This window comes from Panthera leo, chromosome D1 (genome assembly GCF_018350215.1).
Source record: "Panthera leo isolate Ple1 chromosome D1, P.leo_Ple1_pat1.1, whole genome shotgun sequence".
NCBI classification, from domain to species: Eukaryota; Metazoa; Chordata; class Mammalia; order Carnivora; family Felidae; genus Panthera; species Panthera leo.
Genome location: NC_056688.1, coordinates 97,700,264 through 98,271,143, shown reverse-complemented (window position 1 = coordinate 98,271,143; position 570,880 = coordinate 97,700,264). Strand labels below are relative to the sequence as shown.

At 45.8% G+C, this 570,880-nt stretch overlaps 9 protein-coding genes and 4 long non-coding RNA genes across 48 annotated transcripts in view; 6 read left to right on the top strand and 7 right to left on the bottom strand.

Annotated features, from left to right (window-relative positions):
• Positions 1-70,384, top strand: part of LOC122200157 — a 73,918-nt gene extending 3,534 nt beyond the window's left edge. Inside the window, exons 2-7 of one of the 2 annotated variants that reach the window (XR_006193739.1) lie at positions 17,853-17,903; positions 21,025-21,271; positions 21,469-21,593; positions 67,633-67,781; positions 68,571-68,685; positions 70,232-70,384. This is a non-coding gene — a long non-coding RNA (uncharacterized LOC122200157). Of the gene's footprint in view, positions 1-17,852; positions 17,904-21,024; positions 21,272-21,468; positions 21,594-40,016; positions 40,387-67,632; positions 67,782-68,570; positions 68,686-70,231 lie in introns of those variants that run through there. The other variant, XR_006193740.1, reaches the window with a different exon arrangement.
• A 34,089-nt stretch (positions 70,385-104,473) lies between these two features.
• Positions 104,474-299,511, top strand: PHF21A (PHD finger protein 21A). 22 transcript variants are annotated; one of them, XM_042904271.1, is made up of 21 exons: positions 105,815-105,955; positions 106,898-106,956; positions 107,544-107,767; positions 132,252-132,292; positions 133,700-133,811; positions 139,426-139,569; positions 144,680-144,712; positions 147,013-147,099; positions 245,943-246,146; positions 252,613-252,864; positions 254,095-254,184; positions 257,968-258,261; positions 277,646-277,744; positions 280,289-280,340; positions 281,128-281,207; positions 281,646-281,733; positions 284,325-284,488; positions 290,834-290,989; positions 292,461-292,536; positions 293,145-293,248; positions 294,640-299,511. In XM_042904271.1, the coding sequence occupies exons 6-21, from the start codon at positions 139,516-139,518 to the stop codon at positions 294,895-294,897; spliced, it is 2,091 nt and encodes a 696-aa protein (XP_042760205.1). In that variant the 5' UTR covers positions 105,815-105,955; positions 106,898-106,956; positions 107,544-107,767; positions 132,252-132,292; positions 133,700-133,811; positions 139,426-139,515; the 3' UTR covers positions 294,898-299,511. The 22 variants fall into 22 exon arrangements, with proteins under 22 accessions (XP_042760220.1, XP_042760219.1, XP_042760218.1 ...); XM_042904273.1 differs by lacking the exon at positions 106,898-106,956 and having other exon boundaries at positions 107,552-107,767; XM_042904272.1 differs by lacking the exon at positions 106,898-106,956.
• On the bottom strand, positions 244,591-256,819 carry LOC122199338. The gene is made up of 3 exons (XR_006193469.1): positions 256,325-256,819; positions 247,415-247,510; positions 244,591-244,896 (listed from the first exon to the last, which is right to left on the bottom strand). It is a non-coding gene; the product is annotated as an uncharacterized LOC122199338 (long non-coding RNA).
• Positions 299,512-299,651: 140 nt separating the features above from the next.
• Positions 299,652-305,714, bottom strand: LARGE2 (LARGE xylosyl- and glucuronyltransferase 2). 2 transcript variants are annotated; one of them, XM_042904955.1, is made up of 16 exons: positions 305,626-305,714; positions 305,183-305,229; positions 304,930-305,088; positions 304,725-304,834; positions 304,317-304,399; positions 303,925-304,048; positions 303,506-303,677; positions 303,274-303,378; positions 302,675-302,787; positions 302,474-302,599; positions 302,241-302,396; positions 301,951-302,111; positions 301,239-301,517; positions 300,736-300,885; positions 300,420-300,615; positions 299,652-300,163 (listed from the first exon to the last, which is right to left on the bottom strand). In XM_042904955.1, exons 3-16 carry the CDS (start codon positions 305,024-305,026, stop codon positions 299,954-299,956), a joined length of 2,082 nt encoding a protein of 693 aa, XP_042760889.1. In that variant the 5' UTR covers positions 305,027-305,088; positions 305,183-305,229; positions 305,626-305,714; the 3' UTR covers positions 299,652-299,953. The 2 variants fall into 2 exon arrangements, with proteins under 2 accessions (XP_042760889.1, XP_042760890.1); XM_042904956.1 differs by having other exon boundaries at positions 303,955-304,048.
• A 2,610-nt stretch (positions 305,715-308,324) lies between these two features.
• PEX16 (peroxisomal biogenesis factor 16) lies at positions 308,325-316,581 on the top strand. Of its 2 annotated transcripts, XR_006193872.1 has the most exons (12): positions 308,325-309,397; positions 309,597-309,632; positions 310,409-310,485; positions 310,802-310,935; positions 311,072-311,172; positions 312,188-312,268; positions 312,355-312,507; positions 312,609-312,681; positions 312,802-312,921; positions 314,795-314,859; positions 315,457-316,169; positions 316,393-316,580. XR_006193872.1 is itself a non-coding variant. In XM_042906329.1 (11 exons), the coding sequence occupies exons 1-11, from the start codon at positions 309,286-309,288 to the stop codon at positions 315,513-315,515; spliced, it is 1,011 nt and encodes a 336-aa protein (XP_042762263.1). In that variant the 5' UTR covers positions 308,325-309,285; the 3' UTR covers positions 315,516-316,581. The 2 variants fall into 2 exon arrangements, 1 of the variants encoding a protein (XP_042762263.1); XM_042906329.1 differs by having other exon boundaries at positions 315,457-316,581.
• Positions 316,582-318,727: 2,146 nt separating this feature from the next.
• Positions 318,728-319,641, top strand: CD1H11orf94 (chromosome D1 C11orf94 homolog). The gene is made up of 3 exons (XM_042903950.1): positions 318,728-319,009; positions 319,226-319,299; positions 319,485-319,641. Exons 1-3 carry the CDS (start codon positions 318,906-318,908, stop codon positions 319,604-319,606), a joined length of 300 nt encoding a protein of 99 aa, XP_042759884.1. The 5' UTR covers positions 318,728-318,905; the 3' UTR covers positions 319,607-319,641.
• Positions 319,642-320,324: 683 nt separating this feature from the next.
• On the bottom strand, positions 320,325-340,314 carry MAPK8IP1 (mitogen-activated protein kinase 8 interacting protein 1). Of its 2 annotated transcripts, none has more exons than XM_042903944.1 (12): positions 338,416-338,578; positions 327,843-327,948; positions 325,608-325,898; positions 323,941-324,022; positions 322,814-323,626; positions 322,559-322,634; positions 321,786-321,958; positions 321,473-321,582; positions 321,249-321,365; positions 321,085-321,155; positions 320,866-320,964; positions 320,325-320,538 (listed from the first exon to the last, which is right to left on the bottom strand). In XM_042903944.1, exons 1-12 carry the CDS (start codon positions 338,514-338,516, stop codon positions 320,466-320,468), a joined length of 2,112 nt encoding a protein of 703 aa, XP_042759878.1. In that variant the 5' UTR covers positions 338,517-338,578; the 3' UTR covers positions 320,325-320,465. The 2 variants fall into 2 exon arrangements, with proteins under 2 accessions (XP_042759878.1, XP_042759879.1); XM_042903945.1 differs by lacking the exon at positions 338,416-338,578 and adding an exon at positions 340,261-340,314 and having other exon boundaries at positions 320,326-320,538.
• LOC122199172 lies at positions 339,922-341,394 on the top strand. Its single transcript, XR_006193392.1, has 2 exons — positions 339,922-340,480; positions 341,167-341,394. It is a non-coding gene; the product is annotated as an uncharacterized LOC122199172 (long non-coding RNA).
• On the bottom strand, positions 341,293-375,901 carry CRY2 (cryptochrome circadian regulator 2). 4 transcript variants are annotated; one of them, XM_042903947.1, is made up of 13 exons: positions 375,315-375,901; positions 372,580-372,711; positions 367,673-367,781; positions 364,755-364,897; positions 362,956-363,140; positions 362,129-362,217; positions 356,954-357,094; positions 355,464-355,775; positions 355,068-355,219; positions 354,743-354,945; positions 354,316-354,408; positions 352,933-353,109; positions 341,293-343,549 (listed from the first exon to the last, which is right to left on the bottom strand). In XM_042903947.1, the coding sequence occupies exons 1-12, from the start codon at positions 375,527-375,529 to the stop codon at positions 352,970-352,972; spliced, it is 1,914 nt and encodes a 637-aa protein (XP_042759881.1). In that variant the 5' UTR covers positions 375,530-375,901; the 3' UTR covers positions 341,293-343,549; positions 352,933-352,969. The 4 variants fall into 4 exon arrangements, with proteins under 4 accessions (XP_042759881.1, XP_042759880.1, XP_042759883.1 ...); XM_042903946.1 differs by having other exon boundaries at positions 352,968-353,109; positions 375,315-375,900; XM_042903948.1 differs by lacking the exon at positions 341,293-343,549 and adding an exon at positions 352,250-352,672 and having other exon boundaries at positions 352,968-353,109.
• Positions 375,902-406,223: 30,322 nt separating this feature from the next.
• On the bottom strand, positions 406,224-412,204 carry SLC35C1 (solute carrier family 35 member C1). 3 transcript variants are annotated; one of them, XM_042906163.1, is made up of 3 exons: positions 412,082-412,204; positions 410,224-410,750; positions 406,224-406,928 (listed from the first exon to the last, which is right to left on the bottom strand). In XM_042906163.1, exons 2-3 carry the CDS (start codon positions 410,717-410,719, stop codon positions 406,369-406,371), a joined length of 1,056 nt encoding a protein of 351 aa, XP_042762097.1. In that variant the 5' UTR covers positions 410,720-410,750; positions 412,082-412,204; the 3' UTR covers positions 406,224-406,368. The 3 variants fall into 3 exon arrangements, with proteins under 3 accessions (XP_042762097.1, XP_042762096.1, XP_042762094.1); XM_042906162.1 differs by lacking the exon at positions 412,082-412,204 and adding an exon at positions 411,985-412,056; XM_042906160.1 differs by lacking the exon at positions 412,082-412,204 and having other exon boundaries at positions 410,224-411,367.
• Positions 412,205-414,487: 2,283 nt separating this feature from the next.
• Positions 414,488-415,537, bottom strand: LOC122201286 (ubiquitin thioesterase OTUB1-like). Its single transcript, XM_042907174.1, has 2 exons — positions 415,515-415,537; positions 414,488-415,447 (listed from the first exon to the last, which is right to left on the bottom strand). The coding sequence occupies exons 1-2, from the start codon at positions 415,535-415,537 to the stop codon at positions 414,640-414,642; spliced, it is 831 nt and encodes a 276-aa protein (XP_042763108.1). The 3' UTR covers positions 414,488-414,639.
• A 56,242-nt stretch (positions 415,538-471,779) lies between these two features.
• On the bottom strand, positions 471,780-473,899 carry LOC122200501. 2 transcript variants are annotated; one of them, XR_006193822.1, is made up of 3 exons: positions 473,803-473,899; positions 472,934-473,127; positions 471,780-472,324 (listed from the first exon to the last, which is right to left on the bottom strand). It is a non-coding gene; the product is annotated as an uncharacterized LOC122200501 (long non-coding RNA). The 2 variants fall into 2 exon arrangements; XR_006193823.1 differs by having other exon boundaries at positions 473,759-473,812.
• Positions 473,900-520,629: 46,730 nt separating this feature from the next.
• CHST1 (carbohydrate sulfotransferase 1) lies at positions 520,630-547,084 on the top strand. 5 transcript variants are annotated; one of them, XM_042906158.1, is made up of 8 exons: positions 520,630-522,278; positions 524,234-524,475; positions 524,905-525,120; positions 525,790-525,895; positions 526,286-526,455; positions 542,678-542,799; positions 543,658-543,784; positions 544,924-547,084. In XM_042906158.1, exon 8 carries the CDS (start codon positions 544,966-544,968, stop codon positions 546,199-546,201), a length of 1,236 nt encoding a protein of 411 aa, XP_042762092.1. In that variant the 5' UTR covers positions 520,630-522,278; positions 524,234-524,475; positions 524,905-525,120; positions 525,790-525,895; positions 526,286-526,455; positions 542,678-542,799; positions 543,658-543,784; positions 544,924-544,965; the 3' UTR covers positions 546,202-547,084. The 5 variants fall into 5 exon arrangements, with proteins under 5 accessions (XP_042762092.1, XP_042762089.1, XP_042762091.1 ...); XM_042906155.1 differs by having other exon boundaries at positions 524,905-525,313; XM_042906157.1 differs by having other exon boundaries at positions 524,905-525,313; positions 526,272-526,455.
• The last annotated feature ends 23,796 nt before the right edge of the window (positions 547,085-570,880 follow it).

The following is a 570,880-nucleotide window of genomic DNA, read 5'->3' as shown; positions in this document are numbered from 1 at the left end:
CTGGTGACCGTGGGACCCGAGGCGCGTGCGACAGCGCCCTCTGCCGGCCGCGCAGAGCAAGCCGCCAGCCCCGCCGCTCTGCAGGTGGGACCAGGGATCCCTCCCGCTGCCTCCGCCCCCGCTCCATCCCTTCTGAGGACCGCGCGGCCAGGTCCCGACCGGATTCCGGGAGACGCGTCCCTATCTGACGCCTGCGGGCTGAGCAGAGACGATGCTCCGAAACATCCGATTCACCCGGGGATCGGAGGCCGCGGGAACCCACCCATACCCCGCAGAGGCTGCGCCTCTTGGGACCCGGGGCCAAAGCCTGCTGGGCTGTCGGAGGTGGTTTGGAAGTGGCATCGCCTATGGCCAAGACCGCGGGTTCTGCGAACAGAGAGGAGCCCTGGGTTCGCTTTCTGCCGCATCCATTTTCCAGCTAGGTGACCTTGGGCAAGGTACTTAAATTTCCATGTGCCTTAATTTCCTCATCTTTAAGATGGAGAGATTGATCCCGACCTTATGGGTTGACATGAGGATTACATGGGATCAGACAGCCTGGGTTGGAATTTTGGCACTGACATCAGCTAGCTGTGTGCCTGGGGCAAATGACTTAACCTCTCTGTGCCCCAGTTTCCTTAAAATAGGGATAATAACGGTACTTACCTCCGAGGGTTGTTGCCTGCAAAGCGCTTAACACAGTGCCTGGCACAGAGTAAGCGCTCAATAAATGGTGGCTCTTATGGTTGTTGTCGTTATTACTGTTCTTAAGAGCGCTGAGCACAAGAGCAGAACTCTAGCGGGCTGCTATTATTAGTCTCTTTCTTGGGTCCGGCTATTTCTTTCCGGGCATTGTTAAAATCTTTTACCATGAGCTCGCGTCCTTATCAGTAGCCGAAGGACAGCCGGCCTTCCTGAGATTGGAAAATTGAGGTTCCCCTGGAGGAGGGCCAAGGACGCGACCGCGGGCTGCAAGGACCGGGACCTCCCCGGGGGACACCCGCGCCAAGCCGCCTCCGCCCGTGCCTCCATTAGCGCGCGTCAGAGCCGCAGTGACGTCGCCAGGTCCCGGCGGTGGGGAGGCGCGGCGCGGGGAGGCGCGGCCTGGGCACGCGGGGAGCCTGGGATGCCGGGGGTGGCCGGGGTGCAGGAGACGTCCGGGGCCGCGCGGTGCCCTGCTGTCCTCGGCCGCTGCGGCCGAGGCAGCTCTAGGAGCTGTGGGAAGTCCGCGGCTCTGGTCGCCTGTCCCCCCGCCCGCCCGCGCGTCCGCGCCTTGCGCTCTCGGGCTCCGCCTGCACCCCGCGGGGGAGGCCGGCGAGGCCAACTCCGGGCCCGCCCAGCCCGCGCGGGGCTGGTCTCCCCGCGGCCGCTCAGCGTCTGCGCGGTCCTCCCCCCTCCCCCTCTTCTCTTCCCCCAGCCCGCCCCAGTCCCATTCCTTGTCGTCCCCCCCCCCCCCCCCCCCCCCCCCCCCCCCCCCCCCCCGCCCAGACCTGCTCACTTTCGTCTTCCTCTGCCCTCCTTCTGGACCAACTCATTGGCTGTGAGTGGTCAGTAAACGCCCGCAGGAGGCGCCTCCTGCTCCCAGCTGGCGGGAGCCCTTGGCGCACCCTTTCTGCTGCTCATAGGACAGTTCCACTTGGTGTGCCCTGCACGCACTTGCCCCTATTATTGTCCATGTTGGCGGTGGCCATCCAACCATCGTCCTAGATGTCTCGCCTTCCCTCCTAAATACTTCTTCGGGCACCCCTCACTTCTTCCAGGATGGATGGCTTTCTAGTTCCAGCCATCCTGGTTTAGGCTATTAGCATATTTCTCTCAAAGATCTCCTTGTCTGCACCCCAGCCTCCTTCAGATCCATCCTTCACACACTGTTAGAGCAAGCCACCTACACCCATGTCTGGCCATGCCTCTCTTGGCTTGAGGCTGCCCAGCCTGGGACCTCAAGCCTCTGTGTTCATGGCCATTTCCTAACACCTCTGGAGCTAGTCCTGAGTGTATGACCTAGGCGCGACCATGCTGTGGAAGGTCCTCGGGGTCTTTTTATTGCTGTTTGGCCCTCTTCAGGGAATTTGCACCTCACTCCCTCCTCCTCCTCTTTCTCCAATTGGCTTCCTCTTACTCATTCTCCACAACTCAAGATATGAGTCATCTCTGACATGAATGCTTTCCCTGTTCTGCTATCTAGCTAAGAGAAGTCTCTCTGGGCCCCAATGCTTTCCGTCCTTGCTGCTTTCCTCATAGGGTAAAAACCTGATCTTCAAGATATCCTATGAGGCTCTGCATGGTCTGTGCACCACCCCCCCGCCCCAACTGCAGCCCCCTTTCCCCTCTGCTCTGGCCACAGAACTGGGGGTCTCAGTTCCCAGTCTCTGTGCTCACCCTCCCACCCCAGGGTCTTTGCACAGCTTGTTTTCTCCGCCTGGTACACCTTTCTGCCCTTCCTCATATTCAGTTTTGGACTGTCATCCTAAGTAAGCATCATGTCAGTTGAGACCCCTCCCCCAACCCAACCTCCAATTCAATTCTCTGATAGATCAAAGCACATAAAAAACTACAGAGAGTAATATCATTAACACCTGTTTATTCTGCACCCATCCCATGCCCCTCCAGTCTTTGCCAAAGCTTAACATTTGCCATGATTTCTTCAAATCTTTTTTTTAAGAACATAAAACATCTTTCAATATAGAGCCCTCTGAACCCATGTCTGTCTCTCTCCTAAGGTAACCACTCTCCTGCACTGGGATGTGTCATATTCCTATACATGCTTTTGTATCTTTACTATATATGTTTGTGCCTATAAACACTTTATAGAATTGTCTGGCATGTTTGCAAACTTTGGAGAAGTGGCATTATACTGACTATATCATTGTGCAACTTGCTTTTTTCACTCAGCTTAGGATTTCAAAATGCATTCACATTGATTCATGGAGTTCTAGATCATACATTTTCACTGCTCGTCAGGGTCCCATTGTATGAGTTCACCGCACTTTATTCACCCATCTTTTTCTGAAGGACGTTTAGCTCATTGTCGCTTTTGTGTTGTTAGAAACAGTGCTACAATGAATGTTTGTTATACCTATCCCCTTGAGAGAAAGGGAGCCATCGGGTAGATACTTGTGTGTGAAATTGCTGGACTTGGGTCACGTGAATTGGCAGCTTTACTCAGCCTGGCTGAATGGTTTTTCAAAGTGGTTGTACCAATTTACACTTTGATAGCAATATGTAACTTGGAGTTCCCGTGCTTGGCATCCTCAACAACACTTGGTAATGTCAGACTTTAAAAATTTTGCCAAGCTGATGGGTATAAAATGGTATTTCAGTGTTTTAATTTGCAACTCCCTGTTTACAAGAGAGACGAAGCATACTTTCCTTTGTTTATTGTTCATTTGCCGTTCATCTTTTAAAAATTGCCCTTGGTTTGACAATGCTTCTATTGCATTATCTCTTATTACATGTGGGAACTCTTTATATGTTCTGGATACTAATCCTTTGTCAGGTTGTCGTCCATCTGGTGTCTTCTACTCCACTCAAGTACAGTTTAAATCTGTGTGATTATTTGATTAATGTCTGACTTTCCCACTAGACTATAAGCTCCATGAGAAGAGGGACTATCCCCTGTGACTAGTGCAGTGTTTAAGACATAGCAGCAACTCAATAAATACTTCTGGACTGAATTGCATTGACATTATTTGTCTTTTTATGTGCTTCTGCTCTGCCCTCACCCTCAACCATTCACGAGGCTATAAATTCCTTGAGAGCAGGAGTCTGGCGCTATTTTCTTCATCTTCGTATCTCCATCTTTGTATCTATCAGAACCCAACACCTCTAGCACAAAGTATATATCCTGTCATTTTTGCTTAATTAATTTTATTTGAGCTTTGTCTTTCCTTTTTCCTCAACCTTTTATCTCCAAGCCCAGTCATATATTATCTATAAAATGAATGATTAATAAAAACTTCCTCAGGTGTTTGTGAAAATCCCATGGTATAATGTATGCCGGTAAGAAGAACAATGCTTCGCATACAGTTGGTGCTCAATCAGTGGTGACGTCTGTTGTTCCCACAACAATCATTTGGGCGAATAAAGATACACTCTGTTTAATTTTAACAGACAGAATTCTTTCAGAGAGAGAATAAAAGTGAACTTCCTGAAGATCTGGTGAGCGTTTTTTTTTTTTCCTTTATTGGCATTTGACCCATTATATAAGGCTCAGTCCCAACATGATCTCTGAAAAGCATCAAATATCATTCTTCTCCTTCTCTTTTATAAATTCCAGACATATCAAAGGCATATGAACCATACATAGAATTCAAACCTTTAAGTGGAAACATATAAAGGCCAATTTCACGTCTTTGGCCAGAAGTCAGAGAGCAGAAAGGAGGTCTGTCAATGATACCAGGGGTGGGATTTAGTGGCTGCAGTCAGGGACAAAAGGAGAATTCTTACATCTGTTTCCTACATCTGCCATTGATTGTGTGACCTTTGATCTATTTATAAAATGAAGACAATAATTCTTGCTTTTTCTGGACGTTGAACTTCATTAATTACTCATTTAAAAATGCTTTGAGATCCTCAACATGAAAGGCAGTTTGGCTATATTTAAATCGTGCTCCCAAGAGGTAAATGACCCAGCAACATCTGTCCGTGCAACACAGGAATATGATCTCTATTTTACCAGAAAGTGAGGCCCGGGAAGGTGGATTTGTGTGCCTGAAGTTGTAAGCTGCCGACAGACGGAGGGTGGGGGGGACCCCCCTCCATCTCCGGCCCCAAGCTTGAAGGAACGAGAAATCTCAGGGCAGCCTTATTTGATCAAGATGTCATACTCCGCCGAGGCCCGTCATCTCTAGGGTTTCATCTCTGCCTGAGGAAAGCAGGTGTCTGCACTGGGCCGACTGCAACGTGAGCTCACCAGAGAGAACAATTAGAGCCACGGTGACCGCTGGCGGCGGCCTCTCCCCAGAAGGCCCCAAAGGAACTTTGCTGAGGGATGTAACAGAAGAAGGTGGGCTGAATCCAGAAGGCAGTGTAGGCAGGGCCCCTGTGGAGCCTGACCTTCTCCTCAACTCTGAGGTCTGGGAGAGGGACCTGAAGGCCCGGAGAGGGCTGAGATCCCTGTCTGACAACTCCGTGTGGTAGCATCTGGGGGTTACGTGGCTGTTGCAACTGGCAGCGACACGTTGCAATTGTCTGAAGAGAGAGCCCTGGAACCAGAACACCGGGCTTTAAAATCCAGCTGCAAAACTTACTCGCTGTGCGACTTGGCCACTAAACCTCTCGGAGCCTCAGCGCCTCACCCGTGGGTAGGAACTGATGACCGCACCCACAAACACCAACCTGTCGGAATTGGTGGGAAGATCAAGAAAGAAAAAGCATGGGACACCACACCACTAAGGAATGGGTTAAGTCAATCCTTGTTAAGAAGATTAAAACACTAAAAACCCACTCTCTTAAAAGATTTTTTTCTCTCTATTCTTAAGGTCATACGCGTACATGATTTAAAAAACAAACAAACAAACAAAAGCAACCCCAAACCAAAACAGCCTGAGAGAGAGTACAGTGAAAAATGAGCATCTCTGCCATTGGAACTTCTTGTCACCCATTTCCCCTCCCGTGGTGGCAATAAGTATTCAATAATGTTACCAGATTCTGGTGTATCTTTCCAGAGGTAGCCTGTGCACATATGAAGATCTATGTGGATTTGAAACTGTGCCTCCTTTTGACACAGATAACATGCTATCTACACTCTTCGTGTACTTTGCATTTTATTCCCCACTAAACAATGTTCCTTGAAATGAATTCCATATGAGTATGTAAAGAGGCACCTGTCTTTTTTCTTTTTTTACAGGTTTTGTTTTTAAGGAATCTCTATACCCTACATGGGACTCAAACTCACAACCTCGAGATCAAGAGTCGCATGCTCCACCGACTGGGCCAGCCAGGCACCCCTGAGGCCCCTTTCTTTTAAGCCTGCACAGTATTACACTGCATTTATTTAGCTAGTTCTCTGCAGACAGACGTTTCGGTCTGTATTAGTTTCCTCTTGCTGCTGTAACAAGTCACCACAAATTCGGTGGCTTAAAACAACAGAACTCTGTTATCTTCCAGTTCTGTAGATCAGAAGCCTGAAATGGTTCTTGCTGGGCTAAGTTCAAGGTGTTGGTAGGATTACCTTCCCTCTGGAGACTTTGGGGAAGCATCAGTTTCCTTGCTCTTTCTAGCTTCTAGAGACCACTTGGATTCCTTGACTTGTGTCTCCTTCCTCCATGTTCAAAGCTAGCAACCGTAGGTTGGGTTTTTTCTCAAATCACCCGATTCTCACTCTCCTTTTCTGCTACGCTCCTTTGTTTCTGAGGACCCTTGTTATGATATTGAGCTAACTCAGGTAATCTCCCTATTTTAAGGTCAGCTGTTTAGTAATCTTAATTCCATCTGTAACTTTAATTCCCTTTGCCATGAGTATTCACAGGTTCTGGGGATTGGAATATGGAATTTTGAGGGGCTGTTAGTCTGTCTGCCACAAGGCTATTTCCTGTCTTTTGCCATTACAAACAGAACAGATGAATGTCTTGTATAAATGTCATTTCCTACCTGTGAGTATGTGTGTGAGATAAAGTCTAGAAGTGGACTATCTGTGTAAAAGGACATGTGTTTTAAAATTTTTTGGAAAGTATTGTCAAATTTCATTCCAAAGGGATTGTACCAACTTACATACCTACCACCAATGTATTTGTACAAGTTAAAAAAAAAATTAGTAGCTTTTTTTTTTTTTTTTTTTTTTTTTTAGAGAAGTTTTAGGTTTACAGAAAAAATGGACGGGAAAGTAATGAGTTCCCACATTCCTCCCTCCCTCTCCCATAGTTTCCCCTCTTATTTACATGCTGTATTAATGTGGCGTATTTGTTATAATTGATGAACCAATGCTGATACTTATTATCACACAAAGTCCATACTTTATTTACATTAGGGTTCACTCTGTCCTACAGTCTATGGGTTTGGATAAATGTATAATACAGGTATCCACACTGTAGTATCATACAAAGTAGTTTCACTGACCTAAAAACCCTCTGTGCTCCATCTGGTCGTCCTTCCCTCTCTTTTGCCCTCAACCCCTAGCAAACAGTGATATTTTGACTGTCTCCATAGTTTTGCCTTTTCTAGGATGTCATATAATTGGAATCATAATCCTTTTCAGGTGGGCTTCTCTCACCTAGCAATATGCATTTAAGATTCCTTCGTGTCTTTTTGTGACTTGATGGTTCATTTCTTTTTATTGCTAAATAATATTCCATTGTATGGATATACCACAGGTTGTTTATCCATTCACTTATTGAAAGACATCTTGGTTGCTTCTGAGATTTGGCAATTATGAATAAAGTTGCTATACTTGAAGAACGCAGGGGTTAGGGGAGCAGATCCCTGCACAGCTGAAAATCTGAGTATAACTTTTGACTCCCTCAAAATTTAACTACTAATAGCCTGCTATTGATCTTACCGATAACAGTCAGATTAACACATATTTTGTGTATGTATGATATGTGTATTTTTACAGTAAAGTAAGCTAGAGAAAAGAAAATGTTATTAAGAAAATGATATGGGGGCACCTGGGTGGCTCAGTCGGTTGAGCATCTGACTTCAGCTCAGGTCATGATCTCGCGGTCCGTGAGTTCGAGCCCCGCATCGGGCTCTGTGCTGATGGCTCGGAGCCTGGAGCCTGCTTCAGATTCTGTGTTTCTCTCTGACCTTCCCACACTGTCTCTGTGGGAAGAGAAACCTTCCCACTCTGTCTCTGTCTCTGTCTCTTTCCCTCTTTCAAAAGTAAATTAAAAAAAATTAAAAACACTTTTAAATAAAGAAAAAAGAAAAAGAAAATCATATGGGGGCACCTGGCTAGCATGGCCGGTGGAGCATGTGGCTTTTGATCTGGGGGTTGTGAGTTAGAGCCCCACACTGGGTGTGGAAATTACTTAAAACTAAAGTCTTTTTATTTATTTATTTATTTTTTTTAAATTTTTTTTTTTTTAACATTTATTTATTTTTGAGACAGAGAGAGACAGAGCATGAACGGGGGAGGGGCAGAGAGAGAGGGAGACACAGAATCGGAAGCAGGCTCCAGGCTCTGAGCCATCGGCCCGACGTGGGGCTCGAACTCACGGACCGTGAGATCGTGACCTGAGCTGAAGTCAGACGCTTAACCGACTGAGCCACCCAGGCGCCCCAAAACTAAAGTCTTTAAAAAAAAAGAAAAAAAATCATATGGAAGAGCAAATACATTTACAGTACTGTACTATATTTATATTTAAACAATCCACATCTAAGTGGACCCACGCAGTTCAAACCTGTATTGTCCAAGGGTCAACTGTAAACATCTATGTGCAGATTTTTTTAAGTTTATTTTGCTATTTTGTGAGGGGGACGGGAGGGACAGAGAGAGGGAGAGAGAGAGAATCCTAAGCAGGCTACACACTGTCAGCCCAGAGCCTGACACAGGGCTCAAACTCACGGACCATGAGACTAGGACCTCAGCCAGAATCAAGAGTCGGATGCTTAACGGACTGAGCCACCCAGGCTCCCCTGTGCGCGGATTTTTGTATGGTTATAAATTTTCAATGGCACCACTTTTTACACATCTTTGAACATACAGTATTTTAGAAACCCTTTTCACCTTGGCTAATCTGATAGATGAAAAATGGCATCTAGTTGTTTTAATGTACATTCCTTTAATTAAGAGTGAAATTTGACATCGTTTCGTATTTACCCTTTTATTTCTGGAAATGGTCTGTTCATGTTTGTTTTCCTATTGGGTTGTTTTTTCTTAGTGATACAAACAAATTTTTTATATAAAAAGGAAAATTGGAAACGTGTTATATTTTTACAAATATTATGTCCAGCTTATTGTTTTGTCTTTTGGGTTTTTTTTCCATGTAGAAATTTAGAACTTGTTTAAGTCAATGTATACCTTTTCTTTCTTAAGGGCCTTTGTGTTTGTGTCTTACCTTTCCTACTCTCAGATTAAAGAAGAAATCCTCAGTTTACTTCTAATGTTTATTTATTTTTTAAAATTTTTATATTTTATTTTATATTTGAGAGAGAGAGAGAGAGAGAGAGAGAGAGAGCATGAGCAGGGGAGGGGCAGAGAGATGGAGACAGAAGCTGAAGCAGGCTCCAGGCTCTGAGCTGTCAGCACAGAGCGCGATGCGGGGCTTGAACTAACGAGCAGTGAGATCGTAACCTGAGCCGAAGTTGGACACTTAACCGACTGAGTCACCCAGGCACCCCTACTTATGTTTTTATGGATTTCCTTTTGACGTTTAAGTCTTTGATACATCAGGATATATTTAGGTGAAAGGAACAAGGTGGGGTTCCAAATGCTGCTCTTCCCCCATTGTTAACCTATCCAGGAATGTTGGTCCAGTATCATTTTCCAGATAATCCATCTTTCCTCTTTTTGGAAGTGCCACCTTGATTATATACTAAATTCTAGTGGGTAATTGTGTTTATTCTGGTCTTTTGAGCTGTTTTGCTTACCAAAGTTTTACATTGTGTTTTTATTTTATTTTAAAATATTTTTAATGTTTATTTTTGAGAGAGAGAGAGAGATAGGGAAGGGGCAGAGAGAGAGAGAGGAAGACACAGAATCTGAAGCAGGCTCCAGGCTCCGAGCTCTCAGCACAGAGCCCAATGTGGGGCTCGAACTCATGAACTGTGAGATCATGACCTGAGCCGAAGTCAGATGCTTAACCAACTGAGCCACCCAGGTGACCCTTACATCATGGTTTTTAAAACAACAGCTTTATTGCGATATAATTCACATGTGATAAAATTCACCCTTTTAGTGAATTCGGTTTTTTGCTAGCTTCAGAGTTGTGTAACCATCACTGCTATCTAATTCCACAACATTTTCATCACCCCATAGAGAAACCCGGTATCTGTTAGCAGTCATTCTCCACCCTTTCCTGCCCCCAGCTCCTGGCAATCACTAATCTACTTTTGGTTTTGATGGATTTGACTATTTTAGACATGTCACATAAATAGAATCATACGGTTTGTGGCATTTTATGGCTGACTTCTTTATTAGCATGATTCTCAGGGTTCATCCATGTTGTAGCATGTGTTAGTATTTCTTTCTTTTTTTTTTTTAGTGTTTCTTTCCTTTGTATTGCTGTATAGTATTCCATTGTGTGTCTAATACCACATTTTATTTATCCATTCATCTATTGACGTACATTTGGATTGTTTCCATTTTTTGGCTATTATGAATAATGCTGGTATAAACATTTGTGTTCAGATTATTGACTATTATGAATAATGCTGGTATAAACATTTGTGTTCAGATTTTTGCGTAGACGTATGTTTTCAATTCTCTTGAGTACGTATATGTAGCAGTGGAGTTCCTGGGTCATATGATAACTCTATGTTGACCTTTTTGAAGAGCTGTCAGACTGTTTTCCACAGTGGCTGCAGCATTTTACATTCTTTCCTAACAGCAGTGTATGTGGATTCCAATTTTGGCACATCCTCACCTTGTTAACGTTTACCTTTTTGATTAGAGCCGTCGTCCTCGTGGGTATAAACTGGTATCTGATTGTGGTTTTGATTTTCATTTCCCTAATGACTAATGACGTAGGGCATCTTTTACTGTGCTTATTAACCATTTGTATAGCTTGTTTAGATAAATGTCCATTCAAATTCTTTGCCCATTTAAAATCAGATTATTTATCCTTTTTGTTTTTTGTTTTTTGCAGTCGTAAGAGCTCTTTATATGTCCTGGATACTAGTCCCTTATGAGATATATGATCTGTAAATATTTTCTCCCATTCTCTGAGCTGTATTTTCACTTTTTTAAAGTTTTAAAATTATTTAATTAATTATTTATTTTTTTGAGAGTGCCTGAGCAGGAGAGGGGCAGGGAAAGAGGGAGACAGAGAATCCATGCAGGCTCTGTGCTGTCAGTACAGAGCCCAGCTCAGTGCTCAGACGCATGAACAGTGAGATCATGACCTGAGCTGAAACCAAGAGTTGGATGCTTAACCGACTGAGCCACCCAGGTGCTCCTATATTTTTCACTTTTTTAATGGTGTCCTGTGAAACACAAACTTTCTGAACTTTGTGGGTTTTTTAATGTCTTTAATTCTGATGAAGTCAAATTTATCTATTTTTTTCCTTTTCTTTGTGGTTTCTGTGTCGTATCTAAGAAACTATGTTACGTTTTAGTATCTGGTAACAGAGTCTACCCTCACTGCCCTCCCCCACACACTCCCCAGGCTGGTCAGGCTGTTCTTGCATGTTTATGTTTCCACGTGAACTTTAGAATCGGCTCATCTTATTCCAAAAGCAATTCTTTTTTGTGTATTTTAAAAATTGGAATCACTGTAAATATAATGACTTGTGAGAACTGACATCTTTACAATAGCACATCTTCCTATTCAAAAGCCGGATATATGTTTACATTTATTCAGACGATTAAGTCTAGTATTCTAAAGCTTTCTTATAGATTTAGCACATTTGTAATAGTTGTGTTTTTGTTGTGGCCCATGTGAATGGAATCTCGTTTTATTTTATTTATTTATTTATTTATTTATTTATTTATTTATTTATTTATTTAATATTTATTTATTAGAGAGAGAGAGAGCACAAGCTGGGGAGGGGCACAGAGAGAAAGAGGGGGACAGAGGATCCAAAGTGGGCTCCTTGCTCACAGCAGAGAGCCCGATGCCGGGCTTGAACTCAGGAACTGTGATATCGTGACCTGAGCCAAAGTCATAGGCTCTTTTTTATTTTTAAATTAGTTGATGATTGCATCCTTGCTCACAGCAGAGAGCCTGATGTGGGACTTGAACTCAGGAACTGTGATATCGTGACCTGAGCCAAAGTCACCCCTCTTTTTGTATTTTTTAATTAGTTGATGATTGCATATAAGAAAGCTACTCACAGGGTGCCTGGGTGGCTCAGTCAGTTAAGTGTCAGACTCTTGATTTCTGCTCAGGTTGTGATCTCACTGTTAGGGAGTTCAAGCCCCACATCAGGCTCTTTGCTGGTAGTGTATACAGCCTGCTTGGAATTCTCTCTCTCTCTGCCCTTCCCCAGCTTGTGTGCGCGCTCTCTCTCTCTCTCTCTCTCTCTCTCTCTCTCAAAAATAAACTTTAAAAAAAAAGCTACTCACTTTTGTTTATCATATAATCAGTTTACCTTATTGTATTGATATGAAATAATTTTATTGATAATTCTTGAGGGAGTTATCTTGCATTTTCTAGATTTACAGCCATATCATCTAAAAATAATGATAATTTTACTTTGTTCTTTCCTGTTTTTATACTTCTTGGGTTTTTTTTCCCTTGTTGTATAATTGCACAGGCCAGTACTTCCAGAACAATGTTAAATAATGATGGTGTTAGTGGAAATCTTTCTTTTGCTCCTGACTCTTAGGGAGATGTTTGCACTGTTTACAGATTTGCAGAGGCAGCTTTCCAACATCTTTCTTTTCTTTTATTGTGTCCTTTTTGTCAGGTTTCATGCACTGTTATGTTGGCTTCATAAAAAGAATTTGGAAGTTTTCCTGCTTTCTCTTTGCTCTGGAACAATTTAAATAGCAGGTAGAATTCACCCATGAAACCATCTGGACCTGACACTTTTTTGGGGTATAGCTCTTTGAAAACATTCTCAATGTCTTCTGCGGTATTTAATAGGTTTCAGGTTTTCTTTCTTTCTTTCTTTCTTTCTTTCTTTCTTTCTTTCTTTCTTTCTTTCTTTCTTTCTTTCTTTCTTTCTTGACTGTATCTTTAAAAGTTCTCTGGAATTGGCTGTAATATTTTCTATTTTCCTAGAAAATCTGGGGCACCTGGGTGGCTTAGGGGCGCCTGGGTGGCTCAGTTGGTTGAGCGGCCGACTTCGGCTCAGGTCATGATCTCGCGGTCCATGAGTTCGAGCCCTGCGTCGGGCTCTGTGCTGACAGCTCGGAGCCTGGAGCCTGTTTCAGATTCTGTGTCTCCTTCTCTCTCTGACCCTCCCCCATTCATGCTCTGTCTCTCTCTGTTCCAAAAATAAATAAACTTAAAAAAAAAAAAAAGAAAATCATCTATTCTATGCAGGGTTTAACCATTTTTGCTTTAGGTTCACCCAGGTGAGTGCTTAGGATTCTTTTAGTTCATTTAGTGTCTATGGTGATTTCTCAATTCTCATTTCTTATTTTGTGTATTTGATCTTGAAAAAGTGGGTGGGAGGTCTTTTCCTGCAGGACTGTCTGTTTCTATGGCCAGTCTGAGGCTGAGGGTTCCCAATTATGAAATCCCCCGCCCTCCAGCTGGTGTGATTCTGTTCAAAATGGCATAAGACCAATATTTCTTCCTTTACCTGGCTTTAGCTGTGATGGATTGTTTGCCAGGTGCCAGGCACCATGCTAAGCTTTTTACTTTTGTTTTCTTGTTGAATTCTCACACCATCTCAAGAGATCGGCAGAACTGCGTTTTTCCTATTTTACCAACAAGGAAAAAGAGACTGAGTGAGAGTCAGTAACTTACCCAAGGTCCCACAGCTAGTAGTTGGCAAAGCTGGGATTCTGATCAGGTCTGTCTGTGTCAGGATGCATCGGAAGTCCTGGGCTCCTGCCCCACCCCACTGCCATTCTGCACTTGCCTTTCCCCTTGCCTGGGATATCAGCAGCATAGGACTGCCCCAAGGTAGTGGACTTCTAACTTAGGCCCATGTTTTCTGCACTTCTGGTGTGCCTCATAGTGTGAACCCTTTCCATGTCTTAGATATGTATATTTTTAAGTTTATGTGTTTATTTCGAGAGAGACAGAGTGTGAGTAGGGGAGGGGCGCAGAGAGAGAGAGAGAGAGAGAGGGAGGGAGAAACCTAGGCAGGCTCTGCATGGCAAGGGCAGTGCACAGAATCTGACTCAGGGCTTGAACCCACGAAACCATGAAATCATGACCTGAGCGGAAGTCAAGAGTCAGACGCTTAACCGACTGGGCCACCCTGGTGCCCCAATATGTTTTGAGGGCTTGCTCTGTGCTAGCCACAGTGCTAGGTGCTGGGAAAACAGCTGTCAGGTGTCATGCTTATAATCTAGTGGGGAAGGAGCCATGTCACCAGTTGAATGAAGATGCTCATTTAAATAGCTTTTCCACCCTCCTGCCCCCCAAAACCCAGTCATCAAATCATAGTGCCTTGAGGGACAATTGTAGAGAGAGCCCTGGACTGGTTTGGATCACAGATGTCTGGCCCTTAGTAGGTTTGTGACCAAGACTTGCCACTTTGTTCCTCTGAGCCTCCGTTCCACATCTCTGAAACGTGGATAACATCACACATTTTTCACATGGTAGGCATACATCTTTTGGTTGATGGGTGTCTCTCAAGGATGCTTGACAGTGTTGTTCCATTTTTTTCTCTCTTATTGTAACATAAAATAATAGCGTGTCCTACGGATGGTCTTAGATTTGATCACATACGACACATATGACACATGGTTGTTGTAAGAAGGACGTGGCATAAAAGAAAGAGGAAAGTCCTGTGTAAATTTCGGTTAAATAGTGCAGAAAGCACGGGTTGGGATTCTCATCCAGAGTCGGCCACCACTGCCTTGCTGAGTCACTGTGAGTGGGTTTTACCTGGACTGTGTGGTCCCTCAGATTTCCTTCTCTGGTCTTCCTTCTCAACAAAATGAGAGACTTATTTAATTTATTAATTCAGCCAACATCTCCTGAGCACATTTTCTAGGCCAGGCACAGTGCCCCTGGGCCACGGGAGTGCCTGGCTCAGCAGCATGCCGACAGGGAGCAAGATTTTCCTTGGGAGCAGTGCTATGACAAAAGTAGAGACAAGAAGGGTGAGCTGGTCTCATGGGGTTTTTCCAGCTTTAAATTCTGTTCTTCTGGAAGTAGGAGGGCCGGATAGGGCAGGTGCGTTTGGAGAGGCCATATGGTATAGGGGCTAATACACAGGCTTTGGGGTCGGACAGTCTTGGGCCAGCACTTTCTAGCTGTGTGACCTTGGGGCAATGAGTTAGCCAGGCTCAGCCTTAGGAACCTTACCGTAAAATGAGAGTGAGAATAGTCTTCATCTCATAGGATTGTCATGAGTATTGAATGAAATACGTAAGTCACTTAGCTCAGCACGGAGTAATAATAAACAACTAATGAATGGTAGCCTTCCTTTCTTCCTCCCTCCCTCCCTCATTCTTCCTTTTCTGCCTCACCCTCCTTCTCTTCTCCTTCCCCAGTTTACTTTCTGTACTTGAGAAGCAAAAATCTATTTGTGCAGGAATCCTTTGTCCAAAATTTCCTACTTTCTGTCTGGAGGTTGGCACAGAAAAAAACGACTCTGGTGGATAAATTGGCCTTTCCTGCTGCTGGTCTTTGCAGTGGCTCCTGTCCTTGCTGACAGTTTCTAACATCTGTCTGTCTTGACTGCCCACTGGCCGAGGGGACTCAGCCAGGGCATTTTCCTCAGCGAGGCAGGAGAGACACAGAACTCAAGGCCTAGGTACTTTTTCAGGGCCTAGGAAAAAGTTTGAAATCCAAAAAAAGTTATTGGCTCCAAAATGTGAAAAGGAAACTGTAAAATCAAGAAATGTTTAATTAAAAACCTATTAAATGTAACACCATGTTAACATTATTAATTGTTGAAATTTACTGTTTCTTTGTGTTTGAAAACAATTTGCAGGTTGGATTTTTCTCACTTTGCAAGAGTTCCCAAATATGTACAATAGTTACTGAGAAATTATAGCCAATTATAAATTAAGTGAGTTGTTCACCAGTTGTAATTAAATGAGTATGTTTAGCCAGTTTCAATAGCAAAAGTTATAAAAGGCCCCTTCAAAAATTTTGTAGTTAAAATTGTTCTTATGGAATATGTTAAAGTGTTTTAAACAATGTAAGGCCTCTCTAGGGCCTAGGAAAGTCTTTAAAATGCTTATGCTGTACTTGGGAGGCCATTAACCCTCTTTTTAGTTGTTTCCCTCCTAGGATAGCTGATTTCTCTAGCCCTTTGCCAGACATCTAGTATTTAGAATTTGTAATAATTTTTGAAAATATTCATAGTAATAATAAAAAATTTCAGGACATTAAACTGTAGATCAGTTTGATCTCAAGTAGTTTAAAAAATTCATACGTACATTAACAAAAAACACTAGAAAGAAATATACTAGAATGTTAATAGACTCTCTTGGTAGAACAACATGCGTAATTATCTTTTCTTTTTTATAGTTTTCAGACTTTCCAAATTTTCTACAATGAAAATGCATTACAATCAGAAAAACAATTTTGGTAGTTAAAAAATTTTTTTCTTACTACAAAAGTAATTTATGCTCATTATAGAAAAATCACAAAATACATATAAGCATAAGGAAGGAAAAGAAACATGCAAATTCCACCCACCCAGAGACAACCACTGGGTCCTTCCAGACCTTTTTTATGCATACATAAACATTTATATTTTTGTCACAAAATGGGATCATTCTGTACATAGTACTGTTTTGAAACCTGCTTCTTTCCCTCACAATGTATATTGAGAACATTTTTTTTAATGTCAACAGTACATTTCTGTAAGATGATTTTAATGGCAGCAAACCACATTTTGAGGATTAACCATAATTTACATAACCTCTAATTATTAGACATGTATATTGCTTCCAAATTTTCTCTGTTACAAAGAATACTGTAAAGAAAATATTTTAAGGCATCTAAGAAGTCTTTATTTTCATAAGGAAATCATGGAACACTACCCCACAGACATTTATTTTTGAATGATGCCAGGCTAAGGATCCAAAGGAGTTTGAGCAGTGATTCATGTTCTGGAGGAGTCCCCAGTTCAGGGGGAGACAGTGGCGGGAGTCATGAACTCTGCCTGAGAAGACCAGGGAGGATGACTTCTCTGGAAGGATGGCATTGAGCCTGGGACTTGAGGATTGGGTAGGAGTTCACCAGGCACCCACCAGGGTGGGGTGAACAGGGAGACCTTTACAGGCACGGACAACAGTTCAGGAGAAAATGGGAAGGTAGCCTTTAATTTAGAGCCCGCGTGATGTACTGGGTACTTTTACATACGTTTTCTCATGGAATCCTCACATCAACTTTGCAAAGGAACCATTATCATTCTTATTTCCCAGCCAAAGAAAGTGAGGGTACGTGTTTGTTTCCAGAGGGAGAGCCAGGATTTAGACGTGGGCTCACTTTAAAGTCCAAGCTCTTTCTTTCTTCCTTTCTTCTCTTTTTCCTGATGGTAGCCGAGGCAGTTCTGTGCTCCCAGGGAAGGTAGGAAAAGGCCTACTTCGTTTTCTTTTCATGTGACTTTTCTTGGTAGCAAACATCCCAGCTATTTTAAGGCCTGCGCTATCCCTGCCACATAGAAGGACTTAAGTCCCAGTGCTCTTCGGTCTCTAATCCTTACAGAGTTTGAAAGAGAGGTGGGAGCATCCAGCCGCCATCTTGGGTGCTGTCCTTTGCCACCCCTTGAGTGAGCCTATCTCTTCACTGTACCTCATTTGTCTTGGCGGGGAGACACAAAGTTAAGTTCAGAGGGGCATGTTTTAGGAATGGTGAGACATTAAGTGGGGAATGAGCATGGGGAAGGGGGTGGGGAGAAGTAGAAGCTGAGGGCCAGGGAGGTGAGCTAGACAGCTGGACCATGCTAAGGCCTATGTCCCTGACGTTCCATGCTAAGGGACTGACATGGTCAAATGGCTCCTTAGAAGAAGAATCAGACTGCTCTGGAAAGGATAGTTTGTCCTAGAGAGATACAGGTGTTGGAGAAAACATGATATGGACCCAAAATAATAATAGCTAACATTTTTTGACTGCCAGGCACTGTTCTATGCATTTAAAATATTCTTAATCCTTATGGGGTAAGTGCTACTATTTATCCTTGTTTTCCAGGTGAGAAAATTGAAGCACAGAGAAGTTAAGGAACTTGTCCAAAGGCACTGAGTAAGTGGAAAAGCTGAGATTTAGACTAAGGCAGCCTATTCTTAACCTTCCATCTTGCATAGCTGTTGCGGAGCTGAATGAAGCAACCTGTTAGCTCCGCTTACAGGGGGCCTATAAGTCTCATCATCAGCTCAGAGTTGAACTTGTGAAACATAGTGCACTGTCAATAAATGGGATTTGTTAATATTTATTATGATATTATAGTTATGTGTAATATATTTCATGTATACTATTAGAATTACAATATTAATTGCATTAATGGTTCACTGTGGAAGAGATGAATATGAACTAAAATGGCAGCACAGGAGTGGAGAGGAAGAAATGTTTCTGAAGTAGAATTGGTGATACGATGTGGGGTGAGGAGTGGAAGGGGAGGATTTTGGGTAGGTGACTGGGTTTCCAGGTTGGACAGCAGGAAGAGTTTGGGGTCAGTAATGAGGGCTGGCCTGGGGGGGTTGTGGAAGAGAGTTATGCTTGGGCCATATTCATTTGAGGGGGTCCATGGGCCTTAACCTTGGCCCTGAAGAGCTCCTCTTGTGAGAATCTTATAAAGTTTATTCTTCGGATTTAGATAGCAAAACTAACAGGTTTACAAACTTCTCACATGCTAATTAAAAAACTAATTAAAACCCATCAGTTCTAAAAGGCATATGGTTTATTTAAGGTTGATCCAAGCTCGATGTTTGGTTAAACAGTGTTTTAATAAATCATAAAACGAATTGGCTCTAATGATACGAGTATGGTTTTCCAATTTACTGGATATGCTTCACATGTGTTTTTTTTTCCCATTTGAAAGACATTAAATGATACTTTTGAATGTTCTTCTCTATCTTTAAACCTGATAGATAGAGAGATAGATAGACCAGATCGAAGATTTTATTTTTTGTGTGCTGTTTATAAAACAAACAAACACACTTAAGAAAGACATTAAATGAGATAGTGTAGATAAAAATTCCTACTATCTCACAATCATTTTAAAATTAGTTTCCTTGGGGTGCCAGCGTGGCCTGGTTGGTTAAGCTTCTGACTTCGCCTCAGGTCATGATCTCATGGATTGTGGGTTCGGGTCAGGCTCTGTGCTGACAGCTCAGAGCCTGGAGCCTGCTTCAGAATCTGTGTCTCCCTCTTTCTGTGCCCCACCCCTGCTCACTCTCTGCTTCTCTCTGTCTCTCAAAAATAAATAAACGTTGAAAAAAACTTAAAAAAATATTAAAATTAGTCTTCTTTTCCTTGAACCCCTCAGCAACTCCGTGGGGTAGGTGTGGTCTGTACCCCCATTTCACAGAAGAGGTAACAGGCATAATCAAGAGAAGTGAAGGGACACATACAAGATGGCTTTGCAAAGAAGTTGAAAAGTCAGAACCCATACCTAGGTCTCCTCCACTGTTGTGTATAATAAATTATCCCCAAATGTAGCAGCTTAGAACAGTAAATATGTATTATCGCCCAAAGCTGGTAAAGGTCGGAGTCTGTGAATGGCTTAGCTCGGGGGGTCTGGCTCAGGGTTTCTCAGGAGGTTGCTCTCAGGCCCCTGCCAGGGACTGCAGTCTCCAGGGCAGGAGGTGCCATCTCCAAGCTCACTCAAGGGGCTTTTGGCCAGAGGCTTTGGCTCCTTGGCAAGTGGGCCTTTCTGTGGGGTTGCTCAGGACACAGTTTTATCCAGAGTCAGTGACCTGGGAAAGAAAAAGAAAGGTCAAGGGAGGGGGAGGGACGAGGGTGGGGAGGGGTAACAACTAAGTTGGAAGTCATAACCTTATCTCCGTAGTAACATCCCATCAGTTCTGCCACGTTCTACTCCTTAAGAGTGAGTCACCAGGCCAGCCTACACTCCAGGGCAGGGGAGTGCACAAGAGTGTGGGCGCCAGGAGGCAGGGAACCCCAGGGGCCACGTTGGAGGCTGCCTACCACAGGCACATTTCCCACTCCATGATATCATATCTTGTCATCTTCGCAGCTACTCCCAAAAGGAGTACTTTATGAACTTCCTGAAGTTGCAATGTGGCCAGTTTGGGGGGATTTATATTTTCTGTAGACAGACAATAGCATTGAACTACTTAGCAAACCAGGAAGTGGAAAGTGGTTATAAAGGAATCCAATTACTTTCATTGCCAAGGCAGTGTAAAATGCAACATGTAAAAATGGACTTAATTGGTGAAAAATTAATTAGACGATTAAACTTATTTCTGCTTAAATACATTTAGGTGTTAATTGGTAATTTGACTTGAGGTTTATTTTAAGGTGGATTTGTTATCCTGACTCTGTCCTTTAAGAAATGATCTCAGTTTAATATGCCAGGAGCACTCCCGGTCTTGCTAAGAAACAATGTCTAGTTCATTGTCATGGTTCTTCTCCAGATGGGACCGATCAGGGTCAGATTGGCCCAGAGAGCAAAAAGGCATTTGCTTTGGAAGCCCCATCAAGAGGAAAATCTTTCTGTTGCCTGAGGGGCTTTTCTGGGAAGGCTGAATGGTAGTGGGAATGGCGTAGGATTACAAGTGGAAAATAGAGGGACTCCTTAGATTTCTCTACTCTGTGACTTTGGGTGAGTTACTTATGCTGTCTGGGTTTCGTTTTCTACATCTGTAAAATGAGGTGGTGAGAGTACATAATGTCTGAGGTCACTTCACCCATAAAATTCTATGATTGTCAAGTACAGTGCTCTCACTACAGGAGGGAAACTCTGCAAGGGTTTTCTTTTTCTTAAAAAAAAAAAAAGAAGAAGAAGAAGAAGAATTCTTAGCCTTATCAGTTTGCAAGAATTTGTTTCACAGGGTATCTTATGCTCTGGTTAAACACACTGGGTTGAATACACGTTTACTTGCAAGTTCTCTTAAAATCCCGTTTAAATGGACAAGGAGAATGGGCAAAGAGACATCAGTGGACAAGAAAAAGGACGGTAGGAGCAGGTACTCAAACCCTGCAGGGAAAAATGCCCACAAGAAGTCAAAAAGCTTGCCTAACAGAATCCCAGAAAGGCCCAGGCATTTCAGGGAGTCACAGAAGGAGGAGTGAGGGTGAAACTTCATGATGAATTAAATTCGGTAGGAATGGGTGAATGAGCGGTGACATCCCCTTCGCTCCACCCCCTACCCCCACCTCTTCCCTCTCTCACCACCTCCAGGCAGGAGACTGGAAGATTCTTCTCTGGAAAAACTAAGCAATCCCAGAGGAAGGAGCTGCCCCGTGAAAAAGCTAGTGTGCCACCAGAGCACCTAACAGTGAACTCCACCAGTTGACAAGCCCCAAGTCACACACAGAGCCCTCCATCAGCCTGTAGTGCCTCCCTCTCAGTGTAGGTCCTCAGCCGAAGATCACCAGGCATGTGAACAAAGCTTCCTGACAAGGAAGATGTCAGGAACTTTCTTCCGGTAAATGAGGCAATGCTCATTCAGATTTCTGCTCAGATGTCACTTCATCAGAGAGACTTCCCCTGGACAGAAACTTCCACTGCTCTCTACCCCTCACTCTGCCTAATATCAGAGAGAACAGAAAAATGGAAGGGAGAACATTATGAAAATAAGTAATAGGAACATTTTCCCCAGAACTGAAGGTTATGAATTTCTAGTTTGACAGGGTCCACTGGGTGCCAAGCACGATGACAGAAAAAGACCCCACTGAGGCATATCGCTGTGAAATTTTAGAGCCCTAGAGATGAAGAAAAAAAATCCTAAAAACTTCCCAAGACACAAGGTAGGTTTCTTGTTTTGTTTTTGTTTTTGTTTTTGTTTTTGTTTTTACAAAGGATCAGCAATCAGAATGGCCTCATAATGCTCAATGAAAACATCAGAAGCTGGAAGAAAATAGAGCAAGCTATCAAAATCCTGAGGATTTTGAAAATGATCCCAACCTGTAATTCTGTGTTCAGTTCAATTATCAATGAAAAGTTGAAGGGAGGTAAAGACATTTTTAGATAACGCAGCATTATTTTTCTCGGAATAAACCAAGCTAGAAGGTGACATGGGATTCAGAGGGTCTAAATCAGGAGAGTGGCGAAGGAAGCTTCTAGGATTCGAGGTGCTGGTCAATGGAAACAACCAGTACAGTGGAAGGAAAAAGCAGTTAGGGAGGTCTGTGAGAAAAAACAGAATGAGTAGAGATGATCTGAATTGCTTGGTTTGAGGAAATGTCAAAGTGCTGTTAGAAGGCCTGAGAAAAATAATTGCTTGGTATCCAGAATACTAAGCAAGTGGGAAAAAAAAAAAAAAGAGGTAATTATTAACTTCGGGGTAAACAAAAAGTTGTCCAAGAAGAGAAGCATATCTTGGTACACTAGCTCAAGTGAGGAAAAATGATATAATCATAATAAGGTCAACATTAAGTGTTAACGTAAGCAAGAATTATAACCACCTTGAGCATGAGAGGGGAACAGGTACTACTTTAGAAAAGCAAACTCCTCCTTCATCAGGCTGGCCAATAGTTGATGGGGAACTCGACAGATGGAGACATAGCATCTAAGTTTGTCCTTTAGAGTTATGAAGGTAAACACCAGAAAAAATATGCAAATGAGTGATCATGGTGGCCTCTGGGGTGAAGAGGAGCTGATTTTCATTAAAGGTGTATTTAGCAAAATTTAACTCCTTAAACTAAGAGCAATCGTTACTTTGAGAAAGATAAAAGTGAAGTTTTGAAGCTTTGCAACTCTTGTATGCACCCCTCCTTCATCAGCCCGTGTGAACAGAATAAAATCTCCACTCGAGGTTAAGACCTGGCTCAGGCTTAGCCTTCTCCCTGAGTTTGATGTGAGGAGGTCTGGAGAGGTCGTCTTGCTCACAGACCTCACCCCTGCTGGTGATGGATGTCTACCATGTGGCAATGGTGGGGAAGAGAGAGCAGTGGACTGGGGTTAAACGATTTGGGTTCAAATTTAGTTTCTGCCGCATGTTAGCCACTTGGTGTTAGAAAAAAACTCATCTCAAATATTCCCTGTGCACCCACAAGACAGCTGTTAGACACTGGGGGTACACATCCCTGTCTTTGGGGAGATTAAGGAAGGGGATAAGTTAGCTTCCTCATGGATAGGGGCTGCTGGCTGGCTCAATCAGTAGAGCACATGACTCGCTCTCTCTCTCTTTTTAAAATTTCAATCCAAGTTAGTTAACATACAGTGTAATAGTGATTTCAGGAATGGAATTTATTGATTCATCACTTATATATAACACCCAGTGCTCATTCCAACAAGTGTCTTCCTTAATGCCCATCACTCCCTCTTAGCCCATCCCCCCACCCAACACCCCAACAGCAACCCTCAGTTTATTCTTTATGTTTAAGAGTCTCTTATGGTTTGTCTCTCTCTCTGTTTTTTATATTATCTTTGCTTCCCTTCCCTATGTTCATCTGTTTTGCATCTTAAATTCCACATATGAGTGAAATCATATATTTGTCTTTCTCTGATTGACTTATTTCACTTAGCATAATACACTCTAGTTCCATCCACATTGTTGCAAATGGCAAGATTTCATTCTTTTTGATTGCTGAGTAATATTCCACTGTGTATATATACCTCATCTTTTTTATCCATTCATCACTTGAGGGGCACATGGGCTCTTTCCGTACTTGGACTATTGTCGATAGTGCTGCTATAAACATTGGGGTGCATGTGCCCCTTTGAATCAGCACTTCTGTATCCTTTGAGTAAGTACCTAGTAGTGCAATTTCTGGGTCATAGGGTAGTTCTATTTTTAATTTTTTGAGGAAACTCCATACTGTTTTCCAGAGTGGCTGCACCAGCTTGCATTCCCACCAGCAGTGCAAAAAGGGTTCCCCTTTCTCTGCATCCTTGCCAACATCTGTTGTTGCCAGAGTTGTTAATTTTAGCATCCTGACAGGTGTGAGGTGGTATCTCATTGTGGTTTTGATTTGTATTTCCCTGATGATGAGTGATGTTGAGCATTTTTTCATGTGTCTGTTAGCCATCTGGATGTCTTCTTTGGAGAAGTGTCTGTTCATGCCTTTTGCCCATTTCTTTACTGGATTATTTGTTTTTTGGGTGTTGAGTTTGATATGTTCTTTATAGATTTTGGATACTAACCCATTATCTGATATGTCATTTGCAAATAGCTTCTCCCATTCCATCAGTTGCCTTTTAGTTTTGTTGATTGTTTCCTTTGCTGTGCAGAAGCTTTTTATCTTGGTGAGGTCCCAATAGTTCAGTTTTGCTTTTGTTCGCTTGCCTCTGGAGACATGTCAAGTAAGAAGTTGCTGCAGCTGAGGTCAAAGAGGTTGTTGCCTGTTTTCTCCTCTAGGATTTTGATTTTTTCCTGTCTTATATTTAGGTCTTTCATACATTTTGAGTTTATTTTTGTGTATGGTGTAAGAAAGTGATCCAGGTTCATTCTTCTGCATGTCGCTGTCCAGTTTGCCCAGCACCATTTGAAGAGACTGTTTTTTCCATTGGGTATTCTTTCTTGCTTTGTCAAAGATTAGCTGGCCATACGTTTGTGGGTCCATTCTGTATTCTCTATTCTGTTCCATTAATCTATGAGAGCACATGACTCTCATAGTTATGTGGGTCATGAGTTCAAGCCCCATGCTGGGCATGGAGCCTCCTTAAAGAAAAAAAGACATATGGGGCGCCTGGGTGGCTCAGTCGGTTAAGCATCCAACTTCAGCTCAGGTCATGATCTCAGGGTCCGTGAGTTTGAGCCCCGTGTCGGACTCTGTGCTGTCAGTTCAGAGCCTGCAGTCTGCTTCGGATTCTGTGTCTCCCTCTCTCTCTGCCCCTCCCCTGCTCGTACTCTCTCTCTATCGAAAAATAAATAAATGTTAAAAAAAAGAAAAAAAGTAATAATTTCTTCATAGATAAAATAGGAACTCATTTTTTCACTTATTCAACAACTACTTACTGAACATCTTTGTGCAGGAGCCTGGCTCTGAGCTGGGATAAAACACCAGGAGAACCTGGCTGCTGGGGAAGGAGTAGCAGTGACTATGGCTGGGGCTCTGGGTTACCAGACTTGCAGAGCACACGAAGACTGCAGGATAAAGAGGGACCAGAAACACAGCATCTCAGGGCCAAGGCCCAGACTCAAAGCCCTTTTACTGGAAGGTGGGGTTACATTAGTGGTAGCTAGCTCCACCCTACATTATACCATTATATTTTCCTTCTTAGGACTATCTCCAGAGGGCTAGGATTTCAGGGTTTTATAGATGAGAGCCTTAAAAAATGTCTAGGGGGTACCTGGCTGGCTCAGTTGGTTAAGTACCTGACTCTAGATTTTAGCTCAGGTCATGACCTCACAGTTTGTGAGTTTGAGCCCCACATTTGGCTCTGTGCTGACCGTGCAGAGCCTGCATGGGATTCTCTCTCTCTTTCCCTCTCTCTGCCCCTCCCTGCTCTCAATTAAATAAATAAATAAATAAATAAATAAATAAATAAATAATCTAGGCCACTAATTCCTACACTTTTCCAATTCATAAGTTAGTAACATCACCAAACTGATTTGGTGGGCCAACAGAGAGTTACCAACTTCTTACTTGCTAAATGAAGACATGGGAAAGAAACATCCAGGAGAAAAACCCAGCTACCATCTACCATAATTTCACAAAAGAAATGACAGCTTACTATAAAAGGTAGGAAAGACATAATCTCAGAATAAAGGACAGACTTTTATACTTCATGAAGTTAACTCCCTTCATGAAAACATACTATGTTGGCTTTATTTTCCTCATTTCACCGTAGACCTGCACTGAACCAAGGCCAGCTTCAGGCACCCTTTTACTCACCAATCCCTTCGTGTTATGGGTAAAGAGATCACGGGTCAAGCCTGGATCAGATGTCCGGGATTAAGAGCCAGGACTCAGAGCCCTGTCTCCCACCCTCTTTCTCAGCTTCCATTTGTACTACAAATCCACTCTGGTGGGCAGGAAAGAGTGGAATCACTGACCAGCTCCTGCCCTGATGAAAGGAGAGAGAAAAATTTAAGGAGAATGACTTCCCAGTGAGTCTACTGTCCTCTCTCACACCTTCCTGACACCTCCACCCCCCAACTGCCCACTCTCCAGGCCCCCTCTTCGGCCTTCCTCTGTGACTCGTGACTCTTGTAGGATTGGACGCATCTGACACTGTTGACGATTCTCTCTCCTTGAACCTCTCCCTCTCCTGGCATTTTGCACCAGTGTCTGTGGGTTCCCCTTCTGCTTCCTAAGTAACCCTTCCTCCTTCACTCATTCCTCTTTCTGTCTTAGAAATGTAGGTATTCCCTGGCATTCCCTCATTGATCTCATTCATTACCATTTACATGCGGACAGTTCCCAAACTTTTACTAACCCCAGTGCTGTCCTTTCTTCCGAGCTTCAGACTCATGTTGTTAATGGATATGTTGATATCCACCTGTAACTCTGGAAGTCACCCAAAATAACATGTTGCAGTCAGAAAGCTTCCTTTTCCTTCTAAATCTGCTCCTCCTTCCCTTTTTCCCTGCCTCAGCTACAGCTATCGCCCTCCACTCTACCTCCAAAGGTAGAGATTTTGGAGTCAAACTTGACACCTCTTCCTTCCTTCCTGCCACTTTTGGATCTGGCACGCATCCAACCTATCCTTTCTTAGAAATGTCTTGGGGCGCCTGGGTGGCTCAAGTGGGCATCCGACTTCGGCTCAGGTCACGATCTCACGGTCCATGAGTTCGAGCCCCACGTTGGGCTCTGTGCTGACAGCTCAGAGCCTGGAGCCTGCTTCAGATTCTGTGTCTCCCTGTCTCTCTGACCCTCCGCCGCTCATGCTCTCTCTCTCAAAAATAAATGTTTAAAAAAAATTAAAAAGAACTGTCCTTCTAATCTTAAATGTCTTTAAGCCTATCCTCACTGCCTGACAGTGTCGTTTTATTTCCTTTGCTAGTGCGACTAGTGCAGCATTTCCCTAATTGGCTGCCACACCAGCACTCACCCACTTCTTTCATGCCCAACTGCTCTATTATCTAAAATTCAAACCTGAGCATGCCACTGTCTTTCTTATGAAACCTCTATTAGAATGAAAAAATTTTTTAAAAAGGAGAATTTTAAAAAGTATGATCCTCAATGCTGATGAGGATGCTGTGAAACCGGCAATCTCATTTATTGCTAATAGAAATGCAATTTGTTGAATCATTTTAGAATGCAATTTAAGGATACATCATAAAAGCTTAAACATATTCAGTCTTTGACTAGTAATTCTACTTTTGAGAAGCTGAGGAAATAACCCCATCTATGAAAAAGCTTCATGAACAAAGATATTTATTACATCATTATTTATATGGAGAGAAACTGGAAAGAGCCTAACTATATTACAATAAAAGTAATCTATGATACTGGATGGCCTATTATACAGCTATTAAAAATGACATTTACTCATAGAAAAAAGACAAAATAAAATACACTAAAATGTCTGTAATGATTATTTCTAACTGGTGGGATTATGGATGACTTTAATTTTCTTTTTTTTTATAATTTTCTATATTTTCCGAAGTTTCTACCATAAATAACTATTATAATTAGGTAAGAAAATTTAGTTTTAAATACTGCTTAGAATAAGTTTATGATAACTGAAAAAAAGAGCAGCATATCAAATTGTACATAAAACATGATCTCACTACAACCACAAATGAGAGTATAAGGAAATACAGCAAACCATTCATACTGATTGCCCCGTGGTGATAGCACTGTAGGAATTTTTTTGTTGATTTCACCTTCCTGCTTTTCCAACTACAGTGGAAGAAGAGTAGACACACACACACACACACACACACACACACACACACACACACACATCCCCCATTGCCTGCAGGATTTAACCCACATACCTTACTATGGCCTAATTGACACAGGGACCCTGGATGACATTTAAAAAAAATTGAGCTATAATTCGCATACCATAAAATTCACCTTTTAATTTGTACACCGCAGTGGTTTTTAGTATATTCACTAAGTTGTACGACCTAATTCCAGAACATTTTTATCAACCCCAAAAGAAAGCCTGTACCAATTAGCAGTCATTCCCCATTCCCCCCTTTTCCCATCATTAATCTACTTTGGATTTCTATTAATTTGTCTATTCTGGACATTTCATACAAATAGAAGCATAGAGGATGTGGTCTTTTGCATCTGGTTCTTTCATTTAGCATAATGCTTCGGAGTTCATCTGTGTTGTAGCCCATGTCAATACTTCATTCCTCTTAATTGCCAAATAACATTTCATTGTATGGACATACCACATTTTGTTTATTCATTTATCAATTGATGGGCATTTTAGTTGTTCTCACATTTTGGCTATTGTAATTCTTGCTGCTGTGAACATTCATGTACAGGTATTTGTGTGATTATGTTTTCAGTTCTCTTGGGTATATGTATAGGAGTGGAATTGATGGGTCATGTGGTAAGTCTATGTTTAACTTTTTGAGGGACTGTTTTCAAAGCAGCTACCGTATTTTACATTCCTACCAACACTGTATGAGGGTTTCAATTTCTCCACATCCCCACCGACACTTGATAATGTCTGTCTTTATTATTGTAGCCATTTTAGTGGGCATAAAGTGGCATCTCATTGTGGTTTTGATTTGTATTTCCGTAATGAGTAGTGATATGAAATTTTTCATGTACTTATTTGGTCATTTCTTTGGGGAAATATCTATTTAAGTCTTTTGCCCATTTTAAAATGTAAGGTTGTTTGTCTTTTCACTGTTGAGTTGTAACTGATCTTTGTATATTCCAGTCTCTTATCAGATATTAATTTGCAAATATTTTCTCCCATTCTGTGGGTTGTCTTTTTAGTTTGATGGTCTCCTTTAAAACACAAAAGTTTAAAAGTTTTTTTTAATGTTTATTTATTTTTGAGAGAGAGAGAGAGAGCGTGAGTGGGGGGACCGAGAGAGAGGGAGACATAGAATCTGAAGCAGGCTCCAGGCCCGTCAGCATAGAGCCCGAAGCAGGGCTCAAACTCACAAACTGCGACATCATGACCTAAGCCGAAGTCGGATGCTTACCCGGCTGAGCCACCCAGGTGCCCCAAAACACAAAAGTTTAAATTTGAAATTCAATTTATCTATCTTTTCTTTTCTGCTTTTGGTGTCACAGCTAATAAACAAACCATTGCCTGATCCAAGATGATGAAGATGTGCACCTAGGTTTTCTTCTTTTTTTTTTTTAAGTTTATTTATTTATTTTGAGGTGGGGGGGGGGTGGAGAGAGAGCAAGGGATGGGCAGAGAGAAAGAGAATCCCAAGCAGGCTCCATGCTGTCAGCTCGGAGCCCAACACGGGGCTCAATGCCCCTAAACACAAGATCATGACCTGAGCCAAAACCAAGAGTCAGACACTTAACTGACTGAGACACTTAACTGACTGAGACACCCAGGTGCCCTGCACCTGGGTTTTCTTCTAAGAGTTTTCGTTTTAATGCTTGCATTCAGGTCTTTGATCCATGTTGAATTTCCTTTCGTATGTGGTGTGAGGTGGGAGTCTAACTTCATTCATTTCCATGTGGATGTCCGGTTGTCCCTGCACCATTTGTTAAAAAGACTATTCTTTCTCGGGAGATCGAGCCCTGCAGAGCCTGCTTGGGATTCTCTCCCTCTCTCTCGGCCCCTCCCTTGCTCTTGCGTGCACATGCTTATGCGTGCTCTCGCTCACTCTCTCAAAAACAAATAAGTACATTTTTAAAAATTAAAAACAATACTATTCTTTCTCCACTGAATTAGTTAGCATGCTGGTTGCAACGAGCTGACCTTAAATATCAGGGCCAGATGACATTTTAGCTTATCTGCTAGTCTTCATCAGACTTCTGTTTGCTAAGCTTTTCTCATCCTTGATACCTGTGGACAGGCTGGTCCTTCACCTAACATCCACTTGTGTTGGTAGCTGACCATCTTCATTCTCCAGATATTATCTGTACCCACAGCCTTCCCTTCTCCCCCCAAGGCAGTCAGCTTCTGTGTCCCTGGAGCATTTTGCTCATATCTCTCTCTATCATTGCTCTATTCACCTTGTATTAACGTGATTTATTCATGAATTCACCTGGATATACTTTGAGATTTCTGAGAGCTGCACCCATGTCTTAATTCTCTTTGAAGCATGCAGCACGGCACCTGGCACTTAACAGGTATTTCACGAATGTCAGTTGAGTGACCATTGACTGAAATTTCTGAAAATAAGCACTATGCTGAGGACTTTAATGGGAAGAGAAAGGAGCAAATTATTGGATCAATGCCTCTCACCCTCTCCCCTTCAATTCCAGAGACTAGTATTTGTTCATTCATTCATTTGTTCAACAAGTTTTTATTAAGTACCTGTTCTGTGCTAGGCATTGAGCTAGGAGCTCAATGTGATAATGTGGTGAATGCAAGCAGACGTGGTCCCTACCCTTAGTGGTGCGTACAGGGTAGTGCGTAAATCAACATTAATAAAATAATCATATAAACACAAAAAATGCAAGCACCTGTCATCAGACCATCTCTTGTGCTCTCTACCTACCTCCTGCTCATGTGTTCATTGGTAATTTGACCACCGGGCTCACTGACTTTCTCTGTACCTCCACTCGTGCCATTGTCTGTGGTGACCCTAAGACCCATGTAGATGACCATCTGTTACCCTGCCTCTTGTTTCTTGATGTTTCAATACCATCATCCTCTCCTCCTCTGCACCGCAGCCATAGTCACACACAGACCTTGCCACAAGTACAGAACCTCTAAAGTTTCCATTCCAACCATCCCATTCAGATCATCACCATGGATCTTCCCAGCTCAGTGATCCTAGGACTACCGTTCCAACGATTCTCCCACCTATTGAGGTCTTCAATCCCCTGACCCTCTACCATATTTTCCTGTCCTTCACCACATAGGTCCTCCTTTCCTCCTCACCCAACCTAGACTCTATGGCCTAGTATTGTGATTGTTCCATAATGCCCATGCTCCCTGTGTCCACCTACCCAAACCCCAACCCTGGTTAAACCCTGTGGAGCACCTCTTTTGTACTTGCCCCTGGTCACAGGAACATGGCTGGAGAAAACAGTAGCAACTGCACAGACAGGTCTTGTTTTACATTTAAGTCCTCAAATAAGTGGATTGCCTCAGCACTGCCCAGCGATCCTACTACCGTCCCCAGTCAGTCTGCCACCCTCCAAGGTGGCTATTTGTACCTTCTCCTCTTTTCTCCAGCCTCAGTGCCCTTCTCCTGCCTAGTTCTCAGCTGATGATCTCATCTTCCTATTCACTGAGAAAACAGAGGCCATCAGAATGCTCATTATCCACCACTAAACTGACCAGCCTCCAGCATCAATATGTATGTGCTGTGCCCTCTCCTGTCGCAGATTACAAATTGTCCCCGTGCATGTGGAGCGCCAAGCTCTCCACCTGGACCCTGGACCCCATTCCTCCTCATTTATTGGAGGACTGGTTGCAGTGATCTCTCTCTTGTGAATCACCAATGTCATCCTTCCTACTGGAACATTCCTTTTAGCACACAACTATATGGCAATGCTTCCCATCTTAAAACAGAGTAAAAACCCAAACAGAAACACCCTCCAGAATGCTCATGTGTTTCCCTGCTCCTTGTTGTAGCAAAATTCCTCAAAAGACTTGTCTAAATATCCTCCAGCCTCATGTCGTACCTTCCCAATTTGCTCTCTCAATTGTAGCCACATTGGCTTTCTGCTGTTCTTTGGACTTACTAAGTTCATTCCCGCCCCAGGACTTTTGTCCTTGCTGTTCCTTTTGTCTGAACTCGTCTTTCCATTCACCTCTTCATGGTTTGTTCCCTCATTTCACTGAAGCCTCATTTTAAGTGTCATCTGTTCAGAAAGTGTCATCTTCTCCACTGCCCTTATCTGAAGTGCTTACCTCTGCTCCTGCCACCACATTAATCCTTACCCAGCCTTCTCTTCCTCACAGCACTTACCACGGCCTGATGTTCTAGTAGGTGTGTATGTGTTTGTTTGCTTATTGCCTCTTCTTCTGTTAGAGTGGAAGCTCCCTTGGGACTTCTTTGTTCACCATTATATTCCTCACCTCCAGAATGCTGTCTGGCACATAGTAGACACTCAATAACTATGAATTAATAAATAGATGGATGGCTGAACATGATTCTGTGAGGATGTAGAAGGGAAGGATTTACCCAGTCAGGAAAGGTAGAGAAAGCTTCCTTGAGGATGTATGATATTGGGACAAAAAGAGAGGGCTAACCAAGTGAGCTAGGGAGGGACAAATATTCCAGACATCAGGAGTGTGCAAAGGTCCTGGGGCTGGAAGGAGTGCAGCAAATTCAAGCTGAGAGAAGGCCTGCATGGGGCACAGGGAATGAGAGGGAGCCGGTATGAGGTGGGCAAGAGCCAGGCCCTGCCATTCTTCCTACAAAAATGCCATGAAGGGCCTGGAGGCCTGGGGTATGCTCTGGCTTCTGTCCTAACAGCAGTGGGAGGCCTTGGATGAAAGGCACAATGTGATTAGATTTGCATTTGAAAAGCTCCCCCTGATGCACTTATTATTGCTAATAATGATGATATGATGATGATGATAAATGCTTGCATCTGGATAGTGAAAGGTCTTTTCAAAGTATTTTCACACTCTCCACCCGAGCCTCAGCCTCTTGAATCCACCAGCAAAGCTGCTGAACCTGAGGATGTAGTGTTCTACTGTTACAGGGATCAGGTTTTCTGAATCCCAAATCAGGGCCCATGGTCTGAGAAAGGACATTCTACCCCCACCCCTCCTTATTTTTTTTTTTAAGTATATAAAAGCTATACATTCCAATCACATTTAATTACACACTTAACAAACTGTCTCCATTAAAAAAATGCCCAGATATTGAGACCGTTCCAGAAAGTTAGGGGGAAGTTATTACTGTAAGCAGCCTCGCATCGTCAACAAGACATAGTCACACTTTTAAAGTGATATGTGTCCTAACATGGTTGGGCTATAAGTTCAATATATTAGGACAATGATTTAAAAGTCAGCCAAAGTTCTTCTCCCTCCTCCCCTCAGTAAAAGGGGAGTCGCTCCTGTGAGTTTGGAGGTCCTGTTCTGATTTTGGGGGGGTGGGCAGGAGAGTGGAGAGAATGCTGAGGCCTTGACCTTTTGGGAGCTGGGGGCTCAGGGGGTCATGAGCACAATGTCCCTTCAGGGAGATAACCCAGCTAACATATGCTGCTGTTGCTGTTGTGTATTTTGAGTGATGGTGAACCTGCTGAGTTTATGAATGGGAAACAAACTCCAGGGAAGGCAGGAGAGGATGGTGGGTAGGAACAGAGGCAGATGAGGGTAGACAAAGATTCTCTGATTCTAGAAATAAGTGTGCCTGTATACACACAAATACACGGGAAGATGCTAAAATCAAGTCTTCCCCTGAGTCTGTTTGGGAGATGGGCAGAGGGACTCAGTGTGATCTTACAAATGGAATGATGGGCCTTAAGATGTCTTTCTAGAAGTCTCCTGGAGGAAACCAAGAGGAAAGGGTGACTTTCTGGGCGATGACTGTGGAGAATGGTCACAAAAGAGAGGCGCGGTGAGCCCTAGGGACCAGGGAATTTATGGCAATCAGCCATCAGAACTAGAACGTGAATGAGTCACGTTCTTTCCTTCTGCTATTAGTAACTGGCATCACTTGGCTGGGAAATAAAAGGCCGAGATGTGATTTTATAACTGCTTTCAAGTAGGGAGAAGGTTTTCCTTTGGAAGATGGTCATGAGCTGTTTTCAGCCCTTAGGAGGGGGAAACCAGCTTATTCCCATGCTGGGTGTAGATTTCAAGAGCTTTTCAGTTTAAGAACTGCCAGACGCTGGGGCTGGCTCTGGATGAAGACTCAGGAAGTCCCCAGAGGGTCCTGAGGTCTCAGCATGAGGCTTTAGAGTTGGGGGTTCCATGGGGTGTGCTGTCTTGTTCCCTAAAGCCTCCTTCTCCAGGTGTGGGGCAGTGGTATGTGGGCTCCATCAGCACCTGCCCACAGCTCTCCACACTCTGGAACGATCCTCAGATGGTGAACCTGACCACATCCTGGGAAGGCCAGTCTCCTCACCTCTCGGGGAAGATGGTTGGGTTCACCATCTGAATCATGAATGCAAGAGGCCCATGTCCTTTCCAATGCCATCTGACGTGAGAAGTATGACAGAAGGGAAGTCAAAGTGGAAAGAGACAGTTGTCTTAACCAATTGTTGTTAACATATTTTACAAAAACACATGATCATGTAAACTCATTACCAGGCCCCTCTAAGGGCGTTGCAAGGGGCTCATGCAAGTGTGTGTATATGTGGGGGGGGGGGGGGAGGGGTGGGTAAACCCCTGAAGTTTCATTACCTTCAAGGCAAATCCATCTTTGATGCCCAGCACTGTACATTCATGACTTTATTGAATCCTTACAATATTCCTGTGAGATAAATACTGTTCTGTCTCCATTTCCCAGGAGACCGAGACTTGGGGAAGTTAGGAACTTGTCACACAACTGGGGTGAGTGAACAGGGGTTTGAGCCCATTGATCTAACTCAAGGGTTAGCATTTATTTCGTTTTCTTTTAAAAAGAATCTTTTTAATGTTTATTTTTGAGAAACAGAGAGACAGTACGAGTGGTGAAGGGCAGGGAGAGAGAGGGAGACATAGAATCCGAAGCAGTTTCCAGGCTCTGAGCTGTCAGCACAGGGCCCGATGTGGAGCTCGAACCCACGAACTGTGAGATCATGACCTGAGCTGAAGTTGGAAGCTCAACCGACTGAGCCACCCAGGCACCCCAGGAGTTAGCATTTCTTTTTTTTTCCTTTTTTTTTTTTAATTTTTTTAAGGTTGATTCATTTTTCAGAGACAGAGACAGAGCGTGAGTGGGGGAGGGGCAGAGAGAGAGGGAGACACAGAATCTGAAACAGGCTCCAGGCTCTGAGCTGTCAGCACAGAGCCTGACCCGAACCCACAGTCCATGAGATCATGACCTGAGGCGAAGTCAGAAGCTTAACCGACTGAGCCACCCTGGCACCCCAAGAAAACTAATTTTAAAATGATCGTGAGATAGTAGGCATTTTTATCTACACTATCTCATTTAATGTCTTTCTTTAAGTGTGTTTGTTTGTTTTATAAAAAGCACACAAAAAGGCTCCGATGTGGGGGCCGAACTCATGGACGGCGAGATCATGACCTGAGCCAAAGTTGGACGCTTAACCGACTGAGCCACCCAGGTGCCCCAGGAGTTAACATTTCTAACCACTACTCCCCGCTGCCTTCTTTTACCCTCCAGGAGCATATATTCCTAGAGAAACCAAGCACATGTATGTAGTGTCCTACCTTCCTTCCAGTCTCTGCTCAAATATCACCTCATCAAAAAGAGCTAACCGGGTGAGGTAGGGAGGGACAAGCATTCCAGACAAGAGGAGTGTGCAAAGGTCCTGGGGCTCGAAGGAATGTGGCGAACTGGGGAAGCCTGCCTAGGGGCACAGGGAATGAGAGGGAGTTAGTATGAGGTGGGCCTGCCATTCCTTTTTACAAAGAATGGTCACCCATCCTCAACCCTGTTCTAATTTCCTCCAGTGCGCTTTTGATCAACTGACATACTCCTTACTTAATTTCTTTTTTTTTTTTTTTTTTTTTAATTTTTTTTAACATTTATTTATTTTTGAGACAGAGAGAGACAGAGCATGAGCGGGGGAGGATCAGAGGGAGGGAGACACAGAATCCGAAACAGGCTCGAGGCTCTGAGCTGTCAGCACAGAGCCCGACGCGGGGCTCGAACTCACGGGCTGTGAGATCATGACCTGAGCTGAAGTCGGCCGCTTAACCGACTGAGCCACCCAGGCGCCCCACTCCTTACTTAATTTCTATCAACTTCCTTCTTGCTAGAATGTGAATTTCATGAAGGCAGGGACCTCATCTGTTTTATTCATTGCTGTATGCCCAGTGCCTAGGATGTTATCTGGCAATTCAGGTGGGCATTTGATATATATTTATTGAATTAACCAATTACACGATTAAATAGTTACAGTACCAGCCCTGTTCTTCATAAATGGCTGGAGCATGTTACAGCCAACAGGTGTTATAGTGGTTAGAAGACCGAAAACATTTCAAACCAGGAGATTATCAGACAGGGTTTCCAAAAGGAGGTTGGCCCGTGAAGGATGGCTAAGCTAATATATATATTTAGGAGGCAATGGCGGGGGAAGGGATAGGATTGGGTAGCGGTCCAGCAAGCTGCTTGGCATGCCTCCCAGCCTCTGCCAGGCTCCTTGGATGTGGGCCTCTGTGCTATATTCACACATCATCTAAGTGGGTTGTGAAACACTGGCACTAGCTACCAAGGGATGCTATGGTTTCTCCTTCCTTGGAGATCTTTAAAAATAGGAATAAGCAATCAACTGTCCTAAATTCTTTAGGAAGGGAAGCACTGGCATTGTTGGCTCCTACAGTGTATGAGGTAGTTTAACTTTTTCATCTTCTACAAGCATCTCAAGAACTTGTGAGGTTGGTACTATTATTATCCCCATTTTATAGATGAGGAAACCATCTAGGAAGGAAGCTCATACACCAGTTATGAGATGTGTCTCTGTGACTGCAGAGCCTGTGGGCTCCCCGCTACCCCCGAGGCTCTGACGCTCTGTGCTCCAGCCTGTCCTTTTAGGATGTGTGCATCCTGTATTAGAATAGCACAGGGTGCTTCCTAAGGCTGACAGTAACCAGTAGACGTCTCATAATGGTGGGGGCAAAAGTGACTCCTGTCATGTGACTGAATTTTATTTGATCTTAGGGCAGGATTTCTTTGAGGCAGGAGGGTGGACCAGACGACCTGTTCTTGCCTCCGCTGCAGTGTTGTTTTAAAACGTTGTAAAGAGGTGGGATGAGTAGCAGCGATAGCTTGCTAGTTCAGGGGACTTCGGATTAAAGCACTCACTGAATTAACGCCGGGTGCCCAATGTGGAGGGGTAGTTACATCAGTCCAGTGATGTATTGTTCCAGCCCTGCAGGTAGACAGGGCATGGAGTAGGTATGCAAGAATTTTATAGGGAAGAGGCAGATGGCGGAGAAGGGGAAAGTCAGGACTTGGAAGGCACATGAACTTAACCCTTTATGCACATCCTTTGAGAAGTGGCCTGGGGCTGTGACATTAGCCTTGGGTTCAAAATTCTCGCTTGGCCATTTACTGAGCTGGGCAGTCTGGGGTGAATCAGATAACATTTCTCTGCCGGGCCAGCATTCTTTGGTTGCATGCAATGGAACCCAACTGTGGCTGCCTTGAGCGGGGGAAGGTCACAGAATGGGCAGAAAAGCCCCAGCCTCTGGCCTCAGGAAGGGCTGAGGGATGAACTCTTCAGAGTGGTGTTCAGGGCTTTTCATCACTGGGTTGAGAATTCCTCTGTGCAGGGTGAGGGCTGCAGGAGAGGCCTGGGTCCCACACCACCCTCTGGGCAGGAGGGCAGGATGCTTTGACTGTCGGTTTCATCATTACAGTATCCAGTGATGGGGGGAGCGTTCCCTGATGCAGAATCAGGGCAGAAACATTACCTTCCCTGCAGAGGTTTCTTGTGAGGATTTGCGTTAATATATCTAAACTGGTTTGCACAAACAACTTCCAGGAAACTGTAGTTATTTCCGTAATATGGCCAAATCTTTGTTATCCCTTTTGCAGACTGTCCATAGTGACTTTTATTTATTGATTTGTTTGTTTGTTTGTTTATTTATTTATTTATGAACTCCAGTGTGCACCTTTAGAAAAGGAAGAACATATCCCTCTATAACTAAAATAATATCACAGTTAACACAATTAATAACGATTCTTTTATATCACCTAATATGTCCATATTGAGATTTCTTTGCGGACTGTTAAATCTAGCCCGATGGCTGCCTTGCACAGTCTCTCTCTGTGGGCTCAGGGAGATAAGCTCATTGTAATATTCGCCTAAGCCAACCAGAATTGGAAAGGTACATCTGTTACAGGAAAAAAAAAATCATGGACTGTATTTCAAGTCTAAATAGAGTTGATCTGGGATTTCCCTCTGTTTTGGTGTTATTCGGGTCACCACTCCCCCTCATTAGTATCGACTGTATTTAACACTGCCACAGTTAATGAAAGCTTTAGCAGTTAAGCACGTACACGAAATCCCCTATTACTCCAGGGTGCGTGTCCAAGTCTTCCAGTGCAATTCAACAAACATTTATTGAGTGCCTACTATATGCAAAAGATTTCTCCTTATAACCAGCCTCATGGGCCAAACTTCATTTTTTTTCCCCCAGCAAATTTTATACATCAGGACAGATTTGGCTGTCTAAAGTGGGAGAGAAGGAGCAGTCACACTACAGAATTACTTATCTATGAATTTTAAGATCTACTAAAAGGAATCCTCCTGGTTCCTTTGGGGACAAACATTTCATAATAGAAATGTTTAAAAATCATTTTTAAAAAGATTTTTTTTTTTAAAAGGTTAGCCTGTTCGTTTCTTCTCGCCTAGTGACACTTTTCCTACCAAAGACAAGGGCAAAGAGATTTGCAAAGGAGTGTCTTCTGCAGAATCTAGGAAACCACAGCCTTTGGGGCTTTATTGTAGCAGGGAAAGACAGCAATTCTCAACCTGGAGTCTTCCCCAAAGGCTGCTGTTTCCAGTTCCTTGAGTCAGAAATCACTGTCTCCAAGACAGCAAAAAGAAAAAGAGAAGTTGTGAGGCAGGGTTAAAAAGGTACAAAATATAGTGTTTTATAAGACCGGATGTGAGCAGTAATGTGGGGAAATGGCCCTCTTCGACTCTGCTGGCGGGAGCGTAAGTAGATACAACCTTAATGGAGGGCAATTTGGAAATACTATCAAAAGCCCTAAAAATTATTGTGCTCTTGGAATTGATCCCAAGGAAATAGATAGGGCCATACTCAAAGATTTATCTATTGGAGTAGTCATTGCAACATTGTTTATAATAGTGGAAAATTGGAAATAACCTAAATGTCCAACCATAGGGGACTGCCTTGGGTTGGCTCAGCAACTTACAGGGCATCCTTCCATGATGGAATATTATTTGGGCATTTGAAATGATGGGGCTCTCAGGGTCCATGGTTCAGGGAATCTCTGTAATTAAATGCCAAATCATGCATGTGTATGTGTATGCAGGCATGTTCTGGTGAAAGGGGAGGATTCTATGGATTTTCAAATTGATACATGACCCAAGAGAGTAACAAATCACCATTGTGGGAAACACTTCAAGCAGAAGGATGTTGACAACAAATTATTACATTAGAGAGTGAAGGGTGGGTTAAAAGCACATATAATATAATCTTATTTTTGTAATACATGTGTATGCACGTATGTGTAGGAAAAAGATGAAAAAATTATCCACCAAAATGATAATCATGGTTATCTCAGAACAGTGAGATTATAGGTGATACTTATTTTTTCTTTGTTGTATTTTCTAAAAGTTACCATTAGCATATATCACTATTACCTTAAAAAAATTTTTTTTTAACATATGAGTATCGACTCTGCAACCTTGAACCACACTGCCTTGTCCCAACTGGCCAGCTGAAGTGTGTGTGTGTGGGGGGGGGGAGGGGGGTCTCTGGCGAGTTTCTTAACTTCTCTAGGCCTTAATTTCCTCATCTGTAAGGTGGGGATGGTCATAGTTCATATTAATATATGCCAGGGCCTGGCACAAGGTAGGTGCTCAGGGAAGGTTGGCTACTGTTAGCAAAACAGAAGTGAGGCAGGGTGGTATGTGCATGAGCTTTGGAGACACACAGGCTTGGGTTTGAACCCAGGTTTGCAACTCCTTAGCTAGTGATCCCCTTGTGTAAGCCTTACTTTTCCCATCTGTAAAATGGACACAAAATACTGATCTTGCTGGGCTAATTTCAGCACTGGAGAAATACATTGTGCCTAATCCATAGTGGTGGCCTGAAAGATAGGAAATTTCCAACTAAAGTAGAATTGTATTCTTTGGGAACTGACAGTCAATGTTTAGAGAACTAACCCTTTGGCTTTCTTTCACACCTTAACACAGATCTTCACCTCAAGCTTCAGGCTGTGACACTACAGTGAAGATGCTGGCCTAGCACATGGCTTCCTCCATAGCACATGGCATTCTGCCCATCTAGCTAGTATTGCCACTGTGATTAGTAATAAGTGTTACTTGTGGCGTTATTATCATGTACTGGTCCTGGGATGAATCATACTTTTTCTCTGTTCGTACTTTATCTCCTCTCTCCAGAACTGAGCTGCTGACCACAAGAAAATACTGCATACAAAAGAGGGCTTACTGGAGTTGACTAGAGCTTAGCCACCCTCTACTTTCGAGTGTTTTGGTTGTCTTGAGCCCTACCCCCACAAGTTACCTAATGAAGACATTGCCTTGTGGAGGACCATCGTCTCTTCTGAGATTTTAGGGGATTTTGATATTTGCCTGATGTCTAGTATGTGCTTGTCATCATACGACGTCATTGTCTCATGGCGTCTTGCAGAGGCCGCGTACTGATTCTTCTCTTGTCTTCATGTTGCACAACCAATCCGTTGGCGATTCTCTTGGCTCTTCTGGGGGGTGCCTGGGTGGCTCAGTCGATTGAGCAATTGAGCATCAGACTTCAGCTGGGGTTATGATCTCGCGGTCCCATGAGTTCAGGATCTCAAGGTCTGTGAGTTCGTCGGGTTCTGTGCTGACAGCTCGGAGCCTGGAGCCTGCTTCGGATTCTGTGTGTCCCTCTCTCTGCCCCTCCCCCACTCGTCCTCTGTTTCTCTCCGTCTCTCAAAAATAAATACATGTTAAAAAAAAAATTCTGTTGGCTCTTCTTTGAAAATATACCCAGAATCTAACCCCTTCTCCCCACTTCCAGAGGTACCACTTTTGCCCCAGCTGCCATCAACAGGATTTTTAAAACACAGACTTGATTCTTTAGAGCAGTTTTTGATTCATAGCAAAATTGAGTGGAAAGTTCAGAGAGTTTCCCTATACCTCCTGCCTCTGCCTCCACAGGCTCCCCCATTTATCAACATCCCTCAGCAGAGTGGTATGTTTGTTACCATTAATGAAGCTACATTGACACATCACTGTCACCCCAAATCCACAGTTTACATTAAGGTTCACTCTTGGTGATTCAAATTCTGTGGGTCTCGACAAGTGTGTAATGACATATATCCCATTAGAATATCATACAGAATAATTTTACTGCCCTAAAATCCTGTCTGCGCTGCCTATCCATCCCTCCCTCCTACCTCCCCCAGCTCCTGGAAACCACTGATCATTAAAAAAAAATTTTTTTTTTTAAATTTTAGAGAAAGAGAGGGGGAGAGAGAGAGGAGGGGGGAGAGGGGCAGAAGGAGGGAGAGAGAGAATCCCAAGCAGATTCCACGCTCAGCATGGAACCTGATGGAGGGCTTGATCCCATGACCTGGGATCATGACCTGAGCTGAAATCAAGATTGGGACACTCAACCGACTGAACCACCCAGGTGCCCCAAGCATTGATTCATCATTTTACTGCCTCCATAGTTTTGCCTTTTCCAGAACATCATATAGTTGGGATCATACAGTATGTTGCCTTTTTAAAGTGGCTTCTTTTACTTAGTGATATACAGCTCAAATTCCTCTGTGTCTTTTCATGGCTTGATAATTTTTTACTGCTAAATAATATCCCATTGTCTGGATGTATCACGATTTATCCCTACTGAAAAGCATCTTGGTTGCTTCCAAGTTTTGGTAATTATGAATAAAGTTGCTCTAAACAGGTTTTTGTATGGACATAAGTTTTCAGTTCCTTTAGGTAAATACCAAGGAGTGTGATTGCTGGATCGTATGGTAAGAGTATGTTTAGTTTGGGGGCACCTGGGTGGCTCAGTTGGTTGAGTGTCTGACTCTTGATTTTGGCTCAGGTCATGATCCCAGGGTGTGGGATTGAGCCTCATGTCAGACTCCAAGCTGAATGTGAAGCCTGCTTAAGTTTCTCTGTCTCTCTCTCTCTCCCTCTGCCCCTCTATCCTGCATATACTCTCTCTCTCTCTCTCTCTCTAAAATAAAAATAAAAAGAAAAGAAAAAAGTATGTTTAGTTTTGTAAGAAACCGCCAAACTGTCTTCCAAAGTGGCTGTACCACTTTGCACCCCCATCAGTAGTGATGAGAGTTCTTGTTGCACTTCCTTAGCTGTGTTTGATATTGTCAGTATTCTGGATTTTGGCCATTTTAATAGATGAGCAGTGGTACCTCATTATTATAATTTCCCTAATGGCATACGATGTGGAGCACCTTTTCGTGTGCTGATTGCCATCTGTATATCTTCTTTGGGGAGATGTCTGTTAAGGTCTTTGGCCCATTTTTAATCAGGTTGTTTGTTTTCTTATTGTTGAGTTTTAAAAGCTCTTTGTATATTTTGGATAATAGTCTTTATCAGACATGTGTTTTGCAAATATTATATCCCAGACAGTGGCTTCTCTTCACAGTGTCTGTCACAGAGCAGAGGTTTTTAATTTTAATGAAGTCCAGCTTGTCAGTTATTCTTTCATGGAGTGTGCCTTTGGTGTTGTATCTAAAAAGCCATCGTTAAACCAAAGATTATCTAGAATTTCTCCCATGTTATCCTCTGGGAATTTTATAGCTTTGTGTTTTCTATTTAGGTCTCTAGTCTTTTTAAAAATATTTTTAAATGTTTTTAATTTATTTTTGAGAGAAAGAGACAGACAGAGCATGAGCAGGGGAGGGGCAGAGAGAGAGGGAGACACGGAATTTGAAGCAGACTCCAGGTGCTGAGCTGTCAGCACAGAGCCTGATGCTGTGCTGCACCCCATGAACTGCGGGATCATGACATGAGCTGAAGTCAGACACTTAACCAACTGAGCCACTTAAGCGCCCCTATAATCTTTTTTTTTTTTTTTTTTTTTTTTTTTTAATGTGCCTTCAGCTACTTTATGAGCCGTTTCCAGTTTCTTTTTGAGAGGGGTGTGGGGTCTGTGTCTAGATTCAATTTTTTGTCATGTGATGTCCTGTTGTTTCAGCACCATTTGTTGAAAAGACTATCTTCTCTCCATTTGTATTGCCTTTTCTAATTTGTCAAAGATCAGTTGACTATATATTTTTTTTAATTTTTTTTTAACGTTTTATTTATTTTTGAGACAGGGAGAGACAGAGCATGAACAGGGGAGGGTCAGAGAGAGGGAGACACAGAATCTGAAACAGGCTCCAGGCTCTGAGCTGTCAGCACAGAGCCCGACGCGGGGCTCGAACTCACGGACCGCGAGATCATGACCTGAGCCGAAGTCGGCCGCTTAACCGACTGAGCCACCCAGGCGCCCCGATCAGTTGACTATATTTATGCAGGTATACTTTTTGGCTCCCTGTTTTGTTCCTCCTATATGTACTTCATATAAAACTTGTACACATTTTGGTAAGATTTACACCTAAGTATTTCATTTTTGAAGAGTACTCATATAAAAAGTATCTTGTTTTAGGGGCGCCTGGGTGGCTTGGTCAGTTAAGCGTCCGACTTCGGCTCAGGTCATGATCCCACGGTCCGTGAGTTCGAGCCCCGCGTCGGGCTCTGTGCTGACAGCTCAGAGCCTGGAGCCTATTTCAGATTCTGTGTCTCCCTCTCTCTCTGACCCTCCCCCGTTCATGCTCTGTCTCTCTCTGTCTCAAAAATAAATAAATGTTAAAAAAAAAAATTAAAAAAAAAAAGTATCTTGTTTTAAGTTTCAAATTCTACTTGTTCATTGCTGGTACATAGGAAAGTGATTAATTTAGTATATTAACATCATATCCTGAAAACTTGCTGTAATGGATGATAAGTTCCAGGAGTTTTTTGTTGCTGTTGAATATTTCACATTCTCTACATAGACAATCATGTCATATGTAAACAAAGAGAGTTTCGTTTCTTCCCTCCTAATTTCCTTTTCTTGTCTTATTACACTAGTTAGGACTTCTAGTATGATATTGAAAAGGAATGGCAAGAGGGGACATCCTTGCTTTATTCCGGATTTTACTGGGAAATCTTCCAGTTTCTTACCATTAAGTATGATATTAGCTGTAGGTTTTTTGAAGATATGTTTAATCAAGTTGAGAAGATTCCCCTCTATTCCTGGTTTGCTGAGAGTTTTTATCATGAATGAGTGTTTGATTTTGTCAAATACTTTTCCTTTGTTTACCAATATGATCATGTGACTTTTCTTCTTTAGCCTATTGATGTAATAGGTTACATTAATTGATTTTTGATTGTTGAACAAGCCTTGTGTACCTGGGATAAATCTCACTTGGTCTTGGTGTATAATTCTTTTTATACATTGTTGGACTAGACTTGCTAATACTGTGTTGAGGACTTTTGCATCTGTGTTCATGAGAGATACTGATCTGTAGTTTTCTTTTTTGTAATGTCTTTGTCTGGTGTTAGTATTGGGGTAAGGCTAGCCTCACAGAATGGGTTAGGGGGTATTCCCTTTGCTTCTATTTTCTGAAAGAAATTGTACAGAATTAGTATAATTTCTTTCTTAAATGTTTACTAGAATTCACCAGTAAATCCATAGGAGCCTACTTTCTGTTTTGGAGGGTTGTCACTTACTGATGTGATTTCCTTAATATTCATAAGCCTGTTTGTATTGTCTATTTTTTCTTGTGTGAGTTTTGGCAGATTCTTTCAAATAATTAGCCTGTTTCATCTAGGTTATCAAATTTGTGGGCATAGAGTTATTCAGAATATCCTTTGCTTATCTTCTCACTGTCCATGGGATCTGTAGTGATGTCCTCTCTTTCATTTCTGATTTGTATCCTCTCTCTCTTTTTTTTATGTAGCCTGGCTAGAGACTTATCAGTTTTATTTATCTTTTCAAAGAACCAGATTTTGTCAATTTCTCTATTGATTTCCTATTTTCAACTGCATTAATTTCTGCTCTAATTATTATTATTTCTTTCTTTCTTTCTGTTTACTTGGGATTTCATTTGCTCTTCTTTTTCTAGGTTTTTAAAAAGTGGAAGCTTAGATGACTGATTTTGGATCTTTTCTTTTTTTTCTAATACATGCATTCAATGCTATCAATTTCTCTCGAAGTTCTGTTTTTCCTGCATGCCACAAATTTTAATATGTTGTACTTTAACTTTTATTTAGTTCAAAATTTCTCTCAACAGTTCTTCTTTAGCCTATGTGTTACTTAGAAGTATGTTGTTTAATCTCTAAGTATTTGAGGATTTTCCAGTTATCTTTCCATAATTGATTTCTAGTTTAATTTCACTGTGGTCTCAGAGCAGATACTGTATGATTTCTGTTCTTTTAAATTTGTTAATGTGTGTTTTATGTTCCAGAATGTGGTCTATATTGGTGAATGTTCCGTGTCAACTTGAGAAGAATGTGAATTCTGCTGTTGCTAGATGAAGTAGTCTATAGATGTCAATTATATACAGTTGATTGATGGTGCTGTTGAGTTCAACAGTAGTGACTTTTAGCCTGTTGGATCTGTCCATTTCTGATAAAGGAGTGTTGAAATCTCCAACCATAATAGTGGATTCATCTATTTCTTTTTGCAGTTCTATCGCTTTTTGCCTCACATATTTTGACACTCTACTGTTAAGCATGTATACACTAAGGACTGATATGTCTTCCTGGAGAATTGACCCTTTTACTATTATATAATGCTCCTCTTTTCCCTGATAACTTTCTTTCTCTGAAGTCTATTCTGTCTGAAATTAATATAGCTATGTCTGCTTTATTTTGATTAGTGTTAGTATGGTATATCTTTCCCCATCTGTTTATTTTTAATCTATATATGTGTTTATATTAATGTTGGTTTCTTGTAGACAACATATTGTTGAGTCTTATTTTTTGATCCACTCTGACAATCCCTGCCTTTTAATTCATTTATTTAAACCATTGATTTTTTAAACATTTTTAAAAATATTTATTTATTTTTGAGAGAGAGAGAGAGAGATAGAGAGCGAGCACAAGCAGGGGAGAGGCAGAGAAAGAGGGAGACACAGAATCCAAAGCAGTCTCCAGGCTCCGAGCTGCCAGCACAGAGCCCAACATGGGGCTCAAACCCACGAGCCATGAGATTGTGACCTGAGCCAAAGTCAGATGCTCCACTGACTGAGCCACCCAGGTGCCCCTAAACCATTGATGTCTAAAGTGATGATTGACATAGTTGAATTAATCGCTACCATATTTGTTACTGTTTGTTATTTACTATTCTTTTTCTTTGTTCCTATTTTTGTCTTTTACTTCTTTTCTTCCTTTTGTGGTTTTAACTGAGTATATTATATGATTCCATTTTCTCTTCATTCTTAGCATATCAGTTATACTTGTTTTTTTTAACCCCTTTTAGTGGCCTAGAGTTTGCAATATATATTTACAACTAATCCAATTCCGCTTTCAAATAACACTGTAACACTTCATTGGTAGTGCAGGTATTTTATAATAACAAAATAGTTCTAATTCCCTCCTCTCATCCCTTGTATCATTGCTGTCATCCCTTTACTTACACATAAGCATGTGAGCACACATACACACCTACACAATTGAAAACATTGTTGCTATTATTATTTTGAGCAAACTGTTGTGTAAGATCAATTAAGATAAGAAAATTAAACATTCTTATTTTTACCTTTACTTTTCCTTTATTTTTACCTTACTTTTACCTTTATTTTTCCTTCTCCCATGCTCTTCCTTTATTTTTGTAGGTGTAAGGTGTTTTAAAAAACATTTATTTATTCATTTTTGAGAGAGAGAGAGAGAGAATGAGCAGAGGGAAGGGACGGAGAGAAAGGTAGAGAATCCCAAGGAAGCTCCACACTGTCAGCAAGGAGCCCAACAAGTGGCCCATCCCATGAACCATGAGATCATGACCTGAGCTGAAACCAAGAGTCAGATACTTAACTGACTGAGCCACTCAGGCACCCTGTAGATATAAATTTTTGACCCATTTTATTTTTCTTTTCTTTAATAACTTCTTTTAATATTTCTTGCAAGGCAAATGTACTAGCAACAAATATAAACCCCTTTAGTTTTGAAGGATAATTTCATAGGGTACTGAATTCTAGGTTGGTGAGGGTTTTTTTTCCTCCCTGTATTTTAAATATTGCATTCTACTCTTTTCTTTTCTTTTTTAAAATTTTTTTTAACATTCATTTGTTTTTGAGGGAGAAAGCGACAGAGCATGATCAGGGGTAGGGGCAGAGAGAGAGAGGGAGACACAGAATCCGAAGCAGGCTCCAGGCTCTGAGCTGTCAGCACAGAGCCCGATGCAGGGCTTGAACTCATGAACCATGAGATCATGACCTGAGCTGAAGTCGGACGCTTAACCGACTGAGCCACTCAGGCACCCCATTCTACTCTTTGCTTACTTGCATTGCTCTGAAGAGATGTTGGATGTATTTCTTACCTTTGCATCTCTATAGGTAAGGTGTTTTTTTCTTCTTCTAAGTTTTTTTCTTTACCTTTGATGGTCTGAATTTTTAGAAGTTTTATTTATTTTGAGAGAGAGAGAGAGAGAGAGAGAAAGAGAGAGAGAGAGAGAGAACAAATGGAGGAGGGGCAGAAAGAGGTGGGGATAGAGGATCCAAAGCAGGCTCTGCGTTGACAGCAAAGAGCCTGATGTGGGGCTTGAACTCCCAAACTGTGAGATCGTGACCTTAGCTGAGTCAGATGCTTAACTGACTAAACCAGCCAGATGCTCCAATTTTCTGCATTTAGTATAACATGCCGTAAGTACAGCGTTTTGGTTTTGTTTTGGGGTGGGTTTTTTTGGGGGGGGCATTTATCCTTCTTGATGCCTTCTGAGCTTCCTGGATCTGTGGTTTGGTTTCTGATATTAATTTGAGGAAATTCTCAGTCATTATTGCTTCAAGTATTTCTCCTTTTTCCTTTCTCTCTTGTTTTTCCCCTTCTGCTATTCCCATTACATGTATGTTATATTTTTTGTAGTTGTCACACAATTCTTGGATATTCTGTCCTGTTTTTTTCCCAGTCTTTTTTCCTTATTTTTTTAAGTGTTTATTTATTTTTGAGAGAGAGAGAGTGAGAGAGAAACAGAGCACAAGCAGGGGAGGGACAGAAAGAGGGAGACACAGAATTCAAGCAGGCTCCAGCCTCTGAGCTGTCAGTGCAGAGCCCAACATGGGGCTCCAACCCATGAACTGTGAGATCATGACCTGAGCCCAAAGTTGGATGCTCAACCCACTGAGTCACCCTGGCGCCCCCCCCCCCCCACCCCGCAGTCTTCTTTTTTCTTTACTTTTCTTTTTTTTTCCTTTTTTATTTTTTAAAATATATTTTTTGAAATGTTTATTTACTTATTTTGAGAGAGCGAGCGAGCAGGGGAGGGACAGAGAGAGAGAGGGAGAGAGAGAATCCCAAGCAGGCTGCATGCTGCTGGTGCAGAGCCCCATGTAGGGCTCCATTTCATGAACCATGAAATCATGACCTGAGCTGAAATCAAGAATCAGCACTTAACTGAGCCACCCAGGCACCCCTCCTTACTTTTCAATCTCAAAAGTGTCTATGGAGATCCCTCAAGCTCAGTGATTCCTTCCTCAGCTGTGTCGATCTACTGGTGGGTCCATTGAAGACAGTCTTCATTTCTGTTACAGTTTAAAAAAAAAAAAATCTCTAGAGCATTTCTTTTTGATTCATTCTTAGAACTTCCATCTCTCTGCTTGCATTTCCCATCTGTTCTTGCATGCTGTCTATTTCATCCACTAGAGCTCTTAGCATATTAATCGTAGTTGTTTTAAATTCCCAGTCTGATAATTCCAGCATCCCTACCACCATTGAGTCTGGTTCATGTTCTATCTGATGCATGTTCTATCTCTTCAAGCTGTGTTTTTTGCTTTTTAGTATGCCTTGTAATTTTTTTTCTCGATGGCTGGACATAATGTAAGAGGTAAAAGGAACTGTAGTATGTAGCTGTAGGAGGAGGAAAGTGTTCTAAAGTTCTGTGATTAGCTCTTAGTCTTTTATTGAGCTTGTACCTTTAGACTGAATTTTACAAGTGCTTCTTAGCCCCTCACTGCCTTAAGTAGGACAGGATGGCTAGAGAGGCTGGAGTTGAGTATTTCCCTTCCTATGTGTTGGTTAGGCTCTTGGAAAATCTCCCATAGTTTAGGCTCTAGTAAAACAGTTTCTCTTGAGGGAAAGCCTCGTTCAGAAGAACACAATACTCTGGCATATATCAGATGTTTTTTTCCTTAACCCATGCCAGAAGCCGGAGGGAATTTTTCTCCAACATTTACTATGAGAACCTGGTTGAATTCCTGGAGGTAAAACTCACAAAAGTGTGGGTACCCCTCAGAGACATGGTCCCCCTGGAGTTTTTAACTTTCAGACTTGTCCACACAGAGCCTCCAGCAGTTTGTCAAAGTATAGGTTTTCCTACCTGAGCACTGGTTCCCATAAGGTTTCTGCTGGTGATCTCTGCTCTGATGAGTTGTGATTATATTTTTTTCACCTGTATGTCTCCCCAAATTTTGGCAGCGGTGGTTTGTCCTGAGACCTTATTTCTCTGACAGATCTAAGAAGGATCATTGCTTTTTCAATTTATTCAGCTTTTTACTGATTGTTAAGACAGAGTGGCAACTTCCAAGCTCTTTACATGCTGGGCCAGAAACTAGAAGATTCACATGGATTTATGCTATAGTTCCCTAACCAGTTTTCTTCTTCTGCTCTTGTCCACCACACAGCAGCTCAAATTAGCTTTCAAAATTTAAATTAGATTGTTACTTTCCTGCTCAGAACCTTCCAGTGGCTCCCCATCTCACTCAGAGTAAAAGCCGAAGTATCAGGCCCTATGTATTGGCCCCATCTCCGATACTCTGTTCTGACGTCCATCTTCTCTCCAGCTACAGACTCACCTCCTACTGTCCTGGCCACCTTGGACTATCCAGTTGTTCTCTCATGACCAGGCCTTTGCACTTGCTATCCCCTCTGTCTGGAATAGTCTTCCCTCAGACATCTGGCTAGTCCAGTTCTTCCCTTCTTTTATCTCTTGGTTCAAATGTTTCCATCAGAGCGAGGCTTTCCCTGATCATCCTATAGATTACAATGGCTCTTCCCCAATCACCTACTGGCCTCCTGCCATGCTTTATTTTCTCCATAGCATTTATCACTATGTGATATGCCATACATTTTACTTTTGTGTTGTTGTTTATAAAATGTAAAGTCCATGAGGGCAAGGTTTTTAAATCTATATTGGTCACTATTATATGACCAGTGCCTAAAATAATACCTGGCATTTAATAAGTCCTCAATAAATATTTGTTGAATGGATTATTACCATGCTTGTAAAGATGAAGCAAGGGACGTGGCTAGAGTTCAAACTCAGGTCTTCATGACTCAACGCTCGTGTTCTGAGTGACTATGCTACATTGCCACTCAATTCTGTGTTGAATATTGAATATCTGATGTGTTCTTCCAAATGGCTATTTCCTACACCCTGGCAGTTTTCTATTTCTTGGCTCTCACTGGAGTTGATTTTTCTGAGTTAGTAAGAACTCTCTATGAACTGCATCCTAATATTTCCTCAAGATCATTGCATTGCAAAGTAGGTTGAAATAAGACTGCCCACTGCATTACCTGCAGGGCTATCTCTCCTTCATCTGGCTTCACTGCAGCGCATCTGCCAGCTAAGGTCAGAACCGCACTGCTTCTGGCCAAACACAATCTCAGGTTAAGTAGTTGATATGATGCAATCTGTAAAATAAATTATAAAAACCCAGACAGACCAGTAACAGTCCTTCAAGTTTGCATGTTTAACAACCTTCAAAGTGCCTTGAAGTACATTATCTGTTTTGATGTTTATAATGACCTGCTGGATAGATCACTGCTTATCTCATTGCTTAGATGGAGAAACAAAGGTCACAATTAGTAGCAGTGCTGGAACAAGACCTTGGGTCTTCTGACCCCAAAAGCCCAATTTCTTCTCCAACCGAGTTTCCTTCAGCTGGTTTATGCCCAGCTTCGGTTTACAGTTCTGCCAACTTTTATTCATACATAGCACCTGGAATCTAAGTGAATTATGTAAGTGGGGGAGAAAATGGGGGTGTTTTAGACACGTGTAAGTTTTGGCTACACTATCCAACTTTTCGGTCTACTATTCTGCTTCCTTCTTTTGGTAACAAAGCCATTTTCAGTTTGGTACAATTACTTGTGTCCCATTGGTTGCAGTCTCAGTTGGGCTATCAATCAAGTTGGCAAAGGAGACGGCATTTTGCTCAAGCCAAGCCAATCAGATTCAAGGACTTGGGATCTTCACCAGAATGGCAGAAAGATAAAATAATGTTGTGAAAGAAGCAGGTAACAGTGTTCTAACAAGATGGTTGATTGGCTCCTACTCCAGGATGTCATGGCTGTCATTGTTCCCAGCTCCACCAGCCTCATTGTTAGCTGTCTCTTGATTATGTGAGCTGGTCTCATCCTCCCAATACACCCCCTTGCCGAAGTTAGCCAAGGTTTATTTCTGTTGCTTGCAACCAAATAATCCTGCCTAGAGTAGGGAGGAATTGTGGGAAGGCTGGCCTCCTCCAGCAAGACTGGGACCCTCCTCCTCAAGATGAACTAGGGTTAGTCAGTAAGTGCACTGTGGTTCTTTTCTTGGTCAATGGATTAGTGAGTGCCTTCTCACCTGGGACCTCACAGCCTGGCAAGGCCCTGAAGCAAATGAAAGGGCAGGTTGGGGAGAGATGTGAGTGGAGCTTTGGGGTATTCCTCAAGGACTTGGGGAGAGAGAGCAAGGAGGCTCAGGGTGTCTTAATGCAGCTACAGGAGTTGTCCAGGCAGGAAGAATGACACCCAAACTTGGAGAACAACTTTTGCTTTGCTGAGAAACTTTTGTGATACCCAGGGCTTCAGTAGCATGTTCTCATGTGCCTGTTTCCATATTTTAGATAAATGGCAAAATTATTAGACAATTATCATGGAGTAGAGAGTGGCACTGGTAGATTAAAGGAGGATTCATTGCGGCTACCTCCAACACACAGAGAGCAGAGATATTTCTCTAGGCACCCCCTGGCCACTTGCTGCTTCTCTACCTTTCGGCCCTCCCACTGGTTCTTTTTTTTTTTTAATTTTTTAATGTTTATTTATTTTTGAGAGAGAAAGAGAGAGACAGAGCACAAGCAGGGGAGGAGCAGAGAGAGAGGGAAACACAAAATCCGAAGCAGGCTCCAGGCTCTGAGCTGTCAGCATAGAGCCTGATGCGGCACTCGAACCCACGAACTGCAAGATCATGACCTGGGCCAAAGCTGGACACTTAACCGACTGAGCCACCCAGGCGCCTCTTTCCCCACTGGTTCTGATGCCCACCACACATCTTCTCTGCTATGGACAGAGTATGTTGAATTTCCCTTTGCTCATTCTTATGAGTCAGATTTAAAGCACTAAATTGTCTCTTCCAGGCACTCCTTGCTATTTGTTGGAAAGACACTGTACTCTGAGAGCCCACTGCATGCCAGGCATGGTGGTCAGTGTTTTTACATAAAATATATGAAGTTATTTAACTCTCACAGCAGCTTTGTGAGGTAAAAATATTACCCCTGTTGGGGTGCCTGGCTGGCTCAGTCAGGAGAGTGTGCAGCTCTTGATCTCAGGGTATGAGTTTAAGCCCCACTCTGGGTGTAGAGATTACTTAAGTAAATAAACTTAAAAAACATAAGGAGCTCTCCAGTGCTCAACACTTAAAAGATATATTATCTCTGTTTATAGATGAGGAAATCAAAGCAATGAGAAGTTAACTAACTTGTCTAAGATAGATCACATAAGTAAAAAGTGTCAGAGCCTGGCCTTAAACCCAGACGTGACCAATTTCAAAGCTCTTCAGGAGTCTGGACGTTTAGTCCTACCTTTGCTACTTTTCAGCTCTATGACTAGATCCACAAATAAATCTCTTAGGTCCTAGAATCATTTATGAGTAAAATAATGGTAGGCGTTGGAGATGGAGATTGGTTTTACATACTGTGCCAACTCTGGTTAATTGCTTAGTGGCGGTCAGGAGGATGTGCTGAGAGAGATCCAGAGACTATGCTAAGTTCCTGGGGAGAGAGTTCTGTGATCACTTGGTGATGTCTGCCATGGGCCTGGAAATGGAGAGAGAAGGTATTCAGGTTGCTTATTAGCCATTCCTGGCCTAAGTGATCATGAGGAAATTTAGGCTGTTAAATGTTATAGCTCCTTGATTTAAACATCCTGAACTTTAAAGTTTATTTATTTATTTTTTGCAATTGCTGCACCCATCATGGGGCTCAAACTCAAGACCACAAGATCAAGAGTTGCATGCTTTTCCAACTGAGCCAGCCAGGCGCTCCTAAAATCCTGAACTTTAAAAATAAGCCCATCCTGACTAGGTTCTTTCCTGTCCTCTTTTGGTCTTTCCTCTCTTGTGTCTTCTCAGTTATCTACAACTGTCCAAAACCCATTGTCATCGATTCACTGCCAGTTGTGAAAGTATCTCCTTCCCCTAGCCTGGGCAGCATAAGTATATCTGTTATCTATTGCTATATAATCAACCATGCCAAAGATTAATGGCTTACAACAGAAGTGATATATTTCTCATGATTCAGTGGCCTGATTGGGTAGCTCTGCCCCACATGTTGCTAGTGAGGGTCACTTGTGTGGTTGACCACCGAATGTGGTTGAGAACTTGACTGGGCACCTCGCTTCTCCATATGTGGCCTTATGCATTTCCATGTGGTCTCTCTGTCTCCAGCAGGATAGTTTGCTGGACTATCTTCCCACATGGCAGCTGCATTCCAGGAAGGAGCATTCCAAGAGGACAAGCCCTGACATGCAAGCACTTATCAAGCCTCTGCTTGTGTCACACTTGCTAATGTCAAAGGCTCTGGATAAGTATAGAGTCAGTGTGGTATTACTGTGAAGGTATTACTCAAGGGCTCAACTACCAAGAGGCATGGCTCATTGGGGGCTGCCAATGTAACAATCTGTCATAATAAAGCAATTTCAATATTCCTAGGAATTCTTACCATGCATTTAAGTAATCACGAAGCACTTATTGATATATTAAGTGCTAATTTATAAGGTAGAAGACATAATCCTTGTCTTTGTGGAGTTTCCCATTCAGTAGATAATATGGAACATACTCTGAAAAAATGAAGCAATGTAAGTTAGAGGGAATGGATTCCAACATACTGTTGTGTGTTCCAAAATTTTACTGTGGATCAGTTATTTGGAATATTTTGTATATACACAAAATGGCTGGGCCACAAAAAGTCTATTTAACCCATAATGCAGATAAATCCTGGTAGAGCTTCCTGAACTTCACATGTTTATGCACCAAGTTCATGATTTTTGCTATCAACATATACACTGGAACTGTTACTTCATATTTTCCTTTGATACAACTTACTTTTTAAGACCTAATTTTATTTTATTTATTATTTAATTTTAATTTTAAATTTATTTTTGAAAGAGAGAGAGAGTGAGAGCACAAATGGGGGACTGGCAGAGAGAGGGGGAGAGGGGAGAGAGAGAGAGAGAGAGGGAGAGAGAGAGAGAGAGAGAGAGAGAATCCCAAGCAAGCTCCACATTGTCAGCACAGAGTCCTACTCAGGGATTGAACTTACAGACCTTGAAATCATGATCTGAGCCAAAATCAAGAGTTGGACGCTTAGTTGACTAAGCCACCCAGGTGCCCCCCCCCCCAATTTCCTTTTTAAATAAAATTTTATATCACCGCTATAAAAGCAAAACGAATACTATTTTCCATAAATATAAGAACATTATAAATAAATAAAATGGTAATATACATAAAAGTAAATTCAGTTAAAATGAAAAATAGTGATAACACCAAATGCTTTTGAGATCAGTCATACATTGCTGGTACAAATATAAAATGGTAAAGTCACTCTGGAAGATAGTTTGCCAGTTCCTTTCAAAACCGAAAATCCACTGTATAACCTAGCAATTATACTTGTGGGCATTTAACTTGTGGGCATTTAAGGAAGACTTATTTTCATGCAGGAATTTGTACATGAACATTCATATGTTCATGTATTGGTAATAGCTGTATTTGTAATAGCCAAAAAGCTGGAAACTACCCAAATGTCCTTCAGTAAGTGAATGATCAAACCAGTTGTGGTACATCCATACAATGGAATACTACTCAGTAGTAAAAAGAATGAACTGATAAATACAACTTGGAGGAACCCGAAAGAAATCATACTGAGAGAAAAAAGCCAATCCCAAAGGTTACATACTGTATGATTCCATCGATATAATGGTTTTTGAAATGACAAAATTTTAGAAATGAAAAACAGAGTTTAGGGATGGGAAAAAGAGCCTGTTTGTGCCCATAAAGGGTTAACATAAAGGATTCTTGAGGTGATGGTTCAGTTGAGTATCTTGATTGTGGTGGTGGTTATGCAAGGCTGCATAATGGTAAAATTATCATTTTTATAATAAAATCATGGCTTTATCATATCTCACACACACATGAGTGCGTATAAAGCTGATGAAATCTGAATAAGCTCTATGGATTTTACTAAAACCAATTTCTTGGTTTTGCTATGGTACTATTTGTATGTAAGATGTTAATGTTGGTGAAGATTTGGAGTAGGATCCATGGGGCTTTCCTGTCCATTTCCTTGCAACCTCCTGTGAATCTGAAGTGATTTCAAAATAAAGAGTAAAATAGGGGCACCTAAGTGGCTCAGTGGGTTGAGCATCCAACTCTTGATTTTGGCTGGGGTCATGATCTCACACTTTGTGAGATGGAGCCCTGCTCCCGGCTCTGCGCTGACAGCAGGGAGCCTGTTTGGGATTCTCTCTCTCTTTCTCTCTCTCTCTGCCCCTCCAAATCTCTCATGCTCTCTCTCTCTCTCAAAATAAACAAACATTTATTTAAAAAAATTATTTCAATGTTTATTTTTGAGAGAGAGACAGAGACAGAGCATGAGCAGGGGAGGGGCAGAGAGAGAGAGAGGGAGACACAGAATCTGTAGCAGGCTCCAGGATCTGAGCTGTCAGCACAGACCTGACTTGGGGCTTGAACCCACGAACCATGAGATCATGGCCTGAGTTGAAGTTGGACACTTAACTGACTGAACCACGCAGGAGCCCCAAATAAATAAACATTTTAAAAAAATAAATAAAAAGTAAAACAAAAGTTAATTCACAACAAATAAAAGGTGTTTGTCAGGATACTTCCTAAAATACCTAAAGTCACTTCAAACATCACCAGTGGTACATGGATCCCACAGTGGAAGATTCTGATCTGAGGAAATAATAGAACTAACCTAGGTTTAAGGAATGAGGGCAGGACGCTACACAATATTGGTGACAGTAGCAACAATAAGCACTTAAACAGTGCTTACTCTGTGTCAGGCACTATTCTAAACCCTTTCCAGATACTAATTCATTTAATTCCTACAGTGAATCTGGGTAGAAGTGTTAGGTTCCATGGGAGACAGACATTGAAGCAGAGATTTGCTTGCAGGAAATGGGAGTGCTCTCAGGAGCACCTGTGAAGGGTGTCGGACACCCTTAAACAGAGGGAGTGGAACTATTACAACAGAGGTGTCGGCAGATTGTGGGGGTGGTGCTGGAGCTGGGATGGCCCTGCAGAGTTGTCACAGTTAAGAAAAGGGAGCTGAATTATTTTACCTCCCATTAGCAAGTCACTAGATGCAGGCTGCCTGTAGGGAGAGGACATAAATTTGAGCAAAGCAGCTTCCTTTGATGGAGGACAGTGCCTGGAGAGGAACTGAACTGTGAGTGGTCAGCAACCAACACTCAGCCCTGAACGGGAAAGGGTCATATGTCTCATACAGTCCACCCCTTGTGCTCAGATCTACTTGCTTAATATAGTAGGTTTGCCTCCTCAGAAGCTTTCCAGGAGTCTCTTTCTGGGAAAACATAGGTGAGAAAGTTTGTAGGACAAAAAACTGCTCTGACTCTCCAGACTGCTACTTATATTCCTTGCTGCCTCCTTTCTATGCATTCCAGATTCCCCTCACTCTTAGCACCTCTGCTGGTTTAGGCAGCTTATTTTGCCTCAGGCTGTGGTTGCTGCATTTGTCCATTTACTATTGATGTTGGACATAGAGTTTGAAGAGACATAGAGTGTGTCCCAGTGATCATCTGGTGTCAAATATCTTCTTTGCTTTCATTCTACAGTAGCAGTCCCTTTTGTTGGTAACCTCCTTTTGATGGTAAGTGTCAATTGCCCCTTCCAATATGATGATCCCTTTCTTGCCCCCTGGTCTGTTGGCACAAGAAACTTAAAGTGATAGGGTAGCCTAACATTTAATTGGATTACTGCATCCTTGATAGAAGGGACCTTCTAAGAACCAAGACCCCTAGGCTCCTAGAGTTGAGGTCACTGGGACTAATGATAAGCAGAGCCACTCCTACTTCTTGCTCCCCAGACCCACATATTCTACCTACTTGGGACATAGCACCATATAATGGTCATTGATTTAGGGTCTAAATTATATCCTGGAAGATGGTATGCCATCTTCACAGGGCATTTTCTCCAAGCTGTACCTTAGCTGTGCTTTCAAAAGGCCACTCCATTACTCCGTGAGGCCAGAAGCTTCTGGGTGGTGCAGTATATCATGGACCAGGGGATCCTGTGATCATACATCTACAGCCATACCTCCTTCATGGGCTCTTTGGTGTCATACAACATTATGTGAGATGCTGTTCCAGTGTAGCAAACATTCTGTAAACTCTCAGAAAGTGGTGTTCCTTGAGGCCTTGTAGTCAGACAAATTCATGCATGGAATATTTGTTAATTCCAGTCAGCTTCCCCTATCAGAGTGGAAGGGTTATAAAGTAATCAGTTTTCCATCAAGTTCTGGTTGCTTTCCTGGAAGGATGGGGCCACGTAAGGTGCCCAGTGTTGGTCTCTATTGATGGTAGGTTGATGTTTGGCAGTAGCCGTAGTGAGGTTGGCCTGGCTGTGGGCTCATGCACAGCTTCTGTCCCTGCCATTATGGCTACTCTGTTCATGCCAGTATTGGGGTGGCTAGTGGTAGAGGCTAGCTGACATCAACTACCTGTGAAATTCTGCCTACTTGATTGTTTGGTGTCCTTTACATGGTGGATGACCTGTGATGGCTGTTAACATGCAGCAAGGTCTTCATACTTCATGCAGTCTCACAGGTTCATCTACCTACCACTTTCCTAGATCAGTTTGTTCCTAATCTTCCAATCTTTTTCCTTCCAGACCCTTGACCAACTAATCAAGCCAGTCACATCTGCCTATGAGTCACTATGTAGTCTAAATCTAAGGCCATTTTTCTTTGTACACGGTGAAGGACTGGGTGCACCATCCAAAGTCTGTACCTGGGCACCTGGCTGGCTCAGTTGGTGGAGCATGCAACTCTCGATCTCAGGGTTGTAAGGTCAAACCCCACGTTGGATGTAGAGATTACTTAAAAATAACGTCTTAAAAAATAATAAAGCTCTGCATTGAAGGATTTCCCTTTCACTGTTACCTTTCAGTACCACCACCTTCCCCCACCCCTCACTGAGTGGGGCTATATGCAGCCATGGTCCATTTCACTTCGCACCCACATACTGAACTGACTCATCTGTGACCCATGCTCAGCCTTTTCCCTTTGTCATCTGCTGACCATAAATGATTCCCCATGTGGCCATTGGTGTGAACTGAGGGAGAGGTACTGGTGCAAAAGTGGGAAGTGACATGGGAGACCGAGCCACCTACTCATGCAGCTTACTTATTCTCTCATGCTCTGCCCAGGCTTGATCCTGGATACCACCTCCATCTAATGACGGAGAGCTCTGAACCCAAATGACTTTATGATTTGGTGAGTCTGATACACCCAGCTTGTGATGGAGATCTCTGGCTTCACGGTCACTTAATGTCCCATAATCAAGTGCTCTGTGTCTACCAGGGCTCAGTAGAACACAGGTTGCTGTTTTCTGAATAGGATATACAATCCTCTGTTATAGATGGCTTGACCTTGATCCAGAATATTAGGGATCTACTTTGTGACTCTTTTTGGGACATGCCATACACTCCATGCAGTGTCTTTTCCCATCATAGATGCCTGTGATGGGTCACTTGCACCATAGCCTGCACCTGCTGAAGAGCCCTTTCTTGGTCTGGGCTCTGCTAAGAGCTGACAGTCTTCTTTGTCACTAAGTAAACGGGTTGCCACAATGTCTTCAAGTATGGAAAATGTTATCTCCAGAACCTGACAATGTCTATGTCAGATTGTGGCAGGCAGCCTCTAAGGTGGTCCCCAATGACCCCTGCCTCTGGCACTACACCCACTCATGTATTCTCTCCTTGAGTGTGGACTGGACCTAGTGGTTTGCTGCTAATGCATAGAAAATGGCAGATGGGATGGGATGGCACATCCGAGATTAGGGCACAGAAAGGCTATGACTTCTGTCTTGGGAGACTCCCTGGTGCCCTCCCACTCTCATTCCCTGCCTTCCTCCTTCCCTTCTATCACCAGCTGCTATGTTGAGAGGATAATCAGGACACAGGGAGAGAGGTACAAAGGCCTACCAGCAATTGCAGGGATGAGCTTGGAAAAGGATCTTCTAAGGCCTGCAAAAGTCATGAGAATGAGCTTGGACAGATGCTCCAATCTTAGCTAAACCTCGAGATGACTACAGTCCTGACCAGTCTTGCCTGCAGCCTCATGAGAATCTCAGGGTCCCATTCTTTCTAATCAGACTATCCACCTTGGCATAGCAGAGTTTCTGGAGTTGAGAATTCAATCTTCTTTGGAGTCCTGTTCTTCTTATAATTAAGTACTGGGCTTGATCTTCCATTTTCTCTGCCCTCCAGTGCAGGAGATGAGAGTCTTTCTATATGCTGTCAAAGATGGCTTCAAGCTCTTACTCTCTGCCTTATATTGGTGATTAATCATTCTGGACCTTTTAGCGTCTTTCTTCAATGAATCAATCCCCTGCCACCCCTAGCAACAGCCATCTCATTCTACAGTCTTTACCAATAGTACTTACCAGAACCTCTGAAATGGTTGATATGCTGCATCCCACGGCATCGGTGTCCACCTGTGTCCCATCCCAGGTCACTGCCAGTGAAAGTTCTAGCAATTGCACTCTAGCCACCTGCCAGGTTTCTCAGTGTTCCACTTGCCATCAGTAATGGGGTCCTCAGAGCCAGTCAGCTAGCAAGCAATTCTGCTCCAAAATCCCAGTTTTGAGACTGCTTTCCTAGACCAACCACCTGTTGTAGGTCAGGTTTCCTGGGAAACAGACTCTGAAGCGGAGATCTGCATGCAGGCAGTTTATTGAGGGGTAGTCTGGGGAACAGCACCTGTGAGGGAAAGGAAAGGGAGCTGGAGTGGGCAGAGAGAGAAGCTGGCCTCTCATGCAGTCACAGCAGGGACATCAGTGGATTTTATAGGGAGGTCAGAAGCGGGGATGCCCCTTTGGAGTTGCCTAGTCAAGGCAAGGAGACCAGGCTTTTATAACCTCTATTGCCCCATCACTGGAAGCAGACTGCACAAGGGAGGGGACATAATCTTTCACAGTGCAGCTTCTTTTGGTTGAGGTCGGTTCCTGGGAGGGACTCAGTGTGAGCAGTCAACGGCTATCATTCCTGTAGCTGGGGAGTAAATGTCTCAGTCTTGAAGGGGGATTACTGTGGCACACCACCATATCCATTCCAGAAGGTACTAGGTCAAAGGTAAAGGGTTGCTACCTCCCTTTTACAGATGAGTAAAATTGAGGCACGGAGCAGATAAGTAACTTGCCCAGCCAGGAATTAACAGAGCCAGAGCCCATGCTCTTAAACACCATGCTCTATGCCTTTCTAGGAGGAGGGGGAGGGAGAGAATCCTTCCCCCATTCCTGGGATCATGGCCAAGCCAAGTTAGAAATGCAAAATCTGCTTTCGATATTCCCCAATCTCCATTTTGGTGGCTTTCTCTCACTTCTCAGAGTGTCTTTCCCAGACCTTGAAGTCAAGGGAAGAACATTCCAGGCTTGGGAGTGGAGGAAATGGTATTGTCTGGGTGGGTGTAGGTATGACCAATATGGAGGCAATGAATAGGTTGATTTGGCTATTGGAAAAAAAATATTTATTTGTACAGGCAAGTAGGGAGAGATAAAGGACTAAAGGCCACCACAGAGGCCTTAACAGTCAAGCTGAGGAATTTGAACATCACTTTGTGAAGTGGCAAGGGAGGGGAGGGTCTGAACAGAGGCGGGTGGGTGGGAATGACGTGCAAAGGGTTGTTTGAGGAAGATTTAATGTGTCCCCAGGGCCAAGGATGAACTGGCAGAAACAGAGACTGGAGGGAAATCTGCTAGGAGGCTGTGAAGAGGCCAGAGGAAGCAGAGACAGGGAGGATGGAAAAGAAAGGCAGCGGGATAGGCTTCACGAAGGAAGCATGTCAGGATTCTGAGTATGTTAGAGGTGATTGTCTTAGAAGGTACCAGCAAGGACAGCGGGACTTCAGGTGTGCTAAGCAAAGGGTCCTAGAGCAAAGCTCCAGAAATCTGAAAGCTCTCTGGGTTTTCCATGGTAAAGGCCATAGAAAGTGCTTTCCCACAGTGGAAGTCTGAATATCCACATGACAGCTAACATCAAGAGAACATGAGGCATGCGGGCAGAGGAGAGAGTATTTGTCAGTCTGAGTAAAGATTTTATTTGACAACCGATGGGATGCTCGCTTTATGCCAGGCACTGTTCTTTTCAAGAAGAGCAGCTCATTGGGGCGCCTGGGTGGCGCAGTCGGTTAAGCGTCCGACTTCAGCCAGGTCACGATCTCACGGTCCATGAGTTCGAGCCCCGCGTCAGGCTCTGGGCTGATGGCTCGGAGCCTGGAGCCTGTTTCCGATTCTGTGTCTCCCTCTCTCTCTGCCCCTCCCCCGTTCATGCTATGTCTCTCTCTGTCCCAAAAATAAATAAAAAATGTTGAAAAAAAAAATTTAAAAAAAGAATAGCAGCTCACTTGGAGCCCCTGGGTGGCTCAGTCGGTTAAGCATCCGACTTTAGCTCAGGTCATGATCTCACGGCTTGTGGGTTCGAGCCCCGCGTCAGGCTCTGCGCGGACAGCTCAGAGTCTGGAGCCTGCTTCGGATTCTGTGTCTCCCTCTCTCTCCCTGCCCCTCTCCCGCTTGTGCTCGTTCGCCTCCCCCCTTCAAAATAAATAAATAAACATTAAAAAAAAAGAATAACATCTCACTTAATCACTTTTGACCATTACAACCCTATGAGGTAGGTGCTATCATTATCTCCATTTTACAGATGAGAAAACTGAGGCATGGAGAGGTTAAGTCATTAGTCCAGGCTTATCCAGGAAATGGAGGATCTGGGATTCAAACCCAGACAATGCCTCCGTATTCCATGCTCTTAGCCACTGTGTTCTCCTCATGGCACTTCATGATTAATCATGATAAATCTTAAAGTGGGAATAAAAAAGATAATCACCAGTTTACTGGTATGTGCAGTGAGACTCTTAAAATCCCCGGGATTTCTCATTTTTGTTTTAGAGCTGACTACTTCCCCACTTTGACCTCATCTTACCTTCTCTATCAGATCCTCAATTCATAAATATGTCTTGGGAAGCCATGCCCATTACTAGATCATAGGTAGACAGTGAGTCAGGACAGCCCGAAGTGATCTCATACATTGGCAATGACAGAAGGGGTTTGGCATCCTTTGTTTATTTGCGATGGTCATTTATTCTTCACCAGGTGCTTCTTTCATATATACGGCAAACGACTACCCGGTATCTACTCTGCACATACAGTGGGGTTGAAAGTTAGAGATATGGGCATGCATTAAGACATGGCCCCTGACTCTGAGGGACGTGTATCTTCTGTTGCCTCCCTCAGCTCTCCAACCCAGAATTCTAAGAGCAACTAATAGTCAGGGATGCAGAAGAACATTCCATGGCTGTAGGAAGCAGTGAGGGGTGGAGGTTGGCTGGATGGGTGTAAGGCGACTTGAAGCAGTTACTCTGCAAGGGCAAGTGATGCATGCCAGAGTCTTGTCCTGATCCCCTTCTTTCCGACCTGACCCTCAGATGCTTGTCAGCTATATTCTCACAGTCTTGGAAGAAGCTCAGGGGGCCCATTTTATTGATGTTTTGCTGCATCAATGAAAGAGGCGGCTTGCTCCATGTAGGTGGAATTCTCGGTCCTCCAATTCCATCAATTTCATTTCTACAAAAGATGTTTGATAGATAAAAGAATACATACAGTGTATACCTAAGATACAAAGCATAAGAATAAAATGAACGTTTGTAAACTGCCCAATGTAATAACATTTCCAATTCTGTTAGCTACCTGTGCACTTCTCGGTCCCACCCTCTGCCCCTGCCCTCAGAGGTACCCACTGTCCTGAATTTTGTGTTTATCATTCCCTTTCTTTTTTAGGATAGTTTCATCACATGCGTGCACCCCTGAACAAATTAGTGTTTAGTTTTGCTTGATTTATTTAGCTTTTAAAAAATGGTTTCATTCAATCTAGAGTTGACTGTGATTTGCTTTGTCCACTCCACATTGTATTTCTAAGATTCATCCAAATGGCTCATTTTCACAGCTGTTTATTAATTCATTCAATAAATATTGATTGGGCCCCTGTAATATTCTATTAGGTGAATATATCACTATTTGTTTAGCTTCCTGTTGATGGATGTTTGGGTTGTATTCTTTTTTTTTTTTTTTTTTTTTTTTTTTTGGTTTCTATGAATAATACTACTGGGAATATTCTTTCACATAGCTCTGGATACATATATGCAAGGATTTCTCAAGAGCACTGGTTTTCCAACTGAGATTCATGATCTTTAGTAGGCTGTGAAATCAATTTAATAGACTCAACCAGGATTTTTTTTTTAAGTGAAAGAGAGCTATAACTACTTTAGTGCATTTCATGTGAGGTATTGGTTCATGAAGCTTCCATTTCAGTTATGTTTGTGTGTCCCAGGCTGTGATGTGAAGAATTTTCTTACTGTGGGCTTTTAGAAAAGTTTGGAAGCCTTTACTCCAGGGTGGTGTCTCTTGAACCGTCTATGGGTAAACTGAAATTTTTTTCCCCTGTCTGTTACAGACTGGCACTTATGTACAATACCATAACAATACCGTAAACGTGATTACTTGGAAAATGAAATTTTATTATATTGAACAGACATTTTTCAATAAACATGGTGTGGCAATTATTCACAATAGACAAAAGGTGGAAACAATCCCAAGTGTTCATTGATGGCTGAGTGGATAAATGAAAGGTGCATACATTCAGTGGACTATGGTTCAACCTTAAAAAGGAAGGAAATCCTAACACGTGCTCAAGGATGAACCTTGAAGACATTATGTTAAGTGAAATAATCCAGTCACAAAAGGACAAATACTCTCTGATTCCACTCGGGTGAGGTGCCTAGAGTAGTCAAATTCATAGAGACCATAGTAGGAATGGTCGCTAGGAGCTGAGGAGGCGGGGAGAATGAGGAATTCTTGTTTAATGGGCATCGAATTGCAGTTCGGGAAGATCAAAAAAGTTTTAGAGATGGATGGTGGTGATGGTTGGACAACACTGTAAATGTGCTTAATGCCACTGAACTATATGTAGCATAAAAATGGTTTCAATGGTCAGTTTTTATGTTATGTATATTTTACCGTGATAAAAAAATGTCTGAAAAATCAATATAAGGTGGCAGCATCAGGTTGCTATTAAATCTTCTAAGTGCTTACTTCCAGTTTTGGTACGTGTCTCGTGATGGCTTATAACAGATCTTTTGACACCGGTTTGTGGACTGCACTTTGAGTGGCAGTGTTCCGGGGTATAAACCTAAGAACGGAGAAACTGAGATGTAGGCTAGGCACATGTTCACCTTTACAAGACAACCACCTTTACAAATTGTTTTCGAAAGAGGGAAATAATTTACACTTCCATCAGCAGGTGTATTAAGAGTTTCCTGTACTCCTCATCCTTACTGATACTTGGTATTGTCAGAATTTTTTTTTTTCTTTTCAAATTTCTATTGAAATTCTTGTTAGTTAACATGCAGTGCAGCATTGGTTTCAGGAGTAGAATTCAGTGACGCATCACTTACAGACAACACCCAGTGCTCATCACAAGTGCCCTCCTTAATCCCCATCCCCCATCTAGCCCATCCCCCACCCACCTCCCTCCCTAAACCCTCAGTTTTTTTCTCTATCCTTAAGAGTCTCCCATGGTTTGTTTCCCCCTCTTTTTTTTCTCCAGTATTGTTAGAATTCTTAATGTTTGCCAATCTGGTGAGTGCAAAATAGTATCTCATTTTGGTCTTATTTTGCATTTCCCTGATTATTCATAAATTCAAGCATTTTTTTGTATGTTTATTGACAAGTTGTGTTTTTTTCTTTTCTTTCTGAAATGCCTTGTGCCTTTTGCTGATTTTTATATTGGGTTGTTGGTATTTTTATTATTGAGTTGTAAGCGTTTGTTTAGTCAACACATATTTATCGAGCACCTGCTATGTGCTCTCTTCTATATGCTGGGAACACAACAGTGAACAAAATAGACCAAAATTCCTGGTCTCATTTCAGAGTTTATAGTCTGCTGGGGAGAAGGGGAGATAGGCAATCAAATTATTTAGTCACATATATAGTATGTATGGTAATGATAAGTGTTATGGCTAAAAATAAGACAGGAAAGGACAATAGGCAGGGCCAGGGCGGGTGGTGAGCTTGCAATTTTTTAAACAGTGGTCAGGGAAGGTTTTATTAAGAACATGACATTTGAGTAAAGGTTCTGAAAGAGACAAGGAAATGAGCATGCAGACAGCTATAGGAAAAGTTTCTTATAGATTCATTGGTCAGTTATATGCATTACAGACATCCTCTCCCAGTTTGTGGCTTGCCTTCTCACTTTCTTTAAGCTATATTTTGATGAAAGAAGGTCTTATTTTTAATATGGTCTAAGATATCCGTCTTTTATTTTATGGTTAGTGTATTTTATACCTTGTTATACCTTGTATAAGAAATCCTTCTCTTTCTTGATCTCATAAAGAAACTCTATGTTTTCTTCTAAAAATTTAAAAGTGTTGGAGCACCTGGGTGGCTCAGTTGGTTAAGCGTCTGACTCTTGGTTTCGGCTCAGGTCATGATCTCCCGCATGAACTCTTCGTGAGTTCAAGCCCTGTGTCAGACTCCGCGCTGGCAGCATGGAGCCTGCTTTGGATTCTCTCTCTCTCTTTCTCTCTCTCTCTCTCTCTCTCTGTCCCTCCCCCACTCACACTGTCTCTGTCTCTTTCAAGATAGATAAATTAAAAAATTTTTAGAAGTGTTGCCTTGTATGTTTTGCTTTTAATTTACACAGGATTCATTTTTGGATATGGTGTGAGATAGGATCCATTCCCCACCCATGCACCCACGAACAATAAATTGTGGGCACCATTTAATGGATAATTTATCCTTTCTCTGGTGGTCTGCTGTGCCCTCTCTGTCATAAATCAAGCTTCCATATACCTGTAGGTCTGCTTTGGAGTATTTTGTTTAATTCCCTTGAAAAATTTGTCTGTCTTTGTATCTATACCACACTATATTACTTACTATGGCTTTATATTATGTTTTTATATGTAGTAGAAAAGATCCCTCCCTCTTATTCTTTGTTCCAGGATATCTTGACTACTCTTAGCACTCGACCCTTCTATGTAAATTTTAGAATTAGCTTGTCAGGTTACTTGCAAACTTCCTCTTGAGATAAGGACTTGAGATGACTCAATAGATCACTTGAAAGAGAATCGATGTCATTTTCATATTATGACTTTTATCCATGAATATGGCTCATCTCTCCATTCACTTAAGTCTTATCCAATGTCTTTCAATGAAGTTAATTTTTTTTATTTTTGTTTAAAAATTTTTTTTTTACCATTTCATTTAATTTATTTTTTAAATTTATGTCCAAGTTAGTTAGCATATAGTGCAACAGTGATTTCAGGAGTAGATTCCTTAGTGCCTCTTACCCATTTAGCCCATACCCCTCCCACAATCCCTCCAGTAACTCTCTGTTGTTCTCCATACTTAAGAGTCTCTTATGTTTTGTCCCTCTCCCTGTCTTTATATTATTTTTGCTTCCCTTCCCTTATGTTTATCTGTTTTGTATCTTAAAGTTCTCATATGAGTGAAGTCATATGATATTTGTCTTTCTCTGACTGACTAATTTTGCTTAGCATAATACCCTCTAGTTATATCCATGTAGTTGCAAATGGCAAGATTTCATTCTTTTTGATTGCCGAGTAATACTCCATTGTATATATGTACCATATCTTCTTTATCCATTCATCCATCGATGGACATTTGGGCTCTTTCCATACTTTGGCTATTGTTGATCGTGCCACTATAAACATTGGGGTGCATGTGCCCTGAAGTTAATTTTTTTTATAAAGGTCTTCCATACCTTACATCATGTTTATTTCTAAGTACCTTAATTTTGGTTGCTGTTATAATTAGTATGTTTAAATTTTTTTTAAGTTTATTTATTTATTTTGAGAGAGGCAGAGACAGTGAAGTGGGGGAGGGGAAGAGAAAGAGGGAGACAAAGAATCCCTAGCAGGCTCCGTACTGCTAGCACAGAAGCTGACATGGGGCTTGAACTCATAAAGCCATGAGATCATGACCTGAGCTGAAACCAAGAGTCAGATACCCAACTGATTGAACAAACCAGGCACCCCTATAGTTAGCATCTTTTGAAACTATGCTTTCTAACTGTTTATTGCTGGCGTTTAGAAATGCAATTGATTTCTGTTATCCACCCACCTTGTTAAACTTTTAAGAATTAATTCCAGCAATTTATCTATAAAGTCTTCTGTGTTTTCTAGTGAAATAGTAAACTTGTAACTATATTATCTATAATAATGTCAGTCTTGTTTTTTCTTTTCTGAAACTTATACATTTTTTTTTCTTTTCTTATTGCACTGGATAGGGCCTCAAGTACAATGCTGGAAAGAAGAATTGATGCAGACATTTTTGTCTTGTTCCTGATTTTTAAAGGCCTTCTAACATTTCACCTTGAAGAATGATGTTTGAAGAATGACGTTTGCTGTAATTATTTGGTTAAAAAAACTCTATCAGGTAGGAAGTTTCATTATGAATTGATGCTGTATTTTAGCAAATGTTTTTTTTTCTACACTTGTTTAGATAATAATAAAGTTTCATTCATTATCCATTAATGTGGTGAATTACATTATAGCTTTTCCAATGTGAAATCACTCTTGCATTCTTAGGATCAACCCAGCTTGATCATGATGTATTATATTTTTTACACATTGCTGAACTCAATTTGTAGGATTTTTGCATCTATGTGAATGAATGAAATTGGTCTCTAATTTTCTTGACCAGTTTAATTTTTTTTTTTATATTCCTCCAACAGATCTGTCACTGTAGCTAAGTATATCCAAATTAGAAGGTCACCTCATGGCTTTTCTATCCCTAACACCAATGCACTGATGCCTGAGTACCAACCACAGTAAAGGCCAAACACAGGCTCTGGAGGTCAACGGTAGGCTGGAAGAAGGCCTGGCTGGTTGTCAATCCACATCCCCTTTCTCCCATCTTGATTACCAGCCTGTGATCTACCTTGAGGGTGCGGACCACATCTCTTCATCTCTCTATCCCAAGGGTCCAGCACAATGCCTGCAGAGTAGCTGCTCATAAACACTTGTGAAACAGAGTTTACCCAACCCAGTAGTGAGCTCTTCTTGGTTCATTTGACCTGATCTTAAAAACTGTTTCTTCATTGTGGTCTTGAGCCTTTTGGTGCACACATTGCATGCATATTCTCTGTGTCCCAGGACAGACAGTGGTTGGTTTGCAGATAAGAATTGTGTCTACAAGGAATTTCTTTTGACTTCCCAATTTCAGAGCCTGCCCTACCCAGAGCCCCGAGTCCCCTGAGTCTTGTCCCATCTGAGTGTTCATCCACATTCTTCCTCACACGTTGGAACTCTAAATAGGCCTCATTCTTTAAAGTTTCCAGGTGAGCCATGCTTCTGACCCATACCTTTGCCTGGCATGCCCTCTCTCCAGCCCTTCTTCTCATGAGCCCCTTCTCTGTTTTTCACACTGTACTCAATTGTCAAATCCTTGCTGAAGCCTCTTTCCACTCTCCTCTTCCTCAACCCCTTGCGGTCAGTCTTCCATCCTCTGTTCTCTTCAGATGTTGTATATACACCTTAAAAAATTTTTTTAGGGGTGCCTGGGTGGCTGAGTTGGTTAAGGGTCTGACTCTTGGTTTTGGCTCAGATCATGATCTTGCAATTGTGAGATTGAGCCCTGTGTGGGGCTTGGTGCTGATAGCATGGAGCCTGCTTGGGATTCTCTCTCTCCTTCTCTCTCTGCCCCTCCCCACTGGGGCTCATTTGCCCCTCCTTCAAAATAAATAAATAAACATTAAAAATATTTACAAAAATTTTAATGTTTATTTTATTTTATTTTTTTTATTTATTTTTTTCAACGTTTTTTATTTATTTTTGGGACAGAGAGAGACAGACAGAGCATGAACGGGGGAGGGGCAGAGAGAGGGAGACACAGAATTGGAAACAGGCTCCAGGCTCTGAGCCATCAGCCCAGAGCCCGACGCGGGGCTCGAACTCACGGACCGCGAGATCGTGACCTGGCTGAAGTCGGACGCTTAACCGACTGCGCCACCCAGGCGCCCCTTAATGTTTATTTTATTTTTGAGAGAGAGAGAGACAGAGCGTGAGCAGGGGAGGGGCAGAGAGAGAGAGGGAGACACAGAATCCGAAGCAGGTTCCAGGCTCTGAGCTGTCAGCACAGAACCCGACACGGGGCTCCAACTCACGACCTGGGAGTTCATGACCTGAGCCAAAGTTGGACGCTTAACTGACTGAGTCACCCAGGTGCCCCTGAAAAAATATTTTTTTAACCCTGAAATACTGAAGTGTATATTTCTTGAGATCAGGACATTTATCTTACAGGGTTGCAATACAATTGTCAAAGTCAGGATATTTCACTTGGCTACAAATACATTATCTAATCCACAGTTTATTTAGAAATTGCATCCATTATCCCTTTCTTTAACTTGATTATAACAATTGTCACATAGTTTTACAGATATTTGTTCACGTTTGTCTGCCTCCTGTGCACTCACACGCATACAATAACCCTGTGAGTTTGGGCTTCTATCTTTTATCCCAGCTCTAGTAAGGTGCCTTGTAAGTTTTGTTTTCTGTGTGTGTGTGTGTGCGCGCGCACGCATGGGTATACATGTTTAATTAGTTAACCAAGTTATTTGGCTTGTCTTCAGTTCCTCTGGTCTTCCCAGGATGGCCCTCCCTCCTACAGACCTGTGTCTTCTTGTTCTCTCTCCTTTTTCTCTAAACCCTTCCACTAGCCTTATTTCTGAGCCTTCATTTATACTAACTAGTAAATGACTCATAGTGGCTTGCAGTGTCCCTCTTCCTAGGGGTAAATACTGAGGGATAAAAAAACAATCACTACACCCCTCCTGTCTTCAAGGACCTCCATTTCTTATGTCCTGTGTATTTTTGTTTCTCCTGCAGAGGCCAGTTTGGTCAGTCTGTGCTTGGTGACTGCTGGTTTGATGAATGAGTGCAAGCATGAGAGATGGCCCCTGAGAGCCCAGGTGAACCACTCTCCAGTCAGGCCACTGGGTCACATAATCAATGGCTGGACACAATGTTTCAAACCAGGGTATTCTATTACTTTCCTTTAGCTCATTTAAATTAAAAAAATTTTTTTTAAATGTTTATTTATTTTTGAGAGACAGAGTGAGCCGGTGGGGGGGCGGGGGGGGGGGGGCGGGGGGAGGAGAGGGAGAGACAGAGACAGAGAGAGCACAAGTTGAGGAGGGGCAGAGAGAGAGGGAGACAGAATCCAAAGCAGGCTCCAGGCCCTGAGTTGTCAGCACAGAATCCAACGAGGGGCTCGAACTCAAGAAACCCAAGATCATGACCTAAGCCGAAGTTGGACACTTAACCGACTGAGCCACCCAGGCGCCCCCGCTTTGGCTCATTTAAAGTCAACAGGCTGTTCTGAGAAGCATGTCAGACTAAAAATTTGGACTGCCCATTTTACGAGGGAAAAAAAATCACTAAGAGGCCAAGGAGAGAAATTGAAAAAACACTGAAATGCTCCTCATGAGGGTTGTCACTATTTTAAAATGCTCAACGTCTTAGCTGGCCTCGTTTGTCCTTTAAGTGCTTGGAGCTCCATGGGGAGAAAATTCACCCAGAATCTGTAGTCAGATTCCCTGCCCTCAGTATGCTCATCACTTATACCAAGTGGCTTGCCCTAGGCCTCTCATTATTCTTTGAGTCTTTCTATCTTCCCATTGTTTTTATATTTATTTAGTTGCGCTATGATGATAAACCTTTGTGGCACACCAATGATATGCATGACGATGCAAGAAACTTGAAATTAGGTCCCAGAAGACTTGTAACACAACCTCCACTGGGTTTCTCTGTTTTTCCACCTCTATTGCTTTTTGTCCATCTCCCCTCCCACCCTGGGCTCAGTGCATTCACAAGGAGCTACCCTTCACCTGCTCTCTTCACATCGCCAAGTTCTAGACTCTCCCCCAAATCCACATTTCAGCCTTTGACCTCCTATACCACCTGTCCTGTTTTCCTCATTTAGGGATTTCAGGACAAGGACCTGCTCTTCAAAGGTTGGGGCAAATGGTTTGATCCCAGTGGAAAGCAGACAAAGACCTTGGTCTTCTATCCTCTTCTGGGTATCAGGGCCCAGGCATTTCTAAGGCAATTTTAGGGGTTTCTAAAAAAAACACACACACACACACAAAACAAAAACAAAAACAAAAAAAAAAAACCACACATAGGCAGAAGTTTCCAGAGGCTGCGTGAGGCCAAAAGTCTGCCCGAATCTCACCTTTCTCTGCCTGCAGAGATGGGGAACCCCTTGAGCTGGCCGTTAATCTTGGGACAGCTGGTTTTGGATAAATAAGCCTGGGTCATCTGATCCCCCACAGGTCTCACGGGGAAAGGCTGTGAGGGCCTGCTCTGTCCCCAAGATCCTTCTGCAGTGGGACTGGTTTCTTGGGGATAATTAGTGCTCCTCTGTCACGGCCCAAATCAAACTGAGCCGGGCTTGTGTTATGACACCTTGTGATATTTGTTGACACTGTTTTCCTCCTCAGATTGTCATCCTATCTTCCTGAGGAGAAGGAGGAGGGAGAGAACGTGTGGAAGAGGCAGGGAAAAGACTCGGGTCACAGATCATCTTCCCACGGGGCCCAGAATGGGGCTGCTCCCCACTGTGGCTCTTCTGGGCTCTTCTGACATTTTTGCCCAATCTCCTCTGTGTCTCTACCCCCCCTGGGGTTCTGGCCGCTTCCCCTTGGGAAGTGATTTTTCACAGTGAGTCCGCTTGTCCCTGACTTTGGGCTTTTAACACACTCTTCGTTCCAGCCATTGTTTCGTCTTTAAATGTACATTCAATAGCCTATCTTTCGCTTTGGTTCTTTTCACCTTTCTGGTGTTTGTAGATGGCATGATCGTCCTTGATTTATGAGTTAGCTAAGCTGTATAATTATTTCTTCATCTTTACTCATGGATTCTTCCATCCCTTAATCACTCTTGTTTTTCCCTAGACTGTCACTGTCTTTACATTTGTCTGGTAATGAGGCAGCCTCTGCCGTGTCCAGATCCTGTCCTGAGGACTCGGCGTCTGAAGAGGGCAGTTAATGTGCTCAGGACCCGCCCCTGCCCCTTCGCATTATGAATCAGCTTGTCCCTGACTGTTCAGCACTTAACACTTTCATCATTTCAGCCAGTCGTGTTTATTGAAAGTGCATCGACCACAGAGTACCGTAGTACATTTCTCTCTCTCTCTCTCTCTGTTTGTAGACGGAAGGATTGTTTCTGATCTCTGAATGTGTTTGTTTACAGAGGCTTCTGAACAAGGCTGTACCCCTACGTCAATTTTAGATGCTTTTCTGAATCTGCCATTGCATGAGGGAATGCGGGAACAGACATTGTAAGGTGAAGGAACCACTCTGGACGGAGTTTCAGGCAGCCTGAGTTCACATCCCAGCTTTTCCCCCTCCCCCTTCCTAGCTGTGTGGTCTTGGGCAAGTCACTTCACCTGCAAGAAACCTCACTTCCCTGAATCATCACATGAAAATACCATCACTCTCACCACAGCGTTGTCACAAGGGGGGAATGAATGGCTTGTGTGAGCCCAGCAAGGAGGAGGTACCCAGTTCACATACATCTCCTTCGGTTCATGCACCAGGCTGCCTCCTTTTCTAGGAGATTCCCAGACTTTTGTAGCTTGGAGACTAGGAAAATCTCAAAATATATTTTGATGAGCCTAAGTTTGCCAACTTTTTATTTTGCCAAGTATAACAGTATATATAAAAAAAAAAGACACAACTAACCTCCATCTATTTTCACTAAGTTTTGTAAAAGAATATTTGAAAACAAAAAGTAAAGAGGACATGATTTAAGAGTTAAACATGGAATACATTTAGCGTTACAAAAACCTCTCTGTATTGTTCTTGTTTATCTTACCTCACCAGGGATGCATGAAAACTTGGTTCACAGATCAGTATTTGAGAACTGTTGCGTTCATTCGACAGCTCAGAAGGGTTTTCCAGATTAGGGTTTCCTGCCGTGGACACCTCACCCTGAGGTGGGGAAGAGTAGGGGGGAGGATGAGGGAGAAGTGCATTTTTCCATATTAAGTTTAAGGAACCGCTGAGGTGTGGCTGCTGAGTCCAGGGACCTTGGGACAATTAGAGATGCGAGCAGGTGTGAGAAGTTGATGTCACGATATAAAGTTTGTGAGGAGAGCAGAGGCATGGCATTTCATATCTGAGTTCCACGTAAAATAATGGCCGTATCTGCATTTGGTGTTAAAAAAAAAAACAGATGCAAGTCAACAATGAAAACTTGCCACGTCTGGTGGCTGAAATGTGTTCGTTTGGGCCCATGATGATTTCACTCTGACCTGTTCTAAATCACTTGTGGGTTTTCAGAGACACATCCCCTCAAGTATACTTTAGGGCTGAAACATTCTGTATCTGGTCTAAGTGCAGAGGTGAAATGTTTTTGAGAAGTTTGAGTTAACTCTGCTCAGCTGGTTTTGCTTAGGGGAGTGTGGAAAAATCCTTGTTCCTTTCTAGGAGAAAACACACACACACACACACACACACACACACACACACACACAGATAGACACCTCATGTGGGGGTCTTTTAAGGTTGGGCTAGCTCATAGCTGGGTGAGAAACCTCAGTCAGACAGAAAACCTTAGCGGGCAACATTTGAACTTCAGTGATGGATCTGATGTCTGGAAGCAGGCATAGAGCAGGCCCACATCATCTCTGTATCCACAAGGGAGCACGCTGCCCTGTGTTAGGGGCTACTCCTGACCCCTGTGTACTGCTGACTTTGCAGAATGAAAATCATAGCAACTTACCATGTGTTGGGTGCTCTGCAAAGTTCCTTGTGTGGATCATCTTGTTTAACCGTCACTCAACCCTCTAAGCTAAGCATTTTAGAGGACCATTTTACAAGTGAGAAAACTGAGGCTCACAGTGCTGTAGGCAAAGTTGTCCAAAGGTGCACCAGAGCTGATGAGTGGCAGAGCTGGGATAGAAACGCGGGTCTTTGTGACTGGTGTTTCAACCACTAGGATGTTTAGCTCCTAAAATCTTAGGTCTGACGTGAGTGGAAAATGGACTTGAACTGTCCCTTCTGAGATGGCATTTGAGAAAGGAGACATTGCCCCACCACGTACACACATACTGTTTAAACTCTCTGAAGCACTCCTAAAACATCTAGCATTTCCCCTCTTTCTTTAGAAAGAGGTGCCTGGGGGGCACCTGGGGGGCTCAGTCGGTTGAGTGTCTGACTTCAGCTCAGGTCATGATCTCACGGTTTGTGAGTTCGAGTCCCACATCGGGCTCTGTGCTGATGGCTCGGAGCCTGGAGCCTGCTTCAGATTCTGTGTCTCTCTCTCTCTGCCCCTCTGCTGCTCACGCTCTGACTCTCTCTCTCAAAAATAAATCAACATTAAAAAAAAAAAATTAAAAAAAAAAAAAAAAGAAAGAGGCGCCTGGGTGGCTCAGTCAGTTAAGCATCGGACTCTTGATTTCAGCTCAGGTCGTGATCCCAGGGTCTTGGGATCAAGCCCCACGTCAGGCTCTGAGGTGAGTGTGAAGCCGCCTTAAGATTCCCTCCCTCCGTCTTCCCTCTCCATCTGTTCCTTCCCCACTTGTGCTGTCTCTCTCTCTCCCTCTCTCTCTCTGCCCCTCCCCCAGTTGTGCTCACTCGCTCTCTCTCTCTCAAAATAAATAAACGTTAAAAAATTATTTAAACAAATTTAAAAAAAAAAGGCAATCTAGGAAACTTTCTGGAGAATAATTTAGCAGTATTATCAAAAGCCTTGAAATGATTATGCTCTTTGACCCAGAAATTGCCCTGCTGGGAACTTATCCAGTCACCAGTATGCTCTGGGCTCTCAGGCCCATGCGTACAAAGCCGCAGTGCTCAAGGTCACTTCCTCCAAGGGATCAGACCAGCCCCACTGGTGTGGCTTTCCTGTTCCCCTCACCCTTCCCTGTCATCTTCCAGAGAACCCACCTTCGGGTGAAATGACAGCATGGAGCTGTCATGGAAGAGGAGTCCCATGACAACAGGGATTTTTCTGTTTTACCCCTGCTTTATCCCCAGTGACTAACAGCATCTGACTCATGGAAGGCCCTCAACGGAGGTTCACGCAGGAATGAGTGAGCTTGGTTGCATAAAAAACCTCAAGTCTCAAAAACTCTGCTTGTCTGGCAGCAGATCTGGTATTTTATAAATGTCCCACTCTCCCACACTAAATAAGTTGGTCCTGGTCATCCCTTATCACCCTTGCCCTTAGGTGGAGGGGGACACTCAGTCGTGTCCCGGAGACCACAGTCCTCCAACCCAAGTCGTCCGGCAGCCTCCAAGAGCTCCTCCTGCCATGTAACCTGTGCCTGTTGTCCTCCCTCTCCCCCAGTGCTGCCTCCTCTTTGAGGTATCACGTTACTGCTGGTCCTGCCAGGACTTGAGGCTCACCCCTTGGCCAGCAGCCCACCTTAAGTTGCCTTGTGTAAACCTCTGTCCATTTGCATGCACAGCGAGGCAGCCACGCTTTTGCCAAGTTCTGTCAGGGAGTGTTCTGTGCCAAAGGTGCCCGGGCCCCAACACTTTATAGCCCTCTCCCCGCACCCCCACAAGAGACATGTGGCAAAGCATCTCCATCCAGCCTCAGGGCATGCTGGGTACGGGGGTATCCTTTGTGCCTGCAACCTCCTTTTCTCCAAGCCCAGGCCCTGCCGCTGGACCGATTCGGCCTGAGAGATCCCCTCTGTCCTCCAGCAGTAAGTTGAGGAGTGGGGAGGGCACATAGCGGAATCTGAATTAGCATCTGTGGATGGTGAAAGGGGGGAGTGAGAGAGGCAGCAGAGGCCCCACCCCCTTCCCTGAGGAGGCCCGCCCACAGTGGGCGGATCCCTCCCTGCCTACTCCCTTCTCAGGGTTTTTCCTGCATACTGGACTGAGTTTTGTTGGTTTCTTCTTCTCCTTCTTCTTTTAATGTTTATTTAAAATGTTTATTTTGAGAGAAAGAGAGAGAGAGACAGAGACAGAGAGAGACAGAGAGAGACAGAGAGGGAGAGCATGAGAGTAGGGGGTGGGAGGGGCCGAGGGAGGGAGAAAGAATTCCAAGCAGGCTCTGCCTGTCAGCTCAGAGCCCGATGTTGGGCTTGAACCCATAAACGGTGAGATCCTGACCTGAGCGGAAATCAAGAGTGGGACACTTAACCAACTGAGCCACTCAGGTGCCCCAGTTTTCTTTAAATCGACTTTATTGAGGTGTACTTTATATACAATAAAATGCACCCATTTCAAGTGCATAGTTCAAAGAGTTCTGACAGATGTATAAACCTGGGTAATCACTGCTACATTCAGGATATAGAACATTTCCATCACCCCAAAAAGTTCCCTTGAGCCCCTTTGCAGCCAGTCTCCCCTACCCATCTAACCCTTCCTGGGGACTAGTTAGTTTTCTATTCCTATTTGTTAGTTTTAATGGTTGTAGAATTTTATATATATGGAAACTGTGTTGGATATGCTCTTTTGTATCTGGCTTCTTTTACTTAGCCTATTTCTGAGATGCTTCTATATTGTTACACACATCAGTAGTTCATTTCTTTCCATTGCTGAGTAATATTTCATGATCTGGATTTACCACAATTTGTTTATACATTCATCTGTTGATGGGCACTGAGACTGTCCCAGTTTTTGGCTTTGATAAATAAAGCTATTATGAATCTTTGGTGCTAGTGTTTTTGGTGGACATATTTTTTTACATCTCTTGGATAAGTATCTGAAAGTAAAATCTCCAGTCATAGGAAAAATGTCCATTTAACTTTATAGCAGGTGCCAGACTACTCTCCAGTAGTGGCTACACAGAAGGAGGTTTGGTCAAGATCCTTTCCCTGGCTTTATAGAAGTTCCACTTCTGGGGTACCTGGGTGGCTCAGTTGGTTGAGCATCCAGCTCTTGATTTCGGCTGAGGTTGTGATCTCATGGTGTGTGGGATCGAGCCCCATGTGGAGATCTGTGCTGTCAGTGCAGAGCCCCCTTGGGCTTCTCTCCCTCTCTCTCTGCCCCCCCCCCATGCATGCATGCATGTGTGCTCCCTCCCTCTCAAAAATAAACTTAAAAAATATATATCAGTTCTAGTTCTGCCTTTTTCTAATTCAAACGAAATCATCAGCTAAATATACTCATCTGTATATTTTCAAGGATGTTCATGGCAGTCTTGTTTAGAAATTGTTAAAAAAGAAATCCTGGAAATGATCTAAGAGTCAAAAATGAGTACACAGCTAATTCTGGGACCAGGGCAGGAAATATACAAGGTAAGCTAGGAGCATCTAATGAGGCCAGAAAGTAAGGAAGTGCTCAAGGAAAGAAACAAACAAAGACTATACTCACAGTGCTAGCGGTCTGTCAAAGAGTCACAGGGGCCAAATGAAAGAGCTGCCAATGGCTAAAAGTGGAACAGTTTGAGGAACAAAATAAAGTAGTATTGGATTATAACATAAAGTATAAAATAAATAGCCACCAGTCCATACTGGTATTAATGATTGAATAAAGAAGTGGAAGAGAAGACACCGATCTCTCATGAGGAAGAATGTCAAATAATTCATGTAGATCCTTTGTCCTCAACGAGGGGAAGCAAGCTCCTTACTCCAGAAGCATGGGCTTCACATAGTGACTTTCTTCCAAAGAGTACAGCACGGAAACGGGAAAAAAGGGAGTAGCTTTACAGTGGAAAAACATGACAAACACGACCCGAGCCAGATGATCAAGCTCAACATCAGTAGTGATGAGTCATATGGATAGTAGGTACCCTTGATATGAGGTGATGAGAGTGGCAGTTTACTTCCATGATCTTCCTCCCCAAAATGTAACCCCAGTCTAATCATGAGAAAAATGTCACACAGGGGCGCCCGGGCAGCTCAGTTGGTTAAGCATCCGACTTCAGCTCGTGACATCATGGTTTGTGCGTTCCAGCCCCTCATCGGGCTCTGTGCTGACAGCTCAGGGCCTCCTGGAGCTGTGTCTCCTTCGGATTCTGTGTCTCCCTCTCTCTCTGCCCCTCTCTGCTCACACTCTGTCTCTCTCAAAAATAAATTAAAAAAAATTTTTTTTTCCAAAATAAATTTAAAAAAAGAAAGAAAAACATCACATAAATCCCAGTTGAGAGGCATTCTACAAAAGACCCGATTAGGACTCCTCAAAACTGTCAAGATCATCAAAAACAAGTCAAGTCTGAGAACTGTCAAGCCAAGAGGAGCCTAAGGAGACGTGGCAAGTAAATGTAATATGATGTCCTGAATGGGATCCTGAAATAGAAAAAGGATATTATGTAAAAACCAAGGAAATTTGAATAGTGTGGACTTTAGTTAATAATGATGTATCAATAGGCGTTAATTAATTATAAAAAATGCACCATACTAAGGTAAGATGTTAATAATAGGGGAAACTGTTATTTAGTTGGCATGAGGAATATGGAACTGTCCGTACTATAAACTATATACTCTGTATATTCACAGTTGTCTTGTAAATCTAAAACTGTTTAAAAATAAAAAGTTTTGGGGCACCTGGATGGCTCAGTCGGTTGAGCATCCGACTTCAGCTCAGGTCACAATCTCACGGTTCGTGAGTTCAAGTCCCACATCGGGCTCTGTGCTGACAGCTCAGAGCGTGGGGCCTGCTTCGGACTCTGTGTCTCCCTCTCTGCCCCTCCCCTGCGTGTGCTCTGTCTCTCTCTCAAAAATAATAAATAAAACATTTAAAAATAAATAAATAAATAAAAATAAAAATAAAAAGTTTATTTAACTTACCTTGCCCCAAATAGTGGACTACTTAAATAAATTATAATAGTTTCATAAATTGGAGTATACTACTACAGCCTTTAACGTGGACACAATAGATAGTTATGTGTGGATATAGAAAGATTTTTTCAAAACGTGTCAGAGGGGAAAAAAGTCAGGAACAGAATAGTATGTATGCCATAATCCCATTCACAAAACTACATACTCATATGGGAACAGTGTAGAGGGCTAAATCAACACATTAAGAGAAGTTATCCCTGGATGGTAGCATTTCAAGTTATTTTTTATTTTCGCTTACTTGTATTTTCTCATTTATCTATGATGGCTCAATGTAAAATTATGATGTGATAGGCAGAGTTCTAAGATGGCCTCTAATGACCCTCGTATAATTTCTTCCCCTCCAGTGTGGGTGGGACATGTGACTATGATGGCCACCACTCCTTTGAAAGGTTACATTATATGGCAAAGGTGAGGGGATTTTTGCAGCTGTAATTCAAATCCCTAATCAGGTGGCTTCGAGTTAATCAAAGAGAAGCTCATCCTGGGTGGGCCTGACCTAATCAGCTGAGACCTAGACTGTGCGAGATCAGAGAAGATCCTACTGGTCTTCAAGAAGCAGCTTCAAGGAACTGAATTCTTCCAACGATCACATAAGCTTGGGAGAAGACGCCGAGTTTCAGATAAGACCCCAGCCCCGGCTGCTTTGCAGCCTTTTGAGCCCCTGAGCAAAGAACCCAGCGAAGCCATGGCCAGGCTCCTGACCCACAGAAACTTTGAGATCATAAATGGGTGTTGTTCAAGCCACTAAATTTGTGATAAGTTATCATGCAGCAATAGAAAACCAATAGAGATGCTAACAAGCAACAAAACATGAAGGCAAAGGGCAACTTAGGACAAATAGGATGAGATCGTTTTACTTCCAAACAACCAAAAAATGCCATTCTTATCCAGCTTTTTGGGGCCCATTTGTTGCCCTCTTGCTACTCAGTTTTCATGGCTCCTGACTCCAAAGTCTTTCAAACAATGTAGGCAAAGTTGTTTGCATTTTATGCCAATGGATTAATCAAACCAAATGTGATGGATGAGAGGACAAATACTCTTAAACTTTATCTAGCTGTCATCCAGTAAACTCAAGTGAACAGGAAATAACTCCGCTGTGAAAGATGAAGGCAAAGATGGCCGTTAGAAGGTCTGCTCCTTTCCCCCCAAAATGAAAAAAAAAAAAAAACCTCTATTTTTTTTAAATAATATATAATCATTATTTTAAAAATCTAACAATACAGGGGCGCCTGGGTGGCTCAGTCAGTTGGGCATCCGACTTCGGCTCAGGTCACGATCTCGCAGTCCGTGAGTTCGAGCCCCGCGTCAGGCTCTGGGCTGATGGCTCAGAGCCTGGAGCCTGCTTCCGATTCTGTGTCTCCCTCTCTCTCTGCCCCTCCCCCGTTCATGCTCTGTCTCTCTCTGTCTCAAAAATAAATAAAAACATTAAAAAAAAAAATTTTTTTAAAAAAAAAAAAAAAAAAAAATCTAACAATACAGACAAAATGGAAGGACATCCTTCCAGGAAAGTCAGTTTTAAGATTAAGAGATAATTTCGAGAAGGACGGTGTGTAAGGAGGATTATTTTACGTATGTGAGTCAAGAGAAATGTCTCAAGTCCCTCACGGGTGCTGGGCCCTGCGTCCCAGGTGGCCCCCATAACAGCTGACATCTCTGTCATCATCATTAAACATGCATGCAAGCCCTTTTACGTCCCAGACGCTGTCTTGTTTGTTAAGCAGGGAAGAGATGGAAGTTTGAGAAAAATGAGGTGAGAAGCCGGCAGCCCCAGAAGGTTTCTCTCATCAGGGTCGACATCCATCTGGGTTTTCCCACCTTCAGGGCAGGCTTGCCCTGTGACCTAAGCAGGATGGGGGCCAGGCCAGGCTGGGGGGATGCTCACTGACTTCTAGGAGTCATCAACTGCTCAAGTGTCCTTTTGACTTTAGAAGGAGCAGAAAAGGAAGCTACCTCTGAGGTGTGATTTAGAAGTTAGGGATAGGGGCGCCTGGGTGGCTCAATTAGTTAAGTATCCCAGTCTTGATTTCAGCTTGATATGATCTCACGGTTCGTGGGTTTGAGCCCCACGTTGGGCTCTACACTGGGAGCATGGGGTCGCTTGGGATTCTTGCTCTTTCCCTCTCTCTCTGCCCCTTCTCTGCTGTCTCTCTCAAAATAAATAAACATTAAAAAAAGGTTAGGGATAAAACTCTGGCCCCCAAATTATTTCAATGATTACCTTTCACTGTGCTCTAATTCACCATTAAAGATTCATCTTTGGGGGATTTTGAAGGCCTTTCTCTTTTCAAGAAGCCTTTCATACACACAAATATCCTTGGGGGATAACGCTTGAGAAAAGATTAAATAGTGGTGCCTGGGTGGCTCAGTCGGTTAAGCATCTGACTCTTGTTTTCAGCTCAGGTTACAATATCGTGGTTTGTGAGTTTGACCCCTGCATCAGGCTCTGCACGGTCAGTGGGATTCTCTGTCTCCCTCTCTCTGCACCTCTCCCCCTCTTGTTCTCTCTCTCTCTCTCTCTCTCTCTCTCTCTCTCATAAATAGACATTTAAAAATGTTTATTTATTTATTTTTGAGAGAGAGAGAGACAGAGCATGAGCAGGGAGGGACACACAGAGAGGGAGACAGAATCCAAAGCAGGCTCCAGGCTCTGAGCTGTCAGCACAGAGCCTGATGGAGGGCTTGAACCCACAGACTGGACCGTGAGATAATGACCTGAGCTGAAGTCAGATGCTTAACCGACTGAGCCACCCAGCCACCCCAATAAATAAACACTTAAAAAAAAAAGATTAAATAGAACCAGCCGATAGTAAAAAGAAAGGTGGAGAGGTGAAAAGAAACAGAAATAACTGATGGAATTTCTGGAAAAGGTGGACAGGCTTTGCCTCTTCTGCCTGGTAGATCTAAGAGGCACATGTGCAGTCAGCCTGTGTTCCTTCCACCTCAGACGTCGCTAATGGATTGTGATGCACTTGCCTGCTGGCCTTGAACATCCTTCCCAGCACAGCTATTCAAAGTGTCAATACCAGTCAGCTGAGGCAGGCTGCTGAAGTGAAGCCTCCCTGTGGTGAAACCAGGTCCTGAGCCCGCCATGGCTGCTTGGGATGAGCACTTGGAGAGGTCATTTCAAGATGCAGGACAATAAGTGAGCTATCGGGCCCCGGGACCTAGTGTTAAGATAACATTAGTGACCACCTGAGTGGCATTTGTGATACAATATCATCTCATTTAATCCTTACAAAACTCAGTGAATAGACAGGTAAGAAAAGGCTTCAGCTAGTACATGGTGGTACCCGGATCGCCATCTGAGTCTTCTGATACCTCAAGCTCATATTCTTTCCATCCCTTTCCACCCTACCCCACCCCCCCCCACCCCACCCAAGAGCCTGGCTCAGACACAGCTGTCATAGATCTAATGGGGATAGTGATAGAATAACAGTACATAAGTTAAACAGGAAAACCTCTCCAATAGGGTTTCCATCACTATCAGCTCATCCCTGGATACGACCTACATAAAACTCATCACCAATAAGCCATGTTTCTGAATGCCATGAGCATGAAAACACAGAAGCTTAAACAATTCGCGACTAGTTTTTTGTTTTAAAAATGCAAACCATTCCAAAGTAAAAGTAAGTCTTCCTTCACCCTTCCTTACTAACCCTAGAACACTTTCTAGGTCAATCATTGTTAACAGTTTGCCAAACATCCTTCCAGATCTTTTTCTATGCATTTATACACATATAAATCTAAATGTGCAATGTAAAGGTTTTTAAACATATACTGATTGTATTTTATTATATATGTTTTTCTATGACTTTTTTTTTTCCATTTCCCAGTGTCTTGGGGAGCTTTCCATTTAAGTATATATAAATTTATGTTATTCTTGGGGTGCCTGGGTGGTTCAGTTGGTTAAGTGTCTGACTTCGGCTCAGGTCATGATCCCATGGTTTGGGAGTTCGAGCCCCATGTCGGGCCCTCTGCTGTCAGCGCAGAGCCTGCTTTGGATCCTCTGTCCCCCCACTCTCTCTGCTCCTCCCCAGCTCGCGTTCTCTCTGTCTCTCAAAAATAAATAAACATTAAAAAAAATAAACTTACATTATTCTTTTAAACTGCTGCCTGGTATTTAATAGTATGTGTGCCATTGTTTTCTTTCCACCAAAGGACATTTACGTTGTTAACAGTTTTTCAGTTTTACACACAGTGCTGCAGTGAACAGTATTGTCATCAGAACCTCTTGCGCGTGAGTTGAGTATCTCCCTGGGATAGACCTAGAATCGAAGTTACTGGGTTAAAGAGTATAGATAGCTTATATTTTGATAGATACTGCCAAGACAACTCAAAAAGTTTGTACCTTTACATTTCTACCAACAGGATGTGAGATTAACCCTCCCCCCCGCATCTTTGCCCACACTGGATATTATTAATCCTGAAAATCTTAACCATCTGGTGGGTAAACAGCGATATCTTATTGTTTTAATTTGTATTTCCTGATTATTAGTGAGATTCGGTGGGTTTTTTGTTTTGTTTTGTTTTGTTTTAGTTCATTGTTGGTAATCTCTCCCTAAAATTCTCTCTTTCTTTGGCTTCTGTAACGGTCCATAGCACACGATCTTGCCTTTGTTTCTACACCTCTGGCCACTCTCAGTTTCCATCTCTAACTCCTCTATCTGGCTTTAAATACTGATGTTCCTCAAGGCTTGCTCATAGTCACCTCTCCCCTAACCTCCTCCCAACACACAGATCTCCCAATCTACATTCTCTCCCCAGAAAATATTCAGGCCCATTCAGGCCTCAAATACTGCCTGTATACCAATGACCCCCCAATTTTATCTCCACCTTCTCTGGTCCTCTTGCTCTAGACCTGTCTATTTCATATCTCTACTTGGATGCCTAAGGGCACGTTAAATCACCGTTCCAAAACCGAACTCAAGATTTTATTCCCCCAAACTTACCCTTCTTTAGAATTCCCAACTCAGTGACTGTCTACCAACATCTGGTTGAACAAAAAGAACCCTAGAATTCCTCCTTGATGATTTCCTTCCTGTGATTCTGGTATCCAATATGTTCCAAGTCCTATTGGCTCTATGTCCTAAATATCTCTGGAAAGTGTCCATTTCTTTCCATTTCCACTGGCTACATCTCCCTCAGAATTTTCAATGGCTTCCTAACTGTCTGCATCCATGTCTGGCCTTGGCCAACCTGTGCTCTACAATATGACCAAAGTGATTTCCAAAAAGTAAATCTGATCATGTCATTCTCGTATACAAAGATACAGCCGCAACTTGTTAAACACAAAATTGTTTACAATTGTTGAAAGGAAGAAAGGTAGAAAAAAGAAAGGAAAAAATAACCTAAAATATTGGTTAAACACATTTAGTTCATCCGTTTGATGGGACAATAAGCAGTTGTAGAAAAACAAGTGTAGTTCTAGCAAGTGTTAATTGCTGTTCTGTAAAAATGTAGGGGTGCCTGTGTGGCCTGGCTGGTTAAGTTTCTGACTCTTGATTTCGGCTCAGGTCATGATCTCACGGTCTCGTGAGACTGAGCCCCATGTCAGGCTCAGTGTGGAATTCAGAGCCTGCTTGGGATTCTCTCCCTCCCTCTGTCTCTCTACGCCTCCCCCACTGGTGCTCACTGTCTCCCTCTGTCTCTCAAAATAAATTAATAAATGAAAACAAACTGAGGGTTGATGGGGGGTGGGAGGGAGAGGAGGGTGGGTGATGGGTATTGAGGAGGGCACCTGTTGGAATGAGCACTGGGTGTTGTATGGAAACCAATTTGACAATAAATTTCATATTTAAAAAAAAAAAAAGTAAAAATCTAGAGCAGTGTAGTCCAATAGAAATATAATGTGAACCTCATATAGAATTTAAAATTTTCTAGTAACCACATTAAAAAGTAAAAAGAAAAGAGGCAATTAATTGTAATAGTATAATTTAACCCAGTATATAAAAAATATCATTTCAAAATATGTTTAATAAAAATTATTAATGGGATATTTTACACTATTTTTTCACACTCCTTGAACTCAGAGTGTATTTTACACTTAGAGCACATCTCAATTCAGGCACTAAATTTTCATCAGAAATATCCATCTCTAAAGATTTAGATTTCATGAAATTTAGAGTTGAAAAGTAGATTCACATACCTACATTATTCCAAACATACTAAAAGTTTTTCCAGTAGCTGAATCGAAGATTGGCTTTAAAAATTTTTTTTTAATGTTTATTTTTGCCAGAGAGTGGGAGCTGGGGAGGGGTAGAGAGGGGGGGACAGAGGATCCAAAGTGGGCTCTGTGCTCAGAGGGGAAAACCTCATGTGGGGCTCAAACCCATGAACCGGGAGATCATGACCTGATCCAAAGTTGGTGTTCAACTGACTGAGCCACCCAGGCGCCCCAAAGATTGGTTTTAAAATTTAAATGTAAGTTAAGTTAAATTAAATTAGAAATTTAGTTCCTCAGTTGCAGTAACCAAGTTTCTCTCTCTCTTTTTTTTTATGTTTATTTATTTATTTTGAGAGACAGCATGAGTGAGAGCAAGGGAGGGGCAGAGAGTGAGGGAGAGAGAGAATCCATGCTGTTAGTGCAGAGCCTGATGCAGGGCTTGATTCCACAAACCATGAGATCATAACATGAGCTGCAATCAAGAGTCAGATACTTAACTAACTAAGCCACCCAGGCACCCCAGCAGTGACCACATTTTTAGTGCTCAATTGCCACACATGGTTGGTGGCTACTATATTGGATAACAGGATTTAGAGTAAGGTAAAGATTGCAAATTCCCTAATTCACTTATAAACTTTGCAAATTTTATTATAAAAATCCTTCAAAGGCTATGGGGCACCTGCGTGTTTCAGTTGGTTAAGCATCTGGCTCGTGATGTTGGCTGGGGTCATGATCTCCCAGTGCGTGGGCTCGAGCCCTACCTGGGGCTCTGCACAACAGTGCAAAGCCTGCTTGAGATTCTCTCTCTCCCTCTGTCCCTGCCCCTTCCCTGCTTGCTTGCTCGCACGCGCACACGTGCGCTCTCTTTCGAATAAATAAACGTAAAAAAAATCCTTCAAAGGATAAAAGATACAATAGCCTAACCTCTCTTGGGAACAAATGCTAAATAAAATATTAGCAAATTGAGTCGAACAATGTTTTAAAATAATCATAACCAAATAGGGCATATTTAAGGAATGCAAGAATGGTCCCTCCTTGGCTTTTCTTTTGGCGTGAAAGATCCATTCACAATTGCGTAAAAAAATAAAATACTGGCAAATAAACAACAAAAATGGATATTTCTGAAGAAACTATAAAACCTTGCTAAAAGGACATGAAAGGAGACTTGAAAAATGGAGAGGCATACTCCACGGGCGACTATTGGTAAAGACGTGAAGCCTTCTAAAATGAATCTGTAATTTTATTTTATTTATTTATTTTTTAAATCTAGCGTAATTCTAATGTAATTCCAACCAAAATGCCAAGAGATAACATTTGTGGGAGTGCGGAGATGACCAGTTAAACTTATTCTAAAGTTTATCTCGAAGAATAAGCAAATGGAGAATAGCCAAGAAAATAATGAAAAAAGGTTAACTTGTTCTGCCTAACATGAAAATGACCCATAAAACTATAGTGATTAAAAACTGTGGTACGATGGAAGAGGTAAGTAATGGAGATAGGCCCATGAATATAGGGAAGTTTGATATATAATAAAGACAGTATTTCAGTGCAGTGGGGGGAAAGTATTGATTATTATTATTTTTTTAAATTTTTTAAAGTTTTATTATTTATTTTTGAGAGAGAGACAGAGAGAGTGAGTGGAGGAGGGGCAGGGAGAGAGGGAGAGAGAGAGAATCCCAAGCAGGCTCTGCGCTGTCAGCACGGACCCCGATGCGGGGTGCGGGGCCGGAACCCACACACCGTGAGACCATGACCCCAGCCTAAACCAAGAGTCCGACTCTCCACCGACTGAGCCACCCAGGCGCCCCGGAAAGTATTGATTATTTAATAAAAGTTATTGGTATCACTGAATATCCTTAGGGAAAGAAGTAATCTCAACCACGCCCAAAAATGAATTCCAGAGAGTTCAAAGATTTGGAAATTAACAAAATGAAACCAACAAAGAACCCAAAAGTTCAAGAAGATAATACTGGAGTTCTTTTAAAAGAACCATTTGGGGGGCGCCTGGGTGGCGCAGTCGGTTAAGCGTCCGACTTCAGCCAGGTCACGATCTCACGGTCCGTGAGTTCGAGCCCCGCGTCAGGCTCTGGGCTGATGGCTCGGAGCCTGGAGCCTGTTTCCGATTCTGTGTCTCCCTCTCTCTCTGTCCCTCCCCCGTTCATGCTCTGTCTCTCTCTGTCCCAAAAATAAATAAACGTTGAAAAAAAAAAAAAAAAAAAAAAAAAAAAAAAAAAAAAAAAAAGAACCATTTGGGTGGGAGGGGCCTTTGGCAACGTGGTAGTAAGCCACAAGTCATGGAGGAAATGATTGACAGGTTTGACTATTTTGGCAGACATTACCGGTTACCAGTGAGATGTGAGTAAAAATCTGCTGGGGACTACTGGGAAAGATTTTCCTTCCTGATGAGATCACAGATCTCTGAGATGGAAAAAAAAAAAAAATGTTTTGTCCTCATCCTCTGCCTTCCCAATTGGACTATGGGAGGATGTAAGATTTGGAGGTATAGTGGAGGCATCTCATCCTACAAGGGGAGACCCTGCCAGCACGGTCTGGGTGGACTGCAAGTCTGAGAGATGTATGTAACAAGATGGACGATACCACTGAACCCCCACACCGATTCTGGGGCCAAGTACTTCTGGATTTCAGGTGAATTAAAAAATTAATATTTTCTGGTGTAAGCCCCTGTTACTTGACTTTCCGTTACCTAGGGCTGGTACAGATATATACAAACAAAAACTGTCTATGGCAAAAAACACAAAGAACTAAGGGAGAGAAAATAATTTCAACATAGATATTCTGGTTAACGGCCTTTAATATATGAAGGACGTTCACTAAGCAATAAGAAAACAAGGGGGAAAAAAGGGAATACTTCAATAAAATAGAATGGGCAAAGAACATAAGTAGATAATTCATACGTTAAATTCAATGACAAATAAAGATATAAAAACATGCTTAGCCTCACTAATAATCAAAGACTTACAAATTGAAACCACAACGAAATGTGATTTTCGGCCATCCATACCGGCAAAGGTAAAAGGAAGGACAAGGGCCAGTGCTGGAGAAGGTGTGGAGAATCATCCTAATTCACACATCTTGGTGAGATATAAATTGGTACAACTTTCTACAGTACATTTTATTCGTATGAATCGGATTTTAAAAGACACATCCTATTTTCCTTTTAGGAATTTTTCAAAGGGAACAAATCAGCCACATGACAAAGATGTGTCTACAGCGATGTTTAGCGATAATAGTAAATAATAGTAAAAAAAATTGGTAATGACGCACATGTTTCCAGCCATAGGTGATTAACTTACGAACATTCGTTCAATGGAATGGGATTCTAGGTAAACACGAAGAAAGGTGATGCATTATATATATTGGCATAGAACAGTGCTCATGCCCTGATGATAAGTAGTAAAAAGCAGGTTACGAAACACTATGTGTTATGATTCTCTTTGTGGAAATGTGTGTTTATATATGCACAAAAACTTGGAGGATTTATTTTTAATAACAGTGGTTATCTTTGGGAAGTGGGATTATGAGGGAAACTTTATTTTTCTGTACTGCTTGAATATTATAAACATCGGAAAAACAAATTTGATTCCAGTTTAGGAAATAAAATGTTTCCAGAATAATATGCAGTGATGTGCAAAGACACATATGATATATTGCTAAGTTTACTTTTTTTTTTTTTTTTATTTTTGGGGGGAGAGAGAGAGAGAGCACGCGTGTATGCAAGCAGGGGAGGGGCAGAGGGATGGGGAGAGAGAATCTATGGCAGTCTCCCCGCCCAGCTTAGAGCCCGGCTGAGCTACCCACACGCTCCTGATATATTGCTAAGTTGAAAAAGAGGATACAAGTCAATGTTATAGTAGGGTTATTTTAAGAGTGGGGCTAATGTAATTGAAAATTACCTAGAAAGCTGTACATCACAATGTTAACAGTAATTATCTCTTTGAGTACAGTGGAAATTGCAATGATTTTTATTTTATTGGTCATGAAAATTTTTTTAATCTTTATTTTTGTGAGAGAGAGAGAGAGAGAGCAGGGAAGGAACAGAGAGAGAGGGAGACACAGAATCCCAAGCAGGCTACAGGCTGTGAACTGTCAGCACAAAGCCCGATGCAAGGCTCGAACTCACAAACCATGAGTTCGTGACCTGAGCCAAAGTCAGACACTTACTTAACCGGCTGAGCCACCCAGGCGCGCCCCCACCCCCATTTAAAAATATTTTTTAAAAGACATTTGTATTGCTTCTAAAGAAAAATGTTACTCTTGAACAACGAAAGAAAGAAAGAAAGAGAAAGAAAGAAAGAAAGAAAGAAAGAAAGAAAGAAAGAAAGAAAAAGAAGGAGAGAGGGAAGGAGGGATGGACAAACCAAGGCTAACTTGGACCAAGCCCTCTTGGAGGACAGCTAGGATCCTGAGAAGCCTACAAGACGTGTGTTGATCTGATGACATTAAATACAAACCCTGACATTTCTTTAATTTTTTTCTTTTGTCGTGCCACAAAAACTGAGGCAACTCAAAAGAAAGATATGATAAATCAAAAAATTACAAATAAAAAAAATTACAAATAAAAAGATATCAGGCTCGAGGAAAAGAGCAATACACGAGAACGACAGGATCGGAGGAAAGCACACTTTGGGTTCATACGCGCTTATGAAAGGTGAGCTCCCTCCTGGACTACACAGTTTTGGGGCCCTCTGCTCGCCAGACTTGCAGCAGCTGGACATCTACACAGAGTGAGCCCCCAAAGAGGATAGTACAGCAGACGCACTGTGGGGTATCCGTCTGTGCAGCCCATAACGACCCCTTTTCTTCTGCATCCGTCAGGGGGCTTGCAGTATTGCAGTCAACTGTGCTGGGGTGAACCTCTGGCCCGAAGGGAGCAGGGCAGAATCTCTCTCCCAGACATTCAGAACTGGGCCCGAGAGCCGGCTTCTCAGAGCAGAGTGCACTCCTTAGTTGGGGCCTTTAGAGCTCACTTGTATTTTGTAAGGCTCCTGGTGCCTTAAGAAATAAAGAAACAAGGTTACAAAAATGATGGTATATTTTTTAATGTTTATATTGAACAAATTAATGCTTTTAACCCAAAAACTAGAGTGCCACAAAAATGTTCTGTTCACAAGATAATTACAGGATTTATTAAAAATATTAATTCAGGGTGCACTACAGGCGGTGTGGTCCAGAGCCAAAAGGCCTGTGCCAACCTCCTGCTCCCCTCCCACCACATGCCCCTGAGGCTGTGAACTCTGGGATGAGCTGGGAGCAGGAGGAAACTCAAGTGTGGCTGGCAGCAGGCAGACAAGGGGAGCTCCTACTCCTGCCTCTCCACCCTTTCCAGGGCTCAGTTCCGGGTCCTTCTGCGGCCCACTGACCTGGCCCCACGAGACACCTTCATTTCCTTCCAGTGAGGTCCTCGTCCCTCCTTCACTAACTCCGCTTGATGTGGATTTCCACCATCGGCACCCAAAAGAACTTTGCCAGAGACAACTTGCAGATAGCCCAGGTTCTTACTTTTCACGGGAGGTGTGTTTTTTCACTTGCGATGAAATCCCCTCCCAGGGAGAAAGGGAATTTTCAGCCTCCGCGGCCCTAGCCTGCAGAGAGTTCATGCGTATTCTCCCAAGGTGGAGGAGGATTGTTTAAAAGATGCTGAGTGGCAGGGAGAATGTCACCTCAACATCCCTCCGCCAAAGCCGGGAGAGGTTTGGCTGCGTCTCAAGGACGCCGGTTCAGACAAGGGCAGGCCTGGCTGCCTTACTGAGAGCCAGAGTCATTTTCCTGGTGCTGGGGAATGTTGGGGAGCCTTGGGGTCCTGTTTCAAGGCCTCTCCCCGAGCGGGATGGTCCTAAAACCGGCTTCAGCGGGGAAGATAGCGAGGTGAGGTATCTGGCCTCTAAGAGGCTGCTTGGCTAACTTTCCTCCGTGGAAAGATAGAACAGTGGAAGCTGGTTACACTTATGGATCGTATTTCTCCATGGTTCCCACGGTGCCTACCAGTGAGCCTTAAATAACACAGACACGCAGTAGCTCTTTGTGGTCCCCACTGCTGTGGCAACATAAAGTCTTTTTCCTGTGCTCTCTGCTTAGGCAGCTGTGGGAGAATGTTCCAGGGCTCTCCTCCTCCCCTCCTAGTGCAAGTGGGAATTCATTCATTTAGTCAACAAATATTTCCTGAGCACCTATTTTGTGCTAGGCTCTGTCTAGGTGCTGGGAACACCGGGGTGATGAATAAGATAGCCATGGCCCTTTCTGTATCAGAACACACGACTTTTCAAGCCACCTTTTACCACTCACCTCCCATATACATAAACAGAAAAACACACAAACAAGAGCAAATTTTGTCGTATTTCTCTTGACCCACCAAAGAATACCAACCAACTCATTTCAGAGAGAGAGAGAGAGAGAGAGAGAGCATAAGAGAAAAAGAGGGAGAAGGAGAGAAGCAGTCGCTAGAGAGGAAACTCCCAGTTTTGTGGTAGTCTCCCAGAACAAGGGGCCCATTTTTGTCATCCCTTGTTCAAAAATCCCATGTCCCCCACTCAACGCACGCACACACATACATATGTTCCCCGCACAGTTTACATTCATAACATGTACAGCTGGAGAGCAGTGAAGTCTGCCTCCCACATTATACAGAACGGATTGGCAGCTGGGACTGAAGGCGATAGAAATAAGCTATTGATCAAGGGTTATAAAAGTACTGCCACTGGGAGCCCGTGATGCTTGCAAGCTGAGGGCAGCAGTAAAGTGCTACACAAATGCAATAACATTTATAACCCCAGGGCAAGTGCTTTTTACATGAAAATAAAAAGCTGATCCTCTGTTTAATTCTTCCCCCCTCCTTGGGCCGGGCTGGCCAAGCGCTTGGACAGGAGCTAAGCAGGGCCACTCAGGATGGCCTGGCCTCTTGCTCTCTGGGTGAGTGATGGGGTCTCTTTTCCCCCCATGCTGGTGCCTTCTGGGGGGTTGGTGGTGGTGATGTAGGGAGCACCTGCACTTTTTAAGCTTCTCTGGCAGGAGGGAAGCAGCAGCAGCCGTGTCCTGCCATCCTGAGGGGCCCAGTCATGACTTGGCCCCATGGGTCTTCCTTGGTCAGCTTTGTGGGTGTTGCCTTGTCCTGTTGGGAGCTGAACTTTTCACTTGAATGGATGTCAGAAATTGCTCTTTAGAGCTTCATTCTGTGACATTTGTGAAGAGGAGTCCTACTTTCGGGAGAAATAAACGGAGAGGAGAGACAGCTCTGGAGGTACGATGAAACAGTGAGCGCGTCATGATGACCGAACCTGAGGAACCCAGCTCTTTCTTCCAAAACTCACCGGATCAGTGCTGTTTTATTATTATTTTTATTACTTTTTAAAGTTTATTTGTTTTGAGAGAGAAAGAGACAGAGCATGTGAGTGGGGGAGGGGCAGAAAGAGAAGGAGAGAGAATCCCAAGCAGGATCCACACTGCCAGCGCAGAGCCTGATGCAGGGTGTGAAACCATGAACCGTGAGATCATGACCGGAGCCAAAGTCAAGAGCACGCTTAACTGACTGAGCCCCCCTGGACCAATGCTTCTTAACATGTGTTCACAGGAACGTCAGTCTATAAGATGCTCCATAAAAATGGGACTGTATGGCCAATAATTGGGAAACGCTTCCTCTTAGGGATTCCTATTGCATCTTTGCAATTTTAAAGGCTCTGAAAAGTCCTGTAGTAAATTTTAGGAACAGTTTGATTTTGTTCTAACAGCATCTCCCAGGTTTACTTGACTGCCAAACTGTCCTCTCACTTAGAACTTCTTTCGTCTTTTCCCCCCATTACCTAATGCCTCCTAACAGCACATTTTGGAAAAACGCTGCCAAGGTACTTCTGGAAAGATATGATATATTGCCTGCCATGTATTGTATGCCTACTGTGTGCAGGGTGCTTGACGTGAATTATTTCTAACCACGAAAACAACTTGGCAAGCGTTATTACCCCTATTTCACAGATGAGAAAAATGAGGCTAAATCACCTGTCCAAGGCCCCTCAGCTAAGTAGTAGGTGAGCCAGGATGCTCGTGTAGGCCATTCCGATTCCAAACTCCACATTTTCTGTTATACCCTGTGTCTCCCTAGGTGGACTAGAGACTGACTTCTCTTCTGGCCACAGTGAAGATAAGTCTCTTCTTTGGAGACCCTTGTCTTGGAATCCATTCATTCTTCTGTAAGCCTTGCCTGATTCATCGCTCAGCCTGGCTCTAGCCCATCCTGCCTTCCTTGTGGCTCATGGGAATTCCCATTAGAAAGCAGAACCTGAATCTAAGTAGCCATGGGCAGGAGTCCCAGTTTTGCCATTTACTATTTATGTGACTTCAGGCAATTTACCCAACCCCTCTATACCTCAGTTTTCTTATCTATAAAATTTTAAGTGTGCACAAAACATCTGGCCTGGAATGCTTAGTAAATGGCAGCTGTTAAGTTTACTGTTAATAATCAACAGTAAGTCTTCGTTGGGGGGAAAACAAGCACATGAGGAAGATTTTAGGGATCCCTCCTTTAAATATGGTAAGATAAGATGCAGACATTTTTGTGTTGAAGACGAAAAAATTGAAACCCATTAAGCCAGTGACTTTTTTTTTAAATTTTTTTTTTTAACGTTTATTTATTTTTGAGACAGAGAGAGACAGAGCATGAATGGGGGAGGGTCAGAGAGAGAGGGAGACACAGAATCTGAAGCAGGCTCCAGGCTCTGAGCTGTCAGCACAGAGCCCGACGTGGGGCTTGAACTCACGGACCGCGAGATCGTGACCTGAGCCGAAGTCGGACGCTTAACCGACCGAGCCACCCAGGCGCCCTAGCCAGTGACTTTTTTAAGTGTATGGGCAGCGACTTGCAGAACTGGGACCCGGGCTCCCAGTTTCCAGAAACCTAAGACACCTGGTGTGTCAAAGAGCTAAATGCACCTGAGAAGGCGGAGACATTTAGACTGAAAATCTTGGGAGCTATTTCCAATTGAAGGCCAATCAGCCCTGAGGATAAAATGTCTCTGAAATTGTAAGTTCGGTAAAATTAAATATGGGAAACTTTAGTTTTAAAGATTAGATTCAAAATTAGATTTGGAAGTGGGGCCCACTTGTCTTAATTACTATCATCTTTTGTTTGTTTGCTTGTTTTCTTCTGGCTATATACAATTACTCATCCCAAAACATTTTTCTTTAAAGTCATTTTTGTAAATTGACTTAGGTTCTAATAACAGATGAGCACGAGACCTCTGTGCTAATGTTGTCATACTCTCAGTTGGTTTTGCTCTGTGATCTTTTTAGTTTTGTCTAGGCTGCTGAGGCAGGGACACTCCAGGATGAAATGAGCTGTCTTTAGGCACAGTTAGTCACAAAGCTTAGGTTGGAGCATTTCAGCTTGGGATGGGTCTGTTCCCATCAACCCACTGACGTTTATCAAAGGAAATGTAATATTCATCCAGATTGGAATTGGAATGAGTTTTTCTTTTCTATTAGATGAATTGTGACAACACAATGTACTTGGAAAAATAATAAGTTTGAGCTTCTTCTAATTGAGGAAGGCATTAAAATAAAGTGTTCATGGCCCTGAGACTCATGCCCTGCACCCTCGGGGAGTCAAAAGTCCCCAAGTGGCTATTGGAAAATGCTTCTTGTTTTCTTTTGTTGTTGTTGTTGTTGTTGTTGTTGTTTTTAATTCTCACTCTCAATACACTAGGAGAACATAATGTTTCAGGTCCCTACTTCTCAGTGTTAGCTGCATATCCACCAATGCAATTCTTAGCCCAAAGTCCCTAACCCCCTACTTGTATTCACTCACTCAGATGCTGGGATGATAGAGGTGGAGTTATTTTAAATTTAATTAATTCCTCTTTCTTTCACTTACAGCACCAGTCTTCAGTAAACTCGGCCTTTTGCAACTATTATCTGACTGGTTCTCTGCAGGCAGAGAGCGAAAGGAGTAGTATGGCGTGCTCCATACTCCAAGGAAAGTGAATGGGCTGGACTTAAAAGGAGGGAATCATATCTAGGCCTTCTGCCTTTTCGTTCCCGCCACTTTGGGGTGTGGTTCTCTGAGTGTTCTAGCTTGGATGCACACAGTTGATTAGTTTAACACTAATGGGTGTCAAGTTCATCCAGAGAGCATGACCTCAGTATGTAAATTATTCAGCAACGAGGTTGATGTGACTATTTATAGGTCATAAATCAGTTATAAACTCAGAAATATGAGAATAGGTCCCTAAATAGAGAAGCAGTTGTTACCTATCCAAGGCTTAATTTCAATATTCAGGGTTGAAGCCAGACAAATTTCATATCTGATACCCTTTGAATTGGGCTTTGGGAGGCGTGGATAAGGCAGGTGTATTACTTACAACAAGAAATGAGGGGTAAGTTCAGGTATGACAAAATGGATTCAGGTCATGGCTGCCTAGTGCACTGGGTTGAGAAGGTTTCTGAGGCCAAGTTCAGGCTCTGGGAGTTGGTTATTCCTAGCTCGGTCGTTTCATACCCTTTATTCATTAGTGACAGATGTTTCATGAAAGTGACGACACGGGGTCACGCACGGGTTCACCAAAATTGTCCTGCTGAACCTTATATATCGATGCATCCCCTGCTATACCAGTCAAGGAAAAAGAAACCAGACTCTTAGAGCACTGCTACGCCATTTTCAAGATTGGGATGATAAAGAAGAAATAGGGACACTCGAAGGTCCAGCTGCGACCTGTCAGGTTGCTGGCTGGATTCGGGGCAGTTCCTTGCTGTCATCATCCAGAGGGGAGGTTTCCCTGCCATGTCTAGGTTTTCTGAGACTCAGCCTGCCTCCATTCTGCTTTAGTAGTGCCTGTTTCCCTCACTCAGGATCCAAGTCGATTCAAGTGCACAATTCCACCTTATTTCAGTGTGAAGGAATGCCAGCCTGACAATATACACTTGAGGTCATTCCTAAAGCTATAAGTAGCTCCAGCCTCGTAACCTTGGATAAAGCCCTAAAGGAGTCCCCTTCCTTCAATGCACAGGCCTTTCAAGGCTCTGACCCCCAGGATTATGATTCCCATGGCTGCTGCTTCTCTCGTTCCTCTCTCTAGGCCCACATCAAACAAACAATCACTCCTAGACCTTACTCTGGTCTCTGAAAAATCAGGTCATGTCCTGTTTGGATGCCAGGCACACCCCTGTGGCTTTCTGTTCAGAAGTGCACTATCTTTACAGCCCCTTGGTTCATCACCCTGCCTGCCACCTGCAGGTACCCTGCTTCTCGCAGGCTTCATTTTCTAGCCTTTGCTGGTCCCGGGGCTCAGTGATAGCACCCCTTAGCTGTTCTGATTCAGCTCCTCTTCTGTGCAAAATTTCCCTCTTTTCTAAAAGAATTCTTGTGATCTCCATAACTTCCCTATTGTCCCTTGGGAAATCACCCTAAACAGGAAATCATTTACATGTATGAAGAGCTTATGTGCCGGAACTCATCCAAACTTTTACAAGCCATTATTTCATTTATTCCCAGTAACAATTCTGTTACTATCCCCGTTTAACAGATGAGAAGACCGACGCATGTGCAGTTGTCCAGAATCATATATCAAGTGGTAGATGGCGATATGATTTTGGCAATCTGATTCCAACTTATCATTTTGCAATATTGCTGTTCGACGATTCAGAATCACATTTGCACCACAAAGGCAGTTATTGTCTTGTCTGGGATATCTCCACTGTTTGTTTTTTTTTTCAAATTCATAATAACCTTTTTTTAACCCCCTAATGATAAAACACACGTTTATTACAGGATTCTCTAACCTTAAAAAAACAAAACAAAACAATGATTACATAATTGTGTTTGCCTTGTGAAAATTTACTGCTTTGTACAACCTGTGATCTGTGCACTTCTCTGTATGAATGCTATACTTTAATTAAAAAGTTTATATAAAAGATTCCTCCAGATCCCTTTATATTTTAACTTAGGAAACACCTCCCTGCGCCCCATTGTAGAACTGCAGTGCAATTTGCCAATGCTTTTGGGGAAGGTGAATTTCGCAACAGCACCTAGTCAGGTTTAAATGTTTGGGACTGGACACATATTATGCTAGCTGGGCATGCTATCTATGCCTGACCCCATGTGTTTTATGGGATACAGAGGTTGTAAAAACCTTATTAGAACATCATTTCAATAAGGGGAAGAGAACCTTATGCTATTGCAACAAACCTGTGCCCTAACTGATTTAACATGCAAGATGGAAGGTTTCACACTGAAGTTTAATGCTGCTTTCACTTGGTTGGAATTTGGGAAGCTCCATATTTATAACAGGGTTTCACTCATGTAGGTGTATTAATTGTCCTTCCCAGGTTTCAATGCTCACAGAAGAGGAGGAGCAATAAAATGGTATGTATTTGTACAACTTGATACAATTTACCAAAGACCAATAATAATATTTACCCAGCGCATATGACACATTATCTCATTTAACCTCCGTAACAACTCTAGGAAGTGTCGAATGGTTATTTCTGCATTTTGCACATAAGGAAAGCATGACTTGCAATAGTGCATCGTTTGCTCAAAGTCAACCCAGGACTCTATGATTCCAACGTACCTAATTCCTCAAGAATAAGCCCTGCTACTTCTCACTAACAGCTTGGACCCTCACAACAATCCAGTGGATTAAGTATTATTGTTTCCCCCATTTTGGACAAGGAAATAGACCTGGAGAGATAAGGTGATTAACTACACATTTGCAGAACTCAGACCCAAGCTCCGGTTCTCAGACTCCAAATCTGGGAACGTCTTCCACTAGATAACGTCATTGCTTAGGCCCACAATGCAATTTATTTATGTTGATAATGGATAATCTAAAGGTGGAAATAATAAGATGATAAAATTCTCTTAACATCTCCAGTCTTGGAGATTCTTCTTGTGATATTTTTAGCAGCTCGGCAGCTTTAAGGCAGACGTTGCTACAGTTCTAATTGCAACCATTTTTGTTTTTAACAACAGGTCCAGCTTAGGCCCCCTGATCTATATCAGTTACTTTTGGAAAAGGAATTGGGATCTGCTTCTGCGTGGAAGGCAGAGTCACGTACATGCAAATACGCATCTAAATTTGTTCCTGGTGTTTGGTCTAGTTCAGTGGTTTTCGTCCCGCCTCCCAAGCCCCCTGCCACCCCTGGTGCAATTTTACCTTCCTTCCCCCTGCTTCACCCCACCCCCCTCCCCCCAACACGCACATACGGGACATTTGGCAACGTCTGGCGATATCTTTAGTTGTCATCCCTGTGGGGGGAGATGCTATTGGCATCTAGTGGGTGGAGGCCAGGAATGCTGCTAAACATCCTACAGTGCTGCCCACAACAAAAATTATCTGGCCCCCAAATGTCAATAGTGCTAAGGTTCAGGAGCTCTGGTTTGGTTAATTCTTTTAAACACACACACACACACACACACACCTGATGTTGCTTAGGATTCAATTGACCTTGGAGATTATGGCGAAAGTAATGAAATTGAAGGTATTCTCGAGAGAGCCAACTGCTTATCCACCAATATTTATTTATTTACAAGTTATACCTGATCCATCTCCAATTATGATTTTGGCTTTCCGTAAATGCACACACAAGGTAGTTAAAGTGAAGATTTTTAAAGGATCAGAAACCATTGAGACGGTAGGGAGAAAGAACATACATTCAACTTTGGCTAGTCACTGGGGATTTTGTCTTAATTCTTTAAAAATCACATTGCTAGGCTTCCTCTACTTATCTAAGCACTTTGTTGGTACAAGCCAGGTTTCCATTTATTCTAGCCCAATAAGAATTAGAAAAGAAGAGCTGGTGAACTCCCATAGTTACTGCTCTGCCTCAGTGAAGGAGGACCCTCAGGTCTTAAGACAGTTCAAATCTCCTTTAGGGTGACCTTTTAAGAGACAATGGGCTTACTTTTCAGTCTAACAAAAAGGATAGTAGTTGAGTGAAGGACGGGTGAGGGGAGTTGGATAAGAAAGCTTGTTCAGGGGCCCCTGGGTAGCTCAGTCGATTAAGTATCTAGCTTCAGCTCAGGTCATGAGGTCCTGATTCTTGAGTTGGAGCCCCTCTTCGGGCTCTGTGCTGTCATCTAGAAGCCTGCTTCTGATTCTCTGTCCCCTTCTCTCTGTCCCTCCCCTGTTCATTCTCTCTCTCTCTCTCTCTCTCTCTCTCAAATAAATAAACATTAAAAAAAAAAAAAAAAAAGAAAGCTTGTTCAATTAGTCCTTTGGGGGGAGGTTTCCTTACCTGGTTTGAAATATTCTCAAATACTGTCAGAATATCAGAAACAATCACATACAAATACAAAACAGCTTACTATCTATGGGTACAGTGTGTACTAGACTATTACAAAAACTGTAAAATAAGAAAATTTATAAGAGACTTTGTTTTGTATTATAACACATAATGCCTCCATATAATATTAGAATATATAAGCTTCTGTAATATTTTTCCTACATTTACAGTATCTCTGCATTAGACCGATAGTCCTCATAGGGGGCTGTTTTATCATTTTGAATGACATTTTATATTACCCAATAGAATCCCAATATTAAATATTTTCTATCAAACAAAAGTTATTTAGATTCCTACCTCCTTTCTCTTATACCAAAATATATCTATATCTATATCTACATCTATATCTATATCTATCTATATCATCTATATCTATGTCTATCTACATGGTAACAAGGCAAATGTAAAACATAGAAGCCATAAAAATACAAGAAGAAAATTACACGTATTTTTCTAATCTAGGACTTTGGGTGGCCTCTGGAAGCATGGAACGAAAGGCAGGATATATATAGACATCACAGGTAGATTTGACCATTTTTAGAAAAATGTAAAAACTGTACTCCAATATTTAAAAGCATTCAAAATTTGAGTTTACTGTTTATTCAACAGGGTTTTGATGGTTATTGGGGGAGTAAACAGGTTTAGGAAAGCAAATTCTAAGTTACTGTGCACCTGCTATTATGTCATTTATGTCTAAAAGTTGAATGGTTTACTTCAAAGGAGCTTCTGATGTAAACTTTCAATTTTTAGTTTATTTCTGGGATTTCCACTAACATACTAATTGTTAGCTTTTTTTTTCTTTAGAATTTATGCTATGTAACCCTTTCAAAAATCCAACGAGGATTATCTTTAATTTGTGCATGAGAAACACCAAGGTTCAGATGGTTTAAGTGCTGTTTAAGGCCATATAGCTAGTGTGTGTTTACTAAGTGCCCATGACTGGCATGCTTAGAAATTGAGAAAGACCCATCAAAATGTATCATAATACCAGCCTCACAACCTTGACTCACCCAAGAATCCTTGGACCTCATATGCCACATCTGTGCTGACAAGAAATTGGGACGTGTTCACCCTCTCCAGAGTTATGTTAACTCAGGAAATGAATTTGAGGGCACCGGGAAAACATGTATTATATAGTCCCATGTACCAGGCACTGTACCAAACATTTCACATGAATTATTTTATTCAATCTTCTCAACAACCCTACAAAACAACAACAGCTTCATTTTACAAGGTAGGAAAACTGAGGATTTGAAAGGTTAAGGAACTTGCCCAAGGTGTCTTAGTTGAAAAGGAGTGGTACTGTCCAGTTGTCTGAATCTGGGTCGGCTTGGTTCCACTCCTCCACACCATGTTAGAGAGGGAAAGAGTATGTAAATGGAATCATCATCTATTCGTGAATCACAGCTCTTCTTTTCCATAGAGTTTGATAGTTATAGGAGTGTTAATACAATTAGTTAAAATATTTTATTTTATTAAAAATTTTTCTTTAATGTTTATTTATGTTTGAGAGAGAGAGAGAGAGAGAGAGAGAGAGCAAGCTGGGGAGGGGCAGAGAGAGAGGGAGACACAGAATCCGAAGCAGGCTCCAGGCTCTGAGCTGTCAGCACAGACTCGGGGCTCGAACCCACAGACCGCGAGATCATGATATGAGTCAAAGTCGAACACCACCGACTGAGCCACCCAGGCATCCCTGAAATATTTTAATTAGATATAAATATCTAAAACTCGATTTTGCATGACATTGGGGTTTGATTGATAAACAAACATCTTAATGTTTGTCAACTTTAGTCTTCTAAAGCCAGGGTCGGTAAACCACAGCCCATGGGCCGTCCTGCTCACCCCCTTGGTTTAGCCCGCAAGATAAACATGCCTTAACATTTTTCTTTAATGGTCGAAAAAATTAAAAGAATATTTTGTGACACAAGAAAAGTACATGAAATTCCAATGTCAAGGCCCATAAATAAAAGCTTTATTAGAACATAGCCAGGCTCATATGTTTACATATTTTCTATGGCTGCTTTTGTGCTACAACTACATAGAGTTGAGAAGTTGTGACCAAGGCTCCATGGTCTGCAAAGTCTTAGATATTTATTATTTGGGCTTTTACAGAGAAAAGTTGACTGGCTCCTCTTCTATAGCATTTACACATTCAGGCACCATTTGAGTTTCTAAATTTTTTTTTATGAAATTCGGAAACATTTTTAACTTTTTTTCCAGAAAGCACACTAAAGCAGTCTTGCTCTGAAAAAATTTTTGACAGCCTGGGCTGATTGGAAATGACCCCATTAGGTTGTGGTTCTAGTGCCTGGTTGGTCCAGTTTGAGAGGCCCTGCCTTAATTCATCTTTTAAATACATTAGAGTTATCTCTAGGTGGCAAAGCTGGGTCTTACTACCCAACCTGTCCTTCCGTTATTCATCTTGACTGTGTTATGGGTTCGGTTTCACAACATTATGAGTTCATCCAGGCTTCTTGAATCATTTATAGGGATTTTCATTTTTGCTCTCAAACTCTTACACACTTTCTCTGCTGTGAATTTTTTTGAATATAAAGCTCAGAGTACTAAATGGCTTACACATGTAAAAGAAAGCCCATACTTTTTCTAAGCTTTAAGAAATCAGAATTAAACAATTTTTTTTCTTGAGAAAGTCAACTTAATTTTGCAGGTCACAGAAGTAAGAAAACACCTTCATATCCAAGGATCTCAAAGCACCTCTGGTGGAAACACATAGCAAGGTAAAGGACGTCTGTTTATTTTTAAATACTGTTTATTTCTTGGAGGAAATACTATTTAATGGGAAAGATGTGACTAGTAACAAATAGAGTCTAAGGCTATTTCTGGTTCTGTCAATGACTCACTTTGACTTTGGGCAAATCATCTCACCACTGTTGCTCTTTATCTGCAAAAACTGGACTTCATGCCTATGGGAGTTGCATGGCTAATCAATGCCTGGAAAATGCGTAGTGGCAGATGCTACAAAAGTGCTGAGCCTTAAAAACAAAACCACCCCCACCCCCCATTTGTATTCAGTTGAGGCTGGGGTTTATTGTTATTTAACATTCGAAGGCCAACACTACGTTAAGTCCATCGTGCTGCACAGACCAGATAATATCACTGTCCAGTAGGGATTTTTTCCTTTAATGTAGGATTCTGGACTTTTCTTTTTCTTTATTGTGGTTGAGTGTTATTTTAGAATCTAGTAGTATATCCACACAAAAACATTAAGCTTTAAGTTGAAAACTATCGATTTGAAAATCTAAATAACCCCCCACCAAAAATTAGGGGGGCCCCTCCCCTCCCCGCCAAGAAATCTCTCAAAACAAGAATTCCTCTGATGTTTTTTTTTTTTTCCTCCCTGCAGTTCTCCATGTTACAGTCCTTGGAGGTAGAATAGGCATAAAATACTTTCACTAATAAAATATGACAAACCGCCGGATTATACGTGGCCGATTCCCAGTGATTGCCCTGCTACACAAAGCAGAAAAGTAAATGCCATCATCCCCCTTAGAACAAAAGAACTTAGGAATAAAAAACATGGAGAGGGGGGAGAAAGCAGCAATAAATAAAGGTGAGGGAAGGACCCCGTCCCCCGCCCCTCCCCGACGCGAGTGTGGGACTAAGTGTGGCTAATAAAGTGGTTCAAGGGTAGTTATTTGGAAAGGGGGCGGGGTGGCGAGGGGAGGGAGCGGGCGAGCGGCGGCCGGGGATTGCATGTTGCATTCGACTTGAGGTTGCATCTTTCTCCTGTTGCCTGGACCACGCTCCCCCATTGCAGTGCTTCCCCATTGCTTCCCTTCGCTCTTGCCCTCGCGGCTTTTTTCCCCCCTTAAAACTGCTGTTGCACGGGAGGGAGTTGGGGCCGCTCCGGAGCCCCTTTGCAGCTCCTGCCGGCGGGAGGGGGGGAGTTGGGCTCGGGCCGCGGAGTTGGGGGGGCCGCAGCGGGCTCCGGCCTCGCCTCGGCTGCAGCTACATGGGAGCCGAGCTGCGGCGCTGCACGGGCCCATCATTGCGGCGGCCCCGGAGTTTGGCCGCCGCCGCTCCGTGCTCAGCCCCATCACCGCCGCCGCCGCCGCCGCTGCACTGGAGTTTGGCTGCTGCTGCCCTACTTCACTCTAGTTTAGTTTCACTCACTTTACATCCGGGTTTTTTCCCTAGGCAATGGGGGCCGCAGCACACCCCGTTCCTTAGGCAAAGTGAAATAAATTCGCCGCACCGACACGTCAAGTAGTCCGCCCGCCCGAGCGCCGCCGCGGGCCCCCGCCGCCCCTCCCGCCGCCGCCCCGTCGTCCCCGGGGGGGCCCGTGCGGCCCAGGAGCCGCCGGCGGAGACGCGGGGGCCCGGGCCGGCCGCCGTACAACTCCGCCCGGCGGCCCCCTCCCTCCCCGCCGTGCCCCTCTACCCCGGCGTCTCCTCTCCCCCCCCCGCCCTCGTCCCCGCTTTCCCAGCCCCAGTCCCTCTCGCCCGGCTCTCGGGAGCGGCGGGGGCGCGCACGGCGGCGGCGGCGGCGGGCCGGCGGGGCCGCGCGGCGGGCTCCCGCGCGGGCGAGTGTGTCTGGGCCTGGGCGGAGGGATCCCCGGGCTGAGGCGGCGGAGGTGCTGCGGCCCGGGGCCGGGTGGTGAATGGGCTGGTGGTGCTCGCTGCTGCTGCTGAGAGGAGGAGGAGGAGGATGAAGAGTTGGGCTTGTTTGTCTCCCACAGTTTCTCTCCTGCTGCTCTGATTCCCCCCCACCCCTATTCCGGCCCGGGGCCTGTGTGTGTCTCTCCTGGAGGAGGAGGAGGATCCAGTTCCTCCCCCCACCCCCTCCTCCCCACCCCCCCTTGCCTGGGGAAGAGGAGGAAAGAAACAGCCCAGAGAGAGAGAGAGGGAGAGAGAGAGAGTGAGTGAGAGAGAGAGAGAGGGAGAGGAGAGGAGGAGGAGGAGGAGGGAGAAGGGAACAACCTACCATCTTAACACACTAATATCTAAAAAGTGCGAGAGGCCCAGAGCAGCAGCAGAAGCAGCAGCAGCAGCTCCAGCTTCTTCCCTCCCTCCCCATGAAGAAGAGTTCCCTCCTCCTCCTCCTCCTGCTTCTCCTGCTCAGAGTTCCTGCCTCCAGCTGCCAGGGGGGACAACCAGCCAGCAGCAGGAGGGTGCAGTATCCCAGCTTTTCCATTCTCTCTTCTCCTCACTCTCCTCTTTTTTTCTTGAGTAGCTCTCTTTCCCCTCCCTCCCCCCTTCCCCCTCTCCCCCTCTCCCTGTCTCTGTCTTGTCTCTGGTGTTTGTCTCTGGGAGGAACTGGGGCTGCCTGCTTGGAGTTTGTTGTGGGGGGGAGGTAGGGGGAGGGGAGGGGTGTGTGGGAGGGAGGAGGGAAAGGGGGGTGTTCTCGTCAGGACCCCTCAGTCAACTTGAGATTTGAGCAATAACTTCCCCTTCGGGGCGCCCCCCTGCGTGCCCTTCCTATTCCTCCCCCCCTAAAAAAAAGACAATGGAAAAACCTTGTCTCCCCCTTCCTTTCCTCTGCCCTCCACCCCTCCCCAGGATAAATTGGAAGTAAGTTTATGAGCAGCCTCGGGAGCCTGGGCGCTGAGTGCTGGGCCGAAGCGGGTGACAGAGGCGGCGCGCCGGGGGTGGCGGGGAGGGGGCGTCACATTGTCCCGGCGGGGGGCCGGGGAGGGGGCCGCCGGCGGGGGCGGGGGGCGCGGAGCCTCGTCCGCCCCCTCGGCTGTCCCTCGGCCCGGGGATGGTCGCCTTGGCTCCTTCATCACCCTGCCCCCCCCCCCCCGGGATGCTGTCGGGGGGAAGTTTTTATTATGATTATTTAATTAATTAATTAATTTTTTTTTTTTTTTTTTTTTTTTTTTTTTGGAAAACCATCTTGTTTGGTGACTGAGGGATCTGGTTAAAAAAAAAAAAGCTGCGGCTGCTGACGCTGCCGGGCCCGACTGTGTGTGTGTGTGTGTGTGTGTGTGTGTGTGTGTGTGTGTTGGTGCATTTGTCTTGGGTGGCCGGAGCAGCGTTGGGGAAATTCCGCTTATTCTTCTTCTTCTGCAACTTGTTATTCCGGAGAGTCTGCCTGCACCCCTCACCCCGGGGCCGGCCCTCCCGCACTCGCCCCCGCCGCCTGCGGCCGCGGGGCGCCCCCGGGACCCCGCGCGGGCCGGGGCCGGCAGGCCGCTCCGAGAGGGGCCGCGGCCGCCCCTCCCCCGCCCGCGCCCCCGCCGGGGGGAGGGGCGCGCGGAGTGGGACTCTTTCCGTTTGGTCCAGCCCCGTCGTGCACGCAGTTCCCAACACTTCTCGTCATCCTCTCTTTGGTCTCTTTATTCTGCTGAGCGGTGCTGTTAGGATTTCTTTTTTTCCCCTGACCACGTTCGCTATGGTGGGTAGCAGCAAGGTGGCCCTGGTAGGGGAGGGGTTGATACCGAGATTGGGCACCAGGGGAAGAATGTCTCGGTTCAACTTTGTCTGTGGCTTGCACCCCCGGAGAAGGCCACACGCCGGTTGTAGGGTGCAGATGTGCTGAGAGTGATTTCTAAGTAGTTGAGTTGTTGAGATGAGGGTAGGACTGCTAATGGTAGGCAGGTTTTGTTTTCATTGGTGAATCCGGTGTCATCATATTCAGGGCATATGTTGAAATATTCTTTGTTTAGGTCTTGAAGTAGAGGATCTCACTCTGCACGTCCACATTGTGTTGTTTTTAAATGATGTCTGCAAGTGTGGCTTTCTAGAATTTCAAATGTGAGTTAAGGTCCGGGCGTGTGTGGGCCTCAGCATTGGCCTTGACAGTGAACTTTGTGGCTGTGTTTTGGATTTCAGAGATTTGCCCCATAGCCGGGATGTAAGCTGTACGTTTTTTGTTAATGGTAGGTGTCAGGAATGTAGATGCTTAAGCTGGGGACGTTAAAGGGAGAACATTCCTGTATTAATAATTGATAGCTGAATATTAGAATCAGATTAATTTGGGTTGTGAAAGTTTTTTTTTTTTTTCTCTCTCTTTTTGAAGCAGCTGTGCACTCTAGGAAGGAAGCCTTTTCATAGGCACACTTTATAGGAGTTCTTTAGGGCAGGGAGCTAGAATATCTCCTTTTGGAGAGGATACTCATGAACGTCTCTGGCTTCATCGAGGGCCTGGTAAGGGGACTGAAACTGGGACTAAGACATCTAAGTGTACTTTTCAGTGTTTATGTTGTTTGTTTACATCTGGTGTTGTCTCACATTTGGGCACTAGAAATAAATAGGTCAGTTTTGCTTTTGGTTTTTGAAGAGTAGCCCCCCCCCTCCCTTTTTTTTCTTAAGTTTCACAATTTACTTGGTTTCACAGCATTGTAGGAAACTGTTACTACATTTTTACTGGAAATACTATTATTCATTTTGATTTTGGTAAGTTCCTTTCTATTCTTTTTTTCCTGTCTTCACTTGTAAATGGACTCTACGTTGTGGGCTTAACACTAGCTTATTAGGGGCTATTAAAAATGTCTGAAGAATACATTTTAAAATATCAAGACATACTTCTTGATGGAAGGAGGAAATTTTTGTGTGCAGTTATACTCCTGTTTCAAAAAATTTCTGTACTTAAAACTTAAGTAGATAGACAACTATCCTTAAAGGGAGCATAGTAATAGTGCAGAAAATTCTCAAAACACAAACTTCTGGCTAATATGTTAAAAATATTCCAGGTGCTTTTTTTTTTTTTTTATATCAGACTTTTGCTTTTGTTAACATAATGGTATTTGAATATGACTGGCATTGCTTGACTGGCCGTAATAAAGTCTTTTGCTTGAGTGCTTTTGAAGGCTTTTAAAGGTAGTTTGGAGATAATTTTGCAAGCTTTATTTAAGCATGTTGCACTTTGGACTCAGGCAGGTCTTTATGGAACCAGAATAGTGATAGATTAAAAAGAGTCGTACCAATGCCAGATTTTTCTCTTTAAGAGATATAAGTGATGGACAGGGCCCTCTTTCTTTTAGCTTTGAAGGGTTCATCCTTTTCCCCATTCAGTCATCTGGGAGAAGCTGCCTCAGAAATACTCTTCTTCTGCTTACATGAAGAACTCTAAATGCTATCCAGCAGGAGGTGCTACAGCAAGATAGAGCCAATCTCTGAATTCTGAGGGTCTTGCTACTTACTATAGCTCTATTAGCTTCAACTAAGCAGCAGGATTAACACTTTAAAGTTCCAGAAAGAACTTTGAGTAAGTCCATTTAAAAAAGTCCATTAATAAACTGTTTGTTATTTGATACTGAAATGTTTGATTGCTTTTTACCTGCTTACAATATTATGCAAAGTAGCTTTGTTATTGTGGACACACTTACGTACAGAGTGCTCTTAGAATTATTTTGATGATCAGTTAGTTTTGTATTGGTGAGTGGGGTGTTGAACACTTATGTGAAAAAATTACCGTGCACTGGCTATAAACAAAAGAAGTTGGTCTGACTTGGGGCTTTAGGTTTTTGTGTCATCCCTGTAATATTAATACATTTAGGATATTGGGTACTTGAAATTCTGGAAAGGGAGATACTGTATGGAAAAATTTTAATTTCTGTGTTTATGTCTCACATCTATGGACAGTAATCCTAATGGATAAATTCTTAGGCACTCACCTTCATAAATACATGTATGTGGTTGATGTCTTTGAGTTGGTCTCCAAAGAGATTCTTGAACTGTAAGTAAAGTTATATCTGTGAGTATAGGTCATTGCTGATATGTACATTAGTAACAATAACTGCATAAAGGTGAAAGTAGTTTCATAGCATCTACAGCACATGCTCCTTTGAAACCCTATTAGTGTTAGGCGAGTTGATTTATCCCTGGAAATATGCGACGGTGGTAGCTTGCAAAGTTTTATATCAAAGTTTTAGAAAGTTAGAAATGGGTAGAAAATCTGATGAACCTGCTTTGCATTTCGTCGGTTTTCTAGGCATAATACTGTACTTTTTTTCTCAGTAAGATCAAATGAGATAATACATTGTAAAAGTTCTTTGTAAATTATCAGAAGCCATGCAGATGTTGAGATGGGTAACTAATTAATACGTGGACAGAAACTTCTGTCTTTAAAATGTTAACTTTATCCCCATGATTTGGGAAATGAGCACGTTAAAAGTGTACCCCCCAACACTTTCTGATTTTTTTTTTTTAATGCTACTGTGGTTACCAAAAAGCTCTTTGTTAACAGTCTTGAAGCTTTGTTTAAAAACTGCTGTGGAGGCAGTTTCTCATAATTAAAAAATAAAGATCATTTTTCTTTTTGTAGATCCTGTGAGATGTGTATCCTCCATTAAAATTTTCCTTCATTTTTTCATTGATGTGATAGTAGTTGATTTTAGTGAATATTTAAATTCCTGGATTCTTCTATAGACTCTCATTAACACACAGAGTAACAGATGTCACAGTTAAGGTTTTGATTGTTTTGAGGGATTCTGTTAACTTTCTGAAAAATTCGTACTAACTAAAGCCTTCAAGCTTGTTTCAAAGTGAAAAAGAAGTATATCTGTATGTATTAGTATTAGGTACATGTGTATATCATTTTGCCTCTTTTAGAGGGATGCTTGAGGAAATGACTACTCAAATCTAGAGGAGTGCACTGAAATGTTTTTTGCGCAAAAATAACCCCAAAGTTTAAAACTCAGAGCCTTGATTTGTAGCTTTTTTAATAGACTCTGCTCACAAATTTGTACTAAAATAAAATAAAATAGAGATAATTGGGAGTCCTGGTGTTTATGAGCATTTCAAAAGGTTTAGTATCTTAAATTTTAGAAGTGACTGCTCTTTATGAAATAGCCCCTTTAATTAGAAATTAAATATAGAAACTTGTTTCTGTGTGAAGTGAGAAAAACATTTGACTGTTTAGATAAAAATGAAACCTCCCAGGGTAGTATTAACTTTTTTATCCTACGGACAGTGAATGCTTAAATTTGGTTTTTTGTTTTTTTGTTTTTTGTTAAGGAAATACTGAAGTTAGGGTTATGGTAATATGCTTTTAAATTTTGTATTCTTAGTATTTTATTGCCGAAGTCTTTTGTATTTAATTGCTATTCGAAGGGAGAAAAGGAAGGGATTAAAGTTTTAGGTCTCTAACCTTTGACAGAATTCCTTCATATCTATATTCAGACTTGATTTCTTGAAGTATGTTTGAATCTTCATGTTAATTTGTCCTGGGAAATAATCGTGATTTTTGTTGACTTCTCAGGAACTTTTTGTACATAGGCTTTTCAGTAGGCTCTAAGTATTCTTTAGGAGCATAGCAGTATATTTTGATCACTTTAACTTTAGCAGGTGTGTATTTTTGCTGCTTTGAGATTTTTTTTTTTAAGGAGGTAATATGCTAACGCTGTTTTAAATTTATTGTAGATAATTACTTCTTAAATAGCATATGTTTTCTTGTTGTGTGTATATGTGGCTTGCTCTTTTTTAGGCTTTCATATAATTCTTATTTGTGTATTAAATTTTTGGAGTTATCTTTTGTGAGAATGCTGAAATAGATGTTTAAGAATAACTTTTGATTTACTTGTCTATCAGTTCAGTGTTAAACTGGGGGTGGTGGTGAACTCTTCCCTTTTCGAGATAATATATGAGGTTCAGTCAACCTTTGGGTTTTCTATAGCAACTTTCTTACACTAGACACTTGTGTGGCAGTTTGAATACCCCTCCATTTCTCTTCCTCCAATACATTGCAAGGCCTCCCCCTGTTTTAAGAAATAAAAAATAGCAGGTCTCTGTTGAAGGAAACTGTTCTTTCCTATATTTTGGAATCATCAATGGAAATGTTTTCAGTTTTTTTAAATAGACAAGTGAATCGGTAATAGGGTGATAGGAAGGGAATGGGGCCTAACAGGTTGGTGATCTAGGCTTTATTTTGACTCTGTGGGCCTAGGGGACAAAAAAGAACTTAAACACAGAAGCCAAAAAGATGGGTTTTGTTTTATTGTTTTGGCTGCATTGAGAATACAAACTGTCAGTACTTGAGGAGAAGGAGCAGCAGAAAGGAATTGATTTTTTTCTGCTGCAGATCCAAGTATTGTTAACCATGTGCATCTCTAAAGCAGCATACTTGCAAATCAGACAGTAGTTGATTCATTCATTCAATTAACAGTCAAACCCTAGACTGTTTTTTTTTTTTTTTTTTAGATTTTTAAATAAGTACCAAAAACTTCAGAATAATGACAATAATTTCCTGATAAAAGTGGGTGATAGTAACCATGGCAACTGCTATCTCTGGCCTTATGGACAGTATGTTGTATTGATGAAGCTTCAGATCCTGTAGTAGCCTGTCACTTTTATGGTGAAATGTAGTAACATGTGTTGCAGGTGATTTTTAGCTGGATTGTGTTAAATTTGTGTGCCAGCTTATCTTTCCTTGTTAGGAATTTCTTGGACTGTATTCCACAGCATGTTTGTGAAGGTGCTGTTGCCTGAAAATAACCCACCACCTGTGTTAGGCCTCCTGATGCAGATTGCACTTAGTTTTTTCCCAGCCTCCTTCCTCAGTCTTGCAGAAAATAAGGATGTGTGTAGAAACTGTAAATACATAAATAATGGCTCAAAGTTACCTGTTTGGGTTTGGACATGTTATTGATAGGCAAAAAAAAATCTTTTGTGTTGTCAGAAGAGGTCAGTGGATGAGAGAAATGAGTCTGTACTTGGAATATTTTTTTCCTAAGTGTTCTTTCTGGAAACGTGTATGTGTGTGAAATGAGGGGCTAGGAGTGGAGGGCAAAAATAATTGAGTAAGGACTTGACAAAAGAGAAACTTAAGTATTATTGTTTTTGTGTGTGTGATGGTGTTATGTGTATGTATTACTTTAAGAATATATTTCCTAATGTGCATTATTAGAGTATGGTAAATGTTTTTGTATGAGAATTTTCTGTGAGAAAAATTACATATAAAATATAACTTGAAAAACTGTTAAGAGAAAACCTGATAAAACAATTAAAACTTTTTTGGGGAGGGGGATAGAGAGCTTCCGTACTGATCCAACCAAACTTAAAAAAATGGCTTTGAGTATCATGGTTTAAAAATTTTTTTAATTGTATAAAACCTTTTTTTTCTTTTTAAGCATTTCTTTTATATGCTTATCCTGTATGAGGTTTTTCTAATGTGAAAATGTTGTTCTAAATATTGATACTTTTCCAATATGTACTAAAGAAACTGCCGGAGCAGAGAGCAAACAAGTTAGATCTGAGTTTGACTAGGCCCTGATAATAAGATCTCGTCAAATTGTGCTGGAGATAGTTCAGACTTTCTTGAAACTTACAGTGATAGAATGAAGTGGTTTACTTACTACAAGTCCCAGGATGCATTTCGGGTTTTTGCTTAACTTCGGATTAGAGCATTGCATGCTGGGACCTGTAGTTGATTTAAACAGCACAGAGAACCCTTCCCTCTTGTCTACTCCATTTTATACAAACAGCTTTCCAAGCCTCTAAGAACTTTCTGCTAAGTAAAATTTGATTGCTAATATTGTAATTATCATGGTGCTGTTATTCTAAAGTGAGTCTTCAGAAACACTCTGCTGTTTTAGTTTATCTTGGATTAGTTTGTTGTTGTTTTATCGGCTGCTGTAAGATTTACATGTACAATAACTGATACATGTGTATATGTGTGTGTTTATATATTTAAAACTTAGCAGTTGTAAATTTTTTTGTTGTCTGTGGTGGTGCTAGATCACTTTACAATTACAGCATATAGATTGCTCTTATGGGCATCAGGAGCTTATAATCGTAGGGCCTGATATATGCTGTTCTCTTTTCTTTGAATGGGGCCAGTTATTCAGTGCCCGTATTTAAGCTCAGAGGTTTTTTATTATTATTATTCTGTCGTAATTGTCAACATCTTGCATCTTAGTATTTATTATTTTTTTTATTTAAAATTGTTTTATATTTATTTCCGTGCACATACAAGTGGGGGAGGGGCAGAGAGAAGGAAAGACAGACTCCCAAGCAGGCTCCACACCATCAGCGCAGAGCCCCACGTGGGGCTCAAACCCACAAACTGCGAGATGAGATCATGACCGGAGCTGAGATCAAGAGCCTGACCCTTAACCGGCTACGCCACCCAGGCACCCCTTGAATCTTAGTATTTTTAAAATGGAAGACAGATTCCTGAAACTTAATGTAGTTTTAGTGTAAATTTACCACTCAAAGATGTAGTCTGAAAGAGAAAAAGGTAAGGTTTCTTTAACAATTTGTTTATATTTTCAGTTGTGAGTTTAAATTCCTATTCTTTTTGTTCTTTAAAGTTCTGATTCTTTTATTAATGAATATCAGTATGTTGTTGCAGGGAGTAAATGTTAAGGTCTGTGAAAGCACGTGGCACAGTGCCTGGCACATAATAAAGCCTCAGTAAATGTTCAGAAGTAGCAGTAGCAGCAGTAGTAGTGGTGGTTCTTGTTACTAAATAAACATCGTGCTTCCCATTTTCCCCTCTCTTTTGACGTTATTATCTGATTAGAAGCCTAGCCTGTTTCTGATAAGACCTTGAGATTTTTGTCCTATGGTGATGATGTGGCAATTCCTTAGAAGTTTTTGCTGTACGTAAAATGTCTTTGCACCTCAGTTTCTCCCTAAGTGATACGTGCCTCAAGTCAGACAACCAGCCAGTAGCAGAATTTTGACCAGGATTCAGCTCTTGGTCACTGTACCGCAGCCCTTGGTTGACTTTGGAAAGTTCAAAAAAATAATGAAAATTTCTTCATTCATAATGCGTGCACTGGTAAAATATCCAAAGTAGTTTGATTAAAAGAAAGTAAGACGCTGCAAAAATGTTCCTCACGTCACAGTGTAAGTAACCTTGGAAAAATTCTGTTGTGTTTAGAAACACGAACCAATCCATCACCACAGTTCACGGTGTTACAGGATTGATGTATTGGAGGCCAGTGAGCAGCCCCGGAAAGAAAATGTAGTTTCAGGTCTGTGGGTTGTACTTAAAATGTTAGGTTCAAAAAAATCATAAGTCTTTACATTCTTTTTCTCTTTTAGGACACTAACTTCTTTTAGGCTCTTGAACTTGTAGGATATTTTTATCTCCATGGCTAGTCTCTTTTAGCTTTTGAGAAGGGAAAGAGACATCTGGGAATATTGTAAAATGTAAGCATAAGTTGTGATGTATGTGCTTTAGTTTGAGGGTATACGGAATCAAGATCGTGTCTTTCTTACCTGCCTGGCCAGAATCTATTCCAGCTTTTTCCAGCTTGAATGTAGTTCATGGGATATTATTGCTGAGCGCTGCTGTGTTTTTAAGGAAGATTCTGCCTTTAATAGTAATTATTTAAGTACTCGTTTACACAACAAACCAACGCACTATAATAATACTAACCTTTTTTCTCTCATAAATATGAACTGAAATTTGTTAATATTTTGATTCTTTAGATGTGTCAAAAATTTGTGGGATCTGATCGGATATGCTTCCACATTATGAGTGGTTTTATTTATCTTATATTAACTTTTTAAGACCCAACATTAAAATGAAATAAATTTCAGTGGTTACAAAGAAGGGAAATACAAAAGGCTAAGTTTTATAAGGGGTAAAATAATCTCTAGTATTAATTGGCCAATGCAGGAAAGATCAGATTTGGATGAATTCTCCTTATCTACATTTTCTAATTACACACGTGTAATTTTTGAAATACCAAAGTCGGAAATAAGGAGAGTAAAACTGGGCAGCCGTGAGTAATCCCTGTAGAGTCCTCTGACACACCTACAATATTGAGCACAGTTTTCTGTCTTTTTTTAATGAAATGTCCCAGGCCAGTGGAAGTGAAACAACTGTGATGATGTCAGAGGACTTGGCTTTTGAGACCAGTCCTGTCACTAGCAGTGTGCTCTTGGGAAATTCAGCCTTGCTGGGCTTTAGTTTTCTCTGTGGTACAATGGGGATAATGGTAAAAGCCTGTTTCACTATGCTGTTCAAAGGACCGGGTGAGATAATACTTATGAATGTACTTTATAGACTAAAGTGGTATGTATAAATCGAGTTTTTAATCACTAGTAGGTGCCTGGATTTTAAGATGTTTGTCTATGTTGTGTTAACAATGTTAATATTTTTAAAAAATTTTTCGTATATGAGTTAGAGTCATCTGAGTACCCCCCTGTCCATGGCCAACAGACAAGTTCTTAACTTGTTCTAGCATAGTTCTTGACAGTGTGCCACTGATACATTTTGTGTGTGTGTGTGTGTGTGTAATATATATAAATATCATAAATGTACTGGTGTGTTGTTATGGTAATAAAAACTTTCAATTATGGGCTTTTATATTTAAAAGTATTTTTATACGTTAATATACAAACTTACACAGATATATGTATTTGTTCTTGGAAAAGTGGCATAAATATAAGACTATTTGGCAGGTTGTGAACGGCTCTCGTACCGTAGGGTTATTTGTTGTCTTAATAACAACAATAATAATAAGGGTTTAACATTTACCGAGTACTTATTATGTATAGTGCTAAGCCTTTTTACATATAGGATCTCATTTAATTGTAATTCTCATAGCAGTATTCTGAGGATTTACTGTTCTTACCCTACCCCCATTTTATAGATGAGGAAATGAAGGCCTCCCTGGGATCACATAGGTGTAGCAAATGCTACCACCTGAATTCAAGCCCAGGTTTGAGTCCAGAACCTTTCCTCTTAAGTGTCCGTAATATTGTGTTAAACTATGTAATAATTCCTGTTAAAAACCTAGAAAATGAATTACTAAAGAAGTTTTTAATTTAGTGAAATGGCCACAGCTATGCTATATCATTTTGAGAATGTTTCATGTTGATTTTGGTTGGGTTAGATTATTTTGGGAATAGTGAGCTTTGGAATGGAATGGAAATGAAGGCTTTTGAGATAGTGCCTGTCTTGTTCATCACTGTATGCCAGTTGTGAAGCACAGTGCCTAGCATGGAGTGGGGACGAAGATCTATTTCTTAAGGTTTGAATTTGAGCACTTTGGCATGGTAGGTTATTTCATACATTTTCTGAATAAGTGCAAATATTTTACACTGGCGATTTTAATTAGTCCTTAGGTAACTGTCAGAGTTTTAGAGGGTTTGACGAGAAATGGCCTTTCTTTTAAGACATATTATAAAGGCAGTGCATCTGAGTTAGTCTAACCATATAGTTATTATAAAGTAGAAAATTAAAGTCATCCCATTCTACTTCTAAATTTTCTTGTGTTTTAAATATGTACTATATATATCCATTTCAAAAATAAATAGAATTACACCATGATACCGTCCTGAAGTTTACTCTTTTTCAAGTGGCTATTTAAAAAACTTGTTCTTGAAAATACTGCTCATTAGGAAGTGGGAGTGAGGTAGAAAGGAGAGAGGTAAGGTTTATACATTAAGGTTATAAACCTGCACTCTAGATTGATGGTTACCTGTGGGGCAAAAAGCATTTTAAGTTCTTTTTACTTGGGCCTAATGCCTTAGAGATGGTCATTGTTATTTTTAAAACTTTCAAAAACGTTAACCAATTTAAAATGACAACACCATTTTCTGTCCCGTGCAAGTAATTTAGGAGACATCATTTCAGAATTAAGTTCTGCTAGTTTATTCTGGTAGCTACTATTTATAAAGAGATCAATTATGGTTTCACATAACTTTTTTTTTAAACTGGTGGGCTCTCTTCTTGGTTGTTAGGAGACATTCATTCAACATTTACAAATCAGAATAGTGTTTTAAAGCTGAGGAAATAATTTTAATATTTTAATTAATGGAACCTCAAACCAGTACCGCTTAATCGGCACGTAGATAGGTATCCTGCATGGGAATTAGTTATGGTACTCTCATCTTTATGTGAAGAGTGTTGGCTGACCTTACTCCCATTCCCATCCCTACTCACTTAACCACTACCAAATGTTACACTGAAAACCCCCCATTTTAAAAAAAAATTTTTTTTTAATGTTTATTTATTTTTGAGACAGAGACAGAGCATGAACAGGGGAGGGCAGAGAGAGAGGGAGACACAGAATCTGAAACAGGCTCCAGGCTCTGAGCTGTCAGCACAATGCCCGACGCGGGGCTCGAACTCACGGACCGTGAGATCATGACCTGAGCTGAAGTCGGACGCTTAACCGATCAAGCCACCCAGGCGCCCCTAAAACCCCCCCATTTTTTAAAGCAACAAAAGAAGGAAAAGAAAAATTATCCGAGTGCCATTTGTTTTTCCGGCATTGTGTAAAGTAAGACATAGGCAAGGCCTTATAATCTACATTAAGGCTTTGAGAGTTTTATCTTGGTGCTAAGGTTATTAGTCATAATTCACCTTTGTAATTTTTAAATTAAAAAAATTTTCTTTCATAGGTAATAAACTTTTCCTTATTTAAAAAAAAAAGGCCTTCCTAGTTCTAGAATGCACTCCTTGTGTCTGAGGTGCCTTCATGCTTCTTTAGACTCATATTTAGTAGTGCTGAAGCTTGGCTTTAAAATCCAAGAATTGGATCTGCTAGGACATAGCCGTTTACTTTATTTATTTTTAATTTGTTTTTAAGTTTTATTTTATTTGAGAGAGACCGAGACGGTGCAAGTGGGGGGGGGGGGGGCAGAGAGAGGGACAGAGAGAATCTTAAGCAGGCTCCTCACTGTCAGCTCAGAGCCTGATGTGGCCCTCGAACCCACAAAACTATGAGATCATGACCTGAGCCCATACCAAGAGCTGGATGATAAACCGACTGAGCCACCCAGGTGTCCTGGGCAGTTTATTTAAACTACAGTATAGTCAGTTTTAGCAAGCTAGTTCAAGAGTTTTCTCATCGGTAGCATTCATATGTGCTTTTCACTTTGTGTGGCTCGGAGCATGCCCTCGAAAGTATTTTATTATTTCTCAAAATAGTCTTATCACTGTACAGAAGGCTCAGTTCATGTCATGGATGGTCAAACTGAGGCAGAGACAAGAATGTGAGTAAGTTAATGGCAGAGCCTAATTTTCCTCTCTTACTTCTGGCCTTTGTAGCCTCTTGTCTCCAAACTTTAAAAAATTATGACTACCAGTACATGTATATTTGTATGTAATTTTCTGAATTACTGTTTTATGTATGTTATAAAACATACGGGAAAGCTGCAATTTAAAAAAGGCTGATACTGGGGCGCCTGGGTGGCTCTGTCAGTTGAGCATTCGGCTCAGGTCATGATCCCAGGGTGGTGGGATTGAGCCCAGTGTCGGGCTCTGCTATGATCTGAGCAGGGAGCCTGTTTAGGGATACCTCTCTCTCTCTCTCTCTCTCTCTCTCTCTCTCTCTCTCACCCTCTACCCCCTCCTTCCCTCCCTCTGCCCCCTCTCCCCATGCTGGAGTATGCTTTCTCTCTGTCTCAAAGAAAAAAAGTTAAAAAAAATATATATAAATATAAGTTGTAATAATTCCTTCCATGGCCCCCTTCCATGTGCAGGGTGTGGGTGCACCCACTTGGTGACTAGTGCTCCATTCTTCCGCAGAAGAGGCAGCCATGGGGACACCTGGAGGACAGTTGGCACAAGGTGTGGGGCTTTTAAGTTGGAGTGATCTTTTGCAGCTTTTTAATTTTAAAGAAACAGCCTTTCTTTCTGAGAAAGGCCGAAAGATTGAGAGTAAAGGCCTTGGGAGAGGTGAGCTTAAGAGACAGAAATATAAGCCTTATTTGTTTTCTTCTAGTTGACCAAAGGGAAGAGGCTGCCCACCCTGACAGCTCTTACTCCCACTATAGAGATGGCAGTGCCTTTTTCTGTTGTTGTTAGGCAGTTTATAGAACGCAGGATAGCTTGGTAAGCGTCTTCTCTGTGCCTGATATGACGTAACATTGTGGAGTATGCAGCATGCATGTTAAGTACAAGTGGTTGTATTTGGCTTGTTGCTGCAGCATTTTTGAGGATGTCATAAAAAGCAGTTCTCGTTCGGTGGAGTTGGATACGTGCAAATTATTGAAATCCTCATTTCATGAAGACCAAACTTTGTCACTTGGATTATTCTATTTAGTATTTGTTTATTTCTCTCCTCTCCTTCCCCCCACCCCCCTACCAGTACTTCAGAGCAGAAATCTTTTTCTGAAAGGAACAGATGCTGTTAACTTATCAGGACCTGATACTAAAAAGCCTACAAAAATCTTTGTGCTGCTTATTTTCTTTATTTAATCTATATGCAAAGCATATTGTAATTATTGCTGTTAGAGGGTTTTAAACTGATGGTTCCCCACCCTTTTTGTGCACAGGGGAGATAGATTAGGAATGCCAAATGGACAAGTTGGTATAAAGAAATAATGACCACTGAAATAAAACAGGAGTTCAAATAAAAAGCAAACCACATACAAATGTAGAATGAAAATATCTTTTAGTAAAATGTTAGCATGCTGTACTTGGAACAGATGCCACATTAATTCAAAAGAGAGCCCAGAAAATGTGGCAACTTTACGATGTCAATGGAGGGAGCTGCATAGTTCCTTTTCTCATTGTGTCAAGTTCTCAGCACCTCTAGGTCCAGTCCTGTTCTTCTGTATTTATTTGTTTTTACCCATAACTTGTTAGTATACCAATATTAAATCCATGCTCATTTTTACTTATGTAATTAAACACATTGTCATAGTAGTAGATATTAGGGTGAAAAGCCCAGTAACTTGTAATGCAACAGCAGTGATTTTTGTTTTAAATATGTGTATGAAAATATTCAGAATCTGAGGTAAAAATGGATTTTTCGCTCACCTTTCAAGGCACATTTATGATAATAAGATAGTCTTAAGAATTGAGACTTTCAAAGAGGGCTAGGCTTTTTTTTTTTTTTTTTTTGAGGCCCATCCTTTTTTGAATGTAGAATTTGGACAAGTTACAAAACTATGAGAATTTTGCATTTTTTTTCTCATTTAAATTTGTAGTTATCATTGGACATTTGTTATGATTTTTAAGTAGCTTAGATTCATTCATTCCTTTTGTGGTGTTTTTTATGGTGTTTGGGAAGAAGAAGAAAGGGTATTGGAAGGGTACTACTATACACACTTGGATACTTCCAGAGTGACATTCATTTTATAGGAGATTGCACTGGGACATCTCTGAATTGCCTGTTCCTTGCAGTGCATGGTTAGCGTGGGTCTGAGTGTGGAGAGAGATGGGCTAGGGGCTCTTAACCAGATTTACAGTGTGCCACTTCCTGAGCAGTGCAATGATCTAATCACTAGGGGCGTATCCTTTGTGCCTATTAAGAGGTCTGGTGTGCATGCTTAGAAGAGTACTGCTACTTTTCTCTTAATTAGTCAAAGCACGAAGGCTTACAATTTAGTAATTTTGTTGGAAAGGTTAGAAGTTTTGTTTTCATGCCATTCGGGTGAAGGGACGTTTTTAGCATGGAAGTAAATGAAGATCACTGGTCAAGTATGAGGTAGACACAGTTTGCATGGGTTCAAATCCTGGCTTTGCCACTTTACAGTAGCTCTGTGATAATGGTCAAATCACTTCACCCTCTGTGCCTCTGCCTCTCTTTCTTCATAAGTAAAACATGAATAATTAATAGTGCCCATAGCTCGAGAGGCCGTTAGGAGGAATTGGTAAGTTAATGTACAAACTACGATAAGTTCTTGACACATAGTGGTACTAAATAAATGGTAACTGTTGTTAGGTATTAGAACTTAACCTTAATTCCCAACTCCTTTCTTCGCTTCTCAAGGCCTCAGACAAATGTTGCATAGTGGGAAAAGAGCCTGAGCTTTGTGGTCTGACCCCTGGGTTGGAATCTCTGTACAACCGCTTAAAGTTGAGTGTGTGACCTTAGACTGATTATTTATGTTCCCTTCAACAAAGATGTCTCTTATACGAGCACTGTGCTGTTCATTTGGACTTCAGTTTCTTCATCTGCAATGTGGGAATGATAGTACCAACCTTCTAGGATTGATGTGAAGATAAAATGAGGAAATCTTAAGACACTTGATAAGCAATAGCTGCTGTTAGCAGTGTTATGGTTATAGTCCCACTAGAAGATTATGGGGAAAGAGTAAATATGGAGGGCTTAGCTGGAAAGGAGGGTTTTTTTTTCCCTGAAATGTCATGGTGAGAAGAGGTATGGATGGGAAAAGTGTATCTAATGAGTTCTTGTCTGTGAAAGTTCCGGTAGAAATAGAAAATATGTGGGAATATGTCAGTTTTAACAGACTTTAAAAAAATATCTCAGGGCACTTTATGCTTACTAAAAGACTTAGTGATATAAGCCTTTTTTTTTTTTGCATCAACATAGTAATGTGGTTTACAATATGTCACTTAGCATGGAGTCAGTAGTAGACTAGGCATTATAACTCAAAAGTCTAAAGTCCTAATCAGCTGGTAAGTCCACTGGGTCGGCTGCTCAGGATAAATTATGTGTTTAACCCTTGAGAACACAGGCTTGGGTGGGATAACTAAGGGAAACAATTGTAGAGGCACACACACGCTTTCTAGTAACGACGGACATCATTTATTTGCCTTCTGATTTTGGGCATTTTGCCTTTGTGAAATTTCCTCTCATCTGGTGCCTGGTCTTTTCTTATGGTAATTGTTATTTTCTTTCTATATTTAATTGTCATATGTTACCTATATTGAGCCTAGAAACTGGGCCTAAGAATAAGCTGATCATAAGAAAAGCAACTCTTTAAGTTTCTTCCTTACAGTGATCTTAGAATTAAGATGTTTTTTGGTAAAGTAGTTGAGTTTTTAATATGTCCATTAGTGTGTGTGTGTGTGTGTGTGTGTGTGTGTGTGTGTGTATCTGTCTGGTAAGTGAAATTAGTAATTGAGGGAGGGGGAATGATCATTAGTGTGAAATAGAATTAATTTTATTCATTCACTACGAATTCGGATCTGAAACTTTTTGATCTTTGATCTGTAGAGTTTTTTCCCTAGGATTCAACAAATGTATTTTTAACAGCTTATCACAACACACTGAATATGGCATGTGTTACCACCGATGAGCATTTGAGTTAAAGTAGAATAATAGCTTCCATTAACTTTTTGTTCTTATTTACTCAACTGTACCAGTTCATAAAGGCCTAGTAGGTGGGTAGAAGCATTTACTAGATTTTATTTTGTCTGTGTTCCTAAAACAATGTTTCTGCTTTCTGAGCAGAAATTCCAACAAGTTTGTTTTGATAAAGCGCGGTACTTACCGTATGGTTTTCTTTCAATTAAAAAAAAAATGTAATGTTACTTTACAGTTGCTAGAGTGGTCAGTAAGTGAAGCCTTGTAGTTCTAGAATTAGCATAGTATATGCACAGTATTACATTTTATTCATGTAGGGCTTATAAAAGTTGGCTTCTCTTGGGTGAATGGAATTTTAGAAAGTTTAGAAGTGTATTTCATCTTAATGAATGCAGGAGTTAGAAGTAGACCCTATGAGGTCTTTGGGGTTGATTTAAAGAATTGCACAGTTTTGAAAATCAGTCTGTCTCTACCCGATTTGTAAAAGGTGGGCCACTGCTGCCCGGGCTGAACTGTTAGACTTACGTGGAAACCTGCCTGGTTCAGGGGTGCGTTAACTGTGTTATAGAGAGGTGCACATCTATTACGCATACTCCCTCTGTTGCCTTTCGTTTCCCCTTTTCTTTACTGTCTCTTTGCCATCTCTTCTCTGTGTACGCTATCCCGTCTGCTGTTGATCAGTCCCTCCAAAGCCACCACCATCTTATTCTGTCTCTCTTAAAAACAAAACGAAATGCTATCGTAATGATTAGTTTTTAAATGTTTTTATTAAATTTTTAAAAAATATTTATTTTTGAGAGAGAGACAGAGACAGAGCGTAAGCAGGGGTGGGTGTCAAGAGGGAGAAACAGAATCTGAAGCAGGCTCCAGGCTCTGAGAGCAGTCAGCACAGAGCTCGACAAGGGGCTCGAACCCATGGACCACGAGATGATGACCTGAGCCGAAGTCGGACGCTTAACCGTCTGAGCCACCCAGCTGTCCCTAGAATTTCTTTCTTTAGTCTGTAAAGTACAAAATGTGGCTGTGATGCCTTGTTTTTAGGCATTGTTGGCATTTCATTAGTTGGTAGTTGCAAATAGACCTTTTCCAGATTTCTCCTAGTGGTTTTGAACTGTTAACTGGATTGTTTTGGTAAGAAAAGTAAAACTTGGAAATTAGCTGTGGTTAAATGTTAATGGCTATATTGGATTTAAATTCAGTAGCTTCTAAGATCTATCCAAGGCATTTCATCCGTTGCATAGTTATACATACTGAAAAACATATTTGAGAAAAGAGTTTTCACTTTGTAGGATTTTTAAAAACCTCTTTTCATGGAAATTTAAAAACATATGCAAAAGCATAGTGAATAATATTAGCAAACCCCACATACCTCTTAACCCAACTTCAACAGTTATCATTTTGCCAATGTTTACAGTGTGTGAAACATAACAAGGAAAGTAATTTTATGTTTTTAAAACATGCAGTACAAGTAGATCTGTTGGTATACTGGAAAAAAATGTGTGTGAGAATGTTAACTCTTTTCATACATTGTAAATTTAATACTGGTAACCACACTTTAGGATAATACTGCTTTCATAATTTGTCTTTGAACTTATTAAAGACATCAGCCACTACTGCTAGAAAGATTTTAGTTTTCTTACCCCTTCTGTCTTTAGAAACTCTGGATTATTAGTTTTGAATTTACTATCCTTGTTAGTTTCATTTTATTTTATGTATACTTGCCTGTTGGCAACTTTTGTATGGGCTACCAGTAATGGTCTTTTCTAGAATATGTAGGGCAACTTAAAGTTGGAAATTACAAAATCTTGTTCTCAGCATTTTATCCTTTGAACGTTCTATTTCTGTGTCACCTGGTTCTATTTCATCTGCGTGTATGTATCAATTGACTAAGGAATACATGTTATTACTTGTTAAAATAGTTTGTTGAAGAGGGAATTTTGATTATCTGCTATCCCTGGACCTGATAACAGTGATTAGGAACTTAAGTTATTTGCTCCCTCGTTCGCTTCTCTTTGGAGTAGTAAGTTGTGCCTGTGCCTGCAGTTGTGGGGCCTGCTCATTTCTAGTCACTGCAAGGTGATGGTAGCCTTATTTCTGAATTTCCTTGCTTTTATTAGTTTAAATTAGACCCATAGGAGTAATTATTCTACCCCAATGCATGAGGAAGCATAGTCATTGGGTGTTGTGCATCTAAACCCGCATGCAGTGCATTGAAAAGGTATCTTCAATGTTATGATGCTGTCTGGCATATTTAGTTTAGTGCAAGGAGTGTACGTATTTAATAGGACCTGTAATAAGCTTCCTTTATACCAAAGATATATTTTTAAAAATTATACCTAAAGACGACTTTATAGTATTCCCCAGTAGAGTTCATCTAGAGCAGCAAAATCTTTCTAAAATAAAACTTATTCCTTTAACCGGTATTCATTTAAGTGGGTTTCTCTGTACTTGGTTTCCATGGAAATAGCGAATAGCTAACGTTATTTATAAGGTGAAAGTAAAATAGGGTGCCTAATGGGACCCCATGCTGCTCTGATGAAGAGACTTAGGAAAAAAATCCATGCTCATGGGATTTTTTTTTTTTAACAAGGTTAATGGAAGCCCTGATTTCAGTCTTCTGTAACAGAACATATTTTTGGTTTTAAAGGCTAGCATTAATATCAAGCAAACTTCTTTTTTTTCTTTTGGTGTATATTGCTTTCACTTTCAACTTTTAGGACCACTTACTTATCAGCATGATTGAGGCTTTATGCTTCAGACTCGTGCTTCTTTGTGGTTTTTGTTTCAAAAGTTAAAATCTCCAGCATATTGTAGCTTTTTCAGTTTCTCATTGACATTTCAAAACGCAGATAAAAAGCTAAATGTTCATTAATGATAGCAGTGATGATAAAGAATCAATATGTTGGACTACATAGGTTTTTTTTCTTTTTTCTTTTTTTACTATGAGTGTTTGGAACCATTTTTAGTTTTCAGGCCTTAAGTCAGGGTTCTCTTTTATTTGTGTTGTGGAGCTAAACCTGTGTAGAGAGAAAAGATTCTCATTTTCTTTTGGGGTTAAAAACGGGGCAAATCTTAATTTCTCTCTCTCTTTTTTTTTTTTTTTTAAAAAAGGATTGTTGCCAAAGCATTTTAATTGAAATGAATGTTAATTCTTTCAGTCTTTGAATGTGGATTTGGAGTAAACCTTTCCTTTTTCCTCATTTCTTCGGTGAGGCCTACTCTTAGTTTTCTAGGCCTACAGCAAAGCCTTGCATCTCTTAAACCCCTTCAAGTGAAAGAATATCATTCTCTTTGTGTTTGTGTTTGTGATTGGGGTGTGTGTGTGTGTGTGTATGTGTGTATGTGTGTATGTGTGTGCGTGTGTGTGTGTGCGTGTCACTAATTTTTCTATAGCCTGAAAGGCACCTGCTCATTTTCCAGCCTGGTGAGTACAGCACTGCTATATTGAGAAGTGAGGCAGTATGGAACACAATAAGGTGCAATAATTTTTATTTAGTTAGTTTTGGTCGTCCTTGGCAGCTTGTGATTGTTATCCGTTTGTCTGGAAGTACTCTGTGATTATTCCTGGCTAACAGTGCAGCAGGAGTTTTCTTCTGTGTTTCAAAAGCAAGGGTTGTAGTGTACTTAGGGCTCCATCAGGGGAGGAGTTTTTGTTTTGTTTGTGTGTGTGTGTTTCTGGCTATAGTTGGATTTACTGTGCTCTAATTTTTAAAAATTTGGCTGTTGAATTTTTGCAAGAGGTATTTTGTCCCCAGCAATTCACTAGTTTCTTCTGTGCATGTTGGTTGGTGCTATTTTATAAAATTTCCTCAGTGTGTCAGTTGTTTTAGTTTAGCCTTTTCCTGTATATTTTTAAAGTCGGGTGTTTACTGGTGACCTTCCTTAATGACTTCTGTCTGAATTATCTTTGTGCTTTCGAGACATAGGAATTTGGGTCTATTATCCCATTTCTGGGAGAACAAGTCCCAGTAGTTGCAGTTAGTGCAGTAGGAAGGGTTTTCACAGATGCAGTGCTGGGCATTGATCCTCCTCCTTGGTGCTTATGGTTTACACCCAGAACTCCCATTAGTGTTAATAGGAGACACTTGCTTAAATCCCTGTACACCAGCATAAACCCAAACTCCTTCGTAACGCCTTATAGATAGCTGAGTTGTTTTTTTGTTGTCGATGGCAAGAGTTTTGGTCCTGGGGTTAACTGATTATTAAGATAAGAGTTTGAGTTATCTTGGGATATGGGTGATTTACTAAGTCTGATCTGTAATTAAGAAGTTTATGTTATGATTAGACTCCAAAAACATTTACAGCTTTGTGAGCTGTGGAAGCTTGTGAATAAGGATTTTTGTACTTTATAGCATGATGAAGCAAGATTTCTTCTTCCCATTTATTTCTTCTAGTACTTCTCAGCTACAAAATAAATGATTCTACAGGTTTTTATACAAATTGCAAGAGGACTTGGTAAAAGTTGTGTTTTTATTTGTGAGCCTTCCCACAATTACTCTCTGACCTCTTAAGTCTTTTGTCAGCTAATGTTGCTCACATTTTCAAGCATATAGAAGCTAATAACGTGCACTTTCTTAGAGGTTGGACATTGCAATCACTGGTCAAGTATTAGGAAATCACTGTTTACTGTGCCTATATGTGAACTGTGGATTTTTATTACTTTCATTTATTTATGCACGGTATAATGGAAGGATTCCTAGATTGAGAGCAGTAAATCTGGGTTTTAGGCTGGGATTTGCCTCCTGCTATCTTTGTAGCTTTTGGCTAGTCATCTAGACTTCTTGGATTGCTGTTCCCCTGTGGAATGAAGGAATGGTTTTGGTACTCTGGGGTGTCCATTCTAGCTGTAGGCTATTTGAAGGCCTACTTTCCTAGGTACTAAAGGAAATAGAGGACTAGAAGGCAACGATACCTAATCCTGGCTGCCCATCAGACTCTTCTGGGGGAAGTTAAAAAAAATACAGCTATCTGAGCTCTAAGTCAGACTACATGAATTCAGAATCATTAAGGGTAGAGCCTGTGAATTTATGTATTTTTTGAAATTTTAGAGTTATCCTGATCAAGGTTTGAGAATGACTTATACAAGGCATTAATTCTAGTCTGCTTTGTGTGTGTGTGTGTGTGTGTGTGTGTGTGTGTGTGTGTGTATAGTCAGGGAAATAAGACCTGTAAGTTACAATGTGAGACCATATGTGGTTAAATTTTAAGATGAATGTGAGTGATGATAAACTATCTGGGAATTCAAAGAGAGGAATCGCTGGGATTTGGGATGGTTATAGGGAAGGTCTCCATTTATCACTGAGTCTTTATCTGGACCTGAATGACTGCCTGAGATTTGGCTAGGTGGAGAGAAGGTGAAAAGGGTGTTGTTGGTAGAAGAAAGAACATCCTCACAGAAGTTTGGGGAGAGGAACAATTCTGATGACAGTTGTAGTGTTTATTTTATTATTCTACTCCTGGAACTGCTGTATATTTCCTAAACATTTTGAAAGAGTATACCATGAAGATATTTGATAGAAGAGAGTGTTCCAGTCACAGGAAAAAGCAAGTGGAAGAGCCTTGAGAAGGGAACTTGTTTGGAGTTTCTGAAGTACAAAAAAGAGGTCAGAATGGCTGGAGCAGATTAAGCAGTGGGGAGAGGGGAAGAGATGGGGTCTGAGAGTAGCAGAGGCCCAAATCACTTTGAGTCTTGTGGGCCATTACAAAATTTTTTAAAATGTTTTTTTAAAATTTATTTTTGAAAGAGAGAGAGCATGCACGTGTGCAAATGGGGGAGGAGCAGAGAGAGAAGGGGACAGAGGATCTCAAGCAGGCTCTGTGCTGACAGCAGAGAGCCTGATGCGGGGCTTGAACTCCTGAACCATGAGATCATGACCTGTGCTGAAGTTCGATGCTTAACCTACTGAGCCACCCAGGTGCCCCTCTTGTGGGCTATTTTAAAGGACTTACGCTTTTTTTTCTGAGTATGATGGGAAGCCACTGGAGGAATTTGAATAGAGGAGTGACCAAATCTGTCTTGGATTTTGAAGAGGCACTCTGGGGGCGCCTGGGTGGCTCAGTCGGTTGAGCGGCCGACTTCGGCTCAGGTCATGATCTCGCGGTCCGTGAGTTCGAGCCCCGCGTCGGGCTCTGTGCTGACAGCTCGGAGCCTGGAGCCTGTTTCGGATTCTGTGTCTCCTTCTGTCTCTGACCCTCCCCATTCATGCTCTGTCTCTCTCTGTCCCAAAAATAAATAAAACTTGAAGAGGCACTCTGGCTGCTGAGAGAATAGACTGTGGCAAGACAAAGATGGAATTGGAGAAGGAGGTTAGGAGGCTATTGTAATAATCTAGGTTAAAGGTGATGGTGGCTTGGACCAATGAAGTTGTAGTGGAGGTGACACAAGTGGTCAAAGTCTGTGTATTGTTCAGGTAGAGGCAAGATGTTTGGCTGTTAGATTGGATATAGGATGTGGAAAAAAGAGAAGTCAACCATGACTTTAAGGTTTTGACCTGAACGGATAGGTAGTCCAGAATTTAGTTTTGAACTTGCTGAGCTTGAGAAACCTATTTGACAAGTGTTGAGTGGGCATTCGGGTGTATGAGTTTGGAATTCAGGGGAAAGGTCTGAGCTGGAGATAAAAATTTGGGAGTCGCCAGTGTACAGGTCCTTTTATAGCCATGAGAGTGGGTGAGATTACCTAACAGGAAGAGTTCCAAAAACTGAGCCCTGGGGCAGTTCAACATTTTGAGGTCTTGAGAGATGAGAACGAACCAGCATGAGAAATCTAGAAGAGTGGCCAGAGAGATTAGGAGGAAATCAAGATCAAGTGGTGTGAACATAGAAGTGAGGGATGAGACTTTTCTGTTGGCTGTAGCAATGGGGAGGTCATTGGTGATCTTAACGAGAATGGAGGGCAAAGCCCTAATGGAGTGAGTTCAATGGAGGATGAGAGGGGAGGAACTAGAGACAATGAGTATGGTTAAGTCTTTCTGGGAGTTTTGCTATAAATGGGCGCATAGACATGGGGCGGTAACTAGAGAAGGATATGGAGTCAAGGGAGACTTTTTTTTTTTTTTTTTTTTTTTTAAGATGGACGAAACAGAATGATCCTAATGAGGGGGAAATTGATGCTTCTTGAGACTGAGGGGAGAAGTGCTAGAGACATGTCCATGAGAGTAAGATTAAGAGGGATGGGGGGACACAGGGATGATTATGACATCGAGACCTAACGGACTAAATCTCATTAAGCAGGATTCTGTTTTTCCTTTTGAGTACTTACTTGCATTTTAATTTATTTCAAACTTACTATGCTTTCTGTTGGAAGTTAGGAAGGGCAGATAAAAAGCAGTAAAACTTATTGTATATAAAATCAGTGTATCAGCTTGGTGTAGTAGAGGAGAAGAGATTGAATCTTCTGCGTAAGGTGACATTTTAAAGTGTCTTTGAATGACAATTATCTGTGCTATTCTAGTCCCTTATCAAAATTTATGATTGAGCACAGACTATAAACTTAATTGTTCAAACTTGTAGTGGGGTGAATTTTAGCCTAATTTAAAACGATCTAATGTTAAACCTTTTTTCTGTAGAATTTGTTTATATTTTTCATATACAAAGGTTTTAGATATTTTTACAAAAGGTACTTAAGTTGTTATTAATCATCTCTGATTTATTGATGATATTTTAAATTTTACAACCATATTAGAAATCTGAATGATTCATTTCTTTACCAGCTCTAATTAAAGCAGCTACCTGTGAAGTTCTGGAGAGGTGAACCATCTCCAGTTTGCAAAAAATCATGGGAAGTTACGTTAGCAAGATAAAATTCATCTGTAAAAGCAAAGATAATTTCATTTAGTTCCACTTGTATGTTTTGAGTGTATTTTTTAAGAAAAAAATCTATATTTGAACATTTTCAGCAGATACGGTTCAAATTTGTAACTACCTTAGCTATGAGTGTCAAGAGTATGTGAGAAACAAATTAAGTGGACTTTAAATCAGCTTAACATGAGGAAATCAAACTTGCATTTCAGACTTAAATACATTTTACATACAGATAGTGTTAAAATACACATTTACATACACATCTTTTTTGCTCACTCTTACTAAATTATAGAAATAAAATCTTTTCTTTTTCATCAGTTTCCAAAGGGTAGTTGATTAATAATCAGTCTTCAGAAGAAACACTTTGGTAGTTGTGATGCGTAGTGTTTAAGAATCACTAGTCTAAAAATAATTGACTTTTTTTTTTTTTTTTTTTGGTATCTGAGCCTCTTTGTAAACCTTATTAAAGCTGTGGGTCCTCTTCCCAGAATTCTTACACATACAGAACTTAACATATAGTATTGTAGGGTTGGTAGACCACTCTGAAACCCATTCATGAGGATCCCTTAGGCTTAACGGAGCTCAAATTTTAAGACCTGCCCTACATAGCTTACTAATATGATTTTTCCTTAAAAATTTATATGGAGACTTTTCCAAAGATATTTTGCCAGGGTTTACTATAGTTTGTTTCTTAGAAGTGTTACTGCTGTGCCTGGTTAAGAGGCGGTGAGGTCTAGTGGAAAGGCCAGCTCAGTCAAAGGAATCTCCAGGTCTGTAAGCTTTTCTCCAGCTTTACAACCAATTGGTGTGTGACCTTCGGGGAAGTCACTTAACCTCTTAGGCTTTGATTTCCTATGTGCTATCTGCAGTCCCTGCAAGCAGTTTTATGAGTAGTTTTATGATACATTGGTTTCATGATGTCATGGTAAAATTCTTTATCAATTTGGGATTAACTCTGAGATTGATTTTTGGAGAAAATGCCCTAGAGATAAAGTGTACATCCATTGTGTCTTTTTACTAAATATGACTGTTTAGAAGAGTTGATGTGACTCTACTTTCTCAAATGCCACATAAGTAAAAGTAAAAATCCTAATTCTATCCTGATCACTTTGAGTTTCAGCATATTTTATATGTTCTGGTTATAAACCATTGTTATATGTGTTGGAATTGTCATTTCCAATTCTATGGCTTGTTTTTTCATTCTCTTAATGGTGTTTTTTTTTTGATGAACAGAAGTTCTTAATTTAGTACAATATATCAATCTTTTCCCTTTCATTATGCTTTTAAATGGTAACATCTCTACTGTTTTTATCCAAAGTCATTCACTTAACAAATAATGCTGTGGGAGATTGATGCATAAGAAATTATCACCAGCATGAAAGAGCTAACAAGAAATGTTTAATAGGGAAAATAAGTGAAGAGTTAAGGGTCCACTCAATTCGCTCGTTTAACAGATATTAATTGAGAATTTACTACATGCCTGGTACTGTTCTGAGTAGTACAGAATCCTGTAGGTACCATCTGTAATGTTAATAAATCCCTTTTTTTAAGTGGAGATATTATTGACTCATATAACATTATGTCAGTTTTAGTTGTACAGCATAATGATTTGGTATGTGTACGTATTATGAAATGATTACCACAGTAAATTTAGTTAACATCTAAACTTTTAGTTAACATTTAGTTACCACACAGTTACAATTTTTCTTTTCCTTGTGAAAATCTGCTTTTTAATAACCACATCATTCTACAGACCTTTGCATGATTTTTTTTTTCATTGAAGTCATTCTAATCTTGGTGATTAAAATAGCCATTTATGTGGACTTGAGAACTTTCAGAAATACTGCTGCTAAAGAAAAGGCAGGATAAAACGGCAAATTGAATTTCTTTTGGAAATGTTAACTGCATGAATTGGGGCCCTTTTAAATTATCTCACTGTATGTTTGGTGTGACTATACATGATTGAATAAAAATTTATAATCTGGGTAACAAGATTTTTTGAAATATCCCTTGAAATGAGAACACTATTGGAGTAACATCAGTCAACAAACATACTGTGTTTAAAGCATAAGGAAGTTTCAGAGCATGTCATGTGGAATTTATATAACTTAATACTAAAATATTAGGAGAAAAGTTTTAATTTTTGTTTCCTAATTTTTTTTTTTAACAAAAAAGAAGTTTGGGGTGGGGGTGAGTTAAAAATAAACAATATAGCCTGACTTGACTTTTCTAACTTTGAAGTCAGCTTAATGGAGTTTAGTTAATCTTAAAAAAAAAAAAAAACAAAAAAACACAGTTGATAAAAGCGTCATTGAGCATTAGATTGAGATCCCAAAACCTTAATTTTCTTTCTGGCTCTATCACTGATTAAACGTGGCATAGAGAAAGGCACGTTTGTGTTGTGTGGTTTACAGTCTGAAGTGGTGAGACTTGAAGGATGTGAATGAAAAGTGTAATTGAAATTACGATATGGGTAAAATGCTGTCAGTTTTAAAGGCTTATATAAGACAAGTCCATTTTGAGATTAATTGAAAAAAAGCCTTTTAAATAGACCAAACTAAGGGCCAGTGATGTTAGCTTCGTTTGCTGGTATAAAGCCATGAACAGTGAAGGCCATTTGTTGGAGATGAGCCTGTATTTGTGTGTTATTTAGATGAGGTACCTTTTATTTCTGTGTGTCTCTTAGGAAAGGGAAACCGTCAACTACTTTTCCTTGTCTTGAAAAAACTGTGGAAAAATGAAAAATGGAAAATTAGAGATTTAACTGCCTTTGAATTTTTTCCTTGCTGTGAAAACTATGTCTCTTCCGTTTTGGGGGATTGGGGGGGGGGGGTGGGATTGGTTAAAGCTTTGGGGATTTTTGTGTGTTTTGTTTTTTTCTTCTTAAAATCTGATAGAAATCTTTTAAGTCTTCAGCTTTTGATGACATGTCCTAAATCTGTGTTTATAGTCTAATTCCATTTTCCCCTTCTTCTGCTGTAGGGAGCAAGAGAGCTGAAGGACAGCCAGTTTCCCCAAAATTGGTAAGTACTTTCTTGAGGCAGGCCTAGTGTGCCTGATGCTAGTTGGGTAATAATTCAAATGTTCAGTGATTTTTTTTTTTTTTTTTTTTTTTTGCAAAAAAGCTTTCTCCCAGAAATGAGGCTTTACTGTTTGCACTGAGTGAAAGTGAATTTTTGTCTAATTTCACATAGCTATATCGCAAATGCATTTGTGTTTCTAATAATACTGCTAGGCTTGCATGTTCCTACATTCGATAACCTGTTAAAATGTAAAGGTCCCCTTTGCCAAAAATGTCCTTAATGCAGTGGTTAGAGCTGAAAATTCTGAAGTCAGGAATTTCAAAAGTTGAGGTTCCTATTGTGTTTTGTATTACTTAATATGCTGTTAAATTTGATGGCCTTCGTATATATGTGAAATGGCTAGGTTAATGTAACTATGGGAACCTTGACTTTGAAATTTGGGACTCCTAAGCATTTATATCCTTAAATTTAATGTTGGATTGGCTTCATGTCTGACAGTACATTTTCAGTGTGTGTTGTTTGTATAATTCCAAATGAGGAAAGAATAAAAAGAGAGAGAGAGTGAAACGTAGCAGTGTGAGGGCATAGAGGCAAACACATTTTTTCCTTAATATCTGCTTTAATATCTATTCTAACAGCTTATAAGTTGTCACACTTCAGTCATTTTTTTGAATGTCTCATTCAGGATTGCACATTGCGCAGGGCAGTCTAGTGACTAAGAATCAAACAAATATCAACCTTATTTGGAGAGCATGTATTATGATAAAAAAAAAATAAACAAGAGAGCTGGAATAGGATAGTTCCCTGATGCAAGGCTACTTCTTTTTGTTTTTGTTTTTGTTTTTTAAATTCTCTCTCTCAATTCATAATTAACTTAGTGGCTGGAGTAGATATTTGGTTAAGGCTTCGTTTTGATAATTTACTGTCCTTGAGGTGTTTCTCTTATCTTTTAGGGATTGGGCTTTGAACATGAAAGGGAGGCATTTGAACCAGTTAACCTTACATCTGACTACCTTTTTATTCTACTTGCCTTTCCCTCATGGAACATTTTTAAATAAATAATCACGAACCTATAGCCCTTTTCTTTGAGATGTGATAGAATCACAGAATCTTAGAGAAGGGACCTTAAGGGCTTTCTCTTCCAGCCTTTTACCAGTGTGGCAATTTCTTCTCCTGTGTCCCTGTCAGATTGTTATTCGGGTACATATTGAATACTACATTTTAAAAAATACTACATTAAAAAAAAAGTGTAGCTCATTATTTTCTGTAATGTATTCTGAGCAATTCTAGTTCCACAGAAATGAGTAAATATTATTGAGGTGGGGTGGGGGTGGGAAAAATGTTCTGTGGTCAAATAATTTGGGAAATGCTGCGTTAAACAAAGTTAAACAGGTTTCTTTACTGCAGGACTTCTCAGAACCTTTAATATGCTAATGTGCATTGTGAATCTCCAAGAGGGGGATATGATATGCAGCATTCTTGAATACTTCTAATGACAGGGAGCCCACTACCTCATAAGGTAACCCATTCCTTTTTTGTACAGCTCTAATCCTTAGCTCTTCCTTAAATTGATCTGAAATCTATCCTCCCATAACTTCCACTTCTATTAAATTCTTACTGGTTATGCCGAGACCACCACATACTCTTGTGTTACCCTTTGTGTAGTAAATATGTATATGATTCTGGCCAGGACTGTTTTTAATCATTAAATAGCATTCTAGTAAATGTGTCAACCAACTCTAAAATCTCGGCCTCATTGTCACTATGTTCTTAGACACTCCTCTCCAGCCTCCTTCATTCTGAATTTCTTTGAGTTTTTAAATTTACTCCCAGTGTTCTTGTTGTTGGGTATAGTTGGGATGATTTTAGTGGATGTGCTTGATTTCTGTAAAGGGTAAGAAATAGAAGAATGTGTGTGTGTTGGCTAGGCCTGGGCCTGGGAGGCTGAGGTAGAAACTACATATCAGAATGAACGTCGGTGGTAGGGAGAGATACAGACCCTGCAGTGGACCTGGGAAAGAGAGGGTGCTGTTGGGAAACCTGACTTCACCCTGTGTTGCAGTGGTAGGACCTGTGTAGGTATTCCTTTTCTTTTTCTAAATGAGGATCTAGCCTCTCCCCCAAAAAACCAAAGCACGGAGAGGAGAGATATATATATTCAAACACATTCAGACATTGTCATAAATCTAATTGTGTGTGTATGCATGTATAACTCTCATCCCGTGGTTAGGAAACATCAGTCTCACTAGCTGAGGTGATTTTTGTCAACAGCTATTAATACCAGGATTTGAGCAGAGGAACTTTGGCAGCTTCAGAAGGTAGCCTCTGAAATCAGGATTGCCAGGCTCTTTGTGCAGTAGCCTTTACTGTTGACATGTGGAGTGTCAGCAAAGAAATGCCACCATGAAAATAAGAAACAAGCATTGCATTGTTTTCTTAATGTAATTTTTATTCATATTAATAAGTGTTAGGTTTTTTTAATTAATTTTTTTTTTTTTTTGAGAGAGAGTGAGAGCAGGGGAGGGGCAGAGAGAGAGAGGGAGACACAGAATCCGAAGCAGGCTCCAGCCTCTGAGCAGTCAGCACAGAGCCCGACACAGGGCTCGATTTCACGAACTGCCAGATCATGACCTGAGCCAAAGTTGGATGCCCAACTGACTGAGCCACCTAGGTGCCCCAGATGTTAGTTTTCAATAAATGTTTCTAAAGAGTTTATTATTTTTAGTATCTGTAATAACTTTTAGCACTATTAGTTAAAAGTTAAAGATATTGTATCTCTTAGCATTCTAGATACACAGTAAGAAATGACTATTTTGTACAAATTGAAACTTAATATTTTAGTATTAGACATATGATGAGTAAGGACACATAAATCTGTCAAGACTTTCTACTTTTTTTTTTTCTTAAAGTAATCTCTACACCCAACATGGGGCTCGAACCTAACAACCCTGAGAGTCGCATGTACTGATTGAGCCAGCCAGGCACCCCAAGACTCCACTTTTGATCTATGTATTACTCAGAATACTCTTTAGAGTAGGTTTAGTTAATTTTTTAAAAAAAGAAGTAGAGGGGCGCCTGGCTGGCTCTGTCAGTAGAGCATGCGACTCTGGATTTCAGGGTCATGAGTTTGAGCCCCATGTTGGGTGTGGAGTTTACTTTTAATCAAAAAAAAAAAAAAGTGGAACCTTACACCAAGTAAATATTTGGTATAGAGAACATTGAGCTGTCCATTTTTAGGGAATGCAGTCTGAGGGCACAGTGATTTATAGTCTTAATGTTAAAGAAAACTTGATAGATGACTTGAGTTTTGATTGGAAAAAAGGTTTATTCCAATTCAGGAGCAGAGCATTGTTTCTTAGTAGTCAGTTCAGAGGTACAGCATCACTACATCATTAGATTGCTAATGAAAGACCTAGAGGTCACATATCTCTAAGCAGGACTATACCTGGTAAAATAGTTGGAAGTCCCTTTCTTAGAGAACTGGATAACAGGAAACCCTACATACAGTCTTCTCAGCAATATACTGTTTTGAGAAGTTTATTACAAAGTTTGTGTGTATGAACAAGAGTTAAGTATGTTAAGAATAGTGTAGAACTTTGTAGTTTACAAAGGGCTTTTCATAGAAGTTCATCCCTTTTGAAACTTCTAATGCTTTGATGAAGTAGATGATAACTGTTCCCATTTTTCTGAGAACCCTGAAGGCTGAGAGTGGTTACACAGCAAGTAAATGAAATTTGTTTGTTTGTTTATTTGTTTTTTGGGGGATAGTGAGTGTTCTTTCCAGATAGCACAGCTCCTTTTTTAGCGGGATTTGGTTACTACTTTTATTTTGTTGGTTTGTGGAGTTTTTATTTGTTCATGTTTTTGTTTTTTTTGTTACTTGAAGGTGAGAGGCCGCTAGGTGTCCCAGTAGTTTGACATGTACCGTTTTGAAGGTAACAGATGTTGGTATATTGTGCTAGGCAATTGCCCTCTGTGATGGTAGCATTTAGAGCTTCTGGGTATCTCCATAGAGTGTGTCGATTACTGCTTTGTGAGTTTGTTTATATTTACCTTGTAGCAACTGGTTTGTTAGTTTTAACTTACTGGAATTGGTCAAAATATGATAAATCATCTTTTTACAAATTTAGTAAATAAAACCTTTTTTTATGATCCCATTAACTGCCCCCAAATAGTCTTCATATGACAGCACATAAGTTGTCTATGCCCCCAAAATATTTTTTAAAAGGATTTAACACATTCTTGCCTTGTTTTTGTAAGCTATAAATATATGTATATAATTTATTCCTAGAGGTTGAGACCAGTCTCTTAAAACTGCTATCCAGAAAGAGAACTTTTTGAAGAAGTAGGATATAAAATGAATCTTCTAATCCCTTTGTAAGTTTTTCTATAACAGGCCACTCACTTTTTTAACCCTTCAGTGTTATTTTGAAAGAAAAGAAATAATTGGCATTTAGTCATTGCCAAATAAAATTTTGTGCCTCTTTGTGTCTCTAATAAGCAGACAACAATCTGATGAAGGAATAAAAGCTGTCAGCTCCTCATTAACTTGAGTTACAGGCTTCATATCCTGCGAGGCACTTTTTGACATTTAGAGCCTTCAGGTTAAATCCTGGTTTTACTTTTTCTTTTCCTGAACACTTTGTTTCATCACTACCAAATTTTCTGAGGCTTTAGCTATCCTCAGTTAATTTTTTTTTAATTTAAAAAGAACTGCATATTTTCTGTGGAAAAATTTTAAAACATCAATACTCTGAAAAATTGAAAGTAAATAACCTTTAGTGCTACCACCCAGAGAAAACCAGGAGCAAATTATGAAAGTGCCACCTGACCTGTCCTCTTGACAGCTCAGAGTATTCTTATTTCTACAAGTCTTTGTCAGTTTGATAGACAAAACTTACCTTCTTGAAATTTACATTTCTGTGACTATTGAAGATGGATGTTTTTCATGTTTGTTGGCCCTTCTTATTCTTCTGAGTTGCTTTTTCATATTTTTAAAGTTAATTTGTGAGCACTCCCAATATATAATTTATGTTAACCCTTTGTTATGTATAAGTTTCTATATTGTAAATTTTCCATGTTTTTAACCTGCCCTTTGTTTCCAGAGTTTTTATCTTGACTCGAAGTGTGATGTTTTATGTTACTACCAGTAAAAGTAAATATGGCCTTTCTATTGTTGAAAATATCCCATTAACTTCAAAGTGATTCTTAATTTGACAAAAATTATAAGGAATCAATTTTGGACATATTTTCTGATAGTACCTTGCAAAAGTTAAAACTAACTCAACTAAATCAGGTACTGTTTTCAGGAATAACTCTAATACATATAAGTTACAAGTTTGAGTAGGGAGATGGTTTTTAGCATTTAAAATGAAACTGGGGGCACCTGGCTGGCTCAGTTGGTAGAGCGTGTGATTCTTGATCTTGGGGTTTTAAGATCGAACTGCACATTGGGTGTAGAGATAACTTACAAATAAAATCTTTATAAAAAAAGCAAAATTAGAGTGATAGTATAGTCTTAGCATTTGCTTTTGTATGTAAACTTACATGACAGCAAAAACAGTTATTAGTCTTGGTAACTTTATGATTCGGATATTTATTACAGCTCCTTAGATTTTCTAAGATAATAAGTAGCTAAAAAACTGCTTTTGTAGTTTGTTCATCAAAATATGTCTCCTTTTCCAAATTATCTCCCCTAAACATAATGCTTTTTTTGGTTGATAAGTTTTTTGGTCGATAGTTTCATTGTACAGTGGTCCTTTCCTAGTCTCCATATATGTAAGTTTGAAGGAATTTTACATTTTTGAAACTTACTGTTTTTTAAGTTGGAGTATTTTGAGATTACATAACATAGCACATAAATCCTAGGGGAGAGATTGCCAGTGATGTTTTAAGTCTAGTGAGATTAAGCAAATGTAATGAAAATTAATGTTCACAGGAATATATTGTACAGTTAATGATTCTACTATAACTGTTAAGTCAGGGAAAACTTAGGTTGAATACGGACTTGATTCATAGATAAATAATTTTTGGAAAGTGCACAGATTATGAATCTTATTGAATTGGTTTAAGGAGTAGTGGTTCTTCTAAGTTCCCGATTGTTCCCTTCCTCAGTTTGTAAGAATGCTGAAAAGCTGCTCTCACTACTACAGGTTTTATAGTTACAAAGAAGAAAAGAGAAAGAAGTCAAGTTTAAATTTATTCCGGCAAAAGCAAACTTTTGCTTTGGGAGGGTACCTAAAATCACGTCTAAGGCCACATTCAAGAAAAAAAACGAAAAGAGAAATTAGCCGTTGAGTTCATATAAATTGTAACAGTGATGAGCAGAGCAGAACGGGAGGGTTCACATTCACAAATCTAGACTTTTGACATTATCCCACTTGCAGTTACACACACAGCCACAAGAGATGCGCTGACGGGTTTGAAGAAGATGGTGTTCGTTGTCAAGCTGAAGCGTCTAATCTACTGCTAGACCACCACCTCTATAGATTTATTTTTTAACATGCCTGTCTTAACTTTGTGGAAAGCACAGTTACATTGCATTGTGCCTGTGTAAAGTATTAATTTGGTAAATGTAAACCTTTAAGGGACACCAGAATTTTCCTGTTTTCAGTTTTATTTTTAAAATAGTATTGAGAACCCATCCAGATGAAAGTACCCTGGCCTTCTTTAACCTCTGAGAGACCCTGAACTTCCCAGTTCACTCTGTGTGATGAAAAATCTAGAACCCTGTTGTTATGTGTCTCTAAGACCGTGTGTCCTGGGTGGTTGTAGTCTCGCCCTCTAGGTTCCCAGCTCCTCTAGGGCAGAAGTGGTCTTGTTCAGCTCTGTATCCTCAGAATGTGTATGTACCACAGTGCTGAGCATCTAAGCATGCTTAGGTGCCTTCATGACCAGAGTACACACTTTTCCCCCCATTTCTTACTTATTTGAAGTGTTCTGTAGAGGAATGTTCAAAGAATAAAATCCAGAAAGTTTTGATACTAGTTCAGTATAAAACTATTCATTTTGGGAAGCAATCTGTTTAGGAAGTGTCATGCCCTGTGTTAGAACATCAAATAATTTTCAACTAATATAACTTATTTAATATGAATATTTCCTTTGTTACCAAAAACATCTTATGATCTCTACAGCTGCAGTAAGAAGAGGAGTTTGTTATTTTAAACGGAGGCTGAAGAAACTGTAGACTTAGCAGACATAAGAGAAAGTGGAGAAGGTGGAGGATGGAGTTGCAGACTCTACAGGAGGCTCTTAAAGTGGAAATTCAGGTTCACCAGGTATGTTCCATTATTGGCTTCTCCCATGTTGTGTTATTAAGTAATGGCTAAGATTAGTAAACTGGCCCATCTCTGAATTTCAGTAGTTTTTAACCGCATTTCAGACAGTTGTCCAAGAGCCATGTCGTTGGCTTTCTATCACTGTGTAACAAACTCACTGATAATACTTTTAAGAACTTTACTTTAGGGGAACGTGAGGGGCTCAGTCAGTTAAGCATCTGACTTCGGTTCAGGTCATGATCTCGTGGTTCATGAGTTCAAGCTCTGCGTCGGGCTCTGTGCTCACAGCTTGCAGCCTGGGGCCTGCTTTGGATTCTGTGTCTTCCTTTCGCTTTGCCCCTCCACCTCTGTCTCTGTCTCTCTCAAAAATAAATAAACATTTGCAAAAAAATTAAAAAGAAAAAAGAACGTTAATAAAATATTCCTGACTTCCTTTCTAGAGAAAACAACGGCATGTTTTTTTCATATGCCAAAGGTGTTAAAAAAAAAAAAAAAAAGATATTTTTATCCTGTGTTTGGTTCATCTGAAGACTTTGTTCATGTGCCTTGACTTGTATGTTTTAAGTAATGAGACATGTTTGACTGTCATTTATACCAAAGTTTTTATGCATAACTCAGCTTTATGCCTTGATTCCAATCTCTAGTAAACAAAACATCCCATGTTTAAATTTCAAATTTCACAATTCTTACAATTTACCTCAGGTATACATAGGCTAAACAAATCTTAAAAGTATATAAGTAAAATTACATTAATAATTACTTTTATATAATATCAATAAAAATATTAAATATGTATATTTTATATGTATATACATCTTATTTAATATAACTGTAACCCAGACATAAAGCTATCCTTAAATAACAGCATCATTAATATTTATTTTTGTAAGCAGAATATCACTGTCTATATCCCTTTTCTAGACATTAGCTGAATGTGGTCCTAGGTTCAAGATAAATGCATACACACACACACAATTAAAAGTGGTAAATGATGATGAATTGACTACTTTTGAATGTTTGGGGCGTGGGAGTAGAAAGGAGAAGGGGACTAATTTTCTAAAGGTGTTTTTCCTAGGTATAGTTTCTCTTGTTTTACCTGAATAGTTTAAGGTTAACTTCTGAAATTGTTGGTAACATACCTTGGGGGTTTGATAACTACTAAATTTGCACATTGCTTAGATTAAGGTGGATGAGAATTTACAGGAAAGCTTCAAAGGCATACACACACACACACACACACACACGCACACACACAAAGTCTCTGTGTATTCAGAATCCCTGCTGCTGCTTTGGATCTGTTAAACTCTTGCTCAGCAGTAGTCTTACGGTTTGCTATGTACAGGTGGGCTTTTCTGTGTGAAGAGTGTTTTGTTTTATGGTAATTGTAAGAAATTTAGTATATAATAAGTTATGCACATTTTATTTCATTTGGCCTTGCTTCTGTTAGTAATTGGGAATAAAAATCTGTTTATAAAAATAAGTTTGTCTTTTTCCCAGGTTGTAAGTATTTTAACCAAGAGGTGTGTGGAATACTTAATTTGGCTGAATGGAAAATGACAACAGTTAAATTCACAATTTGTTCAAAGCTTACATCATCACAGAGGAAATTGCTGGAGAACAATAATCAATCTGAAATTTGTATGGATCAAAGATATTTAATAAAGTTGTACATGATTTTAGGAGATAGTCCTCCTCTCAAGAAACAAATTGAACTAAATTACTAAAAATGAGAATTCTTAAATATTATTGGGGCACCTGGGGGGTGCCTCAGTGGCTCAGTTGGTTAAGCATCCTACTTTGGCTCAGGTCATGATCTCACGGTTCATGGGTTCAAGCCACATGTCAGGCTGTGTGCTGACAACCTGGAACCTGGAGCCTGTTTCGGATTCTGTGTCTTCCTCTCTCCCTGCCCCTCCCCTGCTTGTGCTCTGTCTCTCTCTCTCTCAAAAAAAATAAACATTAATTAAAAAATTACATATTATTTTGTTTTATATTTTCCATTCAAGCATAGCATTTTATGAAAATTACAATTATGAAAAAATTTAATGTTTTTTCTTTTAAAATCTAATTTAATTTGTTGGCTCAAAAGGGATATATATAATATTCTTCTGAGAGTTATCCCAGTGTCCTAATATTTACATCGCCTGTTTCCCCTTATATTTAACTATTTTTTAGCATAAATCGGAGCTTTTATAGTCATCCTTAATTATTACATATTTTGTTTGTACAATAATAATCATTTATATGTTGATGGATAATATTTTTAACTTATATACTTACAAAACATATTTTCACTGTAATTACATTTGGAATATTATTTTGGGAAAAAATTAAGTATTAACAGTAAATACAAGTGACCTGTCTTGTTTGTAAATCTGATGTTGTTATTCTGGTTAGGCATGTGTTAAGCTCCATGATCACTGATCATGACGAGTTCGGGAATGCCAGAAATGACATCAAAGTAGGCACTGGCTATTAGGCTGAGGCCAGAGCCAGGTCATATATTTGACTAAATGCCGGAGCAAAAACCACCCCTTTTGTATTTCCAGTAAGGGATGGAATTAGGGCTGAAACGGAGTTTACTGGATAGACGCATGTTAGGAAAATATTGCTGTGGTAGACGTATATTTTTGTTCTTTATGGACAGGGAGATGGCTAAGAAACTAGCAATGTACACATGGTTGATGGGGAGTAAATGTTTAAATCATAATGGTTTGTGATGGGCATCTCATCTCTTTTGAGAAATTGCCTTTTGATTATTCTCACACAGATTTGATAGAAGCCGTATTTGAACTTTTGGAGTATTTACTTTACATGAAACGGAGAATAGTATAAAGCAGAGGTTAGCAAACTTTTTCTGTAAAGGGCCACATGGTAAAATTTTTTATACTTTGCGAGTCATTTATGGTCTCTGTCACTACTCTGCTGCTGTACAGACAATGCAGTGTCCCAATAAACTTTATTTATAAAAACAGGTGGTAGGCAGAATTTGCCTATGGGCTGTAGTTTATGCCCACCTTTGGCATAAAGTATGTCCTCATAAAAATTGCTGCATTCTTGCAAAAGAAAGTAGCTTAACGTTGATAACACGGTGTCGGCTTAAAGTCACTAGGGATTTGGATGGTCTAGTTAAGTTGCCCAGCTTGTCCTGACCTGCCTCTGATTATCTCAAATGCAGCTTGACTACTTATAGATAGAAAAATTGGTTTATTTATTTCCTCCAAGAATGAGGGCCTAATGTGGTTATCAGTCGGTTTTTAAGTTCCAGTGTCATGGAAGAAAACCTTTTTTTGGCTTTAAAAAGGCAACTTTAGTGTAGTAGCCAACTCTCTAGTAATTAAGGTAAAAAAAAACAAAAAACAAAACCAAGGACCTTTTTCATTGAAGAGTGTGGCTACCCTTGAGGCTGCACTGGCAAAAATGTGTATGTATAAGGCATGTTTGAGTTTCACTGAACTCTTAGAATGTGTGTTATTACTGTTTTGTAGATTAAGGCCAGGATGTAGAAGAGTTACTACTGTCACATATGATATAGAATATAGTAACATATACCTTCTGTTGCCAACCTCGGCTATCCAGAATGTATCTTAGTACCTGAAGTAAGACTCTTGACCGTCTACAGTAAATATTAGAAGTCACTCACGAGAGAGTATACATTTTACTCAAGGGGCATTTCTTAAGCTATTACAACCTATTCGATCATCTTAGAATTAGTTCATTGAGCATATCACACAGCAGATCATAAGTAGCAAATTTGAGTTGGGGTTCAAGGGCTCTTGGAGGAGACATAATAATATTAGCAAGATTTGCTAGCTAACTCCTTGGCATTACAGAGTAGACTGAAAGGGGTGCCTGGCTGGCTCAGTCAGTAGAGCATACAACTCTTGATCTCAGGGTTGTGAGTCCAAGCCCCAGGTTGGGAGTGGAGCCTATTTAAAAAAAAAAAAAAAAGTAGACTAAAAAACTAAAATGCAGACATGAGAACTCCTTAAATCATAGCAGTGAGGGGCCTTTATTGTAAGGACCTATTGTGTTGTTTATGGAATAGTATACTAATTGATATAATCATGCCTGTATCAATAAAAGCTGACTTTTGTTTCTATTTAAGAAGGCAGATTAAGTATATATTTTAGAAATATTTTATGACTAAAAAATGTAAAAGTACCTTGTCACGCAAAGAGAGGGACAGATTTTTTAGTTACATGAAAAATTCACTTAGGGAACAGCTTATTCCCAGATACTTTTAGGAATCAGCCTGGTATTTTTTTATCCTTCAAATTCTTCTCTCCCTGGGTATTGTTACCTTTGGGCAGTGATGCTTTTAGAGGTTGGATTAGGTCAACAGACATCCATTTTTCTTTCCTTTTCATTTATTTGGACTTCTCCTTTCCTAAGTAAAGGTCTTTCTCGTTAAGTATTCTGGTAGCACTCTCCTTTCCGGAGGAACCCAGGTAGGTACAGTTTTGTCTTGTTCCTTCACTTCCTTACTTTTAAATAAATACTGAGCATCACTGCTCCACTTAGTACACCCCCCCCCCCCCCCCCCCCCCAGAGGATAGTGGCAAAGTCGAATCTGACACTAGGCTCCTTTTGTGGTTAAGAACCAAACCAACAGACTTGCCAAATCTGTACTTTGCTGTATACAAACAGGCCTGTTTTGTTATGGAAGCAGCTTCTTTCCAGGCCTTTTGGGACTCTAAACAATGACAACATTTTAAAGGGATGTTTGGCTTTTGGAACATCCAGCTTGCTTAAATTGCTTTTTTAAAGCCCCCATCCCCCACTACATCTCCAGTTTTGTTAAAAGCAGGAGGTTTTCACTTCAGAGTGGTAGTTTTATATATGTATAATATAATATAATATATTAATATGTTATTAATATATAGCAATATAATATGTTAATATAACATAATATATTAATATTATATATATGAGGAAGAGTATCTCATTAACCTTTTATATGGATCATAGACGCTTTTGGTCTATTCTGATTGCATGTTTTTCATTTTTTTGTGTGGACTTAAAACTTTAGATTTTGGGGGCCAAGTCTGATTAGCCATAGTGGGTTAATATGTAAGACTAATGGCTCTTTTTCTCTCTTTATCACCAGAAACTGGTTGCTCAAATGAAGCAGGATCCACAGGTAAAATACTACTTTTATTTTTTTAATTTTTAAATTAAAATAATTTAAAATAAAGTAGCCATAACATACTAAAATACAGACCAGCACTTAAGTTTTAAAAACGATCTCATCTCTGACAGCAATTATTTTTAGCATATTGGTTTTCATGTCATAAGGGTTGAGAAAAATCCAGTCATTCTATTATAGTGTAGCTATTATCATTTCATCTTTGTTTCACCATCACTTTATATTAATTGCTTTGAGTATTTGGGAGAAAAATTGAGAGTTAATACTCTTCATGTAGCTTAAATTCTATTTCCATAAGCACACTTATTTAGATTCAGAGTTTATGGGGCTTTCTGTAGTCTCCGAATTATTGTATATGGTCCAGAACCATTCTCATCTTGTCATAGTTTATAGTACAGAACACTTAAATACTTAACTCTATGGCTAAATAACTTCAGAATAATTTTTAAAAATCTTAAAAAAAATTTTTATCTTTGAAAGAGCCCTTAAAGAGGGTTTTAAAAGTACCTTATGTAACAATCCAGCAGATCTTACCTTCTTTCTAAATTCTCTTAGGAGTTTTTGACTTAGGCATTTTATTCTCTGTCCCTGAAGAGAAATCTTCCTCAAATGTTATCTGGTCTTTAGGGTGCCCGAGTGGCTCAGTTGGTTAAGCACCCAACTCTTGATCTCACCTTAGGTCTTGATCTCAGCTCAGGTCTTGATCTCAGGGTCAAGAGTTCAAGCCCCATGTTGGGCTCCGTGCTGGGTGTGAAGCCTACTTTAAAATAAAAAAGTTATCTTGTCTTTGATGATTATATTTATTGTTCAGGAAGTGTCTCCTTTGCAGCCGTTGTTAGTGGGTCATAAGTTTGGAGAGTATCAGACCCTCAGGATTTGTTTACCCATAATCTGTTTACAGAACACTTAGATCCATTATATATATACATAAATATATCTATATATATATGTAGATATTTTTAACTTGTTAAACATGCCATACACACCTTATTGTAAAATTAAGAAAATAAGTTCTTGGTTGAAGAATGGTACTGAAACAGATTGATTTTTGGAAGTGGGAAATATATCCATTTCTACAAAAATTTAGCAGCCGGTGGCCTGTCGTGTTTTAACATAATCCATTGACTTTGAGAGCTAGCGTTGATAGCCCATACTTAACTCCTGTTTGACAGTCCAACTTCTTTGAGAAGCTTTTCCATCTTTATTTATTGTTTAAAGTATATAAAAATTTAAATTAGATTTAGAGAATTAAGAGGCAGTAGACCTTAGATAAATAGTCTCTTTTATATTTAATATGGTAACCTACATTGTCAGCAACTGAAATATTATTAGAAAATATTAGCATTTCTGATATAGCTGGTGGTCCTGTAACAGAGCAGTCTTAGAGCATCTGAGGTGGGCAGAAAGTTGTTGAACAATCTTATGAGTGATCTCGTTAGAGAAGCTTTATATCAAATACACTTATAAAAAAGACAACATAGAGTAAACATAAGGGGGGGGGGGAGGATGTATGCCCTTACCCTGGCAGAAGACCAAGCAGGGGTGAATTGAAAGAAAGCGTACAAAACAATGAAGAAAAATTAGTCTTTTATTGGAGTGATATTTAGTCTGTTAGTAGGCTGTCCTTCTACATTAAGCATTTGAAAATTTTGATTTTGGATTTTTTCCCCCACTTGAATAGAAAGCAAGCATGTGCAGTGTGTATCTCATCTAAAATAGTATTCCTTTTTGATTCCTAGAATTTTAGAACTGAGAAAATACCCTTGTAGTCAGTGTGTTAATTTGAATGATGTAGTGTTAAGGCAGGTGCAGCACTGACAGCTTTTCAAACCTAGGCTAAAATAACAAATGTGCTCTATGAAATAAGAGAGAGGGCAAGTGGAGGAAAAACTCTTATCTTTATTGATAATACCATTAAGCATGCGGTGTATGCATACTTACAACTTCCATTTTCCTGCTTTTGTCTGATTAGCAAAGCTTTAGGTTTTTTGTCAACTGATACTTTCTATAAAGAATAACAATATTTCAATAGAAAGGAGTACTATTACTTTGCAAGATGCTAAAGTATAAAACTTCTTGTAGTTTGAAACAATTGCAAAGAAACTGCCCCTGTTCTAGTGCTAGGAGCTACATTTAGGATTTGTCCATTAGGATTTCGGTGGTAGTATGACTGCAGTTTAATGCATGGCAAAGTTGATTGGCTAAATGCTTAAGATTGCTTCTTCATTTGTAATACAGTGTGCATAAGTCTTCTTGCTACTATTCTGTTAACAAATGAAATATCTTTCTCACAGATATTTTTTCTTTCCAATCAGAATGCTGATTTAAAGAAACAGCTTCATGAACTCCAAGCCAAAATCACAGCTTTGAGTGAGAAACAGGTAGGGGAAAAAGGAGGGGGGGCATATTTTTAACATTGTGTTCTAAAGATATGTCTGCTCGAGGCTTCTAGGAGAACTGCTATTTTTCCTCATGTGTGAAAATAAGTGTGGGCAGCCAGACTCAGTTTTAATTTTGTTTGAGCTCTGTTTATCTATTTTTATTTTTGGTTGAAATCAGCGTCTAGAGTATCCCATGGGTATATGTTACTGGCAAATATCTAAAAGCAATGTGCAGGCTGCTGTTAACTGTGTTAATTAAACTCTATAGCTTACCCATAGGGGACAGAGGTAAAGAAAGTTAGTGGGAGTACGTGATAGAGAATCTTGTAGTTACTGGATGTGTCTTGTTAACCCATTTTAAAGGCTTGAAATGACATTTAACTTACTGTGGAGAAAATGGTTGTAAATAAATTACTCTAATTGTAGGTCTCCTATTCTCGTTATCATCATACCTTTATATTCTTCTTTATTAGATAGTGACCTATTATGTAAAAAAAACTTCGGCGGAACCTTGTTAGATTTATTTATATAAAAAGCAAGAGAAGAGCATCTTGCTTTTTTTCCCCAGGACATCTGGAAAGTGTTCTTTGGGATTTCTTGTGTAATGACCTCTCCTTCACCAATTCAGGCAGCTCCTGCCACCAGGTGGAGTGTGACAATTGATAGAGCTCTAAGTAAACGTCCGTGGTATTCCGACAAAGCATTTGTGTTCTTATTCCTTCTCCACCACCCTCCCTCTGGTGAAAAGGAGCAGTTTTCTGTCTTGGAGTAGGTGACTGTGTGTGAACCAAAAGGATGAGGTGATTTGCAATCCATAGTTCCTGCTAGTGACATGTTACTGAAGATTTTTGACTGAATAGTTCTCAATAATTGATTTTTGTGTGGTTTTTTAAACTTTTATTTCGTGAAATAATAGTAATAAGAGTAATTTATTCTTGGAGATTTCTGATTGTGTTTGTATTGTGTGTTATAAGGGGCGAAAGAAATTTTGAGAACTATGTGGAACAGATACGAGTCACTAATGGTTCAGAATAGAATCTTTACCCAGGCTGCGTGAACGATGGCTTTTTTTCTCCCCACTCCTGTTCTTCTGCTTCTGCGTTTCCCCATCTTGTCTTCTCCAGAGACAGGAGGTATTTTAGATTAGGGAATTGCCAAGCTAAAATTGGGAGGAGGTAGCATGGTAGAGAACAATTTGTAAGGAAAAAATATAAACAGAGTTCGTTAGTATGTATTTGGCTCTGAAAGCGGTTCAGTTCTCTAAAGTCAAAATGATGTGTGTTAGTGAAAGTGTTCTAGCTTTGGAATTCTGTTAGCACTGAGCCTCCTTATAGTTTCAGGGTTAGTTTGACAAGATGCCAATGAATGACTCACTTTTGCTGAAAAATGCACGTGTTCCAGCAGGGAAAGAAGGTGAGAACTGATTAGTGGAGTAGGGAGTGGGGGATGTTGTCACAAAGTTAAGACAACCTAAGGCTACATTTGGGGAAAATGGGGCAATTGAAAAATTGTATTTATTTGAAATTTTTGTTTGTCAGAATTGATGTAAAGATTTGGTTTATTTTTGTATCTTTTTATTCTTTAATTTCTTTTTCCTACTAGGGGCCTCACTTAATAGAAAATTGCAACCATTTATGTTTATGTTCAGTAAGACATTTCGTCAAATGGCAGACTCTGTCATCTGAACGAAGCTTGAGTTTTAGAAATTAGAATTTTAAAAAACGGGCCTGGCATCAGGAAAATCTTAGGTATAAAAGTAAAGAGAACAGAGTCAGAAGCTAAAATGCAATCTTGGCAATTTTTAAAAATTTGCTTAACTCTTAAAACAACCTTTTTGATAGAACAGAAAATATAACATTTTTAGGTAAGCTAGTTCTTGAAGGAAGCACAGCAATAAAGTTCAAAAGCTGGTCCTTCTTCAGACTTATATCCGACACGAAACATTGATAATTAGTTTCAGATAGTTTTATTTTACAGCAGATGCCTAATGTTGAATGCCTAGCATTTTTCTTTTCCTTCTTAAAAGATCTACTTAAGCCTCTGGCAAAACACTGATTTGCCTTTTACTTTAATAACTAAAATCTGAATTACCTTACTCACATAACAACTATTTTAATTTAATATTAATTTTTTTTGGTTGTGAGAGAAATGCTAAATATAGCAAAGTTCAAAGAGTGCTATATTCCAGAATTAACAACTATTAATCCTTTGTCATTATTTCTTCTTATTTTTTTATCTGCATGCACTTCTCTGCAGTCATTTTTTCTATATCCACTTGAAAACTTAATTTACACAAGAAATAGATGCATACATTCTTTTTTTTTTTTTTTTTTTTTGCTGTATTAAAAAAAAACCAAAACATTGCAGATAGTCATTAATTCTTATGCTGGGCACTTACTAGTTCTTATTTGTTATTGCTGCCTCAATCTTTGGTACTCTTTCAGTTTCCTCCTCAAGACTAATTGTGAAATGTTATGCTCCATTTGGGAAAATATGCTTTTTAGTGAGCATCTTTCATGACGAAAACTCAGTGAACTTCATTGAGTTCTTGGTTAGAAAGTTCCAGTGTTTTCAAACTGCAACTTGAGATTTCTGAAGAAACTCTCCATTGCAGATTTTGAAGTCAGCCCCTTGACCCGCAGGGCTTTAATTTGCGGTTGATAGTTTTAACTCAGGAAATCTCCTGACTTGATTGGCTAAACAAATTATATGTTATGGAACCATTAAAAGTCGTGGTTTCAAGAATATGTTAATGATCCAGAGAGTGCTCGTGATAAAGCAAGTGAAAAACACATCAGCTTCCTGTGCATCACGGTCCTGCTTTTTAGTGTGTTGTATGTATATATATGTATGGAGGCATGTAAAATACATGGAAAACAGTGTCATAAAACGTTGGGAGGTGATGAATTTACGGGTAGTTTATTTTTTCTTTATAGTCTTAGTATATTTGCTTTATTCTCCACAATAAATATGTTTTCTTTTTATAACCAGAAATAGACAAGAAACATTATTTTAAAAAATTTTAACACCAAACTTTTGTCTGTTTCAGGGAGAGTTAGCATTTAAATACCTAATGACATTCTCCTCATGGTATATGAACCACTCTAATCAGGGAATCCAGCTATGTCAAACACTAGTAATACTGAAGTGTGGAAGCAACTATTAATTTCCTTAACAGAGTTCATCCTCGTTCGGCACCCCTCCCTCCTCAGTTTGGCACGATGTGTGGTCGGTCTTTTGCTTGTCAGAATAGAGGTTCTGATATTGGAGTCCATCCATCTAGCTCCTTTACTCCTCACTCTGCTTTTATTCCGTTTCACTGTAGAAGCAGTCTTAACATCCCCAAATTTGTTGCTTGTCCCGGTGGTGACTCAGGCTTAAGTCATAGAAGTTGCGTCTTTGATTTCCCCTGCCTTGGACAGTTTGTCACCCAACCTCTCTTCACCTGGTGCTCTCCTGGCCGAGTGTTAGGTCACAGCTTAAATGTTACTGCTTCAGAGGACCTGTCCCTTAGACGCCTTCCTCCTGTCAAAATCAACTGTTTCTATTATGATCTCTTATTGAACCCTTCATTTTTCTTTCATAGCTGTGCCAGTTAGGATTAGGTTCAGCTGTGAATGACAGAAAACTAAAAATGAAAATGGCTTAAACAAGGTAGAATTTTCTTTCTCTCTTATGTAAAAGCGCTGTAGGTGTACGAGGACTGATGATAGTGGTTCCACAGTGTCAGGGAACCCAGGCTCCTCCTATTCTGTTGCTCTGCCACTCTCAGCGTGAAGCTTCCACATCATAGTCCAAAATATCAGCTCCATCTGGTGAGAAGGGGGAAAAACAACAAAAGCAAGCCCTTTATTTTTAAGGATGCTTACTGGAAGTTGTATATACCACTTCCAATTAGATCCCATTGGTCAGGGCTTAGTCATGCGGGCCCTGCTAGGAGCAAGGAAGGCTGGAAAGTGTAGTCTATTCCAGGCGGCCATAGGCAGATGAAATTCAGGAACTCTGGTACCGAGTAAGAAGGGGGAAAGAAACAATATTCTGTCACAGTAGCTTATCACCATTTGTAACTACACGTGTATAATAATTTCTTTTTTAAATATAGATCTTCTTCAATAGACTGTTAGTTTCGAGAGGTTTTAAGGAACAGGGGCGCCTGGGTGCCTCAGTTGGTTAAGTGTCCAACTTCGGCTCAGGTCATGATCTCACGTGAGTTCAAGCCTTGCATTGGGCTCACTGCTGTCAGCTCAGAGCCTGCTTGGGATTCTCACTCTCTCCTCTCTCTCTCTGCCCCTCCTCTGCTCGTGCACGCTCTCTCTCTCTCTCTCTCTCTCTCTCTCTCTCTCAATAAGTAAATAAAGTTAAAAATAATTAAAAAAAAAAAGAAACCGTTTTAGGGAACATGTTTGTCTTATTTACTTCTTTATTCTGAGTATAGTATTTTGTATAATATTTAGCATAAAATAATATTTAGTACAGAAAAGCATTTGTATTTCTTCAGTGAATTATTTTATCCACTTTATCTTTTTCTCTATTTTTAGATAATTTTTTAATTTTAATTTTTTATTTAAAAAAACTTTTTTTTGAGAGAGCATGTCAGTGGGGGAGAGGGACAGAGGAAGAGGGAGAGAGAGAGAATCTTAAGCAGAATTTATGGGAGCCTGCTTAAGATTCTCTCTCCCTCTTCCTCTGCCCCTCTCTCTCAAAAAAAAAAATAGTCTTGCTTTTTATGCCTTTTAAACTGAAAGTTTTACGAGCATTTTACGTTTTTGAGTGTTTTTTTAACATTATTTTTATGGGTTCAAATATTTAGTGGTCTAGCTAGATTATAATTTAGTTATTCCTCTAATATTTGATGATAGGATGTTTCCAGTTTTTTTGCTATTGTAAATATTGCTGTGATTGACACACTTGTGTGTGAATCTGTTTCTCTCTGACTGCTTTTAGGATAAATTCTTAGGTGTGAGATTACTGGGTGTATTTGTCAGCTATTGCTGTAATAGTTCTGCATAACAAACTGGTGTTTTTTTGAGCGGCTTACAACACACTGGGTCTGTATATCACATGGGGTATCCCTGATCTAGGCTGAGCGTGGCTGGACACATCTACTTCAGTTTGTGGGTTGGCTGGCCCTCCCTCCAGGCTGCAGGTTGGGTTAGATCTGTTCTATATGTGTTCATTCTGAGGCCTACCACAAAGGGGTGGCAGCCACCTGGAGCATCCCTTTTCATGGTTTATCACCGAATACAAGAAGCAGGCCAAACTACCAAAATACATTTTAAGCCTCTCCTGGCCTCAAGACTGTTGACATCTCATTAGCCAAAACAAATCATGTGGCCAAGTCCTGGAAAGCTTCATGACAGAGGGTGTGGATGTATAATTTTGTACGAATATAAAGAATTGAGAACAATAATCCATCTACCATAGTTGGTCAAAGTTAGTATAAAAGAAGTTTAGTATATTTAAAAACAACAACAGACTTTTACTACTTATTTCCAGATAGCCTCCAAAAAATGTTGTGTCGGATTAACAGCATATATGAGAGTACCTTGTTTTTCCCAGGAGATACCCTGTAGGGGGAGAAAACATATTGCTAGGAAGATGGAGTAATAGGTATCTGATACTTCTCTGGAGGTGTGTTTTTCAAGCCATTTGTCCGTGGTATAGATATTCCATAGTATTCCTTACAAACATTGTAGTTTTAGGATTTATTTTTCTTTTACCCTTTCTCTTATTTTTCTTGTTCCTTTTTAAAGAGGTAGACACCTTTATAGTCTTTGGTCTTTGCTACTGGATTGTTTTTCTGCTTCTGTGTTTAAAAATTATAGTCTTTATTCCATACAGATTGCTTAACCTAATACAAGATGAAATACTTTTCTGAGTTTAATAAATAGTTGCCATGAAACCATTCTTATTTTAAATTTGAACATGTTTTACTAAAATGGATTCTGAAGCCTTTGGGAGAGAAGTTTCTGTTCCTGTCATAACTAATTATGTTTCTGATGCATAGAACAACATAATTTAAGCTAAGTAGGTGATTTGAACAATGGACTGTGGGGGGGGGGGGTGAAACTGGGAGTTTGATTCTATTCCTGATTCTGTAACAGACTATTTTGATAGATTTTGAGTTAGTAATTTAATATGTCTCCTTCCTTATTTATGGAATGCTTGGATAGTGCCTTTTAGGAATTAATGAACATGTATATGTTTTGAATGTACTGAATGTTTTTGGAGGTAAGTTCTGTTTAAATGGAAATTGTTAGCTTTAGTCATGGTGGTTAACTTCATCTCATATGGAACACCTTTACCCTTACATGTCAAGTACTCCTTTTGTTTTCAGGTACTACTTTTTTTTAAGGACTTAGAACATTTAATACAGTCATGAGTAAGTACATCAGTGTAATACATAAACTGAGACATGGACTGTGACTTAGCTATGATTATATATATAATTAATCAGTATCTGATTCAAGACTAGAATCCAGATCACTGTATGTATTTTGTTTAGTTTTATTGAGTTAATTATATTCTTAAAGTACTCTGTGGACCCTTATCAAATGTTTTTTCAAAAAGGACGTTACGCACAATAGTTACATTGCCTTTACGTGTCATTGCCTTGGAGTCAAGTAGGTAAATTCGTTCTTGTTGTCTAATAATGGTAACCTGATACATGACTACCTCCAGCCTCTGATGCCAGTGACCGTAGAATGTTACCTGTTCTCATTCATAATCAAACTAGTGGCATATCACATTAAAATTTAGAGTTGTTATTTTCTTAGAGTAGAGATCCTTGAATTATGATGGGAATCTGACCTCATCTTTGTCCAAAGCTTAGGAGTTCCCTAGGGTTCAGTCAAGTTCATCCCTCCTGCACAATTATTTATGGGAAACCATTGGTCCAGTTGTTTGTTGAGTTTCCTGCCTCTTGTGTACATAGGACATCAGCTTCTTCTCCCTGTTGTTTTTTAAACCTTTATCTTGGAGTACAGTTGTCACTGTTGCCAGTATTATACCTAACTAATCAAGATATGATTATCTCTTTAAGATAGAGAAGCTTGATGAAGTTATTCATATTTTAATAATGCGTGCCATGTTATTATAGAACATTTTACCTCAGTGTGATGGAGGAAATAAGTAAGTTGGTGATTTCTACCAAATGCAGCAGTCTGCTTCTCTTAGTAGGTTAGGGCAATCTTCTCAGTTCGTTTAATCATTTACTTTTGATGCTGGCAAATGGAATGACTTTTTTTTTTAAGTTTATTTATTTATTTTGAGAAAGCACATGAGCAGGGTAGAGGCAGAGGCAGAGGAAGAGGGAAAATCCCAAGCAGGCTCTGTGCTGTCAGTGTGGAGCCCAGTGTGGGGCTTGATATCACAAACCACGAGATTGTGACTTAAGCTGAAATCAAGAGTCAGATGCACAACTGACTGAGCCACCCAGGTGCCCCTAGAATGACTCAAAACAATTTTTTTTAAATGTTTATTCATTTTTGAGAGACAGAGAGAGAGTGTGAGTGGGGGAGGGGCAGAGAGAGAGAGACAGAATTCAGAGCAGGCTCCAGGTTCTGAGCTGTCAGCACAGAGCCCAACACAGGGCTCAAACCCACAAACCGTGAGATCGTGACCTGAGCCGAAGTCAGACGCTTAACTGACTGAGGCACCCAGGTGCCCCTGGAATGACTTTTTAAATTCAATTTGAGGGGCGCCTGGGTGGCTCAGTCGGTTTAAGCCTCCAACTTCAGCTCAGGTCATGATCTCACCTTTTGTGAGTTCAAGCCCCGCATTGCGTGGGGCTCTCTGCTGGTAGCTCAGAGTCCACTTCAGATCCTCTGTCTCACTCTCTCTCTCTGCCCCTCCCCTCCTCTAGCTCACTCTCTCTCAAAAATAAAATAAACATCTACAAATAAATAAATTTGAAATTCTTAACGCTTGTCATCAGATGTTACATTAAACTTGACACTAAACTACTAGAATCTATTGTATTTTCCCCCTTCTTTGCTCATTTCTTAATTATCAAAGAGCATTTGCCTCAAGCAGTGAAAGTCTAGTCAAAGTCGAAGTTTGTGGAACTTTTCCCAAACCCTGTATTTAGGGACTCTTTACTTTGACTGTTTGAAGAATATTAAGCTAACTTTTGACTGGTAGGATGTTGTGCACAACAAATGCTTATTTAACAGGGCCTTTGTCAGCATAATTCTGACTTCATTATTCTATATTAGGAAATTAATTTGTGCTTTTAAATATTCTGTTCCTTTCAATTTATTCCCTTCTCCCTAGGATCTGTGTTTTTTGTTTGTTTGTTTGTTTGTTTTTTTCAAAATGTCTCTATCATTCTAAGATTCTGACTCTTCTGTTTATTCTGCACACATTCATTGTGACTTTTCTATAGCGAAAAGCATGGTACCAGGTCCACGGAGGGTACAAAGAATGAAAATCTTGCAAATAACATACCCGATAAAGGGTTAGTATCTGAAACACATAAACAACTTATAAAAACTCAGCACCAAAAAAACAAATAATCCAATTAGAAAATGGACAGAAGACACGGACAGACATTTCTCCAAAGAAGACATCCAGGTGACCAACAGACACATGAGAAGATGCTCAACATCACTCATCAGGGAAAAGCAAATCAAAACCACAGTGAGATAGCACCTCCCATCTGTCAAAATGTCTAAAATCAAAAACTCAAGAAACGACAAATGTTGGTGAGGTTGTGGAGAAAAAAGAACCCTGGTGCACTGTTGGTGGGAATGTGAAGTGGTGCAGCCACTGTGGAAGACCGTATCGAGGTTCCTTAAAAAATTGAAAAGAGGATGACCCTGTGATCCAGTAATCTCACTACTACTTACCCCAAAATATGAAAACAGTAATTCAAAGATATATGCACCCCTGTGTTTACTACAGCATTATTTACAGTAGCCAAGTTATGGAAGCAGCCCAAGTGTCCACCGATAGGTGAACGGATAAATATGTGGTTGATACATGAATGGATAAAGATGTGGTTTAAGCATACAGTGGGATGTTACTCAGCCGTAAAAAAGAACAAAATCCTGGCATTTGCAACAACATGGATGGACCTAGAGAGTATAATGCTAAGTGAAATAAGCCAGTCAGAGAAAGGCAAATACCATATGATTTTACTCATATGTGGAATTTAAGAAACGAGACAAAGGAAAAAAAAAACAACAACAAAACAAGACCAACCAATAAACAGACTCTTAACTATAGAGAACAGGTGGTTATCATACGTGAGGTGGGTAGAGTAATGGGTGAAATAGGTAAAGGGGATTAAGAGTCCCCTTTGATGAGCACTGAGTAATATATGGAACTGTTGAATCATGGTATTGTATACCTGAAACTAATGTAACACTATGTTAACTACCCTGGAATTAAGATTTAAAAAAAAAAATCTTGCAGTGTTACTTCTCTGTGATTGGCTATCACCCATAAGATGTTCAAGCTCATGAGCGGTGATGCCTTTAGCAGCTCATTCTTGATTGATTCTCTTGTATCCTTTCCTGCTTTATATACTCCAGAAATTCCCGGGTGTCACCTGTATTACTGGGCTTACTCAGTTCTCTATGCCTTTATGTATGCTATTCTCTACAGCCGGAATTCTCTTTCCCCTTTACCTGGTAAATTCCTTATCCTTTGAAGACCCAGTGTAAGCAAAGATCCTCTAGAAAGTTTTCCTTGACTTCTTGCCACTCTCCAGGCAAAGCCAGATACCCCTCTTCTGTGTACTCGTGGCGTTTGTGTCCACCTCTCTTATTTGTACCCAGTGCACTGTGTTGTAAGTATTTGTAAGCTCCTTGAGGAGAGAGAATGTGTCCTGCTCATATTTGTACCCCTCAAGGCTAGCGTGGTAGATACGTAGCAGTTGTTTTGGAATGTATTAAATTGTTATGCTTTCAAGAAGCTAGCAGTCTAGTAAGGTGGCCTGTGATGTGATGGCCCAGTGTGATGGCCTGTAATGGCTAATGCATTTTACCATTAAAAGATTTCCCACTCAAATAGTTCAACTTCCTGTCTTTGAGAAAAAATATTCTCAATAGTCTCCTACCTGAATGTTTTAAGAGTATTCAATAACATGTTAAACTGTTTCAATTCAGAGCAGCTTTATCTTGGTTTCAGAAAAGAAAAACTTTTATAAAGTGAAGTAGTATAAACCAGTAAATGAGTCGGGCCATCAGTCTGGAAACCTGATCTATCTAGACAGTCTTCTCTGTGGTGTTGCTACATCAGTTATCTGTCTGTTGTACCTTCTTTGAGTTCTCTTTAGGCTTTTTGTCCTGACCTTCTAAGACATGCTTGCATCTCTTTTATCCTCTTAAATAACAAAAATTCCTCTGTTTCTTAATTTCTTTCTGCAGTTGCCCTCTCTGTCCTTTTATTATTAATGTTCCTAAAAGTTTCATCTCTATTGTCTTTATCTTAGTCTGCATTTGATGTTGCTTTTTCCTAACTTCCAACCCTTTATAACCCACTGCAGTCAGTTTCCGTCCTCATTCTCTTCTAGTGAGCTCACTGAAACTTGCAGTAACAAAATTGCCAGATCTAAAGTACATTTTTTTTCACTTCATTTTACTTGAACTAATTGTAGCGTTTCAGATTAATGACCATTTTCTTCTTCAGAGAACCAAGAACCTTCCTTTCCTGGTTTTCTGACCTCTTTGAGTGCATCTACTCACTTTCCTTATTAGGTACTTCCTCCTCAGCCTACCCTTTAAAAATTTATATCCTGTGGTGTTTCATCCTTGATTTCTTTTTCATCTTGTTCTGTTTTCCCTCTGTGGGTGACATACAGCTTGAAATCACCACTGGATGACACCTCCACATCTTTATTTCTTCTTCCTCTCTCTCCAGATCGATGTGCATTGTCAGCTTCTGCCAATTGGATGTCCCAGAGCTCCATATTCTCCAGATGGAACCCCAAATCCACCCCCTTTAAATTCTGCTTCTCTCGCTTTTTGGTTAATGACACTCCATTTGTCCAGTGGCCACGCGAAACCTGGAAGTCATCATGGGCTTTTTGTCTCTCTCTCAGTCTCTCATCATAATTACAAAGTCCTATTTATTCAGTCTCCTTACCACATTGCCCACGGCATACTCCCTTTCCATGACATTCCCTTGTATCCAGTCCCTTTCTTTTATCATCCAGCTTTTCACTATTATCAGGAAGATATTAAATACAACCCTTGTATGTTGGCTTTTCTGCTTGTGATGCTTCAGTAGCTCCCTTTGCCTTAGGCTCTAGGAAAAAATCCAAACTCCTTATGGTGGCTCTGAAAACCCTTCATTATCTCACCCATAAGCCTCTCCATTGAAGTCATATATACACCTTGTCCTCCAGACTTGACACATACTTAAATTTTCTTGGTTATGTTCTATTGTTTCTTTGACCTAGAATATTCTTTCCTATCTTCTTTGTTTAGTACTAAATCTGGGGTAATCTTCTATCCTTTGACTTGGCAGGCTCCTTTACAGGACAATATAGTACAGAAATGCCCACACATGAAAAATTGGAAACAACTACAAATATATCAGTGTGCATTAGCAAGTAATACATAAGAGTTAACAATATATGCATATTATGAAGTACTTAACTGAATGGAAAGATGAATGGAAGATTAAAAAAAAGCAAATTGTAAAACATGTACAGTATGATTTATTATTTAAAATACAAAATACTAAAAAATCATTTGTGTATATGCATTTGTGGTCATTTATACTTGAAAATATGTGGGAAAAATTCTAGATTATCTAGAATGGTTTGCATTCTAGATAAATGGAGCTGTTAACAGTAATTTCCTCACAGAAGTGTGGGATTCAAGAAAGGTGACCAAGGTAGCTGGCACTTTTTAACTTTCTATACTCTTATTGTTTGTATTTTTTGTAAGGAACATATTAGTTTTTTGAACTGTTGAAGTAATATAAGTGTAGAAAACTACACATATATGTATATATATTTATGTGTATGTATATATGCTCGATACATTTTTATAAGCTAAAACACCTGGATAACTAGCACCCATGTCAGTATCAAATGTTTTACCCATTACTACAGAAACTTTTTTGGGTTTTTTTCAGTTCACTCCAATTCCCTTCCACCAGAGAAACCACTGTCATGACTTCTAAGAGCATAGATCAATTTTGCCTACATATGAAATCACATAGGGTATACTCTTATGTCTTTCTCATTTTGTTAAACATTGTGTTTATGAGATTACATCCGTTTCTTTGGAAGTTTTTAAAAAAATGTTTGCTTTGACATATAAGAATCATATGAAGTTGTCCTTTGAAATTTTAGAGAGAAAAAGTTTAGGGGCGCCTGGGTGGCTCAGTCAGTTGAGTGACCGACTTTAGCTCAGGTCATGATCTCAACGGTTTGTGAGTTCGAGCCCCGCGTCGGGCTCTGTGCTGACAGCTCAGAGCCTGGAGCCTGCTTCAGATTCTGTGTCTCCCTCTCTCTCTGCCCCTCCCGCACTCATGCTCTGTCTCTTTCTGTCTCAGAAACACTTAAAAAAAAAAAAAAAAAAAAAAGTTTTTTTTCTCCTGGATATACCCATCCCTAACATATTTTGGCATAGTTGAATGCTTTCTTTTGTGAATCAATAGCTCCTTGCTCTGTTCCTACATTTAACTGTATGTTTATCTCCCTTCTAGACTGGGAGTCTCTACGAACTGCATTCCTTTCACCCTTAAAACCCAGTGTATACCTAGTGCTTCACGCATAATGGAACTTAAACATTTGTTAGAGAAAAGCAAGCAGTTCTAATCCTGACTGTGCCACTTACTGACTGGCCTTGTGTCTGTTGACTTTTCTCTGAACTGGCTTCCTCATCTGTAATTATGGGCATTATAATTGTGTCAGTTCGGACGCTTTTAGCTGTATGTAACTGAAAGGCTAACTAAAAGTGGCTAAACAATAGCTGGACTTACTAATTCACCTAATAAGTTGCTAGAGTTGTCCAGTTCGGCAGCTTAGGAACACCGTGAGAACCCACGTTCTGGTCCTCTTTCTGCTCTGCCTCCGTCAGCGTGTCAGCAGACATTGCTCATGGTCATTGTTGTTATGTCCAGGCTTTATATACTCACCAGTGAACATTCCAGGGCAAAACAAGGACTAGTTATTCGTAAGTGTCTCTTTTTAAGAGACATTTTTTAAGGCCCTTCAACAGACTTTGCATTTCATTGACCATTTTTGTCACATGCCAGTGACTGATGTATGTTCTAGAGCTGAGGATTCACCTCTCAAGCATTCTGAGGCTAGACACCCAAACAGAATTGGTTTTTGCTAGTAAGGAAGAAGGGATAGAGAATAGTGGATGTTGAAAAAGCAGTCAACAGTGTCTGTCTCCATCTATCACCGTAACAGTTTTCTCTACTAATGTAAATTAATAATAACGTACATCTGAAGATGTATGAATCCTCAAATACTATAAAGTTAAAATTTCCATTAATGCTTCTTACTGGTTTTGTGGATTATTTTTAGAGAAGTCTCCCTTTGTCACCCTAGCTGGCAACCTGCTTTAGGGCAAGGAATACAAAAATAATTTTGCTCTTTGCCAAAGCAATATATTATAAGAAGGTAAATCTGTTATAGAAAATAATGTAATTTATTTCAAATGTGAGCTATACAAATTATTTTTGAAATTGTTTGATATTTAAAATACTTGTTTATAAACTATATCATCACCATTGTTATTAATATTGATATTCCATGCCTTTGAAGCATGGCAGCCTGGATGTCCCTTCGTTAACAATACTTTCACACCTATGTGATTTCGGAAAACCAAAGTTTGTCAAATCCCGATGGTACTTATGGATTTCAGTTTTTTAAAATGTTGAACACTATAAATGAAGGCCAGATCACAGATTCCTGCATTTCTTTTTCCCAGCAGATGAGGGTGAGAGAACCAGACAGAAAAAAGTAGTTTACTCTTACTCTTGGGCTGCTGTTTACTCATGGTAGCTGGTTAGAGAGGTGCCCTGTAAAATTATCTTCACACAAGACATGTTCCCCAAAGTTGATTTACTCTGAACTCAGGAAGCAAATGTTTGTGTGAATCAGCAGGGATTGGCTAACCTCTCTCTGGCTAGCTCTATCTGAAAATGACAGCGATTATTAGTTTCTGTCGGTTAAGCACCAAACATTCCTTTGCTCTGAAAAATGAGGCCTTAGAAATCTTCAACTGATGTGTTTAATTTGTCACCTTTTCTCCTACTCCCATCTCCATCACCTTTTAAAAAACCTTTCTACCTTTTGCCAAAACAAATTACATCATTTTGACTAAGAAGACAACTAAAGGTAGAGATCAATTCTGAACCTAGTTCTTTTAATGAGCAGTGAATGATTATTGCTGATCTCATTTTATCCAGTGCTTCTGTCATCTAATATAGTAATTGGAAAAGAAATTAGTACTCCTTTCCTGTGAAGTCAGGAAGCACAGATAAACTTATCCTGAAAAGTTATAATGCCTGAAGGAAAAGCATTCAGTGAAGTTGGGGAGTGTGTTAATTGACAGAACTTAAGATTTGTTTTCCTGAGCATGTATCTCATTTATTACAGATTGTAGTAATTGGTCATGCATTTGAGACAGATTTGTAGAAGATTGTGAGTTAATCCATCTTTTAATTAGAGGGGCACCTGGGTGGCTCAGTTGGTTAAGCGTCTGACTCTTGATTTCAGCTCAGGTCATGATCTCACGGTTCATGGAATCCAGCCCCACACTGATGGTGACAGCGTGCTAATGGTGTGGAGCTCCCTGCTGACAGTGTGGAGCCTGCTTGGGATTCTCTCCCTCTTTCCCTTTCCCTCTGCCCCTCCCCTGCTCACGCTCTCTCTTTTTCTCTCAAGAATATATAAATTAAGGAAAAATCTGGAGTGACCTCAGGCAAGAGAAACAAAAGCAAAAGTAAACTATTGGGATGACACTGAAATAAAACCTTCTGCATGGCAAAGTAAACCATCAACAGAATGAAAAGGCAGCCTACTGAGTGAGAGAATGTATTTGCAAATGGTATGTCCGATAAGGAGTTAATATCTAAAATACGTAAAGCATTTATACAACTCAACACCAAAAAACCAAAAAATCCCATTTAAATTGGCAGAGAACCTTGAATAGACATTTTCCCAAAGACGTGCAGATGGCCATCAGACACATGAAAGGAGGCTCAACATCACTAACCATCAGGGAAATGCAAATCAAAACCACAATGAGATATCACCTGATATCTGTCAGAATGGCTAGAATCAAAAAGACAAGAAATAAGTGTTGGAAAAGATGTAGAGTGAAAAGAACTGCCTCGTACTGTTGGTGGGAATGTAAATTGGTATAGCCACGGTGGAAAAACACTATCAAGGTTCCTCAAAAAATTAAAAATAGAAATAGCATACAATCCAGTAATTCCACTACTGGGTATTTGCCCAAAGAAAACAAAAACACTAACCCAAAAAGATATGTGCACCTCTGTGATTATTGCAGTATTATTATGATAGGCAAGATACAGAGACAACCCAGATGTCCATCAACAGAGGAGTGGATGATAACACACACACACACACACACACACACACACACACACACACTGGAATATTACTCATCCATAAATAAGAATGAGATCTTGCCATTTGTGACAACATAGATAGACCTAGAGGGTATAATGCTAAGTGAAGCAGAGAAAGACAAATACCGTATGATTTCACTTCATGTGGAATCTAAAGAATGAAACAAATGAACAAACAAAAAGCAGAAACAGACCCATAAATAAAACAAACTGATGGTTGCCAGAGGGGAGAGGAGTGGGAGGCACAGACTTCCAGTTATGGAATGAGTAAGTCACAGGGACAAAACAGAACATAGGGCATCTAGTCAATGGTATTGCAATGAAGTTCTATGGTGACAGATGGTAGGTACACTTGTGGTGGGCATAGCATAACATATAGACTTGTCAAATCACTGTTTTAAATACCTGAAACTAATGTAACATTGTGTGTCAGCTATACTTCAGTTAAACAAATTTGGAGCAAAATCTCCCAGACTAGTACTCATACCTTAAAACCCCCAACTAAAGTCAAGGTAGGCAAAAATAACAGTTGGAAGCCATTTATAAACACCTGTCACAAAAGCTTCTGAAGACCTACTTTTCCTGCTCTGATTTCTGTTTGTCGTAGATGTGAGTTTATCAGACGAGACACTTTTTGCAAGCTGTCAGAAGTGTTGCCCCTGCTGCTAATAGCAGAACGCTTTTTAGGTTTTCGGTATCCCTTTTTCATGGCTCCCCTTTCCCTTTTTATTTGCTTAACTGTCTTCTGTAGGTATAAAGCATTTTATAGCCATCGCTTCTGAAGAGAAATTGATTAGTTCTCCAAAGATGGAAAGACTAGTATGATTCTCTAGAGCAGGGATTGGCAAACTATGGCCTGCACCTGGGCCAAATCTGGCCGCCTGCCTGTTTTTGTAAATAAAGTTATTGGAACACAACCACATCTTTCATTTACATATTGTCTGTGGCTGCCTTTGTGCTACAATGGCAGAATTGAGTAGTTGTGGCAAAGATGTAGCTGTTTATAGAAAAAGTTTGCCAAACATTACTCTAGAGAAATTTAGCCAGAGAGAAACTTGATTCAGAGATACTAGGCACAGTAGAACAGTCTAGGGCAGGAGGGAGTGCGACGCTGAAAATGAGAAGACCCTCTTATGTCAGCCCCACAGTTTTCTTTCTTCTTCTTTTTTTTAAACTGTTTATTTTGAGAAAGAGAGAGAATGTGTGAGCAGGGATGGGGCAGAGAGAGAGAGAGAGAGAAAAAGAATCCCAAGCAAGCTCCACACTCAGCACAGAGACTGACTTGGGGATCAGTCTCACAACTGTGAGATCATGACCTGAGCCAAGATCAAGTTGGACACTTAACCCACTGTGCCACCCAGGTGTCCCCAGCCCCACAGTTTTCAATTCATTTTTAGTGCCTCATTTTTTTAAATACGTCTTTTATTTTGGATACTTTTTCTCTCTCTTATTCCCATTTTCCCTCTCTCTTCTAGATTTATTGAGGTGTAATTAATATGAAACAAACTCACACTTTTAAAAGGGTTTAGTTCTTGACAGGGTGAAACCATCAAATCAAGATAATGAGCATATCTGTCACCTCTAAAAGTTTCCTTGTATCCCTTGGTAATCTCTCCCTCCCTTCTTCTCACCCCCCAGCCACATCCCCAGGTAAACATTAGTTTGCTTTTTGTCACTATAGATTAAGTTTACGTATTTTAGAATTAAAAGAAAATTTTTTTTTAATTTTAGAGAGAGAGAGCAAGAGGGGGAGTGAGGGGCAGAGGGAGAGAGAGAGAATCTTAAGCAGGCTCCATGCTCAGTGCGGACCCTGACATGGGGCTTGATCCTTTGACCCTGGATCATGACCAGAGCTGAAATCAAGAGACAGATGCTCGAGGAGCTGAGCCACCCAGTGCCCCCATATTTTAGAATTTTAATAAATATGCATATACAGTATCTACTCTTTGGACTGTTTCTAGTTTTTAGCTATTAGAAACAAAGCTATTATGAACATACATATATAAATAAGCCTTTGTGTGGAGAGATTCTTTCATTGCTCTAGGTGTGGCTGGGTGGTATGGTAGGTGTATTTTTAACTCTAAAGAAACTGCCAAAATGTGTACCATTTACATTCCCACCAACAGTGTATGATAGAGTTTTAGTTATTCCATCCATATCCTTAGTCCTTCTTAAATACAAACATAACAGCCAAGAATCCCAGGTATATAAGGGAAGCCACTAAAATGAGAATCAAAACACACCCAGAAAATTGGAAGGGACAGTTCAAAATAACTATGATTTTAGATCCTCATATCAGTAAGAGAAGATAATGCATCTTTGAAACAAGAACAGGATGTTAAGAAGAAGGGAACAATTAGCAAACAAAAAGAATTCTTGATGATAAAAACAGGTTTCAAAGATGAAATTGGAGTAATTTCTCAGTAAATGGAAGAGATGAAGGGATCAGTGATGGAAGAGAAAAATTTTAGAGCATCGCACCAGAAGGTCTACTTCCTGACCAAGAGAACAGAAAATGGAGAAGAGAAAATTATCCAATAACTACTACGAGGAAATTTCTCAGAACTGAAGACCATACGTTCCAGATTAATAGAATTTACCCCCATACCGACAGGCGCATCATTGCAAAACTTATGAACAACAAACAGGAATAGGATTTTAAAAGCTTCCTCAGAGGGAAAAAACAGTTGCAAACAAGGATTGGGAATCAGATGACATCAGACTTCTCAGTGGCAACACAGGAAACTGGAATGTGGAATGATGCTTTTGAAATTCTGGAAAACAGTAATTTGCAATGTGGAATTCTGTATCCAGTCCAACTCTTGATCAAGTCTGAGGGCATAATAGAGACATTGTAGACACGCAAGGTCATAAGACTTACCTCCTTACAAGAAAAGGAACCTGTAAAGATGAAGCCGTGGATCCAGAAAACAAAGAATCCAATAAAAAGAGAGATGAAGAAAATCCCGTTTGATGAATGAAAGACCCAGATGACTGTTACACAACAGGTTTAGAGACCCGCCAGTTTAGTTTGGACAGGGTGGAGGTCTCTGGGAAAGATGTAGCCAACGAAAAAAATAGACTGATACATTCTGTGATGTGGGTTTTTTTATATTTTTATTGTTTAGTGTTTATTTATTTATTTATTTTTAACGTTTATTTATTTTTGAGACAGAGAGAGACAGAGCATGAACGGGGGAGGGGCAGAGAGAGAGCAAGACACAGAATCAGAAACAGGCTCCAGGCTCTGAGCCATCAGCCCAGAGCCCCACGCGGAGCTTGAACTCACGGACTGTGAGATGGTGTCCTGAGCCGAAGTCGGACGCTCAACCGACTGAGCCACCCAGGCGCCCCTGTTTGTTTATTGTTAAGAGAGAGCGAGAGGGGGAGGGGCAGAGAGAGAGGGAGACAGAATTCGAAGTAGGCTCCAGGCTCTGAGCTGTCAGCACAGGGCCCAATGCGGGGCTAGAACTCAGGAACCTCAAGATCATGACCTGAACCGAAGTTGGAGACTCAGCTGACTGAGTCATCCATGTGCCCCTCTATGATGTGTTTTGAGCCATCAGTTAGAGAGGTTTTATAGCCTCTTTGGAGAGCATGGGGAAGAATTAATGATGGGAATAGAGAAAACCAAGCAAATAACAAAGCAAAGCATTTTCAGTTCCAGGAACAACACAATGTACAAGAAAAGTATAATCAGTGTATACTAATTGTCTCATTGATTAATGTTATTTACGTAATTCTAATAATACAAACCTTAAATATGGATTTAATTGAAAATTGTAGTATGACTGTAATGGTAGTAGGAATTCAGTAGGTAATGATAAACGTGAAAAATTGGGAAATCACAATGAGTATGTATTTTATTTTATTCATGTATGTATGTATGTATTTATTTATTTATTTAAAGTGAGAGAAAGGAGAGTGCATGCACACAAGTGGGAGAGGGGCGAAGAGAGAGGGAGAGAGAGAGAATCCCAAGCAGGCTCCTCACTGTCAGCCTGGAGCCCAGTGTGGGGCTCGAACTTACAAACCTGCCAGATCATGACCTGAGCCGAAGTCAGATGCTTAACTAACTGACTGAGCCACCCAGGCGCCCCTTATTTATTTGTTTTTAAGGTAATTTTTTTGAAAGTTTATTTATTTATTTTGAGAGTGCGGGAAGGGAAGGGGCAGAGAGAGAGGGAGAGAGGGAGAATCCCAAGCAGGCTCTGCGTTGTCAGCGAACAGCCTGATGTGGGACTTGAACCCACAAACCACGAGATTGTGACCTGAGCTGAAATCAAGAGTCGGACGCTTAACCAGCTGAGCCACCCAGGTGCCCCAATGAGTATGTTTTAAAATAAGAAGATAAATACCTGAAGAAATCTCTTAAAGATTTGCAAGTGGTTTCCTGAAAGGAACAGAAGAACTAGAGATTTGGAGAGAGTTGGTACAAGGGACTGCTATTTGTATTCTAAGTCTTGCATTACGATCTTTTAAAGTTGTGTGTATATATTACTTCAATTAAAAAATTAGAAAAATGGAAGTTGACTTGGCATTAGATAGGATGTTTAGTCTTTGTGGGGTACCCTGGATTCCTGAGGCATATCATCCTGATTAAGTCTTTGGCCTTCCACTCGTCCCCAAACTGCTGGGGTCTCTGCTTGGGCCTAATTCTCCCTTGCCATTTTTCTTAGTACAAGGCACACACAACTCTGCAGTTTGGTTAAAGACAGTCCTTAGGAATTTACCAGAGAGATGAACACGTCCTTGGGTTGCGTTTCTCTTCTGGGTGGCGAATAGATGTCGGCTCTGATAATGATAATAATATAAAACATAATAAATGCCTGTTATTACTCATGAGTTTAGCCTCATGGGATATTCTGTCTCTTCTGCCCTTAAACTGATACCTTCTGGTACCATACTCAGCCCAGAAACTCTAAACTCCATGAGGCCAGGGATTTTTACTTGTTTGTTCATTAATGTATTGACTCTCAGTCAACATTTGTTGAATGAATGAATATTCCCCAAATTATTTAAATTCTGGCAAATGTGTACCTAGAGCCTACTCTTGCTGAGCTTAGGCTTTTTTAGGGAATATGGATCTGTCAGCAATTACAATAAATTTGAAGTCAGAATATGCAGGTACCCAGAGAGAGGAGATTCTTTGGGTGAGAATAACTTCTGGAAGCCTTCACAAATGAGCTGATACTGGAGTTGAGTGTTGAAGGATGAGTAGCAGTTTGCTAGGTGGGCAGATGTCTTCAGGCGGAAAGAAGAGAGCGTGCAAAGGTATGGGAACAGCGAAGCATATTCAGGGACTACAAGTAGTCAGGATTGCTGGAGCAGAGGTTCTTTCAGGTGAGGATTAGAAGGTGAGCTTGTATGGCTTGAAAACAAAGCACTTTGCACTATTGATTTCCTTACTTTTCACGTTTAACACTGTAGTGTTAGTAATAGTACAGTTATATAGCACTTACTATTTGCCAGACGCGTCTCTGTGTGCTTTAAACACGCTAATTTAATCATTGCCGTGACCCTAGGAGGTACAGGTATTGTTAGCTCCATTTTATGGATGGGAGGTTAAGTCACTTGCTCAGGGTCACAGAGCCGGTAAATGGTAGAGCTGTACATGAATCTGGGCCATATGGCCCAGACTGCTTGAATTTCAAATAACATCAAAGAAAAATATGAGGTTACCTTTATTCAGAGGGGTGGATGGATAGATTGTACTGGTTGAGAACATTATTTACAGATTGTGAAGTGAGAGGGAGAACATTGGGAAGTATAAAAATAAGACAAACCTAGATCATAGGGGGGCCTTATGTACCCATTTCTTTGACTTTTATTTGATCTGCTTGTTCAGGGCAGCTTGATTTCTGAAGCTTGCTCTGTCTGAATCTTTACTAAATTATAAATAATGACTGGGAGGTCATCTTTCCTTTCCACCTCAGTGGAATGAAGACCTTCCTCCTCAAATCCATCTACTCAAAAATAGTCTCTGTTGTTTAATATCACTGAGTTAATTGTTAAAGAAAAAAACTAGTTACCACAGTATAGCTGTGTGTGTGTATGTGTGTGTGCACCTGCACATCCCATAGCTGTAAAAGGAGACTAAAATATTGGTGCTGGGGGTTGTAGTCTATCATGTCTTTCAACATTTTATTTCATTTTTAGAAAAGTCATGAATGTTCATTTGGAAAATTCAGCAAGGAGAAAAATCAAATTTAGCTGTGATCTCACTTCCATGTTTTACATCCTTTTTTTCTTTTTTCTCTGCCATACATTTGTATTAAAAATAAAATTGAGGTTGGCATTATGCTTATTATATTTGAAATACCTATTTTTTAATGTGTTTGTGCATTTCCTCACATTTTAAAATATTCTTCAAGAATATTAATTTTTAGTGGCTTGATGTTATCCTATCATATGGATACAGGTTTTTCTCTGCTATTTGAAAATAGAGCTTTCCTGTGAAACCTTTTATAAGCCAAAATGATGGCATAAAGTGAAGCCTATCCCCTACTTTCTGAAAGTTTGCATTATACCCTCTTGATCTCATGAAAAAGACCTACATTAATATGGTAACAGCTTTTTTCTTAAAAGCAAAAATCCTCTTCGGATTTGTCTCAGTTAGTGAAAACAGGTAATAATATAGGTCTTTTGTGAAAACAAAGTGGTGGAACTCAAACTTTCGGAAAGTGGGAGATTATAGGATTTGTTTAGTTTTAGTTCACGATTTTTAGATATTTGGATTGTTCTCCGTTCTCCACTGTTTCACGTCTAGCTCTGCAGTATACATTCTTGGACATAAACACTCGCACATAATTTTGATTATTTCTTGGAAGTAAAAAGTGACAGGACAAGGAGTAAATAAAATGTCTACATGTCTTTGTGAAGCCTTTGTTGTGTGTGAAGGAATCCACCTCAAACTAGCTTAAGCATAAAGGGGAATTTATTGGAACCATGTTAGAACAACTCAGGAATCCAGGAGCAGCTTTTGGGACTAGAACTGGGGAGTTTCTGTCTCTTGTCTCTCTCTGTTCTCCTCTGCATCTGCTGCGTTTCCGCTGTCTACAGACAGGCTTTCTCAGCTTCTCTGTATACTTGGCAGGCAGAGTCTTCCGGGCACTGTATATAGTTCCTAAGGTTGTATCTTTGGTAATGAGCCTGGTTCGACCAGTTATCTAGTCCTCGTCCAATCAGATTTGACCAGGGGACCATGTCCCTAGTACAGCCCTGGCTATATCAGGGAGTGCCTCTCAGAGAAAGGGAGTTGTGAATTAGGCTGGTACCCCGAAAAGTTTCCGAAGCCTTGTATATTACCTGCTTGCTCTCTGGCAAGATCGTGCCCATTTTGGGGGTTAGTTTCTTAAAGGATAAGCTATTTAACATGCTGCATGGAACTCTACCTTGAGTATAATGAAAAGCTTTAACAATTCATTGATTTGGCAAATACTTATTGAGTCTGTTTCTTTATACCAGCTATCCCTCCAGATGCTGAGAATATTTCAGTCCAACAAGACTAAGTTGAGGCCTTTCTTTTAGTCACGTGTGAGAAGTTGGACATGCTTTGAGCTGACCTTCAAAATAGCCTTTTAGAGTCGTAATCAGATTTCATTTTACCAACAGTATAATAAATGAAGCATAGTTTAAAAAGTAAACACGCATAATGTTTTCTTTGTTGGATATATCCATTGATTTTTTCCTGAGTAAGTGATTAGAAGTTGTGAGGTTATGATACTTGACATCTTAGAGTTTTGACGATTTATTTAAAGTTTTTTTCAATATGTATTTTTGAGAGACAGAGCATGAGCAGGGGAGGGGCAGAGAGAGAGACAGAGAGAGACAGAATCCAAAGCAGGCTCCAGGCTCTGAGCTGTCAGCACAGAGCTCAACATGGGTCTCGGACCCAAGAACTGTGAGAACATAACCCAAGCCAAAGTTGGACACTTAACCGACTGAGCCACCCAGGCGCCCCAAGTTTTAACAATTTAACCTTTAACCTCCTCCTTTGCTCATCCCTGTGGGAAGGCAGCAGTAGAGTGCAGCTAGGTGTTCAGGCTCTCTAGTCTCTGTTCTACGCAGATTTGAAATCCTTTCCATTTAACTAGACTTTCTTATAGGTAAGATGCTGCAGGACAAGAGTTCTTCTCCAAGTTGGAAAATTAACTGACAAAAAGCTTTGCAAAGTAGGAAAAAAGGTGTGTTTGGAATTTCCATCAAAAATCGATTAGACTTTTTTCCAGATAGTGCTTTGTACCCATCAGTCAGGTTAGCAATTAAGCCACCCCGTGACAAACTTGAAAATGTGCTGTGCAAGCCTCGAGTTTTAGAGGAAAATTCCCCTAAGAATCCTATTTTTATGCTTTTCTGCTCTGAGTTGGGTTTCACCTGGAAAATCTGTGTTGTGTTTAAGCCAAGTTCGTGGGTAGTGCCTTCTCATAAGACCTGATCTCAGTTTGGATGGGGCAAACCTCCTTAAAGTGAGCTGGGACAAGTTCTAGAACAGGCTACTGATGGTTTGCACTTGTGAGACCCCTCACTGCTATTGGAGTTCGAGTGTTAGTTGGTTTTCCTTATTTCAACTTGAGCCATATTTAACATTTAAAAAAAATGTTTATTTTGAGAGAGAGTGAGAAAGAGAGAGAGCATGCACAAGCAGGGGAGGGGCAGAGAGAGAGGGAGAGAGAATTCCTAGCAGGCTCTGCATTTACAGCATGGAGTTCTGTATCACGAACCATGAGATCATGACCTGAGCTGAAATCAAAAGTCAGAAGCTTAACTGACTGAGCCACCCAGGACCCCCTCCTCAATCTTTGACATTTCTAAAGAGACACCAATTTTTTATTTTTTATTTTTTGGTCTACTTAGAATAAACAAAACATGAAGAACAAAAAGTGTTGTTTTCCTATGTAATTCAATAAATTTCATTCTTTTATACAGTTCCTAAACAAGACTGAGTTTGGTGGGAAAAGTAAGCCCTAATGTGCTTGGTTTCCATTATGTGTATTGAATTAATATTTTGATGGGACTAGAATGATAACAGTTATGTACTGTACTGTGGTAATTGAGAAAATAGTCACTGAAATAAGTTTTTGTGTTCTGTAGTTCAAATGAGGAATCTTGGGTGAGAATGGCTATTCTAAAGATGATAGGATACCCTGTCCTGTAAAACTGGGGAGATGCTCAAAGATTATAGCTGTGGGAATTGTGCAGTGATATGGTAACTGCTTATGTTGTTCTAAGATGGGAAACGAAAAGGCCTCAAGCATTAATAGCCCACTGGACATGATCTAGTGGAAAGAACTATTCTATTTCCTTTAATCAAGCACAATATGAACTCAGGAAAAATCCTCGGTTACAGTTTTTATGTAAACCAAAACAGATTAATACTAATAATAACTTTGTTTATTTTTGGTGCTAATGTTTTGGGGTTTTTTTCCAACACTTTACCCATCTTGATTTTTTTTTACTCTATTTAAAGCAAATAAAATCAGTTATCTTTGTAAGATATGGCACTTGATTAGTTTTTAAAATAGATAAGTAACAAGCCTATTGGCTCAGCAAAAAACTAAACTGTTTACACTTGGCAATAATGTAACTGTTTTATGGAACTGAGCCCTAAGGGTAGGGACAGCACGTGGTTTGTTTACTAACACAAAGTACAAAGATTCTGTAGCTAATCTTAAAGTTCCCCTGTCTAAATTTCTTTAAACAGGAGCATCTATGAAATCCACATTACGTGTTTACAGCTAATTCCTGGTTCATTGACTGGGAGAGCTGTTGTTGGTGAAATAAACAACACAGGTTAAAAAAGGTTTCATGGGCAATAGAAATGACATATCTATCTTGAACAAGTTTAGATTCCTAGAAATTGACAGTTGTTAACAAATTTATCCATTATCTTTAAAAAATATGTTACCAAAGATATATTTTTTAATAGTCTAGGTCCTTGTTTTGAAATCTTGACTATGATACTAGCTGAGACTAATTTGAAAACAATCAAGGTTTACAGATCCTTGAAGTGAAAGTTTTCCTTTTGCCGTTGTCATTGCTTCCATATTTAACCTAGAAATAATTTGAATTAATTTGTTATGGATGCTGGCCCACATAGCCCAAGCCAGTGAAAATGCAAAGTCTATTTTGCTTTTGGAGTTTTCTGCCAGATGTCCCATGGAATAAGGTTGGAGTTACTAGCTTTGTTGGGAAAGGCTAAATTAAAAACAAAATTGCTGCCTAATCTAAAACCATTTTTAATAGTTCTGTTTTATTCTTATAAGATAAAATTCAAAATCTGTGGTTTTATTACCTGGGAGTAGGGAGCAAGAATGCTCTAACTTTATTAGAAACAACTTTCCATGGGAAACTTGTGTTTGAAAAGGTACCCCATTAGCTATAGAGAAACAAGAATATTTTAAATCTTAAGACTTTCAATAAAAGGTACATTGTAGAGCCTCCTGGTGGCAGCGGTTCTTTGTTGCCAGAATGTCCTCATTTGAGACACCTGCCAAATGGGAGCTAATTCTGAATTAGCAAAACAGACCTATTCTACTTGTCTGTATCCTTTTGAGGCTTTTACTACCAAGGCTGTAAGTAAAGTAATGCGTCGAGCATTTAAAACATTCTGATTTTAAGCTCATCTTCTATTATATTTTAAATGGATCCCCTAATAGTTAACTTATAAATGCCTTCTATGTGAATTAGCCTGGATATACCTTGTCATTAAGAGATTCCATGACTCCTGCTTCCTGTGTACCTGATGGTCCACTGTTGATGCAATATACATGCCTGGTGATACTTTTCATTGGTCTCAGTTCAGATGATCTGCTAGTGAAGGGATGAATTGACTGCTCTGGGAATTGGAAAGGTCAGTGGGAAGAAACCTGTGGCTAGCATTTGTATAACAGTAAAAGCTCTATGCAGAGAAAAGTCTTAACTGAGTCACTGGCTTAACTGTCACTTGTCACTCCTGCTGATGCCTGTGGCCAGTAGGTTGCTGTCTAGGGTACTCACATATATTTCCCATCAGTTGTGGAATGCTCATCAAGAGTGAGTTGTGTTTGTTTCTAAACCCGTTTATGCCGTTTGTTCTTGTTACTGTAATTATGTAATTTAACTGTTACATAAACCAATGACTTCTGAAAAGGCAAGTTGTTCCCAAGAAAACAAAGTGAAATGTTTTTGGAAAAGAACAGATAAAGGTGAGTGAGTAAAAAATTGCTGCCCAATCACATTCGGGTAAGACAGCTGTAAAAGAATGGGGTATATAATAATTTAATTATTTAACAATACTTTAATTCTAGAAGGATTCTACATTCAGATTGCTTCAAAGTATTTGAAGTTCTCACCATAATTTAAAAACCACAAGTGGAGTTGGTGGGAATGCAAACTGGTACAGCCACTCTGGAAAACAATATGGAGGTTCCTCAAAAAGTGAAAAATAGAACTACCCTGTGATCCAGCTGTTGCACTACTAATATTCACCGAAAAGGATACAAAAGTACTGATTCAAAGGGACTCGTGCACCCTGATGTTTATAGCAGCATTGTCAACAATAGCCAAATTATGGAAAGAGCCCAAGTGTCTATCATCTGATGAATGGATAAAGATCTGGTGTATATGTATACAATGGAATATTACTTGGCCATAAAAAAGAATGAAATCTTGCCATTTGCCAATGATGTGGATGGAGCCACAGAGTATATTGGCTATGTGAAGTCAGTCAGAGAAAGACAAATGGCATATGATTTCACTCATATGTGGAATTTAAGAAACATAACAAATGAACATATGGAGAAAAAAAGAGAAAGGCAAACCATAAAATAGACTTTTAACTATAAAGTGTATAAAGCGAGGGTTGCTACAGGGGATGTGGGTGGGGGGTGGGCTAAATGAGTGATGGAGGTTGAGGAGGCTACTTGTGATGAGCACTGGGTGTTATATGTAAGTGATGAACCACTGGATTCTATACCTGAAACTAATATTACACTGTATGTTAATTAACTGGAATTTAAATAAAAACTTGAAAGTACAAAAAAAGTCACAACTAAAAATGGTAGAGGATGCATTATGGAATAAGTTTTACAAATTTTTTTAAATTTATTTATTTTGAAAGAGAGAGGGAGAGAAAGCACATGCATGAGCGTGAGCAGGGGGAGGGGCAGAGAGAGAGGAGAGAGCGAGTGAGAGTTCCAAGCAGGCTCTGTGCACCGAGCACCTCAGTGTGGAGTCCTATTTGGGGCTCGAACCCACAAACCATGAGATCATGACCTGAGTCAAAACCAAGAATTAGCTGCTTAACCAACTGAGCTACCTAGGGGTCCCTTGAATATATAGATCCATATAAACAAAAGACCTGGTCCTGTCTTACAACATTAGCAAATGAATGTTCATTTAAGTTAAAATGCTTAGGTATGTGTACAGATTTTTATGTTTACTGATTTAGGTGACCCTTTTTTTAAAAAAAGTTTTTTTAATGTTTATTTTTGAGAGAGAGAGAGAGACAGAGTGCAAGCAGGGGAGGAGGGATAGAGAGAGAGGGAGACACAGAATCTGAAGCAGGCTCCAGGCTCTGAGCTGGGGCTTGAACCCACAAACCACGAGATCATGACCTGAGCCAAAGTCGGATGCTTAACCAACTGAGCCACCCAGGCTCCCTGACCCTTTTTTTTTTTCTAACTGGTCCTGACCATTATCGGTTTAAGAGAGTCTCTACCGTATTACTTCAAACTACTAAAACTGAAGTGTACTTTTTAGCTTTTAATTCATCCATCCACAAATATTTATGGAGCACCTGTTCATGTGCCAGGTATTCTGGCTTCAGTGCTGAGCAAGGCCGACAGGACTTCTCTTCTTAAGGAGCTTACCTTCTAGCAGCACATTGGTGGAAGTACAGAGATTTAAAGAGTAATGGTTTTTCTCAGCCGTTATAGAATAGTTACCAAAATAAAATCTAGTCTATAAATTGAAGGTCAGAGCCACATCTCCTTGTTGACTAGTGGTTTTCAACACTAGTTGGTACCCTAGGATAACCTGAAGAGTATTTGAAAAATACTGCATCTGGGCCCCATCTTAGACCAATTAAGTTAGAGTCTCTGGGAGTGGAGCCCATACACACAAAGATGTGTAGGAAAAGGCAAGTTGAGTTCAGTTAAAGTTTTTTGATGTTGTTCAAACTAAATCTGATAACCCTGAGCCAATTTGACATAGCATTTTTATTCCTGAATAATCTGGGAACAAATCTATATGGTGTTGGCTTGTTAGAGTTAATGATTTGTTTGACTTTTGCTAGAGAATAAACTTTACATAATATGGTTTGTAAGGACAATTATTATATCAATAGTCTGACTTTCAGCTTTCCCCTTTGAAAAAAAATTTTTTTAAATGTTTAGTTTTGAGAGAGAGTGTGCAAGTGTGGGAGAGGCAGAGAGAAGGGGACAGAGGGTCCAAAGCGGGCCCTGCGCCGACAGCAGAGAGCCCGATGTGGGGCTCGAACTCACGAACCATGAGATCGTGACCTGAGCTGAAGTCAGATGCTCAACTGACTGAGCCACCCAGGTGCCCCTGGAAAAAAAAATTTAAAGATGAGTTAACTGAAATTATTTTTTGACTCTTCTCTATAGTTGGAAGTGTACAGTGTTTACGAATGTATTTTAGCTTTCAGAAACATTTTAGTGAGTTAGAAACCTGAAGAAAAGCATCATATATTTTATTTGCTTTAAAATATTAATGTTCAGCTTACATGAAACATTAAGGTTAGAAAATGCTGAGCCTTGGGGTTCTTTTTACCAGGCATAGCATGTAGTTATAATTTTATGTATAATGAAAAAGCTAATTGATGTCAGAGGTATTGAAAATATCCCGAAATAAAACCTCCTCTTCAGAATGATTCCATTCATGCTTAATCTTTAGGCCCAGAAACTTTGAAAGTTGAAAGTGTAGTGCCTTCATTATTTTTATTCCTAGCTCTCGCGAATATAGTCGCAAAGCACAGTTGTGCTTTTCTTGTTTACTTATCTTCCCACTTCCATTACTCAAAAGAGGACTACACGTTAGTACTTTCACTTCTAGGTATTCGTTTCACTAATAATCCTTCTTTCCTATTGATGTTTTGTAGATCAGGTACATTTTTACAGAAGGCTTTTTATTCTTTTTGATATTCATGAGAGATGTGATCTAGTGTTCTGTGAAACCAAGCATTTATCAGACCACTACAACAAATTCCAAAATACACATTATATTTAATTATGAATTTTGACTTGAAAATGTGATCTTAATAGCTCAGTTTTGCTCTTAGAATACAAATGCTTCGGGGGAAGACGTGGCGAGGCACGTTAGTTGAGGCACTTAGATTTTCATCTTGTGTAGTGGTAGCTTCTTTTCATCCCTGATTTGCCTTCCTGTGAGAATTCTTCCTTTACCTCCTCTCCCAGTGCGTGTGTATGCATCGTCACTACACTCACGCGCACACATACACACATGCGCTCTCTCTCTCTCTCTCTCTCTCTCTCTCTCACACACACACACACACCCCTTAAAGATGATACTGTTTATTTTCCCTTTCTGTGATCCCTTTGCTTATCCATTGCGGTAAGCTACCTGTTAGGTAGCTTGGTCAGAGATGTCCAGGAAGGTGGAAAAGTCTTGTCAGTTGAAAGTGAAAGGGAAAATACTTAAAGATTTTACTAGGTGATTAACAGGGTTGATAAAGATTCCACAGGCCCCACCGGGGCAAATGATGAGAAAACTAATAGAAGTAGAATGTTATCTTATCAGCACTAGCAGCTAGGAGCAATTTAGCCCCATGAATATCTTATTTCTTGTATCTCTACTTTCTGTTTTAGTTAAAATATCAATGCCTCCTGTGTAGTACTTAGCAGTTTTCAATTCTATAAGGTAAACATGTTTTTTTGCCTCCTCCTCAGAGTTGAGAAAACTGACATACAATGAGATTGAATGCTTTGTCCAAGGTTATTTGGCTGGCTTAGTAATGTGAGGACTCTTGGTGTCAAGTGATAGAAAGTGAACTCAAAGTTGTTGATGCAAAAAAGAGAATTTATTGGTTTACGTAACTAGTAAATTGAGGGACGTGGCTGGATTTAGGGTCTTCAACTATGTTTTAGAACACTTTCTCCTTCTTTTGGCTCTGTTTGTGTATAGCCTATCTTGTGCTGGCAGTGCTTTTTTCTGGCAGCTCTGGTAGGTTACAGCCTACCATTTTGTCAACCCCAAGGAAGAGAGAACGCTCTTTTTCTTTGGAAGTATCAGCACAAGACATGGGCATGATTTTCAGTCCACAAACAGTAATCCTCCAGTGTGCAGAGAGCTGGAGGTGTCTCATTGATCAAACCTGGGTCCCATGCCACTCCTGAAGCAGGATTGAGATCATTCTTAGATGAACAGGGAAAGAGTAGTTCTCCAAAAAGGTACTAGGCAGGCAAAAAATAATTGGTAAGTTATTGAACCTAGATTTCTCATTCAAAGCTGATGTTATTTTCTGTTTTACGATTAAAAATGGCAAGAAAAGTGCAAGCACAAAAATACAGTTGGCTGAAGATGGGGCATATAATCTTGAATTTTTAAATTGTTTAATATCAAAATCCATTGTCCTTCTTTGTGGCAAATTGAGTATCATCACCTTGTAACATCTTGGAGTCCAGATACTATTAAGTAATCTGATCTCATTTTGCTTATATCATAGGAACAAACTTTAGGAGACCGCCTTAGGTTTTTAATTCTACTACCAATCTGAAATACATACGGGGAAAGGAAGCTTGACAGAAGAGCTGTGGTTGGATTGTTTGAATGTTCTAGCATTGCAAGAGACCCCTGATTTCCAGACAGAAGGATTTTTCTTCCACCCTGTCTTCTCCTGCCTGTTTCCCCATCCCCATCATCCCCCTTTTCTTTTTTGGTTTCTTGGCTTGTGTCCATTCCTTCCTCCAATCCCCCCACCCCTAGAACAAAGACTGAACAGTTTTTCCTCTCCCCCTTGAGTAGAGGCATCATGACCAATCTCTTCCTTTAAGGAAAGTACTACAGAAGGGAATTGTATGTTGACATGGTTAAAGAGAACTCACTTTGTGTGGACAAGAAGTTTTGTGTCTTGAGAACCAAAGTCAGAGTATGCTGTCTCAGATACCCTTGGGCAGCTTCAACATGGGTATCTCTGGAGGCCCTAGAAGCAGCCTAGATGCTGGGGATGTAGGCTTATGGGCTTCTGTCAACTCTTTGGTGCCCAAGATGGCTATGAGAATAGAGGCGGGAGGTAATGTTAAATGCTCTGGTTTTCATTCCTGCTGTCACCAGAATTAAAAATGATCTAACTGTATTTTGGGCCCCCAGGCAGCACAGAAATGACATGCCACCTGCTGACCTAATCCATTTCATTTCTGGTACTAGGATAGCTAAAGCAATTTGCTCAATTTGCAATTGACTATTTACTCTAAAGCAGCAATGATTAAAATCTAGTGTAAGAAATCACATACTCTATTTATCAAGAATTAAAACTTTAAAGATGGAAAGTTATCCTTTTTTGGGGGAAACAGTCATTTAAATATGGTATACTTTACCTCATAGACGAACTATGCTTTTAGAAAACTACTTTTTGCTGTTGTTCCCTAGGAAGAAGTACAATCTGCTGATGAAACTTGAGATAACAGAAGTGTTTCTCAGTAGCAACTGAATGGAGCAGACAACTAGGAGACTGCTATATTTATCTTTAGGTAAATTTTGCAGTTTACTAGGGAAAAAAGTCTGAATAGCACATTAATTTGTGTTAATGCAACAGCTCCTTCTCTGGCACATAGAGGGGTTTGTTGCTGTAGTCCTGCACACACACTCAGGTGCTGGACATCCTTCCTTTGTCTCAGAAACTATGCCAAAAGCTACCTGTGCTGATGAGTTCCTGGTTTTTTCCATTTTAATTAAAAAAAAAAAAATCAATCCCATTTTTTTCTCTTCCCCCGTCAAGACGAAGTGATTAAAACTTTTCACAGTGTTGGTTTCCGGAGCTTGGAGTCTGGTCTTGATCACTGTGTTGAACAGTTATGTACAGTAATGCAGTTGATGAATTAGAGTTTTAGAGGCACCCACTTCAGTCCCCTCCCAGAGATCCTTGTATCGGTGAGTAACATGCTGGCAGAATTAAGGTGTCTGCTTCCAGTTCAGCCCTCTTTTCTTTCTTGTTGCTTTCTGTGATTCGGCAGCTATGGAATTTGCTTCCCTGCATGGGCCTCTCAGAAGCCAGCTCTCCTGCTCTCCCCAACACGCTCACAGTCAGCAGAACAGGGAAATCACACTGATCAGCACATCACTCGGTTGATCAAAGGAAGCCAGCCACTTTCCTTCAACAAGACCCAGCGGTGTTAGTCACTGCGCCTTCTCCTGCCGTGAGCAAGGCCACTGGAACTCTGCTGGCAGCATTAGTCCGTGTGTAAAAAGCTGCTTATATTCCCTCGCCTTGGCTTCTGCTTCGGCCTAGGAAAGTTGAGGAGAAAGAAAAATGCCCCCGAGAACCGGTATCTCTCCTTTCTAAAATTTGGTGCGAAGCATTTCCCTCTATTGGCAATCCCCCATGGCAATCCCTAACTCTGTTGGGAAAAGACTTCCTAATTTTCTTTTAATTGTAAAAGAGCAGAGCCCCACAGCATACTGAACGTGTGGTGAGTGTGTGAAATATATGACACATTACAATACATTGATTGAGTTAATCATAGGTCTGACAAATCTATAAAATTAAAATAAGCCATGTTTTTTTTAGTACTTAATCTTTTGATTCTGTTGCTTTTTAATCTTTTCTGGGTAGTCTTACATTATTTTGTAGGGAACCTGTGGGTCTCAGTGCTAATTTGTTGGCTATAGGCAGCAGTTTACTACCCCTGGCTTTAACGTGTGTGTAATTCCCTTTCTTGTAAGCAGTTGGCATTTCAGTACAGTTTACAGTATGGAACATGGAAGGGACCCCCTGAGTAGGACAGTGGCTGCTCTTTGTCACTTGCAGCTGTGTGTGCAAGGGAGCGTGCTGGCAACCAGCAAGGAGAGTGCTGTGACAGGTGGGAAGAGCAAAACCAGAAAATATGCTTCTCCTTTCTCTTACCCTCTTTCCAGTCCCTTCTTCCCCCCCCTCCCCCTTTTCTACCTGACCTTCTGTTTTTCTTCTCTTCCCCTTTTAGAAGCCATCTGTTTCCCTCTACCAGTTCTGTTTGGCTTGCAGATGCCACAGGAATACACTGTGTTGGAGCTAGCGTGTGCTTGACCTGTGTTGAACGTATGTATTTGGGCTGGCCTCAGCCTGGTGCACTGAAGGGAATGCTGAGGGCCTGGCATACCAGATTTCATAAATTTTGCATACCAGTTCTAGAGACTTAAACGTATTTTATCACCTGGATCTGAGAGGTGATAGAGCGCTTTAAAAAAAATTTTTTTTTAATGTTTGTTTTTGACAGAGAGAGAGAGAGAGAGAGAGAGAGAGAGAGAGAGAGACAGAGCATGAGTGGGGGAGGGGCAGAGAGAGAGGGAGACACAGAATCCGAAGCAGGCTCCAGGCTCTGAGCTGTCAGCACAGAGCCCGACGTGGGGGTTGAACTCACAGACTGCGAGATCATGACCTGAGCTGAAGTTGGACGTACAACCGACTGAGCCACCCAGGTGCCCCAGTAGAGTGCTCTTTAAAGACTGGTTCTGCTTGGGGCCCCTGGGTGGCTCAGTCGGTTAAGCGTCCGACTTCGGCTCAGATCATGATCTCACGGTTTGTGAGTTTGAGCCCCGAGTCGGGCTCTGTGCTGACAGCTCAGAGCCTGGAGCCCGTTCCAGATTCTGTGTCTCCCTCTCTCTCTGCCCCTCCCCTGTTCATGCTCTGTCTCTCTCTGTCTCAAAAATAAATAAACGTTAAAAAAAAAAAATTAAAGACTGGTTCTGCAAGTTCTGTATTACTTTCTATTAGAGATGGGAGCAGCATTAGTCTGTGCTTCAAAAGCTGCTTTATGTACTCTTGGCCTTAGCCTGGGCCTAGGCAAAGAGGGAGAGATGGAGGACAATGCCCCAACAGCCAGTATTCTTCTTTCTAAAACTTGGTGTAAAACATTTTCCTCCTGTCGTCAGTAACACAAATGGTCACTGTGCGGAGCCAGTTTAGTTGCTCCCTGAGTGGGCACCCAGTTCATAGTGTCCCTGCTGTGGTCCTCCTTCAGTTACCTTCTCCTCAGGCCCTGCTGGTGGGGATGTGTGATGGTGCAGCCACTTCGGAAAGCAGTCCGGCAGTTCCTCAGAATCTCAATCTTGAGTTACCGTGTGACTCAGCAATTTCACTCCTACGTGTATATTCAAAAGAAGTGCAAACATACGTCCGAACACAACTTTTACACAAATACTCAGTGCAGCGTTATTCGCGATAGCCAGGAAGTGGAAGTAACCCGCTGCCTGATAGATGGCTAAATAACATGTGGGATACCCATACGATGGATTACTGTTTGGCAGTAAAAGGAATGAAATGCTGATACATGCTAGTACATGGATGAATCTTGAAAACGTTGTGCTAAGTGAAAGAAGCTGGTCATGGAAGGCCACATATTTTATGATTCCACTTATATGAAGTCTCTGGAATATACAAATCTATAGAGACAGAAAGTAGATTAATGGCTTCCTGGGTGGAAAGAAGTGTGTGTGTGTGTGTGTGTGTGTGTGTGTGTGTGTGTGTGTGTGTGAGAGAGAGAGAGAGAGAGAGAGAGAGAGAGAGAGAGGAAAGTGGGAATGGGGAGTGACTGCTAATGTGTTTGGAATTTCTTTTTGGGGTGATAAAATGTTCAAAAATTGATTGTGGTGGTGGTTGCACAAGTCTGTGAATATGCTAAAAGCCATTGAACCATACACTTTAATTTTTTTTTTTTTTTTTTAATTTTTTTTTTTTTTTTTTCAACGTTTTTTATTTATTTTTGGGACAGAGAGAGACAGAGCATGAACGGGGGAGGGGCAGAGAGAGAGGGAGACACAGAATCGGAAACAGGCTCCAGGCTCCGAGCCATCAGCCCAGAGCCTGACGCGGGGCTCGAACTCACGGACCGCGAGATCGTGACCTGGCTGAAGTCGGACGCTTAACCGACTGCGCCACCCAGGCGCCCCTGAACCATACACTTTAAATGGGTGAATTGTATGGTGTGTGAATTATATCTCAATAAAGCTATTTTAAAATTTTCTTTTTTAACGTTTATTTATTTTTTTGAGACAGAGAGAGACAGAGCATGAACCGGGGAGGGTCAGAGAGAGAGGGAGACACAGAATCCGAAATAGGCTCCAGGCTCTGAGCTCTCGGCACAGAGCCCGACATGGGGCTCGAACTCACTGACCGTGAGATCATGACCTGAGCCGAAGTCGGACGCTCAACCGACTGAGCCACGCAGGCGCCCCATCAATAAAGCTATTTTAAAAATTATTACCACATACTTCATTTAGTCCGAGGGCACGGAATTGTCTTTCCTAAAGTTGTAGAGGTTAGGAGAACCCGTATTCTCAAGAATATTGAGATCTCATAAAGGTAATCACTTATTTACACAGTGTGTCATTGTCTTACCTGTAGTCTTCACGCACTTTATCTAATTTGACCTCCACTGAACCCCGGTGTGCAGATGGAAGTGACACACGTGAAGAAAAAGTGACTTCTCTTAAGATTATATAACTAGTAAATGGCAGAGCAAGTATTTAATCTTAGGCTTTCTGATTCCTAGTTCACTGCACTCTTGTCAGAATAATGTCAGAATTTCAGAGAAAGTGATGGTGACCCTTGATGTTTGCCACATTCTTATTATGCTTAACCCTTTCACCTCTTGAATATGGCTGGAAAAGCCACTCACTCTCTCGTCTTGCTTTTCATAGCTGGAAAATGGAGATAAGAATACCTCCCATCTCAAAAACGTCACTGTCTTGGTTTCTTTCTTTAGAAGAGGGAGATAGGAATGTTTCCTATCTCCTGGGCACATAATAAAGACTAATAAAAAATGGTTCTAAAACATCTCAGGCCATAAAAATTCTTCATAATAAACTATCAAAGAGTTGTTTTTATCTTTTTTTTTAATGTTGTACGACCTCAGAACCTCAGTGGGATGTAGTCATAACCACTTGTATCACTTTTCTCTAAGGAGCTCAAAGTACTTTACAGACATTATCAAATTAATCCTCCCTACATCCCTGTGAGTTACATAGGGAACTGGTATCAGAGGAGCTAGAGCACAGAGAGGTGAAGTAACTTGCCTGAAGCCTTTATCTCAGGCCGGGTTTATACTATACCGATTGCTCATTTATTTGCCCCTAGTGATATTTCTTTGGTCAATTACACTTATTCTCTATGAGTTTGTCACTAGTTAAAGATGAAAAAAAAATGCTTGTATAGCCCTCCTGAATCACTGTAGGTCAGCTTAAACTTTATTGGGGGTAAAGCTGTTTATTTTGATCTGTATCATCCTTGATCTGTACTAGAAAAAAACTCAGAATTCCTGAGTATACGCTTTTGACTTCAACATTCACAATGGGGAACAGTGCCAACTGCGTGTCCTGCTGTGTAGACAGGAGACTTCCTTGATGAGTCTTGGGAAAGAACTCTCATTTGTCTGGACACTCTTCACAGAGTGAAGGCAGACTTCCTTCCAAGTCGTTGAGTTTTACAGTGTGTTTACATGTAGAAAAAGCCCATTTACCATCTGGATTGCAACCTAGATCTTTACCACCGCCATCATCATGTAATATTGTTTTGGTCTTATGGCTTAATCCCATTACCAACCCTTCTGACAGAGAATATATATGAAGGGAATGTGTAAGATGATTAAAAGGCCTGCATGAAACTGCCTTAGAGTGGCTTCTAATAACCCAGTAGAAAGCAGAGTAAATCTGATCCATACTGGGGAGACACTGGATTCTGGCTTTTCTCTTGTGTTAACGGAATCTCTGGCTTCTTGCTGAGGCTGTCCTGGCAGGGTTTTGGGTTTGGGTGTGTTTGGTATTTTTGGTTATTTGTTTTTTGTCATCTGGATGTCTCCCTTGATGGGGACATGCTTTTCCCCACCAGAAGGGGATTTTCCTTGCATATGAACCTTGTTGGTGTGCCACCTCAGGGGAGTCGGCCCCCGTACTATTGGCACTGTCCTGTGTACAGTTCGTTAAACCGCCTGCTGTGGACCTGGGTTCCTGCTGCCGCTGTTCACTGATGTGTGTGAATTGGGTGAAGCACATGTATACAAGCTGAGGTACACTCGTGGAAACAAACCCTGAAAATAGCAAACGATAAAGGTGGGGTAAAGCCTTCGGCTTTTAAATGAGCTTGGTAATCTGGCTAAGCTGAATGCCAGAGCTCACAAAGCTGAGAATTGCATTTCTGAAGATAAGACAGCCCCTTTTTGTGTTTTTATCTTTTCTTCCCAAAATATATTGAGTTTTAATATGGTGCTTTATCTCTCTGAGCAAGAAAACAGAGTCCGTGGTGCACTCATGGGCCACTGAGTCCAGCCCAAAGAGGAGTTTCTCCTCACGTCTGTGGTAAGTAACTACATCCCAAGAAGGTAAACCTTGACCAGAGTCGTCTTCCCAAGACGTGTGGCTTCCGTATCCTCACTGCAGCGTAAAGGAATCAGGCAACTCACAGAAGGCGAGAGTAGGACTTTCTGAAAGTCTGGTAGTCTGTACGTTTTAGAGAACAGGTGGTGGTTTCCTTTGAAGTTGGGCCCCTGCCCTTTTTCATTAACTAAATGTACAAAGAGAGAATCTTGATTTCCAACCATTCTTTTTTGAAATGCTTTGTAGTGCTTTGGATCTTTCTTGTGATTCTGTTCACTAGGACCTAAAATGCTTATTTAAGAAGCTCTGAACAAATTTTTTCTAATTCCTAGCTTTCTGACTTAGGTAAAGTATAGCAAGTGATCAAGTCGGGGTCATAGTAGAGTCTTAAGAACATATCAGGCAGTCTCTCTGTTTTTTCCTCCACCCATCCCGACTCCCCCTCAGCAAATTTCAGCTATGTGTATGTATATAGAAATCCATCACCCAGGAAGTGTTTTTTCAGTCTTTCTTTTGTGTTGGTATCTGACGAGTGTGCTAATACAATATGTACGTTCTTTAGTGTGGAGAAGGGAATAAACACACACGGTAGAACAGGACACTGTGTAATAAAAGTCAGTATGTGGTATAGATAATGAGGAGAGAGGGCAGGGAAGGCTTGAGAACCCAGGTGGGATTTGGATCCAGAAAGACAGAGAGAATGGAGGCATTCTAAGTCTGGGAAATCATGTGAACCAAGGCAAAGATATAGCAGTGAGTGATATGTAAGAATGAACCTAAGAACTTTGCTGCATGCTGAGAATTTTTCATAGTAAGTGTTGGGAAACAAACACGCCAAATTAAGATTGAATAGTTACTCTAGGGCCTGGTACTAGAAGGCTTTAATTGACTATGCTGTCCCTTGCCTACAACTAGACTTGCTTAGAAAGCTTTGATCAGTACCTGCCTTCCTGATCTTTGATTACTACCTATAAACGCTTTAGCATTTGAGGGGTATAATAAGTTTGTATTTGGAGGAAGTAAAGATTTCATTGGCCTGTTTGCGTTTGTGTTGCTAAAACACTATAGTCAGGAAACTAAATCAATTAGCTATCTTGTAGAAAGAAGTAACGTCTATAGTTAAGAGAGCAGGCTTTTCTTCCTTAAAAGGAATTTTGTTTCCTAATTGTGAAATCTTGGTTGGCCTGTTTGTTTATAAATGAAAATGTTTGTGAGTGAGAAGGCAGGTTTAATGTTTAAAAGAGTTTGGATAGCTGTTGCAGAAGCAAAATTGATTTATAACATTGCTTCCTCATCTGGGATTGCCTGAAGGAGTAAGAGAAATCCTACATTTACCTATGATAAGTTGCACGGGCTGTTACTTAGAAATGATGCTTGTTTGAAAGAGAAAATATGAGATCCAAATGGGGGTGGTAAGGGTAGGGGAGGTAGGAGTCCAGGAGGCCAGGGCAGTGTAAAGATTGGGAGTTTCTGTTACAATTCCAGATTTGAGTAGGAACAGATGACTCTAAAGTTTTCAATGACATCTTTTGCCTTAATATGAATTTTCTGATAGTTATTTTTCCACTTATTTAAGGTACATTTCGTTTAATAATGTATTTTCAATAAAGCCAAAGAGAACCTATAGCTGTAACGTAGGTAGAATTTTGAATAGCAGTTTGATTTATTTTCCAGTTCCGTTTTGCTGTATCTTGTGTTATATTGATAGTTGCTATTATTTATCTCATTTAAACAGTAGTGCTTAGGTTGAAACTTGATTCTAGTCAATTTTATTATGATGGGTTTACCATCTTCTCAAATGCAGCACTCCTCTAATGCATTGTTACTATATCATGAAGGTAAAAACAAATTTACAGCCGTTATAACCACAAACCTAACCTTTCATCAGTTTGCTTGATTTACTACAAATTAAATTATATTATGCCTGATATAAATCATTAAATATATAATTTAAAGCAGTTGCTGTTATCCGTCTTTTACTCTTTTCTGCCCTCACATCCAAACCTGGAACTTGAAGTCTGAAAGGCAGTAAGATGATTAGAAAGCTGCCCTTCTGGAGTCCTAAGTGAGCATTCATTTCCATGTTGGGATATGACAGCGGGATCCTTTCAGCTCTGAGCTACAGATGCACACATTGCATTCAGGATGGAATGTTTGCTCCTTGACTTGTCTGCCTGATTTAAATATTCATACTTCACCAGAAGGAAAAAGCTGCTGACTTCTAAAAGTGGGTCAGTTTTTTTTTTTTTTTAATGGCCCTTTTGGCACTTTGTAATGTGTTAATACTGCCTTAGAGCTGGGGAATAGTTTGGCAGATCTCATCTTTATCACTTCAGGGGCCAAGGCTTCACTAGGCCACTGGAAGGAGAGAGCATTGCAGATATTAATAGCTAATAGACTATGATATGGGCTTTATTTGCCTTTCTGTTTGCTTTTATGGGTGTGGAATATAATATGTTAACCAGGAAGGATTAATTTGAGAAAAATCTTTTTATGTGTAGACAAATGATAAAGGTGATGATGTAAGTAAACAGCAGTAGCCTGTCTTCAGAAGCATAGTGTTTCGGAATAAATTCCACAATTGCATAAATTTGTTTTATTTGTCTGTTTGAATGTGATAACTTTTGAAAGAGGTCTTTGGATAAAATGAGGTCATTGGTAGGTTTTGAATCTTATTCCTACATCATTTATTTCAGCTTAACGACTATATAAAGTATACTTCATATCGATTTGAGTTTCTTGCATCTAAGGGACCCAGATAGCATTTTAAACATGAATGTCATTTTTTCCTCACAAAATTAAAAATGTAAATATATTTTATGGAAAGGAAGGGCAGGATGTCGGATGACAAAGGGAGGATCAGAATAGTAGGAGAGACCAGAAGGAGAGAGAGCTTCTGGAGGTCCCACCATGTCTTAGTCATGGGACATAGGTGAGATTGAGCGAGTTCAAATTACTTGTCCGGGAGAGATGTTACACATTTCACTGGTTTACTCCTTCACTTCCTCAGGATTTGCAAAACTGACTCCATGGTTTCAGGCCAGTTTTATAATGTATCCGTGGCCTGTCCTCTAGCTTACCCTAGACCAGCTCAAGTTGTAGTGGATTCTCCCAGAATTATGCTTCTCACACAGGCCAACCAATATGGCTTCTTTTAGGATCTTCTTTTTTTTTTTTTTTTTAATTTTTTTTTTAACGTTTATTTATTTTTGAGACAGAGAGAGACAGAGCATGAACGGGGGAGGGGCAGAGAAAGAGGGAGACACAGAATCGGAAGCAGGCTCCAGGCTCTGAGCCATCAGCCCAGAGCCCGATGCGGGGCTCGAACTCACAGACCGCAAGATCGTGACCTGAGCTGAAGTCGGACGCTTAACTGACTGAGCCACCCAGGCGCCCCTCTTTTAGGATCTTCTTGATCGTTGTCAAATTCTAGCTCCCACTTTAAAATGGCCAAAGACTTATTTAGGTCATTCCCTAAAAGTTTGGTTCAGGTGTTTCTAAAAATCTGGAATGTGCCCTGTTGAGGAATATGTTTGGTCATGTGTCTCTCTCCCACAAGTCTGAGATGTGTTTGCTTTTATCAAAATGATATGGACTCCATTTGGTTCCCTGACATCCTGAAAAATTCCAAAATATTATTGAGCTGGTAATGCTGAGGAATTAGTTGTTTACTTTTCTTTGGACATTAATTGTGTTCCTGAAGATTGGTTTGTAAATCTCAAAACGTATTAAATACTGTAGGGGAAATTGATATTTTAATAGTTAAACAGACTTATAGGATTTAAAAAATAAATGAGATGAATCCTGTTCTCAGAGATCGCTTACTGTAGAACTTTAAAGAATTCTGGGGTACATCTTTATTGGTAGGCACAGAATCTGTCTGTAATAGGAATGCCTACTACGGAAGTATATAAAGATTAAACGTCATGTTGTCTGCTTTCAGGTTGTTCATGGGGGGAAAAGGATACGTGATGATTTGGTGGAAGGTGGAAGGATATATAGATACTTGATTTATTGAAGGGATCGTTGTACTGTGCGTTGAACTTTTCTGTGTGTTTGAAATTTTACAAAATAAAAGGTCATAAAAATAAGTGCTTCCTCATTTATTTTAAACCTGGGTCTTCATGGATTAGGCATGTTTATAAAGCAACAAATTGGGCAGAACCTGTACCTTTGGAATCCTGACATGCATGCTTCACTAAGTAGATCACACATCCCCCGAATGAAGCAGGTGATCTTGGCCCGCCTATAATTGGAACCAAGGAAAAGAGACTTCTGACTTTTTAACCCCTTGGTTGACATTTCCAAGATAAATTTGACCCAGGTGATTAAGAAATAATCAATTTTAAGCGTGTTTGGTAGCGTACAGCAAAAATGTTATTGCTAGAACGAAATACCACAAATATTGAAATCACTGTCAACATCATACTTTATCTGTACATCCCAGATGTTTCTAAGATCTCATTTGTTACTGACTTGTCTTTTCCATCCTCCTTTTTTTTTCTTTTTAAGTGACTTTTACCGTGTATTCTTAAAAGCATTTGTGTGTGTTGAGGAAATTCAATTTTTAAACATATGAACGTTCTATTTCTGTGTTTGAAACGATGTTGAGGGTGGGGGCAATGAGGAAAGAGGTGATGGAGAAAAGAGAGAACAGGAGATTGGATTTTTATATGTGTTTTAAAAGAGAGGGAGAGAGAGAGAAATAAGTTCATGTATCTAGTGCTCACTGTATTATCTTCACCATTAAAATTCAGCAGGAATGACCTATTTACTCTGTATAGGCATGTTCAAATCTAGTACACTGATAAAAGATGGGACCAACCTGGGAAATCCTTTCTCTGACTAGATCAAGAACCTTAATGTTGTGTATGGGTGTGTGTGTGTGTGTGCATGTGTATGTGTATATAGTGTCGTATGAGCTCTGTCACTGTAGTTCTAAGGTTGAATAGATTTATATTTAACCAAAGAGGAAAGGGGGGGCTATTCCTGGGTTACTATTTACTTACTTATTTTAAATTTTTTTTAACATTTATTCATTTTTGAGAGACAGAGAGAGACAGAGTGTGAGTAGAGGAGGGGTAGATAGAGAGGGAGACAGAATCTGAAGCAGGCCCAGGCTCCGAGCTGTCAGCACAGAGCCCGACGTGGGGCTTGAACTCACATACCGCAAGATCATGACCTGAGCTGATGTCGGGCACTTAACTGACTGACCACCCAGGCGCCCCTTGGGTTTTTACTATTTAAATAATCAATTCATGAAAGAGAATTGGAGCTAAACAAAACAAAACAAAACAAAACCCTGCAGTGGTGTTTAAGCTTGAACATATACAGAAGCCTCCTCTCCCCAACATCGGATGCAGTTTGATATAAGATACTTCGGGACTGAATTGTAAACAACTATTTGTTACCAGCAGGGCCTCTTAATGAAGTCTTTTAGCATTTATTCTTATTTTCCATACACTAAATTGTATTAATTGCTAAACTCTAATTTTCTACTATGCCACAACGAGTAATCCAGCTATTTTACTCTCAAAGTCATCTAAGATTGTACAAAGCCCCAAGCCCTCACTCCTCCCTCGTTTTAAAAAATCACTATTCAGACATCATCTCTTCTACTTATAGATTGCTAAGTTATTTTGGGATTAAAGAATCCCTAAAAAACTTTATGTAATATGCTGTTTTTCTTTATTTATAACCATAAGTAGTATCATCACTCTGTAGTGTAGGTATTTCCTTCCACCACCACCCCACCCTGCCTCCATCCTTCCTCCGTTCTCCACTGTTGTGGGACCACTGAGTTTAATGAAATTCCATTTCCTATGTGACTAGTATTATGTTCTACCCACTATAATACAAGAGTAGAGTGAAAAGTCACTTGGGATTACTGCCAGAGATTGTTCAGAGGAAACCACATCTAGTAACCCTGTTATATCTGGCTGAGTTCATACTCAGAAGCCAGCACAAAAAGACTTGGAAGGTTAAATTCTCCTACTGGAACATTTTCAGTTACATGTGCTTTAGGCTTATAAAAGACCTAATCTCTTTTCCAAAAAAAAAAAAAATGCTGTTCCTATCAAATAATAGTAAACTTATTTGAGTGGTTTTTTTCATAGATGTGTTGCTTGAAAGTCTTGGGAATCTGCAGAAAAGGAAACAGATTGATAAGCACTCCGTATTTTTCATTCATGCAGATATTTTTAATCGCAGGAAAATTTTAAAATTATTTTCTCTGACTTTAGTCAAGGACTCTAGAAAGCTGCAGATTGTGCAGTTTTGACTGAGATCTTGATAGTGATCGGTAATTTTAGTTTGCTCTTTATAATATTGACCTTTTTGTCTTTACTACTGAGAAGATTGGAATGAAATACAGAACTGAATTCAGTCTTTGTAGATCTATAGTTGAGCCTGTACCTATCCTGATTTTTGAGATAATTGACTCATTTCAAGAGTGTGATGATAAGAGAATAGGTCTCTAGGTTTAAGTTCGAGTTCTCTATGCTGGCTGTGCCTGCTTCCTGAGAATTAATATTGTAATAAAAATTATGGTGAGCTGCTTCAAAACAGGCCTTATACTTGTCTGTTTTCACACTTGCCCACACATTCACTTGCCTGGGACAAAGCCTTCTGGACTTTTCATGGCCAGAAAATATTGATTGTAACTAAAACTTGATTTGAAAGTATAAGCAGATAAGAAAAACTTACCAGTTATATGAAGAAAATCAGCAGCTTGAAGCTGAGCAGTCAAAACAAATTCCCCACCCCACCCCTACTAAAACAGGTTATGCTAGAAATGGGAGATAAGTTTTTAAATTTTTCATCAGTATTTTCAGTGAGGTTTGAGAGGATGTTATTTCATCAGTAAAACAAAAACAGGCTCACCTTCTTACCCCCTGAATAAAACGTCAAGTCCTTACAGTGGCCAGGAAGGCCTGATAGCCTGTCCTCATTTCCTGCTCTGCTCCAGCCACTCAGGGCTCCTTGCTGTTCCTTTAATGTGTTGGGCCGCGCCTAGCCTTCAGGATTTATAATGGCCATTCTCTCTGCCTGGTAAGTTCTTTATATAGTCGCACAGCTAACTCCTTTAACTCCTTCAAGAGCCTAGAATGGTTATCTGGCACATTGGTAGGTACTTGATAAATAGTTTTTGAAAGAATAAAATCAATAGGAATATTAAAAAGTAAACTCAATGGAGATAGTGAATAGCAAAATGGATTCTGCAAGGCATTGAATTAGTAAATGAGAAGAAAATTAAGAAATTGTATAACATAGCGAAGAGTAAAAGAGATGGCAAATATAAAGAAAATAAATATGGAGATTATATCTAAGAGATTTAATATCTATATAATAGGAGTTTCAAAAGAAAAGCAATGATTAAAGAAAGTATAGCAGGAAAAAATTACTGAGCTGGAAGAAGCCTCAGATCTTCAGATAAAGCTCTTAGCATCAAGCAAGATTATTTGGGAGGAAAAAAAGTTATCCTACTGCTAGAAATTTTAAGGGTTTTTAAAAAAATGTTTATTTGGAGAGAGTGAGAGAGAGAGAGCACATGTGAGCAGGGGAGGGGCAGAGACAGAGGGAGAGAGAGAATCCCAAGCAGGCTCCACGCTGTCAGTGCAGAGCCCGATGTGGGGCTCAGTCCCATGAACTGTGAGATCATGACCTGAGCTGAAATAAACAGTCAGACGCTCCACCAACTGAGCCACCGGGTGCCCCTAAAAGTTTTAAGTTCTTAAATAAGGAGAAAAGTCACACAGACTTCTCAGTAGTTAATAACAACAACCAAAAAAGTTACTTATAAAGTAATGAGATAAACATTACAATTTTCATCAACAGCTCTGAATGTTAGAAGATAGTGGAACTTCATAGAATTCTGAGGGAATAGGATTGACACCAGAACTTTATGATAAGGAAAGGAATCATGTGGGTATAAGGATAAAAGAAAGGCATTTTTGGTCTCACAAAGTATACTTATTCATATAGCCTTTCTGAGAGATTTTGTGTCTGAAAACTTTGATTGGATGCGCTCCAACCAAATTAGTCAGAACTAAAGAATCAGTAAACAAAAGTTGATTCTTTGAGAAGATTGACAAAGTTAACAAACCATTAGTGATACTGACAAAGGAAAAAAAGAGAGAAGACTATTCTGGATATTCTAGGTAGTACAACAACACAGGAAAAGGAAATGAAAAACACTACTGGAACAATAGATGTATATTGTCATTATTTGCAGAAGATGTGATTGTCTACCTAGAGAAACCAGGAAAATCAGTGAACATTATTACAAGTAATGACGGTAAGATGGTCATATACAGGTGAAATCAAGAACTTTCCTTTATATCAGCCATATCCTTTGAGAAAATACTAATGGCAAAAATTGTCTAGTCACAAAAGAATTCTTTTAAAACACAGAAATAAATTTAATAAGCAATGTTTAATACCTGTACCTTTTTGTTTTTAGTTTGAGATTTAAAATAAATAAATGAAGACCTACACCTTCTTTATGGCTGGAAAGATTCAACATTTTAAATAAGTTAGGGGCGCCTAGGTGGCTCAGTCTGTTAAGCAGCCAGCTTCGGCTCAGGTCATGATATCACAGTTCGTGGGTTCGAGCCCCGCGTCAAGCTCTGTGCTGACAGATCAGAGCCTGGAGCCTGCTTCAGATCTGTGTCTCCCTCTCTCTCTGCCCCTCCCCTGCTCATGCTCATGCTCTGTCCCAAAAATAAATATTTAAAAAAAAAGTTAATTCTCCTGAAATCTATAAGTGTAATATTACTCCATATAAAAAAATTCCAATGGATATTTTGGGGAATGTGTCAGAACATTTTAAAGTTCATCCACATATAGCCGGGGAAACTTTGGAAAAGACAAGGAATGCTGCATTTCTGGCCCAGACCTGTAATCCAGCTGCTACCAGATAATTTCACTGGAATGTCCCACAGGCTCCTCAAATGCAGTGTATGTCCCAAACTTGAATTCGTTATCTTCTCTTCACTTGTTTGCCACGATGTTCCTTATTGTAAATGTTACCACTGGCTGCTGTAATAATCACGCCTGAAACCTGAAAGTCATTTTTGACTCTGCAAGGCATCCTTGATTGTTCATCTCCAAAATTTAGTCGTTAGGTCCTGCCAGTCTTCCTCTTAAATATCCTCTCTCCAGGGATGCCTTGGTGGCTCAGTAGGTTAAATCGTTTGACTCTTGATCTCAGCTCAGGTCTTGATCTCAGGGTCATGAGTTCAAGCCCTGTGTCGGGCTTTGCGCTGAGCATGAAGTCTACTTAAAAAAAAAGAAGAAGCATACTCACATCATCACTGCTTTGTGTCCACACCGTCATCATCTCTTGTGTGACTTATTAAAAAAAAAAAAAAGCCTGTTTGCTTCTCTTTGCTTCCAGTTTTCATCCCTTCCAATTACTGTAGCTAAAGTGACCCTTCAAAAATGCAAATCAGAACCAGGGCTTAGCATGCCTCAATGTCTTTGCTTTGCTCTTAGGGCCAAGTCCAAAATCCCAAAATGACTTAAAAATCTGTATGATAACTACTTTTTTCACCCTCTCTTCTTTCTACTCTTTTTCTCTTTCACCTCAAACTCCAGCCATTTGGGAGCATCCCTAGGCCTTTGAACTTACTATTCTCCCTTCTGAGGTACTGTTCTCCCCATCTTAGTGAACTCACATCCATCCTGTAGGTCTCAGTTTAAAAACAACATCCTCCTGGGGCGCCCGGGGTGGCTCTGTTGGTTAAGGGTCTGACTTCAGCTCGGGTCATGCATGATCTCACAGTTGACGCTCTTGAGCCTCATGTCAGGCTCTGCTGACAGCTCAGAGTGTGGAGCCTGCTTCAGTTTCTGTGTCTCTCTCACTCTCTGCCCCTCCCCCGCTCTTGTTCTGCGTCTCTCTCAAAAATAAATAAACATTAAGGCAAAAACAAACAGGGGTGCCTGGGTGGCTCAGTCGGTTGAGCGTCCGACTTCGGCTCGGGTCACGATCTCGCAGTTGATGAGTTCGAGCCCCGCGTCGGGCTCTGTGCTGACATCTGAGAGCCTGGAGCCTGCTTTGGATTCTCTCTCTCTCTCTCTCTGTCTCTCTCTCTCTCTGCCTCTCCCCTGCTCATGCTCTGTCTCTGTCTCAAAAATAAAGATAAACATTTAAAAAAAACCCACAAAAACAAACAAAACCCCGCATCCTCCTGGAGGCCTTCCCTGACCTCTAGATCAGGTTAGGTCCAGCTGTTGTATGTCCACCTAGTGCCTCCTATTTTCCTTTTAACCTTATATTCATTATATTTTAAAGTCACTTTGCATCTTTTCTTCTAGGTTTTAAACTCCATGAGAGTCAGGATATCATCTGTTTATTCAAGGCGATATTCTCCACGCCTAGCACAATGTAATATATTTAGTAAATATGTGTAGCGAGCGCATTAGTGGCCAGAGTCCAAACATACTAGCAAGTTACAATCGGTGAAACAGTGTGTGATGCTGGCAGGAACACACAAATCAGCAGAACAAAACCAACTCAAAACTGAAACTTTCATATAAATGGGAATTTAATGAGATAGAGGAAGATGGATTATTTAATAAGTGGTGTTAGAACAGTTGGCTCTCCACTTTAGGAAAAATATCAAGTGAGATTTCTACACCGTCAGAACTGTTTTGATTGCACATTACAAACTCAACTCAAACTAGCTTAAGCCAAAAAGAGGATTTATTGGAAGAATTTAAAAATATCCGTGAAAGGAAGGAGTAGCTGAACAACTAAGCTTCAGGAGTGCAAGAAGCAGCAAACTTCTTCAGTCCTCACAGACTCGAATGCTGCTAAAATATTATTTCTCTTACATCTTCTGTCTGATGTTCTCAGCTTCATTTTCTCCTACTGTAGACTAACTCTGTGTGGCAGGGGATGTAACCTACAGCAGTTTTCAGGACCAGAACTGTCACCTTTTGAAGGAAAGTGCTCTCCACTTTTACCTCCATGTTGAAAATCCCTGAGGAAGTACTTTGATTTGTATGTCTGGGTAACATGTTTGCCCACCAGCCTCATCTGAGGCGTAGAGCAATCACTGTGTCCAAGGAGACAGAGTGGGGTAAGCCCCTGCCTTGACTGGTGTTGGTTTCTCTGGGGGCATGTGAGTGTGTGCATCGTGGAGAAGATCATGGTGACAAGAAAGCCTCCTAAGAAAAGGAGGTGGGTAGCGCAGCCATAGCCACTAGGGACTTGTGATAAGTTGATTAGTCGGTGTTAAGTTTTGTCTGCTCTTATTTCACATCATGCTCAAAAAATACATTAAAAGTGGATTAGAGGGGCGCCTGGGTGGCTCAGTCGGTTAAGCGTCCGACTTCAGCTCAGGTCACGATCTCGCGGTCCGCGAGTTCAAGCCCCGCGTCGGGCTCTGGGCTGACAGCTCAGAGCCTGGAGCCTGCTTCCGATTCTGTGTCTCCCTCTCTCTCTGCCCCTCCCCCGTTCATGCTGTGTCTCTCTCTGTCTCAAAAATAAATAAAACGTTAAAAAAAAAAAATTTAAAAGTGGATTAGAGATGGGCTGGTGGGTGGCTCAGTCGGTTAAGCGTCAGACCTCGGCTCAGGTCATGATCTCCTAGTTCGTGGGTTCGGGCCCTGTGTCAGCCTGTGTGCTGACAGCTCAGAGCCTGGAGCCTGCTTCAGAGTCTATACCTCGCTCTCTCTTTACCCCTCTGCCATTCAAGCTTTCTTTCTTTCTCTCTCTCTTAAAGGTAAGTAAACATTAAAAAAAATTTTTAAAGTAGATTGGAGATAATATATAAAATTATAAAAATACTATAATAGACAGAGTTTTAGTGTTTTTAAAAAGTTTTAGACTTTAAAAGACCTTCTTTAGCATGCTAAGAAGACCAGAACCTACACAGGGAAAGACTTAACATTAAGGGGGAAAAAAAGAAGAAAAACCTTGAGGCAAAAGCAGTAAAAATTGCAAGAACAACAATAAAAAAAACCGAGAAAAATATTTTCAACACATGTCTGACAAAGAGTTTTTAGTCTTCATATAAAGAGTTCTTATGAACCTCTAAGAAAAGGACGAGCATCCCAAGGGAAAAGTAGGCAAGGGACATTAATGGTCAATTCACAAAAGAAGTGAAAATGTTAGTGTATGTCACAGAGAAGGAAACATCAATGAACAAATATGTGAAACTTCATCAGAGTTATTAGTATTTAGGGAAATGAGATTCAAAGGCTAGTGAGATACCATTTAGCGTCTGCCAGATTGGCAAAAATTACAATATCCAACAACAACAACAGTTGGCAAGGATAGATCAGGAAAAAACTGTGTATGTTGATGGATGAAATGTAAAATGGTTCCACTGCTATGGAAAGCAATTTTGGGAGCGCCTGGGTGGCTCAGTTGGTTAAGTGTCCGTCTTTGGCTCAGGTCATGATCTCATGGTTCATAGGTTTGAGCCCCGCATCGGGCTCTGTGCTGACTGCTCAGAGCTTGATGTCTGCTTTGATGCTGACTGCTCAGAGCTTGATGTCTGCTTTGATTGTGTCTCCCTCTCTCTCTGCCCCTCCCCCACTCACGCCGTGTGTGTGTGTGTGTGTGTGTGTGTGTGTGTGTGTGTGTGTGTGTCTCTTTCAAAAATAAACATTTAAAAACAATTTTGTGGGGCGCCTGGGTGGCTCAGTCGGTTAGGCGTCTGACTTCAACTTAGGTCACGATCTCGCGGTCCGTGGGTTCGAGCCCCGCGTCGGGCTCTGGGCTGATGGCTCGGAGCCTGGAGCCTGCTTCCGATTCTGTGTCTCCCTCTCTCTCTGCCCCTCCCCCGTTCATGCTCTGTCTCTCTCTGTCTCAAAAATAAATAAAACGTTAAAAAAAAAATTTTTTTTTAAATAAATAAAAAATAAAAACAATTTTGTATTTTCTACCAAATTAGAAGATAAGCATACATTATGACCCAAAAGTTCTACTCTTAGATGTATACGCTAGAGAAGCACAAACCAATAGAAATAGAGCAGAAGCCACATATATAATTTAAATATTTCTAGTACCTGTATTACAAAAAAGTGAGTAGGTGAAATTAGTTATAATTATAATTAATCTTAATTATATTTTATTAACTATACATTTTATTTAGATATAAATATATCTAAAATATTATCATTTCAACATATAATCAGTATTAAAATGTTTTACCTTCCTTTGAAATCTGGTTTTTATATTTTACGTGGACAACACATCTCAGCTCTGAAAGAGCCACATTTCAAGTGCTCAGTAGCCATATGTGGCTAGTGGGTACTGTATTGGGCAATGCAGCTCTAGAGACACTCTTATACTAGTGTATTTATAGCAGCCTTGTTAGTAATAACACAAATGGAACCTATTTAGATGTCCTTTGACAAGATCGATAAATTACAATAAATTCCCACAGTGAAATAAATGAATGAACTTAAAAAAAAATGAATGAACTACAGATATACATATCAACATATACCTACTGTGGAGGATTTCACAATACTGGGTAAAAAAGAAATACAAGTCGCAGAAGAATACGTAAAAACTAGTAAAACATTATGTATGGATAGATATATAAACGGTAAAGTTATAAAGAAAAAAAAGAATGATTGGGGCGCCTGGGTGGCTCAGCCGGTTAAGCGTCCGACTTCAGCTCAGGTCACGATCTCGCGGTCCGTGAGTTCGAGCCCCGAGTCAGGCTCTGGGCTGATGGCTCAGAGCCTGGAGCCTGCTTCCGATTCTGTGTCTCCCTCTCTCTCTGCCCCTCCCCCGTTCGTGCTCTGTCTCTCTCTGTCTCAAAAATAAATAAACGTTTAAAAAAAAAAAAAGAATGATAAAGTTCAGAATAGTAACTACCTCTTGAGTAGGAGAGGGATACAGTCAGAGAAGGGCTCACAGGGCTGCAACAATGCAGATAACAGCCTGTTTATTAGAGATGTATGTATGCACATATACATACGTGTATGCATGTGTTCATGTAGACACATGCACTCACACTCCTGTAAATCATTGGCCGTATTAGAATCATTAATGGCCAGTAAATATGAAGTGATCCTCAGTTTCACTAATCAAAGAATTACAAGTTAGTACAATAATGAAATATTTTTTTGCTTCTCAAACTGGTAAAAATTTCTAAAGGTGTCAAATCCAAGTGCTTACAAGGGATAGACTAGTAGGCAGTTCACACACGATTGATGATAATACACAGCCCCTCTGGAGAGCAGTTTTGGAATAGGAATACAAGTTCTAAATTGGATTACCCGTTAGCCCAGCAACTTAACTTCTAAGAATTTATTCTTAGGAGAGATTCAGTAATGAATAAAGATATATTTACAAGGATATTCATTAAAGCTTTTTAAAATAATAGAGGAAAATTGAAAACATTTGTTGTAGGGGATTGGTTAAATTAAGTATAGTGTATTCGTGAGTGTATGTTAAGAAAAAGAAGTAGATGATACATGTACTGATGTGGAAACGTGTCCATGACATGTTGTTAAATAAACAAAATAAGGGCAGAACAGTCACTGTTCAGTATATAATCCTAATGCTGTTATATAAAATTGGAAAAATGAAACAACAGTGCTTGTCCCTGAGGCAGTTGGATAATTACACGGTATTTTAAGTTTTTGAAAAATTCCAAGTAAAATTTACTACATTTATAAATAGGAAATCAAAGGATATCTTTATCTTATGAGATTGGCATCATTTTGTGCAGTAGGATGCTAACGATACTGGATATTGCTCTGGACTGATCGGAATCAAACTTTGATGCCTTTCCTTTTGAGAAGTGTATAGATTTAAGGTAATTTTCTTTCTTTTTAAAAAATGTATTTTTATTGAAGTATAGTTGACACGCAGTGTTACATTAGTTTCAGGTGTACAACATAGTGATCGACAGCTGTATATGTTGTGTCACGCTATGCTTACCGCAAGTGCAGTTACCGTCTGTTACCATACATTGCTGTTATGATGACGTTGACTGTATATTCCGTCTACTATACCTTACATCCCTGTGACTTATTCATTGCATAACTGGAAGCCTGTGCCTCCCACTCTCCTTCCCTCATTTTGCACAGCCTTCAGCCCCCCTGCCCTTCGTATTTGAGTCTGATTTTTGTCACTTTTTTTTGTTCATTTATTTTGTTTCTTAAATTCCACATATATGTGAAATCATGGTAGTTGTCTTCCTCGGATTTATTTCACTTAGCATTATATCCTCTAGGTACATCCGTGTTATCAGAAATGGCAAGATCTTATTTTTTATGGTTGAGTAATATTTCATTGTGTGCGTGCGTGTGTGTGTGTGTATACGCATGCCACATCTTTATCCTTTCATCTGTGGATGGACACTTACGTTGCTTCCATATGCTGCCTATTGTAAATAATGCTGCAGTAAACATAAAGGTGCATATATCATTTTGAATTAGTATTTCCATTTTCTTTGGGTAAATATCCAGTAGTGGAATTACTGGATTACATTTCTATTTTTAATTTCTTGAAGAAAGTCCATACTGTTTTCCACAGTGGCTGCACCAATTTATATTCCCACCCACAGTGCATGAGGGTTCCTTTTTCTCCACATCCTCACCAACTTTGCTTATTTCTTGTCCTTTTGATTCTAGCCGTTCTGACATATGTAAGTTAATATCTCACTGTGGTTTTGATTTGCATTTGCCTGATGATTAGTAATGTTGAACATCTTTTCTTGTGTCTTTATGTCTTCTTTGGGAGAATGTTCAGGTGCTCTGACCATTTTTAAATCGGATTTGTTTTGGTATTGAGTTGTATAAGTTCTTTATATATTTTAACTATTAACTTATTGGATATATCATTTGCAAATGTTTTCTCCCATTCACTAGGTTGCCTTGTTGTTTTTGCTGATGGTTTCTTTCACTGTGCAAAAGCTTTTTATTTCAGTGTCGTCCTAATACTTTGTTTTTGCTTTTGTTTCCCTTGCCTGAGGAGACTTATCTAGAAAAATGTTGCTAAGGCTGATGTCAAGGATATTATTGCCTGTGTTTTCTTCTAAGAGTTTAATGGTTTTTCATGTCTTACTTTTAGGTCTTTAATCTCTTTTGAGTTTATTTTTGTGTGTGGTGTAAGACAGTAGTTCAGTTTTACTCTTAAAGCTGTCCAGTTTCCCCAGCACCATTTTTTGAAGAGACCGTCTTTTCTCCACTGTATATGTTTGCCTCCTTTGTTGATTAGTTGACCGTATAAGTATGGGTTTATTTCTCCACTCTCTATTCTGTTCCTTGATCTATGTTTTGTGCTCTTACCATACTGTTTTGATTATTATAGTTTTGTGTAGTATATCTTGAAATCTGGGATTGTGGTACCTCTAGCTTTGTTCTTTCTCAAGATCACTTTGGCTGTTTGGGATCTTTTGTGGTTCTATATAATTTTTAGGATTATTTGTTCTGGTTCTGTGATACTAGTATTTTGGTAGAGAGTGCCTTGAATCTGTAGTTTGCTTTGGGTAGAAGAGCATTTTAACAATATTAAATACTCTAGTCCATGAGCATAGTATACTTTTCCATTTGTGTTGTCTTCAGTTTCTTTCATCAGTGTTTTATAGTTTTCACAGTATATGCCTTTCTAAGTTCATTACTATGTATTTTATTCATTTTGGTACGATTATAAATGGAATTGTTTTCTTAATTTCTCTTTCTGCTACTTCTTTATTAGTGTTTAGAAACTCAACATATTTCTGTATATTAATTTTGTATCCTGCAGCTTTGCTTGAATTCATTTATTACTTCTAATAGTTTTTTTGGTGGAGGAGTGTTTTCTTTTTAAAGCAGCATTTAACATTTGGCTTGTGATTTTGATTTAAGCTATCAGCCAGTAGAACTATGATTTTCATTTTGGTGTGGGAGAAGAGAGAGAAAGATGTGCATTGGCAAAAATTGTGTAACTGTGTCACCCAATCCAATTTGGGACCTTGGACCCATAATGGTGCTGCTAACTTTAATCAAACATTTGTGTCTCACCCCATTTCCACACTCTCTGAGTAAGTGTCACTCCTGAATACTTAAGAATAATTTCAGCTTTTGAGTATAGTGTTAATAAAGTCTCTGGGGAAAAAAATAAAGATTATTGCTTTCTTTTCTGGACACTCTTAGGCCTTGCAGACAAAACCAGAGGAAGAGTCCCAGCCAAATCCTTTTGATTTGACCTGCTTCAGAGGGCCTGATAATCTAAAGAGAAAAGGATCTGCTAACTAAACAATCTAAAATATATGTTGCCTATGTGGATCCTGAGAAACTTAACAGAAGACCATGGGGGAGGGGAAGGAAAAAAAAGAAAAGTTAGGGAGGGCGCCAAACCATAAGAGATTCTTGAAAACTGAGAACAATCTGAGGGTTGATAGGGGGTGGGAGGGAGGGGTGGGTAGGTGATGGGCATTGAGGAGGGCACCTTTTGGGATGAGCACTGGGTGTTGTATGGAAACCAGTTTGACAATAAATTTCATATTAAATAAAATAAAATAAAATAAATATATGTTGCCTTGTTACCATGTTTATCATAAACTTTTTAGAAAGATAATGAATTTGTATAGTCTGCATGAGCAATTACATTAAATCCTACGAGACCTCTGCCTCATTGGGTCCTGAGACTGCCTTTGGGTTCCTGTTTCTAGGCTTCAGTTCCATTATCTTCCTTTTCCCTGTCTCTCAGCAGATGGTTTCAGGGACCACCAGGGCTCCTTCCAACTGTAACAGTCTATATGATTCTTGCTTTATTTTTTAAGCAAGAAGTGATATAATCAATCTGAGTTATGCTTTCATGAAATTAATTTGGCAGCTGTATATGGACAGGGAAAAATGGGGTGCTGAAGTATACTTAGAATTCTGTTCTTGCAGTTTAGGGGTAAGGAGGTTATTTCTGACAAGTGAGTAAGGGGCAGCGGGTATGAAGCGGGAAGCTTAGAATAAACGGTACTGCAGGTACAAGACAAGAACCTACAGGATTAGTAATTGATTGAAACTGGGCCACAAGGCAGAGGGGGAAGGAATGAGATGATTGTGGGACTTTGAGCTTGGAAAGCTAAAAATGTGTGGCGTGTGGCTCAAGAGCACTTGTTTTAGTGCTGCCCCGTGCATAAATTTCTTGGTAGAACTTCTCACTGATACAGTCTCTAGCTCCTAGGGTTCTGCATTATTTGCTATTTAAGACATTTATTTACTTGTGAGCAAATATGGATGGATGCTGCTGTGCTTTTTCTGGTCAGTCCTCCCATTCCACCCCAAAATAGCAGAAATTGCTAACAGAAACACACACACACACACACACACACACACACACACATGCACATGCACGTGCAAAATGTGGCTCAAAAGAAATGATATTCAAAGTCGGAAAATTGCAAGTGTAAGAAATGTAAGCAGAAATAGTTGAATGAGAGCATAAAATATTACTTGAAAGCAAATTTGAGATTTAGTGAAAAAATTGGTTTATTATGTTTATGTTGCAATTGTTTCTTTAGAAGATCTAAGAAGAATGTCTTTGAAGGTTAAAAGATCTTTCCGAGTTTTGAGTCCAAGGTTGTTTAAAAGTTAATTAAAGACATTTTCTTTAGTGTTTACTCATTTTTGAGAGAGAGAGAACAAGCAAGGGAGGGGCAGAGAGAGAGGGAGACACAGAATCTGAAGCAGGCTCCAGGCTCTGAGCTGTCAGCACAGAGCCCGAAGCAGGGCTCAAACTCACCACAAGATCATAACCTAAGCCAAACTTGGACGCTTAGCCACCCCGACACCCTTAAAAGTTAAGTTTTAGTAACATTCAGGGAGTAGACTAACGAGAAAAGTAGCTTATTGATACAAAAAGAGTACTCTCTCCATCGTTTGTTTTTTTGCAGATTCTTATTTTGTTAAGTGCTAGTATTGAAATCAGATTTTAGTTCACACTGGTTGGTTCAGAGAGGAACCTCATGATTGTTAGACAAATGTTTAAAATCTGGGCAAATCATATAATTAGGATAAAAGACTTTGCAGTGTCCTCTTCTAATGAAAGAAGCATTCTTGATTGAAGCAAGAGGTCTTATGGAGAGAAGACTAATTTTTTTTTGGTTGTTTGACACTCAGAGAAGTCAGAGAATAGAAACTAAAATGTAGCTTGGTTGTACTCGCTGGATAGTTCATTTCAGAGGCTGAGATTCTTAACCTGCACTAGCTTTTAATGCATTAGCAAGATGTTCTCCAGATAGAGTCAGCAGTGTGCCCTATTGTTTAGTAGTTGATTCTTTGTCCAGAGCCTGTAATGAACAACAACTGACTGTATTAGTTGTATATGTCAGGGCTTTCTTCTTGCAGCAGAAGGTAGTGTGTTAACATTTCAGTTTTGAGAATAAGTTTCAGTGAGAAGGATAATTACCAGATCAAGTCATAAAACACCATCCAAAGTCTTTTAAAAACGCTTTCATAATTAAGAGTATTTTGTCTGTCTCCCCCTCCCCAATTCAGGGATTCACATTCCTATTTCCTTTTATGCCTTTCTTTTTATTTTTACTGTGTAACTGCAGGATAGGTAAGGTGGACTAAAGTTAAAATACTTTTAACTAAAAAAGCATTTCAGTGGTTGGGGCGCCTGGGTGGCTCAGTTGGTTGAGCTTCCAACTTCAGCTCAGGTCATGATCTCACGGTTTGTGAGTTCAAGCCCCACGTCGGGCTCTGTGCTGACAGCTCAGAGCCTGGAGCCTGCTTCGGATTCTGTCTCCTTCTCTCTCTCTGCCCCTCCCCACTTGTGCTCTGTCTCTCAAAAATAAATAAATGTTAAAAAAAATTTTTTTTAAAAAAGCATTTCAGTGGTGATTTGTTGTTTTTTTTTCCAGGTACACTATTGGAAATGACGTGGAATTTATTGCTAGGTTTTTAGGTTATATTTAAAGAAATACAGTTTAACAGTGAAGACAGTGAAGAACTTTTTGAACCTTAAAGGGACATGTAGGACAAAAACAGTCCGTTTTCAGAACAGTTACTTAGTTGGGTGTCTAAATACAATAGAATATTGTTTTGGGAACCCATTATGTGAGGAAAAATTCAACTCAAGTAATTGTTAGACTTTGCAGAGCTCAGTAAGTATCAAGCGGAAATAATCAGTGAAAGAGAATCTCAGAACATTAAGTGCAAAAAACTTGCTAAAGATTCTGGGACAAGAAGTTAACATTACCTTGTGGGTTAATACTTCGATTTCCCCAAAGTTTCATCCATCGTGGCAGACACCACTTCTTTAGGAGCTCCATTATGTTTTGAAAGGGTAAAGTTCAGATTAATAAACCATGATCACATCAGTTTTGGACTTTGGTTCAGTTTGGAGATCCAATAGGATTGAAAGTGCATCTAACGGTCTGCAGTCATCCTCTGTTTGTGTGTCCTTCGGGGGTGTAGTCATACCCACTTCAAGCTAATGACAAATTTAAAACACCTTTAAAAGACACGCTTTCGGGGTATAAAGAAAATATTTCAGCATATAGACTTTTAACATGAGCATTATAGGAAGTCTTAAAGTATAAGGAGGGAAAAGATTTTCTTTTTTACCAAAAGTAAATAGTGTAATTACTATTCTAATTATGAAAACAACATATTTTTATTGTAAACCTTCAACTAAGTCAGCAAAGCAAAAATTGCCTATAGGCTCAGCACTCAACTGTTAATATTTTATTGGGTATAATATCATTTTTATCAAAATTAATGTGAGATGATTCTGAAAGAACCAAGACTTTACAGTTAAAAGTTCAGAGTCAACTGTGTGTGCATGTACTTGAAAATTGAAATAATCTTGTATCCTGACACCAAACAAATGCTGGAAAGTTGACATTTTCTTGATAATTAAGAAACAAGTATAGTTTTGTACAACTTTTTCAAATCCTTTTTTGTTACAACCCTCAAAGCCCACCCTTCAAAACAAAATTTGTCCCCTGAGATTTCCCATCTCAAGCATTTAGAGAATTAAATACCTGCCCATTAAATACTTCCAGCTATAGTAACTGTTATCCTGTATGTGTCATTAGGCTGAAGTGAACTAAATTCCTTATTGACAAGGAAAATGGTAGTTTAGGCTGCTTTCCTTCAGCATAATATAGGGTCTGTCATGGATAGGGATTGACATTTTTGTGGTAGCCAAATGGGATTTCTTAATGTACTTACTATAAACAAGAAAGTAATATATTGGCCACTTTGCTTATCAAGTATCTTCCCAATGTGAATTATATGCTGAAAGCAGGATAACGAGAGGAACGGAATAATTTTTTAAAAGGTGTCCCCTGCATACTGATTTCTGAGAAGGTAGCTTTTCCATCTGGGAACAAAAGATGTCTCCTCATAGCTTTGGCTGTTAGTCCTTATGTGATGGAAGATGAATTGGGAATGTCTTTAGCACCTGGGTATTTTAAAGATCTTAAGCAGTACATTTAGTTGATTGGTTTGCTTCATTCTCGAAAGAGTTGTATGCATTAAAGACTTCATCAAATTGCATTGTATTTTGTGTGTTTTCTGTACAGGCGTCTGCATTCAGGTGTAGGTAGTACTCTTTCCCAAGCCTAGAAAGGGCAGGGTGCTCAGTTGCCTTTATAAAGGCAATTTCTTGGTTGACTGCGATTGAGTGCCGAATTGTAATACTGAGGGCCTAATTTATAACAGAAAATGCAGGAGCGCAAACCTGTTAAACCTCTTATACATGTATAAATAAGGTAAACAATGGCAGATTAGCATGGAATATTGTTTGATGTGAATAATCTTAAAAACAAATTTCCTTGGCCCGTGCATGTTGTACCTGTTAGCACGGAGAAAACTTGTAGCAATCTGTGCATCATCTTTGAAATATAATAAAATCAAGGAGAAAAAGCAGAGCGATGTGAGGCAGCTGCTGCTTGGATTGGCAGCCTATTTATAATCTGGGAGGCGCGTAGCTAGATTGCTGTGCTGTGTGCTGTGCTCTCACACATCAGATAGGAATGATGATTTGCGTGCATATGTGTGTGTGTTCCTACTCTCAGACTTTTAATTTTTCAGGAAAGGCTTCCTTTTTCTGCATAGAAATGGAGCATGGCTAGCAAAAGCAGATTTTCTGAGTTCCAAACACTCAACAGTCTCTCCCCAAGACCTCTTGGGCATTTATCAGTGCTGGGGGAAAGACCTTTGGTGGGCTAGGCATTTCAAGATATAAGGCCTTCTCAGCATTCTTCATGAGGCTGCCTCTGCTGAGTGAGTCATGTGGGACAGAATGTCGCATTTCAGTACCTTTTGGCTATCTGTGCACGTTAGACAATAACGATTGCCAAGCCAACGTGTCTCAGGTTTTTTAATTACGGATTTAAATGCCCACAGGAGCACTGCTCATATGTTAATTCCACTGTTTGACTCTAAAGGATTTTTTTTTTTTTTTTTGCATTTTCTAATTCAGATTATAAAAGGCAGTCAGCCATTCAGTATGGAGACAGTTTACCACATAAACTTGTTTGAGGGGCAAACAGGGTATAGAAGAGGTAGCTAAAGCTTGTCCCTGTTTTTATTCTGAGAAAGGGATAAACGTTCCTCAGTACTCTTCCTCAGGTCTTATTTTAAAAGGCCAAAAAGAGGTATATTAATAAAAATAACCTCGACAGGTGTTTCTGCAAAGGATCGTGAAGCTTCGGGATGACGTTCTTAAATACACGTAGTGTCAGCTTTCAGGCACCTGTGTGTGCTATAGCTACATCATGGATTGTCTGCAACTGAATTTTCCACCCAGGGCCGTTTTCCCTGAGGCACACTCTACTACAAAAACACATCCGATGCCACAGAGCTTGGGTGTTTCAGAACACTCTAATGGAATTTTAATTTTAAAACTCGGGCAAAACACAATTATGTAGGTACAGCTGACCCCGAAAGCACTGGCCATTTAAAAGCCAAATACAAAAGAATTTTGGATATTCTGATATTGTGGTTTAATAACTTAGTCCAGTTTGCTGACACAATCCTGAATAATCAGAAAGCTGACTTTTTCTGATGCCCTATCAGAGAAATAGAGAAAACAGGATACATTTAAATAACGTACCCGGCATCATCTGGGATTTTCTTTCGCTTAAAGGACATTATTGGGCCATTGGCAAAATCTATTTGAATAAAGTCTGTGGATAATAGTATTGTATCAAGTGTTGATGTTTCTGGTTTTTTCCCTAACATCTTATTATGAAAAAATTCCAAACATAAAGTGGAGAGAAGTTTATAATGAACATCTAAACAGTTGTATGCCCGTTACCTGTCGTTCCATCACACGTGTCTTTGAATCCATCTTATTTATGTATTAGCAAAATAGTAGTAAACACATATCATACCTGCAACTTACTCGCAAAAGGCTCAGGGAAAATAAAAGTGTGTGTGGGTGGTGGGGGAAGAGAGAAGACAATAAAACAAATATGGCAGAGTTAATATTTGGGAAGTCTGGGTGAAAGGTATACAGGATCTCTGTGCCATTCTTATAGGTTTTTCTTCTAAGTAAAAAATTATGTCAAAATGAAAATTTTAAAGAAAAAATAAATTGAGATTATAAGAAAAACATAATCAGGGCTCCTGGGTGGCTCAGTCGGTTAAGTGTCTGACTTCAGCTGAGGTCATGATCTTATGGCTCGTGAGTTCGAGCCCTGCTTTGGGTGAGCCTGCCCCCCTCTCTCTCTCCCTTTCTCTCTCTGCCCCTCATAGGATTCTCTCTCTCTCTTTGCCCCTCGCTCACTTGAGCCCTCTCTCCCTCTCCCTCTCCCTGTCTCTCTCTCTCTCTCTCTCTCTCTCTATATATATATATATATATATATATATATGAAAGAAAAAGAAAAACATAATCAAATCAGAACATTCTCAGGGTACCAGAGAATCACTCCTTCTCAAATAAAAGGATTTTTGTAGTTCAGAATTATGTATAAATGGTGAGGGGTGTATTGTCTTATTAGGAGGATGATATCACTACTAACTTAACCTATTATGGAAGGTGTAAAACTTAGTGCTAAAACAAGAATAAAGCGAATATATCTGTTCCATGAGCAAGAATTTGACTTTTACCTAAAAACCAACTGTAGTGTTCACCTGCCTATCGGTCATGTGTGAAGGGGACACAATGAGTTTGGGCCAAGAAATAAGTCCGTGGTGATAAGCTATACAAACTCCCCCCCCCCCTTTGTTTAATCTATTGGGAGATGGAGAAAAGTTTTAAAAAATAAACTTTATATGTGTGACTGAGAGAAAATTCTTTCCCTTCAGCATACCCATGCCAGTGTTCTCCCTTTCAGAGAAAACTCCTTGTGGGTAGGCAGTGTATCCTTACTTGCGTAAAGTGTCTAGAACCACGACAAAGCTGGTTAGTGCTGTCTGGTGGTGACAGGACTGAGAAGCAGGAAGGGCACACCACATCATCATGCTCCTCTTGAGTAGCTTCTTGTGAGGAATTATTTACTGGAAGGGATGAATGTTCAATAATAAGGGATGGTGGCTTTATAGACCAGCCTGGAGGTAGGGAGTCATGATGGCAGAGAACAGGGAAATTAAAGAGCCATCAGAGCAGTGGGTTCAGTCTTAGAGAAGTCCCCAAGTCTTATACACATAAATTAAAGTGTAGAGTAAAAAAAAAACAGAGGAGAATCTGAACTTAGATGATTACATCAGAGAGAAATTTAATATGAAGTAAAAAGCAATGACAAACATTGTTTAATGGAAGAAAAGTGATGTTGCTTATTCATAAATGGAAAGCACTTTTATGGGAGAAAGAGGACTAATAAGAAAAAGGGGGAGGTGGAAGGAAGAAAGGGATGTGAGGAGAGAGGGGAAGGCTTTGAGAGCCTAGATGAGTAAGTGGGAGAATTAGGAAAATCGGAGAAGATCATAATTTAATGGGAGGTAGATTTATGCCTGGATCAAGGCATAAAAAAGAGAAGAAAGAGAACAAGAAAGCAATCAGCATCTCAGTTGGCCCAATATATATAAAATCATAAAGTTGGGACACATCCCCAGACACCACCTTGTCCTTGTCTTCCTTTCACATTCAGGTGTACCTAAACCAGCATTTCCCAAACTGTGTTCCTTTGGTACATTAGTGTTGTAACGATGTTAACAGGTTTCCACGCAAAAAGCATTCTGTAATTAGAAAACTTTAAGAAATGTTAACATACTCTCTGCCTTTCAGAGATTCTGAACTCACATTATCAATTGAAGACTCTGGAATTCTGTAATAAATTGTTGGGGCACTTGGGTGGGTGGCTTAGTCGGTTAAACATCTGACTCTTGGCTTTAGCTCAGATCATGATCTCACAGTTTGTGAGTTCAAGCCCTGTGTCGGGCTCAGCGCTGCTGGTGGAGAGCCTGTTTAGGATTCTATCTCCCTCTCTCTCTTCCCTTCCCTGCTGTCTGTCTGTCTCTCTCTCTCTCTCTCTCTCAAAATAAATAAATAAACTTTAAAAAATTAAGAAAAATTGTTTAACTGTGTTTAACTTGATATTGGCAAACTTCTTTTTTTTCTTTTTTTTTATGTTTATTTATTTCTGAGACAGAGAGAGACAGAGCATGAGTGGGGGAGGGGCAGAGAGAGAGAGGGAGACACAGAATCCGAAGCAGGTTCCAGGCTCTGAGCTGCCAGCACAGAGCCTGACACAGGGCTCGAACCCACAAACCGTGAGATCGTGACCTGAGCTGAAGTCGGTCTCTCAACCTACTGAGCCACCCAAGCGCCCCTTTTATGTCATTTTCTCATTTGTTTCTCTCCTTACAGCATTTGTGTCTCTCTTAAGAAGATATCATTGACTTACAATTAATCTGTTTCACTAGCACACCCCACATGCACACACGGGTCTTTTTCATCCCATCTTAGTGTGATGCCTGCATTTATTTTCTTTTCTTGTGCTGGTTTTTTTCCCTTGCAAAAGTGAATTATTCTGCCCCTCCTGAGGAATTCTTGAAATGTGAGCTCAAGAAAGATAAAGGTCTCTGTCTTTTGACTGTTTTCTTTGGCACCTTCTGTGATGCATGGCCCCACATGACACCGTTCCCAGATTCATGACACTGATGGAGGTGGTGGTATATACTTGCTCATAGTTAAAAATTTGGTGAAGATGATTTAAAAATCTAGTGGTTCCTTTCGTGTATTTGAAATGCTTTGTTTAGGGATAATCTTTTTAAATTATGACTACCATGAGTTCGGCACATCAACATTCAAATCAGGTTACCTTTGAATTTGGGTGCAGGTCCTAAGACATAACTTAAGATATAGGGAGCTAGGAGTCATAGGAGTCATGTTCATATTAGAAATTTCATAACTTCTGGAGGTAAATAGGACCAAAGAGAGTATGATTTTATATTCTCGGTCATCAGACGGTGTTAGAAACAAGGGGGACAGAAAAAGTGAAAGTGGGAGCCAGTTGTGTTGAGGGCCTGCTTGAAAAGACATGGCAGTAATACACATGCCTCGTGAGACTCTCGCCCCCTGCATATGTACGAGGTACTTCCTTCCTGCTGCTGCATGAAGCCCAATCGAACAATGTCAGAGCCAGCTCTCCTGTTCCTTCGTGGCAGTTCTAATGAAAAATTGGTTTGCTGCAGGATATCAGCAGCCACTTAAGGGAATTCTAGTATTGTCCCCAAACATGTCACAGGATCTTACTCTGCAGATGCAATATGTGTGAATGAAATGCCATGTCTGAGAATGTCAACAGGGAACAAAAGAAGACATTAGGAAATGACTCCACTGATGGCCACAAAATAGAGACCAGATCCAAGAAAAAGTAATCATATTGCTGATCAGAGTATTTTTGAGGGGCAGAGTTGCCCGTTGACTGGTAATAAACAGCCAGGGTAAATAAAATAGAGTAATGGAAAACAGTGCTTTCACTAGAGGATCTTTGCTTTTCAAGAGTTGGCCTAAGTTCCTGTCATTCATGTTAAGCAACGTCTTCAAATTGATGGTCAAAAAAAGGGAGTTAAAACATTGAGAATGCTGGTATGCCTTTGAAGGAAAGGATTTGAGATGCTATGACATGAGAGCTAAGATTATTAGGAACCCTGAAAGTCAGGCATGCTGGGTTTTTTGCTGCTTACGGTTACACGGTCCTTTTCTGCCTGGGAGGTATAACTCTCACTTGCTTCTGTATTTCAGTGTTGTGCTATCATTTCTAGAGCATAGCTGCTGCTTAACTCTCAAGCAGAAATACAAAAACAAAGGAGCCAGTCAAATCCAAACAGACTGATCAGACTCAATTTCATTGCTAAGATTGGAATGCAGTCTAACTGCCTAAGTTAATTCAAGAACGAAGCATTTAAGTCTCTAAAAAGTTTGTTTCAAGTGGATTGAGTGCCATTTATAGCATCAGTAAGAACACAATACTTTGTGATACCAACTCCAGAACTTATTGAGGAGTATGGCAGAGTGTCTTTAAATTCCTCTGATCCCTACTTTAAGCAGACTTTGCCTGGATTGGCCATCTACGGGTGCTGTGTGAGCCTGGGTTAATCCTACTTAGTTTATAAAGGCCATCTAACCTTTTGGCATGACATGAATATTTACCAATAAAAGTTAGCTTCTAGGCTAATCTAGGTCTCAAATGAAAAAAATGAAGATTGATTTGGTGTGATGCTTAATTTTGATATGACTTGATTAGAAACTCAGAGCCCAAATTCATCAAAAAGTGCTTTTACTGCCAAGTTCAAAGCTGACAGTCTTTTCTTCTGTCTCCTGGAAAGCCTTAAAAAGCAGTTCTTTCTTTTCCTCTTCAAAGGAGATAAAGCAAAAACCAGTAACTGAGAAGTTAGCCTCCACAAAAGTTTGAAAATAGAGTATGTGAGTTGCAAAGGCTCCAAATTAAAAACAAAAACAAAAACAAAACGCCAAAGTAGACTAAGTTTCCAGAATGGGAAGGGCTTATTTTATTCTTCTTTTTCTTGCCTTCTTTTTGATCAAATGAGTTTGTCTTTAAATACAATTTTAGCTTCTTACATGATTTGTGTGTTCTTGCTGCTTACAGTGATGATACGTTGATTTTGTCATAAGAAGTCTTGCACCGGGTTGCATCGCTCTGAGATGTTATTTTAGAAATTGGTGATGTGCATCTGTGAGAGTGTGTCGTGGTATGCAGTAAGCAGTGTCATTAAGCGGGTTATTGCCATCTGCTCCTACCTGCAGTCATTCTCAACACAGCAACGTTGTTTTTTTCCTACAAGCATCAATTGTTGTCTTTTCCATTTTCTAATATAATTTGGTGTCCATTTCAGGATCTTGTTCATATTCGCCAAACTGTCTATTTCCAAATCGTGTGATATATACTTGTAATTGTATGGAATCCCTTCCATAAGAAAATGAGTCAAATAGGTTAGTGAGATTTTAAAGGAGTTTGAGTGGACACATAAACTAAATTATGCACAGACAGCTCTTTCAGGATAGGTGTTTTCTCTGAATTGACAAGAGATCAAGTCCTCAGGCAATTTTCTTTCAATTTTAGAAGATTTTTTTTTTTTCATATAGATTGCGCAGCTGGCCCAGTACATCAGAGGCTAAATGGTGATAGTATGTGTTCTTCTGAAGGTGATGATAAGCTTCAGCCCAGACCTTGAGGGTGCCCAACTATCAGGTCATTAGGGCATTCTGGGGAAGTAGATTTTGATACTTTCCTAAGGGAGCTTTTGGAGCATAGGACACACACATTTTTTAACCCCTACAGTTAGAGAAGTGAATTTAACTAACCAAAGTAGAAAATTTTTCTTTTTGCACCAGTTGAGATTACAAAATTGGAAAGGAAAAGTATAATATGCAATTCAGGCAGCTGATTGCATTGCACTTTGCTACTGGGTAGTCTTTTCTGTTGAACCCTGGCTTGTTTTTAAGGAAAGGATTAGTTTTTCCTACCGGTCTGCATATTTATAATTAACAATTTTCAGGGACAAAACTATTGGCATTCTGATTTGTGTGATATTTCTTAATTTTATAGAAATTATGAAAAAAGCGTTATAGTGAGTAAGGATGATAATGCTCCTTTGCTCAGTTTGGTGTTCTTTGTAAGAGCAAATCCTGAAGTGTTACTTATAAATCTAGAGTTCTTCATAGTCAGGAATTTTAGCTTACCAAATAGCTTCATGGAGGCCTGCCTCCATGCAGATAGACAGGCTATCCTATGTCCCACTCACAGGCAAGAAAAGAGCATATCCAGGTACTGTCAGCAAGGAATGGTCTGCATTCCCATTAGCTTTTAGTATCCTCCGACATCTCCTGTATCTTCACTCATTCTGAGTCTTGCTAAAAAAAAAAAAAAAAGGCTCATTTTTCACTGTACTAGAAGTATGAGACGATAGCAGATGTATTCTGCAAAAATTAACAAGTATACATTTTATTGATTGAAATATCAATTTATTTTTCTCTACATATTTCTGTTTGTTTAATTTTATTTTTGCTGATTTTTGTAGGCATCATGGTATTTCCACCCTGAGTAAATACTTCAACATTTATCTCCAACATAACCACAGTATCACACACAGGAAACTTAAGATTGATGCAGTACTATTCTCTAATAGAGTACTTCTCAAACTGCTTGTGGTAAACGATCTGTTTTTAAATTTCCAAACCAGGGGCCCCTGACTGGCTCAGTTGGTGGAACATGCAACTCTTGATCTCAGAGTCATGGGTTCGAGTCCCACATTGGGCATGGAGCCTACTTAAAAAAAAATTTCCCATCCATTGTTTATACTTTTGTAAAATCCGTTAAAATGCAATACTAGAAAAAAGAAACTTAAAAAAATAGCATATGTACAAAGTATCTTATTATTAAGTTTAACAGATATAAAATTACTTTGCCACATTTCTATAAAAGTTTCTAAATGTTTACCCTCAATTTTTGTACTTAACTCACTGCATATCAGTAACAGTTTACAGATCAGCATGTGTTCGTGGAATATACTTTTGAGTAGCTCTAATCTCATATTTACATTTTCCTGGTAGGCGACCATTATGCCTTTTTATTTTTAATCCAGGATCCCATCAAGGATCACACATTGCATTTGGTTGCCATTTCTTGATCTTTAACCTACCACAGTTTCATGGCCTTTTTGGGGGCAGAAGGTGGGGGTGATGGATGAGAATGTTTCATTTGTTGACATTTTTGAAGAGTCCAGGCCAGCTGCAGTACTGAATGCCCTGCAGTTTTATCTGGTTGTTTCTTCATGATTAAATCCACATTCAATGTTTTTTTTGGTGGGAGTACTGCTTAGAGTACATTGTGCCTTCTTCACAGCAGGGCACAACATGTCCATTTACCTTGGTAGTCATTCGTGATCATTGATCATTGGTTGGAATAGTGTCTGTTTACTTAGTTTTTTTAAGTGCTGTGGGTCTGCATTCTAGGTGATAGAATCATGTAACTGCTCTGTTTAGTTTAACAAACATCTGGGAGGGCTACCAAGTTCCAGGCAATGGACTACAAAAATGAGTAAGACCTAGACTCCCTTGTTCTCAAGGCACAGGCAGCATAGAGGAGACAGATGTTTAAACTACAAATTGAGGGGTGCCTAGGTGGCTCAGTCGGTTAAGCATCTGACTTCGGCTCAGGTCATGATCTCACGGTTCGTGGGTTCGAGCCCCTCATCCGGCTCTGTGCTGACAGCTCAGAGCCTGGAGCCTGTTTCAGATTCTGTGTCTCCCTCTCTCTCTGCCCCTTCTCCACTCATGTTCTGTCTCCCTCTGTCTCAAAGATAAATAAACATTAAAAAAAATTTAACTACAAATTGAAGCATAAAATAAATCACGATACATACCATCATAGAGTTATAAGCAGGGTGTTCTGCAGATATGGAGAAAGGAGATATTAATCCTGAGTAGGGGATAAGGGAAGGACTTATGTAAAAAAAAAAAAAAAATCATGTTTGTTCTGGATCTTCAAGAATGGATGGGATTAGGCAGGTAGGAGAGGTGTTGGCTGGGAGGGAGGGAATAATTTAAGCAAAGGTGCAGACTCAAGAAAAGGTATTTCAGGTTCCAGAAATCTTGAATAATTCAGAGTGGTTGAAGGAATGGATATAGTGGGAGATGAAATACAATTGTTAAGGGTCTTTAATGCCTCACCCAGGAGTTTAGGCTTTATTCCATAGTTACTAGGGAGAAGACATGGGAAATTTTAAGCAGAGAAATGACAGATCCCTTTTTTTGAGAAAGACTGTTCTGTCAGCAAAAGGATCTATCTGTTCTTAGATGGGAGAGATGCCATTTAGGAAGATATTATCAATTGTCCTAGTAAGAGGCCTGAATTACAGTAGTGGGACAGAAGTACAAAACCGTGCAGGGACTAATTAGATGTAAAGAGTGAGTGGGAGGATGATGTGAACATGCCTAGGATTCCCAGCTTGAGCTATTAGAGTGTTATTAAGATAGGAAACTGCAAGAGGGGAAGAATGTGCTGTGTGTGGTTTTGAACAGGCCAGGCCAGATTTGAGGTGTTGGTGAGGCATTAAGATAGAAATGTCTGTCTTACACTTAGAAGGGGGTTTTGAGAGAGGCCAGAGCTGGAGATCCAGATTTTTATTGACCTCTGCTATTCCCAGGCACTGCGCTAGGCACTTTATATAGTGTTACGTCTTTTAACCTTCACAGCAGCCCTATGAAGTACATACTGTTATCCCCCTTTAAGAGGTGAGTAAACTGAGACTGAAGTTAATTAACTTACATGAAGCCAGCTGGTCATCCAGGCCAGAATTCTTTCCAAGGTATGTGGTCTTCCATTGTTCCATGGAGATACTTGAAGCATTGAGATTGAACGTAGTTACCCAATGAATAAATATAGAGAAGGAAAGAAAGAGGCCCAGGCTAGAAACTTGAAAAGCATCTGATTATAAGATCTAAATTTAAAGGAGCTTTCAGTGCCACGGGAAAGGGAATCAAGAAAATAATGACAAATGAGAGGGTTCCAGGAAGAGCATGCTGCACAAAGAGGTCCAGAAAGAGATTTGCATCGCGTTTGAGGGAAATTGATAGGTGATCGCATAAGGGCAAGTAGAAGGTAGGGGTAAAGATGGCATGAACGCAGCCTCCAGAAGTAATGAGCAGCTTGGGAGTAGGGATTATCAGGGTCGAAAGGAAGAGGAAGTCTGGTGAAAGGGAGGGCATGATGGAAGTATTTTACCACGGGTCCCAGGATGCATAGGAGGTCCTGAAGCTGCGACTGGCCCATAGTCTGGAAGTCTACATAAGGTGAAGGACCTGGAGTGTGCAGTTTGCTTCTAATTTTTGTGCATAAAGTTTAAAAAGTACTGCTATACTAAAGAAGCTTTTGGTCTTTCTGTTTTGCTGTATTGCATATACAGCTTTAAAATTAAAAGAAGGCAAGTGTTAATAGTAATTCCTTTACTTTTGAAGTCAGTCAGTAAATAAAAACTGTTCTAAAACCCCCCTCTGCCAAACTCATGGACATCCACATTTTTTGCTTTGGGGAAATTTTGTTAGCTAAAGACATTGCCTGAAATAACATCTCTATTCTGCAGAAGTCAGAGAAGAAAAAGGATCTCGGCCAAAACTCTTTCATGAATTTAGGAATGAAAAGCAATGTTTAGTACCAAGTGGGAGATGTCATGAAATACTCGACTTCAAGAGCCAGAAGGTATCTTAGAAATCGCCAGTCTTCTTACTTCAACAATTGGTTCATTGAACGCTTCTTGAACACCCTATCACTAGCCAGGCTGAAAAGTGAAGTTGCCAGTTAAAACAGTTCATTCTTATCCTCAAGGAGCTCAAAGTCCAGGGGAAGGTTCAAAGAGCCCACTAACTCCATTAAGAAATTTCGTGAAGGTACTCAAATATTTGTTAAATGAATGAAAAAAAAATCCATATTTTAATTGATATCCTCAGGCCACATGGTTTTCAACTTCGGTGATTATATAATCCAGTACAGCTATCACATGCTTTTCTAATAAAAACAAAAAAGAAATTTAGCGATGATGGGGAATGAGAAGTATAATTTAGTGGGTGCCCATTTTTTTTTTTTTTAGGCACTCTGCTGATTGCGTATTTCATTTTCACCTCTCTGGAAAGAGGAGAAAGAACAGCAGACAGAGAGAGAAAGAGAGAGGGAGAGTTTTTTATATAAAGGAGATTGAACATGCTTATTTAGAGTTGGAGGGGACGGAGTCAGTGAAGAGATACTGTTCACTGTCTGACTGCCTTGATTGCTCTAGTGCAGCTGGCCTGCTAGCCTTACAGATCAGCTAATCGTTATTACCCCTCTGCCCAGTGGGTTAGTTTAGAGTGGGAGGTTAGTTAGGGGAGGGGACAGTAAACTTCCAAAGTAAAGGGAAAAGAGAGGTGCAAACATAACATTTATTTTGACTTCTTGTTCTCTAATTCTGTAGGCCAAGGCTTTGCACACTAGCTTAGGAAATTTGCTATTTGTTTCTTCCAGAGCCAAGAGTATTTTTATTTTTGTTTTATGATTATTGCTGACTTGCAGTACTATAAATTACCAAAAGATGAGACCCAAAAAAGCATACCCCAAAGTCAAATATAATTTAATTTTGAGTTATCCACACCACTATTCCCAGCACTGTTGTAAAGCAGAAAGGAATGTCGGCATTAGAATCAGAAAACGAAGACTTGGGTCCTGTTTCTGTCATGTAGCAGTGTCATTTTGGACAAATCACTAAATCTCCTTGAGCTTCATTTTAGTCATCTTTAAAATAAGTATCTTCCCAGGATTGTTGTGAGGTACAGATAACATGTATTTAAAAGAAAAGGCTTTGTAAACTGTAGTGTCAGTCATATTTACAGGATGCTGACATTTTTAAAATAGTTGTATATCTTGGACTTGTGCTGTACCTGGTCCCAGAGGACTTAATCATGGAATTATTAAATCTCCATTATTAATTTTCTTTGCAGATACTCAAGAGTTTGCTTTGTGGATATGCATATAAATCTAGAGAGAGCTTTAGTTTCTGTCTTTCAGAGATTATTCGTATTCCTGCAACTAACTCTCAAACCAGGCACATTTTTTTTTGCCATTTTAAAAAGTAATTTATTGTTAAGTGACTACATGAATGTTCCTCGGACATCTCCAAAGTTTTTTATTCTGGACTAGAAGTAGGAATGATCTTTTATTGGAAGCTGACCAAACTAGGATATTTATTTAATGAAAATGCTGGAGTCTGAAATGCACTGTAAAGTTGAACTTCTTTCCCCAGATTATAGTGACTGATGGTCCATCCCGACTTCCAAGGAAACCCTGAGTACCTAATTGTATAGCCCAGAAAAACACAAGGTGGTAAAAGAGTTACGCTAGATGTAATGCCCTTATCCTCAGGGATCACACATTCTGGGTCAAAAGACAAAAGCATGTGTTTAAAACATGTAATGTATGGTAGATAAGAGTGTGGGCTCTGGAACCAGACTGCTTAGAGTTAGAATCCTGCTTTCTGGCTCTGCCACTTACTACCTTTGGAACCTTGGGAAGTTACTTAACTTTTCTGTGCTTCAGTTTCTCTATCTGTAAAATGAGATACTAACATTTTACCTATTTTTTAAGATTCGCTTTACAGATTAAATCTGTAATACATATATGTGTAATATATAGCGTGCTTAGAGAACTGTGCCTTCCAGTAAGCATTATACAGCTGTTTTCAGCTTCTGTTATTGTCATATGCTTAGGTGTCAAATTGTATGGTTCAGATACTTGGTGTCTGATCATTCTAGGCAGGCAGAGTGAAGGAAAGTTTTATGGAGGAGATGGGACTTACAGAGCCCTCAAGGATGGATGGACAAACAGAGGCAGAGGAGTGAAAGAAAGGTACTTCGGGCCCAGGGACCATCATCAACAAAAGCTCCAACGTGGGAGCCAATTTGTGAAGTTCACTTGAGCTGGGAAGAGACAGATCTTATTGAAGGATCTAATTAAGATGGAGGGAGAATATTGGTCATTTCAGTGGTGGAATGAGAGTAGAGAAGGTAGACAAGATTATTACGCTGAAAATCGCATTTTTCAGTTTGCATTTATGTTTATTCACTTAAATTTAACTCTTACTCAGATATATGTAAGAGACATATACATTATGTTATTATTACTGTTCTTATTTTACAACCAGATACACAAATAAATATAGGTATATAGATACGAGAGATACAACCTTGTCCAGCAGCTTAAGATTTTCATACTCCAAACCCAGCCCCATTTCATCATCTCTCCCTTTAGTAGGTATACATGTAGATTTGACAGGCAACCTAGCCAGTCAAGGTCGACACTTTCCCCATCTTCTACCTTTGACCCATGGAGTATCTTTCAGGCCATTGGCATTTTTCTAGTGAAGCAAATCTAGGTCAATATGAGATGTGTTATCACCCTTTTCGTGACTCCATCAGGAAAAGAAGAGAGTTTAGATTAAATTTAGCTAATCTTTTTAGAACCCAGGCAACATAAGGTTCATAGTGGCCCAGATATGCTTTACGGTATGGAATTCACTCTATAACTTTCTTTAATAAGGACACACATGCATCACATATGCGCGCACACACACACACACACAGAGCACACAGAATTTCCATGTCCTTGAAGATCCCACAAATGTTGCCAAATGTAATTGAATTATCATCTAAGCATTATTATATATTATTAGCCTAATATTTGACATGGTAGAGTATATGGGGGAGATGTGTAAACAAATACACAGTGTAGGGGAAGATGCTGAAATCTTAAAAAGTTAACATTTGCACTTGTAAAATGGAGTAGTTTCCTGAACATTACTTTATATTAATTCCTACCTACCAGTGAGTAGGGAAACAATGAATGCACTTTACTTGAAGTCCTTTTATGTGCTTACCTGGAGCATGGTAATCCCCAGAAGTTCAAAACAACTGGCATAAGCAGATACACTATTAGGAGGGTAAGTAACACGTGGTAACACTGATCACTGTGCCAGGGCCTGTGCCTTATGAGAGAGTCTGACATTCCACTGAGGAGCAAAGTGGAGAAGTCCATTTTCCTAAGATTTGCAAACGATAAAAATAAATCATATTTGTGGAAATTGAAGAAAGCATATTTCCATTGTTAGGTTATGAAGGGTACACATCTTTTTTTCTCATCAATTTTTGGTTTAAATTATGTGAATCAAAATTATAATGGATTTAATATTCATGTTAGCAGTTCATTTTTAATGTGAAGAAAATTAACAGTAAAACTGTGATAAAAGGTAGTTGTAAGTATCCTCTGTAAGGTGCTACCAGTTCCTGGCTCCAGAGCTCTCTCTGCCTGGGATCCTTGAAAGGCCAGGTCCCTTCTTCATCTCTTAGAACCTCATCATCACTTGACATGTTTCTGGGCACATGGTAAGTATACAGTGAGTTAGTGTTGGTAGATGAGACATTCACATCATAGTCATATGAAGAAAAATCACTTTTTGGATTAGTCACTTCAGATTTAAGTGTTATCGTAACAGGGAATCATCCGTAGAGCAACATTGCAAGATAGCTTTAAAGATGAAAACTTTGTGAAGTGCCTGGCATATTGCTAAGCACATAATACATAAATAATAGGGTTTTTTTTTAATTTTTATTGACTGGATGTTGTTTTGAACTTGGCTTTGCTTTTTTTCTGAGATCTTTGAGAATATATATCAGTAGTACATATTGATTAACATTTTGTGACTTTGAAGGAAAGAATAGAAATATTACTCCCTTCTAAGTGAGGATTGCTGATCTTAAAATATTTTTTGTGCCATTTGTATTGTAGGCAAGCTTACCACATTCTTGTAGTAGGCATTCAAGATAGTACACTTGTTAATACAAGTGCATATTTTTAAAACAAGATATTTGACCAACTGAGTAGATTGTGGTAACCTGGAGTAAACTAGATTCAGTTGAAATCTCACTGATCCCACTAGATGGCGTTAATTCATTAAGTGATAACTTCATCCTCTGGCTGAGGCAGACAGCCGCCTCTGTGGTTGAACTGATTTTGAGTATTTTTAGAGGCTGAGTGTAGCAGTACATTCTTAGACTTCTTGCTGTTTGTGTAGAGTGATTTGTGGAGGTTATTCGGAAATATTAGGAAGATCGGAAAGCTGAGAGCAGATTTATTCAAACTAAAAAACTGTCATCTACAATATTTTGTTAGATGCTTGTGTTAATTCTAGCTTTGACTTAGCCTTTGCCCTAATTGTATATCCTGCTGAAAGATTCTGAACTTACTGTTCTCTCATAGTTTATTACCCTATTATCATACTTCTAGTTTGAGCTTCTGGAACCATTGGAAAACGATTGAAAACGGGAAGCAGATACTTCTTAAAGCTCATAGTTCATAACAGATTTAATGTTTAAGGTCATTTGATTCTAATTGATAGGAATCGGATCAACAATGACCCATGTGTAGGTTATTCTGGTTCTTTAGTCATAAATGTAAACAAAATGAACATCCCAGTTCTTTTAATTCTTTCTTTCTTGTTTGAATTTGAATTATTTATTATCTATAAAGACCCATTTTCTACTACACATTAGTCCATTTTCAAAGTTTAAAAACTGCTCTACTGCAGGCATTTGTAGGCTCTAAATAATGAAGCTCTTTAAAAAAAATTTTCTTTTAACATTTATTCATTTTTGAGAGGCAGAGACAGAGCGTGAGCAGGGGAGGGGCAGAGAGAGAGAGGGAGACACAGAATCCGAAGCAGGTTCCAGGCTCTGAGCTGTCAGCACAGAGCCCAACGCGGGGCTCAAACTCACAAACTGCGAGATCGTGACCTGAGCCGAAGTGGGACACCCAACCGACTGAGCCTCCCAGGTGCCCCTAATAAAGCTATTTTATTTGTATGTTTTATTTTCTTTCTGTTCTTGAGCGTTTTGAAGTGACATTTTTTAAGGAAATGATGGATATATTTCACATGCAAAAAAGTTGTTCCACATTTCATTAGAAGTTATTTTTTTTCTTTATGCTCAGATTTATACAGCTAGAGTAAAATTGTTTCCAAATTGACAGGATGATCTATTTTGAGCCAGAGGCTTAATTGTGCTGCAGATATTATTATTTTATTCATTGCTCATGGGGAGTAAGTGGTGGCTGCTGATTGTTCCCTTAATGTTTAGTTAAATATTCCGGTGTGAGGCAGTTCAGATTTCTTAGTAAAAAGATTGCCGATAGTTTCATTCACTGGTTGTAATGAAAAGCTGTGAACAATCCGGGCTTTTGCCAATACAGTGAAAATAACCTGTTTTGTAAGTCAGAACAGGAAGGTCTGAATATTTGGTGCCCATTAATGAAATTAATAGCTCAAGTGAGGATTTTGCTTTTTCTTAGGATCTGAGAAGCTTTAACCAAAAAATAGCAACTGCTTAAGGTTATCTTAGGAATGTAGTATATACGTGGCCTATTGTGTGACTGATTTTTTTGTGACTTATAAAAATAAGTTCATTTCCTTCTAATCATACTTTATGCACATATTTGGACTCACAGATGTGGCACAGGCATGTATTAAAATTTAACTGCATAAAAAATTTAACTGCATAATCTCATTTCCCATGTTCAGAGAAGTTTCTCAGGACTGAGGAATACTGTTGTAAAGGGGAAAAGTAAATAAACATTGTTGCGTGGCACTCTACTTGCCTTTGTTTCTCTTTGGGAGTAGACATGAGAAAGAAGAGGAATAAATTTTGTATATGCAGGTGTATGAGAGTAGTGAAAAGAGGGAGCAGTCATCTTTTTAGAAGACATTAACTCTGTTTTACAAACAGATTTCTGGGTGGTAAGTCCCTTAGTCTTGAGGAGACAGTTTAATGGAATGCTCTCCAGCCCTGGCAGGATGTAGCACCAATCCACAGTAGAACTTAAGTACTATAACAAAATACATACTCCTGTGCCCTGCAAACCACTGTGAAGGAAAATGAATTTCTGTTGGGTAAGAGGTCAAATGAACACAATTCTTTAAAACTGTAATGTTTAAGGAAAAGATATAAGATGTTCTGTTATAGCCACTGATCAAATGTTTTAGTTCATGAAATGTCATCACTTACATGTTTTAAGTAGCTTTTAATGTAATCTTAGAACAAGGATTTCCTTCCTTTTCCTCTGCCCCTCGCCCTTAATGTCTCTTTTCTTTTTTTTTTCTTTTTAGTGAAGTACAACTGACAGATAACATTAATTTCTTATTTCTTGCCTATTAAAAGTAAAGTCCTTTTCCTTTAGTTAAAAATACAAATTTTTTGCTGTGTCCAAGGCATCTCAGATTGAATCACTCAGTTGTACAGCACCACCATCCATGAAGCCAGACCATTTCTGAGAATATTGACTGTTGTTACAAGCTCTTTTGCACTGAGTTATTTGATTTTTATGAAGATAAAATCTGATGAAATTTCTTACCGTATGAATAATTTGGTGATTTTAAGATTTTAAGGAAAATACATTTTTAAAATTTTAAGTGAAACAGGGAAGGGAGAACGTTAATCTTTGGTATGTCTTTTTAATTTTCTACTTTGTGACTCCATTAAAAAAAGAAACCAACTCTGTAATTTTGAAGTAGAGATTCTGAAATTACCACTTTTCTAAAAATACCACTTACAGCTGAAACTTAATATATCTAAGCATTTTAGTTCTGGGGATGATACATATTTTCATAAAGATGTATTTCCAAATGGAAATAGCACTGAGGCTTCTGAAATAGGGAACCTTTCCAAAACAGGCTTGTGGTTGCCTGGGTGAAGAATATTAGGTTGCAACACTCAAAAAGGAAATCCTGGCATAGGAAGCAATTGATGAAGGGCAAATATCCAGAGTCTAATGATGCTTTTAGAGGCACTTGTGTGGGCCTGCATGCAAGGCCTCGCCAATACCTCTCAAATTAAATAGCGTATGCCCCGTAGTGTGCTGCGCCATGCGTATGCTTCCATCTTTGTTTCTGTTCTACATAATCTATCATTCTTATTTTTAATCTTCTATAAGTACTAGTCATCGTCCTAGTGAGAATTGCAGCCTTTTCTCGGTCTGCCCTTTGTGAATATGTCATTATAATAAAGCAGCAGGGCAGCTTTATGGTGTTTTCAAAATCAAGTTCATCAGCACTTTTAGACCATCGGTTTATTATTTAGTGTCATTATTAGGACTAGGAATACTGAATATTTTATAACTCTAATTTTATGAAAGATTTTTCTCCTTTTTCTCTAAGTGTGGTCAGGGGTAGAGAGGTGGTATTCTCATTTTGTAACAGGAAGCTAATGCCGAAGAGAGGCTGCGTGAAGACTGGAGTCACATAGATGGGGGGAAAGGAAAACCAACATCCTGGTTTGTAAAGTTTTTTAGCCTTTAGCGCAAGTTCTTTCCTTGTACAACGGTAGAGGTACAATGTGTTCCGGGCTATTCTTGTTTAAATGGAACTCTTTATATACAGATTTTCTTTTCAAAACAAGAAACATCTGAGTTATAAAAAGGTTTGACCGAGGAAATGATTCTGGCCCTGTTTTTACAACTATCTCCGATCTCAGAATCTCTCAAAATAATTTTTAAATTGGTTTATGCCATTTGGGAGGAGAAGAAAAATTCACAGAAACAAACTTACCTGATTGTGCAAGTCCAAAAGAGTTGAAACTCACAGTATTCAAGCTTTAGTAACATTGCTGCAGCAGATACCTACTTATTAAACTATTTTATTTTATTTTAATTAAATTTGACCTCTGTTTTAAGTCAAAAGGTACCATCAGTCTACTTAATGTTGAAAATGTTAAGGTTTTTTTTGTTTGTTTGTTTTTTGGAGACTTCACTTATTACAAGTATGGAATTTTGGCTTTGGGGAAGAGGGGACCTGAACCAGGATGTGAACTAGATGCTACGGAGGGCATTCGGGGGAGGGCTCTAAACTCCCTGAAATATGTGCAAAACATTGGGGGGGAGGGCGGGGCAGGTTCTTTAGTTCTTCATTATGATCTCAAAAGGGTAAGTGAGACATACTCCCTCTCCCTAGTGGTAAGATCCATGAGCTAAATCAGTCCTTATATAAGGTTGGAATATAAAACATTGTATTTTCCCCCTCAAATGAAGAGGGCCACATATGAATCCTTTTCTTCAAAACGGTGCTTTAAAAGCCAGAAGTGTTTGCTGGGGATTGTTCTCAAACAGATCATAATTTATAAATGGAAAGAGATATGGTAGATTACTCTTGCATTCTGTCGGAAAGTTAATAAACTTCACAAGCTGTAGTAAGTACGGGTTACAAATTAGTTCCTTTCTGAAACATTAGCCATTTCACAATTATTTTTGAGGACTAAGTACTCTAGTTATAAAAGCCAAACATAGAAACAAATCTTGAGGCTGGAGCAAAGGGAAAAGTCCCTCAAAGGAGCTCAACTCACCATTAAAACCCAGCCAGTGTGCCAGATTGTAATGATTTAAATCACTAATGAAATTCATGTTATTTGAGACGGGTTTTTTTTTTTTTTTAACATTAAGTGTGGTAGTAATTTTCCAGTAGTCAAATTTAATGAAAACATTTACTCATGTAAATCGGAGCTTTATTTTTATATATTAGCTTTACTGTTTTATTTGTTTTTACTAAAAATAGTCACTCTCTTCTTTATATTTGCTCATGGAATCTTTCAGAACCACTTCTAGAAATGGCATCATTTTGCCATAAGTATTTTGTTTTCTCCCCCATCTAGTTTTTATGAAGTAGTGCTAACTCTGCCTTAATTTGATTTGGCATCCCTGCAATTGAACATTTGTAAGTATCGTGTATTATGGCCCATCTGGGTTGTCATAGAAACCAAAGACCTCCATCCTCTTCCCTCTAGTTAAAAATGGAATGCAAACAGGGCTTCAAAGTGACGTTTTTCTAGTACGAGTGACAGCCCTGTGAAGTGCAGAACAGAAAGGTTTCTTATTGGTTTTATTCTCCCATGGCCTACCGTACCGGTTAACTCTGATGCGCAGCTTTTCTCTTGAAAATCTGGCAAGATACTAATGGAATTTTTAAAATGTAAGCATCAGGGGGGGAACAAGAATGCAGTTAATCCTCTTCCTGCTCTTTTCTTAGACAAAAATGCAGTGTTGGCTGGCAATGTTTTTGTTTTCTTCTCTGTGTTATTAGCTGGTCTGTTGAAGCTGTGGGACACGTGGCGGAAGCACGGATTAGTCACCACAACTGCGGCTTTCATTATCAGGCTTGTTATTTATTTCTCAGGTCAGGTGAATGTGGTTTTCTCTCATTAGAACCTACAGGCCCATTGGTTAACTACATGGCAGTAATTTATTAGAGCAGAAATTTGTTGAAACGGCAGCTGTAATGGCCTGTCATTGGACCTGCTACTAAAATATCGTAGAGCCCCGTTTCCACCACCTGGGTAGTCACAGAATCCTTGCCTTTGATGGTTTTTCAACTTCTGCGTTCCCTTCAGCTTCTGTATCAGAGCAGAACGTGACTTCTGTGATGTTTTGCTCCTAAACAGCTGTGTTAATAAATTCTAGTGTGTGATTTCAGTTGTGTTAGCAAAATATCTGGGTCTGATGGCCAGAGAGACGTTGAACTGTTTGGTGTGGCATTACTCAGAGTTTAGAGTGTCAGATTCTTATTTTGACATAGGTTTTGAATTTAGAAAATGACACAAATAGTGACCTCTGACTGTGAAACAAATAATGAAAAACTGGCATCCAAATGTATATCCTAGTAGGAGTGTTGCAGAAACGTTGGACTAAAATAATTAGTTGCAATGGATAAGTTTTTGGTCCGTTTTAAATCTGCTTGTTTTCAGAAGTAAAACATTGAAGTCCTTAACATACACTTTGACTGTTAGCTAGTTTCTGGTCATTGTGTACTTTCTTATTTTTAGTCCCACATCTCAACTAATGGTAATTTTTAGCAATGAATTCAGAAGTGTTATGAGTATTATCATATATTGATGAAAGACACCCAGCAACTCCTAGTAGAGTATACGTAAGAGGTAGGGGTTTAGTGGCTATTCTGTCTAAAGGTAAGAGGATGTAGGGGCGCCTGAGTGGTTCAGTCATTACGCATCTGACTCTTGATTTTGGCTCAGGTCATGCTCTCACAGTTCATGAGTTCAAGCCCTGTGTTGGCTCTGCACTGATAGTGTGGAGCCTGCTTGAAATGCTTTCTCTCTCTCCCTCCCTGTCTTCTCCTCCCCATTCTCTCTAAGTGAATAAATAAACAAACAAACAAAATGAAAAAAAATAAAGGTAAGAGAATGTAGTTTCCAAATAACGCTGTATTCCTTGGCGTGTAGTGTGGAAGTGAATAATTTGTTTTCATAGCATAGAGTGGGAAATGAAGTAGCAGTTTCTTCTTGTTAAGCATGTTGCTTTCTTCTTTAAAGTTTACAGTCTTTGCTTATGATTTGATGATGCCATTTGTTTTTTGGTTTTGTTTTTGTTTTTTTGCAAGTAGCAAGTGGTTGGAAGTGTTAATATGCTAGCCTCAACTCTCCAGTCAATTTAAAAATTAGAATCTTCCCTCGATCATTATTTCCATTTATCAGGATCTGTTAAAAACAACAACAACAACAACAACAACAACACAAGACTAGGGATGTTGCCGGTTGTTTAGTAAATGTCATATTACCACCAGCCTTGCAGAAGGTTGTGACTTTGCCTTAGCACAAAGGAATGGGACAGGCATTTCTATTTACCGTGACTATGACTCATCCTCAGGAGAAAAGTTAAGATATTTGTGTACATAGGAAACAGTAGGGCCTTGAATGAAATGAAATGTGATGAATTTCTTATTCACTAAGAGGCAGAAATTCTCATGTAGGTATCAGTCTCTCCTCTCTCTCATCCCTCTGCTTTGTCATCACCGGTTACTGGTTGCTAATAAGCAACATAATACTTGCTTTTGTCTGATCTGTGTTTTTAGGTATATTTTTGCGCAGTTCTCCCTTCTCTTAACCACCAATCTAGTAGCTGTTCAGCTCTTTTTACATTACATATTTTTCTTTCGGGTCCTGCACAGATACATTTTTTAATTTCCTTTCTAAAAATAGACATCCATTTTTCAAGTACAAGTATTAGAAACAAGATAGGTTAATTCTATATTTGATTCTTAAAGAGCAGTCTTCTAAAATGTAAAGAATAGGGCCCAATGGAAGTGGATATATATGACTTTCATTGGGTCCATATTTGTTTATCTTCATAATAAGAGGCCTATAATCAGTCACTAGCATCTATGTTTGCCTTAGTCCATTTCTCCAAAGTAATAGTTTTAATTATTATTGATAGCCTATTTTAAAATAAAAAAAAATTTTAACGTTTATTTTTTGAGAGATAGAGACAGAGTGTGAGCAGGGGAGGGGTAGAGAGAGAGGGAGACACAGAATCCGAAGCAGGCTCCAGGCTCCAAGCTGTCAGCACAGAGCCCGACGTGGGGCTCAAACTCATGAACTGCGAGCTCATGACCTGAGCCGAAGTCGGACACTTAACCGACTGAGCCATCCAGGCGCCCCTGGATTTTATTTGTTTTAATTGTTTTTATTTTATTTTATTTTAATGTTTTTGTTTTATTTTATTTTAATTGTTTTTCTTCCCCCAAGATTTCCTTGGAGTTAGCATTGCTCAAAATGTACACTGTCCCGGGTTTGATCTTGTCCTCTGCCCGTGGCTCCACTTCTTCTGTTGCTTGCTCTCTGTTTACATATTTTTAAAAAAATCTTCCAATAATTTTGCTTATTAATATTCCATAAGAAATGTTATAGTTCTTTTGCACATACATCTTCTATTTCCTGAAACACTGTGTAAACTTTTGAAGACTATAACTTTAATATTATACCACATCAGCAGATACAGTCCTGTATACTCTGTAGGTAAGTTCAATAAATCTTGTCCTCAAACCTTATACTCCCCACCATCCCATTCATAGCCCTAACATCCTTTCAGATCTAAGATGAACGAGTGATTAGCAAAGTAAATACAAAACAGCAAGCAAATTGTTAGTTGTGTTTGATTCAAAGGATGTTCTGAGAACCTTTTCTAACACTGCTTTAAATGTGTGTGCTAATCACACAGATGGAAACCCATCTATGAGTAAGTTGCCAATCTTTAAAACAAGGAAGGCTAGAATGGTTTGTATTTGCAGTCCATGCCCTTGTCCTCTGTGATTCAGTCATCTTTTTAGCCTCTCGCCACAGTAGTACATGTATATTCCTGAGCAGCAGCCTGATTGCTGCTGATGGTACTAAAATGTTTTGATAGGAGCAGAAATGCGCTGCCACCTTCCTCACGGGCCCAGCGTTCAGAGATGACCTGTTTGCACGTGGGCCTGCGGTGTATCATTTTTTTGTACGAGAGCAGGAGAATAAGGTGTGACTCTAGTTGATTGAAGTGGTAGTTTTAGATTCCAATAAGAGGGCCTATTGCTGGTGAGGGAGGTTGAAATTGCAGAATGAGTTTGCAGCGTGAGGCAGGTCTGCCCAGCGGCAGGTTGATTTCCACCGGGCAACAAGCAGCACACGTAAACAGATGGCCCAACAATGAGTCAGAGCGACAGATCCTGAGCAGATACATTGGCTTTCACCTGATCCTTAACATGGTTATAGAGAAGGGAACTTTAATTTGTCTGCCACTCTCAAAACTGAAAAAAAGTACTTAGTGAATGAAATTTTATTCACTGGGAAATGGAAAATATGCATTAGTAGGCAGAGAAGAAATCTGATTGTCACTGGATCTGGACATTGAAAAACCAATGTTTTCAGGAGCTGCTTCCTTAGGACTAGGTTTGCTTTATCTTTCGGCATATCTTTTGGCATATTCACCATCATTATGCTGAATGCTTCAGCATGTAATGTGCAGCACGAAAACATTAAAACTGTACCTTAGATATTGGGTTTTAAGGAATTATGAACTTTAGTTGGAAGCACAAATCTGATACCTGTGTTAAGAAAAGCATTTTTAAAAAAAAATTTTAATGGTTATTTATCTTAGAGACAGAGACAGAGTGCAAGTGGGGGAGGGGCAGAGAGAGAGGGAGACACAGAATCGGAAGCAGGCTCCAGGCTCTGAGCTGTCAGCACAGAGCCCGACGCGGGGCTCAAACTCATGAACCATGAATTCATGACCTGAGTCGAAGGTGGGCACTCAACCGACTGAGCCACTCAGGCGCCCCAAGAAAAGCATTTTTAAAAAGAATACTGTAATACTGTAAGTATCTTCAAAAAACATACAGTTATGTAAGTTTGTAATGGTATTAAGCAAAAGGAAAATATTAATGGAAAAAAACGTTTAGTTTCAAACATAAAGCATAGAAAAAAGGAAGAGGTATAGTAGAATTCCCAGATCTAATCATCCATCTTCAAAATGTAAATATAAACAATCATTTCTCTGCCAGACATTTTCAGAAGTACTAAGCATCTGATTAATTTTCAAAAACAAGATTCTGCTGTAGTTTTATAACTCTAGAACAGTGTTTTCAGTATAAGATTTGATGAAGGAAATACTGTACCACTTGAGTTCCTATGCTTTAATTCTCTCGTTATCAGGTTACACTTACCATAAACCAATCTTCAGTTGTATACACTTGCCACAGAAAGCGAGGTAGTAGTGAGTAGCATCGTTGGGATGTGAATAGCATCATTGACCTTCCTTAGGTCACTGTGGCTAGGGATGTACCCAGAAACACAAACTATCATGATGGAAACCTTATTCTGAGATGTGTGAGGACTGTGGATGCCATTAGTTAAGGCAGAGGTATAAATATAGCTACCTTTTGTTTCCCAAATAATTGGGATCCTATTCAAGATTAATTGTGCCAGCACCTACTTCCCCAATTGGCTTTCGGTTTATCTGCTCAAGCATGTAACACGTAGCCTTTGCTCAGCCACTAATCTACCTTTTTGCATATGGAAAGTAGCATTCCGGGTGCTGCATTAAAAACTACAGGAGAATGAATTATTAATGGACTAGGTCTCTTTCTTTCTCTCTCTCAAAAAGGGAAATCATTTATGTGGCCACTGTCAAGAAGGATAGAGATAGACTTAGTGCTAGTTCTTAACCAATTTTTTTTTTTAAATGAGTTAGTGGGGAATATGTAAGGAGAAATACCTTCGCACGTATATTACCTTCACAACGTGCAGCTTTGTAGACACCAGTGTGATCTAATTGTAATATAGATCACCCTGTTAATTGTGTCACCCTGTAAGCTTTATTACACCAAGTACATTTCTTACAGGATCCCACGTTATCAGAGGTTAGAAAAACAACAATAATAAACCTGGAGTTTTCATATTGTAAAGATTACCAGAGGATTTTCAAATCACTTTTGGTTTAAATCAGTTCCCATTATCTGTTTGCTGGTTTCGGGCTTTACATGTTCAGCTTGTTTTTGTCCACACATGTATAATTGAGCTGAGTATGTGTGCCGATAAGTAAAGGAGCCGTGGAGCTGCCTTGAGCTTCTGCTTAAGTCTGCAGCATTAAAGTGTTTCTTTTGTTGCGTGTGCTGGTCTTGCAGACTCTGTAGAGCCTTATCAAATGCAGCCAGTTGGTGCTGCTGGTATGAAAGCACAGGGGAGCTCTCATGTGGAAGGTTAATGGAGTGTAATTATAAAGAAAAATGAACTGCTCAACCACTCTATCTCACTCTACCTGCACCAAGAGTGACAAGTGCTCTGATCTTTTGTAAACCCGGGAGCAGAGGTTTAACTATCTAAAATTATGACAGTATAACTGTCACACAAACAAACACCCTGTGAAGTATAGGCATGCACCCCTGTGTGGGAATGATTCCTTCCTGTTACAGGGTGTCTCACTTAGGAAAGGAGCACCTTCAGCCACCAAGAAAAGCTGCATGTTAAACATTGTACTTTCGTGTCACTTCTTCTTTTCCAGTCAATTTGTTCCATTTTCCTTTCCTAAATATGCCTTCTCCCCTCTGATTAGTGGCAAGGCTGACAGCCTGCACACGAGTAGGTCCATTCCGCTGTATCCATCAGACAACAAATACCCTTGCTTTCTCCAAGAAGGCCCATCTTACCTGCCCTCACAGCCACCCTTAAAACAACTGGGTTCTTTTAAAGGAGATGGGAGCAGTCATCTCTCCTCACTCTCAGCTCCCAAACAGAGTAGGCTATAGGAAGTTCAAGTACCACCTGACAGGTCTTTCTCCCAGGATCTATGTGTGGCAGAGAGATTACACACATTTCTACAGGCTCGAGATGGAGTTAGATCCTTATGTCCTTCCGTTGAAAATATTTCACAGGAAATATTTAGTAAGGAAAATTGCAGCTGGGAGAGACAAGGACAGAGAAGGACCAAGAAGACATTCAAAGGGTGTGATGACTAGACAGATCTCTGTTACTCGTGTGTCACATTGCCAGTGAACGTTGCAAAGTCGTCCTGCTACTGGAACAGCTGAAGGGTAAGCGGAGCGGATTGCAGAGCTGGGTTGATTTAGTGCTTTTGCCAGCTCAGCACAGAGTTGAAATAAGGTGTTGCGGAACGATGCAACAACACAAAACCCCTGACACCTTGTTCTTACCAAGTCTGAAGCACAACCACTCTTGGCGAGGCCGTGCTGCCTACTGAAATAAGCAAATGCAGCATCACGTCCATTAGGCCTGTGGAGACTAAGCAGAAGTGATGGCTGTGTCACTTGCACAGCAGTCTTATTGACTGAGCCCTGGTCTTACATGATGGGTGGGGGAGGAGCATCCGGGATTCCTCGTAGCAGCTCTGAAAGCGGGGAGGCTGATTTTAAAACCTCTCTGTGTGGTTTATAATGCTGTTTCCCCAGTCCCTTTGCATCTGGGTTTTGATCATCTGTGCTCTGTTTTAAAAGCAGAATAGCTGTATGGTTTTTATGGCAGTATGATAAATCTGCTAGTGAACAGAAATTTTAAATCCAGCTTTGTATTAGTGGCTGAGGGGTAAAGTTTGCTGTGATATACTCCTTTAAAAACCCACTGGAACCCAACATTTAACCAGTTTAAATGTGGCCGGTGTCCATTCCGTTTATTAAATTGAAGTCATTGGTCCAGAAGTGAAGCTTTGGCTTGAGGTGGAAAGAAGGTTAGCAATAGAGTCTTAAAATTGTCCATCATACTCCATAGGTGAGGAAGCGTATTATTCTTGTTGGTTTGGCTTCAGCGTGTATCCGGTGTATGCTCCACTGCCAGAGAGAATATCTTTGATGATAGCAATACAATCTCTGACATTTGGGAGCAAGTTATCCAGCACTGCCCAGCTCGTTTAAGAACATTCCCAGCCTTTCCAAGTGCCGCGGGCAGTTTATAGGAAATGTGCCTCAGAGTGGGCACAGTCCGTGTAGTTGGCTCCAGACCGATCTCTTGAGCTGTCCATGCCTCACCTCTGGCGGTCCCATTTCCAACCTTGACTGCATCCTACGGCTTCTCTCCTGCTTGGCGCCTCAGTTTGTTGCACAGCTTACTTCCTTGGCTTTCAACAGCCTGTCATTGTTTCCTGGCGGTTTCCTGTATCTAGAGACTGATGTCCAGCAAAGGACATCTCTCCCCCTTGGCTCATCTCCCCACACCAGTATATACTACATTCAGTCCACTTGGATACCACCCAACCTCCTGTCAGCCCCAGAAGTGTTGGCTCAGACAAATGAGCTCCAGCTCTTTGTTCAGTGAACAGAGCTTCATTCAGACTAGTTTCCAGAGGATAAGGATTCCATATTCTAGTGCCTGTTTTACTATTAGGTAACTGTGTAACTTCTGGTGAGCCATTGCTCACCATATGCCTCAGTTTCTCTGTCTGAGTCCATGACGCTTGCTCAAATCCACCCTACCCTACACAGTTGTGAAAATCTTATTTGGTAAGAGGGTAAGAAGATGTACAAGTGTAAAGTGTTATGTACATGTACGAATGATTACTTCAGCTAAAAATATCACACCATTAGGAAAATTGTGGAAAGCGGTACCATCATTTTTCATCTAGGGTTCACTCAGAAAGTTAAATTCTTGAAAGTTTATTAAATAATCCGTATGTTGATAACGTGAATTCCTCTTTTCTTAATCACATAAATTAAATGATTTTGAAAAGTCTCAGTACTCAAAAACAAGAACCAGTCAATGGAGGAGACGTTTCTAGTGTTCTGGTTGGATTCCAGATACCAAATCCAAGTGATGATGTTTTGCTTACGATAATTCCCTGGACAGCTTCAACAAGGTAGTTTTCATTTTTCTGACCTCTGCAATGTGGCTGTTTTAAGCAGCTGCTTTCTTCAGCCCTGGAGACAGCCCCAGTTGGGTGGTAGAGAAACTGATTCCAGTGCATTCTTAGGTCAGTGTCACATGATGGGGAGAGGCTTAAATTATCTGTAAGGTCCTTTAAGCTGTTGTGATAAAGTTAGCACATTTATGGAACACATTATTACTAAATTTTTCATTCTTTTATATTTTGCAACATCATTTGTCTCTCTTCTGTCTTCAGATATTTTATCTTAACCATATTCTTCTCAGTGCCCATTGATTACTTGCTTCGTATGTCTGCACCTCTCCCCACAGACATCACACCCCAGCCCTTTTAAGGGGTAAGATTTTAATTAACCAGAAAGCCATTTTAATTTTCTGGTTATCTGAAATCCTTTTTGACTCCCCTCCTATTGTTGAACATTTTTCTGAGTAATGGCTGATTTCTCTCCTAGTAACTACAGTTTCAGTGAATGTAATTACTGTTAAGGGATTGAAAACCGGTAGCCCCTGGGCTTAATCTAACCGGCAGAGATACTTTGTTTGCCTGAACAGCATTAAAAGCAGTTCTTACATTAGTGCCTTTACAGGGCTCTCCCTCTCAAGTTGACCTTAGTCCCTGTCACTCCTTATTATCTCATAGCTGGCCTGCTTCGTTCATATACATTTACCTGCCTGTGAGTTTTCAGTCCCAGACTGGAACATTTTTTAATGATTTAGCTTCTTTGTAGTGTGTCGAGATCATCATTATGAGCATTAGTTTTCTGTGTATGGCACTTATAGAAAGTATAGATCAAGAGATTGTATTCTTGCCATTCAGAGATTCGTAGAATTTTAAGCAGAAGAGGATGTTGGAGACTGAGTGGAAAAGCTGAGCCTAAGAATAGGTAAATGTGTGTGTGTGTGTGTGTGTGTGTGTGTGTGTGTGTGTGTGTACACAAAATATTTACGAGGTGCCTTTGTGGCTTGCTATACCAGGTAGTATATAGATGTGAGGGTTCCAAGTCCTTACAAACAAGTGAAATAATTAGGGGGCATGCGGGTTGGGTGTGGAACTAGATATGAGGAACAAGAAGTGTTTATTAAGTCTGACTCTACCCCTGGCTTGAGACTTAGGACAAGTCACATAGATGCTCAGAACCTTAGTGTGTCCTACCTGGCAGGCAATATCTATCTGACAAGATTGTGGTTTTCATTGTAACCATGATAGAACTCGCCAGTGCCACATTAGACTGTACCTAAAAGTCAAGAAACTGCTCTGGTACATCCAGACAATGGAATATTATTCAGTGCTTAAAAGAATGAGCTATCAAGCCACAAAAAGACATGGAGGAAATTTAGATGCATATTAGTAAGTGAAAGAAGCCAATCTGAAAAGGCTGCCTGCTACATGATTTCAACTACATGGCATTCTGGAAAAGGCAAAATTATGGGGACAGTAAAATGATCAGTGGTTGCCAGGGGTTAGCAGGAGGGAGGGATGAATAGACCGAGCTCAGAGTGTTTTTTTAAGGCAGTAAAGCTATTCCATAGGTTGCGATAATGGTGGATAAATGTCATTATACATTGGTCAAAACCCATAGAATGAATATACATTAAGAGTGAATCCGGGGCGCCTGGGTGGCTCAGTCGGCTAAGCGTCCGACTTCGGCTCAGGTCATGATCTCGTGGTCTGTGAGTTCGAGCCCCACGTCGGGCTCTGCGCTGACAGCTCAGAGCCTGGAGCCTGCTTCAGATTCTGTGTCTCCCTCTTTCTCTGACCCTCCCCCATTCATGCTCTGTCTCTCTCTGTCTCAAAAATAAACAAACGTTAAAAAAAAAATTTAAAGAGTGAATCCTAGCATTAACTATGGATTTGGGGTGATAGTGATGCGTCAGTTTAGGTTTATCAGTTTTAACAAATGTACCGTTCTGATGGGGATATTGATAGCGAGGGGGAGGGGGTACAGAGGGTATATGGGAATTATCTGTACTTTCTACTCAATTTCACTATGAATTTAAAACTGCTCTAAAAACTAAAGTGTGTTTTTCTAAAAATCAAGGGACTGATCTTATGTTCAGTACGTGTTCTCCTGTCTTCTGACCCTGCACCTCAGTAACTTTGTTGGATGTGGAAACTGGAGAACAGTAGAGGTAAGAAGGGTGAGCTCCACCTTTCGTACTAAGAAGCATGCTGAAAGAAGATAAGAGCAACAAATCATTTTTACTGCAGCCATTCCATCTTTTCTAAACCTTGGAGAGAGAGAGTGTGTGTGTGTGTGTGTAAAAACTAAATATTCGTATAGAGTTGGATTTAGTGGTTTTCATAGCCTGTGAAAACTGTTTTTCTTCACACTTAGGATTTAATAAAATACTTAAGTTCTTTAACCAAATGCTTTTTATTCATTCAGAGATTACTCATGCTTTTCTCCCATGTTGCTGAATCTCTAGCTCTCTTTAACAAAATTTCTAGTACTGACAAGTCAAAACAAAAAAAAGGCAAACCTGCTTGGAAATTCCGAAAGAGGAGTTCAAGTTTCTTCTGTCCCTGATGCAGAAAAGTCAGACTAAACCCAGAGTAGGGCAACTCCCCCTTTGTCACGAGTCTTGGAAGATCCAGTCCCTTGGAGTTACCGTCTCTCATCTTGGCGGCCTCCGTAGGTCGTGGCGTTGCTCCTCTGCGTTGTTTCGCGTGGGGTCTTGTCAGAAAGCAAATTCATAACGCTGTTCGTTTTTCTCTTCACGTGATTGTAACAAATACTTAGTGATAAGTTAAACTACTGAAATAGCGACTACTTTGTGAAATTAAGAGACACTCAGTAAGTAGCTTTGGAATTTTCTTTTAACCCGTGTGTTTAATGCTGTCATGGCAGATGATAACAGTTGTTTTTTTTTGTTTTTGTTTTTGGTTTTTTTTGTTTTTTTTTTAAATTTTTTTTTTTTTAACGTTTTATTTATTTTTGAGACAGGGAGAGACAGAGCATGAATGGGGGAGGGTCAGAGAGAGGGAGACACAGAATCTGAAACAGGCTCCAGGCTCCGAGCTGTCAGCACAGAGCCCGACGTGGGGCTCGAACTCACGGACCGCGAGATCATGACCTGAGCGGAAGTCGGCCGCCCAACCGACTGAGCCACCCAGGCGCCCCGATAACAGTTGTTTTTAAACATCCAGAGTGTTGTTCAGGATATACTTTTGTTAAGAGATTTCCCAATTCAGAATGTCAGTGTTTAGTGATTGGTAGGACTTCCTTTTATCGCATGTAAGGAGAATATTACATATCCTCAGAAAATATTTTCTACTTGATGTGTCCTGACATAGTGTATTGTTATAATACTGTTGTCTTTTTCTCTCTTTTAAGAAAAAAAAAAACTGCAGAATTAAGGATTGTTAAAAGATCCCCGCCTTTACCTGTGATTGATTTGTGTCCTGGTACATGCATTCTGCATAGAATTTGGTTATCTGTTATATTTACCTCTTCCGGCATCTTATTCTATCTTGTGTTTTTGTGGAAAGACGAATTCCTCTCTCGTTGTACCCGGGGCTTGCACAGAGGCAAAGCCATCTTTTAACTGAGCAGTGTCCCATAAAATGGTAGAGGTTTGGGGTTTTGTTCCTCCTTTTTCCTCCGCCCATGTAAGGATCATTACTGTATTTAAATTGTATTTTCATATCCAACTTGTCAGGGACAGCTACTACACAGCAGCCTCCAATCATAATTCTCCTGTGAGGAAAACCAACCAGAGCAGCTTCAGGACAGACCAAAGAGAATTTCTACAGTGTGTGGAACAACTCTGACACTAACAAGGCAATGCTGCCTTCTAAGTTGGGGGAGAGAGCCAGGGAATGATGAATGACAGTCTGCTGGTGTGTGGAGCTCTGTAACACATAGGTACAGAGGGGCATGCATTTTGATAAACTGGAGCCTAATTTGCAAATTAATAGCCTCCATGTCATATCTCGTTGTGGTACAAACACATAGATTCAGGCTCTTTCTTATATTGGCAAAGCAGCGAAATTGTGCAGATTATAAATGGTTCTCATGTGTTTTGTTTTTCTGCTATTCTCATTACTGCATCTAGGGTGTTTGCTGGGTCAGGTTGCATTTAAATTGGACATCTATTTTATGCATTCAGAATATGGCCCTGAACTGCTGTAGAGGTATAAGAAATCTGGGCTGGTACCTAGATTTCTGTACAGGGGAATATACAGGGAAATATTCCCTAATGTGTTTGATTTTTGAGATAAAAAGGCGACAAGTAGCATTCTGTTTCTTAATCCTGTACTTTTTTGGGTGATTGTCATTAAAAAACTAACAAAAATATTTGATTAGATGTTAAAAATCAAGTGATTGAAATACAATTGACATTGGAAGAGAAAGTCACATTTAGTTAGCTGTTGCTCTGAGTTAAAAATTCATACTAGACAAACTCTGTTATTCACTGGTTACGCATCCCTTATTTTCACATTGCCCTCAATAGTTTTCTAAAGCATTCCCTTCCATTAATTCATTTGATCCTCAGTATTTTTCCGAAGTAGGCAGGACAGTATAGCTTAATGCTTCAAGAAACATGGAGAACTTAAATGTAAACCAAATGGGTTCTGATTTTGGCTTCCTTCGTCTTTTATTGTGGAGAACTATCTTACCGCCACCATTCCCAGCATGCAGGGCTCTTTTTAGTCTGTCTCTGTGTTTATACTATTTTGCCCTCACATCTGGGTGTGTTACATATTGGAGAACCGTAGTGCTCCGGGGGCCACATCTCTCTCGAGTATAGCAACTACATTTTTTCTTATTTGGTGCAAATAAAGGCAGTTCCCAAGTTCTTAGAAGGGTCCCTCGATTTGGGCAAAGTTTGACTACAGCAGTCTTAGTCTTTTATAGTCACGCATGAGAAGGGGTGGAGTTTATCTGTTAGAGCATGAATGGACTAAGTAAGAAAAATGTAAACCGCATTTCAGTCAGGCTCTCAAATAAAGGGTCTAATCCCCTATGGAGATGGAATATAAATCCCATTGATATGAATAAAAGGTCTAATCTCCTCTGGAGATAGGACGTAAAAACCTACTGATGTAAATGTCTGTGTGTGTGTGTGTTGAAGGAAAAGTAAACCCCAAAGAATTTTTTTTAATTAAAAAAGTAAGCCAAAGCCTAATCAGTACCAAGACATGTGTACTCTCCACCATCTGTTAAGCATCCATGTAGAGAATTTTGAACTTTATTGAAAAAACTGGTAATTCCAACAGCTGCTGTTTCTTAATTCACGTATATTGTACTCTCCTAGTTCCGTGACACTTTGCAGAACTATGAAACGAGTATCAGTGTTCGCAACTCTCTAAGACCAAGCAGACCCTCTTTAGTACACAGCATAAACAGTTCGGTGTATAAGATGAGATGGTTGTAGATACTGCTTCTGTCAAACAGGTGGTATGCTTAAAGGGTATATCCCTTTTTAAAAGGTGTTTTAATAGGTTAGAAACTGTTTAATTTTAACCCCGAAACTGAGTATCGGAGAGTTTGGGGAAAACTTTCTAGTGCCTTACAAAAACAAATAAAATGCAGTTATTTTTAGTTGAGTATATTTTTATATCTGCTGCTGCCAATATTCCTCCTCCTCCTCTGTCAAAATCCTGTCCTGCATGTCTCCCCTAAACATTCCCTCTAATAACTTGAGTGCATATTCTTTCCTTGAATTGCACTTAGTGCATTAGAAAAGGGAGTTTATTGTCCTTTCCTTGTGTTCTTGTTCATGAAATGGTAGACCCTTCACTCAGAGTTCTGTGTGTTTTTTTTTCCTATTTTCTTTTATTAAACACACTTTTTACCCTGGATTTGATTTTGTCATTAATTTTATGTCAGTAACACATACACTATTCTTCAGAGCATAATCTGCTTCCTGTGACTTCAGTGTTGATGTATATTGGTGTTACTTATAAATGCAGTGGTTGAATTTCAGACAGTAGAAAACGTGTGTGTGTGTGTGTGTGTGTGTGTGTGTCCGAGTAAATTCTGACTTCAACAGATGTAAGTTTCTCCGTGTTAGTTTTTCTATTCACAAAAATTTAGTAGCCCTTGTTCCCTGAGCAATTGGTACCTGCAAAATTTTTTCACTGCATTTTAGGTAGGAAGATAGGTAAGACTTGTTCTTGACTTTCTGTATTTGTGAAAAGTTTCTGTCTCTGGCATGCTTAAGGGTGCAGGTTCTGTTTTCATATTGTATGACTGATTCGCGCAGGGGACAATGGATGCATTTTTAAGGCAGTACCGTGTAAGATGTCTGAGTGGGTGTGGCCCTCTCATAATTGATATAAAACAGATAATGCAGAATGGAACACAGACAAGTTGAGTGACTGATCACTGACATGCAATTATGGAGGGCAGGGCCCTGCACCTGGAGTTCCTTTTGAGAGAAGCTTTCTAAAATTCGTGTGACAATTTGATGGAAATAAAGTGGTGGCTTGATTGGAGGCGTGGGGGCTGTCCTGCCATCTCTCCATCTCCCTTCTGTATTGACTGGTGCCATGGGACTTGGAATGATTGACTTACGTAGCTGAAACACGAACCCGAGTTTCTGTTGAGTTGGACCTACAGACTTCTGCATTTTTCTTTGGGATCCGTCTTGCTGTTGTGGGAACACGTTGATAGTATCGCTGAATGTCACAATATTGATCACCGTGACTACCTGTCTCAGAAACTGTGACTTGAAGTGTTACAGGCTCTGTGAACTCTTCTGCCTGAACAAGCCTTGATAAAACCTAGTGATGAGAATGTCAAGGGAATCTGAGGCTTGGAATTACATGCTGGGTTTATGGAGCAGTTCTTGACAGATGAATTGATTGGAGGGGGCGGTCCTAGCCATTCTGGACACCGGGCCCACTGGCCTATTGTTACAGAAAATATATTAAGGAAAGAAGATGATAAGTTACTGACTTTTCTCCCTCCCTTCTGCCTTCATTCTTTGCCGTTTTTCCTTCCTCATTGCCTTCTCTCCCTGCTCCCTTTTCTTTTTAACTTTCATTAACTTATTAGTCAGTGACAAATGGCCAGTTTGTGACACTTAGCCTTTTTTCAAAGCTTCAGGTTAATGTTCCAAGATAATTAGCTACATTTCAAGGTCTCCTTTATATGTGAATAGCATTGAAAGTACCAAATTGTTTATTTTGTATAACCTTCACTAATGACCAGCAGAAGTCCTTGCCGAATCAGAAGTCATGATTTCTTTGTTTAAAACACGTAATAATAAAAGTATAGGCTCCTTTCCTGTAGAGATGAGAGGATGCTTAAGAACTTTGTTTGATACAGCATGTAGCTAAAATTTACGAAATTTGGTAGCAGTATGCTCTCACTGCCACCCAGAACTAGTACTCCTCCAGGTCAGGGTCCTGCTGGAGTTAAAGTGACTGGTGTGTTTGCCAGCACTGCAGGACTAAGCTCTAGAACAAGACTGGACTGTGGAACTTAGAGAAGCCAGCTAAAGTGCACGACAACTCTCCCTTTATTAGCTAGTCCTTAAAAGAGTATACAGGGCTTCTGCACACCTGAATGCCTCCACTGCTAGAGCTCACCTAACTTTAGATTGTTGGTTTTCAAAATGCGGCGATAGATGTTTAAGTGACAGAAGGCATCAGTGCTTCCCTCAGACCCTGATTTTTTAAAAAAATTTCATAGGCATACACAACCCCACACTTGGTATTCCTCTAATGTGAACATAGCAAGGAGTGCAGGAGCAATGCATTTTCTGTGTGGCACTCTGAAATATACCAGAATCTTCTTTCAAAGAAAATTTTGCCCGGTTTGTACGACCTGACCTGTGTCCAATCTGCAGGGCTTTCTTCTCTTCCTGGTTTTTTGTTTTTTTGGTTTTTTTTTTCCTTCTCTCAAAGACTAATCTAAGTTTGCAAGTATTTTGATCCCTATGCCTCCCCACTGGTTCTACAGGCTTTGTTTCAAGCCCTGGGGGAGGAACAGTTGTGAATGTACTGTGACTCACTGACTCCCACTTTCGTGATTCTGGTTCTGATTGGTCGTCACCTTGTTCTAGCCATATGGCTGCCTAGTACTCTAGCCTGCATCCCTTTCTCGTTCTTTCCCCTACTGTTCCCTTCTGTTGTACACAACACTGGGAGTGGGTTCCGGGCTTTGTCTCTTGCTTCTGGTTTACCCCAGTTAGGCAGTAAGTAGGAGGGTGCACTGTGTTTCCCAAGGGTGGCCGTAGAGGAAAAAATACCCTTTCCTTTTGTGCCTGGTATAGTAATTACTTCGTTTCCTGTGCTGTTTTTGTTCAAAGTTTATTTTTTGGCAGGTGTCACATTTGTGTTATATTACTTCCTCATGGTTTCTCTCCTTCCCCTGATTTAAGCTATTTTTTCTTTTTCTTTTTCTTTCTTTTCTTTTTTCTCTTTTCTTTTCTTTTCTTTTTTCTTTTCCTCCCCTCCCCTCCCCTCCCCTCCCCTCCCCTCCCCTCCCCCAACTTATTTGTTACTGTGTTTCTTTAATGCTGGTTATATGTTAGGGAGGGGAACTGAAAGCAACTGTAAATAATTATTTAATTGTTACGTGTCTTACTGTTCTGGCGGTCACCGCAAATCTACATGTGATACTCAAAATTATCTGTAGCACCATCTCTACCACTTTTCCTTCTAAACTGTGTCCGTTCAATTACTCTTTCTTTTATACTGGAGAAATAGGATTTTGAAGACCTGAAAGTTAATTTTTTATAAGAATTTGATATTTTTATTAATTTGCATTTCTATTCTGCAGACGGCTTCTGCAAAGACTTTGGACTCTGCATCTTTTTTTTTTTCCTTTGTAATATTTAACTACTCAAAGAGGCAGTGATAGCAGAGTATAAAGTTTAGACTTTCCCCACCAAAAGTGGCCTTTATATGATATTTTCATTGTCTAAAAAGTGTGATAAAGGTATAAAAAAAAAAAGTCTCTCAAGGACGTATTTTGTACTGGGGCTCCTGGGTGTCTCAGTCAGTTGAGTGTCCAAGTTCAGCTTGGGTCATGATCTCCCAGCTCATGAGCTTGAAGCCCCACATCAGGCTCTCTGCTGACAGCCCAACACAGAGCCTGCTTAGGATCCTCTGTCTGCCTCTCTTTCTGCCTCTCCCCTGTTTGTGCGTGCGCCCAAGCACGCACGCACGCGCGCTTTCTCTCTCTCAATAATAAATAAACATTAAAAAAAAAGGATGTATTTTGTACTGACCTAAAGTTTTTAAAAATCCATTTTGTAAATATTTTAATATTCAAATATGTTAAGCAAATAACCTTACAAGTTTGAATTCTTGGGAGAATATGTGCAATGAAATTGGTTAGAATCATAAGCAGGAATTTGAAAATCAACCTGGCCATATGGTTTTACTTAATCCTTTATTTAAAGAGCTTCACTTGCTTATTTTTCTCCGTTCATAATCTGTATTGGAAAATGGCAGTCTCTTTGATCAGAAATAGCAAATCTCAGCTGGTGAGCTCACTTGAACGTGTGAGGAGTGCCGTTTATACCTCCTTCCAGCCATTAGGGCAAGAGAAGCAGTCCAGGTCTGGCCCCAAATGGTTGTGTTTTGGTTTTGGTTTTGGTTTTATATTACATGTTCTCGGAGTCATTTGCTGGTCTCTGGTCCCGTCACTTTATACATCCTGTGAAGAGACATTTACTTAGCCGCATAATCCTAGCCCAGAGCATAGTTGTGAACAAAATGCCCTTGCTTCATGGAGCCTACGTTCTGTTGAAATATATTAGAGTAATGAAAGTATCCAAATACGCATTTTTCTGGGGTTGGAACAGGGTCTAGAAAATTCAAAAAAACCTTAGGTTTAAGTTTTTCATCCCATGTAAGTAAATTGCTCCTCTGCCTAAACAAACGTGTGTTTTCACAGATCCTACCCCAGCAAAGAGGTCCTGCTCACGCGTTACACATTTAAGTAATTTAGAATGACTATTGTTCGTGTTGCATATTTCTGGGATCAAGTTTTCTCTGTTTAAAAGTCTGCTTAATGTTCGAAACTGAGATAGAAACATGTCTGTTTGAATAACGGAAATTAGTATGGCCGGTGTCTGTTTTATCAGATATAAAAAGTAAAATGACCAACAATGTCACAGTTGTGAGTACTTTACACCCAGCACTCACAGTACTCACAGTACTCACAGTACTCACCCAGTACTCACACCCAGTACTTACACCCAGTACTCACAGTTGTGAGTACTTTACACCCAGCAGCTTGTTTGGTACTCAGTAAGAACCCTACGGATATTGTTAATCACCACATTTTACGGAACAGGAAATTGAGACACAGATAGGTTAAGTAACTTGATGAACATAGAACTGGTAAGTAGCAAAACTTGCAAAAGCAAATTTGTATCTCCAGAGTCATGTCTTCAGTGCTGTGCTGTCTTGCCTTTCCAGACTAGCATGCCAAGGTAATAACAGTCAAGGAATCTGAGCTCTGCTCTGTGATCTCCATTATCTTTCCTTCTCATCCGTGTGGCTCAGTTTCCCTCCATACATAAACTGTTTCTCATGGCATCAGTTCCTCGTATGTGGACTCTGTGAATTTTAGATGTAACAAGTTCTAGATTAAGCTGGTTACAGAAAGACGTCAGAGGCGTATAGTTGCTGCACGTTTTTAGAGCTGATAGGACAGTATCCTGATAGATATTGTTTCTTTTTGTCTTCGTTGGGTAGAAAAGAGTAGTTGAACAGCTGCGGAAGAACCTGATAGTAAAGCAAGAACAACCAGACAAGTTCCAAATACAGCCATTGCCACAATCGGAAAACAAACTACAAACAGCACAGCAGCAACCACTGCAGCAGCTACAGCAACAACAGCAGTACCACCACCACCACGCCCAGTCAGCTGCACCCTCTCCCAACCTGACCGCTTCACAGGTAAAAGTGTGGATGGAGTACCGCGGGCTTCCTGTGGTGGGCTCATTTCCTCTTGGTCACGTAGAACTGGGGTCTGTGTAAGACAACACTGAGCCCCACTAGGACTAGACAGAAGTTGTTTTGGTTACTTTTTTTTATACTATGAACCGGGGCCAAAATCACTTGAAATTCATTGGCGGAAGGGAATGGTGTTACTAAGGCGCAGAAGTTACATGATTGCCCACCTGCCTAAAGAAGAAGGGGAGCGTAGCCAGTGGCAAAGGAAAACCACTTCTCTGAATTAGAACAGAACTACGGTCTTACTTTGAATTTCTGGAAGTTTTTTTTTTTTTTTTTTTTGCACTTGTTCTAAAAGTCTGTGTGACTCTGCCTCTTCTGGAATTGTTTTTCTGGAATTCTTAGCAGTGAGATGTGGGAATTCCAGGAGCAGCGCCTTTGGAATCAGGTAGAAAGACATTCAGAAGAAGGGTGATACATTTCCATTATTCAGAGAAACAAAATGAGCATATGAATCTGAAGGAGATCTGAAATGGATGCTGTAGGTCTAAACTAGAACCAAGAACTGGAGGCTTACTCACATTCTAACTTGGTACAGCCCTGCAGATGTTTGTACTGAAAAGGCCATTTAAACTAGCCTATAAGGATAGAAAGGCAATCAAGATACACAGAAGGGACCTATTTGGGAACAATGTTCGGTTAAGAACACTACTCAGGCTTGATCTCCACACACCTACATGTAATGTGGGCATACCTTTTAAAGTGGGATGGTTGAGCAGTGGCCCCTGATTCGTAGGGGTCATGACCCCTTTAAGACTTCGTTGAAACCTGTGGGTCCTCTCTCCAGAATGATACATATTCACACCTAATACACTCATTTTTGCACGTGATTTGGAGGACATTGGGATGTTCTGAAGCCTAAGCATGAGTACCTCTCACCCACCAGTATCAAGTCTTCACTATATCTTTGTATGTGGAGAAAAGATTATAGTTTACCCCGTTATTCACTGTGTACGGACATTGGGCTGGTTCATCTGTAACATTTTGCAAGTGAAGAGTACATTACTTCTAAAAATACTAAAGATTATTAAAGAGAAGTAACATTTAGTGGAGGTTGCTATTTACTGCCATTCTCCTGAATGCTTTACGTAAATAACATACAGAGTCCTTACCTGAACCCTAAAAAGGCTATTATTATTATTATTATTATTATTATTATTATTATATTTTTTAGAAAAGAAAACCAAGGCATAGAGAGATTAAGTAATTACCGAAAGTCATAGAGGTGGTGTATGTGGTAGAGCCAAGGTTTGAACCCAGCTGTTCTGGTGAAAAAGTCTGTCCATCCATTGCTCTTCTGTACTGCCCTATAATACCAAAAAAAGAAATGCCAATGTTATAGAAAATGCCAAAGTAAGAAAAAGAGTAATTCCTTTGTAAATCAGATAGCTGGAGTATAAATCTTACCATCATCTCCACTTCAAGGCTATTTGAAAATGAGGCATTCAGACCCACTTTTAAAACCCCCTGGCCAGGATTTGTATTTCTTCCAAAGGACTGCTTATCAGATTACTTTTGTTGGAGTTGATTAGTTTGTTCTCTTGGAAAAATACAGTTTGATCAGAAAGTGTTTACATGGAAGGAGTGTGGTAGAATTCATTGTTTCCTAGCATGTGGGAGTTTTCTCTCTTAACCCGGGAACTTTCTGTTCAAGTAACATTCCCTGTCCTACAAATCAGAGGAAACACTTATGGAATACTTCCGATAGCTGTTCCCTTCCCTAGTAATCTCAGTTCTGTGCTGCTTGGGGATGGTGAGTGACGGTAAGGGGGCCAGGGGCTATCCTCAAAACTGTTGTATGGCATCTCTCCACCTGGTAGCCCACCTGATATATTTAATAGATTTAGCTAAGCTTGTTTTATATTATTGTTTTGTTAAATGCAGACCTTTAATGTTAAAAGCCAAAAGACTCTCGAGTTTTTGGTTTCTGTCTTTACAGTAAACCGTCAATATTTGTTGGATGCTCTCGGTGTGCTAGATTCTGGTGGTCCTGGTCCCTGCCTAGAATCTAGTCTATTACCATCATTTTCATTCATTCTGTAAATATTTACTGGGTCTCTATTATATGCAAACACCGTACTAGGCAATGTAGAAGGTAGATTCACAAATAAGACAGAATCTCTGTCTTCGAGAATTTTGAAAGTTTAGAGGAGAGGAAAATGTAAACCACTAGCAAAGAAGAATAAAATGAAAGTACCAGTGAGGAACTGTGAAAAGACCACAGGACAGAGTAATTTTAACTAGACGGATCAGAGATGCTTCATAAATGAGGTGGCATTTGAGCACGATGTGGACAGATGAATGCAATTTCAGTGAGGGAGCAGAGGGGGGAGAGCATCACAGATGTAGAGAACAGTGCGGACAAAAGCATGGAGTCACAACAGTAAATGCGTGCCCGAAGAACAGCAAGGAGGCTGATGTGGCTGCAGCATGGACTCTGGGAGAGAAAGGGAGAAAGGGAGAAAGAGGCTAGCTTGTAGAAGCCCTCCAATGCAGACAGAACCTTTGGGGTTTGGGGCAGTCATAGGGAGTCATTAAAGGTTCATGAACTCAAGGACAAATGAATGGGAGGTTGCATATGTCCTATACTAAATATCTAAATTGAGAAAGGAATGGCTATTAAGTAGCAATTAAGGCAGACAAAGAGGAGATGCTGAGAAGAGAAAGTTTTTTATTCTAGCATGGACCAAGGCATGGGGAGTGGGGGGACCAGCTCCCTTTACTCAGTTAACTCAAGCTCATCCTTGTATGTAGATTTTGACATTTTTTCAATCTATAGAAAAAAAAAAAGAAGAAGGAAAATAGAAAAAAATAGGAAGAGTTGAATGCAGGTATACCCTTCACCTTCTATTCAACTTCTCACAACCCTGTCATTTTTTACGATGTAATACAAATGTAAAGAAGCATGCAGTTAAAAAAACCAAATAGAAAATAAACCCTTAGGGACAAAAAGGGGGTTGGGGTGGTTCTATTTGCAGTCGTCTGTGCAACAGTTACCTTCCACTCAGAATTAAACGAAAAGAGTCTAAAATAGGTATGGAAGTTCATTAGAGCCCATAGTAATAATCCCTCTAACTTCTCATTTGTTCATTAGAGCCTGTTTTAAGTCAGTACCTCATGTTCTGCAGGTAAACGACAATAATAACTTGGTAAAAAATAAATAAATAAATAAATAAATAAATAAATAAATAAATAAATAAAAAGGATTTTGCTTTTAGTGCTTCTTGGCCTGTATTTCGGCATTAACTTCCAGTTGGTGCACTTTGGCTTTTGTCAAAAGTAACCTCTTCATGAAACCGTGTGGAAACTGCTATCTTATCTTGAAGCTGATCACAATTGGGTGGCATCAGCCAGCCAGACACTAACCACAGCTTCCGGAAAAATAATTTTATTTGTTGTTGGACACCTTTCCTCTCTGTGTCTTCTCTTCTTCTTGCCAAGAAGGTCAGAGGTTTTCGTTAGGTTTGGATTTCAAAATTCTGGATTCTCTTTGTCATCTAAAGTCGAACACTCCCAAGAGTTGTGTGTATATTTCCAGGTACTTAGAATACAGTAAGCACCAGAATGGGGTAGAGATTTAAGCAATACTTGTGTTAATACCTGGTGTCAATAACTAGTTAGTGAATATATTTTTATTTTTTTTAAGTTTATTTATTTATTTTGAGAGAGAGAGAGACAGAGGGGTGGGGGGAGAGAGAGAATCCCAAGCAGGCCTTGCACTGCCAGCGTAGAGCCCGATGTGGGGCTCGAACTCAGGGGCTGTGAGATCAAGACCTGAGCTGAAATCAAGAGTAAGACGTTTAACCGACTGAGCCACCTAGGCGCGCCCCACAAATACATTTTTCAGAAAGTTTTCACTGGTGAATATAGCACCAGGTCTTGTGCCTGTGTATACAGAGGATTATGTAGATGCTAGAATACATGTTGTGAAATTGGCTACAAATAAATATAAACTAGAATAAAATGCTAACCTAAGATGCGAACAAACAAATTTGTTAGGTTTCAGGGTTTTTTAAGTGTTGCGGTTAATGGTAAGTATTATAATTCAGGTGAGTTTGAGGTTTTGCTCCGTTTTTTAGCATAATCACTTTAGGATTATTCAAAAATATTGGTGATAATTTACGTGAACCAAGGACGCCTCAAACAAAATTACATGACCTCTTTCAAAGCAGCGACAGTATGCACCACCATTTTTTTAAAACCCATGTCAGTGAGTTCTGCTGATTAGAGCTTTTACTTCCATAACCTGTGCTGGGAACAAGATGGAATGCCATCTGTGTGACTTGCTTACCGCTTGAAAAGTTCTTTGTGTTTTAATGTCTTAAACTGAAAGATAGGGCTGATACCACACCGGGTTATGCTCTGTCTCTCTCTGTCTCAAAAATAAATAAACGTTAAAAAAATTTTTTTTGTTTAATAAAATAAAAATAAAAAATAAAAACACTTATTATAAATAGCTGGCAATGTAAAGTCAGTCCTTCCTGCTACACTCCCGTAATACTTCTTTTTTAAAAAAATATTTTAATGTTTATTTATTTTTGAGAGAGAGGGAGAGACAGAGAATGAGCGGAGGAGGGGCAGAGACAGAGGGAGACACGGAATCCAAAGCAGGCTCCAGGCTGTGAGCTGTCGGCACAGAGCCTGACGCGGGGCTTGAGCTCACGAACCACGAGATCATGACCTGAGCTGAAATCTGACACCCAACCAACTGAGCCACCCGGGCACCCCTCCCGTGATATTTCTAATGACATATAGCATTTAGCTTTGGTTTGGTTTTTATCCTGGATAGATAGCAGATGACCCACTACTTCCCAGGATAAATATCAGCATTCCCCTCTTACTCCCATTTCACCTTTGAGGAGGCGGTGGCAAGGACAATGAGATGCGCCTGTGTTGTTGACTACAGAAGAGGAAACAAAGATTTGGGTGATTTTAATTACAAGCATTAATAAGGATTGCTCATAGGCTACGATGGGTTAGATGAGGCGAGGTCATTAATTGTTTTCATTGAAAGAAAATAAAGAGGTTAAAAGATAACGTACGTGTGTGTTTACAGCAGAACATAGAAATCATTACCTAGAAAAAAACAACTTAATACACAAGTTCTGACACAGCCACTGAAATAGAAGTGCACAAGGGGATTTGTCCAGATCTCTTTCGGGGACAGCGGGGTCCTTTTCACTGGTCTGGAGCAGTGCTGTCCAGTAGAACTTTCCGCGGTGTTAGAAATCTTCACTGTCCAGCTTGGTAGCCACTAACCACAAGTGGCTCTTGAACACTGGAAATGTAGACAGTGTGACTGAGGAACTGATGTTTTAATTTTATTTTGTTTTAATTTGAATTTAAATAGCCATGTGTGGCCGGTAGCTACCAAATTGGACAGTGCAAGTGTAGAATAAGAAGAAAAAGGTGGAGTCGTGTCAAAATCAGAACGAGCATATTGGACCAGATAAACTTTCACGTCCCTGAAACGTTTGGATCTGGAGTGAGTAGCGACACGAGAGAGGCGTGTATGCCACGTAGCAAGGTTGTTTGCGTTTTCTTGTTTCATAGCTGGCCCCTTTAATTACTCTAGTCAGAAGTCTGGAAACTGCGGCTGCAGAGCCACAGTGGCACTTCGGGGAGCATCAGTCAGCCCCGCCACCTCTGTTCGTCCTCTGATCTATAAGCCTTTTTGAAACGCAGGTGTTTGTTTCCACCTTGTCATATCTCACTGGATCTTTGATCGCTTCTGCAGCAGTCCTCCAGAGAAGAAATGGTAGTCAGTGACTCACATCCCTTTGATATCGAGAGCTGGTGTTTACAAAACTAGTCGGTCAATAGGTTTTACTATCTAGAGTTTGGGATTTACTGCCTCTGAGGCAACAATTGTGCAAATCCTCACGCGAGTTTCCCTTCCTCCTCTCTAGGGTGACACTCGAATGAAAAGACACTGTCCTTTCATCCCAGCTTTTGTGTCACAGGAGGCAGATAACCAGAATTATATGATGGCTTTCTTCATATTGATGAGGTTGTAGCAATTAAAGATAGACATGGTGTGTACCTCATTGATTTGCAACTTCTACAGAGTTTAAATTAATTGAGAGCAAGAAAAGAATAAAAAACCAGACTAAATAGGTATACTCATATTCTTTATCTGTAAACCCACCCCATTCATTGTTGAAAATCCTGTGCCCATATCTGTCTGTAGTTATTACTATGAACTGGAAGCTAACTTTGAAAACCCTGGCACAAACTAGAGATTATCCTTCCCTATAGTAAGAAGCGTGCTGTGCGTACCCATAAGAAATGTTCTAGTGAGAAACTTGATCATGAGAATCGTTGCATTGTTTTCTTCTGGGGATTAGCAGCATATTGTTTAGCGGGGTCACACTTCAGTGTCCTAATATCTGTTCTCCATGTCTCCTAGAAGACTGTAACTACAGCTTCTATGATTACCACAAAGACACTACCTCTCGTCTTGAAAGCAGCAACTGCGACCATGCCTGCCTCTGTTGTGGGCCAGAGACCTACCATTGCTATGGTGACCGCCATCAACAGTCAGAAGGCTGTGCTCAGCACTGATGTGCAGACCACACCGGTCAACCTCCAGACGTCTAGTAAGGTCACTGGGCCTGGGGCAGAGGCTGTCCAAATTGTGGCAAAAAACACAGTCACTCTGGTAAGCCAGCAGCTGCTACTCATGTGTGCCCACATGAGAGGGTTCAGGATATGCATTTGTAGAGTATATCCATTTTATGCCCCTGCTGGATTTTTTTAGTCTCCGTCATTCAACCATACCAAGTTTTGCCTTTGGGGCTGACAAGGGAGTATGGCATTCCTGCCGGGTGCTCAAACAGCTATAGAAGTGTCCTCGACACCAAGGACCAAAACGCATGCAGTGCGTTACCTGAGGTCAAAGCATGACCTGGCTTGTGGGGGAACGTCCTTCATAGCAGCATGCACACTGTTTCATGTATCTCTCTCCATCCTGTTCGCAAACCTTCCTGTGATACTCGAATGCTTACACTCTCTGGTTCTGTATTACCGATTTGGGGAAAACTCCCTGCTGAATTCCTTTAGCTCAAATTTAGTTTAGTTGAAATGGGCTGCACCCAGGAAGTCCCAGAGCAAGCTGAGGCGCTTTACAAATATTCGAGAAATCCAAAAATTAACAATGTCCGTGTCCAAGGTCCATCAGAAAAAAGATCCCTTGAAGAAGAAGTACTTGAACCAAAATTGTCGATGAGAGTCTAGGGTAAAACCATTTAGAAACTGATGCTCTCTGAAGCTTGGGGGAAATAGAACCAAATTGTGGTTTGGAAAAGTCCTTTCTTAAAATGCCAGCTAAGAGCTCTTGGTGGTTTTTGAATGATGACCAGTGACGAGTGAAACTAGATAGCAGTGAAGTGACGCTTCAGCACTTACCAGGAATCTTGAGAGAAGCAACCAGCTATCTCAGCCAAATGCTGAGAGTTAGAGAGAGTTCTCTACAGGAACAAAGCTATTCACCGCTAGATAAAGCTCTTCTATTAGGAAGAAGCCCATTTGGCCAGGCAGCAAGTTTGATTTTACTTTGGATCCAGTCTTGATTTTTATAATACGTACATGCAAGAGTTCTTGAATGTCAAAGGAAATTGTCTAAGATTGCTGAGCCTGCTGTGTTTTACATGAGGCAGGTAAGGAAAATGAAATGCGGTTGGTTCATTTTGTAGGCTGGAGCATGCAGGTGAGAGAGTAAGACAGTTTTCTCAAGGCAGAGTCAATTCAGATGGGTAATTCTACAATGAAAACTTTTAGAAAGGATTATCTGACCCAGATAATAGCGATGCTAAAATTACTTGAAGAACGCCTAAGCTTTGATATTGAACAATTATTGTCCTCTGGTTCATTTATGTTTCCCATTTTTTAGCAGGTTCAGGCAACACCTCCTCAGCCCATCAAAGTACCACAGTTTATCCCCCCTCCTCGACTCACTCCACGTCCAAACTTTCTTCCACAGGTGAGTAAATTAGTGACAGGCCCAATGATGGGTTAGCCGAGACAGAAGTCCTCATGGGCCCTTTCTAAGCAGCCTGAAGTGTGCTTATCAGCTCAGCTGTGTTCAGATCTGACTTGGCTGAAGATTCTACCTGCTGATTTCTGTACCATGAAGAGGCGTATTTTATCACCAGGGTTTCTAGGCAATGACCAAAGGCAGTAGCAGAGGGATGAGAAGAAAAAGAAAATTTAAGATAGCACCATTATAAACCTTACAATGTTAACTTACTGGAAATTTAACCAAACCTGCCTACCAGTGGGGAAGGAATATAATTACTACTTTTTTTTTCCCCATATGCCAAAGAGAGTAGGGAAGGAAACAATAGCCAAACTAACTCGTAGAAACCATTTAGTTTTACTGTGATAGGTGATGGCATTAAGCATCATACCTAAACACAAAGCCTTGCCTATAGAGGTTTAGACGAGGGGTCTACACAGGGAACTTTCTACCTGGGCTCAAGCAGCTCTGCTTGCCCATATTCTCCTGATAATCGGACTGAACTCACCATTCTCATTACAGAATGTCAGGATTGCCCCAGTCTGGGTTTTGAGGGGACTTGACTTGCCAGGTGGAAAGGCTAGGAGTTCCCATCTGAGGCCCCATGTGGCAGGCAAAGAGAGAAGAGAAAAGAAATTCTGTGTTCAGTGGCCATAAGTGGTTTCTGAATTGCCTGTGTGGTAGGGATGGGCATTGCTAATGTGAGAGAAGGTGATTTCAGTCATTTATCAGGTAGATCCTTAATAAACACCTTGCATATCAAAAAAGGCACTAAGCACTGTGGATATGCCAGTTTTCAAGATAGCCTGTTCTCTGTCCTCAGAGAGCTTCAGACATGTGTTCAGACAATTACAGTGGCCATTATGGAAAGTACAGTTGAGTCTGACCACATGTGGGAGGGACACCCAACTCATTCTTAAGTTTTATAGGAAGTTTCATGGAAGAGTTGGCATTCAGTCTAAGACTTAAAATCCTAGTAAAGTTAGCCTGTCCAAATTTTGGGGGAAGAACAAAAATGTCCCAGGCAGAGGGTAGAGCATATATGCAAATCCAGGATGGAGAGATACATGTAAGCTTAAGGAACCAAAGGAGATTTGGTGTGGCTGGGCATAGTGGGCCATGTGGCTGACTCAGGCTAAGGCAAGAGGTGAAGCTGGAGAGGTCCATTGTGCCAGATCTTGTGGCCTTCTAGGCTGTGTAGGAATTTGGGCACAAGGCCCTGGGATAAACCCAGGAGCAGTGGGGATCCATGAAAGCATTTTTAAACAAATACTTGAAATGATCAGATCTTTGTTTTAGAAAATTCCCTCTTGCCACTGTGTGGAGAATGGATTGAAGATGATCAAGACTGTGGGCAGGAGGTATAGTTAGGACATCATCAACAATAATAGGAGCTAATGTTTAGAGACTCCCGCTATGTGCCACCTACTGTGTTGGGCACTTTTTATGGGTTATCTATTTTAATCTTCACAATAGCCTTGTGAAAGTTAGGTATTACTTTTTTTTAGACAAGGAACGTAGGGCTTAGCCCATGTTTTCCAGACGGTGGGTCATGACCCATTAGTAGGCTGTGTGAAATCAGTATAATGTATTGTAACCAGAGTTTTTAAATAAAATCAGCAAAACAGAATGTGAAATGGTAGAGTACCTAGCACACATGTAATGTTTCGTGAAGTTTTGGTTTTGTAGAGATACAGATATATGTCTATATGTGTGTGCTGGTTACAGTGTGAAATGTATTCCCTACTGTGTGTCTGCAGCAGCCACCACCGGCTCTTCTTTTTTTTCTTTTCTTTAAAGTTTATTTATTTTGAGAGAGAGAGAAGGCGCACGCGGGGGAGGGGCGGAGTGAGGGAGACAGAGAATCCCAAGCAGGCTCTACGTTGTCAGCGCGGAGCCCGACGCGGGGCTCAAACCCACCGACCGCAAAATCGTGGCCTGAGGAGAAATCAAGAGCCCGACACTCAACTGACTGAGCCACCGAGGCGCCCCACACCACCGGGGCATCTTAAGTTCAGCTAAATATTCAGACTCACAAGACTGCCCAGGCCCATACTTGGTACCAGTGTACTTGGAACAATGTGAGACAGAAACCAGGGCTTACCAGCAAGACAGCGTCAAGACATTTTGCTTCAGCCCGTATAGCAGTCTCTGCAGCCGTCTAGTGATTGCTGAGATGCGGGGACATGAGATCCTGAAGAAGACCGTGGTAGAGCCAGCCTGGCACAATAGTCTTATGCTTCACAAGAGCCAGGGCGTCTTGTAACAACTCTGTAGGCATGGCTTTCAGGGTCCTCCCAGTGGACGTGCCCAGTTACAAGAGTCACCCCACTGCATGAAGCCCAAAGCAGAGCGTCCCATCAAGTATTTATAATGCTCCCTGTTCAGATTCAGTTCGGATTCAGTTTAGCAGCGAGGGATCATTTTTACCGTAAGCGATGTTGCCTGGTAACATAGTTGACATTCTTACCCTTAATCAGGTTCCCAGGGGAACAGAGCTGGAGCGTTAACTGAAGGTCAAAATTTCATGCATTGGGGGAAAGGATTTTGCCCATAGGGTCACTGTATAGAAAATTTGAAAAATGCTGGCTTAAATCAGGTATGTTACTGAGGCTACCTGGCTAGTAAGTGGGAGGAACCAGGATTTGAACCCAAGCAAGGCTGACCTCGTGTTTTTCATTGTAATTTTTGTTACTGTTTCAGTAAGCCAAACATAAGTGGCAGTAAGGACCTAGGAAGTAGCCATAATTGAGAAGGATTTAGGAAGTAGAGGTGAAGTAGGAAGCATCAAGAATGGTTCTGAAGTGTATTTAGCAAGAAGGCCACTTACCAAGGTGATGGTAGTAGGAGGAAGAGAGGGTTAGAGGAACAAACAGGTGAGTTTTAGACATGTTGATTTTGTTGTAGATGTTGTTTTGAAAGATTTTATTTTTAAGTAATCTCCACACCCAACATGGATGGGGCTAGGACTTAACAACCCTGAGATCAAGAGTCTCATGCTCCACTGACTGAGCCAGCCAGGTACCCCTAGACATGCTGATTTTTAATCTCTTATGAGATTTCCAAGTAGAGATACATGCCAGGAAGTTGAGTATATTCGGAAATGTCTGGTCCTGAGATGCAAGTGTGGATGGACGTCTTCAGTACATATAGATGGTAACTGAAGCCATGGGATGGGTGAAAAACCCCAGGAAGAGTGAGAAGATTGGGGAAAAAAGAGGTTCCAGAACAAAACTCTGAGAAATACTTAATGTTTAGGATTGGGCAGAGGAAGAGGAAGTCCACAAATGTGACTTAGAGAGGGAGTGGCCGAGACCAGGGAGTTAGAGAGCAAGGAGCTGGGCTGAACTGAATTCATGGACATGAAGAAATTTAGAATGTGAATTAAGATCGATGGCCGCATTATTACCATACTGGGCACAAGTTCTGGGTGAGACCAGTCTCTGGATTAGGCATTTGATCTCAACCTGAGGAAGCAGCATGGTATGGGAGAAGGAGCTAAGGTTTGGATCCAGAAGAACCATGTTGTAGGGTAGCGTTTGGACACCGTTAAGAGCTGACGAGTCTTCTATAAGATTATATATCCTGATATGTATAGGACTAATAACACCAAAATGAATATTAATAAATATTGGTACTCAATACCATTTCACATATATAGTATAAAAGACCTGGCAATGTTTTAGACTTACAAGGCTTATGAAATTTCTTGAAGTAATACAGTAATTGTTCTCTCTTTCCCCATAGGTTCGACCCAAGCCTGTGGCCCAGAATAACATTCCTATTGCCCCAGCACCTCCTCCCATGCTTGCAGCTCCTCAACTTATCCAGAGGCCTGTCATGCTGACCAAGTTCACCCCCACGACCCTCCCTACCTCCCAGAATTCCATCCATCCCGTCCGTGTCGTCAATGGGCAGACTGCAACCATAGCCAAAACGTTCCCTATGGCCCAGCTCACCAGCATTGTGATAGCTACTCCAGGGACCAGACTCGCTGGACCTCAGACTGTACAGCTTAGCAAGCCAAGCCTTGAAAAACAGGTACAGGCAGAGTGTGCATCTGCTTGGGGACAGTGGCCTTGCCATTGAGGCCGGGCTGTCTCTAAATACATTCTCTCAAGAACTCTTCTCTTTATCTCAGCACCACTGTCCGTAACCTGTTGCTTATCATGTGATGGTTTATCCATAATGCAAAAGGGCCAGTCTTACTGAAGAAAGTCGGGTTGTTTTTCCCACCATCCCTGCGCAGAGGGATTCAGATTCCCGTGTGAGTGAGCTCCCCCTGCTGGTTCCGAAGCAGAAATTCACAGATGGGTTCTGCTGGTCTCAGTCAGGAAGCACAGAGATATAATGCAGAGAAAATGCCTTATTAGTTTCGGCCCAATAAGAATCCAGATGAAGATACGGCTGTGAAAGTCAGGAAGAGTAAACAAAACAAGGGAAAGGATTTCATTTGAAAGATTTCCCCTGGTTATTACAGATAATGAAGAGCCAAATGAAAAAATTAAAATTTCTAAAAAGCATTTTTTAACTCTAGAGAATACAGACATTTTATTTTAGCTCAGATGTTGAAGCCTCTCGTTTATATTTCTAAAGTCAGATTTTCTCTTAAGAATTCAAGGCTAGAGAAATACAAGTAACCTCCAAAAATACTTACGAGTTCTGTAACAGAAGACTTCTAAAAACAAGGAAAAGGATTTATAGGCAGTTACCATATTCTATTTAAAGAAAGACCAGTGATGAGAAAAGAATTTTGCAAAGAAAAGCATCGTCTTTTAAGAAAGTTGCTTTAAAAAGTCATTGACCTATTTCTAATTGCTCAGGCTTGAGTTCTCATTCATCTGAAAATAGTCTCTAGTGATCCTGAATCTTCTGCTTCTGGATGGCTGACCATGATTCAGAGAGGCTGGCCAGATGGTGGGGTATGAGAGGCTTCCTGCTGCCTTGGCCTTCTTGAACAGAGGATCCTTATGCATAGAGCACCCGGCTTTCTATCCAGACAGCTCATAAATGCAGCAGACCTTCCACTAAAAAGCTAGGTATTAAAATCTTGTGCTCAGAAAACACAAGGGAAAACACATCTGTTTTCCTGGAAAGCTTACTCAGACCCCAGAAAGTGCTTTGAGGAACATTTCAGAAATAGTTACACCTTTTTAGATACACCGTGTTAGATAATGAGCTTTTAAACTCATTATCGGCAGAACTTCATTATTAAAACATAAAAGTAAAATACTGAAGCTGACAAGTTTGGGTAGGGGCATGTCTGGAGATCATCTCCCCTCGTGTCCCGTGCTGGCTCTCAAAGAACACGAGGGGCCTTAGAGTTCCAAAGAAGGTGGTTTCAAAACACTCCTTTAGATTACTAAATAGTATTTTTCTTTGACCTCTCTTTCGATATAGATACTTTTGGGGGACATTTTTTTTCAGTTTCCTTTTATTTTTGCATTTCTTATTTTTTCTGATCACATCTGAGATAATGCATATTAATTATGAAAGAAAATTCTAACATTCTAGAACTATATAATGTACAAAGTGCATCCACCCCGTAATGTGTGGGAAGAGTAAACTTCCCCATAATTCTAACTCCTGACTCTTGAACAGTATGAACAGTTCAGATTATCTTCCTCCATATTTTCTATAATACATTTTTAAAGCAAAAAAAACAATCTATATTTTGTAACTTGCTTTTTTTCACGTTAGATGTTGAATATCTTTTCATGTTTTGGACTTATATGTTAATAGAGCTTTTAATTTTAATTATAATGCTGTAAAAAGGTTTTCAGGAAATCTTGAAAAAGCTTTTCTAAGCAGTAAATTCCATGGTCTCTCTTTTTGTTCATCTAATAGAGGAATCAGCCGTTGCTATTTTAGTTTAGCAGACCACCTGCCATAACGGGCTTGCAGGTTAGCAAGCTCAGTCAGCAGGGGTGCTCTTTAGACTGGACTCCATTCTCAGAATTTTCTTACTTTAGATCTTTCTGCTATCTTTCTTTTCTCTTCTGTGTTTCATTTCCAGTATCACATTTATAGCCATTAGGGGATCTCAGAGATGGGCTAAAGAGTAAAGCAATGTAAATATGTAGCCACAGAAGTACTACTCAGCGTCTGCTCACAGAGTTACCAGAACCTGCGTCCAGCATTCTCTATGTGACAAGGCTAGATGGGTTCCTTTCTGCTTTCTTCTGTTTCTTTTAGAAGATTCGTTCTTTTAGAACGAATGATAACATTCGTTTAATAAAAATACGTTGATTACGTGCCAGTTGCTATGCCGAGTGTGATGCCTAAATACAAGGGTGGATAAATGAAAGCCTATACCCTCACAGAGCTCAATCTGTAGTGCATTTCGAACAGGTATGGAGGCTGTGCCTCCGGGGGAGGAAGCATGGCAAGTTGTATAGTTTCAAAGGCCTCCCACCTTGGCATAGAAAAGGAAGAAGGGAGTGTCAGTTACAACAATAGTGCCTCACTTCTTCCCCTGTCAGGCGTTGCCAACTTCCTTCAGCCCAGATAAGAGCTCCCTGTCTTACCCTCATTAGAAGCCACATTACACTGCGACTCTGAGAAAATGAGTGCTAGAGTTTGAAGAGCTTTGAGGCTGGAAACATGTTCTAGGCAGAAAAGTAGATGGAACCAGACTTACAGCCCCCATACCGCTGACTTTTATGTCCCTGTCCTCTCTAGCACTCTACAAAATGGGGCTAAACACCTGTTAATGATGGAATGAGCTAAAGCATTTAATTTAAAGTCCATTAGACTGCGCCTGATGCAGTTAGTTCTCAGGAATTATGTTCATTTCTTAATCCACCACGCCCACCCCTGCAACAAAGACCTCTGTGTATGTCCCCAAGGCTAAGCTACTGAGAAAAAAGTGCTGGGTTCCCTGTGTATCTTGGATAGGAACCTACACAAGATCCTCTAAACAGGATCTAAACAGTGCTTCCAAGATGAGAATATCATCCAACGTATTCTCCTCAACTTCCATTCTTCCCTCTTAGTAAACGTGAGCTGGTAACTCTTCACCTTCCATTTTAACACTGGTGCTCTAGCAGGGAAAAGAGGTCCGAGTGACCAGAGATGGATTTTGCTTTGCCTTCTTCAATCCAAATTTATTCAACCTCGATTGGTGAAACTATTTGGGCATGTATTTATTTGCAAGTGACTAACTTTGATTATTCATGCAGCCAAGTCTCAGAAGGTGAATTTGGAATTCAGGGTGTAAATGGTTAACCTAATTCTAATCTTGTTCGGAGCGTTTGATTTCTATCTTTGTAACCAAAAAGAACCAGATTTCTAAATTCAAATAGTCACGAGTGTGAAGCAGTAAATACAAATGAGTAAAGCAGGCTGGAAGTAAACACATGGACTTTTATTTTTCAATTTTCAGTGGGAGCGTGAGTGTAAGAGATATCCCACTTTTATTCTTAGTTTCTGTTTAAAGTAGTGAGGCAAGCATGACAAAATTTAAATTTGGCCTTGGTATCAGGAAGACCATAGAATGTGGAAGAGACTGTAGTCAATGGGAAAGTAATACCGTCTCAGGAGGCAACTACTGCTTGATAATAGCCAGTTTTTATCCTACAGAAATATTTCCAAGAATGGCCAGAGATCCCGATGTTTTGAGAAGTCACCTAGTTTTAAAAATACTGGTAACTGTTTAAACACTATGTAAAGCAAAAAAATATCTGCAGGGCAACTTCATCTCTGGACAATAGTTTGTAATCTCTGATAGAGACCAGACTTTTAGCTTACTCCATTTTTGGTTTTTTGTTTTTTGGTTTTGGTTTTCCCCCATTTTTTTTTTAACTGAGGTGAAATTCATACCACATAAAAATGAACATTGAAATGAACAATTCAGTGGCATTTAGTACATCCACAGTGTTGTGCAACCACCACCTCTGTCTAGCTCCAAAACCTTTTTATTACCCTAAAATAAAAACCAGTATCTAGTCAGTAATTATTCTCCATCCACTCCTCTCCCTCCCACTGGCAGCTGCCAGTCTGCTTGTTTGTCTCTCTAGATTTACCTATTCTGGGTATTTCATTTGGATGGAATCATATAATATGTGACCTTTTGTGTCTGGCTTCTTTCAGTTAGCATAGTGTTTTCCAGATTCATCCACATTATAACAGGTATCAGTACATTTCCTTTTAATGGCTGAATAATAGTCCATAGTATGTATATACCATAACTTGTTTATCTGTTCATCCATTGATGGACATTTGGGTTATTTCTACCTTTTGTCTATTGGGAATGGTGCTCCTGTGAATATTTATGTACAAACATTTGTTTGAATACCTGCTTTCCATTCTTTGGGGGTATATACATACCTAAGAGTACAATTACTGGATCATGTGACGATTCTGTGTTTAACTTTTTGAGGAACTGCCACACTGTTTCCACAGCAGCTGAATCATTTGCCATTCCCACCAGCAATGTGTGAGCCTGCTGTTTGCTCCACATCCTTGGTGATACTTACTGTTTTCCCTTTTTAAAAATTATAGCCATCCTAGTAGGTGTGAAGTGGTATTTCATTGTGAGTTTGATTCGCATTTTGTTAGTGATAAATGTTGTTGTTGGACATCTTTCATGTGCTTTTTGGCCATTTGTATATTTTCTTTAGAGAAATATCCAAGTTCTTTGCCAGTTTCTATATTGGGTTGTTTGTCTTTTTGTTGTTGAGTTGTGAGGGTTCTTTGTATAATCTGGATACTAGACTCTTATCAGATACATGATTTGCAGGTATTTTCTTCCATTCTGTAGGTCGTCTTTTCACTTTTTCTTTTCTGGAAGCCTGTGTTGTCTTCATTTTATGGATAATGTACTTTGATGCCCAAAACGTTTCAGTTTTGATGAAGTCCAGTTTATCTGTTTTTTTCTTTTGTTGCTTGTGTTTTTGGTGTCCTATCTAGGAATCCATGCTGACATCTAAGATAATGAAGATTTACCATAACCTAATTTTTCTTCTAAGAAGTTGTACGGTTTTAGCTCTTAAATTTAAGTTAGTAGTTCATTTTGACTTAATTTTTGTATGTAGTATGAGATAAAGGGTCCAGCTTAATGATTTCACATGTGGATATGCAGTTGTTCCAGCACCATTTGTTGAAGATACTGTTCTCTCCCCATTTGAATGATCATGACACCATTGTTGAAAACCAATTGGCAATTGATGTGTGGATTTATTTCTGGACTCTCAATCCTATTCTTTTGGTCTGTAGCTCTGTCTTTGTGCCAGTACCTACCACACTCTCTTAATTACTGTAATTTTGTAGTAAGTTTTGACATTGGAAAGTGTGAGTCCTCCAACGTTTTTCTTTTTCGATATTGTTTTGGCCATTCAGGGGTCCTTGCAATTCCTGCGTGATTTTGAGAATTGGAAAAGCCGATTCTTCCGACAAGAAAAAGCTGTTGGAATTTTCAATTCTTGAACATGGATGTCTTTCCATTTATTTAGTTTTATGTCTTTCAGCAGTGCTTTATAATTTGCAGTGCACAAGTCTTTTGTCTCCTTAGTTAAATTTATTCCTAGGTATTTTATTCTTTGGGATGCTATTATAAATGTAATTGTTTTCTTAATTTCCTATTGCAATTGTTCATTACTGTTATGTAGAAATACAGCTCATTTATCTTGTACCTTGCAACTTTGCCGAATTTTTTTATTAGCTCTAGTAGTTGTTTTGTGGATTCTTGGAATTTCTATATGTAGGATCCTCTGTAAATAGAGATAGATTTACATCATCCTTTCCAATTTTGATTCCTTTTATGTCTTTTCTTTCCTAATTGTTCTGACTAGAACTACCACCACAATGTTGAATAGTCATGGTGAAAGTGGGCATACTTCTCTTGTTCCCGATCTCGGAGCGAAAGCATTCAGTCTCTCACTGTTAAGTATGATGTTAGCTGTGGTTTCTCATAAATACCCTGTATTTATAAAGTTGAGGACGTTTCCTTCTATTTCTAGGTTTCTGAGTGTTTTATCATGAATGAATGTTGGATTTTGACAAATGCTTTTTTCTACATTTATTGAGATGATCATGTGTTGGGGAAGAGTTGCCCTCATTTACTAATGTGGTATATATTACATTGGTTTTCTTACATCTTTCGTTCCTGGGATAAGTTCTGCTTTGTCATGGTGTATCTTTTGAATATACTGTTAGATTCAGTTTGCTAGTATTTTATTAAAAATTTTTGACTGTAGGGCGGAGCGCCTAGGTAGTTCAGCGGTTAAGCGTCCGACTCTTGATTTCTGCTCAGGTCGTGATCTCACGGTTTGTGGGATCGAGCCCTGTATCTGGCTGTGTGCTGATAGTGTGGAGCCTGCTTGGGATTCTCTCTCTCCCCCTCTCGGCCCCTCCCCTGCTCACATTCTCTCTCTTTCTCAAAATTAGATACATTAAAAAAAATTGAAAGAATGTTTCACTATATTCATAAGGGGCATTGGTCTATAATTTTCTCTTTTTGTGGTGTCTTTGGCGTTAGTATCAAGGTAGGGCTGACTTCATAGAACAAGTTAGGAAATTTTTTTCTCCTATTTTTTGGAAGAGTTTGAGAAGGATCAGTGTTAGTTCTTTAAATGTTTGGTAGAATTCACCAGTGAAGCTGATTCTGAACTTTTCTTTTTGGAGAGGATTTTGATTACTGTTTCAATTTCTTTAGCTGTAACAGGTCTGTTGAGATTTTCCAGTGCTCGAGTCAATTTTGGTAATTTTTATATTTATAGGAATTTGTCCATTGCATCTATATTATTTAATTTGTTGGTAATTCTTCATTGTACTCTCTTCTAATCCTTTTTTTTTTCTTCTGTAAGATAGGTAGAATGTGTATTCTGTGGTTGTTGAGTGGACTGTGCTTTATATGTATGTTAGATCTTGTTGGTTTATAGTGTTGTTCATGTTCTCCATTTCCTTATTGATCTTCTGTCTACATGTTCTTTTCTTTCTTAACTTTTCTTTTTCCTTCCTCCCTCCCTCCCTCCCTCTCTCCTCCCTTCCTTCCTTCCTTCCTTCCTTCCTAAAAGAATTTTAAGTAATCTACACCCAACGTTCCCACTTGTGTTTATGATTTTTGTTATTTGCATTTTCTGTTTTTTTAGTCTGTCCAACTAAAGGTTTCTCAATTTTGTTGATCTCTTCAAAGAATAAACTTTTAGGGCACCTTGGTGGCTCAGTTGGTTGAGCATCCAACTGCGATTCAGGCCATGATCTCAGGATTTGTGAGTTCAGGCCCCGCGTCGGGCTCGCTGCTGTCAGCTAGAGCCTGCTTCGGATCTTCTGTCCCCTCTCTCTCTGTCCCTCCCCCACTCGCTCTCACACATTCTCTCTCTCTCTCAAAAAGAAAAAAAAGAAAAAGGAATAAACTTTTGATTTCATTAATTCTATTGTTTTTCTGTTCTCTATTTCATTTATTTCCGCTGTAACTTTTATTATTTTCTTCCTTCTGCTAGCTTTGGCTTTAGTTGTTTTTTTTCTGGTTTCTTAAGGTTTTTTTAGTTCTTTAACATTTAAAGTTAGGTTATTGGTTTGAGATCTGTTTTTTTGTTTCTTTTGTTTTGTTTTGTTTTTAAGTAAACTGTTAGAGCTATAAATTTCCTCCCGAGCACTGCTTTCACTGTATCACATCAGTTTTGGTATATTATGTTTTCATTTTCATTCCTCTCAAAGTATTTTCTAATTTCCCTGGTGATTCCTTCTTTGACCCATTGGTTATGTAAGAGTGTGTGTTTAATTTCCACACGTTTTTAAGTTTTCTAGTTTTCCTTTATTACTGATTTCCAGCTTCTTTCTCTTGTGGTCAGAGAAGATGAGATACTTTGTATGTTAAGTCTTCTGAAATTTATTAGGATTTGTTTTGTGACCTCAAACATGATCTGTTCCAGAGAATGTGTCATGTATACTTGAGAAGAATGTGTATTCTGTTGTTGTTGAGTGGACTGTGCTTTATATGTATGTTAGATCTAGTTGGTTTATAGTGTTGTTCACGTCCTCCATTTCCTTATTGATCTTCTGTCTACATGTTCTTTTCTTTTTTCTTTTTCCCTCCTCCCTCCCTCCTTCCCTTCCTTCCTTCCTTCCTTCCTTCCTTCTTTCCTAAAAGATTTTTAAGTAATCTACACCCGGCGTGGGGCTCGAACTCATGACCCGGAAATCAAGAGTTTCATGCTCTACCAACTGAGCCAGCCAGGTGCCCCTTCTTTCCATTCTTTAAAGTGAGGTATTAAAGTCTCCAATTATTATTATTATAGAACTATTTTATTTCTTCATTCAGTTCTGTCAATATTTGTTTCATATTTTAAGACTCTGTTGTTTGGTGCATATATATTTAAAATGTATCGTGTCTTCGTAATGAACTGACCCTTTTATCAATATATAATGACCTTCTTTGTCTCCTGTAACAGTTTTTTGACTTAAGGCAAACCATTAGTATAGCTATCCCTGTACTCTTTCGGTTACTGTTTGCATGAAATATCTTTTTTCATCCTTTGCCTTTCAACTTTTTTGTATCTTTGGCTTTGAGATGAGTCTATTATAGATAGCGTATATTTTGGATCATGTTTTGTTAATCCATTCTGCCACTCTCTGTCTTTTAATTTGTGGGTTGAACTCAGTTACATTTAAAGTGCTGATAGGAAAGAACTTATGCCATTTTGCTATTTGTTTTCTATACGTCTTATGTCTTTTCTGTTCCTCAGTTACTCCAATACTGCCTTCTTTTGTGTTTGGTTTTTCTTTCTAGTGCATACTTTTGATGCCCTCATTTTCTTTTCTGTGTACATTTTAGTTATTTTCTCAGTGGTTACCATGGGGATTGCAGTTAACATTCATAAATCTTTAACTGTGTCGTTTGAATTGATACAAGCTTAGCTTTAATAGTATACAAAAACTCTGTTCTATACAGCTCTGCCCCTCCTTTCTGTTGTCACAGATTTACATCTTTTGTACATTGTATGCCCACTAATATAGATTTATAATTATTGCTTTATGCATCTCTTTTCTAACTCATACAGAAAACTAAAAGAGAAGTTACAAATCAAAGATACAAAAATACTGGGTTCTGTTTTTACCTGTGTAGTTTCCTTTACTGGAATTCTTATCTCTTTGTATGACTTGAAGTTACTGTCTAGTGTCTTTATTTCAGCCTGAAGAACTCCTTTAGCATTTCTTTTAGGGCAGATCTACTAGCAATGAACTTCCTTAGGTTTTTGCAGGATATAGCATTCTTGGTTGATAGTGATTTTCTTTCAGCACTTTATGTAATCCCCCTGCTGCTGGCCTCTGGTTTCTGGGGAGAAGTTGGCTGCTAACCACATTGAGGACCTTTTCTGTGTGATGCATCACTTCTGTCTTACTCCTTTCAAGACTCTCTCTTTGCCTTTGTCTTTCAACAGTGTGACTACAATGTGTCTCACTGTGAATCTCTTTTATTTTATTTATTTTTAATCATTTTTATGGGAACACACATTTTATTTTTTTTATCTTTAAAATTTTAATTATTTTATTTTTTAAGCTTTTATTTTAATTCCAGCTAGTTAACATACAGTGTTATATTAGTTTTAGGGGTACAATATAGTGAGCCAACAGTTCCATACATCACCTGTTGCTCACCACAAGTACACTCCTTAACCCCTTTCACCTATTTCACCCATCCCCACCCACCTCCCCTCTAGTATCCATCAATTTGTTCTCTATAATTAAGAGTCTGGTTCTTCATTTGTCTCTTTTTTTCCCTTTGCTCATTTGCTTTGTTTCTTAAATGCCACACATGAGTGAAATCATATGGTATTTGTCTGACTTATTTCGCTTAACATTATATTCTCTAGATCCATACATGTCATTGAAAATGGCAAGATTTCAGGGGCGCCTGGGTGGCGCAGTCGGTTAAGCGTCCGACTTCAGCCAGGTCACGATCTCGCGGTCCGTGAGTTCGAGCCCTGCGTCAGGCTCTGGGCTGATGGCTCGGAGCCTGGAGCCTGTTTCCGATTCTGTGTCTCCCTCTCTCTCTGCCCCTCCCCCGTTCATGCTCTGTCTCTCTCTGTCCCAAAAATAAATAAAAAAAAAAAAAAAAAAGAAAATGGCAAGATTTCATTCTTATGGCGAAATGATATTCCATTCTGTGTGTGTGTGTGTGTGTGTGTGTGTGTGTGTGTGTGTGTACACACACCATATCTTCTTTGTCCACTTATCCAACATAGGGGTGTATGTATCCCTTTGAATTAGTGTTTTTGTGTTCTTTGGGTAAATACCCAGCAGTGTGATCACTGGATTGTAGGGTAATTCTATTTTTAACTTTTTGAGGAACCTCCATACTGTTTTCCAGAGCAACTGCACCAGTTTGCGTTCCCACCAAAAGTGCAAGAGGGTTCCTTTTACTCCACGTCTTCGCCAACACCTGTTGTTTCTTGTGTTATTGATTTTAGCTTTTCTGCTAGGTGTGAGGAGATATCTCATTGTAGTTTTGATTTGCATTTCCCCAATGGTAAGTGATGGTGAATATCTTTTCATGTAATGTGTTGGCCATCTGAAAGTCGTCTTTGGGGAAATGTCTCTTCATATCTTCTGCCCATTTTTAATTGGATTATTTATTTTTTGGATGTTGACTTTTATAAGTTATTTATATATTTTGGATACCAGTCCTTTATCAGATAATCCTTTATCATTTGCAAATAGTGAAAGGTTTACTTCTTCCTTATCAATTTGAATGACTTTTACTGCTTTTTGTTGTCTGATTGCTATGGCTAGGACTACCAGTACTATGTTGAATAGAAGTGGTGAGAGTGCACATCCTTGTCTGGTTCCTGACCTTGGGGAAAAAGCTCTCTTTTTCATATATGGCTTTTATTGTGTTGAGGTATGTTTCCTCTAAACCTACTTTGTTGAGGGTTTTTATCATGAATGGATGTTGTACTTTGTCAAATGCTTTCTCTGCATCTACTGAAATGATCTTATGGTTCTTACCCTTTCTCTTATGATGTGATGCATTACACTGATTAATTTGTGAATATTGCACCACCCTTGCAACCTAGGAGTAAATCCCACTTGGTTGTGGTGAATGATTTTTTTAAAGTATTGTTGAATTCGTTTTGCTATTTCTTTGTTGAGGATTTTTACATCTAGTTTCATCATGGATATTGGCCTGTAGTTTGTTTGTTTGTTTGTTTGCTTGTTTGTTTTTTAGTGGTGTCTTTATCCAGTTTTGGTATCAGGATAATGCTGGCCTCATTTGGAAGTTTTCCTTCCTTTTCTATTTTTTGGAATAGTTTGAGAAGGAGAGGTATTAACTCTTCTTTAAATGTTTGATAGGATTAACCCATGAAGCCCCTCTGGCCCTGGACTTTTGTATATTGGGAGTTTTTTGATTACTAATTCAATTTCTTTGCTGGTTATTAGTCTGTTCAAATTTTCTATTTCTTCTTGTTTCCGTTTTTGTAGCTTATATTTTTCTAGGAATTTATCCATTTCTTCTAGGTTATGCAATTTGTTGGCATATAGCTTTCCACAATATTCTCTTATAACTGTATTTCTGTGGTGTTGGTGGTTATTTATCCTCTCTCATTTGTGATTTTATTTATTTGGGTCCTTTCTCTCTTTTTCTTGGTAAGTCTGGCTAAGGGTTTATCAATTTTACTGATTTTTTTTTCAAAGAACCAGCTCCTGATTTCATTGATCTGTTCTATTGTTTTTTATAGTTTCTATATCATTTATTGCTGCTTAATTAATCTTTATTATTTCCTTCCTTCTACTGGTTTTAGGTTTTGTTTGTTGTTCTTTTTCTGGCTCCTTTAGGTGTAAGGTCGGGTTGTTCATTTGAGATTTTTCTTGCTTCTTGAGGTAGGCCTGTATTGCTGTAAACTTTCCTCTTAGAATCTGTTTTGCTGCATCCCAGAGGTTTTGCACCATTGTTTTCTTTTTCATTTGTTTCCGTGTACTGTTTTGTTTCTTCTTTTATTTCCTAGTTAACCCATTCATTGTTTAGTAGCACGTTATTTAACTTCCATGTATTTGTGATCTTTCCAGGTTTTTTCTTGTTGGTTGACTTCTGGTTTCATAAAGTTGTGGTCAGATAAGATGAGTGGTATATCTTTGATCTTCTTGAATTTGTTGAAGCTTGTTTTGTGGGCTAATATGTGGTCATTCTGGAGAATGTTCTGTGTGCGCTTGAAAAGAGTGTGTATTCTGCTGTTTTAAGATGGAATGTTCTGAATATATCTGTTAAATCCATCTGTTCCAGTGTGTCATTCAAAGCCACTGTTTCCTTGTTGATTTCTGTTTGGATGATCTGTCTGTCAATGTAAGTGAGGTGTTAAAGTCCCCTATTATTATTGTATTATTATTGATTAGTTCCTTTATGTTTGTTACTGTTTTATAGATTTGGGTGCCTCTCTGTTGGGTGCATGAATATTTACAGCTGTTATATCTTCTTGTTAGATAGTACCCTTATTATTATTATTATTATTATTATTATTATTATTATTATATAGTGTCCTTCTTTATCTCTTGTTACAGTCTTTGTTTTATAAATCTATTTTAGGGGTGCCTGGGTGGTTCAGTCAGTTAAGCGTCTGACTCTTGGTTTTGGCTCAGGTCATGATCTTGCAGTTCATGAGTTCGAGCCCCACATCAGGTTCCACTCTGACAGTGCAGAGCCTGCTTGGGATTCTCTTTCTCTCCTTCTCTCTCGCCCCTCCTCTGCTTGCTCTCTCAAAGTACATAAATAAATTTAAAAAAATAAAGTCTATTTTATTTGATATAAGTATTAGTACTCTGGCTTTCTTTTGACCTCCATTTCATTTGCCTGATAGATGTTTCTCCATACCCTCACTTCCAGCCTGTGTCTTTAGGCCTAAAATGAGTCTCTCATAGACAGCATATAGATGGGCCTTGTTTTTTAAATCCACTCTGTCACCCTGTTTCTTTTGATTGGAGTGTTTACTGCATTTATATTCAAAGTAATTATTGATCGATAGATATTTATTGCCATTTTATTACCTGTCTTGTGGTTATTTCTGAAGATTTTCTCTGATCCCCTCTTGTCTTTCTTTTGCTGATTTTCTTTAGTGACATATTTGGATTTCTTTGTCTTTATTCTTTGCATATTTATTAGTGGTATTTGATATATGGTTACCATTAGATTTGTATATAACCTCTTCTGCATATAGCGGTCTGTTTTAAGTTGATGATTGTTTAAGTTTGAACCCATTCTTTTCTACTCTCCTACCCACATTTTAGGTATATGTCATTATATTTCACATCCTTTTTTTGTGAGTTCCTTGACTGATTTTTTTAATAGAAATATTCACTTTTACTTCTTTTGTGTTTCCTACCTCTGTACTGTCACTTTTGGTCTCTCCTTCTACTCAAAGAGTCCCCTTTAATATTTCTTGCAGGGCCGGTTTAGTGGTCATGAACTCCTTTGGTTTTGTTTTTTTAGGAAATTCTTCATCTCTCTATTCTGAATGATAGCCTTGCTGGATAGAGTATTTTGGGCTGTAGAATTTTCCCGTTCAGCACTTTGAGTATATCATGCCACTCCATTCTGTCTTGGAAAGTTTCTTTGGAAAATCTCCTGAAAGCTTTATGGGTTTTCCCTTGGAAGTTACTGACTTCTTTTGTATTGCTGCTTTAAAGTTTTTTTCTTATCACTATTTTTGCCAATTTGAATATAATATGTCTGTGTATGAATCTGCTTTTGTTGATTTTGACGGGAGTTCTCTGTGCCTGCTGGATCTGGATATCGGTTTCTTTCCCCAGATTAGGGATGTTTTCAAATACTTTTTCCTCAAATAAGTTTTCTGCCCCCTTTTCTCTTTCTTCTTTTTCTGGGACTCCTACACTATGACTGTTACTATATTTGATGGAGTCACTGAGTTCTCTAAGTGTATTCTCATTTTGCCTAGTTCTTTTTTCTTTCTTTTGTTCAGCTTGATTATTTTCCATTACTCTGTGTTCTAGGTCATTAATTCATTCTTCTGCTTCTTCCAGCCCTCTCTTCATTCCATCAACCTATTTTTCATTTACTGAGCCCTTTATGTCTGCTGTGTTATTCCTTATCTCCATGTTAAGGGTCTTCCACTCTTTTCTCAAGTTCAGCGCATATCCTAATAATCATTGCTTTAAATTCTTTGTCAGACGTGTTACTTATATCTGTTTTGCTTACATCTCTGACCATGGCCTTGTCCTGTTCTTTCATTTCAGATATATAAATGTCTCTCACTTTGTCTGCCTCTCTTTTTCTGTTTCTGTGTGTAAGAAAGTCAGCTGTGTCTTCTGCTCTTGAAAGTAGTGACTGTATGAAGAAGAGGTCCTAGAATGCCCTCTGCAGTGCAGTGTCCCCTGTTCACCAGAACCTGGCACTTCAGGAGAGTATCCTGTGTGTTGCTTACGCCCTGCTGTTGTGTCTGAGTCACTTTTCCTTTCACCGCAGTCGTCTGTACTGACTCTCCGCCTCTTGTGGGCTGTGCTTGCTGTCTGTGGTGTTTGTGGGACCCAAGCAGACCACATCTGAGAGGTCGTGCCCTCTGGGGAACTTGTGAGGGGGATGGTAGTGTTAGCACAATTTGCGCTGGGCCACTAGTCCTGTCCTATGGGGAATCTCCCAAAGCATTTGGGGACTGCGTGCCAGGCTGGCCAGGGGAGTGAGGTGGGCACAGCTGGGCCTGGTGCACGATGGCAAGGGCATGCTGTGGCAGCTGTGCACTCAGTGGCTGGGCGGGCATGTACACTAACAAAATTTGCCCTGAGCCCAAGGCCAAGGCTAGCAGGCTTAGAGTGGATGAGTCCTCTGGAGAGCTCGTGGGTGTGGTGCCCCTGCCAGCTGGTTAGGTAGCAAGTGTCTATGCAGTGCTGCCTCCCGCAGGTGGCTCTGTTTATGCTGCGGGTTGGCGGCGGTGGGGAGGGGCGTGGAGAGAATGGCATCTGCCAGCTCCCTCGTTTTCAGAGAAGTCCCCCAACACACTTCAAAATCAATGTGAGCGGATCTGTCTCCCATTTGCCCCCAGCGTTGTGTTGTGCAAATTGCCGTTTTTATGTTTTCTTGGCTCAGCCTGCTCTCTTTAAGGGTGGCGACCCAGCTTTCATTCACCCTCACCCTGGCTCACCCAGTGTTGAGTCAGCTGACTTTTAAAGCTTCAGGCTCCAAGTCCCACTGGTTTTAAAACTCATGGAATTCAGCCCTGTTTTTAAAGCCAAATGTTATGGAGATCATTCTTCCACATGTGAGCTCCCTGGTACGAGGGCCCATTTTTCTCTCTCCTGCACACAGCTCTCTCCCTCCTGCCGGCAGCCTCCCTCTGCCTTTCTGACCTTCCTGACCTTTCAGGTGCAGCTTCTTCTCTATATTTAGTTGTAGAATGTGTTGCTCCAGTCTTCAGATTGCATTCCTGTTTATTGACTTGGATGTAGTTAAAATCTGGTTGTAAATGTGGGGACAGGGAGAACTCAGGGGCCTCCTGCTCTGCCATTTTCCCACATACTGTGAATGTCTTTTGAGTTTATTCTACGTGGATGTCACTGAGCTTCTTGGGTGTGTAGATTTCTGTCTTTCATCCCGTGTGGGAAGTTTTGAGCTATTAATCCTTCAGGTATTATCTCTGCTGCTCTCTCTCTCTCTCTCTGCTTGTCCTGTCCCCCTGGGAGTCCATAATGCATAATGCATATGTTGATGATATCCCACAAGTCCCTTAGGCTCCGTTCATTTTTCTTCATGTTTTTCCTTTCTGTTCCTCAGACTGGACAATTTCCGTTGTCCTGTCTTGGACTTCACTGATTCTTTCTTTTGCCTGAACCCTTCTAGAGAATTTTTCATCTCAACTTGTATACTTTTCAGCTCCAGAGTTTCTATTTGGTTCCTTTCCATAATTTCTATCTCTTTATAGGTAGTGTCTTTTTTGGTGAGAAATTGTTCTCCTGGTTTCTTTCAATTCTTTGTCCATAGTTTCCATTAGCTCTGTGAGCATATTTAATTAGTTTTTTTTCTAGAGAGTCCAGGGCTGCACTGGGCTTCCTTAAGGCCAGTTTTTGTTGATTTTGTTTCCCTACAAATGGGCCATACCTTCCTGTTTTCTTTGTATGCCTTCCAATTTTTTGTTGAAAACTCTTCATTTTGAAATTACAATGTGATAACTCGAGATTAGATTCTCCTCCCACCCCAGGGTTTGGTTGAGGACTGCAGTTATCTGTTTAGTGCCTTTACCAAACTGTTTTTGCAAAAACTGTATTTCTTGTCATGTATAGTCACTGAACTCTCTGTTCTGTTGTCTCAGTGGTCAGCTAGTGACCTGACAGATTTTCTTAAACAACTGGAGCCAAAAAAACCAATAATAATAATAATAATAATAATAATAACAACAACTAAATTTTTTTTAAAAAGACACAACACAACTTTCCCAGTCCTTGCACATTGGCTCTGAGCAGGGTTACTTCGTCAGTTCTAAGCCAGGCCACCTGTAACTCTGCCTTAGCCTTCACCTCTTCCTTGGATACAGCTCAAAGATCAGCCAGCAGTGCAAACCTAGAGTTCTCTCACATCTTTTCTAAACATGCATCTAGCCCTGGGAATGTGCAGTACATTCTGGATGCCCCAGTATATGTGATAGCCCTTGAAAGCCACCACTCTTCCAGGAGTCGTCTTCTTCAGCCTCCTCCTTCCCAGGCCTTTGGGTCTGTCTGCTGTATATTCCATCCACCATCTCCCTTACACCAGGTGACTATGGGTAACATATATCTTTAGATGCTTTCATCAGATGTCACCCCGAAAGCCACTTTGGCCTAATAAGGTGGGCAACACAGAGGTCAGCCTCTGTACCAGTCCTCAGGGAACCACCACACAGATCAAAACGCCCAACCACGGGTGTTTTAGAAGGTCCATATTGTTTCCCTTAGCACCAGCAAGCCACGCTGGGAACACAGGTTGCCATCTGCAGAGCCTCTGCCCAAGCTGTGGAATGGGGATTTGTAGATAGGTAAGGAAAAAATGCTTTCTTAGTGAAATTTAGCAGTTTCTTTCTTCAGTCAGTGTCCCCTTGGTTGCTATAAGGTTTTTATTAGATTCCAGAATTCTAAAAAGCGGATTCTGTTTTTGCCAGCTTAATGATTGCTTCAGTGGAAGGACTAATTCTTAGAGCTCCCTGTTCTGCCATTTCTGTCACTCCCCCAGCCCTAATGTTTTTGGTTTGCTTTAAGCAGCTTAAAACAACAAATATTTTATTATTCCCTATAGCTTGTGAGGGTCAGGAATCAGTTTGCCTCTTAGCTGGGTGGTTCTGTCTCAAGGTCCCTCACAAGTTTGCTTTCAAACTTGTACGCCAGGGCTGTAGTCCTCTCAAGGCTCCACTGGGGGCTGGATAATTCACTTCCCAGCTCAGTCCCATGGTTGTTGGCAGGTCTCACTGCCCGCTGGCTGCTGGCTGGAGCTTCGTTCCTTTACCGCACAGGCCTCTGCGCAGTGCTGTTCACAGCATGGCCTGGTTTCTCCCGAGCAGGAGCTCCATGAGAGAAAGATGTCTCCCCAGTGTTTTTTATTGTTTTAATTTTGTTTGGATGCTTTTGGTGTTTTTTATCCAACCCTGAGATAATTGTACTCTTCTTGAATGAGAGAGCAAATTTGAACCCAGATTCAACTGGGTTGAATTCAACTCCCAACTCTTAGTGGAGAGGAATTGGCTTGTCTTTTCCCAGAGGCATTGCCACTGTGTGTGTCACTCAGCCTTAGAGGTGGAACCAAGAGACCCCCCAAAATTTCACACAACCTTGGAGTGGATCAGCAGACCCTTCCAGGTGACCTTCTCTTATCTCCCCTCCCTCAAACTTCCTGCCCTTCCTCACTCAGAAAGCTATGAAAATAAGCTTTCTGGACACCCAGGCCCTTAAAGATGACACTATAACCTACTTCCCCATCGTGTACCCTTATAGATGTATTTGGTGGTTTGTTTTATGGAGGAAATGTGTCCTTTTTGGTTAAAAAAAATGTGAGAGAGAAGTACGTGATTCTTCTGGAAGGCATTGTACTAGGTAGGCACAGAGGACTGCAAATGTGTATAGAACAGTGTCTTCTCTCAAGTAGCTTATCATAGAGAAGGAAATAGAATAGGGCATTGGTAAAATATAAAATATCATGGGGCACCTGGGTAGTTCAGTCAGTTAACCTTCCAGCTCTTGGTTTGGGCTCAGGTCATGATCTCACGGTTTGTGGGTTCGAGCCCTGCATCGGGCTCTGCACTGACAGCACGGAGCCCACTTGGGATTCTCTGTCTCCCTCTCTCTGCCCCTCCCTGCTCACACATGTCCTTGCTCCTTCTCTCTCTCTCAAAAATAAATAAGTAAACATTAAAAAAAAAAATCAGGCAGCATTTGCCCCAGAACAGTGGTTGCCACAGTATTGATAATGGCAGATGCTTACATTCTCCTAAAATAATAAATATGAGAAGCAGAAGGAAAATACAGAAGTGGCTAGGAAAGAAAGTGAAAGATCTTTGTGATTGTATGTGTTCTTCAGATCTAGTAACATATTTCACGACATAATGATTTTTGAGAACTTTTGCTGTCCTGCTCACAGGACAGAATCCTACTCATTAGTAATCACAGTTTTACCCTCATTTAATTTCTTGTTACTATACAAAAAGACCATTAGCATCCACGTGTTTTTTATTTGAAAAAGTAAAGTAGGTTTGTGTTCACAGTTTTTGTATCCACTTTTCTAATATCATTTCAGTATTTCCAGAGGGGTTCGTAAAATGAATTAGCCACTGGATCATAATAAGAATAGTAATGCAAACTGAGCCTACCAGTTTGCTAGGTGCCATTTGTTCTTAAAGATGATAACAATACTGGTGTTCTTTTGTCGGAATGGATGCATCTGGAAGACAAAGTTGGGGGTAATCGGATTGTTAGCCTCTTACAAGATGACCTTTTCTTGGCAAGCACATCTCTCCTCTAATGGATGCTACAGGCAGGTGTTAAATATCCCAAGTGAGGGTAATTCTGCCTCTTCTCTTAGGTGATGATCGGAATTGGAAAGAGAAGAATGTGTATGCAAGATTTTTTTTTTTTTTTACGTTATTCAGATCTTAAGCTTGCAGTGGACTGGAGCTTGACCTATGTGTAATAAGAATGGGCTTGCTCTGGAAAACTGTCCCTACATCCTAAAATACATTGAAATCAGAGCAGCCTATACTCATTTTTATACAGAGGAATTAAAGTGTGGATTTTTCTTTTTGTGTAGTTTAGACTATTACAGTTATAGATTCATATCTATCCTAGTTATACAATTTAATTATTTCAACTAGGGCCTTCCAAAATATAATCCATATTATCTCTTTTATTAATATGTTTCCAATTTGAGTATGTTCTTTTTTCCTTCTTTGTTGTCTACAAACTATGTTTTCATTTTTTTAACGAAAAACGAATTCTGAATTTTCATTTACTTTTCCTTCCTTAGACAATTAAATCCCACACGGAAACCGATGAGAAACAAACAGAGAGCCGTACCATCACTCCACCTGCTGCACCCAAACCAAAACGGGAGGAGAACCCTCAGGTAGGCTTAGCCCTCCAAAGGCATGGCTCAGTCTATGAGATGTGACTTATTCTCATAAACCAGGAGAGACACCTGCCCTCTGAATCACTTGATTTTCCTTTTCTTGTGCTTCCACACGACTCAGTAATGTTATTGCCAAGTCAGTTTGGCCTAAGGTAGATTAAGAGTGGGTCCTGGCATGTCCCTGAGCTGGCATACAGACATTTCATGCACATGTTACAAATTTGAAATGTAAGATTAGTGATCATTTTCCCAGGTATCCCATTGCATTCCTCATGATAGTTATGTGTTGTCTCAGCCAGCATTTCTAAGAGGTCCCTACAGTTCACTCAGCTGAGGTCTGCTTATGTTATTGATTATAGTTGTTACATGTGCACTTTTGTTACTACTGTTAAATTGCACCAGATTCTCAAATCCCAGATAAACCAGTAGCCTAAAAGAAGTTCATTGAAGCATAAAAGTAGGGATGAAAATAGTAACATATGTACCATAACTTAGGATAGAATTACAGAGTCACATAGTAAACAGGACTGGTACAAATACAGAATGTAAATTCACGTGTCCCCTTAGACGAGGGAATTTTTTAGTTTGGCTTTTGCATAAGCAGCTCTAAAAGAAAAATGTGTGCAGGTAATACGATGATGAAGATATAATAGTTGGATTTTATTAGACCAACACTCTATTTCCCTGTATCCTCAGTGCATTCTTTTTAATGAAACCATTCAGATCGTGGCAGGAAGCCATCAAAGCTTCATGTCCTTTTTTTAAAAGCAGTGATTTATTGGGTGCAGGTTTTTCTAAAACAAGTATAAATTATAATTCTTTCTGATATGAAATGGATTAATTTTTAATATATCTTTGAAAAAGAGACCAAAACTTGAGCCAGAAAGAAGGACCAGTGATGCAAATTGCTGAGGACCTTACGAAGTCATCCAGAAAATTATCAAAGGAAACCAAAGGATATCTTACGTTAGTTGCCCAGTGTGGGCAAGCAAGTACCACCATGTGTAGTCTTGTATATTTCACCTTCTGACTGGTGAAATCACTACCATAAAGAGAATAAATTAGTTCCTGGCACACGTGTGATACACAGATGAGGCAAAAGTTCTTGACAACTTTTTATTCTCTTTATCACTGAAAATCTGTTCCAGAGGAGAGGAGATTTTTTTTTTTTCACTTAATAATTTTTTGTGAGCTTGATCTAGACTGGCAAAGATGAGTTGGATGTGACTGGCCAAGACGAGTACTGTTACTTGATCAAAAGAAGCTGCCTCTGAATGTCAGTCCACATACTGTTTTATTAACAGAGAACAGTTGGCAGACAGCCTCCTAATCTTGATTAGGTTGTGAAGAATATTCGTGGAAAGCAGGAATGTAGTTAATTGGCAATCACAAAATGTATGCTATTTCAGCATGGCAGCAAGTCCCAAGAGTGCTTTTCCTTGCTGACGTACCCTGGCTGTCAGGGGGATAGGTGCCCACCTGTTTTTTAAATAAGAAATAAAATAAAAACATTTCTTCAGAACTCTAAGGATACCACTAAAGGACACTTCTGTGTTCTCAAGTGCCTTGTTCAGGGACTGTTTCTTCCTAAAACACTCAGTATCTTAAATAGCTTGAACCTGTCACTTCAGGCCAAAATATCATTTGTATTGAATGTTGAGGGTTGAATAGATCTTGTTGCTGTTGAATAGGTCGGGATTTTTAAAGACCAAACTATGATATAAACAACTCTACAGGAATATGTCTCCTAACAACTGCTGATGTTCTCTGTTATCTGTGAGAGAAATTGATGATGTATTATTGGGCATAGATAGCAACCACAGGCAAAGATGTGCTTTCTAGACCACATGTAACCACAGAGCAAAACAGGAATCAGTATGTTGCTCCCTCCAACTTTAAGCGTCTAATGCTCCAGCTTTGGGGTTCAGTATTCTAATCAATTTAACTTCTGATGGAGCCCTGAGAGTGGTCTCCAAAGAGAGACTGCTCTGTAATTTTTAGGTCCACGTTTCATTTAAAAATCATAGTATGAAGCAGAACCATCTGCTGTTGTTCCTAAAACTCATTTAGCCTGAAGTTAGCACTGTCCAGTCATTGGCAGTAACAATGTTAGAACCCTTGACCTGTCAGGACAAGTGAAGTACTTGGAATTTGGAGCTTGTTGTTTGGGAAGCTCTTTGTAACCCTCTGCATGTTTTTGAGTGTGATATCGTCTTCCTATCTAAGAGGCTTTTTTGGAAAACAACAACTACAACAACAACAACAACAACAAAACTTAGGTCACGCAAAGACACTGATCTCTGTCATTGAGAAAGTGGAACATGCAGGTCCCAGTCCTTCTCTTTTGATCCCCGTAAGACCAGAAAGCCTCCAGAGCGGCTCTAGAAGGTGTTTGTTCTTTGGTCACCTGATCTCGGCCTCCTTCAAGTGACCAGCCAGTCCAAGCCTGTTGGACTGGCTTTGCCTAGGAGTCTAACTAGGAACATGCAGTTGGCTTTGTGAGAACCCAAACTGAAACGCATTCTTGTTTCTCTGGCACAGAAACTTGCCTTCATGGTGTCTCTAGGATTGGTAACACATGACCATCTAGAAGGTAAGAGAAGATATTTGTGGTGCTGCCTTATTTCTGGCCCAGAGCTTTATTCTTGAAAATGGGGTTGACTTAAAAAAAAAAAAAAAAAAAGAAAAGAAAATGGGGTTGACTTTATTGCTAAGATATATAGAACACTGAAACGCCAACAGAGTATGATTCAACTAGTGTGGACTTTATTTCCTTTGGAGTCCAACTTGCCTTTCCTCTATCTAATATTCATCCCTTCCCCTCCCTGTGGTGATCCACGCTGCTGTCCAGGGGAGACTCCCCACTTGCCTGGATTAAAGCGACTTTTTTTTTTTTTTCCTGACCGCATGGAGTATCAAATGCCCCTCTGACAAGTCTCTGTCTGTATTTTTCAGTCACGCTAGGTTATCAGAATCCTAAGAACAGTTACCAGGCTATACCTGTCCTAGTCATTTAATTCAAGAATGGTGAACTATGGTTATTCAGTCCAGGTCTATGGATAAAGTTCATCCACCCCTATATTAAAGTGATCTAAAAATAGATGAGGATAGCTTATTTACACACGCTGTCCACTGTTAAGCTCTTGGTCACAGAGAGCCACATTATAGGACAGCATGGTCTCGCTTTCTGAGAGGTGAGCATAGATGGTCCTACATTATTTGCTCCCAGTGGTATGCTTGCCTCTGCTGAGGCTGCAGTGAAACAAAGAGATTTGCCCCATTTCTGATTTGTCCTGGGAAAGCCAAAAGATAAAAAATGAAGTTAAATTTTTGAGGCTCTCCATATCTCTTTTCTAATTCAGACCTTTTGCTTTCCCAAGAAATCCAAAGCAAGAGGCAAGAGCGAAAAAGAAGAACAACAGCCAATCCAGTATACAGTGGAGCAGTCTTTGAGCCAGAGGTATTCCTGGCCAGAGCTTGGCCCTTCCTGTTCTAGTTTTGTTTATGATTTTTTTCCATCACCTCCCATCTGAAAACCTGCTGAAGAGCAGTACCCTGATTGTACTTGGCCCGCTTTGCGAAATGATGGGTTTTTCTCCAGCTGATCATCCTGTTTCATTTTTATTATTCACTGCTTTCCCTTTAGTTTTTTTCCTAAGTTTGAGCAAATACAGACCCACCTTAAAAATGTAACTCCTCTTGGCTTCAACTCAGCCGTCATCTGAAGCAGAGGCAGACCTCTCTGGAATATTCTCTCAGAGCCAAGTATATATAATAAAGCCCATTTAGCACTGAGACCTTGGGTTGACTAGCACTAACTCGTTGGCATGTTGACAGGCGTGCTACGCCTGGTCTATAGCTTGTGCCAGTATCGGTGGTAACCGTGCTATTCAACCAGTTACCTTTCCTTCTTCAATCCTCAAAGCGTAAGAAGAGTGCAGTCACATACCTGAACAGTACAATGCATCCTGGGACCCGGAAGAGAGGTGAGTACCTTTTTGTAGCTCTCCCTTGCTGTTGCTTCTGCTTTCTGTGTTGTGTTTCTACCCCCCCCCCCCCGCCCCTTCCTCCCCTTTGTCCTAGAGCCTAACTCCTAAATCCCTTGAAAATAGTTTTATTATTGTCATTCTCTGAAAATGGGTGGGGGGAAGACAGTGAGATTTCTTATTAGAGTTCTGTATACTGAATCAAAAGTTGCCTTTCCTTGGATTCTGGCAAGGCTGACTCAAGGAGGTGGCTTAATACAGCATTTCTGCCCCAGGCCCACCAGGCTGTCCTTGAATAGCACAGGGAACAGAACATTGTGCGAAAGGAAGCATTTTAGCATCATTGAGCATAACAGAGCACTGCTGTTGCCAAGGTGCTCTTAGTAGTGTCTAGGTCATCCTGCTGCCAGCGAGACCAGAGCATGACTCGAGTTTCCGTGAGCCGCAGACTTTCCAGGAAGGAGAGAGGTGGCCACACCAAGAACTTAGGATCTAGGAGTTGAGGGCATCTCCAGCTAAGGAAGAGAAGGTCGTTGTCAAAACTGGCTCCCCAAAGCAGAAGTTTCTAAAGAGCTCCATCCCCATATTTCAGACCTCCCAGGGTGGGCATTGCACCTTAACTCGTGGGCAGAGGCCGCAGCACCCTCCATACAGGTCTAAATAGGTCTTAATAGCTCAGAGTTTGAGCTCATAAACAAGGTTCTGAAATTGTACTTTGATGTCAGTAATACATCCCAAGGTCCCTTTCTCCACATGATAATGTGTCCCTGAATTATAGTTCCAGGCTAGAAAGGTTGCAGAGTGAGTGGAGTAGCATACTAATTTTTGCATATGCACACACTGTCTCAGGAGCGGTTGGAAGCTTAGGAGGTCATCCACGCTCTTTTCTTTTGTCTTCCTTAGTCAAGGCTACAGCTGTACCATTACCACGTCCTTACCCGAAAGAGATAGCGTACCCACCCTCAGTGACCCATTCTAACGTTTCATTAGCCCTGTCCTTTAAGTAGCCAAAAATATTTCCAAGGGAAACCCCAAGTCATTGCCTCCTGTCGATTCCTGGGTCACAGTAACCAGTGCCGTGGGTTATTTTTTGTGGTTTTAATTTTGGCAATTTTTAGTGACCTCTGACCCGGTTCTCAGAAAGGAGCCCTCAGTCCGAAGCCTCAGTTAATTGGTCTGCCGGTGGGGAGTATCTGCTAAGAGGACGGGGGTTAAACAAGCCAGAAAGACCTTGGCATTGCTTGCCAAGGTCAGAGGATGAAAGCCTGTATTCACAATGCCTAGGATGTGCTTCTGAGGGTAAACAAAGAACATTCATCTTTTACTTCCCTTTTGGGCAGCCCTGATTCCCTAGGAAAGACAGCCTGTATGATCTGTCTTTGTACTGCAGACATCACCAGTTTAACATAGATAGGTAATATTCGTGTAATGTCTGACAGAACCGTGGCTCTGATGCATAGTCCCGATATAATTTATAACTGTTGGTAAGGTTCTGATCCTCTGCACCATTCACCAGTGCTCGTAGGCAGTTGTGAGCCTCTCTGGCATTTTTTTTTTTCCTCCTCTTTTCCCTTTGGTGTGCTGAGCATATACTTTTGATCACCCAAAGCTTAGAAGCTCTGATCCTGGCCCTTCTGACAAGGATCCTGGCTTGGATGTACCATAAGGCAGGAGTGAGTAGTTGACCAGTCTTGCCATAGCCAGTAGGGTCCGTTTATAGATCCTCTGGAGCCATGAGGCTTGATTCCCAACGCCCTGGCTCAAATCCGTCTTTCAGCAGTGTTGCTGATGGCAGGGCCTTTTCTGAGCTTTGGTAATAGACCCAGGTCCTTAGACACGCAGTTTACCAGAATGTTTGTGATGGAAGCGGGGAGACAGTTTTTGATCAACCGGGGATGGTATCGGACTCCAGACACACTTAAAATCACTGTTAAGCTCAGAACATCTTTTTAGCTTTTAGGTTCCAGCTAGTCCCAGAATATCTTCCCCGCTAGCTCGGCCAGCAAGGGGTGAGAATAGTTAACTTGAATTTTGCCTCCTGTTTGCCTTTCTCCACCCTCACAGGCAGTGAAATGACCAAAATATAGATAGGAGAGAAAAGGAAAAACAGAAATCTTAAATATATCTATGGGAACTGGGAATCACTAATGATTGTGAGAATGATGGTTACAGAGAAACCTTGGAGACCAATATTTAGAAGGTGTGGAAAAACAAATTCTTATTCCTAGCTTTGACCCCCGTTGAACTTTGACATCTTGTTCTCACATCAGAAATCTCAAATTGTAATAGTCCAGGAACGTCACCATGATCTGCCCCAGGCGAGGTCCTTTAACATGACGCAGCCACTCCTGTCATTCTCCAAGGCTCTCTTATCCTCCTTTCTTTTGAGACTCATGCAGTTGTTTCTAATGACATTTAAATCTTTGCTTCCCTTCCTCTCTTTGGGACTGTTGTATTAACCTCTGTCTGCTACCTCACTTCCTTTTCCATGCTAGCCAATGAGGAACACTGGCCAAAGGTATGTAAGATCATTTTTCCCCCTTTCTTTCCCTCCCCCTTTTTCCCTTTTGTTCCCTTCTCTTGGTATATAGGTCGTCCTCCAAAATACAATGCAGTGCTGGGGTTTGGAGCCCTTACCCCAACATCCCCCCCATCCAGTCATCCTGACTCCCCTGAAAATGAAAAGACAGAGACCACATTCACTTTCCCTGCACCTGTTCAGCCTGTGTCCCTGCCCAGCCCCACCTCCACAGACGTAAGTAACTTGGGAAAAGCACGCTGTCTTCCTGAGAGCTTAACTTGGGGAAACCGTTGTCATATGTTGTCTGCTTACCAGCTGCATCTCCTTGACTAACCCTGGAACAGCAGTAATCCCGACAGGACACGGTATATCGTGTAAGGTCCTGCCATGTCCTTGAGAATCATGTACAACATCAGGAGGCTCAATCAGTTTTTAAAAATGTGGATTTGATCTGCTGTGAATGAGCTCTCAGGAAGGGGGATGGGGTGGGAAGTCAGCTCATAAGATTGAAAGGTGCTCAGTTTTCCATCGTCCGTGTTTTGGGATGAGGAAAATGAACAAGGCCTACGTTCCCCTAGCAGTCCTTGTTTCCTGCTTCAGGTAGAATTCAAGAAGTGGAAAACTTTTCTTTCAAGTAACTTTATTCATCAGATTTGATCAAACAGGTTCCTGAAAAAGTGTCGGATATTTAGTAGCTCATCATGCAGATAGTACAGGATTGTAAACGAGTGCCCTAAGATTTTATTTTTTTGTTTATTTTATTTATTTTTAGGTTTTAAATTTCAATTCCAGCATAGTTAACATGCACTGTTATATTAGTTTCAAATGTACAGTATATTCTGTGATTCAACACTTCTATACATTACTCAGTGCTCATCAAGATAAGTGTACCCTTAATCCCCTTCATCTGTTTCACCCATCTCCCCCCACCCCCACATCCCCTCTGGCAACCATTAGTTCTCTATAAAGTGCCCTAAGATTTAAAAAAAAAAAAATTTTTTTTTTAACGTTTATTCATTTTTGAGAGACAGAGACAGAGCGTAAGCAGAGTGGGGCAGAGAGAGAGGGAGACACAGAATCCGAAGCAGGCTCCAGGCTCTGAGCTGTCAGCACAGAGCCCGACCTGGGGCTCAAACTCAAGAGCTGTGAAATCATGACCTGAGCTGAAGTCGGACACTTAACCGACTGAGCCATCCAGGCGCCCCATAAAGTGCCCTAAGATTTTAAATGAACATTTAGAAAGCAGTGCATTCACCCAGCAAATACTGAGCACTTTGCTGCGCAAGTGCTATTATTGAGGCTAGGGATAGAACATCTCCCTGCCCTCAGGGAGCTCGTATTATATTATACATATTATGGGCAGGTGATAAGCAAATGAACATGTCAAAGGTAGTGATAAGTGCTCTAAAGAAAAATGGGACAGAATAAGGGGGATAAGGAGTTGTAGCAGCAGGTTCCTATTTTACGGAGAGTGGGAAGAGAAGGCCTCTCCAAAAGGAAGTGAACTGTGTCTGGGGGAGCATTCCATGCAGAGGGAACAGCCTCGCAGAAGCCCTGAGGTGGGCGTGTACGTGGTGGTGAGCCAAAGCAAGAAGGCCCAAGAGGGCCAGGGTGGCTGGAAAGAGGGAGCGGTGAGATGGCGGGAGAGGAGATCCCAGAGGTGACAGAGTTAAGGGTGCAGGGCCTTGGGGCTTTTGCTCACAGTGAAATGGGGGACCGCTGGAGGCGTTTTGAGGAGAGGAGTGACGTAATTTTTCAAACCTACGAGAAGTTGCAGTAAAATACAAAAGATAAATATATACCTTTCGCGTAGATTCACTGTTACCGTTTTGCCACATATGCGCCCCACACACACACTTTTTGGCTGAGTTAGTTAAGAAGTTGCAGACATCATAAATCTTCGTCTTAAAAACCTTCAGCATGTATCTTCTCAGAACAAAGGTATTCTCTGATATAGTCACAGTTGTCAAATTGAGGACATTTAATATTAAGTAAATATTATTATATAATATATAGTCGATACACAGATTTCTCCGGTTGTTCAATAATTGCTTAAATGGCACTTTGTTTTTTCTGCTCCAGAATCCAGTTTAAGATCCCTCTTGATATTTGTTGTCATGGTATTGTCTCTTTCTTCTCCTTACTCTGGAACAGTTTCTCGGCCTTTCTTTGTCTTTCGTGACACTGACATTTCTTAAAAGGTAGGACAGTTCTGTAGTGTCCCTCCATTAGGATGGGATTGTTTCCTCAGGAGTAGATTCAAGGTTTACATTTTTGTAGGAACACTAAATACGTGGTGGTGAGTCCTCGGTGCATCACAAGCGGCGTGTGTTGTCGGTCAGTCTGTCCCATTGTTGGTGATGTTAGCTTTTATCTCTTAATTAAGATAGATCACATGAAATTTCTCCACTTGTAAAGGTGCTTATTTTCTCTGGCAGAGATAGCTTTGAGTCTCCAAAACATCCAGTTCTCCAACAAACTGTTAACCCGGTGGTTTTACCATCCTTTGATGGTTCTTGCCCGCATCTACTATTTTTAAAGGTGTTTAAAAAACCAGCTTGGGTTTTAAAAGGACCACTGTGTCTGAAACTGGGAGAAGAGACTGTGGAGAGGATAGGATGGGAGCAGGGAGACCAGCGAGGAGGCTGGGGCAGTCATCCAGGCAAGAGCCGAGGACGGCTTGGCCTGATAGGGTGCTAGAAGGAGAGATGGAGACACATGGCCGAGTCTGCATGTAGTTCGAAGAGCCAGCAGGATTAGATGATGGGCATGAGAAGAAGAGAATAGTGAAGGGTGAAGCCAAGGTTTCTGGCCTAAGCACCTAGAACTAAGATGAAACTGTCCTTTACTGGAGATGCCAAGAGGGGCAGGTTCGAGGAGGGAAAGCCAGAGTTTCATTTTGTACATGTCCCATTTCTTGTGTGGATTACAGAGCTTGTCTTTAGGGTCATCTTCAGGTAAAATGTCCCTTGAACTGGAAGGTTCTCAGTGCTTACTAAAGGTCTTCCCTTTGCCAAAGAACAAAAGAATACCATATGCACGTTCTGAGTGAAAATTCCAGAAGCAGCAAAGGAAGAGTCCTCTTTGGAGGACCGGGTCGTACTGGAGTTCTGTTCCCTGGCAGGCTTCCTTCCTTGGACCTAAATGGTGACTACAGGCTCATTCTTGCTCTCGACATTCAGCATTTCATCCAGCCTGTCCGACTTTTTGGATTAGTAATGGATAAAGGTGTTCTGCCTGCCCTGCCTCATGAGTACCAGGAGTCCCTGTCAGAAACCTTGTTTGCTGGCACCAAAGATTGTCCCAACTCTTCTTCAGCTGAAGCGTTGCCAAAGGGATTGCCAGCTCATAAGCTCCTGGCAGGGGTCTCCCACAGGGTGGTGTACAGATGCTGGAGGACAGAGGATTTTGTGGTTCTGCCTGTGAGTCTCTTTCCTAAACGTTGTTTTGGTTTTTGTGCTTTTTGGCTGGTGGGGGTTTATGGCGTTCTTTGAGAGACTGAACCCAAAGGATCTACTCATCAAATCACAAAGGAAAAGCTTCTGCCAGGTTTCGTCTTAAAACGCAAACACTGTTCTTTTGAGAAATCCAAAGGTAAAAGAAAGCTTTTCTTAAACCACTAAATATGTTAGAATTTTCTAAGTTAAACCTAGTGGAATGGATTTTTTTAAAGATAATTGACTCCTACTTTTGTCATATCCCAACAGTGGCAGTGATTAAAATCAACACACTGGACTCTGTATGTTTGCTGCTGGGTAGCACAAGCCCCAACAACATTAATTAAACAATCACAGTTGAGAGGCAAGCATTTCCTGAGGATCAATAACCGTCTAGAAGGACTTGGAGTACAAAACCCAGCCAGGCACTAATCCTCAGGATATACCTTGTTGCCACTATCATTTTAGGAGCAGGGAAGATGTGTTGACTTTGTTGGAAAATTCTTTTAGCAAGTGACGGAGTTGCAATTGATCTAGCCAGGGTGTTTCCAAACACCATACGTCCTCAGCTCCCAGCAGAGTGCCCTGGGTCAGCCAGCTTTCAGTTTAACGTTGGGTTTATGGTAGTAGTTCAGTCACCAGAGCCTGAGCCTTTTTACCTAGGGCAGCACCTCCGTGGGAATCCCCTGCTCTCTTTAAGCTAAGCAGAGAACCAATTCTGGGTAGATAAAGTCTGTACGTTGGCATTTTATTATTCATTTCTATGGGCAGTAGTTCTCGAAGTGTGGTCCCTGAGACTCCTCGGGGGTCAAAACTATTTTCATGATAATATTGAAATACTCTGTGCCATCTTCATTCTCCTTCTCTCAAGAGTAACCGGTGGAATTTTCCAGATAATATATGACATGTAACTATGTCATAACTCTGATGGCTTGTGGAGTGTGCACTTGTGTGTTCTGGGGCTTTATAATTTTTCAGCATCCTAGTTTTGTAATGTGCTGTGATTCTATAATTATTTCAAAATTTGAAAGTTTTAGAATTTCTAATATATTAAATATCAACAAATGCAATTCACATAAACAAAAGCTCTTTGAGGTCCTTAGTAATTTTCAGAGTGTAACGGGGTCCTCACAGCAGACAGACTGAGAAGTGCTGCTCTAGAACATGGAAATGGGATCAGAGGTTCTTTCCTGGAGATTATTTACCTACTCTCTGCTGTCCACTCCTTGACATGCTCCTTGCTCGAGAGCAAAGGGAAGTGAGCAGACTCTTTACCCGACAGAATGAGATGTCCAGTTTGTTTTGCTTACTTCATCACTCATGGTGTATCTAGGATTTACCTAAAACAGTCTCTGAAGCCTTAAAATTTTTATACACTTCATAAAGATGCAGACTGACACAGGACTAAGGTTCAAGAAAGACCGCTTCTCTAGAGAAGAGTGTCCTTCAGCTTGATTTTAAGAATGAGAGAAGAAAGGGGGTGCCTGGGTGGCTCAGTCGGTTGGGTGTCCGACTTCAACTCAGGTCATGATCTCACAGTCTGTGAGTTCGAGCCCCGCGTCGGGCTCTGTGCTGACAGCTCAGAGCCTGGAGCCTGCTTCGGATTCTGTGTCTCCCTCTCTCTCTGACCCTCCCCCATTCATGCTCTGTCTCTCTCTGTCTCAAAAATAAATAAACATAAAGGAAAAATTTTTTTTAAAAAAAAGAAAGAAGAAAGTTACCGTTAATCGAGGGATGGGACTCTTAACCTCTTTTGCTGCCTCAAAGCTGAACTGTGAGGGTGCATTCTCATGCAGTATTTTTGCTCGTATACTGAGGGGTTTTTTTGTTTTTGTTTTTTTGCCCAGAGATAACATTTTTTTTACTAAGAAAAATTTAAAATCTGCCCACACCGATTATCTTCCAATGTATTGCAGCCAGTTTTCTAGGCTATGGATACCCTAGTGAATTATAGAGAAAGTTTTCTTTTCTTGAGAGAGAAATTGTAGGCCTGGGAAGATATGTGCCTTCAACAGTGGTGGTTGAGGGGGTTACACATCATAGAAAAGAAGAAGTGAGCATTGCTGTCTATGTCATTGCTTCCTGTGTGGATTTTCTGTGTTAGGCCTGCTGGCAGAATAGCCTAGAAATCTAAACCAACACACTGGAAGTGAAAAGGGGTCTGCTCCAGGCTATGGCGCTGCTCTGCTGGCTAACCTCCAGCACATCCCTTCTTCAGTGTTCTCTTCCCTCCTGTCTTTATCCATCCCGTTCTCAGAACAGGCCAGGGATTGACCTGCTGAAAAATACTTTTTACCTAAATGCCTTTTTCCCCCCTAGTGTTCTCCTCTCCAATTTAAGTAGATCTGCTTTTTTTCTGATGGTGCCTTCTGTTCAGAGGGCTCTAGCAGACTTACCTGAGTACCAGAACTCTCCATGGTGAGGGAGGGGAGACAGGCAGCGTGCACTGGGGGCTGCTCATCTATTCCCATGTGATGACATATTTTATAGGGAGAAATAAAGCCTCCCAGAATAGAATGGTCCGTTGAACACCAAGTGCAAATACTGGTTTTAAGAGAACATTGTCAGCTGTTGCTTTGGCTTTTTAAATTCATGTTAGAAAGCTCACGCGAGTTTAATTTGTTCCTGACTTAATCTTTTCCCATTGAACTTGCACTGTATTTTTCCTCCCTGAGCAAGCAGAGTTTATTAAAATTCCATATTCCGTTCCTTGTCTGTCCTCTTTCCCAATCCTAAACTCCCCTGAAAAATGGTGGGTAATGAGAATTGTTTGTATCATATCGTGGAACACTTTGATGAATGGATTTCAGTGTCTTCAAACTTTATGATTTGTGGGTCGGATTCTATCAAAACATAATAAATGCTGAACTATCACCTGTAACGTTAATTTGGGCCTAGGTGATTTACACAGCTTTTCTGTAAACTCTACTCTAAGAACCCCGTCTCTGTCAGGGAACCTCAGCTTATATGGAGTAGGTGGGGGCTGAGTCATTAGTAATTCCTACTTTCCTTGAATATTTTGGTAACATGTTGGAGGGGGCACAGCTGATTGTCCTAAAACACATGTATCCAGAATGTGCATGTTAACCTGCAAATTTTTCCTTTTTTGTCCTTTCTCTTACCTTTCCTCTCAATTTCCTAGGGTGATATCCATGAGGATTTTTGCAGCGTTTGCAGAAAAAGTGGCCAGTTGCTTATGTGTGACACGTGTTCCCGTGTGTATCATCTGGACTGCTTAGACCCTCCTCTGAAAACGATTCCCAAGGGCATGTGGATCTGTCCCAGATGTCAGGACCAGGTATGGACTATGGGTGGGTCAGTCAGAGAGACAGGCTGAGGAAGAGACAGTGCGGTCAGGAGGACCTCTGTTCCCCTCGGCTGTGGGGGGAGTGGCAGAGTCTCTTCCCTCTCCCGGTAGTTCCGCAGGCCACCTCTGGCCTGTTCATGGCACCGCACCCACCCACACGGTGTCCATCCTCTCAAGGATCTCTGTCCTGTACTGAGGTGGTGATTCTTGTATGGGTGGAAAGACCCTAACTGCTTCCCTTTGTTCGAAATGACTTATCTTCTCATGACCTTGCCCCGTCAATGCCATAAGACTTTCTGCCCCTTTCTCTAAGAATGTGGTTTTGAGACTCTTCTTTTAGACGTAAAACCCTTACAGGAAAGTCCCCAATTGATTGTTTAATTCAAATAACAACAGTTTCACCTTTAACCTGTGTTGTCACCAGGATAAGAGAACTCACCGTAGAGTGGCTATTGCATGGACTTGAAAGCAAACATTAACTGTCCTAGCCTCTTCCCTTCTTCTCTGTTTAGTTTCCGGTCTCTTTCTCTCAACTATCTACGTACCTTTATGTTTTTATTATAAGCTGTCTCAGCCTGTTTTGGAAGTCGGCAAAGCATAAATAATGAACAGGCCCAAAAGCTCAGCGAGCTTTGGGATGCTTCTTGGTTCTTTGGAATCCTGTTTGGGAGAATCCTGGTTTCCCGCCTTTAATCTTGGTCCTCCTCCTCCTGTCTTCGTGACGTGGTGGAGACCGTTCTCTTTTGTTCTCTTCCCGACACTGCTCTGTGACCCTCTGATAATTTTTTACACAAGATCTAGATTATACTTAACTATTTGGAACTGATATGTAATTTCTTTGGTCATCCTGCCTTTGAGGGAAATATAAAACTAAAATTGAGACAGGAGGGGCACCTGGGTGGCTCAGTCGGTTGAACATCCGACTTCAGCTCAGGTCATGATCTCAGGGTTCGTAAGCTCAAGTCCCATGTCGGGCTCTCTGCTGTCAGCAAGGAGCCTGCTTCAGATGCTCTGTCCACCCCCCCCCCCCCCCGTATCTCTCTCTCTCTCCCTCTCTCCCTCTCAAAAATAAATAAACATTAACAAAAAAATTGAAATTGAGACAGGCGGATCAAGGCCGAAACTGCCAGTGGCTGCTGCCATTGTGCAGGCTTGTAGCTTATATGCTGGTGGTCCTGGTTGTCAGAGCACTTGGGTGTTATGTGGCACATATGAGGAGATAGGAATGCCCAGCCACGTCCCAGCCTCTTTTTAAACTGGGGCTCGGGTGGCTTGACTTCTTCCCACCATTGAACCTCATTCTGTCAGACTGGTATCTGGAACTTCAGGGGTTTTGCAAGCCTGTCACCATAAATCCTTCCTGGATTTTGTCTGCCAATTGCTACAGACATGTTGCTTGTTGCTGCACAGGGGATGTGTGTTTATACCTCCTTTCAAGGTAAAATTCTAAACTTCATTTCAGATGCTGAAGAAGGAAGAAGCAATTCCATGGCCCGGAACTTTAGCAATTGTTCATTCCTATATCGCCTACAAAGCAGGTAAAGAATCATCCACATCCCCTTTTGTGGTAAGCCTCCCCTTGCTTAAAAAAATGTACTAGAAGGCAGCGTTTGTTTTGTTTTCAGAAGGAAATTTGAGGTTAAAAATGAAAAGCTTTTACTGAAAAAACTGAAAAGCTTATATAGTACTTTTCTTGGGGAGGAAAAATGAGAAAGCAACATCTTATTTATGTACAGCCAAGCCCACACCACTGCGATCTGTCTTAGCATACCTGTACGCATAAGAAGGAGGGTCTGGGAGTGCCTGGGTGGCTCAGTCTGTTGAGCATCTGGCTCTTGATTTTGGCTCAGGTCATGATCTTGTGGTTTGTGGGTCTGAGCCCTGTGTCGGGCTCTGTGCTGACAGATGGATCCTGCTTAGGATTCTCTGTCTGCTTCTCCCCAGCTTGTGCACACACTTTCTCTATTTCTCTCAAAATAAATATTTTTTTTTTTTAAAGGCAAGGTCTAGGTGGGCATGTTCTGCACAGTGTCTGTGGAGGTCAGGGGGAGCTTTGGGCAAAATACCTTCTTCGGTCAGCATTTTGAACACAGTGGCCTTTTCAAAGAATGTATTGTTAAAAACAGTTCCTTTTTTTTTTTTCCAGCAAAAGAAGAAGAGAAACAGAAATTACTTAAATGGAGTTCAGACTTAAAACAAGAGCGAGAACAACTAGAGCAGAAGGTGAAACAGCTCAGCAATTCTATAAGTGTAAGTAAAGTAAGCTCATCCCTTTGGTGGTGGGCGCAGATACGGTCCCTTTCACCCGCATGACAGTACTTGGGGCTCCCAAGGGCCCTTTCAAGGCCCTCCAGCTTGTCGCCACAGTTAACTTGGGCAGACACCAAGTTTGCCTCCAGTTACGGTTTTGGCCCTGAGGACAGGTAGCCGGTTGGTAGATGGTGCCCTGGAACCTCCTGTGGGCTTTGACCGGAGAGTGGATTTTCAGTCTCCGGGCTGAAGATGCGAAGCAGCAGCTCCCGCAGTATGGCCATCAGCCCTGTGTGTTCCCGAGCGGAAGGGGTTTGGGAGGGGTATGGAGCCTCTCCCGACGCCGGGCCGACACAGATCCGGCCCCTGCATAGAAGCCTTTCTCACCGTCCTAGTTAGTGGTCTTTCCGCATGGCCCTCCCATCCCGTCCTTTCTTCCACACCCTGCTGATTGCGTCTCCAGGTGTTGCTGACCCGCCTGAGGAAGAGAGGATCCTGGAGACAAGTACTGGAAATAAATATTGCCCAGCCTGGCCTGTCCAGGTGGGAACCAGGGGTGTATTTGCAGCGGAGATTCTGAGGCCCCTCCAAAGCAAGTTTTATTTCTCAATGAGTAGGTCGCCCTCCCCTTGTTGGAGTGAGGTAGCTTCAGCCCTCACGGACACCAGGTAGTACCCTGAACTTGGTGACAGTGGAGCTGTCCCATTCAGCTGCTTTCCCCTCATCACCATACTACCCATGGCATGTAGCTTTCACATCCCTTTCCCTGCCTAGAACAGAAGGCAGCAGCTGTGGGAGACCTTGGGCAAAAGGACAAAAAACCACAAGTCCGTGACCGAGCCGAAGGGTTTCTGTTGGCTGTAGTCTCTGATTCTCCCAAACATCACCGTGCTACCCCAGGCCCTGCCTCTAACTCCTTGCTGACCGGGCCATCCTCAATAGGCCCTCACATTGGATTCAGACACCACCATTGGCTCGTTCCTTCCCTGTCCTGGATAGCTCAGTCCAGTCCTGAACGTATTAGCACCCATTTGCATACCAAACAAAACCTGCCCAAACCAGCTTCAGCGCAGCTCTGGGAATGTTGTTTTGAATGACTTTTATTTTGTAGTCTTAGAGCGGCAATTCACATGGGGTTTGAAGTCCTAGTGTCAAGCAGGGTCGGTTGGCTTTTAAACCACTCACTTGCCCTCTCCCTCCCGCCTGTGGGGCCTCCTCCTCCGTGGGTGTGGGTGGCGGGTGGCGTGGCGGCAGAGGCCCCTCCAGTGCAGCGCAGAGCAAGGGGCAGGGGCTGCGCCCAAGCCAGCAGGTTCTTTTACCCGGAGAGGGCTGCCAGGCCTGTCGGAACAGCCACAGAGGCTCAGCGCCACTGCCCTTCTCATTTGCTGCAGAAATGCATGGAAATGAAGAACACCATCCTGGCCCGGCAGAAGGAGATGCACAGCTCCCTGGAGAAGGTAAAACAGCTGATCCGCCTCATCCACGGCATCGACCTCTCCAAACCCGTAGACTCTGAGGCCACTGTGGGGGCCGTCTCCAACGGCCCGGACTGCACCCCCCCTGCCATTGCCGCCACCTCCACGCCGGCCCACTCCCCCTCCTCCCAGAGCTGCACAGCGAACTGTACCCAGGGGGATGAGACTAAATAACAGAGCCCCGCGAGGAGAAGCCACGGGATCCCGGCGGCAAGGAGAGCAAAAACACTGAAGACTCTAGAAAAGCAAAGCCGGATTTCTTCTGGAAAGTACAGAATTCTTTTGGTTCTTTGGTTCCAGAGAGAGAGAAGATGCTTGTGCCAGGTGGCACCAGAGTTTGCCAATTGATCCTTCTTGTTCTGTGTGTACATGCAAAGATTGGACCATGTTACATGAAATAGTGCCAGCTGGAGGTTCTTTGCCAGCATCATGCCAAGTGAAATAATATATTTACTCTCTCTATTATACACCAGTGTGTGCCTGCAGCAGCCTCCACAGCCACCATGGGTTTGTTTCTGTTTTGTTGGGTGGGGAGCAGGGACGGGCGGAGGGAGGAGAGCAGGTTTCAGACCCTTATTTGCGGAGCCGTTTGTTTAGGTAGAGAAGACGAGTCCAAAGAGTGTGTGGGCTTTCCTGTTTCTAAACTTTCACTACTATAAAACCAAAAAAAAAAAAAAAAAGGAAATCGAGATTTAACCAACCCCAGTGCCCAGAGGAGGGATGGGAGGGAATGGGAGGGAGCCAGGGTGGGAAAAATATATCAAGTAAGCAGTATTTCCTATCGCCTGGGGAGGGGCACGGTACACGGAGAGGTGGACGGCAAGAACAGCCACAAGGTTCTTCTCCCGCGCACTCTGCTTCCTTCCGTGGGCGCCCCCACCGCTCCCCGCGTTCCTTCCCTGCTTTGGCAAATTGGCGCGCATCCCCGTGGATGATCCGGTTACCTTCCCTCTCCAAGAACGAGCAGAGCAGGCCCGGCCTCGGCTGGCCATTGCCCGGGCAGGGAAGAAGGGTGTGTGTGTCGTCGAGGAAGGAAAAAAGGTGGATCAGTGATTTTTACTTGAAAACAAGCTCCATCCCTTTTCTATATTTATAAGAAGAGAAGATTCTGAGCGAAGCAGCACGCGACCCAGGTGTGTGTGAATTGAATGGAGATGTTTCTTTCCTCTTTTTTTAAGTTTTTGTTTTTGTTTTTGTTTTTCTTTAAGAAAAAGTTTTATTTTGTTGTTTACTTTACTTTTTTGGTAACAAAAACTAAAATAAGGAATAGAAAAGCTGTTTTTCAGGCTGACAGTCAATTAAGGGTAGTCGAGGCCGTGCATGGTAGAATAGGAATCATAGTGTCAGTGAGGTCCAGTGAGTCCGTGTGAGTCCTGTGTCATCGTTCGGGGCACTGTTTTTATGCAAGGGCAAAAATCTTTGTATCTGGGGAAAAACAACAACAACTTTTTTTTAAATTAAAAAGGAAAATAAAAGATATTGAGGTCTTCCTAGTGTTACTTAAATTAAGATCAAGGTAAGAAACATTGTAAAAAAAATTACAAAAGTGCTATTTGTTTCCTAAAAACAGTGATTTCTATTAAAAAGGTGTCAGAACTGGAGAAAATGCTGTGTAGTTATAATTTTTTAGCACAGAACCTGCTGATCATGATGACATTTTGCTGTGTTTGTGTCTCAAGACTGGTGGGCTAGTCTCCATGACTTCTGTCCTCTGGACGCTGCGGCCTTGAGGGGCAGCACGAGCCCTCCCACCACTCTCCCCTCCTTGGAAAGGACTGTCCTCCCTTCTTGGAGCAGGGGTCTGGGCTTCTGTTTTCAAAGCTCAAATGGAGTGTGGACGGTATCAGGGCCCTACCCTAGCCGTTTGTCTCCTCGGATTTTGCTAGAGCAAAAGGCTGGTGCCTAAATAAGATCCCTTCCTTTGGTGCTGCTTTCAGTCTTTCAGCCACCAGCATTGTGAGTGCCTGGGGGACAACTCTGAAGGACTTGGCCAGTGACTGCTAGCCTTGGCGAGGGAGGGTGCAGGGGGCAGGCTGGCTGCATCAGCCCTTGGTGCTTAGAATGAACAAAGGAGCGAGGAGTCTTGAGGGTGTGTGGTGTCTCTGAGACAAAGAGCCCCAGGGTGGCCTTTGTGTCTGTCTTGCCTTTGGAGAGGTCTGAATCTCCAGCCGAGTTCTCTGCCTGCTGGCTTCAGGTACAGGAGACGGGTTTACTGCCCTTTGCACATTCACAAGCTTCCTGGGTGACCTGTGGCTGGAATCCCTGTGCTTGCCTTGGCTCGGCCGGTCTCCTTGAGAAAACCAGGGTTCTGAAAGACTTGGATCATGTCTGTCATCTTGCCTCGTGGGAAGTAAATTTGTCACGTGTGTGCTCCCGCCGGAGATCGTGGCCCCGTCGCATGCCTGGGCCAACAGAAGGAAGGCAGGCACTCTGTGCCCCAGCCCTCCCGGGACCTCTTCTCTCAAGCCCGCCCCCTACTCCATAATGGCCAGGGTCTAGGAGGGGCGGACGAGGCCATGTTACTTTCTCCCTCACCCACTTAGGCCCAGAAATCCCAGTTAGAAACCTGAAAGCAAATGCAAGAGAAAGAGACACTTCTTAGGTCAAATATGCCTCATCCCTACTGGCCATTTCATCTTCCCAGGAGTGTTAGGGGGTTAAGGGTGGCTACACAGGCCTCAGAGTCCGACCCTGGCTGCAAAGTTGCCTGAGGGGGACGGAGGAGCTCCCTTTTCTCCTGCAGAAACCAAGGTGCTACGACTAGTCGGGGAGCTTTGGAGATGCCTGGACTAGTTGGAGGAATAGTTGGCGGAGGTTCAGAGCCCCGCAGCAGGCTGTGCGCCCGCTCTTAAGCTCTCGCATTGGACTTGTCTGGGCCACACGATACCTATCCTTTCTTGAAAGAAGTTCGGAAACGATCATCACTAGGGGCCTTTGCTCAGGAAGGAGCCGCCTGAGAATTGTCGGGGTGGCAGGGGGGACAGGGGTGAGGGTAGAGCTAGGAATCGACCAGTATTTTGCCTGTTGTGAGTACTCACACTCTCGCCTCGTCCGGGGTCGGGGTATGGATTCTTCCTAAGTGCAGTGTAGAGTACAAAATGCAACCCTGCCCCCAAACCCACATTCTAGACTCAAATTCCAAAACTCTACTTACTGCCATCAAGAGGCCCCGGTCACCCCATCTCCTTTTCCTTTATTGTCCTGCCAAGAGAAGACCTTCTCTGTGTCCCCCAGACCTGTGGGTGCTTGTGACGACCTGAGACACACGGTCATGACTGCCTCACCTGGGCTGTCTCCACTTCCCTCTTTTCTCCTTCCCTCTGCTGCTCGTTCCCCATGACCGGGTCTAGCTGCTCACAAGACACATCTCAGACCAGCTGGCTTTGCAATCACTTCAGGGGCCAGGGAGTGGCTGGTCTGGGACTGGGAGGAGGCTGCCCTCGAGCCGTTGGCCCTGGCCAGTCCGGTGGCATGGGCACTGCACCCCGGAGGCAGTGAGGTCATGTTGCTGTCATTTCCCACCTCCCAGTCTTGCCAATGCCGCCCGCGGGGCCTTCTTCTTTCATGGGGCCTGCTGGGTCTTGTCTCGCCTCTGCTGAGCTCATCCAGAGTTCTGTTTCTCCCTTCCTTATCAGGCCCTTGGGGGCAGCCAGGCTGGGGGCAGCCCCTGGTGGGGCCATCCCTGTGTGGGGCTGCCACGCGGCGGCCGCAGCCCCCAGCTGGCACCGTCCGAGTGCCCGGTTGCCCTGCAGGGCCTGCCTGTCCCTGCTTCTTCTTGGCTCAGGCTCAACAGGCAGCACGAACAGGCACAACTAACTGCCGCCCCCAGGCCTCTCCCCGTAAAGGAGGGTGACTGTGTCCAGCTCACCCAGTCTGCGTGTACAGCTGCCCCTCCGGCCATCTCTGATACTTCCTCTTGGGACCAGTGGAGCCCCTCTGGGCTCTCGCTCCCAACCTCTATGCGGTTTCCTCCCTTCACTCCCTTTTGGGGTGTGGTCTTTCTTATTTATCCAAAGGGCTTAATTTAGGAGACTTTTACCCCAGGGGTAAAAGGCTCTTCTGGGTAGTAGGATGGACGGTGGGCCCAGGTGTTTTCCAGGCCCTGAGTTCTCCAGATTCCACGGCTTCCGCTGGATGGGGGCAACTCTGCTCTGCGTAAATGACTGTGGGCCTCACCCCCACCCCTCAGCTGGGCACCCTTGGCAGGAAACAGGAGACCCATTTTCACCTTGACTTACAGCCGTCCTCAGTGCCAGCTCCTCTCCAAGGGAGGGGGCGGCCCCTGAGAAGATTCCTCTGGCCCTCTGGCGACAGTGAAGGGGAGGAAGCTGGGGGTCGCCCCCTCCAGAGAGCCAGGGTGGAACTCTTAAAAATAGCCCTCGTAGAGGAAGGGCAGGGCTCACAAATTCCACTTTGCTCCCCCCTCCCAGAAGCCCTTCCTCCCTGAGGACTCCGCCATCCCCCACAGCAGTCTCTGGCCCCTGCACCTCTGTGTCGTTGGGTCCTCAGCCCAGGGTAAGCTGCAGTCAGGCAGGACAGGATGGGCAGCCAGAGGTCAGCAAGCTCCGAGCAGAAAAGAGCCAGCCAGCCCCCAATCCTGTCTCTTGTCCACGCCCTTTGTGATTTCAGTCTTGGTAGAACTTGTATTTGGAGTTTTGTGCTTCAAAGTTTTTGTTTTTGTTTGTTTCATTTTTGTTTTGAGGGGGTGGGGGGGGATCCAGAGCAGCTGATCAATTTGTATTTATTTATTTTAACATTTTACTAAATAAAGCCAAATAAAGTCTCTCAGCCTCATGGTGTTGGGTCTGGGGCAGGGGAGGGTGGGCCTCCGGGGGAGGGTCCGGGCCCCACTGCGACTCCAGGGAGACTCCGCACCTTCCCGGCTGACCCACACCCTCATGCCCCCAAACCAGAAGGAACGTGCAAAAGGGCTTTAAAAACTTTTAATTACGAAAAAGAGATGTACAGATGAAGCTAGGGGAACCAGCCCCCAAACCACTGGGGCAGAGTGAGACTAGACCCCAGCCATAGCAGCACGGGGAGGCCCCCAGGACCCACCCCACAGGTGCTCCAACTGAAGCCCTTTCCACTGAGACCTTCAATAATTTAAATAGCAGGGAGGGTGGGATGGGTGGCAAGGCTGCTCCGGTGTCTGCAGGGAGCATGTGAAAGCCAAGGTCGCGGGGGGGAGGGGGCAGGGGTGAGCCGCTGCAGGCCCAGCCTGGGGGGGTCAGGCGGGGCCTGGGGGTTGCTGCAGGGCAGTGAGGTATTTGAGGGCAGCAGCCCCGTAGTGACGGGACAAGTCCTGGTGGAACTCGTCCTTCAGGGCCTGGAGGCAGTCACGATAGGCGGGGCTGGAGCGGAAGCGAGAGATGTCCAGGCTCGGGGCATGTGGCAGGTGGATGGTGAAGGCCTCGGGCAGCACCAGAAGCTCATATTCCTGCAGGGGTGGGAGGCAGATGGACATTCTGGGCTGAGGGCAAGATTACAGCTCTGGGGGATTGGGGGGGGCAGGCTTATTCAATAGCCCCTTACAGCCAAAGGAAGGGTCGAAGGGCAGACGATTTGAGTTCTACCCAAAGGTGGAATTTCTAACAGTACTGCCTAATGGCGCGCTTGCCGCGCTGAGGCGTAGTGAGCTCCCTGGGCCTGGAGGCATTCAAATTGAAACCAGAGGCAGCAAGGCACGCCCTCACCTGTGCATCCAGCTCCACGATGTGGGCCACCTTGTTCCAGCCGAACCCCACAAATCGGGGGTCGTAGCGGGGACAGTCACGAGGCACCACCACGTAGGGCTCATAGTCAGCTGCCCACTGCACACGGTATGGGGTCTGAGCCTCTCGCCAGCGGGCATAGTCTGTGGGCGCGTGGCCCCGGGGCCACTCGTGGTACCTGCGGAGCAGGAGAGGGCAGAGAACCAAGCTGAAACCTCAGTGAGGGGGTGAGGGGGTAGGGGGAGCGGTGGGGGGGGGGGGGGAGAACGGAGCCGAGCAGAGCAGTGGCCTCTCCCACCTGAAGGTGTAGAGAGAGCCCGAGTCCAGCAAGGCCAGCAGTTCGGCCTTGGAACTGGGGAAGCTGAAGCGGTAGTGCAGGGTCTCGAATGCCGGCACCACCAGGGCCACTTTGCGCTCACTGTCCAGCTTCAGCTGCTCGATGGAGGCCCTGTCGGGGGAGCACCCATGAACAGAGAAGAGGGAAGCCTCTGGGCCCAGCGATTCCCTTCCTTTTCTTAGCCGCAGGCCCCAAAGCTGGCTCGCCCAGACGCCCCGCAGGAGACGGACGGAAATGGAGCTGCCATGGGAAGCGGGCCCCAGCCTCCCGCGCTCTCCTACGGCAGCCCAGAGAAACGAGGTGGCCCCCCTGCCCCAATACAAACCCCATCTTACGGAGGAAACTGAGGCCCAGACGTCTCCCGGGCGACGACATACTTGCCCGGGGTCCTGCGGGTACCCCCCCCCCCCCCGCCATCCACACCCACCCATACACCGTCCCTCTCCCTCCCTCCTCAGGCCCACCTGAGGTAGTCGTAGAGGGAATAAGCAGGCAGAAAGTCAATGTCGCTGAGGAAGACGTAAGGCGTGAGGGCTTGGGCCAAGGCCACGTTACGAAGCTGGTTGACAGGGTAGAGGGGACCCTCACGATACACCACGTGGTAGGCCACGTCCTGCCGGGCGGAGAGCACTGCCGAGGCCTCGACGAAACGCAGGAACTGCTGGGCCTCTGCATCTGTGAGGTACAAGGCCAGGCTCATGGGGCCTGGCCAGTGTCTGCACAGGGCTTCCAGCATCTGCAGCCTGGGACAAGGGGGGTGGTCAGCCCAAGGACGGCTGGAACCACCGCCCCCCCCCCCGCCCAGGTCAGCCGCTGCAAACACCCCCTTCAAGTGACTTATTAAGCACCTTCCCAGTGCTCTTTAAGCTGGTCTTAATCTTCACAACTACCCCACAAGGTGGGTCCTTTCTCACAGAACAAGAACACCAAAGGCCAGAGATACTAAGACTTGCCCGTGGTCCCACAGCTACAGAGGGCATTTCCAGGCATTTCCAGGCACCTACACGATCCCCAAAACCCAAGCTCTTAACCACAGCCAGTGTCTCCAAATCCGGGAACTCCTCAAGCACCAGGCAACGAGAGCTCTCCCCTCCGCCCACTGAAACCGTCCTCTCTGGAGGAGGTTTCTGGAAATTCCCAGGCCTTGCTCCCTGGTGCGGTCCTTGGCACTCTCACCGGTCCATGGAGAGCTGGGCCACCAGGGTGACGTCGTGGGGCCGGGGAGGCAGCGGCTCATGGGGCAGGAAGGAGATGTGCACCCGGTGCACGGTGAGCTGTTGCTGCCGGAACTCAAAGCAGGCATCTTCCTCGTCCAGTTGTGCCAGGGCCCGCTGCAACTGGGGACATTGAGGGGAGAGAAGGACCGGGGCTGGGGCAGGAGGATAGGTCCCCAGGCAAGGCCAGGTCCCCCCAGAGCAGAGAGGGGCAGAGCCTCCCCAAGGCAAGGGAAGGCGGCTCCCTCTCACCTGCTCGGTCCCCGGAGGGGGCGGGCTGGGGCACCCGAAGAGCTCTCTCCGCAGCAGGTTCCCGTCATACTCCAGGAAGGTCAGGTAGAGGTTTCGGAAGTATTCCACGTGCTTGTTCTTCACACGCAGCTTCTTTGGTGAGTTCCAGTGGATCACCTGGAGCCCAAGAGGGTTTTGTTGCGGGGCTAGGAGCAGGGAACAGGAGCCCACCGCTCAGCCCCCACCCCATTCACCTTGAGATCAGATGCCTCCGAGTAGCAGCGCTCAGCCAGCGTGTGGTCTGACAGCTGAACGTTCCAGACACAGGGCAGGGGCTGCACCAAGCCCGGGTGCTCCTTGATTACGGCATTGAAGATGTCCTGGGCGGAGACAGCCATCACATCCCGGCCCAGAGCCTGCCCCACCCACCCCCCCTTTCAAAAGCTCCCACAGACCTGGTCTGCCAGTGAGGTGGCGGGCAGGGTGAGGAGCTCGCGAGTGGCGGTCAGCTTCCACATCTGCCCCCAGCCGGCCTGCCGGAGCCTGTCCAGCCGCAGGAGGATCACACCTGCCCAGGGGAAAGGCTGTCATGCCCACCTGGGCTAATCCAGCTCCTGGCTCCAGGGGTCATGAAGGCGTCTTTTGAATGGTTATTTTTTGACCCATTGGTTTTTTCTGTCTGTTCAGACATAGCGTGGACCACCTCGGTCAATAATCATTCCTCTTGGGGGTAAAGGGGACGCGCTGCACAGCTTACGGAGCACCTCCACAGCCATCTTCTCACGCTCAGTGATCCCAGGGCTGATAAAATCATCCCCATTTAATGGATGAGAAAACTGAGGCCCAGAGGGACCAAGTGGCTTGGCCAAAGTCATCCAACACAAACAGCCATGGTCGGAACTGTTTTCTGGCTCTTCTCCCAATGTTCTTTCCACAGCACTATTCTTCCTGGGGGGGGGGGGGGGGGGTGTTCCTAGCATTCTGTGCCCTGCCCAGTCCCTGGGGCCTGAGGACAAGTGGCCACCCCTCCTGCCTCCCACCACCACTGTCCCACCTGTGTTAAATCCCCGGCCCAAGGCAGGCCAGGGCCTGTGATTCCTCCAGAGGTTGCCCAGGTACCAGTCGCTCTGGTTCTCCACAAGACCGATCACTTGCTTGTCTGGGAGGGGAGGGCACGAGGCAGCTGCCTGAGGCTGCCACAGGACCTCGGCTCAGGGCTAGGCCACAGCGGGGCCTGGACAGGCCAGGGAGGGGGGCTGGCTGGGGCTGGGTCCCAGACCTCTCACCAGAAAAGTGAGCAAAGAGCGCCCAGAGCTCTGCGATATCAGAGGCGAAGGTGACATCTGTGTCCAGCACAATGACACGGGCCAGGTCAGGGGGCAGGGCACCGGGCAGCACTAGCTTCATTAGGCCATACAGGCCAGAGTAGTGCTTGTTGGGGATCCAGGAGACCTGGGGCTGCGGAAGGGGTGGGGAAGGACAGGGCATGAACCTGGCAGAGAAGGGCCTGTGAGTGTCAGAACGCACCCAGGAGGGGTGAGGGATTTGAGCTTCTGTAGGTGTGATGGGACGGGGGCGGGGGGGGGGGGGGGGGGGGGTCCCAGGCAGCTCTAACCTTTCCCCCACACCCTCACCCCGATGCCCTGGGAGGGAGGAAAGGGCTGTGCGCAGCCAGAAAGGAGTGCAGAAGGGCCAGGGCTCCTGCCTTGAGCTCTTCCAAGTCATAGAAGCTGACCCCGACAGCAGGCACCATCCACGTGTGGAAGAGCATCTCCAGAATGTTCCTGGCCACAGCATCAGTCACCAAATGGAAATGCAGTGGATTTTTCCTTGGGGAAGGACAAGTGAGGAAAGCTGATAGGCCCGAGAAGGGAGAACATGGGACAAGACCCACTGGAGGGGCTCAGAAGCGGCAGCACTAACTTCTGCAAAGAGCCGGTCCATACCCGGCTTAGGATATTCTTAGAACCACCTTCAAGGGAGGAAGGGACACTGTCCCTGTGGCGCAGATGGGGGAACTGGAGCTCTGAGATCCTGCCCAAGACTTTGTTCCCCCCACTCCTGCCTCCCCACCCCCACCCTGACAGCTGGTTATACCTGTAGAAGAGCACAGATTTCACCAGGGTGTTGAGGTCTCGGCTGGAGTTATGTCCCGCGCACACGATGGCCACGTGCAAGAGCTGGGGAGGAGGCGCAGAGGTGGGCAGCAGCCCCTCCCCCACTCGAAGGTGAGAGCCCACGACTGGCCTGGCCTGGCCTAGGGTAGTGTAGCCCCACCCGGCAACAAGAGCTAAGGAAGAATGGGGTGGAGGGATGTGGAGTAGGAGTTCACCTCTATTTCACAAATGGAGAAACCGAGGCGGGAGCCCGGGGACGCGTCGTCCCCGGCTGGGTGGTCAGTGTCTGGGCCCACGCCAGGTGTCGTGATTCCCACAGGTGCCCGGGTGGCCCGGCTGGGGCGCGGAGCCCCGGAGATTCCCGCCGCCAGGGGCCGCGCGCGCCTACCTCGCACTTGGGCGGCAGCGGCCGCGGCGGGACGCAGTCCGAGAGGTTGTGGCCCCCGCGGCCCGCCGGCGGGTCTCCGTCGAGGGCAGCAGCTCCCCGCGGTCTCTCGTCTGGAGGGACACGTGGCGTCAGCGGACAGAGGAAGGATCCCGGGGCCCCCCCGCCCCCCCCCTCCCCCGCTCGCCTCCTCGCTCGCCGCGCTTACACTCCAGGTCCCCGCCGAACAGGAAAAATCCGATCAGAAGCAGCAGGAGCAGCAGCGCCGCGGCCCCCAGCGCCCGGGGGCGCCCTCGGGGCAGCATGGCCGCCTGCGGGGGCGCTCAGGGCGGGGAGCGACCCCGGGCTGCGGGCTCCATCGCGGTCCCTGCGGACCCGGGAGGGAGGCAGGAGGATCAGCCTCGGGCGGCGGGGCCCGACGGCTGCCCGATCCTCCCTCCCGCACTGAGTCGCCACCTCACCTGCTCCAGGCGCTCGGGGACCCAGACTTTCCCCTTCCAGAAGCCGGCTGGAGGAAAAGGGGGTGGAGGCGCAGGCCAGCCCCGTGAGGAGCAGGAGCCAGCCCCGCCCCCAACCTAGGTTCAGGTTTCACCTCTGCTCCGCGGAGCCCGTAGGGGCGGGGAGACCCCTGGGGACCTGGCCCCGCCCCTGCCTCGGCATCCAACGGCTCCCCCAGCCCTGGGAACGAGCCGGATGGCTGGAGGGAGCCGGGGCAGCCACCCAGGAAGGCCTAGTCCCCGCTACCTGCCCTGAGCCCATCCCCCTCTTCCCAGCTCTGGGGCCCCATCTCTTCCCCTTAACCTCCCACCGTTGGGAGGGGCCCGTGACCCCCGGCCCCGGATCAAAGGGACGGCGGGGGTGAGGAGGAAGAAGTGGAATGCGGGGCCTCGAGGGTCAGGGACACCTGCTCTGGGGACTAGAGGCCGGGCTGGCGGAGACCTGCCCGGGAGCCGCGGAGCACCTGGAGCTCCAGCTTTTCTTCCTGCTCCCGGGCTTTCCACCCTCCCCCCGCCCTCCCCCCCCCCCCCCCCCCCCCCCGCAGTTCTGGCGGCGCGGCCCAGACAAAGCCACCTCCAGGTCTACTCCTGCCCAGGAGCTGGCAAGGGGCCTCACCGATGCCAGGAACCCCCACCATTGCCTAGACCCGCGCATTGTGAACCGGGGCTGGGGCCGGATTTCTAATTATGCCCCACCTTGCACCACACAGCAGGCCGCAGCCTGGCCCCCTGAACCACCACGGTGGACTGAGCGTTTATTCTGCGCGCCAGGCCCCGTGCTGAGGTTTGACAAGCCTCTTCTCAGTCACCCCTACCCCCAGCCTGTGACACGCACGCATTCTTCTCGTCTGAGAATTGAAGTGACCTGTTAGAACACTCTCCCACCCCTTTCCCAGGTCCCTTCCAGGCTCTTCCCCGAAGGCAAAGTTTCCTGCTACTCTTCTCTAAGGGTTTCCTGCCTGAGGTCTTGCCCTTGATATTCCTTCTGCCTGCATTCTGCCAGATTCGCACAAGGCCGGCTCCTCCTCTACCTCCCTTGGTTTATTTTATTCCTATAAAACTGACCTTGCTGACTTGTGTATAGCCGGTCGCCCCCCTGGAAGAAGGCTGCTCATGGGGATAGTGGATGGGAGGCATCAGGCCTCTCCGTGACACAGGTCCTTTAGCCCAACTTCACCTATAAAAAGTGAGGGCTGAGAGACCCTAACCCCCAAAGAAGCTGTGGAAAGCAGCCCAGGCTGAGACCCCTCAAGTCTCCTCCTCCAAGAGGCCTTTCTCTGAGAGATGAGGGTCTTCCAGGAAGGTCCAGTTTTGGAGGCCAGGGGCGGTGGTTGCCATGGAGACTTATGGTGGCTCCCTGCACATCTGGCAATTAAGAGGAGATGCAGGGATGCAGGGGCCATTCTGGCGTCTGAAGCTTTGAGCCTCCACACGAGCAGGAGTGGGGTTGGGCAAATCCCTCCCCAACACCCTCAGTAGCCACAGGGCGGGCGGCAGGAGGTGGGGGGACGGTATAAATGTGAGGGAGAGGGTAGAGCACGCAGTCAGGGCCTGTCCAGGGAGCTTGTGGGGGACCTGGGGCTGTAGAATTTACTGTGGCTATTCACAGTGCTGGCCGCACCCCTCTCTTAACCTTACCGTTCAGAGAAACCTGTCTGATGAGATGCTTGCCAGGCCTCCAAGAGGTTGTTCTGGGACATCCAGGGGGCATGGGAGACAGGTATGGGCATATGAAAGGTTACTGGTCTTCTAGGCCTGAGACGTAGTTTGGCCCATCTCTGCCCAAGACTTTGCTGTGTGACCTTAGCCTAGTCAGGCTCCCTCTCTGGGCCTCAGTGTCTTCCTCTGTACTTGTTAGACTAGTCTAGCTCTCTTCTCCTGTGGCTCAGGGCAGACTAGAGGGAGGGAGGTTCTGGCCCAACTTGCCCAGAGGCCCTTCCAGCCCAACCAGGTGACCAATTCCAGGCAGGGACCCAGCAGGGAGGGGCTGTCCTGGGTGGCTCCTGCACTCACGGCCACTCTTTGTTTCTGGGATCTAATCGGCAGCGATCTGGAGAGGAAATTCAGGCAGCAACTGGTTGAGCCCATGAGCCCCTCCCAGTCCTGAAGGGAAGGAAGAGAAACAGGCGCCAGCCCCAGTGCCCTTCATTCTGTCCGGGGGAGGCAGTGGCTCTGTTCTCCACACTTTGTTCCTCCCCAGAACCACAGGACCATCAGCCCTGGGAGTATCAAAGGAACCTCACACACTCCACACTCTCTCTCCACAGCTGCTGAGGGAGAGACTGGAGGAGTGCCCACTGGTGAGGTTGGGGGAACAAGTTCATTAAGATGGTGGGGTGCAGGGAGAAAGAGCCCCATACTGAGTAGCCTGAGTCCTAGTTTTAAACCCAGCTGCCAATTTGAGTCAAGACCAAGTGGTCTCGATGCACCACCCTTCCTGGGCTATGGGCAGCAGGGGAGAGGACAGTGCAGTGGGAGGCACACATGGCGGTCCATTTGGCCAATGCCATGCCACGTGACCTGGGACAAAGTCCTTTTCCCTACTTGGGTCTCTAATTCCCCATCTGTGAAAAAGAGCTCATACCGAGCTGGCCAGGTTGCCAGGAGAAGTGGTGTATGAGTGAGCCTGGCTCCCAGGAGGTGGTGAGAAATGTTGAGAATGCCCACGACCCCCTCCGTTCTCCAAGACCTTTAGCCTCTCCTGAGGCCCCTGGACACATCTCCCCGAGTCATCGTTGCTTGGCATGAGTCGGGAGGGCAGCTATGATTCCCCACTTGATATAGAAAAAAACTAAGCTGGGGAGGAGGGGGAAGGAGGGGGTAGCGAAAGGAGGGCAAGTGAGGTGTGTTGCTTAAACCGCCTAGATTCTGTGGTCAGACTAGACCAAGATTCAAATGTGACTCGGCATTCTTAAGTAGATCCTTTCCTCGCCTGCAGATAATAACCGGCAGAGGGAATTGGGTAAAACACTGTATTACTACTCTCAGGGTAAAAGGACTGGCCAGGTCCCCAAGGGCTCAGCAGCGCGACCCCACCCATGCCCCGCCCCCTTCCCCACAGCCAATTAGTGGCGGCCTCCCCAGAGCATCAACCTCTGGCCGCTCCTCTCCCATCACAGCCCCTTTCTGGGAGGCTGCCCCATTTGGGAGGAGATTCCCAGGAGTCTCCCCCATCCCTTGGGGAGCAGCTGAGGACCGGGAGGTGCATCCGAGGGCCGAAAAGAGCTCTGAGATTGCGCCTGAGTTCAAGGACCAAGTCTTTCCTTAAACCATTTTACAGATGGGGAAACTCGAGATCCAGAAAAGGGAAACACTCGATCAGGTCACCCCGAGCCAATAGCAGAAGTCCGAAACAGTTTTCTCTGCGAAGATGGGAGTGAAGGTCCGCACAGTCGATGCGGGAGCTGTGGCCGAAGCCCAGCACTAACAGTGCTGACCAGGGAATCCAGACTGCGTGGAAGGCTGTACTCTTCCTTGCCTCAGTTTCCCCCGCACTACCTCGGGGAGGACGGCAGACGAGGCAACTGGTCAAACGCGCACCTGCCAAGACTCTCCCCGCGCCTCCCAAGTCTGATGGAAGTTCCTTTTGCGAGCTACCTCCCAGCCCTTTAAAATCCGGTCCTCCAGCTCGAGCCTCTCGGCGTTCTATTGGAAAGACTCCAGGGTCCTGGTCCATTCTCTAGAATGAACTGCTAAGACTACCGCGGGAGCCTTCCTGGAACTGCTAACTGCGCAGGCGCGAGGGCAGCCCACCCGGAAGGCGGAAGAACCGGGCCCCAACTTGTTGGGTGGGTCGGGGGCGGAGAGTGTGTTAACCAATGACCTGAAGGATCAGGGAGGGCAGGTTTAGGCCCTCCGTTGCTAAGCGCTATTCTAGTGGGAGGTGATTTAAGAAATGGGGTGAAGGGTAGTCCCAATGGCCCTTCACGTCAACATCCTTCGGGCCCGCGGAAGTTAAGCAACCAAGAGGCGGGCCTAGGACCGGAAGCAGGAAGGAGGGCGCAGGAAGCAGGGCGCTGCAGCCAGTCGTACTGTCGGTGCGTGAGTCTGTCGGTTCCGAGGGCAGGATGGAGAAACTGCGGCTTCTGAGCCTCCGCTACCAGGAGTACGTGACTCGCCACCCGGCCGCCACGGCCCAGCTGGAGACGGCAGTGCGGGGCCTCAGTTACCTGCTGGCAGGTGCCACCCTGACCTATCTATGCCCGATCCCTTCGAGGCTCTGACCCCACTAGCCCCGTCCCTTCGGAGTCAGGGTGGTGGTCGCTGTGCTCGAGAAGTTCCTTTCAGGTTCCCATAGGGCATAGGGAGGGGACGTCCAGGGCCCGAAGCCGCAGGCTGAGTCAAACCCTTACCGTCGCCTCCTGTGCCTTCTCCCCAGGTCGCTTCGCGGATTCGCATGAGCTGTCAGAGCTGGGTGAGCGGGGCTCTGGGGAGGGTGGGGGGCGGCGGGGCTTCCGAGAGAGGTGACCACCCGTAGGTTTTCCATTACATCGTCCTGTGCTGTGACTGAATCGGACAGAGGTCCAGCGTTCACCGTCTTGGGCCCTCCATGTCCCCATAGTCGAGAGACAAATCTGGGGACCTTGACTGGTCAGGCGGCTGGCCCAAGCACTTTTCCTGCCTTTGCCCAGTTAATCCCTCCCCTATAGTCTTATGAGGTGGGTACCGCTACCGCTCTCAGTGTCCAGTTAAGGGAACAGAAAGGCAGTGAGGTTAGGGAACGGCTACCGATGATCCCAGAACCAGGATTCAAACCTGGATTTCCCACATTCTAGGATCCCCAGGCTGTAACTGCCTCAGTAGTGTTTGCCCAGGGAGCACTGGAGGTAGTGAACGGTAGAGGTGGAGCAGACTTTCAGGGACGGGCTGCAGAGAACTAAGGCCAGGAGGTGAGACCACACATCCGTGGCTGCTGAGAGCGATGGGCAGTTCTGGGCGGCTGGATGACCAGTGCTGTCCAGCAGGGTTTGTCACGAGATCAAACTATCCTTTCTTGTGCCAACCGCCCCCACGAGGTCATACTGGGGAGTGTGGAGCTCTGAGGAGGTGGGTGGGGAGGCAGGTTGGTTTCCACAGAGTGTGTGGTTGGTGGAGCCCAGCAGGTGACAGGTGAGCCCTGCGGCTCTGGAGAGAAGGGGAGGGCCTGGAGGCTGCCACACCAGCCCCTCAAGGCTGCGCTCTACCCCTCAGTGTATTCCGCCTCTAACCTGCTTGTGCTGCTCAATGACGGGATCCTGCGGAAGGAGCTGCGGAAAAAGTTGCCTGTGGTGAGGATTCCGTCAGGAGCCGAGGGCGGGAAGCGTCGGGATTTGGGAGTAAAGTGGTAACAACCAGCCCGCGTGGGTGGCAGGTGTTTTGGTCTCAGAGTATGAGCTTTAAGCCGTCTGGTAAGGCGCAGGGTCGAGCTGTTAGCGTCCCCCTCTCTGAGTTCCAGAGACATAGGGTAGCCTGTCTCCCGTGGAGAACGCAGGCCTACGTGTGCAGCCTTAGGGGAAAATCCGTATCTCCTGTCAGAGGAATCCTCTAGGGGGAGGGCCTGGGATTGGGGCCCCTCCCTGACCTCTTGGCCTGGGGTTCCTGCAGTCGCTGACCCAGCAGAAGCTGCTGACGTGGCTGAGTGTGCTCGAGTGCGTGGAGGTGTTCATGGAGATGGGGGCCGCCAAGGTGTGGGGTGAAGTGGGCCGGTGGCTCGTCATTGCCCTCATCCAGCTGGCCAAGTATGTCGGGACTGAGGAGGGCAGGGCCTGGGTGGGGGCATCTCAGGCCAGCGGTTCGTATGGGGTTCAGCAGAGCACCCCTGACCCCCTGCCGGCTAGCCACCTCCCCCGCAGCCCTGCCATACTCCCAACCTAGGGCTGTCCTACGGATGTTCCTGCTGATCTGGTTCAAGGCTGGCCTCCAGACCTCACCCCCCATCATTCCGCTGGACAGGGAGACCCAGGCACATTCCCCGGGTAAGGTGCTTCCATGCTCTGGAGTGGCCTGGGACACGGGATTAATTTGTGGGTTGAGAACCGGCCACCATGAGTGGAGTGTTGTCTGTTTAAAACGAAATTTTTTTAACGTTGGTTTATTATTGAGAGACAGACACAGAGCATCAGAGCATGAGCAGGGGAGGGGTAGAGAGAGGGGGAGACACAGAATCCCAAGGAGGCTCCAGGCTCTGAGCCGTTAGCACAGAGCCCGACGCGGGGCTCGAACTCACAAACTGCGAGATCGTGACCTGAGCCGAAGTCAGTCGCCCAACGAACTGAGCCACCCAGGCACCCCGAGTGTTGTCTGTTTATGGAGCACATCTGTCCCTATCAGCTCAGTTTGCTCTCGTCACCCTGTATTGTACAGAGGAAAAGAAGAAAGGTTAGGCTAGGGGCAGAATCAGAACTTGAACTCAGGGCTTCTGGCGCCAGAGTCCTCCTTCTTTTTGGTGGGCAGCAGGAACAGGGGACGGCTTGAGTAGGAGACAGAGGTCCTGCCAACCATGTCTTTGGGCCTCGTTCTATCTATCAAGAGGCACAGCTTCATGAGGCAGGGTACCTGGCAGATCTGTCCCTTCAGGGCTTTGGACTCCTCACCGGTTGGCCTCCAGGCCTGACTCTCCTGGCCTTGAGTGGGGACAGCTCTTTGCTTCTCCTTGTGGTCCTACTGAAAGCCACGGACTGAGAAGACATGGTCGTTCTGGTGCTGCGGTCCCCACAATTGTGATTGGGCCGCTTTAGTCCCTGGGAAGCCTGGGTTCTTGGCTGGCTCGCCTGCCACGGGTGATGCTGACCTTTCCCCCAGGCCAGGGAGAATGTTGAGCCGCAGTGCCTGGCTACGGTGTCCTTGCCTCAGCCACGGCCTTAGTACACGCTTATCCGCGCTCATCCGTTCTCCCCTTAGCCCGCAAGCCTTCACTGTGCACCTGTTCTTTGCATGCCCTCCTGGAAACACGTCCCTCTGACAGTACGGCCTTCTGTCTGTCCGTGCTAGATTGTGACCCGAGCCCCGGCAGCCAGGAGCAGTCATACGTTGGGAAGCGGTCAAACCGAGTGGTACGAACCCTCCAGAACAGTAAGTGTAGGATGTAGCTGGACTGGGAACCTCAGTGCTCAGGTCAGCCTGGGCCTGACTGCTCATCTGCCCCCCCTGTGTTCTAGCTCCGTCCCTGCACTCGAGGCACTGGGGAGCCCCCCAGCAGCGGGAGGGACGACAGCAGCGGCAGCACGAGGAGCTGAGTGTCCCCCCCACCCCGCTGGGGCTGCAAGAGACCATCGCAGAGTCCTTGTATATCGCCCGGCCCCTGCTGCACCGTATCCTTAGCACGGGGCTGGCCGGCGCTGCGGGGTGGGCTGGATGGGGAGTGGGCGGGCGGGCCACGCGCTGGAGACGTCCTTGACACCTTGGCCGTCAGTGCTCAGCCTGGGCCTGTGGGGTCAGCGGTCGTGGACGCCCTGGCTCCTGTCTGGTGTCGTGGATGTGACCAGGTGAGCCTGGGCCCTCCTGGGGGCCCCGCTCCCTCTGCCGGGCTCTGGGCTGCAGGCCTGTCCTCACCCGAGCCGTCTGCTTCTCTTGCTGCCCCTGACCGTGTCCCCTCCTGCCCCCAGCCTGAGCCTCCTGAGTGACAGGAAGGGCCTGACCCGGAGGGAGCGGCTGGAGCTGCGGCGCCGGACCATCTTGCTGCTCTACTACCTGCTGCGCTCCCCGTTCTATGACCGCTTCTCCGAGTGAGGACCGGCCACCGCAAGTGGCAAGGCCCACCCTCGGCCGCGTGGAGGGGAGGGCAGCAGGGCACTGGTGTCCCAACCCCCGAGCACGTCTTCTCCCCTCCTCCCTCCGTCCTCCATCCAGAGCGAGCACCCGCTCTGTGCCGTCCTGGGTGCGGCCAGTTCCTCATCAGATGCCGGCCCGCCCAGCCCTGCCTCAGAGCCATCAGCCCAAGCGTGCAGGAGTTAAGGGGTGTTAGCACGCCAAGGGCAGGGCCACTGGGATGGTGGCGGGTGTGGGCGCGATGGTTGAGTAGTTTGGATCCCCACTTGTCAGAAGAAGCCTTTGAGATTCAAAGAAGCCGGGCACCTGAAACAGAGCCGCGCAGCTGGCCAGTGGCAGATCCGGGTGCCACCTCCATGCTGTCTCTTAGCCTGCCCCTACCTCGCCCAGCCTCTGTGCCGTCACCTGTGAGCGTCCTCAGCTGGACACAGGGCTCCCTGGCAGCAAGTAGGGGGTGGCTTGGGGCCACGCTCCCCAGGGCCTGCCAGGCGACTGCCCCAGGGTCACACTGAGATCCGAGGCCCCTGTACAACGACTGGGGCCATGAGACGGACCGGAGGCTCCCCAGACCCCCTCTGTCTACATCTTAACAAGGAAGACTGAAATAGTAACTAGAATTACATTTAACATTATGGCCCCACAACCTCCGGCTCTGGTTTGGCTTGGTGTGTTTTTGAGGCAACAGGAAGCAGGTTTGGGCCAAACTTAATACCACCTTGGCGAAAATAGCTTGGCCTGGCAATTGCTGTTTTCAGATAAGTTTGGAAGCTCACGAGGTTCTAAAGCCAAGTCGTATTCCTTGCTCTAGAGAAATATTCCAGAGACTTACGTGGACCGTGTGACCTCCCCCCTCCCCCTCCCCCTCCCCCGCTCCCAGATGGTCTGCACTTTGCAGAGAAAGCATAGCCCCCCAGGAACCGAGGCATTTTGGGGCAACAGTGACGGCAGAGGGGGCTCCCCAGGCTGCGTGCCTCTAGTGTGGCGTGCATTCCTGCAGAGACCAGACCAGCCTCGCACCCTCACAGCAGTGGCCCAGACTGAGAAAGGTCTAGAAACTTATGCCCGGTATATAGTAAGCACTTAGTGAGTGCCGGGAATCTTATCACTTCTTTTTCTTTTCTTTCTTTTTTTTTTTTTAAGTGTTTATTTATTCTTGAAGGAGAGAGAGGCAGAACGCAAGCAGGGGAGGGGCAGAGAGAGAGGGAGACACAGAATCCAAAGCAGGCTCCAGGCTTCGAGCTGTCAGCACAGAGCCCGATGCGGGGCTCGAACTCACAAACCGCGAGATCATGACCTGAGCCGAAGTCGGACGTTTAACCGACTGAGCCACCCAGGCGCCCCTTATCATTTCTTACTATCATCCCCAACACCATCGCCTCACCCCAGGTTCTCCTGTGGGGAAGCCCTGTCTCTTAAAAAATAGGGCTTCGGCCCTTGTCCCTTCCTCTGAGTGTGCCCCCCTCAGACTGCATGCCCCGTTGGGGCCTGGTCACTCTCAGCGTGGGCCTGTGAGGTTTCAGTGTGGCTCAGCTCTTCTGGCTTACTGGGGGCTTCTCGAAGGCAGGGTGGGGCTGTCCTTCCCTCTGGGCCATCTCTGTCCCTGCTTGGGGCTCCATGAGTGTTTGTGGGCTCAGGAGAAGGAAGGGCAAGACGAGGGAGAGAGAGGGGTGGGAGGCGGTGTCTGTGGGGTGCTGGGAATATGCCACCCGTCCGCGGCTGAGCTGTGGGCGGCCCAGGCCTGTGGCCCAGAGCTCTCATCCTTTTGTGTCGGGGTCTGCAGGCACCCAGACCCCCTCCTCAGCCTGCGCCTTGTTTATCTTCTCTTTGCAGGGCAAGGATCCACTTCCTTCTCCAGCTACTGACAGACCATGTCCCGGGCGTTGGCCTGGTCGCGAGTAAGTGTGGGATGGTGGGATGGTGATGACTGGGTATCACAGATCTTGTGAGTGGCCCCGCATCCCTGACTGTTTTCTCTTTATCTCCTTGCAATCTGATTCTTGACAGGAGAGAGAGCCCAGAGGTCGGATTGGGTGGGTGACAGCTCCTGGGCGTGAGCCAGGCTGGCCTGTAGAGCCTCAGGGGTGGCTGGAAGAGGGCGTCCTGTCGTGGGAGGAGCGTCAGGCCACATTGGGCTGTCAGCCTTAGTCCTGCCTCAGCATCCTGGAGCGATGTGACACTGGCTTCTCTGAGTGGGGATTCTATGGCCAGGCTGAAGCCCACTAGACCGGAACTCGTACCTCAGCAGACAGGCTGTCGCCATCCATAGCTGGACAAGCCATATGGCTTCTCTGAGCCTGAGAATCTTTGTTAAGGGGGACGGGGATCACCGCGATGCTGCCTCCTTATGGGCTGACAGGTGGGAGAGTCAGTTGGGCTCCTGGCTGGGCAGCTGTGGGCAGCTGTATTGGGGCAGCAGTGGCCGAGACAGGCCTCAGGTAGAGCAGAGTCAGGCTGGAGTCTGGCTCTCAGCCCCGAACTCTCTCTCATTGCAGGGCCGCTCATGGATTACTTGCCCACCTGGCAGAAAATTTATTTCTACAGTTGGGGCTGACACACCCCGGGAGCGGGTGCAGGGAGGGGCGGGGTGGCGCGCCCTGCTGCTGGGGGCAGGGGGTGCCTCGGCCCTTCAGTCCCCCGGGGCCCCTCTGCTATAATAAAACTGACTCCGGCGGTGTCCGAGCATGTGGCCTCTTCATGCCCACTGCCCAGGGCACCTGGCACTCCCATGTGGCCAGGCCCGGCCCACCGCCCGGCCACCAGGGCACCCCCCTAACATCCTCTCAACCCTTCCCTCTTCGGTGATGGAGCCGCTGCAGCCCGTACCTCGTCACCGGGCCGAGAAGCCTCTGCTGGGACTGGGCCCCGCTCTCCTCCGGCCACAGAAAGCTGGGGTTCAGCCCCATCGCGTATAGGGAGCCGCTTGCTGGCAGCTGCAGAAGTCAACTCCGCTTCCCTGTCACCGGTCCGTGTTGACAACAAACAAGGCCGAACCTGGGCGGTGGATGACATCGGCCCGCGTGTCTGCTGGCCAGAGCCTCTGTGTGTCCCTTCCCTGCAGGACCGTCTTGCTCCCGCTGCCCTTGGCGGTGGCCGCCTGTCAGCCTCTGTGCTGGAGCCTGACAAGTGGTGGGCCCGGCTTGCCGCAGAGGGGCACCTCAAGCCCTGAACCCCCGGTTGGCGGCAGCGGGCTTCTCCCATAGGCCAAGTAGGTCAGCCGCCAGCCGGCACTGGGGCTGATGCTGGGAGCCTGAGAGGCTCTGGGGGAAAGCCGGGTTCGGGTTCAGGGGGTGTGAGCTGGGGTCTCCTCACACTCTCCCTGCCAGCTCCCTCCGGGCCGAGTTTCCCAGGCCCACACTCGCTGCTGGAGAGGGTGCAGGGACCCAGACTGAGCGACTGAAGCCTGGTCTTTGTGCGTGTTCTGTCCCCAGCCTCAGCCTCCGCTCCCGTCCCCTTTGCCCTGTGAACGGACCATACCCTCCTGCCGCTTTCTAGCCAGATGAACGGCCCTTTAAGTTCTGAAGGTTCCATCTGCACAGGTGTCCGCCCTGCCTCACCTCCTCTGACACCCTGGGGGGAGCCACTGTAGGAGGGGCCAGCCTGCCTCTGCTCCCCCCTCCCCCCCCCCCCCCAGATCCTTCTGGGAAAGGCACACCCAGGTCCTGGGCCGGAAAGTGAAGGGACCAGTCTTCAGGTAGTCACAGCTTGAGGCCCTCGACCTCGTGTTGCGTAGAATGACTGTGGCCGGGCACTTGCCCTGTAGCGGCCCTGGGCCTGGTGCTGTGCATTCCGCAGGGAGTAAATACAGGTCTCCTTGTCGGCCGGCTCTCAAGGACCGGCGGAGTCACGTGTAAGTGCATGCGGCGTGCCAGGATAGGTGGGCATGTGGACGTGCGAGTCTAGGTCATGAGAGCTAGGTCGGCGTGGGCGAGTGGGGGATGCTTGCTGCCTAGACTGGCGCCTGCGGAGAGCGCACCGGTCGAGGAGGCCTCCCTTCAAGCAGGCTTTCAAAGCGGTAACGTGTCACAGTCACAACAGTCACGGCCGTGTGAGCTGCTGCTGGGGTGGAAGGGATGGGAGGGCGGGAGCAGAAGGGATGAGCAGGAGGGGAAAGGCAGAGCCAAATCCAGCAAGCCATCGCAGGCCGGGTGAGAAGCTCGGACCTGCCTCCGGAAGGCGGGGGGGGGGGGGGGGGGGGGCGGGGGGGGCCACTCTGAACCTCATCCCGGGGGGCACCTGGGTGGCTCGGTTGAGCGACCAACTTCGGCTCTGGTCATGATCTTGCGGTTTGGGAGTCAAGCCCCGCATCAGGCTCACTACTGTCAGTGTGGGCCCACTTCTGACCCCCCCGTTGCCACCCCCCACCCCGCTCTCTCTCAAAAAGAAACTTTTGTTTTTTTTTAAGTTTACGTATTTGGAGAGAGAGGACCCGTAGGGGAGGGGCAGAGAGAGGGGTACAGAGTCTGAAGCAGGCCCCGCGCTGACAGCAGAGAGACCGACACGGGGCTCGAACTCACGAACCGTGAGATGGTGAACTGGGCCGAAGTCGGACGCTTCACTGACTTGAGCCACCCAGGAGCCCCAAAAAAGAAACATTAAAGAAACCCCGAACAGACCCAGTGGCCTGGTGCAGGGGTGCTGGTGGCAGACCGTGCTGGAGGGGGAGCATGGTGACCCTGGCGGCAGAATGGGGCCGGACTAAGGCCGTGGCAGGGCGATGGCAGGGTGTAGGTGGAACCCAGGCAGGCCTTGGGACCCGTTGTGGATAGAGGGGAAGACTGGCATCTCAGAGGCAAGGAGTGTGCGCGATGAGGGACTGAGTTGGGCAGTGTCCAGAACCCGTGGTTCCCAGCGGTGGCGAACTGTGGTGAGGACGGAGGGTCCCGGCACAGGTTTGTGAGGGACCGTTGTGTGCAAGATGCAGAAAGGGAGATGACCACGGGGAGCTTAGTGTGTGGGCTCAGCACACGAGGACAGTCTGGACTGAGACACCAGGGCTTGTCAGCCTCGGGGCACTGAGGACCAGGAGCCCAGGCCGTCCCTCTCTGGGCCTTGGGCACCTTGGCAGTTACCGGGGTGGGGCTGGACCCCCAGTAGGTCGCCGTCTTAGAAGCGGCCGGGTTTCCAAAGTGCAGAGCCCCACTCGGCCCTCGGGGTCTGATTCCACGGGTCTGGAGTGGGGCCGGGGGTCTCGTGTTTAAAGTCTCTGAGATTGCGAAGTGAGCCGGGTCTGCGTGGCACTAACGGGGCTGAGCGGGAGTCAAAGAAAGGGCCCCACGGCGGGCTCTCAGCCCGAGAAGAGCCTGTCTGCATGCTGTCACGCTGCATTGGTTCATTCAACACATATTTATTGAACGTCCGCCGGTGGTGGTTGGGGGTCCTGCAGTGAACAAAACCAGTTCCTACCCTTGGCAAGCTTCCGCTCCGGGGCGCAGGTGGCAGGCTTTGCCACCAAACTTGGACCCTCCCTGCCCGGCCTCGGGAGCGGTGGCAGGACCCGTGGAGCCCTGGGGCCACGGCGCTGGAAGCTTTGGGGAACAGTGGGGAGGTCCCTCGGAGCGGGCTCACTGCCAGTGGCATCTCTGAGCAGGTCGAGCGGCCCGCTCTGGCTGGCAGGACAGTCCTGGCATCGCTGAGGGAGAGCAGGTGGGGACGGCCGGGGCTCTGCGTGACCTCCCCGTGTGCCACACGTTGGGCACATACGTAGGTACCTCACCTCACAGGTGAGGAAACTGAGGCCCGCAATTGTGACATGTCCACCTAGCAAGAGGCAAGGCTGGGGTTTGAACCGAGATCAGACTCCAAAGGTTTGTGCCCTGAACTCTTGGGCAGTGACACCGAGCCCTGGAACTAATCCCCTTTGTGAGGTGGCCCTGGGAGTTGGCAGTGGTTCCGTCCTGCTGGGGGAGGGGCAGGCAGAAGCCAGGGTCAGGGACCTGAGGAGATGGTTCTCGCCATGCTGGGGGCTCTGTACCCGAGGGCCGGGCTGAGCCTCTTCCTCCTGGACCTCGTCTTGGCAGCCGCACTCCTCGGCCCCCAGCCACCGAGGTATCTCCCGGGGTCAAAGGGTCAGGGGTCCACAGGGCCGGGGGGCCTGGAAGGTGGGTGGCTCTGCCATGCTGCCTCCCTCTCCCCTCCCCTGAGGACAGGCTGGTGCCATTATGCTGGGCGTCGAGGCTCACCCTGTCCCCTACCCTGGGCCTTGACAGGGGAAGTGGTAGTGGCCTTTGGGGCCAGGGCTGAGCACCCCAACATCTCCCACAGGCCTCAGCGATCTGTTCCTGAAGAACTTTCAGGCCCTCTAGAACTCTCGCAGCCATTTTCCGGCCTGGTGGATGGTAGTATCTTTCAGCCCTGCCCTGCCCCGCCCCTCCCCCACCCCATGCGGGACACATGCCCTAGGGGAGGGGCACCCGGGTCCCTCCTCTAGGTCCTCTCATCCGTAACAGCTCTGTTCCGGGGCGGGGGGTTGGGGGGACTTCAGTGGAGTCCTCCTACCACGCACGCCCTCTTCTCTTCTCAGACTATGGGATTCGACCCAAGCACCCCTGGCCACGAGGGCCTCGACCCCTGCTCTCCCAGGCCCAGCAGCGCAAGCGGGACGGGCCAGACATGGCAGAGTATTACTACGACGCACACCTGTGACGGGAGCCCCTTATAAAGCTATTCTGGGCAGCAAAGGCTCGGCCTTTCCTGGGATGGACACCACCTGGGCGAGGGAGGGGGCCCAGGCAGACACACCCACTGCGGTCCAGACAGGAAATGGCACTTTAATAGTTGTGGCCAGGGTGACAGGACCAAGACGGGGCTACAGCTGGGGCAGCCAAGAGGCCCTGGCTGGCCCGGGCCGGTCCAGAAGCCTCCTCTTCCCGCTGGGACGGGGCCCCGCTGCAGCTCTCTCCTTCCCTGGTGAGGTCCCACACGTGCCAGGGGCCAGCATGACAGCCACCCAGAGGCCACACAAGTGACGGAGCTGGGAACAGGGACTGCACCCCCACCTGCTGCCGTTTCCTTACTGTGAAGTCCTCGGGAGGTGGTTGGGCTCAGCCTGAGCTCAGGGCCTTCGGTTGGGGCTGGGAGTTGGGGATGGGACGGGGCGGGCACCAGCAGGTGGCACGTGGGCTTTGTCGAGGCAGGAGTCACGGCCAGAGAGCCAGAGGCCCCGGCAAAGGAAGTGACGCCAAGGACGGGACAGAGCCCTCTGCTCCTACCGTGGGCATCCTTCTTGGCTAGAGGCCTGACACCCCTCCAGCCCCGCCCCTCCCCAACCCCCGGGCAGCCTGCTCCGTCCTCCATAGATGAATCTAGTCCCATATATTACAATAAACTGCGTTCGTCTCTCCCCATAAACCCCGCCCTCCCCCACCCTCCGCCAAAGGCCCCCACTTCCCCACCCTCTGGTGGTGATGGGCCCCCCTCCTCGAGCAGTGCCGAGCCCCGTCAGCAGCCAGCTGGCCCGGTGCTGGCCCGAGGGCCCGGGGATGTAGAGGGCGGGGCAGCGCCGCTACTCCAGGTAGATGTCTTCCGTGGGGCAGGTGTACTCCACGAACTGCTTGTAGAACTGCTGGAACGCTCTCCTGGGAAGCAGGCAGACACACAGGTGACGGGACGAACAGGATCTCCACCCAAGGTTTTCGGGCCGGAGCCTCGGGGTCCCCGGGTAGGGATCCAGTTCCCCCCGGCAGAGCTGCTCTGCTCTGTCGTCTACACACGGAGCTTCCCGGGTGCCGCTTCAATTCAAGGAAGGGTCCAACCGCCAAGAAGTGTGGGAGCCACTCCTCGACACCACCCAGCCCTGACTCCAGGCCACGAGGTGTGCAGGGCAGTGGGGACTGGGGTGGGCCAAGCATGAGGGGCGCGCTCTGGGGCCGGGTGCTTGGCAGGATCCATACACGCGGACGTACCCCACGGATTCCGCCAGGGCTTTGGTGGACTCCTCGGACACAAAGACGTGGCAGGCAAACCGGTGGTCAGCAGGGTGCTTGGTGATGAACCCAAAGTACCTGTGGGAGGACAGGACGTGGGCTCAGCCCCCCTCCCCCCACATACTCGCAGGCCCAAGTCCTACCATGATAGCTCCAGGCCACCCCTTGACATTTCAATCTCTGTCCCTTCCCACTTACTTGTTGTTCTTTGGATGGTATCCACAGAAAGAGATGTTTTTTAACTGGAAAAAGTGGCTACATTTATTCCCCTACAGAAGGGAGAAGAGAAGCAGGGGTCAGTGGCATGCAGGGGCTACAGAGATCTGGTGGGGGGGCCTGGGGGCTGGGACCGGGGAGGTCACCTTGGCCTCCTGGGAGTCATCAGCCTTGACGCCTATCTTCACGCCCCGCACGCTGATCTCCAGGACGCAGCTGGATGGCGGGTTAAAGTGCACGGTGAGCCGGCGGGTGGTGGCGATCTGTGGGCGAGGGATGAAAATCAGGCGCTGGATGTCCCTCTCCCCAGGAGAGGACGGGGACCGGGCTGGGGATGGGCGCCCATCCGAAGGGAGCGGGGAACAGGCACCTTTTGCATAGCAGCACAGAGCACGTCGTTGCCCTTGTGATAGGGGACCTGGACCGAGCCCAGGAACTTCACCCGGAACTGGTCCACCCAGTCGCTGTTTTTGGTCAGGGCTGGAAAGCAAGCGGGAAGTGAGGAGTGGCAGAGCCAGCAGAGGGTGCCACAGTCCGCGGACGTCCCAGCTCAGCTGGGCCTCGCTCTTCTCCCGTTGTGAAAGGGACCGAATGTCACCTCCGCGAGGGCCCTCCCCGGTGGGTCACATGGGGCCAGGGCGGAGGCGGGGCCTGGTGGCACCGAGTAGGGGAAAGGACGCTACCTGCCATGTGTTCAGGCTCCTTGGTGACCTCGATGGCATAGTAGGCGGGAAAGACGCCCCGGGCGCCTGTGCGCATATTGTAGGCCTCATACCAGTAGTCCTCGGCCTGCAGCTCCACCAGCAACGGGTCATCCACCTCCAGCTCAAGTTCGTCTTCGTGTCGAGGCACAAACCTGTCCCCAGCAAGGGCACGTGAGGAATTCACCACCAGGGCCTCCCCAGCCGGGCCAACAGTCTACTCCCCACCCCGCTCTGGGGTCAGGCGCCGCAAGAGCAGCATTAATTCAATAAACACGTGCAAAGTCTCCTGAGCGCCTGTTAACGGTGCTGGTCCCTGCGGAAGAGCGAGGTCACGCAGACACACACCTGCCATCGAGGAACTTGTGGGCTAAGGGAGGAAGTGCCCAGAGCCATTGGTAAAACAGAGGGAACAGGAAGTGAGCACTTCTCTGTGGAGGAGGCTGGGGGGTGCGCCCTGTGTGCGGTCAGGCACGGTCTCTGCCGGGCACCTTCCTGGGCTCCTGCCCCCCCCAGCCAGACTAGGTGCTCCGTCCCCGGGCCTGGCAGCGCAGCACTGCGGAGGGCCATGCCGTGCGAACCCATCGCACCATCACCCTGCTCGGGAGTTCCGACACGGTGGACGCCATCCCCCTGGGGCCGAGCGGAGGGCTGAACGCCAGCTCCAGGGGCTGGGTCTAGGCCACACAGTGACGGCAGAGCAGGGAGGGGGTGTCCCCGCTGCCGCCTGGCCAGCCCGACCCCGCTGCTCTTACCTGAATATGGCCCGGTGTGTCTGCTCCTGCTCCTCCCCGTTGATGACACAGGAGAAGAGCCCGAAGGACTCCGCACCTGCAGGTGAGGGGGATGGGCTGGAGGAGAACGGTCCCACCTCTAGCCGAGGTTTAGGGGGCAGGTGGCAAGCTCTTGGTCCTGACGCCTTGAAGCAGATGGGTGAGGCCACCTCCAGGAACACCCTCGATTCGCCTCTCCCCCTCCCAGGCCCCCCACCGCTCCTGCTGCAGACTCACTGGAGGAGCGAGAGCGGCCACTCATGAAGACGTTCAGGAACTTCTTGGAGAAGTGGACGTCGGGCTCGTCGGGCGTGGAGTCCTCGGAGAGGCAGGCAGCGGGCCGCGGCCGGGGGGCCTCCTCATATTCCTCCCCAATGGCTGACTCATAGGGCGAGGAGGCAGAGGCGCAGTTGTCATAGACGGTGGCCGAGTCGCTCTCGTCGCTGTAGTCTCCGAAGCACGGCCGCAGGCTCACCAGCTCCAGCTGCGCGTGCTCGTCCACCACCAGCGTGTACTTGACCGAGTCGTAGGACAGGGCGCTGGTGTCCGAGCTCAGCGAGGCCCGCGGAGGCGGCGGTGGCTCCCCCAGGCTCCCCCGCCACCCTCCGCCCGGGGGCTCGGCCCGCTCTGGAGACGACAAGCAGTCGAAGCCCTCGTCCTCCTCACTGATGGAGGGGTGCGGCCGCCCTGCAGTGGAGGGGTAGGCGGCAGGGTCTGGATCGGAGCTGACCGACATCCGGCTCTCAGCCGGTGGCAGGAAGGCGGAGGTGGGCTCTGCAGGGTCCGGGGGCCTCTGCACAGGCGTCAGGTAGATCTCCTCGGTGGCCTCTAGCCGCACGTCCGCCTGGTAGTGGATGCGGTCTCGATGCGAGTGGCCGCGGCTGCTCGGTGGGGCAGCGGGGGGGCCACCGGGAGGTGCCATCTGTGTGGCGGCGCTGCGGCGGCAAGGGCTGTCGGTGGAGGTGCCTCGATCCTTGGTGGTGGCGGGGCTGCTGGGGGGCGGCAGCTCATCGCTCAGGCAGATGTGTTCATGTGGCGGCGTCTGCTCCCCTGGAGGGCAGGCGGGTCAGTGTCGGCGGTAAAAGCGGGGAGCTTCGCCCCTGACTCCCAGGCCACCTGCCCCCTCCACTCAGCATGCGGGACACGGAAACCAAGGTGAAGGCTCCCCGGCAGGAGGCCACGGTGGACTCTGGGGCCGGTCCTCTCACTGCCACCCCAGCTGACTTCAGATGGGCCCGCTCAGGGCTACGGGACAGGCAGTTCACCTCAACTCAGCAAGACGGAAACTGCCGGGCTGGCTCTCTAGAGGGGGAAGTGAGACAGGGTAGGTGGCGGTCCAGGTACGGGAAAGGGTCCTGACTTACCTGTCTTCAGGGGTGAGGATGATCGAGACACCCGATCCTGCCAACTGTGCTTCTTGCCCAGAGAATTATTATTCAGTGTGTCCTGTGCAGAAAACAAAAGGCCCTTGTGACAGAAGCAGTCAACAGTGCCCGGCACAGGGAGGCCCCGGCCCTGCCCCCATCAGGCCATCCCTAGGCCATTTGCTGCGCACGCACCCCCAACCCTCCTCGAGCAGGCAGGAGGGGTGGCCAAGTCCCAGCCCTCCCAGCCAGACCTACTGGCTCTAGACGGCTCTCCCTCCTGGCTCAGGGAAGCTGGCCCTCGGGGGAGATGCTCTTATCAGCCTCAACAAAGGTAGTGATGGCCAATATGTGTGGTGGTGAGTGGGGGAGGAGTGGAGGAGAAGCAGGAGCCATCTGGGGACAGAGCCAGACCCCCAGTCCCAGACACTGAGGCTATACATATAGATGCTCACTTCCAGCCAAGTCCTGGAGCTCAGCAAGCTATAGCTTAGGGAAGGGACAGGGACATTCTAGTAGAAGCTGGAAAAAGGATGAGGAAGGGTCTCCCAGCAGCTGGCCTGGGGAACTGGGATGAATCATGCAAATGATGAATCAGTAACATGGTTCCCAGACCCCTCCAGGAGCACATGACTGAGTTATGACAGATGTAGCTGTCAGTGGCCTTCCTTCCTGGATCTCCAGGGCTGCCCATCCCACATCATTGGTGCCCTGGAACCCCTCTCCACAATGCCTGCCAACGAGGCTCCCCACAAACTATTTAGGCCTTCTCCCCTGGGAACACTCTCATAGGCCCTCACATTCATGAGTCTGGCTGCCAAAATCCACCCCAGAGGATTCTGGGAAAGGGACCAATCCTTTCCCTGCAGCCCCTGCACCCTCCACCAACAGCCCCACCTCCCTGGGCCCCTCCTCTACACCTCTCCAGCCGGGGCCTGGAAGACAAAGGGCCACAGCCGGCTCTCCCCCACCCTATTCAACCCTCCTTGGCATCCAGCCACCCAGCCCAGGGGCCCCAGGCCCCCAACTCAGCCAAGCAGCTCCACCTCCCATGTCTCTTCCCTGCCTTCTGGGAATTCCCAGCTGCCCACATCTCAAACTGGCGGCTGCTTCTGAGCTCCCCATCCCCACCTCTTCACGATTCCCCATGACCTTTCCCGGAAACGACCACTTTAGCTGCTCTCTTCTCCAGGCCCTGCTTCTGCCCTTCACCAGGAGCCCCACACCCTAAAAGGGAAACCCTGCTCCAGCCTGAGGTCCAAAGCTCCAAATCCCTGCGACCCCTCAAAGCCCTGTTCTGCCCTCCTAGGCCCCCACTGCTCTCCTTACCCAGATCCTTCCACTGTCCCCCTCGGCTCCTTCACTCCTTCAACCCTCTACGAGGCTCCAAACCCTGTCGGCTCCACCTGGCTCCTCTCCTTTAGGGCAGATCCCACCTGCCCACCGAGACCACCTCCCCTGGGGCCTCCCACTTGGGAAGTCTCACCAGGCCGACTTCTCCCAGTGCCGGCCAGCAGGTCCCTCTCCCGCAGCCTCTCTTCGCGCCTCCAGCCTGCCGGCCTGCCCACCTTCCTCCTCCGCGAGTTGCTCTGCGCCCCCTACGCCTCGCGCGCCCAGTCCCCGGGGCACCACCCCTTCAGCCCCGCCCCACGCTGCTCGCGCCTCACCTGAGACCGCGGCACCTGCGGGAAGAGGTTGAGCGTGGTGGGCCGCTTGGGCCGATATGTGTCCCCACTGCCCTGGCCCTGGCCCTGGCCGCGGGGCGCCGGCTCTTGGCGGGGCTCGGCCTCAGGCGGCCCCGCTCCCGGCCGCCGCGCCGCGCGCTCCTCCTCCTCGTCGTCGTCCTCGGCTCCGGGAGTGTCCCCCGCCGCGTCGATCAGGTCCATCTGCAGCATCTCGGCCTGCAACCGGCTCCCCGCGCTGCCGCCGCCCCCAGACAGCAGCCCGGCGCGCGGGGGCTGCGCCGCACGGACGGAGGGGCGTCAGGGGGCGGGGCCGCGTCGGGGCGGGGCCGAGGCCGCCGCGCACCGCCCCACCGCCCGGGCGAGTCCATTCCGCGGCCGCAAAGGGGGAGGGAAGGGGACAGGGGCAGGTGGCCGGCGAGAGGGGGCCGCGCCCTCCCGCCCCTCGCCCCTCGCCCCTCGCGAGGACTCGCGAGGCCGACTCCTCCCCAAGCTAGTCGGCGCCTTTGGCGGTCTATGCCGCCCCCCTCCCCGCGCTGCCCCCTTTCCTGACTCTCTGCACCCTCCCGTTCCCTTGGCAACGGCCGGTGACCTCACCGGGGTTGTAAGCCGAGCCCAGAGTGAGGTCACCGCTGTTGCCATGGGGACGCAGGGTCGCCAAGGAGTTCGGGCCCCACAAGGGATGGAGGAGGGGGAGGTTAGTATTTGAAGGGGGCAGTGAAGAAAACTGGGAAACCAGTCCCAGCCAGGCGAAGGATGGAGGAAAGGCCGCAGTGCAAACAGAAGAGGGATGCAGGGGGTGGGGGGTGGGGTGGGGGGTGGGGTGGGGAGGGAGGGGGGAAGGGCAGGTGGGGGCACCGCCACGCGGCACCTCTCTACAGTCCGAGGACCCTCTAACCTGGGTTTTCTCTCAGGCCATCCTAACCTTGATCATTCAGAGCCCCAGTCTAGTTTCAGCTTTGCCACTAACTCCTTGGCACCTTGGACAGATCCCCTGACCCTTCAATTCCCTCTCCAGTTAACTGCCTCCCAGCTTCCCAGAGAGGTGAGGGCTTACTGGCAAGAGTGTGTGAAAGCCCCCTAGAACTTGTCTAAGTCCCCACAGGGTACACCTCTAGCTAGTACTGCCTCAGGGCCCTGGCTGGTGGCAGGGACCACCCTCTCCCGAACTCTGCTGGTGCATGTTGGGTGAAAGGGTGGTGTCGGATTCCGGAACAGGTGTATGACCTTAGGGAAGCTATGTCAAGGCCCTGGGACCATTCCTCATCCTTGCTGGCCTGGCCGTGGGGGTACTGGAGGGTTATCCTCATCCCTTGGTTTCCCCTTGCCTGGCAGAGCTTACAGGATCTCTGTAACAGGCAACAGGAGTTCAACCCAGAGACAGGCACCCCACCCAGCTCACACCGCAGCTCTCCTTTGCTAACCATTCTCCTCTAATACCATGTCCACTTTAGCCACCCATCCTCCTGGGTGCTGACAGAAGCTCTGGACTCTGCAACCTAGTCCCGTGCTTTGCCTCCTATTTCCTGGCCAATGGTTCCTTTCTTCCTGTTCTGAAAAGACCTAGGGGGATCCCTATCCGACCCAAATTACCCGCATGCTGAGGACCCCCTGGCAGGATTCAGAACTTAGGGAATGGAGAGAGCCATCTGTCCTATGATAAAGCCAGGAGGCCAAAAGCAGCAGCAATGCTCGGGTAACCCTCCAGAGGATCCTTTAGAACTGCAGTCCAGGGAGGGTCTGTGGGGCTATGTGGTGTGATTTGGTGCAATGGCAGCCGAGGGAGTGCCTTGGCTCTTTTTTCCTGTCCCAAAGCACTGCAGACTCTAACAGACTCCACCCTGCTCTGCCTCAGGCCCTCTGCCAAGGCTGCTCCGGAAACGGTTTAGGGTAGTGCTGATCCTTCCCTTAACTCTAGCCCTAACTGCTACTGCCCTACATCTGAAGACCTCCTGTTCTCTCCCTTCTTGCGGGCAGTGGAAGGAGCTGCCTCTTGCCTTAGCCCCTGGCCCAAAAAAAAAAAAAAAAAAAAAAAAAAAATTCTGATCGAGCACCCAAGATGTGCCACGCATCGTACTGGATGTGTTTCTTGGATGTCATTTCATTTAATGGGATGCCATACAGACCCTGAAAGTCCTTTTGTAGATGTGGGGATGCCTTCACTCCTGTCCCTACCCATCCTACCATCCCACTCAGGGACTCCTGAAAGCCCACTCTTACCCGCAAGGACAGGGTGTCTTTGCACTGCAGGCTGATGCCACACTCCTCGGTGATCTCTGAGAGGTCTTCATCCTCAAACTCCTCCAAGCTGATGTCGTGGGTGAGCCTGGTGAGGACAGGAAGCCAAAGTTACCAACCCAGGAGGACTACTTAGTCCACTGATGTCTCCCTAGTACCTCTTCCAAGGGGCAGTCCCTCGAAGGCAAATCACAGCCCCCAGAGGATGGAACTTATCCACATGAGCCAAGACAAGGGGTAACAGGCAGAGAGAGGGGAGGCTCCAGGCTACTCCAGGTTATTCCATTTGGTTGCCAACCAGGAGGCAGTGCCTAGAAGGCCCAGCTGGTCAGAGCCTCAGTTCTGCCAGAGAAATGCCTCCCAGGGTCAAGGCAGGTGCCAAGGCCAATTCACCCATGGAGAAGGCAGAGGTGAGAAGCGACAAGGGATGCCTGGAGTAGGAGGGCTCCCCGTGCAATCCCTGCAGCGACAAAACCTGAGGTGCTGGCAGAGGCCCCTCCCCAGCCTCAGAGGAGTGCTCCATGCCCCCAGCCCAGGAAGACCGATGCCTCGTGAGCCCCGGGAGCAGGTGAAGGGAGATCTGGTGTCAATGTGGCTAGTTTCAGCCTGTTCCAGGAGAAACTACAACCCCATTCTGTGTTCTTCATCTCATCTCTTCAACCACAAAATCGCCTTGCCCAGCACACAGATCCTGAACAGAAGGCTGCAGAGGGTCAAGGAAGGCCTGGGGCTGGGGCTGGAGGTGTCGTGAGCTCAGGAGACCCACCACAGCACAACTCTTAACTGGCTGTACTAGAACCCTCTACCCCCAGGCCAGCCCCCACCCCACTGTAGTGACTGTCCGCTTGTCCCCTACACTGGCTCACCCCTAGCCCTGGGCACTCTACATGGCTTGGTGTGGGTGGGACATGTGAGAGAATTCTGTTGTGGAAGTTGGGGAGAATTCTGAGCCTTTTCCTAAGTAAGGGAGATTGAGGCACAGAGCAAGGGAGACCCAGGAGTCCAAGGTCAACCAGGAGAGGTGGTGGCCCAGCCCCCAGCCCCAGCCCCAGGCCCACATCCCCTGCCTCTTGCCTCTGTCAGACCAAACAGAAACCCAGAGCTCCACGGAGCTGCCCCCTAAATGTCCCCCGCCCCCACCAACCCCTCTACCCCCTACCAGCGCTCCCACTGGTCCTCCAACCAGCTGTCATTGTCTGGGCTCGAATCCATCTTCGGCACCAGCTTCATGGAGAGCCCTGCCCGGCCGGGGGGCTGCAGGGCCCCAGGGCCACCCTCTCATGCCCAGAAGGGTTGGGGGGCTAGGGCTCAGGGCAGGGCTGGGGCCTCGGGCCTCCACTGCCGGGGCCTGCCTTTCTGCGTCCTGCCCGCAGCAGAAGCCTGGGGAGCTCATTAAAAATAGATGGGCCAGGAGAAGAGGCAGTGGCTGCCGACCCAGGCCCCAGCCCCAGCGCTTCCCAGCCCAGCCCTCAGCTGCGGGCGGCTTCCTTCCCGGCCTGGCCCGGCAGTTGCAGTTGCGCTGAAGCCGCTGCGTTGCCGCCTCCCCCTCAGGATCGGATCAGGTTACTGCAATCGATGCCACCTGCCCTTCCAATGCCCCTGTCGGGGGCTGGGGTGGCCCCCCTCCCTGGACCAGGCTTGTAAGCAGATGGCAGAAATCTGGGATGTCTCCCCCCAAAAGCCAACCCTGATCTGCTTTAAAGGGCCAGCGCCACACTCAGGGCATCTGGTGGTGCGATGGGGTGGGGGTGGGGGGGTGCTTCTGAAATTCTCCATGAATGGATGCCCCCACCCACACAGCAAGGCGCTCAGCCCTCACACCTCATCAGAGAGGCTTCCGTGGGGCCAGGCAGCATCCAGACAGTGCTGCCCGAGGTGGGTCCGGGCCGCCTCTATTGACAACCTGGATGCAGGAGAGAACTCTGTCACCTCCCGGGGGTTTCATCTTTCAGCACTCAGGAAGCGCCTATGGGTACAGGAGGTTCCACGGCCAGGGCTAAAGGCAGACCCTGTATGGACCCCTCCCAGGGGGCTGGAAGGTAATGAGCTTTCCGCCACTGCGGAGTGCCATAAACAGAGGCTGGTAGGCGCTGAGGGGACGGCAGAGAGGGGTTCTGACCAGGACAAGGGAGCTGGACAGACAAGGTGCTCTTTAAGGCTTCTTCTGACCTGGAGCCTGAGGGTGGTAGGCTCTCAGGGCTGGGGGATGGCGTGGTGTGGAGGTGGGGGTAGGCTGCGGACGACGGTCTGGCCCAGAAGCCACGGCAGCCCCGTTGTCTGACCAGTGCGGCGCGACACCTCGGGCCTCGGGACGAGAACCCAGCGGCCGGCGCTAAGTAAGTGGTCAAGACGCATCGGCTGCCTGGAAAGTCACAGAGAAGACCCACTCCTGCGACTCAGCCAGCATCAGAGAGCTGCAGGGCGCCTGGGCACCTGACCCAGAGGTGCCCTCAGGCGCCCTGCTCTGCCAGTAATCCTTACACACATCCGCATCTCCTCCTCGCTGCCGGGTCCCAGCCCAGCTCCTGCCTCTGCAGCTCCAGACCTCCCCACTGGCCTGCTTGCCTCAGTGTCCCCATGCCGGGAGCGCTCCACCCCACCGACCATCAGGCGAAGCTGCCAGAAACACCACCCTTCTGCCCCCTACTCAAAGCCCCCTAAGGTTCCCTGCTAGCGGCAGGCCCCTTGGCTTGGCATTCAAGGTCTCCAGTTCCGCGTGTGACTGCCTGTACCTCCCGCCCTTGCCTCCCCAGGGGTCTAGTCCAGTGCTCGGATGGAGCACCTGGCAGGCAGGCTTCTCAACCTGTGCTTGCTGGGAGAAGGCTCGGTTAAGCCCACTCCTCTGGGAAGCCCTCCCGGTCCCCCGTCACCCCTCACCTGTGCCTGGTGTCGCCACCTGCGTGGATGCAAGGCGGTGTGGCGGGACAGACAGGACCAGGCCTCCCTCAGACAGCCCGCCAGGCTGCTCCAGAGGTGGATGGAGCTCACATCGCCCACCCCTGTGCCGAGCAGGTGATGGCACACGGGTCCCCACCCTCCCCGCTCCATCTGGACTGTATGCTCCTGGAGGGTAGAGCTCGTGAGGTCACCTGGCACACACGAGGCCCTCAGGACACGCCTGCCACGTGTTTGTCGAGGGACATCCTTAGCGTCCACCTGCTTCTCTCAGGCCAGAGTGTTCAGGGCAGGCCCGCAGCTCATCTCTGCACCCCCCGGCGTCCCACTGTATCCCACTTCCGGGGACGGCGGGTCTGGGGGCTGGCAGGCCCAGCCGTGAGGCCAGCTGTGGGACACGGGGGGAAAGAGCACCGGGCCGGGCTCGAAAGTCTGCACTGGTGTCCTGCTGCGGTGGGGTGGGTGAAGGGAGCTGCTTATCTGACCTCTTCCTCCTCACGGGGCAGGATGGCAGAATGGTCACCATAGCAGGCTTGGAGACAGGAGGCGCGAGACCAGGTCCTGACTCCGTCACTGATGAGGCTCGGGGCCGCCAACCCTCTTCGTGCCCTGCATCTCCCCGAATCCTCACTGCAACCTTGGGAGAGGGTTTTATTTTGCCCCTTTTCCAGATGAGGAACCCTGAGGCGCACACAGGGCGCCGAAAATCTAGTTTCCCCACATGTAAAATGAGCACCACCCCCCCCCCCCCGCCCCCGCCCCGACCTCAAAGGTGCTGCTGAGGTTGAACACAGTGGAGCGTGTGGATTGCAGAGCGCTGTGAGGAGGTCACGACCAAGGAACGGTGGACAGACAGGTCAAGCAGGCCCCTTGGTGAGTCACCCCCGGCCCCTGCCCTTAGCTCCCGCTCCTCCGGGCACCCATGTCCCGGGTCTCCAGAGGAGGCCCTTTGTGGAGGGAAAGCTTAACGGACCCTTGGGCCCTCCAGGTTCAAGGAAGGCAATTGTCGGGCGGAAGGGAGATGGAAGGAAAAGCTGGCGGGGAGGAGGGAAGAGGAGAAGGGAGTAGGCCCCCAGATCTGGCGGCCTTGGCGGCTTCCCTCCAGAGGCAGCTGCTCTTGACCAGTCAGGCCTGCTTTGCCCATTCGGGTGAGATGGTTCCTGAGGTCTCATCCACGGTAACATTTGGTGACCCCGTGTCATGGGTTTGCTCTCCGGAGACCTCCCTGACCTTTGGAGTCTATAGATTTGAGGCCCCCCTCTTCCTGTAGTGCGCTCCCCAAACGAACAAGCATGTCTTTGTGCTCTGGTGTTTATTACGTGGCCTTCTCCCTTCCACGTGCCGTCTTGTCTCCTGCTCTCCTCATCCCGCTGATGGCAGCCTAGTCCTCTCCCGTTTGCCGTCGCAGCCGGGCAGCAGGCTGAGTTAGGAGTGTGCGCAAAGTAAGGGTTAAGTGGCAAAGTGCTGAGGCTTTAGCTGAGCAAGGCCAAACCCGAGCCAGGGCCAGGCATGTGGCTGTCCGGAGGCCATTCCTGTCTTCCCCTTCCTGGCTCTCTGGAAGTGAGGGAGGGATGCCAGCGGAGTGACCTTGCGTCCTGGCCATGGTGCCCCACAGGCCCCTCTCACAACAGAGAGCATCTGTGGTTCAAGCGCCCAGCCTGTCTCTCTGCCGCCCTGTGCGTGCTGGGCAACTAGCCGGTTCCCAGTAGTTCTCAGTTAGGCTGGTTTCCCATTTCCCTCTGGCTCCCCTACAGGCCATTCTCCACTGGGCAACCCAAACAAGCACATGACATGCAAATCTGGTCTAGAAACCCCTCCCCAGCTCAGAATCCCTTAATAGCTTCCCCTGGCACTTAGGGAAAGGGGCCAAAATTCCCTGTGGCCTGAGGCTCCTTAGGGCCTCCCCGAACTCTAGGGTATCATTGCCTCCCCTACCCGGGTCCCTCGAGGAAGCCTTCCCTGACCTCCCTGACTAGGCCAAACAGCCCTGCTCCTGGCTTTCTCAGGCTCACTTACTGGTGGTTCTGGATCACTGGGATTAGACCTTTGGTTTCTGCGATCAGTGGGGTGGGGTGGGGGGCTCTACGGGGCGGCGGGGGAGGGCTCCCCTTAGGGGCTGTTGGTCCACAAGGGCAGGACCGTGTCTGTCTTGATCAATGACGTGGTGCCTGATAGGTACCTAATAAACGTTGGCTGAATGAACCACTGGCCTTTCTGGGTTTTCTCCTTAAAATTCTCTAAGTCAGGTGCCCTTTCAACTCAACTTCCTGTGGCCCACCGACGTCAGGATCTGGGGCAGAATGTTCAGGCCCCCAGGGAGGTGCTGGCTGAAACGCTGGGGTGGGGGGAGCCAGCCCAGCACCCTCAGAACTCCCACCCCATGCCACCGCCAGCTCTGGGGGGGGACACTGGGGCCAGCTAGCTTTGTTTCTCTCGTCTCTAATTCCCTCCCTGACCGTGTCCACACTGTGGACACCGGTGAAAAACGGAGTCCAGCCCAGGAAACAAGTCCTATGGGACAGTCCCCAAGTATGGGGTTAGAATGTGTCTGATCTGTTTGAAGCTCTCGGTGCTGATACATAGCCGGGACTCTGGGATCTGGTGATTTGACTTTTGAAAAGCCGCCCTGAGAAAACAACCCCTCATGCGGAAAAGGATGCGTGTACACAAGGATGCGTATTTCTCCGAACAGCAAATGAAAACAATTAATAGCTCAGCACCAGCGGGCTGGTTAAACCGTGGCCACCCAGGGCATGGAATAGTATGCGGTCTTTTTGTCGGATATTACGGAGTCTGTGTGTGAATGCAGAAAATGGCAACTACTCTAATGAGCAAACGGAACATAATGACCTCATGGCTTCACATGAGGAATCACACGCAGGAAGAAACACTAAGACGGATGCAGCCATGAGACATGGGGGCATCTGGGGAGATCTTTTCTCCTCCACTCCCCTGGATAAATTTTCTGTACTAGGTCAGACCAGCCTAGCGCCAGGCTCTTGCTCCTGATTCTGGGGCTGCTGGCCTTGCCATGGAGCGGTTTCCTGAGGGCAGGGGGGTCATCGTGTTCAACTGGCACCAACTCCCTACCCCTGTTCTAATCCATGCACAGAGCCCAAGACCTCGTACACCGTAGGTACTAAATAAACGTCTACTGAAGGAAGTGCCACGGCACCGGCAGCTCTGGGCGCCAGAACGCGGCAGGGCCTACAGTTAATGTTGGTAGAGACTTTTTTGAATGAATACAAGGGTAGGGCCACGGGACAGAGGTGACATCCTGGAATGGGTAAGAACCCCTAAGTGCGGATGGCGGCAGTGACCCCACTTTGTGGGATCCATGGAGGGCTCAAGCCAAGAACTCAGAGACCAACTTTAAGGCTCTGCCATCAAAGAAGTGGGGGTGAAACCCTGTCGTGGCCATTGTCTGCCCCCCACATTGGGGGTTCACTAGGAGCCAGGGTTGGGGGGGGGCTGCCCAGGCCTTAGGGCTGGGGGAGGGTGGCTCCAGCAGCAGCAGCTGTTCCGTTTTCCCTCCTCCCACGGAAACGTCTGCCGGAACAGGCCAGGCTCCGGGGCCCTGGGCCATCTCCCTGCTCTCTGCTGCCCCTCGGGTAGTGATGTTCTCTCTGAGGCTTCAGTGGCCTTCTCTCGAGACTCCCAGGGTCTCTGGCCCCAGCCCAATCCTCTCTAGTGATGCCAGGCCTAAAAACAACTGCCTGTCTGAATGCTCCAGCTGGGTCCCCAGTGGTCACCAACCTCAAGCTCCGTAGGCCTCCTACTAATTTCGCCTCCCTGCCCACCAAGCCTCTCATCTCCCACAGGGCACCCCATCTCCAGGGGGCCCAGCGTCATCCTGGGTTCCTGCCTCCCCCACCCCTTATGCCAGATACCTCACCAAGTGAGCTAACCCGCCCCCGAAATCTTCCTCATGTCCTCTCCAGCCCCTCCTTGTCACACACAGGATGGCCAGTCTCCCAGTGGTCTCCCTGCCTCCCTGTCCGCTCTCTACCCAGCAGCCTGAGTGACCGTCCCAAGACAGCGACCCAACGCCGTGGTTCCTGCTAAACCTTTGCCGCTTCGCACTGACCCGCTGGCCCCGGCAGCCCTGGGCCTCTGACCTCAGCCACCATCACACCAGCCAGCCCGTCTGGTAAGACCTCGTCTGTCTCCCCTCTACACGGTCACCTGCGTGATGGCCAGGCCCGTGTCTGTGCCTCTGGAGCGTCTCCCCAGGGAGCCCGCCAAAGCGCAAATGTTTGTTGAGTGAGAGATAAACGAGGAGGCCTCTGCACCTCTCAGGTGGCCGTATCTGTCATCCCCAAGGCGGCGTGGTGAGGTAAAAACCACGGCATCCAGACAGTCATGAGGCCTGGGTCCTGTCACTCACCTGCTCTTCTCAGGGCAGCCACTCACACTCTCTGGTCTCCTCCTCAGTAAAAGGGAAGGGGGTTTGGATGAGCTGAGTTTTGAGGCCCCTCACCCACAGCTCTGCTCCCACATACCCAGGGTGAGCCGCTCGCTGTACTTTTCATAAGCACCCTTTGTCCCTCCCACATGGACTGCCCCTCTGTCCCTCTCCTCTATCCCACCTACCCAGCTCCGTGTAGCCACTGGGCATTTTTCTAAAGTCTCTTTTCTAGAGTTTCCCCTAGAATGAACATGAGCCACTTTAATTTTAAATTCTCTTTTCTAATGTTGTAAGTTACAGAAGTAACCTAGGCTGCTTGTAGAAATGAGAAGTCCAATAATAACCCAAGTATGTGACATCAGTGACAATTCCTCCTCTGATACCACATCCAGAGGTAACTACTAGTAACTGCTTGGAGCATTTCTATAATCAGAAGGAAAAAAAAAAAACCCACCAAACAGAACACTTATTTAAACCAACTACCAACAAACAAATGCTCTCCACCTCTCCATGTCCACACCATGCTTTCTCCCTGCACATGCTCTCTCCCTCAGGGCTCTCTCTTTTCAGGGTGGCTCTGAAATCAGACGTCCTGAACTCAAACCCCATATCTGCCATTTACCTAGTCTCTTTATGCCTCAGTTTCTTCATCTGCAACGTGGGGATAATACTCTCGTTCTGCTTCTATGGCTCTGGCGAGCATGAAACGCTCTTGCGCAGAAACCAGGTAGAACAGGGCTGGGCAAAGGGAGGGCCTCCCGGGGGGCTCAGCACGTCCCACCGTGATTCTCTGACAACATGTTCTTCTCTGAGCTCCAGGAGGACAGCACACAACTTACCCTTAATAATCAACCAAGAAGGCATTACTGAGCACCTACTCTATGCTGGGCAGCGGGCAAACCAAAGTTCAGATGTTGACTCCTTATGCCTTCTGGAAGCTGACAGTGGTGCTGGGGGCACACGTCTAGTAACAATACCAGCCCTGCATGAAAGCAGCTCCCCGCAGCCCCTGAAACAGTCAACGCGTGTTGTCCCATTCAGGTCGGCCTGAGTGATCCACCTCAGGACCACCCTGAGCAGAAGCCAACACTGGCATCGGGGAGAAGAAGAAACAGAGGCGCTGGGAGTGAAGTGCCCAGTCTTGGGGCACGCAGCTAAAAAGGCTGGGCCACACTGCAAACCCAGACCGGCTGGATCCATGACCCCACCAAAGAGCCATGAGAGAGCGGTGACCATCCAGGGTTAACCCGAGCTGGGCGAAGGGCTATGCAAGGCAGAACAAGGGAAAGGTCAGCAGGGGCTTCTGGAGCAGGCAGGGCAGACCATGTGGGGCCGGAGACACTGCCTTTATTATTCCCACGTGCTGGCCTTGTCCCCACAGCCAGGCCACAGTGTCCTGGAGGGCCAGCCCACGCCTCAGCCTTGGCACACTGCCGTTCTCGCCCACCTGGCCGGGACTGGACACTCGCCGGCTGGCATCCACCTCGTCAGTTCCTCTCACTAAAGCATCCATGCTAACCTGTCTGCCGGGGGCAGGGTGGGGTGGAGGGCACTGTCACCCCGGGATCTGGAAGCAGGTAGAGGGAGGCAAAACTGTTCTCTGGGCCAAAGACAGGGCCTGGAGGCAACGTGGACTGAACACACACAGAAGGCCCCAGGCTCTGACTTCCTCAGGGTCCTCAGGCAAGTCACTGCCTCCCTGAACCTCAATCTTGTTATCTATAAAATGGGCAGACCAATACCCATGCCCGTGAGGGTAAATGAGCCTGCTCTAGGAATGCTTTGAACAGTAAGGAGCCATACGGAGGACGGACAGCATGGAGGGTGGACACTTGTTGAATACCGACTTCATGCACACTAAGGAATCAATATTAATTAGCTCGCCTAATAGATGGGATTGTCAGGTCAGCCAGCTAGAAAGTGGTGGGGGTCAGATTTGAACCCAGGTTCCTCTAAGCTGTTCCACTGTGGAGGGGCCTCCTGGTACGAAGGCAGTATTTGCCCCCTGGCTGGGCGTGTTATACCAGGTGGAATTGGTCTGGGACCTCAGCCGTTACCCAGAGGCACTACCCACGGAAGCCCCCGCCCTGGAGCCCTCACGCTTGGCCTCCTCCATCTGGTCCCCTCCCTCTGGTCTTCCCGGTTTCTGAGTTGAGGGCCTCCGGGGAGGTTTCTAGTGCTGATGATGCCATTAGAGAGCCCCAGGGGTCTCCACACACCTGAGGGCCAGGGAGCCAGCAACCCCTTGGTCAGAGAGAGGCTGGCGCCAGAGCCCAGCTGGGGCCTGGCTGGGGTGGGGTGGGGGGCAGGAGAAGGGAAGGCGCCAGCTCATTAGATAGAGAAACAATGGGGTATATGTAGGCCTCCTCCTAGGCTCTGGAGCAGTTACACCCTCTGCTTCCCCCTCGCCAAATGGGCCCAGGATTATGGTGGAAGGACATCCACCCTTTGCCCATAACACCCGCTGTCCACTTATCTAGAATCCATCTCCCAATTGCCTAACACCAGATAGTGGGCAGAGAGAGGGGTGAAGGGGGACTCAGATCACAGACCTGGGTACTTGCTCCAGCAGGGACACCTTCCACCCAGTGTCCTTGGCTGCTCCAGGTATGCTCAACCCAGACCTCCCCCAACTACAGCTGGGCGTAGTGTCTCTAAGCCTTCTGCACGTGCACACACCTGGCCAGGTCAGTGCTTGCCTAATTCTATAGAGGGTCCTGGCCACGCCAGGCCTGGGAGTCAGGCCCCTCTGACCGGGCAGGGCTGGGGGAAGGGCCCACGGCTTCCTCCTTCCAGCACCAAGGTTGCCAGTTGCCCCAAGAAACTGAGACCCACGGGGCGCCCCAGCCTGCTCCCATCTCTATTCGGAAGCTTTCCGACTGGGCATAGGCAAAGCCCTAGCCTGCCTGCCTCCTCTGGGATCTCAGTCCAGACCCCAGGCCCTGCCGCAGTACCAAAGTGGGGGAGAAGGCGGCCTGAGCGCCCCCTCCTCCAATTCCAGTTCTGAATCTCCTAGCCTAGGGCATGGAATGGCGGAGGGAGCTGCACCACGGCTATGCAGCAGCTATCAGCCTGCACTTGAGGCTGAGGGGTTTTCTGCGGACCCTGTCCAGGGAGGGAACCCCATCATCACGCCGCCCTCCCGTTCCAGGGGTCGGGGTGTCTGTGCTGGGGGATGGGGGTGGGGGTGGGGGAAGCCCGGGCTCCTCAGCCCCGGCTGAAGGGCGGGGCGCGGCGGCCGGGGACTCTCACCTGAAATTGGGCGGCGACGCGATGTGTAGCCCCAGGAACGGGGAGGCGGCAGGCGGGGACGCGGCCCCCCCGCCCAGGCCGCCGCTCTCTCGCTCCGCCATTCTCCGGCACAGCCCTGGCCATCCGGGCGGAGCGCGGCGCAGAGGCGGCGGCGGCGGCGGCGGCGGCGAAGGCGGCGGCGGCGGATGGGAAGGAGGCGGGGGCGCGGCGAGAGGCCGCCGCCGCCGCGGGGCTCCAGCTGGGGCGGGTGCGGCGGACGCACCTGCGCAGGGCAGGGCGCGGCTCTGGACCGCGCGCCGCTCTCGGGACTGGCGCGAGCGCCGCCGCGCGCCCCCGGGCCCTGGCTAGGGTCTCGTGCGCCCCGCCCCCGCCCCGCCCTCGGCCCCGCCCCTCCGGCGCTCTCCGAGGTGCTGAAATCGCGGCCCCCGTGGTCCCTGGGCTCGGCTCAGCCGGGCTGAGTCCCACACTGACTCTTGTGCCCTCTTCCCCCTCGCTCAAAATCTTCGTGCCCGTGGGGGCTCTGCCCCTCGGGTGGCTCTAGCGCTTGGGTATCAGGGAACTAATGGCGGGACCCTGGTCCCCAGGGCCCTAGTTGGTCCCCAGCAGCAGACAAAGAAGGCGGACAGGAAAAGAGGGCCGTGGAGGAAGGCAGAGAACGGTGAGATGCTGTCGGGTGTGGGCTCCTAGAGCAAGGCAGGTTTGGAGTCAGATGGCGTGAAATCACAGCCTGGCTTCCTAAGTGAATAGGTGGTGTGGCCTTGCATCAGTGCTTTTACAGTCCTAAGTTTGGTTTTCTCATCTGTGAAATGGGGACAATAATGGCCCCTCTCATGGTTGTTGTGAGGATGAAAAGTAATACAAATATGTTGTCACCAGAGGCAGGGAACACCCCACCTCCTCACTAGGATCCGGGTCTTACCCAACCCTGTCCCCTTACCTCTCATGGACTCTCCCTAGAGGGTCTTCTCTCCAAAGATTGACCCAAGCCCCACCTTTAGCCCCAAACAGCTATTAATGGTGAACTGAACCTTTCCTCCTGGTTTTTCTGTTTCTCCTCCCTCACATCGGGACTTTCTCAGATTTCTCTCCTTCTCACTTGTCATCCCAATTTCATTTCCTGCAGAACACCTCTCTCTTGCACGCCATAGCTGGCTTCTCACATTCTTTATTTTTAATTTTTTTTTTTTTTTTTTAAAGCAGGCTTGCCCAGCGTGGAGCTCAATGCAGGGTTTGAACTCATGACCCTTGGATCAAGATCTGAACTGAGATCAATAGTCAAAACACTCAACTGACTGAGCCATTCAGGCACCCCTGGTTTCTCACATTCTAAGACTAGGAGCTGGCCTTTCCTCCTGCTGCCATAATTGACTTCTTGGGATTCTTCTAATGGTTCCTCTGTTCCCTCCAGCACCTCTACCCCTGCTAACTTCGGGCCATGGCTCCCTCCCGGTCTCTCCCCTAAGAAGTCTAAGCCTGTGAGTTATTTTACAGAGCATGGACTGCTGGACACTCAAACTGCTGGCCAAGCCTAGGGCCCCAGCTTTGGTAGGTCACAGAGCCTCTGACCAAACCTCACTGGTTTCTCTGGTCTCCTGAGAACTGCAGAGGTCCTGTCCTCTACCCCTGTCCTTACCTCTCTTAGAAAAAGGGGCAAACTATTTCACAACTTGTGGGATCCTATTTGCAAATCTGGACGGCCAACTGGTCAAATTAGCCCCTTTTCCTTTAATGTAGCTCCCAGAAAGCTCTGCAGAAACAACTCCCCCTCCAGCACCGAGAACATCCCGTTACCGAGTGCCAAAGGTCTTTTCCCTGCCTGTGGGCCTAGAGGAGTGGCCACTTTACCTTTTCTGCTATCTTAGCTCAGCCTCCTTTCATAGGACCAAACAGCAACCACCTGCTGCTCAGATGCCTGGCTTTTGCTCCCAGGAAAGCAGTCATGTCATAATGGCTAATAATTGTTGCTTAAGAGTGTGTGCTTGCCTCAACTAAGAGCCTCCTCAGGTCAGGAGTGTGCCTGTGTGAGACAATTCCATCTTCCAGAATCTTTTGCTCAAGAACAAAGGTATCTTAGCTCCTGAGGCCAAGCCAGAGACACATTAGAGAGAAGCTAGGAGACGGGAGAGAGGGAGGGACAGGTCCAGGTCTTGGTGGGAAGGAGTTTCAAAGCAGAGTTAAGAATGAGATGAAACCCAGGGCCAAGTTTCTCCCCTTTTCCACTTTCTCACTCTGTGCGGGACAGCTTGTGTATTCTTGGGCCCTGCCTGAGCCCCTGCCCACGAGAAGCTGGTGTGTGGTGTGGGCTAACAAAACTCTTCCAGTGATCCAAGGCTAGAAGTCATCATAGGAAAGCCCACACACACTGCAGAGAGGGGCCACTCTCTGGCCAGATGGCATGAGGCAAAAAAGCCGGGCAGATGCTGATCACCTGGTTAGAGTCAGAGTTCTCGCTGCCTGCGTCCCCTTCACACCACACAGTGCTTAAGTGGCTGAGTCAAGATAAAGGATGGACTGAGGACCTGGAGAGAGCCCTGCCTGGACGGACTGATCCTCAGCCCTGGGGGGCTTAGGTGGGCCAAGAGGCTGAGTCACTGCAAGATAGAATCCTGGGCCTGGAGTGCTCTGTACCCTTCTAGGTGACTGACCCCCCAACTTGGCCAAGCTGTGAAACTGCCACTAGTCTGCTCTGGCCACTCACCTAGGGACCTCCCACTTCCTCCATCTCTACCCATCCCTCTCCCTCTTGCCAAGTCTCAGGCAGGGTGAGAAGCTCCTGGTTCCAGCACAACCAAGATGGTCTGGCCTAAGGCTTCATTCAGGCTCAGGCTCACTGATTCCTGGTTACCGGACCTCCCACAAGATTGACAACAACACAGCTTTGCTCAGACAGTATCAGACATTTATGAAACAAGTGAATATTCACAAAATGTGGGAGAAACACACCTTCTCAGTAAGAATCAAATCTCTGTATAAAGTGCATTTTGCCTGCAACCATCTCTCCCCCACGCTGGCCCTTGGATCGGGATTTGGGGCAATACGCTGTGGCAGCCCTGCGAACACCTAGGCCAGAAGAGGGAAGGCATGAAGCCATCTCGGAGCTCGGGGCCACCAGACGCACCCTCTCCTCACCCTGACCCTCCCAGCTCCAGGAGTGAACCACTCTATTCCACTGGGGATGGGCCAGCTTGCCAGGGATGGTGAAGTAGGGGGAAGAGAGCCATCATCTAACAGGCAGGAAAAGGGAATCATCCTCATATTTGAATGTGCTGCTAAATAAATACTGACTCCGGCCTTCTCAAGTTCTCAAAACAGCCTTCCAAGGCTCGCTCTACTCCCCTTCTGACAACAACCCCGAATTCTCTTTCCTCCTGGTTGGGGCTGGGGAACAGAGAAGACCCCAACCCAATGCTGTGAATATACACCATCACCTGTGCCTTGCTTCCCCCACAGGATTACGGGACATTTGTAGTGAGGGTGACAGACATACAACAGTTGGACTCTAAAGGCAGCTCTCTGGCTGAGAAAACCTGAGGACATCTCAGGAAGAAGCCTGTCGATGTGCCGGACAGCTGTAGGAGACAGAAGCCTGACTCCAGGGTTCTGGTCCGAGGACAGAGGAGGACAGTGAGGGACAGGGCTAGGGCCAAGGGAGTTAACAGCTATGAGGCTAGGAAAGGTCACAGGGGAGGTAGAGAGGAAAAGGCCCAGAGGCCAGCCTAATGTTACAGGTGAGGACACAAATCCATAGAGGAATTAGCCTCTCAGTTACGCACGCACCTGTACACACACACACACACACACACGCACGCGCACACACACACTCTCACTTTGTGGCTCAAGTGCAGGCCACAGGGTGGAAGGAAGACTTGCTCTAGCTGACCACACAGTCCTTTTCATTATGTCTTTCTCCACAGGCCTTCAACAGTGGGAGGGTTGAGGTGGGAGGCCAGGCCACTTCTGGAATGCAAGGCCTTGGCTTCTCGGGGTCAAACCTCCCACCTGCTGCTTCTGGAAGGGTTGGTGTGCTGGGTGGGGTCTCTACCTGGACATTTCCCAACTGTCCCTGGCAGTTCCCACCTGAGTCTACCTGCCGGGGTCCTTGGCATCCAGCTACTGCGAGAGCTGACACAGCACTTGGATGCTGACCAGCCCCAGGCAGGCCCCAGAAGCCTACAGACCACAGGATAGAATGGCTTTCCTGGCTGTCAGCTGACCTCAGGCAGCACTGTGGTACAGCCAGGGGAGCCAGGGGGCCTTCTATCACCAGGAACCTGGCTTCCTCCTGGTGGAGGCGCTGACTCCACAGTCAGCACTCGGGCTGGCTCTCAGCTTCTGAGGAAGGAAGAGTAAAAGCTGGGATTCCGTTCCGAACCTTAGGTTTTCAGCCCCAGAAAGGCAGATGCTCTTTTTAGGCTACCGTCTCCAGTACTATGTATATGGCACATCAGTCAGGTGGCTGGTTGTACCTCCCCATGGTGACCTCAAGTTTTCAGATCTGTTTACAGCCTCATGCTCAGTCCCAGATGCCCAAGGAGGGGTCTCGAGGAGCCAGTGGCAGGAAATCTTAAAATAAGAAAGAAGCTGGGCCAGGTGACTGTGTCTGGACAGCATCTGTCCCCTCCAGCCTGCCCAGCCTCCAGGGTCATAAAGCAGGAACTCAGCAGGGCTGCTTCTAGGATCCCAGGCTCTGGACCAGAGCCAGCCATGTTGCCCTCCCGCTCGCTCCTCAGTCTGATGTGACGAGAGAGGGAGGGAGGGCTCAGGGTCGGGGTGGGGGCAGAGGCCAGGATCCCAGCTAGGGTCCTTCTACTCTTCTATTCAGACAAGGGAGCTGGCTCACAGGGACAGGTTTGGCTGAAAGTCACTGCCATGACCTCTAGCCTGGTGTCTGGAGGCTGAGGTGAAGCTGCTATATGTATTCCTCCAGCCCCAGCAGCGTTCGGAATCACAAGAGTGTAAACAGAGGCATGCACACGCAAACAGGCACACCACTCCATCCTCCGCGCACGCGTACACACATGCACACTCGCTCTCTCAATCTCTGTCGGTGATCAGCTTTTCTGCAGGTCGCGCTCTGCTGCCATGGTGGCTGCTTGGGCACCCAGGCTTCGCTCGTGGAGCTACAGCGCTGCAGCTGAAAGAGAAAAACAAATGCAAAAAGGAGCATTCAGGAGGCCGCTTAGTTGCCCAGGGACACAAACTCCTCTGTCTGCTTCTCGGGGGACACTCAGGCTGGGAACTGAGAAGAGCCTAGAGTGAACTGCACAGGCCTGGGGACGAGGCTGTTGCTGGGATGCCACCGGGTGCCTGAACACTGCCCCTCTGAGGTGATGACACAGAACCAGCTATCCCCTGTAGACCCTCTGGGCCTCCTTGGCTCAGGGCAGGAAAGAAGGAGGAGAAGGCTCTATGAGACTCAACCGAGGCCTTGGATGACACTTGCTCTGATAGGACAAGGGCAGTTTTCACAGCAAGGCACAATGGCTGCTGCCAGAGATATTCAGAAAAATATGGCTGGAAGAGAAGCCAGCTGGGACCAGTAATTTGAAGATGAAGACAAAGACTGAGTTTAGAATCAGCCAGTGAACAAATTTCCACATATAGATAAAAGAACCCTGGCGAAGTGCTAGAAGATGGGGGGGGGGGGGTGGGGGTGGAGACACCAGGAAGAATCATTTTAAATATTTATGACATTCTGAATCTGGGGCAGAGAGAAGAAACGGACTCATGTCTGCTAACAGAGGACAGGGTAAGCCTGTCTTAGTGCTGGGCTGCCTATTTGAATGGGTCCAGTGAACCTGAGAGTGCACAGAGACATGCAGGGTTCCATTAAGAGTTTGTACAGTTTCGGGGAGCCTGGGTGGGTTGAGCATCCAACTTTGGCTCAGGCCATGATCTCATGGTTTGTGAGTTCAAGCCCCACATTGGGCTCTGTGCCGTCAGGGCCAAAGTCGGACGCTCAACCAACTGAGCCACCCAGGCTCCCCGTGATCCTGTTAATCCTGAAGACATGGCCTCCAGTTTTACAAATGAGAAAACAGAAGGTAGACAGGATAAGTTGCCTAGGACGATAGCATCAAAAGGGGCAGGGCCAAACCATGAAACCCAGGTCTGATGCCGACACCTGTATTTTTGCCATTAAGTAATCTCTATGTTCTAGTATTGCTCATCAAGACTTTTAGGGACTATAAAAAGAAATTCAACATGGGAGCATGGAAACTAATATGCATCCAAGCAATATAAATGGAAGTTTAGAATTTAACGGAAGAGGGAAAATGCTCTGAAGAGTCAAAGATTCAGAATCAGTCTTCTGACACATGCAACTCTTTTAAGACAAATGTTAAATCTGAAGATTTTATCCAGATGATGATACGTTATCCAGAAGCTGGGTGAAATAAAGAGCAAATGTAAGAGTGATACCTGAATGAGTCAGTACTGAGTACTCCACTCTTTTTTTAAGTTTTACTTACTTATTTTTGAGAGAGAGAGAGAGAGAGAGAGAGAGAGAGAGAGAGAGAGAGAACGCGTGCATGAGTGTAAGCAGGGGAGGGGCAGAGAGAGAGAGGGAGAGAGAATCCCAAGCAGGCTCTGTGCTGTCAGCACAGGAGCCTGATGTGGGGCTCGATCTCACGAACTGTGAGATCATGACTTGAGCTGAAATCAAGAGTCAGACACCTAACTGACTGAGCCACCCAGATGCTCTGAGTACCTCATTCTTTAAAATGTACATTATTTTCAATAATTTTTCCTTTAAGCTTGTACCAAAATGACCTAGCCATATTTTTCCTAAAAATAAATGTATTTGTTTCTGAAGTATACATGTTTATTGAAACATGCTGTGATATATATTTTACACACAGGTCTCTCTGTGGCCCCTGTTAAGCCAGAGATGACTTTTCTTCTGAAACTGAAAAACTCGGGATTTTTCCTGAATGGAATGGAGAGTGTACCATACAGGTCCTCTTACCCAATACCTCTTTTTATCTTGTTTTCTCCACCTTTAAGGGATGGGGGAGGATAAAGAGTGCATGAAGATTCCTTAGAATATGGGCTCTAACTCTGGGGTTCTTGGCCCCTTTGTGGTCCAAGGATAGGATTAAGGGGCAGTCCATGAGGACCCTGAAGTTCTGTGCACATTGTTCTGTGTGTATGAATAGCTACAACTTTCTGGGGAGGATCGATCCTTTTTTTTGTTTGTTTTAATTTTTAAATGTTTTTATTGTATTTGGCAGAGAGAGAGGGAGACAGAGTGCGAGTGGGGGAGGGACAGAGAGAGAGGGAGAAACACAGACTCTGAAGCAGGCTCTAGGCTCCAAGCTGTCAGCACAGAGTCCAACGCGGGGCTCGAACTCACAGACCATGAGATCATGACCTGAGCTGAAGTCAGACACTTTACTGACTGAGCCACGCAGGTGCCCCTGGGGAGGATCCATCCTTTATCAGACTCTCCAAAGCATGGGTAACCCAAAAAAGGGTTTACGAACCAATGCCTATATATGGTTGGAAAAAAAAACATTTTTATTAAATTAATTTCACTTTTTCTTTTTACTTTTTAATGTGGTTACTAGAAACTTAAAATTATACTTGTGGCATGCATTGTGTATCTGACAGGACTGTTCTAGAGTTTGAAGCAATGAAATCTTTGTAACGGGGAGAGAGAAACCCCCCCCTTTTCCAGATTCTCTGATCGAACACTAGGCAGCGTAATTGTGTAAGCAAATTGCTTAATTGTAACCAGTGATCGTCACAGCTTCTGGCAAACTTGTCTCTAAGTACTTATGATTGTTGCTTATAGAGCTAGGGCTTAGCAATAGAAGATGAGTGAGTGCCTTAGAGGATTTGGGGTATGTATTAAGGGACTAAGGATTTCCAGGCTCCCTCTCCATCTTGACCATACAGGGAGGAGACATGCCCTTATTTCAACGGGCAATGGCACTCCATAGCGGTTGTCCAGGGTCTCTGGGGCCTTTATGGAAGAGTAGACAAGAGCCCTGCCTTCACTCCTGAGATCACCTGAATAATGAATGGATCCATGTACTTGCTAACAGCATTGACTTGCTTTGGTTAAAAAAGCCCTTTTCAGGTGCCTGGGTGGCTCAGTTGGTTAAGTGTTGATTCTTTTAAAAGAATTTTTTTTTAACATTTATTTATTTTTAAAAGAGAGAGAGACAGAGGCAGAGTGTGACTGGAAGAGGGGCAGAGAGAGCGGGAGACACAGAATCAGAAGCAGGCTCCAGGCTCCAAGCTGTCAGCACAGAGTCCGACGTGGGGCTTGAACCCATGAACTGTGAGATCATGACCTGAGCTGAAGTTGGATGCTTAACTGACTGAGCCACCCAGGCACCCCCAAGTGTCTGACTCTTGATTTCGGCTCAGGTCATGATGTCATAGTTCGTGAGTTCAAGACCAGTCTGCTTGGGATTCTCTCTTCCCCCCTCTCTCTGCCCCTCCCTTGCTTATACTCTCTCTCTCTTAAAATAAATAAATAAAACTTTAAAAAAAAATGCACTTTTCAGTGACAGGTTTAATTCAAATGCTTAAACTGTCTTTTCATTGCAAAGTATCAAAATCCTTTCTCTCTCTTTTTTTTAGCTGCTTATCTTCATTATGTTTTCTCAGGGGATGGCCTAAGACTTCCCAAGTCACCATATGTATAGAAAACATTATTTTGGAATTAATGTGACTTTGCAAGTATCTTTAATCAAATTTATAAGATTATTTTCTAATATGCTTTGCCTGTCAACCTTCTTAATGATTGTTTTACGCCCCACAGCGACAATGACCCATCATACAATCTGTGGATGGCATTCATTGAATTAGAATTAGGCTTATAATAAATCTCACATAAAGTACAGTAATCAAGAGGATATGTTATTTAATGTGCAACATTTCCTGTCTGCATCTGGTGCACACTGGCAGTGAGTGGGTATTCCAGTCTGCTGTGACAGCATAAGATATGTCCTGTTGCCTGCACATCTAAAATCTGAGCAATGTATTTGTCAGCTCCTCAATTATTCTGCATCACAATTAAACACTTTCCAAAGGAAAGCAACAATACAAAGAACCAATGCCTAGAATATAAGCAGTCAGGTGGCTATAATGCTAGCACTTCAGACCTATGTAGACTTGGGCGTGACTTCGCTATGGGGCAGGCTCAGGAAGGGAGATGGCAGCGTGTGGGCCTCAGATAAGCCCCTGTGACCCAAGTCCCTCTGTGATGGGTTCAAAAACACAAATACAGAAAACCAAGGTTTGGAAGAACCAGGATGTGCTTGTCCACGAAATCAGTCAAAGGCCTGGTCAACTAGTTACTCAAGCTCCTTGATCAGCAGGTAACTAGGTAGTTCCTGTGCTCTTGTTCTCAAGCCAGGGCATAAGTCTGCAGAAAAAAACGTGGGCTGGGGAAATCAAAGGAGGCCCTGCAAGAAAATGACGACTGCAGCATTAAAAGAAAGGGAAGAACAGGTAGGGGGAGGCACCAAGGGAAAAATCAACTCATAAAACATGCACTGAAAAATCAATCTCTCAATTGTCCAACTCTTTCAACCTGTCATTAAATGTAAGAAACACAGAAGCAGCAGCTGAACACAAAGTAAGTTAATGACTGCCTCCCTCAGTGCACCCGCTGTTCGAATTACCCCCAGGCTACCTGTGAGCCAGATGCTAACAAGAAATCCAAGTCTGTGAGTCTACCCTTCCCCTGACCCCAGCCCAGAAGGGGCGTGTGGATGATGTGCACGCAGGAGCTTACATCAGCAGAGGATACCCCAACAGCTCAAGGTTGGCGGAAACTTTGGAGCCTGCAACCAGGTCTCGGTGCCCAGGAGCTTGAAAGGGGCAGAGGGTTTGCCACCAGCTCGCAAGTTAGGAAGAAGGAGGAACAGAGGCGCAGCCGGGCTTGGATGGGCTGAGATGGGCTACAAAGCAGGGCTCTCAGCTCCGTCTCATTTCTCATGTCAGTGACACCCTTGCCCTTCCTGCACCATACAAATCCTGCAGCAAGGGGAGGGGATGTCAGCCAGCCAACAGCTACTTGGTTGGGAAAGTGCAAAGGGACACTGAGTCCCAACTTCTCGTTTCCAGGTCAGGAAGTGAGAAGTGGAGAGGTGAGGAGAGGTGAGGCCACTCGGGTGAAGGCTCCCAGGCAGTGAGTGCAGGATGGCAACGCAGACACTGGTCTGAGCGTAAGACCAGAGTACCACAGTCTCCACATCTACTGTGTAGCATTTTAGGTCACCCGCTGCCTTTCCCATACGTTGTTTCACATGAGGGACACACAACAGAAGTGCCAAAACGACAAGGAAGAGATGCCAGACGTCAGGTTTTCTGCAGTGAAGCCCCAGGGCTAACCAAGCTTGGTGACCTGTGGGCAGGGGAGGGGAAGAGGTGACCCTTGGCCAGGAGACTTCTGTATTCAATTGGGGCTTCTCTCAACAACCACTGTGTGCCAGCCGATGGGCAAATGGATCATGTGCGCTGCTCCCCCATGACAAAGCAATTGGACCAATAAGAAAAATCTGTACACAATTCGAGGCTAATGGAATCCCGAGCAGTCAGCAGCTTTAGGGATTATAGGGAAGCCTCTGAAATGATAGCTATTTGGAGACGGGCTTATTTTTCAGTTTAGTGAACATTGTACGATACCACCAAGTGCAGAACAGACACTGGTGTGGGTTTTAGGTGAGCATGAAACCTACTGACATCAAGGCATGTTTTACACTGTAAATTGTTGTCTGCCCTGTGAACTGCCATAGCTCTGAGGCGTTAGAAATAATGGAATCACAAAGCCACGGAGCTCAGAGCTAAATGGGGCCTCAGAAGGTTCAGGATGGAGCCTTCAGGCTGGTGAAGAATGATTAGTCACGGCTTACAGACGCAGTCTCAGAAAGGCCAGGTATCCTGCCCCAAGTCACACAGCTAATGCTGACCAAGAGAAGAGGGGAGAAGGGGAAGTCTCCTGCTTCTCAGTGTCCCGTGTCAACTCTGGCCACGTGGCCACAGCTCTGTGGTTCACTTAGCCCGGAGGGCTGCCTCTGGCTAAAGTAACAATCACACAGTTCAAGACACCCTGAGAAGCATGTACAAGATGGTAATGTGATTTCATCTCCATGGTGCATTTGACCTTGTTCAAAGGCTTTTTTGCACCTACGGGTTTTCATTTTCTTTCCCGAACGTGTGCTCGATTGGCAGGGCAGGTGACAAGATGCTATTATCGCTGTTTTACAGATGAGGATGCTGAATGTCTTGGGGGCCAGGCACTACCACCAGCATCCAGTGAAACCCAAGTATACTCTCTTCTCTCAGGGTTTTCAAAGAACACGTGCATTCTTCCCCAGTCTGTCTTGTCCTCTGACCTCCTAGCCCCCCACTTCCAAGCAATTAGCCACGATTAAGGGCATAGTAAATCTTGAGAATCAGTCCTTAAGATCCCAGTTGGCCAACGGATACTCTCCTGGGTGGCCAGGCCAGAGACAGGCTGACGTCCGCACCCTTGTAACGTTTTTACTTGGAGTCACTGCTATCGCGTCTCAGCTGGCTCCCCCACTGCCACCGTTTCCTCTGCAGACCCCAGCCCAATGCCTTCCAAAAACGCCTGTTTGATCAGTTCACTCTCCTGTTCCAAAATGCTCCTTAGTGTCCAGAGTACAAGGACTCACCTGCCTGACATTTAAGACCCTGCAGGCTCCAACCCAACAGTAGCCTTATGTTCTTCTAAAATAATAGTGATGATATCTATAATAATAGCTACCATTTACTGGATACTTACGAGCCAGGCATTGGGCTAACTGCCTTGCCTATTACCTAGACGCTGTTAGCTGCCTACCAGTACCCACACTTCCTAGCTACCAAAACCCTGATTCTGTTCAGTGGGTCACGGACCGGCACAGACAGTGGCTCACGATTGGTCTAAGTCAGTGAGTCTCAAAGTACAGTCCCAGAACAGCAGCATCATCGGCTGCTGGGAACTTGTTAGAAATGCAAATTCTCGGGGCGCCTGGGTGGCTCAGTCGGTTAAGCGTCCGACTTCAGCTCAGGTCATGATCTCACAGTCTGTGGGTTCGAGCCCCACATCGGGCTCTGTGCTGACAGCTCAGAGCCTGGAGCCTGCTTTGGATTCTCTGTCTCCCTCTCTCTCTGACCCTCCCCTGCTCATGCTCTGTCTCTCTCAGTCTCAAAAATAAAAACATTAAAAAAAAAAAAAAAAAGAAATGCAAATTCTCAGGCCCCAACCCAGACCTACAGGATCAGAAGCTCCGGGGGTGGGGCCCAGCAATCTGTGGTTTCACAAATCCTCCAGGGGATTCTGTTTCTCACTCAAGTTGGAAAACCAATGGTCTAAACCAATCCTGATAACCTGGATCCCTACTTCCCACACTGGAGGTGGCCTTGTGACTCAGTGTGGGCTCATGAGACCAACATGAAAAGCTGGGAGAAGGGTATTCTGGGAAAGCTTTTATTTTCTTGATGAAAAGGGAGAGAGGCATCCCCTCCCAATCTTTTTGTTTGTTTGTTCTTCTCCAATCTTAAAATTGCAACCCCCCACTGTGGGCCAACCTTTACTTTCTATCTTCTTACCAACGTTATTTTTTTCTTCATACCACTTAGAGCCTCTCGACTATATCTACTTGTTTACCGTCTGTCTCCTCCCACCAAGATGCACCCAAGAGGGAAGGGCCTTTGTCAGTCTTGTTCAGCACGTCTCAGTATCCTCATGTGCACAAAAGTGTCTGGCAAACTGCGTTCACTTGGTGTGTGTTTACTGATAAATGAGCACAGTGGTCTCTTCTTTCTTGCTTTGGATGAGAAATTGATGGCTGAGGCTGTGGCAGCCACCTTGAGACCACAGAGCAAGAGAATCTCAGAGAAACTGGCTCTGACATAGTTGAACCAACTCAAAACCAGCAAGGCGCGCATTAGGGCCTCCTGTTAGGTGAGAAAAACAAACCCCTGTCTGCTCGAGCCAGAGCAGACAGCTTTCCTACTCCCAGCAGTGCCCCGTGCTCCTATCAGACACATAAATGTAACCATTTAGCCTTTGTAACAACCTACTTTATAGGTAAGGAAACTAAGTCTCATAACAGTTAACTAACTTGTACAAGATCACATAATCATTAAGCTATTTTTCTTGCCCAAAATGCCCTCCTTGTGGTCTAAATCCAACTTACCTTTCAGCCCCAAGTGTAAACTTCTGTACTGTATTCCCTGATCACTCCAGCCCACCAACCGCTGGCTTATGACAAGCATGTAGAGTCTATATCATCTGTCTAGGAATTAGGAGTTATTTGCCTTCTTTTTCTAAGCAGACTGTTAAATGCTGGTGGGTGGGCATCATCACATATCTTATATGCATATACTCCCCTACCTCACATAGCTCCTGGCAATAATTTCATGCTGAATTGGATGCCATTAGCTTACTGAGCAACCTTGATCCAGACATTTAACCTCTCTATTCTTTGATCTTCTCACCTGAAAGTCGGGAGTGACAGCCTGGCAAGGTCCAGATTTGTAAGGCAGAATGAACTTTGCTTAGTATCAAAGAGCTAAGAGATAACTAAGAGAGTAGTATCTAAGCCTACCAGTGCTTCTGGAACAAGCCAGCACAAATCTATCAGTGACGTCTATGACCAAGAGCCTCACAGGGTAAAGGGCACAAGCATCAAACAATCGTTGTCTCACCCAGCACTCAAGCTTAGCCACTCAAATCAGATGGCCTCACCTGGCCCTGAAATGGAAGGGCGTGGAAAAAAGAATCCATGGGCTCCATAGAGAAAAAGCATCCTCTCCAATCTAATGACGCAGACATGGCACATAAAGAACAGCCTGGGATGATGACTCAAAGAGAAGAGTAATTTATATTTCCCCAAGAAAGGCATAAAAGTCCTTTCCTGCTCTGGGGAGGGAGCCAATTTTTATTTTTTAAATGACATTCAGGGGGCTTCCAAGAAAGCTGAGTGCTGACAGGGAAGTGCAGAGCCAAGGTCAGGAGGAAGGTGAGAACAGAGGAGTGGCTTCAAGAGGCAGAGACCATGGGCAGCCAGACTCTACTGGTCCTCAGGCAGGGCTGGGCCTGGCCAGCAGTGCCCAGCCCTCTGCTTGTCTTCTGAAGGTCAGTGCTGCCCTCCACTGGCCTGCCTACGGAACACAGCCCATCCACGAGGGCAGAAGGTCCAGGAGCATCCTCAGATCCTGCCATGGGGCCATTTCTCCTACAACTTCCTCTCCGGGTCTCTGCTTTCTTTTTGTGGGATTTGCCTCACTTTGATAGGTAGAAAGAGCCAAAGGGGGGGAAAAAAAAAAAAAGAAAGGTTTTTCCTTAGCTGGTAAAGAAAGAAAAACGCTTTACTTTTAAATTTCTTTTTAAAATTTAAGAGGTATAGAAGTCAGAATGGAAGAAATTTAGAGCTGAAATCCTAGAAAAAATCATGCAGTCGCCACCAGGTTTTCATCTGGTTTGCTGGGTTTTAGCCTTCAGCTGGCAGGGCAGTAGTTTTCCAGACCCCTGTCCATCTCTCCCACCTCCTTCCTCCAGCTGAATCTGCGCTGTCACTCACTCTCAGACGTCCCTGCTCGGCAGCTCTGGGGCGGGCAACCCTGCCACCCTCGCCCGTTTGCTGAGTTCTTCGCCCGGTGGCTCCTCGGCTGCTTCCAGCTTGCGTTTCGGGGACGCTGGGCCACTCGGTAGCGGTCTTGGGCCTGTAGAGAAGCAGGTCAAAGTGTCACAAGGACCCTGCATGGAGCCAAGAGGACCCGACACTGTGCAACGGCAGCTCTTCCAGGGGCAGGGAGCCTGCCTCAAAGCCATGCCAACGAGTTGCTCCTCAGGTCCGCCCCTCGGTCTTCTCTCAGCAGCGACCTTGCCTGGAAATGTCTAAGGAGGGCATGACCAGGCCTGCTGGAGGCAGGGCCAGCTTCTGGGCCCCAAATCCCACGGGCTCCAGGCCACAGACTGCTCTGGCGTGTCTGCTGCCCTTGCTCTGAAGGTCAGGCATTCCCTCGGAGACGCTGGATCAGCCTCCTGAAGCAGGAACAAGCAGCACCCTCATCTGTGGAGCTAGCCTGGCTTGGCAAACTAGAAAAACCCCTGGAGCTCTTGCTGGTCTCTTACTGACATTGATCCCAGAGCTGAAGGGAGGAGGTGAAGAATTCGGCAAGACTGCCTGACCTCTCTTTGCTGCCACCACCGGACTGTGCTGCTCCCTCCTGCCTGGACCACCACGGTTGCCTCCTTTCTAGTCTCCCTGTCCTTGGGCCTGCCCGCACCGCACTGTCCCTTCCACACAGCAGGCGGAGGGAGCTTTTGAAAACACAGGTCAGGTCACACACCTTCACCCTGCTGACCACCCCTCAGTGCTTCCTAAGTGCGCTGATGACACAATCCTACTCCTCCTGGGGGGGGGGGGGCATGTGACACCGCTCCTGCCACACCTGGTCCCCATCTCACTCTAGCTCCTCCCTCGGGGTATGCCAAGCAGCACGGGCTTCCCTTCCTCTGTGCCTCGAATGGGCTAAGCTCGTTCGTCTCTGGGTCTTTCCCTGCTATTCCCTTTGCCTGGAATGTTCTTCCCCCAGTTCTTGGAAAGCCTGGTTCTGCTTGTTACCAGGGTCCTGCTCAGAAAGGGGTTTCCTGACTAATTCTGTCTAAAGAGCCTGAAGGAATCCCCCTTCCCCAGCCCCTCTCTTACCAGGTCATTCAATTTTATTTTCCCCCAAAGCACTTGTTATCAAAAATGCTCTTACACAGTTCCTTTACTATTTGTCTCTGCCAAGAGGAATATAAGCTCTCTATAAGGGCACAGATTCATTCCGGCCTCTGTCCTCAGTCCTCAATGACTGAACTGGTGGTAGTTCTGCAGTGTCTTCCGGGTGGACACGGGCCCCAGGAGGCCAGCTGCTACTCACCTGCACTGCTCACATTCCCAGTCTGGCTCGAGCTGGGCTCTGCCACCGGGTTGCTGAGGTCTTCCACACAGGAAGGGACAGAAGCCAGCAGACCTGGGAGAGAGGCGGGGATACGATCAGAATGTAATCTCGCAGGACTCTAGAGGGCCACCAGGCGGTTGAAAACAAGATGCGGTGGTGGGAAAGGGGGTGCTGGGCCATGACACTGGGGCTCCATCGCTTCCCGCTGTGGCCACGACAAAGAGAGGCCCCGTCCAGCCTGGCCTACAGTGCCCTGTGCCCCGGGAAGTCAAGTCAACTTAACAGCTCAAAAGAGAGCACTCAGTCTCCCTTTGCAAGTATCTGGAAATCCCCTCTGAGCCCGCAGGTAGGTGCTGTCCTGCCCCTAGTGAGCTAGGGGATGGTGGTGGGAGTAGCGGCTCCTTACAGAGTCCCCGGTAGCGGGAGAGCTGCTGATAAATCTGCTTCATTCGCTCAATGTTGAGCCGGCTGGTCTCAGCATGGTTGACAATGGGCCGGGGATAGTCCACACCAATGATGCATTTGGCTGCCTTCTGAATGGACTCTGGGGCATTCCAGGGCTCATAGATGTATCGAGAGGGGAATCCTTTCAATATGGGCAGGTATCGCCTGAAACACATACATCGGACAACCGGTCAGCACACTGGCACTCTCCTTCAAAGGGCCAAGGGTGTCTCATCCTAGGAGCGGGCCACAGCAGCCAGAGCAGAGAGCCTGGACCGCATCCTCACCTGATGTAGTCTCCACTGGGGTCCGTGCGGCGGCCAAAGCCTACAGGGCAGTAGCAGTGAAAGAACTGTTGGAAGAAAGCGCTGCAGGACAGCCACATCCAGCTGCCCGCGTTCACACTGAAATCTGCATCCAGGAGCAGCTCATCAAATACCTAGATGGGGACAGTGTGGGACAATCAGCCACCTTGAGGACCTCCTGCCATGATTCTCCCCAAGTTACCACACATCTCCCCATGGAGGAGAGCCAAAGCCCTTCTGCGGAGGGCAAACCAGAGAGGATTTGGAGGGGATGCCCAGGATCCGGGGATCCTACCCCATGCCCCAGCCCAGAAGAGGGTTGCCCCTGCTGGGCCTGACAAGAAGGAACAGGCCAGCTTCCCCCGAGAGAGCACTCACCCGGACCCCGCTCTCCCAGCTGACCCAGAGGTCTCCGCGGGTGAGGAAGCAGGCCACAGCGTGCCGGGCCAGATGGTGGATCCAGCCCTCCTGCCTCAGCTGGGTCATGATGGCGTCAATCCAAGGGAAGCCTGTCTTGCCCTCGGCCCACTTGGCCAGGGCCTCAGGGTTGCGGTCCCAGGGGATCTGGATGCAGATGGGGTTCCCCTCCATGCGGTCAAACCTGGGGTTGTTGGTGGCTGCCGTGTAGAAGAACTCTCGCCACAGGAGTTGCCCAAACAGGGAGAGGGGGGGCGTGCTGTTCCGCTTCACCTGGGGTTGGGGGTAGCATGTGGATGCAAATACCCACCCGGCTCTCAGCACCATGTCGCTCAGGCCTCCCCCACAAGGGAATCTGGAGCTGCCACGAACGTGGTGGCTCCAAATCCCGTAGACGTGTGGCGGGACTGTGCCTTAGCAGTGGTCCAGCGTGCCCACAGGCTGAAAGCCCAGGCCCTGGCTGTGCCGCTGCTCTGCGCGGTGACGATGGCTGCAGAGTCAGGCAGTGGGGAGGGGTATTGCCACAGGGCTCTGCACCGGGAACCAAATTCCCCAGGCCTGGGCCATGATCCTCATCCTCAGGGGTCCCTGTTTGGTTCCACTTTCTAGAGTCAAAGGGAGTTTTCCTATCAGCACACATAAAAAATGCTCCATCTAGATGTTGGTTAAACAAGTTACACACACTGGCCTGGATCTGGGGATGTGAGGGAATGAAAAGATCAGACCTCCCAGCAAATAGTGACCTTCCTGAAATCACAAGATTCCAAACTGACAAAGCCACCCCATGCCACAAAATCCCGCCACTGGCAAGGACACGGAAGCAGTGTGAAAGGACAGACAGAAGGATGATCTGATGAACGCGGATAGTTGGGTGGACAGTCAAATGTATTGCCCTCTTTCCTTCTGGGCGGTGGGGGCATGACCACAGGGTCACGTGCCTACCGTCCACATGGCACAGCCCTGCACTCAGCCCTCCAGCTCATTTCCTCATTACTGGTAGGCAACGGCTGCTCGTGGACCCCCCAGCCCACCCACCGGACACAGCCCCACAGAGCGCTCCCGTGCTCTTCAGCTCAGGACTGGCTCCGGCCCTGCCCTCCCGGGCTCCCAGCCGGAGCGCCTGCCCCTGTCCACCTGCCGGCAGCAGATCTGCCACCTCAAGGGCCACACCCTGAGGTCAGCTTTTCTGCCTGACCTGTTCTACCTGGTAACACAGATTTTATTTAGATCGGCGGTCTGGGTGGCGCTGGGCTCCGCCACCTCCGGCATGTGGACTCTTCCCGACCTCCTCTGGACCGTACACAACCTGAAGCACCTCCAGCATCCACAGCCCAGTCTTCATCCCCAGGGTCAGAGGGAAGGGCCCCTTTTCAGGTGCGTGACTGGCCCGGAAGCCCTGTTCTGCTTGGCCGTGACGGGGCGCAGGGTGCACTGCCCTCCCCGCCCCTCACCTTTTTGTACAGGTCCCACAGGCGGTAGTAGAAGAGGCGGCACGAGAGGCAGCCAAAGCGCAGGTAGGGGCTGAGGCCCGTGGGGCTGGCCAGCAGGGAGTTGGCGTTCATTCGGGGTCTCTCATAGTTGGCAACCCAAGCCTGCAGTGGGAAGAGAAGGCGAAGAAAGGAAAGGCCGGGATGCTAGAGAAAAAAACCCCGAGGCGCCGGCACGGAGCGTGACTTCAGAGCCCGCTGTCATACACGTCCTCCCATCTGATCTGAACCATCCTCTGAGGCGGCATTTCTCAGTGCCTCCTTTTGGAAACGAACAACGAAGCCCAAAGGGTGATGTGCCTCTTCTGGGGTTACAGAGGCGGTAAGAGACAGGGCTGGGGGGCACTTAGCTTCTGACTCCAGACTCCACCGACATCTAGTAACTATTTTCTCTTGCTCCACTCCTAGAACCTCTTTCTCTTCTTGATGACTCTTTCACAAACTTCACACCCTCTTCAGACCCCCTACGCCACACTTCCCCGCCACCCTCCAGCAGACGGCTTTCCTTCCCAACAATAAGGAAACGGAAGCCCTCAGGAGAAAAGCTCCTCAACCTTTAGCCACCGAATCTACAAACTCGCCTGCATCTACGCCTACCCCCTCTTGTGACCCTGCCCAAGGCCAAGGCCTCTGCCTGGCTCTGGAGCCCGCCCCTCTTCCCTCTCTTGCATGTTCCGTATCTTTCTCTCCAGTTTCTACTCTAAGAATATTGGGGAAGTCATCTCACTTTTTCGCAAACCAAAGAAAAAAAAATGAAGGACTCCTAGTAACTTCTAGCAACCCTGCAGACCTCTACTCTTGGGTCCTCTTTCCTCTCTTCACAGCCCATTTCCCCACACCCACCTTCACTTTTCAGCCCACTCGGGTCTGGCTTCTGCCCTCACCCACTCCCACCAAGCTGCCTCCCACCAAAGTCTCTGTGGTTTCCAGGCCACTGAGTCCTGCAGGCACTTCCTGTCATAGTTTTGGACCTCTCGGCACATCTCACCCTGCTCCCGTCTCCATAACCCTCTGTTCTGTTGGCCTTTGGACTCCACACACTCCTGGCTGCCTCCCCTCCCAACCCCTTCAGTGCTGGCATCTCAGGGCTCTGTGCTGGGTCCCCTACTCAACTGTGTTCCTGGGGGAGAGCGTCCAGTCCCGTGGCTCCCAACACCACTTCTTTACGGAGGATCGGCATGTCCGTGGCTCCAGCCCAGGATGCTTAGCTGCTGCTTAGCTGGATTCCCAGATCACTCCATCCACCTCCCTGCCAGGATTTCTACTTGACTGCCCTCCAGGCCCCTGGAAATGTAACAACTCTTTTCTTCAAACCACCCTTCCACGGGCATCCTTATCTCAGAAGATGCACCGTCATCCACCTGGGTGTCCACGCCAAGGCCTGGCCATCACCTGTGACTTCTTTGTGGCCAAGTCCTGTCAATTCTACTGTTCAAAGATTCCTCAAATCTGTCCTTTTCTTCCCATCACTCTTGCCACCAACCTGGGTCAGGCTAAGATGTAGACTCGACGACTGTGACAGGCTCCCAATTGATCTCCCTGCATCTATTCTGGTCGCCCTCTAATCCCCTCTCCACACTGGGGGCAGAGTCACTGTTATTTAAGTTTTTTTTAGTCTACATACTTCCTGTCATTTCCTTCTTTCCCTTTAAGGTTCTCTGCGAAGAACCCAGGCCATTTGACTTGTACTGATTCCCCCAGTCTACATTTTGCTGATTGCACACGCACAGTATATTGCTGCAAACTGGTGGCCGGCACCAGAGACTGGGTTGGACTCAGGTTTGACTTCTCTGGCAAGACTGCGGGGGGACACGATGCCTGACTGTCTCTCTTTATGGGGTTAGTAGTCATTGATGCACAATGAGTCATCACTGAAGGTTGCAAAATGTTCCATCATTCCTTTCTCATTTAAAAATAGGGATACTGAGGGGCACCTGGGTGGCTCAGTCGGTTAAACGTCTGATTTCGGCTCAGGTCGTGATCTCACGGTTCATGGGTTCAAGCCCTGCGTCAGGCTCTGTGCTGATGGCTCAGAGCCTGGAGCTACTTCAGATTCTGTCTCCCTCTCTCTCTGCCCCTCCCCCACCCGCACTCTATTTCTCTCTCTCAAAAATAAACATTAAATAAAATAATAAAATAAAATAAAAATAGGGATACTTTTATAAAGACATGCTTGCCCTCATCTACTATTTTGGGGAACCAGGGATAAAGATCACACACTGTCTCCCCTTTTTGGTGACAGCACCTAGTTTCCTTGCAGTGATCCAACCTGCCCTAATCTCAGTCCAACTGGGTAAAGTGGAGCCGAGCTCACCTTCTGACTCTGGGAGTAGTTTGACAGGGAGACACCCCTTCCTCGGCCGTGGTGATTGAGTCAGGGACTGTCACACGGCCCGATCCAGAGTGAAATGAAAACACTCCTCGGGACTTTTCTCAGAGCTTTTAGAAAAGAGGCACACTACTTCCTCTGGTGTGCTTAGCAGACCGAAAATAAGCTTCTGGTGACCACTTTGCCACTGCTCAAGGAAAGCCTACCTCAGAGCTCAGAGATGGAGAATGTGTTCCTGGTACCATTACTTGGACACCTGGATCCACCTAAAGGCTACACCTTGGACTCCTAGTTAACGGAGTTCAAAAACTCCCTTTTTCAAAAGCCAACTTGCAAATACAAACTGATTAATAAAACTCCCTTCCTCTTTGCTCCCCTAATACTCTGAACTGCTCTTTTCCTAACCCTCAGAGTACCCTGTAATTCCTTGTTTCATGTCTATCATCTACAATAGACTAGTTCTGGAAGCGGACTCTCTGCTTGCCTCATTGGGCAGTCTTTTTAGTAGCTAGGCCATCCTGACACAAGTAGATGTTCACCTCAGATTTGGAGAACTGAAGACTGAAATAAACCTCCTGAGGGGCGCCTGGGTGGCGCAGTCGGTTAAGCGTCCGACTTCAGCCAGGTCACGATCTCGCGGTCCGTGAGTTCGAGCCCCACGTCAGGCTCTGGGCTGATGGCTCGGAGCCTGGAGCCTGTTTCCGATTCTGTGTCTCCCTCTCTCTCTGCCCCTCCCCCGTTCATGCTCTGTCTCTCTCTGTCCCAAAAATAAATTAAAAAACGTTGGAAAAAAAAAAAAAACAAAAAAAACCTCCTGAGACAAGGTCACACTCTGCTCACAGGCACCTTCTCTTCTCCTAGAATGTAGGACACAGTGTTCCCTCTGACCACCACTGAGTCTGAAGGGTCCTGACACAAGGCCCCACGACAGACCACACCCTCCAGGGGCATGTGGAAAAGGACCTTGACTTCATGATCTAAGGGGACAGCCCTCCACAAAATGCTTTTAAGGTGATGATAATCCATGAGATCATTAAGTTAGCTCTTTATGCTTGTCAGTCTTATTCTAGTCCTGCCATCCCATTTGTGATCTCTACCACTCTGCCCCCTGAGCCCAGCCTGTGTTCTTGTGTACCCAAGGATCTTTGGGTAAAGCTCCTTATGTGGACAGGGACAGCTGGTCCTCCCCATAGCCCTTGGACATCAGTCTTATCCTTTTAAGTTGGTGGGGCTGGCTGGGGTGGCTGACGGTAACACGAAGATAGGGCCATCCCAAGGGAGGTGGGTCCTGTGGCACATTTTCACTGCTGGTGAGGCACCTCCAGGGCTGGGAAGCATTCTTCCCTTGTAGGTCTGCCTTAGTCTCCTTGTTCCATTGTTATCACCTGGCTGCTGGGCCAAATGCCCACCCATCTGAGAATACAAAAAGTTGAGAACCAGTCTATCAGTCTATAAAACAGCCGCGGTGGGCAGGAAACCAGGAGCTGACTCAATCATGAGAACCGTCTCTGCTCCTCTAGTCCTAGGGTCATGGAAGCCGTGTGACATTATTAAGGAGTGCCTTTGAGGCCTCCACCTCTTTCCTTCCCCTTGCCAATTCCCACTTTATTGGGAGGTGGACCATTTGTTCTCTGTGTCCAAAAATACAGAAATCAATGCTGAGGGGGCCCAGCAAAAGGTGAAGATGGGACACAGAAACACAAAGTAATTAATCTTCTGGACTTCACTGACCAGACACCCTCTCAGTAAGGGGAGCCTGTACAAAGATGAAAGAAAAGCAACCTAGTATAAGTTTTAGAATCACGTAGAACAAGATCTCACTCCACTACTTGTTAACTGTGTGACCTCAGGCAAGTTACTTATCCTCTCAAAACCTTAATCTCCTAATCTGTAAAATGGAGAGCTTAACACCTACCTTGCAGGGATGTTGAAAAGAAAATAGGAAATAATGCAAGCAGATACTTAACTCAGAAATACTCAGCCCAGTGACCAGCATGTGGTAAACACTCATTAAATGGTAGTTGTTATTATTGTTGTTACTGCCATCAGGAAGATTTTTCTTTTTCTTTTCAAAATTTTTAAAGATTTTTATTAAAAATTTTTTTTACTGTTTATTTTTGGGAGAAGGAGAGACAGAGTGCAAGCAGGGGAGAAGCAGGAAGAAAGGGAGACACAGAATCTGAAGCAGGCTCCAGGCTTCAAGCTGTCAGCGCAGAGCCTGACACAGGGCTCAAACCCACAAAGTGCAGGGTCATGACCTGGGCCGAAGTTGGACGCTTAACCGACTGAACCACCCAGGAGCCCTAAAGATTTTTAGTTTTTAAATTTTTTAAAAATTTATTTATTGAGAGAGAGAGAGAGAGAGAGAGAATGAGAGAGAGAGAGAGAGAGAGAGAGGGAGGGAGGGAGGGAGAGGGAGGGAGAGGGAGGGAGAGGGAGGGAGCGCCCATGCGCACAAGCTGGGGAGACAATCTGAAGCAGGCTCCCCACTGAGCATGGATCTTCAGACCGTGAGATCATGACCTGAGCCGAAATCAAGAGTCTGAGGCTTAACCGACTGAGCTACCCACATGCCCCTAAAGATATATACTTTTAAGTAATCTCTAGGCCCCACGGGGGGCTCATACTCACAACCCCGAGATCACAAGTCACATGGTCCACTGACTGAGCCAGCCAGGTGCCTTGGAATATTTTTCATTTTCAACCACTCTGAGGGAAGAGGCACTAAGGGACATGAAGCTGACTCTCATATCCTCTGCTGCCTGGATCCTGGCATCTGAAGTTGTGTGTCACAGAAACGGGGGCCATACCTTCCGTTCCAAATGCTTATCCAGGCGGGCCAGAGCTTCTGTCTCTCCTCCTTGCCAAACAGCCGGGCCAAGTCCTTCAGTAGGGAACCCTACAAGAGGAGGAGCAGGTCACGGAACCAGAGGTCAGGCCGTTCCAGTGACAGCTCAACAAGTCTCGACACATTGTGTTCTTTGAACCTTGTGGGAACTGAACTATGTGTTCTAGGTGCTGCTGGCGCTGAGATCATCCTAACATTTCAACATGGCCAGGTCATCCTGGTTCTCTTTCCACTGTCACGTTTTTATCTCCTTTCCCTTGCCTTCCCTATCCCGGCCACTCCTCATTCAAGACAGATGAGAACAATCCTGTACAGCTTGCCCTATCAGGTTGGCTGGAAATGACTGTGGTTTTTAGGTGAGAAAGGCTAATTTTGTTCGGATCAAAAAACGCGGGATGGGGAGGAAGGGGAGAAAGGGTACAGTCAGTGACCTGAGGGGCTGACAGACCCCCTTTCAATGGAAACGATACTAGTTATCTTGGTGTCGGGGAGCCCACTGATGCCAGCACTAGACTGTGCCTGTATGTTCTGAGAGAGAAAAGTACAAAAACAGGAGCATAACATAGGATGATGTATATGAGTAAGAACAGAAAAAAAGACTGGAAGGACATGCTCCAAAATCAGTAGTGGTCATCTCTGGGCAGGGGGGTAACAGTGATTGTTATTTCCATTTTTGTTTCACTGTTCCTTCTATAACATCTGTAATAACACGCATCACTTTGACAGAGGAGAAAAAACCCAGTAAGTTATCTTACAAAAAAGAGGAGGTTTGGGTCAGGAAGTACGCACCCAGCTCCTCCAGGGAGGGCACGCCATAGGCTTCATCATGGTTCTCCTGGATCTCGGCCCTGCAGCTCTCCATCTGCTGGCTCGTGACGGAGCCCACGGGCTTCCTGGGCAGCTCCATGCGGCTGATGATGGCCTGAAAGCGCTTGTAGGTAAGGGGTGGCTTCTGCCCGTTCAGGTCGATAATCCTGGGAATCCCAAGGCACACCTGATGTCACGCATGAGGCCTTTCACTTCAGGTCCCTGCCCTCCCAGAAAACGGCCCAGACTTGGAGGGCTTGGAAGGTGGCTTTCCTCATCCACTCACAGGTCCCACCCCTAAGTGGAAAGGAAGGGGCAAGGGAGGCTACATCTCCATTTTACCGAGAGGGAAAATGAAGCCCAGAGAGCTGGAGCAGGTGCCTCAGGTAATGGAGCAAGGCGGGGCCAAAGCTGGGACTCAATTCCAGGTTCCCTGGTGTCGACGTGGAGCCTCCTAAAGACAGAGACTGACCGGATCTCTCTAATCACAGAAAAGTCCCCACTAGCCTTCTTGGTACTCAGCCTGTGTGTCCACGCCATGGGAATCCCCACGGCCCTTCCTGTCTTTCCCGGCATAAGCCTTCAGGAAGTCCTTTGACAAGAACTGCAAGCATGTTCTTCTGTTGAAAAATCATTCCCTTCTTGGTCCCAATTTGTTAGAACAGAGACATGGAGAACAGACTATCTTTCCTAAATCAGAGATCGGGGCTGTGGTCAATAGCAGTAACTATTTAAAGGGCGTTTGGCAGTTCTCAAAGGTTTTTGTTGTTGTTGTTGTTGTTTTCACGAGCAAGGGAAACAGAGACAAACTCAGGTTAAGGAAAGAAGATATAGGACTGAGGAAAACTGAGGCCGTTTATACAGAATGCATTGGGGTGGCCTGGAGCCAGATTCCCAGGGCTCTTCCTGTTGGCCAAGAAGCAGCTTACGCAAGAACTGGCTGGCTGGGTAGGTTCGCTGGGGATGTGAGGTTGGCTGCTGCCCCTGCAGTCACCTCCCCTTCGGCTGGCACGTGGCAGGAGGAGGAGCTCCACACCCAGCCGCTCCTCCTGAGAGCTAGCTCACGTGCAGAGATGTGTGACCTGGCCTCCTGGCAGCCACCACTAGCTTGGGGGGGGGGGGGGGCAGGGAGCAGGGATGGCTGCTGGCTTGGCAGCAAAAGCAGCGGCAGCAGCAGGAGGGTGACAGCTCTGCCAGGGAAGGGGAGGGGAGGGGAGGGTTTCCTCCTAGACACTCTGAAAGCACACAGGCCAGTCCCTAGGGAAGGAGGCTGCTCTGTAGTTATCAGCCCCCCGCAGGGATCTCTAGAGCCTCCTGCACAACATCTAAATACATGGCCTGGAAACCCAGATAGCCAGGGGAGCCCGGGGAACTCACATTAGATACAGAAATTGGGTATATGAGAATAGAGCTCTGTCAGGAAGGTTACCAGGTGGGGTCCATTGAGGTCAGAGGGCAGCCTTTCAGGAGCAGGACACAAGTGGGAGTGCGAGTGGACGGGACAACAGATTAGGGGCAGATCTGTGAAGACCTTGCATGGGGATCCTCACTGCTTCCATCCCTCGGCCTTAGTGAGCCTCTTTGCACCCAAATCGGGTACAGCTCTTTGTGATCTGTTCCACAGGCCCCAACTTGGGCCCATTCTCTTCCAGATTCTAGAAAATGCCATACCTCATGTGCCAGGTGGCTCTATCGGTAAACCTCCCAGAGTTCTGCTCAGCAGGGGCCAGAACCACCAACTCCCATAATTGGCAAGCTGAGCCCAGGGACCCATTTCTCACCTGTCCAGGTCATAGAGAGTGTGAGAGTTCTCAGTCACCACCTCCACACCGGCCTCCTTAGCCATCTTCATGATGGCTGCGTCACGTTCTTTCCCAAAAGGTTCAGAGTCGTATTCAAAGGTCAAGCGCGTCACCCCCCATTCCTGTGGGGAGAGAATCTGTTATGCTAAACACTGTTTGGGGAGGAAAATGAAGCAGAGAACTCTGCTCCTTCCTTGCAGGAAACAAATCTGGAGACCTGTCAGAGTGGGCTGCAGAACAAACTAGGGACAAAGATTTGAACTGGAAAGCCAACAATCTGAGGTTCACAGGTTTGAGGAGAGCAGGTCTTTGAGGTGAGGCCAACAGCATGGCGACAGTGGAGCCCGAGACTGGTGGAATCAAGAGAGAGGTGGGTAGTCCTGTATGCTTGCTGGGTCCTGGGGGTAGGAGATTGCAGCAAGTGGCTATAAATACAACGCTCCCAGGGGAGGCCTACTGGTGGAGACAGCGCCCAGCATGCCTTTCCCGGAGCTCCTCAGGGCCCTGCAAACTTCTGGCTTGGTTTTCTTGGCAGACTTGTGCTATGTGAAGTGTCCTAATGGTTTCCACGGCAACACTCCTGAGGCCAGTAGCAAACAGAGCTCACAGGCTCTACCCAGCTCTCTCAGCAAGTCGGGGAAGGAGGCACAATTCTTAGTCCAGAGGTCAGAGAAATCAGACCAGAGGGGCCACATGCTAAAAAATAAAGGAATTCTTTTCTAAGTCTTTAGTGTTTTCTAGTAGAATTTTCTAGATTTCCTTGCAATACTGGGAGAAAGCTGGCCCAGTAAAAGATTGTACAGATAACTCACAGAAAGGCCTAGAACATGACTGTCAAGAAGAAATCCATATTCCAACCAAAGTCTCTGGCCATGGTCCCTTAAAACTCTAACCCCCCGGGGCAAATGCCCTTTCCATAAGGGACCTGACTCAGCTCTGTCTGTGGTGTGGGTCCTGAGAGGGCTGACTATCCCTCGTCTAGGATAACACGACTAAACATTTATTGAGCCTTTACCATGAGCCAGGTACCGTGTTTAGCAATTCATATAGATGACATTGCTAAATACTCATAACTCTGCGGATAGTAATAAAATATTATTAGATGCCACCTTCTCCAAGAAGCTTTCCTTGACCTTCTCTTTCAATAGGATTTTCCCGCAACTGGCGCTTTTTCCATCACAGCATTTACCATATGGCAATGAAGCTGCCCATTACTTGTCTATTTCCCACATTAGCATGTGAACTCTCAGAGCAAGAATGCTGTCTCATTCAGCATTACCCTAGTACCTAGCAGGGGGTCTAGGACATACTAGAAGCTCAATAAATATACAGTCGTCACCTCTGATCTGAAGGGGATGTGTTCCAAGACCACCAGCGGATGCCTGAAACTGCAGATAGCACTGAACCCTACATATAGTACTGTTTTTTTCCGACACGTATTTACCTATGATAGAGTTTAATTTGTAAGTTAGGCACAGGAGATTAACACAACAGTAACTAATAATAAAAGAACAATTAGAAAATATACTGTAATAAAAGTCATGCAAACGTGGTCGCTCTCTTAAAATACCTTATTGTACTGTACCCACCTTTCTCTTTGTGATGATGTGAGATGATAAAATGTCTACATGAGATGGAGTGAGGTGAATGATGTGTTAGGCGACCGAGTGACCTTCTGACATACAGTCAGATCATCTGCTTCCAGACTACAGTTGACAGTGAGCAACTAAAACAGTGAGTAAGGGGAAGGAGGACTATTATATGCGGAATGGCTGAATGATCTGTCTGAATTTCTGGGCTATTGCTGGGTTGGCCTCTGAGGTGCTAGGAGGAGAGGAGACAGGGGACACAATGCAGAGCAAGAAGCGAGGCACATGTGTTTAATGGTGTGGGGGTTAAGAACACAAATCTGGAGTCTGAGAGCGGGGCTCAAGTCTTAGATCACCACTTAGCTGCATGACCATGAAGTTATTGTTCCCTCATCTATAGAACAGGGACAGCAGCAGATACTCTTAGGCGGCTATGTGAATTAATACATGTAAAACACTTAGAATGCTGTTTGACTCACAGTCTGCCCTCAATGAACGCTATTTTCAGCACTATGTGATTTGTGTGTGTACGTGTGTGGGATGCGGGGAGGTGAAGTGAATGAGAAGGTATTTAGTAAGCTGCTTATCTTGACATGAGACCTCTCCTCTGGTCTTACCCCCCAGGAAGAGTAGGGAAGGGAGCTGGGGTGGAAAGGGGCATAAAAACAATCCTGCCCTGCTGTGGATGAGGACAGACTGTCCTAGAGCTCTCTGTCCGTGAGTACTTGTGCCTCTGTTTGGACCTTGAAATGTGCTTTAAAAAGAAAGCGGCTGGGGGTGGGGACAAGTGGACTGGCTACCTGACAGAACAGACAGAGGCCTACATGGTACCCAAGTGAAGATTTGTATCAATCATTTGCCCCAGGGGAGGCAGGGAGCTCCCTCAAAAGGGCTGATTTTGTTCCCAACAAGAACACAGCAAGACAGGAAACACCCTGTGCTAAATAAAAAGGAAAACTTGTCTTCAAACTCCTGGCATAGGAAGAGCCCTAATAAATCTTGCTGGCTTGAGCCAAGAAAACATCTAAGGAAGCCAGTGGCATCCGGGGTGGAATAACTTGCCACATCCCTTGTCTGGATTGAGCTGGGAACTTTCCAACAAGACAGTGGTTTCACAGAATTTTTCCTTTAACACAGTTTCCATTCTGTCGGCAAGCTGATTGGCTTTGCTCCCAACTTCCCTAGAGGCAGCAGTCAGAGCACGCTGACCGGTTCCATTCTCTCAGTCAGAACATCACCTCATTCAGTCTGCGGGGACACTCTGGAGAACAGCATCTCACCGTCTTCTCTAGGACTCTGCACACGTACCTTGAATAGCCTTGGGAACACGTCAGCGGGCTGTCCCCGGACTACAAACAGGCGAGAGTTCAGTTTCCTCAAACTTGTATCCAAATCTTCCAGAGACTGAAGTAGGAACCTGCAGAACCCACACAGGCCTTTTAGAGGTGACATAATGAAGAGGCATTCTTTTTCCTAACAAAGCAGGGAGAAGCTTACACTATGCTGAACAAGTAGCATCATTAGTACCAGGACCAGAGAGACCCGGGCACTACTCCAGCCATTACTTAACCTGTTTAGCTTTTTTCTTCTAATCCGGAACATGGAGCTGATGTTGGTACCGAGCTCCTAAAATTGCTAAGAAAAGAAAATCAAATAATGTGTGAAAAACATTTAGTGCAGTGCCTGGCTTATAGAAAGGCTGGGACAGATGTGAGCTTCTCCTCCCCGGGCTGTTTCTCTGTGGATCTGAGGGAAGTCACTTATTCCCTTGCAGCCTCGGGCCCTGTGTATGAATATTCACCCATTGTAAGGCTGCTGTGAAAATCAAAAGGGAGAACAGGGGAGAAAGCCATCTGAAAAATAAGAGCAATATTGTGTGGAAGCCTGAGGTCTTACCAGAGAGGAACAAGACTGCGAGAGCCCTGGCAAACCCTACCTCCCCGGGCCCATCGGACCCCTGCCTTGTGCATTCATGCTCTGGGCTGCACCTGTCTACCTCCGCAACCCCACAGCCTGGGCGGGGCCCCAGTTCTCAGGGTTTTGTTTGGCAGGTGGTTCATTCTCCAGGCCTCCAGCTGCCAGATTCTCACCCTAAGAGAGAGAAGGCCTTAGAAGGTACTTCTCTATAGGATACCCTCACATGCTTTTGGGGGTGGGGACCCCAGATACTCAAGAGACCTAGTCTTGAGAGCTGGATCACCACGGGGAAGGAAAAAGCATTTGCTGAGTGCCTTCGGTGTTCTATTTATTATTATGATGTGATCGCAAACATTTATTTACTGTTCGGTTAGGCACAACCACCTTTCTGAGAAATCTATCAATACCTTTTTATGACATGTGTGTGTTTTTTTTAAGTTTATTTAATTTATTTAGTAATCTCTATGCCCAACATGGGGCTTGAACTCACAACCCCAAGATCAAGAGTCGCATGCCAGCCAGGCACCCCTGACATGTGTTTTATTTTTAAATTAAATGAAATCAACATTTTAAAGATAACTATGTAATTCAAAATTCAAGTTGTAAAAAGTTTACACGGTAAAAAGTCTCCCCTTTGTCCATGAGGGATTTAATTCCCCTCCACAGAGACAAACAATGTCATTGTGTTATTATGTATCTGTTATGCTTTTTGACGTGTTTTCTTTTTAATTCTCTCAATACATTTTGAAGGGAAATATCTTCATTTTATAGATGAGGAAAATGAGACACTGAGAAGATAATTAATTTGCTTAAGATCATAATCGTTAAGTGACAAAGCTGGGATAGGAACCTGTGCCCCATTTCTAAAGCCTTTTAGTGACACGCCCGACACTCTTCCAGGGGCTGAGATGCTGCCAGACCTCATGTGTTCGGAATCTCTCTGACAAACACAAACCTGACTTTAGGCAACTCACTGACACTCTGATCTTCCTCAGGAACTAAGCCCTGACAGGTCAGCCTGGTTCGCAGATACCACTGCTATCTATATTTTGGTATCTCCCACCCATCTCTGTCAATGACGGAAATCACTAGGTTTTTTTTTGAACGCAACGAAACCCTGTGCCTCTTCCGCAGCACACATCACATCCCCTGACGACTGCAGACTTAGAGAAGCAGCCACCGTTCCCAGGCTGCCAACTAGAACCAGTCCCCACTGCTGAGTCTGACGTCTGCGATATGACACTCCCATGGCAGCGAATGCCACAGGCCCAGATTCCAGCATGAGCAGAGTCCTGGGCTCAGCCCAAAGCATCATGCCAGCTAGCAGAGACTCTCCAAGGCGATGGGAATGGAGACTGTTGCTTCACGCAAACCCAAAGCTCCGCCTCTGTGAATTTCTGTTTTTGAAAAACTGACGCCCTTAAAAAAGGAAAGCTAAGCCGGGAGTGACGCACTTGTGTCGGCCTCCTCCCAGGCTGCACCATTCCTCTCAAGAGGAAGATAGGAGAGACCGATGTAAATAGCCTCGTGCCACCTGAAACCTGGGCCCTGCCAGCGAGAATGCTGCAGGTGACTGGAGACCTAAATTCCACAACCTCAGGGCAGAAGGTCCTTCGTCTGCGGCTCCCAGGAATGTCCTTGCCATGCACTTCGGTGGCCTCCTCCCTCACAGTCCCCCAGGCTGCACAGGCTTTCAGTCTGAAGCTATAAATAAGGCTGACATGCACACGAAAGCTAGCTTCCAGCTGTTTCTACAGAACTTTATTTCCAGACCTCATTTACTGAAAGGAGAGATTCCTTGCAGCGGCTCTCAAGGAAGATAACCCCACGAGAGCCCTTTTCTTCTTTGACATGAGATGTCTACAGCTGAAGCAGGAAGCAGAAGGCCCAATTCTGAATTCAGCAACCAAATGATAATAATGATGACAGCAACAACTAACATTTGATGAGCATTTACAATGAACCCAGCACCAGTCTACTTATTTTACATACATATTCTCATTTAATTCTCAAACTGACCTATGAGGTAGATACTATCATTATTCCCATTTTATAGATGAGGAAACCGAGGCACAGAGTGGCCAGAATTCAAACCAGGCCGCCAGGCTCCATTGCTTCTTGACCAGGACTTACGATGTGAGTGCTGAGGCTGTGCTGTTCAAGACGCAGCCATCAAGGAGAACCACAGCCAACAACTTTGCTACCAGATCCTTGCTCCTCTGAGGATCAATGGCTGTGAATCTTCCAGAAGCTTGATGAAATGCAGAATCCCAGACAGACCTCCAGGATCAGAATCTGCATTTTAGCAAGAGCCCCTGGTGATTCCTTTGCACACGAAAGTTTCACAAGCACTGTTCTAGAAAGCTGAACTTCACTTCTAGCTTCTGTTTACAAGTTGCCTTTCTTTGCTTCTAATTTGTTTCTACTAAACTTTCTCTGAGATCCTGGTTTCTGCCTCTCCTTTGGTGCTCTAGATATGCTTTGTTACTTCCAACTTCCCCCGAGTCCAGCCCTACAGGGCTTCTCCAGGAAGGAGGTTTACAGGATGGCCCCCATAAGAGGCAACAGGCCCCCAGGAGCCCCAGCCTCCAGGCAGCCAGAGAAAGAGAAGCCACTGCTATGGTGGCTCACCTCACCTGCCAGGTGACAGCTTTGCGTAACACCAAAGAAACAGGGAGCTGCACTGCTACTGGGCAAAGGTTCACTGGGGCCGGTGTGTCCATTCTTTCACTGGAGAGAATTTTGGGCCTTTTGCCTTCCTTTAGAGCCCTCCTCTCCACATGGCCAGTTTCTCTTTACTCCAATAAGGGTGGACTCTAAAGAAAACTGGCCTGTGCACTGGAGATACCAGTGTTGGGGGCTGGCAGCTCACCCTTGGCAGCTCTAAGCTGAGCTCACATGGCCGAAATTTAGAGCACACGGTCCTATGTGAGCAGTTAAAGCTCACCCTTAGGATTAGATAACACGTGCAACTGAATTATATTACGTAAGTCCTCTGGAGCTAGAGGCAGACAGAACTGGAGAAGGCCAAACAGGGACTTCCAAAAATACAGAAAGGACTCTGTAATTCAGGGACTCCATGGGGCTAGCATTTTAGAATAAGACAGGCGGATTTTTAGAGAAGACCTTCCCCAGAGATGGAAGATTCTGTGTTGAGGAATATTTTATTTGTTGTTAATAGGAGGAGGGAGGATGACGGTGAACTCTTTTTTGGGTCCAGATTGCCCTTGACCAAAGTCCTCTGCTTCAAGCCAAGGTTATCTAACTACATGATGATATCATAGGCCTGCCCAGACTGACTACCTAGGATATTAATAGAAATTAATTTATCCTAAGTCAGAGAGTGTAAGTCCCATGGAAAAGGATAACCTAAATCCACAATCCATAGCAGGGATTGATCTCTCACCATCACTCTGAAATTAGGAAAGAATAAATATATTTTTATCTGAGAGAAAGATGAAGGTTTTTATCCCTTTTCCGGCAAATGGAAACATTTCCTCAGCAGCAGAACAGTAATGTGACTCGCTTGGATACCAGTGTGAAGAGCTCAGAGAAACTCACATTTCTCCCCCAGTAGACTACAATGCTCAATCCCCTGCTTGCTGACCGAGTTCCAGGGAAGAACCGGCTAAATCGACAGTCTCACAGTGATTAGCTCCCAGCACTGGGATGAGACACACTTGTTCTCATCAGGCATGCTGGGGAGGTTCCAGTTCACCTCACTTATTAATTCTGAACTATACAGGCTTATATCGTATTTCTACCAACTCCCCCTGTCCCAGAAGCTCCTGAATGCACCTGCAGCACAGAGCTAGGGAGAAAATGATTTAAATAAAGGTTTTAGTGAATTGTTGCCAACACCCGATCTAAGTTGCAGGAGCAAGAGGAAGGCAATACCCATTTTTAAATCCAGAAGCTGATTACCACCCCCCCCCTTTTTTTGGGTGGTCCTCACTGCAGAACCTCCTTCCAAATGCAGCAAATTTGGGGAAGGCAGGGCTGGGGAAAATGGCAAAGGATTAAGCCAACTAGCGCTTGACGAAAAAAAAGTCCTGAGGCTTATTGAGCTAGAATTAGCCCATCAACTTCCCACTACCACCAAGGCAAGGAGTAGGCTAGCCCTTCTGCTATGCTAATAAATATACAGATTTCTTGGTTGCCTTTCTCTGTCCTGTTTTACTCTTAGAAAGTGCCATTCATGGTTATTTTAATCTGATTCATCTGCTGAAAATGCTATGCGGGAGTAAGTGTAGGAAGTGCAGGAAGAGAACAGAATCTCAGATCTCGATTCCCCCCACCTCTTGCAGATGGCCCACGGCCCACCCTTTCTCGGGAGGCTTCTCTGAGGCAGCAACTGAAGTATCTGCAGAGCCTGGATGTTATGCTGCAGCACAGTCCTCCCAGACGACTCCCAGAGCCAGAAACAGCCGCTGGAAGATTACACATATTGAAGTTACGCAGAGGTACAGCTGGCTCCATCACTCTCCCAACCCCCAACCGAGTGTGTAAAACAGTCCCACAGCTCTGCCCTGGATCTGACCACGGGAGCAAAGTGTACGATGGGGGTGGCAGCAGTGCGACTGCTTCCAGGTCCAGGAGCAGTTATCGTATTCGATCTGTCTTGTGTTTTTTCACCTCTTCCTTCTGAATGCCAAAGCTAATTAGCCTCCCTGCCAATGCACTGCAACACATCTCCCAAGCTGTCGGGCTTGAGCCTGTGGTTCTCAGGCTTCACTGCACATGAGAGCTTTAAAAACCCTGATGCCCAGGCCGTAACCCAGAACCATTAAATCAGAATTGGGGGAGAAGGAAGTCCAGGCATCTGTTAAAGATCTTTTAGTGATTCCCATGTTCAGCAAGACAGATGCTGCTCTGGTCCGTCCCCCTATTTTATTTATTTCGTGGCATTCAGTTCTCCTGAATCGCGATTGTTTACTTGTCCTCCTTCACTAAAATGTAGGCTCCAGAAGCTCTGGACACCACAATGGCTTGTTCATTACTATGTCCCAGCAGCACCCAGAGCGGCGCCTGGCAGATTTTAGGCCCTCATTAAATCACTGTTCGATTAATATCTACATGCCTACACGGCCTTTGACTTCAGGATTTAACTCGGGCATGCGAGCTGGCACGTTCCTCTTCTCCTTCACTTGTTCAAAAGCACAATCACAAAAGAGTGACCCACAAAAATCCATACACACCTAGATCCTAGCAAACCTGCGTTTAAACAGCAGCAGCGGTTTTGGTGTTGAGTTTTAATCTCCACTACCACATACGTGTCAGCAGTCTTATGCGATGTCCCCCAATATCCGGCAAAACAAAACGAAACAAAACAAAACCTCTTTCATGACCACGCAGCAAGCAGGCGGTCAGACTGTATTTACTATGCTCTAATCGGCACACTGCCATAAGGAGAGGGGCAAAGTCTGAGGCCTTGTTTAACGTCCATACTAGGGACGGTCATTTGAGGATGTTTGTCAAACCCAACCTCCTATCTATAGAAACTGGAGCAGAGGCAGAGCAATAGAACAGCCCTGAAAACTGTGTGGGCAGGCTCTCCGCAGGACTATCTTTAGTTGTTCTCTCTACATAAATGGGGCAGGAGGGGGCATTTAATAGACCCACTGCTAGGGGCACTCACTCTCCTAGCAGGGCACATGCCTTGGAGAGGAAAAGAATGGTGAGCTGACAGCCACTGTATCTTGGGGATAACGCTGCCCACCCGTGCAACAAGGCCACAGGCAAACATTCCCCAGAGCAACGCAAACAAACCAAGGGACAGCTGCGGGGTGTTTTAAAGAGAGACGGGTACACGATGTCTCAAAACCTCTTGGTTTTAAACCCTGGTTACAGAGAAAAGACATCAGCTACCTATCTGTTAATCGTTCCCCATGATTCTGTCGACTGCATCTTCCTGGGAATCATCAAAGAGGGGTCTCCTTGATATCACAGCTATCCTGCTCCCTAACCTCAGCGCATCAGTGGATAAAAATCCAATGTATAGAGGCTCAACTGTCCTTTAAAATTAATCTCATGAGAAGAGGAGGAAACAAGTGACACTTTGTTTGCTTCTCCTTCCTTCCTTCCTTCTTTCTTTCTTTCTTTTTTTTTTTTTTTATCCTAGCAAGCTCATAGCTAGCAGCTGAGGGAATTCTCCAAAATGGGTTAGCATTTATCTAATGCTAAGCCAGAGCATTTGGAACGTGGCAGCTCGCATGCCCGAGTTAAATCCTGAAGTCAAAGGCCCTGTAGGAATGGAGATATTAATCGAACAGTGATTTAATGAGGGCCTAAAATCTGCCAGGCTCTCTAGCTCAGGACACAAAGTGCCTCTACCTGGACCAGCCCTTGGCGTTTTTATCATAAAGGGTAGACTGCACCTGCCTTATCTAATGCTAAGCCAGAGTCTCTAGACACCTCCAGAGGCAGGAAGGTTTTGGTGGAGGGAATTCAAGCAAGCCAGCTTAGAGATGACCTTCAGGAGCCCAGCAAGGGGCTCTTTACTTGAAGAAGGCCAGAGCACCTGGTGCACTAGGACTCAGAAACCCGTCCTTGCCCTCACATCACAGTATCTGCTTTCTTCCCCTCCCAGAGCACACCCCTAAGAGCCCTAGACCAGGAGTCCCTGCTCTGCCACTCCCTGGCTGCCAAGTCTTTGGGCAGGCCAACTTGTGTCTCTAGGCCTCAGGAGTCCCTGATCAATGGAGGGAGAGCACGATCTCTGTCCCGCAGGAATGCTGTGGGGCCCCAAAGGGGCCAACACACAGTGCGAACGCGGCCGTCAGAGGTCGAGCCCTGGCCCACCCAGGCCATTACTGAGATGACGAATTGCTTCCCCAGCCCTGGCTTCTCCCTTCTGGAAACCCAGTTCCGTCTCCCTGTCCCACCTCCCGCAGGCCGGGGTCTTCCGGCCGTGGGGACTGAGGGGCAGAGCCTCCCTGTCTATGGGGCGGAGGCGACCCGGGCTGTTCGCGGGAGCCCTCGGAGCCAGGCCGCTGCCCCCCGGGCCCCGCGACCCGGCTCTGGACCCCCTTACCTCCAACGATTGATCCCCACTGAGGAGGAGGCCGCGAACCAAGGGTCCAGGATGTAAACGCAGCGTACGCAGCGCGCCCCGCGCACTGCCGCCAGCAGCGCGGGGTTGTCGTGGAGCCGCAGCCCTTTGCGGAACCAGTGCACTGAGGAGGCGCCATCCGCTCCGGCTGCCGGCGCCGGGGCCGCCGCCGCCGCCGCCACCGGGGCCGCCGACATCACTGCTCAGACTGCTCAGGCCTCCGCCGCTCCGCCTCCGTCGGCGACGCGGGCCCCACCTCCGGCCCGCCCAGTGACCTATGACGTCGCCGCTCCTCACTGTGGCCCCGCCCCCGAGGCCCTAGAGTCCCTCTCCCATTGGTTGGGCGCCTCCCGCCGGGCGATTGGCCCAGCGACGCCGAGTCCGGCACCGCCCCCTCACGTTCCCACCATGTGTCGGTCGGGCGCTTTGGAGGCGCCGGGCTGGGCTGGTGACGCAGGCTGGAGATCCCTGCAGAGGTCTGGGCGTGGAAGGAGTCTCGAGGCCCAGCGGATTTCTCACATGCGTCCTGTTCTAAACCTGCCGCTGGAAGCGGTCTGGGCTGGTGGGGAATTGCTATGACTCCAGCCAGTGACTTAACCAGCATCATCTGCTTCTACCTCTGTTACATCATCTGCAACATTCTACTACAGCGACCATTTATTGAGTCCATTTTATATACCAAGCAACGTGATAATATCCCTACATAGACTATCTCATTCACTATTCTTAACGCAGCCCGGTTGTGTTCACTCAACAGACCTCAGTGAATGAGCTGTTACTATTCTCAATTTAGAGGCAGAGAAATCTGAGGCTGCCACAGTGGAGTCACTGGCTTGTATCATAAAGCTAATAAAAGGATCCCACCCAGATTATTCTGAATCCGAAGCTTCTCCTTTTATCCACAAAGCTCTACTTTTATCTTTGTGGAGCTCTTTGGCATTTGCAAGTGACAGACTCTAAAGAGGGAGGGGGAGTGCCCTGGTGTGCAGCAGTGGAGGGATTGAGAGTAGGGACTGGCAGTGTGGAGGATGTGGATTGAGATAGTAATTATGCCATGAGATGAATTTTTCTTTTTGTTCTGTTTAGTAGAACAGAGAACAATGGTCCCTCTTGTGCTCACAAAGCACTGAACTGGATTCGGTGTGGGATTCAGAGATATGGAAGACACTGTCCCCATTCCTCCCCTGGGGAGCCAAGTGGAGCCCTCTTATTCTTCTGGGGTCTAGCGCTGACCTTGATGATAGACTGATGAGTGGCAAGAGAAGCATATGAACACCTGCAGTGAAGTGTTGATGATGGGCTAAGATAGTCTAATTAGGCTGGGGCTCTGTGATTATCAAGTGAAGAGTTTGTTTGAATTTGGTGCTAGGTTGTGCCCATACTCACGTCCCTTCCTGAATTTGGGAATGAGCAATGAGATAATTCAGCAATTTCGTGGCATTAATTGGCACAACTCTACAAACCACAGAGTCGTTGCAATCCTAGGTTCTCATTTCTAGGGCTTTGCATAAGCTGTTCCCCCAAGCCTGAATACTTTAACTCCAGCTTGTCCTGTTATACTATACTTCTCAGTATAGATGTCGCTTTCTTGCTGTCTGGGCCCAACTTGTGCGGTGCCTATCTCATTACGTACCTTCTTATGGTCACTCTGGCTTTAGTACATAGTACTGGAATTTCTTACTTGTCTTTCTGTGCCATTAGACTATAAACTCCTGGAGGGCAGGGGCCATCGCTTATTTACAGTGGAATTTTCAGAGTTTAGCTCGGTGTTTGGCACTTAGTGATTCGAATGGTTGAGGATAACTTGAGTAAAAGTTGCACAGCAACTAGTCTCAGTTGGCAGAAACCTTAAAGGTCTATCCAGTCCTGACCTTGTCCCAGAGAGTGTAAGGAGATAGTTCTTCCCCCTACCCTCTTTTTCTCCTCTGAATTCCTGTGATACTTTCTGTATACTGTGGGTCCATGAGGTCAGGGACTGTGCTTTTCTTGTTTGTCAGTGTGTTCCCAGCACCAGTCTGGGCCCTATGTGTGGTAGTTGCTCAATAAATATTTGAAGAATGATTGAATGTCATTTACCTCTCTCTATTAGGCTATCATGACAGAGTGTAGTATAATGGTTAAGCCCAACATCTTGCACATTTGGGGTGGCTGAGTTCAAATTCTGGTTCTGCTTTTCCTCTCTGTGACCTTGAGTAAACTAGCTGATCTCCCTGTTCCCCACTTTCTTAACGTGTACAATAGGGGCGACAATAATAGTGAGGCTATAGTAAGCATTTAATAAGAATTAGCTACTATTTTTTTTTCGGAAAAGCAGGATCTATGTCTTCTTTTGTCTTCCTTGCATCACCTGGCTCTTGGTCTTACATATGATGAGCACTCTGTAAGTTGCTGAGTGAATAGAAGATTTTAACCGTTTTAAAAAGACCTCAAGGGGCGCCTGGGTGGCTCAGTCGGTTGAGCGTCCGACTTCAGCTCAGGTCACGATCTCGCGATCTCGCGGTCCGTGAGTTCGAGCCCCACGTCAGGCTCTGGGCTGATGGCTCAGAGCCTGGAGCCTGCTTCTGATTCTGTGTCTCCCTCTCTCTCTGCTCCTCCCCCGTTCATGCTCTGTCTCTCTATCTCAAAAATAAATAAATGTTAAAAAAAAATTTTTTTTAAAAAGACCTCAAAATTATGCAGTAATGAAAAACAAACCAAAAAAGTAATTTGTTACCAATCCCCCAAACCAAACAAATCAATTTTTTTAGATCTTCATGTTGCCTACTAGATTTTGTCCATAAACTTTTTTTTTTTTTCTTTTTTAGTAATCAAAGCAGAGGGGCAGTGTGGATACATTTTGAAACAAAATGCTAAGTATATTCTATATCGCTATGTCCTTGTCCTTGTGTTTGTTATCTTGATGACTATATAATCCTTCATCAAATTGATAAAGAGGAAATATTTTATTGAATGATTGCGTATGGTTCGAGTATAATAACAGGGTAACATTCAAGAATCAATGAGGAAGTAACTCTGGCATAGAATACTGGAGTGCAAAGTCCGCTTTTGGATTTTACACTTTAACAGGCACTTGGAGAAACTGAAGAGAGACTAAAGAAACCTGTAAATTGCTAGGGAGGTGAAATGTAATCTTGTACTATTGTATCTTTGAGAGAGATGAGAACGGGAAGCTTCCCCTCATAGCTCTCCACCTGGTAATTTACAAGCATCTCTGAGCGTGGTTGCCCTGAGGATGCCAAACAGTTGCTCCTTGTTTCCATTAGGGATAGAACGAAAGACTAGTTAAAAGAAAAAAAAAAAAAGAATTTAGTTTTTGCAAGGAAGAGTAAGAGGTTTAAGGAGGGGCTCAGTATACATAGTGGTTTAAGAATGAGACAAATTAGGTAGTGGAGGTTTCTTTCTTCACTGAAGATATTTAAGAAGACAGAAATGAGTACTGGGTTTGTTTTGTTGTTGTAGTCTTGCATGGAGACTGGTTTGGGCAACTTTTTATATTCTCTTGGACTGCGCTGTGTGTAAATATTTGATGATTGGTGGAAAAGTAGCTAGGGGCGGGAGGGGACGGCCCCGGCGAGTTTAAGTTACCCGCGCCCTCTAGTGGTGGGACTGGGAAAGAAGCGGCTGTTCAGTGTCCAGGCTGACCAGGGAGCGTCAGGATCCTACCTTCCTCCCTTCAGTTGCGGGGACCCATGCAGTGTGCAGCGGCCGCACAAAGCCTACTTTGGTGTTCTTTGAACCCTTCATCTGGAGAACCTGTAAAACTTCCAGAGACTTGTAGACCGAGAAGTCAAAGAACTCGTAAATAAGACATGGGATATGTCAACCACAAATGAAAAGATTGATAGATTGAACTGCATTAAAGTTATGAACTTCTTTTGTGGTCATTTTTTCTTAGTTGAAGCATAGTTGACGTGCAATATTATATTAGTTTCAGATGTATAGCAAAGTGATTTGACAATTCTGCCCATCATGCAGTGCTCACCACAGAACATGTAGTTCCCATCTGTCACCATACAAAGTTACTACAGTATTATTGACTATATTCCCTATGCTGTACTTTTCATCTGTACTTATTTATTGTATAATAATAAATAAGTACAGATGAAATAAATAAATTGGAAATTTAGCCTCTTAATTCCCTTCACCTGTTTTGTCCACCCACCCCATCACCCTCCGCTCTGGCAATCACCAGTTTGGTCTCTGTATTTATGAGGTCTGTTTCTGGTTTTGTCTGTCTGTTTGCTTTGTTATGAACTTCTCTTTATCAAAAAACATTGTTTAGAGAGTGAAAAGGCAAGCCACAGAGTGAGACAAGATTATTGTGATACTTAAAATTATTATTATTATTATTTTTTGGGGTAACACTTAAAATTCTTAAAGAGAATTCAGATCCAGAATAAAAAAGAAAAAGAGAGACAGGCAACCCAACATGAAACTAAGTCAGACTTGAACAGGTGCCTTCTCCCCTACAAGGGACATGCAATTAGCCAATGAACACGTGAGAAGGTGCTCACCTGCATTCGTTCATTGGGGAAATACAGATAAAAACCATAAGATACCACTATAAACCCAGTAAAATGGATAAAGTTAAAAGGACTGACAAAACCAAGATTGGGGGAAGATGTGAGCAATCATACGCTGCTGTTGTGAGTGTAAACTCATACAATCACTTTGGAAAACTGTGTGATGTTACACACTAAATTTGAAAAACCAAATACCCTATGGATTGCAAACAATATACCCTATGACCCAGCATTATTTTTTTTAGGTTTATTACTTTTTTTTTTTTTTTTTTTTTGAGAGAGAGAGAATGAGCAGAGGAGGGGCAGAGAGAGAGGGGGACAGATGATCTGAAGCAGGCTCTGCTCTGACAGCCGAGAGCCGGACACAGGGCTCGAACTCACAAACCATGAGATCCTGACCTGAGCTGAAGTCAGACGCTCAATCGACTGAGCCACCCAGGGGCCCCTGTGACTTAGCAATTTAATTCCTAGCACATACTGGGGCACCTGGGTGACTTAGTCGGTTGAGCGTCTGACTTCAGTTCAGGTCATGATCTCATGGCTGGTGAGTTCGAGCCCCGGGTTGGGCTCTGTGCTAACAGCTCAGAGCCTGGAGCCTGCTTCACACTCTGTATCTCTCTCTGTCCCCCCTGCCCCCTCACTCACTCTCTGCCTCTCTCTCTCTCTCAAAAATAAGTAAACATTAAAAAAAATTTAATTCCTAGCACATACCCAGCAGAAATTTGGGCACCCGTACAACAAAACACATTGTCAAGGGTTCAAAATAGCCAAAGTAAAACCAATGAATCACTGAAGTAGTAATTAGTAAAAATTTATTGTGCATACAGCAAAAAGACAGCTTGTAAACCAGAGCAGTCAGAACAGAACATGGAATGAGGCTCTGGGGTGTATTGTCATAAAGCAGTTTAGACAGTGAGAAAGCAGTGACTGTTTATTCTCGGTGATTGGTTACAACATGACAATTTTCAGTGGTTACCCTGTATTAACCTTGGGAACCAGTGCTAGTTTTGCTAATCACTTCCAGAGGCAGAAGCAAGACACAATCCAGGTCATGTGAGTGCAAAATAAGCTAAATTAAGTTTTGTCTGCATGACTAAACTGGTTCTGTCATGCTCAGGGAACCTTCAAGGCTGATCTCTGTCTGTCCTCGATTTTAACACCACACGCAGAAATATGCATGGTAGGAGTGTTATTAGTAACAGTCCTAAACCAACAACAGATCAAATGTCTGTAAGCAGTAGAATGGATAAATGAGTGATGGTGCATTCAAACAAAGGAATACTGCCCGACAATCACAATGAAGAAAACATAGCTACATGCAACAACAGGGAGGAATCTAACACCATTTTTTAAAAGACTTTATTTTTAAGTAATCTCTACGCCCAGCGTGGGGCTCAAACGTAACAACCCCGAGATCAAGAGTTGACTCTACTGACTAAGCCAGTTACGTGCCACCAATCTCACAAGTTGAATACTGAACAAAAGAAGCTGGGCACAAAAATATCCACCATATAAAGTTCAGAACCCGGCAAAAGTAAAGTAACATATGGCGTTAGCAGCCAAAGAAACAGAAACAACCCAGATGTCCGTCATCTGATGGATGGATAAACAAATGTGGTATATCCGTACAATGGCATATCACTTGAAAGAAGGGAGTAGAGGGGTGCTTGGGTGGCTCAGTTGGTTAAGCTGAACTTAGTTAAGCTGGTTAAGAGTCTGTTGGACTCTTGTCACTATCTCACAGTCATGAGATGGAGCCCTGTGTCCAGCTCAGAGCTGGGGGTGGAGCCTGCTTAAGATTTTCTCCCTCTCTCTCTCTCTGTCTCTCTCTCTCTCTCCCTCTCCTTCTGCCCCTCCCCTGTTCACGCACATGCATGCACACACACTCTCTCTCAAAAAAAGGGAGTGCTCGGCAATCAAAAAGAATGAAATCTTGCCATTTGCAACTACGTGGATGGAACTGGAGGGTATTGTGCTAAGTGAAATTCATCAGTCAGAGAAAGACAAAAATCATATGACTTCCCTCACATGAGGACTTGAAGAGACAAAACAGATGAACCTAAGGGAAGGGAAACATAAAGAATGTAAAAACGAGGAGGGGGACAAAACAGAAGAGACTCATAAATCTGGAGGGTTACTGGAGGGGTTGTGGGAGGGGGGATGGGCCAAATGGGTCAGGGGCACTAAGCAATCCACTTCTGAAATCATTGTTGCACTAGATGCTAAGTGATTTGCATGGTAAGTAATTTGCTAAGTAAGTAACTTGGTAAGTAATTTGGTAAGTAATTTGCATGCTAAGTAATTTGCTAAGTAAGTTTTTGTAAACTTAAAAAAAAAGGGGGGGAGGGAGTACTGACAGATGCTTCACCGCCGATGAACCCTGAAAACATCTTGCTAAGTGAAATATGCTAGTTACTAAGTACCACCTATTGTAGGATTCCATTTATTTATTTATTTATTTATTTATTTATTTATTTAAGAGTGTTAGCGGGGGACAGGGGCAGAGGGAGAGAGAGAATCTTTTTTTTTTTTTTTTAATTTTTTTTTTTCAACGTTTTTTATTTATTTTTGGGACAGAGAGAGACAGAGCATGAACGGGGGAGGGTCAGAGAGAGGGAGACACAGAATCGGAAACAGGCTCCAGGCTCCGAGCCATCAGCCCAGAGCCTGAGGCGGGGCTCGAACTCACGGACCGCGAGATCGTGACCTGGTTGAAGTCGGACGCTTAACCGACTGCGCCACCCAGGCGCCCCTTAAGCAGTCTCCATGCCCAGCGTGGATCCTGACACGGGGCTCCAGCTCACAACTGCGAGATCATGGCCTGAGCTGGAACAAGAGTCCGGCGCTTAACCAACTGAGGCACCCAGGCGGCCTGTGGGATTATATTTCTATGAAATGAACACAAGAGGCAAACCCGTAGAGACAGAAAATGGTTTTCTAGGGCTGAGCGGGCTGGGGAGAAATGGGGAATAACAGCCTAATGGATACTGAATTTTTTTTTGGGGGGGGGGGGGGTGGGTAATGAAAATGTTTTACAACTGGTTTTGATGATGGTCACACAACCCTGAATTCAACGATGGGTGAATTCCACGGCACGTGAAGTGTATCTCTGCAAAGCTATCATTAAGAAAGAAAAATTAGGGGCGCCTGGGTGGCGCAGTCGGTTAAGCGTCCGACTTCAGCCAGGTCACGATCTCGCGGTCTGTGAGTTCGAGCCCCGCGTCAGGCTCTGGGCTGATGGCTCGGAGCCTGGAGCTTGTTTCCGATTCTGTGTCTCCCTCTCTCTCTGCCCCTCCCCCGTTCATGCTCTGTCTCTCTCTGTCCCAAAAATAAATAAAAAACGTTGAAAAAAAAAATTAAAAAAAAAAAGAAAGAAAAATTATAGAGCATTGTAAATTAAAAGTAAAATAAGCCTCAGCCCCAGAGTGGAACTTTTATTTTTATTCTATTTTTTTTTAAAGAGTTCATTTCTCTCTCTCTCTCTCTCTTTTAATGTTTATTTATTCTTGACAGAGTGGAACTTTTAAAAGACAGCTATTGTACTTGGAAATGCCAAAGTAAAAAAGCGTTGTTTATATCAAATTTGCATATAGAAGCACGAGTTTTTCATTGATGTTATGGTGTCTTTTATTTAACTGAATGTATACGTTGGATTAACATGTAGAGTGTTTTAAACAGATGGGTGGCTTGGTGTCCTATTAAAAAGATCTTTAGTTCATAAATTAAAAACAAAACCAAACACTAACCTAATTCATGGCGTTAGGTAATACACATCACGATGGTGGTGACCATTGACTAGCAGGGAGGGATAGAAATGGGAGAACCTAGGGGAGTTTCTGGGGTGCTGATAATGTTTTATTTGTATTTCCCTCAGAGCCTTTCCAGACCGTTCTGCTGGTCAAAGGAGTTGAGGGAGCTGGACCGGCAGGACCCGAGTTCTTACAGACACACCCGAGTTTCTACCTGAGCAGGAAGCAGCCAGTATCATCTTTTTTTTGAGTCCTACTGAGGCCACACCATTTGTCAAATGCCAAGGGAGAAGTCGGGCTTAACTTCCTGCTAGCCACCCCAGAGACTTGTAACCTTGAGCAAAGGACCAAGGAAATGGGCGAGCGAATGCTCTTCTGATCTTTCCCACAGCTGACCAAGAGCATTCAAGACGTTCAGGTTGAGGTGTGGTCCTTGGGCCAGTGGCTGGTGGGGGATGGACAGGTAGCTATGCTCAGATCTCCCGGGGCTGAGATCTCAGTCGCCGCCAACACTCAGGAAAGCTGCGCCCCATTCTCCCCCAGAGAGGCAAGGTCCCGGCCTAGATGTTGGACCACCCAGTAAGAAAGAGCAAACGCAAGAAAGAAAAACCAGGAGGAAGGGCTCCAACCAAGAGAAAGGGGGTATGTAACTTTGTTTAACTTCAAAACTGAAATTTCGTAGGTTCTTGCTCAAGAGAACAGCAGCCACCGTTTGGGCTCAAGGGAAGGAAGTGTGGTGCCTGTGTTTGCAGGTCTGCCTGTGGCAGGGATGAAAGGGACAAAGTGCACATGTGACCTGAGCCCCTCAGCCACCAGGAAAGTGACCTCACTTCTGAGCCTTTTTCTGCTAAACTATCTCTGGGGCCCAGGGAGAGATGATGTATTTGAGGTGACAGATTGGCAAGGGACTTGCCTCAGCTTGCCCTTAATTATAAGCCTCTGCTGGAGACGTGGAGCCCCCAGCACTGCCACCCCCAAGAGTGAGACTTTGGCCACTAATGTAGAATCATGGTCTTCCCTGAGATATGAGCACTTTTTCTCCCTCCCCTCCATTCTGGTAAGTACTAGAAATTTTTTTTTAATGTTTATTTATTTTTGAGAGAGAGAGAGAGAAGAGGAGGGGCAGAGAGAGAGACACACACAGAATCCCAAGCAGGCTCCAGGCTCTGAGCTATCAGTACAGAGCCTGACGCAGGGCTGGAACTCACGGACTGTGAGATCGTGACCTGAGCCGAAGTCGGACTGACTTAACTGACTGAGCCACCCAGATGCCCCTCTGGTAAGTACATTTTTAAATTTAGAAGAATAAAGTGCTAGAAATGGAACCTTCCTTCTTGAGGACATTGGAGATTGGCTCCCTTCCGTGAAAGAAGCATCAGTGAATGCTTGCCTTATGTGTGATGGGATATACTTTCCAATGAGGGTGGGACGCAGGGTGGTGGAAGGAGCTCAAATAGCTGCCATCCTGTGCCCCAGGCCCCTTCGTCCCATGAGTCACGCTGGGAAACTGTGTGTATATGACCTTGGTCCAACTCGTGCTGGTGTCAGGAAACCAAAACCTTTGAGCTAGCTTAAGCAAAAACCAAACATACATTGGAACATTTCGTGGGACCCCAGGGCCTAACAGGCATCCTGCTTTACCAGAATTCAAAGTACAGTCATTAAAGCCACTGGATTACAGGGCAGCCATCCTCCCTCTGTTTCCCTCTGTCTCTGGGATCCCGTGGTCTCCTGTTTTCTTCTCTTTGGAATTTTCTCCATTTTCTTTCTCTGAAGACCAGTTTTCTCTGTGGGTTGTGGGTATATGTACAAGGCCAAACATGGCTACCCTGTATATTCTACCAGTACCTCTCTGATCCTGATTCAGGAATGGCGATGCGCCTAGGACATTGGTCTAGTCAGCAGGTGCAGGGGACAAGAGCCTGTGGTCCAGAAGTGGAGTGAGGGCACACTCCCATGAGTGAGGGGGGTCTTAGAGATGAAGGACTGTGTGCTAAGCAGACTTTAATTATGCTTTGGGAACATTGCACTTGCTTATGAGGGTATTAATCATTCACTGAGCAAAGCTGATCAAGTGCCTTCTGGGCCAGTCTCCAAGAAGGTTCTTGAAAATGCAGGGCTGAGTTAGACGTAATTCTTGCCCTTTGAGAAACTTACAATATAGTGAAGGAAACAAGCATATTAGCATCTTTCCTTGTTTTAAGTTTCACGAGAAGTACAGTAATAGAGTTTTGTGCAAACTAGGATCATAAGAACACAGAAGAATGTTAAGAGTAAAAATTTGTTGAGCTTTGCTCTGTGCTAGCCATTGTTCCCTTAAGCCTTGACATAACTTTATAAAGTAGGGTCTGTTATAGTCACCCTTATTTTAGCAATTATCTCCATTTGCCGATGAGGAAACAGGCTTGGAGGGGCTGAGCACCCCCTAAGTGACAGCCAGGAAGTGGGGAGCAGGGATTCCAATGCAGATCTATCTGAGCACAGAGCCTAAGGTGTTCTCACTCCATCAGCAGAGATTTTAGAACATACCAAGGATTTATACATCAATCATATTTCAATAAAAAAATAGGATAAAACTACTTTAAATTTAAATTGTAAAAAGAGCAAGCTATGAAATAATATGTTCAGGATGATCCTATCTTATTTACATATTTGTTTGGAAAAGGGTTACATGTGTCTCTAAATTTGTAAAAACAAAGAAATAGGGGCACCCGAATGACTCAGTCAGTTAAGCATCTGACTTCAGCTCAGGTCATGATCTCGTGGTCTGTGAGTTCGAGCCCCGCGTCGGGCTGTGTGCTGACAGCTCAGAGCCTGGAGCCTGCTTCGGATTCTGTGTCTCCCTCTCTCTCTGCCCCTCCCCTGCTCGTACTCTGTCTCTGTCTCTCTCAAAAATAAATAAACATTTAAAAATTTAAAAAACCCAAAAAGGTTATAGGAGTTGGGGCGCCTGGGTGGCTCAGTCGGTTGAGTGTCAGACTCTTGATTTCGGCTCAGGTCACGATCTTGAGGTTACTGGGATTGAGCACTACCCACCCCCCCACCCCTGCCCCTCCCCGGTTGGGCTCTGCACTGACACAGCACAGAGCCTTCTTGGGATCTCTCCCTCTCTCTCTGTCCCTCCCCACTTGCACGCTGTCTTTTAAAATAAATTTTAAAAACTTTAAAAATAAAAGGTAATAGGAATCAAGATTGGGAAGAGTGACATAATTATGTTTTCTGGGATGGGCTACTGAGGCAGGGGAGGGATGGGGTAGAGGGAAGATTGACCCTATATGTTTCTGTACCATTTGAATTTTTAAAAGATGCATCATTCGATTTGTGGTTAATTAATAATTTTTTTCAAAAGATACAAAGTTAACAAATTAACTCAAAACAAAAAAAAAAAAAAAAGAAAGAAAGAAAAAATGCCAAAGACAATGTCCTTGCTTAGTCCTCATGCAAAGTTAACATCCTTAGCGAAAGACTTATCAAGGGATGAGGACTTTGCCTTCCTCTGCTCCCCACTGCCTTACTCCCAGAAGCCCCATGGCCCTGCCTCCTTTTGCAGAGAGAGAAGAGAGAGGGCAGTGATAAGGCCCTTCCCAGACCTGTCAGCAATTGGGTGGAGTCCAGAAACAAGATGCCAGCCTCTCCAGTGGAGGTTCTCAAATGCAAGTGTTCCTCGGTGTTGAAAATGCAGATTCCCTGCAGAGTCTTGACTCAGCAGGTCTGGGGATTTGCATTTAGAACCACGGCTGGGCTAGGAGCCCTAAGGTTAGGCATGCAGCCCTAAGATGCAGGGGGTTCTGCAGGGACCACACTCTGGAAAATACTGCCCTAAGCCATGGGTGGGGCATTCTGGGTCCCAGGGCTCTGAGACCCCTCCATCAAGTGAGGGGGGACAAGCAAATCACATTGGGGGGGGGGTGCTATTGCGTTTCCCAGGGCCTCTTTTGATCCTACTGCCATTCCTGCCCCTCACTGACACTCAGGAGGAGACACACTGGGACCTGAGGGAGGGGAAGTCAGCACCCAGGAGAGTGCTCTCACTCTGGCTTGGGGCATGGCTGGGGAAGGTGACCACAGTAATGAGAAAGCATCATAACACATGGGGCTTGTTCTATGCAAGTTCCTCAGCTAAGCAACATTATGTGAATGTATTTAAGATCTTACTTATTCTTAGAAAAACTCATGAAGTTGATATTATTATCTCTTCCTTATAGAGAAGGAGGCTGGGGTTCAGAAAAGTTGAATAATTTGCCCAGGGTCAGCCAGTGGCAGAGCCAGGATTTGAACCTAATTCTGTCTGACCCAGGGAAACGAGCCATAGCACTGAGACTAGTCCTGCCAGGGGTTGTTAGATGTCCCCTGGCAGCCGGGGCTCCAGGAGCTGGTCCATTCGTGATATAGCTGGATTCCAACCCCTGAGGAAGATGTTACACGCATGTTGGTGATCATTATTAGACTCTGTCTTCTTCAAGTGCCAGAGACATCCTAGCCCAACCACAGTGTGATATGACCATTTGCTGGTAGGGAGAACTCATGGGATGAGCCTGGGGACTTTGGGGCCTTTAATGGGATTTGGAGTCGGGTAGACCTAGATTCTAATCCCAACTCAGATACCTGCTGTGTGACCTGGGGCAAGTTACTTAACTTCTCCGGACTGCAGTTTCCTTATCTATAAAACAGATATAATAATCTTCCTTCCCTCTCCGGGCAACTGCAAGGGTTATGTCTGCTAAGTCCTGGAAGGCACCCTGTACAGTGCCCTTCAAACAGAAGACTCGCACCCAGTGATGATTTGGACTGATTTTATCATCATTGGCTCAGGCACATGCTTTGCTCAACCTTGGCCTTTTGAACCAGATAATGCTTTGTTGTGGGGGCTGTCCTGAACACTGCAGGATGTTTAGCAACATTCCTGGCTGCTGTCCACTAGTTGCTATAACAACTCCTCAGCCGTGACAGCCACATGTCCCCTGAAAGGCACTATCCCCCTCCCCCCCCCCCCCCCCCCCCCCGCTGAGAACCACCGGGCAAGGTTGAGAAAAGCATGCGCCTGAGCCAATAATGATAAAATCAGTAGTCCAAACCATCACTGGGGGACCCCAGCTGAGCAGAGAAGGGGTGGGCTCTGAGCAGAAGGGGCCAGAAACCCCTAGGGATGGTAGAGGCAACTGCTGCACCTTTCTTTGTTTAACAGAATTTTGTTTTTCCAGCTATGAAAGGATACAAGTACATTTTAGACAATTTAGAAAGCCCACTTTCCGTGAAATGAAGATCTCAAGTCATCCCAGCATTTCACAAGGGAGTCTGAAGTGTTCGTTCCTTCTCTTCATTCAGAAACATTTATTGAGTGCTCACTGTATGCAGGCACTGTCCAGGTGCTGGAGGTCCTGGGGGTGTCTGTGTGGGCCGCTGGGGCCCGTTGGTTTCTTCCAGCAGCCCCTCCCTTGGAGGGTCTGTGTAGCATCTTGGCCCTGGCTCTCCTGGACCTGGATCTTTCTGGAATCTGCCCATTTCTCTCCGTCTTGGAGGTCTTGCTCGCATTGCCCCAGCCCCCTTGCCCTCCTCTTGCCACGCCCTTGCTTGCTTTCTGTGCACCAGCCACTCTAGTGTTCTGTTTACTGTTTCATTTTCTTTTCTTGTTTTAGTTTTTTTTTTTTTTTTTAAAAACCGGGGTAAGATAAACATAACATAAATATAGCATTCTATGATTTTTAAGTGTACAATTCAGAGCCATTAGGGACCTTCACAATGTTGTGTGACCATCACCCCCACTGTCCCTTTCCAGTCCTTTAGAAAGCATCCCAAGCAGAAACTCTGTACCCGGAAGCAGTAACTCCCATTCCATCTCACCAGTCCCGGGTTACCTGTATTCTACTCTCTGTGTCTCTATCGATTTGCCTTTTCTAAGGAATCCTATTTAAGTGGAATCAAGCAATATGTGTCCTTTTGTGTCTGGTTTATTTCACTTAGCATCATGTTTCTAAGGTTCACCCGTGTTGAAGCATGCATCGGAATTTCTTTCCCTTTTTAAAGCTGAATACTTCTCCGTTGCATCCGTCTACACCACGTTTTGTGTGCCCATTCGTTTGTCCGTGGACCCTTGGGTTGTTTCCACCTTCTGGCTATTGTGAATAATGCTGTTCTGGACACTGGAGTACTCTTCTTTTTCAACAACAAAAAAATGCTTTAAGTTCACTTATTTATTTATTTAGAGAAAGACCATGTGCAAAGTGGGGGAGGGGCAGAGAGAGCGAGCAAGAGAGAATCCCAAGCAGGCTCCCCATTGTCAGTGCAGAGCCCATCGTGGGGCTCAGTCTCACAAACCATGAGATCGTGACCCGAGCCAAAATCAGGAGTCTGACACTTAACCGACTGAGCCACCCAGGTGCCCCCCTTTTAAGCAATTTTATTGAGATATAACTTGCATACCAAAAAGTACACCCATTTAAGTGTACAATTCAATGCTTCTTATTACATTTACAGAGTACACATCTACTACCACCGTCTAATTTTAGAATCTTTTTCTGACTGACTCCAAAAAGAAGCCCCCAAACCCATTCCCTCGCCCCCGACCCCAGCCCTAGGCAGCAGCCACTAATCTCTTTTCTGTCCCTAGAGATTTACCCATTCTGGGCATTTCACATAAATGGAATCATACGTGATGTGGTCTCTTGTACGTGGCTTCTTTTATTTAGCAAAAGTAAAATTTTATTAGAACCCAGCCCTGCTCACTTGATGACATAGGGTCAGCGGCTGCTTTGAGCCACAAAGGCAGAGTTGCCACAGACACTATGGCCAGAAAAGCCAAAAACGTATTGTCCAGTCCTTTGTAGGAAAAGTTTGCAGACTCCTGACCTAGGCCCTTTGAGTTTGTGTTTTGGTTTTGTTGTTAGTTGTGTATTTTTGGGGGGTGGGCTGGGGGGAGGAGCACAATGAGAGGAGAGACTGATGCCAAGAACCCAGGTCAACAAAAGCCACCCCTCTTGGGCCCAAACTGTAGTGCAGCCTCCCAGCCAGCCAGGCAGGGAAACACAGGCGGGCAAACCCTCATGGCCTGGGGACCGGGAGGCCAGCCACCTCAGTGGGAGAAACGGCCTTTTCTACCAGGTGGTGATAACCTTGGGGCCTCAAACTACAGGGGAGAGGCATGTCAGGGGAACTGCATTGGCCTTCCCCGTGAAAGTGAGTGAAGGCTGTGTTAGGGGCAAAAGCTGCTGTGGGCCCCAGATGCTGAAGCCAGGGAGGCGGCTCTCTGGAGAAGACGCTCGATATGGGGGCAAAATTTGGAAGATCCTGAGAAAGCAAATGATTCCCCGGGGCCTATGCCTCATGCTCTCTTATCTTCTGCCTCTGATGCTATCAGCTGCTTGCAGGCTGGTGTTCATTTAAACATTTACTAAGAGCCTTATTTTTTTCCATTTTTTAAAAATATATATATTTTTTTAATTTTCTTTTTTAACGTTTATTTATTTTTGAGACAGAGAGAGACAGAGCATGAACAGGGGAGGGGCAGAGAGAGAGAGGGAGACACAGAATCGGAAACAGGCTCCAGGCTCTGAGCCATCAGCCCAGAGCCCAACGGGGGGCTCGAACTCATGGACCGTGAGATCGTGACCTGAGCTGAAGCCAGACGCTTAACCGACTGAGCCACCCAGGTGCCCCTAATATATATATATTTTAATGTTTGTTTATTTTTGAGAGAGACAGAGACAGAATGTGAGTGGGTTAGGAGCAGAGAGAGAGAGGGAGACAGAATCGGAAGTAAGCTCCAGTCTCTGAGCTGTCAGCACAGAGCCCGACGTGGGGCTCAAATTTCTCGAGCTGTGAGATCATGACCTGAGCAGAAGTCGGGCACTCAACCCACTGAGCCACCCAGGCGCCCCATTACTAAGAGCCTTCTATGCGGCAGCTGCTTTCCTAGGACTGGAGATCCAGACATGAAAGTGAATAGGGGCTCAGAGATCATGTCACAATAGCTAACGTTTATTAAGTGCTAACTGTGTACCAGGGACCAGCTCAACTCCCTTGATCCCCATGACAATTTGTGAGATAGATCGTTTTATTATCACTGTTTTCCAGATGAGGAAAACGAGGCACAGAAAGGTTAAGGAACTCATGGAAGATTGCACGGCTAGGCAGAGCTGGGATTTAATCCAGGCAGTCCGGCCCCAGCATCCAAGTTAGGTGGTAAAGGAGGGCTTCTCTGAGGAACTGATGTCGAGCAAGCTCACGGTGGCCCATTTCTTGCACTCTGCTTTATCTTGACCAAACTTTAGTCAGGCTTCTTTTGCCTACAGACCCGTGAACTGTTTGTCTGGAATGTGCCCCCCTTCTGATCAGAGCCAAGACCCTGCTCCTATCTGACCCCTCTGGTCATTTCCCATTGCCTGTCTGGCTGCCCGTCTGGAGACTCTGCTGGCCTCCTCCTTTTATCCTGTAAAAGAAAAATCTTTTTCTGCTGCAGATTGAGATGCTCACAGATTTCTGAGACAAAAGTCTTATCTCTTCTGCAATAGTCTCTTTCTAATTTCTAAGTGCCTCCCTATCTTTGTCCAGATTTGTTTTTGTTGGACGATGTTTGAGCTGAGACCTGAGGGGGTAGCAGGTGCAACTTTATGAAGAAAGAAAGAATAGTGTTGCAGATAGTAGAGGGAGTAGCATGTACAGGGGTCCTGAGGTGGGTGGAGCAGTGAGCGCTTGAGGAACTGAAAGATTAGATGCTAAGTGAAATAAGTCCCAGATCGAGCACCCAGGTTCCCAGGTCTTTCTCCTCATCTGTCCTCAGATGTTGGCTGCTTTCCTCATGGTGGCAAAATGGCTGCAGCAGCTCCACACACCTTATGTAACAGAGAGAGAGGTCTTTAGTGAAGCGCCCTGTCAGACCTCCCCTCGGGTCTCACTGGCCAGAATTGCACACGTGCTCTTGCCCAGACCAGTTCAACTGACTGAGCCACTCAGGTGCCCCGAGAAGGATGATTTCACTGGGACAGGCAAAGGGGCAATCCCATTAGCTCTGGCTCACAGAGATACCGCCATCTTGGCCCGTGGATTCTGTGTCCTATCAACCTCTCACAGATGTGACAGGCCGCTGAAACAAGTTATACACCAAGAAAGAAGTTGTGAAAGATGGCCTGAGGCTGAGTCTGGTCCATGCAGCAGCCACAGAGGTATTTTATAAAATCTGAGCCACTGTTTAAAAAGCGGGAGATTGCCCATAAAGGTTCGGATTTCCGGCTGCTTCAGCAAAATTAGACATCCTAGCAATACACCCCCAAATGGCAAAGAATGATGGGAACTTAGTTGTGAATCCCTGTTCAGTTCACCACAGCCCCCCTCCAGCTCACCTTCTTCCTTTCTGTTCCTGGTTTTCCCTGTTGGTGTTTTTCTGAGGAGTTCATGCCTGTGATAAAAAAAGGGTTTTTATCTTCCCTGCAAACACAGCAGGAGGGAAGGAGCAGAGATCCATTTAGCAGATGAGAGCGGCAGGGATGGAGGCAGCACAGATTCCTGGCATCTCTAACTCCTGCTGGGGCAGCTCTCTCCCACCCCGCAGGCAGGAAGGCTGCTCTGGGCCGGGCCTGGGAGCTGACCCCACAGGCAGAGGGGACAAAGTTCCACCCTTGTTTCTGCCGTGAGCTTCCCTCTAGCGCTCACATCTGCTGCGTCTGTCCTAGACGGTGTGCTAACCACGCACTCTGCATGGTCTCATCCAATTATTGTCGTGCCCTCTGGAATAGCGACTGTTATCATCTTCATTCCACATGAGGCCAGCAAGGCTCAGGGACGTCAAGTCAGTTGCCTAGGGTCACACAGCTGGGTGTGGACCGGAAATCGAGGTTTCTGCAAAGCTAACTCACTCGGGTGAAGGCACACAGCCAACAGATGGCGGAGCCGGGGCTCCAGCTCAGGTCCAATGGACTCCAAAGACTAGAAGTTGAAAGCTGGTGGCCCAGCAGTATTTTTGGAAATTAGGAATTTTCTGCCCTTGGCTGGGCTTCCTGGTCCCCAGTTTGCCACAGGTCCCACCAATATACCTGTTGACTCACACCCTGGCTTCTTCCCTCATGCTTGTTACTTGCCTGGCCTCCGGAGAAGGTGACAACCTTCATGTCCTTTCCATGTCCTCTTGCCTTCCTTCCTGGAGTCCAGCTCAGATGACTTTGAGCTCCTGGTTCTAGCACAGAGCTGGAGGTCCGTGCTCGCCTTTGCTGACCCCACCCCGCTAGGCGTTATGGGAGTTGAGGGCAGAGCTCAATGAAATATTGTTCGAGTTCAGGTTCAGCTCCATGACCATGATGCTCCATGCCTCGGTTTCCCCATCCGTGAAATGGGGATGCTCACCATACCTGTCTCAGATGTTAATATATGTGGTGTTTAGAAGAGCACCTGGCATGCGGCGAGTATCCAACAAATGTTACTACTACTGATGATAATAATAATGGTCATTCTTTAAAAATTAATATGGTGGTTCTCAGTGGAAAGGGCACTGGCCTGGGTTCTGCCCCGTGACACGGTGACCTTGGGCAAATCAGTCACGCTTTCTGAGTCACAGGCTTGTCTGAAATCTGGAGCTGGACTCTGATTTCCGTTATAAATTCCCCACGGGGGGCTCAGTGACAGCTGCTGTTGCCCCCTCCCCCGCCAAGCAGGACCCCCCTCCCCCACACCCACACTCAGCCTTCCTCCACTTAAGCTCCCAGCACACCTGGCCCAGGGGCTCCAGCACAGCAGGCTCCACTGTCCCCGGTTCAGCTGGTTTCAGACCCTAAATTTAGCCCTTCCGCGGAAGCTGCAGTTTGTGGTGGGGGGAGGGCGAGGGTGAGGGCTGTGTCTGGGGAGGCGGCTTCCCCCCTGCTGATTGGTACCGTGGGAAGCAAGCAGGGTCAGGAGGGCTGAGAGCCACGCTCGATCTTGTCATTGGCGCAGGCAAGTCATTTGACCCTTGGGGGCCTCAGTTTTCTCGTCTAGTGTAACTTTCATGTAGGTTGACTCCTTAAATCAAGCTATCTCTTAAATGAAAACAGTTTTCAGGGCGCCTGGGTGACTCAATCGGTTAAGCGTCGGACTCTTGATTTCGATTCAGGTCATGATCTCGTGGTTGGTGAGATCCAGCCCCACAGTGGAGCTGAGAGCATGCAGCCTGCTTGGGACTCTCTTTCCCTCTCTCCCTCTCTGCCCCTCCCCTGCTGTGTGCACGCGCACGCCCCTGGCACTCTCTCTCTCTCCCTCTCTCTCTCTCAAAATAAAGAAATAAAACATTAGAAAAAAAAAACAGCCTTCTTTTCTTTCATATGAGGAAAGGATCAGAGAGGTTAAGTGATTTAGCTAAGCCCACACGACTAGCATGTGATTTGAGTCATCTTTTAATCTCAATATGTAGTCTCCTTTTATCTTTAGATGAAAGATAAAAGCATGATTTTATGGTTGAGAGACAGACTGCGTGGGTCTCAATTATAGTCTGCCGCTAATTAGCTGTGTGACCTCAGACAAATTGCTCAACCTCTCTGGGCCTCAGCTTTTCTCATCAGCGAGATGATATTGTACCCACGTAGAGTTGTTATGAGGATTAAATAAATTAATATGTGTAAAGCACTTTCAGCAGCACGTGTCATTTAGTAAAATTTATTTAACTGTTGCTGAATTAATAAAATAGCTTCCCTACCAATCAGGTGCATGATTTCAAGCATGTTAAAAACAACAACAACAACAAACTTTGGATTAGGACCAGGAGACTCGTGTTCCACTTTGGGCTCAACTACTAATATGCTCTGTGCCCTCAGAGACTTCCTTGAACATTTCTATGCCTTAGCTCCCTCAGCTACAAAATAAGGGGCTTGGACAAGTTCCTTGATGAGCAGCATTTTTTGAACAAAAATAAAGTTGAGAAAAAAAACCCGAAACTTTTTGGGTCACATTTTCTTATCTCTTTCAGTCTATCGGGGAGAATATTCCAGTGCCAGCCCAGTGCCTGGGCTGCTGTCTGTCCCAGCACTCCTGGGGACCACCCATGGGCCCTGTAGCAATGGTCTGGATGACATATGTGACTTTCCTGGACCCAATCGTACCCTCCTCCCAGGAATTGGGGAAGCGGACCCCAAAGGGAGTCTGAGCTGTATCACAGGTAGCGCTCAGGCAGGAAGGTCATGAACCTGGCTCAGGTAGCCACAGGGTTGTGGTTCCTACTCTTTCCGAGGCTTGGCCTCTCTTGAATTCCTGAAACCCTAGTTTCCTTCAAATATCAGCCCCTCCCCCACTTACTTAGGCTAATGTATTAGTTATCTATTGCTGCATGGTCAACCACCCCATAATTTAGAGGCTTAAAAAACCAATTTCCTGTTTCTCTAGATTCCGCGGGTTGACTGGGTGGCCCTTCTGTTGGCCTTCCCCGGGGTCACTCATGTGGCTGTACTCACCTGGGGAGTGGGCAGGGGCTGTTGGCTGAGGTGCCTTGGTTCTCTTCCCTCTGGCCTTCCCATATGGCTAGTTTAGGCTTCCTGAGGGGGTTCTCAGGGATGCTAGGGGGAGAAACAGAAGTCCATCCAATACCTGGCCTCAGAAGCCCCAGAATATTGCTTTTTCTGTATTTTCTTGGTTAGAGTAAGTCAGCCCTGATTCAGGGATTCAGTAGACCCCACCTCCTGATGGGAAATGCAGTATGTGCATTGGGGGTGAGAGGAATGGAAGGTGCTGGGTGTGCAAATACCACAGCGAGTTTCAGTGGATTTCTTGGTGGCAGACACAGACACACACAACCCCCCCCCCCCATAATAGATCTTACGACTTACATACTTCCACTGAGCACACTCTGATTTCATTTCTCACCACCTCCCAGCCACCCAGGTCTTGCCTTTCCTCACTCACCAACCACTCTCCCACCCCAGGGCCTTTGCACTTGTGGATCCCTCTGCCTGGCACATTCTGACCCCAGAGCTTCTCCTGACCTCTCCTTTGTTACATTTAGATCTTTACTCACATTTTTACTCAGAGAGGTCCTGATCCCCGAACTAGTCATATGCCTGATGCTGCCAGTCCCCTAATTGGGCCTTATCTTCTTTGTGGCACATTCTATGTATTATTTATGTGTTGTCTTTTTGTTTGCTGTTGTTCTTTTCTCCGTAAGCTCCAAGAATGCAAGGACTGTGGTCTGTCTGAATCTCTGATATATGCCTGGCTCACGGTAGGTACTCAAATCTTTACTGAAAGAATGAATTTCATGTTTTTTAGATATTATACCATTAATATTCAAAAAGTTGTGATTAGGGGCAGCTTAAGTGCCATCACAAATGATTCCAGGAAGTGATGCAGGGAGCTCATACCTAGGCTGGGTAATCTCAATCACTATAATCCTTTCCAGTTCTGCTAGTCCGTGACTATAAGCACTATTAAAGTGCTTTGAAAATCTAAAGGCATAATATAAACACCTAGCTATTACTACTGAGAGGACATACTGGGAGTCATACAAGGATGGGTCTTGGGCATTCATTTTACCTATGATCAAATGGGGTTCCTCACTGAGCTACAAGGAATAAACCCATATGTGCGTCATTTGTATTTCCTACACCACATGGCTTAGCAAGGAGGTGTTATCAATGGACAGCCGTAAGAAGTGCTGTGTGGTGGTAATACATATTCCCAAAGGTCTTAGACTCTCCTCCCATGGGAAGTGGGGACTCTCTCCTCCCCTTGATCCTGAGTGGGCTTGTAATTGCTTGAACCAATGGAGAAAGGCAGAAGTGACACTAGGTGACCAGGTCAGAAAAGGGCGGCTAGCATCTACCTACTCTTCTTGGGACCTGAACTCTGGTGAAAGCCAATAACAGGTAAGGGGGCCAACTACCCTGTGACCACCACGCTGGAGAGGCCATGTACAGATCAGTAGTAAATGGAATAGGCTGTCTCTTTCGTGCTTTCTTCTTCACAGAAACTTCCAGAGTCCTAATGTCCCAGACTCTACTTGACATGCCTACTGGAAGATGTCTTGTTCCAACCAACCATCCGACATCTTAAACTCTCACCCCTTAGTCTTCTCTGTCCAATAAATGGCACCTCCTTCCCCAGTTCTGTAAGCCAGGGTCTGGGCATTGTCCTGGAATTCTCCTTTTCTCTCAACATCACATCCAATCTCTCTGAAAGTCTATTGGCTTTACCTCTGAAATGCATTCTCTCTCCATCTCTACAGCCACCACCATGATCTAAGCCATTGTCATTTCTTGTCTGGCCACCATTACAGCCTCCTGGCTGGCCACCCTCACCTTTCGTGCCCATCCATTCTCACAACAGCCAGAGGGATATTTTCTAAGTCCTATCTATCTATCTATCTATCTATCTATCTATCTATCTATCTATCTAATCATCTATCTAGTATTTTAATATTTTTAATTTTAACTCTGGTATAGTTAACATACAGTGTTACATTAGTTTCAGGGGTACAATATAGTGATTCAACAACTCTATATACTACTCAGTGCTCATCATGGTAAGTGTACTCTTAATCTCCTTCACCTATTTCACCCATCCCCCTACCCTGGATTTCTTAAGATATAAATCAAGTCATGGCGCCCCTCAGTGGCTGACTACGGCACTGAGAATAAATCTAACCTCGCTGTGGTCAGTATAATGCTCCCTGGCTGGAACTTGGCCTCTGACTCCTCTCTCTACTCCTCCCCTTGGTGAGTGGAACCAAAAGGAACCCGGTTTCCAACTAATGTCAGGAGGTTGTTAAATCTGTCTCTACCCCGTTTCCTGTTTCTGGGATTATGTCTTCCCCTGGGAGGAGGAACCCAGTGGGAATAAGAAGCTGGGTTACCCAACTCTGCTCCTGTCACCTTGGCCTTCACTCGGGTCCTTGACTGCGCCCAGCTCTTTTCCCTCCTCAGGTTGTTTACGAGGTCCATAAGCTCTGTCTGAGCACCATTTCCCCAAATTTTCCTGTGGCCGGCTCCTTCCTATCATTTGGGTCTGAGGTTCAAAGGTGTACTCATCGGAGGCCTTCTCTGACTATTCTATCTAGAAGCTTCCCTTCTGCTATTCTCCATTTTGACTTTTTTTTTTTTTTTTTTTTTGTATTCTTCATCGTTCTTACTGCACTGCATGGATCTGATTGTTTACGGTGTCTTTTCCACTGCTTGTCTCCCTAGTGCGTGGGGCAGAGTTAGCACTCAATAAAGGAGACGGTCGTCTGTTGATGTTGATAATAGTGTTAAAAAAAGAAAACCACAGGCCCCAAATGGTGTCCCAATCTAACTGCATTCCCCCGCCCCCACCGCCTCCCCCCCCCCCCCCCCCCCCACGGAAATGTAGCCTTAACCAGTCAGGAAATTGTTCTTTCTGTTAGTGCCAATTAGTCTCTGGGTCCTCTCCAGATCCCAAAGAAGAAAGGTTATCTGCACGATAGGACACTTTGCTTTCCCCTTAGCAAACAGCTTCCTCTGGAATACTCCTTTTCCTTTGCTAATAACCTTCTTGCCCCACCCTCCACCTCTCAAAACTTTCCTATGAAAACTTCACCTATTCTGCCCAATCCCCCCACCTGGGATTTCTTAACATATAAATCAAGTCCATAAAATACAGCTCCTTGGAGTGCCTCTCTACTTGCTAGATGGTGTGCTGCCCGATTCACGAATCATTTTTTAAAATTTGTTTATTTTTTATTTTTTGAGTTTCTTTATTTTGAGAGAGAGAGAGAGGCAAGCGAGCATGCGACTGAGGGAGGGGCAGAGAGAGAGAGAGAGGGAGAGAGAGAATCCCAAGCAGGCTCTGCACTGTCAGCACAGAGCCCGATGTGGGGCTCCAACCCAAGAACCGTGAGATCATGACCTGAGCCAAAATCACGAGTTGGACACTTAACTGACTGAGTCACCCAGGTGCCCCGGCTCCGATTCGTGAATCATTTAATAAAGCCAATCAGATCTTCCCATTCACTTGATTGAATCTTATGTAATAAGAGTGATAACCCACTGTATTCCCGAGACTATGCTGAGCAGTCATTCACCAGCATGTTGTGGGGCAGGAAGTACAGGGGTATCCCGGATCTCAGATAGGAACAGCGAGGCCTGGAAGCATCGGGCCAGCTCACCGTTCCTCAATTTTCCAACTTCACCTGCCAGTGTTTTCCTGGGAAGTCCAACTTCAACATCCCTGTCTTCAGAAAGGGATGAGAAGGAAGGGGGACAGTCTGGGGTCTGGGATGCTGGCGTGTCCCCTGCCTTCTTGCAGGGGACACATTCCTGGAGGCCGTTCCGTTCCCTTTAAATACCATAGAGATGAGCTGGGGGTGGTGGGGGTGGTGGAGTGGGACACTGGAAGACTTGCCTGGGCTTCATCTGCATCCAGGTTGGGGTCTGTGGCCGCGTGTGCCTCCAATCCCATCTACACACACTTGCAGGTCTTTGTGCATGCGTGTGTGGGATGTTGTACAGTGAGGCGGGCTGTTCAATTTGTGCCGAGAGTTGGGGTTCCCCTGAAAACTTTTTTTTTAACTTGTGAATTAGTTTGATACTTGAGATGAAGCCGGAGGCCATGAGCCTTTTAATGTGCGCTGCAAAATCTGGGGTAAAAGTTAAAGTAAAATTTCCCTTGATTTTTGTCTAAGAAAGTACAAGTAATATTAAGAATGTCTTGATTTTTTGAGCATACAAAGGATGCAGAAATCACCGTGTCCCTTCTGTTTAAGGAACCTGGCGGTGGCTTAGAAATTGATAGGATCGGGGCGCCTGGGTGGCTCAGTCGGTTGAGCATCCGACTTCAGCTCAGGTCACGATCTCACGGTCAGTGAGTTCGAGCCCCGCGTCGGGCTCTGGGCTGATGGCTCGGAGCCTGGAGCCTGCTTCCGATTCTGTGTCTCCCTCTCTCTCTGCCCCTCCCCCATTCATGCTCTGTCTTTCTCTGTCTCAAAAATAAATAAACGTTAAAAAAAATTTAAAAAAAAATAAGAAATTGATAGGATCACGTTTAGGTTGACCATTGCATTCCAGGCCAGAAAGACTTCGTATAGAATTTGATTTGGGAAAGTTTGTCTAAAATATAAAAATACTTCGTACACTTGCCTAAATAGGATCACAGGTTATTATGAAACAATCCTTGGTTATTTATTTAACCAAAGCGACAATAAAAGATTTTAAAGGCAAGTATGGAAGGTTATACATTTGTGAGTGAAACTTGACTCTTTTATAACGTTTGTGTGTTTTTGAGAGAGAGAGAGACAGAGACAGAGACAGAGACAGAACATGAGCAGGGGAGGGGTAAAGAGAGAGGGAGACACAGAATCCAAAACGGGCTCCAGGCGCTAAGCTGTCAGCACAGAGCCCAACGTGGGGCTTGAACTCACGAACCGTGAGATCATGACCTGGGCTGAAATCAAGAGTCCGATGCCCAACAGACTGAGCCACCCAGGTGCCCCATCTCTCCCCAAGTTTTTTGTACCATTTTGTCCTTTATTTTCCTCTTCTTCCTCCAGAAATAAACAGTTTTACTTTAGGACAAATTTACTTTCTTTTCTCTTAACAAAAATGCGTCTCCCTATTTCATACTGTCTCTTAGCCAAAAACACTTCTTCCTCTTCTTGAAGTTTCTCCTATTATTTCTAGTAGCTTGAATTGCAAATATTAATTAGAATTCTTAACCCTTAGTAGCTTTAATGTCCAAGGAAAACTAAGAAGGTTTTCATTGTCAATTGTTACACCAGCGTTCTTTAGATGGCAATTTTGTGAATACATTTCATAATGTCTAGAAACCAACATTTCCTCACAACAGTTTTTCAACGTGGCACAAGACAGGTTTACCAACAGACTCAAATATCTTCAGTGCCTCTGGAATAACAAGCCAAAAGTAGGTAAACTTAGGGTTGGTTAGGAATTAATGATTAATGTTTCAGTATTTTATCTTGTTTGGAAATGATCTAGACTTTAAATGAATTCCCGTCATTTAATTTAACTTAGCAAAATTCTAAGGATAAAAGCCACCAAAGATTTGGGCAACTATTTTTTAGTAAACATACTGTAATACATGATTATTGCTGGAAAGTTAACCCAAAACCTCGTATCCCACTTACATCTATCAAAATCTTTCTTCCAACAATTATGTTTACACAACCCACAAAAAACTTCATTAGATACTAGACAAAGTCAGACATCATCCCAAGCTACTTTTCTTGCTGACAAGTTTTGCAAGAGATAACCTGAACTTATTGGACCTTTAGTAAACCTAGTGAGAATAAAAATATTGTATTTAATGCTGATAACTCTCAAGACATATCTGTTTTAATTAAGTAAAAAAACTTGAACTAGGTTTTATTTACCAAATATCCTAGATCACAAGAACTTGAGAAACATTTGGGTTAATTTCTCTCGTATTTCTGAGAGTTTTCAGAATCCCTAATTCATATAAACACTTGTTTTTTAGCCAACCGAATAGATCCCTTTACAAATTAATTTTAGCGATACCAATAGAGGTAGAAATATATCTCACATTTACAACATATATAGATCTATAGACACAGAGACGCTATAGCACGTGTTTTAAATTTTTAATCGTTGAGGTGAGTATAATAAAGCAAAACTCATGAATTTATAAAAGAGCCGCTTGGATCCAAATTTTGTTTGGCAGTTGGAGTAAGTGTTCACCTGCTCAGAGGGCTAAAGCTTTTTACTAATATTTGTGGAGAGGATATTTAAGATTTGTGTTTACATGTCAAAGGCATGGTAAGATTTACTTCAAGGGACAGAGAGAGAAGGTAAGTTTTCTTCTAAGAGATTTTGCACCTTTGGATGGTTACCACAGTCCCAGTAAAGAGTAGCAGTGCTTCCCTATAATTAGGGGAGCGCCCTGTAAAAATAATTCTCTGGGGGCACCTGGGTGGCTCAGTCGGTTAAGCATCCAACTCCTGATTTCAGCTCAGGTCATGGTCTCATGCTGGTGGGATTGAGCCCTGCTCAGCATGGAGCCTGCTTGGGATTCTCTCTCTCCCTCTCTCTCTGCTCCTCCCCCTTTCTCTCTTTCTCTCTCTCAAAGTAAATACATAAAAATTAAAAAAAAAAAATACATCTTGGGCACCTGGGTGGCTCAGTTGATTGAGCATGCAACTCTTGATTTTGGCTCAGGTCATGTTCTCACATAAGTTCGAGCCCCATATCAGTCTCTATGCTGACAGTGCTGAGTCTGCTTGGGATTCTCTCTCTCTCTCTCTCTCTCTCTCTCTCTCTCTCTCAAAATGGATGGGTAAATATTAAACTAAAAAGCTCTATGGACTCAAGGTCAAATAGGGCCTCTTTAGGGTTGGAAATGGAAGAGGGAGTCATTTGGGCCATTGCGGTCATGGAAATGATAAACCCATTGGATCATGCCAGTTTTGTGCGGCAGGAGATGGGCATCATCTCAATATTTTCCACGCATTGGGAGCCTTAACAGGGATCAGGGTGGTAGAAGATGAGCCTGACACCAGGCCATCAATATCTAAGTGAGAAGAGGGTCCTGGCCCCAAAATGGGTAGCTTTAGGGGCCTTTGCCTTCCCATTCTCTCTCCCTCCTCACTAGGGGCCCCGATAACCCTGCCAGCTCTCCCCTTGGTGTTGGGGACACCTCACGAGGCATGCTTTTAGCCCTGCCCAGTTCAGGGGAAAGCTGAGGGGGCTCAGGATCTCTGGTGTCGCAGAAGAAACAAACATACAGCCAAGAAGGCTCTTGAAGAAAGCTATGGATTTTTGGGTTTTTAGAGATATCAGCCAGTTGACACATTTTGACTGCTATGAGTCACAGTTCAGAGCCTATTCCAAACAAATCAGAAAACCCACAGGAACCAATCAGTTCCCCTCTCTCCTTTTGCATAAAATCTTTAACATAAAGGTTTGAATTTCAGTTAAGGTATAGCTTTTGATGTCAGTTTCTGCTTCTTGTTTTTCTCCTATGCCCTTGACCTTACTTGTCGTTGCTGGAAAATTTTGGATGGTGTCACAATGAACCCTTTTCATAGGTGGCCACTTTCCTTTCCAGGGTGTCCTAAGAGACCTCTCCAGGATTATGATCTGCCTCCACTGGCACAATATACACCAGGTCTTTGGGAAAAGCCCTCAGGCCTCAGGAGCCCAATGGCAGTCTTGCTTGCTGGTTCACATGGCACTGAAGAGAATAGAATATCTAGCATCCATGAAGTTCTGCATTTGTCAAGGAGCTGGGGTACCTCCTCAGGGCTCTTAGGAGGCACTGGAACCAGATGTTGAGATCATTTATCGGTCCATTATTGTTTTTAGTAACATCACACCGGGGATTGGACCCAGAATATCCCATCAGATCAGGGGATGAAGAGTGACAGAGTTGAGTGAACTGGTGACATAGACACCATAGCATCAATTGCATTTTCCCTCCGGTGGTGCCATTGATTTCTGGTTGCAAGGCTATCGGACTCTTCTGGGTTACAGCGTGCAGTCCATGGATGACCCACAGACTTGGTGGTCACCAGTCCTCCTCACCTGCAGGAACGTTTTCCTAGTGTGTAGCCCAAAGCCACTCCTTGGGTATGACAATAGCCTAGCTACCCAATCTACCCTCCTTGGCTCTCCTTGGCCTTGAGGACCCTTATACACATGAATAGTCAATGAAGGCCTTTGTAATTAGTGATCTAATTGTCTCATTAGACCATACGGTCTTGATCATGTTGCTCTGGGGAGATCATTGGATAATCACAGCAGCTGTAAGCTTTTGGGTGGGATCCCTCAGGCAACATACCACAGAGGCCATATGCAAAAGCACAGAGCAGTGCGACAGACCCCCAGCAAGCTGTGTTCCTTTTCCAGATGGTGTCACCCACCTGACTTAGGTGGTTCGTAAGCAAGTCGCAGGTAATAAGGGCATTCCCCTTGGTTGACTGTAAGGGCCATCATGCAATTCTGCCAACTACACTGATTTGTTTGGTGCTGGTCCCGGCCTGTCGATAAGCAATGCGGACGGTCCTTGTGGTTCTTAACGATTGCAAGACACCCTTCAGCAATAACCATCAGGAAACTTTGAAAAAATAAAGGTTTATTACTTACAGGATCTGGAAATTACACAGCACACCTGGGGCCACACAGCGATGTGGGGGTGGTGGGGGGAGACTGGAGAGGGAGGGAGAGAGAGAGAATGAGAGCACACACAGGCCTGGGGATCTGCTTTTATTGGGGTCGAGGGTTTGCAGGCTCACTCTTTATTGGTGAATTCAAAACACAGGAGTGGAAATTTAAAGTGTAGGAAGAGAAGAAAAGAAGTGGCCCAAGTGATCGGTTACTGAAATCAATCAAGGTCTTTAAAATGAAGGGGTCTCAGATGGGGAGGCAGCCTGGTTGTGTGTCCGGCGATCTCTGAAGTGGATGCTTCCGCAATCAAAGTTTAGTCAGGCACTAGCTTTGCAAGAAAGAAAAGAACCCCAACTGTCAGGGTTTCCACTACAACGTCTCATTCCCGTTTTTAATGAACTCACACACAGTTCAGAGCATCAGGCCAGACTAACTTCATTAGAAACCACTGCGGATGAGAAGACCCACTCTCCCCAACCTTTCCTTATGGGGACAAAACAGGAGGAATTATCCCAAGGAGATGGGTGGGACAGAATGCACAGCCGAAGAGACAGGGTTTGTGAAGGCCGTCCTAAGCCCACGGGGGTGGGGGTGGCGGTGGCGGTGGGTGTGGGGGCAGGGCATTGGTAAGGGGAAGAGAAGGTTCTTTCAGCCCTAGCCTCAGGGAAGAAACATAATTGTTACTTTATCACCTTCATCAGAGTCAGGTTCCAACACCCAGGCAGGGATCTGGCTCAGGGGAAGGCACAGCACCGCTGAGGGAGAAGGTTCTGAGCCAGGACCCTGGCTCTACCAGTCCTCTTGGGGATGATGCTCTGGGAAGCCAGAGTTAGGAGGGTGACCTGGCTGCACCTCCGGGAGGTCTTACCTGAGTCAGGTGCTGGGAAACCAGAGGGCTAGCGGCTCCTCAGGAGGGGAGGAATGAGCTTCTGAGTGTCAGGGACCGGGGGAGGGTGTTAATGACCCTGCTTAACCTGTAAAAGCTGTGTGGCTCCCCCATGTCCAAAAGCTGGGAGCGTAGGGTGCAGATGGTGGGAAAAGGGCACTTTCCCACGATGTGCCCCATTCCCAGGCCAATTCCCAGCAGTCCTTGGGGATTCCAGAGCCAGGCTTGGGTGCAAATGATCTTTCGTGCCCTTCCCTGGGGACTGGTGGTCTTGGCGGAGAAGACCAAGAGGGGACGCTTGTCTGTCACCCCTCAGCCCAGCCCACAATTTCCTCCGGAGGGAGGCTGATTTGCGGCGTCAAAGCTTCGCTGCCTGTCTTGGGACCCAGAGATGTGAGGTTTCCCAAACCCCTTCATTTGGCCTGTGGTGGGGTCATACCCCCATCTCCCCTGAGTATAAGTGAAGACTTACTACTGTCCCTCAAAGCTGTGGCCCGTCCCCAACCCCAAAGGTCATGTGGAGGTAGAAGGCCCCGGAAGGGGGACAGGATGGGGTGCTGCCCTTCTCCTACTCCCCGAAAGCGAGTGCTCTTCCAGAGAAACTCATTGGCTATTCCCAGGGGGTCCTGCCTCCCTAGGGGAGGACAAAACTCAGAAACAGGAAAGGCGGTCGAGATAGGTTTGGCAACTTTCCGACATCATTTGAAAACACTGGCTCTATTTCAACCACCCGATTTGTGAGCAGGTTTGTAAACAATACCCCCTCCAGACTACCTCTCAGGGTCCAGAGAGCGGCCCTGGGCATTCTCCCCCACTGGGCCATCCCCAGGTCCCTGCAGGAGCTCACACCCCCATGCTGCTCTTCTCGTCCTCTTTGGGGCTGGGTTCCTCCTGAATCTTCTTCATCTCCCAGCCCCTGACCCAGGTGTAGGCAGAGGAGCCCCCCAGCACCATCATGTTGCTTGTCCACCAGAGGAAGCTCTTGGTCTCCTCGTAGTAGAGCACAGCCAGCACCGTCTGGGCACAGGCTTTGGTGGTGCCGGACACGTTATGGGTCAGGGGGCTGGTGAACTTGATCTGTAGTCCCGTCACGTAGCCGATGGCAAAGCCGAACAGGCCGCCCAGGGTCATCATGCCCCAGAAGTGGGCGCTGCCCAGCTGGGAAAAGTCACGGAGGGTCTGAAGCTCCCCCAGCAGCAGGAACAAGGGCAGGAAGAGGACGCAGGCATTGACGTTGTTGTAGAAGGTCAGACGCCAGATGCTGCCATCCACGGCTGGGAGCACCTTCTTGGTGTAGATGGCGTTGAGCGAGACACAGAGGCTGGCGAGCACGCCAAAGAGGGTGCCTGTCCAAGACAGGGTGCCCTCAGCCCCCTCCTGGTCCACACCAAGCCAGAAGCCACCTGCGGTGGAGACAGGAGAGGGGCAAAGAGGATGAGGACGGGGAGGAAGAAGGACAGAGAGTTTTGCCACCGAAGGTCACAGACCGTAATGCTGCCCTCACTGTCCCGTCCTCCAGGCCCTCTCTGCAATAAACATGTCCAAACTCTCTACTACATGCAAAGCACCATACAAAGGCTGGGGAAGTGGCCCAGGACATGAATGCTTTCTCGGGAGCTTACATACTAGCAGAGGAGAATGACGTTAAGACGATTCATTTCGCAGTTATTTCTTTAATTACAATTGTAATGAGGGCCATAAAACAGTGCAGCATGCTGTGAGCACCCATAACCAGGGCGACTGTGCTGGCCTGGGGCATCTGGAAAGTAGTGCTGGAAATGAGCTCCAAAGGGCTGAGTGCTTAGTGGTTAAGGTGACCTTGGGCAAGTGATTTAAGGTCTCAGAGCCCTGGCTTCCTTGTCTGTAAAATGGCCTGAGCCTATAATGAGTTAGAATCACTTGTGGCCTGAGGTCTTTTGGGACAGTCACTCTTTCTGCCACCCTCATCTTGTGTCACCTCCTGCTCACAGAGCCTCCATGGTCCCTGCAAGACCCCTTGCCTGTCACCTGCCCATGGGGACTGTCCCATCTCTTTGGCTACACCCCACCTTCCCAGGAGGCAGGGGCTGAATCTTACACGTGCTGTACCTCGTGCCACAGCATCTGGTAACATGGGGGAGTAGGAGAAGTTTTGGTGTCAGAGAGATTTGGGCTCCAATTGGGTTCTGCCATTTAGAGGCTGCATGGCCTGAGGAAAGGTGACTTAACTTTTCTGAGCTCCCATTTCCTTCATCTATAGAGACCCGGGTCACTTTCTCGACCCCCTAACTCCAACCACACTACCCTCCACCTTGCAACTAGAATGATCTTCCTAAAGTACGGATAGATCTGCTCAGGTCCTGTCCTGGCTTAAAGCCCCTCCTCACCTACTACCTTCAGGAAACCTTCCAGACTCACTTAACTTGGGCAAGGCCCCCGATGGCCCGAGCATGAAGAAACACACAGGTACTTTCTTCTGCCTAGAACACTGTGTCCTCACCCCTTCCTTATACCCATCTAGCACTTCCTCCGGGACGCCTGCTTAGATTACCCCATTTCCAACTTTGCTTCCCTCCCCACCCCCACCAGGGTCCCTGTAGCACCTTCTATTACCCCAATCGCAGCCTCACCCCTGCAGCATAACTCACTTACTGCCCTGCATCATCACCATGCCCTCCGGGAGCCCAGGAACCCGGTCCCCTTTGGCCGAATTTGTATCCCCAAAGTTTGGCCCAGTCTCTGGCACGTGCCTGGCCATCCGTTCATATTTGTTGGCTGCCTGAAAGAATGCATGAACACAGGTTGTTCTGGAGGTGGCTTTGGGGGTTGAAGGAGGTAAGGCCCCTCCTATGTTGCAGGCACATTCTGGGTCTTGGCAGGGCCTTTGCAAACAGGTATCTGTAGACCTGCTCTGGGGGTGTGGAGGGTTAGCCAGAGCGCCCCCAGTCCTCCGGCTCGTGACCTTCCAAGTCCAGAAGGGACCCCCACCCCAAGGCTCCACACCCTAGAGGGAACTCACACCCAATACTGGGAAAGGAGGAAGGGCCCCGGAATAGTCACCTGAGACCCATCTTAAGGGGAAGCGAAGCAGAGAGGGGGCCGGGGCCCCTGCCCCATCAGTGTGGCCAGTGAAGGCACTTTCTCTGACGCTATCACACTATCAGCTACTTTGATTACTTTTAGGACTTGGGCCCAGTTTCCCTAGCAACTTCACCTTTCTTCGTGCAAATTCTCGCATCAGGAGGCTCCCCTCTCCCTGCTCCCCCTCCCCCCTTCATAGGGTCCAGTGAGGCTGAAGTGGAGACCCCTGAGGTGTTTGGCTAAGTGAGGCCTGTGACTCTGCATCAGCTCTGGGCAGCGGTGAGGTGGGGTGGGGCGAGGGGGCAGCTGAAAATCCGCCAGGGGTCTCAGCAGCTCCTTCTCCTCTAACCTTGGCCTTCTCCCGTCTCCCATCTTGGACCTGGACTGAGCAGCCCTATATCCAGCAGTTGCTCAATGAGAGTAACATTTTCTAGGACAGGTGGCATGGGATGGGCCCCTCCCCTGCAACCAGTGAGACTGGGCCTGGGACTCGGAGACACCAGCGAAGAATACGTAGGTCAACCAACACGAAATTTACAGCCCCAGGAAAAAACGTGAACAGGTTCAAAGAAAGACCACATTCCTGGATGACAGAGCCCTGCGAGGATTCTGAGGGAAGCGGGTGCACTCTTACCCAGAGTGCTGCAAACACCCCTTCTGTGATGATGGAAATGTTCTATCATCTGCGCTGTCCAATATAGTAGCCACTGGTCACATGTGGCTACTGAGCACCTGACACGTGGCTACAGAATGGGGTTGTTAACACCTGCAACTGAGGAACTGAATTTTTAAAATGTCATTGAATCTGAATGAATGGAAATGGAAATAGACACGTGGTTGGTGGCTACTGTGTTGGACAGTGCAGCTATAATCTCTAGGGGACAAGAGGAGAGCAGGGGGGTTAAAAGCATAGACCCCAGAGTCTGGCCAATCTGGGTTTGTGCCCCAGCTTGGCGACTTTCTAGCTGTGTGGCCCGGGGCAAGTCACTTAACCTCTCTGAGCTTCAGTTTCCTGGTTTGTATGGAGTTGATCAAGGTGATGCTACCTCCAGGGGACCTCTGGGGAACAAAGGAGATGCTAAATGTGAATGCTTGGCACCATGTCCCCGTCAATAATTCTTATTTTCTAAGGGTCAAGCGTGGGAAGACAGCTAAGACCTCTCAAAGCTTATTTCTTGCCACTGTCTTAGCCATCACTACGAGCCTACAAGGTCAGAGGGTGATGGTATATTTATCACAAGATGCATTCTCTGGAAATAGCACTGGATGGAGAGTCAGGACACTTGAGCTCTTGAGAAGCAACACAGTGGTCAAGCACAGGGGCCAGACTGCTTGAGATCAGATCCCAACTCTGCCACTTATTAGCTGTGTGATTTTCAACAAATTATTTACCTTCTCTGTACCTTGGTTTTTTCCCCTCTGTGAAAGGTAGATCTAATCCCATCTTGTTCTGAGGGGCCCTGGGTGGGCCCCTGACTTGCTGGGTGACCTCGGGGAGCTTACTGTCTCTGGGCCCCAGGCTCTTCCCCAAGGGAGCTGGGACAGATAAAATCCAACGATGCCTGGCAGGGTTGATCTTTGGGGTTTGGGTCCCTGCGCCCCACCCCCCACTCCCCGTGGCCCTGGCTGGCCACTCACCGATGATGATGCCGCAGGTGAGCAAGGCATAGAAGGAGGTGGTTTGCTTGAGCAGCAAGTAGGACAGCAGCACATTGAAGACAGTGGTGAGTGAGCGGCCCACGTTGTAGAAGGCCACGCCGACGTACTTGAGGCAGAGGTTATTGAAGGTGATCATGCTGATGAAGACGACGGACAGGGGCAGGACGCTGCGGGTCACCCTGAGGTCCAGGCGCAGGGTGGGAAAGTCCATGGCACCGGGGCAGCAGGCCGCCAGTATGCTGAGGCTCTTGCACAGCAGCGTGGTCACCAGGCACTGGTAGAAGGTGACGAAGATGGGGGTGTCCAGCTGTAGGGAGGGGCTGCCCAGCAGGTACTTGTTCAGGAACACCATGGAGATGGAGGTGACCCAGTAGAGAGACACCACCAGCGTGATCTGGAACGCCCGCAGCAGAAAGGGCTTCTCCTTGCTGGCCTCTGCCTCTCCGGAGGGGTCGGAAGCCCCCATCAGTGCCATGTGCAGGATCCTGGACCGCTTCAAAGGGGCCCTGTTCATGGTAGCAGAGGAACTGGGTCACTCTACAGCCAGAACTGGAGTACAGGGCAATCAGCTCCTGTCTTTCTGCAAGCCGCAGCCCTCAACTGTCACATGGGGGATGGCCTAGAGGCCTCTCCACCGAGAGGTTCTGCTGTGGGGGGAGCCTCACAATCTGCCCCCACTCTGAGGTGGCTCATGAGACGAGACACAGGGAAGGGGTGAGGGACAGGCTAAGGTTGGACAGAAGAGGCCTTGTAGGGATGGGTCTCAGGAAGAAGGGAGGGGAGAGGAAAGGAAGGAGAGGGGGAGGGGGAGGAAGGCAGGGCGAAGGTGCTGAAGGGCGGAGGACAGCGCGGGGAAGCGACGCCGGGAGAGGGAGGCATGGGCGAAAAGGGTTTGCAGGGGGAAAGGGGAGGCGTGCGGTAAGATGAACGGAGGGAAGGCGTGCGAGGGGTTTGGAAAGAGGGGTGTAGGGAAGCTCAGAGGTGCTCGTGGCGGGGGCCCAAAGGGCGCGGGAGGAGGCCGGGCCTGCCCAAGCCCGCGGCGCGCAGCCCTTCGGCGCATAGGCTGCCGTACAGCCCCGGTGCCTCCGGACAGCCGAGGCCGTTCTCCCCCGCGAGGCGGGCCCAGGACTCATTTCCTGACACGCCCCCGACCCCTCCTTAAAGGGCCCGCACGCCCGGCGTCACCCTTAAAGCCACAGCCGGCCAGAAACATCCTTCCGAGTCAGGCTTGCGTCTGTGTCCCCGCCTCCTCTCCGCTCCGGTGCGCTCCCGGCCCGGGGATAGTGGGGCGGGGGGGAGTCGGCCCCCGCGGAAGGTTCCTATAGGTGCTTGAGCCTCGGCCCCCTTTTTGCAATCCCCCCTCCCCCACCCCTGCCCAGCTCTGTCTTGTCCAGACGCTAACTGTCCCCGACTCCGTACGTCCTCTGCGCCCCTCATCCCGGGCCCGACCGCACCCCCAGAGCCTTGGCGGCGCCCCGCATCCCTTGGCGTCCAGAGACCCCCTACGAGCCCTCCCTCCCTCTGCTAGCCCCACCTCAATCTCCCATGGTGCAGTCCCTTCCTATCTCCCCCATTTCCAGCTCCCCCATCCCTCTTCCAAGCCGGAGACGATCCGGGACGCTCCCTGAGGCCCGAGGCCACACTATCCCGTCTGGATTTCAATCAACCCTCGCGATCTGCCCCCCCCACCCTCATTTGGGCACAGCCGGATCTGAGCCTCAAGGCAACAACCACGCTCACCCCTCGGGCTCCTTCCCCCTTCCAAAACGCCTCCTCCTCAAGCCAGGCCCAGCCGCTAGCTCTGGCCCCGGGGCCTCGGTGGCGACCCCGCGCTCACCTCCTCCTTTGCACTGGCGGTCCGCCCGAGCTACCTAGCGCCGCACCTGCAGCACCGCACCTAGGGCCGCGCCCACGGAAGACTACTTCCTGCTCCCAGCCCCGGGCGTGGATGCCAAGCCAACCTCGCTGGCCCGCTCCCCACGTGGAGCCCGGAGGCGGCGGCAAGCCACCCGGGACCCAGCCTGACCTTGGCCCTGGGTTGTCCCGCCCCTCGTGGGAGCAAGCATCTTTCTGTTTCCAAGGCCACCCCAGCCCTGGTACCCCGCCCCGGCCCGCCCGGGATCCCTCGCTCCAGTTACCGCCTCCTGCATGTCCAGGGACCCGGCTTCATCCCTGGCCCACCGCGCACCCGTCCGGAGCTAACAGAAGTGCGTTTGAGAACAGCCCGGATTCTTCCTGCGGGTAGTGAGCGGCGGGGGGGGGGGGGGGGGGGGGGGGGGGGGGGGGGTTAATCCGCTCTCTCCCAGGGACCGGGCCTGGGCAGTCAGTCACCAGCCAGAGTCTGTCTCTCATCAGGCAGCCTGGAGGGCCGACTTCTCCCTGGTTTGTGCTCTGGCACCACTCTGGACGCCAGGGGTTGGCGTCTCACTTCTGAGTTCTTTGTTGTAAAAAAACAAAAAAAGAAGGGGGTTGGCGGGACTATACCAGGGGGTCCCAACCTTCTTGCTCATTAGTCTAGCTGGTATGGTTGAAAGTAGGGACTGCCATCTGCAGTATTTCGAACACTGTTTAATTAGTACCATTTACTGTACAGGTGAGATGTCTTAGATTTGCTTTAAAATACTCAGAATACTTACCAAAGAGAGAGGAAAAAAAAAGAGGTGGGTAGCTAGGTAAAATTAGATAGGCAAAATGTTGATAATTGTTGAGGCTGGGCATAGATACACGGGGGTTATAAGAGTCATTTTGCTTTTGTGTACGTTTGAAATTTTCCATAATAAAAGGGTAGAATCTATGGAGTACATTTAAAGTTTCACAGGCTAAGGGCAAAACCCTGACCCCAGCTTAACACAGCCCTTGGTGGGCTATGTGGAACTGGAAGGGTTAATAACCCCCAAGGCAGGTGCAAATTTCCCGGAGTGAGCTCCACCCCAGGCCTATTCTTTTCCACCAGCCCTCTGGCCTTTGCTCTAAGGTACCTGCACTCCTCCTTCCTCCAGAGAGGGGACTTCCTGCTACTTAGTTATGGGCTAGTCTCCAGCTGGAGAATGCCACCTGATCACCTTGTCGCCTTGGGGATCAAATTACCCTTTTGAGAACAGAAAGACTTAAAGGAACTGAGCTGGTCATCAGAATCTTACTTGGAGAGTCTCATTCCAGGGTCAAACTTTGAAGGCTGTGGGTTTCAGTTTGTTAAGGGCAATGGCTATTTGCTCTTGGGCCTGATATTTCACTTTGACAAATAATTTAATGACAAACAGGGCAAACTTGTCTGTAAGAGGCCCTGGTTTCCTGGAAGGGCCCTGCTCCTTGGCACATAAACAGAATTAATTTATCTAATGAATGTGCTGCCACTTTGCACCCCTAGGGAAGCAATATGTGCTGTATATAGGCCAGATGCCCTTCGCTGAGAGAGACCAGGGGCAGTCCATGCTGGGTACGTGGGGGCACAGTCTGGGCTCTCCACAGGTGACCGAAATGTATTCCTGTCTCCAAACGCTCCCCTTCCATTGTACCTGAAATTCCACCATTAGCTTCACTCCCCTGCATTAAGGTGGTAACAGGCCAGTACACCGAGTTTCCCAGATTCTAATCCTTTTTGTTCCGCATGAGGGAAAGGGGGAGGGATGTGTTTCTAAGGGGTCTAAGGCCTCAGGAAGTGTGCACTTCGCACAATCGGTTTGCTTTTGAATTTTTCTTAAGGAATCTTAGTTGTTTAAAGCATTCATCAAGGGTGGGGTTTTAGGTCTCGTCAAGAGTAATTACCTAGTGTGTGAACTTGATGTGGGGCAGAACATAAGGTCGTCATCCTGGCAGGTGGAAGGCTGTAATAATCCAGGAAGGAGGGCCCTTTATGGGTGTGGTTCTGTTCTTGCCTTGGCCGGGAGCCACTGATGACGTCAGAAGGCGATCCCTACGAGACAGAGTGAACAAAACTGACCTCCCAGGTATAGGGGGCAGTGGATGTGTACCAGTAGGGCCCGAGTTTCGGGGAACTCAGAGAGGTCAACTATCTCACCTCTGAGTTCAACAAGGACTCATGAACCTACTTTGCATGGTGGACACTACTCGTTGTCTACCCAAATTCAATCTCCCATTTGTCCCAAATCATTGGATGGTAGCTAGTCATGTGGTTGCTCAGCCAGAGACTACCTTTCCCAGCCTCCCTTGTGGGTAGGTGAACCATGTGACTCAATGGATGATAAAAGGAGGTGATGCATGTCCTTTTTTTTTTTTTTCACCACCAGCATCCCCTTTAATAAAATGTGGAAGGTCGTGTGACGGGGGGAGGAGGGGAGTGAAGTATGACCATTTACAACCACAAAAAACCTCTGTACATGTCTAGCGCCTGGCAGAGGGGAGGGCAGGCAGGGCAGTGGCAGGCCAGGGCCAGCCCTATTTGTAGAGGATGTCGTAGTGTCCAGGCCGATAGAGAAGGTAGACCTTGGGCTCGGAGCCCTCGGGGAAGATGTGCGGGTTGGTGGTGCCGCCCTCGCCTCGGTCCATGTATTCCACCTGGATGGAGACGCCGAGGGCCTGGGCCAGCGCGATGATGTGAATGTGGTCACTCTCTTTGCACGTGGGCTCCACCTCCTGCTGACAGAACTCCTTGACGGTCCGCCCACCCTCGATGAAGTGCTCGAAGAACTTGCTCTCGCGCTGCAGGTAGCCTGACGTGAGCAGCCGCAGGTACACCACCGGGTAGTCCGAGGTACTCTGGCCATTGAAGGAGGCCAGCAGGTCGGCTACTGAGGTCTGCTTCTCCACCTGCTCGATCAGGTCCGTGAACGTGTTGTGGAAATCCTCAACTGCGAACTCGGTGAAGCCCTGGGACACCAGGTCCTCTTTGCTCTTGGCAGACACGGTCTTAAACCGTTGCAATTCCCTGCTGTCATCCAGCAGCGCCTCCAAGTGGGAGAATCCAAAAGCTCGGTAGAAGCAGTTTCCATCAGGCCTGGTCTTGCGGATGTACGAGTCCTTTTTGTGGAGGTCCTTGATCTTCTGTTGATAGATGTTGTCATCCTCAGCATACTCCTTGTATAAGACCGAAAGCTCCAGACGCTCCGAGACCAGAGGGTTCTGCACTGCAATCTCTTGCTGAATTCGGTCCTGCTGAGCCATGATGGCTTCATCATGGTGTCGAGCATCACCCGTGTCCCAGCAGCCCCAAGTATGGTTGCCATCTTTTGGCTGAAGGGTGCCGCTGGGGAAGTAATAACAGAGTATTCAGCCCCAGTGTCAACCATGAAAGTTATTGTTTGGCCCCCTACCTGTATTTCGACCGTGGGCTCATGGGGGCCAAGAATGAAAAGAGCCTGGTCCCCCTTAGTCCAATTCTATCCTGGCCAGACCGACGAGGTTCTTGCCTTGAGGTTCCTCCCGATACCGGCTGGGTTTTGAGGGCCCCTTCCGATTCGGACATTCATTCTTCCAGTGTCCCTTCTCTTTGCAGCATGTACATTGGTCCTTTGCTAAGGGGGCTCTGGGCTTCCCCCCTTTTGGCGGTTGGGGTCTTCCCGTCTTTGCAGCATCTGTTTCTTTTAGTGCTGCGAGAAGGGTGGCCTTCTCTTTTAGTCTTCTCTCCGCTTCTCTTTCGGCTGTGACTTCTCTGCTCATGAAAACTTTATTGGCGACCTCTATCAGCTGAATGATATTCATCCCGGCAAAGCCCTCCAACTTCTGGAGTTTTCTTTTGATATCTGGGGCAGCCTGTGCTACAAAAGAGGTATTTACCATCTGTTGACTTTCTGGTGCCTCGGGGTCAAACGGGGTATATATACGGTATGCTTCACATAATCTTTCATAGTAGTCTCCCGGAGATTCCCCAGGGTGCTGTTTGACTGATGATATTTTAGTCATGTTCATGGGCTTTTTGGCTCCAGCTTGGACTCCCCGAAGGAGGGCTTCCTGATATCGTTGGATGTGGGCCTGTCCTTCTTTTGTGCTGAAATCCCATGTTGGGTGTTTTTCAGGTACGGCAGCTTAACCCCAGACAGCAGGGTCATTGATCCGCGGAGGTGCGTGATCTTCTAGGTACTGTCGTGTTTCTCTCATTATTATTATTTTTTCTTCTGTATTAAACAGAGTACAGAGTAACTGTTGACAATCTTCCCAAGTCGGTCTGGAAGAGGGACTCCATCAAGTTGACCATTGCTTGTGGCTTTTTAGAATATGATGGAGTGTTGTGTTTCCAATTGAGGAGGTCGGTTGTGGAGAAAGGTTGATAATACATCAAGGAACGGCTGGGCTGGACTGTTCTGTCCTCATTCTGTCTTTCAGGCTCTCTCGTCTCCCTTACAGGCATTTGGAGAGCCTTAGGTCTGGGTCTGGGGCACAGTCTGGCTGTCGGCCCCTGTGGGGTAGGGTTCTCCGGGTCTGAGAGGGGCAGGGAGATGGGTGGTGGTGACTGTGGAGTCCGAGAGACAGATGGGGGAGGAGTTTCAAGTTCAGGGGGAGGGGTGAGGGAGCTTGACGAGTCATAAGGAGGCAGAAAGACAATATCTTCCTCCATGTCTCCTTTAAATATTAGAGGAGCGGTGGGTTGCTTCTTTGGCTCCCTGGGTGAGTCCCCGGATAAAGTGGCTAAAATGTTTGCCTGACTCTGCTTGCTATGGATGAATCGCACCCAAGGTGGGGGGTTTCGGGCAATTTCAAGCCAGGAGTCAATGTATGGAAATTGATCAGGGTGGCCTGGGTTCCCAGTGACTATTAGCCAAACCCGCTGCATTATTTGAGCATCTAATGTCCCTTCTGGGGCCATCCTACATTGAATATGGGCCATCCTAGTTCACAAAAAGTCCTTAACTTCCTGGGTGTCATTTTCACCCTATAATCGCCTGAAAATCCATTTTTTTTTTTCAACGTTTTTTTATTTATTTTTGGGACAGAGAGAGACAGAGCATGAACGGGGGAGGGGCAGAGAGAGAGGGAGACACAGAATCGGAAACAGGCTCCAGGCTCCGAGCCACCAGCCCAGAGCCTGACGCGGGGCTCGAACTCACGGACCGCGAGATCGTGACCTGGCTGAAGTCGGACGCTTAACCGACTGCGCCACCCAGGCGCCCCAATTTTTAAAATATTTGAACACGTCCTCTAAAATCGTAGGCTTACTCTGTGTTGATCCCATTATTAATTCCTTTCTTGTGTTTGTGTGTTGGGGAGACAGACAAAGGGAGGGTATCCTTTTGGATGAGAGGACCAATCAGATACTCCACTGGTCACATTCCCGAGGGAAACTTTGGGGGAGGCTTGGCCGTAGGGGACTCAGCTTTGTGACTTGTGATCAGAATCTGATCCAATACTGCTCTAGACCTTATACTCTCACCACGACACAGGAGAGCCCATTCAGACTCCGTAGACTTTTGGGGACCTTAAAGGTGCCCATCCGTGGAGCCACAAACTCAAACTCAACTGGCAAGCCTGGCTGAGCCACACATTCTCACACACACACACACACACACACACACACACACACACACACACCAGAGTCTATTACATTCCCTCCCACAAAATTTTCTACCTGTGAGACCATTAAGGCCTCTGGAGATTGATCACGTCCCCCTTCCACCCTGTTGGGTGGGCCTCACTTCTTTGGGGCCCTGGCCTTACTGGTTCCCACGGTGGGTCCAGGTCCTCACCTCCCAGGTCTCTTTGAGTCCGGCCAGAACAACGGAGTGGGGCCAGCCTGAGGCAACTGAGAAGAAGACTGTTGAAATTCAGGCAGGGGGCACGCCTTCTCCCTTGCGATCCCTCTCTCCTTCACCACCTTGCCGTTCTCCCAAACCGGTGGCCACAATGGGCCAGCGGAGTTGGGTTTCCCAGTCAGGGAACCAAATTTGTTATAGAACTAGGCTGGAACGCTGGCGGAAAAACTAAGCGGCACTCGGAGATCTTGTGGATCAGAGATTTATTTAACACCGGTGGGCTCAGAGGAGACCGTTTCTCCAAAGATCTGAGCTCCAAATGCAAGTGGGGAGGGTAATTTATAGTCATCAGCTTCCATATCTGTGGGGGGCGCGCAGCAAATAAAGGAAGAAGAACACGGAGGAGGGGTCTCTAAGCTAGAGACCAGAGTTTGTTTTAGACCCATTGGCCATCTTGGGCATACTTTATTCACTTCTACAACAAGACAACCAGAAGAAGTGCTTGAAAATAAGGGCCAATTTAAGGCCCTATGCCCTGAAAGTTTATGAGGCTCCTTATTTATCCCCTATGTAGCTCAGAATAAAAATGATCACGAAATGTAAAATAAATGTAAGCAGAGAAAAAAAAGTATTCTAATTTTTCTTGTGAAGATTGGGATGTTCTTTGGAAAATAATACATTCTTTCCAGAAAAAAAAAAAAATTAGGTCTTTCCTTTGCTGGTACTTGTGGTAGACACTACTAATTGTCTATCTCAGGAGTTGGCAACCTTTTTCTGTCAATGACCAAAAAGTGGGTATTTTAGACTCTGTGGGCCATATGGCTTCTGTAGCAACTACTCAACATTGCTGTTGTAGCGTTGTAAACAAATGTGTGCAGCTGTGTTTCAGTAAAACTTTATTTATAAAGGCAGGCCATGGGCCAGGTTGAGTTTGCTGCTTGTAGTTTGTTGACCCCCGTTTTACCCTATATTAATCTATCCTTCTTTCTTACTAACATTACCCGTCTTTTTTTTGTATGTCAATGTGTCCCCCTATGAATACTTACTCCCCAGACTCCCTTGTAGCTGGATGTGACCACGTGACACACTTTTAGCCGATGAGTCATAAGCCGAGGATTTCTGGGAAAGCTTTGCTTTCTTGATATAAAGATAGTCTTTATTGCTTCTTTATCTTCTATGTTCTGTCTTCAATGCACATCTGAGGTCTGGAAGGGCAGCAGCCATCTTGTAACCATGAGGCAAAAGATATGAGGAGGAAAGCTTGGGATGGCAGAGCAGAAGCCTGGAGATGAGCTGTCATCACAGCCCTTGGCTGCCTATTCCTTACTGTAGGAGATGAATAAACCCCTATCAGGAGAAGCCATTGCATAGTGGTATTCTATTTTTTGTAGGCAACCACAGTCCCAATTGAGACAGTGCTCTAATGGGTAATTCATTGTTGCTGGAACTCATGCGTAGGGTTCCAGGAAGGCTTGGGACTGGCTGGGACCGGCTCTGAGCCAGCAAGGTAGGGGATACAATTGTCAGGAAGTGAACTCTAGCTGCCGAAAATTCAGAAGGCAGGACCTATTTGCCAGATAAGGATGAAAAGTGGGAGGGTCAATGTCAGGATGGACAGATCCCAAAGCATGGCATGCATGGCCAGGGACAATGGCTTGTTAGCAAAAAAGGAGTCCCAATGGGGGGAAAGAGTGGGAAAACAGCAGAGGATTAGCAAAGAGCTAGCTGCTCTTTAGCAAAGTGTTTATGTTAGCAGAGACCTCACCTTTATCTCCTGGTCTGGCTTCTGTAAAGCACCTAGCCCTGGACTGTGCAGCTCTTTTGGTTTGTGTGAGATCTAGAATAGCCCCTGTAACATGCATCTGGATAATCTACGAGCAGGAACAGTGTTTACCCCAGATTAGCAGCGAATCTGTAGGGATTGAGTAACTGTCAATCCCTCTTGGCAGAAGCATGTTACTAACAACTAACATGATGTTGGAGGATGGCTTCAGGCCAGATGTTTTATTTACAACTTGTCAGTGCTTGCCACCATGCTGTGAGCGGCAGTTTCATTATAATCCCTATTTTACAGGTGAGGACATTGAGACCCCAGAGATGTTGAGTCACTAGCCCCAGGCCACCCCGTGAGGAGGTGAGAACCAGTTTGACTGCCGACCTAAAGTTCATCCTGTTGCGTGGGTTCAGCTCATCCTGAGCCCAGGTCTTCCAGTTGGTCGTCTGGGTCCCTGGGCCTCTGAAGTGACCCTTCTGGTCTCAAAGGTAAAAAAGGCTCTGATTCTCATCCCAGATGGTGTATGGAGTGGCAGGGGAGAGCTTGTTGAAGCAATGGTATTTACTGGCTCATGTCACTGAAAAGTCCAGGGAGAGCTCTGGCTTTAGGTGCAGCTTGACCCAGCAGCTCAAAGAATGTCATCAAACAAATCCTGGTCTGGGCTCTTCTCTAAGCATTGGCTTTGTTCCTCAGGCTCCATTTGATAACAAAATGGCTTCAAGCATTCCAGACCTTACACTATTCAGGGTTTTGTGGTTGTTTGTTTGTTTTCCAATGTTTATTTATTTTCAGAGAGAGAGAGAGAGAGAGAGGGCGAATGAGAGTGCATGAGCAGGCAGGGGCAAAGAGAAAGGGAGAGAGAGAATCCCAAGCAGGGAGAATCCTGTGCTCACAGCATGGAACTGAACGCGGGACTCAATCCCACGGACTGTGAGATCATGAGCCGAAATCAAGAGTTGGGCGCTCAACCGACTGAGTCCACTCAGGCACCCCTGTTTTTTTGTTTTTAAATAGACAATTTTTTTTAGAGCAGTTTTAGGTTGACAGCAAAACTGAGCAAAAGGTCCAGAGATTTCCTATACATCTCCCTCCCCCACCCCCATTCAGGTGTTTTAGTTTGGTGGGGAAAAAAAAAATCACTCTCTGAAGCCTTGAGGTTTACTCTGAGTGGTTTGGCTCAGGTCATATAATCACTCTTGACCAATCATTGTGGTCAGTTGAATAAACCCAGCCTCTGGCTTCAGCCCCGCATTGCAAGCTCTGCCCCTGGACCCAGAGGGGGTGATGTGAACGTGGGGAAAGGGTGGCTTTGGAAATGAGATTTAGGAGGTATTTGTCAGAAGAAGGGGGATGGATGCTGGCAAATGACCAACGTCCACTGTGAGGGGCCTGTCTTGGATGGGGGAGAGGGTATCTGGAAGGTTGCATGGACCTCTTCCCTCCTTGTTTGCTGTTGTGGTTCCGCTTTGTCCGGTGCTTTCCCACATTCACCCCTAAACCTGGCTAGCTTCCTGTCCTTCAGGACTCAGTGCAGACATGTCGTCCAGGGCACCCTCCAGTTAGATTAGGTCTCCCTGATATGCACTCCTACCGCTTCCCTTTGTCAATGAGATGTGAAGAGTGTAGACACAGGAAGCAGTGAGTCTCTTTTCGTGTAAGTATGTCCCAGTCTCTTTTTAGGAGTGTCTCCACCCCTCCCCTCCCCCGCATCAGCTTTTGCAGTCTTTGGGGGGCCATCAATCCACATGGTTGCTTCCCCCAGCCAAAGGGGTGTGGGTACATGACACAGGCCAGGCCAATGAGGCTACTGATTACTTTTTTTCCCATCTGAAATGAAATCTGGAGCAGAAACAGCCACCGCCACAACAAAACTTAAAATTGGCCGCGGCCGATTCATGGTCACAACAATGTCCAGAAAGCCTATTTTCTGCCTCAGAGCTGCCCAGCTTGCTGTTCCTTTCCAACCCTGTTCTGCTTTTTCCTTGGCTCTGCAAGCAACACTGGACTCTTGCAACGACCTTTGTACCTGAGTTGGCTGGAGTCTGTATCTGTTGCTTGCATTCAGAGAACCCTAGGTGCTACTGTGGGCATTTCCTTCTGTCCAAGAAAAGTAGTCAGGGTAGGAACCAGCCAGCTCCAGGGAATAAATCTAGTTTCCACAGCCCGATTTCTCTCCAAGTGCTGGGGTTCCCAGAGCAGGGCGGAGAAAGGAAAAGGGCAGGGCAGCAGGAAGTGTAGACCAGGATGTGTAAATACTGGTGTGTTTTCAGAAGGGCTGCCAGCAGGTGGATGTAGTCAAGATTGGCTTCTTTCTCTGGTCTTTGCTGTGAACCTGGCAGGGGGTACATCGCAGTGGTGAAGTGGGCTGGTGTGGATACCATGGAATTTGAAATTGGTTTAACAAAAATCTTCTGAATGGTCTTTGTGGATAAGCCCCCCCCCCCCTTTAAGTTTATGTATTTATTTGAGAGAGAGAGAGAGAGAGAATTCTCCGCACTGTCAGAGCAGAGCCCAATGCAGGGCTTGAACCGAGAGTCCATGACCTGAGCTGAAAGCAAGAGTCAGACGCTTAAGTGACTGAGCCACCCAGGTGCTCCCTGAGTCCTTTGCCCTCTTCTGTCGGCCGGACTCACTCTTCAGTTCATATGATTTATGAGACACTTTATGCTGGTAGGCTGATGGCACAACTGGGGCACTGATGTCGTCACATCCATCCTGCACACTACAGTGTAACACGTTCCTTCTCTCTCTCTCACCAGACTCTCGTTTGCCACCGGATCCCTGGTGCCTGGCACAGAGCTTGGCATGTGGTGGTGTTCAATAAAGGTGCGTTGACTGAGTGAATGAATTGCTGGGCTGTAGAACTTCCTGTAAGAGACGTCCCAGTTCCTGTGAGAACCATGGTAAGTCAGCGAGCACCGAAGTTTGGTTTCAGCCTTGCCACTCAGCCAAACTCCTATTTAATCTGGGCTTCAGCCTTTGGAAGGTCACGTAGTTGAATGTCTATTTTAGTGTCATTCCTGAGATCTCTGAGCCTGTGCATGACCAATGTCCCTGTGATCAGGAGACAGCCATCGTATTTAACCAATGTAATTACAGCAGGAGGACAAAAAGGCGGGCCATTTGAATTTATTATTAATAGCTGAACATTTTCAAACATACGTAAGCATTTTCGAAGTAACTCAGACAAAAAATCTTTTGTGCTTTATATATTGAAACTATCTCCATCAGTTTGTGTATACGCATATATGTATTATTCTAGGGCAAAATAGTACAGTAACTAATGATAATTTATAGCTGTTAATTTTACGTGCAAAATAATTGCTAAGTTTCAAATTATTTAAATACATAGGAAAATAGATTCATGTGCATATTAAGAGAAGCGTTAGCTAGATAACTTTAGGAACATTTTATTCTTTTGGAACCAATAAATGTTTATACAAATTTAAATAAGAGGAGTAGGCAGAATAATAGAGATTCAATTATCTTTTATAATTCCAGTCTTTATGGAATTGTTTGGCAGAATAGCATTTTTCACATTAAATAAAGTAACTTCTAAGAGCTGTATTTAATTTGTAGTTATTTAATTCCACTTAGACTATTACTCTTTCAAGAAAACGTCAATTTGGGAATTATTCATATTTATGGCATCAATTAAAATCAAAATGTCTGTTTTGCCACCTCAAAGTTTTACAAGAAAAAGTCTGAAATCAAATACGATAAAATCAATTTCCATTCAGACATGATAAAGAATATAAAAAGTGTAGAGGAGAAAGGAAGGTGGTTAAAAATAAGGAGATATCGGGACACCTAGGTGGCAGTTGCTTAAGTGTCCCACTTCGGCTCAGGTGGTTCTTGTGGTTCATGAGTTCAATCCCCACGTCCAGCTCAAGATTCTGTGTCTCCCTCTCTCACTGTCCCCCCCCCCCCGCCCATACTCTGTCTCTTTCTCTCTCTCTCAAAAATAAATAGAATATTCTAAAAAATAGGGAGATATCCCCCTCTTTTGTAAATACAAATATCTTGCTCTTCTGTTAACCTCAGTTGAAAATGAGAGACTACTTCGTGTAGCAAATGTGCAGGATATAATTGGAAAAGCAATGTAACTGCTGATGATACAAAGTAGAAATCCTGCAGGTAATATCAAATTTCTCGAAAGTTGCCTTTATGAAGGTGTGCGTCACATTCAGAAAAATCTATCATTTTCGGTGTACGGTTCTATGAATTTGACAAATGCATACACTTGGGGAACCACCACAATGATCAAGATAGAGAACAGTTCTATCATCCCAGAAAGCTCCCTCTGGTCATCCGCGAACTGGTATCTTCCCTATCGTTTTGTTTTTTTCCCGAGTGTCATATAAATGAAATCACAGAGTAAATAGCCTTTTGGGTCTGACTTCTTCCACTTGGCATAATGCTTTTAAGATTCCTCTATGTTGTTTGTATCAGTCGGCTCGTTCCTTTTATTGTGTGCCATGATCTGTTTATCTGGTCACCAGGATGACGGACTTCTGGGTTGTTTCCAGTTTGGAGGGGGCTATTAATAAAACTTCTATAAAGTTTTATCATAAATCTTTGTTGGAGGTCTGTTTTCATTCCTCGTGGGGAAATGCCTAGGAGTGGAATTGTTAGACCTTTCTTTTTTTAAAGTGTAGCCTCTTTGCCACAGCATGGGCTTGCTTGCTTTATTTATTTATTTATTTATTTATTTATTTATTAATGTTCATTTATTTTTGAGAAAGAGAGAGACAGAGTGTGAGCAGGCGAGGGGCAGAGAAGAGAGGGAGACATAGAATCCGGTGCAGACTCCAGGCTCCGAGCTGTCAGTACAGAGCCCAATGTGGGGTTCGAACTCATGAACTGTGAGATGATGACCTGAGTTGAAGTCGGATGCTTAACCAACTGAGCCAGCCAGGCACCCCTGGAATTGTTAGAGTGTATGGAAAGTGTATGTTTAACTTCTTAAAGAAGCTGTCAGTTTGTTTTCCAAAATGACTGTGTCCACCAGAGATGTATGAGAATTCTAGTTGTTCCTATATCTTTATCAGTACTTGATATTGTCAGTTAAACATTTTTATCTTTTCTAATAAATGTGTTGTGATCGCTTATTGTGGTTTTAATTTGCATTGTTTCAATGGCTAGTGATGTTTGTTTTTCTTATGTACTTATGTGCCATTCATATTCCATTTTTGGCAAAATGTCTGTTCTCGTGTTTTGCCCATTTTTTAATTGGTTGTTTGCTTTTCACTACTGAGTTGTGAGAGTTCTTTATATTTCCACATAAAAATCCTTTATCAGATATGTGCATAACAAGTATTTCCGCCTAGTCTTTGACTTGCCTTTACATTTTCTTAACAGTATCTCATATTTTAAAATTTGATCATCCAACTTAATGATAGTTTTTGTGATTTGTGCTTTTGTATCCTACTTAAAAAAATCTTTGCCTAATCTGCAATCAAACACGTTTTCTCCTTTGTTTTCTTCTAGAAGTTTTGTAACTTAAGGCTTTCCATTTAGATCTATGATCCATTTTGAGTTAATTTTGTATATGGTGAGAAGTGTGAGTCAAGGTTCTTTTTGGTTTTTCTGTTTGTTGTTTTTTACATAGGTATGTTGAAATTTTTTAGCATCATTTATTGAAAATACAATCTTTCTTCTTTGAACTACCCTGGCATGTTTGTTGAAAACCAATTGACCAATTGATATGTTGGTGTATTTCTAAACTCTCTTCTGTTCCATTGATCTATATCTATCCTTTTACCATAAATATAAATAATAATAATATAATTATATTTATAATAAATAAATACTATAAAGCTTATTTCTGTAGCTTAATATTAAATCTTGAAGTCAGGTACTGTGAACCCTCCAATTTTGTCTTCTTTTTAAACAAGGCTTGACTCGCCTGCATCGTTTACTTTTCCATAAAGTTTAGAATCAGCTTGCCAATTTCTACAAAAAAAAATTGCTGGCATTTTATGGATTGTATTCAATACATAGATAAGCTTGGAGGGAACTGACATTTTAACAATTTTAAGCCTTTTGATCCATGACCAGCACAGATTTTTTCATTTATTTAGGTCTTTGTCTCATCAATGTTTTATGGTTTTTTAACATAGAAGCCTTGCACATATTTTGTTAAATTTATCTCTGATTGTTTCAGGTTTTCTGTTACTATTGTAAGTGGTACTTAAAAAAAACCCTCAATTTTCACTTATTTATTTTTCTATATAGAATACAATTGATTTTTGTATATTGATCTTGTTTTCTGCAATCTTGTTTAACTCACTTAGAAGCTTTAATAGCTTTTAAAAAATGGCATTTTTGAGATATAAATCACACACCATACTATCTACCCACTTAGAGTGTACAATTCAATGGTTTTTAATATATTTACAGAGTTGTGCAACCATCACCATGATCATTTTACAGCATTTTCATCCCCCCATCAAGAGCCCCTAGGGGCGCTGGATGGGTCAGTCGGTTAAGCGCCGCTTCAGCTCAGGTCATGATCTTGCGATCTGTGAGTTCGAGCCCCGCGTCGGGCTCTGTGCTGACAGCTCCGAGCCTGGAGCCTGCTTTGGATTCTGTGTCTCCCTCTCTCTCTGCCCCTCCTCTCCTTGCTCTCTCTCTTTCTCTCTCTCTCTCTCTCTTTGAAAAATAATAAACATTGAAAAAAAATAAAAAAAAAAGCCCCTCACATTCCTTAACAGTCATTTCCCCCCACCCCCTCCATCCTAAGCAGACAATAATCTATCTTCTTTCTGTATAGACTTGCTTATTCTGGGCATTTCATATAAATGAATTCATACAATATGTGGTCTTTTGTGATTGGCTTCTTTTATTGAGGTTAATCTTTTCAAAGCTCATTCATGTTGTAGCATGTATCAGTACTTCATTTTCTTTTTATGGCTGTGTATTAGTCAGCGTTCCCAAGAGAAACAGAACCTATAGGGTGTGTGTGTGTGTGTGTGTGTGTGTGTTTCATGCATATGAAAGGAGATTATGAGGAATTGGTTCACGTAATTGTTGAGGCTGAGAAGTCCCATGGTTTGCCATTTGCAAACTGGAGATCCAGGAAAGCTGTTGGTGTAATTCAGTCTGAGTGTGAAGGCCTGAGAATCAGAGAAGTTGATGGTGTAAATCTCAGTCTGAGGGCCGAAGATGACTGTGGAAATCAGTATAGAGGTTCCTCAAAAAATTAAAAATAAAAATACCATAAAATCCAGTAATTCCACTACTGGGTATTTACCCAAAGAAAACAAAAACACTAATTTAAAAAGATGTATGCACCCCTATGTTCATTGTAGCATTATTTACAATAGCCAAGATGTGGAAGCAACCTAAATGTCCATCAATAGATGAATGGATAAAAAAGGTGTAATGCACACACACACACACACACAAGAATATTACTTAGCCATGAAAATAATGAGATCTTGCCATTTGTGACAACATGGGTGGACCTAGAGGGTATTACACTAAGTGAAATAAGCCAGACAGAGAAAGATAATACCATATGATTTTACCTATATATGGAAGATAAAAAATAAAACAAATGAATAAACAAATAGAAACAGATTCATAAATACAGAGAGCAAACCGGTGGTTGCTAGAGATCAGGGGTGGGGGGATGGGCAAAATAGATGAAGGGATTTAAGCAGTACAAACTTCCAATTATATAATAAATAAGTCATGGAGATGAAAAAATACAACGTAGGAAATATAGTCAATAATTTTGTAATAATGTTGTATAGTGATGGACGGTAACTACACTTACCATGGCAAGTATTACATAATATATAGAATAGTCGAATCACTATTTTTTAAAAGTAGGCTCTATACCCAATATGAGGCTTGAGCTCACGACCCTGAGATCAAGAGTCACATGCTCTGCTGACTGAGCCAGCCAGGTGCACCTAGAATTGTTGAATCACTATGTTGTGCAACTAATATAACATTGTGTGATGCTATAGTTCAGTAATAAAAATTTTAAAAAGGGGGTAAATTCTTCCTTTCTCCGTCTTTTGTTGTATGCCTCAATGGATTAGACGCTGCTCATCCACACTAGGGAGGGTGATCTACTTTACTGAGTTGGCCAACTCAAAGGCTAATCTCATCTGGAAACAGCCTCACAGACACATCTAGAAATAATGTTTTAACTGGACATCTTGTGGCCAGTCAAATTGCCATCAGAGGCTGAATAATATTTCAGTGTATGGATATATTTCAATGTATCCACTCATCAGTGAATGCACAATGTTTGATATTATAAATCAGGCTGCTATGGACATTGGTGTTCAGTTTTTGTGTGGACATATGTTTCAATTTCTGCAGTTGGGTGGAGTGTTCCCATAATTCAGTTATATCCAATTGGTATATGGTGTTAGATAAGTATTGACTCCCTTATTAATCTTCTGTCTAGTTGCTCTATCCAATTTGATAGTGGAATATCAAAGTCTCCAACTATTATTCTAGAACTGATACTATGGACTGAATGTGTCCTCCCCTCCATATCAGTATTTTGAAGACTTACCCCCCCCCACCCCCGCCTCCCCATTATGGCTGTATTTGAAGATGGGCCCTCTAAGAAAGTAATAAAGGTTAAAAGGGTGATAAGGGTAGGGCCCTGATCTGGTAGGATTAGTGTCATTTTAAGAAGACACTGGACCGCTCCCTCTCTCTCTCTCTCTCTCTCTGGATGCACACAAAGAGGTCATGTGAACATATAATGAGAAGGCAGCTGCCTATGAGCCATGAGAGTAGGCTTCAAAATGAAACCTACTTTGCTGGCATCTTGATTTTGGACTCCCCAGCCTCCATTATTATGAGAAATAAATGTTTGCGGTTTAAGCCACCCAATCTGAAGTATTTTGTTATAGCAGCCTGAGCAGACTAATACAGCTATTTCTCCTTTTAATCCAGTCAGTTTTGCTTGATATATTTGGGGCCCTGTTGTTAGACCCATATATGTTTATAATTGCCATACCTTCATGATGGATTGACTCTTATCAAAACGTAAAGTCCTTCTTTGTCCCTTGTAACAGTTTTTGTCTTAAAGTCTATTTTGTATAATATTAATATAGCCATCCCAGTTGTATTTCCTGAGTTGCTAATTTTAGCCATTCTGACAAGTGTGAGGTGGTATCTCATTGTGGTTTTGATTTGTATTTCCCAGATGATGAGTGATGTTGAGCATCTTTTCATGGGTCTGTTAGCCATCTCGATGTCTTCTTTGGAAAAGTGTCTATTCATGTCTTTTGCCCATTTCTTCACTGGATTGTTTGTGTTTTTGGGGTGTTGAGTTTGATACTTTATAGATTTTGCATACCAACCCTTTATCTGGTATGTCATTTGCAAATATCTTCTCCCATTCCATTGGTTGCCTTTTAGTTTTGCTGATTGTTTCCTTTGCTGTGCAGAAGCTTTTTATCTTGATGAGGTCCCAATAGTTCGTTTTTGCTTTTGTTTCCCTTGCCTCTGGAGACATGTTGAGTAAGAAGTTGCTGCAGCCGAGGTCAAAGAGGTTATTGCCTGTTTTCTCCTCTAGGATTTTGATGGCTTCCTGTCTTACATTTAGGTCTTTCATCCATTTTGAGTTTATTTTTGTGTATGGTATAAGAAAGTGGTCTAGACTCTTCTGCATGTCACTGTCTGGTCCAGTTTTCCCAACACCATTTATGGAAGAGACTGTCTTTTTTTCCATGGGATATTCTTTCCTGCTTTGTCAAAGATTAGTTGGCCATATGTCTGTGGGTCCATTTTTGGGTTCTCTATTCTGTTCCATTGATCTATGTGTGTTTTTGTGCCAGTACCGTACTGTCTTGATGATTACAGCTTTGTAATACAACTTGAAGTCCGGAATTGTGATACCTCCAGCTTTGATTTTCTTTTTTGACATTACTTTGGCCATTTGGGGTCTTTTGTGGTTCCATACAAATTTTAGAATTGTTTATTCGAGCTCTGTGAAGAATGCTGGTGTTATTTTGATAGGGATTGCTATAATGTGTCTTGATGTGGATGCCTTTGATTTTCCTGCTTAGAGTTCAGTAGATTCTAAGGTTTGTAGATTCATATCTTTCATCAAATTTAGAAAGTTTTTCAGCCAGTATTTCTTCAAATATTATCTCTGCTCCTTTCTCTCTCTCTCTCTCTCTCTCTCTCTCTCTCTCTTTCTCTCTCTCTCTGTCTTTCCCTTGGGACTTCCATTATGCATGTATTGATATGCTTGATGGGGTCCCACAGGTCTTAGACTCTGTTTGTCTCTCTTGATTCTCTTCTTTTTCTGCTCTTCAGACTGAATAATTTTAATTGAACTATCTTCAAGTTCATTAATTCTTTTCTTCTGCCTTTTCAAATCTACTTGTGAATCTCTCTAGTGGGTTCTTCATCTCAGTTATTGTATTTTTTCAGCCTCCAAATTTTTATTTGGTTCCTTTTTGTAATTCCTGTCTCTTTATTGGTATTATCTCTTTTGTGATACATCATTCTGGCTTCCTTTTTTTCTTTGCCTATGATTTTTGTTAGCTGTCTGAGCAAGTTTAAGACAATTGACTGAAAGTCTTTTCCTAATGGCTGGATTTTCTCAAGAATAGTTTTCATTAATTTCTTTCCTCTGAATGGGGCATAGTTTCTTGTTTCTTTAGCTGTTTCATAGTATTTTTGGTTGAAAACTGGATAGTTTGAAGAGTATAATGTAGCAACTCTGGAAGTCACATTCTCACTCTCGCTGGAGTTTGCTGTTCCTGCTTGTTATGGATGTGGTATCTCATTGTTGTTTTAATTTGCAGTTCCCTACAGACATATGATGCTGAGTATTCTTTTCATATGCTTATTTGCCATCTGTGTATCCTCTTTGGTGGAGTAGCTGTTTAAATCTTTTGCCTGTTTTTAGGTTGGGTTGTTTGGTTTTTATTGTCTTTTAAAATTTCTTTGTATATTTTGGGGACAGCTGGGTGGTTCAGTTGATTAAGCATCTGACTTCGGCTCAGGTCATGATCTCACGGTTCATGAGTTCGAGTCTTGCATCAGGCTCTGTGCTGACAGCTCAGAGTCTGGAGCCTGCTTTGGATTCTGTGTCTCCCTCTCTCTCTGCCCCTCCCCTGCTCACATTCTGTCTCTCTCTCTCTCTCTAAAAAATAAATAAACATTAAAAAACATTAAAAAATTCTTTGTATATTTTGGATAGAAGTCTTTTATCAGATGGGTGTTTTGCAAATATTTCCTTCCAGTCTGTGGCTTATCTTTTTAGTTTCTTAACAATCTATTTGGCAGAATAGAAGTTTTAAATTTGAGTGGAGTCCAAATTATCAATTTTTCATTCATGAGTTGTGCTTGTGGTGTTCTGGTTTTGGTGAACAGGGATTCCTATCCACATTCGATTGTTGAAAAAACAGGTTTGAAGTGACCTGCTCTGGGTCAGTCAGTGCCTGTACAAGAGCCAAAGTCCATCCGTGTTTTCTCATTCAGGGCATTCTTCACATAGGAGGTGGCAGGAGTGCTGTGTGTGTGTGTGTGTGTGTGTGCACGTGTGTGCACACATTTGATGTTGAGAAGCAAGCAGACTGTTGGATAAAAAGCAATTTGGTTGAACAAGGAGATACAACTTACCACTCAGAACAACAACAACAACAACAACAACAACAAATTAAAAAGCTGACAGTGTAAGACATTTGCCAGAATGGAGAGTAAATGAGATTTTTATACACTACTGGGGGAAAGTAAAATGGTACAGTCACTTTGGAAAATAGTTTGGAAATTTCTTATATAGTTAAACAGACATTTTCCCACATGACCCAGGAACCTCACTGTTAGGTATTTACCCAAGAGGAATTAATAATTACATTCAGACTAAGACCTATGCAAAAATCTTCATAGAAGCTTTATTCATAGGAGCAAAAAATTGGAGACAATCCAAAAATCAATCAAGAGATAAATGGATAAACACAGTGTGGTAGTTTCATACAATGGAATACTACTCAATAAAAATGGAAGAACTGCTTGGTTCATGCAACAAAGTGGATAACTCTCAAAAACATTGTACTGAGTGAAAGAAGATAGACATAAAAGGATATGTACCATATGAGTCCATTTATAGGAAATTCCAGAACAGACAGACGTAAACTGTGATTATAGGGAGTAGATCATTGGTTGACTGGGAGTGGGTGGGTTGATTGCAAAGAGGCATAAGGGAACTTTCTGGGATAATGGATGTGTTCAGTCTCTTATCAGTGTCAATATTGAACAGCACCTTGACCATATGGTTGTTATATGGGTATATATATTTGTCAGAACTTAAACTCTTGCACTCAAAAAAACCTGTGCATTTTATCATATGCAATTACACTTCAATAAAGCAGATACAAAAAAGGTTGGCTGAAACAGTATTTCTGGCCTGTTTTTTAAGTATTGATTTTTATGCACCATGGGGTAGACCTGAAACTTTAAAAGTATATTTTAGCTTTTGTCGGTATCTCTTTATGTTCCATCGCCACCTCCAGTCTTTTGGGATTTTAATTTGTAAATAATTTTCCAGCAATTATGCATTTGTCTGACAAAGTTATAACACATTGTAAAGTTTTTTTCCCCTAGGTTCGAGTAAATCAACAGAAAGGAATTCGGTTGGAAATGAATGTTTACAGCCATTAGATCATGTCTTGATAAGGTCGTTGCACCCTGGGGAGATTTTGCAATTTTCATACGCATTTTGAAAGCATTTCTGTCTGCTTTTTAGGTTGTTCCATTTAAAAAATTTATTTTCAGTCATCCGTGTCCATTTTACCTATTTAGCTCTGTTTTCACAAATTCCACAGAACATTTCTACTCTCTTAGAGAGGAAGACAGAACTGACAGCTCATGAAACAAAAAGAGCAGACATCATGAACCGAAAAGAGATTAGGACGTTAAATTAACAAACAAAAATCCAAGGTCTGAAAGAGGGCTATAAAAATGCAAAAATATTGCAACACGAATGCATAAAAAGTGGTTTCACAAAGTTCCCAACTACTGTCATCAGCTTGCTTTGTGACCTTGGGCAAGTTCAACAACCTCTTTCAGCTTCGTTTGCTGGCCCGAAGAGTTGGGCTAATAACGGAATTTACCTCGTGGATTATCACGGGGCTTACAAGAGATCCTTCATGGGAAAGCCTAGAGCCCATGGCCAGGAAGAATAGGCATTTCATCAAAATTTGCAGTTATCATTATTGTTATTACCTCCATGGTATCCAATTACATTGGGAAAAATAAGTGAGTGGACATAGTGTTAACCTTTTTTATTATTCCACCCAGGGTCATGCTGAGCATGCAGCTGGCTGGCTGGTGGCTTAGAAGGTGACGTTGTTACTGGGCTGGTGGAGGAAAAGGGAAGGCAGTTGCGGCACCGAGGGGGCTCAGAGGCTTAATTCTGAGAATGCCTTATAGCTCACGTCCCCGAGTTCTGAATTTAGTCATTTTAGTCACTCAACAAACCCACTGACTCCTCAGTGTCCCATGAATGTAGGCCTGGCGTCTGGCTCACAGGCCAGCGGGGAGGTGACACCCAGAGTGGGTTGGCCTAAATGGCCTCTAAGCTCGTGGCCAGCCCCCAGGTAGAAGAGGAGGCCCCAAAGCTGAAAGTGACTTGAAAGACAGCTGAGCAAAATCAGGTGGGAGCTGCCCCTGGGCCCCAGGCTGACCCATGCCTCCTGTGATCCGGGCAGCCTGTGGCACAAAGTGTTTTTTGGGGCAGCTCTAACAGGGGAGCAGACGCTTTCACCTGGGAAGTCGTGGCATTGAGAGCTGGCAGTGACAGATGCGGAGCATTTGGACACCGAGGGAGGAAGGACTCGTAAGGTGGCAGAGTGCAGAGGCTGGAGAACAAGAGACGTATCTGGGAAACATCCGGTGCCGCTTCTTGTATTGCGGGACTTACCCCCTCCCAGCCCAGAAGGGCTTCCTGGAGGAGGAGGAAGTTGAGGGCTGACACCAAGATCTGGGAGCAAGGAAACCACACTTTACCGTCACTGGCACGGCAGGTGTTTCTCTCCTCAGCTCCGTCTCTTCTCCTCGGGCACGCTTACTGGAACCTGGCGCTTCTCATGACGCAAGTAACGAAAGACAGTCTTTAGAAACGTAACTAGAGGTGGGGAGGACGCATATATTCTTGGGGCAGAATTGGATATGAAAATGGGCAAGCACGTGAATTTCCCTGAGGAGAAAGTTCGGAATGATTCTTAGACACTGTGCCCAGAAGCCAGACCACCGAGAGGATCCTACCTTCTTTCCTGTACCCTCACGATGCCAAATTCCTGCCCTCCCTTCCCCATCCCCGTTCCGTAGCAACTCAGAAACAGCCTGAAGGGACCGGCTCTCCAGCGGGGAGGCTGGACACAACCGGACGGGGTCTTGCTGGCGAGGGGAGGGAGGTAAGAGATTAAAAGGCCGAGAAGCTGAGAAGAGAAGGAAGAGAGAGCCAGGGGAGAGCCCAGTGCTGCTCCTTTCTTGGTGACACTGTTCAGTCGTGCATGGACACTTGGGACATGATGAGCAGGCTGCAGGCTGGGACCCTGTTACCATCATGGCACCTGCACCGGGAACACCCAATCCAGTCAGGAAACAGGTCCCGGCTTGCAGGTGCTGGGGACACAGAGCAGAAAACCCTGGGTGCCCCTGGTCCTCAGGAGCCCCCTTGCCTGCTAGGAGATAAGAATGGGGATTGATGGTTCAAACATAGCAGGAGCAGGGCAAAAATGGGCCGGGAGTGTCGCAGAGCTAACCTAGTTAACCTGGGGCTGGGCACGATGGAGCGGGGCCGTCACACTCTCTCCTCCTCAAGACCCTCCCCTCTTCCTTCACCTACTGTTCTATGGGGTCCCCGCTCTGGTGCCTGGGAGCTCAGCCAACACTGGCCTCAGTGTCCCCGCCCCCCGCAGCACCCAGGGCAGCAGAGGAGAGAGAAAGAAAGAGAGAGAGGGACCAAGGAGGAGGGGTGAGGCAAGGTCCTGGAGTGGCGGTGGGGAGCAGAGGGTGGAGGTTGAATTCCTACATTCTGAGGAGCCTTCGCTGGAGGAGCTGGAGAAGCCCAGGCTGCCCATTTTTCAGAGGGGAAAGCGGAGGCCCAGAGAGAGCAAGAGATCGTCCACCGTGTGTAATATGGGTTCCATGGAGGAAAAGGGAGCTTCCTGGGAATGGGCGGGAGTCCAGGTTGGGACCATTGCCCGTGGGCCTGGTGACTCCACCATCTGAGGAATGGGGTTTTGAGTCCCCCTGACTTACTCACCAGGCAAATTTGCAGATTTGCTGGCTGGGCCGGGGGTGGGGGTTGGGGAGGGTCGGGTAGGGTGGCGAGGGTTGTGGGGGGTATGTGTGTGGGGGTTGGAGAGAGTGGGGAAGGGGGTGGTGGAGGGGGAGGGCAGGCCCTGTGGGAGGTGGGGAGGGGCTGGTCTGGGCTGAGAGGCCCCCAGGCTCCTCTCCAGGTCCTTTAAGTCTTAGAAACAGCCCAGAGGCAGAATGACTTGGCAGACAAGTGTGTAAAGCCAGAGCGGGGACCCCCTGCTTTCCATCAGCAGAGCAATGGAAATGATGAACTTGTGAATTAGTGGGAAGGGTCTTCCTGGCTGGGTCATTATCTCATTTGGGGCCATCAATTCTCTGAGGGGTGGGATTTCCCAGATTCTGACACCGGCCCTCCCCCTCCGGAGACAAGAGGGCTCCTCCCAGAGGAACCCCCTTTTCCAGACTTCAGGAGAAGTAGATATGGTGGGTGGCTGGGTGGGTGGGGGCACCCAACTAGGCCTCTGCCGATGGTGCCTCCGAAGGGGCCCTGCGTGGGTATGAGGTGAGGGGCTGGAATTTCTGAAATCCACAGCTGTGACTGTTGGGTGTGGTCATTCATTACCACCGTTCTGGGGTTCAGGACCTAGCAAGGGAGATCACGCAGGGTGAAGTCACAGTTAGAAGAATTTCAACTATGCGGCTTTGGAAAGAGGCCACATGAAAATGCTAAGGGGATGCCTGGGTCGCTCGCTCAGTCAGTTAAGCTTTGGCTCTGGCCACGATCTCACTGTTCCGGGTTCGAAGGTTTCAGCCCCTGCATCGAGCTCTGCGCTGACAGCACGGAGCCTGCTCGGGATTCTCTCTCTCTCTCTCTGCCCCTCCCCCACTTGCGCTTTCTCTCTCTCCCTCTCAAATAAGTAACCTTAAAAAAGTGCTAATAAATGTTTATGCACGAAGCTGGAAATAATGCAAAGCCGCTCAGTTAAAACCGAGTGTCAGAATCACACAGTTTCCTGGAGTCGGAGAAGGTAAGTGAGTTGTTACCTGGGAACCGTAAACCAGCCACACTGCAACGTTGCTTTGGTTATTAAATAGAATCTACATGCACGCACTGTTCGCACACACTCACGTCTCTTCTAACTTCTGTGGGGATTCTGGAGACATTTGTGCCGTTTCCCCAACATTCACGGTTATTGTAACTTTAAATCTTTTATCTGTATCCTAAAGCCGTGCCAGCCAAGCGTTCTTTAAGCGGCGGTGCTGCGACACGCACCCGAAAATCAATAACGTTGGGAAAGGAAGTGAGAGGGGATAACATGCTATGAAGAAGGGCCAAACCACCGGCGGGAAACGTTGGGCTGTTAATCTCGCAGAGAGGGCTCCGTGAAGTATTAGAGCTCATGCCAGGAAAATAAAAAGCAGCATGAAAGCAAAAAGATGCCACGAGGGGGAAGATTTATGCAACACCTCCTTTCTACTATGCATTCCTTTCCACGGTGAAATTAGTCTGGAAATATGCACGTTTTGGATTATGCAAGGTCTTCAGGAGCACGCGCTTTTGCGCAAGGTAAGACCGCCCTGTTGCTTATCAGTGGGTGGTATAATGGGTGACAGTTACCCTAGGGTTTTCTTAGGCCAGTCGACTTTATCCTGTGGCCCTGGCTTTTGCCTCGGTGACTCCATCTTTGAAATGGAACAGTTGGACTGGTTTATCTGGCTCTATTAGACTTTGTAGAGAGAGGCATCCTCGTTATGTTTGTCCTGAAAGTGTCTCTTCCAAGATGGAGCTGACAATCAACATCATCTTTATGAATTGTGAGGCTGGCTGGAGACAAGATCGCTTTACTTCCACAGACAGGGGCCCTGGTGACGGGTGGAAGGTTAGAAGGCCCACTGGTGAGCAGGAGAGAGCCAGGTGCGATGGCGACCCACCGCCACCAGAGGGCAGCACCAGCACACGGCTGAGACAGCCTCTCTCCATTGAGGTGCAGGGAGAGCCTACATTCCACTCTGGGCAGCATGCCAGGCCCAGGCTACCCAGAGGGGTGGCCATGCTGGGGGGCTGGGAGGAGGGTTGGGGAACAGGACACCCCAGGTCCCTGCTCCTATGAGGTTTATATTCTCCTGGAGGAGACAAAATGAACTCTTAAGTCCTTTCTTTATTTTCCCCTGAAGATTTAGTTTTTTTAAAGTAATCTCTACACCCGATGTGGGGCTTGAACCCACAACCCCGAGATCAAGAGTCGCACGCTCCACCGACTGAGCCAGCCAGGTGCCCCTTAAGCACATTAGTAAAGGAGACAGTTTTAAATAATCATATGTGGCAATATTTTGGTGTAGATAAAATAGTGATAGGGTGGGGTGCCATCAGGGGAGGCCTGTATGGGGAAGTGACAGCTGACCTGAGACCTGGAAGGGTCCTGAGCGGCTCCCTCACAGAAGAGAAAACAGGAGGACAGAGCACTTATTCGGGGTCACGGTACATTTTGTCAGCGTCTGACAAAACCTGAGAATTTACTTTCTATATCGCTTTCCTTGACCCTTCCTCTCCAACCCACCTCTCCGGGTGACAACAACAGGTTCTCCGCCACTCCCCATCCCTGACCATCATCTCCGTAGCGGGACCGGGAAGGGGTCATTGGCCGTGAGCCGGAACAAGTCATTTCCCCTCTGGGCCTCGGCTTTCTCAGTTATCAGATGCAGGGTCCCCCAAACCTCTAAGCTCTGGATTCTACAGAATCAGCTCACCAGCGACTCCTGAATTCTAGTTCCTGAGCGCCCTCTTGTGGACATCTTTGGAAGCACATGCTCAGTTGGAGAGGATGGTGGGAAAAGGGTCTCGCACCAATTTCCAAGAGACGCCCCCCCCCCCCCCCCCCCCCCCCCCCCCTCCCGGCTGAAGAGCATTTTGCTCTTGATCTCGGGGTTATGAGTTCGAGACCCACGTTGGATGTACAAAAACAAAACAAAACAAAACACCAAAAACCAGGAGGGTGGTCGATTCTAAGGCATCACTGAGTGAGCTTCCACGTGTCTGTGTCTTTCAAAGTGTGCTGTATTTGCATACGCATGCGTGCACGCACCCGCGCGTGTCTGTGTCTGTGTATGTGTGTACATGTTGGCGACGATGTGCATTTCAGCAGCTGGATCACACAAGGATGATATGAAAAGCTCTCAGGCTTTCTCACAAAGTCCTAACCACTCTCCCTGCAGCCAGCTTCCTCCTCCCCTCTGTGCCCCCTGTACCAGCCGCTGACTTCTCCCCTTCTGGGATCTTGGTCTCCTCCCTCACTTCTCCCCTGCACTGTGCCAGCCGACTTCTTTGACGATTTTTCTCTTTTGTATCACTTGAGGCTCATTTGAATGTCATGAGCCACATCATGGCTCAAGGAATAATTCCTTTCTGTTCTACCCACTCAGACCATTCGATTTGCACCCCTTGAGTGGGGTCGACCACCCACGGCCCTACTGCAGGGTAGCAGACGCCTGGGGACTTGAGCGCTGTGGAGTCCTGGAGGGTTCAGCAGAAAGCCAGGCACGGGTAGCTAAGGCGCAATGGCATGTTAACAAAACGCTCTGAATTCCCCACGCACGCGTGTGTCAGCTTGTTTGACTTACTCGATGATCCCTCAAGCCTAGGCAAGGCAGGACTCGTCCCCATTTTACAGATGAGGACACTGAGGCCCAGATAAGGAGATAATAAAAATAGCCCCGGAGTAGCTCTCGAAGCAATAGGCAAGCTCTCTTATCCAGTTTTCATGACACCCGACGAGGCAGGTGTTATCAGTTCCCTTCTTTAGCAGACAGGGAAACTGAGGCTTTCACATTGGGTGGGTGCCTGACGCTGTACGTACGTGAGGCCCGTCAGAAGCCGAGGCAGGATCTGAACCGTGCCGGGAGGTTAAAGCCTGACGGCTCAAGCACAGTGGCCCCCTGTGAGGACTTCCCCACCGTCACTGGCTCCAACTCCTTCTGGGGCACGCCGTCCCCTCCCACGTCTCTGGGGCTCCTTTCCTAAGAACGTTCTCCTCAGGGCCCCAGGTGGGGGCAGCCTCTGTCTGGCATCCTTGCTCCTCCCCGGAGTGGGGGTGGGAGAGGCGCGTTACCTGCACCACTTTCTGAAGCTGCTGGATGGGGGCTGAGCATTAATTATGCAATAACCTCTCTGTGGTGTGCCTAATTGCCTGATAACCATAATTGAATCTTATGGATTACACCAACATTATTGCAGGAGGCAGTTAAAGCAGTTAATGGGAAGCTGTACCTGCATTGTGATATTTGCTTCTTATCTCCCTGCTGGCCCTATTGTGAGCCCTTTCGTGGGGGCTTGGGGAGTTCTGGGGGCGAAGAGGGTGAGAACTAACACAGATATCACATCCCCTTACTCCCGGAGGGCACTGTATTCTTTGCGGGGAAATGTCTGCATGGCAGGTGAACTTGTCATTTTATAAATGAGAAGACGGTGTAGGAAGGTTGAAATTTTCCCCATTTCATTTTTTTTTTAAATTTTTACCTTTTTTTTTTTTTTAACACTTACTCAGTTTTGAGAGACAGAGAGAGAGCACGAGCAGGGGAGGGGCAGAGAGAGAGAGAGGGAGACACAGAATCCGAAGCGGGCTCCAGGCTCCGGGCCGTCAGCACAGAGCCCGACGCGGGGCTCGAACCCACGAACTGTGAGATCATGACCAGGGCCGAAGTCGGACGTGTAAGCGACAGAGCCACCCAGGCGCCCCCCAGTTTCATTCTTGATCATTACTACGGGGCCTTACCAGCATCACCTGAGACCTTTTGGAAAAGCGGACTCTCAGGCCCCACCCAGGACCTATTGAATCAGGATGTCCATTTTAAGAAGATTCCCAGGGGTTCCATGTGCTTGGCGTAGCTTGAGAACAACGGAGAGCTGGTTTGTTCACTTATTTATTTATTTTGCCTACGGGGGATCCATTGCTTCTTACTGTGGTAGCAGCACCTTGATTTTCCTTTGGGAAACAAGCTTCCCCCCACCATCCCCCCCCCCCCCCACCACCAGGCCACAGAAGTTGCTTCAGGGAAGTGCCGTGACCCCACACCAGGCCAGTGAGTCAGTTCCAAGCTTTCTGAGGCACTGTTGAGGGAGATACGTCTGATCAAATTACCTGGTGACCGTCTTTCTTCCCTCCCTGTGCCTGCCACGGCTCGCTGTGGGCCAGTATTCTTCCCACCCAAGCGATGGTGGCCTTGGTCAAAGGCCAAAGGTCAAAGGCCGTGGTCAAAGGAATGTGAGTAGAAGTGACGACGTGCCCCGTTTCCAGCCAGGCCTTAAAGGGGTACCTCATGTTTCCACTCGCTACTCTTGAACTCCTGGCCTCCACCATGAGAAAGGCATACCCCGAGATGGCCATGACCTTCATCTGCAGTCCCAGCGTGGAGAGTGTGGAACAAAGGGGACCCAGCCTGAAGACCGGAGTCCAGCCTAACCCAGCTAATACTTGCCACCCCCCAGCTAACCTGCAGCACGATGAGTTTGAGATGAATGGTTGCTACCGTAAGCAACTGAGATTCTCAGTGTGGCCTCTTAGACGGCATCATTGCAGCAGACAGGTGACTGATACAAAGGAGACGCTTTCTTTCCACAGAGTTGCTGAGCTGAATCTGGGCCAGGAGGGCAGGGCCTGACTAACAGTGAAACCAGCACTGAGGGAAACAAAACTAAGCAAGAATGAAGATCCTAATAATGACGACAGCCTTTGTTTTGGGGGATGTGGCCTTACTTGAGTTAGTCGAGACTGCTTAGTCCACTGACCTAAACCAGAGAGGGACTTAGTGGCTCACGTAATGCAAAAGTTCGAAGCTGGGCAGGTTTCAGGTGGGGTTTGATCCAGTAGCCCACTGACGAACCAGTGTCTCTGTCTTTCCGTTCTGTTTCCTGGTGGGTTCGTTTCACCTGGATGCTGGTTCCCCTCCTTACATAGCATGACGGCTTCCTCGTTCAGGTCTAATAGGAGAGAGGGTTCCTGCTGGAAGCGAGGAAGCTTCTTTCCTGGGAGCTGGAAGCAACTGTCTCCTCAAGTCTCACTGCCTCACATTGGGTCACACACCCAATCCCCGAACCATTCTTCGAGGCTGGGGAGATGGAATGTGCTGTGACCTCACTTCACGAACCACATTTGCAAAGAACCTGTTTCCAAAGTCACATTCTGAGGTTCCAGATGGATGTGAATTTTTGGAAGAACGCTATTCAGCTTAGTACAGAAAACAATCAGCGAACGCTCACCCAAGATTATAATTCCTTTACACAAAAATAGGATTATAAGGATCCATTCTGTTCAATTTTTTTTTTATTTTGAAATAATTATAGACTTACAGACAAGTTGCAAAAATAGTACAGAGTACCCTTAATATCCTTCACTTCGCCTTCCTTCATGTTAGCGTCTTGCATAACCATAATGCAATTATCAAAACTAGGAAAATAGCACTGGTATAATACTATTAGGTAACCTACACACTTTATTCAGATTTCTCTGGTTTTTCTATTAATAACCTTTTTTCTGTTCCGGGACCTTATCCAGGATTCACACTGCACTGAGCTGTCAGGTCACCTTAGACTCCTCTGGTCTGGGCAAGTGTCTTGGTTCTTCTTTGTTGCTTACAACCTTAACACTTTTGAAGAGTACTCATCACTTATTTTCTAGAACATTGTTCCATTTGGCTTTGTCTGCTGTGTGTTTTTTTTTTTTTTTTTTTTCATGCCTGGATTGAGATTGTGCCTTTTCGGCAGGAATACTCTGAAGGAATGTGCCTTTCCCAGGGGGTACACGATACCCACGGGTCATAGCACAGGTGTCGTTAACCTTGATCGCTTGGTTTGGGTGGTTATCTGCTGGAATTCTGTCCTGTAAACTGACTCTCTTCCCCTTTGAAATGAATAGATATCTTGGCGGTGGGGGGGGGGGGGGGGGGGGGCGGGGCGGGGTGGAGATACTTTGAGACTAGACAATTTATTAGCTGGACGTCTTCTGTCACAAAGAAGTTATGTTTTCTCCCCCATTCACGCTGTGGCTGCAGCTTTCCTCCTACTTCATACTGACTCTTGGATACCGCCATTTGCCCAGTATTCCATGTGCGACTCAATCATGATTATTGCTTAATTGTTTCTCAATTGCTAGGTATTATTTACTCATTTTCTCTCAATTACAAACCACATTGTAATGAGTGTACTTGTATTTATTGCGACCTCCCCCCCCTTCTGGAAGTATTTTTTTTTTTAATGTTTATTTATTTTGAGAGAGAGCACGTGCACACACGTGAAGGGGGGGGGGAGCGGGAGGCAGAGAGAGAGAGAGTCCCAGACAGGCTCTGTGCTGCCAGCGTGGGGATCCATTTTACAAACAGTGAGATCATGACCTGAGCCAAAGTCAAGAGTCAGGTGCCGAACTGAATGAGCCACCCAGGCACCCCCTTCTGGGAGTCTCTTTGAAGGCTACAATTCCCAAAACAGAAAGTGTGAGGTCAGGGGTATGAGTACTTCTAGTTTCTAATAGATATTGCCACATTGCCCCTCAAAGAGATTGTACCAGGTAACAATACCATCCACAGTGCCTAAAATCATTCATTCATTCATTCATTCATTCATTCATACGTTCACTCATTCATTCATTCAAATGGCTTGCCCAGACCCATAACAATCTTAGCTCCCTCCTCCTGGGACCTTTATGGCTTCTCCTGTCTCATCTTCTTTAGCACGAATAAATTCCATGTGTACAATGTTTCAGGACCGCATCTTTTTTTGAGATATAATTCATATAAAATTCACTCTTAAACAGTACGATGTAGTGTTTTTTTTATTAAAAAATTCTTTTAACATTTATTCATTACTGAGAGACAGAGCACGAGCATGGGAGGGGCAGAGAGAGGGGGAGACACAGAATCCAAAGCAGGCTCCAGGCTCTGAGCTGTCGGCACAGAGCCCGACGCGGGGCTCGAACCCACAAACTGTGAGATCATGACCTGCGCCGAAGTCGGACTCCCAACTGACTGAGCCACCCAGGCGCCCTGAATACAATTTAGTGTTTTTTCATGTACTTACAAGGTTATGCAATCATCACCATTGTTTAGTTCCAGAATAGTTTCACACTCTAGAAAAGAAATCCCATCCCCTTTAGCAGTCACTCTCTATGGCCTCCTGCCTCTAGCCCATGGCAAACACTAATATATTTTCTGCCTCTATGAATTTGTCTGTGCTGGACATGTAAATGGAGTCACACAATATGTGGCCTTGGATGACTGGCTTCTTTTCATTTAGCATAATATTTGCGAGGTTCATTCATATCATCGCCTGAATCAAGATTTCATTCCTTTTTACGACTGCATAATATTCTCATGCATGGCGATACCACATTTTGTTTATTTATCAGCTGATGGACATTGGATTGTTTACACCTTTGGCTATTGTGAATAATGCTGCTATGAACATTCGTGTACAAGTTTTCGTGTAGACATGTATTTTAATTCCTCATGGGTATATATATATATATATATATATATATATATACACACCTAGGAGAAAAAGTACTGGGTCATATGGTAATTTTGTTTAACTTTTTGAGGAACTGCCTGTTTCCAAAGTGGCTGCACCATTTTACCTTCCCACCAGCAATGTATGAGTTCTGGTTTCTCCACATCCTTGTCAACACCTGTTATTGTTTGTTTTTTTTTTTATCGTAAGCATCCTAGTGGGTGTGAAGTGATAGCTCATTGCGGTTTTGATATACATTTCTCTAATGAGTAACGATGTCGAGCATCTTTTCATGTGCTTGCTGGCCATTTGAGTATCTTCTCTGGAGAAATGCCTGTTCGAGACCTTTGCCCATTTTTAAATTGGGCTGTCATTTTATTGTTGAGTTGTAACAGTTCTTTATATATTCTGGAAACTAGACTGTTGTCAGATGCATGATTTGCAAACATTTTCTCCTGTTCTGTGGTTTGCCTTTTCACTTTCTTAATAATGCCCTCCGAGACGCAAGAGTTTAAAATTTTGATGAAGTCCAATTTATCTATTTTTTCTTTTGTTGCTTGTGCTTTCAGCGTCATAGCTAAGAAAACATTGCCTAATTCAAGGTCATGAAGATTTACGACTATATTTAGAGCAGTGCACTTTTTCAAAAAAAGTTTTCATTTGAATTCCAGTGAGTTAACATACTGTGTAATATTGGGTGTCCGATGCAATGATTCAATACTTCCATACATCACCTGGTGCTCATCATGACAAGTGCACTCCTTAATCCCCATCCCCTAGTTCCCCCATCCCCTCGCCCACTCCCCTCTGGTAACCACCAGTGTGTTCTGTATAGTTCAGAGTCTGTTTTTTTGGTTTGTCTCTTAGAACAGTGTACTTAAAATAAATTTTTTTAATGTTTATTTTTGAGAGAGAGTATGGGAGAGAGAGCATGAGCAGGCGAGGGGCAGAGAGAGGAGGAGACACAGAATCCAAAGCAGGGTCCAGGCTCTGAGCTGTCAGCACAGAGCCCGATGGGGGGCTCAAACCCACGGACCGTGAGATTACGACCTGAGCAGAAGTTGGATGCTGAACGCACTGAGCCACCCAGGAGCCCTGAAACCTATGCGTACTTTTTAATACAACTTTTTTAACCACTACTCATGGGAAGAAAACAGCACGTATTGCGACCCAGAATTCCCAGAAGTGCATATATTCTCATACACACATATATATTTCATGTTTCATAAAAATTTCATAAAACAATATTCTTTCTATTCCATTCTATTTTGTTAAAAATAATGCTGGTCAGGACCCACTAAATTGATCTTGCATCCCATTTATTGGCTGAGACCTGCAGTTTGAAAAACTACCGTTCAAGGGTTTACAAAGTGCTCTTGTGTATCTGACTTCATTTTCTCCTCAAGGCAAGTGTGTGGGGCAGGCGATAGTGTCTGTTTTGCAGATGAGGAAACTGAGGCTCACAGAGGGTAAGTCTCTTCCAGTCACATTGCTGACCCCGACAGAGCTGGAATTCAAATGCGTGCTTGCACGTGTCCATCTTTGCACTCAATCTCCCTGTGATGGTTCCCACACGTTAGTGTGCTTAAGAATTCCCTGGGTGGCTTGTTAAAAATGCAGATTTCCAACCTTTACACACAGAGATTCTGACTGCATTTCTACAAGGATCTCCCGGAATGGAAGACAATGAGAATCACTGGGAGCTTGTGGAAGGGGCACTGAACTAGGGCTCAGGACACCTGGTACTCCACTTGATTGGCACTGGTGTGATTGGCACTGGTATGGACGTCCATGGATGTTCCCTACAACCGATTGAGCACTTACTGTGCTGCGTGGGGAGACGGCAGGGGACAAGAATGCAGCCAGTCCTGGAGCTCAGTGAGCACATTTATGAAGTGATGGGATTGGATTTTTAGAGGTTGCTGACTGTGGTCAGTGGGCTAGAGCCAAGAAGCTCTAGCTTGCCTGAGCAATGTTTGTTCATTCTCTTGAACATTGAGCCAACATATACAAATAGGAAGATTTCATGCGATAACTTGATTTCTGGGATTTCTTGAACAGGTGAATGACCTGGTGAGCTGGGGCTGTGTTCTGCATGCCCAAGGTGAGCTCGGGTTGGGTTGGGTCTGCCCCTGCCCCATAATCACTGTCTCCACCACTCCCTATTTTCTTCTACCCCATCAACTCATTCACAGGCTGCCTCACTCCTGTGGGCATGTAAGAGTGTGGCCCCTGAACTCCACGGTGCCTGAAACCCTCCCGGCTCTCGCTCTGAGACAGTAGATTTTCTCCAGCTGCCCTTGACCCACAGTTGGGTACCTCTCAGCTTTCCCTCTGTCCTCTTCCCCATGCTCTCTCTTTGTTCCCATTCCCTTGGCCATGTGCTTTTCTCGAAAAGATGACTGCAGTGATATAGAGGGCCCACAGGCTCTGGAGTTAGCCCTGGGTTTCAGGGCCAACCCCATTGTTTCCTTACCAGTTGATCTTGGGCGAGCTATGTTACCTTTCTGGTAGGTAACCCCTGTTTTCACATCTGTAAAATGGGGAGAATACTTCTTACCCATTCCTAATGTTTCCCCGCCTATAGAGGAAGCATCCATTAGAGTAACATTCTGGGCTTCTCTTATCCCACCCCAGTCTCCCCCAGGGAGGAGGGGTGACATACAACCAGTGCAGAGGGGACTAAGTTCCTGCTGCGTGGGGCTCCTGCCTTTCTCTTTGGGGGTCTGCCCATCTGTAGAGAGCATGGGTCTTCTGCATGCTCCTCCTTCTCCTTCTCCTTCTCCTTCTCCTTCTCCTTCTCCTCTTTCCTCTCCTTCTCTTCCTCCTCTTTCTCCTTCTCCTTCTTCTCCTTCTCCTTCTCCTTCCCCTTCCTCTCCTTCTCCTCCTCCTCAACCTCCTCCTCCTTTTCTTCTTCTTCTTCTTCTTCTTCTTCTTCTTCTTCTTCTTCTTCAGTTTATTTATTTTGAGAGAGAAAGAGAGAGAGAGAGAGAGAGAGAAAGCACAAGTGGGAAAGAGGCAGAGAGAGAGGGAGAGAGAAAGTCCCAAGCAGGCTCTGAGCTGTCAGTGCAGTGTCCGATGCGAGGCTTGATCTCACGAACCATGAGATCATGACCTGAGCCGAAATCAAGAGTTGGTGGCTTAACTGACTGAGCCAGTCAGCTGCCCCCTCCGCATGTTCTTCTGTGCCTCAAGTTTTACAGGGGCCAGCCCTGTCTTCACCAGGGGAGGCTGAGTGATGGGGTGTCCACAGTCTGGGAATGAGTGTGTTCAGAATTAGGAAACTACAGACCTAAGACATATTACCCCCAAATGAGCTTTACCCGTAGTGAAGAGGCCATTCATCTGCCTGTGTCAGTCTTTCTGTTGGTTCTGAGCAGGGGCTGGGAAGAGGGGTTCTCTCTCTCTCTCTTTCTTTTTTTAAAAAACACTTGACATTTATTTATTTATTTATTTATTTTTACTGTTTATTTTTGAGAGAGAGAGAGACAGAGTGGGAGCCAGGGAGGGGAAGAGAGAGAGGGAGACTCAGAATCTGAAGCAGGCTCCAGGCTCTGAGCTGTCAGCACAGAGCTTGACGTGGGGCTCGAACTCACGGACAGCAAGATCATGACCGGAGCCAAAGTCGGCCGCTGAACCGACTGAGCCACCCAGGCGCCCCAGAGGGTTTCTCTTTACGGAGTCCCCTCAGGCCCCCTCAGACAGCAATTCCTTGGAAGTTATTGTGAGGGGCAGGGCCTAGTACATTGTAGGTGCTCAATAAATGGCAATTGTTATTTAAAAAAATATTATTCGTCCTGCTTTGGTTCCCACATTCAGAAATAGGAAGGCAGGGCCAGTGCCTGGGGGTGGGCTCAAAAGAACAGGAAGAAATGGAGAGATAAGGAGGGGAAGGCAGTTTTGATAACACTTCACTTGAAAATTGCCTTCCAGGTCCTTATAAGTGTATGCAAATGACATGCAAATCTCACGCATATTTATTAGCAGCCAGCCCTCTGCGGGAAGGCTGACTGGATGGGGCCCTGGGGAAAATTTGGGTGGAGGTCACTGAATTCCAGGGAGTTTGTGGTCAGAATCAGGGGAGCAGTTGCCTGGGAACAGCGTGGACGGAGGGCAGAGGGGAAAGGTGGCGGCGGGCAGAAATAGTGGGGGTGAGTAGGGTGGGGGCTGGGATCTCCGTGGGGGAGTGGAGGTGGCGGTGGGTGGTGGGGGCATGGGAGGAGGCCACTCAAGGTGGAGACAGAATCCTGTGGGAGGAGGGAGACCTGAGGGAAGGCACCAGCTGCCGCCGTGGCCGGGGGTGGCTCGCAGTCCCCTGCCCCCTCCATCAGCCAGCAGCGGTGGGGCTACTCCTGGGTCCCAGGCCACCCCTTCGCCATTCCTGAAGCTTAGAAAGACAGTGTGGGATGCTGGAAAGGGCCCTGGGGCTTGGCCTCAGAAAAATCTCCTTTGCCTCCAGCTGTGTATCACCTCCAGCCGGGTGACTGTGGGCCAGTTACTTAGCCTCAGTTTCCTCTTCTATAAAATGGGTTAATAACACTCTCATGAGGACTGCATAAGACAAGGAGCAGTGAGGCCTGGGAGGGAAGATAGGCAGCAAGCGTGACTTGTAATAGCTTCTCCAGAACCTTCACAGCCCAGCTTGGAAACCCATGCTCCACACGCCCTCTCTCCATTTAATCCCGATGAGCTCCCTGCGTGGACACACCCCAGTGCTCCCATTTTCCAGATGATGCTGGAGTCCGGTGAGGCCGAGAGCAAGGGCGGAGCCAGCTTTGCGCCTGGGGCTGTGCTGTGCCTCACCTTGCTCTACTGTCCCCTCCCCGGAGACAGGAAACCTCTTCCTTTTACGAACGAAATGAAGCCCAGAGTGGTTGGGGGACTTACCTGAGGTCATTCAGCCTGTCAGAGGCACAGCCAGAGCTGGACTCCGGTGTCTGGACCGTGGTCGTGTTTTCTTGCTTGCACATCATTCAAGACCCACCTTCTTAGGCGGCCCAGCCTGACAACTTTGGGGGGCTCCGGTTCCCCTTCTCTGAGCACAGGAGGCCTGTGTCGCTAATTGCATGGCATGGATGCTTGGCGCCTCTGGCACCACGGTCTTGTCTCGCCAGGGGGGGATTTCAGGTCCTAATGGCCTCCGATGGAGGCCTGCTGGGAGCTTTTGAGGGCTTCTCTCTCACCTCCTCTTCCTCTCCCCCTTGGTGTCTCTGCCCCCGCTCATCAGCTGTCCCTTCCCCTTTCCCAGTCCAAGGCTGTCAGTGTTTGGGGGAGATTATGCAGTGTTGACATTGGAATATGAATTAGGTGGGAGCAGCAGCCAAATATTGGAATTAGGCAAAGCAGGAGCCCAGGCTGGGATCCAACAGCGGCTGGAACATCTGTGTCTTGGCTGTTCCAGATGCCTGACCCCGCCGCCCACCTAAAAACGACTGGTCCCAGAGCCACAGACAAGCTTTGCTGCAGCCAAGGTTTGGCCCTCCGTTTGCCAGCCAGGAGTCCCACGGACCTTGGCCTCATCAGCATTCTCTGTTCTGAGGCTGGGGAGGAGGCAGATGCTTCTGTTGTGATTTGAGGAACTGTCGGAAACCTGCCCAAGAAACTATCCTTCGTTTGAGCGTCTCTAATCCCACCTTTAGTGCTGTTTCTATTGGTCAGACCAGTATTTGTCAAAATGTGTTTCATGGACCCCGAGTTCTGCAGACTGTCAGTAAGTTTTCTGCGAAGGGGCGCTTCATGGCCACGTTCACGAAATGCTGTGTGAAATGGAATGACTGCAGGGCTTCTCAGAGCCTTTGATAGTTTAAGAAGCAAATTATGTGATTTTGCAAAAGGGAGACAGAGTTTGTAGTATTTCCCGAATTTGTTTGATGAGTAACCCTTTCCTCATGCAGAAATGTCTGGGCCAGTGTTAACAGATCTTACTCTAGCCTAGCAGCTGCTGGTACCACAGTCCAGGGCCTGGTAGGAGGTAGACACTCAATGCATATGGGTTGAATCCCAATCTTTTTGAACCGGTTTCTTGCATCTATAAAATGGAATAGCTGCACCTGCCCTGGGTATTTATTTTTTAGATCAAGTGAGAGGACATCATGTGTAGAAGCACATTTTGAACTGCACACTTGTACACATTTCAGGGATGATAACGATCAGCGCGGTTTCTTCTTTTAGCTAATCTAATAAAAGTAGACACTTTGGCAGCTTGGCGATAATGCTCCCCCCGGGGCTTTTCAACTTCCGTCTCCAGGAAGAGGGCCATGTTTAACGCAGCATTTCTCCATGTGAGTTCTGAGCCTTCAGTAGCCTTCTTACATGGGGTCGTTCCGTGATGAGCTCAGGGCCAGCTTACTGAATGGCAGGACAGGAAGGCACTAGATTCCGGGGCTTGACTCCTGAGTCCAGAGCTCTGTCTGAGCCACTGTGATGCCTGTCTGCTGGCATGGGGCAGGGCAGCAGAGAGCCAGTGACAGAGGCGCCTCCTGGACCAGCTCTCGGGGCCACCATGGCCACTAACCAGTCATCCTTCCCAGTGCCCAGCACTGCCCTAGCCTCCTGCAGACGAACCATGTTTGAGTCTGTTGCCTCGAACACTCCCCATAAGGAGGCCCAGATCTCTGAGTGAGACCTTTGCTGCCCAGACATCAAAGGGGTTATCCTCTCCCTCCCACTCTTCTTCCCCATCCCCCCTCAATGGGTATCGTCTGAATTAGAAGCTAAATAAGGCCACATTCTAGAAGGACAGAGACGCCTCCTCCAAGAGGCCCAGAGAAAACTCAGTCATAAAACCAGTGGCCTGGAATCCCTCATTTCTCCTATCCAGGCCTCAGTTTCCCCACTTGTAAGTTGAGGAGTCCCATCTAGCTCTGGCAAAATGTAAGTCTATGGATTGATAGACATCATAAGCTTCTTATTTATGAAATATCTCCTTAATTCCCTTTCCTACCGTCTGCCCTACCATGGGGTCCTCATCATATCTCCCCTGTGGGATTCTAACAACTTCCTGGGGTGTCTCCCTGCCTCTGGTACTTGTCTACCCACCACGCTGGAGCCAGAGAGATCTGTCTGGGTTCTGTTCTCCTCTTTTCCTTCTCCTGCTTTCAATATTGGGATGGCTTCCTATTGCCCCGGGGAAAAGTCAGTGGCTGCAGCCCATTTCTGCCACCTCTGCACCATTTGGCATGACTCTAAGCCACCTGAATTCCCATGCTTCCCATGCTGTCCCTTGGGCCCAAGATGCCTTCTTCTTTCTCCTTATGATGAAATTGTGGGCGACCTTCAAGACCCCACTTCTTCCCACCCTCTTTTCCTTTCTTCACCTCCCTAGTGCTCCTGTTATAAATGCCTCTCCGGTGTGGTCGCACTGCATTCTAAACAGACGTCTACACACTTTTTGCCTCCATAAAGCTCATTATAGTGTCAGCCATCCTACACAGTCCCCGGTATTTAGTGTTTTCTTTAAATTATAAAAATAATACATGCTCTTGCAACATATCCTAATGGTTCAGAAGTGAAAGTGAAATTCCCCCCTTTCTGTTCCTACTGTCAATTTTGCTACTACTACTAATATTTCTTGTGGTTATTCCCCATGTATTCATCTGTATAGTCAGCATCTACGGATGCCCCCAAATCTATTTAACTGGCTTCCATTGTTTCCCATTCCTCACTGCTACAAATATCACTGCAATGACCATTTCAGATGCAAATATTTCTGAAGGTAAAGTCTTAAAAGTGGGATCACTGGATCACAGAGTACGCACACTCAAAATTGTAATGGCTACTGCCAAACTGTCTTCGGGAAACGTTGAACTATTTACCCCTCCCGGCAACAGTCTTGCACTGATGTTTCAATGTCTGTCTCCTTCACTTGAGAACAAAGCCGGAGTCTTATTTATTATAGTGTCTCTGGCCCATAGTAGGCCCGGTAAATGTTTCTTGAGTCAGTCAATGGGTTGCCAAGCCCTGGACCTCTTTTCAAAGAAAAGTGGATGCTCCTCTGTCTCTAAAAAGTCTGTGAAGTCAACTGTGGGACCAGGAGAACTTGACCATTCTATTCGGCTCTCTGGATTGCAAAAAGAATCTAAGGAGTCCTGGGTACTTCTTTGATAGCGTGGAGTGTGTGGTTTTTGTCTTCAGAGCTGGCCTCAAGGATCTTGGTTGTCATGGCAACTCTTGAGTAAGGCCCCCTTTTCTCTTCCCTCCATCTTGGGAGCCCTGGTTGCCATAACAACCACTGGTTCACTCCTCTTCCCTCAACTCTGCCACAGGGGCTCCATCTTCCCTGTGGGGGTGCCACTGTTCTCAGGTCTGGAACAACCTCAATACCACTTGACCCATGCACACTGAGGTCCTCTTGAGAGGAGATCTGAGGTGGATCACTCCTGGGGAGGGGTGGTAGCAGAAAGCAGCATGGTCACTGTGAAGGGGAGAGGGAGGGCCCAGGTGAGGGAAGAGGGAAGGACTTGCTCCTTCCAAGTCCAGTAGAGTCACTGTTGCCTGGTGACTAGAAGATGGGGCTCAGGGGTGGTTTGGGAGGTCAACAAGTTCCCGAGGCTGTGTAGCCGAGCATGCTTCCTCAACATTCCCATTTTAGGTGACAGAGCAGAGTGGACACCACTGTCTTGGGCCCACGAGGGGTCCTCAGCCTTGGAGGGAGCAGGAGGCCTGGGCCATGAGGCCACTCACAGGCCCTGCCAAGAGCACCTTGGAGTTTATTGAGGTCCCCATTAGAATGCTTGGAATAGAGAGGCCTGAGGAAGTGAAACATGGAGCATTTGTTAACATGACGGGATACTTTGCATCCAAATTAAAGGGCTTTGGAGGATTCTGTTGACACTTGGAAAATACTGCTAAGAGAAAAAAGCAGGACCCAAATTGCCATGTGGATATTGACTGCAACTACATAATGCCAGTATGGACTTCTCAGAGACTGGAATTTGGAGGAATGCAATATAAATGCAAATATAGTTTCTCCACACTCGCCTCTCCTCCAGCGTTCCCCCCTCTCTGTGAACAGTCTTGACACCTGCTCTGTTGCCCAAACTAGAAACTTGGGATTCAAACTAGGCTCCTCCCACTGCCCTCATGCCCAATTCCTATTAGTTACAAGTCCTGGTGATTCTGTCTTTGAGTAGTTTTCATGTTTATTCCCCCTTACATGGTGACGGCCTTGAGTTTATCTCTTTGCCATTTCTCACGTGGAAACCACTGTCCTATTCCCCAGTGAGTTTCCCTCCTCCCAGGTGTGTCGGCCCCACTTCCTCACCACATCTGCTATGCTGCTCCCTGAGTGGCAAATCTGGTCATGTGACTCCTCTGCCTCATGCTCCCCATTTGCTCCCAGATCAAAGACAAAATTCTTGGCATACTCGAGTCCTTCACTTTCTCAGCGCCCACCCAGCCTCTTCTCCCCTGAACCTTGCTTCCAGCCATGCAACATTGTAAGCAGTTTTCTTTATTCTTCTTGCCTATGAACACGCAGTTCTCTCTGCCAGGAATACTCTTCCCTGCCTTACCTGCCTGGTCAGCTTCTGTCCACCTTTGAGATTTAGCTCAAGACTTTTCAAGATGTGGAACAAAGAGATTTCCACTCCATTTTCCTCCTAAAATCTATACAGAAACCACCAGAAGAGGAACAAAAGGCTAAATTCTGTCTTTGAGGGAACTATACTCCCAAATCTTAATACATGCAGGGGGAAGCTGCTAGTGGAAGGATAAATGACTTAGCAGAGAGGTGGAAGATCAAAGCTCTGGATTTATGGGTAGGGAAAGCAAGCTGATTTCTTGTACAGTAGCCCAAAGAGGGTTATGAATTAGAGGTACCAAGTGCCACAGAAAGTGGGATAGAGATAGGAGCTGACAACAAGGGGTTAGTTTTGAAAGTCTGTTAAGGGGCGCCTGGGTGGCTCAGTCGTTAAGCGTCCGACTTCAGCTCAGGTCACGATCTCGCGCTCCGTGAGTTCGAGCCCCGCGTCGGGCTCTGGGCTGATGGCTCAGAGCCTGGAGCCTGCTTCCGATTCTGTGTCTTCCTCTCTCTCTGCCCCTCCCCCGTTCATGCTCTGTCTCTCCCTGTCCCAAAATAAATAAACGTCAAAAAAAAAAAAAAAAAAAAACAAAAAATAAAAAAAAAAAGTCTGTTAAATCTTATAAAAAAAGATTTATAAGGGGAAGGGGTGAGTAGTCCTACCAAAACCAGGGGAATTGGGTCTACAGAAAAACTGAGAGACTCCTAGTCCTATCCCCCACCCAACTACAGAGCACCAGAATCAGGCTTATATTTGTACTCCATCCCCTCCCCCCGCTAAGCAGAGAGAAGAATATTTTCTTGGAGGCACTAAACAGCCCCAAAGAAATGACCAATAGATGCTTATATTTAGGGGTCTACAGCAGATAAGCTTGTGGGAGCAATCGAATGTCCTAGGATAGAGCTTATCCCACCAACATGTCAAATTCAAGCACTTAAATTCTCTGATTGGCCTTTTGGTGGTATACTTTTAAATGTGAACACACAGCCAAAGATCACTGATATGAGGGAAGCTTTCCCTCATTTTTCCCTGAGGAAACATGAACCAAAAAGAAATGGAGATTATGTAGTGAGCAGGACATAAGGTCAAAGAAACCATAATTAATATCTTTAGGGAGATAAAAGAACATGCTGCATCCATGGAAAATTAATGGAATGGAATTAAAAGGAAGGATCAGAGAGCAAGAAAGAACTCTCTTAGAAGTCAAAACTCTCTGGGGTGCCTGAGTGGCTCAGTCGGTTGAGCCTCCGACTTCAGCTCAGGTCGTGATCTCACAGTTCATGGGTTCTAGCCCCAAGTCGGGCTCTGTGCTGACAACTCGGAGCCTGGAGCCTGCTTTGGATTTTGTGTCTCCCTCTGTCTCTGCCCTTCCCCCGCTTGTGCTCTGCCTCTCAAAAATGCATAAATGTTAAAAAAAAAAAAAAAGAAGTCAAAACTCTGATAGCAAAATTTAAAAAATATCAAGAGTTGGAAGATGAAGTCAAAAAACTTTCTCGGGAAATATATGGAGATGGGCTAGAGAGGAAGCATAAGAACTTAGGGGATCAATCCTGGGGGCTAACATTCAGCTAACAGGAGTTCTAGAAATAAAGGAGGGAATGAAATTGTCAAAGAAATAATATAAGAAAAATTTCCAGAATCAAAGGACATGAGTTTCCAGATGGTAAGGTCCACTGAGTATCCAACTTAACTGAATGAAAAAAAAAAAAATGCCACATCCAAGCTCCTTATATTCCAAATGCAGAGATCAAGAGTAGTTATTCAAAGGTTCTGGAGAGGAAACGGGATTAGAATGAAGTATGCGAGCTGCTTGCCTTGTGTGCAAATTTTAAGAGGGCACCAAAAATAGTAATCAAGACTAAAAAAATTAATGCACTCCTTAAAAAAAAACAATACAGAATAATTAATGATGAACAAAATAGCAAAATTTAAAATAAAGTCAAGATCCAGCAGGATTGGGATTTGGGTGAGGCAAGCGAGGTTTCTCTGTTTATTTAAGACTGATATTTTGTTCATCAGGATTTTTTTGCATTAAGTTTGATTTTTAAAAATATGCATTAAATATACCTTGATCATCACATTTTTGGTGCTCCTGAAATTTGATGCTCCCTTAAATTTTCCTCTGGAAGCCAGTGCTTCACTCACCTCACCCTGGTCCCTGCCCTGCACAGGAAGGAGGATTGGGAACAACAATGCTTTCAAACTTCTCAATAGCAACGTTGAAAGTTTAAAGACGGTGGAACCAGTGCCTTGAAAAATTCTGACTGGAAGTGTTTGTCTTCCTAGCATTTTATACAACTCAGACTATCAGTTAGATATGGGGGTGAAATAAAGACCTTTCTGGACATAGAGTGTCTGAAAATAACTTACCCTCCTGTGTACCTTCTCTTACAAAACTACTGAAGGATGTACTCAATTAAAACCAGGGAGCAAATAAAGAAGGTGTGGGGTGCAGAAATGGAGACCTCAGCACAGGAGACAGGAAGAAAGGGAATTCCTTGGGTAATGGCTAAAGGAATATTGGGAGGACAGCTTTGCCAGAGAGCAACCAGACCCGATCAGCAGGAAGTCAGAAGGCTCTAGGCGGGGAGGGAGTTTGTCCCTGGGGAAAATAAATGGGACTGACAAATTATCCAACAGGTTTGGTCGTGTGGAAAATTATACTGAGGGCATGGAAAGTTTTAGTCAATTGTTTTTAAAAAAACAAACCTAAGTTGATGAAAACTGAGGTAGTGATTAACAGGAAAAACAAAAAAGAAAAGAAGCAGGGTCGTAGTCGACTACTTGACCGAGGAATAAAATCTAGATTCATGGTCATAATTGTGGAAATGTAGAATAAGAATTGAAAAAAAAAAAAAGAAAGAGATGTAAGTATTTGGGGAGGATTCGGGGAGGGGAAGAGGGAACGGAAGAAAAACTTCTTGTCTACCACATTAAGACATCGATGGATGTTTAAGATGATGACTCAAGCTATCTAAGAATAGTGTTATTTACAAATGGAGTGGTAAAGAAGAAACAGCTTTCAAGAGAAGAAGGTGAGGAAGATGGGGTGGGGGGGGGCTGCTAATTTACTTGTAAGTCTTTCTTACACTTATTTGGCTTTTCCAAAGATTTATAAGTAATACTTTGATTGAAACAAAACAATGTGGAAAAACAGGTTTGGTTCCTGGTATTTCTGTTATTCCTCTGTAAGTCTTTTTAGCCTCTTCCCTCTGGGAGCTGCTTGAGCATTAGAGCTTGTGTCTCCAGCACTGACATATAGCAGTGGCTTGGAAAGGATTCTTGAAGAGTAAGTGAATTAATTCTTTCAAATACATTGGTTAAGTTCAGAAGAATTAAAAAAAAAAAAAGAAAAACGTTTGAAGAGGGTAAACTAGGGAAGCCACACTAACAGTGAGAAAGGTGTGTCTTTCATTGGCTGTCTCAGATGGTAATGACACATTTTTTTTTCTTTCACTTCTGGGGGTGGGGTGGGGTTGGTCAAGGTCACAGGCTGGATGGGAACTGATTGGGATTTAGACACAGACCCATCGAGGTGCCTGTTTGGCTCAGTCAGTAGAATGCACGGCTCTTCAACTCAGGGTCATGAGTTGGAGCCCCACGCTGGATGTAGAGATTGCTTCAAAGTAAAAACAGTAGGGGGAGGGGGAATAGAGAGAGATACATCTGGGCCCCAACACTATCTCCACCATTCGCTAGCTGTGAGTTTGAGGCAAGTTACTTCACCTCCCTGAACCTTGGTTTTCCCATCTGAACAGTGGGGAGAATAATGGAGACAAAAAATACTTGTTCTTAAGGATTAGGAAATATAGGCAAAGTGCCTAGCGCACAGTAGGTGCTGGCTGAATGGTGGTTGGTTTTCATAAGCTGTAGGATATTCAGGGACAGTGGCTTTTTCCTCGACCCCACTTCCTGAATTCCTGTCCTTACAGAACCTCCAGGAAACTCCAGCCATTGCGTTACATGCCCTGGACACTGGGCTGGGTGGACAGACCATGTATCAGCAGAGCGGTTCCGAGTATCTACGCGTTTTCAGGGACATCTGAGTCATTCCATTTTGGGAGCTGTGCTGAGATGGATTCAGTGGTTTTGTCTGATTTCTAAACAAAAATTATTTAGGTGGGAACAGATTCAAGTTGAGGTTTCCATGATTTTCACATGACCTTTAAATACCCTGGATTTGAAGTTTCGCTCTTTCCCTAATGAAATTCTGGATCATCTGGGAAGAAAGAAACTTAATTCGATGCTGTTGCCCTGCATGTGTCCTAGCTTCCCTCTTCGTTTCCTTGGCTCCAACAGTCTCTGGCCTCTCTCTTGGCTCCACCCACCCACTCAGCAGGCAGTGGGCCTCCATCCATCCCTCCCTTCCCTCCGTGGGAACTGCTGGCTCAGAAACCCCCAAGCTCCTCCCACTGGCCACAGTGAGAGAGCTTCTGCAAGTTCCTTCTATGTTTAACCCCCCCTTCTCCAAACATTCTCCTACCTGGGCTAGGAACAAGGAAGGAGTCCCCTTATTTACTTAGTAAGATATCTTTATCGTTACTCTTGATTCAGTGATCATTCCCTAACATCCAGTCCTGTTACTCTATGGCCTTTATTCTCGGGACTAATGATCACCTGTATGTATGTGGGTTGTTCCCTTAGCTCTCCCCTTTCCATTCCAGTCCCTCCCTGGAGTTCTACTCTTGAATCTCCAGTGGCCTCCTGGACATTTTCCCTGGGATGTCACCTCTAAGACAGACCCTCCCATCTGTCCCACCTTCTCACTTCCTTGTCTGAGTCAGAGGCTCTTGAAATCCTAGTGTCATTCTCTGCTTCTCTCTTCTTCATTCCTCCCTGCCAACTGCCCCCTTCAGCTTTACTTCTTAAGCCAGCCCTCTGATCTAATCAGGGAGGCCTCCACACTGTCCCCAAACATGTGGTCACTCCTCTGTAATGCGTATAATAATGCCTATAATAACATCTGGGAGGGCACACCAACACAGCTGCTTTTTTCTACAAGTCTTAATGGGCCAATTACATATTCCCTCGGAGCCCAAGGATGTCGCAAAGCATCTTGTCCCAATGACGAAGTTTACCAGTCCCCCAAACCGAGTCACAGACAGTGTGTGGCCTCATCGCTGTACAGAGGCTCTGTCCCTGAGGGACAAGCTCGTGGCCTCTTCTTGTCATTTACTGGAATAGAGATGTGTGCGTGTGTGTGTGTGTGTGTGTGTGTGTGTGTGTGTGAAGTGGTTCTGTGAGGTTTGATGTTCAGAGTTCAGCGCTGTCCTTAGTCCTGGCTCCACCCTGCAGGGGAGTGTTAGATCCTTAAGAATTTAAATTCTCCAAATTCTTAGAGCATGTCTAAGACAAATCAGTTATTCTCTCACTTTCTCTGATGCATTATTATGCTAACAAAGTCCCTGTCTTTTTACTTAATCTTGCCAAGGAGACTGTCTCCTCAAGAATGGGGAGGGGATGCATATCCTTCCCTGCCTCTCATCTCACATTCATCCCTACCCTACCTTCTTTTATGTGGGTCATCTCCTTGGGACGTCTATCTACTTCTGTTCCATTTACGTAGGTACAATCTACCTATTCTCCAAGGTAGGGAGGAGGTCCCAGTCACTTTTGTGTCATGGACCCCTTGGCGATCTGATGTAAACTATAGACTCCTTCTCAAAAAATATGATTTTAAATACATAAAAAGGATTATGAAGGAAACGGATTGTGACGTGCTTATTAAAATATTAAAGCAACAAATTGTGATATAGCAATACTCCGATTCTTTGCTAACACATTAAATAACCACTATAATTTCAACGCAGTGATGAACATAAGTGATACTTTGAGATGTCTGCAATAGTAGATATGATAGGAAAATATCTGTTACATCTACTTCTGTGTTGCGTAGCCCATGTTTATAATGGAAGGCAATGCTAAGTTTCACTTAGAGATTAGTAAACACAGAGATGTAATTTTTCCTTATCCAGGTTCCCAGGTCCCCAGAATTCTGACTGTGGATTCCATGAGTTCTTACTGTGAACTCTTATTGTGGGCCCCGGCTGAGAACCTCAACTCCTTCTTCCCGTATGAAGGTCCCTTTGACTATCACACTTCTATTCGAGTTTTCCCTCATGCTGAACTCTTACAACATTCATTCATTTTTTTAGAGTTTATTTATTTTGAAAGAGACAGAGAGCAGGGAGGAGCAGAAGGAGAGAGAGAGAGAGTGAGAGAGAGAACCCCAAACAGGCTCTGCAATGTCAGCACAGAGCCCGACTCCGGGTTCCATCCCACGAACCACGAGATCATGATCTGAGCTGAAATCAAGAGCAGACACTTAACCGACTGAGCCACCCAGGCGCCCCCAACCTGTAACATTCATTCATTTAACATTTTCCAAGATTCCTTATATTCATGTAAGTCATGGTACCTGGTGTTGGAGGCCCATAGAACAATAAGCAAGACCCAGCTTTATAATCAGTGGGCACAATGGACGTATTCCCATCCAAGTATAACCCCAAATGTAACATGAAAAGCATCACGAGAGAGCTTTAAACAAAAGTCTGCAGTATCCCAGCGGAGGCAGAGCTTAATAGTTCAGCTTGGCAAGGAGAAGGGGAAGGAAATGTTACGAAAGGAAGGTGGCATTTGAGCTTGGCCCTGTAGAGAGAATAAAATATAAGCGATTTCCACATGGTTTAAGCAGATCTTGCTGGTATTTTTATTTTGTCTTTCCAGAAATAAATATGAGTCTCCAAGCAGGTAGGAACCATGTCTTATGTGTTTTTTTTTGTATATCCCAGAACCTACGACAAGAACTGAGCATGGTTACTCAATATAAGCTTGTTAATTAATTAATGGTGTTTCTTTTTAGTCTCCATATCAGTTAGTGACTGCTGTGTAACAAATTGCTCCAAACCCAATGGCTTTAAACAACAGTCTGTTCTTTCTTGTGGGTCTGTGGGCCGTTCTGCTAATCTGGGCCAGGACCAGCATGATTTTCAAGTTGTGCTTGCAACAAGTTTGCTGCTGTTTCATTAGCCAAAGCACATCTTAGGGCCAGAGTCGATGTGGAGGACACTACCCAGGGGTAAGGATACAGGGAGGCGTAGAAAATCTTGGCCATTAACATAATCAATCTACCATAGTTTTCACAATTAAACAATCAGTGTCAAATTCTTTGTGGACTGGGACAGATCTAAATCAATATATAAATGCATAAATAAATTAAAGTGTAGAGTGGCAGTTTATAAATTCAACTGGTGATGTGGTCTCTCCCATGGCTACATCCTAAGTGTTTGAAGAATGTTATCCACAGAGACTGGCTGGGCCGTCCTTTTATTATTATTTTTTAACTGGGATGCAAACCCACTGAGTTGTCCTTTCATGTTGGATATTCCATCAGTTAAGCATCCCACACAATTTTTCACAGAGATGTTTTCTTTCCCCCTGAGGACATCTGCAACAATCCAGAACACTCTTTCCTTGGTACTTGACTCTGAGTTGCTATAAATATCAGACGTTCTGTCAGCAGCTCAGGGTCGCAGCTCAGGTTTCCTGAACCAATATCACTTGCCCCTCTGCCTTGAGTTGTGTTTGTAGAGGCAGAGGCCAGGTAGGCAAACTGAAGTGGAAAATACAGATCAGAAAACTGAAGTGGAAAATACAGATCAGAAAACGTGCTCTCTGAATAACTGAGGCAAAAGCGTGTGTGTGTGTGTGTGTGTGTGTGTGTGTGTGTGTGTGTGTTTCCACTTCAGAAAACTGAAGTGGAAAATACAGATCAGAAAACGTGCTCTCTGAATAACTGAGGCAAAAGTGTGTGTGTGTGTGTGTGTGTGTGTGTGTGTGTGTACAGGTTTATGCATATAATTGCTTTTAATTCTCCAGGCTTCAATGCAGGTGACAGCCCAATTTGAAAAAATATAAGGGCAGTGTGGAACATATAAAACATGGTGTGTGTGGGGGGGGGGGCGGGGGGGTCGGGGTGTTGCACATACCTGAGTGTGAATCATCTCACCATTTATGGGCTATGAAGCCTCTGGCAGGTGGGTTCGGTCTCTGGGCTCCAAATTTCCCTTATCTGTAAAATGGAATCCTTCATATTCCAACCTCGAAGTCTGTGGTGAAGATGACACGAGCCGCCATGCTTATGAGCATTCAATGAAATGTCGATGTCGTTTCTTACAGATTAAAAAAACCCTGAACTCGGTTACCAATAGCAGGAATATGGTTCTTGGTTAATTTGGGAGAGAGCACGTTGGAGGGCTGCATTCGAATCCCAGCCTCATCACCAACTAGAGGGCCACACAAGCCTTGGTCTCCTCATTCGTTGAACAGAGCAATTAATACCATCCCACACGGGATCCACAGCCTTGTTTTAGCAAGCAAATGGCATATTGTACGGGGACCTCTTTTGCAGAAGTAATTTGAAATCTCCTTGAATACATCTGAAGAGATGATGCAGTTATGGGTCCCTCCCACATGGGATTTTATGGAGCGCCTACTCTGTGCCCAGCACTCGGCATTGCCCCTGTCGTTAGTGGTGATGCAGAGGAGAAATTGAAATTACAAGCGTGTTTCCTTCCAGATGTTGTTGCTACAGGCTCAAGGTGCTCTTTTAACTGGGACATCAGGCTTTCTTGAAATAGGCAAGAATTCTAGAAACATGACATTGTGCCTGATTCATCGCTTAAACTTGTCGCTGACTCATTCTCTCCTTGATAGTTTCTTCAACAGTAATTTTAATTACATCATTTACTTATTGTTTTCTTTTTTTCCCTTGATTTATTCCCTTCTTCACAATTCTTGTTTGTTGTCTCAGTGATTGGGCTGTCTCACCTCTGAGACTTGTGTAAACCCTTTGGATCCTGGAAATAGAAACCGAGTTTTTCACGTACCTCTCATAATGTGTATATGCACCCCCAGGCTGGTATACATGATATACATCAGGAGAAAGAATACTTTTGACTTTGTTAGTATTTCATAGAAATTATCTTACTGAATGCTCTGAGCCATCCCACCAAGTGGATATAACCCCATTAAAAAACTGCAGGAACAGGGGTGCCTGGGTGGCTCAATCAGTTGAGCGTCTGACTCGATTTCGGGGTTGTGAGCTCAAGCCCCATGTTAGGTGTAGAGATTACTTAAAAATAAAATATTGGGGTGCATGGGTGGCTCAGTTGGCTAAGTGTCCGACTCTTGATTTTGGCACAGGTCATGATCCCACAGTTCTCAAGTTCGAGCCCTGTGTCGGGCTCTGTGCTGACAAGTGAGGAGCCTGCTTGGGATTCTCTGTCTCCCTCTCTCTCTGCCCCTCTCCTGCTCTCTGTCTCTCTCAAAATAAATAAATAAACATTTTTAAAAAATGCAGGAACAGAGGCTCTAAGAGGGGGCTCTAACTTGCCCAAGGTTAGTGGGTAGATTGCAGAAGTGGTCACAAATCTTTATCTTTCCCTGCACCCCACCTTTTGCCACGTCATCTGCAATGTTCATCTTCTCTGACTCTGGGCTTGGCAATGTACCTTGCTCAGGCAAATGTGATGTAAGAAAAAGCTTGAAAAGTACTTGTGCCATCAGTCTGGTTTGCTTTCTTTCTTGTACTCTGCCACTGCCATGGGGACATGCCTGGGCTGGCCTAATGGAGAATGAGCGACATGTGGAGTGGAGCTGAGTGGCCCCAACTGTCCCAGCTGAGACAGCCTCCATCACTCAAAGGCCAACCAAAGTGTAGGCATGTTAGTGAGCCTTGCCCTAATCAGCAGAACCACTTAGCTAACCATCCCAGATGGGTAAGCAATACGTGCTTATTATCGTATACCCCTGAGGTTTCATGATTATTTGTTTCACGATGTTATTGTAGCAATATATAACTGATCAAATCGGTATACAGGAAAGAGCAGATCCTAGGAATTGGGCGGGCCTAGGTTTGAATTCCAGCTCTGCAATTTGGCATGCATTTCTTTTTGAGACTAAATTTTCTGATCCTTAAAATGAGGTATTAGTCCTGCCCTCATAGGGTTACTGGAAGATTAAACACGAGATTAAACACAAGATTAAACTGGAAGATTAAACACAAGATTAAAATAAATAAAGCCCTTGGGACACTGTGGATCGTAGTTGGTGTCCAAAAAATGGTGGCTTCTCACAGTGATGCTCCCAATCACCTCTGGGGCTCTGGTGCTCAGATCAAGGACTGTCCAAATGTGAAGCCGGAAATTTCACATCAACTCAAAGGTAAAACGAAGGCCAGATGGCTTGGTGCTTTGCTGACAATGACGTGCATCTTCCCTGAATCGTCCATTGCAGTATATTGAGCAGCACAGGATGTAAAAAAAAAAAAAAAAAAAAAATTACTTAAATTGAGGGCACTGAAAATGAAAGGCCAATCTAACATTTTCCTTTGGGCCTGTGGGTTAGCCAAACAGACGGTAGTGAGATGGGAAAGGGGTGTTGCTTTTGCCCTGGGGATGGGTTTGGTTCAGATCAACTCAAAGCACTAGTGGGTGCAGAGGCCCACCTGGTAAAGTTTGCCCTGATGCTCGCTCGTGCCCTCACACCTGTGCACGCAGTTTTGATGACAGATCATTCAAGAAATGTGAATATTTCCCTAGGAGGTTTTGCTTTGTCGCTTGGCCTTCTTTTCTGAGCCCTTTCCCTTCCTTTGAAGCCATTGTCTAACCGACATGACAAATGTACTCAGCTAAGCTCATGGCTAATTATCTCAAGGGGGAAGGAAAAATAAAACCAACCCAAGGTTGAAATTCAGGGCCATTAACTCTGTAAACTCTTAGAAGTTGTGAGATGCTCATTGAAAATTAAAAAAAAAATCATACACATTCAAGGAATAATTTTTTTCCTAAACAAAATTAACTTGGGACATTTTCTATAAAATCCAACTCTTTTCCTCTCTCCCTCTTCACTCCTGCCCTGGATAGCTCACTTCTCTTTATCTTCTCTGGTGGTGGCGATAGGGTGGCCACAGTTAAACGCACCGGGCTCTGCCTCATTGTGCGACCTTGGATACATCACATGGAATCTCTGAGCTCTAGTAAAATGAGAGTTCTGTAAGATTTATTTACAAATATATTTTTAGAAGCATAAAATAAGAAATTGTTATTTCTTACAGTTCCACAGGTTGACTGGGCTCATCTGGGAGATTCTTTCTTGGGATTTCTCAAGTGGTTGCATCAGGTAGTGGTTAGAGCTGGAGTCACCTGCAGGCTCCATGGGGCTGGATGTCCAAGATGGCGCACTCTCAGGGCTCGCAGCTGATGCTATGAGCTGGGAACTCGGTTGGCCCTGGCAAATGGAGTACCTCGACCTGGCTTCTCCACGTGGTTTGGGCTTCTCATGGTGTGATGTCTGAGTTCTGAGAGGGAACATTCCAAGATCAGTTGTTCCAAGACACCCCACGTGGAAGCTGCAAGGCTCCTTGGGATTTAGACTTGGAAGTACCAAGATATCACTTTTGCTGCACGATTTTGTCTTTTGATGCTAGAATTTGATGACTTCAGGACCTGGATCCTCTGTCCTCTGCTACTGAATCAGATAGTAGTTCATGATGCCGAGCAGAGAGCCAGCTGGGCCTGGGCACAGAGGGGGCTGTGTCTCATGCTAAAGTAGTACGAATATAATGGCTGCATCGTTCCAATTATCTGGGAAGGGAGCTCAGGGTAGATTGTCATCTACCAGCACCTGCTGCATTCTTTCTGTGCCCATCCCCGGGTTCTGAATCTCTGCCCCTCACTCCACCTTGCCACTCCCCTCCCTCCCCCACCCCGCTGGGTACAATTACAATGTTAGGCATGTGATAGGCACATAAGGGTGAGAAGGAGAAGATACAGTTCCTGCTTGTTATCTAGATGAGAAGACAAACTACGGAGGGAAAAGATTGCTAAGCAGACAGTGAGCGCTGGAAGCCAAATCAGTGTCAAAGTTAGCAAGTGCTAACGGTGTGTGGGGGAAGGAGAAATGGGAGATGAAGGAGGGAAGGCTTCCTGGAGACAGGAACACAGCAGCTCAGGAAGATAAAGGAACTTTACTAAGGGTGCACAGCTTGCTAGCGACCCAGTCAGGATTTGAACCCAGGACTACCTGCTTTCTCAGCCCAGTCCCTTTTCCACCACAGCAACTGTGAGCTAACTTCAGCTGCTTCCGCTGGGTTTCCCAGTGCCCTCCCCTGCTTCTCTGAGGCTCCTGGCAGACTAAGGGTGTTGCTTTTCTGCACCATTTATTGTAATGACTTCAATTAAACCATCTTGTGCTGGATCAGTGAGCAGCTCTAGGGAATCGATGAGCAAGGCTGGCTACCAGAAAAGCACAGTCTCCTCCCCTTGTCCCTGCCAATCTCAGGGCTGTGCTCCTGTCCCCACACTTGGGGAGGACTCAAGAGAGGAAAACGGGGGCCAGGGGGCAGGCACAAAGAGACAAGGAAGCAGGTGTCTATTACCTTCTGGACATGGAGGGTGCATGGCCGGCCCTTGGGTGCTCATCCTCCCTGGTGCTGCCTGCTGCCTTCCTCTGGTTGATTTGGATTTGCGGCAGCAGCTCCAGGATGATGGGCTGTCCTCACTTGGCTGTCTTCAGTGCAGGCCCAGTCGGCAACGAACCCAGACCCCAAAGGAGAGGGGCCTTTTCCTCACTGGCTACCTGACCTTGGCCAAGTTGCCTCCTCTCTCTGTTCTTGTGGGAAGAACAGTAGGGTGGAAACTGAGACCGATCAGGCTGTTATTCTCTGTTTGTCCCTTCTGATGTAGGGTCTCCCCTTCTTTGACCTGCTCTGTGCCCCAGGAGGCTGACCCCTGTGAAACAAATCAATGGGCGCCCTTGCCAGTTGGCTCCAGTCTGGTCTGGCCACTGGTAGAGGAGATTGGAGGGTGGGAGGGGAGAGGGGAGCTCTTTGCAGCCTCAGGAGTCTCTAGCACCCCTTCCTGGGTTCTTTCATCCTGCCCATCTCTCTGTAAGTAGTCCCTCCTCACTAAAGTCTCTTCAGGTGACCCATTTGAGTTAGGATCTGTTTCCTGCAGGGATGCTGACGCAGCCTCTCAAAGCCCCTTCCAACTCCAAAATCTGGTGGGCTCGTGAGGGGGAAGATGCTAGGATCTGGCTGACTCTCAGGGCCCCTCAACGTGGGTTCTCCTGTGATGGGGGTGGGGGTGGGGCGCCCAGGCTGAGGCATCCCAGCTCCTCCAAAGCTTTTCCTTCTCTTCCTCCAGTCTCAGCAACCAGGGCCTCAGCTCAGATCCCCATCATATGCTTCTCATCTTCATGCAGCTTCATTGCAGTGTAAGCTATGTGCACTGCCCTGCACCCACTGGGGGCAGTTAGATGGGTGCCCATCCTTGTGGCTCAGGTCTGTCTCCAGCTGGCCTCCAGCCTTCATTCTCATGCCTGTGAAATCACAATCCTCGGGTCACATATGTCACTCATGGCTCATGAGCCTTGACTGGCACTTCTGTGCCTTGAGGCCAAGCCCAACCTCCTTTGAGTAACATACGAGGCCTTCATGACCCGGATTGGAATGCTCCAGGCTCAGCCACCACCACTTCCCATGGATGTTCTGGCCACAGGGAACTTCTTGAGTCACTCCTGCCAAGCTCTCCTTTTGCACGAGCTGTTCCCAGACCCGAAGCACCCTGCATCCTTACATCGTTGGTCCTCAGTGTCCCTCTGTGCCTCACAAATCCTCTTTGCTCTCGAGCATCCAACTGAAGCATGGTCGTCCCCCGCCCCGCCACGATGGCCAGTGTGAGCAGGGCCCCATCCCTGTGCTTCTAGCCCATTGAGGGTGTTTCTGCTATTACACTTATCCTGAACCATAAATGGTGTCTGTCTCTCTTATTAGAGTGTGATCAGAGTCTGCCCGTCATATCTGCACCCCCAGCTACTAATTCCCTACGTGGTACATCATCCATCATTCATTCATCCATTCAACACATGTTGAGTGCCTGCTATAAGCCAAACACTCCTCTGGCATGGGGGTTAGGGAGTGTACAAGACAGGTGTTCTGGTCATTGAGCTATTGCCCCCCAGCTCCAAATCTACCTGTTACACTCTGCTGTGTGACACTGGGTGGGGACCCTACGAACCGTTTCTCCTTTGTCGCGGGGCTTCCTTTTTCTGCCAGCTGTGGCACTAGAGGGAGGCGGAAGGCAGGAGGCGGAAGTAGGGACCTGCCCCATCCTCGTTTGGCAACTGGATCCCATCAGGATTGCCCTCGCATTGGCCCTTTGTCCTGGTGGCAGCAGCTGGTCGGTGCCTTGCTAGAGGGGCGGGTCCTCAGCTCTGCAGGCTCCTCCTCCGAGCTTCTGGAATCCCATAATCCCACCCTAGCTCCTCAGTGCTCCCTTTACATTTTCTCTCCTTCTAATAGGTCTTTAACTGATGTCTTTCGGTGAATTATCACCATTGAAGTATCTAGCACAATTCCTGTTTTCTTAACTGGACCCTGATTGATGCAGTGGGGAAGGTCCCTGGTCTGTAGGCCTCAAACCAAGTTGGGGAAGGCAGAGAACAAACCGGTGAAAGGGCAAATGGTAAGAGGTATTGTGATGAAAAAGAAGGCAGGGCAATGCAGGGAGCCTGGGCTGTTTTTGATTGGGTAGCCAGGGAAGGGCTCTCCAAGGTGACACATAAACAGAGAGAGAAAGGCTAAGTTTCCCACCCACGCAAACAGCCGGGGAGGAACGTTTCAGGGAAAGGTACCAGCCAGTGCAAAGGCCTTGTGGAGGGAGGGAGGGGTGCTGTAGACCATGAGGTCAAGGCAGGGGCTAGAGCTTGTGGACCTTCTTAGCCACCGGACTTTTTTTTTTGTTGTTTTTAATTCTGAATGTGTCGGGGGTGCCTGGATGGCTCAGGTGGTTGAGCTTCCGACTTCGGCTCAGGTCATGATCTTGCCGTTTGCGAGTTTGAGCCCCACATCAGGCTCTGTGTTGTCAGTGCAGAGCCCCCTTCAGATCCATTGTCTCCCTGTCTGCCCCTCCCCAGCTTGCATGTGCCCCTCCCCCCCATAAACATAAAAAAAAGTAAATTCTGAATGTGTTGGAAAGCCTTTGGAGGGAAAACATGGGAAATGACAAGATCTGACTTCCATTTTTTAAAAAATGTTTATTTTGGGAGAGAGAGAGAGAGAGCGCACATGAGTGGGGAGAGGGGAAGAGAGAGAGAGAGAATCCCAAACAGGGTCTGCACTGTCAGCACAGAGCCGGATGGGGGGCTTGATCTCACAAACCACGAGATCATGACCTGAACTGGAATTAAGAGGTGGACGCTTAGCCGACTGAGCCACCCAGGTGCCCCAGATCTGACTTACATTTTAAAAAGGTCTCTATGTCTGTTGAAGAGGGGACAGTCTGCAGGGTGCAAGCACAGAAGCTCTTGTTCTCCCAGAGCAGGAGACAGGCGCCTCCCAAGGACGAGGGCACTGATACCGAGAGAGCTCACAAGACTTTTCCTCAGTCGCAAGTTTTCACACTTTGGGCTCGTAGATAGTTTTCCTTTGTGGCTACCCATTCTCTAAGTAAGGTGGACTGATGGAGCTCCAGGAAGAGCATCTCAGCCTCACCTGGGAAGAGGGCAACACTTCCTGGGGAGCCAAACACATGCTCTTAACCGTGTTCCTGCTTTGTGGAAAACCCCGTGGCACCGCCTCGTGGATCATCCAGGCTGTGCTTTCCTGGTCAGTTGTAATAAGGGATGGGGGCGCCTAAAAAAAGAACAAGGTTCCGGAGGGACTTCTGTAGACGCAGGCATGAGTGAGGAAGTCCTAAGGGTTACATTCTTCTCCTTTCTTCTCCCGGTCTGTGTAACAGGTCCTTTTGACTCTCCCTCAAACCATTTCCTGACTCTGGTCACTCTTCTCCAGGGCCACCAGGAAGCACACCTTCAGGAAACACCATTTCTGTTCTAGTCCAAAGGGCACCATCCACCTGGACCAGAATGTGAGATGCCCTTTGGAGTTGCACAGAGGTCCTGCCTCTTTCCACCTGCACTGCTGTCACCCTGGCCCGGCTGCCACCCTTTCACTGTATTTCTGCAGCTGAGACCTAGGCCTTATGCAAGGGAAGGCCCAGGCCAGGAGGGGCCTCACAGCAAGAGTGAAGGATGCCTGTGAGGTTTGGGGATTTACCTTAAACAGGCAGTAGGGGCATTCTGGGTAGAAGGGGGGGGAGGTCCTTTTCTAAGTAGGGGTGGGAGTAAGAGAAAAAGATTTCTATATGCTTCAGGCAATAGGTCTGTGCTTTATTGAAACAATCCTTCCTCCTGTGAATAATATAATCTGACATTTAGGGGGATGGGAGGAAATGGCTGGATGGGTCCCCGGAGCGCTGCTGACGTGATTTCAGCCGTTAGCGTTTTTTCTCCACAGCTTGGACAAAAGAGGAGGGTGGAAGACTGGATGCCACTGAGAAGCCCTTCCATGCCCAGGAGCTGGCGCGGCATGAACTTTGGGAGGCCCCAGAGCCTCTGACCTCCCTTCTAAACCAGCACCGTATTCTGATTGGCTGTCTCTGCGTGCCTCGGTTTATTCTTCTTACTGATTGACCACCTCCTTCCACCGTGTCAGATCTCTGTTCCTACTGGGCCAGTCCCCCCACCTGCCACAGGGTCACCCGGGATGGCCTGGGTTCTGCAAGGCCTCGACGGCTTGCCTCTTGCCACCATCAGATTCTTCCTCATTAAACAAATGAATCACAATCCTAATTAATTTGAGCAACAGAATTTATGTAACTACTCCCAGCAGGATGTCTGCTCTCAGTCGGTAGCAAGATTAATTCCTCTCTCTGGGAAATTCCAGCCGTGCTGGTCAATAAAGCTTTAATGATGACTGAAATCTCCCATCTGTCTCTGCTCAGGGCAGGTAACCCCTGCTAACCAGACACCCAGTGGGCTTGAGGCAGTATCCCAGACACCAAGAAGGCAAGGACAAGAACTGCCCGGCCTAGATGGGTCCTGAGCCATGTAGAGCTCACAGTAGGTGTTCAGTTAAGGATGGGGGACTGCCCATTCCAGGGATGTTCTGAATCTCTTAAAGCCCACAGGAGGTGTTCGATTCCTATTTATGGAATGAACGAAAGAGACTGTGTGTTGCTCAGGTCCTTCGTGAAACAGCCTCAAGCTCCTGAATTGCAACCAAGCCCCTCTCTGGCTCTTTCCACCATGTACTCCCATTACTCCCCATGACCATACCCACGTCAGTCTTTTTCACTATTTCGAACTTTCTGGACTCAGAGACTTGGCTCTTGATGCTCCCTGCCCTTGAACTGTGCCAACCCTTTCTCTCCCAAACAGGCCCCACGCTGGCTGCATGGGAGGGAAGGGTAGTGAAGTGGAAAGTCTTCCGGAATTAGTTCTAATTCTGGCTCTGCCACTTACTCCTTGTACTTCACCTCTCTGTTCTTAACCTCTCCCTCCTATGTGAACCACATGAGGTACTTAGGAAGATTAAGTAAGAAAACAGTGCAAATGTATCGCCTGGTACTTGGCTCATTTAATGTCAGGCACTGGTGACACAGCAGCACTCAAGACAAGATTCCTGCTCCCAAGGAATTTAATTTCTTGGAGACAATAAGCAATAAAACAAATATGTAAGTTTAATTAGGTGCTCAGAGAAAATAAAAGAGAAAAAATGTTATGGAAAGTGACTGAGGGGGACCTCTCTGAGGGGATGCCATTTTTGTGGAGACCCAAAAGCCAGCAGGAAACAAAACATGAAGATCTGGGGGCACAGTGTTCCAGAAACAGGGAAAAGCAATGGCAAAGGCTCTGGAGGTACAAGTGACCTTTGTTTGATTAATGGGCTGAGGTTCTGGAGGATTGAAGAACTTGCCCAGTTACCCAGCTGGGAGGTGCCAGGGTTGGGATCTGAACCCGCGTCTTTGGGCTTTAAGCATGGAGTGTTTATCACTGCGGCACAGAGAAAGGGTAAGAGAAAGGAAGAGTGAAGGGGGATGAGATAAGTTAGAATGCCTCTTGTCTTGTCCTCCATCAGATCTAAATCTGTGTCTTCCTTCGAGCCTGCAGGATTGTAGGATCCTGGCTCCCATTAGGAACTTCCGTCCCCACTGGACCAAGGTGTCATGGCGGGGACCACCAGCCTTATTGGCTTTCTCAATGGCTCAGTGCCAATCCTTTCTTCATTTACGATCGAGCAGAGCCAACTACTTTTGCGTTTTTTTTTCCTGATTATAATACATGTTCATTGTAGAAAACAAGAAAGGTATAACAAAGTAAAAATCAGCCATAATTTCCACCTTTTCAGGAATTTTTGTTATTTATCCTTGTGATCAGTTCTATGCACACAGATGCTTTATATAAGATTATGAACATAGTGCACATACAGTTTCAGAATTCCCTTTTTCCTCTTGTCATGAAAAAATGTTTTCTTTTTTTTTTGTTTGTTTATTTTTGAAAAAGAGACAGCATGAGCAGGAAGCAGGGGCAGAGAGAGAGGGGGACAGAGGATCAGAAGCAGACTCTGCCCTGACAGCAGAGCTTGAACTCACCAACTGTGAGATCATGACCTGAGAAGAAGTTGGACACTCAACTGACTGAACCACCCAGGCACTCTGAAAAAAATGTTTTCAAATGCGCTTTTTAACAGCTGCTTAATAGTTGACTATAAGGACCAACTGAAATGTAACTATGTTAGGGTTTTTACTATTACAAGTAACACAATGATCCTTCTTACCTGTCAATCTTTGTTACATGATGTCCTACAAAGCAGGGGATATGTCCCCCTACTCGAGTGCTGTGTCCTGTGCTCAGCGAAACCGTCTTCTGTTAGGGGAGCAGGGGCCTCTGCCCATGAGCGTGTAGCACAGTTCATGGTTGCTCTCTACTGAGAAATTGACACAGTCATGCTTTCCCCAACTTTCCCTTCACTCTCGACCTGTCCCTATCATTTCAGTCCCAGGAAGGATATGATGGGGGAAGAGGAGGAGAAGGAGGGGAAAATGCAATTTAATGGTATATTTTGAAACAATAAATACTGAAATGGTATTTAGACACAAGAATTCTATTTAACAATATTTTTATTGAGTAATCAACTGGCAGGAAGGTGAGGCCGACAGGGTCAGGGCCTGGCCTCAGTATGCCAGAGTCTAAAGGTGACCATGTTTTGCTTCTGTATGGGCCTGCCACGCGGTGGGCATGGGAGAAAGGAGTTCAGGGTTCTAATCCTTGGGGATATTGGGTTAGAGTGTGGGGCATCCATCTGTGGTAGGTCTGGAGGACACATCTGAAACCAAGGTGGTGCCTAAGAGAGCATCTGAGGACCCAGGTTGTGGGGCAACATTCACTCCCACTAGGGTAGGGGGGTCTGCCTCCTAAGACAGATGCTCAAGTTAAGGCTCCTTCTTTGGATTACCACCATCCCCACATCTTCTCCAGGTTCCTGTTTAGCCTCAGAAAACAAAAGGGGGAAAAAAGATCAAGCCAGAAAGAAAGACACAAGAGAAGAGACAGTAAGGATAACAGAGTAAAAACAAGAAAAATGAGACAGAGGGAAAATGAGACACCCTCTGTGGGGAGACCGATGGTTTGACAAGTAGAACCCTTTTTGGTAGAAGCTTAAGCAGCAAGAGTTACTTTCGGTCTGGACAAACTTATTACACCTCCATAGCTAACAATTTCTAACTCACAAGGGCCAATGTCAAGTACTCACACCCTGTGGGGCAGAGCAATGACGGCCAACTGTACTCACTAGAGACTATCACCCTAAACTGACTGGGGTGCCCGCCCTCTTGCTGAAAAGCAATTTCTCAAACTTTCTGGAAGCCAACTGCTTCTCAGTGGAGCAGACAATGGAGAGCCCATGCCAGGGAACAGCGCTTCCCGAAACATGCCTTAAGACCTCCTGAGTTTCTAGGGGAGGGAGTGAAAGGTGGAAAGCGGAGTGGATTAGAGTCAGCAGGGGGGAGGAGGGAAAGGCTGGACAGAAGGATCTGGGGACAAGAAGAGGAGTGAGGAGGCTGGCTGAAGGAGGAGTTCCACTTTCCATACCCACACTCACCTCCTGCCTTCCCCCCCAGGCTGCAAGAAATGGCTTCTGGCATCCACTGGAAAAGCCCAACGGTCATTGTCAGCTTCTGTAGGTGGTGTTAGTTGAGAAAAGATGGCAAATGCAGGGAACTCACTCTTATTGTGGGTACAGATGCTTGTTCGATATGGCCAGTGGGAACTTTTCAAAAGGACCGATTATGGGAACTGCAGGAAAGAGACAAAACAACCCATACACGGGGTCCGGGTTAGGGGAGATGCTTCAATCTCCTTTAGATTCACCCCCAACCCTGCTTGAGTAGACGCTAGCCAAAAATACGTCCTTTCTTTTGAGTCCACACTCAGAGAACCTTGTAGTAAGCAACTGCCACGGACCCTGATTCACCACCCCGCCTCCCCCCCCCCCCACTTCCTGTGCCAGGGCCGAAAAGTATCCCTAGCCTGGAGGGCATCCCTCCTTCATTCCTTTTGAGTAGTCCCTTGGCTCTGGATCGTGGAAGTGCTTCTTCACCTCTGACCCACTGCCTTCCCTCATGTTCAATTAACTGGACTGTGGTTAGTTAGGACAGGCTCTCTTCCTTTCTTGAGGCAATTTGCCTTCCAACACATAAAGAAGAAAAAAGGATTTGAGAGATCATGGAGAACCAACCAACTCTTTGTTTAAAAGCAGCTGAGGACCAGGACCACGGGGAGACTGACCCTAGGTCACACCATGAGGCAATGCCAGGGGTGGGGCAGAATCTAGCCAGTGCAGCCTCTCTAATACTATCACTATTACTAAACCCCAGCATTCAGTTGAGGCTAAGCTTGTTTCCCTTCTTCTTCCAAGGGCCCGAACCTGCATGTAGGTCTAGGCAGACTTGACTGCCCCCTCCCCACTACCTGCTTGCTCACGTTCCACAGCTCCCAGCAGCCAGGGCAGCATGTGAAAGGAACAGGGAGATCTCCATAGGCTCTAACAGCCAGGGAAACCACTCACCTGCGCTCCAATCTGTTTCCTGTGAGGCAGTGCTGCTCATTGGCCCAGCAGAAGTGATTGACAGATCAGTAGTCCAATGAATGATGAGTCTGGGTAGGGCCGGTGGCAGTTACCCGCCAGTTCCCTCATCTGGAAACTGTACGGGAACGGTTGCTGCAATATCCGTTAAGCCATTTTTCATGCTCAAAATCCAGCGTCGTTTTAGTAGAGTGAGAGGCAATTTTCTCCCTCAAAAGAAGGAATGTATTTGGGGGTCTAAAAATCCAAAATGAATCTTCCAAAAGAATGTGGTTTTGCCATAGCGAATGAGTCACTTTAGTAAAGGGGGACTTGATTAGTTAACAAATTGGTGGGAAAATGAGCGGGTCAGAGGGAGGAATGGTGGCTGGGAGTGAGGACACTGGTAGCCCTCAGAAAGCCGGGGTTTAAGGTGTCTTTTGCAGCTTTTGTAGAATGTGAAAAGCTGAGGCTATTCCTGTGGCCTGGATAGGTTCTGGGACCTAGGTGAAATGATGGGGTCACTGCTGGGGACCCTAAAGGCCCAGGGGATAGGGACCAGGCTGGCAGGCACATGAGGCTGTACTGTTACTGCACATGGAAATGGTCTCTCTGCAAAGGCTTGGAAGTAAGAGTTGGCTTGGATGGTAAAATGGAGGCCTGGACTGTGAAATGACTCCTTAGAGTATGTAGGGTTGGTTGGAGCTCAGGATGGAATGGCCCATCCTCTAAAGGTACAACCACAGAAGAGTGGAAGAGTGGCAGTGGGTCACCACGTAGCTTTTTAGAAGAGGGGGAGTCAGAGGTGAAGAGAGAGACAGGGAGTTAAAAGAGATGGAAAATGTGGCAAAATAAAAGAGAGTCTGTGGAAGGGATTTATAGCTGACATCCCAGAAACGCCGAGCAAATACATGCTTGCCATATAGTTGTCCCTCAGTAAGTGCTAGCTATTATTATTGGCCCTCTTGGAAGGCCGAGCGAGAGGCTGCTTGAGTCCAGTAGTTCACATGGAATCGGAACTGAGAGAAGGAAAAGGGAGCCAGGGAAATAGGCCATTCCAGCTACTTTCTCTGGCTCCCCTGTAATTATGAGAATTGCACAAGCTACCCCTCCACTGGGGGATGAGAAGGGAGGATTGAACTAAAGAATAAGGGTGTTGGTAAGTGCTGGAGCTGGGAGCCCAAAGGATGGGCTGTAGGAGTGAGGAGAGATTATCCTTCCCCAATCGATCTTAAATAAGGCCTGATAGAAGTGAGGTCTGAGAGAGGGACATGCAGGTGAGAAGGAGAATGGGAAGTAGTATGGGCCAGCACTGGGTGAGATGACAGCTCATTGCATTACAGCTGTTGTGGTTGCTGGGGGCAGGGCTGGGGGAGCAACGCACCTAGTCCTCTCTCCTGGGCAAAGGGAATGGTGGTAAGATTCAAGACTCCATTAGAAATTCCCATCCATCATTATCACAAGGGTCCACTTTCTCAGGGACCCCTGGTCTTTGAGGGCTGAGGGGGTGAGGCTCCCCCAAAGAGGTCCTGAGACAAGAAAACCATTTTCTATTTGACAGGAAGGGTGCCCATCAGTGGAGGCTGCTGAATACTCTGGGAGTACATGGTGCCATTCCTAAAGGTTCTGAACAGAGAAAAGGAAGCACTCCATTTCTTTCAGTCTTTTCCTAGCCGTACAAGTTTCTGTGTTCCCCTTTATCAAGCCATTGAATCAGAGGCATTAGCTGGGGGCAGGGGGAGGTGTGGCGTGGGCAGCGCTGAGGTAGCTAAGAGAAGGTGATGTTGGAAGAAGAGTGAAGGATGCTTTTGAGTCCCCAAATTACCCCTAGTGTGCTGAAGGGTGGGGGAATCTGCTGGCTCACAACTGAATTACCAAGATACCTGGACTACCCACCCAAGTGAAGGGGCTCTGGTCCATAGTGTCTGGGGAGAAAAAAGGGTAGGAGAGATATAGGAGGAGGTACGAGGAGCTACAGAGAAGAAGACAAAAAGGCAACGATGAGAAGGACTGAGGCAAAATGGAGACCCAGTGGCAATAGGTACTGAGCCAGGACTGAGCGAGCTAAGAGAGACAGCCCGGAAAAGAGATTAGCTAACTTAACTGCCAAGTCTTCAAAGTCTTTTTTAGCTCGATTTCCACTGAATATGGTTCTACTAATTTACAAAGAAAATTTATAGAGTTCTCAGTGTCTCCCTCAAGATTCCAGAAAGCACTGCATTTACGAACTTATACCCATTTTGTATAAATGCTTCAGAATCTTACTGATGCTCACAGGCCACTCCTGATGATCTTATCACGGTGTTCAAATCTGGGCAAACGAGATAGGCGATGGGGTACTTGTAAGAGCCAGATCCAGGAAATCAAGCTTCTGGAAGCTGCTTTCATTTTTCACCTCCGTGGATCCAGAGCTAAACATTAAACGGTGGAATGGGTGGAGTGGAATGAGCTGCTTTGGAGCAGTGATGTTTATCATGCTGGGGTGTGACCAGGTAGTGGCATCGCAGTGGGGGCACTAAGTGATTTGGTGCCCATCATGAGAGGGTTCTTGGCCCAGGAGTGGAGTGGAGGTGGATAAGCATTAGACTGGCCCTCACTGAAGGCTTGTTTCTGATGATCTTGGGTGGTTTGCCCATAGTCAGTGACTAGAAATGCTCCTGATGAACTGAGTTGGGACCCAGGCAAGACGTTGGGCCAGAAGCAAGGCCTGGGCAAGAGGGACACAGCTACTAAACAGGGCCCTGAAGCCAGCTGCTGCTGGGGAAGGTGCTCTCCCCTCCCCTCAGAGGGAATCCAGATAGGCCAGAGAGGGTCAGGAACAATTCAGAGATGGAGAAGAGGAAATCAACAGAGGGGCAAGAGGCAAACCAATGTGCTAGAAAATGCCAAGAGGGGCAGGACCCCATCAAGCTGCTGCTTCTCTGGGGGTATCTAAGGTTTCTTTTTGCTCCTTGCTCTCAGATGGTGCTAATACAACCCTGAAAATGTTTAGAATGGGCCCAGGGTCTTCTGGGCTTCAGAAAATGACCTTCATCCTCTGTAGTATGCACTTCGGCTAAACCCTCTCAGTGTGGGGGAAGTCTGTACGCATCGGAAACTGGGTTTTTGGTTGGGAGGGCGAGCACGGTCCCTGAGCAGTGGCCTCGTGCACTCCCAAATGTGGGAAGTGTCCAAGAGGAGGGGGGTTGGTTGGCTGGCCAGGAGGAGCTAATTATCCCCAATCTCACATATCTTAACCAAGGTATTCCCTCCTACCACAGGAAGTAGTGGTGGGGTCTGATGGTCATGAGGAGGTTGTGAGGAAGTGAAGGGGAAGTCAAGTAGGCAGAGAGGACTTATTCTGAAGGAGAGACACAGTCTATGGACTGGTAGGCAGACAGGCACACAAATCCCCTCCCTTCCCTGTCCTTCCCAGGCTATGTCCTGCTGCTGGCCTATCTGTGACACTTGACTTCCCATCCTTCTCGGCCTCTTTGCTGGCTACCTATCATGCATCTTACAGTATGTCTTACAGTAAAATGAGGAGCAGGGAGGGAGGGTGGGGAGGAAAGGACAGGAGAGAGATAGGGCTGGGAAGAGACTGAGCCATGATGACATCACACACAGAGATGGAAAGACAGATACCACTGAAATAGTAACAGACCCTCTGCATCTCCGCTAGTGCTTTCCATCATGCTGGTTATGCTTGTTCTCAAGAGATATTTACCTCTTCGATCAGGACTTCAGAGCCCTGTGCTCTGACCATAGTACATACTGAGCTAAATTTGCAGGGGGGGCAGGAGGCCTCTACATGTTAAATAATGGTTGCTCGGCTTAACGAGGAGTTGAAGTGATTCAGAGACTGTGGCTGGTACTAGTTTCCTGACAATGAAAAGCATTTCTGGGGGACAAATCATGCCAACCGCCACCTTTCTCTTCCACATGGGCAAATATGGAGAAAGATAGGATGGGGGGTAAAAGGTGGAGTAAGGGGCAGGAAGGAGCTGCGAGACCTTCCCCCTAAATCTGTTGGAATAATCTGGTTGGGAGAGAGGAGAGGAGAGGAGAGGAGAGGAGGGGAGGGGAGGGGAGGGGAGAGGAGAGGAGAGGAAAGAAGAGGAGAGGAGAGGAGACGAGGGGTGGACCGGAGCAGATAGAAGGGGTGATGAAAATCAAATTGGAATGTGGACAGGGTAAGGGCAAAGGGCTGTCACGTGTCACTTTGCTCTTTCGGTGGTTGTGTTATGAAATCTCCCCCAAGGCTGCAGATACAGAGCTGGGTACTGGATGCTTTTAGCATCCAGGAGTGCTGTTTTGGGTGAATTGTTTTCCTATTTGAGGATGAGAGGAATACCATTTAATATGTTGTAAGTCTCAAAGGAAATGAAAACTGCCTGTCCTTGGGAGGCATTTGCTTACTATTGTCCTTCTCTGTCCAGCTCTTTCCTCCCCCAAAGCCTCTCTTCTGAGAAGTGCACAGCAGGCAGGAGAGGGAGTGCAGGACTTCTACGATGCCAAGTTGGCTGCAGTGTGATTGCTGCCATGGGAGTGAGTAGAGCTCTTTCACCATAACAGCCTTTGAAAAGACTGGAATTTTTCAGCAGGAACTTTTTCAGGGAAATAAAAAGTAAAACAGACAAACAAAAACCAACCCAAATAAGAAAACGTGAAAGATGGAAGATGAGATCTTTTTGATCTTTTGCAACCCACTGTGATCTTACGCCGTTTGGCTCTATTGGATTCCAAACCTGTGCTCAGGAAATGGATTCTTCCCAGACCCCGGGGCTTGTCTCCGCCACTGTAGTGTCTCCTTTGCCCTTCTTGGGTGGGGCCAGCCTTCCCTCGTCTGCCCAGGAAGCTGATCTTTATATAGTTTTTTACTTCCTGTCTCCTTGATCTGATTCTCGATGGCCCCTCTGCTTTTTGGGATCTTGGGCTCTAGCCTAGACTTCTCTTTGCCAACTAGTTGGGGGTGCAAAGCCCTGTTATCCTTCAGTTCTAACCTGTGGAGGGGCTGTTTTGGCAGGGGGACGGGAGTTAGGCTGTCAGTGTGACAGGCAGAGCACAGATGTCAGGTCCAAGCAAATGCTGTCCAAAGTTCACATTTCCATCTTTGTTCTCTTTTTGAAGACTGCTAAAACCCTTTGCCTCCAATGCACGTTCCCATTCCCCCAATGCTTGCAGAAGCTAGTTTTCACAGTTTTCCAAAATTAACACTGAAAATACAAGTACTGTTGAACGAATTATTCTCAAAGGAAAAGAAGGGTCATTTCTTCCCAGGAAAGATGGGCTCGGAGTCTAATAATACAAATCAAGTCTCAAAGAAAATATCAAAATATACCATATTTAATCTAGAAGTACACATTATTTATGTTAATAGTATCTATAAATAAAAGAATGAATTTGTGCAAGTGTGAACATGGCAGGCAAGCAGGTGGTAAGAGAAGGGTGGGGCAGAGCAGGGGCTGCATTCAGCAAGCTCTGGAGTCTAGTTGTCTGTTCAGGAGTCATCTTGAACTTTGGCAAGCTTATGGGCAGGTGGCCAGGGCCTCAGGGAGTCCTTCCAGGACAGTGGGTGAGGGCTCTGGGACTCCAGGGTAGCTAACATACTCTGTGACTGATGAGGGTCAGTCTGCCTGAGGGAGGCTTCCGTGAAAAGACCGAGAACTGAGTGTCTGTGGGTGTGAGCACTTCACAATGTGCTTCAAAGAAAACTTCCTGGAAGTGGAGAGGAGAAAGGTGGAGAATGGCATACCTCTTGAAGTAGCTTGAGTGTGTCCTGGGCTGGTGGCAGGAGTACCAGGGGGAACCTGGGAACCCCCCCACCCCAGAAGACCAAGCGTCCCACTGTTAACAGCACTGTGGGGCAGAAACTTCTAGGCCCATGCAGTTTATTGTTGCGTCTTGATAGAATGAGCCTTGATGGTGGTTCGGGGTAATTTACTGAAGAAATAAATAGATCATGTTCCCAGATACAAGTTACCCTTTTAGGGAGGTTGAGCAAGCAAGAGGGACTAGCATCTTTGTTCCTCAGCATGCTTGAGGAAGTAAGTGGACACTTTCTGCTTCTCATCTTCTTGATTTGATTTCTCTAGTCTCCAGAGAGTTTCCAACTCTTCCCTTCCATCCTTTGGCTCCTCCCTGATTATTGGGTCAGGTGAGGTCAAGTAGCCAGCAAGGGAGATAGTGAGGAAAGAGACAGCTTCACTGACGGACACTAAACCTTCCTGTCCAGAACTTTAAATGGAACCACTGAGAACATCAACAGGCTAGATGACCCTTAGTAAGGCAGCAGGAAGGGCAGGGTCATGGTGGCCCTCAGCAGGCTGGAGTCTAAGGTGCCTATGTTTGGCTGCTATAATGGACATGGTAGGCCTCTAGAGTTTGCTAGAAGAGTGTTGGAAGGGGCTCACCAGGGTGGGCCTGAACTGTGCATGGACACCTGAGGCTAAGGGACTGGTGAAGCTCTTCTGAATCTCCACTGCCATCCACACTTCCTTGGCTATCCCAGCTCTCTTGAGGGGGGAAAAATGCCAGATGGGGGGTGGGGTGGGACGAAAACAGTGAGACCAGAGGAGAGAGAAAGAACCATGGAACGAAGTTAATTTAGATAGAGACAGACAGTCTAGGAAAAAGTGTCCACCAAGTTTTTATGTTCCATCAAAAATAGTTCAGCTAATTGGCAGAGCATGGGGAGAGTGTTCCCAGATCACTGCGAGCCTCAGGAAGAACTGTTGATTTGCACTGTGCATCTCAGATAAATCTTTCCAACTCAGAGGTGTTCACTTTCACAGAAGCAGGCCTGAAACCTGGTCAGGATTCATTACTTCTGGTTTCCAGTCTGCTCGGGGAGATGGGGGGGACAGGAAAGGGGCGATTGAGAGTGTGGGGAGGGAGAGCTCCCTCCTGCTAGCCGCCTCCTCCTTTGCCTCTCTTCCTGGAGTCTAACATAACAAAGACAGCCCCTGCACTTTTGTGGGGAGCCCAGAAAAGAAGGTCGTGAAGGACAGAGGGCTTGAGTGTGGGAAAGGCTGGGTCAGGAGTCGAGTGTGAGTGTGGAGAGGAAGGAAGGGAACAGTTGTACCCCTCTGAGTCAGCCCTAGTCTGATCACCAGTGTGGGGGAGGACGTCAGGGAACAGAGTGGGCTGGGGGGGTGGTGGGCAGGGGGAGAGGGACAAGGAATGGGAGGTGAGCAGAGGAGGGAGAGAGTTAGGCTCTTCCCACGTCACTTAGAATTCATTCTTATATGAGTTGTCTTCACTGTGCCTTGATCCTGGTGGAAACGTCCCACTGCAGTGTCTGGGGACATGGTGGACATAATCACAAGGGAGTTGCCCAGGAATGGTGTTCAGGTATAGTGTCCCCCGCCTTTTTGTAGTTCTGAGAGAAGGTAGGCACAACCATCTCTCCTTTGCTAGCTCCTTCCTGATCTCTTTGCCATCCCAGCTCTGTTTTTCTCTCATTAGCCCTCTCTTCAGATGAGTGGTGTTAGAAGAATGGTGGGTTTGGCAAAACCAATGCAGATGGTAGCAAAAGACAGAGGTGGCTTTTGTGGGGTGAGGAGAGCTTTGGGGGTATGAATCTTCCAATTCGACTTGAGTTGGTGTCTAATAACTACACTGGTGAAAAATTAATAAATATGGCAGAGGGCGGCTGGACGAAGAATGGTAAATGCTCTCCTTTGACAGGTCAGAATCTAAGGTGAGTGTACGAGGGCATGGTAGGTCCTTGGTTAGTTAAGTGAGGTCACGGGTGAGGACATTATGCAGATTGGGTGACATGGATGGGCCTGGGTCATTCTCCAGAGATGCTACATGGAGAGTTTCTGATGAATCGGAAAAACGTCTTCTGAAAGGTGTAGATTCAGAAGCAGGATCTCCAGGTGAAGCATAATATGGTCAGGGTGGCTCTCCTACTCTCTCAAGCCTTCCCTCATAGGTGGGTGGTGGCAGGTTGCTTGTGCTTTTTGGAGCTTCCCAAGGTTCATTTCCATCTTGAGGCGGCAAAAGAATCGGATGAGTTGAAGGAGAGACACAGAAAGAGAAAACCAAATAGTGACTGAAAGGCAGAAATCCAGAAAAGACTATATCTACCCAGCTGTCAAGTCTTCCAAGTTACCCCTCCTATACCAGCTGCCCTTCAAAAGGATTCTGCTGATCCAAAGTCATATTTCCCACGTCAGAAAGGGGGAAAAACAACTAGAACTATACAAAGCCGCTTTTACTAAACTTTCTAAGCTTGCAAGAGGCACCATCTTGGTGAAAATCTATTACTCATCCCGTCAATTACCCATGGGACTCTGGTAGGTGTGTAAGAAGAGGGGTAGAAAATGGAGAGAATTTGAGTCACAGCCAGGTAGAAGACTTCTTCTTCCCTTCGTTCCCTGACTCCCTCATGGCAGAGAGCAGGCTCTTTTTATCTCTGTGTCCTGAATGTCTAGCATATTGCAAGAGCTCAATAAATAGGTATTTACAGAATTGAAATGATCATTTGTTGAATTTCCACGTGGGTAAATACACAAAATGAGCTCCTGCTATGGAACAAGGGACCATAGAGTTAGAGGGTAGAGCATGAGATGGTCTGAATTTGGAAATCCAAAAGAGAGAAGCAGAGTATATCCCAAATGACCACTAATCAGAATTGGATAGAATGGATATTGAAAAAGGGAGAGAGGAAAAGGAGGCAGAGGAGAGAAGAAAAGGGAAGGGCATAGCTGAGGTAGCCTAGTGCAAGGGCTTTGTTGCTTTGGGACCTGTGTATACTTCTTTCTCAGAAAGTCCTTAAGTCTTGAGTCTTTCCTGTCAGTTGTAGTTCTGGCAAGTAGGATGCCTGGACCCAACTAGAGAACACAGCATAGCCAGAGACTACCATTCCCTAGCACTTGGGAGGGAGAGAGAGGGGAGGAGGATAACTCCCCAGGGCAGGGGGAGAGTTGAAGTTGGGGGTGTAATGGTGGACCCAGGAAGAGTTAAAATAGGGGTGCAAGTGAGAATTCCTACTTAAATGAAAGATAACTAGTATTGCCAGCAGCATATGAGATTCGCCATCTGTAAAATCTCTTCAGATTGACCCCTTTGCTCAGAGCTGATTTGTTACATGTCGTAAGTGTCATGAAGAGGCCTCTCGAGTTCATCAGGGACCCAACAGCCTCAATGTTACTCCACAGCAATCTGTCATCTGGGACATACCATGGGTTCCTGGGAGGAGGTTTGGTCATGATTGCAGAAAAAGGGGAGTTGGCCAGGAAACCCTGCCTCTGACCCACAGAAAAGAGGGAACTAGGAGTCTGGAATGCAGGTCCCGGTTCTTGGAAACATATGTGTTGGAAAGTACCTCGAAAGCCTTCTCTCCTGGCAGTTCCCAGGCCTGGATTCACAAATAGCAAAATTTCCCCTGCAAAATTTAGGGGGCTAGCAGTTTGTTAGGATGGTGAAAATCTAAACATGATCTACAGTTTTTCATTTTACAAAAGAAAGGCTCTTTTAACTCCACAAAAAATAGGAAGGATATAATCTCAGAACAAACACTGGTTCCCAGATACATTTCTGGAAACAGACTGTCCACCACTGGGGCTGAGAAATCTTGAGCCAATTTATTTCTCCACTGTGCTGCCTTCCCGCTAACAGCAGGGTGGGCCAACTTGAATGGCTCGTACCTGGGACAAAACGGACTCCTGGAGGGAGGCTGTGCAGTTGATAGAGATGCCAGCCACAGCCACCATTGCTTCTAATCACTCTGGACTAGTTAGTCCTCACTTCCTGCGTATGCTGGGGAGTTTCGTGCCTCTGGCTGTTTTTTATGCTCTGTCATCAGTAGGGAATCGCTACCTTCCTCTCCTTCACATTTTCCAAGTGGCAAAATCCTACTCCTCCTTCACAACCAGCTCAAGTGTCATATCTCTACTGCCACATCAGGAAGGGATTTTTGACTGCTTCTCTGTATTTCAGTAGTTCCATACATTCTAAGTTTTCATTCATATGCTCTATTCATGGCATGGATGGTGTGCTAAGACGATGATTTCCTTGCTAGACTGGGGGCTCTTTGGGGGCAAGGAGCATTTATTTTTTGTATCCTTAGTGCCTGACATATAGCAGGTGACTTAAAGTCTAAGTCTTCAGGAGCTGATGGCAGGGAGTTCTGTTAGTTGCTCTCAAATTGATGGCCAGGCCTGGTAACAGGTCTCTTGGCAGTAGATAAAGCATTCATCCAGACCAGCAGCTATTTGATTTGATGCCTTGAGGGTTTGACAGCCATTCCCTTGAGAGTGGTCTTGGAGACCTACCTATAGATGTTGGGGTTCAGACATAAGATTCCAGCTTAAGAAATAGTGGACAGAATGGGAAAAACAAGATACCAGCTTGCTCTTGAGGACCAAGAGGCAAAACAGTGACTTCAGCTATTGAGGAAATGACATGTTCATCATGAATAGTGTCAAAGGCCCAGATGCTAGAACCCAGATTCCTGGGTCAGAGCAAGACCACCAGCAATTTGACTTGATCCAACACCACTGGAGGATTCTTAATAGTTTTGTTATGAAACTGACCTTGGTCTCTGAGTTGGAGATGGGGGACGGTGTGCTTCTTGGCAGATAGTAACAGTACTGGGGAACTCTCAGCTTCATAGGGTAGTTTATTTTGATGCAGGATAATTGCAATTATTTTTAAAGTTATTTTTGTTGACCTGAAATCTGCCTTCCATATAACTAGGACCCACTGGTTCTACTTCAGCCTTTAGTATCCTGTGAAAGTCCAAAATCTCTTGTCTACATAAATATCTGAAGAAAGCAAACGATGTCTCCACTGTTTATTATAAACCTTATTGGCTACTTCAATCATTCTTTTTCTTCCCCCCTGCCTCCCTATAATTCTTCATACAATATATTTTTAAGTCCTGCTCACCCTTCTCAGTCCCTCTTTTTTCTTTTAAACGGGATTTTTCTTTTTTAATTTTTTTAATGTTTATTTATTTTTTTGAAAGAGAGACAGAGCGTGAGCAGGGGAGGGGCAGAGAGAGAAGGAGACACAGAATTTGAAGCAGGTTCCAGTCTCTGAGCTGGCAGCACAGAGCCTGATGCAAGGCTCAAACTCATGAACTGTGAGATCACGACCTGAGCTGAAGTTGGGCACTTAACTGACTGAGCCACTCAGGTGCTCCAACGTCCATCTTAAGTGTGGTACTGCAGCTAGTACATAGCTGGGCACAGAACGTAGAGTTAAATCTATTCCCTGGATATTGTAATTCTATTAATACAGCTGGAGGAGGTTGCAGATGATAAAAGTCCTGATCTCTGTTATCTTCCCCATTTTTCTTAAAATTTGAACCACTGTTAAGCCAGGTTCTCCATTTTATACTCAGCGCAACTGATTTAAGTGCAGGATCTACCAACTATCCTTGGTAAATTTCTTTTTTTTTGGATTAATGCCTTATCTGTTGAGATAGTTCTGAGTCTTAGTTCAGTCAAGCGATATTAGCTATGCCTCTCTATTCTGTGATATTGGCATATATTGACAGACACCACTTTTATGTCTTTTGTTTCCATAATTTTAAAACATGTTGAGCAGGTAATGGAGCCATGCAGAGTACGACTATGGTGAATCAGACAGTGACGGGCTCACCTACTTGTCCTGTCATCCTGTACACATATCTCCTGCCTGGCTGATGTAGATATTATGAGACACTTTGTCAGACACTTTACTGGCCAAGGTGTATAATGTTTCTGTCATTTCCTCCTGTTCTTAATCTTAGTCACCCTATCAAAAATGGGAAATTTGATTAGTGTAGCATGACTTGGTATCAGTGAGCCTGTGATAGTTTTACACTGACAGTTGTCCTGGACTAGAGAGGGAGAATGCCAGTCTCTGTATATATTTGACACTAATATCCTTTGAGCAAGACACTATTTTCTCCTTTCTATTTCGGTGTTTACCAGTAATATTCTACTGTGATCTTTTCGTTGTGCTGCCTTTCCAAGAAGGACATGTCCCATGTAGAGACCTCAGGCTGGCAAATTGATTATTGCAAAACGATTAAGTAGTCATTAAAATCTGTTTCTTAGGAACTTGATGAGTGTGAATCTGTTCACTGGAGCCTGACTGAGGAAATGATAAAATCAAGTTTGTAATACATATTCTGCAAATCCTGAGACTCAGTGGTTCCATCAAAGGGTGGCTGTCCAGGGAAGTTCAGCCTAAACAAGCCAAGCAGAATTTATTTTTATTCTATTTTATTTTTTGCCAACCAGAATTTAGATGACAGAAATCGCTTGTAGGTTATATGGTAGGGATTAGGGAAAGCTACCTGGAAGGGTGAGAAAAGAGAAGTCTGCTGTCCTTTGGTGTTCTTTGTTATTTATCCCTTAACCCTCCTAGATTCTAAGAAGGGTTAAAAGGGAAGTCCCCCTCACTCCATCCCCCACCCCGGCCCCAATCCTGCCACAGTCAATTTGTCAGTTTGCTGTATCATAGGTGGCCATGAGGCTTTTAGTGGAGTTATGTAGGTTTATAAAGTCCAGTAAGAATGTTGTCTATTCAGGATATGCTACTAACTAGTTTTTTAGGTCAGGTGGTAATAGCTTATGTTTGAGACTTTACTTTTGAAATTCAACCTCAGTCATTCTTGCAGCTCCCTACTATCGCATGGTTCTAAGGGCTTAGCAGGTCAAGGCATTGTGACTCGTCAGTCACAAAGTTTTCCAGGTTAGGACCACTGGCCATTCTTCTATCTCATGCTTGGGAAGGAAAGGGAATAAGATTTCTTGTTCCTTTCTTGGCTTTTGCCCCTTTCTTAGTGTCTTGCTGGGGAGCAGGGTCTGATCCCTATTTGCTTGAGAGAACATCAGACCTTGCCCCTTTCTAGACATGGAAAATGTCCTTTGTCACTTTCTTGCTTCTCACAGGCATCCTCCCTCCTTCCATTACAATTGACTGAGTGGATGGGGGCTTTCACCAAAACCAAAGAGTTCATTTACGTTTGCTTCAGCTTTCTGCCACGACAACGTCCCTGCAGCAAGGATTTAAAAGCTGAAGGTTACCAGGTTGAAACTGGAGGGAGAGGCAGGAATACAAAAAGCCACAACACAAAATTAATAATATCTGAAAGAAATCCTGGTACGAGTTCGCTCCTAATGCCACATATGGTCCTCATGCCCTCCTACTTTTTCTTCTCTGCTCTCTTGTTCCCTGTACAGGCTCCCTCAGTCCTTCTCCTCTCCCCGGCTCTTGATTTAGTACTACTTTGTCTATCTGGTTAACAAATCCAACAGGGCTACAATAGGGACAGCACCACTTATCAGCATTCCACCCCCCTTGCTTTTTGTTGATCAAATAACTACCTCACCATGGTGAGATGCTACTTTTAGATTCAGAGAACCTCAGAAAGCCCTAGCCCTCCACGTGTACCTAATCTCGCACGAGCTTTTTCACGTAAGCTGCTTTGCCAGAGGTGGTGTTAAGTGTGCAACATCGGGTCATTTCTTTAGACCTTGAGGGTTCCTTGTGTTGCGATGACTGGTGGGGCTTCTGCAGGAGCTCAGGGGCAGAGGATCAGGAGAGGCAGGGTAAAGGGGGTGGTTGGCCGAAGGGTGATGATCTCTAAACTATATTAGAAATACGTCTACAACTTACTGCACAAATTCCACCCCACCCGGTTACTATTATGAAGAAAATTCAGTAGTGACCACCTGAATCCAATCCCAGTGAGCCTCAAGGATTGCTCCTTTGAGACTACCACCAGTCTGACAGGATTTACCCTGCACACTTGTGTTAAGGGATAAAGGGAAATATAAGGTATGATCCTCTTCTTTCTCTTCTGTCAACACTCAGAGTGTTTTGCCGGGGACACTAAATGCCATTGGGCAGCTGGCAGTCTGTCTCTTGCAAGTCTTATGTGCCAGACTTGAAGCCTCTTAGAAGTTGAATAGAATACAAGTTCAATAACCCCTAGGTTGTGTCGCAGCCTATGTTTAAAGATCTGCTGATCTGCACATGAAACAGAAGGGTTCCAACTATTGTGTTTAGCTTTAACTTTCTTTGTCAGTTGATCTGTGTTCTGCTTTTTTTTTTTTTCCCTTTCCATACTCTTCTAATCTCAGCCAGACTCGTGATTTTGGATTATATGCCAATGACTCCCCAAGTTTATATCTCATGAGGTCCAGATTGAACTTTAAACTGTTTGGGTATCTAGCAGGAGTTTCATACACATCATGTCTGAAAAAAACCCTTGATTTTCTTTTCCAATCCCACCCTCCAATTGTTCTTACTACATCTCCTCTGTAGTAATAATGGGACCTGTGTTTGTTCAGAGGGCTAAGACTGGGTTTGTGCTTGATTTGTCTGCTTTCTTTATACCTCCACGTCCAAGTCATTATCAAGTCCTGGTAATGCTTCCTCTAAAATAATGTTCCCAGCTTGCCTGCTTCTTCATTAGCTCCACTGTGACCACCCTCAGGCAAGGCCACCATCATTGCCAGCCTAGATGATTGGTCAGGACAGCCTCCTAACTGCTTTTGCTCTGCTCCTAGTTCTACTCTGTGTACAACAGCGGAGTGATCGTTTACAAACGTAAATCACTTCTGCCTTACTTAAAACCTTTCTCTGGTTGTCCTTTGCGCCTGGAATAAAATCCAACCTCCTTGCCATTGCCTGCAAGATGCAGAGTTCACTCACCCCAGCCTACCTTTTGGGCCTCACCATCTGCCTCTATCTCTGCTCCTTGCATTCTAGCCTCTAAAAACTCCAAATGTATCGTTGGTCTGTCAGAATCTTTGCCCGACTGTTGCTTCTGTCTGGAACGTTCTTTCCTCTGATCTTCGGTAGGTCTTCGTTCCAATGTTGCCTCTTCAGAGAAGTTTCCTTGGGTCATGTACCTAATACTGCCTCTGCTGCAGGACTCTCAGTCGTGGCCCTCCACCTTGTTTTCATAGCACACATCACTATCTGAAATTATCTTACTTACTTCCTTGATTACTGTCCACGTTCCCCACTGACAAGCAGGTTACCTGAAAGCAGGAACATGGTCTTTCAAATATTCCATTGTATCCCCAGCATCTGGCACCTGGTAATTGCTCAGTCAGTAGCTGGATGAATTCGCTGAATTGTTGAGTGTTGGATGAGTGAATGTTGAATGCATTGGCGATGCCTCTGCAAACAGTGCCTTTGTAGAGGTCCAATTGTCTTCTTTCACAACCCATGGTCATTGAAACATCTACATTTTCTCAGTAACAAAGTCTCAATCAAGGTGACCACCATCTCTCCTTTCCGGGTGGAATGAACTTACCCTCACTAAATAAAAAGGCCAGCTATGAATTGACCCACGCTCATGAGCTGAACCTGCTAAGTGGTTAATAGCCTCCCAGGAGTTTTACTTCCTACTCCAATGCCTTTAACGATTTTTACACGTTAACCATATCATAACAGTCTCAGGAGGCAGAAAAGCTAAAAATTAAGCATCCTTTAGAGTTTGTTTTTGGGTCTGGTTTGGTAGGAGGTGAAAAATGTGCAGAAAGATATGCAAATCAATGTCCTCAGTGTTGCTATAAAGATCATAGGGCTTAAAATGTGCTAATAACATATAAATGAAACTGACTGGGACTGCACGTTTATTAGGCAATTTACCCCACTTGTGGCTCCTGGCTCCATTCAAACCGTTTCACTTCAGGTCAGACTTAACTCGGAGAACCTAAATTTTCCCATCAGCTATGGCGTCTTCCTCACTCATGCATGTCACTTTACCCAAGTGTGTCCTTACTTGTATCCTTACCTTTCCAGGCGACCCTCTGCCCCCAGACATACCTGCACTTGGCACAGATGGGAAAGATCTTAAATCTCCACAGAAAACTTTATTTAAATTGTGTTTTGTGTGTTCTGTAAGAAGAAGAAGAGGAAGGATTTATCAAGTACCCTTTATATCTTAAGCAATGTTTTCACACGATGTTATCTCATGTAAGGGATCTAGAACCGTTAATAAAATAATTCTGCAAAAAAATCTTTCTCTCCCCTATGTCTGATGGCATTGCTGGTAGTAACAGGCCACCAGAGAAGGGGACCGGCACTGCACACAGATAGCATTGCCTCTTTAGTCCTAACTAAAGAAATTGCATAGCAGATAAAAAAGGGGCTGGCTATATTAGTCAATGAAGAAGGCTTCTTATCAGAAATCTGATCCCAATTACAGGGGGATATGAGATCCTAGAGGAGAAGCACTGACATGGAGGTTGAGGGTGATGAATCATCTTAGGAAATCCCAATCTGGAGACCTTATTTGTGAAACACAGAGTTACTGAGAGCCCACTCTGAAGGAGGCTCTCTGCTAGTGGCTGGAGATGTGTGTGAATAAGATGCAAGGGTCCTTGTCCTCATGAGGTTCATTCCCAGTGAAGATCCTTCTTTGGGGGATGCTCAATGTTGATTATGGGACACCTGGAAAAGATAAAGGACTGATACTGTTAACATTGAGCCTGGAGAGCATATCTGAATTTCCTCCAGGGTAGACTTAGGTCTTACCCTTAAGGAACCTGTAGTCTGGAAGGAAGGACAGACAATAGCTACTTGTACTGCAAGGCAAAAGTGCTAACAGGCTCTGCTAATGCCACAGTAATTCAGGGAAGAGAGGTTCTTCAGACTTGGGGTGGAGGCAGTGGGAAGATCCAGGAAGACATTTTGGACAAGGTGGCATTCAGTTAAGCTCAGTCTTGCACTAGGGGTGACATCTCAGGGTGTGGAGATTTGTGGAGTGGGAAGGCCCTGCCTGGCACAGGACAAGACTAAGTCAAGAGAGACATCATCTCCAAACAGCTAAATAGAGACAGCCTCACAGATGAAACTTCATGGTTGGAGGGTCAGGTACAGACTGCTCCACACTCCTGCTGTCTCCTGCTCTGCGAGGGGAAGGAATTCAGGAGTTCTGGAAATCTGAAGGTTTAAGGACACATTAAGACTTTCCCTCTAATTGACTAACTGACAGCCTCAGCATGGGGGACTAAATAGTTGGGGACAGAGAGGGGTCACTGAAAGAGGAGCAGCCCGGAGGAGGAGCAGGGGTGGGTGGGGTGGGTGGCTTTATGAAGGTCAGGATCAAGACAATGGCATCATCAGCTTCTGTCTCCAAACAAAAATTCAGGGTGAGCTGATGAAGAGTTTAGGATTCTTGAGAACGGTACTGAATTTTGTAACCTAGGCATTTAAGTGCGTAAAACATGTGTTTATATAGTTTTAAAAATAAGGGTTATGTGATGTCTACCCTTGCATTTAAGTATTTTGATAAGAACACGTCTTTTTAACAAATAAGATGTGGGACATTCCTGGATACATGAGAAGGGCTAAAGAAGAGAGGAACCAACATCTGGAACAGAAGGGGAAGAGCCACCACACTGGGTCACATAGCTGTGGAGTTTTTCCTTACAGGTGTCAGAGTATCTAAATGTCAGAGCTGGTGTGGTTGCCTTGTTCAAAAGATAACGGAAAAAAGAAAAAAGGTTAATGGAGTAAGTTACGCGATGGCTCACATCTCCCGAGTCTCATCTGTGAAATGGTGAGATGGTGACAAAAGTTGTCGCCCTGACAAGGACAATGTGAAGATTAGATGAGATAATATCTGTAAAACACCTAGCACCCAGAGGCGCCTGGGTGGCTCAGTTGGTTAAGCACCAACTTTAACTCAGGTCATGGTCTCACAGTTTGTGGGTTCAAGCCCTGCATCAGGCTCTGTGCTGCAATTTCAGAGTCTGGAGCCTGTTTCATGTTCTGTGTCTCTGTTTCTCTCTACCCCTCCCCAATTCGTGCTCTCTCTCTCTCTCTCTCAAAAATAAATGAACTTTAAAAAAAAAATTAAAAAAAACACACCTAGCACCCAGCATACAGCAGGTGCTTAAGAAATGTTGCCCGTCTTTTCCTGTCTGCCTTTATGCATGCAATCAGGAACTCAGCTACCTTTCAGTTCTGATACCCATTGGAATTTTTCCTCTTACGGTCCCTTTTTCCTTCAGGCTTCCCCACCTGCTAAAACTGTTGTCAATCGATGCCAACCTTTCCCCCTTCCCTTCCTTCTTCCTTGTCAAGTTCCACCTTGAGACCCTCCTTATTACTACGACTCCCTAGCTGTCCCACTGAGATGGACACTCCAGATCATGGTGACCATCTTTTAGGATTACTGGAGTCAACTATTCCCATTCATTGAAACCTAGAATCCGGGATTGTAATGCTTCTGGTTTTGGAAATGGCCAAGCCGGAGTATCTTGAGCATTTCATCCTGGGCTGGAAAGGAGTGCCTGATGGGCTTACAGAATGTGCCTGCAGGGACATGGCCAGGCGGAAGCCATTGGCTTTTGGGGCCTGAGCATTAGCTTGTCTGCTGCCCTTCCTCTCTCCACCTGCTTTTCCGAACTGCCATCCCCACCATCAACATGGGAAGCCCACAGATATCCTTTCTTTCCTAGTTAGAGCCTCATTAACATTCAAGTAGACACATAAATATTCTTGCTCAATTTCATGCTTAGTGAGCTTGTTGAGGGCCCACTGGTTGCCTATTGTAAGGTGGATTGTGGATTTCTTATTAATAGCCATTCAGTGCTTCCTCCTTACCTTTAGGGATGAGGCAGCAGCAAAGGGGGAATTATTAACTACCATTTATGCCAAGCACTTTACATAAGTTATTTAACATAATCCTTACAAATTGGGAATAACCCTATGAGTGAGGTATCTTGTCCCCATTTCACATACAAGGAGACAGAGACTCAGAGAAGTCAAAAAGGTAAGGAAGGGCCATAGCTAAGACTTTAAGTCTTTGTCTTCAGAGCTTATGCTCTTTCAAGTCCTACCGCTTATTCTTCTGGTAGTATTGAGGGGTGGGCTGGCCCTGTTTGCATATAACCCCACCAGTGTCAAAGAATGCAGTCTGGAACACCACTTCCCCATGCTGGCTCTCTGCTCTAAGGCACAGCCACTACCCTATCCATTTTCAGAAGGACTACCACCCGGCAGGATTGGAGAGGCACCACATGGTCTTGCCTGAGCTCAAATATGGCCTCTATTGATTTATATATCCTACTGCTTTCCTCCTTCCCATCTTCCTCTCCCAACATCCAAAGCATTTTTGTATCTTAAGATCTCACTGGATCCTCAAAATAACCCTGTAAGGTAGGCAGGGCTGAGATTATTATTTTGAGTGTAGGGATGAGGAATTTAAGGCTCAGTCGACCTAAATGAGCTGCCCCATTTTACACACAGCAGCATTTTGGGTATAGTGTCTCTTTCTGGTTGCTAAGCCAAGTCATTCATTCCCCAAGGGGGCTGACTGGCTTGGGGTTTTCAGTTGGGAGCCAGCTTTTTACAGGAAAGGTTCTTTTGTACTTAATTGACTCAACAGGTCCTGGGGAGGGGGTTCCTGACTATTTGGGAGGACTTCTAGACCAGTTAACCCTTTGGCCTTCCCTCTCTTGGTCACACTCCCTCTATTGGCTTCTTTTCTTTGTGTGTGTGTGTGTGTGTGTGTGTGTGTGTGTGTGTGTGTGTTGGGGGTGGAGTTTGTACATATGTGATTTCATTCTGTCTTGTGTCACTGGCTGGGTGACGGTCTTCCTCCCCATTGCCGGGGTAATGAATAGTGTTAATTCTTAAGAGAAAATCGTAGACAGGAGAACAAGCCAGGATCCCTTGTGGGCGCACCAGCGTAAGAGGAGGTCAGTATCTTGCTGGGACTCATTGTATAGCTCATCTTGGGCCTGGAACAGAGGCTGCTGTAGGAGCACATGGAGTCATTCTTTTCTTTGTAGCTGAAGGTGCAGCTGGGAGTGGCAGGTGGGGAGGTGGTTCTCAGGGACAGATCCAGATCGGTCTGGTTGGAGGAACAGAGTGGATCTGAGAAAAAAACAGACTTTCATGAGTCTTGGAGGGGAAGATGGGGGAAGGATGGACTTGGGTCCAAAATGGGCTGGACCCAAAGGCTGAGAGGCATGCAGAATGCAGAGACTTAACACAAAACAAAGCATACTGAAAGGCAATGTTTTGGCATGTGGGAGTAACTCAGGAAAAGCTAATATCCTTTTTGGTGGGGCAAAACCATAGCCAATCCAAAACCGACCATGCACTTTTCATTCACAATAGAGTTTGTGCTGTCGTTGCTCCTTACATCCCGACTAAGGTAGACAGGACCAGACAAAGGCATCCGGTGTCAGAACTTGGGGAGTCAGTCAGATTGGGGTTTGAGCCCTTTGTGCTGCTACGTGACCCCTGGACAGAGTCATTTCACTTCTCTGAGCTTGCTTCTTCATTTGGAAAATGGGGATCATACTTTTCTTTCAGGGTTAGAGCTATGTATCTGTGAAATAAGGTCTTAGATGCTCACTAATGGAATGATACAGTAGTTAAGCTGCACTCAAGTGGACTGGCCTAAGTTGCTGTTGAGACTGGAGGCAGACCAGTTTATGAACCGCCCCAACTCTGACTCCAGGGTCTGTGTTGAAGGCTGCATCTCAGGCTGGGTATCCTGGGGTGGCAATCCCATGGCGGCTTAGTGTCAGGAATCCTCATAATCAAGTCTGGCATACGACCTTAAGGGGTCGACATCCGCCACGAGGAAGATTTCTGAGTCCTTTGTCCTGAATCCCTGGGGACATAATGAGCCTCCAAGCTGGGAGGAAGCTGTTTGGACCCGTAGAGTTTTGGCTGCTAAGACATCAGAATCTTCTGATGTAGCGGCCACGCCGATGTTATGACGTCAGGCTTCTGGGGCATCTGCCCCATCAACCCATAGTCCTTATTAGGCCCTGATGCTACCCTCCAGGTTTCTCACACACTTCCTCATTCTCAGGACACTCCTTCACCCGAGTCCAGGTGCCCGAAGCCAGCTTGCTGGATTATGCTTCTTAACTCCGCCACGACTGGGATTAAGGGAATCGAAAAACTGCATTCTCCCCCGGAAGGCGATTGTGCTGGCCCTTGGGGAAGCAACTCTCCTGTTGGTACTTTTCTGAGACAAAGCAACAGGGGTGAGGACTCTGGACATTTGGGAGCTTTCTGATTTGTTTTCTGGGGCTTTCTGCTGCTGATTCTTCTTCCAGATTCTTCCCCAAATCCTTTCCTCCCCAGGAAGGACCCAGGCATCCTCTCTGTAATCAGGGTCAGGGGTCTCTGCTTGGGTCTTCCTCCTACCTTTGTCTCATCTGCCTGCGGAAATATTCCTCAGGCGCGCTCCTTCCACCAGTCCGTCTGCTGCGATGCATTCTCCACGTTGCTGCCCGAATTTGTTTATTCCAGCAAATATCCATCATCAAAGAACCATCGAGTGCACACTGAGTCCGCCAGCTTTGGTCTCCTGGAGCTTACAGGCTAATTAACGACCTTCTCTTGTTTCTGATTCCGCTTTTCTTCTTGCCCTCAGGTGCAATATCCCCAACCGTCGCTCCTGTGGTCAGGAGCCTCGTGGGTGCCCTTGAGCCTCCGGAGGCAGGAGTATTGGAGGCAAAACCACTGCCATGTCTGCGGCCACTTCAGACCCGAGTGTCTTGGCATGTCGCCCCCCCCCCCCGCCCCCCCACTCATGCTCTTGGACTTGTCTTCATCTTTCCTGATCCCCAGACATTTGCCCCTGGGGCTCACCTCCTGGGGCTGCTTGGGAATATGATCATCTCACTGCCTGTTCCCCCTTTCACACCGTTTGCTCTCTGACCACTTTCTCTTGTGTCTTCGAGCTGCTTCTGGAATGCCTTTGCCCCTGCTTGCTCACCTTGCAAATGGCTGCCGCTCCTTCCAGGCCCAGCTCAAATGTTACCTCCTCTGGAAGCCCTCGTTGGCTCTCTCGGGCAGAGCTCCGCGCTCCTTCTCCTGGGCTCCCTTCCTTGGTGGCTCACATTTACTCCCATTGCTGCAACTGCCTGAGCTTTGTGGCTTTCACTAGACTGTAGGCTCCCTGAGCACAGGAGCTGTGGTGACGCTCGTCTCCCTGTGACCTAACTCAGAGCACAGAACGCACTTAGGGAATGAGTTCTGTTTAGCTGAATTCTTCCTCTTCTCCACCTGGGTCTGAGACACCGGGAGGGAGCAGGAGACGTGGGAGGTGGGCTGGGGGAGCAGAGCGTACAATGAAAATAAATAGCTAATTCCTCCTAATAATGCCTGATTTCCTGATTTGATATTCTGCATTAATTATAATTACTTGCTAGGAGATAGGGTATTAATCACCGTGTGTGGCACTTCTGCAGAGTTGCAATACGGCGCCCGGCTGCCCTGGCGGCTGGTATGCCCAAAACACACAGATGAAGACAGAGCAGGGGTCAGTCAAAATTCCCCAGCGGTCCCCTTACGCCCGGGCTAGGGGCTGTGAGAGTACCAAGACCGGTAGGAAGTGGACTTCTGCCCCAGAGAGCCTCCCCGGGGTAGCTGACTTGTACATATTCTGAACAATAAGGCCAAGTCTGGTGATAAAGCCCTTGACCAGGAGTCAAGAGGACAGGTTCTTGTTCTGACTTCACTACTAACCGGTGGTGTCACTTCAGCAAGCCCTTCTATGGGCTTCGGTTTCCTTTCCTGTGAACACCAGGGCAGGGGATGGAGCTAGACTCCCAAAACATGAAAGGTGGAAGCTCTCTGCTTGGAAATCTCTCCTTCTCCCATCTGTGGCTGTCAAAATACCAGCCATGCTTGAAGGTCAATCTCCATGCCTTGGTCTCCGGGAACCTTTCATTGTTTTGCCCGGTAGATAGAGGTGCTCCTTCTTCTGAACTAATTCCATTAGGAGTTGGTGTGTGCTTCCCTTAACCTGGATATGCTACTGCCCCAGGGCCTTTGTACTCACTGTTCCCCCTGCCCCCACCATCCCATGGAGTGCTTCTCTCCCAGGTAGCCACACAACTGACCACTTCACTTCTTCAGATGCTTATAGATGTCTCAGTGGAGTGTGATGCCTTCCCTAACCATTCTACGTAAACCAGCCATTCTCTCTCTCCACGCTGTGCTTTATTTTATTTTATTATTTTTTTTAATGTTTATTTCTGAGAGAGAGAGAGAGGCAGAGCACAAGTTGAGGAGGGGCAGAGAGAGAGGGAGGCACAGAATCCGAAACAGGCTCCAGGCTCTGAGCTATCAGCACAGAGCCCGACCCGGGGCTTGAACTCACGAACCGTGAGATCATGACTTGAGCTGAAATAGGATGCTTAACCAACTGAGGCCCCCGGGCGCCTCTATTATTATATTATTATTAATTATTTTAATAGCACTTATCCCTGCTTAGTGTTTCCACCTGTTTGCTGTCTCTCCTCTGCTCCCCTCTGCAGTGAGAATGAAAGCAATTACCTCCTTTTGTTCACCGTTATTCCATGTCATGACACGTAGGGGGCACTCAGGAATAATCGTTGAATAAACGGACTGACTGAGTGAACTGTCCTCATAACCCCTTTGTCTGTAAGAATGATTATTTGAAATAAAGGGAACCAAGATCTGTGGCCCGAGAAGATCCTGTATTTTTATGCAATTTAAGGAGACCTAACTACTATTTTTTTTGAAATAAAGATTTTTTTTTAATGTCGATATATTTTTGAGAGAGAGAGATTGACAGAACGTGAGTGGGGGAGGGTCAGAGAGAGAGGGAGACACAGAATCCGAAGCAGGCTCCAGGCTCTGAGCTGCCAGCACAGAGCCCGATGCGGGGCTTGAACCCACGGACTGTGAGATCATGACCTGAGCTGAAGTCGGATGCTTAACTGACTGAGCCACCCAGGCGCCCCAGAACTAACTACTTTGTACTAGACATCCGCTACAAGCCAGAAAGCGTTTCAGGGTTCGACTTACATCTTCTCTCTTTTAGCTTTCACGTAATGCTTTCAGGTGTCAATCCCTCCCGTTTACAGATGGCAAAATGGAGGCTTAGAGAATTTAAGTAATTTGCTCAAGATCACACAGCTAGGCAGCAATGGAATCGGGACGAGAGTCCAGGATGTCCAGACCTAAAGCTCTTTCTGCTTTCCACGCCACTGCATCCCTGAGGGTGGGGAGAGAAGAAGCTGCCCTCTGAGCCCCGGGACGCACACTGCCAGCAGATGTGACATTACGGACGGCGACCTTGCTCTGGGAACCCACGGCCCTATTTTCCATCTTGCCCATCTTCCTTCTCTTTATCCTTTCCTCCTAATTTTTACCAGGCCTGGGGGGACTTGAGAGTAGGATAGGCATTTCAAATTCCAGGCGATCCACTGGAGTTTGGTAGGCCTGTTCTTCTCAGTCATTAATCTTAAACTGCTGGGTTGTCAGTGAGGGATGGCAGGGCCTGGGTTTAACTATGGTGACAGCTTGTCTCAGTGACGCCAGGGCTGTCACTCCTGCAGCCACACCCAGGCCGGAGAGCCCAGGAAACATAGCTTCGTCTTCTCATTGGGTTCACTGCGCCACTTGGACTAAGGTCCCATCAGTGATGTGGGCTCCTCTGGGGCCAACTGAGGACAAAGCAGAGGAAAGGTGGGGAGGAACCAGTGTCCGCATGGGGGTGGAGGGGTGGAAGGATGGAATGGATGCTGATAGGAAGACCCCTGAGCCCGTCTCCTGTCTGGGACATCTCTCCTTCCTTGGGATTCCTACTCCTATTGCGGGATGCTAGGTGGTCTCCTGAGCAAGAGGATGCAAAGGCCAGGCAGCAGCAACCCTGCCTTAGAGTAGGTACACTTATGCCATTTGTGATTGTTTGGAGTTTGGGGATTTTCTAGGACGGTCAAACATTTGAAGTGCGACTATCCTTTAGTGCCAGCCAGGAGAGTTAAGTTAGAATTGGAGTTAAGCTTTCTTATTCCTTTGGGAAGGGTGATGGACTTCAAAGGGAAGTAATGGGAGAGGATGAGAGCTTCAGGTGGCCCTGGTGACTTGGGGATGGAGGCATGTCCAGAGGGGGCTGGCTTATGGGTCAGGTTGGCAACTTGAGTCTCATCCTGGGCTCTAGGACTATTTAACCCTCTGTGGCCATCCTTGTGACTTACCTGCGCAGAGTGGATGGTCCTGTGTGCCCTCCCGGAGCACTCTGGACCTTGGATCTTGTGTAGAAAGAGCAGGCTGGATCCTGCGGGGGCAGGAGGAGGGCTGTGGTTGCTATCTCTGCCCCAGGATCTTGGGGGGGGGGGAGAAGGGCTGGAGGTGGGGGGCAGGCAAAGGGGGCTGGCCTAGATGTCTACTGGGGTTTCTTCTGACTGTAACCGTTTTGGGGTTTTTAGAAAAAGGCTAGAGAGAAGGGCAAAGTCTATACACTCTGTCTCTTCAGTTCCTACTTTCCAAAGACAGGCACTGGATGCACACAGCGTGATAAGGAGTCAGGCCCTGGAGACTCTAGAAATTGAAAGGGGACACTGGTGGAGGCCAGAATGGGCAGCAGGTGGTGCTGAGAGATAGCAGATCCACTAGACCAGGAATGGTCCGCTGGGAACTGGACCCAGGGCAGGAAAAAAAAAGAAACCAGACCCAAGGACCTGAGGGTGGAGACTCGGGCGGAGGAGGAGAGAGGGAGAGACGAGGTTGCCAGCTTTCTGGACCGGAAGCTGCTTGCTTCCCAGACAGCAAGCTCCCTTAACTGCCCAGCCAATTCCCCCTTTTGCAGCCTGAGGAGGAGGGTCTAGAGATGAGACCACCGGGCTGTAAAACGGCTGCGTGTGCACGTGTGTGTGTATGAGTGTGTGAAGAGCTTCTCCTTAGGGATGTGCTCTGTGCAGCTGGGCACTGGGTCTTGGTGACGGATGGCATTCTTGTCCTAGCATGTCACAAAGAGGAATAGATGCTGGGGCACAAATGCTGCAGAAGTGGGGTCCGAATCTTCTCCTGTTGCCCTCTCCCTTCAGCTTCCCTCTAGACTTGGGAATAGGCCCTGGCTACCATCTTCCCGCCCTCACCTGTGATTCAGCACGTCCTTATGCTCGGCTTGGTAGTCTAGTCCCCCCCCCACCTCCACCTCCACCTCCACCAGCCGAGTGGGGTCATGAAGGCACCCTGGTTATTTCTCATCACGGCACTCCGTTCGGCCTCCCTCTGCCCATTCTTCCCTCTAACAAGGACCCTCTCTTCCCTACTTCTCTCCTTGGCTTCCTTTTTATATGGTTTCCATGTTATAAAAGGAATGTAAAGTGGTTATAGGAAACTTGGGAAAGCTCTCACACACAAAAAAATGCCTAAGAGAACAAATGCAGAAGCTCCCTGTGCAGGGACAACACCGCACTTTGATCTGGTTTCCTTTCCCTGATCTGGTGTTTTACACCGTGAAGCTTGTCTATACTGTGTATATGGTAGTGCATCAAGCCTTTTCTCTTAATAGCGTGTGCATTTCCCTCTGCCATTAAAGGTTCCTCAAATAGATTATCAATAATAACCTATCCTAAGGAGTTGCCACTGTTTATTCGATCATCCAACTTTTAGCAGGCAGTTAGTACATTTTTACAGTTTTTCATCACTGTAAATTACACTGTGATGAGCCTCGTAGTACATGACTCTCTGTATTTTGGATAATTATTCCCTCCATTCATTTTTGCCTGGGAAGTGTTTCTACCTAACGGAGGGTAAATGCTAATCTAGACAGCCACCTACAAGTCTAGCTCTGGACAAGACTGCCAAGAGTATCCAGTGCTTTCCTGTGACCTGTCCTTCCTTCGGCAAGGAGCCAAGGAGACCCTTTGGAGAGGGGGTTCTTAGAGCTCCAACTATGGCCCCCCACCCCTCACCCCCACCCCAAAAAACCCAACCCAACAAAATCAAAAGCTTTTTGACTTTTGGTTGAGGTCGGTTCTCTTGGCTCTCATTCTGTTTAAGGTGGGTTGGTTATATTAACTATGACCCATCTGCCTCGGGCCCTGACCAGGCCCAAAAGTCTTCTGTGTAGCTGAACTGATGGACCACAGTGAGGCAAAGGCCACAGCCTTCACTCGCATCCCATGCTGCAGGGGGAGGCTCTTTCCCGGTCCTCCTGAGGAGCTGCCGATGGAGCAAAGCCCCACAGTTGCCTCTAGCGGACCCTGGGTTACAGGTCAACTGGGAGGGGCTTATTGTCTACTGGGGAGAGAGATATATACATTGTTAGCAAGAGGCTTGGGGTCCAGATCTAAAGGGCAGGAAGGACACCGCCCTGTCCCGGGGCGCCGTGGAAGGGTCTGGGAGTCGGGAGTCCTTGGTGCAGAGAAACGCTCGGTCCGGGTTCATCAGGGAAATAAAACGTTGCTGTTTTCCTATTTCTGGGGCTATTCTTTTGCTCTTTCCCATTCATTCATCAAACATATATGGAGTGACTACTCTGCATCCAGGCCCCGGGCTAGATTATGAGCAGGTTTAGGAAAAGTGTATGACCTGGTTTCTCTTGAAGAAGCAGACAGTTGGATGGGGGAGTGGGAGGCACACAGATTCCTCAGGTAGAACCATGAGATAACCATGGGGGTTCGTGGGAGCGGGTGGTTCTTTCCAGCTTGATGGGGGAGGGGGGGAGTTTCTTCTGTTGAGAAAGCATCTGGATTACAGTAGGGCCTGACGCAGGAGCAGGGGTTTGAGTTGAAGAGGTATGAGAACAGGCATTCCAGGTGGTATGGGCCAAGGCACGAGCCAAGGTGCTCTGGCGGGGGTGGGGGGGCCCCGGGGGCTTTCTGGGTGTCACCTTGAGTCCTTCCGGTGACCCACCCGAGCCCCGCTTCACACGTGGGGAAGCCAGGGCTTGAGGGACACGGTCTCACAGGTGGACCCAGGTGGCTTCTCAGGCCCACACGCAGGTCATTCCACCGTAGTGCCTCTCGATCCGGTTGGGAAAAACACGCTCGGAGAAGCCAGGAGAATTAAGGTCACGGCAGGTGACTTTCTGAACGCAGTGCTCTTTACACCCAGGGCAGGTGGGTGGGAGAGAGGAGGTGAGAGCAGGGTCCACGAAGAGAGAGGAAGGGAGGAAAGGGGAGAACACCAAAAAGCTTTTTCCGCACGTGACGATGTTGCCAAGGGCTGAGGCCCTACGGTATCTGTCCCGGAAACATGTGCCAGTCCACGTTCGGTCTCCTCGAACAAAGGCCACACCACTTGATTCTGGACCTCGGAGAAATGACAGTCTCCATGTGCCTTCCATAGAAGTAGTATTGCTTGCCCTGTGGGAGGGCAGGGTGGGGTGAACCGCACGGTCTGGGAGGGTGTCTTCTCCGAGGGGACGGGGTTGAGACAACTGCGGCCGAGAGCGTGGTTTCGTGCACTCGGCTTGAGTTCGAGTCCTGGCTCCGCCACCCGGCTAGCTCTGTGGGCAAATTATTTCGCCTCCCTGTACCTGTTTCCTCATCTGTAAAATGGGGATAATAGTACCTACCTATTGGATGCGCGCAGAGATTAAACGAGCTAATGCGTGCAGGGTGCTCGGAACGGTGTTTCCTGCCCCGGAGTAAATGTGTGAGCGTTTGCTGTGACTTCCCTACTCTGGCTGAGTGCTTGCTTCTTGTGGAAATACCCTCAGGTTTTTCCAGCTCTATGTGAAACTGAGACCCAATAGCCACCTTCAAGGTGACTGATTCCTTGCCCTTGCCCTTGGGGCTGGAGCTCCTTTCACCCTGCAGCCCTCTGTCCTGAACTGCTGCATCAGAGAGTGAAGTTCTCCTAATTCCAGACTCTTAGACCCAAAGGTTTCCCTAAGGTTATCTGTCCAAATTCTGTGGTCTTCAGAGAAGAAGATGGGGACATGACTTCCCCAGAGATGCCCAGTCAGCCCTGGGGCTTTTGCTGCTCTAGGCCTTTGGGTTCTTAGTCCCTTGATGGTGCCCTCCCCCCACAACCGCAGACCCTTGGCATCAGAGGTGCCATGGGGCACTGCGGGTCGGAGGCCTCGGGTTGGAAGGAGGCTGCCTGGGTAACAAGCAGGGGTTCAATTAGGTAAAGTGGGCCACTGAAAATGCTCCTCACGTCGGTTTTATAAGGCACCTTAGCATGCGGGTAGGCAGGAGGAGAGGCCGAAAGGGAAGTGGCAGGTTGTGGGGGTGCGGCCAGGATGGACCGTGGCTCCTCTGGCATCGTGATGTGCTCACAGGAAGTTGGAGATGAGTGCCAAGGACTGGCAGGGACGGTTAGCATGTATTGTTATGGCTCCCCACGCCCCCACCCGTCTTCACCCCAGGCTGCTCAGGGGAACCGTCGCAATACTCTTTGTTGCCAAAGGGCCCCTGCTCCAGAGTCTGTGGAGTTCGAGGCCAGAACATGGGAGCCCCCTGGAATTAGAGCTGCCCAGGGGTTCTGATTCCACAGGTCTGGGGTGGAGTCTGGAAACCTGCATCTTTAACGAGCTTGCTGGGTATTTCTGCGGCCAGTGGTCCATGGACCACATTTGAGAAGCCTGCTTCTGGAATCTGTAGTGTCAGACAGACTCTTTGGGGGAGGGCAGCAGGCAGCTGATTGGAAGGAATGATGGGTGTTTATTCAACATCTCATGGTCAACGTTTGTTGACCCTGGGTTTCCTGCTCTGCCCCCAAGGAGTTTGGAGATACACTGTGAGGACAGACCAGGACCAAGTGACTTGAGTGTGACTTAGAATGGGGTAAGTGCTGTCAGAGATGGACCGGCAATGACGGGGCTTAGGGCAGAGTGTTGGGGAGGGGGGGCAGCGTGGAGGCACCGGAGGGACCTGCTCGGGGAAGCCCGGGCTGCGGGGCTGAGGAGTTGAGGCTTTGTTCTGTGGGAGGCTCAGAGAGGTCAGACTAAGTCCCATGGAGGTCAAGTGACTTGCCCAAGGTCACACAGCTAGTTACTAGACTCCAAACCCACTCCTGAGAAATCTCTCAAGGGATTTCGGTAGGGAAAAGATAGGATTAAAAGGGCTTCGAGACCTTCGTCTTGCATGTAAGATGGATCAAGTGTGAGCGTTTTTTAAATTATCATGGAGGACGGGCCAGGGGGGTGATGGCTACTTTAGGGACCGATTGTAGACGCGCACACGCTGGGGCATTGGGCTATAGCGGAGGGATTCCAGCGATGTTAGACTTCTTTGAACCGCCTGGTAGTACCTGGTAAAGGACGAGTGCCACCCAGCCTTTGCTGAATGACTTTTTAATAGAATCTGAAGAGAGATCTTGGTCTCTCTTGTTTATTGGTGGTGACGAGAACAGGTGGCCTGGAACAGGTGTTGCTCCCACCCCCACCCCCATCCCCACCCTGCGCTGCTTGTGACTCTGAGATCAAAAGCAACTTTCTTCTCTGCCTGAGACATCCACCCCTCCCCCACTGCTTCTCGCCCCAATTCATCCTCAGTGGTTCACTGGGAACTCTAGAAAATTCATGCCTCATGCTTCACGCCCTGGGAATCCACAGTCTCTAGGTGGAATATGCATGAACGAGGGAGAGTGGGCCTCAGTGGTAAAGAGTTGGGCTGCTCACTTCCTCCCTCCTGTCCGCGGTCCCAGGCAGCTGTGCAGATGTCTGTGGAGAAGGGGACAGTGACGTTTTCCTCTTGGCTATTTGGAGCCTCTTGCTCACCTTCCAGAAGAGCCTTGGTCACTCAGTCAGTACCTTACTAGGGCAGCAAGGAGGTAACAAACGCCCTGCTCCTACCATCCCTAGGGGCAGGAGAACTTGTTAGGGGTGGCTGGGGCCAGGCGGGGGGCGGGGGGATCCTGGGCCTGGAGCGGACCCCACAGCAACCAGAGAAGTCAGCTCGTCCTCCCGTTCTGAGTTGAGTTCCGACAAAGAGCCCTAACAGGTGATTTGGGTTTGAAGACTGCTCTTGGCTACTAACTAGCCGTGTGACCTTGGGCAGGTCGTTTGACCTCTATGGGGCTTCGTTTCTTCCACTGAAAACATTTGAACAAAACAAGTAGTACTAAGAGGGAAGCTCGGGCCCCCTTTCTCCTTCCCGAAGAAGACGGGCCCCACACGCAAGCTTGGAGGTAGACTTTGGGAGCTCGCGTGTGAGGGGCTCCGGGGACTGGCTCGGATTGGTTGGAAAGGTGAGATGCTTTCTCCCAGGAGTCTCACCTCCTGATCAGGGGCCTAAAGAGGAAAAAGAAAAGGAAAAAAAGGACTTGGAGATTTTCCTTCTGACATGCCAGTCTTGAGCCAAGGCCTCCAGCTTTAGCCTTGTGCCACACTCTCCCTACCCCTGTAAGGCTCGTGCCTTGGGGCTCTGGTGGGGAGGCATGCGGAGGGGATAACGGGAAGATGGGAGGGAGGTCAAGGTGTAGAGTGAGGGTGGGGTCAGGAGCCCAGTGCCCGCGAGACCCTCAAAAGCTTTTTCTCACCCGGGACGTGTGTTGGTGCAATAAGGGACCTTCCGACTGCTTCTGAGTTTACTCTGCAAATCTATCCTGTGCACCACTACCAGGTTCTTCTCAAAGCCCTGCTTTTATGATGAACCTCCCCCCACTCCCCCACGCACACCAAAACGTTTTCGATTCCTTGCGAAAGCAAAACAAAAATAACCTGTTCTGGTTCACGGTGCCCGACCCTGAACTTCTGAAACACTTACTGTCTGTCTCACTGGTTTGGCACCTTTCTACTCTGTAATCTATAATTGTCTCTTCGAGGTTGCCGGGGAAGTTGGAAACCTTTTGATTCATTTTCTTATTCGTTGCCTTGACAAACACGTATGGAGTCTTTCCTGGGTGCCAGGCAGGGTGCTCTGCGAAAAATGCCTCCTTGTGCTCGAGGAGTAGGTCTCATCTCGAAACGATGACAGGCACGCCGCGAATTAGAAAGTAGTGTGTTGACCGGTGCCCTGCAAGGGGGCGCGCGGGACGGGAAGGGTGGCGGAGGCTGAGGCGTGTGGTGGTGTTGACGGAAGTCTCGAAGGGGAGATGTTGGAGCAGGGCTCACCTGGAAAAATGCATGGGGACTGCCCAGGTGGGGCAGCAGGCAAGGGGCAGGGGCTTGGTAGCCCAATGGAATATTCAGAGGCATGGGGGGAGGGGGTGAGAGAGAGAGGGAGGGCATCAAAAAGGAATGGCAGATGTCTGCAGCATGGCTTCTAAATGACCGTGGCAAACAATGAACCCAAAGAGGCGAGGAGGGACCACATTCTTAAGGGTGCGTCTTCCTTCCCCAGAGCTCAGGTTCTGAAGGCAGTGGGAGCTCGTGAAGGGGCGTCTTCAGTTGGGTGTCGGGTGGGGGTTCTGGAAGTTCATCCAGTCCAGGCTTCTTAGTGGCCCACTCTAGTCATCGAGGCCAGACATGATGAGGGTTTGAACCACCTTCAGCTGGGGGCAGGGAGGGGCCAGGAGGGGCCCGATGGCAGGAGTCAGTCTGACAGAAAGGCTCTGCAGAGCTGCCTCCTCTTTGGAGCCTCTCGTCCTACCTCCTAATCCAAGTCGTAGTGTCATAGAGACAGAAGGGAAGCTGGGGACCATGTGGACCAATTCCTCTCCCATTACACAGATGGGGAAAATGGAGGTTCGGTCAAAGGACATGCTTCAGCCAAGGTTAAGAAGAGAAATGGCTGCTGGCATCGCACGGGGCCCACGACTGTGCGCTGGCTAGATCTGGAGGTTGAATCTACCCACTGGTGACTTTGCATCTGAGGGCCGCCTCCTCTCTGGTTCTTGAAAAAGAGACAGGCCTCATCCTATTAAGTGGGTAGGAGTCCGTGTTAGGCAGGGTCACAGGAAGCTGGGGGTTGGATAACACTGAAGTTGCTCACCTGGTGATGCCATAAAGGTAGCATCCTATCTTCCTTCTTCGAAGAGTGAGGCCCAAACTCAACTTTAAAAGGTGACTTTAACAGAAAGTCCCCACAGCCCTTTAGCTCTGTCTGGCCCTAGGCACAGCAATAAAAAGGACAAGTTTGAGCTTTTGAAACAACCATGTAGAAATGCAACCTGAGGTCGGTCAGATACCTCCCGAAAGACAATCTGGGGACGAAAAACACAATGGTTCCCCGACCATCCACCGCCACAAGAGTCGGGAATTTCAAAGGGATGCCTCAGCACCCTGCCGTAGTCTGAGCGCGTTGGAAAAGACATTCTAGAACCTAGGTGGTCACTGGCTATCAAAGGTACCTGAAATAGTGCTGCGGTGTGAGAAAAATCCGGGCTGGCGTGTGGCTTTAATGAAGGCTTTAAATGCCTGTAAGGCGTGAATGAACAGAACTCTCAGAATCCCTGGAGAAGGGTTCTGGCCCACCCAATGATTTAGTTTCTTGATTACCGTAATTACGTATCCATAATGCATGTTATAGGAAGGGAAAGAGGCGGCCGGGGTCCTGGACTATAATAGTCTAGGTCGGTGTAAGCTGGGCACAGCCTCTGACATGTTTCTTAATAGCAAAGGCGTTGGACACACTGTAGACTGCTTACCTAGGCTTTAACCCGTGTTTTTTTTTTTTTGTTTTTTTTTTTTAAAGCCAGTTGTTTCCAACTGTGTTATAACATGGCAGAGAGAAGGGGAGCATGTCCCCATCTAGGCCCTGCAGGTTTTAGAACCTGTAGTGGAGCTGGGGGTATAGGAACAGACACACAAACAGGGGATCTAGAGTTAGAGAGCCCGGACTGGACATTCCAGATGTCGCCCGTGGGCTCGCGTCGCTAGGCCTCAGTTTCCCCATTTGTGAGACAACCGCTTGTAAAAAACGAGAGCGCCTTCTGCTTCAAGGTCATTCGACGATCACGTGCAGGAATGCTGTAGGATTTGCAGCATTTTTAGTGTTTGTCAAGGTGAAGATGAAAACCGGATGAAACATGAGGTGGGCAGGTCAGCAAGGGGGTCTCGCTGGGTCAAGTGCCTGGTGGCACTTGGGTGGTCAGTGAGTTGTGCGGTGTCTTGGCTCTTTCCGCAGAGGAGAACTTTTTGTTTGGTTGATTTTGACCTGTTCTCTTGACACCGCGGGAGGCATTATTCCCGCCCCCCCCCCCCCCGGCCGCACCCCCCAAATGTGTTCAACGTGCTGTCATCGTGATAACGGTTTTTTCCGTTCTTTTCAAACGTGCTCTCTCCTCTGTGCCCCTGCATGCTTCTGGTAACCTTGTTACCTCCTGCTTCTCAAGCGCGGAGCCCTGCAGCCTCACTTCCTGTCGGTCCCTGTGCCGGTGGAGTGTCCCCTCTCTGGCAGCAGCCAGGGGCAGAGGGGCAGCCGAGGAGGCCGATGGGCTGCCACGCTCATCTGCAAGACGAGCTAGCGGGTCCGAGGGGACTGGTCAGACCAGGAGGAGAGCAGAAGGCAGTCCTGCTTGGCCCTGAACTCCCTGAGCCCTCGGGCTCCAGCCCTTCCCCAAGGCATCCCAGGCGTTGCCCTCTGTCCAGATTCCTTCCAAGCACTGCCCTAGGCTCCCTCTCACTCCCTCTCACTCACTGCCAAGAATGTCAACGCTGACAATGTCTTCCTCTTCCTCATTTCTAGTTCCCTAATTATCTTGCTGATCAAGACATGTTTTCTTGGCTGTCTGGATTGTGCTCAGGTAGCTCAGTCTCGTCTCCTACTTCTAAACAAAACAAAACAAAACAAAACAAAACAAGACAAAACGCAACTTCCTCCTGCCCCAGCACGAGTGATCGTATCCAGAAATGCTTACGAGATACCTTTTTCATACACAGTACTTAAGGACTCCTCTCTATATCAGTAACATTTCCCCTTGGGCGAAGCTGTGTCTTATAGCTTGTACCGGCTTCTGTCTCTTGTCAGTTGCTTATTTATACACTGACAGTGTCCCTGTCCTCCAGCCAAAGGTCACCAGAAGCACACCTCTGGTGGGACCAACTTGGTTTATTGACTCACTCTGCCGCAAAGGAGAGATGCGCCTTATGGGGAATCAGGGCAGTTTCAGTAAGAAGATGTTAGAAAGGACTTATTACAGGATCTGGGCTTGTTTAAGAGATGTGGGGAGGAGGGTTCACGGAGCGGGGTGGGGGGGCGCTTTGCTTTGCATTCGATGCTGTCAGAAGAGACGTTAATTCTATGATTGGTGTCTTATTAAACCTGATCTAGAAGGCAGGGGGAATGAAGTGAGATTCGGACCATAATTGGGGTAGACGCAGCACTCACTCGTATCAGCCACAGGAGGATGTCTGGTCACTGCTGTGGCTTGGAGAACACAAAGGGCTGAGTGATGTTGCCAAGACAGGAGCCGCCAGGGGCTGCTCTGCCCTTCCTTAGTCCTCTCTTTTGACCAAGGGCAAAGGAAGTTTGTGAGACACTCATCTATGATCTTCAAGTCTTCACCATTGCCAAGATTTTGCTGATTAGGAGGCTGTTTAGAGAATGTACTCTGTGGTTGGCCAAGAGTTGGTCTCTCCTACTCCTTGGTGGCAGGGAGAGCTTCTTAATCTTCTGATGTGACAAAGACTGCATAGGAGCTTTGAAGACTGCACAGAATACACCGGGCAGCTGTGCGACAGGCAGCGACTGGAAACAAAACTTGCTGTTGGCTCTTGTAATTGGCCCCGAGGACAGGGGGCCTGGATTATCAAATCCAGGCAGTGCAAATGTGTCCCAAACCCAACTGTTTGTTTTTTTTTTCTAGGTATCTGGGTGACTTTTTCTTTTAACCTACTTCTAGAGTGTTCTACTTGAGCCTGTAGTGTTTATATAGGTGCAGCCAGAGGGTTTGCTGTAGTGTAGATTCCCCTGGGCTATCAAAGGAGAAATTGAGGGCTGTGTGATGACCGTGGCAACTGTGGCTAATACCTTTAAGTTTAAAATGGTTGCTTTGGTTTCCAGAGCAGCGGGTGTATAACTGATGACACCCAGTGGGGACAGGGTAGGTTTCAGACCATCTTTTCCAGCTGAACCATCCCTACTGTGGGGTGCGCACAGTACGCGAGGAGAGTGAGTCTGTTGTCTCTTACGGCAGTTCTCCCAGGTAGTTTGTGTTCGTCTGTCTTTGGAAGTTTCTGGACATTTCTTTTCGGGGAACATGATCCTCTGGGAGGCTGGTGATTTTAAACATCTGAAAGCCTCTAAAATTTGTCTGGAAACAAGAAAACTTAGTGTGTGGCAGGTGGTATAAACCTGATGTCCACATAAAAAGTAATGTCCCAGTGGGGCACGGACCATATTGGCAATGCCTTTTATCCCAACGGGAGACAGCCACGTATTTTTTTTTTTTGCCCTCAGGGTGGGAAGCTTTCCTGAGTGGAGTTAAACAGCTTTTGCAAAGCAGGATGGAGTGTCTCTGGAGAGAACAAACTGTTGCAGCAAAAACATGCCCGATACTAGTTTCCATTTCTGATGGTGTTGTAATGACCTAAACAGAAGGGTATTCCTGGTCGGGGTCAAGGTCTGATTAAAAAAAAAAAAATCTAAGTTTGGGATTAATTATATGAGTATTGGAAGGACTTGTAGAAGAAAATCTACCTTCTGTAGTATTTAAAGGAACAGTTATTAATTGTTATCTATCATCAGCAGGAATTATGGGCTGAGGACCACACGAGAGAGTTTTATTTTTTTTCTTCAGGGGCAGAAGACCTCAGGGGGTCAAAAGTAAGAGGATTTAGATAGGGAGGCCTTGTTGAGATGTCTTTTAGTTAGTTAGTTAGTTAGTTAGTTAGTTAGTAGAGAGTGTCAAAGTATAGTCCCAGACGAGGTTAGGGGTAGAGGGAAAGAAAAATGGCGCTGAAGGATCAGGATTAATCTCTCTTGGTGTCTCAGGTGGAAATTCACCACTTCTCTGGTCCGCAGCCCATCTGTCGTCTAGGCAGAAGCTCTCCCTTTTCTGCAGGCAGCTTTTTCTTGAGGTTTCATAAGAACCCTCAATGGGACGTCTTCCGATGGAGTAGATTAGTTGCCCAGTGGTTTGGTGACGGCTGTCTTTGTAGTTGGGAAACGCAAAGCCGGTGACCAACAGCTTGGCATTTTCCTGCTGTGTTAGTTGTTAACAGTACTTGATAAGGTCTTTTAAGGCTCCAAGGCTGTCTTTGTCCAGCTATTTCAGAATCCCAGCACCCCGGGCCTCCTGGTGTGCAGGTCACACAGAGGTTGCTTAAGTGGGACCTCACCTGGGGTGAGACCAGGAGTCCTAGCGGTATGCCCTATTATGGAGTCCGGGATCCTGGGCCAAGGCAGTGAGTGCTTCAGCTGAATCTCATCGGAACCTCTATTTGAGTTAATACCCTGTCCCCAGCATACAAAGTTGGGTATCCTGACTCGTTGCAGGGAAATAGAACCCGCATCACGGACAACCTTGGGACTTGTCGGTGGGCTTTTCTTCTTTCCCAGAAGTTCTCCTTGATTGATCTGGAAGCTTCGAGAACAGAAGCTACGTGTGGTGTTCCTCATGGTGTCTATTGTTGCAGCTGGCACAGCAGTTGCCCTTTAAATTAGCAGCTGGGTATGGACTGAAGGGATCTTAACCTGTTAATCTGGCAGAGCTGAGCAACTGCCGTCCCTCCTCCTCCTCTGGAGGCCACAGGGGCTGAAAGGAAGACAGACTCGTCGGTAAGGAGGATGAAGATAACACTCCAGAGGGAGCAAATCCCAAACTGGAACTCTCTTTCTGGCTGTTTTCCAAGAGTGAGAAGTTGGATTTCTACTCCTGGACTGACTTGGGACCATGGAGACTGTGGGGGGGGTGGGGCTCTTCTGGGAGAAGGGGGGCGGTGCCTGAGACGGAAGAGAATTCCCAGAGCTGCCTTTCTGGAAGAATTGATGTGATCACAACAGCAAGGGTCGTTACAATATTTCTCACTTGTTTGTCTCGGTTTCAGTTGCTCTTTCTTCTTTCCCCTCCTCTGCTCTTGAGAAACAACAATGCCGTAAAACATTTGTGGCACTTACATGCCAGGCATTGGGACTTGGGTCATAGAGATGAGCAAGGCGTGATGCCCAAGGCTCACTCTTCCGTGATTTATGGGGTTGGGGGCGACGGCAGAGAGGCGGCACCCAAAGTACAGCTCCCTGTTCCAGACCCTCTGAGCTCCGGATGACTTTCGGCTCCTCCTTTGGGCTCTACGCAAATACACAGAGAAAGAGGCATCACTTTGCTCCTTGAAAGCCAAGGGGAGAGGCCCCGGATAGTTACCTGTGGCCATGTGGAAGGAGAGGGGGGGACTCACATACCGGCGATGTGGCCTCCGCCAGCCAATTCCAGGGGCCCAGCACCCAGGGGTCTGCCTGAAGGGATAGGATGGAGACAGGGTTGGAACAAGGAGTAGAGAGGCTCAGCGGTGGTTCAGGTTGAGCCAAGGCCAAGGTCATTAGGCTGGGAGTGAAAAATGGGGCAGCAAGAGTGGTCTGGCAGCTAGTGGAAGAGGGCTCGGTCCCAGCAGCCCCACCGGACCCCTGAGCCTGTCCTGATCCTCCCCCGCCCCCCCGAAATCTGGAGAAGCTGAGCCTGGGGGTGGGGCACATTCCCTTGGGCTGAGCTGGCTCCTCTCCCCATGCCCTGAAAGACCCTCGCGGGGCCCCTGGGCTTCGCTTTCTCCCAGGGCAGTCGTGTCCCTCCTCCCCACCTTCTCTCCCTCCAAATACATCTTCATTAGTAACCATAAACGTCAGAGTCAGAGCCGTTAGAAGGCTGTTCCTAGATAAATAATGCTTTTCATATTTAATTTATGAGTAGTTCTGCAGCCTCTTTGGGGTGTGCTGGGTTAATTAAGAGCTGAATTAGATGGAGCTGCATCTCCCTATGGAGACTCAATTAAAGTCTTTGTGACTGAGAGACAGAGAGAGAGAGAGAGAGAGAGAGAGGGAGAGAAGGAAGTGTAGTTGAAGAGAAGTGTCCATTGGAGAACACCCTCTCCGTCACAGCCTCAACTGAGGGCCGGTTGGAGGGGAGCTCAGGATGCTTGTAGTTGAGCCTTCTTTTACAGCTTGGAACCTTCTCCAGCTCCCGAGGCAGGTGGTCCAGCGTGTGGGAGGTGCAGGTACTCAGCTCCGGGAGCCGGGTCTGCTCTCCTGGCTGGCGTGGGGTTAACGCCCTGTAGCCAGGAAACCGGCCTGGAACTGGGCCCCTTGCCCATCAGACACCGCCAGGAGCTGGATGTGGTGCTGGGGGAGCCGATCCCAGGTCTTGGGCCAGGACTGTGGCTCCGAAATGTCAACCCCCTTACCCCCCCCCATTCCCAGTCCCCTTTGCTGGGACTGAGCGGATGAGGGCCGTGTTTGTGCCGAGCATTTCATGGGCAGTTGAGGAAATCTCCCAGAGCTCTGCTCCTCCCTGGGACGGCTGGGGTTCTCGCTGCTAGGGGAGGCTGTTATGACAGGGGCTGGGCATTCCCCCGCCTCCACCCCCATTTCGTGGGATCAGGCTGCAGGGCTCCAGCAGTCTGGTCCACCCCTCCCATTCAGGGGTGAGTCGGTATAGAGGTGGACGCAGAATCCTAGGCTGCTGCCTGTCACCCACGCCCTCAAATATGCACGTGTGTGCGCGTGCGCGTATGCACCTTCGCACACCCCCTTCACGGCTCACAGATTCACAGAAGGCTCTTACACACCACGAATCTGGCACCCTTCGAGGAGCTGCGGGGACAGATATATACACCCCTGGACCACAAGCACACTCTCCCAGTCTCCCGTTCATACTCGCCGTACAGGGAAGCGTGTCCCCACATCCCTGGAGACCCTGTCACATCCCGTGTGGCCGGATAGAGTCTGCACGCTTTCAGAGTAATAAACCCTGGCAGCACCCCCTACGTCCCCAGACACGGTCACCAAGCGCCAGACCATCGCAGCCTGTCTCCTGACCTCTTTACACGCTCACCCTCCTGCTATAAACCTCGGGCTGCGAAATCGGTCCGTCTACCACACGCGCTCGTGCATGCGTGTGCACAGGTGTGCATGCACGTGCACGTGCCCACACACAAACACGCTTCAGCACAGGGCTCGAGTCCAGACTGCTGCTTCGCTGTGTAAAGACAGATGGAGCGCTCTTCGTGACTGTCCCTCCGCCTCCTGAGCGGTTCATTGTAGGACCTGCAGCAAATGGAAAATGAACCTTCTCGTGAAGAATAGGAAAAAGCAGCACGAGCGGGGCCGAGCCCTCCGCACGAGCACGCGTGCTCCGCGGACTCTGAGAGCCCGCCGTTTGCTCCCTCATCCGTCAAGCCCGCCACTGCCACATCTCGTACCCCGGGGACCTGTTTGCCTCAAAGGGCTCCTCCCAGCAAACCGGGCCGAGACATGGCCCCTCCGTGGCCCTTTACCTTTGCCGGACCTTCGTCCTGTAGCCAGACGCGAAAGCTTGAACAGGTGGAGCTGGAAATCGCAGACGTGGGCGGAGGGGCTTCTCTGGCGCTCTCCGCATTTGCCTGGTTGCTGATTTGTAGTTTCCCTCCCAGTTTCAGGCCAGGTTCACATGTGGGCACAGATTTGGCTTCTCTGGCTAGTCCCGTGGGGCTTCTGCGCGGGCCCGGTTTTGTCCTTCCCCTCGACGCCTTACAGGGGCTCACCTGGGGCTGGGCTCCCCCAAAGCAGTGTTGGGGACTTCAGTTCTGACCTGAGGGCTGGGAGGGCCTCAGAGATTGTCTCTCTCCCCACCCTCGTGTACAGAAGAAGAGGAGGGACTTGACTGTGACCCCACGGCAGGTGAGGGGCAGACGGGCTCCAGACCCAGGGCTCCTGGCCCCTGCCAGCCTTCTTTCCTGCCCTTGGCTGTACCCGCCACCTTTGCTTTTCTTTCCTCGCCTCGTCTTTATCTCATGTAGGTGTATCTTGCTTTCTACAACAGACAGGTTCTTCTAAACGTTGTCTGTGAAGCGAGATTTCCACATCAAATCACGTTATAAAGTGCACCTTCCCTGCCCCTAGGGGAGTTTGCTCTTTAGGCCCCGAAGTTTGTAGCGCTGTAGTTTGAAAGGGGCTTTACATATTTCCTTTGATCCTCCGGAAGAGTCCCGGTGATGGCAGGGAGGGCTGAGAAGTGACCCCAGAGAGCTACACCTTCTGCCTCTCGTCTGCTTTTTGGTGGGAAGTCTCTGTCTCTCTCACCTGACAACTGAATTCCTCGTGAGATGAAACGCTCAGCTGGGAGACTGGATCGCTTAGTTCTATTTGGTGTTTTCCAAAGCATGTTCCGCAGACCATTGGTGCTGAGAAATCTCTGTGATGAAAGGTTCCTTGGTCAAACCAGTTTGAGAAATGCTGCGTACGGTCCCTTCCCCTTGGAGACTTGCCACGCATATGAGCGCACGAAAAGCTCTGGGAAGTCCTGCTATAGAAACCTGCTTAATTCTGCCTTTTCTGAAACTTCTTTGGCTATAGAATCCTTTATTTCTGGCAACACCTGTCGCGTGGAACAGACAGTGGGAATGTTGGTCTGGTTTATTGTCTGTGTTATTCTGGATTTTTCACCTCTCGAGTTTAAGCGACGCCCACTCCCCTTGCTGGGCTTCGCTCCCTCGCTCCCTTGGGCACCCTCGTACGACCTCAGGGCAGAGGCTGTAGCTGTTTTCTCTGGCTCCTTCAGAAGGGGCAAGAGCAGGGAGGGCTCACCGTGGGGCTGGACAGAGTGACCTGGAAGAGGTCAGGAGACTGAAGATGGACGGCAGGCCAGTGGAGGTGAGACCAAGCCATCCTGGGGCAGTGGAGGGGAGGCCCGGGTCCAGCTTGCTGGCCCCGAGTGTCTGGCTGTGGCCCCTGATCTCATGCACTGCTCCCACCCCCTGCTCCCGCCCCCCGCCACTGCCCCGTGTGCTGAGCACGCTTGGTCATCGTCCGTCATTCTCTTGGGAGCTGTTAGACACGTCTTAGGGGTCATCCTCTCCTCTGCTCCTGTCTTTATCACTCCAGTCATAGCTGGAATTTCTTTCTTTCACCTCCTGCCTGGACCTGTGGCTGGGGTGCTATGAGAAGTCAGCCTTTCCTGCCACCTCCTTGCCCTTGATCCCACTGTTCAATCCCTCCCCTACAAGGTCCCGCCCACCCTGTCCTGTCCTTTGAGTGCCTGACCGAGGCACCTGTTGGATGATAGGGGTCGTGCTCACTTTGTGACTCTGGAAGTGAACCCAGGACCGGCCGTGCGATCTGCCCCTAGAGAGAAGGAGTGGATGGTCTCACATCTTTCCTGATATGTCTCTTTGAGTGCATAAAGGCCAAGCAGACCTCTGCTAGACCCCCTTAGTGACTGATCGGCACTTAAAGCCAACCTGGGCTCCAGGCTTCTTTAGGGTAATGTCTGCCTGGCCCTTCCCAGGGTGCCCGCTGTTGGCATTTTGAAAGCAAAGGCAGGAGCCCACTTTACCCTGGTGACTTAACGATGGTCAGCCCACTGTCCCCTCCCTGTCTGGTTCCTCTACTGCCTCAGCCTGGCCGTCCATTGCGACGTATGAGAGGGCAGCAAAGAATCGTGGATGTGACACCAGACAGTTTGGTCTTGGAGAAGCTACTTTATGCCTCACAGAGCCTTAGTTTATTAATCTTAAAAATAAGGGAGACTGGGGCCTTCCTCGCAGAGATCTAGTGAGAGTGAATGCAGTGATGGGTGCAAACAGCACTTTCTAAACTTCAATAAAATAAAGGCAGCTTGTCAATTCCCCTGGCCGGAGAATGGAGGAAGCCACCTTAGAGGGTTCCCGTGCAGATGAAATGTTGACGCTTGGCCATTACAGGTGTTCGGTAAAAATGAACTTCTTTCTTTTGTTCTTTCAGAGTCTTCCTCCTACTTGACATCAGTCCCTGGAAAATCCTGGTCTCCGCCTCTGACCAGAGGCAGCCTCAAGTGTCTGTGCATGCTTTGCCGAAAAGCATAGCGAGATTCAGGTCCCCAGCTGCTGCCCTCCGGAAGCACAAGCTGCTCACCTCTAAGACTGTGCCTGTCCCCTTGGACAATGACCCAGGGCCGGGACTGTGACCCCTCTTTGGGCACTTCCTCTGTGTCGAATGTGTGAATGATTCATCCTGAAAACACAGTGCCCACTTCCTGCCCGAACACAGGGTCCTTCTCAATTTTTCAGCCCTGGGAATCCCAGAACCACCAGCCGGGGCTCTTCTTAGGGAAGCAGTCTGTGAACTTGGGGGCCACGCTTGTGTTTTCTCTTGGGTTTCACCCCAGCCTTATTCCCCCATCTTGCCCTCGGAAACCCCCGCCTTGTAGGAGCCTTGTCCCCTCTCCCTCCCTGCCTCCTCCTGCTGGTTTCTGTTTCTGGGCAAAGGGTATGACCCAAGGTCGGCACAGGGCAGCTAGTCACCCAGCCCCTAGCCCACCTCCCGCTCCGCAGGTGGGTCAGAGGCCAGCCTGGCAGGCTCAGCCCCTGCAGGGAGGGTGGCAGTGTGGGTGAGTGAGTGCCGTTTGGAGAACTGGAGCCTGCGCGGGGGTCGCTGGGGCCTCAGAAGGACAGCAACACAGACGCTGGCATTTGGGTCTGTACCTTTTCTGTCTCCCTGAAATGAAGGAGGCAGTGGTCGGCGTGGTGAACAACAGACGTGCTCGTTTGCAGTCCTGGGTGCAGGGTTCTGTCCCTGGGACAGGAGGGTTTCTCCCCCAGCAAGTGTCAGGCTGGGACTCTCAGTGCCCCGAAGGATGGACAGACGGCAGGGTGTGCCGGTTCGGACCAGGGCTTGAGTTCCCAGTGTTCTGCTTTGGGGTCAGTTGGAAAGTCTCACTTACCAGGTCACGTGGACCTCTCATTCTGAGGTCATGTTCCAGGTCACTTGGCGGGTTAGTGCCTGCCTACCATGAGCCCGGTCCTGAACTGGGCCTGGGGTTTCCAGAGATGAGAAATAAGCCCAGGGCCCTGACCTCCAGATGCTCCTAGTCTAGTGGGAGAGGCAGGTGCCCAGACATCGAAAGGGGCAAAATGGTAACAGAGGGGGGTGTGCAAGGTACAATGAATGCTACTCAGGAGGGAGCTGGGGCAAAAGCCTGGAAGGGGAGGTGACCCGAAGTGAGAGATCAAAGTTGAGTAGCTGCTCTCCAGACGGATGAGGGAGAGGTAGACACAGCGGGGAAGTTACCAGGCCAGGCTGCGGGGCCTGGGTTGACACAAGGCAGGGGTGGCCTGGAGCAGGAGGCGGTGTAGAAGAGCAGTGGGCCAGCCCAGACTCAGCCCTGAGCCAAGGACAGCCCTGGGGGCTGTGTCAGGGTTAGCCCGGGGTCAGAACAGGTGCCAGGGTCACTACTGAAAGCCAGAGTGCTCAAGCTTGTATTTTAAAAAGGCATATGGAGCCTTGAGAGGCCTGAGAAAATTAAAACTTAAAAGCTTAAGTTACGGGAAACTGAAACCTAACCAAGCTTAACCAGCTTGTTCCGCTTCTGTACAATTGCTTGGCGCACCCATGTATTCCTGATCAATCATTGTTGCCTGGCACATCCGTATATTCCTGATCAACCATTGTTACTTGGCACATCCGTGTACTCCTGATCAATCATTGTTGCTTGGCACATCCGTGTATTCCTGATCAATCATTGTGATACCTGTACCCCCGGTTGTGGTCTGACCTAAAGGCACGAACCAATCGAATACTGTTAAGTGTCCAACTTTAAACACCAACCAATCGCAGCTCTGTAACTGTGGAAAATTCCTGATTTCCCCATGACTTGTTTGTACCTGTCTATAAAAGGGGTGTAAAAACCTCTCTCAGGACCTCTCGGCGTCACCGGCAACGAGGGCGCAGAGGTCCAGGTTCGAACCTGCAATAAATGACCCTTGCTGCTTAGCTTTGACTCTGGACTCTGGTGGTTCATTTTTGGGGGTCTCTTAGACTCTGGGCATTTCAGCCTGAGGGCTTGCCTGTCGTTTATTCTGGTCCCTGGGCTGCTTAGCAGGTGAAATGGGACTTAGGATTTGGCCTTCTGGGGGACGGTGGCCTAGCAACGGGCCCTGGGGTCCCTGTGCTGTCCCAGAGCACCAGAATGCGAGCAAACCAGACGGGAGGCAGCTCATCCTGCCTTAAGGAGTGTGCCCTGAGGGGTTTCCCCCCTGCCTCCCCCAGACGTTGTTGAGGGAGCGATGAGAGCTGGGCTTGGCTGGGAGGCTCCAGGATGGTCCCTGTCACCAGGCCCCTCATTCTCTGGCCGTCCCCAGCAGGTGCTCACAACTCTCTCTGCATGACCATAACACGCTCCTCCCTTGCCGAGGCTCACTTCTTTTCTTTCCCCTCCCCGCGGGACAGACTTGAAGCCAAGGCCTCCACTGGCCGCGCTGGAGCCCGCCTTTGTGTGCGCCTCCTCGGACCTGGCTTTGACTGGTCTTCGAATTTTGTGGCCATCTCTCTCCCATACACCTGTCTGAGCCCCCGCGCTGCTCACCCAGCCCCTGCCATGCTGGACGCTGGCCCTTATCTGCTGCCTGCAGCGGTCCCTGGGGACCCAGCCTCCCTCTTTCCCAACCCCCTCTCCTCCACTCTCCGCTTTTGGCTCCAAAGGCCTTGCTCATCTCCATGCAAGGCCTGAAATCCCCATCCCAGAGGCCCGGATTTCTTGTTTGTTCGTTCGTTTGTTTGCAAGGTTGAGCAGACATGTCACTGGTGGGGGGGTGGGTGTCCATAATTGGGAGGAAGTGGGGAAGGAGGTGGTGGAGAGACGCTTCTCAGGCAGTCCGGAAGCTAAATAATAAAGCTCATAATGATAATAACTGGCATTTCTTGAGTATCTGCTCTGTGTTTGCTAGTTTGTTGAATGCTTTATTTAATACACTTACTTCCTTTACTCCTCTCAACAACCCAAGGAGGTACATACTATTACCACCCCATTTAAAACGGGGGCCCAGACGGGGTGAGAAGAGCGAGCTGTCTACCTGCTTCCTCGCACAGGGGAGCGCTCTCTGAAGGCCCGCGAGGGCCTCCCTCTGCCTGCAGCCAGGACTGCCTCGGGAAAACCTGCTGGGGAGCGCTCTGGACCAGGCCGAGGGGTTTTGTGTAAAAACGGTTTCTTCACTCCTTTTTGGTGTCTTGCTCTGGGTCCCTGTCAGAAGGTTGTTCTTGTGGCCTGACACCCTTCTCCCGCCTCCCAGTATGTTCCCGGAGTGCCAGCAGGGCCTGAGTTGGCCACTGGAAGGAGGGACAGCACTTTTTCCCGTTAACAGGTTCTTGACTTAGGTCCCCACCTGCTCAGTGGGTGGCAGCAGGGGTCTGTACCTCAGAAACTTTTCCCGGGGACCCTATCTCAACGCTCTTCCTTGGGGTCGCCCCTTGGCCCCGATGTCCTCCCTCTGCGGCGGGAGCTGGATCCCAGGCCTGGGGCGCCCCGTCCCCTCCGCACTCACGGGCCGGCCAGGAGGCCAGCAGTGCCTGCTCTCTGGCCCGAGGACTGGGGCGGGGAGCTGCTGGGGCACTCTGTACCCCAGAGTGGGTGCCTCTCTGCTGTTTCTACAGCCTGGCTCAGGGCCCCGCGGGCTGCGGTTGGAAGGTTTTGCCCTTTAAAAAGATGTCTGTCTTTGAGAGGGTGAGGAGGCAATCATGAATGTGAAGAGACCCTTCTAGGGACAGATGGGTTCTGGGCTTGCTCAGAGACTGGTTGAGCAAAGTTGAACCACTTAGGAGAGGGGCAGAGATAACTCACCTCCAGGGGAGATTTTTTTCTGGAATATCCAGAAAACCAGGTGGGCTGGCTGCAATAACCCTGGGTGTTTGCCGCTCCCCCTGCCTCTCGGACTCTAGGGGGCTGCTTAGACCTAGTGAGAGAGAGCCTCCCAGGGGCTAGGCACTCAGTGAAGCTTGATGATAATCATAACAGGGGTCTTTTGGAGACAGCATTTCTAGAGTGGAGTTGAGCAGGGGGTGGGTAAAGATGAGAAGTGGGGCTGTTTTATGGCCTGGGGAGACTCACCCCTGCGAAGGGACCGCCTACAGCTCTCACCTGCCAAGGAATGACCTCAGGTGGTGGGAAGTTCTTACCCATACAAAGGAGGCAGGGCCTGGCCAGTGACAGTTGGGGGGAATGCGGGGGGGGGGGGGGGCATCCTGGGGTGGGGATGTACCAAGTATTGGGGAGCAGCCTGTCCTGGGAGTGGGGGCTCTGGGCACCCATCTCTGTGATGAGCTCCCTCTTGGAGTCGTGGGGTGCTTACTTATAAAACAGAGGTGTTACTATTTGGCCCTCCATCCTGCCTCCTCTTGTGGCTCCCGGAGATGACATAAGCCACTGATTTGACACTGAGAGCAGACCTGCGCCAGGGAACTTGGGGACCCCTTTTCTTAGCAGAATGAACCTCTTTCCTCCGTGTTCCACTTTTGATCACCATGTGGCCTGGTCTGTCACTTTCTGGCTTGTCCCCGTCGTTTAGGGGAGCTCGTTCAGGGCAGGGCTGCCCCCTGCCTGTGGCTGCCTCCCCTGCGCCTGGCATACACCCTGGACAAGGGACGTGGAGGTGACCGGTCCTTAATGCTGCCCAGTGAAGGCTGCAGTGGGCAACGAACTCCACCTCTTACAGGGATTAGATCCAGGAGCGAGGGAGGCAGGACACCTGTGTGATCCTTTACAGATAGGAAAGATGGGGTTCAGAGATCCAGTGACTCTCCCAAAGCCACTGAGCTTTCGGTCTAGACCTGCCCAGGTCCGTCCCAGCCTCAGGGGTTTAATGCGGTGGGGGGGTGGGGAGGGTGAGCAGCGCCCGAAAACCCGGAGTGCAAAGGATCAGGTAAGACAGGGAAAATCAGGTGGGTGACACTGCTGAGACACCACACTGACACCTGTCCTGCCTTTTCTTCCTTGTGGTGACCCTTGGAGACCTGAAGGTGGCCCCAGCGCCCCGTGAGCCTTCCTACCTCTCGGCACTGAGATCTGGAAACCAGTTTTCCAAGCCCCTTGACATCCTCCCTCTGGGTCACCCCCTTCTGGGAGGCACTTGATAGCTTTTTATATGGCTATGCCTGGATGATGCCACTCAGTGGTGGTGAGCAGTTCTCCTGTTGCCCCAGGCTCAGGGCTTCAGCGCCTCCGCACCTCATTCCCCCCACAATCATCCTGACGGCCAGGACGCCTCATCGTGTTCCATTTCGAAGATGAGGAAACTGAAACACAGAGCGATGAAATGACTTGCCTGAGGTCCCACGTCCAGGAAATGGCAGAGCTGGGTTTTGAACCCAGGCACTTTTGGAGCCGGCACTGATCGGCGGCAGTGAGCCACAGCCTTGCACTTCACAGAGGGCTGCCTGTCGCTGCCCTCCTGCGGCCAAGTTGGGCAGATGACCCGGGTGCACCTGTGGGCCTCCTTGGGCAGGGGCCTTCCTGGGTTTCCCTGGAGACGCCGTGGAGTGGAGCATACGAGGCAGCGACAGCAGAGGGAGGAGACAGGGCCGGGTGGGGGTCTGGACAGGAGCCCTCAGCTGGAGGGCAGGCCTACAGCACCCAACCTCGTTCAGGGGCCAGCGGGGAGCTGGCCTCTGTGATGTCAGCTGCCACTCTGCAGCCCAGTGGGGCCAGCCTCCTGACTCTCAGGCCACAGCGGGTTTTGCACAGTCCATGGTGGAGCCCAGCCATGAACTTTCCCCAGCTGGGCAGCCACAGCCGGCTGCAGTCTGGCAGAGTTGGAGGAGTGGAGACAGGCCGGAGACAGGGCCGTTTGACTTTGGAATTAAATGCACCGAAGCAACGGACATAATCAGCAACTCTGGCGCTCTTATGCCACTTAATTTCTCTCGCTTTTTGAGTAAGTAATGCACTCCCGAGGGGTAAGAAAAGGGTTTATTGCGAAAGGTCTTCCTCCAGCCTATGTGTCCAGCAGTGTGACTCCTCTTCCCAGGGGCAGCCGTGGTTTCTGTGTGTCTCCAGAGATGATCTAAACACACACAAATGGATATGTATAGAGAGCGTTTTAAAACATGCTTGCGTACTATCTGGGAAACATTGTTTTGCCCTTTGCAATTTTTCATTCAACGGCGTATCTTGGCAATCTATATTGGTATACAAAGAGCTTCCTTAGTCTTTAGTTACAGTGGGTAATATTCCATTCTATGGATGTACTTCCATTTAAAAAAATGAAATGTAATTTACATACAGCAAACTGCACAAATCTTCAGCGGACACAGCACAACGCATGTTTGCATACGTCTACACCCGTGTGATCACCACCCAGAGTACTTTCCGTTGTCCTGACAGTTCCCTTGGGCCCCTTCTCAGTCAGTACCTCCCCCCAAGAAGTCCCCATTATTCTGACTTCTAACTTCTCAACTCACCCCAGTTTCCTTATCTTTAAAATGGGCTCGATGTTGGAACTTGCCTGGCACAGGGTAATTGTCCAACAAAGGAAGGATGTCAGGTAGGGATTCTTTCTGTCAACTCTGCATGGGCTCTCCAGTTACCTTCGGATTCTCTCTCTCTCTCACACACACACACACATACACTCACTCACTCACTCACTCACTCACACACTCACACATCGTCTAGCCACAGAAACAGACCAAGAGGGTCATTGTGCAAAGTCCAGGCTATGTGAATGGCTCCATTGTTCCAGGTCTGAGTTCCCAGAGCCAGCCGGTACGGCACTGACCAGGGCTGGGCTGTCCAGTGGGAGGTGCCCATGGGCCCTGACCAAGGGCTGACCACACCTGGCAGGACACCCACTTCCCCTCCTTTGCCAGAGGGAGGAGGGAAAGAACCTCAGTTTGATCTACCGCGGTCAGGGGGAGCCTAGAGGATGCCTCCCATTCTCTGCTTGGCCTCCTGGCTCTGGAATGCCAGCGCCTGGGGCACCTGCCGATGTACATTCTGAGCTGGCACCTTGGCTCCATGAGGTGGGGGCAGATGAGGGATGGGGACAAGGTGAGAAAAGGGAAGTGGACATTGAATGCTCACTTGCCCTTTTTCCCTTCTTGGTGAGCATGAATGTGGGCATCCTGAGGGTCTGGGGGATGAACTGGCCCATAGGGAACCACCTAGAGGCAGGCCTCCCCTGCCAGGTGGCTCACACCCCAAGAACTGGTCCAGGAGGCAGGACTTGTGGCTGCCTTTGAACCAGACTTCCCGGTGTAGGACTTCTGTGTGCTGGTGTGAAAGATGAATCTGTACACCTACCTGCTGGGCTTCTCCTAGATTCCACAGAGGTGGCAGTCTTGGCTTAGGGACAGTCTTGGCATCTATCTTTTGACCTTATGCCTGTTAATGCCCACCTGTGAGATCCAACGTAGGGCCCACTCTCTCTCTGCTTATCACCATCTGCCTGCAGGGAATGTGCCAGAAGGGCTTCCTACTTTCTCAGCACCAGCTAGGGTTGGGGAAGGGGTTGCCTTGGGGGCCAACATGAAGGGAACCCCCATAAGGAAGAGGTAATGGGGGCTGCAGGAAGAGGGCAGGTGAGGGTTATGAGGCAGAACAGGGAGGGGCTGGCCTGGAGGCAAGTGAGGGAGCGGGGTGGGGGTGGGGGACCTGGAGGGTGGGGGCAAGGGTTCACCAGACAAGGATCCAGGCTTCCTTGGGGCTTGATTTCTTCCTGTCTCAGTTAAGAGACCACACTGGAGTTCCTGGGTATGTTCTAGGCAGCCCTCGTCCCTAGAGTCTGGGCCAGGTTCCTGGTGGTCTCCCAAAGTCCCAGCACATACCATCAGTTGTTTCCTGGGCCCAGACACCTGCCTCACAGGGCTTGGGCCTCTACCTGTGCCTTGCCAGGTCTCAGCTGGACCACGCACCCTCGTCTGAACCGTCTGATCCAGAGGCTGAGGCTTCTGCGGGCAGGAGCAGAGGAGGGAGCCCAACCCTGCCAAGATCCTGTCTTTTCTGGGCCAGCCTCCCTTGCCATGGAAACAGCCCAAGAGAGGCCTGGGAATTACCCAGGATGGGAGTTTTAATTGCAGCCCATGATCCTGTTCAACCCGCCCCCGACTCCCACCACCTTCCTAGCCCCAGGGCCTGTGAGATATTCCCTGTGCCCTATTTTTAGATCAGACACAGGGTCCGTAGCCCTCCTTAGGCCTTGTTTGCTTTTGGTCTGTCTGTCCGTCTCCTCGTAGTTCTGTGGCCGAGTGTCTTGGGTGGGGTGCCCTTGGGTGGGGAGCCTGAGGCGGAAGTTTGCAGATGAACACGGGCCCTGTGGCCATGTCTCTGCTCCCCCAGCAAGCAGGCTCTGGGAAGCACCGGGGCAAGCGCGGGATCTCGAAAGCACCACCTGAGTCTCCCCCAGCCTGGGCCTCCAGGGTTGAGCGTGGCAATGGCCAGCAGAGTGGCTTAGGGAAAGGTCAACATCTATGCTGGACCTCTTCTTCCTCAGAGGGCAGCTGGGACAGGCTCCTCCCTCAGCAGGAAATGGACATCTGGCCTTCTCTGACCTCTCCTTCCTCCAGGAAACTTTGGGAGACTTGGATGAGACTGGCCTTGGCAAGACCTGGGCTGGACCACATGAAGCCAGAGGAAGGACGACGAAGCCTGGGGGAACTGGCCGAGGACCAACACAGACCACTCCTGCCTCCCACCTGCCAGGCCCAGAAGGCCCGGAGCCCTGGGCAGGCGAGGGTGGTCTGGGCAGCAGGTGTTTTGTGGCTTTTGGCTACTTATCAGAAGTAAATCACTTCGTTTCCCTGTTTCCTCCCCTCCACCAAGATTTGTTGACATCCTCTAATTTACTTGGGGCATTTTGTTCTGTAACTGGAGAAGGAAAGGGACTGTCTGCTGGGAGCATTTCCAAGAAGAGAAGGAGTAAGGAGGGAACGGTGCCCTCTTCCCCGGCCCCTCGGCCTGCATTCAAGGCCAGTGGTGAGTGGGACACCAGCAGGACAGCGTCTCTGTTGGGAGGTCCTGAGGCCCAAGCAGATATGCGTCAGGGCCCTGGGGACCGAGGGCCCCTGTGTTGGGAAGACGCTGCTTTCCCAGCCTCTGACAGCCCAACGTCTGGGGCTGGGGGTGCATCAGGAGTCACCCGCTGGCCTGGACATTAGCTTCCCCTCCAGGGTTATCGTCAGGGAGGTATGGCAGGGGGTGGGGCATTCTTTCTGGCCCCTGGCAAGTTCTAGAGCGAGAGCAGGCAAACAGGTCAGTGGTGACTGCAGCAGGTAGGCTGGTCTGGGAGCAACACGACATCCTTTTGAGGGATTTACAGAAACCCTGGGAGGGGAGGCCAGCGGGGGTGGTGGCTTTTCCTAGGGGCTTCGGCTAAGGACTTGATTGGGCAGGAAAAGGCAAGAGCAGGAATTTTGAGGTTTTGCCACAATAAGGTGTTCTTTTGCATCCAGGAGCTGGTAAGGCCTGGCAACATCTGGGCTCAGTGACCCACGGGGATCTTATGAGGAAGAAATGGGTCATATGTAGCTGAGGGACCAGTCCAGCATCTGGCCTGAGGTAAGGTCCTCAAATATTTGTTTCATTTCAACCACAAAGAAGTCCAGGTCCCTTGATTTATCCAGAAGAGGGATTCATCCAGAACACGGCAACAGTGGGGGATAAGAGGCCTTTTTCTTGAAAAGTGGGGAGACCCAACCGAAGGCGCAGCTCATTTCCTGTGTGGCCTTGGGGGAGTCTCTCCACTTCTCTGAGTCTCAGTTTGCTCATCTATGAAATGAGGGGTTGGGTACGCTTGCCTCGGAGGGCTCCTCCCCCTGTCTCTTGAATGGGCCTCCTCAGCAGGAGGGTTTCCACGTGATCTGTAGGGGAAACCAAGGCTGCAGAGGACGGGTCCACTGGGCCCCGTCTACCTCTGCCCTAATCTTCTCGTCAGAACTTTCTCTACAGGTGCTGTGGGGTCCCAGGCCTGCTGTCCGGGGAAGAGCCAGGAGCCATCCTCTCTGAGCTCGCTGCCTTGTCAGAGTCACTGGTGAGACGGGGGAAATTGAGGACCACAGCGGTACGTCTTAAATCAAAGCCCGGGCCATCAATCTCCCAGAACAGACTGAAATCACAAGGTGGGTGGCCCAGACTGCCACTGGATGGACAGGCAAGCGATATTAAAAAACTGGAATCTTGAGCCCCCAAATCCCTTAACCAATTTCCAAACACCCCAGGGGCCCACACGCTGGGGAGAGGAAAGGGCATGCTTCTTATTAGAGTCCTCCAGGAGGGTCTGGGGGCTCTATTTCAGAAACCATTCCCCACCCCCCCAATCTGGGGGCTTCTGAAGGGCCTCCTCCCTGGCCCACTAGACCTCCTGCTCTTCCCTGCAGGCACCCCCACCAGCCAGACTCACGGAATGTGGCACAGCAGAGCGGTTAGTGTGCCTAGCCAGAACTGCTCGCTCAAGTGTTGGCTGCATTGCTGTTCAGCTCTGCGGCCCCGGGGCGAGCTGCTTAAGCTCTTTGGCCCTCAGTTTCCTTATCTGTAAAACGGGACTGGGAACACCCCTTTCATAGGGTTGTTTTGCAGGTGAGACAAAACAATCTACCCAAAGCAAACAGCACAGTGCCTGGCACAGAGGTAAGACCTCAAACATTAGTCGTTAATATTAACCTTCCTATTATCACACAAATCAGCCCAATTTGGCGGTGGCGGCTGCTTCTCACAGGCTCCCCTGGTCTTTGCCTTTTTACACCCTATCCATCCCTCAAGCCTCGGTTTGACTGCCACCTCCTCCAGGAAGCCCTCCCTGAACAACTCTCCAAGGCTTCATCCTCCTCCGGCTTTCAAGGCTACCCATTTTGTACTTGATCTCATTTGCGGCAATGGCTCTTTCCCCACTTCACTGTGTGGGATCCAAATTCCCTGAGCAAAGGCCTCTGCTTTAGTTTTCACCCTCTTCTTTTCCCCCTACTGCACTCGCCACAGTACAGGGCACACAGTAGGTGCTCATGAAACAGTGCTCATGCTTGTTATCAGCTGGGACATTTCGAGAAACTGGAAACAGAATCCTGGTGGTCCTGGGACCAAGACCTATGTCTATTTTTAGAGCTTAAATATTCTTCAAAAAAAACCAAATTCAAATTCCACTCCATCTTTACATTACAACCACACCGATCTTTTCACGTAGGCCAGATGTACATTTCCCTCCTTTCTACCCAAAATACACCAGAATTTGAAAAATGAGGCACTGGATCTGGAAGTGTGAGATAGAGAAGGTGTTCTCTAAACCCTGACTATTCTTGTCAGGCCGAAGTCTTGGGGAGGGATTAGCTCTGGGTGAAAGGGAAGGTTCTGATGGCTCAGCTCCGGGGTGTTAGAGGTTGGTTTTCTACGGAGGGACAAATGGGATTCTGAAACACGAAGTCCTTGCTTCTAGAAGGTCAGCACTCTTGTCAGGCATCCCCCAGCACTGCCACTCCGTGGGGGGCAGGCTGGGAAACGGATCTGGTCACCTTGCAATCACCACGGAGGATTGGTGCTGCCCTGGCTGCCGTGGGTGGAGGGCAGGCAGGGCAGAGGCAGGGTGGGAAAACCCACTTAGAGGTGATCTCGGACCACACCGGGTCCCACCCTGGCTTGATGGGGATCCGCTGCCAGGTTCGAGGCGGGGCAGGGGAGTTTACAATGAAGAATTTGCAGTTGTATCCAAGATAAGTGACCATTTGGTCTGGTGAGGCCCCGGGGTGGGGCGGGGGAGGGGCCCTCCTACCATCTGGTGCTGGGTGGAGAGAGTTTCTTGATGGTCTGAGTCCTGAGTCCCCCGGAGAAGTACAGGACCCACATTATCCTCTGGATGAGGGAGTGATGGCTACCCCGAACACCAACCTGCCAATACCAGTAACAACACGGTGCAATTATTAAGCACTTACGATGTGCCAGCAGCCCCTGTGCTGAGTGCATTTACATGCATTTTACCATCTGGTGTTTCACAGCAGCCCGGAGAAGTGAGGACCAGTATCTCTGACTTAGGGATGAAGACAGGCCCAAAGCCTTTCTCAGGGTACCTGAAGCTTACAAGTCCTCCATGGGCTCTGGGGCCAGGAGTGATGGGGAGGCTAGGGCCGAAACCGGAGGTTCAGATATGGGTGCAGGTGGAAGCTGACTGCTTTTCCTGGCCTGAGAAGATAATTGTTTGGTCAGAGCTGAGGAGCAGCAGGAGTTCGGGCACCGCAACCACCTACCCTCTGCAGATAAGGAAACAGGCCTCGGTGGTGACCTGCCCTGGCACCGTCAGACCCGGTGGCCGTGGCGGCGGAGCAGGGATTCTCTGCGGTCCTCCTCCGCCCAGGGGCCGCTGATCACGTGGTACTCTGCCTGCTTACGGTGCTGCTCCATTCCACTCGGAGAGGCCAGGGGTCCGTTTGTCTTGTCACCAGTGAGTCCCTGGTGCCCACGTAGGCCTGGCTTGCGGGAGATGCTCCGTCAATATTTGTGCAAAGAACGACTGAGGTGCTTGGCCTGCAGCTCTGGCCGTGAGGGCAGATCTCCCCTCCCGATGGGCGGCAGTGGCTTCACGTTGCCACCTAGGAGTGCCAGTGGTAGGCTGGTGGGAAGGGGGTGGGACTGGCCTGGAGACGGTCCCCAGCAAATCCACCTAGGGGAGCCCTCCCCCCTGCCCAAGAGACACAACTGGAACAGGGCAAATGATTCGTTTCCACATCTGAGAAGTAAAGATGGGGGGCAATGGGCTAGGGGTGTGTTGGGGGTACTGGCCCCTAAAGGTGGTTGGCTCCCGTTCTGGGTTCTGGAGTCCCTCCTTTGCGCTGGCCGGGGAAGGGGTAGAGGACATGTGGGCTCGGGGCCAGGCGGCTCCGGCAGACTTCTTGGGGGGGCGGGCGGCACTCCGGATGAAGGCCCTCGATGAGCGCGCCCTCGGTGGGAGGGCCGGGAGGGTATGGGAAGAGGTGCCAGTGGGCAGTCTGCGCCCTCGCTGACCCCCTCAACCCCGGGGTGTGGGTGTGGCTCCCTCCAGGGGAGTGGGTGGGGGCTGGCACGCGAGCCGGCCGGCGGAGGGGGCGTCCGGGGCGCCGGAGGCTGGGGCAGCGCGGGGCGGCGCGGGGAGCGGGAGGGCGCGCGCTGGCGGGGTGGGGAGGAGAAGGGGGCGGGCGGCCGCCGAGGGGCGGGCGGCTTCGGGGGGGTGGAGCCCGGACCGCAGCGCCCGCCGCTCGCTCGGCGCTATAGCCGCCGCCGCCGCCGCTGCTCCCGGCTCCGCTCGAGAGGCGGGCGGGCGGGCGGGCGCTCCGCGAGGCTCCGGCGCCTGCGGCTGCTGCTCTCCTCCGGCGCCCGGGGCTGCGGCGCGCCGGGTCCCGGCCCCTGGCCCGGCGCTCCTCGGGCCCTCGCGACCCCGTCCCCGGTCCCGCGCCCCTGCCCGGGAGAACGCTCTGCGCTGGCCGGGCCGCCCCGGGCTCGCGCCCCCAGGCCATGCAGAGGGGCCCGTGAGGGGCGCGCGGAGGCGGTGGAAGAGGAGGGAGGAGGGAGGCCGAGGAGGAGGGCGCGGAAGGCGGAGGATGCCGCCGCCGCTGCCGCCGCCGCCGCCGCCCGCCGGCCCCCGGCGAGCCTGACTCCAGACCCGAGGATGGAGCCGGCGCTGGGCGCTGCAGCGGCTCCCGGTGCGCCCCCCCACCAGGTATCGGCCGGGCGCGGCGGGCCCCGGGCGGGCGGGAGCGGACCCTCGCCGCAGCAGCGGGAGGGGCGCGGGCGCGGTGGGAGACGCCCCTCCGCTCGAGGACCGTCGCTACCGGCGGTGCGGGCCGGGGCGGGGGGCGGGGAGCGGCGGGAAGGACGGCAGCGCGTTGGGCGCAGGAAGGGCTCCCGGCGGGCGAGCGCCGCGACCACCCCAGCCCTCCCCGCCCCCATTCGGGGAGGGCAGCAAACTTGAGACGCGCGGCGGCCCCGAGGCGCCCAGCTCCCCGCGGCTGCGGAGCGCACTCGGGGGCTGCCCCGGGTTTACCGTCCCACAACCTGCCCGGCTCCGGGCTGCTGAGACGCCTCGAGACCCCGAGGTCCCACGCCTGCACCAACTTTCCAAACCAGAGCTGCATCCAGAGGCAGGGGGCTGCCCCCTGCTTCCTGAGCCCCCCCCCACTCCCCGGCTTGGCTCCGAACCCGCACCGATCACCCTGTGATGAGCCGGGTCCCCGTAGGGCCCCGGCCGCCGGATGGTGCAGAGCCCTCCCCACCCCCCCACCCCCCCCCCCCCCCCCCGCCCCCATGGGAAGGCAGAACCACCCTCTCGCTCTTCTCTGGGTAGGACCCCGGGCACAGCCTCTCCCAGGCTCCAGGAACCCAATGCTTGTTTTCACAGTTAACAGCCCAGAGTGGCCCTGGCTGGGAAGCTAGGGGTTAAAATGTAAGACCTGAGGATCATCCTAGGGTGGCACCTTGGCCTGATTTGCCATGCCACAGGGTGCCCCCTCCCCCCATCCCAAGCCTGCCATTTCCCAGGATTAGGTACCTCACCTCTGGTGCACGTTTCCCACCGATGGACTTAAACACTGGTCCTAAGCAGGACAGACTTGAGCCTGGCATCTTTTGGATGGCTCATAGGGCAGAGAGCAGAGAAGGGACCTAGGATTAGGGGCAGGGGAGTAGGCACTCTGGTTGAGAAAGTAGTTGCTTTGGCAAGCCAAAGGAAAGTGTAGGTATTGAGAGGCAAGCAGGTGGGGACTAAGGTCCCAGGTATCCGCCTTCAGGGCTTTCTCAACCCCTTTCGATTGACGGGGCCAGCTGCCTTAGGCAGAGACCTTACCTGGGCAGGCGGTTCCCAGGCTCCAGTCCTCAGCAAGCGGGGACGCTCAAAGGCATCACCATGACCCTGTTTCTTTTTCCAAGTGTTCTCACCGTCATGACTCACACATTGGATTCACCAGGGAGGTATCAAGCCTCCAACCTGTTCTCTTCCCCCTCCCTCCTGGGTCTTCAGGGAGCTGCTGGGGAAAGGAGGGGGCGGATTTGCCTTTGGGCCTCAGCCCCCTGTGGGAGGCCAGGAGCCTGCTCTGTAAACTTTGATTTCCCGGATACTGTCTCCATTAGGGCAGGTGAGCTGCCCTAAGCCAGGCCAGGGTGGGGGGCTTTTGAGAGGAAGTTTCTGCTAATGGTCACCCCAACCCTGCTGGGGCCTTTGAAAGAATAGTCATGCGCCGCCCCCCCCCCCCTGCCGCCGCCACCCCGGGCACATATACTTAACACGGCCTCCTCATCTTAAAGCAGAAACACATTTCCCCCCCTAAAATCCAAATTTCCCTCTTTGCTAAACATTACAATGCTTTTGGCCAGAGGTTTCCTCCTCGGCGTTGGAAGTCGAGCTCCTCTTGCAGACAGCTTTCCTCCTTCCTGGCCTCTCAGCCCCCTCTGCCATATTCAGGGCCCGAGTAGGAACGATGCAGATCCCCCTTACCTCCCTGCCCCCACCCACAGGATCCTAGTTCCGGAGAAAGGGTGGTGCTCATGCTGCTGATGTAGGGGCTGCATGTGTGCTGGCTGCAGACGCACAGAGGTACACATCTGTGCTCCACTGAGTCTGCAGAGGGGCCCAGGAGCCAGGCTCTCATGGGCGGGGGTGGGGGGGGTGGGGGGGGTGGGGGAACAGACTTGTACCCCCCCGAGTTCCCCTTGCCCACACCTCTGTCTCCTTCCCTTGCCCACCGTGGCTCTCTCTTTACTTTTCTAACTCACTCTGCATTGGTGCGGGGAGGGAGCATTTGATATTCATAATCTGGTTCAGAGAAGGTCCCGAAGCCCTGAGTCACTGTATGGTTTCCATGGAAACAGACTTGTTCTGAGGACTCGGTGTAGCGCGGCGGTGGTGGGGGAGAAGGGAAACATATAGTAAAATCGGGCTCCACAAGTGTGGCAGGAGTTGGGCCAACTCCCTTTGATGGGGGTGGGGAGAGGCTGGGCGAGGCTCTAGGGTCCCTACAGGAGGGGCTGCCTCTCCCCACCCCCTGCGGTCCTCCCATCAGGAGCTGCTCAGCTTTCCTTGAGGCTCTTGGCCGACTGCTCCTTCTCCCTTGGGCCTCCTGACTCCGTGCCAAGGCTCATCGCTGTGCCTCTGTTTCGTCCTCTGTGAAATGGGGAGAAAAGGGCACCTATCAGCAGGGTTGCCGTGAAGGTCAAATATGTTAATACAGGGAATGCACTTGCAATGGAACCAGTGGAACTATTAATAATAATTCTGGGGGTGGGAAGGAGCACCCCCTGTGTGGTCACCTGGGTCTATCCTCTGTGCAGGTGATCTTGACATCTGGTAGGGCTGGCCTCTTGCTTTGGAAGAGCCTCCCCCAGCCGCCCCAGCTGGGAACCAGCCATCCATTTCTTCCTCCCACAAAGCATTTATTTAGATTGCTGAGGGCCCGTCCCCGTGCTAGGGAGCCCTGGCTCCTGTTCAAACCCCACCTGTCTAGGAGCCTTGTGGGAACAAATCCTCCCAAGTCCAGATGGATGGGCAGCTTTCTGCCTCAGCCTCCTTGGGATTGGGCCAGAGGGAGAGGGACAGGACAGGTCCAGGCTCCGAGGACTGTGAGAAGAGATCGGGGTGGGGCAACTTTTCCAGATCCTGGAGGGGCCTCTCCCTCCTGATGAAAGAGGGATCGGGAACTCTCCAGAAAGAGAACGGACCCTGCCCTCCTCCTCCTGCCCCCAGGTTAGATCTTCTATTGGTGAAGTGCTCCCAGCACACCCTCCAAGTCTGGACATCTAGGGGCTCCAGCCTGAGCCACCAGCTGATGAGCCCAGCTGGCTGGGAGAGGGGCCTGTCCTTACCCTGCAGCACCGGCCTCGGCCTCGGCAGTGTCAGAGCGGCGCCTCGGGGACATTTTGGGCACCAGTGATGGCTCAGCCAGAGTCTCCCTCACCAGCCAGCCCTTCTCTCCGTTGCCACCCTCTTCTCCCTGGCCTGCAGACAGCCCCTCCTTCCCTCCTGTAAGGTGGGCTTCAGCCCCAAGCTCCCTAAAGGCACTCCCTCTCTCATATCTCATCACTGCCAGCTCCACACCAGCCCCGGGGATGCCTTCCCCTCTTCCCTGGCTCTCCAGGTAGCCCCAGATGCTGCCCAGCCCACAGGTCCAGCACCCTGCCCCCAGCCCCCGCCAAAATCGCAGTTTCCTGCCAAGGTTTTCCCCCACCCCCGCCACCCAGGTCTCTCTGGACCACTTTGCTGTCCTCATTGGTGTTCACAACACCTTCCAATTTAATATCCTCTGCAAATTTCATTAACAGACTGTTTACTCCCTCTCTCAGGATCATTAATGAAGACGTCAGATAAGATCTGACCCAGTGCTGGGTCTGGGCAGCCCTGCCCCCACTCCCAGACCCCATCCCTCCACCCCTTCCCCCTGGGGTCGCCTCCTCCACTCAGGACCCTTGGGACCTGCCCCCTCCTGCTTTCGGCCCCATGACAAGTGCTTAGGGCCAAGTCTGTTTGAATTAATTTTGTAAGATTACTCGCGGCGCTGTATCAAATGCCTTGCTAAAAATCAAGATATATTACCCTGCCTGCATTTCCTTCATCCACCAGTCTTGTAATTCCATCAAGTTTGTCAGGCATGATTTGTTCTTTATAAATCCCCATGGTGCCACGTGGGGCACAGAGTTCCCGCGTTTTCTAAATGTTTAGAGATTCCCTCTTTGTGTTTGCTCCTTGATTAGAGCTGGAAGGCTGTGAGCTGGGAATTGGAGGGAGAGCTCATCTCCTCCTCTGGGATGGGGAACGGGGCACAGCTCTCTCCTTCTCCGGCTCTCTGCGGGGGGGCCAGCGGCTTGTTTAGTGCCCCATCAAGTCCTTGCCACGTGCTGCGGGCCCCCGGCTGGGCACCGAGGGTGGGGATTGACAGAGGGCCTGGGGCTCTCCCTCGGGGATTCTGCAGGCAGACGAGGGAGGGAGGGAGGCGAGGGAGGCAGACAAGTCTGAAGCCAACGTTCTGAAGGTATCGTTTTAATCGAGTGATTGCCTGGAACCAGACACAATACAAGATCTCATTTAAGCCCCTCACCTGCCCTGGGAGGTGGGTGTGGGCTCCCCTCCCCGGGTACCTGGGGCTCAGGGACGGTAAGCCTGTCCAGGGCCCAAGGTCTGGGTTTCGCCTTCTGCCGTGTTGGCGTGAGTCTAGGGTCAGGAGAGCTAAGTGGGTTGGTTCAGACAGGGTTTTAGGAGGTCAGAGAGGGCAGGAGGGGAAGCCTTCAGGGAGAACCCGGGAGAGGTGAGGACCTCACACACCATGCGCCCTGAAGGCTGAATCCAGTTCCCCATCCTGCCGCTTCTGAGCTGTAGGAGCAAGTCACTCAACCTCTGTGAGCCTCTGTCTGTCACGGTGATGTGGATCCGGCTGTAGTCCTGACTCCCAAGCTTGGGGAGAGGGTCAAATAAAGTGGTGCATGAAAGGCTCATAACGTAACGGTAGACCCTCAGCGAGCAGCCATTGTGGCTTGTCGAGGCCCCTGTCGATGTGGGGGCAGAGACACTCATCCGATTTCACGCTCCCAGTGGGTGGCTCTCTCTAACACTTCTCATCCAGGAGACAGAAGGGTGACAGGTCGAGCCACACCGGCATCCTGGCATTGGTGGGGGCCGGGGAGGGGCGTCCATGTAACCAACTGTGGGCTGGTAGTGAGTGCTGGGATTAGGGAGCAGGGAGACCTTATCCTGGTCTGGAGCCCAAACCCTAAGTTCCATTCCAGACCATCTCAGGCCAGGTAGTAATAAAGACAGCCTTTGGTGTCCTCTTGGCTGCACGGGATTTGGACAGTCCTGAGCTTTTGGGCCCAGGACATACTCACACCTCCCTCTCCTTGCCTAGCCAGAGTGTCTGTGGCACCTGCTCTCTCTCAGGTGCCACACTGCACCAGGCATGTCCACACCCATCATCTCTTCCAGTCTTCCTGATAATCATCCTTTCATTATTCGTCTGGGGAGGGAGAGCCCCCCCCCCCCCCCCCCCCCCCCGCCAGGAAGTGGCGAGACGGCACAGACCTATTTGCTGTGCTTGGGAATCAGGCAGGCAGGGCCATAGGCAGCCCCATCCCTCCAGCTGACACCCCAGGGACCTGATCCTTAGAGATGGTCAGTAGGTGTTGGATGAGCCCCTGTCTGGGTCAGGGTGAATGCCTGGGTCCCTGGGGGCCACCTTGGCCCCAGCACTCCCTGCCCCTGCCCTCTAGTCTCCAGGTACTGGGTGATGCTCTTACTCTCGGACGAGGCCTGGGGCCTTCTGTTTTGTGGTAAGGGTCCTCAGAGCTGAGCTCGAACCCTGACCCCAGCACAGACCAGCTTCGCACACCTAGATGAACGCCCTCACTTGCCTGTGCCTCGCTGCTCCTCACGTGGGAAGGATGGTTTGTAGCACCCACTTGATGTGAGCCAGGGCTGGGGTCACCTCTGGGTGTCTGCTCCTGCGTCCCCTCCATCCTGTGTCAGAGGCTCAGGGGAGCCTGTCCCATGCCCAGCCCTCATCCTCAGGGGCCAGCCGGGGTCCAGGCTGGAGACTCCCCGATCTGGAGACAGGTGGTGCCCCCTGCCAGCCCCTCCAGCAGCAGCTGCTGGTGCTTTAGCCTCTGCTGGACGTTTCCCGTCCTTGAAGCTGGGGGGATGGGCCAGAGCCCGGTGTCCAGGGGGTGGGGCCTCGGTACTGTTCCTTCTCTGCCTGTGGCTGTTGCGGAGGGGTGGGGGGGGGGACAGGAAACCGGGGCCTTTCCGCCCAATGTCGGGGCAGAAGGGTCCGCCTACCACAGGCCGGGCTGTGGTAGGACCGGCCTGAGGGAACCGGGCCCTTCTGACTCATCCTTCCCCCGTGAAGCTCTGGGCACACTGGAGCCTTGTGCCAGGAGGTCAGTCACTCTCCCCACCGCCGGAGAAAACTTTCCTCAGGACAGGCCAGGACCCCGCCAACCCGCCGGGCTCACAGAAGGACCGGGAAGCAGTCTCTGCAGCCCCCACAGCAAGTGTCTTCAACCACACAGGCCGTGGGAGCTTCGGGGGGGAGGCTGTGGCATCTGTTCGGACTTCTTTCCACATTTGTCAGGCCATTACAGCCGGCCTGTAGGTTTGAGTCGTCCCCGCAAATCACACTCACGGTTCTTACTTAGTGAGTGAGTAGTTGCTCTGTGCCCGGGCTGTGCTAGGCTCTGGGTATTTTTCAACCTGCTGTCTCACAACCCGACTATTTGGAAGGTTCTGTGACCGTCTTTCCCATTTCGTAGATGAGGACAACTGAGGTCTAGAGAGGTTAAGTGTCTTGCTCAGGTTCTCATAGCTATTTTTTTTTTTAAGTTTATTTATTATGAGAGAGAGAGAGAGAGAACATGAGCGGGGGGGGGGGGGGGCGGCGGGAGAGAGAGAGAGAAAGGGAGAAAGAGAGAGAATCCCAAGCAGGTTGTGCTATCGGCACAGAGCCCGACACAGGGCTCGATCTCGAACCGTGAGCTCATGACCTGAGCCGAAATCAGGAGGCGGGTGCTTAACCGATTGAGCCACCCAGGCGCTCCTGTGGGTAACTTTTCGAGGAGGCTTGAGACACTGATGGGTGTCCCCCCGTGTCATTATGTACGGACATTGGAGTGACCTGCTCCGGAGATACGAGAGCTCATAAAAGGCAGCTGAGTGTCTCTGCTGAGGGTGAAAGTTGGTGGGCACTCACTCTGGAACCTTGGCTGCAAGAACTTGACATTGTCAAGGTGCCTGACAATGCACTGGTTCTGCCTGTGGGGTCTGTGGATAGCTACGGGGCCCAGGGACTCTAAGGACTGTGTACAAACACCCTGTCTGTGTTGGTGCAGATTCTGGGGAGAAGGTCCATTGCCTCCCAGTGTTTCAACTCGAGGAGGCCTGACCGCCGAGAGAAGAGCTGTTGCCTCCGATCTCCCTTGGGCTGACCCAGACCACGGGGGCTGATTCTGGACCCCAAGAAATCTCCTCCCCCTGGGAGGCTGCCCTGGCTGAATTATGGGTTGGCATGCTGCTCCCCTTGAAGGATGTTCTAGAACACAGCCCCAAGAAACTTGTCCTCAGGCTTAGCAGGTACGAGGTCTTGAGAATGGCAGGCTATGCTCAGGGTTCTCTAGGAGAGTCAATGTCAGGAGTAGTCAGGCATCTCTTGAGCAGATGTTTTCATTTTCATCTCATGGCTCCTATGAAACATGAAATGAAATATTTCCCTTTTCCCATTGGCTGCCGGGTAGCCCTGATCCCCATGCCGGCCCAGAAGTGTCTTGGCTCTTGGATGCTAATCTGGCTTCTGGTTCTTTCAGACGTTCGTTTGTACCCTTGTTTTTCCACTTGCTCGTTTCATCACCTCACTCTTTTAAGGAAGAAAAAAAAAAAAAACCAACCTTGCTCTTTTATATGTTTTCGTCTTAACTAAACAAACATCGATGGTGGGTCAGCGCTGGCTACCGCAGACCCAGGGATTAAGCACTTCCTTTCTGCAGGCTCTCCCAGAGGTCTGTGTGCCAACTCCTCCCTCCCTGTCCAGTTCCCCCGGCCCCTTGCTCCAGTTCCTGGGGCCTCAGAGCCTTGGGCCCCTTCATCCTGGCTCCCAGGGCTGGTCAGAAATACGACGTTCAGGATCTTTCTTCTTTGCTCTCCCGATCTCCTCGGAGCTTTGCAAACTGTTTTCGGGAAGAAAAAGCTGGGAGGGGAGTCCTTTCCCCAACTCAGGCTTCGGTTGCTCCCCGCAGCCCCGGGTCCCCCTGGAGGTCTCCCTCTTTGTCAGCGCCTGCCCTGTGTCAGCAGCACCAGCTGACTGCTCCCCTTAGCGGCCTGCCTGAACAAACAGAGCCAAAAGGTAGTGACTTTGACCACCTCCCCCCCCCCCCCCCCCCCCCCCCCGTGGCCTTGGAAGTGGGGGAGGGGGGAGCTGGCAGGCAGTGCCCTGGGGGCAGAACAGAGGGTGCAGGGAGTTACCAGTGTCCCACCCCTCCAGGTCTTGCCTGGCGTGGCTTCGCCCTAGCCCAGAAAGTTAATAAACTCAGGTGGAACTGCCTTCCTCCGCTCCGGTCTCCTAGTCCCTCCGGCAGGGGCATCTACAGTTTACCAGTTCAGTGAGAATTCTTTCAGTGGTTGTATACGCATGTGTATAAACACCCTCCCCCCCCCCCCCCCCCCCACCTCATCCCCTTTTTACAAACAAGCCGTAGTATATACTGTTGCACATGTGTTTTCTGGCTCTAGCTTCTTTATCTTGGGTGATAGCCCCATATACATATCTGTGGAGGCTTCTCTGGTATGGTCAGCTGGGAAGAAGATCCTGGGGCAGGGGAGAATGCTGCTCATAGAGGGGGTGAAGCCTCTAAGGGGCCCATGGGTGGGCTTTAGGGGGTCCTGGAGCCTTCTGCTTGTGTGTGTAAAATTGTGGATACGAAGGAATCTTTGTGGAAAGAGGGACTGTGTCTCTCCAAGGGGCCTGTGGCCCAGAAGAGGCAAATGCCACAGCTCTGGGTTGCATGGGATTTTCACAGAGCAGGAGGCTGGGGGCGAACTCACCAGAGGGCAGAGCCCCTTGGCTCTTAGCCCCCGCTGGGGCTGCCGTGGACCAAGTTGAGGGGGATGGGGCCCAGCTGCCAGCCCTGATATCCTCTTGGAAGATGACTGGGGCTTTCCGGCTCCCAAAGGAGCATCCCTCTGCCTGCAGCCAGGGTGGCCCTGACTCTGAAAATGGAGCGCCAGGCCTTCCTAGGATCAGAGCTGGGAGGCCCTTAGAGTCGCTGGATCTATGGAAGAATCGAGGCACAGAGAGGCCAGGGGATAAGTCCAAGGTCTCCCAACCAGGGAAAGCAGAGGCCGTTCCCGCCTGTGATATTAAGTTCAGCGTTCCTTCCCCTGCCAGAGAGGCATGAGAGGCCCTCTGGATGAGGTGAGGACGCTTGTTGCTGCTTGTCTCTTGGGGTGAGGGTGAGGAAGAGAGGATGCACAGAGCAGAGGCCACAGCTCAGGTGGGGGTGTCCTCATCGCACCTCACTGCACCCTGCAACATCACCTCCCGCGGGCTGAATCCTCCCATAAAGCGGCAGCAGCCGGCCAGGAGTTCTGAACACACACAGCAAGGACGCGGCGCTAAGAGGCTGCACTACAGGATGTGGCCACTAGAGGGCAGCAGGCAAGCCACTGCGGCGGCTCCGCGGCAGAAAGTTCTCAGGCTGGGCGAGGAGAGGAGGGAAGAAGGGGCCACGTGGGCAGAGGCCTGCCTGGCAGAGGTCCGGACACCGCAGTCAGGGAGAGCGTCTACCTCACTCTCAGAATCAGTGAGATCTGTTCTGAGGTGCTCAGCTGAGACAAAAAGCAAACAAGACATTTCATGATAAGAGTATCGTTATTTATTGAGGGCTTACTTTATGCCAGGCACTGTGTTAACCAATAAGTCCTGACAACAGCCTTGTTACAATTGTCCCCATTCTTTGGGTGAGAAAACAGAGGCCCAGAGAGATTAAGAAACCTGGCCGCCAATGGGGCTCATGCCAGAGCCCGTGTCCCAGGCATGAGGTCGTTATTCTACGCCTGGCATTGACTCAATGCTTGGATTCTTACAGTCACTACTATGGCTATACCCACTTTATGGGTAGGGACACTGAGGCCCAGAAAAAGCTAGTGAATCCCGGTCCACACACCTGCTACGTGATAATCCAGATGGATGGGATTCCGTGGCTTGAGCTCTGAGCTCTGGATTACAGTTCTCTGATGTAGACGCATTTTTCACTTCCACCGTGTGCCCTTATCTGTGCCCTAATCTGACGGTGGCTGACATTGAATCCTGCTGGGAGTTCATCAACTCCCCTGCCTTCCAACAGAGGTTACAGATTCTGGGCTCCTGTGTCTAGGGTTTGTCTGGATTGTGACTAACCAGGGGTGGAGGAAGGCCCTGCTCAAAGCCCAGGGAGGGGCCGTGGGGCTCACGGTCTGGCTTGGAGGACAAGGGCGTTGGAGAGTTCCTTGCAGTGGCCAGGGCTGCCCTGGGAACAGTGGGACCTGGCCCTGGGGCCTCTGGTTTCCAGGGCAGATGCCTCCAGCATACCAAGGAAGCTTGGCCAGCCCTGAGCCCAGTTCTGCCAGGCTGGCAGGAGAGCAGGGGCCTTTCTAGGAGGGTCTGACTTTCTTCATCTTCCTGTTCCCATGCCCTAGCTTTGCCCTCCTGGGAGACAGGGGAATGGCCTGGGGCTGGGACTTTGAACGCATTCCCCTTGTTGGTGCTATACCTGCGACACTGAGTCCCCCTTTCTTAGGGATTTGTAGCGTCGGGATGTTTCAGTTACTTCTGATTTATTAGCCAAGGTAGCAGTTGCTAATCCTGGCCTTAAGTTTCTCTGGGGTGGAGTGGGGGGGAAGTTGTGAGGGGAGAAACCTAAATGGTCCCCTCTACGGGTGACCTCTCCTTCTGGTGCCAGAATCTTAGAGTTAAGTGAAATCTCTTCAAGACGTCTGTTTCCTGCCTCGGTGGGGACCCCAGGGGTTTAATGTCATGGGACAGGGAGGAGGATTCGAGCGTGGGCTCCAGGGAGTAGTGCCTGGGCTAGAATCCTGGCTTTGCTCCTTACTCGGAGTGTAAGCTTGGGAAAGTCACTTAACCTTGCAGAGCCCCCGCTTCCTGATCTGTAAAATGGGGATATGGCAACGTCGACCACACAGGGTTGGCGTGAAGGCGTGAGGAGCATTCGCCTGGAATAAACATCGTGAATGCCCAGGAAGTGCTTGCCTTCATGCTTTCTCCCCTCCGTGATTCCTAGAACAGAGCCCGGACCATGCTGGATATCTGGCAGATCTTCACGGGTTAAGAGCAAAGGGAGGGCCACCTAATGCAATGGCATTGCAACTGCAGACCCTTAAATAACTTAAAACTCGTACCGAGCAGGGGCGCCTGGGCGGCTCAGTCGGTCAAGCCTCTGACTTTGGCTCGGGTCACGATCTCACCATGTGTGAGTTCGGGGCCCGCATCGGGCTCGCTGCTGTCAGCACGGAGGCTGCTTCAGATCCTCTGTCCCCCTCTCTCCCTGTCCCCCCCCTCTCTGCCCCTCCCCTGCTTGCACACACTCTCTTTCTCAAAAATAAGTTTAAAAAAGACGTCAAAAAAATATTACGAGCACTGTTATTAATGGTATTCCCTACCTGTTCTTTAAAGGCATTTGTCTTGGGGCACTCAGGCAGGGTGGGCCTGCATTTTGTAGGAGGATCTAATTTAACGCAGAGAGGCAGTTCTGCTGGGCACCTCACCCAACCTTGTTGATGGAGTCAGCATTCTCTACCTCCGGGAGTGAGGCGGGCGGGGGGTGGGGGGATGGGGTGTGGTCAGGGGTGTGGTTTTTCTCTGATCACATTGGGGGTTCGCAAGAATCTAGACTGTATTCTTCTCCTATTTACTGCCACCTGGTGACGCGGTACTATTCCCTGTACGTACTAAGTACCCCCAGAGCCTCAGATGGCTCACTGTCACCTCAGCCCAGCTTCTGTGCCCCTCCCTGAGGCACCCAGACTCTTTAGGTCTGTTTCTACTCCGCTAAGCTGATGGTAAAGGGTTCAAAGCAGTGGCTTAAGAGTCTGACACAGGGGGATTCGAGTCTTTGCTACTCCTTATTTCCCATGCCCATTTGCTTAGTCTTTGAGCCCGAGTTTCTCCATCTAAACAATGGGAGTGAAGACCCTGCCCTCCCAAAGGGGGCTGTAAGGAACCGCATGGTGTTCAGAGTTGGCCGAGCCAGGCAGCACGGCAGGTTTGGGACGTGAGGATCCGCGAACCCCTCCCCCAAAGGAGTCATGCCAAATAGCGGGATGTGGGCAGAATATTCACAAGGCACAAGTTCACCCCCTCAGCCACGAGCCAGTAGATCAACAAGACCAGACGGCGAAGGGAAGGAACATGCCGTAAGTCTTACGGATCGTCTGTACCCTTCTTATGCCCCGTCTCTCTCTTGCCGATTCACAAGTGGGCTGGGGACGTTAATCGAATGCATGTTTGAAGGCCAAGTGCGCGGAAGCTGGAGGAACAAGGTCAAATCTCCTCAGAGGGAAAGAGCGAGGGCTTTGGGAACCTGCTAGATGTGCGTTGAGCCAGGCACGCGAGCTCAGGGGGGGTGACTCCACCTCTCTGTGCCTCAACCTTCTCCAGTGTGAAAAGGAGCTAAGAATTGGCTTCCACGGGAAGTTCCTGTGAGGAATACACGCGCGGATGCAGGTCAAAGGCTTGGCACTTAGGAAATACTCCGAAGATGCTAACCGAAACAACGCTCGCCACGGTGTTGACGTTTTAACTTAGAATCCGCGAGCAGCGTCAAGGTCAGGGATGCTCCCTGGTCCACTTCTGCTTTGAGTTGTAGGTAGCCGCTCTCCTCTCCGCTGTGGCTGGAAGAAGAACCTCCCTCCCCGGCTGTCCCTTCCGTGCGGCCCTCGGCGTCTGGGCTGTCTAGACAGAGCTGCCATTTCCACCGGGAGGTCTGAGGTGAGCCCCCCGGCGGCCCTGTTGACTTCTCTAAACCTCTCTTGGGGAGTCACTGAACGAGTCAGATTTTGAAGGGTCAGGTGGTTCTGTCGATTGAAAATGCAGAATCAGGGGCGCCTGGCTGGCTCCGTCGGTTAAGCGTCCGACTTCGGCTCAGGTCGTGATCTCACGGTTCGTGAGTTCGAGCTCCACATCGGGCTCTGTGCTGATAGCTCGGAGCCTGGAGCCTGCTTCAGATTCTGTGTCTCCCTCTCTCTCTCTGCTCCTCCCTCGCTCATGCTCTCTCTCTCTCTCTCCTTCAGAAAATAAATTTAAAAAAATAATAAATAAATAAAATGCAGAACCAGCCGGGGCTGTGCTCCGGCCTAATTCTCTGGGACAGCTTTGACTCTGTCGCCGTTCCATTCTCGGGTGCCGGGCATCTGTCTGGTGGGTCAGTCTGGCCACCAGAGCTGAACAGAGCTAGCTAGGCCTCGGGGTATTTGTGGCCAGTGGATTTCTTTGCAGCTGCCTTGGGTGATGAGTTTGGGGGTCCTCCCTGGGGTGGTTCCCCATGTGGGGCACCAGCTCTTGGTCAGCTGGTGATGGAGGCCTGCCCATCGGGTCGTGGTGTGAGGGACAGTGACTTGCTAGGAGAGGATGGCTAGGGGGTGGGGAGGTGGGTGGAGGGCCCAGGACTCAGGGCCAGATCTAGGAGATAAAAGATGGCTCTAGGATATTTGGAGGCCTGAGTCAGTGATCTGGGAGAGCAGCCAGAGCCCTTGTCCCATGGCCTTGGAAGGTAGTCTGTGGGGGCACAGGACACAGGACAGAAGGGGTGAGAAGGGCGGTGCTGACAGATCAACCCCCCCCCCTCAGAACCCCTCCCCTACCTCTCTCTCTCTGCAGTCTGCTGGCCACAGGGCATCTGCACAGGCTGGGACCGCCGGCTAGGCCAGGAGCCCCGGCAGCTGTGGACTCCCTAGCTCGGAGCAGCCCCTCTTTGGTGAGTGGTGGAGCCCTCCCTGCATTCGCTCTTGGAGCGGCCCCAGCCCTCCCCCAGGGCCTGGGAGCTGAGCCAGCCTCTCTTGGGGGGGACTTCCAGATGCTCAGGCTGGCACCTCGCTCCAGACCTGTGACACCCCCTTCATTTTCCCTGCTCTCCTGTCCCCACCCCACCCACTTTCTCATTCCTTCAGGTGTCCCTTCTGTTGCACCCCTTCCTCTCCTCTCTGTCCTGCCTGGTTCTCTGGGGCCATTGCTGGGTCACAGTGGGGCCTCTGAGCTCCCCCTGTGGACAGAAGGGCTGAGAGCCTAATGGCGGAGGCCCTTGAGGATTGGCTGGGATGGGGGGCCCGGAAGAGCCGGTTCACTCTGCTGTCAGTGGGGGTCATCTGCCCTCTGCCCGGACCCCTCCCTTGCCCCTGTGGCCAGAAACAAACCTGGAGTGTGCTGGGGTCTGGGTAAGGGATGCTATTCAGCAGCCCTGGAACTGTCCTGTTCTGGGCCAGTTGGCTCTCCTAACCCGGGGGATCCCAGGAGTCCTCAGCTAGAGTAAACCGGTCACCTACATCCCTAAGTTGGGGAGGTGGGCTTGACACACTTGTCCCCCTTTCCTGGGCCCAGGGGGCAGAGGTGAGTGGATACTAGGGGTGGGCAGGGGCTGGAGGAAAGATGCCCACGTGGGGGGACCAGGTGCCTGCTCACGGGGGGGTGGAAGATGCAGGCGGGCCCAGGAGGTGCTGGCAGGGGTGACAGGCAGTGGCAGGGGAATGGCTGGAGGCAGGGACTGGTGGGCTCCTGAGTGTGTGAGCCGGGGAAGTCAGCTTCTGGCACCGCGGAGCCCCCCTAAGGAACTCAAGGGTCCCGGCGGGAGTCCCCTGCAGCATTCTGTAGGTTAAACCCCGGGGGTGTGGGGAGTCCGTTTGTTCAGTGCCCAGAAACTCCCAGGAGTCCCCAGAGTTTGGAAAGTCTAGCCTGGAAGCTGCTCAGCCCTTAGGTGTGTGTGTGAGCACGGGGCAGAGGGAATCAGGTAGGTGCCAGGGCCCCCCCTCCGGAGGCCAGCCCTTCTAAGGGCGCCGGCCGGGGCCCAGCGAGGCACCCACGCCTGGCTGCTTCCTGAGGGCTGCCCACCTTTGCCCGCAGACCCCGCATGGTGGAGAAGCAGCCCCATGAAGGTGCCCAGCCATGCAATGTTCCTGGAAGGCTGTCCTCCTCCTTGCCCTGGCCTCAATCGCCATCCAGTACACGGCCATCCGCACCTTCACCGCCAAGTCCTTCCACACCTGCCCGGGGCTGGCAGAGGCAGGGCTGGCCGAGCGGCTGTGCGAGGAGGGCCCCACCTTTGCCTACAACCTCTCCCGCAAGACCCACATCCTCATTCTGGCCACCACGCGCAGCGGCTCCTCCTTCGTGGGCCAGCTCTTCAACCAGCACCTGGACGTCTTCTACCTGTTCGAGCCCCTCTACCACGTGCAGAACACGCTCATCCCCCGCTTTACCCAGGGCAAGAGCCCCGCGGACCGGCGGGTCATGCTGGGCGCCAGCCGCGACCTCCTGAGGAGCCTCTATGACTGTGACCTCTACTTCCTGGAGAACTACATCAAGCCGCCGCCCGTCAACCACACCACCGACAGGATCTTCCGCCGCGGGGCCAGCAGGGTGCTGTGCTCTCGCCCCGTGTGCGACCCGCCGGGCTCCGCCGACCTGGTGCTGGAGGAGGGGGACTGCGTGCGCAAGTGCGGCGTGCTGAACTTGACGGTGGCCGCCGAGGCCTGTCGGGAGCGCAGCCACGTGGCCATCAAGACCGTGCGGGTGCCCGAGGTCAACGACCTTCGGGCCCTGGTTGAGGACCCCCGGTTGAACCTCAAGGTCATCCAGCTGGTCCGGGACCCGCGTGGCATTCTGGCCTCCCGCAGCGAGACCTTCCGCGACACGTACCGGCTCTGGCGCCTCTGGTACGGCACCGGGAGGAAGCCCTACAACCTGGACGTGACGCAGCTGACCACGGTGTGCGAGGACTTCTCCAACTCCGTGTCCACCGGCCTCACGCGGCCCGCGTGGCTCAAGGGCAAGTACATGTTGGTGCGCTACGAGGACCTGGCCAGGAACCCCATGAAGAAGACCGAGGAGATCTACGGCTTCCTGGGGATCCCCTTGGACAGCCACGTGGCCCGCTGGATCCAGAACAACACGCGGGGCGACCCCACCTTGGGCAAGCACAAATACGGCACCGTGCGAAACTCGGCGGCCACGGCCGAGAAGTGGCGCTTCCGCCTCTCCTACGACATCGTGGCCTTTGCCCAGAACGCCTGCCAGCGGGTGCTGGCGCAGCTGGGCTACAAGATGGCCACGTCGGAGGAGGAGCTCAAGAACCCCTCCATCAGTCTGGTGGAGGAGCGGGACTTCCGCCCTTTCTCGTGACGAGGGCGCTGTGGGTGGGGGTGAGGGGCACGTGGTGTCGGTTTTGATAAAATGGACCGTTTCTAACTGTTGCCTTATTTCCCCCTCCCGCCCCCACCCTGCCTTTGTGTCTGTCCTTCCTGTCCCCTGCCCACCCTCCACTTCCTTCTGCCCCCTTTTCGTCTCTGAAATTTGCACTATGTCTTGGACAGGAATCACTGGGGCAGAGGGGACGTGAAGTGGGGTGAGCCCCCACCCCGCCCCATTCAGACACACGGATGCTGGGTCTCTGCGTGGATGGTGACAATGTTTACAAGCACCACACTCACACATTCACATGTGCGCGCGTGCGCACGCGCGCGCACACACACACACACACACACACACACACACACGGGCGCCCACGAGGAGAGATACGTGCCCCAAACCACAGAACTTCGGAAGCTTCTCCAACGGACGAGTGGTCAGGGTATGGTAGTTTTTGAACTGTCTTACTTCCACAAGGTAAGAGGTTAAAAACAAAAAAGGCCACCTCTCTCTAACTTATGAATGGTGTCTAATCCCTCCCCACCCTGCTGCCTGCCCCCAATGCCCGCTGCCCCCCTTGGAGCAGAGAAACTGCCCCCTCCTGCCCGCCCTTGCCTGTCGGTGAGCAGGTTTTTACTGTGAGGTGAATGTGGACCTTGTTTATTATTTTCCAGTCTGTGGCGATGCTGTCTGTCTGTCTGTCTGAGTCTCGTGGCTGCCCCTGGACCAGTGACGGCTGATAAATCTTAGGGGTTTCGGATTGATCTTGGGGTCCATCAGTGATATTTCTTTGTGCCAAAAAGAAAAAAAAAAAAGAGTGGATCAGTTTGCTAAATGAACATTGAAATGCTTTATCTGTGTTTTCTGTAAATAAAAGTGTGCAATAATATCTGGGCGTGATTGTGGCACATTCTGAATCGGCAAGGGCAGGCCTTGGTGGGCCAAGTGTTTCTGGTTCGGGGGAGGAGAGGCAGAGAGGGACACAGGGAGGTGGAGGAGGGGACTCAGCGGCCAGTGTCCGCCTTTCAGATCTCCTGCCACCCTCGTCACCCTCAGTGCTGACCTCAGTGGTTCATTTCCATTCAGTCAGTTCAGACCAGGCACCTGGTGGCCAGGGGTCAGGTTCAAACCATTTAACAAGCAGTAGGGCTTGCCGAATCGATGTCCAGGGGTCAGGATGAGGTCCTGGCGACCCCTTTCCGGGCCGGGCGTCGCCCCTTTAGCTTCTGGGTCTGGGGCCTGGAATAGCCGGGGAAGGGGACCCTTCCAGGGGTGGGGTGGCTCAGGGCCGGGGCTGCTTATCAGCTGGCCTGGAAGAATTTCAGCGTTTTAACAAGTCGTGCAGGTGCGCCGGTGTCTATGCTGGTGGAATATCAGCTGTGTTTATTTTTCTTCCTATCCTTGGCAATCTAGCAGCTTCCTCCGAGCAACTTCCCCAGCTCTTACTTCAAGAAAACAGCTGGGCCCTGGGGTGGAGGTCACAGCTCTGTTGTCCTGGGACAATGAGAGCCCCTGGGGTTAGGCAGTCCCAGTGGTCCTGGGCTTCCTGAGGAAACTCACTCCTGGGCTATGTGGTGGGTCAGGAGGATATGGATTCAGTGGCTGTAGCAAATAGCTTAGGTAATAGTAGCCTCAGCGAGACGGGCTGTTTTGTTATTAACAGTGTGTGCAGCGTAAGCCGGTCAGGGCTGATAGGGTGGCCCCAGGCCGTGCGCCCAGATATGAGGGGCCCAGGCTCTTTCCATGTTGTTGCTTCTCCATTTTTCTGAGGTGTTGCCCTCGGCTGTGTTGTCCAAGATGGCTCGCTAGGCCTCGGAAGGAGAAGAACAAGAAAGGAGGCCACAGCTCTGCCATTTGGGAGCAAACCCCCAAAGTCATAGACATCACTTCGCCTCACGTCTCATTGGCTAGAGCTTGGTCAGCATGGCCGCCTGTAGCCACGAGGGAGGCTGGGAAGGGTAGTCAGCTCTCTGGGCGGCTGTGACGTCTGAAAGGGGCCGATGAGTCAAAGGCTTATCTCCCTGGGCTTCAAGTTTCCTCCCTGCAAAAGGGAGACAGCGTGATTTACACTCTCAGTCTCCACGAACAGTAGGCTAGTTTGGAAAAGTCTGTCAGCACTGGTGGGCGGGGCCTGGAGCTTTTGAGGCCCTCTTTTCAGCCCCTGGTTCACAGGCTCTGCTTCTCCAATCTGTGGTGAGTGAGCCAACCTATGAATTGGCTTCCGGGCATCAGTGCTCTGGTGATCAGTACCTCCCTCAGGGCCCCCGGCCAGCTGTTCTAGCACCCGGGGAAGGCCTGCTCCAATGGAGGCCATGGCCGGCCGGTTCTTCACAGTAAATGGTGCTGTGGCACTTTTCTCCCAAGGAGGTCCCTTCCCTTTACTTTCCCACCGCCCTGCCTTGGATTGTCCTAGAGCTGGGAGGTTTCTCTCTTCTGGAAGGGTGGTTTCCTGGAGGAACTGGAAGACACCAGAGCTGCTGGCCTCGTTGGAGAACCTTTCCCCTCAACTGCTGTGACAAGACTTTCATAATGCTGACCGGGGCTTTAGAGGAAAGTCCTGCTTGGTGACAGAATCACTCATTCATTCGAGTATTTCTGACTCTTCTGTGTACGGGCCCTGGGGTTGTGGGTATTCCTTCAAGAAAGACAGGCTAGTGGGGGGCACACACATAAAAAGATGGCTCCAGCATTGGTAAAGCATTGTGCCCCCAGGCGTGTGCCCCACAGGCAGGCCTGGGCCCCATACACACTTGGTCCTAGAAACCACCAGGCCACTGTACTAAGTGACAGGCTTATTCCCTAGGCCTTAGGGTGTCATTTGATGTGTATTGGGTCTTGGGGACTTGGAGAAGTCAAGGAGGGTTTCTTTGAGGTGGTGTTACCTGAAGGGAGTCTTGGAGAGGCAGGCACCGGCCCGACTCGGGGTGTGAGAAGATCATTTCCAGCTGAGGGAGGAGCAGGTGCAAAGGCCCAGAGGTGAGATGGGATGAGGCATTTACTGCAGTGTGGGCTGCGGGCGGAGATGTGGGGGGGTAGACGGCGCTCCACATCCTGTCCTCAGCTTCTCAGGCTTGGAAAATCCATTTTACTAGTTCACCCAGGGCAGTTCAGGCTTCGGGGGATTTATTTATGATGACCAAATACACACGACAGAGAATCAGGAAACAGAGGGCTCGCCTGCTTTTAGGGAAAAGACCAAACTCCTCCAGGGCTCCGGGAGGCTCTGCGGGTCCTGGCTCCCCCACCCCAGCTTCACCTCCGCACCGCCCCCCCCGCCCCCCGCCCATGCCCTCCTTCACTCTCCGCTCTTCCTCTTTCTTTCAATTCCTTGAACACACTGAGGTAGATGGTTGCGGTTATAGCCCCTAATTTGTTCACACCCGACTCTGGGCTTAGCCCCGTGCCTCGCTTTGGCCAATGAGACAATGATAGCAAGCGTGATGGGAACAGAGACATGGAACGTATCTGTCCGTTTTGGCTGCCCGGTGGGAGCCTTTCGCTGCACGCGAAGGAAGGCCCAGCATAGCTTGCTGGGGAGCGCAGACCACGGAGGGAAGAACCGGAGCTTCCCGGGCAAGGCCTGTCAGTTCCTCAGTGGCTTGGCCGCTGACTCAGCTGCACGAGACAGTCTTCGCCAAGATCAGCCACTCGATGACCTGGATTGTCCGAACCATCTGGCTGAACTCAGCCCGGATTTCTGACCCACAAGACGGTGGGTTAAAAAGCAAAAAAAAAGTGGTCGTTGTTAAGCCACTAAGTTTTGGAGGGACTCTCTATGCAATAAGAGTGAACACTGATCTCTGTCTCACTGTGACGTTTGCACAGACCTTTCCTTACGCCTGGGTCACTCCTGGTCCCCTGTTTTCCTAATTAATGCCCACCCATCCTTTGCATCTCAGCTTAGTGACCGGCCCTTGCTTGGTTTGACCGGATCAGTTCTGCTGTCTGGAGTAGAGGCCGGTATGTAACTGACTATATATCTCATGTTTGTCTATCCTGATTCTAGCCCTCACGGCGCTCTGTGCTTCTCCTGTGCGGTGTTTGCCACAGTTGTAATCACGCCTTTTACGACACGACCTGGCACATAACAGGTGTCGAATAAACACTGGTTGAGTGAATAAAAGAATGAACGAGACAGGTGCTCCCCACTTAACTTGCTTGCCCGGGGTTCTTCATGAAGCATTGAGCAGGGCCTCCGAGGGATCTGCGTGGCAGGTGGAGAAAAGTTATGGTGGGGGGGGGGGGGAGGTTGAGCCGAGTTTTGTTCCAGGAGTCCACGTCCAACCTTTCTCCCTCCCCCCACCCCCCCCGGGCCCCAACCCTGGTCAGCAATTCTTTCTAGCTGGACATTGACTTTCCTGTTTCTTTGTTGGGGTGCCTCACCTGCCTGGCCACCTGTTACAATTTCCAAGGTAAACGGCTCCTAAGGAGAAGAACAGTGAACAAACACGTGCACAGTTTACACTGTACAAAGCGTGCTTCCCTTCCTACTAGACTGATATCTACAGCGCTGTTTCCTACCGACGCAGAGGCACGCTTTCCTACCCGGGAAAGGGTGGTCAGAGCACCACGTAGGCAGGACTGGCCCTGCCCCACCTCTTCTGCGCGTAGCGCTTTGGCTTTGATGGCTTTGGTCCTAAGGAGTTACTTCCTGGTCTCGTCCCCATGCTCAGGGCCCCCACTTCCCTGTGGCTCTAGGGGACTTGCCTCGTCGATTCTTTTCATCACGGCTCGCCTCTGTTTGGGTGTTCCCACCTGCTCACTCGTTTCTCTTCTCGCCAACAGCAGGTGCTCTTGGGAGCATCCTGGGCTCCACTTATCATCCCAGAGGGAACTGTCTAGGAGAAACCTGCCCTTCCTGGCTCGTCCCCTCCCTGGGGAAGAATTTCTCCCTGCTGAATGACTTCCCTTGTCGGGAAGGGAAAGATGTGGAGGAAGCTCGTTCACAGACATATTGGGAATGCACACACATTTCTGTTTCCTGTGGGCTGGAAAAGAGGTTGGAATCAAAGCCTCATGGGCAGGTGGCCAAGGTTGGGACCCATCAGGGAGTCTGGCTGAAGCTGTGGGCTGAGCGGCCACTGGGGCAGACTCGGCTTCGTGTGTACGTGTAGGTAAGACTGGGGAACTAATGCCCAAGTTGAGGACCCGGCTGGGGTGGGGGCCTGCAGTCTGCCTGCTCGGGGCACACGCAGACAACTAGCAAGGCTTCACAGAGCCCCAAAGCGCTCCATCGAAACTTCAGTTCTGCCAACCTGCCTGTCTCCCCCTCTACTGTCACTGTTTGCATCCGGGAATTGCCACCTGCTGGTGACTTGTATTTGCTGTTGGGTGGTACTCACCTTGGGGACCATGGTGATAAAAAGCGTGGTTCTAGGTTCCAGTCCCATCTTTGCCCCTACGTGCTGTGTGACCTTACGCACATCGCTTAACCTTCTGAACAAGGACCTCCGTGTCCTTATCTATACAGAGATAATCATTGCAATACCTGCCTCACATCCTTATCCATACAGAGATAATCATTGCAATACCTGCCTCACAGGACTATCGGGGAGATTGCATAAGGTAATGCATTCAAGTGCAGACTGCAGCCTGGTGCTTTGATATACAGGGAGTGCCCTGCAGCCTGGTGCTTTGATATACAGGGAGTGCCCAAGAAATGCTGGCCGTTAAGGCATCTAGTCTTCACGATCACCATCATCACCATCACGATCATTACCATTTTGCCCACAGTTCCCAGCAAGGTGCCTGGAATACAATAGCTGCTCATTGAACACTTGTTGGGCAAATTTATTTTTTTGGTAAGATCTTCTAATTTGAACTGCTACCAACCAATGCACAAAGTTACACTTTAATAACATGTCTTGGGAGCCAAAGCTGTCCTCTTACCAGCCAAGGCCTGGAACTGAGGGCTGATGCCAGGGAGAGAAGTGAGGGATAACCAGAAATGCCCACAGAATGGCTGCTAAGCACAGGGACAACTGGCCTACCCACAGGGCGGTACCAGAAGACTCTGGGCACCCTTGGAGGAATGACCCTCAGGAGTAGAAGTTGGGTGAGTTGCCCCACCATCTTGGACTGTATTCCCAAGATCATCTAAATTCCTGGGAAAATGGCTTCCTGGGGATGACCCCAAGCCAGCTGCTCAGCCACCACCTCTAGGTCAGATGGACTTGGCCTTTCTGCCCCGTTTAAGGTCTCTGCATCCATGCTCTTTTTCCATTCACAAAGGGCCATTATTAGCATGGGGACCCAGAATATTTTCTTTCTCTGGAAGGCCCAGGGAAGCCCACTGTCGCCAGTGATAAAGGATATAGCGTTTTCTTAAACCTGAATATTCAAGCTTCCTGGAGGGGGTCTGGGAACCGCCTGACAACCACACCCAGCTGTTGAAGGCTTCCTCCTCTGGCAAACAATAGTATCACAGCCGCAGGCAACAATACCTTCTTAAGGCATTGCTTCCTGCTTTCTTCCTTCCTTGGTAACACCTCAGCCTTCAGCAATGTCACCCGGGCCTTGAGCTGGCTTTGGGAAACCGGATATGGCTTTGGGACAAAGCCCTTGCATGGGGGGCGGGGCGGGGGGGGGTGGTGGAGCAGGAGACATTTAGAACCATCCAGGAAAAGCAGAAAATTAAGGATTCAGGGACAGGAGACTCAACTTGAGACCTTGTTGCACTGCATCTTGCTGGACAAATCAGAAATTTACCCTGAGCCTCAGTGTCCCAGCTATAGCCTGAGCACAATGATCAAAAAGAACGTGGCTTCTGCAGTAATTGACAATGTGGATTACATATGTCCATCCAGTCAAGTTAAACATATTGGCCAAATATCTTTCTCGACTAAAAAAAAAAAAAAAATCTGTTTATTCTAGTGATTACTGAGAAAGGTTAATGATTTTACCCTATGATTGTGGGTTTATCTATTTCCACATAAGTTCTGTCATTTTTCTTTCTTTATGATTTTTAGATTGCATCTTTAGATGTTTACAATTCTCAAATTGTTATGCATTTCTGGTGATCTGAACCTTTTATCGTTATGAAGTGTTCCTGTTTACCAGGCAATGCTTTTGCTTTGAAGTCCATTTTGTCTGATGTCAATAGAGCAACGCATGACTTCTTTGGTTAGAATTTGTTTAATCTACGATTCCAACTTTTGGCCCATATACATGTCTTGCAGTTGCTGATATGTTTGAATTTATAGCTACCAGCTTATTTCATGCTTCCTGTTTGTCTCACCCATTATGTGTGGGGGGTTTTTTACCCCTACTTTTGATTCAGTATATATATATATATATATTTTTTTTATCTATTTTATCTCTTCCCCTCCTCTGAGTAGAAAAATACATATCTGTTTCTATTCTTTCAGTGGTAACTTAGAAATAACAAATTTTTTTCTCAGTTTATCCAAATCTGAAGTTAATCAATATCTTTACTCTTTTCTTGAAAAACACACTTAATCCCTTAATACGCTTTAATTCCATTGGCCCTCTTTTTAACTTCTCTGTGGTTGTTGTGATGCATGTTTTAAAAAAAATTTTTTTTTTAACGTTTATTTATTTTTGAGACAGAGAGAGACAGAGCATGAATGGGGGAGGGTCAGAGAGAGAGGGAGATACAGAATCCGAAGCAGGCTCCAGGCTCTGAGCCGTCAGCACAGAGCCCGACGGGGGGGCTCAAACTCATGGACCGCGAGATCATGACCTGAGCCGAAGTCGGATGCTCAACCGACTGAGCCACCCAGGCGCCCCTGTGATGCGTTTTTTAAAACGAAAGCATTACATACGGTTTTCTGTATTGATGTAAATAATCCACTTTATTAGGTTATCATTTACAACAATAAACTTCACTCATTTTAAGTACCACTTGAGAAGTTTTGACAAATGAGTAGTTAGGCAACCACAATCACAATATCCCAAACTTCTCCATTGACCCAAAAGTTCCCTTGTGCCCTCTTGTAGCCAGTTTACTCCCTCTGTTCCCAGCCCTTGGTAACCATTGAACTGATTGCTGTCATTACAGTTTTTTTACCTTTTCTAGGATTTTATGTAAATGGAATCATACAGTATGCAGCCTTTTGCGACTGGCTTCTTTCACTTAGGTGACACTTGAGAGTCATTCATGTTGAATGTACCAGTGGTCTGCTTCTCTTCATTGTTGAACATTCTTCATCCCCTTGTACAAATCCAAATTTCCACCTGGTATCATTTTCTTTCAGCCTGAAGACCTTTTTATTTAACACTCTTTTTTCTTTGCACTGGAGGCTAATGGGAAATTCTCCCAGATTTTGTCTGAAAGTATTTTTGCCTTCATTTTTGAAAGATAATTTGCATCGGCTTTAGAATTCCAAGTGGGTAGTTTTCATTTCACCAATTCCAAGATCTTGAAAAAATGTTTAGTTATTTATTTTGATAGACAGCGTCTGTGCGTGTGGGGGAGGGGCAGAGAGTGCAGGGGGAGAGAATCTTAAGTGGGCTCCATGCTCAGCTCCATGATGCAGGGCTCAATCACAGACTGTGACATCATGACCTGAGCCGAAATCAAGAGTCTAATGCTTAACTGACTGAGCCACCCAGGCGTCCCTCAAAGAGTTTGACTCATTGTCTCCTGCTTTGTATTGTTTCTGTGAGAAGTCTTCCATAATTCTTAATTTTTTTCTCCTTTGCACATAATATCTCTTTTCTCTGGCTGCTTCCTTTAAGACTTTCTCTTTATCACTGGTTTTCAGCAACTTTGATCATGATGTGCTTTGGTATGTTTTTCTTTATTCTGCTTGGGGTTCATGGAGCTTCTTGATTTGTGGGTATATAATCTTCATCAAACCTGGAAAGGTTTCAGCCTTTTGTTTCTTCAAAAAAATTTTTTTCTTTCCTCTCCTTTCTGAGACTCTGATAATACATATGCAAGCCACCCTGACATTGCCCCATGGATGACTGATATTTGTTCATTTTTTCCCCCTAGCCTTTTTCCTCTCTGTGCCTCTCTTTGGATAGTTTCTAATGCTATATTCTCAAGCTATCTAATCTTGTTTCCTGCAGTATCTACTCTATTGGTAATCCCATCCAGCATATTTTTTGCATTTCACATTTGTATTTTTCATCTTTATACGTGGCCCTTGGGTCCTTTTATTTTATAAATTCTATTTTATATCCTCATTGTATTCATGTTTTCCTTTACGTCTTTGAACATTTGTATAAGATTTAAAATGTTTTAAAACCCTTGATGTCTAATTCTATCCTCTCAGCCACTGCTGGGTCTCTTTTTATTAACTAATTTCTTTTTCTCCTGGTTATGAGTCCTATTTACTCAATGCTAGCTTTTTTTTTTGTATGCTGAGTAACTTTTGATTGGATGCTGGATATATCAGCCAAGGGCCAGGCAAAGACAGAAATCTCATCAGTAATTTGAACAGGGTCAATTGAATATAAGTAATTATTAACAAGTCAGATGTGGTTAATTACTATAAGGGTTACAGGAGACCTCTAAGGAATACAGGAATAACAAATACAGGAAGCCGTTCTTCCTCTAGGGCTGAGGGAAATTAGACAGGAAGGAATTAAGAGCTTGAAAGAGACAACTCCAACCCTGCCCCCTTCAATGCAGACCTTGTTGGAGAGGGTGTGGCTGCCATATGAACACACAGCCTTGCCAGTGGAGAAGAAACTTGCCAGAGGGTTGGGCCACAGACTTCCATTGCAACAACTTACCTGATGGCTGAGACATCCATTAGAGGATGCAGATAGGTCCTAGGTGGTCTGCAGGGTCTACCTGTCAGGTAGCCAATATGCCAGGGTGCCAGTGGGCCGGTGCTGGTTCAGGAAATGGTCTATTAGGTGTTTGGACAACTTGGAGAACGAGTGCCACTAGGCCTCCTAAACAACACTGACATGTGTGGAGATAAAATACACCAGGGCCAGGAAGAGAAACTTCTTCTGCAGCAATGATCTTGCAGTGAAACCTCCCCACTTGCCTCAGCACCTTTAAAGACGAAGTTTCACATAGCACCAAGTATTCAATTCCCAGCTCCAGTGTCACAAAGCGGGGCAAAGAAGGGTGCATTTAGAGCCAAGAAGCAATAAACTGGCATATGGACATTATGTGTTTTCTGTTGTTGAATGCTGGATTTGGGTGGATTCTTTTATAGAGTATTGGATTTTGTTCTGGCACACAGTTAAGTTACTGGGGATCCTTCTGATCCTTTCAGGGCTTAATTTTTTTTTTTTTTTTTAAACCATAGATTTTCAGGGAATTTATTTATTTATTTATTTATTTTAACATTTATTTATTTTTGAGACAGAGAGAGACAGAGCATGAACGGGGGAGGGGCAGAGAGAGAGGGAGACACAGAATCGGAAGCAGGCTCCAGGCTCCGAGCCATCAGCCCAGAGCCCGACGCGGGGCTTGAACCCACGGACCGCGAGATCGTGACCTGAGCCGAAGTCGGACGCTCAACCGACTGAGCCACCCAGGCGCCCCTCAGGGCTTAATTTTAAGCTTTGTTATGGTTGGCCCAATAGTGCCACTACAAAAATGTGACCCTTCCAAGGACCCTATCCAATATCTCATGTACTGTGAGGTGTCACCACTCTGGGTAATGAGAACATGAACTCTTCTCCTCTCTGTGTGGGCTCCTTTGGTCTGCTACTTTCCAGTGGTTCTTTCTTGACCTTACAGAGTTTCATTCTGTGCATGTGCAGATCAGTACTCATTCAAAGATTCAAAGAGACCTCTCTACATTTCCCTGAATCTCTCTCTCTCTCTCTCTCTCTCTCTGTGCATGTCCCTTTTCTCTGGCAGTCTGCTTCATAAATTTTAGCCTCAGTTATCTTCTTAAACCCTGATATCCCTCTATTCAACTCAGTGAGACCACCGAGCTTTGTTTGCAATACCTGTCCCCAAACTGCAGTCTGGAAACTGTCTCCAGACAGTTTGCTGGGACAGTCATGGGGCATATATCTCATTTGTTTATCTTCTTTCAGGGCATAGTTCTGTGCTGTTCCAGTGTCTGAAAACAGTTGTTTCTCTCTTTCTTTCTCTCTCTTTTCCCCCTCTTTTGGTATATTTTCCTAATTGTTTATGGTGATGGAGAAAACCCTGAAGCAGTTTAATCCTCCATGAGCAGAAGCAGAAGTCCCTTTCTGTATCATGTATTTTAATTATGTCTTTAAAAAAATTTCTTGATACATTACCTTTTATATGTTTTAGGGTAGTCAGTATTTGATTAGATTTACCCACACAGTTTTTTCTTTCCTCGCAGAACTTCTGGAATTCCTTTTCATTTTCTCCTGTTATACAACTTTCAGTAAGGGTCTGCTAGTGGCAAACTCTCAATTTTTGTATATTTGAAAATGTCTCTATCTAACCCTTGATCTTTCAAGATATCTTCTCTGGGTATGGAATTTTGAGTTGACATTTATTTATTTTCTCAGCATGTTGAAAAATAACATTCTGTTTTCTTCTGGTTTTCCATGGCTGCTGAATGAGAATCAGCCATCATCAAGTGGTGCTCCTTTCAAGGGCAATCAGTATTTTCTTTCTGGCTTTTAAAAAAATCTTCTCATTAACTTGGGAGTTTGAAGTTTTACTAATGAGCCTAAGTGTAGGCTTCTTTTTATTTAATCTGCTTGGATTCACTGGGCTTTTGAACCTGGTGTCTTTCATCAGTTCTGAAAAGTTCTCAGCTATCAGTTTTAAAAATATTGCCTCTGCTTCATTCTCTTACATTTCTCTTTCTGGAATTCTAATTAGCCACACATTACACTTACTTACCCTGTCCTTCATTCTTTTTTTTCCCTTTAATATTACATCTTTTTGCATGTTGTGTTTAATCGTGGCTATTTTTTTGGTAATTATTTTCCAGTTCACCAATTCTCTCTTCAGCTGTGTCTAATTTGCAGTTAAGTACTTCATTTCAGTTGTAATAGTTTTCATTTCTAGACATTATCTTTGTTTCTTCCTCAAATCTGCTTAGTTGTTCCTTACTGTTTCTTGTTGCTTGCACATATTTTCAAGATTGTTTTTTTATTTCTTGAAAAAATAGCACACATAATTATTTTACAAATTCTATGATAAGTTCAGTACCTACAACCCTTGCAAGTTTGTTCTTTTGCCAGTTGTTTCTGTTGGTTCTCAGTCATGACGCCTTGTTTCCTTGTGTATTTGGTTAGTTTTATACTGTGGTTTGCTCATTTTCCTTGGATTTCTATTTATGGAAATTTGTGAGACCTGGGATTGCAGAACGTTTTTCCAAAGAATATTTGTTTTCATTTTTTGGCATCTGCCAGGCCACTGGGGGCACTTACTGGCAGAAACCATTGTAAATAAAATTCTTGGTTTGTGGAGTTTGGGGACCACCCAGGTTGTATGAATTCAGGTTACAAACTTGTGTAAGGAATGACTGAAGCTTCCAAATTCTCAGTAGTTATTTTTTCTATTTTCTACTTAGTGCTCAGTTTTAAGACAATCCATTCTTCTTGCAGTCCCCATGGAGGGGATTGTTGGTATTTCTCCTTTGTCCTTAACCTGAGAGGGTAGCCTTTTGAAGTCTCAGCTATTTGAGGGGAGAAACCCCTATCAGACTCTGCACCTTGGGCAGTCCCTGGGCTTTGTCATCTTAGCTCTGGGACACCAGAGAAACCAAAGCTATGTTTCTCAGGGTTCAGTGAATGCCCTCTGGGTAAACACAGCTGCGACTCTCCTTATCTGTTTTGATTCTTGCCTTCATTCCCTGCATTTTTTGTCTTGTGCATTATTTATTTTCTTGCCAGCTTATTTTACATTCAAGAAAATTTTTCCTATTTTATAACAGATATTTTGGTTGTTTTCAATGTGAGGGTCATCCCAGGTATTTAGTACTTTGTATCACCCCAAACTGTAGTGCTGAGGTTACCCTTAGCATCCTTCCTTAGTACCTAGAACACAGGTTCTCGGGCATTATTTGGCAAATAAATGAATGAACAAGGGAACGAATGAAGACATATGCACACACTTTGGTTGCATGAACTGTTAGTCAGTTTAGAAACACCAGGAGGTCAGGGACCTTGCCTGATGAGTTCACCATTGCCTAAAACTTTCTGTAATGACTCACGCCAGGGTCCATTTGATGTCAACTGATTTTGACACAGAGCCACCTAGGGTGGCTGATCACCTAGGGTGATTTTTTTTTTTTTTTTTTAATTTTTTTTTCAACGTTTTTTATTTATTTTTGGGACAGAGAGAGACAGAGCATGAACAGGGGAGGGGCAGAGAGAGGGAGACACAGAATCAGAAACAGGCTCCAGGCTCCGAGCCATCAGCCCAGAGCCTGACGCGGGGCTCGAACTCACGGACCGCGAGATCGTGACCTGGCTGAAGTCGGACGCTTAACCGACTGCGCCACCCAGGCGCCCCAATCACCTAGGGTGATTTTGACACAGAGCCACCTAGGGGTAATGGGAGATGCATCCTCATAAGTGACATTTGCCTAATACAGAGAGCAATTTTCCAAATCCATGGGCCTTTGGGAATACTTTTTTTCTTTTTTTATGTTTTTATTTTATTTTTGAGAGAGAAAGAGACAGAGTGCAAGTGGGGGAGGGACAGAGAGAGAGGGAGACAGAATCTGAAGCAGGCTCCAGGCTCTGAGCTGTCAGCGCAGAGCCCCACATGGGGCTTGAACTCACAGACTGCGAGATCATGACTTGAGCCGAAGTCAGATGCCCAACCCACTGAGCCACTCAGGTGCCCCAGGAATAGTTGGTTTTCAAATGGAGGGGAAGGGTTTCAGTGGCCCTTCTTCTTCTTCTTCTTTTTTTTTAAAGGGCTGAAATACTCAGAAGATTTTTTTTTCTACATGTTTATTTTATTTTGAGAGAGACTGTGAGCAGGGGAGGGGCAGAGAGAGGGAGAGAGACAGAATCCCAAGCAGGTTCTGCATTGTCAGTGCAGGGTCTGATATGGGGCTCAATCTCATGAACTGTGAGATCATGACCTGACCTGAAATCAAGAGTTGGATGCTTAACCTAATGAGCCACCCAGGTGCCCCTCAGTGGCCCTTCTCTTCTCTCTTGCCGGTTCTTCTGGGGCTGCTGTCCGCAAACATTCGCTCACAGTGATGGAATCGTCTTTGATTTCAGTGTTGTGACCCAAGCCCTTGAAGCTCAAAGTGTGACCCACGCACCAATGGCATCTATATCACCCGGGCATTTGTTCAAAATATTTTGAACAATATAGGCACCTGGCTGCCTCTGTCAGTGAAACATGTGACTCTTGATCTCGGGGTGGTGAGTTCAAACCCCACGTTGGGTGTAGAGATTACTTAAAAATAAAATCTTAAAAAAAAAAAAAGAAAGGAAACGTAGATCTTAAACCCCACCCAGACTCCTGATTCGGAATCTTCATTTGCAATAAGATCCCCATGTTATTTATATGCACAGACATTTCTCTTACCCAGAACTCTGCAACGTGTGTGTGCGTGTGCATGCATGTGAAGAACTGATTGTTACAGCCTTCAGGTAGCTCTGCAGGATGACCAGCTCCTTTCGGATTGCCTGGGGCTTTCCCAATTTTTGCACTGAAGAAACGACATCCCTGGAAACATCTCAGTCCCAGGCAAACTGGGATGGTTGGTCCCCTTACCAGACAGGGCACCCTGGTCTCCCAGAGGGAAGCAGAGAAGGGCCCTGCGGTTCTGGTAGGCTGCACACTGAGGAGCGACATCTGGCACCATGTTGGGCCGGGCATGGCTTAAGAAGTATTTTGTCACTTGCACACCTGTATCAGCAGCCAGCTGCAGAGCACTGTGACCCCCTTTATGGACAAGGGGTCCTTGGACTCGCAAGAGAAGTTCACATCCCTGTGTCCTAGAAGCCCAGTGTCCAGTCCGTTGCGGGCCAAGATATGAAGGGGGCGATCAGGAAGTTGGGCAGGATCTCCAGGGTGGAGCTCCTCTGGGAAGAAGGTTCCAAACCCCTGTCTTTATGTAAGGTCGTCGCTTAAGCCTATCTGCTGGTAAGGTGCCCTTTCACTGGCATCCACATTAGCTGCAAGGAGAGAGTTCTAACAATACATGTACATTCTGCAAATTAGAACTTCATCATTATTTTGAAATACTGGGTATGAAACGTTTGATTGTATTCGCAATCCATTCACATTATCACAAGAAATTCCAACATTCCATTTGTCAAAGGAAGAAAAGGAAGAGCTGTTAGATTCTTTTAATATAATTTCAAGTGTTACACATTTTTGAATGGTTATAAAATGCTTTTACATTTTTTATCAGGTACCGTGTGAACAAAAGTTTCCTGTCGATAGTGACTTCCGAGAATTTCAAGAGATCCTCATTAAAAAGCCGCATCAAGAATTATGTATGGCCATTTCGTGCGTAAAGCCTGATATTTAAAAAAAAAACCAACAACAACAAAGAAACCAAACTATGTTCATGGAAGAAAGCGTAGGTTCTCATTAACTTTTTTGCAAAGGATTTATTGGGAAGTTTTATACATATCCAATATTTAACATTCCCCCTATTCCATCGTACTTTTAACAAAATTATATAACAGAAAAAAAAGTAATGGTTTTTTCCACCTCGTTCCCTATAGACGCTTGCAAGTTACCTCCCGTTTGCCCCAGGACCCGGTGCAAATTTGACCACCTTCTCTGTGTGCCGAAGCGTGAGGCATCTGGGAAGACTTGAAGTAACCCTCTGTATTTCCAGTTCTCCGAAGTGACTGGGGCCCCTCTCCCCCTCACTGGGGGTGACAAGGTGAATCACCACACCCTCCAAGACTTTGCTTCCTCACCTCTCCCCGCTGCCACCTTCCTCCCTTTTCTTCTTTAGTGAAAATCCAGCCGCCTCAAATGGTTGCTATGGCAACCCTAGGGCTGGCTGGAGCAGGGCTGTCCTGACTGGGGGCTGGGCTGCCATGACACAGCTGTCCCTCCTTTTGGGGGCAGAATTATGATGGTGGGTAGATGGGGTCAGAGCACTCAGGGGCTGACCCAGTCTTCTGGATCGTGGGACCTCTGCCCTCAGAGCAGCTGGGGACACGCCCTTCCTTGGGGTCCCTCAGACACCCGGTTCTCACACTTGACATAAAGCCTCAGGGTCTCTCCAAAGGTTAAGCCATCCTAAGGCCACACTCTCTGATCACAACTGGTTTCAACTGGCATTTCTTCTAGGGCCTCAAGCAAGGTACATCTGACCTCACCTCTCGCACAGTTAGCAGCTAGAACCTGAGTCTGGTCTCCAGAGTTTTGTCGTGTGACTTGACCGGTGTGGGTGGTGTGGGGCTTGTGTCCAGGCTTTGGAGTCAGAAGGATGTGGGTTCAAGTCCTGGCTCTGCCACTTTCGAGATCTGGGAGATTGGGCAAGTCACTTCCCTATACCGAGCCTCAGGGGCGCCTGGGTGGCTCAGTCAGTTAAGCCTCTGACTTCGGCTCAGGCCATGATCTCGCCATTTGTGGGTTCGGGCCCCGAGTCTGGCTCTGTGCTGACAGCCTGGAGCCTGCTTCGGATTCTGTGTCTCCCTCGCTCTGTGCCCCTCCCCAACTTGTGCTCTGTCTCTCTCTCTCAAAACTAAACATTAAAAAATATTTTTTAAATAGATAAGCGTTAAAAAAAAAACAACCCTATACTGAGCCTCCGTCTTGAGGCTGGGATGGGGGCCTGGAGCCTTGCTGGGTCACTCTGGATAGTGTAGAGGCTCCTCAGGCAGATTCATGGAAGCCCCAATTTGGCAGCACCCCCCCCCCCAAATTAGAGCTCAACCTTCTTCTTCCATTGATTAGCAAATGAGCTCAGGTTGGGAAGGGGCCTGCCAAAAGTCCCTGGGGGGGGGGTGGGCAGAATCACTCAGCCAGCTTGTGCCCCTTGTTTGGGTCTCTGCTTGGATGTCATCTCCTCCAGCAAGCCTCACTGACCCTCTGGACTGCATTAGATGCTCCTGTATGTATGCCCTGAGGCCTGGTTGCTTTCCAGACTCCCCATCAGGCCCCGAGTTTGCCAAAAAGCAGGGACAATGAACGAGACAGCTGTGTTGGGAGTCCTATCCTCAGGAAGAAAGGAGTACACAGACCTAGTTAAGATCTTTAACTGGCGCACGGAATCTGGGCCCATCGTTGGGCACTCCTGGAGAGGGATAACAGGGCCTTTCCTCTTTGAGTCCTTGGTCCCTCTCCCTTGCTCCTAAGTGATGAACTTCCAGGCTTCCGGGCCTTCCGTCTCAGGAAACTCAGAAGTGATTTAAGCCTACTTCTCGGTTCCTGGTGTGCATCGTCGGCCCGTGCAAGGAGATCTGAGTGGATTTCTCTCTTCTTTCCCTGTTCCACTGCTGGCTCCTTCCTCTGCACCCGGTATGCTGGGCATAACTGCTTTTATTTTTATGATTTTATGAAACCTATACTATTTTATGTGCATGGATTTTAATTTATGTAGATAGTGTTGTGCTAAAAACCTAATTCTATTCCCCACCCCCCTCAGCATTTTATGTTTTTAAAGATCTATCCAGGCTGCTGTATACACCTCAAGATTGTTGCTTCTAATTGTTGTATCTATACCGCATTTATCCATCCCTCAGCAATGGAGGCCTAGTTTGCCTCCTCTTTCCCCATCCCCTGCCTCAAAAAGCCCCACAGCAGAGACTCTCATCCTCTCCTTCCAGATCTGCGTGACCATCTCTCTTGAATCTATATCCAGGGGGGAGTTTCTGGTAAAGGTATGTATGCATGCTTAATTTGCCTAAATAGACTCCCATTTCCCACTCTGAAAGGACCAAGTACTCATCAAGCCCCGGGGCTCACTAGACCTTGAAATCTCTTAATTAGAAGATGCTGGAAAATAATTTAATTTTTTTTTTTTCCAGGCGAAGCTCCTCGCCAGCCAAACAAAGCACAGAAAATGGATTCAGCCCATGGTCTCCAGTTTATAAACTATGAATCGGAAGCCCAGACCTGAAGTAGCCTTCACCTTGGCCTTTGCACGCAGAGGGCACGCATTCCTGACATCTCCTTTGTCTCTCCAGGGCAGAGTCTGCATTCACACTAACCAGCCTTGAGCAAAGCTTTGGCCCCTCTTCAAACAGTCCCTGTGTCAGAGGCCACACACACAGGTTCTGTGTGTCGTGAGGAAGAACGTTCGTGGCCCAGCTGACCTTACCTCTCTCTCCAGCCCCAGTCTTCTGGGACCAGCAGCTGTCAGAAGAGATGGGGTTTATCTGGGGGGTGGGGGTGCTCCCTACCTGTGCTGCCCTAGACAGCCGCAGCTTCCTGCCGCCAGCCCCTCCTCCAGCCGATGAAGGTGGAGGGGAGAAGGCCCGGGGACGGGGGAGCTGTCTTGTTTTGGGGTGCTATGACAAAATGCCATCAATGCTTGCAAATAACAGAAATTTATTTCTCCCAGTTCAGGAGACCGGAAGTCTGAGATCAGGGTGCCAACACGGTCAGATTCTGGAGAGAATGCCCCCCTCGGGCTGTGTCCTCACGCGGCAGAGAAAGGGGGTAAACTAGCTCTCTGGCCTGTTCCTACGAGGGCACCGATCCCATTCCTGAGGGCTTCACGCTCTTGACTTAATCACCTCCAAAGACCATCACACTGGGCATTCAATTTCAATATATGCACTTTTGGGAGGGACACAGTCCTTCTTTAATAAGGACCCCTGGTGCTTGCCCCAGGCCCTCCAGCAAAAATAAAGATCACTGTGGCTCTGAACCTCTTGAGTTTGAAAGAGCCCTTGATAGTAGTGGGAATGTCCAAACCATTGTGTGGTCTTACACAAGAGCTACAGGTGTTCAGAAATTCTTTGTAACATTCTCTCTTTTTTTAAAATTATATTAAAAATATTTTTTTAAATCTTCATTTATTTTTGAGATTGAGAGAGAGAGAGAGAGAAGCAGACAAAATCTGAAGCAGGCTCCAGGCTCTGAGCTGTCAGCACAGAGTCCGACCCAGGGGCTCGAACCCATGAACCTCGAGTTCCTGACCTGAGCCGAAGTTGGACGCTTAACCGGCTGAGCCACCCAGGTGCCCCTGTAACATTTGCTTTTTAGAAGAGAAAAGAATATTAGCTTTAAGTCTCCCTGTTTTCAATCAGAGCATCTGGGGCTCCAGCCTGTGTGGTTATTAATCCCTACATCTCCAGGAGGGCTTACAGGAGTTGGCCATGTTCCCCTGCTGGCATCTGGACTTCCTAAGGCCAGATGCCCACCTCCCAGCCACGCTTCGCACAGCAGAGTGAAGCGGGCAGGATGTTCAGGTTCTGGAGTCAGACGGTCCTGGCGACAAGCCTGACCCTGCTGCTTCAGACTGTGACCTTGGACAAGCCGCTTCACGTCTCCAAGCCTCAGTTTACTCACCTGCAAGATGGTAAACGCTATTACCCACTTCACAAGGTACTGTGAAGGTTAGATGAGCCAGTGGTCGTAAAGCCCTCTAGCAGAACCTGGCACACGAAAAGGATGTGATGGATGGGAATCTCAAAAAGCAGCTCAAGGGATCCTGGGATGCAGGCGAGGGGGAGAAATGAAACAATCAATAACTATTTCCTTGCGCCTATCATGTGTCAGGTGCCACAATGCCTTGGGCTGTGTCCTGCTTGCATTGGTGGAGGCTGTCGAGGGACTCAGGCATCTAGCGACGAGGCAGAGAGAGGCGGAGGGGCCAAGACCCTACACAGAGGAGACTCCTCTCCAGCCTCGAGCGTGAGAGGTGATTTTTAAAATTTTTTTCTTTTTTCCAAGAATTTACTGAGTTGCAAATATTGGAACCCACTAGGGCTAGCTTAAGCAGAAAGGGGATTTATGTATGAGATAACGCACAGAGTCACTGGGAGGGCAGGAGTAACAGACTTGAGGCGAGGCTCCCAGAGAGACCCAGAATTACGCTGCAGAGCTGGCTCGATGGGGGAGATGAGGGCAGCTGCGAGCCGGGAGCCGATTTCACTGCAACCACCATCTCTTCTGCCACCAGAAGGTGACCTTATAACAAAGACCACCCGGAAAGCTGGGCCATAAAACAGAAGTTTCTGCCCAGGCTTCAGTTCTGAATTACGGACTTTCAGGGCAGAGCCCAGGCCACGTGTCTGCGTCCTTGCTGCAAGGGAGCCTGGGAACTGAGTTCTGAAATATACTGGGGAAGACAGAACTGAGAGGGAATTTCCCCAAATGAAAAGCTTTGCAGAGGATGCAGGGGCGCGACCACAAAGAAGGCAGATGACCCTGTGTCCCTACCCAAAGCATCATGTAGGGAATGTGGGGGCATGGCATGGGAGGGGGGTTAGACCCAGCTCTTGGAGGTGCTCACTGTCTGGTGGGGCAAACATCTGCATAAGTAACACTGCAGGTGAATGGAGGGGCTTCCGGGGGCATGGACCACCCGTCCATCCACTGCATGTTTGTGCCCGGCTCCAGTGACCTGGTTGGTATGACAGAGAGCGCATTTGTGACCTCTCCAGTGGTGATGTGGGACAGTGGAAAAGGGAGGGTCAGCCAGCCTGGAACCAAGTCTCAAGTTTCTTACTCGTTACCCATATGATTTGGAATTTCTTAATTTCCCTGAGCCTCAGGTTCTTCATATGTAAAAATGAGAACCGTCACCGCCACCCCCCCCCCCCCCCATCCTGCCTCCCCTGCCCCATTTAAAGGCTGGTGTTGGCATTAAAGATAATGTATGTAAACTGCCTGGTGTAATAGATGTCCAAAGAAGGTAGTTATTTTATGGTTATTTGCATGAGCGTGGTAAGAGAGGCTTCTTTTGGTGGGGGCCTGGATGCAGTGTTTCAGGGGGAAGAGGAGAGGTTGAAACAGACAAGGGGGTCCGGGGCCTGTCTGCCTTGGGCATTCTGGATGTGTTACCCTTGGCTGATAAAGGCATCCTGGGACTAACAGAACAAATGTTCATTGTTAAGCTTCAACTTCGATTGTCATTAAGTAAAAAAAACCAAAAAACAAAACAAAAAAAACAAGACAGCCCTTTCGCTCTAACAAAGGGTATCCTGGGTGCTTTTCTCAGAGGCCCTATTTGAACAGGACAGTGAGGAACTGGACTTTGGGTTCTGGGCCCGTGGCTAGAAGGTGATCTCTGTCCTACTTCTGGGGATGGCCAACCAAGAGCTTTGGCTCTCTGGGTGGGAATGGAGGTAAGGGAGTGATATCCATCCAGGGTGGGAAGTTTCTCACATGGCCGGGTCCCAGGTGTGGAGACAGGTAGGGGTGGGGGTAAAGCAGCCAGCAGCCACATTTGACCTCTTTTCTCTGGTCTCCTCCGTGTTTCTGTAAGGTATCAGCCATAGGCTCTGTGCCCCTCAGCTTGTCTGACACTGAAAGCTGACTCCACAGGTACAGGGCAGGGACAATGTGGGCACACTCCCAGACGTATGCATCTGGGGTATCTGGGTCCCAGATTGCTTTCTTATTCCATGGGGAAACTGAGTCAACCCCTCCCACCCTTTCCTTAAGCTCCCACCTGCCCTCATGGGCTGCTTCTCAGAACTTGACCCCGAGAGGTGCCCCAGAGTGTCTTCCTAAGGAAACAGTAGCCCAGAGGGGAAAGTTTAGTGTAGTAAAAAGAATGGAGAAGGTTTTGGAGTTGGGCAGACTTGCTTTTGATCTGTGGCTCCCTATCTTATCTTTGGAGTGATCTTGGGGCGAATGACTTACTGTCTTAACATGTAAGATGGACATTTAAATATTTCTCTGATGGGGTTATTAGAAGATCAAGTGTAATGACATATGTACCTGGCAGAATTTCCTGGTCAAGGAAGCCTGGCCAACTATTTGTATTCTGATCTATTCTCTGTCTGTCTGTCTCTCAGAGAAACAAACAGCTGCAGAAGAGCCACCCTGAGTCAATCCACAGAGGAAAAACACTGATTTAGAAAGAGATTTTAAACGTTCCGAAAAAGATGCGAATGATAGACAAATTTGGTGAATGATACAAATGATTCATGGCATTAGATCCTGAAGGGAAGAGTGGTTAAAAAAGGGTTTTGAAGTTCTAAAAACTAAGCAAAACACACTTTAGACCATTCGATTCCACATAATTCAATGAAGTTGAAAAATAACGATGTCTACAGGCATTAGGCTTGAATGGTCAAGTTCAAACTGGGGAGAAAAGATACAAGTAAACAGAAAACCCTCTTCAAGCTGGATTAAAGGAAAAGGGACTTTGCCAAAAAGTGAAGAGGTATTCTGGGTTCAGGGATGGCTGGATTCAGGAGCTCAAATGATGTCATGGGGCACAGCATAGAAGTCTGTGCTGGCTCCATTGTCACATAGGAACTTCTTTTATGATGGCCAGAAGGCAGCAACAGTTCCAGACTTACAGGCTCCTAGGCTCAAGTTCAGCAGGATATGGAAACCAGCAGTCCTGGATTGGTTTTTGTAGCCATTCCTGAAAGGATCACTGTGGTCAGGGAATGCAATGGTTTTATTGACCAGGTTGGGCATCCCATGCCCACCCTGCAGATGGGGACAGGGTGAGGTCAACACCAGCCCTCTCCATGAAGCGAGAGTGGGGAAAGGTACCCCCCACCCCAGAAGAAAATTAAGCACCATTACCAAAAGAAGGCAAAATGGATACAAGGTGGTCCAAGAATCAAATGCCCGCTCTGTAGGTGTGAGGGGACAGTTTTAGGAAACAGAAGACCAAATGATCTAAGTCTTTCTAAAAAACATCAAGGATAACAGAAAGGAATTTTTGTGAAATTTACAGCAAAAAAGAGAATCAGGAATAAATGATCTACTCCTTGAGTTAAAACGATATATTTAAAAGTATTTCTAGGGGCGCCTGGGTGGCTCGTCGGTTGAGCGTCTGACTTCGGCTCAGGTCATGATCTCACGGTCTGTGGGTTTGAGCCCCGCGTCGGGCTCTGTGCTGACAGCTCAGAGCCTGGAGCCTGCTTCCGATTCTGTGTCTCCCTCTCTCTCTGGCCCTCCCCTGCTCATGTTCTGTCTCTCTCTGTCGCAAAAATAAATAAAAACATTAAAAAAAAAGTATTTCTAAATGGTGACTTTTAAAATTTGTTTTTTAAACTTTTATTATTCATTTCTAGTTTTATACATGAAAGCAATCTGTATGCTTCCAGCTCTTTGGAATTTACTAGAGTTTGATCTCTGACATGGTACGTGGTATATAATCAATTTTGTAAATGTTGCACAGATAGATACTTGATAAAAAGATACAGTCTGTGTGCAGGACATAAGTTCAATGTCTTAATAGACATTAGCTATTAATTAGACATTCAGCTATTAATGCTACAGTTTGAATCTCTTATTGCTTTATTAAGTTTGCTTTCTTGATCTTACATGAATTGTGACAAGTATGCTAAAGTCTTCCACTGCAATTGAGTTTCTGTCAATTTCTATTCACACTTCTAAGAGTTTATGCTTAATATATTTCAATACTATGTTCTCCGGTCCATTAAAGTTCATGGACCGGACTATGATTTCATTATTGATCATAACTTTTATCAATATCAAATGACTCTCTTTGCCCTATTTAATGCACCTTGCCTCGAATTTTACACTGTCCATGTTCCATATTGCCTTTTTCTTTCTTTGGGGCCCCATTTCTCTGATATATTTCTGCTCTAGATTTGGTGGAGCTTGGGAAGATGGTATAATGTCTTTTGGGGATGGACGAAACAGAGCTCTTTGTCTCCTGTTTGCTCCCATCCCTTCTCTTTGGCAATACAAACATGGAATGGAGGCATGAGACAGGTGACAGAGTTACTCAGACTCACCTGGCTGCTCTGGTTCCATGCTCTGGGCTGAGCAGAGAACTCATGGTCCTAGAACACTGGCCGAGGAGATCACGGAGCCACCGTCTCTGTCCTTGGGAAATCAGAGTAGCCAGTGTTTCTGAAGATGGGCGAGGGGTGTATACCATTCTGTCTTTCAAAGGAGGGAATAATGTGGACTCTGAAACTACAGACCGATAGGCTTTTCTTCATGGCAGATCTGAAGATGGATTATTACATCTGTGGTTTGTATCTGGAAAAGGAAGTGAGCATCATTGGGACCCAACATGGGTTCACTGAGAACAAATCTTGTCAAATAACATAATTTCTCCATCTGACAACTCTACGGGACTTGAGCAAGTTTTTTTTAAACTTCAATTTTTAACAATCAGAAAACATATAAAAAGAGAATAGCATAATGAACCTAACATATCCATCCCCCAGCTTCAACAATTTCTACATGTGGCCCATCTTGTTTCACTCCCCACCACACTCTTTCCCTCCACCCTTATTATTTTGAAGCAAATCTTAGACACTGTATAAATATTTCAGTGTCCCCCAGAAAACCATAACCATAACACTATCACAGTTGTCTATTGCTGCATATAACACAACACCATGAAATGTCGTGGCTTAAATGACGGTTAGATATAGAGACTTGATCGGATTCAGGTTCAATTTTCCTTTTTTTTTCTTTTTTTTAAGATCAAGTTTTGGCAAAGTCCCGTACCATTTAGGGGTCCTTTAGGGAAAACAGAAACCACACCGGGCATTTCAGCAGAAGTAATAATTGTAGGATGCAGTCACCGTCCCTAGGGAGAAGGAGCAAGGAGAAGAGATTGGGATGACAGAATCTAGATCTGCAGAGCTGGGGCTCTGATTTCCCGGGGGCCACCACCCGACTGCTGCTGCTGCGTCCTCTGAGGGGGGACAATGAAGGGTTAGTGCCGGAGCGATGGTGTTA

What these genes read in the sequence shown, in the direction of transcription:
- MAPK8IP1 (XM_042903944.1), bottom strand. Translation starts at nt 338,516, where the DNA reads ATGGCGGAGCGAGAGAGCGGCGGCCTGGGCGGGGGGGCCGCGTCCCCG. An exon ending in ACACACCGGGCCATATTCAG is followed by an intron (nt 321,959 to 322,558) that starts GTAAGAGCAGCG and finishes TGCTGGGGACAG; the next exon opens with GTTTGTGCCTCGACACGAAG. An exon ending in GCCCTGGCGGAATCCGTGGG is followed by an intron (nt 320,539 to 320,865) that starts GTACGTCCGCGT and finishes CCTGCTTCCCAG; the next exon opens with GAGAGCGTTCCAGCAGTTCT.
- SLC35C1 (XM_042906160.1), bottom strand. Translation starts at nt 410,758, where the DNA reads ATGAACAGGGCCCCTTTGAAGCGGTCCAGGATCCTGCACATGGCACTG. An exon ending in CACCTGCGGCATCATCATCG is followed by an intron (nt 406,929 to 410,223) that starts GTGAGTGGCCAG and finishes TCTCCACCGCAG; the next exon opens with GTGGCTTCTGGCTTGGTGTG.
- PEX16 (XM_042906329.1), top strand. Translation starts at nt 309,286, where the DNA reads ATGGAGAAACTGCGGCTTCTGAGCCTCCGCTACCAGGAGTACGTGACT. An exon ending in TGCGGAAAAAGTTGCCTGTG is followed by an intron (nt 310,486 to 310,801) that starts GTGAGGATTCCG and finishes GGGTTCCTGCAG; the next exon opens with TCGCTGACCCAGCAGAAGCT. An exon ending in GCCCTCATCCAGCTGGCCAA is followed by an intron (nt 310,936 to 311,071) that starts GTATGTCGGGAC and finishes CTCCCAACCTAG; the next exon opens with GGCTGTCCTACGGATGTTCC.
- PHF21A (XM_042904276.1), top strand. Translation starts at nt 139,516, where the DNA reads ATGGAGTTGCAGACTCTACAGGAGGCTCTTAAAGTGGAAATTCAGGTT. An exon ending in TGGAAATTCAGGTTCACCAG is followed by an intron (nt 139,570 to 144,679) that starts GTATGTTCCATT and finishes CTTTATCACCAG; the next exon opens with AAACTGGTTGCTCAAATGAA. An exon ending in GTCCCAGATGTCAGGACCAG is followed by an intron (nt 290,990 to 292,460) that starts GTATGGACTATG and finishes ACTTCATTTCAG; the next exon opens with ATGCTGAAGAAGGAAGAAGC.
- CD1H11orf94 (XM_042903950.1), top strand. Translation starts at nt 318,906, where the DNA reads ATGGTTCTCGCCATGCTGGGGGCTCTGTACCCGAGGGCCGGGCTGAGC. An exon ending in CTCGGCCCCCAGCCACCGAG is followed by an intron (nt 319,010 to 319,225) that starts GTATCTCCCGGG and finishes CATCTCCCACAG; the next exon opens with GCCTCAGCGATCTGTTCCTG. An exon ending in ATTTTCCGGCCTGGTGGATG is followed by an intron (nt 319,300 to 319,484) that starts GTAGTATCTTTC and finishes TTCTCTTCTCAG; the next exon opens with ACTATGGGATTCGACCCAAG.
- LARGE2 (XM_042904955.1), bottom strand. Translation starts at nt 305,026, where the DNA reads ATGCTGCCCCGAGGGCGCCCCCGGGCGCTGGGGGCCGCGGCGCTGCTG. An exon ending in CGGAGGCATCTGATCTCAAG is followed by an intron (nt 302,397 to 302,473) that starts GTGAATGGGGTG and finishes CTTGGGCTCCAG; the next exon opens with GTGATCCACTGGAACTCACC. An exon ending in GGCTCTCTCTACACCTTCAG is followed by an intron (nt 300,616 to 300,735) that starts GTGGGAGAGGCC and finishes CCTGCTCCGCAG; the next exon opens with GTACCACGAGTGGCCCCGGG.
- CRY2 (XM_042903947.1), bottom strand. Translation starts at nt 375,529, where the DNA reads ATGTCGGCGGCCCCGGTGGCGGCGGCGGCGGCGGCCCCGGCGCCGGCA. An exon ending in GCTGGGAGAGCGGGGTCCGG is followed by an intron (nt 355,220 to 355,463) that starts GTGAGTGCTCTC and finishes GTCCCCATCTAG; the next exon opens with GTATTTGATGAGCTGCTCCT. An exon ending in CCCAGTGGAGACTACATCAG is followed by an intron (nt 354,946 to 355,067) that starts GTGAGGATGCGG and finishes TATGTGTTTCAG; the next exon opens with GCGATACCTGCCCATATTGA.
- LOC122201286 (XM_042907174.1), bottom strand. Translation starts at nt 415,537, where the DNA reads ATGAGCCCACGGTCGAAATACAG. An exon ending in AGCCCACGGTCGAAATACAG is followed by an intron (nt 415,448 to 415,514) that starts GTAGGGGGCCAA and finishes TTACTTCCCCAG; the next exon opens with CGGCACCCTTCAGCCAAAAG.
- CHST1 (XM_042906156.1), top strand. Translation starts at nt 544,966, where the DNA reads ATGCAATGTTCCTGGAAGGCTGTCCTCCTCCTTGCCCTGGCCTCAATC.